The 576,716-nt window shown below is 46.0% G+C and overlaps 1 protein-coding gene across 6 annotated transcripts; it reads right to left on the bottom strand.

The window, feature by feature from the left end:
- Positions 1 to 168,384: 168,384 nt before the first annotated feature.
- MDGA1 (MAM domain containing glycosylphosphatidylinositol anchor 1) lies at positions 168,385 to 440,265 on the bottom strand. Of its 6 annotated transcripts, none has more exons than XM_066595292.1 (18): positions 439,566 to 440,265; positions 311,763 to 311,902; positions 304,191 to 304,365; positions 291,289 to 291,485; positions 275,155 to 275,287; positions 270,914 to 271,006; positions 248,455 to 248,724; positions 247,060 to 247,389; positions 245,553 to 245,846; positions 234,500 to 234,769; positions 232,843 to 232,994; positions 213,918 to 214,095; positions 209,447 to 209,470; positions 201,599 to 201,751; positions 198,110 to 198,262; positions 176,265 to 176,395; positions 170,196 to 170,304; positions 168,385 to 169,566 (listed from the first exon to the last, which is right to left on the bottom strand). In XM_066595292.1, the coding sequence occupies exons 1-18, from the start codon at positions 439,633 to 439,635 to the stop codon at positions 169,475 to 169,477; spliced, it is 2,964 nt and encodes a 987-aa protein (XP_066451389.1). In that variant the 5' UTR covers positions 439,636 to 440,265; the 3' UTR covers positions 168,385 to 169,474. The 6 variants fall into 6 exon arrangements, with proteins under 6 accessions (XP_066451389.1, XP_066451388.1, XP_066451393.1 ...); XM_066595291.1 differs by having other exon boundaries at positions 311,752 to 311,902; XM_066595296.1 differs by lacking the exon at positions 439,566 to 440,265 and adding an exon at positions 321,382 to 321,449.
- Positions 440,266 to 576,716: the final 136,451 nt, after the last annotated feature.

The following is a 576,716-nucleotide window of genomic DNA, read 5'->3' on the forward strand; positions in this document are numbered from 1 at the left end:
CCCTGACTACTTAGTTTTGTTTGTCGCCGGCTCTAGGAAGAGTCCTGGTTGTTCTTCTATGTAAGAATCATGGAGGCCGCTGGGCTCTTGGGATCTTCCAGTGAAGCAGAATGTATTTGTAGCCTCCACACAATCCTGTCTCCGAGCTCTGCAGCCAGTTCTTCCCTCGTCATGGCTTGGTTGTGGCTCTGATATGCATTGTGAGCTGTGAGACCTTATATAGACAGGAGTGGGGTCTTTTATAATGATGTCCAATTAACCGAATCTATTGCAGGTGACTCCAATCAACGTGTGGAAACATCTCAAAGATATATTGAAAACAGCTCTGGATGTGACTACAGAATATCATTTTTGAATGCTGCTTTTGATGTGACTGAAGTATAAGAATCATGAATGCAGCTCTGGATGTGGATTTTGAATGCTGCTTTTGATGTGACTAGAGCATAAAAACAGTGAAGATGGCTGTGAATGTGACTACAGCATAGGAATTATAAGTGCAGCTCTGGATATGACTGAAGCATTAGAATTAGGAATGTCATCCTGGAGGTGGCTGGAGTATAAGCATACTGATTGGAACTCTTAATGTGAGCTGAGTGTAAAAAATAACTAATGCAGCTGAAGGATATGAATTGGGGAGGCAGTCCTGGATGTGACTGGAGCATATCAATTCTGAATGCTGCTTTTGATGTGACTAGTAAATATCAGCAACGAATCCAGGTTTAGTACGGATGCTGACAGCGGCCGTGTTTGTGTCTGGAGACCTCGGGGTCAGCACCTCAATGCTTCTTTTGCTGTGGGGTGGCACACTGCCCCCTGCTGGTGTGATGGTCTGGGGGTCATCGCATACAACAGTCGGTCCCCCCTAGTAGTGGAACGGGGGACAATGACCGCTCAGCGATATGTTCAGGACATCCTGCAGCCACATGTGTTCCTCTCATGGCGGCTTCCAGCAGGATAATGCTCGGCCGCACACACAAGGGGGTCCCAGGAGCCCCCACAACATTGTCACACTACACACAAGGGGGTCTCAGGAGCCTCCATAACACTGTCACACTTCTGTGGCTGTATAAGGTATGTACATATGTATGTACTTGAGAAAGTCCCAATGGACGAAACGCGTCGTACAGAATAAAACGGAGTTTGCATCTATATCGGCACCAGAGGAGATTTTCCTTAAGGAGCGCAGATCCCTTTTTTTTTTCTTTTGTTTACCTTATACAACCCTGTGCACGGATCCTTGCGAGGATTCGGCTTACAGTATCTGCTGGCTCTCCTGGTCTCTAGCCTGACGGGATACAAAGGATCTCTGGAGGAGGATTTATTGAAAGCTAACATGGATATGGGGTGTTAGTAGGTCCCTGCATAGGGCCTACTTAACACCGGGTAAGTGTATATCTTACTCTCTTTTTTGGCCTGAGAGCCTAGATTGATTGAACCCTTCTGTGAGCGCTGTCCTTACATAGTTTTTTGTTTATATTTTGACACTTCTGTGGCTGCCGGTCAGCAGATTTATCGCAAATAGAACAGGTATGGGACGGTCAAGGACACCAACTACAACAGCATACGAGTTTTCAAAATCTAGAGGCTCAGTTACAGCAACTGTGGAGAGATATGCCGCAGGATATCATAAAGAACCTGTATGCCTCCATGCCCGTATCACATCTTGTATCCAACTAGAGGCGATACAACAGGATACTATAGCCTCCATGCCTGTATCACATTTTGTATCCAAGCTAGAAGAGGTACAAAAGGGTAGTAGAGCCTCCATGCCCACCTGTATCACATCTTGTATCCAAGCTAGAGGCGGTACAACAGGGTACTAGAGCCTCCATGCCCGCCTGTATCACATCTTGTATCCAAGCTAGAGGCGGTACAACAGGGCACTAGCGCCTCCATGCCCGCCTGTATCACATCTTGTATCCAAGCTAGAGGCGGTACAACAGGGTACTAGAGCCTCCATGCCCGCCTGTATCACATCTTGTATCCAAGCTAGAGGCGGTACAACAGGGTACTAGAGCCTCCATGCCTGCCAGTATCACATCTTGTATCCAAGCTAGAGGCGGTACAACAGGGTACTAGAGCCTCCATGCCCGCCTGTATCACATCTTGTATCCAAGCTAGAGGCGGTACAACAGGGTACTAGAGCCTCCATGCCCGCCTGTATCACATCTTGTATCCAAGCTAGAGGCGGTACAACAGGGTACTAGAGCCTCCATGCCTGCCTGTATCACATCTTGTATCCAAGCTAGAGGCGGTACAACAGGGTACTAGAGCCTCCATGCCCACCCGTATCACATCTTGTATCCAAGCTAGAGGCGGTACAACAGGGTACTAGAGCCTCCATGCCTGCCCGTATCACATCTTGTATCCATGCTAGAGGCGGTACAACAGGGTACTAGAGCCTCCATGCCTGCCCATATAACATCTTGTATCCAAGCTAGAGGCGGTACATCTGGGTACTAGAGCCTCCCTACAAGCGGTCGGTTCTCCACAATAAATGGTCCTTTTGCTCTGATACTGGAAGCAGTTACTTATATCGGCGTTCCAATCACACAGAGATTCCTTCGATCTAACAGCTGTCAGGGGGGCTGGTTGTACAATGAGTAGATGTGAAGCATTGTGTAGATCTTGGGCACATACGCTGCTGTGCTGCAGAGACCATATTTGCACAAACGCTCGCATGGCGCCGCACTAAACTATAGGAATTGTGAAGTTTTACGGATGGCTTCACACCGGTATATTTGCATATGCAAAATTTGCAATATTCAGAGAATGACCCCCTTTGATTTCAATCAGTTAGTTCACATGCGTGTATTTTCCTAAACATTTCAGTCACACAAAGAAACCGCACAGCGGGCTCTATTATCAAGTGCACCAAAAGTCCCCATAGAAGTCGATGGGGATGCCCATACACGAGGGGGTGCGTTACACACTGAGTAACTGCACAGGGAAAAACCACATCCAGAACTCATTAGACTAATTAGCCGGTTCAGTCAGTGCGTCTGTGTTTGCGGTGCGCATAAGAACATGCCTTTCACAAGGAAAAAGTACAGTAAAATACACCGGTGCATGCGCTAAAAGCATTGTTAGTTCTGCAGATATACATACGCTCGTATGTAGGGGGCCTCACAGGGAAAAACGTAAGGTTCTGCACATGGGTGGGGGATACATGTCACCATCACACACTACATGGGAAACCACTGGGGAACACTGAGATGGAGCAACCAGTGTCAGGCAGCTGCTGCCAAGGCAGCCAGGATCATGGGGTGCATCAGAAGAGGTCTAGGGGCACATGATGAGAACATTGTTCTTCCTCTTTACAAGTCACTGGTCAGACCACACATGGGATATTGTGGACAGTTTTGGGCACTGGTACACAAGAAGGACATATTTCTTTTAGAAAAAAGATGGCTGAGGGGCGCTCTAATAACTGTGTATAAATATATCCGGGGACAATACAGAGATCTCTCCCATCATCTATTATACCCAGGACTGTAACAAGGGGGCGCTCTAATAACTATGTATAAATATATCAGGGGACAATACAGAGATCTCTCCCATCATCTATTATACCCAGGACTGTAACAAGGGGGCGCTCTAATAACTATGTATAAATATATCAGGGGACAATACAGAGATCTCTCCCATCATCTATTATATCCAGGACTGTAACAAGGGGGGCCTAATAACTGTGTATTAATATATCAAGGGACAATACAGAGATCTCTTCCATCATCTATTATACCCAGGACTGTAACAAGGGGGCGCTCTAATAACTATGTATAAATATATCAGGGGACAATACAGAGATCTCCCATCATCTATTATACCCAGGACTGTAACAAGGGGGCGCTCTAATAACTATGTATAATATATCAGGGGACAATACAGAGATCTCTCCCATCATCTATTATACCCAGGACTGTAACAAGGGGGCGCTCTAATAACTATGTACATTATATCAGGGGACAATACAGAGTATGAGCATTTAGCTTTTAGCTCTGGAGTTTAAGTATTTTGGTTGGGACCGGAAACGTATCTTGAATATAGAAAATGTGAATGCAGCTCTGGATGTGACTAGAGCATATATTAAAGGTGAAGACAGCTGTGAATGAGACTACAATATAGGAATTGTGAATCCAGCTCTGGATACAACTGAAGCTTTAGAATAGTGAAAGTCACACAGGATGTGACCGGAGTCTGAGAATTGCCCGTGTTTTTCTGGGTGTGACTAGAGAATATGAATTGTGAATCCTGCCTTTCGTGTGACTGAAGTATAACATTTGTGAATGCAGCTGTGGATGTGACTGGAGTACAAGCATTGCAATTGAAAATTTGAATGTGAGTGGAATGTAAATAATGCTAATGTAGCTAAGGAGTATGCATTGTGAATACAGTACTAGATGTGACTGGAGCATATGAATTTTGAGTGCTGCTTTTGATGTGACTAGAATATATAAATGATGAATGCAGCTCTGGAAATGACCGGAGCATAAAAATAGTGAATGTAACTTTGGTTGTGACAGGGATGTAAAACGTAAGGCAGCTGCAATATGTGGTGCTGGTTGCTACTGGGGTTTTAAATAATGCTTGTGATGTGGCTGGAGTATATGTACTTTGAATGCAGCTTTTGATGTGACTGGAGTACATCTATTTAGAATTCTGTTGGTCTTCGTCTTCAATGTTGTGGCAGACGGTGTAGAGAAAGGTTTGGCGACAAAATAAGCCACACATCTCACCTAAATAATACCGAACAGGAGGACAAATAAATGGTAACCAGATTCTTTATATATATGCAGCTCCTTTACTGGTCTACTGTTAATGATGGCAGCGCCCCCTAGGTGCAAGCAAGAGGAACAGCACAAGACATTTGTATCAGCTTCAGAAATGAGCATTCCACTTCCAGATTTGCGCGGCTGAAATATTTATTTCCATCTGATGAAGTCGGAAGAAAAATTAATTTATTTTCTAATGTTGAGCGACGGAATTTTCCATTAGAACGAGAAAAAAAATTAAAACTACTTCGCTGAACGCTCGCCGCCTGGGAATGTAATCCCAGGGAATAAGATTCCCTTATTTCACACTGTTAGCGGTCACACTCCGAGGATTCTTCTCTGCCAGGGAAAGCTGAGTGACTTCATATATGATGGATGGTCACTCAGCTTTCACAATGCCTTTATTCCACGTTATAGATGAATTTGGGACATTCTTGATAAGTCATTAGGTAATGTCTATTCCTGGTTGGCCTTCATGTATAACTTAACATATGTAGCAAAGCTGAGTTTGTCATGTCAGTGCATTATATGACTACAGATGTAGCAGAGCCCTGTCAGTGGCATCACACGGGCGATAGCGATATCACAGCGGTGTTCTGTGCGATATCACTGCGTTTTCTCACGGCAATATCACAATCTTGTGGTGCTACAAAGTTGCCAGGATTTTCGGGGGGCTTGAAATAGAAGCCATACACCGAAAATAAGCCCTGGCTACATAAAAATAAATAAAAAAAATAACAATACATTACCTATCAGACGCTGTCCGCTCCACGGCACTTCTGCTCCCGAAGCTCCGCCGCACTTGTTTGCAGTCTTCAGCCGCCACATTCTGGTTAGGGGGTTCAAAAATCCCATCTCCAGGAAGCACTGTCTCTGATTGGTTCTCGAGCGCCATGGCTCAGCCAAACACTGCAATGCTCGATGAACCAATCACAGCCATTCAATGTGATGGCTGTGATTGGTTCATTGAGCGCTGCAGTGATTGGCTGAGCCATGGTGCTTGAGACCCAATCAGAGCCAGTGCTTCCTGGAGACGGGATTTTTGAACCCACTGACCAGGAAGCGCTGGCTGAAGACTGCAAACAAGTGAAGCGGAGCTTCGGGAGGAGAAGTGCGGTGGAGCGGACAGCGCCTGTTAGGTGATTTATTGTTCTTTTTTGTTTTTTTTATGTGGCCAGGGCTTATTTTAGGGACAAACAGTAGGACTTCCTACTGTAAAAGTTGCATCGCGCTGCACGAAAACTGCGTTTTCGTGCGATGTGATGCAGCAGAAAGGGAGGGTCCATAGGGAAACATGGGCGTGATTTTGTCGCTCGTGTGAAAGCAGCCTAAGACTACATGGGTAGTTATACAATGTATTGATATGACTATGTAGCAGAGTTATGTCAGTACATTGTATGACGACAGGTGTAGCAGAGTCGCGTCAATGCATCTGTAGCTTTACAATGTAGCCAAGTTATGTTAGTGCATTTCACGGCTCCAGATGTAGCAGAGATGTATCAGTGCATTGCATGACTACAAATCTACCGTGTTTCCCCGAAAATAAGACAGTGTCTTATATTAATTTTTGTTCAAAAAAGTTTAACTTTTTTACATGTGTAGCTGCCTGGACACTATTTAAATTGACTTTTTAAAATAACTGTTAGCAGGGCTTAATTTCGGAGTAGGGCTTATATTTCAAGTATCCTCAAAAAGCCTGAAAAAATCATTTTACATCCTCAAAAATTCTGGAAAATCATGCTATGTCTTATTTTCAGGGAAACAGGGTAGTCAAGTTGAGTTTGTCATTTAGACTTTGTGTTATCTGTAAGACAAAACCCGAAGCTCCCAGGCCCCGATGCAAGATCTGTAACGGCTACCTAGTGCTAACCACAGTACCGGTGTGCTCGTATGTAGCCCAGGGGCCAGCGGGCCCCCTCATGGGCAACTGCTACCTCTACAGAACCCCCTATAGCTGCTCCCCCGCCACCTGCTGTATTATATTGTAGAATTTGCAGATTCAGCTCTGCTACATCAGTAATTCTGTCTTGTTAGCCAGACACTGACATTATGGCATGTCTGCTGTTCTGTGGTGGGATAAGACGGGGTCACAGAAGGGGTTAATGTGCGCCATATCTGATAGACAGGAGAGCGACTTGTGACAGACGTCTGTTTGAATCGCATGATAACCGCTGCGGTGCAGCCAGCGTGAAATGAAGCGCCGCTCCGTGCCGATATTTATTCTGTATCACACATTAGCGTACCAAATGTAATTAAAAACTACTTTATGCCGGGAAGAGACGCTCTCTCTGTCTCGCTCTCAATCTCTGTCTCTTATAGCAAATAATGGGAGAGTTTTCAGCGATCTCACTGAGAAATGGAACGTGCTTTTGTTTTTTCCGTCTTAATGCGAGAAACAAAGGGTTAATACGTCGCAGGAGCGCCCAGAGCTTACGGGGTGGTATTGGCCGTGTAAAGGAGCCCTCAGTCTGTTTGTTCTCTCTCTCTTGCAGTCACTCTCTCTTTCTCTCTCTCTCGCAGTCACTCTCTCTTTCTCTCTCTCTTACAGTCACTCTCTCTCTCTCTTGCAGTCACTCTTTCTCTCTCACTCTCTCTCGCAGTCACTCTCTCTTTCTCTCTCTCGCAGTTACTCTCTCTTTCTCTCTCACTCTCTCTCGCAGTCACTCTCTCTTTCTCTCTCTCTCGCAGTTACTCTCTCTTTCTCTTGCTCTGCATCTCACTTGTTCTCTTAGTCATTCCCTTTAGCGCTCTCACTATCTTTCACAATCTTGCTCTCTCTGTCTCTTGCCCTTTCCCTTTCTCTTCTTCTTTCCATGTCACTCACTCTAGTGCTGTCTCTTGCAATCACTCTCTTGCTGTCTTTCCCCTTTTCATCTCTGTTGTTCTCTCTCTCTTTTCTTCTCTCTTTCTCCTTTCCTGTCTCTCATTCTCTCTGGTTTTCTAGCTCCCCCTCTTTGACTCTCAGTCTTTCTTTCCCTCCCTGTCTCTCTGTATCCCATTCTCTCTCCATCTCTCTGTTTCTCTCTCCCTCCCTTTCTCTCTAGTTCTCTCTCTTCGTCTCTCTCTCATTCTTTCTTCTCTCATTATCTCTTTCCGCCTGTCTCTCTCCCTATTTCTCTCTCTCTCTCTATATATATTTTCCTCTCTCTTACTTTCTCTCTCTGTCTTGCTGTCTCTCCCACTAGCTATATCTCTCTTTCCCTCTCTCTGTCTGTTTCCCTCTTTCTTGCACTCCAGTTCTCTCTCTTTATAACGCTCTCTATCTTGCTGTCTCTCCCACTCTTTCTTTCACTCTGTGTCTCTCTCCCTCACTCCATCTCTCTCTCCTTTGCTGTTCCATTTCTTTCTCTCTTTTTACCTCTCTCTGTCTCTCTCCTTTGCTGTCTCTCTCGCTCTCTATCTTTCTTTCTCTGTCTGTGTCTCTCTTCCTCAGTCCATCTCTCTCGCTGTCTCTCTCTCTCTTTCCCTCTCTCTCTCTCTTTCCCTCTCTTTCTTCCTCTCTCTGTCTCTCTCCTTTGCTGTCTCTCCCACTCTCTATCTCTCTTTTCCTCCCTGTCTCTCTCTTTCTCCCCACCTCTATCTCTTCTTCCCTCGCACTCTCTCTTTTCATCTAACTTTTCCTGTGAAGTCACATCTTTGAGAAGTCCTGATAGAGAATGTGCAGTAATTGGCGCTCTCCTCCCTCGTCTCTCTGTGGCTTTGGTAATTGCATCGCAATGAGGCACGGAAATGAGTCGCGGGTCCCGAGCCCCTGCTAATTACAGTGTTTGGATTTGTCTTCATATCCGGCAGGAAGGCGTGTTAAGTAGCATTGTAAAATGACCCGTACCGTCCAAAAGATAATGTGTGCTGAGCGCCATAAATGCCCCCACTTGGCCGCGGCGCGCCGCAGCAGCTGGGGCTCAGCAGGTTGTTACATTAGGAATGAGCACGGAATCTATTCATTTACTGTACGGAGGACTGGTGGCGCTGAGCTCAACGTGATGTGTGAAGTCTTCGAGGAGAATTAAGAATGAGCCGTCATCTGCACTCAGTAAAGGTTACTTACAATGTGCACAACAGTGAATTATTAAACATTCGCTCCTCAGCCCATTCGCCAAATTGCCTGTTACAATCACTTACACTCCAATTCATGGACTGGTGAACTGGAACAGTAAAAAAATTACCCCAGCGTCAATCGCAGGCATTGTCACAGTATGGTGTAAAAATGGCACTTGGGAGGTGGTAAAAGTGTGCAAATAGGCAGAGAAACTTGGTCACTCGTATACATATAAACTGATATACCCCGGGTCACTCTCATACATATAAACTGATATACCACGGGTCGCTTTCATACATCTAAACTGGTATACTCCAGGTCACTCTCATACATATAAACTGGTATACTTCAGGTCACTCTCATACATATAAACTGGTATACCCCAGGTCACTCTCATACATATAAACTGGTATACCACAGGTCGCTCTCATACATATAAACTGATATACCCCAGGTCGCTCTCATACATATAAACTAGTATAGCCCAGGTCACTCTCATACATATAAACTGGTATACCCCAGGTCGCTCTCATACATATAAACTGATATACCCCGGGTCGCTCTCATACATATAAACTGGTATACCCCAGGTCGCTCTCATACATATAAACTGATATGCCTCAAGTCACTCTCATACATCTAAACTGGTATACTCCAGGTCACTCTCATACATATAAACTGGTTTACCCCAGGTCACTCTCATACATATAAACTGGTATACCCTAGGTCACTCTCATACATATAAACTGGTATACCCCAGGTCACTCTCATACATATAAATTAGTATACCCCAGGTCACTCTCATACATATGAACTGGTATACCCCAGGTCACTTTTATATATATAAACTGGTATACCCCGGGTCGCTTTCATACATATAAAGTGGTATACCCCAGGTCACTCTCATACATATAAATTGGTATATCCCAGGTCACTCTCATACATAAAAACTAATATACCCCAAGTCACTCTCATACATATGAACTAGTATACCACAGGTCACTCTCATACATATAAACTGGTATACCCCAGGTCACTCTCATACATATAAACTGGTATACCCCAGGTCACTCTCATACATATAAACTGGTATACCCCAGGTCGCTCTCATACATAAAAAATGATATGCCTCAAGTCACTCTCATACATATAAACTGATATACCCCAGGTCACTCTCATACATATAAACTGGTATACCCCAGGTCGCTCTCATACATATAAGCTGGTATACCCCAGATCACTCTCATACATATAAACTGGTTTACCCCAGGTTACTCTCATACATATGAACTGGTATACCCCAGGTCACTTTCATACATATAAAGTGGTATATCCCAGGTCACTCTCATACATAAAAACTAATATACCCCGGGTCACTCTCATACATATGAACTAGTATACCGCAGGTCACTCTCATACATATAAACTGGTTTATCCCAGCTCACTTTCACATATGTAAAGTAGTATAACTTAGGTTATTCACACACTAACACACACACATAGACTAACATACCACAGGTCACTCTCCCACTTATACACTAGTATATGCCCATATCACATCTTGTATCCAAGTCACTCTCACACATAAATAAATAAATCTTGGTATTTGTATAGCGCCAACTTATTCTGCAGCGCTTGCAGGTAATTATTACCTCCCACCAAGCTGGGTTCTCATTTTACCAACCTCAGAAGGATGAGTAAACCTTGAGTTGGCTACCTGACTCACACGGGGATCGAACTTGCAACCCTCAGGTTGTAGGCAAGAGCTTACACTCTGCACCACATGAGGCTCATTTATACATATAAACTGGTATACCCCAGGTCACTCTCACACATATAAATTGGTATACCCCAGGTCACTTTCACATATTGAAACTGGTATAACTTAGGTTTTTCAAACACACACATAGACTAGTATACCACAGTGCAATTGATGCTTCGTCAAGTTGCTGCACTTCATTGTACTAGAGGGAGTCTTACATGAGACTAGTGCCTGTCCCATGACTTTTGGCACATCGGTGTAATTGTCCTTGTCACCTACAGTATAACAGAGTCTTTACTATTGAACTTCTGGGGTATGCCAGCATCTTGGGAATTGGAGATCATTGCCACATTTACTGCCAATGATTCGCTCAACCTCCTGTAGCTTAAGAAATGCATATTCAAAGAACATACTAAGAAGCTTCATGTCTAATGAGTCGGCCCCGATCTCTCCTCTGATGATTAATGGAGGATATAAATGTCGCTAAGATGAGAGGTATTTAATGGTATAAAAAAACACAAAAATCAATAAAAAACTGCAGTGATGTGGACGTTTATGGAGGCGTGTTTTATGGCCCCCATTATGCTCTGCTCTGTTTTGAAGGGATTTTCCACTTTTGCAGTTTTTATCAATTAGACGGGCTGCTAAAAAGTGTGATTGGTGGAGGCGTGAATGCTGGGAGCTACAGCTATCCCAGGAACAAGGAGACTGGGTGCTTAGATTTGGCGGTGAGATGGCGGCACTGTATGCGTGAGACACCCAGAGAATGGGCGCTGCGATTAGGCTGGGCGCTGCGATTAGGCTGGGCGCTGCGATTAGGCTGGGTGCTCGGACGGAAAATCGCTGGCCTGTAACTTGGTCTTTGTTATTTTTTTTTAACGGGCATATTGTCAGCTGGTATAAAATAATTCCCTGCTGGGCGCAGCTCTGGGCGGGCAGCAACCATGCCACTCACTGTAACTCCGCCTCTGCCTGAGTGCTGGCGCTGTATTCGGAGAAGGTCCAGACTTCTCTCCCGGCATCTCTGCTGCATACAGTACAGGCAGGAACTCAGATGCCAGGGGAGGAGTCAGGGCCTCCTTGGAAGATGGTGGTGGCCTCCAGACCAGCGGTGGAGGCGGAGTTTGAATGAATGGAAGCATTTGCCCTGCTGGAGATACACTGTTGCCATTGACGTTATTCTTACTATTGGGGCTACTGAGAGCAGCAAGCACTACTGTTAAGGCCAATGAGCACTTAATGTTGGGCCACTTAAATGGTACATTATTACTATTAGGGCCACTACTGCTTTTAGGGCCACTGAGGGTGCACTATTACTATTGGGGCCACTGAGACAGGACACTATTACTATATGGGCCACTACTGCTGTCAGGGCCACTGAGGGTGCACTATTCCTATTGGGGCCATTGAGACAGGACACTATTACTATTGGGGCCACTACTACTGTTACTGCCATCGAGGGCGCACTATTACTATTGGGGCCACTGAGACAAAACACTAATACTATTGGGGCCACTACTGGTGTTAGAGCTATGGTGGGGGCACAATAACTATTGGGGCCACTGGGACTAGACACTACTACTATTGGGGCCACTACGGGGAGGTACAATTGTAACGGTGGTGGTTCGACAACCGGTTCAGGATGGCACAGCAGCTGACATAGATAAAGGCCTGATCTTTTTTTTTTTAAATAAACTTTACGGAACCGGAACTTGTCAAGGATATCTTCTGTCTCCCTTGGAGGGTTCTGTTACTTTGAACATTTCATAACTGGAATATCCCAATACAAAATGTCTCTCGATATCGGACTGTCGAGGCACTTATTTTAGAAGGTCTACGGCACACTTTTAACATTACAGCCTCAAGGCACTATAGGTGCAACGCCTGTGCATAATGCAAAACATTAACACGTAAATTTGGTTCTCCGCCACTCGTGGACTCTGCATACAGTGGGTGCATAAAGTACATCAAATACAGCTGCATTAAATTCACTACATCACTTCCCTAACGCTTCACCAGCTTTGGCTTCTATCATCACCTCTTTTTACTGCGCTGCTTCTCCAGCATGGGTCAGCTGTCTGGTCACAGTTCTTAAATGGTTGCCACCACGTGGTCTCAGGCCTCTCTTTAGTCTGCTAGGCCTCTGCTGGGTACAGCGGAGCACACGCCACTCTCATGTCCTCTCTTATGTCTGCTAAGCCTCTGCTGGGTGCTGCGGAGCACACACTGCTCTCATGTCCCCTCTTATGTCTGCTAGGCCTCTGTTGGGTGCTGCGGAGCACACATTCCTCTCATATCTGCTAGGCCTCTGCTGGGTGCTGGGGAGCACACACTGCTCTTATGTCCTCTCTTATGTCTGCTAGGCCTCTGCTGGGTGCTGCGGAGCACACACTGTTCTCATGTCCTCTCTTATGTCTGCTAGACCTCTGCAGGGTGCTGGGGAGCACACACAGCTCTCATGTCCTCTCTTATGTCTGCTCAGCCTCTGCTGGGTGCTGTGGAGCACACACCGCTCTCATGTCCTCTCTTATGTTTGCCAGGCCTCTGCTGGGTGCTGCGGAGCACACACTGCTCTCATGTCCTCTCTTATGTCTGCTAGGCCTCTTCTGGGTGCTGCGGAGCACACACTGCTCTCATGCCCCCTCTTATGTCTGATAGTCTTTTGCTGGGTGCTGCGGAGCACACACTGCACTCATGTCCTCTCTTATGTCTGCCAGGCCTCTGCTAGGTGCTGCGAAGCACACACTGCTCTCATGTCCTCTCTTATGTCCGCCAGGCCTCTGCTGGGTGCTACGGAGCACATACTGATCACAGGACTACGACAGGATGTCAGTGACCAGGTGCCAGCAGAAAAATGGTGTTACTACATCGCGCTGCCTGTGCTGGGTGAACAAAGGTAGAAGACTCTCATGGGGCATCAGTGTAGTGGCCCAGTGGGTCCTACAGAACATTCACATACACACTGTCTTGTCTTACCTGCCTATGTGCCGTCCATAGGCATAGAAGGTGCTGTATGTTGGAGAGACCCTGTTTCTCCCCTTCTCCCCTAGCCTGATGTCAGCTGCAACCCTATTGGCTGAAAGTCAGGTTTAATTTCACTGCTACAGAGTTCCAAGGATGGGAACACAACACACTAGTCCCTATGGAAGAATGGGAAGAGACCAGAAAGTGCGAGAACTGAACAGAGGAGATAAAAGGAGGAGTCCGTGGGCAGTTAGGCAGAGTCAGACAGACGTCAGAGAGGAGAGGCTGCAGTCAGCCATGTCGGTAGGGAGGTGTACACGCGCAGAAGCAAATCTACACATTTTCCTGTGAGGTCGAATGAGGTCCAAACCCATTCCCTGTTTATTCCACTAGAGAAGGAGTGGATATTTCGAAGGTCTCCCTGCTACAAACAGTGAGTCATATCAATCCGGTGAAATCAAAGCCAGTATTAGCCACACAGCCACTTACTACGTTACTTCAACTACACTTCCCAAAATCCAAATCAGCTCTTGAATCAGCACCGCTACCATAGAAATTGTCTCTAGAATTCAGTCCAGAGTAAAGTAGGAGGGAGCATCGAAGTCAGCCTGAACAAATCTAACAGTGTTGTACTTTTATCTGTTCAATTGTCTGCCTGGTACGCAGCACTGTGTACTATTTACAAAGTCTTGTATCTGTATACTTGTTAATAGGAAAACTAAGTAAATCTGCACACTACCAGAATTCTAAGAATTGCTGGACTCAGCTCAGTTATTTCACCGCTGTGATAGTTGGAGTGTTGGCGTCACGTGACAAGGAGAGGCCTTCCTGACACCCAGAATACGGTACGTTCCGCGGACTGTTGCATCAGCTGTTAGGGGATAATAAGGATGTTCTTTTTTACTTGTGGCAATGAGGAGACATTATTACTGTTTAAAGAGTCCGAATAAAACTGCAGGGGCACTGAGGGCACCATTATTGCTGAAGGGGCACTAAGAGAATTGCACTATTAGCGCAGATGGGGCACAAGAATCATGCACACAGTGATATAACAGCGCTAAGATAATGCTCACAGTAATGTCAGAGCAAAAAGAGAAGAAACACAGTAAAGTCATATTACACTACAGGGACAATAAATATGGTGACATCACAGTACAGGGACAGTAAATATGGTGACATCATAGTAGAGGAACAGTAAAGACAATGATGTCACTGTTCTGGGATAATAAACAATGACACCACCACATACGGATAATGCATATAGTGATGTCACAGTACAGAGATAATAAGCACAGTGCTGAATATCTATAAGCCTTTGTATACTAGTTCTTTGGTTTACAAAAGTTGCAATTTTGGGGCATAAACAGTGATGTCACAGCACAGAGATAATAAACACAGTGATGTCATAATAGAGTGAAACAAAACACAGTAAAAATAGTAATGTCATAAAACAGGGAAAGTAAACATAAAGATGTCACATACAAAAGGTAATGAATACAGTCATGTAATAGTAAGGGATAGTAAACACAGTGATGTCACAGTACAGGAATAATATACACAATGATGTCACAATACATGGATAACAAACACAATGATATCACAGTATGGAGATAATATCCAGAAACAACACGATACCCTGCAGCACTTCGTTAAATACCCATGGAGGGGGAGGAACCGCCTGCACAAGCCGATCTGGAGAGGAGGACAAGCCTTCCAAACACTGTCATCAAAATTGCAAAAGAGGATCCGCAGCAGACTAGAGATGTCATTAAAAACTTCTTTTTTATTTTCAATCCATAAAATAGGATACATGCAGCGACGTTTTGGCCGATAAACGGCCTTTTTCAAGCTTGAAAAAGACCGTTTATCGGCCGAAACGTCGCTGCGTGTATCCTATTTTATGGATTGAAAATAAAAAAGAAGTTTTTAATGACATCTCTAGTCTGCTGCGGATCCTCTTTTGCAGTATGGAGATAATAAACACAGTGATGTGACAGTATGGAGATAGCCAACACAATTCTGTCACCGTACAGAGATAGTAAATACAATGATGTCACAGTACAGAGATATTACACACAGTGATGTCATAGTACAAAGATAATAAACACAATGATGTCACAATACAGAGATAGCAAATACAACGATGTCACAGAACAGAGATAATATATGCAATGATATCATAGTATAGAAATAATATACACAATGATGCCACAGTACAGAGATAGTAAATACAATGATGTCACAGTACAGAGATATTACACACAGCGATGTCATAGTACAAAGATAATAAACACAATGATGTCACAATACAGAGATAGCAAATACAATGATGTCACAGAATAGAGATAATATATGCAATGATATCATAGTATAGAAATAATATACACAATGATGCCACAGTACAGAGATAGCAAACACAATGATGTCACAATACAGAGATAGCAAACACAATGATGTCACAGAACAGAGATAATAAATATAATGATGTCACATTATTGAGATAGCCAACATAATGATAACGAAGATAATTAACAAAATGATAACAGTATAGAGATAGCCAACACAATTATGTCACAGTACAAAGATAATACACACAGTGATGCCACAGTACTGAAATAGCAAACGCAATGATGTGACAGTATGAAGATAGCCAACACTATGATAATACACAGTGATGTCATAGTACGATAATAAACACAATGAAATTACAGTACAGAGATAATAAACATGAAAAAAATCACATTATAGAGGTAGAAAACAGTCAAAACAGTACAGATATACAGCAAGCAGCAACATCACAGTACAGAGATAATACACACAGTGACGTCACAGTACAGGGATAAAACACAGTGATGTCACAGTACAGGGATAATACACACAGTGACGTCACAGTACAGGGATAAAACACAGTGATGTCACAGTACAGGGATAAAACATAGTGATGTCACAGTACAGAGATAATACACACAGTGATGTCACAGTACAGGGATAAAACATAGTGATGTCACAGTACAGGGATAATACACACAGTGATGTCACAGTACAGGGATAAAACATAGGGATAAAACATAGTGATGTCACAGTACAGGGATAATACACACAGTGATGTCACAGTACTGATATAATATACAGTGATGTCACAGTACAGAGATAACACACACAGTGATGTCATAGTACAGATATAATATACAGTGGAGTCACAGCACAGAGATTATACACAGAGATGTCACAGTACTGATATAATATACACAATATAGTAGATAGAATACAAATGTAATCTCACAATGAAGATGCAAAACACGTAATAATGAACCCAAATACAGGGCTATTGATAAAAGTATTGCTACTCTTCTTGCTGCAGCAGGCACTCCATGCTGGCCATGTTGGCTGGCTGTCCTCTCACTGCTGCGTTGGCAGTGACATCCTGCAGTCTGATCACCCGGGGACCCTCCGTTCTTCATTATGTGCACAATATTCGTCTTTGAGTTCATTTTCCCTGCTAAATCCTGCAGCAAGTCTGAGGGAGACGCTCCATCTGTCATTAGTCTGAGATTCCTTTAGTCTCGGCTCTTTCATGGGATTTCAGACGACTTTTACAAATATATTTCGGGTTGCGGAACATTTAGGGAAAGTTGGCAGCTTCTCGTGAACTAATTAGGACTGACAGATTCAGCAAAAGTTTCAATATTTCGGTTTTCATTGGCGGTGCCATCTGACAAGTGAAGTGGGACGAGTTAGAGCCTCGCACGGGTTATCTCGCGCCTCTGACATGAAAGACTATGCGGAAAGGGAAAGTTTGTGTTCTTAACTAATTTGGTAAAAGCAAATTCCTTCTGCAGTCACAGCTCATAGCGATCCCTCCCTGATAAATCTTCCTGGACCTTCCCAGCAGACATGAGTCTATAACGAAAAAATCTGCAATGTTCTAATAGACTTTGTGTTTCGCATCGCCACCAGTCTCTGCCAGTGACATAAAACATTTATTATTTATGCTCAGAGGCACAGCTGAGGGTACGTTACAAATGTATCTGGCCTAGACAATCCTCTGGACTCCAGACTGAAAAATTGTACCCAACTATGAGGACAGGGGAGAGATTTGTATTGTTGATGTGTTGAGTAACACATAGAGGATTATTTAGACTAAATACAAATGTAACAGACCCTCATCTGTGAGATACATTCGGTCAGGATGGGGCTTCAGCCTTTTTTGGGAATAAGAATGTTCCTATTCATTAAAAGCAAGCAGAGAGTATGAAAATAGTGAGGAATTAATACACAATTATAGCCATTGTTTCACTGTCCTAATACCTAAAGAAGAGATGTGCTTGGAGGAATTCTGTGGTCCCTATAATTCTATGAGCACCAGTCATGTCAAAGCCTGGGACATCATGTCATGTCAGCACCACGGACAGCAGATCATATCAACACCATGAACAGCAGATCATATCAGCACCATGGAGAGCACTTCATATCAACACCATGGGCAGCATATCAGAACAGCACCATGGTCAGAAGATCATAACAGCACCATGGGCAGCAGATCATATCGACACCACAGACAGCAGATCATATCGACACCACAGACAGCAGATCATATCGACCCCATGGACAGCAGATCCTGTCTGCACTATGGTCAGCATTTCATATCAACACCATGGGCAGCATATCACATCAGCACCATGATCAGCATTTCATATCAACACCATGGGCACATATCACATCAGCACCATGGTCAGCATTTCATATCAACACCATGGGCAGCATATCACATCAGCACCATGGTCAGAAGATCATATCAACACCACAGACAGCAGATCATATCAAAACCATGGACAGCAGATCACATCAGCACCATGATCAGCATTTCATATCAACACCATGGACAGCATATCACATCAGCACCATGGTCAGAAGATCATATCAGCACCATGGGCAGCAGATCATATCAGCACCATGGGCAGCAGATCATATTAACACCATGGGCAGCAGATCATATCAACACCATGAACAGCAGATCATATCAGCACCATGATCAGCATTTCATATCAACACCATGGGCAGCATATCACATCAGCACCATGGTCAGCATTTCATATCAACACCATGGGCAGCATATCACATCAGCACCATGGTCAGCATTTCATATCAACACCATGGGCAGCATATCACATCAGCACCATGGTCAGCATTTCATATCAACACCATGGACAGCATATCACATCAGCACCATGGTCAGAAGATCATATCAGCACCATGGGCAGCAGATCATATCAGCACCATGGGCAGCAGATCATATTAACACCATGGGCAGCAGATCATATCAACACCATGAACAGCAGATCATATCAGCACCATGGACAGCAGATAATATCAGCACCATGGGCAGCAGATCATATCAACACCATGGTCAGCACATCACATCAACATCATGAACAGCACATCACATAAGCACCATGGTCAGCATATCCTATCAACACCATGGTCAGCAGATCACATCAGCACCAACACCATGAACAGTAGATCACATCAGCAACATGGTCAACAGATCATATCAACACTATGGACATTAGGTCGTATCAGCACTATTGACAACAGATCATATCAGCAAAATGTCACATTTGAGGAGGGCAGCTCTGCAACTGGAATCTGCTCAATTTTTCCCATCCACGCTCAGGAATAGAAGATTTTAGAACACCCTGTAAGTTGTAGGTCTCGGAGTTTCTCCATTTTATCTTCAGAACTGTGTTGTAGTCACTTGTGTGTCCTTTTATTTTATCTTCTTTTTTTTTTGTACGTTCAGCATTTTTGTATGAAGGCTTAAAACTTTAATAAGTTTGGTCCTTGCTGTTCTGAACCTTTAAGCCTCGGTGGTATTAATCACTTGACTGCTGAAGAGCAGCATTTGATTGCATTATGGGGGATTTTTGGCTGTGTATTCCAGGAAGAATGGAAGCGAATATTTTAGGGGGGTACGGACTGTGTTGGGGTGTGATCGATGCTCAATTTACAATTTGATTAGAGAAAGTGAAATAGATCAACCATTTGCAGTCGCACCCAAATTATGTGCTGGGAAGGTGCGAATGTGACAACTTGGTGAGCAAATCATACCGGGAACATAGACAGCAAATCATATCAAGATCATGGACAGCAGATCTGTGAAGGGGAATAAGACCCCCATATGAAAAATGGCTGCAGACAGCTTTACTCAATTTACGGTCTACCTCATACAACCAAACTCTTCTTTTTCCTGTTCCTCCTCTAGCTTCCAGTTTCTCTCTAAGCCTCAATGAACATTTGTATAAGAGGCTGTGAGCGATGTGTCGCCATCTTCCCCGTGAACGCAGCTCTGAAACAGCAAGTGTGAAGTGCTGAAGTGAGTAGATGATGTTGTAAGTGAGGTGGAACAGTCTAAAATCTGGAATTGTCTACAGGACTGCCCTCCACTTGACATGTACCTGGTATAAACCACATCTCATCCGACTGAACGCAATGCAGCATGGCTCAGGTTGTGAGAGTGAGTCTTAGTTCAAGAGGCAAGCGATAATGGAGGTAGAGAACCGAGGAGGATTGACAAAGTGAAGAGGAATAGCAAGAAACTGACAGGTAAACTACTATTGTAATAAACTAAACAGCAGTGCTCAATGTCAAGCAGCAGCTGCAAAAGCAAATACTATTTTAGGTGTAAAGAGAGATAAGCACCTGTGATCCCAATGTAATATTGCCCCGCAAGAACTCTCTTTTAACATCTCATCTTGAAGACAGAGTTCAGTAATGGGCATCACATTGTAAAAAGAATACAGGGTGTTGTCAAAAAGTCGAATCTTGCACTATAACTCAGTGTTGGTGGTCTATATTGAAATAACAATAGCGTACTTGACTACGAAGGCGTGGATGTGCTACACAATGGTATGATGCACATGGATCTTACTTGTGTTTTGTGGCCCCTGTAAGAGAAAGAGAGTAGAACCCAACTGCAAACGTGTTGAGTAACACGTAAGAAACAGAAATTCACTTTCCACATGTCTCTAAGTTCCGTAGGACCGCGGCTATGGCTGAAGTAAGGAAAGCATCCTCAAAGTGATGCATGCATGGAGCTGATGGACAGTGACCTCCAGGCCTGACGCTATCATTATGGAGCCGACTTACGCCAATTCAGTGCAGATGCTATGCAATTTACTAGTAAGAGCACAACCCAATCAGAAGACAATACAAAGTTCAGTGTGAATGCGAGTGTTGGGATTTGGCGCTATCGCCTCGTTGGACCCGTGTTCATCCCAGGGGCTCACAACGTGGATCAGTACTGGAATCTCCTGCAGATGACTGATGACTTCCTGGATTATCCACCCCTATCATAGCAGAAGGAGGACACTTCCAGTACGCTTTCCTTACTTCAGTCATAGCAGCGATCCCACGGGACTTGGAGGGAAGCGGAAAGGGGATTTCTGCTTCCTACATGTTACTCTTCAACTTTGCAATAGGGTTTTAGTCTTTATCTCTTACAGGGGCCACAATACAAAATTAAAATCCATGTTCCGTGCGCTCTACGATCGTGTAGCGCATCCATGCTTTCCTATTCAATACACTATTGTCATTTCAATCCAGGACACCAGTACTAAGATATAGCGCCAGATCCGGTGTTTTCACTACATCCTGTATAAGAACGTTGGAGAAGGTTCAAAGGTGGACGTCTAGATTATGAAAATAGCATGGGAGGTCAGTCTTACAATCAGAGACCGGAAACACGGAAACATGATTTATTCATTCCAAGAGAACCAGGGACATTCTGTACTTAGGAGGAAGATGTACAGTAAGAAGTCAAACGCTGGCAGATACAGGGATGGCGGTCCAAAAATGGCAATATGTTTATCTTATGAGTAATGACATTGAGAGCCGTTATTCATTTAGTGACATTTGGTTGATCCAGAGAAATTCTCCACTGACCCCGGAGTGCAGCATAAAATCACAGGACACATTTTCCGTGGATCAGTTTCAGTGTGAATCCACATTAAATGGGGAAATCCAGCGATCTGATCTGATCAACAGTTTCCTGTCCGCAGGGGCCGATATTCCTGCAAAATGATTTTACCACTTAGTGGAATTCAGTGTATTCCTTCCCACAGCAAAGCGTTTAATACAATTGTTTCCAGTCAGAATAAACCTGTGTGATACAATGTATCAGTCTGGAGTCCAGGCTGATGAGTTTACAAATAATTGTCTAGACTGGATACAATTGTAACAAATGCTCAGCTGTGGAAGGTATTAGGCTATAGTGGGTTGTTTGTCTTCTGGATGAGAGAATGTGCATATTTATGGAAGCCAAAAATGTTGAAAGTGATAATGAAATGAAACACTAAAGAAACAGGAGTGAGTTTTGTTGGCTCGCAGCGGGGTGGCTGGAGGAGATTTCACTCCTCTCTCCTGTTAAGTGAATGGAGAGGGTCGGGGGAGAGCGAGGAGTGAAATCTCCTCCAGCCATCCCGGCCCCCTGCTGGCCGCTTTGTCAGGGAGCCAGTGATACTCGCTCCTGTGCAGCAGGATGGAAGCGAGGACACACAGGGATGAGTGTCGTACATTGTTTTCCCGACAATCGTCCTGTGTAAATGGGCCTTAAGAATGGGGATATGATGTCATTATCACAGGACCTGTATGTAGAAGGGTGGGGACCCTGCTGCAACATCTACCTGTGCCCCCTCTCCATAATAGACTGTATGCTAACCCCTACTGAGCAGGATATCTTCTGATGTGATGACATCATTGTGCAGCTACCATGACATCACAGCTTATAGTGCTGCTGTCTCTGATGTGGCAGAGGAACTTGTGCAGAATCTATATCCCCTTTGGGTGAATTCACATGGGTGAGTTTCCTGTGCGAGTTTTGTGCAGTGCGAGACACACAAATAGGAGCCATTGTTCTGACTGGCCGTATTTACGTCTGCGTTCTTCCTCTTGTAGCGATGCTGCCAGGCAGGAAAATTGCAGCATGTCCCATTTTTCTCAGAGATTGCAGAAAACTTGCCTATTTTTTTTTTGCTGTGGGCGAGTTATAAATTTGCATCGCCCTCACATGTACATGCGGGTACGATCAATTAATAAACTTTCCTATTGGATAAACATGATTTTCACGTGTGCGCAAATCGCAGGTTCGGTGATGTGATGAGGTTTTCTTGCAAGTTGCATCACACTTGCATGGAAAATCTCATTTTTACAAGCGGATATCAGTCCCATTTTTCTCAGACCCGTATTGTGCTCACCCGTATAAATATGGCCTTAGCCTGTATTTCCATGGCCGATATTCTCGCGGGAGTTTTGCGCATTGCACGATTATTTTCATTGGTTGTATTTTCACATCTGGTTCTTCTTTTCCAGTGAAACTGCGATATCGAGAAATCGCAGTTTGCCCTATTTTTCTGCGAGGTCTTGCAGTAAGCGTTCTCCCGTATGTCGCACGCCACACGGACGGGATGCTGATGTGCTGTGCGATGTAAGTTGCGCCTGAGAATCTTGGATGCAGCTTGCTATCAGCCATGTCAATACGGCCTTAGTCAGTGTTGTTAGGATGGCACATGGGTTTTTGCGCTCACCTGCCGTACGTTAATCCCTGCCATTCATCCCCCGGCTCCCTGCCAGACCCTTGTCATTGCTGCACATTGATAATGACTGCACTTTAATTTCATGGCCGGCTGTCCCCGCTACTTTGTAAAACATCCCTGGTATATTAGAAACGCGGGCTGCGATCATGTATGTGGCTCGGGTCTCCTCACTGTCACGTCCAGATGGCGAGCGGACATATTCAATGCGCAGCCAAATTCATGGACATTATTAACCCTTTATGGAGTTTCAGGGGAATTAATTTGGAGGTACATTTTTGTGTCTCATTTACCTTTCTCTTTGGATTTGGAGGAGGAAGAGAGCCGATCAATCCAACTAAATCAATCTATTATCCTGCAATGGAACAACAACCCCCACGATGCACAGGTCGATATTCCTGATGATAAAGGGGAAGAGTTCCATCAGATCGACCCAATGACAGATTCTAGTACACAGAACCTTTAATATAATCTCCAAGAACAGCATCCAGTCATGTAATAAACTGACAGAAAACCTTGTGATGCGGAGCTCCATAGTGTGACTGCTCTTACAGTAGAGCTCCATGTGAGACCGCTCTTACAGTAGAGCTCCATAGTGTAACCAAACTTACAGTAGAGACTCCATAGTGTAACCACACTTACAATAGTAACTCCAGAGTATGACTGCTCTTACAGTAGAGGCTCCATTGTGTGACCATTCCTGCAGTAGAGCTCCATAGTGAGACCACTCTTACAGTAGTAACTACAGAGTATGACTGCTCTTACAGTAGAGGCTCCATAGTATGACTATTCCTACAATAAAGATCCATAGTGAGACCGCTCTTACAGTAGAGACTCCATAGTGTAACCACACTTACAATAGTAACTCCAGTGCATGACCGTTCCTGCAGTAGAGACTCCATAGTGTAACCACACTTACAGTAGTAACTCCATAGTATGACTGCTCTTACAGTAGAGACTCCATAGTGTAACCAAACTTACAGTAAAGACTCCATAGTATGACTGATCTTACAGTAGAGACTCCATAGTGTAACCCACTTACAACAGTAACTCCAGAGTATGACTGTTCTTACTGTAGAGGCTCTATAATATGACAATTCCTTCAGTAATCTTCCATAGTGAGACCACTCTTACAATAGAGGCTCCATAGCGTAACCGCACTTACAGTAGTAACTCCAGACTATGACTGCTCTTACAGTAGAGGCTCCATTGTGTGACCGTTCCTGCAGTAGAGCTCCATAGTGTGACCGCTGTTACAGTTGAGGCTCCATAGTGTGACCGCTCTTACAGTAGAGGCTCCATAGTGTGACCGCTCTTACAGTAGAGGCTCCATAGTGTGACCGCTCTTACAGTAGAGGCTCCATAGTGTGACCGCTCTTACAGTAGAGCTCCCTAGTCTGACCGCTCTTACAGTCGAGGCTCCATAGTGTGACCGCTGTTACAGTAGAGGCTCCATAATGTGACCGCTCTTACAGTAGAGCTCCCTAGTCTGACCGCTCTTACAGTAGAACTCCATAATGTGACCGCTCTTACAGTAGAGGCTCCATAGTGTGACCGCTGTTACAGTAGAGGCTCCATAATGTGACCGCTCTTACAGTAGAGGCTCCATAGTGTGACCGCTGTTACAGTAGAGGCTCCATAGTGTGACCGCTCTTACAGTAGAACTACATAATGTGACTGCTCTTACAGTAGAGGCTCCATAGTGTGACCGCTCTTACAGTAGTAACTCCAGAGTATGACTGCTCTTACAGTAGAGGCTCCATTGTGATGGTTCCTGCAGTAGAGCTCCATAGTGAGACCGCTTTTACAGTAGAGACTCCTTAGTGTAATTACTCTTACAGTAGTAAATCCACAGTATAACTGTTCTTACAGTAGAGGCTCCATAGTATTACCATTCCTACAATAGAGCTCCATAGTGAGACCGCTCTTACAGTAGAGACTCCATAGTGTAACCACACTTACAGTAGTAACTCCACAGTATGATTGTTCTTATATTAGAGGCTCAATAGTATGACCATTCCTACAATAGAGCTCCTTAGTGAGACCGCTCTTACAGTAGAGACTCCATAGTGTAACCACACTTACAGTAGTAACTCCAGATTATGACTGTTCTTACAGTAGAGGCTCCATAGTATGACCGTTCCTACAATAAAGCTCCATAGTGAGACCGCTCTTACAGTAGAGACTCCATAGTGTAACCACACTTACAGTAGTAACTCCAGAGTATGACTGTTCTTACAGTAGAGGCTCCATAGTATGACCATTCCTACAGTAGAGGCTCCATAGTGTGACCGCTCTTACAGTAGAGACTCCATAGTATGACCACAGAGATGAGACACCATAGTGTAACTGCATTTACAGTACAGATTCCATATTGTGACTGCTCTTACAGTCGAGGCTCCATATTGTGACTACTCTTACAGTAGAGCTCCATAATGTGACCGCTCTTACAGTAGAGGTTCCATAATGTGACCGCTCTTACAGTAGAGACTCCATAGTGTGACCGCTCTAACAGTAGAGCTCCATAATGTGACCGCTGTTACAGTAGAGGCTCCGTAATGTGACCGCTCTTACAGTAGAGGTCCCATAATGTGACCGCTCTTATAGTAGAGGCTCCATAGTGTGACCGCTCTTACAGTAGAGGCTCCATAGTGTGACCGCTCTTACAGTAGAGCTCCATAATGTGACCGCTGTTACAGTAGAGGCTCCGTAATGTGACCGCTCTTACAGTAGAGATTCCATAATGTGACCGTTCTTACAGTAGAGCTCCCTAGTCTGACCGCTCTTACAGTCGAGGCTCCATATTGTGACTACTCTTACAGTAGAGGCTCCATAGTGTGACCGCTCTTACAGTCGAGGCTCCATATTGTGACCGCTCTTACAGTAGAGGCTCAATAATGTGACCGCTCCTACAGTAGAGGCTCCATAATGTGACCGCTGTTACAGTAGAGGCTCCATAGTGTGACCGCTCTTACAGTAGAGCTCCATAGTGTGACCGCTCTTACAGTAGAGTTCCATATTGTGACCGCTCTTACAGTAGAGCTCCATAGTGTGACCGCTCTTACAGTAGAGGCTCCATAGTGTGATCGCTCTTACAGTAGAAGCTCCATAGTGTGACCGCTCTTACAGTGGAGGCTCCATAGTGTGACCGCTCTTACAGTAGAGGCTCCATAATGTGACTGCTCTTACAGTAGAGGCTCCATAGTGTGACCGTTCTTACAGTAGAGCTCCATAGTGTGACCGCTCTTACAGTAGAGCTCCATAGTGTGACGGCTCTTACAGTAGAAGCTCCATAGTGTGACCGCTCTTACAGTAGAGCTCCATAGTGTGACGGCTCTTACAGTAGAAGCTCCATAATGTGACCGCTCTTACAGTAGAGGTTCCATAATGTGACGGCTCTTACAGTAGAGGCTCCATAATGTGACCGCTCTTACAGTAGAGGCTCCATAGTGTGACCGCTCTTACAGTAGAGGCTCCATAATGTGACCGCTCTTACATTAGAGGCTCCATAATGTGACTGCTCTTACAGTAGAGGCTCCATAGTGTGACCGCTCTTACAGTAGAGGCTCCATAATGTGACCGCTCTTACAGTAGAGGCTCCATAGTGTGACCGCTCTTACAGTAGAGGCTCCATAGTGTGACCGCTCTTACAGTAGAGGCTCCATAATGTGACTGCTCTTACAGTAGAGGTCCATAACGTGACCGCTCTTACAGTAGAGGCTCCATAGTGTGACCGCTCTTAGGGCGGCTGCACATGGCCGGATTTGTCTTGCGGAATGAGGAGTGGGTGTCCATGTACGGATTCCACAGCAAATACCCGCCATAGCATGCTATGGAAAAGGAGAAATTAATTGCGATTTTCCACTCGCAGGAGAAAAATCTCAGCTGCTCTATTTTAGTAAGGATTTCACACAGACGGCTTCCATTGAACTCAATGTAAGCTGTCTGACCTGTGGCCCTTCTGCAATGATATTGCGGAAAGATCGCGGGTACCTGCGTCATTACCTCGCCATGGTGCGGGAAAAGCAAGGATCTATAAAAAACAAAACTGTACTGAGCATGTGCGACAGCTCGCCAGGCGGACCGTCCGCAGTACAGAAAAGAAGATGAAATGCCAGGTACGGATGACGTGCGGAATTCGACCCGGTTGTGTACAGCCGGCCTTACAGTAATAGCAGTGTGAGGGTTATGAACATATTAATTTATATATGTATGTATCTTTGATACACGTTTCCGGAGGCTTTAGGCCTAAATTGTACACTCTATTCTGTGTCCTATGAAAAGCTCTGATAAATGCTTGTACATTTAGGTTAGTACTTAATTACATTAAGTAGAGGTGTAATCTTAAATGTCCATCATGTCTCCAAGATCTTGTTAATCTCGTTACAATGATCAAAGGATAATGGAATGCTTCGATCATTAACTGCTGTCTAGGGCATGTGATTAAAATGTAGATTGTGATAAAGAATCAAGGTACCAGACAGTCAGTCTACATTCCAACAAAAGAAGCCATGTTTATTGAGAAAACGCAATTATTCACCACCTTAGTACTTTGACCTCAGTATAACAGATTGAACTTTGTAACACTAGCCTTTGCACTGATACGCCTACTGATACGCCTACTGATACGCCTACTGATACTCCTTCTATTTTTTGTATAAGAAATGACAATGTACAGAATAAACACAGATTGCTTCTAGACACAGGCCTGATCTCTGTGTTTCATTGCTTTCTCACGGCGGCCGCCATAACCACCTCTGATTTGGAGCCTCACAGCATATTGACGGAACATTGAATTCCCTAACAGTAATTGGCGCCCAACGTGGGGCTTGAAGGAACAAGAGGACCACCTGCACCTCAAACCCCCCCGGACCCAGATGGGATAAGGAGCCACTCGGAACCACGGATTTACAAAAACTGCACAGTAAGGTAAGGCTTTATCTTGCCACAATCTATCCGTGCTTCTTGGCTGCTCCTTTCCTGTCCGAGGGGTAAGAAGTGCATGCCTCTTATAAATCTTCAAGCTTTTTTTAAGAATTCATATGGTGGGCTGAATATGCTGTGCAGGTGTTCTTTAACTGTTATTGTCTTTATTTGTTACTTTGCATGGTCAGTGTACAGAATATGAAACCCTCTTGCCGATCTCTGGAAGGCATGGTATAAATTGTACCAGGGAAGCCTAAAATTTTCAGGGGATAAAATCCCTGATGGGAGCCTCTTATAGGTATAAGAGAAGTAGTTGAGACGGGGGAAAAATAAGCAGGGTTGGGAGGTACCGACACTTACAGACAAGTGAGGAAGTACTGACACTTAAAAAAAAAAAGTAGTAACTGACATTCAAATGTTTTTGTCTTTATGTGTGCCTGTTTATGCACGAGTGAGTGATTGATGAGTTGACCTGATCGACGGAACCTGACCTCCGGGGTGCAAATATAAATCTCTGTGTCCCGTGTTAACAGGAACCTGATCAGTGACGCTGAAAGGAGTCCCTAACAAGGCCACGATTCTGGACAGGGCCCCCTGCAGTTCCGTTTGTATATTTCAACGGTCAGGGGATTGTTTTATGTGTATGAAAGGATAAAATAATAAGCCTCTTGGTGTACATAAACCGTCAGCCATGGGCAATACTGCTGGTAATGAGGATAAGGTATGGAAGACAGCTAGAGAAATAGTAAAAGACAAAGAAGGCACGTTAGCTGTGGGAAGAAGAATGTAGTAAGGTGTTTAGAATTTTGGGAGTCTTAGACCAGCAAGTTTGGGGAAAAGATGCAGAGATAGTCAAAAGATTGTATAAAAATATGTTAGACAGATGGATTAAGGCAAGTATACATACGGCAGTAAGGGGTTATCAGAGAAAGGGAATCCTCTTATAGTTTGTGTCCCTCTGGGACATAAAGTAAGTTCATGCAAAATCTGTGGACAATTATGTGACAAATAACCATTATTGTTTGTCTTGTAAGTCTTGTTGTTATGTAAATTAATCTTTGTTGTACGACTTAGTCTTCTTCATGTAAGTGTAAGAAAGTTATACCCCACTCACATCTGTGGGGGCTCAAAAGAACAATGAAGTATATATACTGTGTGGTTTTTATGTTGTCCGTGAAGTAATGTTCTGAGTGTAAGAAGGTGTGAGCTATGGGGGGTTTTGTATTGTCTCTGTAGTAGTGAATGGTGTGAACAGACTGTGCAGGTTAATAGGGAACAAAGAATGTGTAGTATAACGTTACAAGAAAGTAAAAAGAAAAAGTTGATGTAAACTATTTTAGCTGAAGGTTCAATGAGTTAAGGAAAGGTAGAAGGTTTAACAATGCACGGTGATAATAGTTGCTATCTGGAGTGGTGAATATAAGTATGTGGATGGAAATGGGCATAAGTTGTATTATGTTTGTCATTGGATAGCCTATTCTGAACAAAATATGTAAAAACCGCGGTACATAAGAGTTTTTCTTATATATATATACTTTGTTCAATATGGGAAGTTCTATGTACAGTAAATACAATCCCAGTTTCTACTTCACATGAGATACTTGTGTTATATGGTATATACTGTCCGGTGGCTAGAAACTAAATGAGGCAAGAAAGACCAAACGCTGAGCCAGACCACAGGGGGTGGAGCTAGGTGATGTAAGGAGATGGGAGGGAAGAACAATAGGAAGAGGTCTTGCTCCACCCTCAACACAGACCAGCCTAGGAGAGAAGTATACGTCTTGTAATTACTAATAATTAATGCTGTTTAAAGTCTGAATGTTTTAGTTGCTTATTAATATCTTAGCTATTGTTTCATAGAGATAAAATTCAGTGTCATAGAAAGGAAGAAAGACGCTGATGAAATAAGAAACTTGTAATGAATTATGTGAATTATACGGTCTTAAAAATAGAGAACATAGGGATTTTAAGATATATATATATTTTTGCTTTTTGGGTAAATGTCAGTTCTGTAATTGGTTGGACGTCTATATCACTGCTAAATGCTGTTAGTACTGCATTGTCTCTGAGAGAATGTTCTGTAGGAGAGACATGCAAACGACCAGCATCGAAGGGGTGGAGCTAGATAATGTAAAAGTACGTAATGTTTCATCCTTCTTTTGTCTACAAAGGGAGGGGGTGAGGAGCTTGGGCAGTTAGGAAAAGTTTTTTTTTTCTCTTCTCAAATTTGATGAGACATTGCAGGCAGGATCAGATTAATAATGAATTTGCTTAAAGAATATCATATTTCAATGTGGATAGATGTTTGTGGATTATTCTGCCTTGTTGTAATTCATGTCTCTGTTATTTGTATTGATATCTTACAAGCCTTATCTGCATCCATCAAATTTTCACCGGATGGATCGGTACGGGTTGAGACCTCAGGTGACAGTTCAGAGGAGGTTTGTAAACTAACTGCTCTCTTGGTGGATCCGGCTCATGTATTTGTCTTGATAGCTACTGCAGAAACTCAGCTTTCCGCAGGTCCTGACAAATAGTAAGTCACCTCCAAGACAAACTCCAATTCCTGAGTCATTGCTTAGCCCAAGGAACTGGATATCTGACATAATTGATCCAGGTATTGCAGGTCAGCAATTTCTAAATTTTTAAATTTTTTTTTTTTTTTGCAATAAGGTTCTGATCTATTTGTCTAGCAGTAATTGGTGCAAGGGGTTTCAGGAATGCCGATTCAGCTGGCAGAAACTGAACCACTAGAGGTAATGTTTAAAGGGTCACGATGCCTCATGCGCTTCCTTGTGCTGGAAAGTCCTGAAAGCATATTGGGAACCGAAATGATGGGATCCTTGGGATCTTGTATCGAACTTCACCCGTCCGGTGAGGCTCGTATACACCCCAGGTCTGAAAGTCACCCGACCTTCTGTCGGATGGCAGCAGACCTAGCAACACCTCTACCTGTCTTCACTTTTACGCACGCAGAGAAACAAGTTCTTAGTGTCGTTCCTTCGAGCCTTTGGGCTACCAGTCAGACGGACCTCGACAGACTGTCTGTATTTGTTTGTATTTAATTTCAGAGGAAAGCAGTACTGTTGGATAGTGCTGCCACAAGGGGCACAGTATAGCCCAATACCAGTTCACCAGATTCATGAAACTGGTATTAGACGCCTGGCCAATTCCCGAGGGCACCGCCCTCTTGTAATATGTTGATGATTTATTTTTATTTTCTTTTATGTACTGCTGACACAAATAGTTACCTCAATGCATCACTAAGCCTTTTGTGTTTCCTCCATCAGAGTAGAATGGCTGCAAAGCCAGCAAAGAGAAACTTCAGTTTTGCAAGTCTCACGTAGTGTTCCTGGGCCACTGCCTAGGTCCAGGTACTAAGCACCTGACGCCGGAACGCACGAAGGTGGTAAGTGACATGCAACTTCCCACCTCCCATGCCCAGTTGCGTACCTTCTTGGGACTGGTTTCATACTATTGGCAATGGATGCTCTGCCTCCATGACCATGCAGCCTCTGTACGACTGTTTGGGTTCATGGCCATTTGCCCTGACCCCGCAGGCCGAGTCAGCCTTCTATCAGCTGAAAGTACAGGTAACCGGGTGCACTGGGGCTGCCAGACTATGACAACCCTTTCCAAATGTACGGCACTGAGATGGAGGGACACGCCACCGCTGTACTGACACAAAAAGCGACCTGTAGCATACTACAGTGCCCATCTTGACGCGGTGGCTAGAGGGTCTCCATCCTGCGTCCGAGCGGTTCTAGCAGTTCAGGCACTAATGGACAAAAGTTCTGACGTTGTCCTAGATCACACCATGGTGATCTATACCCCACATGACATACATGGTATCCTGACACAGGTAAGCCGTAGACATCTGTCTCTTGCTAGACAGATCAAAATGGAACTTGCATTTACACTCTTCATCCAATGTCTCATTTCAACGTTGCACCACTTTGAATCCGGCCATCTTATTACCATTAGGTGACACTGATTCAAATGGGGGAGTAAGTACAGAGGACCAGCTTTTTGCAAATTCTCTGACTGATGAAGAGGAGGCCTTTGACGCAGAACACCAGCATGATTGTGCAGCGCTCATGGAGCAGGAGACAGCTGGGTTCGCACATGTCACTGACAAACCCCTCCTAAACCCCCACCTTGAAATGTTTGTGGATGGATCTAGATACCTGAATGACGAAGGAGGGTTTGTAACAGGTTTTGAAGTAGTCACACTGAATGAGATACTTGTACAAAAACCACTGCCGCCATACATGTCAGCGCAGGAACTGAGGCCTGTACGATTGCGAAAGGTACCACTGCCAGCAAACGTTTACACTGATTCCAGGTATGCATTTGGCATAGCTCATGATTACGGTTCAATATGGAAGGCCAGACAATTTTTAACTTCTGTAGGACAACCCATTAAGAATGGTGCAGCAGTACAGAACCTTATGAAAGCCCTACTCCTACCGGATAAAGTAGCAATCCTAAAGGTGAAAGCTCATACTAAAGCCGACACTGCAGAAGCAAAAGGCAACGCCCTCGCAGACTTCACAGCAAAGGCAGCGGCCCTCAAACCATGGAAGAAAGAAGAAAAGAAGATACTGACCGCACAAGTCAGAGACTATGATTTGGACTTTGATAAAAATATGGACATTGATGTACTAAAGACATTGCAGTCACAAGCCAGCAAAGAAGAAAAAGATAAATGGACTAATATGGGAGCAGTAGAACAGGGTGGCGTATGGCAAACAGTCAGTAGAACTTGCCTACCACGATCCCTGTACCCCATGATGGCCCAGCTGATCCATGGAAAGACTCACCTATCGAAGGCAGCTATGCTACTGACGCTTGAGAGAGAATGGGTGGCCCCTGGGTTCTCTGTAACTGCTGCATCATTTGTCCAATCTTGTATGATCTGTGCCGTGAGCAACCCAGGACAGAAAGTAAAGGTCCCGCAAAAACACTTGCCTAGGCCACTCTACCCATTTCAGAGATTGCAAATTGACTATATTCAGCTCCCACGTGTGGGGAAATATGAATATGTGCTTGTTGTTGTTGATATCTTCTCAGGTTGGGTTGAGGCCTACACCATCACCAAGGCAACTGCTCAGGCAACAGCAAAGAAGCTCATGAATGAGGTAGTCTGCAGGTATGGGGTACCAGAGGTAATCGAGTCAGACAGGGGTACACATTTCACAGGTGAAATAATGCAACACATCATGTCTGCCCTGGGTATTTCCCAAGCATTTCACACCCCTTATCATCCACAAAGTAGTGGGAAGGTAGAAAGGATGAATGGTACCCTAAAACTAAAAATACAGAAAGCAATGAAAGAAACAAGCAAACCATGGACTGAGTGCCTCCCATTGGCCCTTTTCTCAGTCAGATATGTGCCTAACAGAAAAACAGGATTATCACCATATGAAATCTTGTTTGGGTGCGCACCCAGGTTGGGTCTGTACTTTCCACAGGTACTGCAGGCCCAGTATGGTACTCTAACTGACTATGTTATGTCCTTAAATGCACCCCTAAAGGCAACACACAATCAAGTGTTTTCTTCAATTCCAGATCCAAATTCTCTTGAAGGCAATCATAGGTGCATAATAGCCAATTTTACACTAGAAGAGACCAGTGGCTTATATGTCCCCTCCAATAAATTTAAAGGTCGTTCATATGTCATACAGGAAGGAGAGCATCCTTGGATAAACATTATCAGTAGAGTAAATATCTCATGCTATAAACTAACCCAAGGATGTGTGGCTCATATAGATAAGCAGTTCACATATGAGCATCTTTCAAAAACGTTAATGTGTAAGGGTGACCAAGTTGGAAGAGGAGGCACAAACCAGACAATATCTTTAAAAGATACATATACTCTCCTGTGCATTAATGGTACTCCTATAGCCAACTCTCTAATGTGGTTAAACCTTTTGACCGTCCTGGAAACAACCCCTGTGGTACACACTGACAATTTAGTTAGGCTCCCCCATACATGTAAAAATGTCTCAACCAAACAACAGAGGACCGTAGTGCAGTTTAATATATCTTTCCCTGTAATGAAATCATGCTCTAGAATGAAGAGAGAATGGTACGATACTCTTCTTGGAGGAATAGGAGCAGGCACAGGGGTTTTAAATTCAATAGATTTAGAAGTAATGAAAAATAAGATGGCAGGGGAAGGAAGAGATGTGTCTAATCTGGTCAATATTCAGGCACAATGGATGCCCTCCATATTCCTCCCCCAACATCTTGCATTAGGATATAATAAGGATGTATTAACGCTTTTTAATCTGAGTTTTGGGGTTCAAAATGATTTGTTTGTAAATATGAGTAAATTCATAAACTATACACAATGTAGCCTGCAATATGTATATATGATTCACGAGAAGGATAAAGCACAGTCAGATTTGATGACAAAGAATGAAAAATTGTGGAGAAATATTTTCAAGAATGTAATTCCAGTAGCATCCTGGATACGGCCCCGGGCTGATAGTGTAGAATGCTCTGATGAATATTGCACTGGAGAAATGACTTTTTATGATGTAAAGGACACAAGCCTGATGTGTAAGTCTGTAGTACTACCTGTGGTGTTCGGACCGCCTCTATATGCTTTCCAATATTGGTTGCCCAAGTTCACAGGTACTATGATTGATAGTGAAAATAAAACCCATGGCATAGAGAACTGTGAAGAAACACTGGATGGCCTAGTATGCGGACGGAGTACAGCCGCATATGAGCCATGTTTCCTGCAGCCTTCAGTCAGCATATGTGATTGGACGGTGCTACCTGCGTCTTTCCATATGCTGATAGAAGTTGGCCCCCAATATATATGCTTTGTTACCAACCAAACTAAAACCACCAGTATGTATAATCTCACCACTCCATTTTCTGGATGTTTACAGAACATATCGGTGATACATTGGTTTACAGAAACGTACACCTTTTTGCCAGATGCTGAAGTTGCAATAAAGTATTACTGGCACCCAGATGCTATCCCTATGTCAAATCTGACTATATCCTTGGGTAGAATCGTAAGACTAATGAAAGACACTGAACACCTTCAAAAGCATTTGGATGTTACTAACCTCTCCCTTATGGAATTAGAAAAACAAACTATATGGGTAGGAGATAAGTTGGTCAGCATAGGTAATAAAATCCAGATAGACACCGAATATAACTGGTATGATATTTTTACTGGATGGTCACCTACAGCAGGAAAGATGATGGATTTTATGTTTCACCCATTACTAATACTGTTTCTTTTGTTCATTCTTTTGAGTGTTTGCAACTTATGGACATTCTGTGGGATACGGAGACAAGCATATTATCTGGAATCGCTCACTCTACGATATCGTTAAAACAGTCAAAAGAGTAAAAGAGCACCAACAGTGGGGATCCGGCGAAGAGGATAGAAAGACCGGCAGGGGTGGCTTAGCACCCTTGATAGTACCACAACAAAGGCTCTTTTCAAGATGGACTGTTTCAAATGGGGGATTGTGAGGGTTATGAACATATTAATTTATATATGTATGTATCTTTGATACACGTTTCCGGAGGCTTTAGGCCTAAATTGTACACTCTATTCTGTGTCCTATGAAAAGCTCTGATAAATGCTTGTACATTTAGGTTAGTACTTAATTACATTAAGTAGAGGTGTAATCTTAAATGTCCATCATGTCTCCAAGATCTTGTTAATCTCGTTACAATGATCAAAGGATAATGGAATGCTTCGATCATTAACTGCTGTCTAGGGCATGTGATTAAAATGTAGATTGTGATAAAGAATCAAGGTACTAGACAGTCAGTCTACATTCCAACAAAAGAAGCCATGTTTATTGAGAAAACGCAATTATTCACCACCTTAGTACTTTGACCTCAGTATAACAGATTGAACTTTGTAACACTAGCCTTTGCACTGATACGCCTACTGATACGCCTACTGATACTCCTTCTATTTTTTGTATAAGAAATGACAATGTACAGAATAAACACAGATTGCTTCTAGACACAGGCCTGATCTCTGTGTTTCATTGCTTTCTCACGGCGGCCGCCATAACCACCTCTGATTTGGAGCCTCACAGCATATTGACGGAACATTGAATTCCCTAACAGCAGCAGTAAGTAGTGATGCCAATAGTGAGAACCATGGTGACCCCATAGTGATGTTATAATCTATCGGCCTGTTTGGCTCATTAGATTGTATATAAAGTGTAATAATCACACAAAGAGAAGTCCTACAACTCTCTAAGGGGTCGTTCTTGTCGGCATCGGAGCTTCTGGTCTCATTAGAATCCAGGATGAAATCACACTGAACAGGGGTGTAACTAAAGGCTCAGGGGCCAGAGTGCAAAAGTACAGCTGGGTCCCCTCCTCCATCTGTACCTCTACCCATACACAGACCATGCTAATTTACATACATGATCTAGCCCAGAGGCGTAACTTGAGCCTTCTGAATCCCAAAGCAAAATCTGTAACAGGGACCCCAACTATAATGCTTTACTCATACCACTAGGCTTGCTATATGGAGAAGAGGCCTCATGGGCCCCCTAAGGCTCCTGGGCCCGGGAGCAACCACATCCCCCTCATCCCCTATATTTACGCCCCTGACACTGAATGCAGAGCAGCTTCATTCAGAGAAATCCCAGAACTATAATAGAAGTCAGATGGTCCCCTACAAACTGCATTGGGGTCCTCTCAGTGCCATTGGATTCTGTAATGAGATTTATCCATGTTGATCGTTGATTTGGTCTTCCTGCTTCCATGATGGAAACAGAAACATAAACTGTGTTGTGAAGGACCCTTGCAGGAGAAGGCTTGGATCCTGTGTAGACAGCCTGGGCTGCAGGTTGATACATTGTATTTACACTGATACATTGTAACAAACTTTGCTGCTGATGTTTTTACAGAATATCGCAGAGAATTGTCTACACTGGACACAGTTGTAACTCTTGGCTGTGAGAAGCATTCACTCAGGAGGGGTGTTCAGCCTCTGGATGTAAACATTACAGTTCTCATTCACTGACAAAAGCAGAGATCCTGAAATGGTGAGGAATGAAAAGACAAAAGGAACGCATCAGAGAGGCGCAGAATGTTTCATCCTCCCCCTTGTATTTTTTGATTGGTGTTTCCTGCCCTCCTGTAATTACAGTAAGGGCTCATTCACATGGGTGCAAGCATCCTTACTGTATATATATATATACATATTTGGTGCCTATGTGTGTTTTTCTGTGTTTCTCACATATGCATTGTACTTTTTCACGTGGGCAAATAAAGAGCAAGAAGGCCCAATTGATTTTACTATTCCTTTGACCGCTGTCTCCAACATGCACAAGAATGCTGTGATTACTTTTTCATGCAATCCCATAGACCTTAATGGGTGATTTTGGTCCCTGATTACGGACATAGCTAGGACATACTGTGTTATTATCATGCACCCAAAAGGCTCATGAAATATATGCCCCTCTGAATCCATCAATACGAACCAATGGAGTTTTTAATGACTAGATTTCATGCATAAAAATATGCACAAAATACAGAATGAAAATACTGCCATATGAATGAGCCTTAATACCCATCTGTTCTATTATTGCCCCAAATACCCCCATATCTTTTCTGTCCAACATGCCCCTCATATCTCTTCTACTTCACATACTCTCATATCTCTCCAGCCTCACATACCCTCCATATCTCTTTTGCCACACATATACTCCCATATCACTTCTGCTGCACATACCCCCATATCTCTCCTGCCCTACATATACCCCCATACATCTCCTACCCTACACACCCCCATATCTCTCCAGCCCCACATATACCCCCATATTTCTCCTTACCACATATACCCCCCTTATCTCTCCTGTACCACATACCTCCTACTTCTTTCTTGCCCCCCATGTTCTTCCATATCTCTCCTGCAGCACATACCCCCCCATATCTCTCCTACCCCACATATACCCCCATATTTCTCCTGTACCATATACCTCCCATACAGTATCCACTCACATATACTCCCATATCTCTGCAGCTCTTACTACCCCCCATATCTCTCTTGCTCCACATATACCCCTCATATCTCTTCTGTATGGTGAAGAGAGGCCTTATTGACTCCCTAAGACTCCTAGGCCCGGGTGCAACCGCATCCCCTATAGTTACGCCAGTGCCTCCCATATCTCCACACATATACTCTGATATCTCTGCTGCTCCCATATCTCTCTTGCCCCACATACCCCCCATATGTCTCCTGCTGCACATATACCCCCCAGGCGGCGTTCTTCCCCTGGCCTGTTGCTTTCTTCACACTTCCCTGCACACAGGAGTAAATGTTTTGTGTGAGCCTCTCGGAGATGGTTCTGCCTCCTGTCCCCATAGACGCTGCGCTTTATCCGCACTGACATGGACTCGTCAAGAACCAGTAAATCTGCCCGTTACTATTACCTCCGCTGTCTGTCAAACGTCTCCGGCTTCCCCTAACGCCTTATCTGTGCCAGCCTGGATCTAGATAGCGGCTCTGCATCCGGCTCTCTGTCTACATTCTGATTTAGAAGGAACGACTTCGATAGCAAAAGGCGACGCGGTCAGAACGGGCGCAAGACTGAGATCTAATCATTAATAGGATGGAAACAAGAAATGGCGCTGCTGCGGGGAGCTGCACCGATTACAGCAGATGACTGAGCACTTGTATCAAAAGCTCTAAATGTTTTTGAAGTCACTGCAGCTCACACAGGAGGGAGCACTCAGCTTTCCCGGGACCCTGAATGGCTAAGCTGTGTAATGGCGCAGCAGTACCCCCCCCCCCTCCATCTATATAAAGTTACAGCTGTCTTCTTCCAGATCCCAAGAACATACTGAGATACACAATCTGTCTGAGACAGAGACTAGACTGTGAGCTCCTAGGGTCAGGGATGATGAGAGGGATTCATGGTGTGTATGATAGGGAAACTAGATTGTGAGCTCCTGGGGTCAGGGATGATGGGAGTGATACATGGTGTATGAGATGGAGATTAGATTGTGAGCTCCTTGGGTCAGGGATGATGAGAGGGATTCATGGTGTGTATGATAGGGAAACTAGATTGTGAGCTCCTGGGGTCAGGGATGATGGGAGTGATACATGGTGTATGAGATGGAGATTAGATTGTGAGCTTCTTGGGTCAGTGATGATGGGAGTGATACATGGTGCGTGAGACGGAGATTAGATTGTGAGCTCCTGGGGTCAGGGATGATGGGAGTGATACTTGGTGTGTGAGATGGAGATTAGATTGTGAGCTCCTTGGGTCAGTGATGGTGGAAGTGATACATGGTGTGTGAGATGGAGATTAGATTGTGAGCTCCTGGGGTCAGGGATGATGGGAGTGATACATGGTGTGTGAGATGGAGATTAGATTGTGAGCTCCTGGGGTCAGGGATGATGGGAGTGATATATGGTGTGTGAGATGGAGATTAGATTGTGAGCTCCTTGGGTCAGTGATGATGGGAGTGATACATGGTGTGTGAGACGGAGATTAGATTGTGAGCTCCTTGGGTCAGTGATGATGGAAGTGATACATGGTGTGTGAGATGGAGATTAGATTGTGAGCTCCTTGCGTCAGGGATGATGGGAGTGATACATGGTGTGTGAGATGGAGATTAGATTGTGAGCTCCTTGGGTCAGTGATGGTGGAAGTGATACATGGTGTGTGAGATGGAGATTAGATTGTGAGCTCCTTGGGTCAGTGATGGCGGGAGTGATACATGGTGTGTGAGATGGAGATTAGATTGTGAGCTCCTGGGGTCAGGGATGATGGGAGTGATACTTGGTGTGTGAGATGGAGATTAGATTGTGAGTTCCTTGGGTCAGGGATGATGGGAGTGATATATGGTGTGTGAGATGGAGATTAGATTGTGAGCTCCTTGGGTCAGGGATGATGAGAGGGATTCATGGTGTGTATGATAGGGAAACTAGATTGTGAGCTCCTGGGGTTATGGATGATGGGAGTGATACATGGTATGTGAGATGGAGATTAGATTGTGAGCTTCTTGGGTCAGGGATGATGAGAGGGATTCATGGTGTGTATGATAGGGAAACTAGATTGTGAGCTCCTGGGGTTATGGATGATGGGAGTGATACATGGTGTGTGAGACGGAGATTAGATTGTGAGCTCCTTGCGTCAGGGATGATGGGAGTGATACATGGTGTGTGAGACGGAGATTAGATTGTGAGCTCCTTGGGTCAGGGATGATGAGAGGGATTCATGGTGTGTATGATAGGGAAACTAGATTGTGAGCTCCTGGGGTTATGGATGATGGGAGTGATACATGGTGTGTGAGACGGAGATTAGATTGTGAGCTCCTTGCGTCAGGGATGATGGGAGTGATACATGGTGTGTGAGACGGAGATTAGATTGTGAGCTCCTTGGGTCAGGGATGATGAGAGGGATTCATGGTGTGTATGATAGGGAAACTAGATTGTGAGCTCCTTGGGTCAGTGATGGTGGAAGTGATACATGGTGTGTGAGATGGAGATTAGATTGTGAGCTCCTTGGGTCAGGGATGATGGGAGTGATATATGGTGTATGAGATGGAGTTTAGATTGTGAGCTCCTGGGGTCAGTGATGATGGGAGTGATACATGGTGTGTGAGATGGAGATTAGATTGTGAGCTCCTTGGGTCAGGGATGATGGGAGTGATATATGGTTGTGAGATGGAGATTAGATTGTGAGCTCCTTGGGTCAGTGATGATGGGAGTGATATATGGTGTGTGAGATGGAGATTAGATTGTGAGCTCCTTGGGTCAGGGATGATGGGAGTGATACATGGTGTGTGAGATGGAGATTAGATTGTGAGCTCCTTGGGTCAGTGATGGTGGAAGTGATACATGGTGTGTGAGATGGAGATTAGATTGTGAGCTCCTGGGGTCAGGGATGATGGAAGTGATACATGGTGTGTGAGATGGAGATTAGATTGTGAGCTCCTGGGGTCAGGGATGATGAGAGGGATACATGGTGTGTGAGATGGAGATTAGATTGTGAGCTCCTTGGGTCAGTGATGGTGGAAGTGATACATGGTGTGTAAGATGGAGATTAGATTGTGAGCTCCTTGGGTCAGGGATGATGGGAGTGATACATGGTGTGTGAGATGGAGATTAGATTGTGAGCTCCTGGGGTCAGGGATGATGGGAGTGGAATATTGGAGGACATTTATAATGTCTTTATGCCAGTTTTCTAGCATAGAAAAGTAGCAAAATTTGCACAAGGGTCACTCGCACAAAAGCTTTGCAACTTTTCAGCCTTCTGCGTCAGCCTCGCCACGCTTTTCAAAAAGTGTGTGGGGCTTGTTGGGAGGGGGTGTGGCCACGACAGAAAAACGAATGCATAAATTATACCAGAAATGTAAGCCTTGACTAAGACTAAATTTCTGTCACGGTGCACGGACCTGCCAAAATGTGCTAAATGCAAGAAGCGACCTGCGCCTCTTCATGTATTCAGTGCCCTGTGTGCTGGAGGAAACCTTACTATGGACGGTTCACACAACAGTAAGCGTAAAACCCTGCGGGAGTCACTCAAGGTTTTACCGCTGTGGATTAGGAACCCAGAGGGAACAACGGTCTCTCTAGGGCGTAATATGCACTAATATAGAACACGCTAAGTTCTTTTTTGCGCTCGTGTATTACGAAATGCATATATGAAGATGGGAGCGAAACAGCGGAAGGCAATGTATTTGATTGCCCCCCCCCTCTGCTTGAGTCCAAGATGAGTCTGTAGCCACAGTCCCTGGGCTGAACTATCACACATAGGGCAATCATCTATCTCAATACTGTATTACACAAAGCAGCAATAACACTAAATATCAAAAAAAAAAAGTTTTTGTTCCCGAAAATGTAACATTAATTTTGTGTTGCCTAGGTGACATGCAACTGGCAATGCGATTTTATCGTGTTATAACTTTGGTTTTGCCCCAAATGAACTGGTAGTTTAGATGGCCGTATCTACTCGGCAGCATATCACTGCAAGCATCAAGCATCATGGCAGATTACAAACATGTGTCAAGGTGTGTGGCACATGCATCTGTTTTTGCAAGTCTGGAGCTGCCTGGAAATCTGAAGTATACCTTCTGTTATTTGCAGGAAACAATCGGACAAACAAAGTATCTGCATTGGTTTTCGCAGAGCCTTGAGAGGTTGCAAGTAAACTAACAAGAGGAAAGAAAAATAAAAAGGAAGTCTCTGCGGATAGCATAATGATCCAATAGAGGAAAAGTGCGTAGGACAATAAATCATATGGTATAATTAATTACAACTCTAGGCTGAAGGAAACCACTTGGGATCCAGGGAAAGGAGTGGAAAAAAGCAAAGGCACAATCTAGTTTAGTATGCCAAAAGGCATAGATAGTCTAGTGGTAAGTGCCTAATAAGTAACATGCTCTCAGTTGGAGCAGTAGTGTAAAATATGCGCACAACCAGACGTAGCGTGGCTTTACATGAGCCAACTATCATCCAAAAAATCATTCAAATGAGTACTTTTCACCGAGCGAGTAGTTCCTTAGCCGAGTATCTCCGGAGGGGAGATCTCTCTCTCCTTCTCTCCCCCCCGACGCAACTCACCTGTCACCCGCGTCGGTCCCCGAATCTTTAGAGACGAGCGGGGAGATACTCGGCTAAGGCACTACTCGCTCGAGTAATGTGCCTTAGCGAGTATACTCGCTCATCTCTACCAGTGAGCGATTTCTCGCTCAGTATACACAAGCAGTCAGTCATTGTTGAATGGCTGCCTGTTAACAGTGAATAGAGGTGGGCAGCCCGAAGAGATCTCTGGCACAATCTAGTTTCATTGACTAAATGGGAGCGAAGGTGGTTGGGATGACTGTCAGGTGCCTATAAACCCAACAGTCATCCTGTGTAAAGCCACCTTAGAATTTTATTATAGAACATTGCTGTTCTTGTGAGAGTAAAAAAGAGCCTGGAGCAGCAATGTGGATGTTTTGTGTGATTGTCTCCTGCAAACAACAGAAATTTTACTTCAGATTTCCAGGTAGCTCCAGACTTGCAAAAATAAACAGATGCATGTAACGCACTATGACAGTTTTGTTAATAGTCTGCTATGATTGGGTGTGATATTTGCAATGATATGCTACATAGAATATATGGCCAGCTGAAATACTGTCTCACTTGCTACAAAGTTACTCAATAAAAGCACATTACCAGTTACATGTGCAGCACAAACATAGCATTAAATTCCCAGAAAAGAAATAATCCCTAGTATTCTTTGTGTATCAATAAATATTAATGCTGCTTAATTTGGATTAAGTTTACTGATTGCATGTAAACAAGCGTAAGAAAAAGATACAGGAATTTTTCAAATAAACCTGCCAGCCCAGATCGCCATGATGACTTCTCCTAGCCACAACCTGTCTCTGCAGAATTTAATACAGACCTTTTGGCTCATTGTGTTCTGAGATATTAGTAATGCCACCCAGGGTGCTCCAAACAGTTTCTCATTTTGTGACACATAGGCCCCACACAGTACATGCTGCTGTAAGTGCTTCACCCCCTGCCCCCCCACAAACTAATAATTCCTCCTTTTGCCCTAATGATTTATAGTGCTTTCTTATGTCTCCAATCCGTTAGGCTGCAAATTAAAAAACAATGATACTCACCTTTGTCACTAACCCAATGCTCCACCTGAGCATGTGACTACTGCAGCCAATCCCTGGCATTGGCTGTTCCAGGACAGGAATTGACTACAGCAGTCATGGGAATGGCAGTTGGAAGGCAAGGGGAGAGCCGAGTGGGGAAGAGCAGATTGTCAACAAAGCTGAGTATACCATTATTTTTTATTTTACAGTATTCCCACAATATCTGTTGAAATCACACTCTGAGGCTTCTCTCACACGTGCATCGGCAAAACGCCGCCATTTTGCCACTCTTACACATCCGCTTTTTTTTACCATGATTACCACGTTGTTTTGAACAGCGCAGTAATTGCAGTATAACGTTGCCATTGATTTCAGACATCCACTCGAACGCGCCGCTTTCAAGTAGCGCAATTTCCGAGCACTGTCCGCTCTATTTTGCCGCATTTAGCGCACCTCATTGTATATTGTCGACAGCATGTGTGGGAGTGGCCTCAGGAGGGCCCATACATTTTTTTCTCTATATCTGTGTATTCTACATCCAGCTCCTACGTGTTATTCAGATACTGTTCTTTATATCCGACTCCTCTGCATTCTTCGCACATTATCTCTCTTTCTAGCCCCATTATGTACATTGTTTTCTGTATCCGGTTCCTCTTCCCACATTGCTTTTCTATATTCGGCTCCGCTGGGATTGTTTTACAGTGTCTCTGTATGCGGCTCTTCTTCGTACGTTGTGTCTCTGTATGCGGCTCTTCTTCGTACGTTGTTTCTCTGTATGCGGTTTTTCTTCGTACGTTGTGTCTCTGTATGCGGCTCTTCTTCGTACGTTGTGTCTCTGTATGCGCCTCTTCTTCGTACGTTGTGTCCCTGTATGCGGCTCTTCTTCGTACGTTGTTTCTCTGTACGCGGCTCTTCTTCGTACGTTGTGTCTCTGTATGCGGCTCTTCTTCGTACGTTGTGTCTCTGTATGCGGCTCTTCTTCGTACGTTGTTTCTCTGTATGCGGCTCTTCTTCGTACGTTGTTTCTCTGTATGCGGCTCTTCTTCGTACGTTGTGTCTCTGTATGCGGCTCTTCTTCGTACGTTGTGTCTCTGTATGCGGCTCTTCTTCGTACGTTGTGTCTCTGTATGCGGCTCTTCTTCGTACGTTGTGTCTCTGTATGCGGCTCTTCTTCGTACGTTGTCTCTCTGTATGCGGCTCTTCTTCGTACGTTGTCTCTCTGTATGCGGCTCTTCTTCGTACGTTGTGTCTCTGTATGCGGCTCTTCTTCGTACGTTGTCTCTCTGTATGCGGCTCTTCTTCGTACGTTGTTTCTCTGCATGCGGCTCTTCTTCGTACGTTGTTTCTCTGTATGCGGCTCTTCTTCGTACGTTGTGTCTCTGTATGCGGCTCGTCTTCATACGTTATTTCTCTGTATGCGGCTCTTCTTCGTACGTTGTGTCTCTGTATGCGGCTCTTCTTCGTACGTTGTGTCTCTGTATGCGGCTCTTCTTCGTACGTTGTGTCTCTGTATGCGGCTCTTCTTCGTACGTTGTGTCTCTGTATGCGGCTCTTCTTCGTACGTTGTCTCTCTGTATGCGGCTCTTCTTCGTACGTTGTGTCTCTGTATGCGGCTCTTCTTCGTACGTTGTGTCTCTGTATGCGGCTCTTCTTCGTACGTTGTTTCTCTGTATGCGGCTCTTCTTCGTACGTTGTCTCTCTGTATGCGGCTCTTCTTCGTACATTGTTCCACTGCATGCGGCTCGTCTTCATACGTTATTTCTCTGTATGCGGCTCTTCTTCGTACGTTGTGTCTCTGTATGCGGCTCTTCTTCGTACGTTGTTTCTCTGTATGCGGCTCTTCTTCATACATTGTGCTTCTGTATGCGGCTCTTCTTTGTAGATTGTGTTTCTGTATGCGGCTCTTCTTCGTACGTTGTCTCTCTGTATGCGGCTCTTCTTCGTACGTTGTGTTTCTGTATGCGGCTCTTCTTCGTACGTTGTTTCTCTGTATGTGGCTCTTCTTCGTACGTTGTGTCTCTGTATGCGGCTCTTCTTTGTAGATTGTGTTTCTGTATGTGGCTCTTCTTCGTACGTTGTGTCTCTGTATGCGGCTCTTCTTCGTACGTTGTGTCTCTGTATGCGGCTCTTCTTCGTACGTTGTGTCTCTATATGTAGCTCTTCTTCGTACGTTGTGTTTCTCTGCATGCGGCTCTTCTTCGTACGTTGTTTCTCTGTATGCGGCTCTTCTTCGTACGTTGTTTCTCTGCATGCGGCTCTTCTTCGTACGTTGTTTCTCTGTATGCGGCTCTTCTTCGTACGTTGTGTCTCTGTATGCGGCTCTTCTTCGTACGTTGTTTCTCTGTATGCGGCTCTTCTTCGTACATTGTTTCTCTGCATGCGGCTCTTCTTCGTACGTTGTTTCTCTGTATGCGGCTCTTCTTCGTACGTTGTTTCTCTGCATGCGGCGCTTCTTCGTACGTTGTTTCTCTGTATGCGGCTCTTCTTCGTACGTTGTTTCTCTGTATGCGGCTCTTCTTCATACATTGTGCTTCTGTATGCGGCTCTTCTTCGTACATTGTATCTCTGTATGCGGCTCTTCTTCGTACGTTGTCTCTCTGTATGCGGCTCTTCTTCGTACATTGTATCTCTGTATGCGGCTCTTCTTCGTACGTTGTTTCTCTGTATGCGGCTCTTCTTCGTACGTTGTTTCCCTGTATGCGGCTCTTCTTCATACGTTGTGTCTCTGTATGCGGCTCGTCTTCGTACGTTATTTCTCTGTATGCGGCTCTTCTTCGTACGTTGTGTCTCTGTATGCGGCTCTTCTTCATACGTTGTGTCTGTGCATGCGGCTCTTCTTCGTACGTTGTGTCTCTGTATGCGGCTCTTCTTCATACATTGTGCTTCTGTATGCGGCTCTTCTTCGTACGTTGTGTCTCTGTATGCGGCTCTTCTTTGTAGATTGTGTTTCTGTATGCGGCTCTTCTTCGTACGTTATGTCTCTGTATGTGGCTCTTCTTCGTACGTTGTGTCTCTGTATGCGGCTCTTCTTCGTACGTTATGTCTCTGTATGCGGCTCTTCTTCGTACGTTGTGTCTCTGTATGCGGCTCTTCTTCGTACGTTGTGTCTCTGTATGCGGCTCTTCTTCGTACGTTGTGTCTCTGTATGCGGCTCTTCTTTGTACGTTGTGTCTCTGTATGTGGCTCTTCTTCGTACGTTGTGTCTCTGTATGCGGCTCTTCTTCGTACGTTGTTTCTCTGTATGCGGTTCTTCTTCGACGTTGTGTCTCTGTATGCGGCTCTTCTTCGTACGTTATGTCTCTGTATGTGGCTCTTCTTCGTACGTTGTTTCTCTGTATGCGGCTCTTCTTCGTACGTTGTGTCTCTGTATGCGGCTCTTCTTCGTACGTTGTTTCTCTGTATGCGGCTCTTCTTCGTACGTTGTGTCTCTGTATGCGGCTCTTCTTCGTACGTTGTTTCTCTGTATGCGGCTCTTCTTCGTACATTGTGTCTCTGTATGCGGCTCTTCTTCGTACGTTGTGTTTCTGTATGCAGCTCTTCTTCGTACGTTGTTTCTCTGTATGCGGCTCTTCTTCGTACGTTGTGTCTCTGTATGCGGCTCTTCTTCGTACGTTGTGTCTCTGTATGTGGCTCTTCTTCGTACGTTGTGTCTCTCTATGCGGCTCTTCTTTGTAGATTGTGTTTCTGTATGCGGCTCTTCTTCGTACGTTGTGTCTCTGTATGCGGCTCTTCTTCGTACGTTGTTTCTCTGTATGCGGCTCTTCTTCGTACGTTGTGTCTCTGTATGCGGCTCTTCTTCGTACGTTGTGTCTCTGTATGCGGCTCTTCTTAGTACGTTGTGTCTCTGTATGCGGCTCTTCTTCGTACGTTGTGTCTCTGTATGCGGCTCTTCTTCATACATTGTGTCTCTGTATGCGGCTCTTCTTCGTACGTTGTGTCTCTGTATGCGGCTCTTCTTTGTAGATTGTGTTTCTGTATGCGGCTCTTGTTCGTACGTTGTTTCTCTGTATGCGGCTCTTCTTCGTACGTTGTGTCTCTGTATGCGGCTCTTCTTCGTACGTTGTGTCTCTGTATGCGGCTCTTCTTTGTAGATTGTGTTTCTGTATGCGGCTCTTCTTCGTACGTTGTTTCTCTGTATGCGGCTCTTCTTCGTACGTTGTGTCTCTGTATGCGGCTCTTCTTCGTACGTTGTGTCTCTGTATGCGGCTCTTCTTAGTACGTTGTGTCTCTGTATGCGGCTCTTCTTCGTACGTTGTGTCTCTGTATGCGGCTCTTCTTCGTACGTTGTTTCTCTGTATGCGGCTCTTCTTTGTACGTTATGTCTCTGTATGTGGCTCTTCTTCGTACGTTGTGTCTCTGTATGCGGCTCTTCTTCGTACGTTGTCTCTCTGTATGCGGCTCTTCTTCGTACGTTGTCTCTCTGTTTGCGGCTCTTCTTCGTACGTTGTCTCTCTGTATGCGGCTCTTCTTCGTACGTTGTGTCTCTGTATGCGGCTCTTCTTCGTACGTTGTTTCTCTGTCGGCGGCTCTTCTTCGTACGTTGTCTCTCTGTCGGCGGCTCTTCTTCGTACGTTGTTTCTCTGTATGTGGCCCTTCTCTGTACGTTGTTTCTCTGTAAGCGGCTCTTCTTCATACGTTGTGTCTCTGTATGCGGCTGTTCTTCGTACGTTGTTTCTCTCTATGCGGCTCTTCTTCGTACGTTGTGTCTCTGTATGCGGCTCTTCTTCGTACGTTGTGTCTCTGTATGCGGCTCTTCTTCGTACGTTGTGTCTCTGTATGCGGCTCTTCTTCGTACGTTGTGACTCTGTATGCGGCTCTTCTTCGTACGTTGTGTCTCTGTATGCGGCTCTTCTTCGTACGTTGTGTCTCTGTATGCGGCTCTTCTTAGTACGTTGTGTCTCTGTATGCGGCTCTTCTTCGTACGTTGTGTCTCTGTATGTGGCTCTTCTTCGTACGTTGTCTCTCTGTATGCGGCTCTTCTTCGTACGTTGTCTCTCTGTATGCGGCTCTTCTTTGTACGTTGTGTCTCTGTATGCGGCTCTTCTTCGTACGTTGTGTCTCTGTATGTGGCTCTTCTTCGTACGTTGTCTCTCTGTATGCGGCTCTTCTTCGTACGTTGTCTCTCTGTATGCGGCTCTTCTTCGTACGTTGTTTCTCTGTATGCGGCTCTTCTTCGTACGTTGTGTCTCTGTATGCGGCTCTTCTTCGTACGTTGTGTCTCTGTATGCGGCTCTTCTTCGTACGTTGTGTCTCTGTATGCGGCTCTTCTTCGTACGTTGTGTCTCTGTATGCGGCTCTTCTACGTACGTTGTGTCTTCTGTATGCGGCTCTTCTTCGTACGTTGTGTCTCTGTATGCGGCTCTTCTTCGTACGTTGTGTCTCTGTATGCGGCTCTTCTTCGTACGTTGTTTCTCTGTATGCGGCTCTTCTTCGTACATTGTTTCTCTGTATGCGGCTCTTCTTCGTACGTTGTCTCTCTGTCGGCGGCTCTTCTTCATACATTGTGTCTCTGTATGCGGCTCTTCTTCGTACGTTGTGTTTCTGTATGCGGCTCTTCTTCGTACGTTGTGTCTCTGTATGCGGCTCTTCTTCGTACGTTGTGTCTCTGTATGCGGCTCTTCTTCGTACGTTGTTTCTCTGTATGCGGCTCTTCTTCGTACGTTGTTTCTCTGTATGCGGCTCTTCTTCGTACATTGTTTCTCTGTATGCGGCTCTTCTTCGTACGTTGTGTCTCTGTATGCGGCTCTTCTTCGTACGTTGTGTCTCTGTATGCGGCTCTTCTTCGTACGTTGTGTCTCTGTATGCGGCTATTCCTCGTACGTTGTTTCTCTGTATGCGGCTTCATCCATTGCTTCTCTCTCCGCAGCTCTTGTGTATTCTTGTCACTTTTCTACATGATAGACATAATACAGATAACAGATTTCCTCATTTCTCATCTTTTTTCTGGAACCGTCTTCTTTATCTTTGTGTCATTAATATTTTATATGTCTGTAACTACTTTGCGCCTTGTGATCTCGCCATTTCCTGCAGACGTGTGTGGACCTCTCTTCGGGTGACGTGTGCCGCACCTCTGTGTATATGGAATTCAGCGCTTCGGCCCAAGCCCCGTGTTTTTGACAATCCGCTTTAAAATTTCATGGATCAGCGGCGAGCAGCTGTGTGAATTGCGCGGCTCTGGCCGCTGCCTTCCTATTGATCCTCAGGCTGCCTCTGAAACTTCTCTGCGCTGTTTTCTCACTTGCTTAACACGTTTGAGGAGGCAGAAGGACATTGATGAGAGTGGTAGACTGGGCATGAAGACAGTGTCCTGAAATGTACCCTATTAACTCCTCCACTGCTGCCGCCGCCACCGATGGTCTGTATGACCTGCGTCTGTCTTATCTCCACTTCCCCTCTACACTGCTCCCATTGTTATATGATTTGGTGAAGCAGCCGCCGCTTTGCTGCAGTCTTGAGAATTTACAGGGAGAATTACCTGCAGCCTCCGCCGCTGCCCAGGACCATAAACAACAGTGTTTACAGCGTGCCGAGTGCCAGCGATGATGGAGAACACAGCCTCTCAGCTTAAGCCTGCAACCACACGTAGCGGGTGGCGCTCCGCAAATATGGATGGAAAATGTACAGCAATTCGGGTCATGCGGATGCACCACAAGGGTCCGTAAAAGGAAGTTCTCACCTCCAACATTGTACCTAAATGATAACTCAATTACAAAGCAAAATCTTATAATAATACAGTAACTGTTATTCATCTATTACTGTTAACAACCAGCCCTATATCATGTCTGAGAGGTAGTCACAGCCCCGCCCCCTGGTGGTGACATCACTGATATAATGACATGTGATCAGACATGACATCCGCACACCTTATACTACAGTAACATCATCTCTTACTGCTGACAACCAGCCTCTATATCATGTCTGAGAGGTAGTCACAGCTCCACCCCCCCTGATGACATCACTGATATAATTATATGGATCAGACATGAGATCCACACATCTTTAACTACAGTAACATCATCTCTTACTGCTGACAACCAGCCTGTAAATCATGTCTGAGAGGTAGTCACAGCCCTGCCCCCTGATGATGACATCACTGATATAATTACACGTGAACAGACATGACATCCACACACCTTATACTATAGTAACATCATCTATTACTACTGACAACCAGCCTCTATATCATGTCTGAGAGGTAGTCACAGCCCCGCCCCCTGGTGATGACATCACTGATATAATTACACGTGATCAGACATGAGATCCGCACACCTTATACTACAGTAACATCATCTATTACTGCTGACAACCAGCAACTATATCATGTTTGAGAGGTAGTCACAGCCCCGCCCCCTGGTGATGACATCACTGATATAATTACACGTGATCAGACATGAGATCCGCACACCTTATACTACAGTAACATCATCTATTACTGCTGACAACCAGCCTGTAAATCATGTCTGAGAGGTAGTCACAGCCCGCCCCCTGGTGATGACATCACTAATATAATTACATGTGATCAGACATGAGATCCTCACATCCTAAACGACAGTAACATCATCTATTACTGCTGACAACCAGCCTGTAAATCATGTCTGAGAGGTAGTCACAGCCCCGCCCCCGCTAATAACATCACTGATATAATTACATGTGATCAGGCATGAGATCCGCACACCTTATACTACTGTAACATCATATATTACTGCTGACAACCAGCCTCTATATCATGTCTGAGAGGTAGTCACAGCCCCGCCCACTGGTGGTGACATCACTGTTATAATTACAAGTGACCAGACATGAGATCCGCACACCTTATAGTACAGTAACGTCATCTATTACTCCTGACAACCAGCCTCTATATCATGTCTGAGAGGTAGTCACAGCCCGCCCCCTGGTGATGACATCACTAATATAATTACATGTGATCAGACATGAGATCCGCACACCTTATACTACTGTAACATTATCTATTACTGCTGACAACCAGCCTCTATATCATGTCTGAGAGGTAGTCACAGCCCCGCCCCCTGGTGATGACATCACTGATATAATTACAATCTGATCAGTCATGAGATCAGCACACCTTATACTAAAGTAACAACATCTATTACTACTGACAACCAGCCTCTATATCATGTCTGAAATGTAGTCACAGCTCCACCCCCTGCTGATGACATCACTGTTATAATTACATTCTGATCAGTTATGAGATCCGCACACTTTTCATTACAGCTATTTATCTAATATGGACAACATTCTGCAGGGTCGGTGATGTAATAACTATTATAACTTCCTGTTGTCCGCAGTGTAATATTTCTGTAGTTCTCCGCGCTTTTTGGGCTTTGTCTACGGGGATTGGTTAATTTGTTGTCTCTTGGGAATAAAAGAAAAAAAGAAAAAACTTCTTCGGAAATATCTGGAGGTCCCCCGGGGGCGGAGGACGGGGTTGTGTGAAGTGGGGAGATGAGAACACTTTGTTCGTGAGTGGTTTCCCAGCAGAGGTAAAATTACTGAAAGTGATTCTGTTCCAAATATCTCAGCTCCTCAGTCCCTTCCATGTCTAAACTAGTGATGATCTCATTATCCCCGGCAGCTTCCCATCTCCCGCTCGCACCGAGCCGTCCGCGGTGGCATGAGAACCGTAGGCCTGACTCTCATTACTGCAGGTGGAGATACAGAGCCGGGAAGGGTCTGCTCATCCCACAAACCTCGGGGAGTCCGGTTCTCTCGACAGAACATGATTAATAATTCAGCAGGAGGATCAGGACTGGAACATTTAACTTCCCCGCTTCTGCCGCCTCGTCTTCTGCCAGCACCGAACTAATGAAGGGCTAACATAAAAAGCATATTACAATCAAAGTCTGCTGTACAGTGAGGCTGCGGGCATTGTAAAGCTCATCGTCTGGCATCATTTCACAGTGAGTAATGCTAGGATGCCTCTACAGCGCCACCTATTGGAAAATAGTTTCTCTATAAGTCACCTACTTTCCATTAGATGGCGCTGCAAAGGCATTATACCATTTCTCATTTGCATATCAAATTTCCCAGGGTACACTGCATGATGTATAAATCTCCTTACACCTACTTAGTTCTCTCCACAAGGGAAAATGGTACCCCGCTAAATTTCCATGCTATGTAATGGGGAGTTTGTATATTAATCCCTTATCGCCCCAAGGCGTAAATGTATGTCTTGGCTGGGAAGCAGAAGCTGAGCCTGCACCATTTGAAGTGACTGACAGCCGGCCTTTCACTGTTAACCTCTTACATGCTGCCATTAATGCTGATCGTGGAATATAAAAGGTTCACAGAGGGAGGGCTATGTCATTGTGGAGTGCCGATGGGTTGCTGTAACAAACGGATGCCAGATAATGTAATTAGGTAATTATGTCGTTTTAAAAGCGGAGATAAAAATCACCCCAAAAATCGTTGTGTCTTTAGTTTCAAGATAGACCAGGTCACTAAGGGGTTAAGGGTCAGAGAAACATGGCTGAGGTTTAAGAACTGTTCTTGTCTGTGGCTTTGGTTGCAACTTAATACTCTTTACTAGAGGGACCAGCATAAAATAATGGGGAAGTAAGATAGTCTGTGGTGAAAGGGAAGGGGCTGTAACAGTGACCCCTGCAGGTAAAGAGTGGGTATTACACTCAATGACATGACACCGACCCAATTTACCTTATAGAATAATATTAATCTTTATTTGTATGGCGCTAACTTATTCCGCAGCGCTTTCAGGCATGGATAAATGCAAACAATACAACAATTACTATGGGAGGTGCAATCAGTTTGAAACAAATGGGGTGGGGGTGGTACAGGAGGTACGGGGGGGGGGGGGGGCGAGGCATTGGGAACACAGGCAGTAGGGGATTTCATTTGGAAATCAGTTATTAGACAGCAAACGGAGTGGGGCAGTAAGGAGGTGCAGGGGTAGAGGTCGTATGTGATAGGCAGGGTGGAGGGTGTGGGAAGCCATACGGAAAGGCGGGAGACTAGGTCAGGGGATTTGGTATGCTTCCCTGAAGAGGTGCGTTTTTAAGGCACGTCTGAAATTTCGTGCATCGTGAATTGTCCGGATGCCTTGGGGTAGAGCGTTCCAGAGGATGGGTGCTGCTCTGGTGAAGTCCTGGAGGCGAGCATGTGAGGTTCGTATTACAGGGGTGTGCGCCGATCAGAGTGAGCCGGCTGGGTGGTGTATGGGTAGGAGGGAGGTGATGTATGGTGGCGCAGCGCCATGCAGAGCTTTGTGGGTGAGGTTGAGGAGTTTAAATTTAGTTTTGCAGTGGATGGGCAGCCAATGCAGCGACTGGCATAGTGCAGAGGGATCTGAGTAACGACTGGATAGAAAAATAAGTCTAGCTGCTGCATTTAGTATGGATTGGAGTGGAGCGAGTCTAGTGCGGGGGAGGCCAATGAGTAGCGAGTTGCAGTAGTCAAGCCGGGAGTGGATGAGGGCGACCACGAGCGTCTTTAGCGTGTCCATGGTTAGGAACGGCTGTATGTTAGCAATATTTCTGAGGTGCATGTGGCATGTTTGGGCCAGAGATTGGATATGGAGGTAAAGGAGAGGTCAGAGTCCAGTGTGACCCCAAGGCAGCGGGCATGCCGTCGGGGGGTTATGATGGTGGCAGACACTGGAATGGAGATGTTGAGGGGAGGTCGGTTGGAAGGTGGAAAGACAAGGAGGTCAGTTTTAGAGAGGTTAAGTCTGAGAAAAAGGGAGGACATAGTGTTAGAGACAGCGGACAGACAGTCGGTGATATTTTGGAGGAATGGTCCAGAGATCTCACGAGAGGAGGTGTATAGTTGGGTGTCGTCAGCGTAGAGATGGTATTGGAGGCCGAATTTGTGGATGGTTTGTCCAACTGGGGCAGTATAGATAAAGACGAGAAGGGGACCAAGGACCAAGCCCTGGGGTACCCCGACAGCGAGAGGAAGTGGAGCAGAGATAGAACCAGCAAAGGAAACACTGAAAGAGCGGTCAGAGAGGTAGGAAGAGAACCAGGAGAGAGCATTGTCCTTTAGACCAATAGAGCGGAGCATAGTGAGAAGGAGGTTATGGTCGACAGTGTCAACAGCAGCAGATAGGTCAAGGAGGATTAGTAGGGAGTAGTCACCTCTCGACTTTGCCGTCATCAGGTCATTTGATACTTTTGTGAGGGCAGCTTCAGTCGAGTGTAGAGAGCAGAAACCAGACTGCCTCACTGATAGAATTACTGATTACAGGGAGGTACATCGGTGACGTTTTATTTAATCACAGCAGAGATTATTAGACCCCCGGCCTTCTCATGATTGGCTTTTCCCTGTATACAAATTAGAGCTGAGACCCCTCAGTGCAACATAAAATTATCAAGTTTTCCATGAAACAGTTTTAATGTTAATCCACACTAGATGGAAAATCCAGCCATCTGAGTGACTTCCATCGAGCCTGGTCATCGATGGTAGACTAGCCGGGGCCAGGATCTCACAGCCAACCCCCTGGGGTAATAGTGTGGAGAGTATACAGAGACTGGAGTGATGGAGGAAAACAGCCAGCGAAATGAGATCCTGTGGATACAAACAACTCATCGCTGAAAGGGGTCAGAGGAGGATGTCAGGAATCACTGAAAGGGGTCAGAGGAGGGTGTGAGGAATCGTTCTGACCAACAGGTGCTGCACAGTCAGGAGCGGCTGAATACAATGCTGGTGTTCCAACTAACGTGTCCGAACACACAACTCGCCGTTCCTTACACGACGGGTTATAACAGCAGACGACCGGTTGCAGCGCCATTGTGTCTTAGTTAAAGGCAAGACTCCAGGGGACAAAAGAGTGCAAAACTTGAATGACTGAGCAGTGGAAAACCCTCTCCTGGTCCGACGGATCCAGAGTTCTGTTGCACCCTGCTTATGAGCGGTCAGAATTTGGTGCGAGCAGCCAATCACATCAATGACGCCTTCCTGTCAGCTGACCAGAACATGTCTGCACCGCCATCAACTACAAGAAGCTTCCTGTCCGCAATGGCTGACATTGCTGCAGAACGATTTCAACACCTAGTGGAATCTATGCTTCATTGAGTTCTGAAGGCCAAAGGAAGGAGGTCCAATGCTCTACTGGATGAGGGTCTATGAGAGGCCAATCAGTGTATACTACAATCATACGTAGGATACAACAGCCGCCATCGTGACCCGGCCAGCGGACGGCGAATATTACACAGCACAGTTCTATTTCCCATCGTTTATCTTCCGTTTCTCCACTAATTATAAGAAGTTGTAACTCTATAGGGGCTAGAACAGACTTTCTGGGCGTCGCGGTTCCTTGGGCGTCCGGCGCGATCATTCTGTATTCTCTGAGTCCCGGGCTCATTATTATGTGTGTCATTATCATACAGAAGCTGTTAATTAATGTGTTTGTTTACTCCTCTCCTAGCCGCAGAGAGCCCGGTAATAGCCGTTATTTGTCACCGCAGACACCCTGACCTGTGATCTCTCATCTTGAGGGAAAGTCATTACAGATGACGAATCGCGCGTCTCCCGTGTACAGTGTGGGATGTGCACGTCCGGGGCCGGGCCCACGCCTCCTGGATCTGTATGATAACTCATGACATGGCTCATACATGATTCTCCTGACCATTTTAGGGCTTCTACCCACTAGCGGTTTTTTTAATGCTGCGACATCGCTACGTTTTTTTCAATGGGGCTTTCTAATGTTAAAATAGCATCACACAAAAAACGCAAGTTCGTGCTTCTGCGATGCGATTTTAACATTAGAAAGTCCCATTGAAAAAAAATGCTATTGGGTAAAAGCCCTTATATAGTATAATGGAATAATACATAAGTTATCGCACTGCCGTAGCTGCACCCTGGGTATAGCATACAGTTACACCGACTGTTACTGTTTGAGGGGAAAGGACGCCATAACTTGTCCCACATTCCATGCATCTTCACATTGTAGCCAGTTGTTATTAATCTGTTATATAAACCTTACCGGTGGCTCCACTACTTCCTACATTGTAATAGCAGGTATCTAGGTGGAGCCCTGCCTGGACCTTACACCTCAGGGACATCACTGCAGAACTACTTGAAGAGTTTTTTGATGGGGCCATTTCTGCCCTGATGGATGTTGTGGTGCATATGGTGTAACATGATAATCGTTTACAGACAGACATTTATATATATATGAGAGCCTACAGAATTATGTTGATGCTGCTGGTAGTAGAATCCATATTGCTCCTCCAGCTTTCCTCCAGTGTTTTACTTGTATACTGTATATATATCATTTCTAGTGAACTCCTCTCCTCATCCTTAGTCCATAGTCAGAGAATTCTGAAACTAGTTTAGCATGGAGAGGCAGTCTATAGTATAGCAGATAAAACAAGTCTGGGCAGCATGGAGAGGCAGTCTGCAGTACAGCAGATAAAGCAAGTCTGTGCAGCATGGAGAGGCAGTCTGTAGTATAGCTGATAAAGCAGGTCTGTGCAGCATGGAAAGGCAGTCTGTAGTACAGCAGATAAAACACATCTATGCAGCATGGAGAGGCAGTCTGTAGTATAGCTGATAAAGCAAGTCTGTGCAGCATGGAGAGGCAGTCTGTAGTACAGCAGATAAAGCAGGTCTGTGCAGCATGGAGAGGCAGTCTGTAGTACAGCAGATAAAACAGGTCTGTGCAGCATAGAGAGGCAGTCTGTAGTGCAGCAGATAAAAGAAGTCTGTACAGCACAGAGAAGCAGCCTTAGTACAGCAGATATTTCAGGTACTGATATGTGCTCCATGGTGGACAGGACGCCAATTGGTTAGTATGTATCTTGAGCTAACAGCCCCGTAGAAAACACCTGGGGGAGGGGCTAAAGAAGAGGACTAAACCTGGATGCTGCAGAGTGCTGACAGTGCATGCAGCTCCTGCGGTTCGGGTGGGATGTATTGCTTTGGTCTTCGCAAGCACTGAGTGTACCTGTCATTGGAGCTTATCAAGAACCTGATTCCAATGTAATGCATGCATTATTAGCTGAGGGTGTGAAGACTTATGCAATCGGGCTATAATAGACCGTCTCTTAACTATTATGTTGCCCTTAATAGCTCAACTTGTTTTTTGCTTGAATTTTATTTTATTTTGGATTTTTTGTTGAATTTTTCTCCATTTCGGGTTTTTACACGGAATGTAGGGAAATAAACTGCAGTGTCAATGTTGGGTGCAGCCGCCTGCAGATAGTATGTTCTGCCGCAGGTGCCGAGGCCCTGACAGTGCTAATAGCGATGAGCAAATGTTTGTGAGCGGAGCGCTCTCTGGATGAGTTTCCGGTGTCAAACGCCATTAGTGCTGAGCGGCCGGGAGACAGTCGGCTAATCGTGGGCTGCCAGAGCCGCTCTCTGCAGCAATGGGGGAGATTACAGGAAGAATAACAAGAAGGCACAAGAAATTGGCCGCTCCGGTGTGGAAAACGATTCCGACAGAGAGGGGGCGAGGGACGCGTTCAGGAGCTGTCCGGTTCTGGCCGCACATTCGGGGTGAGATTAGGAAGCGAACTGGAGGAAATCTCAGAGTAATTTGTTTTTATTGATGCAAGTGATACAGGACACGGCGGGAAATGAAGGTGAAATTACTGCGGGACGGAGGGATTGACGCTCCATAACAGCTTATTAATACTCCAGCGAACATGACGGGAAGTTACATTGTGCAGATACCAAGAGGACCAGAAGGAAAACCGAAGATTCAGTCATAGGCTGCAAAATGGTATTTAGTATGTACCCCAAGATGAGTCCACTTCCCACCCCCCAATATACCGAGGGTTCTAGAAACATCACTACATGCTTCGGACTTTAGTCAGAGCCGGACCAGTTGGGGTGCAAGGTTCTATTCTCTCTAGGTACAATGTTGGCCCAACAGTATGCTCAGGCCATGGAACCACCCAATGCCACTCAAGCAACAAGCAGGCCATTTCTGCCACTAGGCACTGGAGGGCCAGTGCTTGGGGCGTCCAGCTGTGGGTGGCGGGGCAGCCTCAGGAATAGCCAGAAAATATTTTAATTTATTTCTCATCTCACCTCAACGGACGCCCGCCTACTGCTGGATGGGTGAGGGGCTAAGATGCACTAAAACTTTCCAGGGCTGTATGAACTCTAGCGACGAGGGAAGTGGCAGCATGAGGCTATTCAGCGCCTCCTGTATACAACTCTGCACATCGCGCCTGTGCCTCCTCCTGCAGTACTCGCTCTCGCTGCCGCCGTCCCTCCAGTTCCCTCCAGGATTGTTTTGACTGGATGCAAGTGTAACAAACTTTCAGCTGTGAACCATGTTAGGCATGAACGTAAGCATGAATATTCCCATAGGTCAGGAGCGCTATCTTTTCTTCTTAGGGAGAGCACCAAGAAGGTGAGTGAGGAAACTTATAAGGCCATTCATGTACTTCTGGGTAATATGCAAATAAGGGAGATGCAACAATACCTCTGCAGCGCCACCTATTAGTAGGCAGCATTCCTGCAAGTCAATGTTAGACTCTTTATACAAGCCTTATAACAATGACTGGGAATTTAGCACCATCCAGAATCCATACACAGACAGCTGTTTCAGGGTGTTTGCCCCTCACCAGTGTGATGTGGGTCAGGGACGCTATCTTTTCTCCTTAGGGAGAGACTTATAAGGCCATTGATGCTCCTCTGGGTAATATCCAAATAAGGGCGCCCACCCACTGGCGATTTTTTTTCCTTTGCGTTTTGCGTTTTTTCTCAAGAGCAATTAGTTTTGAATGTACTCCTGTCCACTGGCGTTTTTTTTTTCAGTCCGTTGTAATTTTTAACATAGGAACTGTCAGTTGTTGCATATGTGTCCTTATTTTTCTCTTAATGCACCCATGAATGTCAATGTAAATTAACGGAAAAAGCCGCGAAAATGCCGCGAAAAACGCGCGGAAAACGCGCCAAAAACGCAAACGCCAGTGGGTGGGCGCCCTAAGGGTGCTGGAACAATACCTGTGCAGCACCACCTATTGGAAGGCAGCATTCCTGCAAGTCAATGGTGCTTTCCAATAGGTGGCGCTGCAGAGGTATTGTTCAATCTCCCTTATTTGCATATTCCCATAGGTTGACAGCAAGCAGAGATTGAAACACAAAGAAAGGAAAGTTACTAAGACGGATGTACCGCACAAAGGAACCTATTCAGTATAGTAGACAGTGCGCCAAATCCGACCTCCAATAGCGCCATACTGATCAAAGACGTGGCTCACCGTTTAAGAAACAATAGTAGTAGAGTGATGGAGGCAGAGATCAGACTGACAGGCAGAACTACAGGGGGTCTGTCGTACTTTGTGTAGTATCTGTGGATCCTTTGGGTTTCCGATAACTAAAGAGAGTGAGTTGTTCGTGTGTGAGCGTCATGCCCCCCTCCCCGGCGATCGCCGTTCTCCACAGGCTTTACACGGACGTGCCTTTCACATGACATAAAAGCATATGAACTAGAGAGTAGCGGCCGCTCGAGCGCCGCCGTCCGGCCTCCCCTCCACCCGCCTTTATTTATGTTATTCCTTCACACGGAGCCCCGATGCGTCACGCAGCGCTTTATTCCCTCTCGCCGGCAGGTTAGAAATTAACAGAATCTGTGTTTTGATCTGACTCGGAGGACGATCGGAGGTCGAGCCGAGCTGAATGTTATCAAACATCATATTAGGAAAGTCTCGGCTCAGTGGAGATCTCTCCACATAAGAAGAGCCGGAATGCGAAACCGCGGACCCCAGAGAAGAATGGCGCTGTGTACAGAATATCTGCATAGAACAGGCTACAGTTCTGCTATATTCAGGCGGAGTATAACCAGCGCCTCTCTGCGTAGAAATGGGGATCGCACTTACTGGAACTTTCCATAATAAAATAAGTAAAAACTTGACCGGAAACGTAGCGAGGATGGCGCAGTGAAGAGGCAGACGTGCAGCGGCAACCGTCAATTTAATTTTACTGCAATAGGGGATGCAGGGGTTCAAGGGGCTTCCCAACTACTCAGCAAGTAATTAGGTAGTTGCCCAATATATCAAGATAGATAACCTATCCCTGCCCCCTGCCAACTGGCTCTTCTCCAGGCGGCTGCATCACTATTCAGGGCCGCTACAATGTATATAGTGCTGTCTACCTTCTGACATCCACCTGGAGAACAGGTACCACCTAACAGATATTGATGACTTATCCCAGTTAAGAGGCAGGCATCAGTTATAGTACAAGGTTACTATTGAACAGTCTCTCAATGAAGGCACACTGTGTATTAGTTACACTCGCAGTAAGGAGACACAGGATTTCAGGTTGCAGTCTCTGAACGAGGGCACATGGTGTAATAAGTGTAATTGCACACAGCATATCAATTAGAGGTACTAATATATATTGGTTGTAGTCTCAACACGGGCATATAGAGTAATGGAATTGCAGGTACATGTCCCATTCTTGTCTGATGTAGGACCCTTGGACTCTTCTTCTTGGAAGCCATGCTGTTGTGATGGAGGCACTATATAGTGTAAGGAGGGAAGGGACTTGTTATTTGTATAGCGCCAACTTATGAGCACTTTCAGGTAATTTATTTATTATCCCTGGGTACTCATTTTACCGACCATGGAGGGCTGAGTCAAGCTTGAGTCAGTGGCAATTGAACTCACAACCTTCAGGTTGTGAGCGAGAGCATACTGCTGCCTTAACACTGCACCACACATGGCCTGTCAGTAGTGTAGCATTGTCTTGCTGAAATATGCAAGGAGATATGAAATATCCTTCCCTGAAAGAGACGTTGTCTGGATGGAGCAGATGTTGTTCTGCAACCTCTATATACTATTGATGGTGCCTTTCAGGATGTGTAAGCTGCCCGTGCCATAGGCACTAATGCAACCTCATACCATCAGAGAACTGTGGGCTGATAACAAGCTGGATGGTTCAGCTCCTCTTGAGTCCGCTGTGATTTTCAAAAGGAATTTCCCATTTTGATTCATCTGACCACAGAACAGCTTTCTATTTTGTTTCAATCCATTTTAAATGACCTTTGGCCCAGAGAAGACGCCGGCGTTTCTAGATTATGATGAAATATGGCTTCTTCTTTGCATAATACAGCTTTAACTTACATACATGGATTGTACGGTGAACTGTGTCCACAGACAATGAAGTCTAGAAGTATTCCTGAGCGCATGCAGTGACTTGCATTACAGAATCATGCCTGTTTTTAATGCAGTGCTGTCTGAGGGGCCGTAGATCTCGGGCATCCAATATTGACAGTCAGTCAGGTTTGTCCCTTGTGCACATGAATTTCTCCAGATTCTCTGAATCATTTGATGATATTATGTACATTGAGGAACATTTTCCTGAAATTGTCCCACAATTTTTAGATGCCGTTTTGTCACAGATTGGTGAACCTCTGACCATCTTGGCTCCTGAGAGACTCTGCCTCTCTAACATGCTCCATTTATACACAGTCATGTGACTTAGTAGAAAATTGATCCTCCAACTTATTTTCATTAGTACCACTTACTTTTCCAGCCTTTTGTTACCAATTTCTAAATGAGTTACCGTATATACTCGAGTATAAGCCGACTTTTCAGCACATTTTTTATGCTGAAAAAGCCCCCCTTTGTCATCTCTCTCTGCTAAACGGGGCTTTTAATTCCCCGGCAGTCAGCGCTGTGTAAGTAAGAGCTGTGATTGGATCGAGGGCCAGCCAATCACAGTGAATGACATCACTGAATGGCTGTGATTGGTTCATCGAGTGCTGGCTGTGATTGGCTGGCACTCAATCCAATCACAGTGCTTACTTACTGACAGCGGGGGAATTCAGAGCCCGTTTAGCAGAGAGAGATGACAGCGGGGAGGATTACAGAGCAGCAGAAAATATATGAAGTAAATTACAGCTGAAGCCTTCGTCAGCTCTGATTTGGCCAAAATTCCTGCTTTGGTGTCTGGAGGTGCCACCAGAGGAGACAAATGTGTTAAGTGGCTTGTGCCTCTTCCTGCATTGGGCATACTTCATGGCACCACCAACTTTACTTAGACCGGCGTCTTAGACACCAGTAAAACTACCCTGAAGTCTATTAGAAAATCCCAGAACCCTCCTGTATCCCGCCTCATTCCATAACGGCGTCCTGCAGTGTGAGCGTGATTTCCCTGATCGGTATATTAGCAGAAGATGGAAACCATTGCGCGGCTGTGGTCGGTGATTAAAGCTGCAGACGCAGCACATGTATGATTAACATTATCTTATTTACGGTGTTTGCTGCCATATGATTTATGTCTCTAATCTCAACTAAAAACATGCTCATTAAAATCCAATCAATTATTTATGGTTTGTATTTGAGGAAATGCAGCAATGCAGGATCGGCTGATGAATTACCCCGCATAGTAACTCTGCACGGGATTACGCCTCGCGAAGCCGCAGAGCAATCACAGGCTGGATGCAAAATGTAACGAAAGATGCCAGGAAGGGAGACGGACGCTGCTAGATGGATGAATAGAGGGGGAAATCCACCTTAAAGGGGATGTCTGGACTTTTCCTACTGATGACCTATCCTTAGGATACATCAACAATAGTTGTTCAGCAGGGGTCCAACATTCAGGATCCCAGCCGATCCCCTGGACTGTTGTCAGTGTAGACAGCATTCGAAGCAGATAGCGTTGTCCTAGTGTACCGGCCCAGTTGGGTACTGCAGGCATTGCTCCCACTGAATTCAATGCAATATCAACCCCGGCTGATGAAGTATGGACAGCGCTAACAGCTTCCAGCACAGTCCAAATTGACAGCGGGCCTGGAGATCAGTTGATTGGTGGGGACCCTGAGCTGTGGACCCCCACTGATCAATAATGGTTGACTTACCCTGAGGACAGCTCATCAATTGTTTAGTCCTGGAGAAGCCCTTTAAAAACATCTGGCCAGGAGACCATGACTGGGCCACATAATTTTCTAAAGCATCAAACATGGCACCAACCCAAAGGACTTGGGGTATAGTAGGAATGTATTTGTCATGCCCCCGATGAAGCGACCAATGCATCAACAGTAAAGAGAGGAGGAAGCCCAGTAAAAATGCCAAGGTGACACCAGTTTGAGAGAGTTGAGCGATGTTAGCTGCCCCCTGCTGGGGGTGTGGACTGGACCCCTCTACAGAGCTTAGTAGGGTAGTCCTTTGGAAGTGGACTCCAGAAAGTCCATGGGACCAACATTAAGAAAAAATGGCCCAGGAGAGAAAGGGACAGTACTGGCCTTGCAGCAGCCACATTGTGGGAGGCACGAGTTGACCATCAGGCTAAATGGGGCCACAGAGAGGTCTAGAAGTGGCACAAAAGAGACCAATTTTTTAATCCTGTGCAACAGTTACTGCACAGGTGAAGTGTGGTGATGACCGGAGGGACCAACAGACCAAAGTTCAGAGGACCATGATGACTGCAGGGATCAGAAGACCAAAGGCCAGATGGAAGTATGGCTTCAGAAGACTGATGTGGCCCAGAGCAATAAAGTGCACCAGCATGTGAGAAGACAAGACGCATCTGCAGACCCTGAGATACGGGCGACCTTGGGAACGTCTTCTATCACCGCCTGGCATCACTTCTTACTCGACAAACAAGCCCAGGAGATAATTAAACAAATGGTTGTAGCGGTGCTGATAGGGCGCAGAGTAAATAATCCTGCTTCCGCGCACAGACTTTATTAAATATTTAAGAAGTTGCTGTGAAGGAAAAATAAATAAAGGAGAAGACGCTGTCGCCCTTGTAACGCGGATACCTCGCCCCGACGCCCTCCAACCCCATTCTCTGATCCTCGCTCTTTGCCGTATTGCTCATTTCTGACATTTAAGAGAGATGTTTGTACAGAGGCTGAAGCTGAACATGGCGGCCGCTCATTGTTCTTCAAATGTTATAGGAACGTGAAGATACACAAAAAGATCAAAGCTTCCCAGCAGCATCTCCCGCTGTCCCCTCCGCTGCTCTCTTCTGTCTGGTACAATGAGAAATACAGGGATATTCAAAAACAACGGGCAGATTTGGGGATTTAATTACAAACAAACTACAAAAGACAGAAACACAATCCGCGCATCACAACCGCAGCGCTGTTTCTTGTTGTTCCCAATTTATAGGAAAATGGCGACAACGCGGCAGAAATTGCGAAAGACAGCCAAGTCGTCATGAGCAAATTTAAGAGTGCCACAGAAAAGTTGTTGGACTTGGTCGCATGTGTATACGCACCTCAGGGACCGTAAGCAAGACAGCCAGGGCAGAAGAAGATGACGCCATCAGACCAGTGAGCCCTGATGACCTGGGGGTGGAAGAGGCTGACGGCACCATGGACTCAGAGCAGCACCTTTGTATAGGCACTTGTTCCCTGGGTGTGCGCTCTAGCCAAGATGGGGGTTCAAGGACTTTATAGGATGCATATAAAGAAGTATTACTAGCGTAACTTTTGTTTAGCGCCATAATATGATGCTAGTCGTTATGTCTTTGTATTGTGGTAGTGTTGTATGTTTAATATTATGTGACCTCTTTGCTATGCCATATCAGAGGATGTAAGGGAGCAGCAAGGTGCCTGGTTAGGAGGAGGTAGTTGAGGACTGATACGTGACATGTGGATTGAGCCAGCACTGAGTCATGACTGACTCCTAGGGGGATGTCACATGTTTTCTTGGCAGACTGGTGGTTTGCCCTTGCCTTTCCCAGTCATCTTTTATCCCCCCACCAAGCTGGGTACTCATTTTACGACCTCAGAAGGATGTAAGGCTGAGACAACATTGAGACGGCTACCTCAGGTTGTGAGCGAGAGCTTAGAACTGCATTTCTGCTGCCCTAACACTCTGTGACAGTATGGCTGTTTATTACTATAGGGGACATTATAGCTATTTATTACTACAGGGGGCAGTACGGCGATATATTACTTAAGGTAAGAATGTACGAGTTATTGGTTTTACATTTTGGCCAGAATAGATAAGCTCACAAGCCCACGTCAAGGGTCCTTGTTGTCTTGGGAGTTCTTAGTCTAACAAGACAACTAAAACCACAAAAAGGGAACCTTGCCTACAAATGTAGCGATCGTCCCAATAAGGATGGCCCCACGTTGGAACCTAGAGACATGACTCGCCATAGATGGTAACAGTCAGGAACACCAGACAAGGGAAATACAACATATAGCAGACAGTTCACACCAAGCGCAGTCAACACCTACTGACATACACAGAACACAACCCTATTCACACCAAGCAACTGCAACATAAAGGGAACACCATACAGGACAAGACATTGTTCACATCTTTAGACATACATTCAACTCACCGACAGAGGGAAGTCCCATTCGAAACCTCATGTATGCATAGATGAACAGGAGCTAGTACAAGTGTCCACACACCAAGAAAGGGGCCACAGAACATGCAGACGGGGAGATCAGGTATCCAGACTATCTTCAGGGAAGGTGGGGAAAGCAACTCAAATTAGCACCAAGCTCAGAGGGGCAGAGGGATAATGGATACATGACCCGCACCCTCTAGTAAGAGGGACAGGTATTTATGTGCAGCAGGCCAGTGCTGAATGGCTGGCTGGAGAACGCCACACCATCAGCCACCGAATCCACCACACCTTCAGCAGTGTACTCTGGATACCCCCAGAGAACTACAGGTCCCAGGAGCACAACGTGACATGGGCTGACTTCACTTTACAATTTATCTTTTTTATTGATCTTGGCTTTGGTCCTATATTTATGTTATAAGCTTGGTTCTGGCACTGTATTTACGTATTTACGTATTTACACCCAGGTAGAGAACGTGTTGTTAACATTTTCAGTCCCACCCTTAAAAGCACATTGTCCTGATAAATTTGGCATAGTCAAGGGGGGGGGGGGGACTGGTTGGGGGCAGGGCTGAAAAAAGTTACCTGTCCCTCTTTCTTTCCCTGAAAAGTTGGAAGGTTTGTTTAGATATCCAAACCCTCCTACAAAACGTAACAATGTAAACACTGTTCCTGCTCCCTGAAGTTGCTTTTGATCCGCGCCATCCCACAACTTGCAATATGGGCACGTACCACCCAGCCATTACAATAATGCCCTCACGTGCTACAGCTCAATAAAAATGACCCAGCTAGGTAGTAATGGGGGAAGGGATTTGTTATTTGTAGCGCCAACTGATTCAGGTAATTTATTTATTACCCCCCACCAAGCTGGGTGCTCATTTTATTGACCTCGGAAGGATGGAAGGCTGAGTCAACCTTGAGCCAGCTAACTGAACCAGGCGGGGATTGAACTCACAACCTTCAGGTCGTGAGCGAGAGTTTAGGACTGCATACTGCTGCCTTAACATTTTGCCCTCATTAGTAACAAATCTCCTGCGTGACCCCCCAGTGATAAATCTTCTACATACCCTCCTCAATAATGTCACCCTTTAGGCAGTCAAATAAAACAAAACAAGCTATGCTCATTAATTTGGGTCTCCCACCCACCTCCTACTGTTTCAACTTCCCGTTTCCAGTCCCTGGCTCTTTTATGGGTAGCGCGATCATGTGATGACTATTACCAATCCCCCACCTCAGCTGGAATGATCATATGATGACTTTTACCAATCCCCTGCCTCAGCTGTAATGATCATGTGATGACTATTACCAATCCCCCATCTCAGCTGTAATGATCATGTGATGACTATTACCAATCCCCTGCCTCAGCTGTAATGATAATATGATGACTATTACCAATCCTCCGTCTCAGCTGTAATGATCATGTGATGACTATTACCAATCCCCCGCCTCAGCTGGAATGATCATGTGATGACTATTACCAATCCCCTGCCTCAGCTGGAATGATCATGTGATGACTATTACCAATCCTCCGCCTCATCTGTAATAATAATGTGTGACTATTACCAATTCCCCAACTGTAATGATCATGTGATGACTATTACCAATCCCCCGCCTCAGCTGTAATGATCATGTGATGACTATTACCAATCCCCCGCCTCATCTGTAATAATAATGTGATGACTATTACCAATTCCCCAAATGTAATTATCATGTGATGACTTTTACCAATCCCCTGCCTTAGCTGTAATGATCATGTGATGACTAATACCCATCCCCCGCCTCAGCAATAATGATCATGTGTTGACTATTGCCAATCCCTGTTTCAGCTGTAACGATCATGTGATGACTATTACCAATTCCCCGCCTCAGCTGTAATGATCGTGTGATGACTATTATCAATCCTCTGTCTCAGCTGTAATGATCATGTGATGCCCTATTACCAATCCCCCGCCTCAGCTGTAATGATCATGTAATGCCCTATTACCAATCCCCCGCCTCAGCTGTAATGATCATGTGATGCCCTATTACCAATCCTCTGCCTTAGCTGTAATGATCATGTGATCACTATTACTAATCTCCCGCCTTAGCTGCAATAATCATGTGATGACTATTAGCAATCCCCCGCCTCAGCTGTAATGATCATTTGATCACTATTACCAATCCCCTGCCTCAGCTGTAATGATCATGTGATGACTATTACCAATCCCCCACCTCAGCTGCAATGATCATGTGATGACTATTACTAATCCCCTGCCTCAGCTGTAATGATCATGTGATGACTATTACTAATCCCCTGCCTCAGCTGTAATGATCATGTGATGACTAGCCGAGGCTACGGGAGGATATAGGGGTAGGAAACGAACAGGTGGAATCTCTGTGGGTTGAAATACAGGGAGGAAAAAATAACAAAATCCTGATAGGGGTCTTCTATAGACCACCAAAAGCAACAGAAGAAACTGAAAACTCACTACTAAGGCAGATAGAAGAGGTGTCAAAGCGCAACGAAGTAATTATCATGGGGGACTTTAATTATCCAGATATAACATGGGAGAAGGAAACCTGCAAATCTCACAGGGGTGATAAGTGCTTGAGAGTAATTAAAGACAATTACCTGAACCAACTTGTGCAGGAACCAACAAGAGGGAGGGCCATTCTGGACCTAGTGCTAACTAACAAACCGGAACGTATAAAGGGGGTGCAGGTTGAGGGGCACTTGGGGAATAGTGACCACAATATAATCAACTTCCAGCTATCAATCAATAGGAAGCCTTATCAGGGAGCGACAAAGAAACTAAACTTTAGTAAAGCAAAATTTGATGAGCTTAGAACTACTATCGGTAACATTAATTGGGACAACATCCTCAAAAATATCAGTACGAAGGAAAAATGGGAAAAGTTCAAAAGGATCCTAATCACCTCATGTGAGCAGTTCATTCCCTTTAAAAATAAAAGAAACTCAGCTAAAAGGAAACCAATGTGGCTCGACAAGACGGTACGAGGGGCAATAAACGAAAAGAAGAAAGCATTCAAACTACTAAAGCAACAAGGCAGCGAAGAAGCGCTAAAATCATACAGGGAAAAAAACAAAATATGCAAAGATAGGATCAAAACTGCCAAGGAGGAAGCAGAAAGACGGATCGCCAAACAGAGTAAAAACAACCCGAAGCTATTTTTCGACTACATCAACAGCAAAAGGATTTGCAGGGAGAGCGCTGGCCCTTTAAAAAACAATGCAGGAGAAATCATTGATTATGACGAAGGGAAAGCAAATCTACGAAACAGTTTTTTCTCGTGTATTCACAAAAGAAAAGGAAATGCCACACGAGATGCAGGGGAATAAAACAAACCCCTCACAAAATATCTCATACCTAACGCAGGAGGAGGTGCGGAAGCGTCTAAAGAAAACTAAAATTGATAAATCGCCGGGCCCAGATGGATTACACCCAAGGATACTAAGGGAACTAAGTGACGAGATAGCTAGGCCGCTATACCTAATATTTCTAGACACTATCAAGACCGGTGTAGTACCATTGGATTGGCGCATTGCCAACGTGGTTCCAATTTACAAAAAAGGGAGCAAAAGTGAGCCTGGTAACTACAGGCCGGTAAGTCTCACTTCAGTAACGGGAAAAATCATCGAGGGGATTCTGAGAGACGCCATCGATGAGTACCTCAAGGAGAACAAGGGAATAACTCCTCACCAGCATGGATTCATGAAGGGTCGCTCATGTCAGACAAATCTGATCAGTTTCTACGATGAAGTAAGCTCTAAGCTGGACCAGGGAGAATCTATTGATCTTGCATATCTGGACTTCTCTAAAGCCTTTGACACCGTGCCACATAATAGGCTAATATACAAAATGAGGCAGCTCGAACTGGGCGAAAACGTGTGTAATTGGGTAAACAATTGGCTCAATGATAGAAAGCAGAGGGTGGTAATAAATGGTGCGTACTCTGATTGGACCACAGTCACTAGTGGGGTGCCACAGGGTTCAGTATTAGGCCCCACTCTGTTCAACATATTTATCAATGACCTGATAGAGGGGCTGCACAGCAAAATATCAATATTTGCCGATGACACAAAATGATACAATATAATTAATACAACAAAGGACAATGTGCGGCTACAAACGGACCTGGATAAGCTGGGGGCTTGGGCAGAAAAATGGCAAATGAAGTTCAATGTTGAAAAGTGTAAGACTATGCACATGGGCAGGAGAAACGGATGTCACCAATATTCACTTAATGGGGTACTGCTAGGGAAAAGTGATATGGAAAAGGATCTGGGGGTATTAGTGGATAATAGACTAAACTGGAGTAACCAATGCCAGTCAGCTGCTGCAAAGGCAAATAAAGTCTTGGGGTGCATTAAAAGAGGTATAGGGGCGAAGGACGAGAACATTATCCTTCCATTATATAAGGCACTTGTCAGGCCTCACATGGAATACTGCGCACAGTTCTGGTCACCGGTGCTCAGGAAGGATGTCACAGTGCTTGAAGGGGTTCAAAGAAGGGCAACTAAACTAATACATGGAATGACGGGACTGGAATACCCAGACAGGCTATCAAAATTGGGATTATTTACTCTAGAAAAAAGAAGGTTAGGAGGCGACCAAATAACCATGTATAAGTACATGAGGGGACAACACAAGGATCTCTCCCGCGATCTGTTTACACCAAGGACCACGACGGTAACAAGAGGACATCCGCTACGATTGGAGAAAAGTAGGTTTCATCACCAACATAGAAGGGGATTCTTTACTGTAAGAGCAGTTAGACTGTGGAACTCTCTACCGGAGGAAGTGGTGATGGCAAAATCCATAGAGGAGTTTAAAAGGGGACTTGATGTCTTTCTGGAGAAGAAGGATATTACAGGATATAAATATTAGGTTAAGTGTCAATCCGGGTATACAGGCAGGTAGGAACTATTAGGGGTTGATCCAGGGAACAGTCTGATTGCCATTAGGGAGTCGGGAAGGAATTTTTTCCCCAAAAGGGCTAATTGGTTTCTGGCCTTGGGGTTTTTTGCCTTCCTTTGGATCAACACAGGAGGATAGACAGGCTGGACTAGATGGACAATGTCTTCATTCAGCCTTACATACTATGTTACTATGTTACTATGTTAATCCCCTGCCTCAGCTGTAATTATCATGTGATGACCATTACCAATCCCTGCCTCAGCTGGTATACATTTTCTGTGTCCTGAGATGCCTGGGCAGTCCCCGAAATACAGGACCGTTTTGTTGAATCTGGGCTGGGAGAGATGCTTGGAGATAAGGAATGCTAACCCTCTCTGCTGTCTCAGAGCTTGAGGCCTCTTTCACACGGACAACAGTGATATCGCTGAAATATCGCAGCTGTGTTCTGTGCAATACACTTGCTTGTAGTTTTCATGCAACGCTTCCTGGGCAGAGGTGCAGAAACCCCGCCTCCAGGAAACGCTTGTTCTGATTGGTTCTTGAGCGCCACAGCTCAACCAATCACTGCAGAGCTTGATGAACCAATCACAGCGATCCCATTGAATCATGTGGTGTGATGCAACACAAAGGAAAGCTTCTTTGGGAAACACGGACTACAAAACCTCGCAAATCGCGGCAATATTCAGCATGCTGTGATTTTTTTTTCTTGCAATGTCGCAGCCTCCAAGGCATCGCTAATGTGAAGGAACTCATTGGATAGCACGGGCTTCAGATACATGCGATTTGTAGCGCTGTCGCATCGCGAGAAAATTGTTGCCAGTGCGGATGCAGCAACAGAGGAGAGGAAATTAAATTGCTTATATTATTTTTCAATTCTCAAGATCTCTGCTTGCTGTTAGTGAATGCAAACATTCTTTATTACATCCTGAGGTGTCTGTAAAACGGCTGATCCAGAGCCACTCAGACTGACGTGACAGCAAATATTAAAGGGTTTTGTACGACTTCACATGGAGGTGAATTAAGTGGTTTGATTTTTTTTTTAATGCGCCCCCCTCTGTTCCACTTATATCAAAGCACGGGCAGCGCTATTCAAATGCTACCAGGAAAGTCAGGTACGTGATATGCCCGGGGTCAAGATATTACGGGTAATGCTTCTTCATTAGTCCGCCCCTGGCTGCCATGCTCCGGAGGTACAGGCTCCAGGTCGGCGGGTTAATGTGTTAAGTAGAGAAGTAACTTCATGTAATATTCATCTTGTTTCATCGGCGGTTCTTTACAACGTCCGCAGCCCGGGCCAGGAGGTCGCCGTCAAGAGGTTATAAATGGCTACAATAAGTGCGGTGTGCAGGCGTAATGGACACAAGTGCCCTCCGAAGTGCAGCGGGACCTTAACAGGAGGGTCCATGGCTCCTGGGTCACGAGGAGCCAAGTGCATTGTGGTCCAGCAGCAACCTGAGAATTATCCCCACTCAGGAGGATGGACAGAACTGAGCAAAAATCCTAAAATACTACGCAGTGGCGAGAGAACGACGGTCTGCAGAACATTGTGCCCTGTACCTTCTGACAGATGCATAGTGATATATCCTGCAGATTATTACATCATTGACCTCTCTAGAGATTTTGGTGTAGTCTTGTTATCTTGGTGTAACCTAGTTCTCTCGGTGCAGGCTGGTTATATTATTGCAGTCTAGTTATCTTGGTGCACTCTGGTTATCTTGGTCCAGTCTGGTTATCTTGGTGCAGTCTGGTTATCTTGGTGTAGTCTGGTTATCTTGGTGCAGTCTGGTTATCTTGGTGCAGTCTCGTTATGTTGGTGCAGTCTGGTTATCTTGGTGCAGTCTCGTTATGTTGGGGCAGTCGGGTTATCTTGGTCCTGTCTAGTTATTTCGGTGCAGTCTAATTATCTTGGTGTAGCCTGGTTCTCTTGGTGTAGTCTGGTTATCTGGGTGCAGTCTGGTTATATTGCTGCAGTCTGGTTATCTTGGTCCAGTCTTGTTATCTTGGTGCAGTCTGGTTATCTTAGTCCAGTCTGGTTATGTTAGTGCAGTCTGGTTGTCTTGGTGTAGTCTGGTTATCTTGGTGTAGTCTGGTTATCTTGGTGTAGCCTGGTTATCTTGGTGTAGCCTGGTTATCTTAGTCCAGTCTGGTTATCTTGGTGTAGCCTGGTTATCTTGGTGCAGTCTTGTTATATTGTCTGGTTATCTTGGTGTAGCCTAGTTCTCTTGGTGCAGTCTGATTATTTTGGTGTAGTCTGGTTATCTTGGTGCAGTCTGGTTATCTTGGTGTAGCCTGGTTATCTTGGTGTAGCCTGGTTATCTTGGTGCAGTCTGGTTATCTTGGTGTAGTCTGGTTATCTTGGTGCAGTCTGGTTATCTTGGTGTAGCCTGGTTATCTTGGTGCAGTCTGGTTATCTTGGTGTAGTCTGGTTATCTTGGTGTAGTCTGGTTATCTTGGTGCAGTCTGGTTATCTTGGTGTAGCCTGGTTATCTTGGTGTAGCCTGGTTATCTTGGTGCACTCTAGTTGTCTTGGTGTAGTCTGGTTATGTTGGTGCAGTCTGTTTATGTTGGTGTAGTCTGCTTATCTTGGTGTAGCCTAGTTCTCTTGGTGCACTCTGGTTATCTTGATGAAGTCTGGTTATCATGGTGTAGCCTGGTTATCTTGGTGCAGTCTTGTTATATTGTGCAGTCTGGTTTTCTTGGTGTAGTCTGGTTATCTTGGTCCAGTCTGGTTATCTTGGTGTAGCCTAGTTCTCTTGGTGCACTCTGGTTATCTTGATGATGTCTGGTTATCTTGGTGAAGTCTGGTTATCTTGGTGTAGCCTGGTTATTTCGGTGCAGTCTGGTTATCTTGATCCAGTCTGGTTATCTTGGTGCAGTCTGGTTATCTTGGTGTAGCCTAGTTCTCTTGGTGCACTCTGGTTATCTTGATGAAGTCTGGTTATCTTGGTGTAGCCTGGTTATCTTGGTGTAGCCTGGTTATCTTGGTGCAGTCTGGGAGTCTTGGTGTAGTCTGGTTATCTTGGTGTAGCCTGGTTATCTCGGTGCAGTCTGGTTATCTCGGTCCAGTCTGGTTATCTCGGTGTAGCCTAGTTCTCTTGGTGTAGTCAGGTTATCTTGGTGCAGTCTGGTTATCTTGGTGTAGCCTGGTTATCTTGGTGTAGTCTAGTTATCTTGGTCCAGTCTGGTTATCTTGGTGTAGTCTGGTTATCTTGGTGCAGTCTGGTTATCTTGGTGCAGTCTGGTTATCTTGGTCCAGTCTGGTCATCTCGGTGCAGTCTGGTTATGTTGGTGCAGTCTGGTTATCTTGGTGTAGCCTGGTTATCTTGGTGTAGTCTGGTTATCTTGGTGAAGTCTGGTTATTTTAGTCCAATCTGGTTATCTCGGTGTAGTCTGGTTATCTCGGTGCAGTCTGGTTATCTTGGTGTAGCCTGGTTATCTTGGTGTAGTCTGGTTATCTTGGTGTAGTCTGGTTATTTTGGTCCAATCTGGTTATCTCGGTGTAGTCTGGTTATCTTGGTGCAATCTGGTTATCTTGCTGTAGTCTCATTATCTTGGCACAATTTTGGTTATTTTGGTGCAGTATTTACATTGACACAGTCCGGCTGTCTTGGTACAGTGTAGGTGAATTGGTGCTACCGGTATTATCTTGACGCAGTGTGATTAACGTGACCATGTAAGTTATATTGGTACAGTTTAATGATCTTGATGCAGTGTTATTATTTTGGCACAATGTGGTTATTTGGTTGCAGTCTTTCATTATCTTGATGCAGTGTGACCGTCATGGTGCAGTTTGGGTATTTTGCCCCTCTGTGGTTATCCTGCCAGTCTGTTATATTCTCTTAGCTCGGCTATCGTTACATAGTTCAGTGTTGATTATTCTGCCACGGTCTGTTACCTTGGCACAGTTTGGTTATCTTGGTGCAGTGTATTTGTCTTGACACAGTCTGTTATCTTGGCGCAGTTCGGTTATCTCGGCGCAGTCCGGTTATATGAGGCCTCCTGTTACTTTTAATATCTTACGTTTTAATTAAAGCGAAAAGCAATTACTTTTTAATTAAACATATAAAGAAACTTGGAATCGCTGAGCTAATTACGTGCGCTCCCCGCGAGGAGACACCGGCCCCTTCTATATATAATATCATCTAATGATAGCATTTAATTGGGAAATAATTATTTCTGCGGATTTCGTCTCACAAGAAAAACATTTTACTTACAATTCTCTTAATACAAAATCTCATATGCTCAACTCAGAAAGTAGGATGGGGAAATATGAGCTCTTAAAGGGAAACTACACACTTATATGGAGGAGGAGTCTGTGTGCGCTATATACCGGTTGCAGTCCCGTCTGTGCCAGTAGCGTCTGCCCATCATATTCTTTACTTCATGGATTAACCCTTTCCAATCCAATTTGTATCCTGGTTTTCCTAGGGGGCTTACTCTTTTTCTGCCCTTATACAATAGCTCTATCTGCTGGCTAAAGCCAGTACTGCATGAGGTGGCACATTGGATAGGCTCCGACAGCAGAGAGGCTGGTAATATACAGTAAGAGAACTCCGATGGACGTCTTCCAACATAGGAGTTGTACAGCCTAATGTCTTCAGATGTCAGACAGTGGATTGGAAAGGGTTAATAGGAATAACGTACAACTTCAGGGAGAACCTGTATATACTTAAAGATCGTATCCTGAATTAGAGCTTTACAGCTCCTCTCCCCCGAATGGGTCAAGAATTTTCTGGGTCCATTAGCTTCCATGATATTTCACTTTATGCCCCAAACGGATCTACTTCTGTAATTATGGTCAAGAATTTGATATCATAATCAGCCATATTGGGGCTTTGAACAATTTTGGTCCCTTGATCATTGAGCATGCACAGAAGCTACCTTCCAATAGGAGGTGCTATAGAGGCATTGTGCCATTTCTTATTTGCATATGTTATTTCCCAGAGGCGCATCGTTTGACATATAAGCCTCCTTAGCCTTCTTGGTGCTCTCCTTAAGGAGAAACAGTAGCCCACCTGAGCCACAAGCATATGGTCGTGTGTACCTACAAGCTGTAGTCACACTTCTGAGCTTTCAGTACCCAATATCTGCCTACTGAGGTTACATGATATTTAGAGCAGACATCCATGGCTGTATTTTTGGTTCTCTGCCCATTTACCATAGATTGTTTTTTAAATTTTACAAACATTGGAGTGGAAGCCTTTCCAAAAAGATTGCTTCAAGCATGCCCCCTGCAGGTCATTTCCATTACACAGTCATGGCTGTTTTGTGGGGGGGCATTCCCTTGTTTAGGTCTGTTTGTGTTGTGGTTGCTGCAGGTGGAAGGATTGTTAGGGCTGACACCCACTGGCGTTTTTTTTTCTCTTGCGCTGAGAGAGCAAGTGAAAACACTCGCCTCGCGAGTATGATTTTTAGGTAAGGGCTTGAAATATAAGCCCTTCCCTGAAAATCATCAATAACTGGTTAAAAAAAGAAAAAACAAATTACTTACCTCTCTGCTGCTCAGACGCATTCTCCGGCTGGCTCCCCGACACTGCTGTCCAGCACTTTCAGCAGGGGGGGATTTAAAAATCCCCGCCTCCTGAAAGGGCTGTGCTGATTGGCTGAGCGCTCAGCCAATTACAGCTTGTGCTTAGCTATTGGCTGAGGGCTCAGCCAATTACAGCTAGTGCTTAGCTATTCATTTCATTTCAGCACCAGAGCAAGGACACACAGGAGTCGAGTGTCTGGCATCGTTTGCCCGAAATTCGCCCCGTGTAAATGGGCCTTAACACACATGTTAAGAAAGAAAAAATATATATCTTTAGCTAATGTAAAGATGGGGTATAACTAAGAAGTTAAAGCAGTCTGCAGAAACTTTTAGGCAAGTGTCAGAAAAGCTAATAATGAATACGGCTTGCAAGAGAGGCCAAAAACAGTAAAAAAGGATTTGGCGGGTATAACAAAAGCAAAAGAAAAGTCAAAGATGCTATTGGATGCTTACAGGATGAAAATGGTGAATTGGTTAAAAATGATGATGAGAAGATCGAACTTTTAAATTATTTTGTATCTGTTTTAAAAAATACAATCAACAAACTGGAGCAAGTTCAGAGAAGAGTTACCAAGATGGTGAGCGGTCTGCAAATCATGTCCTATGAGGAACGGTTAAAGGATCTGGGAATGTTTAGCTTGCAGAAGAGAAGGCTGAGAAGAAACTTAAAGGGGTTGTTCCGAGAAAGCAAGTGGGGTTATACACTTCTGTATGGCCATATTAATGCACTTTGTAATGTACATTGTGCATTAATTATGAGCCAAACAGAAGTTATTCACTTACCTGCTCCGTTGCTAGCGTCCCCGTCGCCATGGTGCCGTCTAATTTCAGCGTCTAATCTCCCGATTAGACGCGCTTGCGCAGTCCGGTCTTCTGGCTGGTGAATGGGGCCGCTCGTGCCGGAGAGCTGGTCACCGCGTCGTCATCGTAGCTCTGCCCCGTCACGTGTGCCGATTCCAGCCAATCAGGAGGCTGGAATCGGCAATGGAACGCAAGGAAGGAGAAGAAAATCCACGGTGCACCATGGGAGAAGACCAGCGGCGCCATCTTCACAAGAAGAAAAGAAGAAGCTGCAGACACTGATGCAGGTAAGCGCAATGTGCTTTTTAAAAACTAACCTATACTTTCTTTTTAACAGGGCAGAATGCGGGGGTAAGTGGAAAAAAAAAATTTTCACTTTCGCCGCGGGACAACCCCTTTAATAGCAGTCTACAAATATCTGAGGGGCTGTCACAGTGCAGAGGGATCAGCCCTATTCTCATCTGCACAAGGAAAGACTAGAAGGAATGGGATGAAACTGAAAGGGAGGAGACAGATTAGATATTAGACAGTGAGCGGGATCAATGAGTGGAACAGGTTACCACGGGAGGTGGGGAGTTCTCCTTCAATGGAAGTGTTCAAACAAAGGCTGGACAATTATCTGTCTGGGATGATTTAGTGATCCTGCACTGAGCAGGGGATTGGACCCGATGACCCTGGAGGTCCCTTCCAACTCTAGCAGTCTATGATTCTATGAGGGGATGCTCTTACTGTTTGGGCCACTGAGACAGGACACTATTACTATTGGGGCCACTACGGGGAGGCACTAATGTAACGGTGGTGGTTCGAAAACCAGTTCAGGCTAGCACGGTAGCTGAGAGAGAAAAGGCCAGCCCTGTTTTTTAAAAAATAAACTTTACTGAACCGGAACTTGTAAAAGTTGTCTTTCTTTCCATTGGAGGGTTCTGTTACTTTGAACATTTCATAAATCAACAGGGGGTTTCACAATACAAAATTTCTCACAATCTCAGACTGGCAAGGCACTTCACCCACTAAATAGCTAACTGTCTCATACTTTATTACAGGAGGTCCATGGCACACTTTTAACATTGCTGCCTCAAGGCACTGTGCGTGCCACCGTCTGTGCATAATGCAAAACATTTCTCGTTTAATGAGTTGAACAGGTTGCCACAGGAGGTGGTGAGTTCTCCTTCAATGGAAGTCTTCAAACAGAGGCTGGACAAGGAGGTGAGTGAGGAGACCTATAAGGCCATGCATGCTCCTCTGGGTAATACATGCAAATAAGGAAGATGGAAAAATACCTCTGCAGCGCCACCTATTGGATGGCAGCATTTCTTCAAATCAATGTACGACTGCAGCCATCCAATAGGTGGCGCTGCAAAGATATTATTCCATCTTCCTTATTTGCATATATTACCCAAAGGAGCATGCATGGCCTTATAAGTGTCCTCACGCACCTTGTAGGTGTGTCCACGCACTTTCTGGTTGCTCTCCTTAAGGAGAGACGACACCCCTCTTGACCCATGTTGCAGGCCTCTCACCAGCCAAGCCAGAAACCTACTCTACACTGATAAGGGGCAAACACCCCAAAACAGCTGCCTGTGTATGATTTTCTGGCTTGGTTTCATATTCCTGGTCCAATCATTGTTTTAAAGACTTGATAAAGATTCCTATATTGATTTGAAGGAATGCTGCCATCCAATAGGGAGGTGGGGAGTTCTCCTTCAATGGAAGTGTTCAAACAGAGGCTGGACAGACATCTGTCTGGGATGATTTAGTGAATCCTGCACTGAGCAGGGGGTTGGACCCGATGACCCTGGAGGTCCCTTCCAACTCTACCATTCTTTGAATCTGTGTGCAAGCAGAGGAGAGCTGGTGGAAGATGAATAGAAAACAGTGGAAAATGAGAGATGACTGTAAAGGCGGAGACGATGCATGAATTATCAGTGTTGAACAGTCAAGAGGTGCACTAAATGAGAGAGAAGGAATGGCTGAGAACTATGAGACTTTTGAGTCAAGAATACTTTGGTCATTAACCGATGAAAGATAAATTAATTGAGACCGTCGGGCTGGAAATGCTTCGGCCATAGAAATGGATGAAAGGCGAATCCTAGTTATAGAGACTAATTCAGAGTGCCAACCTACGATACCCTGAGTACTGGTAGCTCCTCAAACTGCCATTTGCTTTGTGTTCAGAGTGCGTGTACTCTCATGTGAAAATCCAACATCCACATCTCCAGTGAACTCACACTTTTGTTCCCATGATCCTCTCTGTTCCAGGACTTTGAGAACAATTATCCTTCGGTTCAGTAGTTACACTTGCAATTTTCCTGGGTAGTTACTCAAGCCAGATGGGGAACTTGAATCCCCACGTCACATACAATGTTTATTACAGCCCTCCACCATCATGTGCCCTATACACTGAATGGCCCCTTTATTGCAGATCTAATAGTACCATGGACCTCCTTTTGGCCTGAGTTGTGCATTCAGACATGTTAGTCGGAGCCCCAGTGTTGTATTCAGCTGCTCCTGACTGTTCAGAGCCTGTTGATCAGAATGATTCCTGACATCCTCCTCTGACCCCTTTTGCTGGATGTTTTTCCTCGATCTGTCCATTCTCAGTATACTCTCTACACCATTACGTGAGAAAACCCCACAAGGCTAGCAATTAGATCCCAGCCTCGGCTAGTCTAGCACCAATGCTGCCCTGAACTTTTTGATGCTACCGTGTTTCCCCGAAAAATAAGACAGTGTCTTATATTCATTTTTGTTCAAAAAGGTTTAACTTTTTTACATGTATAGCTGCCTGGACACTATTTAATTTGACTTTTTTAAATTAACTGTTTGCAGGGCTTAATTTTGGAGTAGGGCTTATATTTCAAGCATCCTCAAAAATTCTGGAAAATCATGCTATGTCTTATTTTCAGGGTATGTCTTATTTTCAGAGAAACAGGGTAAACTTTTTGGAGCACTCCAAGTTTGTGGATAAGACCAAACTTTGGCCTTGGAAGAGTTTTCTTTGCCCCTGACTCGATCAGGCCTGAGTCCATGATGGACATTTGATGAGCGGTTGAGTGGCGCTGTCTCGGCGCGCAGGTGACATTAATCACCTCACTTTGATGGCCTCTGTAATCCCCCCAGGTAATAATCTTTATTCATGTCCTATTAGGGCGATGTCTGCTCTCACTTCTCACCACCCGGCAGATGAATTTCATCATGCAGATTCCAAATCCTTCCTCTAATCACAAATCTTGTGAAAGCCTCTACCTCAGTGCATTAGCCGAGCGCAGGATTCAATCATTCCTGGCGGCGCACGCCATAAAGTATCAGCGAGCTGCGTGGAAACATTATCATTGCCAGCGCCGCCGATGTGCCTCTATTTTAATCTTGTTTTAATCCCAACTTTTTTTTGGGGGGGGGGGGGGGGAGGGGCGGGTGATGAAATTTTAAATTAAAAATTTTCGTACAGATATTAAATTGCAAAAAAAATAAATAACGGGAGGAAAACGACGACCGGCAGCTGCTGCGGAAAGCGGAATGGTATTCCTTGCGGGCACCTAGGTTCTGAGACAGGAAGGCAGATGGCGAGAGGGAAGTTGGCAGCCGTACTTGTACTTATCGCCCGGGAGAGCGCGGTGAGAGGACGGTTTTATTACGTTTTTATGTGGCGGAGAACAATGGCTGCTCACTGTTATACCTGAAATCGAGGCATTTACAAGAAAGCGACGTTGTCTTAAAGATGTCTTAACGACGTAATTAACTTCTGCAGACAATTAAAATGACCCCGGAGGGTAAATGGAGAGTTTCCCCACACTCCTTCCTGCCCGCAGACCTCTCCAGCATCACGCCGCGTCTGGATGAGAGATCTCAGTCATCATTTCTACAGAAAGAGGAATTTAATATACTGGCGGCATCACAGCGACAGAGACGAGGAGGAAATGAGACGAAGACATTAATGACTGCCGGCTGCAAGGATTGTTCCAGCGGGAAAGTGACTTACAGCACGGCTCACCTCCTAATATCACATCGTGTTTTACAAGCATTTTGCTTCACTTATACTCCAGTCACATCCAGAACTGCAGTCACAATACTGAGACTATATCATATCTTATACTCCAGTCACATCCAGAGCTGCAGTCACAATACTTATACTATATCATATATTATACTCCAGTCACATCCAGAGCTGCAGTCACAATACTGAGACTATATCATATCTTATACTCCAGTCACATCCAGAGCTGCAGTCACAATACTGAGACTATATCATATCTTATACTCCAGTCACATCCAGAGCTGCAGTCACAATACTGAGACTATATCATATCTTATACTCTAGTCACATCCAGAGCTGCAGTCACAATACTGAGACTATATCATATCTTATACTCCAGTCACATCCAGAACTGCAGTCACAATACGGAGACTATATCATATCTTATACTCTAGTCACATCCAGAGCTGCAGTCACAATACTGAGACTATACCATATCTTACACTCCAGTCACATCCAGAGGTCTAATCACTATGTTGCTGTTACATAATGTTTTAATCTCCGGAGCTGCATTCTACTTCAACAGTAGAATAGTTAGTATAATACAGGATGTAATTCAAAATTTTATATTTCTAGCCCTTCCCCGAAAATCATCACCGCAGTGGTGGCCTTCATCCCATTGCTTTCAATAGGGGTTCAGCAGCGCTGGCCCCATTGAAAGCATAGGGAGTACATTGCGCTCCCCTGACACAGCTGTGACAGCTATGGCAGGAGATTCCTTTATCCCAACGGGGACTATGGGACATTGAATGACAGCTGAGTGCTGCCTGTGATTAGTCACAGCGCTCAGCCAACGATGAAGGAATGCCCTGTCACAGCTGTGACAGAGGTCTGCGATGCTATCCCATTGCATTCAATGGGTCAGGTGCTGCTGCAGCCCCATTGAAAGCAATGGAATGAAGGCAACCACCGAGGTGATGATTTTCAGGGAAGGGCTTGAGATATAAGCCCTTTACTGAAAATCATGCCTAGCTGTAAAAAAAAAGTAAAACATAACTCACCTAGAAGAGCTGTCTGGCCCCGGCAGTCTTCTTCTGTCTTCTGGTGGCCGGGGATTGAAAAATTCCCACCTCCAGAAAGTGCTGCCTCTGACTGGTTGAGTGCTGTGGCCAATCAGAGGCAGCGCCCAGCCATCATTGAATGACAGCTGACTGCTGCCTGTGATTGATCACAGCGCTCAGCCAAACACAGGCAGCACTCAGCTGTCCTTCAATGTCCCCCAGTCCCCCCCGGGGATGAAGGAGTCCCCTGCCATAGCTGTCACAGTTGTCACAGTTGAGTCATGGGAGCGCAATGTACTCCATATGTTTTCAATGGGGCCAGCGCTGCTGCTGCCGCCGGCCCCATTGAGAACAATAGGCGATATTGCAGATTCTTCTTTGCGATGCGAGGTTACAGTGAAAACATCGCTAATGAGTATGAAACCATTGAAAATCATTGGTTTCATTATCATGCATTTTCACTCACTCTCGCATCCCAGGGAAGTCGTATCGCCAGGGGGTGTGAGCCCTTAGGAGGAGAGATATGTGTATGTGATGGGGGGGCGCTGGTCCAGGTGCAAAGCCAGAAAAGGGCACCCCCACCCTGAGAACCTTCGGTTCAGACTATGGGAAAAGTGGATTGGAAGAAGGTCATGGCGATGTTGGTGCCAGTAAAACCAGTGATGCAGAGAGAGCTGTGGGATCAGGATCTGAGGTCTCCTCTGTGACAGGTCGGTCTACAGGGGTCTCTCAGTCCCAGGCATCCAGTGATGTGGAGGCTTCTGGCAAAGGTAAAAAGAAAGGCAAAAGCAAAAGGAAAAATAAAAACATTTCTGCTATAACACAGAGTGCTGACCGTGGGGAAAACATTGTGGTGGTTGCAGCTGCACAAGCTGGGGCATTAGTGTTGCCCCCTATGCAGCAAGCAGAAGGGGCTGGGGTAGCCTGATTGGATGAACTAACAGCAGCTTGATCACGGTGGTGGCTACTCTGACCAAAATAGCTACTCATGCAGTATGGGGATTGCAATAGACTTCTATGCAGTTTCAGGTAATTGTCAGATCGTGACGCCAGTACCTTTGAGGATGGACTTGTGTTTGCAGGGGGTAAAATAATTGAGACCAATCCACGTAGCTGAGGGTAAACTGAAGGTACATAGTTTACTCAGTTCTTGAGAAAGTTAATTAACAGTTCACACTTTGCAGATGTTACAGTCAATGACAAACTTCAATAGACTGGTTGGTAACATGCATAACAGGCATTGATTTTTTAACTCTCTCTCTCTGTTAGGGGAGATACGACCACCAGTCTAAGGTATCTGGGGGTTGCTCCGGATAGTTGTTGATATAGGTTTTGGAGAGGCTAGGTGCAGGGTTGTCTGTACTCTCTGTCTGTTTGCCAGCTATGCAGGTATGAGTTTCACTCACGCTTGAGAAGTACACTTTCCGTCCAGCTTCCTCAGGGTCTGCCCTGACTTTTTTCCTTCCAATAGGGTAGAAAAAGACTACACTCCCACTCCAGGCACTGCTGGCTCATTACTCCTTCCTGCTCCTTGTTCCCAACACTCTCCTCCAACTCCTAATATGATAACTGTGTAAGGCGAGGCAGCTCCTTAAGCTGTTGCCTTTTCTCTCTACCTCCTCTGATGCCTAAAGGCCCATTTACATCCAAAGACAATCTTTCAAACAATTGAAAGATTTACGGTTTTAGTGACCGTTTTGCATAAAGTGTTAATGGACACTAATGTCCATTAACACTTTATCAGCTTAATTTGCATGTAAAAGGGCCTCTGGGAGCTGTTTGCGGAACACAGCATGTGGTCTGAGCTCTGCACACAGCTCCATTGTTCTCTCATGGGCTGTTGACAGAATGCAATATAATCTCAGACTTCCGTACAGAACACAGCAAGTGATCCCTGTTGTCTCTCTCCGGCTGAACAATGGAATTTAAGCTCACTTTAAAATCATCGATCAGCTGAAGAGTGAATGATGGCAGCATTTACACACAACGATTATCGCTCATATGCCATCATTTGAAAGAATTTTGAGCGATAATCGTTGCGTGTAAATGGGCCTTAACTCCTTCACTTCCTGTTGTTTCCCGCACTTTCTCTCCCTCTGCTGACTCACCTCCTCCTCCACCCAGCTCACTTTCCTAGGCTTAACTCTATCCCACCAATCAGGAAATTAATGTCAAGCAGTCAATCAGGAGAGCGCGGTTGTTGGGCAGACTAGCTTTAGCTCGATATTTAGGAAAAGACAGTGCCTGTCTCCTACAGAATGCCTCCTATGTCCCCCTAAGGGTTTATAGTTAAGATCCCAGGACTTGTTAACACTATTGACTACCCTGTAGTACCCTCCAGGTCACTACACCTATGTCTACTAGGGCTCACTTGGAACCCGGTCCTGACTCAAGATCTGGCCGGATGGTGAGGTTGTGTGCATTAGAATTACTAGTGTGAATGAGACTATTCCTGGTACAGCCCAGGTTTCTGATACTATTAACCCTTTGCAATCCAATTTTGGAATCAGGGTTTCCTAGGCGGCTTTCTCTTTCTGCCATTATACAATGGTGCCATCTGCTGGCTAGAGACCGTACTGCAGTATGTAACATGCTGGAGAGGCCCCAGACAACAGAATGGCCAGTAATCTACATTAAGAATACCGTGGCGGAAGTCTTCCAACATCGGCGCTGTATATCCTTCAATCAGAATGTCTTTACCCGTCAGACAGTGGATTGGAAAGGGTTAAGAGTTCAGAGACCCGGGGAGCTCTTGGTGCTCCTAATGTAGGGGCACCTGCGGAACAAGCAGATACGATTTGTATAGGTGGTCAAGAGGGCTCACAAATTCCAGTTGCCCCTCCAGCAGTGACAACACCTGGTAGGAGTTATGCCAGTGTCGCCACTGTAGGGAGGGGGTCCTCCTTGTCTTCAGGCTTTAGGGAAGGTGCTTTGCAACAGCACCTCCTGGGAGCTTTGCAGAAGGGGGAGAGTTCAATTACAGTTGGAGGAAGAGAGGTGGACCTATCTCTTTGGATAGAGAGACATGGCTTACGTGCCTTCCGAGGACAAAGGGCCCCCCCCCAGACCATATGGTCCCTACCGACACCCGCGCAGGATGTTGCTCATAGAAATGTAGCCCGTCTTCATTGGAGGGGCATCTTCTACTGAAGATGGGCTTTAAGGCAGCTGACATCTTTGCCCTGATCCATCCCTGTGGCACATCTGAGTTTCACATGAGTTTCGTTTGCCCGGAGGGTCTAGAACCCTTTTGAAGGAATTATGAGCTGATGAAAAACAAACCTGGCTGCCGATACTTTGCCATCCAGGTGGTGTCTCGACAGAACGAGATCAAGAAGGTGACTGTTTTGACCCATAACGAGTCGCTTTCTTGCTTTGATATGATGACATATCAGTATGGAGAGGTGACAGACAGGCCCAAGAAGAACAGGGATGAGCATGGCATCTGGTCTGGGGCCTGGACGTTTATGGTCAAGCTGAAGCGTTCAGGTACCTTAGTGACTCACATACCATCTGCAGCCTTCCTTGGCAGGGATCATATCCTGGCCTTTTACCAGGGGAAGCCGAAACTCTGTCACAGGTGCGGTGACCCCTCGGACTTGAACGCCGATTGTAAGACGTTGAAGTGCGCTCTGTGTGGGGGTCTGGGTCATCTAGCCGCCTCCTGTGCAGAGATTAGGTGTAACTTGTGTGGTGATCTTGGTCACCCATTTAGGCACTGTCCATGCTCTTTTGCCAATGCAGTCTCAGCCCCTACGGATGGGGGTCATGATGTGGCCTCCAGGGAGTAAGGGGTCCAGCAGAGGTGGAGGAGCTCAGGGACCAGGGAAGAACCGGCAAAAGAAAAAAATGGCTAATCAAAAAAAAAGAAGCAAAGGGCTTTCCTCTGCTGAGCCATATAGCAGTGTGATGGTCCTTTTTACCGCTTTGGTTGAATGCCGACGATTTATTGAATTAGTAACGGGAAGGTTCCTGAACTTAGATGTTCTCATAAAATGCACAAGAACTTAGACTTAACATCTATAGTACCCAAAGTAGGACAGGAAGAGTCTCTTCATGAGGATGAAGGCCTACCTTTTTACCAGCCATCAAGCTGTCTTTGGAGGTGACTTTAATACAGTCACAAGAGCCCGTGATAGGGGAAGCTTCAGAGGCAGAATAGTGAGTGCAGCTCTGGAGTATAATACATGATGTAACTCAGGAGCAGTACAGGATAAGTAATGTATGTACACAGTGACTCCACCAGCAGAATAGTGAGTGCAGCTCTGGGGTATAATACAGGATGTAACTCAGAATCAGTGCAGGATAAGTAATGTATGTACACAGTGACTCCGCCAGCAGAATAGTGAGTGCAGCTCTGGAGTATAATACAGGATGTAACTCAGGATCAGTACAGGATAAGTAATGTATGTACACAGTGACTCCACCAGCAGAATAGTGAGTGCAGCTCTGGAGTATAATACAGGATGTAACTCAGGATCAGTACAGGATAAGTAATGTATGTACACAGTGACTCCACCAGCAGAATAGTGAGTGCAGCTCTGCAGTATAATACTGGATGTAACTCAGGATCAGTACTGGATAAGTAATGTATGTACACAGTGACTCCGCCAGCAGAATAGTGAGTGCAGCTCTGGAGTATAATACAGGATGTAACTCAGGATCAGTACAGGATAAGTAATGTATGTACACAGTGACTCCACCAGCAGAATAGTGAGTGCAGCTCTGCAGTATAATACTGGATGTAACTCAGGATCAGTACTGGATAAGTAATGTATGTACACAGTGACTCCGCCAGCAGAATAGTGAGTGCAGCTCTGGAGTATAATACAGGATGTAACTCAGGATCAGTACAGGATAAGTAATGTATGTACACAGTGACTCCACCAGCAGAATAGTGAGTGCATCTCTGGAGTATAATACAGGATGTAACTCAGGATCATACAGGATAAGTAATATATGTACACAGTGACTCCACCAGCAGAATAGTGAGTGCAGCTCTGCAGTATAATACTGGATGTAACTCAGGATCAGTACAGGATAAGTAATGTATGTACACAGTGACTCCACCAGCAGAATAGTGAGTACAGCTCTGGAGTATAATACATGATGTAACTCAGGATCAGGACAGGATAAGTAATGTATGTACACAGTGACTTCACCAGCAGAATAGTGAGTGCAGCTCTGGAGTATAATACAGGATGTAACTCAGGATCAGGACAGGATAAGTAATGTATGTACACAGTGACTCCACCAGCAGAATAGTGAGTGCAGCTCTGGAGTATAATACAGGATGCAACTTAGGAGCAGTACAGGATAAGTAATGTATGTACACAGTGACTCCACCAGCAGAATAGTGAGTGCAGCTTCTGGAGTTGGGTGTGTGCTGGTTAAGCTCTGCAACTTCCAGGGTGTGGTCAGAGAAGGAGGTTTTGCTGAGCTTGGATCCCAGAGAAGGTGCACTTTTCTGGGCTTTGTTGGATATGGAGTCCCGCACCTCCTCTCCCCGGGGCCACTCGGGGGGAGGGAGGGAAGTGAAGGCATTGCTGGCATCAGCAATGCCGAAAGAAAGTTTGCCACTGGTACCGGAGAAGCCAGCAGCACGCAGGAAAACAGGAGCTTCTGCTGGAGGTAAGAAGAGACTTGGACCTGGTCGTGGCTGCAGCAGCGTGGCACCATTTGTCAGCACGGCGGCTTCTGATAGCGCAGGGAGTGAGATTGTGACCCGCAGCCAGACCCGCAGGAGAGCCGGTGAGCCGCAGACCCTGGCAAGTATGGGTAAGTGGAGCGAAAGAAAGAAGGAGGAATCAGTGATTGAGCTGGCCTCCAGGCTGGCGAAGAGTATTAATGACTATAACTTTGCTGGAAAAATGTTGGTCATGCAAAAAGGGAAGCTGCGCGATGCCAAGCTGATCATGGAGCAAAATGCTTCTAAGGACAGAAAGGCAGAAGCCAGAAGGGCAATAAAGAAATGCAAGGACTGCATTAGAATGTGGGAAGCGGTGAGGGAGAAAATACTGGAGGAGAGCGGGCCCTTTAAGGAAAAAATAATAAATGATGACCGGTTTGCAAAGATGGCGGCAAGGTGCAGTGGCCAGGAGCAAAGTGAGTCAAGCAATGATGAAGCCTCAGATGAGGAATTGTTTGAGGATGTGCAGGAGACCCTGGAGGAGCAGCCCGTATGCTCACAAGAGCTAGTACCAACACCCAGTGGCACTACAAGTTCCAGAGAGCTGTTGCCTGAGGAAATTGGACTGCCATCTACCTCAGGGGAATCAGAGGTGGAGGGAAACGCAGGAAGGCTACAAGTGCAGAAGACCCCACAGCCAGAAGCCTCTCTGCATATTGGGGGCTTCATGTTTGGCAATGAGATGCCGGAGGAGGATGTAGAGATAAAGAAAAAGAAAAAGAAACCTGTTAAGCTGCAGGAAAAGCTTGTGTTTGTCAAAGTTCCCGTGAGGACTGACCTGGCTGCAAAGTCGGATCAGAGTTCTGACCCCAAAAACCCCCCTGGCTCGGACTCTGTGGTGGGCCTGGAGCAGGGAGTTGGGGAGAAAAGGGCCCAGCTGGTCAGACCCCCTGTCCCTGTGTTAGTTGGTAACAGGAGCAAGGAGGTCAGTAAGAAAGGCGCAGTAAAGGCCAGTACAGATGCAGGTCGCGGTAACAGCAAGGAGGGTGGCAGCGGTGCCACTAATGCAGCAAGTGCTGCCTGTGATGCGGAGGGGGCTGCGGACCTAAAATCAGGGGTCTCCCATAATCTGGGAGTAAGTCAGGCCGGATCCCGCGCCTCCAGTGATGCGGAGGCAAAAAAGAAAAAAGGAAAAAGTAAAAACACAAGCAAAAGTCCGGAGGCTTTACCATCTACCTCCGGAGAGGCCAGGACCCATGGACCACATGATCCAAGGATAAAAGTGGTAGATCCGGGTATGGATGTGCGAGAGCGTGTGGTGGATGTGAGGGACAACGCCGAGAGTAAACAATTCTCTGCAGGTTCTGGGCCTTCGGGCACCTCGGGCCCCCCTGGCAGCCGGGGATCTGGAGGCCCAGGGGATAAGGTGGATAGGCCGGGGGGGTCACAGGTTCCAGTCGCCCCTCCAGCGGCGACAACAACTGGCAGGAGTTATGCCAGTGTCGCCGCTGGAGGGGAGGGGTCCTCCTTGTCTCCAGGCTCTAGGGAGGGCGCTTTGCAACAGCGTCTCCTGGAGGCTTTACGGAAGGGGGAGAGTACAATCACAGTTGGAGGAAGAGAGGTGGATCTATCTCTCTGGAAAGAGAGACATGGCTTGGGTGCCTTCCGAGAGCAAAGGGGGGAGACCGTATGGTCCCTACCGACACCCGGGCAGGACGCAGGTCGTAGGAATGTGGTCCGTCTTCGTTGGAGAGGCAATGATACATGCCCCCCGAGGGCAAGGGTAGTGGAGCTTCTGCTGAAGATGGGCTTCAGGGCAGTTGACATCTTTGCCCTGATCCATCCTTACGGCACGTCTGAGTTTGACATCAGCTTCGTTCGCCCAGAGGGCTTAGAAATCTTCTGGGGGAATTACGAGCTGGTGAAAAACGAGCCCGGCTGGCGAGACTTTGCCATCCAGGTGGTGTCTCGCCAGAACGGTATCAAGAAGGTGACCGTTTTGACTCGTAACGAGTCACTTTCTTGCTTTGACATCATGACGTGGCTCAGTAGGTACGGAGAGGTGACGGAGATGCCAAAAAAGAACAGGGATGAGCACGGCATATGGTCTGGGGCCTGGACGTTCATGGTCCAGCTGAAACGTTCAGGTAACTCAGTGGCACACATACCTTCTGCAGCCTTCCTCGGCAGGGATCGTATCTTGGCCTTTTACCAGGGGCAGCCGAAGCTCTGCCACAGGTGCGGCGACCCCTCACACTTGAGCGCCGCTTGTAAGACCTTGAAGTGCGCCCTGTGTGGGGGTCTGGGTCATCTAGCCGCCTCCTGTGCGGAGATTAGGTGTAACCTGTGTGGTGACCTCGGTCACCCATTTAGTCGCTGTCCGCGCTCCTTTGCCAATGCGGTCTCAGCACCTACGGATGGGGGTCATGATGTGGCCTCCGGGGGTGAGGGGACCAGCAGAGGTGGAGGAGCTCAGGAGCCAGGGAAGAACCGGCAAAAGATGCCTGCGGAGCAGAGGCGTCAGGAGAAACGCAGACGGAGCAGGGAGCTGACAGGAGCACCCACAGCAGGTGGGTCGATGGTGGCCCCTGTTCCAGAAGCAAATCTCGCGGCTGAGGCTTTGAGGGACAGCGATTTAGATGAGGAGGACAGGAGGATCCAGAGGGAGGAGACCAACTCTGCAGATTCCTCTCACTGCGAAAGTGTGGATGAGGAAGGCAAGAGGTGGCTAGAGAAACGGCGTAAGTTAGGTGCCACGAGGAGGAAACGAAGGGGGGATTCAAGATCTTCTCCCACCCCGGGCCAAGTACTGGAAGGAAAAGCCTGCTCACCTCCAGTTGGACTCTCCAATAGGTTCCGAGCCCTCCGAGACATCTCTTCCTCCTCTTCTGAGGGGGAGGCGGAGGGCAAGGTTCCTAGGGCAAAGGAAGGGTCAACAGGGGGCGCTGAGTCTCCACCTCGTGAAGGCATAGTTCCTTCCGGGGTGGAGGCTACTCTGGAACCTGGAAACAAGGACGACGGGGTCAGGGGATCCCCTGCTATGGACACATCTGTGTCCAAAAAAAGAAGCAAGGGGCTTTCCTCTGACCCCGAGGAAGCGGGTGTGAGGAAGAAAGCCGTCTAATTTAATCACTCATGATGGCGGCACCCACTCCGCTGACTCTGGCATCAATTAACGTTGCCAGCATTAAGTCTGATACGGCTAGATTTGCGGCCTTTGATTTTCTCGGCCGCGTTGAAGCCGACATTTTATTTTTGCAGGAGACCAGGCTGTCTGATTTGGCAGCCATACATAAGGCAAAAAGGGAGTGGAGGTCAGGCCCTTCCTACTGGTCTCTTGCGGCCGAGCCGTATAGCGGAGTGGCGGTACTTTTTACCGCAGCGGTTGAATGCCGACGAGTTATTGAATTAGAAATGGGAAGGTGCCTGATCTTAGATGTCCTCATGAAGGGACAAGAATTAAGACTTGTCAACATCTATGGTCCCCAGTCAAAAAAGGACAGGAAGAGTCTCTTTATGAGGATCAAGCCCTACCTTTTTACCAGCCGCCAAGTTGTCTTTGGAGGTGACTTTAATGCAGTCACAAGAGCCCGCGATAGGGGAGGCTCTGGAGACAGGCGGTTGACTTTTGACAGCGTCGCACTTAATAGTATAGCTAGCGAGGCTCGCCTGGTGGATGTCCACATCCGGCACACCCCAGGCCACGAGGGGTTCACCTATTATAGAGGTCAGAGCAGGTCTAGAATAGACAGGTTTTATTTGAAGGAGGAAGCCATCTCTTCACCAGTGTCCGTTGTTGAGGTGGAATTCTCCGATCACTGTCTAATATTGTTTTCTCTGAATGTTGCAGAGACCCCCCGGATGGGCAGAGGTTTTTGGAGACTGAATTCATCACTCCTGGAGGAAGCAGAGATAAGACAGTCCTTTGAGGATTTTCTGCAGAGCCAGGTACCATTACTGGATCTCTGTAGCAGTAAGTCAGAGTGGTGGGAGATGTTCAAGAGGAGGGCGGCAAGGTTCTTCCGAGAGCTCTCCAACCTCAGATGCCTGGACAGGTACCGCCTGTACAACGGCCTGAGGAGGAAACTCGAACATCTCGTTTCGACTGGAGGTAGCCGCGAGGAGATCTCCAGAGTGAAATCTTTGCTCAAGAAGTGCCAGTACGATAGACACGCATCCTTGGTTTTTGAGAGGGATTTCGGGAAGTACCGCTCGCCCGACCCTTACAGAAACTGTAGGATGTCAGTGAATAGTAAAGTGGTCACTGGACTGATCGATAGTACAGGATCCCTGAATCGATCCAGATCAGGGATTCTGGAAGTCGTCAGATCCTACTACTCGCAACTCTTGGGAAAGAGGGATCTAGATTCGGAAGTGATGTCGGCTTTCCTGGCTGAAACTGTCCCTGAGCCGGGGGTAGACACCTCTCTTGATGTTTTGACAGGAGAGATCAGAATAGAGGAAGTTAAACTGGCGATTGATGGGCTCCGGCTCAAAAAATCGCCAGGACCGGATGGACTAACATCCGAGTATTATAAGACCTTCAAGGACCTCTTGAGTCCCCTCTTGACGGAGGTATTAAATGAGTGTCTTTCCTCGGGCACTCTGCCAAAGTCAATGAGGAGGTCAGCTTTGATCCTTCTGTCAAAGGGTAAAGACTCGAGCCGTATTGAGAACTGGCGTCCCATAGCACTTCTCAATACGGACAGGAAGGTTCTGGCAAAAGTGCTGTTTAATCGGTTGGTCAAGTTTTCACCCCGGCTCCTCTCGGGGGCCCAGCATTGCTCTGTTCCAGGCCGTAGCACCTTTAGCGCTGTTCTTGGTGTCCGGGAGGCAGTGGAGCAGGGTAGGGCTGGTCACTGGGAGGGGTACTTGCTGTCCTTGGATCAGGCCAAAGCGTTTGATCGGGTTAATCACGAGTACCTCTGGTCAGTCCTTCTGAGATATGGCCTGCCAGTGGGGTTTGTTGATTGGCTGCGAACATTGTATGCAGGGGCTGAGACTTTCCCGCTGGTGAACGGTTGGCTTGGCCGCCCTTTTGAGGTGGGTTCCGGTGTCCGTCAGGGCTGTCCTCTAAGTCCCCTGTTGTATGTGTTTGCGATAGATCCCTTTCTTAGGAGGGTTGATCGTGGACCTATAGCAGGGGTCGGGATGGACCGGGCGGTGCCGGAGGCTACCCTGAGGGCAGTGGCATACGCCGATGATGTCACGCTCTTCGTATCCTCAAGGGAGGAGGCGGAGTTTGTGGTGTCGGAGGTGGATGCCTACTCAGAGGCATCCGGGTCCAGAGTCAACTGGGATAAGTGCGAAAGTCTCTGGTTAGGAAGGGGGGATCCTGTGTTTGATCTCCCGGACACTCTTCCGGTGCCCCAGACTTCAGCAAAAGTTCTTGGCATCAAATTTGGCCAGGGGGATTACCCCATGCAAAATTGGGTAGACAGGCTGGATGGTGCCACTCAGAAGGTAAACCAGTGGAAGGGTTGGTCTTTGACCCTTCGGGAAAGAGTTAGCCTGATCAAAACATACCTGCTCCCTTTATTTATCTACCTGGGCAGCGTATGCATTTTGCCAGAGCCTCTCTGGACCCGGGTCTACAACCTGTTCTTCCTAATGTTGTGGGGGAATAGGTTGAACCTGATCAGGAGAGATGTTACATACCGCACGAGGAGACTAGGGGGGTTATCTATGGTCAACCCCGTGGTGTTTCTTGTAGACACCTTTTTTAAGATCAACATAGGCAACCTCTGGCAAGAGAGGGCTCCTCTGTGGGTCTACTCCTGCCGGGGATGGTTTCGGCCCTTCTTCCAGGAATGGGAGACAGGAGGGCGAGTGAAGGACCTTCGCACGCAGCATGGATATCTCCCGGCTTACGCTACCTTGGTTCTGAAGGTGATACGCCGGTGGGGTCTGGGGATGTGGGAGATCAGGACTCTGACGAGGAGGCTCCTCGACGAAAGAGTCCTGTTGACCCGTTTCCAGAAGCCCCTGGCGCTCAAGGACGGCCCAAGTCGGGACCTGGAGGGAGGGTTACGTTTACTGAATTCAACCCGGGTCCCCGTGAAGTTTTGGGACTTGGCTTGGCGCTGCTTTCACGGGAGACTGTATGTAAGGGGTAACTTGAAGAGCAGGCCTCTGATTGACAGGGGTTGCCCCCGTCAGGAGTGCAGCGATGTGCTGGAAAGCATGGAGCATTTCCTGCTTCAGTGCCCCTTTAATACAGAGGTATACCAACGGGTAGGGGTCTCCATAGGCTGGCGTCAGCTGGCACACCTCTCCTATGCGGAGTGGGCTTATGGAGCCTTCAGAGGTCTTGGTGGCAGGGACCGCTGCACTTTATTCCTAGTTAGCCTAGTGGTCAGGTTCCACATCTGGAGTGCACGGTGTTTAATCTCGACGGAACTGAAAGTCCTCCCCGTGGATACGGTATGTAGGAACATCCTGGGTGACCTGGTGAAGGTGCGTTCTTTGGAGTATGAGAGGCTGGGCACATCTAAAGCTTCTCTCCTATGGAGAGGGCTTGTATTTCGTTAGGGACAGTCTTTTCTTAATTTTCTAGGGGAAGAGTAGGGAGAGAGGAGGGACAGGATAGGGAGAGAGGAGGGATAGGGCAGGGACAGGTTTCCATGAAGGGTCAGACTGAGGGGCAGACTAAGGACAGTCTAGGGCAAATTAGGGAGAGAATAGGGAGAACTTTTTTAAATTCAAGGGATAGTACATTAAGATATCTGTGCCCGGCTTATCACCTCCAATCCTGGTGGGGGGCTGTGAGTGCACCATGAAGCTTTTTGTTTTGATTTGGGCAAAATGAAATGAAGTAGGGCTGCAGGAGAGCCGACCTTAGGCTTTCGGGTTATGTATATAGTATATATTATGTATGTTGGTTGGAGTGTATTATGGTTTTGTATATATTGTATATATTCACGTTTTGGGTGGTAGGTAGGTTGGGTGGGGGAGTTGGGGGGAGTGGGATTCACGCTTTGAGCCGTAGCCTGGCACATCTCGAACATTGAACTCTGGGCACGGACTGGTGGAGCGGGCATGGCCCCCAGGCTGCGGCGGGCACTGTGTGGTATTTATTAAAAAAAAACAAAAAACCCTGGTGTGGCTTGGCACGTCCTGAACTAAGAACTCTGGGCACGGACTGATGGAGCAGGCTTGGCCCCCAAGCTGCACTGGGGACCCAAAAAAAAAAAAATAAAAAATTTTTTTTTTTTAGTTAGTTTTATGCCAGTTGGCTCAGTCTTTCTGTTTGAATTTGCTTATTTATGTTGCTATTTCAGTTATTTATGCTGTTTGTTATTGCTTCCATTTGTTCTGTGTGGGTGCAGTGCGGCACGGCTGGACCTGGAGTTATAGTTTACAGGGTTTATGTAGTTATAGTTTCCTTAGTTTTATATTTTAGGTATATAGTTGTATATAGTGTTATATGCTGAGTGTGTATGTGTGTGGGTGTGTACGGCGGGGGGAAACAAGGGATATGGACATTTACTTTGTTTATGGATCACGGACTGTGGGGGAAGGGCCTTATATTGCTTTATATGGTTATTCTTATTGTTACAGTTTGTCTTTGTTGTGTTTTTTACTTTTATAATAAAAGATCTACAGGATGTAACTCAGAATCAGTGCAGGATAAGTAATGTATGTACACAGTGACTCCGCCAGCAGAATAGTGAGTGCAGCTCTGGAGTATAATACAGGATGTAACTCAGGATCAGTACAGGATAAGTAATGTATGTACACAGTGACTCCACCAGCAGAATAGTGAGTGCAGCTCTGGAGTATAATACAGGATGTAACTCAGGATCAGTACAGGATAAGTAATGTATGTACACAGTGACTCCACCAGCAGAATAGTGAGTGCAGCTCTGCAGTATAATACTGGATGTAACTCAGGATCAGTACTGGATAAGTAATGTATGTACACAGTGACTCCGCCAGCAGAATAGTGAGTGCAGCTCTGGAGTATAATACAGGATGTAACTCAGGATCAGTACAGGATAAGTAATGTATGTACACAGTGACTCCACCAGCAGAATAGTGAGTGCATCTCTGGAGTATAATACAGGATGTAACTCAGGATCATACAGGATAAGTAATATATGTACACAGTGACTCCACCAGCAGAATAGTGAGTGCAGCTCTGCAGTATAATACTGGATGTAACTCAGGATCAGTACAGGATAAGTAATGTATGTACACAGTGACTCCACCAGCAGAATAGTGAGTACAGCTCTGGAGTATAATACATGATGTAACTCAGGATCAGGACAGGATAAGTAATGTATGTACACAGTGACTTCACCAGCAGAATAGTGAGTGCAGCTCTGGAGTATAATACAGGATGTAACTCCGGATCAGTACAGGATAAGTAATGTATGTACACAGTGACTCCACCAGCAGAATAGTGAGTGCAGCTCTGGAGTATAATACAGGATGTAACTCAGGATCAGTACAGGATAAGTAATGTATGTACACAGTGACTCCACCAGCAGAATAGTGAGTGCAGCTCTGGAGGATAATACGGTATAATGCATATTTGTAGATTTTGTTGGCTCCACAGATATATATATGTACTGCTATCCATCTAATGTCCACTCCCATCTCCGCCTGCACAGGGATCTCAGAGCATCTCTGACAAGGATTGTATAACCAGGATTCACCGCCATTTTAAGCTTCTCTCTGGAGATTTCCTTTAAGTTTTCGTCTGTTCTGAAAGTTGCATTTTTTGAGATAAAGCGGATTCTGCCTCAATAATAAGAGCCGGAGAGAAACAGCGATGGGAGATAATGTGATTTTTACAGTCTGTGAACTTTGTTCGGACCCCACGGGCGCTTTAAAAATGTCAGACGTCTTTATGTGGCGTGATAAAACATCCTCTTACTGACATTGGGAACGTGTCTGCTCACCTCCTCGTAGTTCATTATCTCCAGACATTCAGGGTCCATTCCAGACAGAAGAGCCTGGAGGATGAGGAGGAATTAAAGGAATGTTAAAGTCGGGAATAAAAACAGCAATATTTCCCAGAATCCTATAAAATCTGCTTCTGATTTTTCTGGAGGCGCTCATTATACCTCCCACTCTATTGGCTCAGCCAATAAAAAGAATAGGTTGGGGGAAAGGGGTGAGGCTTAATCTGCTTGATCTGTAATCAGAAGCTGGAAGGTTCCTCCCCCCTCCTGCTCAGGCTTCACCATGCAATGATTAGCCACACCCCTTTACCTGAGCTCCACCCTTGTAGTCACCTATATAAAGAGAGAGTCAGTCCATGTGTCAGGCTGCCAGTTGCTGCTAAATAGCTAGATTCAGGAGGTATTAGATGCTCCAATCGATTATGAGATAGGGGGCCAGCAATCTTTAGGTTAACCATTCCCTTAAATCTCTCCATGTGAGTCCAGAAAACCCTCAATATTGATTATCTCTCCACTTCTATTCTCCCCCTCTATCTGTCCTTGTCTTCTGGCTCGCTCTATCCCATTCTTTACAGTCCTCCCCAACTATCTATCCTTGTTTCCTTTTCTCTCTTCCTCTATCTTCTTCCTACCCTTTTCCTGTTTCTCTTCCTCTCTCTATCTCCCCTCTTCCGCTGTCTTTATCCTCTATTCTCCCCAATCTCTCCGTCCCATCTCTGTCATTCTCTGCCACCCCTTCTTTCTCTATCCTGTCTTCCTTTCTTCTCCCGTCTCTCTGTAGTCTCCCCTCTCTTTATCCTTCCTCCCATAATTCTCTGAAATCTCTCTAATTTCTCTCAGTCCATCCCCCCTCTCTCTCTCTCTTCTGTCCTGCCTGCCTACCTTCTCTCCTCTCTCTTTATCTCCTTTCTCTATATTCTCTTCTTTTTCTCTCCCGCTCTCTTTATCCTCCCTCCCTCTATCCCCCCAATTCTTTCTTCTCATCTCTCTTGATCTGCCTCTTCTCTCTCCCTCAACTCTACTCACTTTTTCTCTCTCTCCTCTCTATTCTCCCCAATCTCTCCCAATTTCTCTTGCTCTATTTATCCCCACTCTCTTCTTCTCTCCCTCTTCTTTGTATCTTCTCTCCCCACGTCTCTCCCTTTCTCGTCTTTTTATCTTCTCTCTATTCTTCACTCTGTTTTTATACTGCCTTCCTATATTCTTCCCATTCTCTCCTCCGTTCTGTCTATGCTCCTCTTTTTTCTCTATTCCTTCTCTCCCTTTTTTTCTCTATCCTGTCCCCCGCTCTTATTTTCTCTCTATAGTCTTCTCTCTATCTCTTCCCTCTATCTTTCTTGTATTATCCACACTCTCTCTTTTTCTGTCTGTGCCCATCTCTTTTCTCTACCCTAAGCCCCTCCTTACTGTTTTCACCTCTATCTGTATCCTCCCTCTATTCTATCAAATGTTTCTCTCCCCATCTCTCTTCTTTCTTGATCCAGCCTCTCTATCTTTCTCACCTCTCTATCTTCTAGTCTTCTTTTTTCTCTATCCTCCCTCTCTACTCCTATCTCTCTCTATTTCTTTGTCTCTACTCTCATTCTCTACTTTCTATCTATCCCCCTCTGTTCTCTCTATCCTACTCTCTTTACCCTTTTCTCTCTCTATTCCCCCTCTCTTCTCTCTAAAACCCATCTTTACCCTTTTCTCTCTCTATATTCCCCTTTCTTTTCTCTATTCCTGCCTCTCTCTTTATCCCCACATCCTCTCCCCCCTGTCCTTGCTCTTTCTCTATCCCCCACCCTGTATTTACCCTTCTTCTCTCTCTGTCCCCCCTTGTCTCTCTCATTCTATCTCTCCCCTCTCTTTTCCCTCATCTTTGCTCATCTCTCGCTCCCTTCCTCAGAGCGGCTGCTGACTGTTTCCTCCCTCCACACGCTCTCGCTGCGCACAGTCATTGCCGGTCCCTGCAGCGTCCACATGTGACTGTATTTATTGATGTCACATTTACTGCTGATTTCCCTCGGTTTGATGACTCTACAGACGGCGTGTTCATAATTTGGCGCCATCATTCATGGACAGATTCCTCACCTCCCCCCTGCACCGCTGACAGCCCGGAGGATACTAGCGAACAGCTGGGAAATGGGGATTTCATGTAACCCGGAGGAGACCACCTCTGAAGTAGACTTCACAGCCACATTACATTTACTGGGCTATCATCCCTGATCGGAGTAAATGAGGCCGCCACATCTGTCAGAGCCACGTAACGTGACATGACACATGAATTAAGATTCTCAATCTCGTCTTAAAAACTGCGCCAGAGATTGGAGCAGACGGCGGATGAGAAAGAATTCTCAGTACTCATCTCCGAAGCTGCTGTATATTTCCCGGGACCTGTGGGGGACATTTAGAAAAACTGGAGCGGCTGAAAAGCATCTGTAGAAAAACTCATAAATGTCAACATATTTATCATTCACGCTGCAAATTGTGCTTAAATCTGTCACATCGCACTCCTCCGAAGATTCAGCAGATCAGCGGCGCAGCAACTGGTGAGAGGCAGCAAGAAAACTTCTGAGAAGACGCTGCAAGAGAAAGAACACAAAACTAACAAAAAACGGATAAAATAAACTGCAAATTGTCCTAATTTATATAAATATAATCTCTATTTCCGGCACAGCCGGTTGTGTGAAGCAGGTGGCGGTGGGTACATTATGGCAAAGCGGCGACAGGCGGAGGCAGCACATGTTTTGCAAAACAAACTTTACTTAACAGGCTATAAGTAGGTGACTGCACCCCGTAGGACGGCATTCGTACTTAACAGTGCGCAATAACTCGACATAGCCGCATTACTAATATGCTTATCAACAAAGAAGCAAAACTTCGGCGCTTCCGTGGATTCCGGGATAAAAACAGCTTTTTATTTAGATTTAATGGATAAAAGCATCTTACAAAATTGCGCTCATATGTTTCAAACAGAGTTCTTATTCGTAGCAGCTTACGGCGCCCCATGATGAGATTGCGAGGTGCCGTTCGATTGCCATGGCAGCCTGCAGCCCTTCTGGAACTCCCCAGTGCCTATCAAGCTATGTCTGTGATGTGGATTTGAAGAATGCCTGTCAGATTGCGGTATAATGTAATACTATACTGCAGGAGCGATCAAACTATCGCAAGTTCAAGTCCCCTGTGGGAACTTTAAAAAAATATAAAAATTAGTAAAAAAAAAAACTTTCATTATTAGAGGAAAGTAAAAGAAAACCTTTTTCCGGTATTTATAATCAAAAAATTAAATTAATTAACAATGAAAAGCAAAGACATATTTGGTATCGCTGTGTCCGTAAAAATCCAGTCTATCAAAGTAACACAGTGTTGTTGTTGTTAGCTGTTATTCGTTCACGACCCCCGGTGACCCTAAAAGCGAGCTCCCTCCGTGTTTTTTGGTTTTGCGCTGCTTCTTTCAGTTGTGTGCTATCCATGCCAGTATCAGCTTGGACAGTATCAGCCATCATATCCTTTGGCGGACAGGTCTTCTTTTGCCAAAGCATTATAAATTTTTCTAGCGACTCTGCTCACATTACATAGGCAAAATCGGTGAGTCTGAGCCCGGTCACCTTGTCCTCCGTGAGTCTGAGCCCGGTCACCTTGCCCTCCAGTGAGTTTGAGCCCGGTCACCTTGTCCTCAGTGAGTCTGAGCCCGGTCACCGCGTCCTCCGTGAGTCTGAGCCCGGTCACCGTGTCCTCCGTGAGTCTGAGCCCGGTCACCGCGTCCTCCGTGAGTCTGAGCCTGGTCACCGTGTCCTCCGTGAGTCTGAGCCTGGTCACCGTGTCCTCCGTGAGTCTGAGCCTGGTCACCTTGCCCTCTGTGAGTCTGAGCCTGGTCACCTTGCCCTCTGTGAGTCTGAGCCTGGTCACCTTGCCCTCTGTGAGTCTGAGCCCGGTCACCTTGCCCTCCAGTGAGTTTGAGCCCGGTCACCTTGTCCTCAGTGAATCTGAGCCCGGTCACCTTGCCCTCCAGTGAGTTTGAGCCCGGTCACCTTGTCCTCAGTGAGTCTGAGCCCGGTCACCGCGTCCTCCGTGAGTCTGAGCCTGGTCACCGTGTCCTCCGTGAGTCTGAGCCCGGTCACCGTGTCCTCCGTGAGTCTGAGCCTGGTCACCTTGCCCTCTGTGAGTCTGAGCCTGGTCACCTTGCCCTCTGTGAGTCTGAGCCTGGTCACCTTGCCCTCTGTGAGTCTGAGCCCGGTCACCTTGCCCTCCAGTGAGTTTGAGCCCGGTCACCTTGTCCTCAGTGAATCTGAGCCCGGTCACCGTGTCCTCCGTGAGTCTGAGCCCGGTCACCGTGTCCTCCGTGAGTCTGAGCCCGGTCACCTTGCCCTCTGTGAGTCTGAGCCCGGTCACCTTGCCCTCTGTGAGTCTGAGCCCGGTCACCTTGCCCTCTGTGAGTCTGAGCCCGGTCACCTTGCCCTCTGTGAATCTGAGCCCGGTCACCTTGCCCTCTGTGAGTCTGAGCCCGGTCACCTTGTCCTCCGTGAGTCTGAGCCCGGTGACCTTGTCCTCCGTGAGTCTGAGCCCGGTCACCTTGTCCTCCGTGAGTCTGAGCCCGGTCACCTTGTCCTCCGTGAGTCTGAGCCCGGTCACCTTGTCCTCCGTGAGTCTGAGCCCGGTCACCTTGTCCTCCGTGAGTCTGAGCCCGGTCACCTTGTCCTCCGTGAGTCTGAGCCTGGTCACCTTGTCCTCCGTGAGTCTGAGCCCGGTCACCTTGTCCTCCGTGAGTCTGAGCCCGGTCACCTTGTCCTCCGTGAGTCTGAGCCCGGTCACCTTGTCATCCGTGAATCTGAGCCCGGTCACCTTGTCCTCTGTGAGTCTGAACCCGGTCACCTTGCCCTCCAGTGAGTCTGAGCCTGCTCATCTTGTCTTCTGTGAGTCTGAGTCTGGTCATCTTACCCTCCAGTGATATATCGGGTCTTATATGATTCAGGACTTCTCTGTTTGTTACTCTTGCTGTCCAGGGTATACGCAGCAGCTTTCGCCAGCACCATAGCTCAAACACATCAATCCTCCTTCTATCAGCTTTTTTTGCTGTCTAGCTTTCACATCCATACATGGCTATGGGGGAAACAGTGGTTTGCACTATCCTGCATTTAGTTGCTATACCGATATCCTTAGTTTTCCAGATTTTGTCCATCTTCAGCATTACGCTTCGCCCCAGTGTTATCCTACGTTTTAGCTCTGGCATAGATTCTCCAGCCTAGTCAATTTTTGAGCCAAAGAAGATGAAGTCTCGCACACATTCTATGGCCTCATTGTCGATTTTGATGTGAATTTGACCATTTTCTTTAAATTCGGATAGAGGCCCATTTTTTCACTTTCAGTCTTAATCTTACATATCAGCAGCTTCAGAACGGCTTCTGTTTCAGCAAGCAGAGTTGTTTCATCCACATAATGGAGATTGTTGATGTTTCTTCCACCTATTTTCCCCCTTAATTTCCAATTCGTCTAAGTCCATTTTCTTCATGATCACTTCTGCATATAGGTTGAACAAGAAGGGTGAGAGGGTGCAACCCTGTTGAATGCCATTGTCGATGCCAAACCAATCTGTGTCCCCATACTGTGTTCTCACAGTGGCTTCTTGATTGGTATAATGTGATGTTATCAGCTTGACTAGATATGCCAATACGTCCAGCTCTTGTAGGGCGTACCATAGCTTGTCATGGTCGATGCACTCAAAGGCCTTGATTTATTCAATGAAGCACCTTCTTTTGGTATTCTCGAGTTTTTTCAATGGTCCATCGCAGGTTTGCAGTATAGTCACAGGTGCCACGTCCTCGCTGGTATCCTGCTGCGCATCAGGGAGCGCCGCTTCAACTGCTGATCTCAGTCTTTCTTGTATAATTTTGAGAAGGATCTTACTTCCATGCGGAATGAGGGCTGTTGTTCAGTAGTTGGAGCAATTCTGGGAATTGCCCTTCTTTGGTAGAGGGATGAAGACAGATATTTTCCAGTCAAGTGGCCATTGTGTGTATGCCCATATAAAACTAAATAAATCTTATTATTTGTATAGCGCCAACTTATTCTGCAGTGCTTTCAGGTAATTTTTTTTATTTATTATCCCCCACCAAGCTGGGTACTCATTTTACCAACCTCGGAAGGATGGAAGGCTGAGTTGACCTTGAGCCAGCTACCTGAACCACGCGGAGATTGAACTTGCAACCTTCAGGTCGTGAGCAGGAACTTACACTCTGCACCACATGAGGCTCTTATTGCCTGACACAGTGCTGTGATGGTTTTCACTGGTACTGGCATCAATAGCTCTACTGGTATGTTATCTATGCCTGGTGCTTTATTTTTGGCTAGTTGTTTCATTGTCAATAACCCCTTCTGACTCCATAATGGAGGCTCCAAGTCCACAGGATCCAACTCACGCAATGGTCCAGGGATGTGGTTCCCATTTTTGACTTTGATTGTGTCATTGTGTGCCAAGAATGGTTTTCAGGTTATCTTGACCTGTGAGTATAGGGCTCCTGCAACGATCCAAGGAAGGCCTCTCCTTGTCACGTGACGCCAACACTCCAACTATCACAGCGGTGAAATAACTGAGCCGAGTCCAGCAATACTTAGAATTCTGGAAGTGTGCAGATTTACTTAGTTTTCCGATGAACAAGTATACAAGATACAAGACTTTGTAAATGGTACACAGTGCTGCGTACAAGGCAGACAATTGAACAGATAAAAGTACAACAGTGTTAGATTTGTTCAGGCTGACTTCGATGCTCTCTCCTACTTTACTCTGGACTGAATTCTAGAGACAATTTCTATGGTAGCAGTGCTGATTCAAGAGCTGATTTGGATTCTGAGAAGTGTAGTTGTAGTAACGTAGTAAGTGGCTGTGTGGCTAATGCTGGCTTTGATTTGACTCACTATTTGTAGCAGGGAGACCTCGGAAAGATCCGCTCCTTCTCCAGTGGAATAAACAGGGAATGGGTTTGCACCTCGTTCGACCTGAAAGAAAAACATGTAGCTTTGCTTCTGCGCGTGTACACCTCCCTTCTGACACGGCTGACTGCAGCCTCTCCTCTCTGATGTCTGTCTGCCTAACTGCTCACGGACTCCTCCTTTTATCTCCTCTGTTCAGTTCCCGCACTTTCTGGTCTCCTCCCACTCTTCCATAGGGATTAGTGTGTTGTGTTCCCGCCCTTGGAACTCTGTACCAGTGAAATTAAACCTGACTTTCAGCCAATAGGGCTGCAGCTGACATCAGGCTAAGGAGAGAAGGGGAGAAACAGGGTCTCTCCTACAGAAGGCACCTTCTATGCCCATGGACAGGTGAGACAGGACAGGTGTGTATGTGAATGCTCTGTAGGACCCGCTGGGCCACTCCACTCGGATATGGCCTTTCATGGCTTCTGCTTCGAGTTGTTTGCAACACTCAGTCCAGTCCATTTCCTTTTTTTCCTTGCCGCTCGCTGAAAATCTGCATTTAGTTGCCGATTAGTAATGTACATTATCAGAACTTCCAGAAAAGGGGGGCAAAAATTCACTATCTGATAAACTGCAGGGCGGCTCAATCCCCATAGACCCTGGCAGTATGCAGAGAGCCAGACTGCAATATGAGTGAGCTCAATGTTCAGTGCATACTGTACTTTTTGCGCTCTTTGTACGCAGCAAACAAAGCCGCACCAATGGCTAATCAGTTCCAAATCTGTTCTTTGTGCTGCGCAATTACAGCGTTCTTCCGTTCATGTCCTAGCATATTGGCTGAGCATCTCCACACCGCTCCATTGACTTTGGTGGGGACCTTTGGTGCGCAAATACGCAGAAAAATAGAGCATGCTCTATTTATTCATTTTTGCGCATCCCGAATGCACGCGAAATACGGAAATTTGATTAAACCAATTAAAATCAATGGGTTCTATTCTCTGTGTATTGTGTCCGTGTAAAGCTGGACTTAAGACTGGTGAGATGAGAGAGACGAAGGGAAGGGGCTCATTCACAAGAACGTATTTACGCAGACTATTACATGTGTGACACGCAGTAAATAGAACCCATTTATTTCAATGTGTGTATTTTGGTCGTGTGAAAAAAACACAGCATGTGCTATCTTGCCTGATATTATGCACCAATAGAAATGAATGGGCGTGCGCAAATACACAGTAAATATTCTGGAAACCTGCATATTCGCTACATATTTACGCATGAAATAAATGGGATTTTGTGCAGTTTTTCTACGTATGTAAATATACTGCGGATTTAAGGAGGTTAAGAAAAAGCACGGTTAGGCAGAAATACGTACGGAATCAGCGTATCTCGGTCTGTGAATACGCTGCATATTCACACACCAAAATACGTAATACAGCTGTGCGAATGAGCCCTAAGGGCTGCTTCTAGTAGAGGGGGGGGGGGGGCCTCATTGCTGCATCGCCCCCAGCGGCTGGCGTCCTGTGCGAACACACCGGCTGCACACAGCTAAGTCCGGCCATACTCACAATATAATATTTTTCAACCTCGATCCGGCGCGGCAATCCGTCTTGTGGCCGTCCGTCTTCATCACAGTACTGCATACTTTATCTCTGAAGATCCACGACATTACACAATTATTTTGGCCTCAGTGAACCGTAGGTGCCAGAGTACATCAAAAACGACCGCACAAAACGCCGAACATCAATTCCATCTACCGTAACCTCTCCTTGGCACATAGGTCCTCTGCAAAGTGCCTTGTCACCCCGGTACACACATTCTTCCCATTTTACATCATCCACTAGTCCAGCGCTTACTAACTCAGCTACACATCATCTTGAGCTACATCACTGGGAACAGAGCAACAGAGGGGTGAATGCAGCAGCGGAGAGGGGTGAATGCAGCAGCAGAGAGGGGTGAATGCAGCAGCGGAGAGGGGTGAATGCAGCAGCGGAGAGGGGTGAATGCAGCAGCGGAGAGGGGTGAATGCAGCAGCGGAGAGGGGTGAATGCAGCAGCGGAGAGGGGTGAATGCAGCAGCGGAGAGGGGTGAATGCAGCAGCGGAGAGGGGTGAATGCAGCAGCGGAGAGGGGTGAAAGCAGCAGCGGAGAGGGGTGAAAGCAGCAGCGGAGAGGGGTGAATGCAGCAGCGGAGAGGGGTGAATGCAGCAGCGGAGAGGGGTGAATGCATCAGCGGAGAGGGGTAAATGCATCAGCGGAGAGGGGTGAAAGCAGCAGCGGAGAGGGGTGAATGCAGCAGCGGAGAAGGGTGAATGCATCAGCGGAGAGGGGTGAAAGCAGCAGCGGAGAGGGGTGAATGCAGCAGCGGAGAAGGGTGAATGCATCAGCGGAGAGGGGTGAAAGCAGCAGCGGAGAGGGGTGAATGCAGCAGCGGAGAGGGCTGAATGCAGCAGCGGAGAGGGGTGAAAGCAGCAGCGGAGAGGGCTGAATGCAGCAGCGGAGAGGGGTGAATGCATCAGCGGAGAGGGGTGAATGCATCAGCGGAGAGGGGTGAATGCAGCAGCGGAGAGGGGTGAATGCAGCAGCGGAGAGGGGTGAATGCAGCAGCGGAGAGGGGTGAATGCAGCAGCGGAGAGGGGTGAATGCAGCAGCGGAGAGGGGTGAATGCAGCAGCGGAGAGGGGTGAATGCAGCAGCAGAGAGGGGTGAATGCAGCAGCAGAGAGGGGTGAATGCAGCAGCAGAGAGGACTGAATGCAGCAGCAGGGAAGGGTGAATATAGCAGCACCTTGTGCTGCTTTGCAGTGCACAGGAAGTCCCAGCAGATGCAGCACAGCAGCAGCCATTGTTGGTAGTGACCAAAGTGTCGTTCCTATGATGGGGAAGAAGCACCAAAGAAACAAAGAAGAGAAGGCTATTAAAAGGGCCCTGATGACTGGGTGGTGGTGGTGAAGGGGGGGGGAGGCAATGCCAGATGTGGACCGGCAAGAAAGATTGCCAGGGTGAAGGACCTGCCAGCATGCCTCTCTCCCCACATGGACTCAGTCCTAAATGATGGGGCCATGGATCCAAGCTGGGATGAAGACACCACTGTCAGATATGTGAAGCCAGTTTCCTGCAACTAAGTGTGATCAGACTTGACGAGCAATGACAGCGTGACTGGCATGGACGGTAAGTACATAAGGGACAGTTTTACACAGCGCTGGACTAGCAGATGATATAAAATGGGAAGATTGTGTGTACGAGGGTGGCAAGGCACTTTGCAGAGGAGCTATGTGCCATCAGTGACTGTGCGCACACAAAATAAACTTACTCATTTCCTGAAATAGATCCTGTCAAATGTTGTATATGACTCCTACTATGCTCTATGGGATCCACCACTCCAGTGGTCTATCTAGTCCTCCATAGAGCTGTTTCTTCAGCCCTCAGATCATCAGGCCCTTTCGCCATCTCACCTGTGCTGCTTGCCAGCCTGGGAACAGGGTTGCTCCTGCCCTTTCTGTACAGCAGCCTCATCCAGTCTGTCAGTCTCTGCTACTAGACCGCTCTACACTCTCCACGTCCCCCAGCTGGCTAGGTTCTGGTTCCTCTACTGTTAGAGGGAAAGCCGCTTTTTGTCATGACAATGCTACTGCTCTCCTCCCTGGAACATATGCATTTCCAGTGCGGTTTGCACAGGGAAAAAAGGGCAATTGTCTGGTTTATGATGCAGTCCGTATGGAGGCCTAGACCTGTGTCTGACAAAATAATAATATAAAAATGAGAAAAAAAAACCCAAAACATTTCTTTCCCCTGAAGTGTAGTGCGGTACCTCAGCGCAGATGGTGAATTGTGGGAAGGGACTCAAGGAGACAGAATTAAGCATGAAATCCTTGAACAGTTTATTGCTTTGAAATAAGAATCTTCAGCTTTCTTTAGTGTAATAGGGGAATTACTTTGCATTTTCAGTATAATTCAAAGTTACATATCTGTAAAATGCAGTTCACAATTTACTTAGAGGTAGTAACATTAAAAGTAGAGCGCTTACAGGCATGAAGCTCATTCTTCCAATATGGGCAACAAATGTGCATGTACAACTATAATACCACCTAGGAGTCCACAGCCTTTTATGGAGTGCACAATCCTGTACACTACATATGTGTGAATATATATAACTTATCTTATTTTTATAATCTGGAGTTGGACTCGCTATTCTGCTGGTGGAGTCACTGTGTACATACATTACTTATCCTGTACCAATCCTGAGTTACATCCTGTATTATACTCCAGAGCTGCACTCACTATTCTGCTGGTGGAGTCACTGTGTACATACATTACTTATCCTGTACTGATCCTGAATTACAACCTGTGTTATACTCCAGAGCTGCACTCACTATTCTGCTGGTGGAGTCACTGTGTACATATGTTACTTATCCTGTACTGATCCTGAGTTACATCCTGTATTATACTCCAGAGCTGCACTCACTATTCTGCTGGTGGAGTCACTGTGTACATATATTACTTATCCTGTGCTGATCCTGAGTTACATGCTGTATTATACTCCAGAGCTGCACTCACTATTCTGCTGGTGAAGTCATTGTGTACATACATTACTTATCCTGTACTGATCCTGAGTTACATCCTGTATTATACTCCAGAGCTGCACTCACTATTCTGCTGGTGGAGTCACTGTGTACATACATTACTTATCCTGTACTGCTCCTGAGTTACATCCTGTATTATACCCCAGAGCTGCACTCACTATTCTACTGGTGGAGTCACTGTGTACATACATTACTTATCCTGTACTGATCCTGAGTTACATCCTGTATTATACTCCAGAGCTGCACTCACTATTCTGCTGGTGGAGTCACTGTGTACATACATTACTTATCCTGTACTGATCCCAACTTACATCCTGTAGATCTTTTATTATAAAAGTAAAAAACACAACAAAGACAAACTGTAACAATAATAACCATATAAAGCAATATAAGGCCCTTCCCCCACAGTCCGTGATCCATAAACAAAGTAAAAGTCCATATCCGGGCTTCCCCCGCCGTACACACCCACACACATACATACTCTACATATAGCACAATATACAACTATAACACTATATACAAGTATATACCTAAAATATAAAACAAAGGAAACTAACTACATAAAACCCTGTAAACTATAACTACATAAAACCCTGTAAACTATAACTCCAGGTCCAGCCGTGCCGCACTGCACCCACACAAAACAAATGTAAACAATAACATAAACAGCATAAATAACTGAAATAGCAACATAAATAACCAAATTCAAACAGAAAGACCGAGCCAACTGGCATAAAAAACTAACTAAAAATATATATTTTTTTTTTTTGTTTTTTTTTTTTTGTTTTTTCTTTTGGTCCCCAGTGCAGCTTGGGGGCCAAGCCTGCTCCACCAGTCCGTACCCAGAGTTCTTAGTTCAGGACGTGCCAAGCCACACCAGGGTTTTCTTTTTTTTATTAATACCACACTGTGCCCGCCGCAGCCTGGGGGCCATGCCCGCTCCACCAGTCCGTGCCCAGAGTTCAATGTTCGGGACGTGCCAGGCTACGGCTCAAGGCGTGAATCCCACTCCCCCCAACTCCCCACCCAACCTAACTACCACCCAAAACGTGAATATATACAATATATACAAAACCATAATACACTCCAATACCAACATACATAATATATACTATATACATAACCCGAAAGCCTAAGGTCGGCTCTCCTGCAGCCCTACTTCATTCCATTTTGCCCAAATCAAAACAAAAAGCTTCATGGTGCACTCACAGCCCGCCACCGGGATTGGAGGTGATAAGCCGGGCACAGACATCACAATGTACTATCCCTTGAATTTAAAAAAGGTCTCCCTATTCTCTCCCTAATTTGCCCTAGACTGTTCTTAATCTGCCCCTCAGTCTGACCCTTCATGGAAAACTGTCCCTGCCCTATCCCTCCTCTCTCCCTATCCTGTCCCTCCTCTCTCCCTACTCTGCCCCTAGAAGATTAAGAAAAGACTGTCCCTAACGAAAAACAAGCCCTCTCCATAGGAGAGAAGCCTTAGATGTGCCCAGCCTCTCATACTCCAAAGAACGTACCTTCACCAGGTCACCCAGGATGTTCCTACATACCGTATCCACGGGGAGGACTTTCAGTTCCGTCGAAATCAGGCACCGTGCACTCCAGATGTGGAACCTGACCACTAGGCTAACTAGAAATAAAGTGCAGCGGTCCCTGCCACCAAGGCCTCTGAAGGCTCCATAAGCCCACTCCGCATAGGAGAAGTGTGCCAGCTGACGCCAGCCTATGGAGACCCCTACCCGTTGGTATACCTCTGTATTAAAGGGGCACTGAAGCAGGAAATGCTCCATGCTTTCCAGCACATTGCTGCACTCCTGACGGGGGCAACCCCTGTCAATCAGAGGCCTGCTCTTCAAGTTACCCCTTACATACAGTCTCCCGTGAAAGCAGCGCCAAGCCAAGTCCCAAAACTTCAAGGGGACCCGGGTTGAATTCAGTAAACGTAACCCTCCCTCCAGGTCCCGACTTGGGCAGTCCTTGAGCGCCAGGGGCTTCTGGAAACGGGTCAACAGGACTCTTTCGTCGAGGAGCCTCCTCGTCAGAGTCCTGATCTCCCACATCCCCAGACCCCACCGGCGTATCACCTTCAGAACCAAGGTAGCGTAAGCCGGGAGATATCCATGCTGCGTGCGAAGGTCCTTCACTCGCCCTCCTGTCTCCCATTCCTGGAAGAAGGGCCGAAACCATCCCCGGCAGGAGTAGACCCACAGAGGAGCCCTTTCTTGCCAGAGGTTGCCTATGTTGATCTTAAAAAAGGTGTCTACAAGAAACACCACGGGGTTGACCATAGATAACCCCCCTAGTCTCCTCGTGCGGTATGTAACATCTCTCCTGATCAGGTTCAACCTATTCCCCCACAACATTAGGAAGAACAGGTTGTAGACCCGGGTCCAGAGAGGTTCTGGCAAAATGCATACGCTGCCCAGGTAGATGAATAAAGGGAGCAGGTATGTTTTGATCAAGCTAACTCTTTCCCGAAGGGTCAAAGACCAACCCTTCCACTGGTTTACCTTCTGAGTGGCACCATCCAGCCTGTCTACCCAATTTTGCATGGGGTAATCCCCCTGGCCAAATTTGATGCCAAGAACTTTTGCTGAAGTCTGGGGCACCGGAAGAGTGTCCGGGAGATCAAACACAGGATCCCCCCTTCCTAACCAGAGACTTTCACACTTATCCCAGTTGACTCTGGACCCGGATGCCTCTGAGTAGGCATCCACCTCCGACACCACAAACTCCGCCTCCTCCCTTGAGGATACGAAGAGCGTGACATCATCGGCGTATGCCACTGCCCTCAGGGTAGCCTCCGGCACCGCCCGGTCCATCCCGACCCCTGCTATAGGTCCACGATCAACCCTCCTAAGAAAGGGATCTATCGCAAACACATACAACAGGGGACTTAGAGGACAGCCCTGACGGACACCGGAACCCACCTCAAAAGGGCGGCCAAGCCAACCGTTCACCAGCGGGAAAGTCTCAGCCCCTGCATACAATGTTCGCAGCCAATCAACAAACCCCACTGGCAGGCCATATCTCAGAAGGACTGACCAGAGGTACTCGTGATTAACCCGATCAAATGCTTTGGCCTGATCCAAGGACAGCAAGTACCCCTCCCAGTGACCAGCCCTACCCTGCTCCACTGCCTCCCGGACACCAAGAACAGCGCTAAAGGTGCTACGGCCTGGAACAGAGCAATGCTGGGCCCCCGAGAGGAGCTGGGGTGCAAACTTGACCAACCGATTAAACAGCACTTTTGCCAGAACCTTCCTGTCCGTATTGAGAAGTGCTATGGGACGCCAGTTCTCAATACGGCTCGAGTCTTTACCCTTTGACAGAAGGATCAAAGCTGACCTCCTCATTGACTTTGGCAGAGTGCCCGAGGAAAGACACTCATTTAATACCTCCGTCAAGAGGGGACTCAAGAGGTCTTTGAAGGTCTTATAATACTCGGATGTTAGTCCATCCGGTCCTGGCGATTTTTTGAGCCGAAGCCCATCAATCGCCAGTTTAACTTCCTCTATTCTGATCTCTCCTGTCAAAACATCAAGAGAGGTGTCTACCCCCGGCTCAGGGACAGTTTCAGCCAGGAAAGCCGACATCACTTCCGAATCTAGATCCCTCTTTCCCAAGAGTTGCGAGTAGTAGGATCTGACAACCTCCAGAATCCCTGATCTGGATCGATTCAGGGATCCTGTACTATCGATCAGTCCAGTGACCACTTTACTATTCACTGACATCCTACAGTTTCTGTAAGGGTCGGGCGAGCGGTACTTCCCGAAATCCCTCTCAAAAACCAAGGATGCGTGTCTATCGTACTGGCACTTCTTGAGCAAAGATTTCACTCTGGAGATCTCCTCGCGGCTACCTCCAGTCGAAACGAGATGTTCGAGTTTCCTCCTCAGGCCGTTGTACAGGCGGTACCTGTCCAGGCATCTGAGGTTGGAGAGCTCTCGGAAGAACCTTGCCGCCCTCCTCTTGAACATCTCCCACCACTCTGACTTACTGCTACAGAGATCCAGTAATGGTACCTGGCTCTGCAGAAAATCCTCAAAGGACTGTCTTATCTCTGCTTCCTCCAGGAGTGATGAATTCAGTCTCCAAAAACCTCTGCCCATCCGGGGGGTTTCTGCAACATTCAGAGAAAACAATATTAGACAGTGATCGGAGAATTCCACCTCAACAACGGACACTGGCGAAGAGATGGCTTCCTCCTTCAAATAAAACCTGTCTATTCTAGACCTGCTCTGACCTCTATAATAGGTGAACCCCTCGTGGCCTGGGGTGTGCCGGATGTGGACATCCACCAGGCGAGCCTCGCTAGCTATACTATTAAGTGCGACGCTGTCAAAAGTCAACCGCCTGTCTCCAGAGCCTCCCCTATCGCGGGCTCTTGTGACTGCATTAAAGTCACCTCCAAAGACAACTTGGCGGCTGGTAAAAAGGTAGGGCTTGATCCTCATAAAGAGACTCTTCCTGTCCTTTTTTGACTGGGGACCATAGATGTTGACAAGTCTTAATTCTTGTCCCTTCATGAGGACATCTAAGATCAGGCACCTTCCCATTTCTAATTCAATAACTCGTCGGCATTCAACCGCTGCGGTAAAAAGTACCGCCACTCCACTATACGGCTCGGCCGCAAGAGACCAGTAGGAAGGGCCTGACCTCCACTCCCTTTTTGCCTTATGTATGGCTGCCAAATCAGACAGCCTGGTCTCCTGCAAAAATAAAATGTCGGCTTCAACGCGGCCGAGAAAATCAAAGGCCGCAAATCTAGCTGTATCAGACTTAATGCTGGCAACGTTAATTGATGCCAGAGTCAGCGGAGTGGGTGCCGCCATCATGAGTGATTAAATTAGACGGCTTTCTTCCTCACACCCGCTTCCTCGGGGTCAGAGGAAAGCCCCTTGCTTCTTTTTTTGGACACAGATGTGTCCATAGCAGGGGATCCCCTGACCCCGTCGTCCTTGTTTCCAGGTTCCAGAGTAGCCTCCACCCCGGAAGGAACTATGCCTTCACGAGGTGGAGACTCAGCGCCCCCTGTTGACTTTTCCTTTGCCCTAGGAACCTTGCCCTCCGCCTCCCCCTCAGAAGAGGAGGAAGAGATGTCTCGGAGGGCTCGGAACCTATTGGAGAGTCCAACTGGAGGTGAGCAGGCTTTTCCTTCCAGTACTTGGCCCGGGGTGGGAGAAGATCTTGAATCCCCCCTTCGTTTCCTCCTCGTGGCACCTAGCTTACGCCGTTTCTCTAGCCACCTCTTGCCTTCCTCATCCACACTTTCGCAGTGAGAGGAATCTGCAGAGTTGGTCTCCTCCCTCTGGATCCTCCTGTCCTCCTCATCTAAATCGCTGTCCCTCAAAGCCTCAGCCGCGAGATTTGCTTCTGGAACAGGGGCCACCATTGATCCACCTGCTGTGGGTGCTCCTGTCAGCTCCCTGCTCCGTCTGCGTTTCTCCTGACGCCTCTGCTCCGCAGGCGTCTTTTGCCGGTTCTTCCCTGGCTCCTGAGCTCCTCCACCTCTGCTGGTCCCCTCACCCCCGGAGGCCACATCATGACCCCCATCCGTAGGTGCTGAGACCGCATTGGCAAAGGAGCGCGGACAGCGACTAAATGGGTGACCGAGGTCACCACACAGGTTACACCTAATCTCCGCACAGGAGGCGGCTAGATGACCCAGACCCCCACACAGAGCGCACTTCAAGGTCTTACAAGCGGCGCTCAAGTGTGAGGGGTCGCCGCACCTGTGGCAGAGCTTCAGCTGCCCCTGGTAAAAGGCCAAGATACGATCCCTGCCGAGGAAGGCTGCAGAAGGTATGTGTGCCACTGAGTTACCTGAACGTTTCAGCTGGACCATGAACGTCCAGGCCCCAGACCATATGCCGTGCTCATCCCTGTTCTTTTTTGGCATCTCCGTCACCTCTCCGTACCTACTGAGCCACGTCATGATGTCAAAGCAAGAAAGTGACTCGTTACGAGTCAAAACGGTCACCTTCTTGATACCGTTCTGGCGAGACACCACCTGGATGGCAAAGTCTCGCCAGCCGGGCTCGTTTTTCACCAGCTCGTAATTCCCCCAGAAGATTTCTAAGCCCTCTGGGCGAACGAAGCTGATGTCAAACTCAGACGTGCCGTAAGGATGGATCAGGGCAAAGATGTCAACTGCCCTGAAGCCCATCTTCAGCAGAAGCTCCACTACCCTTGCCCTCGGAGGGCATGTATCATTGCCTCTCCAACGAAGACGGACCACATTCCTACGACCTGCGTCCTGCCCGGGTGTTGGTAGGGACCATACGGTCTCCCCCCTTTGCTCTCGGAAGGCACCCAAGCCATGTCTCTCTTTCCAGAGAGATAGATCCACCTCTCTTCCTCCAACTGTGATTGTACTCTCCCCCTTCCGTAAAGCCTCCAGGAGACGCTGTTGCAAAGCGCCCTCCCTAGAGCCTGGAGACAAGGAGGACCCCTCCCCTCCAGCGGCGACACTGGCATAACTCCTGCCAGTTGTTGTCGCCGCTGGAGGGGCGACTGGAACCTGTGACCCCCCCGGCCTATCCACCTTATCCCCTGGGCCTCTAGATCTCCGGCTGCCAGGGGGGCCCGAGGTGCCCGAAGGCCCAGAACCTGCAGAGAATTGTTTACTCTCAGCGTTGTCCCTCACATCCACCACACGCTCTCGCACATCCATACCCGGATCTACCACTTTTATCCTCGGATCATGTGGTCCATGGGTCCTGGCCTCTCCGGAGGTAGATGGTAAAGCCTCCGGACTTTTGCTTGTGTTTTTACTTTTTCCTTTTTTCTTTTTTGCCTCCGCATCACTGGAGGCGCGGGATCCGGCCTGACTTACTCCCAGATTATGGGAGACCCCTGATTTTAGGTCCGCAGCCCCCTCCGCATCACAGGCAGCACTTGCTGCATTAGTGGCACCGCTGCCACCCTCCTTGCTGTTACCGCGACCTGCATTTGTACTGGCCTTTACTGCACCTTTCTTACTGACCTCCTTGCTCCTGTTACCAACTAACACAGGGACAGGGGGTCTGACCAGCTGGGCCCTTTTCTCCCCAACTCCCTGCTCCAGGCCCACCACAGAGTCCGAGCCAGGGGGGTTTTTGGGGTCAGAACTCTGATCCGACTTTGCAGCCAGATCAGTCCTCACGGGAACTTTGACAAACACAAGCTTTTCCTGCAGCTTAACAGGTTTCTTTTTCTTTTTCTTTATCTCTACATCCTCCTCCGGCATCTCATTGCCAAACATGAAGCCCCCAATATGCAGAGAGGCTTCTGGCTGTGGGGTCTTCTGCACTTGTAGCCTTCCTGCGTTTCCCTCCACCTCTGATTCCCCTGAGGTAGATGGCAGTCCAATTTCCTCAGGCAACAGCTCTCTGGAACTTGTAGTGCCACTGGGTGTTGGTACTAGCTCTTGTGAGCATACGGGCTGCTCCTCCAGGGTCTCCTGCACATCCTCAAACAATTCCTCATCTGAGGCTTCATCATTGCTTGACTCGCTTTGCTCCTGGCCACTGCACCTTGCCGCCATCTTTGCAAACCGGTCATCATTTATTATTTTTTCCTTAAAGGGACCGCTCTCCTCCAGTATTTTCTCCCTCACCGCTTCCCACATTCTAATGCAGTCCTTGCATTTCTTTATTGCCCTTCTGGCTTCTGCCTTTCTGTCCTTAGAAGCATTTTGCTCCATGATCAGCTTGGTATCGCGCACCTTTCCTTTTTGCATGACCAACATTTTTCCAGCAAAGTTATAGTCATTAATACTCTTCGCCAGCCTGGAGGCCAGCTCAATCACTGATTCCTCCTTCTTTCTTTCGCTCTACTTACCCATACTTGCCAGGGTCTGCGGCTCACCTGCTCTCCTGCGGGTCTGGCTGCGGGTCACAATCTCACTCCCTGCGCTATCAGAAGCTGCCGTGCTGACAAATGGTGTCACGCTGCTGCAGCCACGACCAGGTCCAAGTCTCTTCTTACCTCCAGCAGAAGCTCCTGTTTTCCTGCGTGCTGCTGGCTTCTCCGGCACCAGTGGCAAACTTTCTTTCGGCATTGCTGATGCCAGCAATGCCTTCACTTCCCTCCCTCCCCCCGAGTGGCCCGGGGAGAGGAGGTGCGGGACTCCATATCCAACAAAGCCCAGAAAAGTGCACCTTCTCTGGGATCCAAATTCAGCAAAACCTCCTTCTCTGACCACACCCTGGAAGTTGCAGAGCTTCACCAGCACACACCTACTCCAGAAGCTGCACTCACTATTCTGCTGGTGGAGTCACTGTGTACATATGTTACTTATCCTGTACTGATCCTGAGTTACATCCTGTATTATACTCCAGAGCTGCACTCACTATTCTGCTGATGGAGTCACTGTGTACATACATTACTTATCCTGTACTGATCCTGAGTTACATCCTGTATTATACTCTAGAGCTGCACTCACTATTCTGCTGGTGGAGTCACTGTGTACATACATTACTTATCCTGTACTGATCCTGAGTTACATCCTGTATTATACTCCAGAGCTGCACTCACTATTCTGCTGGTGGAGTCACTGTGTACATACATTACTTATCCTGTACTGATCCTGAGTTACATCCTGTATTATACTCCAGAGCTGCACTCACTATTCTGCTGATGGAGTCACTGTGTACATATATTACTTATCCTGTGCTGATCCTGAGTTACATGCTGTATTATACTCCAGAGCTGCACTCACTATTCTGCTGGTGAAGTCATTGTGTACATACATTACTTATCCTGTACTGATCCTGAGTTACATCCTGTATTATACTCCGGAGCTGCACTCACTGTTCTGCTGGTGGAGTCACTGTGTACATACATTACTTATCCTGTACTGACCCTGAGTTACATCCTGTATTATACTCCCGAGCTGCACTCACTATTCTGCTGGTGCAGTCACTATGTACATACATTACTTATCCTGTACTGCTCCTGAGTTACATCCTGTATTATACTCCAGAGCTGCACTCACTATTCTGCTGCTGGAGTCACTATGTACATACATTACTTATCCTGTACTGCTCCTGAGTTACATCCAGTATTATATTCCAGAGCTGCACTCACTGTTCTGCTGGTGGAGTCACTGTATACATACATTACTTATCCTGTACTGATCCGGAGTTATATCCTGTATTATACTCCAGATCTGCGCTCACTATTCTGCTGGTGCAGTCACTGTGTACATACATTACTTATCCTGTACTGATCCTGAGTTACATCCTGTATTATACTCCAGAGCTGCACTCACTATTCTGCTGCTGGAGTCACTGTATACATACATTACAATAGTTATGTTTTAACTGGGGGTAGTATTGTGAATGCAGCTCTGGATGTGATTAGAGTATAATACAGGATAGAACTCAGCTGGTTGCAGGATTTACATTTCTCTAGTTGATAAGCGGTGCCGCTGTGTAATCCATCGCTGCTTTATGAAGAGGCATTGATCCTGGTCTGCAGTGTTTGTTTTGCGGTATCTCTTGCTGGTGATCTGGTTTTGAGACGGCGTCCGTCCGTCTATAATGGAGGCGCTTTCTCTATTTAGTGGTGATTGAGCACTGGGCTCAGTGGCCTGTGATAACATGAGGATCAGCGTGGCTGTAATGAGGGAGATGGTGAATTACTGCTACAACCACTTATAGCAGGCATTAATGCGGCATTAGTAATGTACACACCCGCGCCGCCTTCTCCGTGCCACTTACTAAAGACATGAACAGGCGGCTACCAGTCAATTACCCCCGCAATAGAAAAGCTACACACTCCAATTACTGGCTTCAGCTTAATGATCCTCTATATAGGGACACTGCACAGTACTGATATATATATATTAGTGCTGCACATATTTATAGTATTGTGCAAATGTTTTAGCGAGGTGTGAAAAACAGACAGCAAGTAAGAATGCTTTCAGCACTGCAAGTGTTAATTGATTATTTTGGCCAGTTAACAAAATGCAAAGTTAATGAACAAAAGAGAAATCTAAATCCCATCAGTATTTAGTGTGACCGCCCTTTGTCTTCAAAATAGCATCAGCTCTTCTAGGTGCACTTGTATACAGGGATGTTGTAGGATTAATCAATTATACCATACAGGTGATAATGATCATCATTTTCATATGTAGGATGAATCACAGTCATTAACTGAAACAGAACCAGCTGTGTAGGAGGTGTAAGGAGGGAGCCCAGGTTCTGGTTTGTAATAAGTTCTGTTATAGTTCCTACAGTTATGTAATTTGGATGGTATAAGGGCGACCTCTACTGGTCATCATACATTGTTGCAGTTTTTGTATTTCTCTATGGAGCAGTGTATACGGCTTCCTATTGGCTGCACAGGTCAGGTGGGAGATCTGGAGAACTTGATATCCTAGAGAGCTGCAAGTTGGCTAGCGATTCCAGTGGTGCTGTGCCTTAAGAGAGGCTGCATTGCTGGGAGAGAGAGTTAGGAGTCGGCTTGGGGAGCCGTGTGAGACGTGTCCTGGAGAATCTGCGCCTGTTAGAGGGGGACAGCGGCACAAGAAAGGAGACAGCTGGTATTTGAGAACCGCAGCACCATAATACACCAGAAACTACATCAACGTCGCAGGGGCTACAGCTAGAGAGACTGCTACAAAGGATTCACATCATTCTGCACCTCTGTAAATTGGGGTACCCCCGACAGATATCCAAAGACATATCACTTACATTACAGTACTGAACATGCTGCAGATATGTAAGTGAGGTGGGTCCTCAGAAAAAGGCCCCGCCGTGTGCACACAAATAGTGACTTAAATGAACACTTGCCATATGAACTACATGAACTACATGAGCTCGAGCTGACACCAGAGGAACACATATTCAGCCGCCCATTACAGATAAGTTATAGGATAACTCTTGCATTACTTTAGGACTGTGTGCAGGCGACCGCCATTGCTGGGTTGTAACGTTGGGTAGTACTACCATGTCTTCTACAGTTGCAGTGTGTTGCTGATCTTTGTGATTTTTAACAGATTGTTACAATTCCCCACTCATGTTAGAAAAAAGAATACTCTTAGTTACGGTCAGTTAGGTTGTCTAATGTTTCTGAATAACTGCATATTGCTTATCTATTAACAGAAGCTTCTAGGGCAACTTCATCCCCAAGTTTGTTTGTTAAATTAAAAAATATATATTTGTGTCAGCCCGGTGTCCACATTGTATGCTGATTCCTGTGTTGCCTGGCTCTACCGTGACAGAGGCTTAAAACTGGGTGAGGAACAGTCAAACTCTACTACAGAGGGGAGGTTGTGGAAGACAGTTTCATGTCATAGATCATGTATCTTAGCAAGACCGAGCACAGCAATAAGACACAAGGTAGTTATACTGCATCAGCAAGGTCTCTCCAGGCAAAGATTTCACAACAGACTGGGGTTTAAAGATGTGCTGTTCAAGCTCTTTTGCAAAAAAGCACTAAGAAACGGGCAACGTTGAGGACCAAAGATGTAGTGGTTGGCCAAGGAAACGTAGTACAGCACATGAAAGACACATCATGCTTACTGCCATTCAAAATCGGAAGATGTCCTGCAGTGTTATCAGCTGAGAACTGGCAAAAATCAGTGGGACCAAAATACACCCATCTACAGACTGAGAAGTCTGGCCAGTGATCTTCATGGAAGAATGGCAGCTAAAAAGCCGAACCTTCCACGCAAAGACAAGGCTAAGTGACTCAACTATGTATGAAAACATAGGAACTGGGGGACAGAGAAATGGTGGCAGGTGCTCTGGACTGATGAGTCAAAATGTGAAATATTTGCCTGTATCAGAAGGCAACTTGTTCACAAAAGGGCTTAAGAGTGGTACAATAATGAGTGTCTGCAGGCAGCAGTGAAGCATGGTGGAGAGCGGTACAATAATGAGTGTCTGCAGGCAACAGTGAAGCATGGTGGAGAGCGGTACAATAATGAGTGTCTGCAGGCAGCAGTGAAGCATGGGGGAGAGTGGTACAATGATGTGTGTCTGCAGGCAGCTGTGAAGCATGGTGGAGAGTGGTACAATGATGAGTGTCTGCAATCAGCAGTTCAGCATGGTGGAGAGCGGTACAATAATGAGTGTCTGCAGGCAGCAGGGAAGCATGGTGGAGAGCTGTACAATAATGAGTGTCTGCAGGCAGCAGTGAACTATGGTGAAGAGCGGTACAGTAATGAGTGTCTGCATGTAACAGTGAAGCATGGTGAAGAGTGGTACAATAATGAGTGTCTGCATGCAGCAGTTAAGTGTAGTAGAGGTTCCTTACAAGTTTAGTGCTGCATTGCAGCATATGGAGTTGAGAATGTGGTAATAATTAATGGTGTCTTCAATGCTGAGAAATACAGGCAAATACTTATGCATCATGTCATACCATCAGGGAAGTGTCTGATTGGCTCCAAATCTATTCTACATCTAGCATCCAGCCAATGCCTTGCAGAGCTATCTTCAGAGTAGAAAAGAACAAGAAGTCCTGGAAGTGATGATCTGGCCCCACAGAGCCCTGATCTCATCATCATTGGGCTAAGCAGCTGTCAGGACTCGGGGTCCGGGAAACTGGAGATCCCTGAAAATACCCGCAACCCCTGTCCCTTCCTACTTGCCCCCCTGGGCTAAGCCCCAGGGCGACAACTGGGCGACGGTCCCTACACTCACTAAGGAAGGGGGACACGGGGACTAACGAACAGACAGGCACTGGAACAAACCACAGCGAGGAGAGTCAGACAATCCGGGTCAGCAACAAGAGGGTACGCGGTACAAGAGGGTCAGGCAAGGCAACGTCAGGTCCAAAGGCAGAAGGTCAGTAACAGGAGACAGGAGTCAGAAGTATGCAGTACGCTGGTGTAGCAGGAAATCCAAATCTAACACTGGCAATGCTAGAGAGAAACAGGCAGGTTTAAATGCTGTCAGAACTCCCGCCCCAGCAGCTGATTGGGGCGGGGAGTCTGCCAGCAGCCAGACCTAGGCAAAAGGCAGCGAGTGCAGATCCCAGACATGCAGCAGCAAGTGCAGATGCTGCTAATCCTAACAGTACCCCCCCTTCTACGGGGGGACACTGGACCCCCAAGACCCAGAGCTGGCTTAAGAGGGAGGGCCCTGTGGAATAATCGGACCGGACGTGGGGCATGAACATCTCTGGCAGGAACCCAAGTCCGTCCATCAGGGCCAAACCCTCTCCAGTGGACCAGATACTGTATAGAGCGCCGAACCCGCCTGGGGTCAACAGTACTTTCCACCTCAAATTCAAATTCTCCTTGCACCAGCGTAGGAGAGGGCGGGTCACAGGTGGGCAAAACTGGAGTCACATATCTTTTTAGCAAGCTTTTATGAAAAACATTATGAATCTTCCAAGAGCCCGGAAGAGACAATCTATAAACCAGTGGGTTAATAACCTGCAAAATAGAAAAAGGACCAATAAACCGCGGTGCAAGCTTTAAAGACGGAACCTTCCGTCTCAAATTCTTAGAAGACAATAAAACTTGCTCCCCAACCAAAAAAGGTGCAGTGATAGTGCGTTTCTTATTAGACTGCCTAAGTACCTTCTCCTGGGAACCCTGAAGGTTCTTATGAACCTGGGCCCAAACTGTGCACAGTTCATCAATAGCAGTATTAGCGGGTGGAGTGTTCGAAACAGGAGGCGTAGAGAGTGCAAATCGAGGATGGAAACCATAATTACAGAGAAACGGCGAAACTTGGGAAGACGAATTGTCATGAATATTGAATGCAAATTCGGCGGATTCTGCAGGTTCCGGGGTACAAAAACTCCTAGACAAGGCATCTGCTTTAACATTCTTTGAGCCAGTTCTGTAAGTCACTGCAAAATTGAACCGTGAAAAGAACCCGGCCCAGCGGGCTTGTCGAGCATTCAACCTCTTGGCGGAGTCTAGATACATGAGGCTTTTGTGGTCTGTAAGTACAGTGATTTGATGGAGGGCACCTTGCAGGACGTGCCTCCATTCCTCAAAAGCCCATTTAATAGCTAGTAACTCCCGGTTACCTACGTCGTAATTACGCTCTGTAGAGGAGAATTTTCTGGAAAAGTAGGCACAAGGCCTAAGGTTTGTGAGTGTGGAGGTACCTTGGGACAGTACCGCTCCTACTCCAAACTCGGAGGCGTCTACCTCCACCACGAACGGACAGGATAGATCAGGTTGGATGAGGACGGGCGCTGAAGAGAGAGCAGCCTTCAGGGTGGTGAAGGCCGCAAGTGCATCTGGCGACCAATTACTCACATCCGCCCCCTTTCCGGTGAGATCCGTTAAAGGCTTAGCCACCACGGAGAAGTTCTTGATGAACTTACGATAATACTCAGCAAACCCCAGGAAGCGCTGCAGGGCTTTTAGGGTAACTGGCTGAGCCCATTCCGTGATAGCCTTCACCCTAACGGGATCCATCTGAATATCAAATGGTGTAGTGATATATCCCTTTGTCAAACTGTCCTGAATATTGTCCTTTCTGGACTCTCTCTCAGGAACAGTTACATTGTAGATCCGACCCTTTGGGAGTTTAACACCTGGGATCAGATCAATTTCACAATCAAATTCTCTAAGAGGAGGCAATCCTTCAGAGAGTTGTTTGGAGAAAGCATCAGAAAACTCATTAATATAGTCTGGTAACTCGACCCCCTCCAAAACAGAAGTATCCAGGTGCACTGGATTCATGTGGTTAGTACAGTGGGACCCCCACTTGACCAGCTCCAGCGTGTTCCAATTAATAATGGGATTGTGTTCTCTTAACCAAGGGAGCCCTAAGACTATGTCCACCGACAAGTCTTTCATAACGAGGAAAGTGCAAGTCTCAGTATGCTGGGCTCCTATGGTGAATGTCAACTCTGGGGTAACCAGATTGACGAGGCCGGCATGCAAGGGAGTGGAGTCTACCCCTGCAATCTGAATAGGAGGATCTAAACGTAGCAAGGAACCAAAAATCTGAGCCACAAAATCAAAGTTCACAAAGTTTGCTGCTGCCCCAGAATCAACAAAGGCTTGTCCTGCACGGGAGAAAGAATGGAGCTTCAAAACACAGGGCAAGAACATTTTAGACACAACAGGGGGTACCTGAGCCCCTAGACAGTCCTCTTGACAACTGCCTAGGAGCGGAAGTTTCTCCTGCCGGGGTCTTTTCCCGCAGGTAGCGATGCGATGACCAGACTCTCCGCAATAGAAACAAAGGTTCTTCTTTAACCGATATTCCCTTCGCTGTTTAGGTGACATCGTCCCCAGTTCCATGGGTTCAGCGGGGGGAGGTGAGGTTGTCGGTCTTGCCGCAGAAGTGGCCGGGAAGGCCGGATGGATCAGACTGGGCCGAGCAGATAGTCTGGCCCTCAGGCGCCGGTCGGCTCGGATGGCTAACGACATTGCTTGTTCCAGGGTACCAGGCTCCGGCTGGGCCACCAGCAGCTCCTTTAGGTCTTCAGATAGACCAGTCAAGAACAAGTCCTTGAGGGCTGAGTTGTTCCACCCCGACTTAGTGCAGTGCTGTCTGAATTGGGAGCAATAATCTTCTGCCACCTTCTGACCCTGTCGCAAGGACAACAGTTTGGCGCCAGCGTAGGCAGCACGGTCGGGTTCGTCATACAGCTGGCCCAAAGCAGCAAAAAAGGCGTCTAGTGACTGTCGGGTGGGGGAGTCAGCTGGTAAGGAGAAGGCCCAATTTTGGGGTTCTCCCCTCAGGCGAGTTATCACGAAACCCACTTTCTGGTACTCTGTGCCAGAGGTGTGGGGTCGGAGGTCAAAATAAAGCTTGCAGCCTTCTCTGAACACAAAAAACTGACTTCTCTCACCGGAAAAGAAGTCAGGAGGTGTTGCTCGGGGTTCAGAAACCGTACCAGGAGTGGCAGGGAGCTGCATCATATTAGAAGCCCCTCGCTGCTCCTGATGCTGCAGGCGAGCAGTCAGGTCCTGGACCAGGTCCGTCAGAATCTGTACCTGGTTGGCTAAGGCCGCCACAGCCTCCATAGCGGGTTTCAAGGTTGCTGGTCGGATGTAGGGATCCGACTTCCGTTCGGCCAGTGTTACTGTCAGGACTCGGGGTCCGGGAAACTGGAGATCCCTGAAAATACCCGCAACCCCTGTCCCTTCCTACTTGCCCCCCTGGGCTAAGCCCCAGGGCGACAACTGGGCGACGGTCCCTACACTCACTAAGGAAGGGGGACACGGGGACTAACGAACAGACAGGCACTGGAACAAACCACAGCGAGGAGAGTCAGACAATCCGGGTCAGCAACAAGAGGGTACGCGGTACAAGAGGGTCAGGCAAGGCAACGTCAGGTCCAAAGGCAGAAGGTCAGTAACAGGAGACAGGAGTCAGAAGTATGCAGTACGCTGGTGTAGCAGGAAATCCAAATCTAACACTGGCAATGCTAGAGAGAAACAGGCACGTTTAAATGCTGTCAGAACTCCCGCCCCAGCAGGTGATTGGGGCGGGGAGTCTGCCAGCAGCCAGACCTAGGCAAAAGGCAGCGAGTGCAGATCCCAGACATGCAGCAGCAAGTGCAGATGCTGCTAATCCTAACAGCAGCAGCACATGTGAAAAAGACTTGGGTATACTAATAGATCATAGACTGAACATGAGTCAACAATGTGATGCAGCAGCCAAAAAGGCAAACACAATTCTGGGATGTATTAAGACAAGCACAGAGTCTAGATTATGTGAGGTCATTATCCCCCTCTACTCTTCCTTAGGCCTCGGTCAGACAGGCGTTTTTTGGCGCGACTTGCGCATGTGATCCGCGCATATATACACTACCGTTCAAAAGTTTGGGGTCACCCAAACAATTTTGTGTTTTCCATGAAAAGTCACACTTATTCACCACCATGCGTTGTGAAATGAATAGAAAATAGAGTCAAGACATTGACAAGGTTAGAAATAATGATTTGTATCTGAAATAACATTGTTTTTACATCAAACTTTGCTTTCGTCAAAGAATCCTCCTTTTGCAGCAATTCCAGCATTGCACACCTTTGACATTCTAGCTGTTAATTTGTTGAGGTAAGCTTGAGAAATTGCACCCCACGCTTCTAGAAGCATCTCCCACAAGTTGGATTGGTTGGATGGGCACTTCTGGCGTACCATACGGTCAAGCTGCTCCCACAACAGCTCAATGGGGTTCAGATCTGGTGACTGCGCTGGCCACTCCATTACCGATAGAATACCAGCTGCCTGCTTCTGCTGTAAATAGTTCTTGCACAATTTGGAGGTGTGTTTAGGGTCATTGTCCTGTTGTAGGATGAAATTGGTTCCAATCAAGCGCTGTCCACTGGGTATGGCATGGCGTTGCAAAATGGAGTGATAGCCTTCCTTATTCAGAATCCCTTTTACCCTGTACAAATCTCCCACCTTACCAGCACCAAAGCAACCCCAGACCATCACATTACCTCCACCATGCTTAACAGATGGCGTCAGGCATTCTTCCAGCATCTTTTCATTTGTTCTGCGTCTCACAAACGTTCTTCTTTGTGATCCAAACACCTCAAACTTGGATTCATCCGTCCACAACACTTTTTTCCAGTCTTCCTCTGTCCAATGTCTGTGTTCTTTTGCCCATCTTAATCTTTTTCTTTTATTGGCCAGTCTCAGATATGGCTTTTTCTTTGCCACTCTGCCCTGAAGCCCAAAATCCCGCAGCCGCCTCTTCACTGTAGATGTTGACACTGGTGTTTTGCGGGTACTATTTAATGAAGATGCCAGTTGGGTACCTGTGAGGCGTCTGTTTCTCAAACTAGAGACTCTAATGTGCTTATCTTCTTGCTTAGTTGTGCAACGCGGCCTCCCACTTCTTTTTCTACTCTGGTTAGAGCCTGTTTGTGCTGTCCTCTGAAGGGAGTAGTACACACCGTTGTAGGAAATCTTCAATTTCTTAGCAATTTCTCGCATGGAATAGCCTTCATTTCTAAGAACAAGAATAGACTGTCGAGTTTCAGATGAAAGTTCTCTTTTTCTGGCCATTTTGAGCGTTTAATTGACCCCACAAATGTGATGGTCCAGAAACTCAATCTGCTCACAGGAAGGTCAGTTTTGTAACTTCTGTAACGAGCTAGACTGTTTTCAGATGTGTGAACATGATTGCACAAGGGTTTTCTAATCATCAATTAGCCTTCTGAGCCAATGAGCAAACACATTGTACCATTAGAACACTGGAGTGATAGTTGCTGGAAATGGGCCTCTATTCACCTTTGTAGATATTGCACAAAAAAACAGGCATTTGCAGCTAGAATAGTCATTTACCACATTAGCAATGTATAGAGTGCATTTGTTTAAAGTTAGGACTAGTTTAAAGTTATCTTCATTGAAAAGTACAGTGCTTTTCCTTCAAAAATAAGGACATTTCAATGTGACCCCAAACTTTTGAACGGTAGTGTAGACCCAATGCTTTACAATGGGATCGGTGACATGTCTGCTTTTTATGCGGATGTGCGATAAATTATAGGACACTACGAATCGCAGAACGCGCCTATCTGTGTTCTGCGATTTCTTGTGTTCTATATATTTGCTCAATGGGGCCGGCGGCAGCGGCGCCGACCCCATTGAGAACATATACTTAAAGATCATTTTCCTCTGCCACAGCTGTGGCAGAGGAGAACGATGTTCGCCAATTGAATTCAATGTAGCCGGCAATACAGCCAGGTCCATTGAAAGCAATGGGCTGCCGGCGAGCGCGGGATGAATTTTCGGGAAGGACTTAAAAATATAAGCCCTTCCCTGAAAATCATCCAAAAATGTGTAAAAATAAAAAAAATAAGGACCAATCAGAGGCAGCTCTCAGCTATTGAATGACAGCTGAGAGCTGCCCCTGATTGATCCCTGCGCTCAGCCAATCAGAGGCAGCACTCACTCACCCATTCATGAATTCATGAATGGGTGTGAGTGAGAGCTGCCTCTGATTGGTGAGGGCTGTGACCAATCAGAGGCAGCCCATTCAGCAGGCGGGGATTTAAAATCCCCGGCTGCTGAATACTACACAGAGCAGTTCAGGAGAACTGCCGGCCGGCCGCGGCTGAACTCAGGCTGCAGGGACAAGGTGAGCATCTATATTTTTTTATTTTTACATATTTTTGGATGGTTTTCAGGGAAGGGCTTATATTTGTAAGCCCTTCCCGAAAATTTATCCAGCGCTCGCCGGCAGCCCATTGCTTTCAATGGACGAACAGCGGACAGCGCTCCTTTGATTGGGCCCCTTTCGCCGAAAACGCTGCTAGCTGCAGTTTTTCGCGAATCGTCGGCCCCGGTCACGCGATTTGCGGATGCGCATCTGTCATGCGATCCGCAAATCGCGCGAAAAAACGCCCGTCTGACCGAGGCCTTAGTCAGACCTCCTCTGGAATACTGTGTTCAGTTCTAGGCACCGCACTTTAAAAAAGACAGACAAACTGGAGCAAGTTCAGAGAAGAATAACCAAGATGGTGAGCAAATCATGTCCTATGAGGAACAGTTAACCCCTTAATGACACGGCCCCTTTTTTTCCCCCCATTTTCGATTTTTCCTCCCCCCTTTAAAAAAATCATAACTCCTTTATTAATCCATCAACGTCGCTGCATGAGGGCTTGTTTTTTGCAGGACGAGTTGTATTTTTCAGTGGTGCCATTTACTGTACCATATAATGTACTAAAAAACTTGAAAAAAATTCTAAGTAGAGTAAAATAAAAAAAAAAACACATTTCGCCATCTTTCAGTGCGTCTTGTTTCTACAGCGCACAAACTGCAACAAAAATGACATGATAACTTTATTCTATGGGTCAGTACGATTGCTATGATACCAAACTTGTATAGGTTTTTTTGCTGTATTACTTGTATTTTTTTCAAAGACATTTAATTTTCTTCAATTATTTTCTGGCGCCATCTTCTGCGCACAATAACTTTTTAAGTTTTCCGTCAACGTAGTTGAGCGAGGGCTCATTTTTTTGCGGAATGTCCTGTAGTTTCCGTTAGTACTGATTCTGAATACATACAACTTTTTGATCCCTTTTTATTGGATTTTTTCTGGGAGACAAGGTAACTGAAAAAGTGCATTTCTGGCATTCTTTATTTTTTTTTTTCGGACGACGTTCACTGTGCGGGGGAAATAATGTGCTACTTTGACAGATCGGACTTTTATGGACAAATATGTATTTTTTTATGATTTTGATTTTTTTTTATTATAGATATTGCAAGGGGGGGGGGATTTAAACTTTTATTACTTTTTTTTTTACAATTTTACAATAAAACTTTATTAATCTTATTTTGACTTTTTTTTTAGCTCCCCTGGGGGACCACAACCAGCGATGCTTTGATCGCTCCTGCAGTATGCTATAGCATTACGCCATACTGCTATTTGACAGGAAGTCTATCAAGCCACCCCACAGGGACAGCTTGATAGACAGTCTGCTAAGGCAGCCCTGGGGCCTTTCAGAAGGACCCCAGCTGCCATGACACCTGTATGTTTTCGTGCGATCTCACGTGGGGGGGCCGTAGGGTGTTTGGGAGATTTAAATGCCGCTGTCAGAATTGACAGCGACGTTTAAAGGGTTAATAGCTGCGATCATCCGTGCGGCCAATTGCAGCTATTTCCCGTGGGTGTCAGCTGTAATAAACTGTATGAAGAGAGGTCGTGCAGTGATCTCTCTTCCTACATACCCCGACGCTGCAGGACATAAATGTACGTCCTGGAGCGGGAAGGGGTTAAAGGATCTGGGAATGTTTAGCTTGCAGAAGAGAAGACTGAGAGGAGACTTAATAGCAGTCTACAAATATCTGAGGGGCTGTCACAGTGCAGAGGGATCAGCCCTATTCTCATCTGCACAAGGAAAGACTAGAAGCAATGGGATGAAACTGAAAGGGAGGAGACACAGATTAGATATTAGACAGTGAGGGTGATCAATGAGTGGAACAGGTTACCACAGGAGGTGAGTGAGTTCTTCTTCAATGGAAGCCTTCAAACAAAGGCTGGACAAATACCTGTCTGGGATGATTTAGTGAATCCTGCACTGAGCAGGGGGTTGGACCCGATGACCCTGGAGGTCCCATCCAAATCTATCATTCTATGATTCTATGATCATCCAGTCTGTCTGAGATTTGGAGAGAGCCGAGATCCACAGAAGATCTGTGCTTGGTGCCGGGTTCCTTTAAAAACTGTGTGCAAGTGTACCTAGAAGAACTGATGATGTTGGGAAGACTTATTAATGTGATTCCATTACTCTTCTGTTCACCTTGTACTTTGTTAATTGACAAAAATAAACTATTAACCCTTTAATTTTTGAAAGAATTCTTACTTTACAGCATTTTTTTCTTCACTTGCCTAAAACCTGTACTCAGTACTATATATATATATATATATATCACGTCTCTATTTATACTGAGCACCAGCCGTTACATATAAGATGCCCCCTTGCAGAAGGTCCCAAGGTGCATCAGTCCCCGGCCCATGATACTGGGGGGGGGGGGGGGGGGGGTTGTTGTAGAGTCTGTAGCCGTCCGCTCCAGATAGAAAGATCTAGATAAATAGAAGGAAATTACCGTCTTCGCCGTGCCAGGTCTTCCCCGATGAGCGTGTGATCGAATGAGGCTAATTTTCTCGTGAATGATTCACTCCTCTCACGGAAAGCTAAACACAATTTGTGTGAGAGCCGCCGAATACAACTGATTCAATTACCATCTCCACTTGTCAGGATAATCCTATAATGCCGGCAAAACAATGGCTGAGACAAGAGGCGCAATCAGCCAAGACAATAACAACGCAAACACCAAGACCAATGAGGCAAAGTGTAGCAGCCCGACCGCGGTACATGACAGCCGCCGCGTATAGACACCGCCGGATGTCAGCTCTGTGTGGCTTTACATGCAAAGGGACCGACGAGAACCTCCATGGAATCACTGGGGCGTACAAAATCCTATTATGGAGCCATCGCAACCAAACGTGCCTCCTAATGTATGTGAACCCCCTCCTGACTATTCTGTTCAGGCGCTTTAGTTATACCCGTTAGTAATAAGTGCATAACCTCCGGCACAGCCATGTAATCCCTATGGACAACCATCAGTAGTAGCATGGGTCATACCGAAGCGCACGGTGACTAAACGTGCCACTGCCATGGATGCCATGTCTGCCGCCAGTCAGTTTATGAAAGGTCTGACCTACTGGCTTTGCCCTGGGCACTCGGAAGAGCTGGAAGCACCTAGGCATAGCAACACCTCAATTTTGAAATAGTAAAGTGGGGCCACCGAAGCGCGTGGTGCATAAAAATCATCTCTTCTCTGTTGTATCACCCTCTACACCACCCCAGACTGACAGTGGCACAAGAGCTGCACCTCGGGAGCTTCTGGAACGGCTACACACAAGCCTGAGAGCTCAATGCCAAGTAGCTGCTGGGGTGGTGATAAGCACGTCATCAACTTAAAAGGTTATTCCAGTCAATAGGTGGAATTAGAAGTTTTTATCCATCCACTGGATGGGTGAAAACGGATAGATCTGTGGCAGGCCCCCCACCGATTCTTAGTGCAGGATCACTTATTTCAATTTTCCTAACACTGAAGGGAAGGGGGCCGCTGGTCGCCTATACGCAGCGCTTCGTCTTATCTGCCCTATTGGAATGAATGGAGTGGCAGGGTGCATTCATTTCAATGGGGCAGACAGAGATGGATGAGCAGAGCATTCCGCTATCTGTCTGCGCCATTGTGATGATTGGAGCCGCTACCACTACATCCCCACCAATCCCGAGAACGAGGGACCCGTGTCAACTCTATATCTTAGTGCAGAATCACTTATTCCAATTTACCATTCCTGATCAGGTTCAACCTGGCAGCAGCCCCGCTCATTACAACGGCGTGGACAGATAGCTGAGTGCTATGCTTGGCTGCTTTCGTCAGCCCCATTGTAATGAATGGAGCCGTGCTGCGCATGCGTCCTGCCAATCCATTCATTTCAATAGGGCAGATAGAGATAGTGGACTATGGTGCTTGCCTATCTATCTGCGCCATTGGATGAAGTGCCGCTCCCTCGCTTGTGCAACCAGCGGCCCATTCCCTCCAGTGTTAGGAAAACTGGAAAAAGCGATACTGCACTATGGGGAAATATGGGTCCCCTGTTTTCGGGATCAATAGGGGGCCCGACGGTCAGATCCCCACTGATCTCTCAGTTTTCATCCACTGACCAGAATATCCCTTAACCCTTTCCAATCCACTGTCTGACGTCTAAAGACATTCTGATTGAAGGCTGTACAGCTTCTGATGTCGGAAGACATCCGGCAGGGTATTCTTACTGTAGATTACTGGCCGCTCTGTTGTCGGGGGCCTCTCCAGCATGTCCAATACCGCAGTACTGACTCTAGCCAGCAGAAGGCGCCATTGTATAATGTCAGAAATAGAAAACCCCCTAGGCAACCCTGAATCCAAAATTGGATTGCAAAGGGTTAAGGGTGCGTTCACATGTGGCGTTCCACAGCGGAAAACTCAATGTCAAAATTCTGTATCAAAGGGAGCACCTAGTGAGATCCAAAAAGTCTTAAAGTCAAGGCTTGGACTGTAGGTGTCCAACTTAAAAGCTGCGCTGGACTCCTTGAGACCTTCAGGCCATTTGATAAGTGGCGTCTTGCCCGTATTGATGAGACTGGCAGAGTCTTCGCCGCGATGATTTATGGCAACTTCACAGATTTCATAAAACAGTAAAAATGACACAAGGTTGATGAAAGGAGACGTTTGAAGGGTCTACAATGTGACCGGCGGCCCCCGGGGACGACTCCCCGCGACGAGGGATCCATAAACTGGTTAATAACTGGAATTTCTTTGCGTTGATGAGAAGCGAATCGCATTTAACTCTTCAAAGGCCTACAAGGACGCCAGAAGAGAAGACAAGACAGTCCAGGTTTCTATCTGCAATGAAAGCCGCCTCTGTTCTGGGACCGTCTCCCGCTGCAAGACAGATGGTCATTAGTGGAGACGGCCATTTATTGTCTCCTGTGCTTTGAAGATCAATAAACAGAAGGAAATTGATAGGAACACAATCAATCCGTCGTGGGCGCCGCCGCGGCCGATCCTGTGTGATAATTAAGTGTTCACATATGGACAGAGCGGCTTCTTCTGCCCATCAGAGACAGGTTTACCCCGCACTCATTTCATGAAGTTCATAAACAAATGAGTTGTTCCGGAGGGAACGCGTCGCTGCCAAGAGCCGCAGACAATGCGCCAGATCCGAAAACGGCAACAGGCGGCCGCTGCTCCTCAGCATATGATGGGGAGAACTAATCAGAGGAGCAGCAGGTGCGGCTCCACAGACCGGCCCGTCACACACCGCCACTCAGCGCCACACGTCTCCGCTATACTGTGCTCATCTGAACAGATACAAATAGATTCAGGCGACAGAGAAATGAACCCCTTAAAGACCAGCCCGCTTTGGTCCTAAAGGAACAGATACTTTTTAGTGATTTTACCCATATCTTGGTTTTATGACCCCGTTTTTATTTTTCTGTTCTGCAAAAATTACTTTAGCAGTTTTTTTTTTTTTTTTGCTTAAAGGCTATTTTTGAATCCTTTTTTTTTCACAGAAGTTTTTTCACTTTTTTTTACTTTGAGAAAAGTTTACAAAAAAGTAAATAAATATATATATATTTTTAATTTATACTTCTTTATTTTAACATATATATCATTTTAAAAATAAAGTACAGGAATGTTTCGGACGTTTTGATTTATAAAAATGGTCTAATTTCAGATTGCAGGGCGGATGTGGTGATGGTTTGGGTTGGCGTCGGCGGGGGCGGCTTTCTTTTTTTAAGATATATTTTTATTTTATGCTGTTATTTTTTTTCTTTGTTTTGTAACTTTTTTGTTAACATCTATGACTTCCCCTTCCCTATAGGCCTCTGGGGGGCATTCATACTTTTTTTTCACGCTTTTCCACTGTAACTGGATCCATCCATAGGAGCCGCATCTATAGGAGCCCCAGTTATAAAACACATCCCCCATAGTGACAGCAGAGCTTGTATATTTACGGCGTTTGGTCCTTTACGAGTTATCTGCATTTAAAAAAAAGACACAAAGATGGAGCAGAGTATTAATAAAGGGTCGTGTCTAGAGATGAGCGAACGTACTCGGCCACGCCCCTTTTTCACTCGAGCACCGCAATTTTCGAGTACTTCTCTACTCGGGTGAAAAGATTCTGGGGGCGCCGTGGGTGAGCGGGGGGTTGCAGAGGGGAGTGGGGGGGAGTGTTAGAGAGAGAGAGCCCCCCCCCCTGTTCCCCACTGCTACCCCCCGCTCCACCACGCCATACCCCGCTCCCCAGCGCCCCCCGAATCTTTGCACCCGAGCAGCCAGGTACTCAAAAATAGCGATGCTCGATCGAGTAATTACTCGAAATGAGTACGTTCGCTCATCTCTAGTCGTGTCCAGTCCCGTATAAATGAGGCTTAAGCATCCTGTTTGTATAAAAGCCAAGGTGTATTGGCGAGGACTAACTTCAAGAAGTACGGACCTCTGAAAAGTATTTGTTCCTTAAAAGTATTTTCCTCATAAATGTATGTGTTGCCCCAAAAAAACAAGTTTTCACTGAAAAGTATGGGCCCTTAAAACCCATGTTCTTCCAAAGGTATATGCCCCACTGAAAGTATATGCCCCCCCCCCCAAAATGTAAGGACTCCAGAAAAAGTATGTACCTCTCTGAAAACAATGTGCTCCATCAAAAAGTACACGGCCCACCTGCCCCAAAAAGTATGTCCTTCAAAATAAAGTATGTGTCTTCCTGAAAGGTGTTCAGGACTTGTCATGAGGGGCGTGGCCACCACGGACGGACAGAGTTATGTATAATTTATGCCATGAATGTACGCCTGGCCGGGACCAAGAGTACATTCCTTTGAAGGCGCATGAAGGTGTCGGGGGGGGGGGGGGGGCAAACTTCCAGTGCCAGTTGGAGGAAGTGCTGGGATTATTCTCTCTATGTGCTTTCTAGAAAGTATGTGCCCCTCTGCAAAGTATGTGCATGCCACAAAAACGTATGTGTCCCAAAAAATATGTGCTGTCCGAAAAATGTGCCTCCCCAAGAACTACATGCTCCTCCAAAAAATACATAGCCCACCTGGCCCAAAACGTTTGCCCGCAGAAAAAGTATGTACTCTCCCTGAAAAGTATGTGACCCCAGTATTTATTTACATTCAGTGGTTGAAAACTGAGCCGACTCACGTAATACGTCTCCCAGCACAGGGGATTTACAATATATCCAGTCTGGACAATCTAGATGCTCGACTGATACATGTTACCTGCACTGATACATTGTAACAACTAGAGATGAGGGAGCATACTCGGTAAGGCGATATACTCGAGAGCATCGCCTTTTTCGAGTACCTGCTGGCTCGTCCTTGAAGATTCGGGGGGCCACGGGGGTCGGGGATGGCGCGGGGGAGCTGGGAGGAGAGTGAGAGAGATCCCTCTCTCTCTCTCTCCCTCTCTCTCTCCCTCTCGATCCCCTCTGCGCCGCTTTTATTTCCTCACATGTATCACTGGAATAACTGTAATCATCCAGCTCTCCAGGACCGTTGCTGACATTCTTATATCAGAATTCCATTAGGTGCAACAAAAGTAATAAATGCCTCGCTGATTGATCCTGGAAGTTTATTTTAATCTTGACATGAACTGTTAAATCCTCTCAGAAGGTGCAGAAGAATCTCACCTGATTGCCTGACACACTCTGGAGGTCTCCTCTGGGTATTGCAGCCACTTCCCTGCAGTGCAGCTCCCTGTCTGATGCTTATCAGGCACCATCTTGAGAGTGCCATTTTTTTACTCTCACTTTCACTTTTTTTTATTTTTGCCTGCTGGAGGGACATTTTAATTATCATCAGCTTTTATATTCACCTAAAAAAAGCCACAGCCCATAAGTATACAGTCAGGAGGATGAGCTGGGATCTCCTCTATTATACCTGTGAGTCAGGAGCTGCGCGATCATCATCAGTAACTGTGACAGGAGTGCCTGTGTCCCCTTGTAGGCAGTTTCTGTGGTAGGTCCATGTAACAGCATCACACAGACTGAGAAGCTGACTAGGTAATGAACCCATAACTCCAAGCAGATCTGAGCTGGTTAGAACAGAGATCACATGACTCATCTGAGGAAAAATGAGCTACAAGTTTCAGACAGAAAGAAATAACCAAAGCATCATCTGCTCACCTATATATACTGAGGGGATAGCTGCATAATGAATGAATTGAAAAGATCACCGGAGTGGTCCTTTAATACATATTTCTTCTTGTCTACTACAAATTTACAGAACTGTTTATTATACGATGTGTCACATGCCATACTTTCCAAAGCATGTGACATAGGAGCAAATGCAAGGGGTTAATCTGCTTCCAGTCCCTCAGTCTTGCATTTGTTTCAAAATGGAGCATAAATCAGCCCCCCAGCATAATCCATCCCATCTCAAAATATACGCTGCTTCTTTGGGCTAATTATATAGGAGGCCCAATGCCTTCTAGATTCTGGGGCCCTAGAGATGCAAACAGGCACTCACTGTGCTCTGGCAGCCAAAGGGTTGTACATTATCAAAGGCTATAGGTTGTATAGAACATACAAAGGTCAAACTGATTAAAGTTTTAAGCTTTAATGCAAAAAGTGCAATGCTTCTAAATAGTTACAAAAAAACAAACTAAAATTAAGGCAATTAGACCTTTCACTAATTAGAGTGGCTGAGATTCATAGGGATGAGATTCCTGCAGGGTTGGATTGCAGTCTCCTGGGCCTGACACTTGTTGGTTGGTAGCTCCATTTTAAAGGATCATATCCCCACTTCTACAAACCTTCATCTTGGTCTTGTGTGAGGATTAAGGCTCATTCACATGGGCATGAAAATCACGCAGGAGTTAGCCATGCAAATAAATCACTGCTAACTTGTGAGAAAATCACAGGAATGGACTACTTCCCCCATATTGTCCTAAGATTAATTAGCAGTGAAGTTGCCCATTCACACAAGGTGCATGTTGCTGAAAAAAAACACTGCTGCTCTGAGAGGAGAGAGAGAGATGAAGGAAAGCCCCACAGCGCTTTGCTTCAACAATGAGGACTCCTTTAATCTCAGAGGGGATGGAGGGATTCCCCTGCAGGGGAGCGGGAGGGATATCCTGTTAGTGGGGAGAGAAGGATTACTCTGCAAGGAAGCTGGAAGGATATCCCTGCTGCGGGGAAATACCTCCACTCCCTCTGCAGAGAAATCCCTTTTTCTCCATTAAGGGGAAATCCCTCCAGCCCAGGGGGGATAAAGGGAGTCCCCAGCAATGAAGGAGGTTCCTCGGGGACTCATTCATCTCGCTCTCTCTCCCCACAGCAGGGAAATCCCTTCAGCCCTGTGGAGATTAGGGGAATCCCTGGGGATTCCTCTCATCCTTGCGGGGACTAAGAGGAGCGTACATTTAAAATGTGCTTCTGGGTTTAGTGTCATGGCAGCACTCCCTCCACCCTCCCTTTTTTGTACAACTCCCATAGCAGTCTACGGAAACTCCTTCACCTTGCGCACTAAAAGTGGGTCAGGTTGTATCTTTTCCTGCTGCAGGGAATTTGAGTTGCGTGAATTTCGGTCGCTCGTCTCCTTTCTTTTTAAGTGCGAGTTTTTTGCGTGTATCAAATTCCTTCCTCTGAACTTTTCAGTAGAAAACCATTGGCTCTAATATTCACGATTTTTTTTGTGCATGTAAGTCAGCTGCGCGAATTCCCCCGTGTGTAAGAGCCCTTAGGCTGCTCACGTGCAACATAACAGACACTGGAGCACATTTGTCAATGTTTTTGCAATTTTTTTACTTGCGTATTTTACGCGACGATGGGCTCTAATCTGCGGTAGATTTATTAACCATTTGCACAATGAATTAGAGCCATTTGCACTCGCCACATCGGTTTTTAGGTGCGGAGTGAAAAGAGGTAGTGGCCTTTTGCTTGGATAGGATTTAGAGGCATTTCTGATACGTGACTTTAAGGCCTCCCTCACACAGGCTGTACAACACTCCCATTCATTTCAATGGGGCTGCTCACACAGGGCTGAAAACGCAGCGCCTCCCAACGCTGCGCTTTGACAGCGATGCAAGTTCTATTTTGGGGCGTTTTCAGGCCTGCGTCGCCCATTAAAATGAATGGGCAGCGGTTTCAGCACTGCTAAAAATGCGGCAACACTTGGTGCCACGTTTTTGGCAGCGTTAACCACTCACCGATTTTCAGGGGGAGGGCTTGCAATAGAAGCCCTACCCCGAAAATCAGTCCCAGCTAGGCTACAGGGGGAAAAAAAAGCAATTCTCACCTAGCTGCTGCAGTCCGGGTCTCGGTCGCTGGTCTTTGCCGCTGATCCGGGCTTCCTCTGCAGTCACAAGTCTATTGCCGTAGGCCAGGTTTAAAAAAACCCGCCTCCAGCAATAGAGTGCTGTGATTGGTTAATGTCCAATCACAGCCCTTCATTGACTGTCTCAGCCAATTAGTGCCGGCAAGCTCTGATTGGTTGAGACAGTCAATGAAGGGCTGTGATTGGGTATCGAGCAAGCGCCGACAACCAATCACAGCACTCTATTGCTGGAGGCGGGGTTCTCAAACCTGGCCTACAGCAATAGACTTGTGAGTGCAGAGGAAGCCCGGATCAGCGGCAGAGACCAGCGGCTGCGACCCGGACCGCAGCGGCTAGGTGAGTATTACTTTTTTTTTTCTTTTCAGCATCCTTGGCTGCGTTTTCAGCTCGGCTGAAAACGCAGCCAAAACGCTGGCATAAAGTATGCCAGCACTGCTGAAACGGGGCGGAATCGGCAGTAAACGCAGCGTTAAAAAAAGTCGCAACATTAGTTGCAGTATCCCTGCTGTAGCCGGGTGGCAGACGAGGGGACTCGACATCTGCAGACAGATTTAGGGATGCAAGAAATGTATCAACATCATGCAACCTTTTGATAAATCCAATGCAAATACCCGCAGCGCTGCCTCCAGCAAAAACCACTCCTCATAATAAACACCATCCCTTATTCCTAGGTGAGATCTCCGCACAGGGAATGCCCCGCAGGAGGTGATGACCGGCATTTTTCAGAGCTGTTTTCTTTAGTCCATAGATATCAAACATGAGGGAGAAATATTAATAACCGGAGGGGATGTTGCATTCTGGGATTGCTGAAGGTCCCCGTTGTTCATGGCGCTTGAGACGTATAAAGTTGCTGATTCTTCTGATCATTAAAAAAAAATCAAAAAAAAAAACACGTGGGTTATCTAAAAAAAATAGATTTTCAGATATTCCAGAGGTGTATTTGAATTATTATATTTCCTATGTCCCAGACTGGTTATAAGCTCTAAACTCCTTATATTTCCAGGGGCAGAGTGTTCTCCCCCATAGACCTCCCGTACATGATCTACTGAGTTTCCCCAAAAATAAGACCTACACCTAAAATAAGCCCTACCCTGATTTTCAAGAAGGGGGCGGCTAGAAATATAAGCCCTACCCTGAAAATACGTCCTAGCTACACTACATACAAAAAAACCTAATATATCACCTAGCAGGTGCTCTCCGGGTCCCTCCCGCTGGTCTCCGGAGCTCCAGCACTCTTGCTTAAGTCTTCAGCCGCCGACAGAAGATCGCTTGCTGGTATTGGGGTTCATAAACCTTGCCTCCAGCAAGTAATGGCTCTGATTGGTTCTTGAGCGCTGCGACTGAGTCAATTAACGCTTGACGAACCAATCACAGCCATCGCGTTGGTTCAAGTGGACTGAAGCAAGAGCACTGGAGCTCCGGGGACCAGCAGGAGGGACCCGAACAGTGTCTGCTAGGTAAGTATGATAAGACATCCCCCGAAAATAAGACCCTGTGCCTCTTTTGGAGCAAAAATTAATGTAAGATGGTCTTATTTTCGGGGATAGCAATTGGACCCCCAAGCTGGAAGGTCTGCCACGAGTGGAGCGTTTGCTGGGTTATACTTTGTATTCAGCGCCGCCTCTCTCTGTTACGGTCCCGTCTTTTCAGACCACGCATTGAATTAAATTCCATTGTCGTCATCGATGTCTTCACAGGGAAGATTAAGATTAATTACATCAAGGCGAAGTCATTTACTCCTGATTTGTCACAGTCACACATGTTAATATATCACAGGCCACATCTAATATGGGTAAGGGCGCTATAATGCAGGCATTAGTGCCTATGGGTAATGCCCATGTTATACCACTAATTGCCATGCTGCACCTAGCTGAAAAAAGGCAAATTGAAGTACAGTGTAGCAATTAGTGGCAAAATCAAGAATGCTTTAGCTGTGACAGTTGCTGCAGTGCAACGATATCAGCTCAGGACATTCAAATGGAGACTGCGATTTTCAGCCACCCACATCGCGGCCGAAAATTGCATGTATGAGAGTAAGCCGTGACCAGGGGCGTAACTATAGAGGGTGCAGGGGATGCGGTTGCACCCGGGCCCAGGAGCCTTGGGGGGCTCATAAGGTCTCTCTTCTCAATATAAGGAACCCAGTACTATGAGTAAAGCATTATAGTTGGGAGCCCCGTTCCAGGTTTTGCATTGGGGCCCAGGAGCTTCAAGTTACGCCTCTGGCCGTGACCAAATCGCCGCTAAATCTCGCGTTTTTTTGCCCATTCAGACAGCTTAGTGCGGCGTATATACACCACAGCCTGGAATACCGTCAGCCGGGTAGAGAAAGTTTAGAATCAGATATTAGTGATGCTAAGTTCCCTCCCCCTCCCTTTGCCGGCAGCTCCCATAGGCTTCTATGGGAGCTTCTATTGCCGTAAACATCCGGCAAAGGGAGCGGAAAGGAGGTGGGAGGGAGCTGCCTGCTGATCGCTGCCAAAAGATAGGGCAAGACCTATCCTCTCCGGCCAGCCTAAATCTGCAGTGTGTGTGCTATCTTTCCCGGCCGCGCAATTTAACGTGTCGGAATATCGCCCATCTGAATCAATGCAAAATAGCCGCGATAAAACGTCCGTGTGAATAAGGCCTTAGAAGTAGAATATAACGGCACTAATCGCCCTCATAATATTGTTGGAAGTTGCTCTGATCGCTGATTTTCTCATCTAATGTGGATTCACATTGAAGTTAATCCATGGAAAACTTCCCGGTCCCGGCTTTCATTTCCATACTGGAAAGCGCCAATCATGAAAGGGGCGGGGTCTCTAATAAAGTGGCCGTCTATTGTATACGGAGTAGATGGATTTGGTTGTGTCCGGTGTTTTCTATCCATTATTCAGACTTCACAGTATCTGCTGCTGGAATGAATGAATTTGCATTGACTTTCATTAGAGCATCGTGGCACATTGCCACCTGTTGTTGGGCGAAGCTGGCATTTAGCTGGACAGCACAAGACAATAGGCCTCAGCTGTGCGTCCTGAGTGCCCGTTCTCTGGGGAGAAGAGATAAATGTTACAAGGGGAATGTACTTTATGCTGTGAGGCGCTGAATGAGGGAATTGTATAATGCAGATGTCACCTGTGTGCAGATTGCCGGCGGGCAGGGAACAGTCGGCACTCTATGATAAGATCCGTTGCGTTATGCATTGCAAGGTACATAACAACATTAAGTGTGTTATACAAAAGCCGCACTGAGTGGCGCGTAATACATTAAAAGGATGGAAATACAGCGGAGTCTTTGTTCAGCCTACTGGTGGGTTTTGTCTTTTAATCTTGAGTGTTCTACAAAATCATAAGGGCCAAACAGAGCAAAGCACCTCAAGAGCATAATGCAGCCTCCACCATCTCCGCCTCATACGCTCTACCTTCATTTACCATCAAGTCCAACATTCGGTGCTGATTAATCCCATAATACACTGAATGATTACTGCATTAGAACCCACTACTCAATAACGAGATGCTCCACATTCTTTGTCCATCACAGCTTTTAGGCATCGGGAAGCAGATTCTACAAGGCGGTGAACATCCTCCATACTCGCCTCATACCCGCAGCTCCATCAGTTGGTGCACATTGTGGGGAGTAGATCTCACGGCCCTTTCCAATATATCCCAATGGGTTATGTTCAATGGGGTTACAGTCTAGTGAGTTTGGGCTCAAGGCAGCGTGGAGAATTCACAGTCATATCCCTCCAACCACTCCCCAGTGATCCAAGGTCTATGATACAGAGCATTGTCTTGTTGAAAGATGGCACTGTGGTCGGGGAAGTCTTCCTGAAGATATGGGTGCAGATGGCCAATAACAGGTCCCTGTAGTGTTCACCATTCCAGGACTGTGTATGATGACAAACAGTCCTAGGCTATGCCAGGAAGATGCTCCCCAGATCACCCCTGGCCTGTCGAACCCCAATGGCGCACCCATTGGATACAACTTTGTGCTGGTTATGCCAGGCGAGGACTGGTTTATCATATGGTTCAGCAGGAAACTGGACTTGTCACTCCAGGTGACCTTCTGCCATGTGTCCAAGGGATATTGATGTCTTTCCTGGACCCATGTAAGGCGTTGTTGGCAACGATGCAGAGTCATTATAAGTAACCTTGTGTACATTTGTCTAACTTCCCCGCTCTTGTACTGCTGGTTCAGTTTGTCCATTGTGGCACATGCCTAGGATCAACCACATGGCCTGACACTGTGTAATCTTCCATTAGATGTATGTTTGTGAGTTAACTAGGCTTGGTAAATACCATGGTTCAAGAACAGGCAACAAGTGCAACTTTTTCAGAAATACTGGTACCAACAATCTGCCCGCAGTCAAAGTCACTCATCACCACATTTACTTATGACTGCCAAATGTCATCTTCTGCAGCACAGAGGAGAGGTCAGGACATTATCTAAGAGCAGATCGTGATGCGGCCATCATGTAGTACCGCCTTCCTGATCGCAAGATGTCACGTTCTAGCCGTTCCTAATGCAGTAATCATTCAATGTATATCTGTATATTGAAGCTCTTTTCTGACTTTGCACTATAATTTAAGTAAAATTGGTGTAAACTGGTGTAAAATTTCTGTATATATATATATATATATATATATATATATATATATATATATATATATATTGTAGAAAGTGTCCTCCAGGGGAGGGGTGGCAGCGACACACTGGACTCCAAACCAAGCGGTGAATTCACAGCAAGCATTATTCTTTCCAGCACAGCAAACCAACAGTGTTCTTCACCATAGCATAGGCACCACGCAGGGTGCTCCAGTCCACACAAGCATAAAGTCAGTTTGCACCACACCAAATGTACAGAGGTTTCTCTCCTCAGGCTGTCAGGCCCTGACTTCCTGGAGCTGCAGTCTTTTATACTCCAGTAATGAAGTCAGGGCCTACAGCTGCGCTTCCAGAGAACTAGGGTGAAGTTGTAGACTGGAGTGCCACCCTGTCCAGATATAAGCCTGGGAGGGAGGTAAACTCCATCCACAACTTCACCCTTTGCATGTCTACATATCCCCCCCCCCTCTTTTCCAGACCGGAGGGCTGGGTCTTCTTGGTGATCAGACAATGCACCCGAGACAGGGCATCAGCATTACCTTGTGACTTGCCTGGTCTATACTCAAGGGTGAACTTGCAGTTCTGAAGTGAAAGAAACCACCTCGTCCCCCTCGCATTCTTTTCCTTATTTTGCTTCATTCAGGTCAAGGGGGCATGGTCTGACTCCAACTTGAACTCTCTTCCCAAGAGATAGTACCTCAATGTTTCCAGTGCCCATTTTACCGCTAAACATTCCCGTTCCACAATAGCGCAATTCTTCTCCACAGGAGATAGTTTTCGGCTTAAATACAATACTGGATGTTCTTCCCCATTTATGGACTGGGACAACACTGCACCCAACCCTACACTAGAAGCATCTGTCTGCACAATAAACTCTTTTGAGAAGTCAGCCGTTATCAACACTGGCTGTTGGCAAAGGGCCAACTTTAAATTTTGAAAGGCCTGCTCGGCCTTGGCTGTCCACACTACCATTACCGACTTGCCCCCTTTCGTCAAGTCCGTAAGTGGTGCTGCCATGGAGGCAAAGTTAGGCACAAACCTACGGTAGTACCCGGTCATTCCTAAAAAGGCTCTGACCTGTTTTTTTGTCTAGGTCATGCCTCTATAGCCTCTACCTTGTTGACCTGGGGTTTAATGACGCCATGGCCAATAACATAGCCAAGGTACTTGGCTTTCTTCAGGGCTACTGCACATTTCCCAGGGTTTAAGGTTAAACCTGCCCCTATTATGGCATCCATGACCGCCTGTACCTTCCCAAGGTGACTCTCCCAATCGGTACTATAGACTACCACATTGTCTAGGTATGCGGCAGAATAGTTACGGTGAGACCTCAAAATCCGATCCATTAACCTTTGGAAGGTAGCAGGCGCGCCATGTAAACCAAACGGTAAGTCTTTGTACTGAAACAAACCCTCTGGAATTGAGAAGGCCGTTTTCTCTTTGGCCTTGTCAGTCAGAGGTATTTGCCAGTACCCTTTGGTAAGGTCAAGAGTGGTGATATATCTGGCATTACCCAGTCTCTCAATTAATTCATCAACCCTGGGCATGGGATATGCATCAAATTTGGAGATTTCATTTAACTTCCTGAAATCGTTACAAAATCTCCAAGTACCGTCTGGTCTGGGGACTAACACAATGGGGCTTGACCATTCGCTTTTTGATTCCTCTATCACTCCTAATTCCAGAATGTGCTTCACCTCGGCAGCAACTGCTTCCCTACGTGCTTCTGGAATTCTGTACGGTTTTAAGTTTACTTTCTTCCCGGGTTCAGTTATGATATCATGTGTTAAAGGGGTTGTCCCGCGGCAGCAAGTGGGTCTATACACTTCTGTATGGCCATATTAATGCACTTTGTAATGTACATTGTGCATTAATTATGAGCCATACAGAAGTTATCAAAAGTTTTTTACTTACCTGCTCCGTTGCTAGCGTCCTCGTTCCCCTGGAGCCGACTAATTTTCGCCCTCCGATGGCCAAATTAGCCGCGCTTGCGCAGTCCGGGTCTTCTGCTCTCTTCAATGGAGCCGCTCGTGCAGAATGCCGGCTCCGTGTAGCTCCGCTCCGTCACGTGCCGATTCCAGCCAATCAGGAGGCTGGAATCGGCAATGGACCGCACAGAAGAGCTGCGGTCCACGGAGGAAGAGGATCCCGGCGGCCATCTTCACCGGTAAGTATAGAAGTCACCGGAGCGCGGGGATTAAGGTAAGCGCTCCGGTAAGCTTTCTTTAGGTCCCTGCATCGGGGCTGTGTGCAATAAAAACTGGCAAGTCTCCTGAGCCTGCTTACACGTGAGGTGCACCATTTTCCAGATGGGGAGGCAGGCGACCTGCAGACAAGAAACCCCCTTGCCACATATGGTGGAGGATGCGGGCACACGGAGTGGCGCACAAAGCTGCGGAGACAAGCGTGAGTCTGAATGCAAGAGAAATGCGGTAGAAATGCAGCTTCAAGAGCTGCAGGTAAAAATCACTGAAAGTGACAGAGAGAACTATCTGAGAAGATTAACAGACTGCAGGGGGAACTGGAAGCTCAGATTGAAGAGTCTCAGAAGCTGGTGCAATTAGAAACACAGCAAAAGGCTTGGCCTTAGTGCAGACCTGAAGAGAATGCAAGATGAGAGAGATATGTTCCTCAAGCAGTTAGAGGAAGATGCAGAAACTAAGAGAAACCTATCAGAGCACATTGCAACACTTCAGGCTCAGGTATCAGATATGGAAAAAAAAATGGATGAGAACTTTGTATGCTGGGTCTCTGTTGAAGAGCAAGACATAGAAATCCTAGAAGAATTGGAAGCTATAAATCAGCTGCTTTTTTGTCATATTGATGTCTATGATGAATTAGAGAAGTTTACAGTGAGTCTTCAGCAGGAAGTGGAAAATATTAGTGTGGAGCTTGATTACCAATGTCAGATAGTGTCCAATAGGGAGGAGAAAGAGAAGATGTGTGAACAGTAGCTTACTGATAGGAAAACAATGTCCACTAAAGTAATAAGCAGGTGCGCACAGAAATACACGATTGGATTAGCACCAAGACAGATGCTAAAAAAAAGAGACCTCTGGTATGAGAAAAGCTCAAAAGCATGTTCCAACAACAGGTAGAAGGAATGGAGACCCTGTTGGGGAATCCTAAGAAAGAGACTGAAGCGCTAACCTTGACGCGCACCAAGAAAGTGGTGTCAGAGGAAAAGGCTATGTTTCAAAAGTCCACTAAGAAGTTAAGGGCAAAAGTGAAACTCTGGGAATCAAATAGTTGTGTTGCTAGACGTAGGGTTCAGAGGCTAGAGGGCCCTAGGACGCAGTTCAGACAGCAAGTAAAAGAAAAGTTCCTGTTGAAGAATTGTGAAAATGAGACACAAGCAGTGAAGTGTGCCAAATTATGTGAAGGTGGCTGGGTGCTAAAGGGTTGTACAGTTGGTAAAGACTGGGAAAGTTTTGAGGGAAGAAATCACCTCTGTAAACAAGAGAAAGGTCATTGAGAAAGTGAGAACTGAGCAACAGATGGAGGGTGAGAAATCCTTTAAAGTGCAAGAGAGTACAGAGAAGGCAGGAGGAGAGGCTGAGGAAGCCACTGAAGAAGCAAAGACTGTGGAAAAGGTTTCAGAAGTTGTTGGTGAAGAAAGTCATGTGAAAGAAGTTGCAGAGGTGATAGCAAGGGCTAGTTAACTAACAGACTGAAGAAAAGGAAGTGGAGAACACTCAGAAAAGTGAAAAGCTTATTAGTGGTATAGAACATGAAGAGGGGTGCAGTGTTAGCCCCACACAGAGAGATCCCTGAGCCTCGAGTTTTGACCCCTAAAGAACAGAAGCTGTGATGAAGTCTACGGCCTTTATCGGGGAATAGGTATGTGGGATTGCAGTACCCAGGATGGCCTACAGAGGGCTACAGACAGGCATTCTGGTATTGTAGAAATGGTTAAAAGCTGTGGGTGTGGCAGAAGCAAAAGTTAAAAGTGTCATTTCCTGCAACACTTGGGGGGGGGGGGGAGTAACAGCTCAGAGGAGCTGGAAGGGCTGAAAGCCTGATATCCTGTTTGGACCAGTAAGTTAGATATATATATGGTCCGTTCCCCCTAGTGGTGGCTGTATAAATGTGCATATAGTTAGCGCCCCCTATCGGGGGATGCATAATTGTGTATGTGCAATAGTTAGCTCTTCCTAGTAGTGGCTGTATATATCTGCAGTACAGCCTCTAGTGGTAGCTGTGTGTGTATATATATATATGTATAGTCACATGCATACATACATGTGTGTAAATAGGAGAAAAAAATGTGAGATTTAGCCACGACTTGGTCGCACATTTTTTTTTTCGCCCATGTAATTTTTGGCCCAAAATCACAATGCTCATGTGAGAGAGACCTAAGGAAAATGACCCTGAAATTATTCTCATTATTGCAGTCAAGCTCCTCGTGTCAACTCAGCCAATCGGTGTAGCAGAATCTTGAGACTACTGAACGGCTAAGTGTGGACTCCGTGTTAATCCCATTATTACAACCAAGCTCCATTATGCAGCATAAGGAATATATCAACTAATAATTCCTCATAGTGTGAGAATGACCTGGGGAATCTAGAGACTACTGAACAACTGAGCGTGAAGAATGCTTTGGATAATCCTTTGTATTACCTTGGTCTAAGAATGACCTGGCAAATCCTTAGAACCTTCTCATGCTGTTACTACATTTTAAGAATCCACAGGTCATTCTTACACCAAGGTAATCCAAACATGAGAAATGAATAAGGATTAGCCAGGGTATTCTCTCTACTAAGCCAATCAGTATAGTAGTCTCCCAATTCGACTAAAGTCAATGACTGCATTATGAACAGGGGCTTTGTGGAGATTGACTGCGATAATGACAATAACCTCAGAGTCATTATCTCTACTGTGTTAGAATCAGGGGTGCCCCAGCCATGAGGCAAGCTGAGTGTGTCACCTGAGGCGGTATTCTGCAAGACCTCAGAGGATCAGAGCTAAGGTTGCCACCCAACGGATGCTGCTATGTATTTTTTACCAGTCATATTAATAACCGGTAAAAAATAACTGTTAGCTGCCAGCTGGCCAGGCAGCAACCCAGAGCAAGCATTTAACTCACTCCATCTGTAGCACTGACCCAGCAGCCATTATTGCTGTAATTAGTCTGTGACCCCTGACCTCTCTGCCCAGTGTCTGCATTCCTGTATGCAGATGCTGTCTTGTGCACAGTACAGATGCCAGTAGAGTAGGTATTGTCCTCAGGAATCCTCATTTGATTCTCCCAATATCATCAAGTAAGGATTTGCCAAGCTGTTCTCCACACTCAGCTATTTACTGGTCTCTAAATTCCCAAAGTCATTCTCACACCAATGTAATTCAACCATGAAGAATTAATAAGGAATAGCAAAAGTGTTTTCTATACACAGACAATCATTGTGGCAGGTTGATGTGGATTCACCTTGCCACAAACTGGTTTGATTTTGGGCTATCTCTGGAGGCAGCACCTGAGCTAGCACAGCTTTCACCTTTAAACCCTCCAAGCAGGATATAGTTTTTGCTTCAGGGTCCCCAAATTGTTACTCACTCCTGGTAGTGTGGCTGCTAATGCTGCATTGATACCTGGTAATGTAAGCAGGTGAGCATTTTGAAGACTAGTTATGGTCAGGGCTTTATCATTCAAGGGTCAGAACTGGAATACACAACTTACTGGGGCTTTATCACAATGACTAATGAGACCACTTGATTAGGGATCCTCCATGGGCAATATATCCTCCATGCCTAACGTAATGAAAGGTTGCTAGTGGTTGTTGGGAGAACTGATAGGGATACATGCACTGAAGCCGATGCACTCTAAGGGCTGAAAGTAGGGAGGCAGTGAAGGCATAAGATGTAGAGGATGACAGCATTTAGCCATGGACCTAGGTACAGCTGAGCAGTGGCAGTGCGCCGTGGCAATAGTTTCATAATTCCCCTGCATTCATTGACTATGTTAATAACAGGGGCTTCATGGAGCTCAACTGTAATAATGAGAATTATTTCAGTCTCTTTCATTATGATGTTAGAATATAGAAATGCCGGAGCTGAGCACAGACAGCAATAAGCGTAGACAGCATGACAGGGTTAACGGGGAGTGAAGAGGTTAACTAATCCATGGGAATGCTGGGAAGCTAAGGGGTGGAGTTTTTACAGGAAAGTGTGATAGGAAGAGAGGAGGAGCCAGACCAGTAGCTAAAGAGCCAGGAGAAGGAAGACCAGAGCCATGGAAGAAGAGTCCCACCCACCCACTCTAGGATTACGGAGGGAGGGAGGATGGCCAAAAGGGGTTAGGAAGCATTCTCATTGCAGCGATGAGGGGAGGGGTCCTTGGAGTCAGCAGAAAAATGTGGTGTGGGGAAGGCAGGGGCTGGATAGCTACCTTCCCCTTTTATTGTTTAATTGGTGGGTCTGTTGCCTCTTTGCTTTGCCAGGTCGGTGCCCTGCAAAGTTGGTGGGTGTGGCTAGCCAGGGTATGCTAGTCAGCCTCGGCATCGGGAGGTTGGTGACTAGAGGCGAGTTGGTGAGCCTCCCAAGTCGGTTGGTTTGCGGTGGGAGGTGTGTGTTGGGAAAACAGGTCGCCCGAGTTGGTTATTATGCGACAGGCGGCAGTTACAACTATTTCCCAAGCGGTGAGGTGACAGAGTGGTGCAGGGCTCCAAGGATCTCTCCCCAGTTTTTCCAGAGGGTTATAAAATGTTGTTTTATGTTATTGTTGTTTGTCAATAAATATGACTGCTGTGCCCAAAATTATCCAAAAATGAAATGGTGTCAGTGGTTACTTTAGGTAAGTGGGGTGAGGGAGGTTTTGAAGGGGGAATGGCTACAGCGGAGATGACTCCATTATACCCAGGTCATGAAACAGCATGAGAATGTCCTCAGGAATCCCCATTTGATTCTCAAAATATAATAAAAGTATAAAACATAAGTGAAGATACATCAAGGAAATCTTCACACTCAGCTATTCAGTGGTATCTAGATTCTCCTGGTCATTCTCACACCAAAATAATGCAAGCACAAGAAGTGGATAATACATACATGAACAATCTGTTGTGGTAATTTTCAATGTCTGCACAATGATTGGCTGAGTTGAGCACAGGAGTTTGTGAAACCTGACTGCATTAAAGAGAATGACCTCAGAGTCATTCTTATTACTGTGTGATAGTGTATAATAGTGGCAATGGACTGGGGATTCCTGGGGACATTCTCACTCCAATGTAATGCAAGCGTTAGAAATGAATAAGCATTATCCAATGAGTTATCCATACTCAGCCAATCTGTTGTGGTGGTTCCCTAATTCCGTTACACGTGGTGCTTGTGTTAAGAACAGGAGCTCCATGGGGCTTGAATATAATAATGAGAATAACTTCAGCGTCACTTTCATTATAATGCTAGAATATTGCAAGAGCATGAGAATGTTCTAAGAAATCCTCATTTGATCTTCCCAATATAATAAAACTATAAAACAAAAGTAATAATTAGCCAAGGTGTCCTTCACACTCAGCTGTTCAGTGATTTCTTAATTCCTCAGGTCATTCTCACATCAATATAATACAAGCATGAGAAATGAATAATAAATACACAGACGATATGTTGTGATATTTTCTACATTTCTCTACACTGATTGACTTCAGAGTCATTCTCATTACAGTGTTATAGTGCATATGTTGCATGAGAAAGGTTTGGAGATTCCTGGGGACATTCTCACACCAATGCAATACAAGTAGGAGAAGTGAGTAAGGAATATCCAAAGTGTTATCAATACTCAGACAATCAGTGTGGTATTTTCCTATACTCATTGCCTGCCTTAAGAATAGGAGCTCTCTGGAGCTCGATTCTAATGAGAATAACTCCAGGGTCACTCTCATTACAACACTAGACTATTTCAACAGCATGAGAACGTCCTCAGGAATCCCTATTTGACCTCAGATCTTCCCAATATAATGAAAGTGCGGAGTGATTTAAAAGTCAGGACCACCCAGAATATCTTCTGAACAAAAAGATAGAAGTAGGAAACTTTGTAGAACATTTGGATGGATGGGGAAACTTTTTTTCGCACTATGGTGGTGCCTATTGGACATCTTGATGGCAGCCATCTTGGATTTAGCCCATGAAACTTCAAGGGAAAGGTAGTCATGAGATATAGAATTTAAGGGTAGAATTTCATCAAAAATTGATGGGTGCAGTCTTTAATGGCCCAAGTAGTGAAAGTGACCCTGTTAGTGACTCCAGTAGTGATAGTGTTCCCAATGGTAGCTCCAGTAGTAATAGCCCTGTTAGTGGCTCTAATACTAATAGCATCCCCATAGTGGCCTCAGTAGTATTATTGTCTCCCATAGTGACCTCAGTAGTAATATTGTCCACCACAATGGCCCCAGTCATAGTTGTGACTGCCATTAATGGCCTCACTAACAATATTTACCTATATGTACTGTATGCTGATCAGATGGTGGGGAAGGAGTGCTCACACCAGGAAATCATTTTTTTCTGCCCATTAATATGGCTGGTAAAAATTAAATACTGGCACTGCCCTTTGGAGTAAACTACTGGCCAAGTGATAACCCTACTAGGGTAATGGTCCGGTCTGGGAGTCAATGCAGGAAAGACCAGATTCCGACTGGTGGGGATAATGGGTGAATACTTAGGAACCCCATGTGCTGTGCTTGGATATACTGCAGCCTTAAGTAAAATATGTGTAGAGGCATAGGGAATGCGTATCCACTGTATGATAATGAGAATACCCCTAGGTCATTCTCATAATTGATCGACAGGCACAATTCATTCATGTTGGAAGAGATTTTCTGTCTTTTTTTTTTCAGAAGACCCCAGAAACACAGCTTTGGCCGATCATTGCTTACGGTCATCCGGTTTACTATGCTCCATCCAACAAGCATATGGGCTGTGAGTGCGGTTGATTTGACCCTCTGGAGAGGCGTTGACTCTTGGCTCCCGTTCCATGTAGACTATGATATCTGTTGAGTGTAATCCAGGAAGCTTCGCCCGCTATCGGCTCACGGCTGCTTTTCCAGTTTAATCTGTTTGAAGCCAGAATGTGATTAGAATTTTCTGTGTGAGCGGGTGGAACAGATGTTGGACTGCGCACAGCTTGGGCTGTGAATCTGTATACCTGAAGTCACTCGGTTAGAATCCTTTTCACTCTGTTCAATGTCTTTAAGATCTCCCTGAGGCGAGGCCCTGCTGTCAAGCAGATGTCAGCCACAAACAGGGGAGACCTGTATAATTTATCTGTAATAAGGCAATTAATCACCCCGCTCTCACCTCCTGACAGCACGTGGCTACGAATGATTTTTCATGTCCAATCCAAGTAATCAACAGCCTGGAAAAAATAGACTGCAGTAAAAAATTTACTAGGAACTACTCTCAGCTGATTAACTTGTTGCAATGTATCAGTCTGGACAATCCTCTGTGAGGTGAACACATCCGCAGTGCAAATCCTGTTTTGATGCTTTTGTAGGAAAAGTGCCCCCCTACAGGTGAGAGGCCCTGCCGCAATGTGAGTAGCTGCTCCTGCAGCCAAGAAGCTCTGCTGCCATGCAGATACTCCTACTGGGGGAAGAGTCCAGACTGCCGTGCATTAGAAGAGGCCCATGGCAAGCCTGGAGAGGCCATGCACCGCAGCCCTGTGTGTACAGCTCCTCTGCTGGCCAAGTGCCAGAGACAGGGAGGGGAGAGAAGAGGTGTGTTGGAGTGCTGGTTCAAGTCCTGCTCTCCTGCCTGTGCTTTTCATACAGCACAGAGAGTATCGAGCGCACAGAAGCGCTCAGTTCAGAGATGCTCTGCCCCTTTGGTGATGTGGGGTTGGCGTGACTTGCATGTTACCACCCAGAAGACTTAGCCCCCTCCATAGGGTACATTGAAGGCTAAGCCCGACCCCTGGTCCCAAATGTTTGGGAAGGCTTCTGCACTTTATAAATACAAAAAAAGAGCTGCGTCACAGCAGAAGAGTCTGTGAACAGCCAGGGTGTGCAGCAGCAGGGAGAGAGCCTGCATAGTGCAGGTGTAGCAGCAGTGCAGCTAGAGGCCGGCTGCTGAAGTGGCAGAAGTCATAACTTCAAAGAGCAGTAGGTAGTTTCTGCATGCTGGGGAGCGACCCATAGAGACCAAAAGGCCCTGAAGACCTGAGGGCCGAATAAGGGACTGTAAACATGATGCAGTATGGAGGAGCAGCCAGACTCCTAGGTTGAATTGCCCTGCAGCGTGTGGGAGGAGAAGGAAGCCCCCTATCCACAGTGCCTGACATTGCAGCGGTGGGGCCGAAGATATGTAATGGGTGCATCGAGAGGTCTGAAAGGCAGGGATACTGCAGATGAAGAGGGAAGCGAAGGTTAATGGCATGGCGTGACATAAAATCCCTGGCCTGGGGTGATGGACTCATGGGACTATGATAATGTTACCGGAGTTATGGTGCCATAGTTTGGTTTATAATGCAACGCCTTGCTGGGTCATGTGATGTATATGATGCCATGTAAAAGGTTTGTGCTGAAACACAAAGGAGGAAATGCATAACAGCAAAAACAACCACAAGAAGCCCAAGTGAAAACGGGGTGCGCAGAAAAACCCTACAGTGAACAGGAAGCTTATGTGTATTTGTTACCTTTTTTTTGCACTTATAGACTTTAACCCCTTAAGGGCTCAGATGGACGTTTTTATGTGCGAATTTATATGCACAAAAATGCATGCGTAAAAAAATATGCGTGACCGAAGCGGGCGTCACGCGGAATAAACCACACCTGGCAGCGTTTATGCGCACATAAAGAGCACTGCCCACTATCCCCTGCTGTGGCTGTGACAGCTGCAGCAGGGGATTCCTTAGATGTGAAATCCCTGCATGTGACAGCATCCAGGGGTTTCACCTTTGGTCAAAGGGGCCGGCGGCAGCAGCGGCAGCCCCATTGACATACAGAGAACATCGCGATCATCTGCTACAGCTAAGACAGCTGTGGCAGAAGATTTCTTCTCCGTGGGGAGTCCCCTTGTCACTGAATACTGTGACAGCATTGTCACAGTGTCCAGTGACAATGGGACTCCCCACGGAGATGAAGAAATCCTCTGTCACAGCTGTCACAGCTGTAGCAGAGCATCGCAATGCTCTCCCATTAAATTCAATGGAGCTGGCACTATAGCCGGCTCCATTGAAAGCAATGGGCTGCCGGCAAGCTCTGCAGTGATTTTCGAGGAAGGGTTTTAAATATAAGCCCTTCCCTGAAAAGCATCCCAAAAATGTGTAAATAAATAAAAATAATTAAAATATAAATAAATAAAATTATATATACTCACCTCTTGCAGCTGATGGGGCTCAGGCGCATCCAGACGATACTTCTCCCTGCACTGCTCTTAAGTGCTTTCAGCAGGCGGGAATTTAAAATCCCCGCCTGCTGAAAGGGCTGCCTCTGATTGGCTGAGCACTGTGACCAATCAGAGGCAGCTCTCAGCTGTCATTCAATAGCTGAGTGCTGCCTCTGATTGGTCACAGTGCTTAGTCAATCAGAGGCAGCTCTTTCAGCAGGTGGGGCAGCCCCATTGAGCACAAGGTGAAACCCCTGAATGTGACAGCATCCAGGGGTTTCACATCCAAAAATGACAGATGCCGCAGTTACTTGCATTTTAAAATCCGCTGCCCTACATTTACCGCTGCGCATTTTTGTGCGCAGGGAAATATCGGTCATGTGACCGCTGCCATTGAAAAGCATTGGTTCTCATAGATGCAGATCGCAAACGCAGGTAACATGCGCACATAAAAACACCCGTCTGACTAAATAATAATAAGTTACTTTGATAGATCGGACTTTTATAGACGCAGCAATGACTAATATGTATTTTTTTTAAAAATTTATTCTAAGTTTGGCAAAAGGGGGTTAAACTTTTATTACGCTTTATTTTTTAGGGATAACATATGTGTCGCAGAAATATCCGTGTGGACTAATTCCGTGCCGTGTGAATGATCGCTCACTCTATCCGCGAGCTCCCACAAGATCAGCGCTCTCCCCTCCTCACCTACTCTGCGCTGCGGAGGACCCGGCTCTTCCCAATATCCAACTCCTGACTGTATTTCTATAGAGAACACCCTTAAAGACTCATCTGAGGATCTGCGCTCGTCTTCCGTGCTGTCTGGACACCCGGCAGGATGGCATCTTATTCTGTGCCCAGCGGAGCCTGGCAGGACGGTCACCAGCCCCAATTACCCAGGAGCCTCAGAGTAATGTCATCATTAACCTGTGGAAACAATCAACAACCTGCAGACATGGAGGAGCCTTCCTGATAATTATAGCAGGGTAATTGGGTAATTAGGTGATAATTAGCGGCTCCTGCATCTCTGTTGTTAGAAATCATCCAGCTGGAATTCCCCCTCCCCCACCCCGTTGGTGGGAATAGCGCTCCGCCGGCCGATTATAATGTGATTACAGACAACAGGCCCAACATAATCACAGAATCTCAGTCTGCATCCGCTAAAGAAATGCTAAAGAAACCTCCTCAACGTCAAAACGCAGTTACTCCCTTGTACATTCTTATAAAAAATATTGACTTCCTGTTGCCACCACTAGGGGGTGATCTGATTCATTGATTTAAATAGGGAACATGCACACAGTTCACCCCCTAGTGGTGGCAACAGGAAGCTGAGAGATTTACAAGTAAGCGGGAAGTGCCGAAGGGTGGAACTTTTGGATACCAATTCAAATTCTCTACTAAGACCCCAACTACTATGTGCCATTCTGACACTGGGGTCTTCTTATATAGCTGCGTGGCTGTGGGGTCTCCATAAGGATCAGGGCCCGGGTGACTATATGTTATGTTACTATGCTACTACTGTACATCACTACTGTATGTTATTATGTTATGTTTATAGGGGCCTCGTATGGTGCAGAGTGTTACGGCAGCAGTATGCAGTCCTAAGTTCTCGCTCGTGACCTGAAGGTTGCAGCTTCAATCCCCACGTGGTTCAGATAGCCGGCTCAAGGTTGACTCAGCCTTCCAAGTACTCAGATTTCTGGAGGATAATAAATAGGTTGCCTGAAAGTGCTACAGAATAAGTTTGTGCTATACAAATAACAAATCCCTTTCCTAACAAGTCCCTTTTCCTGTACATCACTTTATACTACTACCGTGTTTCCCCGAAAATAAGACAGTGTCTTATATTAATTTTTGTTCAAAAAGGTTTAACTTTTTTACATGTATAGCTGCCTGGACACTATTTAAATAGACTTTTTTTTTAATTAACTGTTAGCAGGGCTTAATTTTGGAGTAGGGCTTATATTTCAAGCATCCTCAAAAAGCCTGAAAAATCATTTTGCATCCTCAAAAATTCTGGAAAATCATGCTATGTCTTATTTTCAGAGAAACAGGGTATATCACTACATCACTACTGTACTAAGATACTACTGTACATCACTACTATATGTTACTGTACTTCATCACTACTGTATGTTATGATACTACTGAACATCACTACTATATGCTGCTATGATACTTCATCACTACTGTATATTATACTACTATTGTATGTTAGTAGGTTAGTACATCACTACTATATGTTACTGTGATACTACTTCATATCATGACTGTATGTTATGCTAGTATGGCACTACATCACGACTATATGATGCTATATCACTACTGTAGGTTATGTTACTATGACACTACATCACTAGAGAGACTTATTACTAAGGAGAGTAACCCTAAACTGTTCTACAACTATATAAATAGTTAAAAGATGAATGCTGAAAGTGTTGCCCTTAAATACATAATGTAGGAGAAATTGTAGAGGGCGATAAGGAGAAAATAAATCTAATAAATAGTTTTTGTCAGATGAGATGCAGAGTGATGAAGTAAACTCTCCACTACATGCCACCAGTCTAACCCAGGAAGAAGTGCAGAGCCAGCTTAAGTAGATGAAAAACTTGACAAATCACGGGGTCCCGATGGCATACACCCCGGGGTTTTAAGGGAATTAAGTAATGTGATAGACAGACCCTTGTTTCTTATATTTAGGGACTCTGTAGTGATGGGGTCTGTCCCACTGGAGTGACACGTAACCAATGTGGTACCAATATTCAGAAAGGGGTCAGAAAGCGAACTTGGAAACTACAGGCTGGTAAGTCTGACTTCTATCGTGGGTAAAATGTTTGAAGGGTTTCTAAGAGATGCAATCCTGGAGGACCTCAAGGAAGATAGCTGTATAACTCTGTATCAGCATGGGTCTATGAGAGATCGCTTCTGTCAAACCAACCTGATCAGCTTCTACGAGGAGGTAACTTCTAGACTGGACTGGGGAGTCATTGGTTCTTGTATATCTGGACTTTTCCAAGGTGTTCGCTACTGTTCTAAAAGGTTGGTATATAAAATGAGAATGCTTGGTCTGGGCAAGAATATGTGTAAGCGGGTAAGTAACTGGTCAGTGATAGAAAGCAGAGGGGGTTATAAATGGTACATACTCTGATTGGGTCACTGTTACTAGTATGGTACCACAGTGGGCAGTACTGAAAGGGTCACCATTACTAGAGCAGTACCACAGGGGCAGCACTGGAGGAGTCACTGTTACTAATGGTGTACCACAGGGGACAGTATTGGAGGGGTCACTGTTGCTAGTGGGGTACCACAGGGGGCTGTATTGGAAAAGTCACTGTTACTAGTGGGGTACCACAGGGGTTGGTTTTGGGCCCTATTCTTTTTAATATATTTATTAATGACTTGGTATAAGGATTGTGCAGAAAAATATCAATATTTTCAGATGACACAAAACTATGTAAAGAAAGTAACACTAGAGAGGATCTGGATAAGTTGGGGCAGAAAGGTGGCAAATGAGGTTTAACACTAATAAGTGTAAAGTTCTGCACACTAAATGGGAAACTACTGGGGACACTGACATGGAGAAGGACTTGGGGATTTTAGTTAACTGTAAGCTTAACTAGAGCAACCAGTGTCAGGCAGCTGCTGCCAAGGCAAGTAGATTATGGGGTGCATTAATAGAGGTCTAGGGGCACGTGATGAGAACATTGTTCTTCCTCTCTACAAGTTACTGGTCAGACCACACATGGAATATTGTGGATGGTTTTGGCCACCGGTACTCAAGGACATACCAGAGCTTGAGCAGGTACAAAGGTGGCAACTAAAGTAATAAATGGAATGGGCGGACTACAATACCCAGAAAGGGTTTTGAGACCATGGAGTGAATTATCTATATGATGGACTGCTTGCTAGACACAGTTTGCAAATTGCAAAGACAGGTAAGCATATATTTGGTGGGCACCTTGCTTAACTCATTAGTAGAGTTTTAAACTAGAACAACATGGGAAGGAAAGTGAAAGGCCAGGTAAAAATGTATACAGCTAATGAATACATTTGAGAACCTCGCTATTAGAAGTGGAAAGAAAGAAAAATATGTTTATCAAATAGAAAGAGGGAGAATATCTAAAGAAGAATATAATGCGGTCTGTAGAAACTGTAGGGCAAGTGTCAGAATAGCTAAAGCTAATAATGAATTGAGGCTTGAAACAGAGGCCAAAAGCAATAAAAAAAGGATTTTGGGAGTATGTCAAAAGCAAAAGAAAAGAAAAGTCAGAGATGCTATTGGATGCTTACAAGATAAAAATGGTGAATTGGATAAGAATGATGTTGTGAAAGCCGAAGTTGTATATACCTATTTTGTATCTGTTTTCTCTCAGAAAGTAGATGCAACATAAACTGATCTTCCCTGTGCTAATGGAGGAATAAAAAATGCAGGCCATCTATAAGCAGAGAGAGGGTGAGGGAACACTTAGCTAACTTAAATGAATTCAAGTCTCAAGGTCCAGATGAATTACATCCTAGGATACTAAAGGAAGCAGTGGACGTAATTGCTGAACCACTTGCCATAATCTTTGAAGATTCCTGGAGAACAGGAGAAGTCCCAGAAGATTGGAAAAGGGCAAATATTGTCCCTATCTTCAAAAAAGGGAAGAATGTGAATCCAGGAAACTACAGGCCTGTGAGCCTGACTTCTATACCGGGAGAGATCTTTGAACAAATTATTAAACAGCATGCTTGCAAGTACTTGGATAAAAATGGAGTAATTAACCAGAGCCATCATGGGTTTGTAACAAACAAGTCATGCCAGAAGAATCTAATTTCCTTCTATGACAGAATCACCGATTGGGTTGATCAGGGAAATGTGGTGGATATAGTGTATCTTGACTTTAGTAAAGCATTTGACAAAGTATCTCATACCATACTTATTGAAAAAATGACCAAATATGGGATTGACAAGGCAACTGTTAGGTAGATTCACAACTGGCTGAGTGATCGTACTCAGAGAGTGGTCATAAATGGCTGCACATCCAAGTGGAAGAATATATATAGTGGGGGACCACAAGGCTCTGTCCTGGGCCCAATGTTCAACATTTTTATAAATGATCTGGAGGAGGGAATTGAGGGAAAACTGATCAAATTTGTAGATGAAAGTTGCTGATACTGTAGCATCCCAGCATCCACATGGCCACAAGGTCCACACTGAGGAGCTGGCAGGGTACAGTTGGCGCTTGTCATGGTGACTCTACCAGACTCCTCCCCGGAGGGACGAACGCAACCTCGGATCGCTAGGCCTCTTTCAGGCAATGCTGGGACAGCGGTTACCTGTATACGTGTGGTGGACTATAGAGTTGTCATGGGTGACGCCATCATTCCTACTCACCATACCTTGTACCCGGCGGTTAAATGAAGAGTCCACACATACAGCTGAAACTTGAATACCTCAGTTACTGGGAATGGACAATGACCGGAAAACTTTTCTGGAAGCTTGTCAGAGTACAACGTTATGCACGCCAGTGCAGGAAAGACAAAGAATGTGAGGTCAGGGAGGAGACACAAGATGACACTGGTCCTACAGTCCACATTATCTGTAAGGTACCGCTCCTGGAAGGGGAACACTCCGGAGGAGGATTGGGGTAGGAACACTCCAGAGACACTCCACAGTATTTGCAAGCAGCTCTGCAGGGCAGAGTCTTCACTTCAGTTGCTCCTTAGATGTGGTACCTGGAATAGCAGGCCTCAGGATACCTCTCCTCTTCCTATATCACTTCACCACGAGGGTTGAAGGGACTCCGATGTGGCTGGCACTCCACTCCACACTCAACCATAGAAGATGATGAAAGACCCTTTCCGACTCTCAGAAACTCACATTTTTTGGGTCCAACATACCACGTGACAGGACATAAACTGATACATTTCCAGACATATCCCAGCCACTTTTAGATATTAACTAGAGATGAGCGAACGTACTCGTCCGAGCTTGATACTCGTTCGAGTATTAGCGTGTTCGAGATGCTCGTTACTTGTAACGAGTACCACGCGATGTTCGGGTTACTTTCACTTTCATCTCTGAGACATTAGCGCGCTTTTCTGGCCAATTGAAAGACAGGGAAGGCATTACAACTTCCCCCTGTGACGTTCAAGCCCTATACCACCCCCCTGCAGTGAGTGACTGGCGAGATCAGATGTCACCCGAGTATAAAAATCGGCCCCTCCCGCGGCTCGCCACAGATGCATTCTGACATAGCTAAAGGGAAAGTGCTATCGTGTTGGAGCTGCTATAGGGAGAGTGTTAGGAGTTATTGTAGGCTTCAAGAACCCCAACGGTCCTTCTTAGGGCCACATCTAACCGTGTGCAGTACTGTGGAGGCTGCTTTTTTCAGTGTTGCACTTTTTTTTTTTTGGTATATCGGCCGTGCAGAGCATTGCGCCCTGCAGTAATATTCCAGGGACAGAAGTGTGGAGGCAGGGACAGAAGACACATTATTGATTGAATATAGGCCGTGGGCCTTTTCTAAAAAAAATTGGGCAAAAAATCTATTTGGCCTGCCTGTCACTGTGCTCAGTGTTCTGGGTCTGTGTGTGCTGGGTGTAGTAGTTCTACAAAATCATACGCAGCCAGCTAAGTGTTACAGCAGGCTTGCGCCAAATTATTTCCTGGCGTTCCGTAAGCGAAGTCAGCCTCCAACCACAGGCCAATAAGCGGCACATTTAATTACAGCGTTCTGTTTCTGCACTACTGCTAATACACCATGCTGAGGGGTAGGGGTAGGCATAGAGGACGTGGGCGCGGCCGAGGACGCGGAGGCCCTAGTCTGGGTGTGGGCACAGGCCGAGCTACTGATCCAGGTGTATCGCAGCCGACTGCTGCGGGATTAGGAGAGAGGCACGTTTCTGGTGTCCCCACATTCATCGCATTTATTGGGTCCACGCGGTAGACCTTTATTAGAAAATGAGCAGTGTGAGCAGGTCCTGTCGTGGATGGCAGAAAGTGCTTCCAGCAACCTATCGTCCACCCAGAGTTCTGCGCCGTCCACTGCTGCAACTCAGAATCCTCTGGCTGCTGCTCCTCCTTCCTCCCAGCCTCCTCACTCCATGAAAATGAGACATTCTGAGGAGCGGGCAGACTCCCAGGAACTGTTCTTGGGCCCCTGCTCAGATTGGGCAGCAGTGGTTCCTCTCCCACCAGAGGAGTTTATCGTGACTGATGCCCAACCATTGGAAAGTTCCCGGGGTCCGGGGGATGAGGCTGGGGACTTCCGGCAACTGTCTCAAGACCTTTCAGTGGGTGAGGAGGCCGATGACGATGAGACACAGTTGTCTATCAGTGAGGTAGTAGTAAGGGCAGTAAGTCCGAGGGAGGAGCGAACAGAGGATTCAGAGGAAGAGCAGCAGGACAATGAGGTGACTGACCCCACCTGGTTTGCTACGCCTACTGAGGACAGGTCTTCAGAGGGGGAGGCAAGGGCAGCAGCAGGGCAGGTTGCAAGAGGCAGTGCGGTGTCCAGGGGTAGAGGCAGGGCCAGACCGAATAATCCACCAACTGTTTCCCAAAGCGCCCCCTCGTGCCATGCCACCCTGCAGAGGCCGAGGTGCTCAAAGGTCTGGCAGTTTTTCACTGAGAGTGCAGACGACCGACGAACAGTGGTGTGCAACCTTTGTCGCGCCAAGATCAGCCAGGGAGCCACCACCACCAGCCTCACCACCACCAGCATGCGCAGACATATGATGGCCAAGCACCCCACAAGGTGGGACGAAGGCCGTTCACCGCCTCTGGTTTGCACCGCTGCCTCTCCCACTGTGCCCCAACCTGCCACTGAGATCCAACCCCGCTCTGAGGACACAGGCACTACCGTCTCCTGGCCTGCACCCACACCCTCACCTCCGCTGTCCTCGGCCCCATCCACCAATGTCTGTCAGCGCAGCGTCCAGCCGTCGCTAGCGCAAGTGTTTGAGCGCAAGCGCAAGTACGCCGCCACGCACCCGCACGCTCAAGCGTTAAACGTGCACGTAGCCAAATTTATCAGCCTGGAGATGCTGCCGTATAGGGTTGTGGAAACGGAGTCCTTCAAAAGTATGATGGCGGCGTTGGCGGCCCCGCGCTACTCAGTTCCCAGTCGCCACTATTTTTCCCGATGTGCCGTCCCAGCCCTGCACGACCACGTCTCCCGCAACATTGTATGCGCCCTCACCAACGCGGTTACTGCCAAGGTCCACTTAACAACGGACATGTGGACAAGCACAGGCGGGCAGGGCCACTATATCTCCCTGACGGCACATTGGGTGAATTTAGTGGAGGCCGGGACAGAGTCAGAGCCTGGGACCGCTCACGTCCTACCCACCCCCAGAATTGCGGGCCACAGCTCGGTGGTGGTATCTGCGGCGGTGTATGCTTCCTCCACTAAACCACCCTCCTCCTCCTCCTCCTCCAACGCAACTTCTGTCTCGCAATCAAGATGTGTCAGCAGCAGCACGTCGTCAGCAGTCAGTGTCGCGCGGCGTGGCAGCACAGCGGTGGGCAAGCGTCAGCAGGCCGTGCTGAAACTACTCAGCTTAGGAGATAAGAGGCACACGGCCCACGAACTGCTGCAGGGTCTGACAGAGCAGACCGACCGCTGGCTTGCGCCACTGAGCCTCCAACCGGGCATGGTCGTGTGTGACAACGGCCGTAACCTGGTGGTGGCTCTGCAGCTCGGCAGCCTCACGCACGTGCCATGCCTGGCCCACGTCTTTAATTTGGTGGTTCAGCGCTTTCTGAAAAGCTACCCACGCTTGTCAGACCTGCTCGGAAAGGTGCGCCGGCTCTGCGCACATTTCCGCAAGTCCCACACGGACGCTGCCACCCTGCAACATCAGTTTAATCTGCCAGTGCACCGACTGCTGTGCGACGTGCCCACACGGTGGAACTCTACGCTCCACATGTTGGCCAGGCTCTATGAGCAGCGTAGAGCTATAGTGGAATACCAACTCCAACATGGGCGGCGCAGTGGGAGTCAGCCTCCTCAATTCTTTTCAGAAGAGTGGGCCTGGTTGGCAGACATCTGCCAGGTCCTTGGAAAGTTTGAGGAGTCTACCCAGGTGGTGAGCGGCGATGCTGCAATCATTAGCGTCACCATTCCTCTGCTATGCCTCTTGAGAAGTTCCCTGCAAAGCATAAAGGCAGACGCTTTGCGCTCGGAAACAGAGCCGGGGGAAGACAGTATGTCGCTGGATAGTCAGAGCACCCTCCTGTCTATATCTCAGCGCGGTGAGGAGGAGGAGGAGGAGGAAGATGAGGAGGAGGGGGAAGAGGCAGCTTGGCCCACTGGTGAGGGTACACATGCTGCTGGCCTGTCATCCTTTCAGCGTGTATGGCCTGAGGAGGAGGAGGAGGAGGATCCGGAAAGTGATCTTCCTAGTGAGGACAGCCATGTGTTGCGTACAGGTACCCTGGCACACATGGCTGACTTCATGTTAGGATGCCTTTCTCGTGACCCTCGCGTTACACGCATTCTGGCCACTACGGATTACTGGGTGTACACACTGCTTGACCCACGGTATAAGGAGAACCTTTCCACTCTCATACCCGAAGAGGAAAGGGGTTCGAGAGTGTTGCTATACCACAGGACCCTGGCGGACAAACTGATGGTAAAATTCCCATACGACAGCGCTAGTGGCCGAAGGCGCAGTTCCGAAGGCCAGGTAGCAGGGGAGGCGCGGAGATCAGGCAGCATGTACAGCACAGGCAGGGCAACACTCTTTAAGGCCCTTGACAGCTTTATGGCTCCCCAGCAAGACTGTGTCACCGCTCCCCAGTCACGGCTGAGTCGGCGGGAGCACTGTAAAAGGATGGTGAGGGAGTACGTAGCCGATCGCACGACCGTCCTTCGTGACGTCTCTGCCCCCTACAACTACTGGGTGTCGAAGCTGGACACGTGGCCTGAACTAGCGCTGGAGGTGCTTGCTTGTCCCTGGAGGTGCTTGCTTGTCCTGCGGCTAGTGTCTTGTCAGAGAGGGTGTTTAGTGTGGCTGGGGGAATCATCACAGATAAGCGTACCCGCCTGTCAACCGACTGTGCCGACAGGCTTACACTCATCAAGATGAACAAAGCCTGGATTTCCCCAGACTTCTCTTCTCCACCATCGGACAGCAGCGATACCTAAACAATACGTAGGCTGCACCCGCGATGGAAGCATCGTTCTCTATCCCCATCAAAAACAGGGACCTTTTCGCTTCATCAATCTGTGTATAATATTCCTCCTCCTCCTCCTCCTCCTGCTCCTCCTCCTGAAACCTCACATAATCACGCCGAACGGGCAATTTTTCTTAGGCCCACAAGGCTCAGTCATATAATTTTTCTAAACAATTTTTATACATTTCAATGCTCATTAAAGCGTTGAAACTTTCACCTCAACCAATTTTTATTTTAACTGGGCTGCCTCCAGGCCTAGTTACCAATTACACCACATTAACCAAAGCGATTAATGGATTCACCTGCCCTCTTGGTTGGGCATGGGCAATTTTTCTGAGGTACATTAGTACTGTTGATACACCAATTTTTGGGGGCCCTCGCCTACAGTGTAATCAAATGAATTTTTAGCCCACCTGCATTACAGCTGACGTTACATCAGCTGTGATGGGCAATGCAATGGGATATATTTATGTACCGCCGGTGGCTTCCTGGCACCCACCCATGCTGTCGGTCCACAGGGACTTCACAATAGCGAGTTGTACCTGCCTGTGTCTATGAATTAAAAACCCTGCTCCGGTTGGGGCATGCAGTGTGGGCCGAAGCCCACCTGCATTTAATCTGACGTTAGCTCTGCTGTCCAGGGCACTGCAATGGGATACATTTATGTACAGCCGGTGGGTTCCAGGGAGCCACCCATGCCATGGGTGCACACGGAATTCCCATTGCGGAGTTGTACCTGCCTGTGACTATTTATAAAAAACCCCGGTCTGACTGGGGCATGCAGACACCTTGACAGAATGAATAGTGTGTGGCACATAGGTTCCCCATTGCTATGCCCACGTGTGCAGCTCCAGATGGAGGTGGCACAGGATTGGATTTCTCATTGCTTATGTACAGCATTGTGGACTATCGCCCCGCCCCTTTTAAAGAGGGTCGCTGCCTAGCCGTGCCAACCCTCTGCAGTGTGTGCCTGCAGTTCCTCCTCATGGCAGACGCACTTATAAATAGACATGAGTGTGGCGTGGCATGAGGGCAGCTGAAGGCTGGGCAGGAACAGTTTGGTGTGCGCTGTGGACACTGGGTCGTGGAGGGAGGGGGGGGGGGTTGGGCAGCATGTAACCCAGGAGAAGTGGCAGCGGAGTGTCATGCGGGCAGTGATTGTGCTTTGTTGGAGGTAGTGTGGTGCTTAGCTAAGTTATGCATTGCTAATGAGGGCTTTTCTGAAGTAAAAGTTGTTGGGAGGGGGGGCCACTCTTGCCGCTATTGTGGCTTAATAGTGGGACCTGGGAACTTGAGATGCAGCCCAACATGTAGCCCCTCGCCTGCCCTATCCGTTGCTGTGTCGTTCCCATCACTTTCTTGAATTGCCCAGATTTTCACAAACGAAAACTTTAGCGAGCATCGGCGAAATACAAAAATGCTCGGGTCGCCCATTGACTTCAATGGGGTTCGTTACTCGAAACGAACCCTCGAGCATCGCGAAAAGTTCGTCTCAAGTAACGAGCACCCGAGCATTTTGGTGCTCGCTCATCTCTAATATTAACCTCTCACATGCTGCAGCTGTGCAATATACATAGCAGACAACTCACTTTGCACAGTGCATCCACATTGAAGACATGACATGTATGACAATTATGGAGGACCCAGAAATATAGACTTCGGGCCACTACAGTTCCCCCCTACTTAAAATAAGCCAACCCCGGCGCCTCTAAAGCAGAGTGTAATATCCGGGGAAGGAATATCTGAGTGTTCTAATCCAATTCACCTTTAGGAACACTACAGAGTCAAGGGGTATGCAAGGTGAAACCTATAGACACAGCTCCTACCCTCCGGTTATTTGTACAAAAGGTTAACCCATTCTAGTATTCTAAAACTACCTTGTGAATGTCACTTTCCGAGTAACGCATTGTTATGACAGCATGTATGAACATGGTTGGCCTAACCATGAGGACATTCTACTAGGCTGAACAGAATTCAGAATGCACTAGTATAGCTATGGGACTCATATATTGCTCTTCTCCCCAAAGAGAAAGATATGAGGCAGGTGGAATAAACATCACTTCCTTTGACAAAAAGGAATACAACAGAACTTCAAAATAGAGAAGGGTGACTGGTAGGAAAAACAGGAGACAAGTGGAATGACCATCACTTTCTCTGAGAAAAGGAAAAGACTCTGTGACGAGTGGTAGCTAAAGTCAATACTCTACACCTGGGACTAATGGGATAAGGTAAAAAGGATGCCCAGCCTACTGAGACAGACTAGGACGGTGCACAGACACTGGCACTAAAGACTAGACATGGGGAACAAAGAACCTCCAGTCATACACATAAAATCATGCATACCATTCATACACATCCCAGCCACTTTCATACATTAACCTCTCACATAATTCTGTGTTTTCACTCACTCTCGCGTGTGAAGGCGCCCTCAGTGTTATACCTCAGGCGAGGAGTATTGGTGCAGTTCCGGTTTGGTCCGTACTGATTCGGAGGGAACCAAACTTTTTGCTCAAATTCGACCAAGAGGATGAAGAACCAAGCGCACCCCTATTTACCAGAGCACAGGTAAACACAGTCATTGGGGCATATTTACTTTGACCGGCGTTTCATACGTAAGTAAACTATGTGCTGAGCTCACAGCGACAAGTGAATCAGGAAGCACAAGTCATGCGCACCAAAACTGCGACTTTTCCATGCCAGAAAACTGGGCTTCATACTTATGTCTCATTGACTTCAATGGACTATATGGTGTCATATGACTGCCTAGCAGCTGTCTGGTGTTTGGGGTCCTCATATACAGTTTGGGGGCCTCAGCTGCTGAACAGGGATTGTTCAAAGTAAAGTAATATGCAGAAACTTAGTACCGCTCTTGGGTAACATTATTGTTTTATACTGTAGTCACATCCAAAGCTGCACTCAATTCTTAAAGGGGTATTCTGGAAACCAAAAGTTTTTTAAAGTTTTCACCCATCTGCTAGCTGGAGGAGAACTGATAGATTGATGGCGGTCTGACCGCTGGGACCCCCACCAATCTTGAGAACAAGGGTCTGGGTGATCTTTAAGGGAATGGAGACGAGGTCATACAGGTGTACTGCCACGCCTTTCATTTCAATGAGAGTGGTTTCACACAGGCAAGAAAATCGCATGATTTTCACGCGAAGCGAGAGTCAGTAACAAAGCAGATTATGAAACCAATGATTTACAATAGTTTTCCTCCCATTAGCGATGTTTTCACTCATGCGATGTTGCGGGAGCAAAGAATTGTGGCATGCTCTATCTTTCTGCGATGTGCGATTTTTTTCTTATTTTTTCTCCCATGCTTCCCTATGGAGTCTCCTTTTGGTGTCATTGGGGAGCATTAGAAGAGACGTAGTGTTCATGCAGCTTTGGATGTGCTTGGAGTATAATACAACATGTAAGTCAGAATAAGCCCCATCCACCCTGCAGTGTAATGACACTTGCAGTAGACAACACACAGGCCATCATGCTGATGACGGTGTCTTCTAGGACCCGGTGGTGACAGCTCCACAGCTCTCATCCCCCGGAGCTGAATTCACAGTATAGCAATAACAATAACCCATTCATGTGATTAATGGACAATACTATTATTTTTATCGTGATCTTCTGCGCCGCTCCGGCCTCTTATACCTGTAATGATTTCCCATATAGTTTGCTGCAAACAGTAAAATCCGAGGAGCGCGTGGTGTTTATTTACAGAAGTATGTTCCCGCTCATTAATTTCACAGCTAATGCCGCACGAGCTGCTCATCGTCGTTTCACGGAACGGTCACCCTTGTTTAAAGGGGCGCTCCACTAAATATCACTGAAGTAACTGAGCAGAAGACAATCACTACCTCAGGCAGGAGGAAGTCTGTGATACCCAGAAAGAGCTATAATATGCCTCAAAATCTACCACCGTTTATTTACGTAGGCAGTACCTTAATCTACAGGAAGTCCGGGGGGCCAGACAAGCAACTATCCTTCTACTGGATGCTGCCAAGGTATGTGGTAGAGCTGAAGGGGCGGAACTGTGGGCTGTGCTAGAGGAAATGGGATTTGGACCTAAATTTACACTCTCCTACCAAAAGTAGTTGGACCCCCTATCAGAATGGATCGTGTTTTATTAGCATATCACGTGTCATAAATCATGCTACATACGATGCCGACCCGTGGAGGTGTCAGCCGTAGTTTGTGACGGGTATTGAATGCTATGGGATATACGGGTTATACCGCTGCACACAAGCCGTCCATCATGAAGCGCAACGCATCAGCCGGTCTACAATGGGGCAAGGAGCGGCGTCATCGGATGGTTGTGCAATGGAAGAACGTTCTTCCATTGGGAAGCATATGGGGGGGGGGGGGGCATTATTACTGAGCAGAGCCATGGGGGGAATTATTACTTAGTGGGGGCACTACTAGTGAGGGGGACATGAGGGGACATTATTACTGAATTGGAGTATGCAGGGCACTATTACTGTGAGAGGGTCACTAGCAGGCAGTATTATTGTGAATGGGCACAAGGAACATGGCCTAATATATATATTAAATTTGCACACCCTAAGAATTGTCCTTTTTTTCACTGTTAAAAATTTGGGACATAAGACAAACTGGTGGTTTAGGCAGAAGTGTTGCCATATTCCCTGTGTAGCTGCTGAGGAACCTGCAAGATAGATGCAAAACTAGACTGCTTGCCCCAAAGTGTGTTGAGAAGCCCTTTAAATCCACCACTGGACCAACCCAATGACATGGCTCCACTCCATTCCTCCTCTGTCCCACTCCCCATGGGCTCATGCCCCACAAAGCCATTCACTCCTCACATGTCATTCTGCTGCACTGGGCATTTACCATAGGACCGGACAAAGAACAGACGCCGATAGAAAAGGATACCAGTTTTATTTAAAATTCTCAGATTTGGTAACAATATCCTAAATGTCATCATATCAGATGACCTCTGTCCCCTGCGGAAATCTATGAGCCATGGTGAATGACGGTGGTGACGTATGTGGATGGAGGGCGGTGCGGTAATCAACACATATACCTGGGTTCCTATTGGGCACTTTCGTGGGTGGAAATGCTAATGTGACAGGATAGATAAACCACTAAATATTAGCTGGACTTTCGGCAGCCGCCATTGTACATCCCCTTCTAGAATTGATATCTAACGCGGCAAGCTGTCTCCAGTCGCTGGTCCTTCTGACCACTTGGGCATGATTGCCTGGTTGATACGGCAGCTGGGAAGACCTAGGATGAGAGCTCCGAGGATGAGCGCTCTATAATGGTCCCGTAACTAAAGTCTACAATCATTATTGTCCCTTGGCGGGGCCAAGGAGGATGTCAGGGATGGAGTCTGTGATGGGAAGGACACATGATTAACATGGAGATACATGAACATATGAACTCGGAAGAACATGCATCTGGCATGAGCATACATGAGCTTATATGACATTGAGCAGCACGCAAGGGATCTACTTAGAAAATCATGGTAGAGAAGCTGATACGTCTCCTACAAGGTTCCTGCCCCGGGGCAGATAACATTCTCCAGCCACGGTCTCCATAGGTTCATTAGAAATTTGTGCTTATGTTTTCCGTTCAGTTCATAACTGTTCTAGTTTTTAGGATTTTTTTTTTCCACATCCCCCGTGTGGACATCAAGTCTTAATATCTCCTAGTAAGTAGTCTGATCCCATCCTCGTCTGTCTCTTTCTCGTCTTGCCTTTTTGTTTTATCTCTTGCTAGTTTTGTAATTCCTTCTTCGGTTTTTCTCTCCCCTTGGTTGTATTGTAGACTCAATGATCTTCTTAAAGGAATCCCTCAAGTCTGTTGTCGGGTCCTTCAAGCGGTCATGCTTGCCGGTCTTTGGTAACATCTGGACACTTTGGTGTGTCGGTGGAGGAGGAAAAGAGGAGGAAAGGGCTCAAGGTTTTGGGGAGGCCTCATTCAGAATCCAGTAGATGCTACTTCGTATCATCTCAGGAGCACGAAGAGAAGGAAAGATACGAGCCACAGTAGAAATCCTGAGACAGGGTGACAGGGGGCACTGCTGGGGGCAGACACAGCTATAAAACAAGAAGACAATGCAGGGTCTATTATACATAGGACAGAAATATACAATGTCAATATTCAATGAATGGCCCCTTTATTAGAATGACCATTCCCTTTATTATAAAGGCTACCTCTACATATCAGTGTAAATCCTTAACTATGAAAACATAAGGTCCCAACATGAAGCAGAAGAAGGCACATATCAATTCTATAGGTAAATGGACAACTCCTTGAAGATAAATTCAAGAGGTCAAATAATGATATATTAATAGTTTTTGAGATGTTTATTGATCTAGATGGTTACTCTTTGATTTCCTTCTTGTGTTGGCCTCTTGGTTTCAGATTGACCTCCATGATGGTGCACTTCTAAGGCAAATGGTCACAGAGGAGATCTTACTTGAAGATGAAGGCCAAGCCAAGCTAAAGGCCATTTGCTGACCAAAAATGATGTCTTACTTCGAAGATGAAGATTCTATAAACAACAGATCGAGCCAAGCCAAAGGCCATTTGTTGACCAAGGATGGTGTCTTCCCTACCAGCTGCTAACCAGATCCTTATGAACACATCTTCGAAGAGTTTAGATGGAAGAGCCCCCCCCCCCTCTGTCTTTGAAGGAAGAAGAAGGTTATAAGAATCGACTCACCTTTTGTCGGGGGGATTTGTCTTTTCGGACACTCTCCCTTCTTTATGGTGACGTCATCGATGGCCATGTCTCCTTCCACCCCTTTTCCAATAACACATTCGAATACAATCTGGGGGAAGAGAGGAAAAAGACAAGACACAAGGTCAACTCAAGACCCATCATTAGAAGTGAAACCTGGACAAAAATACATTTCCCATTCATCATTTTAAAGAAAGATACATTCAGGCTCGGCGAGTGTATCCGGATTTAACCGCCGCACCAAGATTAATTCCCTGAAAGATTTATTCCCCGCAGAAGCAAATGTCACCCACAAATAATACGACGAGCCGGCGAGATTTTATATAATTCTAGGAGAGGAAACAATAACACTGAGACATTGGATAGCCAAGGAGGCGACTGCAGCCACCGATACCTGCATGCTGCGGATAAACCAGGAGGGAGAGCGAGATACGTCTCCAATGTTGTGTAATAAGCTCCCGAAAGTTGTGTTGGAGCATGAAATCTTACTCTAAACCATAATCCGCTGCTTTACTCTGAAGAGAACGGAGGCTCTGCCGGCGGCTGAGATGACTCTTCAGTATACAGATTTATTTTAGGAGTTCCACAATGAGGTGAAACAAGGGCAGAGAGGTGAACTCTTCCCGATCGGTCGCCAGTACAAGGACGTCATATCCTTAAAGGAAAACTTATCGGAAATGTGATTTTTCTTCACAACCTACTGCATGGAGATAATGTGGAATTTGTACATTGTGTGGGCCGGTGATTTTTAGGGGTTGTCTCTTTTTGCTGCTGAGGGCGGACATGATGGAAATCCAGTTTAGAATTTACTGTGAAGTTTTCATCTCTTAGCTCATTATTTTTATATTAATTTCTTCTCAATGCAACATTTAATGGAGCAGAACTTCTATGAATTTCATACAAAGTGCCGAAGACTGATTAGTCCATAAGGAGTTTCTCAGCTCTAGATTTCTTCACTCTACATTTCTAAGCTTTGGTTTTTGGAATCTTAGTTTGGGTTGTCTTGGCTATAGACCTCATACCTCGGGATCTCTTAGTTCTAGTTCCCTGATTTTGGCTCTCTTGGCTCTGGATCATTTCTCGGCTCTTTGTGTCTTGGTGCTGTGGCTCTCTATGTCTCTTGAGTTTCTTGGTAAAGAGTCTCTCAGTTCTTGGTCCTGAGATTCTCAGCTGTGGATCTCTTTGCTCTAGATTTCTAAGATATGGCTCGGGATCTCTTGGCTCTAGGTCTCCCAGCTCAGTTTTTTAGCTCTGGTCTCCATCCTGAGAATATCAGCTCTGGATATCTTCGCTCTAGATTTTAATCTTTGATTTTGTATTTCTTGGCTGTTGTTCCCCTAGCTCTGGGTCTCTAGGCCCTGAGACTCTCAGGTCTGGATTTCCTCTCTTTGTTTTGGCTCTCTTGGCTCGGAATCTCTCAGCTCTGGTTCTCTTAAAGCTGCATTCCTGGTTTCTGCGTCGCACAGTACTGCATGCATTTGTTCCAGCCCCCAGCCCCCCACCCCCAGTTTGGATGTCTGCTATAGATTTTTATGTTCTAGGTATCTCAACTCGATCTCTTGGTTCCGGGTCTCTTAGCTCTGGGTCTCTTGGTTCCATGTCTCTTGGCTCTGCATCTTTCAGCTCTGGGTCTTTCAGTATTAAATTTATTGGTGTCAGGTCTCTTGGTTTTTCAGTTTCTCAGCTCTAGGTCTCTCAGCTTTGGGTCTGTCAATTCTGGATTTTTGGAATTTGGATCTCATGCTTCCAGGTCTCTTGGCTCTGAATCAGCTTTGCATTTTTCAGCTCCTAGTCTCTCAACTATGGATCTTGTCTCTAGATTTCTCAGCACTACATCTATTGGTTCTAGGTCTCTCAGGTCTGGATCTTTTGGCTCTTTTCTCTAGATCTCTCAGCAATGGCCCTGCATTCTTTAGCTCTGGGCCTCTCGGCTTTGGGTTTCTAAACTCTAAATCTCTCAGAGTTGGTTTTCTTAGCTCTGGGCCTCTCGGCTTTGGGTTTCTAAACTCTAAATCTCTCAGAGTTGGTTTTCTTAGCTCTGGGTCTCTTGGCTTTGAGTCTCTTGGCTCCGGGGCTCTTGGTTCCAGGTCTCTTGGCTCTGGGTCTTTCAGCCATGGACCTCCATCTATTTCATTAAGAAGGAGAGGACAACAAATGTATTTTCCTAATGAATCATTCTGGGAGTGACCTTCCTCTCCACGCAGTGCGGTAAAGTAGATGCATTAATCTGTTCTCTTGCCTCCCCTCCTCCTTTAATGTTCTAGGACAATTATCCATAATTGCGGTGGGAAAATATACTGCGAACGTAAACAAGATTAGAATGGATTTACTAAAGGTTGGTGAACTTCACAGGCTTATTAATATTATCGATCGCTCGGCGCGTTGGGAAGATATGTTCCTCTAATTCCCTTCCTATTATGGGCAGATGTCTGCAGGAGGGATGTGTGGGCCGCAAATGATATTTATGTCTTCTGGAGATCCGGGATCCCAGAGCAAAGCAATACCAGGAGGGTGCATGTAAAGGGTCCTAGAGCAAACATCAAATGGGGCCCATTCTTACCATGAGAGGTGACTAGGTGCTTCCTGACCCTTCACCCAATTACTATGACCCTTGGTTGTTTCCTTCCCTTTGTCTGCAGTTATAAGTGTAGGACTCTTGGTATATTTGTGCTATAATTTGAGACTAGTTCTCACCACTCACTACTTCTGAGAAGTGGAGGGAAATGGGCGGGATTATCTATTAGGGGTGTGGCTATATTTCCCATGGATTAGCCATCCTTAAAGACAGAATGTAGACCAAATTGCTGTGCAAATCTACTTTAGCTGCTATAGAGCATCAAGATACAGACCTCAGCTGCTGCAGAACCTCAAAATACGGACCTTAGCTGCTGCAGAACCTCAAAATACAGACCTCAGCTGCTGCAGAACCTAAAAATACATGTCAGTTGTTGAAGAAATCAAAATGCATGTCAGCTGCTGCAGAACCTCGTAGTGCGCACCTCAGCAACTGAAGAACCTTATAATACACACCTCAGCTGCTGGAGAACCTCATACTATACACCTCAGCTGCTGGAGAACCTCATACTATACACCTCAGCTGCTGCAGAAATCATACTATACACCTCAGCTGCTGCAGAACCTCATAGTGCGCACCTCAGCAGCTAAAGAACTTTATAATACACACCTCAGCTGCTGGAGAACCTCATACTATACACCTCAGCTGCTGCAGAAATCATAATATACACCTCAGCTGCTGCAGAACCTCGTAGTGCGCACCTCAGCAGCTGAAGAACTTTATAATACACACCTCAGCTGCTGGAGAACCTCATACTATTCACCTCAGCTGCTGTAGAAACTCATACTATACACCTCAGCTGCTGTAGAACCTCATAGTGAGCACCTCAGCTGCTGCAGAACCTCGTAGTGCGCACCTCAGCAGCTGAAGAACCTTATAATACACACCTCAGCTGCTGGAGAACCTCATACTATTCACCTCAGCTGCTGCAGAAATCATAATATACACCTCAGCTGCTGCAGAACCTCGTAGTGCGCACCTCAGCAGCTGAAGAACTTTATAATACACACCTCAGCTGCTGGAGAACCTCATACTATACACCTCAGCTGCTGCACAAACTCATACTATACACCTCAGCTGCTGTAGAACCTCATAGTGAGCACCTCAGCTGCTGCAGAGCCTCGTAGTGCGCACCTCAGCAGCTGAAGAACCTTATAATACACACCTCAGCTGCTGGAGAACCTCATACTATTCACCTCAGCTGCTGCAGAAATCATAATATACACCTCAGCTGCTGCAGAACCTCGTAGTGCGCACCTCAGCAGCTGAAGAACTTTATAATACACACCTCAGCTGCTGGAGAACCTCATACTATACACCTCAGCTGCTGCAGAAATCATACTATACACCTCAGCTGCTGCAGAACCTTGTAGTGCGCAACTCAGCAGCTGAAGAACCTTATAATACACACCTCAGCTGCTGGAGAACCTCATACTATGAACATTAGCTGCTGTGAAACTACATATTGTATGCCCTAGCTGCTGCAAACCCTCATGGTACACATCTGAGCTGTTGCAGAACTTCATAATATGCACCCTAAGGTGCTGAAGAACCTCATCACACCCATCTGCTACTGCAAAGCCTTATAGTATACACCTCAGCTGCTCCAGAGCCTCACAATAAATACCTCAGCTGCTGCAGCACCTTATACTATACACCTCAGCTGCTGCAGAACCTCATAATACACACCTCAGGTCCTGGACAATCTCATAATACACATTTAAGCTGCTGCAGAGTCTTATACTACATAACTCAGCTGCTGCAGCAACTCATACTATACACCTCAGCTGCTGCAGAACCTCGTGATACACACCTCACCTGCAGGGTGTGCAATATATCCTTAGTACAGTATTGACATGCTCACCTTGTCCAAGGGCAACTATTACAGAATAGATTGGGCCCGCGGCCCTTGCTCCGCCCCTGTATAAGACCCTGGGACATTTACTGAGTCTCCCCTGTTTCTGTGCAGTGTAGCAGAGCTGACAACCAATAAACGAGGCGCCGCTCCTGCCGCGATTGATACCGTATTAAATATTTTAACATTCGGAGCGTTTCAGCTTTTATGATTTGACTATTTAAAGCGGCGGCTGATGACAGGACGATATTACTTATATAGATGCGTTGTTTTCTCGGATGGCGGACGCACATTTACGAGTTGCAGCTATAACATGATGGCGGAGGCTGCGCCATATATCACAGTTATGTCTTCAGCTGTTTGTTTTACATTAGGACACGGCTTTTATTGGGAAGATATTTTATTATTTTCTTTATTGTTGCAAGAAAAGAATCAGAATCCTCCTGATTCGCAGACTGGTGTAGCAGAGCTGAGCGAGTCATCGGATGGTATTTATACTGGAGTGTGTTATCTGGGGTGTTACATAGGACTGCTGAGCTGAGCGGGTCATTGGATAGTATTTATACTGGAATGTGTTATCAGGGGTGTTACATAGGACTGCAGAGCTGAGCGAGTCATTGGATGGTATTTGTACTGGAGTGTGTTATCTGGGCGGTTACATAGGACTGCAGAGCTGAGCGAGTCATCGGACGGTATTTATATTGGTGTGTGTTATCCAGGGGGTTACATAGGACTGCAGAGCTGAGCGAGTCATTGGACGGTATTTATACTGGAGTGTGTTATCCAGGGGGTTACATAGGACTGCAGAGCTGAGCGAGTCATCGGATGGTATTTATATTGGTGTGTGTTATCTGGGGGGGTAACATAGGACTGCTGAGCTGAGCGAGTCATCGGACGGTATTTATACTGGAGTGTGTTATCTGGGCGGTTACATAGGACTGCAGAGCTGAGCGAGTGATCGGACGGTATTTATACTGGAGTGTGTTATCCAGGGGGTTACAAAGGACTGCAGAGCTGAGCGAGTCATCGGACGGTATTTATATTGGTGTGTGTTATCTGGGGGGTTACATAGGACTGCAGAGCTGAGCGAGTCATCGGACGGTATTTATATTGGTGTGTGTTATCTGGGGGGGTAACATAGGACTGCTGAGCTGAGCGAGTCATCGGACGGTATTTATACAGGAGTGTGTTATCTGGGGGGTTACGTAGGACTGCAGAGCTGAGCGAGTCATCGGACGGTATTTATATTGGTGTGTGTTATCTGGGGGGTTACATAGGACTGCTGAGCTGAGCGAGTCATCGGATGGTATTTATACTGGAGTGTGTTATCTGGGGGGTTACATAGGACTGCAGAGCTGAGCAAGTCATCGGACGGTATTTATACTGGAGTGTGTTATCTGGGGGGTTACATAGGACTGCTGAGCTGAGCGGGTCATTGGATAGTATTTATACTGGAATGTGTTATCAGGGGTGTTACATAGGACTGCAGAGCTGAGCGAGTCATTGGATGGTATTTATACTGGAGTGTGTTATCTGGGCGGTTACATAGGACTGCAGGTAACCCTCTGACATAGTCATTTATTTGACAGATTTATCTCAGATTATCATGCCCTGTTCTCACCTGGAAGGGCGCCGTTGGGTTCACCTGTAGGTTCTCTAACTGCCACTTATTCCCTTGGTCACCTTTCTTGGACCACACAGGAATGTCTTGGGTGCCAATATTTTTGAGCCGCAGCAAAATAGTTAAGTTACCTGCAAGGAAAATACAAAAAGAATGTGAATAAACTGAAAGACTGGAAATATCTAAATCGAATCTAATATCTATCTATCTCCTATCTATCTATCTATCTATCTATCTATCTATCTATCTATCTATCTATCTCATATCTATCTATCTATCTATCTATCTCATATCTATCTATCTATCTATCTATCTCATATCTATCTATCTATCTCATATCTATCTATCTATCTCATATCTATCTATCTATCTCCTATCTATCTATCTCCTATCTATCTATCTATCTATCTATCTATCTATCTATCTATCTATCTCCTATCTATCTCATATCTATCTATCTATCTATCTCATATCTATCTATCTATCTATCTATCTATCTATCTATCTATCTATCTATCTATCTATCTATCTCCTATCTATCTATCTATCTATATATCTATCTCATATCTATCTATCTATCTCATATCTATCTATCTATCTCATATCTATCTATCTATCTATCTATCTATCTATCTATCTATCTATCTATCTATCTATCTATCTATCTCCTATCTATCTATCTATCTATCTATCTATCTATCTATCTATCTATCTCTCTCATATCTATCTATCTATCTATCTCCTATCTATCTATCTATCTATCTATCTCATATCTATCTATCTATCTATCTATCTATCTATCTATCTCCTATCTGTCTATCTATCTCCTATCTATCTATCTATTTATCTATCTATCTCATATCTATCTATCTATCTCCTATCTATCTATCTATCTCATATCTATCTATCTATCTCCTATCTGTCTATCTATCTATCTATCTATCTCCTATCTGTCTATCTATCTATCTCCTATCTATCTATCTATCTATCTCCTATCTATCTATCTATCTATCTATCTATCTATCTATCTATCTATCTATCTCATATCTATCTATCTATCTCATATCTATCTATCTATCTATCTCTCATATCTATCTATCTCCTATCTATCTATCTATCTATCTCATATCTATCTATCTATCTATCTATCTATCTCCTATCTGTCTATCTGTCTATCTATCTATCTCATATCTATCTATCTATCTATCTATCTATCCGTCTCATATCTATCTATCTATCTATCTATCTATCCGTCTCATATCTATCTATCTATCTATCTATCTATCTATCTATCTATCTCATATCTGTCTATCTATCTATCTATTAGAGATGAGCGAACATACTCGTTACGAGTACTTACGCACCCGAGCACCGCCATTTTCGAGTACAGCGGTACTCGCGCGTAAAGATTTGGGGGGCGCCGTGGCGGCACGGGGGGTAGCAGTGGGGAGTGGGGGGGAGAGGGAGAGAGAGAGGGCTCCCCCCTGTTCCCCGCTGCTCCCCCCCGCATCGCCGCGCCTCTCCCCGCCCTCCGGCGCCCCCCGAATCTTTACGCCCGAGTACTGAAGTACTCGAAAATGGCGGTGCTCGGGTGCGTAAGTACTCATTACGAGTACGTTCGCTCATCTCTACTATCTATCTATCTATCTCATATCTATCTATCTATCCGTCTCATATCTATCTATCTATCTATCTATCTATCTATCTATCTCATATCTATCTCCTATCTATCTATCTATCTATCTATCTATCTCATATCTATCTATCTATCTATCTCATATCTATCTATCTCATATCTATCTATCACATATGTATCTATCTATCTATCTCATATCTGTCTATCTCTCTCTATATCCATCTTTCTATCTAATCTTGCTATCTCTCTCTCTGTCCTTTTACAAGAAGCCCCTCTTTGCAGTGGCGGCTCTTGGTTTAGAGGTATATTGCCTTCCTGCTGGTTCATGGAATATTAATTTATGGAACATTTCCTCACTGAGCCCATAAAGCTGGAGGAACAGGAGTAAATGTTTCTCCAGCACCTTGGAGAGCGGCCAGTGAGTGCTACTCAGGCCCCAGGCATCCCATTACTGGTCGGCCTGCATTTCCAAGCACTGGGCCTTACATATGTGCCCTCCTTTTACTACCACTCACTGACACTGAGCCTATAAAAGCCAGCAGCTGCAGATTTACACAGGCCGCTGATCTCTCAAGGTTTCCACAGCTTAAGTACTTCTGCTGGGAGATAAAAAAACCATTTCTGTTTGCACAGGGTGCGTCGTTTAAATGCAAAGACCTCTTAGAGTGTAAGCTTCTGTGACCAGCCCCCAATGTCCATATGGGAAGACCTATAGAGTGTAAGCTCCTGCAATCATCCCCCAATGTCCATATGGGAAGAGCTTTAGAGTGTAAGCTCCTGTGATCAGCCCCCAATGTCCATATGGGAAGACCTATAGAGTGTAAGCTCCTGCAATCATCCCCCAATGTCCATATGTGAGTACCTTTAGAGTGTAAGCTCCTGTGATCAGCCCCCAATGTCCATATGGGAAGACCTTTAGAGTGTAAGCTCCTGTGATCAGTCCCCAGTGTTCATATTGTATGGGAAGACCTCTAGAGTTTAAGCTGCTGTGATCAGTTCCCAGTTAAAATATGTAAAGAACTTTAGAGTGTAAGCTCTTGTGATCACCCCTCAGTGTCCATATGTGATGGGCTCTAGAGTGTAAGCTCCTGCGATCATCCCCCAGTGTCCATATGTGATGGGCTCTAGAGTGTAAGCTCTTGCGATCAGCCCCCAGTGTCCATATGTGATGGGCTCTAGAGTGTAAGCTCCTGCGATCATCCCCCAGTGTCCATATGTGATGGGCTCTAGAGTGTAAGCTCTTGCGATCAGCCCCCAGTGTCCATATGTGATGGGCTCTAGAGTGTAAGCTCTTGCGATCAGCCCTCAGTGTCCATATGTGTGTACCTTTAGAGTGTAAGCTCCTGCGATCAGCCCCCAGTGTCCATATGTGATGGGCTATAGGGTGTAAGCTCCTGCGATCATCCCTCAGTGTCCATATGTGATGGCCTTTAGAGTGTAAGCTCCTGCGATCAGCCCCCAGTGTCCATATGTGATGGGCTCTAGAGTGTAAGCTCCTGCGATCAGCCCTCAGTGTCCATATGTGATGGGCTCTAGAGTGTAAGCTCTTTCGATCAGCCCTCAGTGTCCATATGTGATGGGCTTTAGGGTGTAAGCTCCTGCGATCATCCCTCAGTGTCCATATGTGATGGGCTCTAGAGTGTAAGCTCCTTCGATCAGCCCTCAGTGTCCATATGTGATGGCCTTTAGAGTGTAAGCTCTTGCGATCAACCCCCAGTGTCCATATGTGATGGGCTCTAGAGTGTAAGCTCTTGCGATCAGCCCCCAGTGTCCATATGTGATGGGCTCTAGAGTGTAAGCTCCTGCGATCAGCCCCCAGTGTCCATATGTGATGGGCTATAGGGTGTAAGCTCCTGCGATCATCCCTCAGTGTCCATATGTGATGGCCTTTAGAGTGTAAGCTCCTGCGATCAGCCCCCAGTGTCCATATGTGATGGGCTCTAGAGTGTAAGCTCCTGCGATCAGCCCTCAGTGTCCATATGTGATGGGCTCTAGAGTGTAAGCTCTTTCGATCAGCCCTCAGTGTCCATATGTGATGGGCTTTAGGGTGTAAGCTCCTGCGATCATCCCTCAGTGTCCATATGTGATGGCCTTTAGAGTGTAAGCTCTTGCGATCAACCCCCAGTGTCCATATGTGATGGGCTCTAGAGTGTAAGCTCCTGCGATCAGCCCCCAGTTTCCATATGTGATGGGCTCTAGAGTGTAAGCTCCTGCGATCAGCCTCCAGTGTCCATATGTGATGGGCTCTAGAGTGTAAGCTCCTGCGATCAGCCCTCAGTGTCCATATGTGATGGGCTCTAGAGTGTAAGCTCCTGCGATCAGCCCTCAGTGTCCATATGTGATGGGCTCTAGAGTGTAAGCTCCTGCGATCAGCCCTCAGTGTCCATATGTGATGGGCTCTAGAGTGTAAGCTCCTGCGATCAGCCCTCAGTGTCCATATGTGATGGGCTCTAGAGTGTAAGCTCCTGCGATCAGCCCCCAATGTCCATATGTGATGGGCTCTAGAGTGTAAGCTCCTGCGATCAGCCCCCAGTGTCCATATGTGATGGGCTCTAGAGTGTAAGCTCCTGCGATCAGCCCCCAGTGTCCATATGTGATGGGCTCTAGAGTGTAAGCTCCTGCGATCAGCCCCCAGTGTCCATATAAAGGGATGATAATAATGAAACAACATAGAAACAAAACAAAGCCCATGTATCAATGTTGTAACATTCACTTCCCCGCTGGCACATTTGTTACAATGATACCTCTGCCTAGCTTTGCCCCATTCTTGGGCAGAACTATGGAAAACCATAAAGGCCGCCCGCACAGAATAATGGGGACGTCAGGGATTTCAGACACTTTGAATCATCTACTGAATATGCGCCAAACACACATCAAAATAATGAGCTCAGAAAATTCTACCAAGTAGGTAAATCAGATACGACATTTGACCCAGATCGATTTCATCAGAAGGAAGACTCATTATAAGTGCGACTTCACTGAAATAAATGGAAAAAGACAATTTCAGGAGTTTGCATTGCTAGTATAGGCTGTCAGGAGGCTCTTCCTATTTCAGTACACAGATGGAATAAGCTTGGTTCTGTTACTAGATTTATGTAGTAAGCTTGGTTCTGTTACTGTATCTATGTAATAAGTTTGATTCTGGTACCGTATCCATATTGTAAGCATGGTTCTATTATTTTATCTATATAGTAAGCTTGATTCTGGGGTTGTATTTTTGTAGTAAGCTTGATTCTGGTACTGTATTTATGTAGTAAGCTCAGTTCTGTTACCATGTCTATGTAAAAAATTCTGATTCTGGTACCATAATCATGTAGTAATGTGGCTCTGTTATGGTATCTATACAGTAAATTTGATTTTAGTGTCATATCGATGTAGTAAGTTTGGTTCTGGTACTGTATGTAGTAAGCTCAGTTTGGCTATTGTGTCTATATAATAAGCATGATTCTGGTACCGTTTCTGTGTAGTAACCTTGGTTCTGTTATAGTATATGTACAGTAAGCTTGATTCTGATGCTGAATCTTTTTAGTATGCTTGGTTCTGGTGACATATCTTTGTTGTAAGCTTGCTTCTGGTACAATATATATGTAGTAAGCTTGTTTCTGATACTGTATCTATGTAGTTAGTTAGCTTGATTCTGGCACCATATCTATGTAGTAAGCTTGGTTTTGCTACTGTATCTACATGGGAAGTTTGGTTCTATTACTATATTTGTGTAGTAAGCTTGGTTCTGTTACTGTATTTATATAGTCATTTTGCTTCTGTTCCCATACATATGTTCTCCATAGAGTTAAGTCTCTGCAAAAGTCATCTAGCAGTAGCTTAATTTCTTCTCTCCAATGAAAGCAATGCACTCTTAGTTGATCATATGTGGCAGCTAGTAGTGATAGCTGTCATCCTGAGTGTTTGCCTGACAAGTGTATGGGCTGCAGCTTTAAACTGACTCACCAAGAAGAGTGTGATTATGTATACACAATAGTTACAGATATGGAGAAAGAAGGGCAGCCAGTGAGATCAGGGAGTGTCTGTGTATTGCGCAAGGTTAAAAATAAAGGAACAGCAGCACATGGAAGCTTTGTAGCTCCCTGGATGGATGTGGGCTGTTATGTGGACATTTCTACCTAACCCAAATGGACAAGGATGACATAAGGTTGTGATCATAGAAGCATCATGCATGACATTGTTTCCCAAACTCCAGTCCTCACGACTCCCAAACAGATCACATTTTCCGGATTTTCTTGGTATTGCACAGGTGATGTGTAAGAGTGTAGTGCTGCCATGCTCCCCTATACAGAATCAGTGATCCGTGAGCCATGTGAGATAATCTGGTTTACAAAATGAACCTGACGATCAAGGGGCTGAATGAGTTAGTGAAAGAGCCTGATGACTTGGGGCTGAAACTGAAACGATGCAGCATGGAAGGAGAGGATGTCTTCCTTCCGGCAGGGGACACGATTCCTGAAGACAACATGTAATGCACTTGGGATAACGACAACGCTGCAGGTTATGTAGACTGGTTCAATGACTGTTTAGTGTATGAACACTGAAGGACTATGAGAAATGAGTTATAACTGGGGGAGTATCTTCCCAAGATCTGTTGTAATGGGGGTCTGGTAACACTGTGTTCTGTGGTTAAAGCAATGTATGATGACATATGCAATGGAATTAGTAGGCGATGTTATGTATAGATATGTAGAAGTCTTACTTGCACTAGAAGTGATGATGTGATGGGGAACAAGGCATTTTGGAGTAGTGGCATTTGCTCATTTGAGACAAAAGTGGACTGAAGATGTCAATTTTTTACCTATGCTACATTGAGTCCACAGTGATGCGGAACTCCGAAATTGATAGTGCACTGTGACACCTACAGTGTATTGATGCAGCAATGTTGCCAAGCCACAGACCTTCAAGTAGTAAGTGTCTGTGTATACCTTTGTAAGGTGGATGACCAGGAGACCTAGTACCAAGATAGACATGGAGAAAGGATAGGACTACTAGAGAAGTGGTTAACCTTGGAGTCCAGAAGACTCAGCTCTTTAAACTCCGGAACTGCCAGGCATGAAGAAAGGAGTGGTGGCACCAAGAATGACAGACATGGAGTAAGGAAAGAACTACTAGAGAGTGGGTGACAGGGAGTCTGGAAGATCCAACCTCCAAAATAGTTGACTATGTTCACAGGAAAAGCAGCTCTGGAGAACAAACTTCAGTTCCAACAAGACAAACACTGAGATGACTAAGAGAAAAGGGCCATTAATGAGCAGATAGAAGCCGTATCATGTAGCCAGGGTGGCCCTTTAAGTAGATGCATATAATCATGTGATCAGTGTTACTTTACTTCCTCGGCTTCCGGCTGTGGTACATTCCTGGGTTAATTAAACCTGTCAGTTCAGGATTTGATCGCGGAGCTGGAAATATTACCGTACTGCAGCGGCGCCGCCTGAACTTCACGTCTTTATTTTCTCTATCATTTCAGAAAGGAAAAAAATGAATCTCTTTAACTGCGAAACCCAAAATGTCGGTGATGCTCTTGCATTATTTATTGTCGGAGATTAATGTTCAGCTCAGACCTCGGCAGCCAAACACTGAATCACCCCGGGGCAGGCGAGAAAAGAACAACATGGAGTAATTAGCAGGCTCCGGAGCGTGCGGCACCGAGGTCACCTGGACCTGCGCACATTCACCGTCTAGTAAGGGTCTCCCTATAATTGACTCTTTTTATAAGGGGAGATTTTTGGGGTTCTCGTAGTTCCCTGAGCCGCATGAAAACTGCAGTCACAGGGTATCTGGCATCATGGTGCAGAATAAAGGTGACGCAGTGCATGTAGACTTGTCCTGTGCAAGACACTGATGTTACACTCCATTTGGATACACGTGGCTCCACCTATAAGGCGGTTCTCAGCTGGGGTTGGGAATGTCAACCTCTTCTGGAGGCCAAGTTGCACCATAGTAGGTGTAGACTATACAGCCTGCTCTACTGTGTCGCTATGGGTCTCAGGGCCTTCCCTCCGCCTACCCAACCTTTATGGCACATCTCTGTGCTGTGCTCTGCAGTTCAATGGGTCAATCGAAGCCACCATGTCACTAGCCTTCATGGACCTCCAACCTCCCATGTGCAACATGCTGAGCGCATGATCTCTATTCCACAACTGTTCCAGTCCTAATAGGGCAGTGACAGCTCCAATCTAATTCCCCACAGTTGAGGGTCTTGTCTTTGTAAGGAGCATGCAGTCATTCACAAAACACCATGGGAGCCATAATACACTGACATGTCAAAAGTCATGGGACAGGAACTAGTACGTAGGACACCCTCTAGCCCGATAAAGTGCAGCAACTTGACGTGGCATCAAGTGGATGGAAGACGTCTGGAGGGATGTCGAGCTATTTGGATTGCTACCCACAGCTTTAAGGTATTTGTAGATGTAGGATCTCGGGTGTCAGTGGACCTTTCCATTATGTCCCATGAATGCTTGATTGGGTTCATGTTGAGTGAATACGTAGGCTACCCAATTCATAGGAACTCTCCAGAATGCTCCTCAAACCCATTCAGGACAATTTGAGACTGGTGGCACAGTGCATTATCCTGCTGGAATATCCCATCATTGTGGGGGTACATGAAGTCCATGAAGGGCTGCAAATGGTCACTGAGTAGTGAAATGTGGCAGACATCGGTCAATGATGTGTTTAGGCAAACCAGTGGACCCAACCCATGCCTTGAGAGCATAGCCCATACCAGTATGGAACTACCATCTGCCTACACAGTGCTTTCTTGACAACTGGGGTCCAAAGCTTCATGGGGCCTGCGTCACACATGAACCCTACCATCAGCCCAAAACAATTGGCACCGTGACTCATTGGATCATGCCACATGCTGCCCGTCCTGTAGGGTCCAGTCGTTAACCTAGCAAGAATGTTAAATGCCCACACAACGTCGGAAATGGAACGTCCCATCCGTCTGGCACCAGCTATCACGCCATGTTCCAACTCCGACAATTAACGCCGCTTTCCCATGAGCCTGCTTGGCAAGTGTTCAACCTCACTCACAAGGTAACACCTCATAACTTATACAGGTGTTTGGGAGTTCCCAAATAACATGTGAAGTAATGCCACTTCATTGTCAATTTACATACTGCTATCCCAGGACTTTTGGCATGTCAGTGCAGAAACTTAAAGAGCACTTGCCAGTTCAGATGAGAACTTCTTAAACCTTGTAAGGAGGAGGGAAAGTCCCCATGCTCCACCAGCCCTGTCATGCAAGGTGTCCCCACAGGGGGTTAAAGTTACAGTCAATCCCAAGACAGACGTTCTCGCTGTCTGCTGACCCCATATCAAAAATCTATCTTGTCCTCCGCTCCGTTTCACGTTTTTTATCACGTTTCATGCGTGTTCACTGCGTTTGTTTGCGCTCCCATTGACTTTAGTAACCAAAATAGGACACGCAGTGATTTTTTTCATTTGCGTAAATGTGCACATAAAAACCGCGTGTCTGACTAGCGCAAAGCAAATGAATGGGGTTTCAGCTCTCTATATTAGGCGCATAAAATATATGTGTGTAATATGGAGTGTAAACACGCCCGTGTGAAAAAACGGATCGCACTCGTATACCAGGCAAATGCCTGGGAATGTGATCCATCCTTAGGCAGCGGATTTTAACTCTTCTTCTGCACGTGGATCCGCACCCCATAGGGATGCATTGACCACCCGCGGGATAGATAAATACCCGCGGATGGTCAATAAAAGTGATTTTTTTAAAAATGGAGCATGAAAAAATCTGGACCATGCTCCATTTTCGTGCGGTTCTCCCGCGGGGACGGCTCCCGCGGGCTTCTATTGAAGCCTATGGAAGCCGTCCGGATCCGCGGGAGACAAAAATCGGAATTTACTCACCGGCTCCGGTTCTTCCCTTCACCGTGGCTCCATCTTCTCTCCGTCGCGGCCGGATCTTTTTTTCTTCAGGCTGGCGCATGCGCGGGGCACGTCACCGACGTGCCCTGCCATCCGCCGGGCCGAAGAAAGAAGATCCGGCCGCGGCGCAGAGAAGATGACGCCGCGGCGAAGGGAAGATCCGGAGCGGGTGAGAGGTGAGTTAATTCTTATTTTCAGCGCTCATGTCCGCGGGGCAGGAGGGACCCGCTCTGGATTCTCCATGAAGAATCCGTAGCGGGCCTGATTTTCCCCGTGGACATGAGGCCTTAATGCGTGGGACTGTGAGGACCACATGAGCAAAAGAATGAGGAAAGGCGGAAGGGATGCAAATCGTGCATGAAAATTGTAAAAAAAACACGTAGCAGACGCAGGAAAAGTGCATTAAAAAGAAATCACACGAAAAGCAGTCGGTTTTTCGCAGCGAGTACAGCCCCAGGTCTTATTCAGACGAGCGTTTCCAATTTAGTTCAGTTAAGAAAGGTATGGTTTTAATCCGTGTGTTATCGTACGTGTTGCTTGTGTCCGTGCATGGACTAATAGGCTCGCCGTTATAGAGCATGGAATCTGGGGGGGGTTCACTATTCAAACTCTGCGCTGTTGTGTGCAAGTTCGAAAAAAAAGATGGGCCCGATCTTTCTCGCAGTATTAACGCACAAAAACCCCGATAGTGAAAACAAAACGATTGAAGTTAATGGTTTCGTTTCGTCCCGCTTTGCGGCTGTGATTTTCACGTCTGCAGATAGGCGCGTCCGTCTGTTTACGCCCCTACGGTGCAGTACCGTTACACGGCGCAGCTATTGTTCAGATAGTCGCTGGTTTGTTTCCTTCTACACAGAACGATGATCGCTCATTCATCGGTCGCTGACCTATTACTCGTGGAGGTGATCTCCTTGCAAATTCTTTTGCAAGTCACTCAAGTACGAAGGACTGTGATTTTACAGCAGACGACGTTTCATCAACCAGCGACTATTTTTGGTAAGCTGAAACAAAACAACAGTGACTCATGGCAATACACCGCCGGTAGTCGCGTTCACACTGAACAACTATCATTTGAATCCGCTTTCGGACAATTATTCGGGCTGCAGTCGTCCCACTTGGTCCTTTTAGCCCTTGCGGATGAGCTTGTAGAGGGGCAGGGGGGGGGGGGGTATTCCTCCTCTGCGCCCGTCCCGCTGATCTCTCTATTGAGGCGGCGGGATCGCAGATATTTCTCGTAGCGGGATCATCAACGCGCTCCGCCGGGAATCCTTTTATTATCTCGCTTGTTGTTTCTAACCAGAGGAGAACGAAATGTCCGTTCTGAGGGGCCGGCAGCAACAAGCTTTTCATCTTAGAGAGGTAACATTTGCAAGGAGTCCCGGGGGCCCCTCGACAGCAGATTAACCCCCTCACTGCCAGACAATGCAGCTCTGCAGACATAGGAGGGCGAAGCGGATCAGACAGAGATCTGTAGAAAGTGTCTGATGTACGATGGGCTGCGATGAACCCCCCCGAACCACAGTCATCCTCATGGGTGATGGCTGGTAGATCCTCTGGTAAAGCACTCAGCTTTTCAAGACCTCTGAATTGCAAGATACACAATGATGCACCCCAGCATCTCTGTGGAACAAGTCGAATTTATCACTCAGGAGTCTGGGAAAGCTGAGGAGATATTAAAGGGGTTGCGTCAAGCTATAAAAGGTATCCAACCACTATGAACCCCACCAGTCATGAGAATAGGGTCCAGTTGGTCCCAGAGTTGTGCAAGTGCACCGTTACTCCATTCACTCTGGGACCAACCGGACCCCCATTCTCAGGATCGGTGGGAGTGCCAGTAGTTTGATCCCCACTGATCGTAAAGTTGTCCCCTATCCTGTGGACTGGGGGTAACTTTATAAATTGCCACAACCCCTTTAATTACAGTGTTTGCCTTTAAGAAAATGAGCGATATCATTCTGTCTAAATGCGCTGCCATCGTGTACTATTTGTTCATCGCTCACTTCTAGCCAGCTAAAAATTAGCGATGAGCCTTAGCAGTGCCACATGCTGATTTTCTCAGCGGGCGGCACTGATATCATTCTTTCAGCTGGCATCCGACTGGGACTTCCCAGTGAGATTCCAGCTGAAAGCTCAGAGACCAAAGGAGCTGTACACAGAAGACAGCGCTCCAGCCTACCCCACTTGGAGCTGAGCACTCCGAGAACACAGCAGCTGTATACAGAAGACAGCGCTCCAGCTGTCTTCTGCATACCCCGCTCGGAGCGCTTAGCTGGATAGCAGTTGAGCCCTCTGAGAAGACAGCGCTTCTGTATACAGTGAGAGCATCCATTTACACAATAATAGTCTCTTAAGTAATTAATTAGCTACTTCGGAGCTTGTGCAAAGTGAATGCTCAAAACTGTCACACAAACTGCTGTTTGAGTGAATTTTTGAGCTAATTGAAGAGAAAAGGAAGAGGAAGAAAAAGAAGAGGAAGGAAATAAAGAGGAAGAAGAAGGATCAAGTAAAAGAGGAGAGGATGAAGAGTCAGAACAAAGAGGAAGAAAGAGAGACAGAAGGGGAAGAAGAGGCAAAACATTGATGAAGGAGGAGAGTCAGAAGGAGAAGAAGAAGAGATAGAAGAAGAAAGAGAGGCAGAAAGGGAAAAAGAGAAAAATGAAGGAAGAAGGGGAAGAAGAAAAAGGAAGATAAAGGAAAGGCAAAAGAAGAAGGAAGAGGAAGGAGAGGTAGAAGGGGAAGAAGATGAAGAAAAGGCATAGGAAGAAGGGGGAAGAAGGAGAGGAAAAGGGGAAGAAAATGGGAAAGAAGGTGAAGAAGAAGGAAGAGGAAGAGGCAGAAGTGAGAGGAAAAAAGAAGAGGAGGAATAGGAGGAAAAAGGAGGGAAAAAATGAGGAGGAAGAGAAAAAAAGAACTGTTTGCAAGGCATTATGGTTACTCTGAGGTCATGTGATATTTCCTCCTTCCCCTTTCTGCCATGTGGTAGACACCATTGTAGTGTGTTCTGCTGAGACAAACCATCCGAAGTTCAAGTTCATGCTGAATTGAACTATTACCAAAATTTAACCCAAAACAGGCATCTGCTGTTTCAGTTTACTTAACACTATGATTTGTTTCATTTACTGACAGCAAGCAGATATTTTGATAAGGACTCTTTCACACGAGTGTATATCGGCTGTCCGTTTTCATGGCCGGCTGATATACGCTGTGATCTGATGCATTGGATTCCACTGCATTAGATCACATGGCCGTATTCCCATGACATAAAAGTGCCCGGCCGGCCAATATAGCGCCGCGTGTTTTTACGTCGGGCCCAAAAGATAGTCCTGGAACTATCTTTTGGGCCAGAATACGTCAGCCGCTGCATGGGCTTCTATGGGAGCCAATGACAGCAGCTGGAGAAGGGAGGTGGGAAAGAGTTTAGCAATGTGACTGCTAAACTCCCTCCCTCTTCTCTCCTCCCCTCAGGCCCTTGGCCGCAGCCAGCACTGGGTGGAGGTGGGAAGGGTTGACGCTTAGCTCCGTCCCCACCCCTCCCATTGCAATCAGCCAGAGGGGAGGAGAGAGGAAGTGTGCTGGCGTGGTGCAGGGAAGGGGCAACGGCATGGCGGCCTCGGTGTATATGTGCAGGGGCGCATGCTGTCTGAATGGGCACACAAATGCTAGATTTGTGTGCCCATTCACTAGTTTTTACACCTCACATCGTAGCTAATGTATGTTTGTCTGAAAGAGCCCTTAGGGCTCTTTCCCTTGGCAGTACGCATTTTTACGTGCACCCGCCCGTGCCAAAAAACACATAAACGGGCACACAAATCTAACGTTTGTGCGCCCGTTCAGACGGCACAGGCCCCGGAGCATACATGCCAAGCCCGCAATGCCCTTTGGCCTCCCTTCACTCCCCCTACGCCGACTCACCTCCTCTCTCTTCCTGTCCGGCTGTGTGTAATGGGAGGGAGCAGGGCGGGGCCGGAGCTAAGCTCCCGCCCCTTGTCCGCAGCCAGCAATGGGAGGGGGTGGGACAGGGTGAAACCTAGCTCTGCCCCGTCCCATTGCAAACAGTCAGAGGGGAGGAAAGAGGAGGAGAGAAGAGGGAGGAAGTTTAGCAGCTGTTGTCATTGCCTCCTATAGGAGCCCATGCAGCGGCCGACGTATTCCAGACGGAAAGATAGTTTCAGGCCTATCTTTGAGGGCCGACGTGAAAGCGCTCGACGCTATAGCGGCCCGGCCGGTAACTTTCACGCTGCGGGAATATGGCCATGTGATCTGATGCATTAAAATCTAATGTAGCAGATTATAGCGTATATCGGCCGGCCGTGAAAACGGCGGCCGATATACTCTCATGTGAAAGAGGCCTAATGGTGAAAAATTGTACGTGTTTGGTAGGTACTGATAGTGGCAGAACTTCTCATTATATGCATTTTGGTAACAGGTTCCACCTACCACGCACCATTTTTAATGACAGTGACTTTTACATGACAGTGGGGCCTTTGACACTAAGGGGGTCTCTGCTACCTCTGCACCCCCAGAGTTGCTCCTCTGTTGCGTTTCAGATGTTTCATAAATTTGTCTCCGATTTCTGTAGAAACTGAAACCAGGAAGATTTCTCCTCAACTCCGACCCTCATATACGAACTTCCAGCAGAAGTTTTACAGCAGCCGCCCCTCCCTCCGCTCCAGCCCCCTCACGTTATCCCCGGGAGTGCGCAGTCTGGCAAGTTTGCACAAAGTTAATCATCTTGCTACATCTCTCAACCAAAATCAGAACCGGATTAATAAAGTCAAACACGGAGAACGCGGCGCAAAAATAAATAAATAAACACAAACACAAAATAAACCCCAGAGCGATGCGCAGCCAGCGAGGGTAATCAATCACTCGTCAGCGGCGCCCCGGAATCTGGCACATTTCATTCCTTATTTAAGAGACTCTTAATGAAATGTGACCAGCCGTGCAGACTAACTATAAATGACTGCGGGCGGCGGCGTGGAAGCCAGTAACGGGGCGGAGCTATTAATAATAGGTGCCGAATATTAATTAACCCTAAAGGCTCCCCTCTGCGGACGACATATCGGGTTAGGCCCTTGGATTTGACGCAGCGCCCCTTTCCCAGCAGTGAGGAGGTTAAGCCGCCCCCTTCGCTGCTCATTTGTCAGCCGGTAATTTCCCGACCGGTTATGATAGGTTGTAGTTAACGTTCTCATTCTGCTTAATGGGCCTGTCCCCAGAAACACATGTAATGAAGCCAATTAGACGCAGTCGGGGAGTTTTTTCCGCGTCTCCGTTCACATAAGTGTTTCATTTGGCTGTTTGTTTAATTGCTGTAATCTTATATTTGCTCTCAAACCATCTGTGAAGCCGGCGCCGGCAACGTGCGGCTCCAACCTGGGGGGGCGGCGGAATATAGGATAGCGGTGGGGGCCCCAAACCGTACCCCAGGACTTTATAGGGCATTCCACCATAGGGATCCTCACCCAGCTGTCCGCAGACCCTCCTCAGTGTTCGCCTCGCGTTCAGTTGTAGGTTTGGCGTATATGCTGGAATACCCTCCTGGCGTACATAGTGATCAGGTCCGTAGACCCCGGAGCGTCGCTTTGGGTTGGTTTACATCAGTAGAATCTTTACTTCACTGTATAAATCTGGCCATTGCAGGTATCCATTCTTTCGGGTATGTTCACACGAAGCGAAAATGGTGCGCACCAAAGTAGGCGACATTTCAGCATCGGAATCTGCACTATCGATCCGCAGCAGCCCTCAGCCCTTCTGGTGAAAGGGTAAAATCAGCTATGGATCTGCACTAAAATCCACACCAATGGTACAGACTTTGGCGCGGTCTTTGACTTTGAAAATCGGCACGGTTTCTGCTATGTGTGAACATATCCGGCCAGTGCCGGCATACATGGAGATTTACACTGCATCGAACCTGAGGCTGAGGCCGCTTCAACATGGGCAACAGCGATATCGCCACAAGAAAATTGTAGCCATATCGCATCTGTGTTCTGTGCAATATCGCTGCGTTTTTTCATGGCGATATCACGATTTTGTGTTACTACAAAGTTGCGTGACTTTGTAGCGCTCTTTTGCCAGGATTTTCGTGGGGGGGGAAGAGGGCTTGAAATATAAGCCTTACCCTGAAAATAAGCCCTAGCTGCATTAAAAAGAAAAAACAAAAAAAGCTGCTGTCATCTCCGGCGCATGTCTATTCTTCAGCTCTGGCTCACTTGTCTTTAGTCTTCTGACAGCTTTTCCTGGATTGGAGGTTCAAAATCCCCACCTCCAGAAAGGGCCGGCTGTGATTGGCTCTCGAGCGCCGCGGTTCAGACAATCAGTCAGTACTCAATGAACCAATCACAGCCAGTCATTCATTCTCAGCATGCTTTATTTTCATGCGGGACTCACACAGGTGGCTTCCATTACAGCCAATGGAAGCTGTCCAAAACGGGGCGATTCCAAAATGTCAATTTCAAAATCGCTGCGGATCTGCATCATCGCCGGCACGGCATTCGCTGCACTGTGCATGTGCACCGGCCGGCGCATCCGCAGAGCACATGAGAAAATATCCAAACAGGTACATGGGGGTCACCGGCCGGCACCGCTGCGGGATCCTGCATGCGGAATCCGACCCGGCCGTGTGCATTTGGCCTAAATTTTCCCCTTTATGTTAGAATCCTGCATTAAAAAGTTGCATATTTTTGCACACATCCCACCTGGGCACAAATCCACGATTTTTCTTCATTTTACGCCGCTCTCACCACTTTTGTGGGTGATGGACCGGCCGCTGCCCCTTCACTGTAACTTGTGAATGATCGCACTCGCACCTCCTTATTCCATTGTCACCGGCCTCCGATAACTTTACCCCTTGGTTTCCTTACTTTACACTTTTAATACGTGCCTAAAATCTGGAGCGAGCGAATAATAAACTTGGCACAAACTACGACTCCTTTAGCCACGCCCACTTTCGAACAAAATAAAAAATAAAAAAGCAAGCATGCATTCTTAATTCTTAAACACTAATTAGCTGCTTATTATGTTGACTCATTTACCACGTGTCAGTCTTTACTGAAATAATGGTATTCTATTCACAAAAACAGGCGGCTCAGAATGAACAGATCTGTAGGGAAAATGCTGGAATGTGTGGAATTTTGGGATGACTGGGAATCAAATTGGCTTCAATTACTTTGAGGAATTGTCATAGGAGCGATAGCCTGCTGTGGTTTTTAGGTTCGGTGGGCCCCCCTCCTGTCTTGTCCCAGTCTGGGGGTGTCATGCGAGGACAGTTGTAGCCCGTGCAGATGTGAACCTCCTCCTGCGCCGCTCGTCTTCTGACACATACCATCATGGTATGCAGCTGCTGGCGCTCTCCGCTGCCCCTCGGGCGCGCTCCTCTGCAGCTGATGTAAATGATTTCCCTCTAAAAGGCTTGAAATCGTGGAGTCGCGGCCCAAACCGCGCTGCAGAATATCCCCCCCGGACGGACGCGCAGATGCTTCTCCATATTTTCTAAATGGGCAGTCATCCTTACTGACTGGAGCGCTGGCTGCAACCTCCGCAAGACTCCGAACTGCGAGCGGCGGGACGCACCATGTGACACACCACTGTTAACCCCTTAGGGACCTTTCACACGGCACGGAATTAGGTCATTTCTGCGTCACAACGCTATCCCTATGGGGCTTGAATTCCGCACCGGTTATAATCTGCCCGTCTTCACTTCAAAACCGCAAGATTAAAAGCGTTGTGTTCCGGAATTAAAGACGTCTTGCGAATTGTTGTTGCGGATTTCCAACATACAAGAGATGTGATTCCGCAACTAAAGAGATGGTAAGCTCTTCTTAGCATCCAGGAAATGCCCTGACCACACTGCTCACAGCTGAGGGGTTGTTACAATTGTATCCAGTCTAGCCAATCCTCTGTGGACTCCAGACTGATACATATTACTGCCTGCACTGATACACTGTAACAAACTACCAGGACAGGAGAGAGATTTGTGCTTAGCTTAGGCCGGCTGCACACAAACAGGTGTGAATTGCGGAATCCGCAATCAATTCAAATAAATGGAGCATCTGCATGTGCGCTCGCGGAGGAAAAATCGCAGCATGCTCCATTTTTGTACGGGCTCTGCTAGGACGGTTCCCATTGAACTCAATGGAAGCCGTCTGACCCACGACCCTTCCGACATTAAAGAATGGTGGCGGGACCCGTATCATCGCTAAAGATAAACATTTGAAAAAAAAAAAAATTGTACTGCGCATGTCCGCCAGCCGGACCATCTGCATTACAGAAGACAAGAAAGGACAGGTACACAGGGTCGCAGGCCGGGCACAGGGTCCGATTCTGATGTGGAAAGAATGGCAGTGTCTAAAGACCCATAAGCTGTAATGGGTGCATGGATTAACATGGACAGCACACAGACCCAAACACATTAGTGTGCTGGAGGCCTTAAAGGGCTTTTCCTGGTAGTGCCCGCTGTCACTGGTGGGTTAGACCAGGGTCGGAGTGGAAGCCGCTGCTCTGACTTTTGTGTAGTGGCCGATGCTTGTAATTGCAGGCTGGGGTCTCATTGAAATCAATGGGAGCTGCACCTGCAATTACAAGCAGCGGCCACTACACAGGGGTGGGAGCAGCAGCTTCCGTTCTGACCCTGGTCTACCCCGGCTGTGACAGTGGGCACTACCAGGAAAACCCCTTAAATATTATTTTTCGGTTACTTCCACTTTGATGTGAAGGAGTCTGAAAAATCATCATGTGTCTGAATGAGTCTACAGGCCGGAGCTGCCGGAGGGGGGCTGACCAATAATCAGAATCACCATAGTGTGTCAAGTGACATAACTGACCAATAGATTGCTTATCCCCTTAAATGTGCCCTCCGGCAGCGGAGTAAGTAATGAGCGGGCCCCGGGGCCGAGCATACTCCATACATGGTAGGTCTTAGCTGTCTTTCACGGCCGACACCCGGAGCTTACTGTTAACCACTGAGATGCAGCTGTCAAATCTGACAATAGCAATTAAATGGCCTCACAAAGGGGACGGGGAAGGGGCTCACCTTGTATGCCGAATGAGATAAGTTGGCATCCTTGTGCCGGTCCGCTGCCTGTGAGGGGGTTAAGGACCGAACCTCCATGAATATTCACCTGCAGCCATGAGGATACATAGATGACATTCACAGCAACTGCGGTGGAAGTTACTAGAACAAAACCCCATAGCTGAATATATTCATCACAGGATCCTATAATGATGGTTCCACAGAAAGCATTTTAGTGACGGACCCCCTGATGGCCTGTGTCATGGTCCGCCCCCATAGGCCGCTGTGATGAGCATCATAGAGTGTCAGCTTTAACCAGAGCGTTCCTTTAATTCACTGCTTGAATTAACCATTCTAAAGGACCTGCAATGGATCCCATGATAATGGAACGTAGAGCAATGTATCCAGGTTGAAGCATGGCGGTGCGCCCCCCATTGATCAGTTCTGGTGGGTCCGGTTGGGTTACTGGGGAATCCGACTTCCTATAAGGATTCGGTCGGTCCAGGTTTTGAGGCTCGCACCTCCTCTCACAGTGAGACAATTAGTTTAGAGAAGTGTTAAGTATTCCAAGCACCTAACAGCTGCCCAGATGATGAAATGCTAATGTGTCTAATCAGCCATGAAATCGTTTGTTGTGAATATTTATTCCCCACAAGCCGGTGTTATATGACAGCTAATTGTTAATAAGGAATAACACCACCGAAAAGGCTAAACACAAAACCCCAAATTACTGTGTGCTTCCAAATCACCAGCACCCCAACAAGAATCAAAGTTCTATACTGGAGGACCTGTTTATTTAAGTCCAGAACGTCCCAAGGGGAACCATCTGTACGAAGTCTCACAGTTGAGGACAAGTCCAATGTCAAACATCCTAAACCAGAAAATCACAAGAGCAACCATTACAAAGTCACATAGTGGAGGACCTGTCCATCCGAGACTAGAACGTCCAAAGAGGAACCTTTATTTACAAAGTCACATAATGGAGAACAAGTCCAATATCACGCCTGCTAAACCTGAACATCACATTAGTAACCATTACAAAGTCACACAATGGAGGTCCAGCCCATCTGAGCCCAGGCGTCCCAAGAGGAACCATCCCTACAAAGTCACATATTGGAGGACAAGTCCAGTGTCACACATCCTAAACCAGATTACAAGAGTAAGTATTACAAAGTCACATCATAAAGGACCTGTCCATCTGAGCCTAGAACATCCCAAGAGGAACCATTCCTACAAAGCCACATAATGGAGGACCAATCCAACGTTATACAACTTAAATCAGTTCACAAGAGTAACTATTACAAAATCACATAATGGAGGACCAGACCAATGTCAAGCCTGGATCAAGAGCAACCGTCCTTACAAAGTGAGGTACTAGAGGGTCAGTACAATATCATACATCCTAAACAAGAACATCACAAGAGTAGCCATTACAAAGTCAGATATTAGGGGACCTGTCCATCCAAGCCCAGAACTTCTCAAGAGGAACCTTAACTTACAAAGTCACATAATGAAGGACAAGTCCAATATCATACCTCTTCAACCTAAACGTCACAAGAGTATCCATTGCCAGGTCACATAGTGGAGGACCAATCTATTTAAGACAAGAACATCCCAAGAGGAACCATCTGTATCAAGTTAGATACTGAAGGGCCAGTCCATCCGAGCCTAGAAAGTCACAGGAGGACCCTTTAGTTACAAAGTCACAAAGTGGAGGAGCAGTCCAATGTCATACACCCTAAACCAGAACATCACAAGGGCAACGACTACAAAGTCACATAGTGGAGCACCTATCCATCAAGTCTAGAATGTCTGAAGCGAGACAATCTCTACAAAATGACATAATGGAGAACAAGTTCAGTGACATACATCCTAAACCAGATTACAAGAATAACCATTGCAAAGTCACAAAGTGGAAGACCAGTCCATCTGAGCTCAGATGTCCCAAAAGTAACCAGCCCTAGAAAATCACACAATGCAGTACCAGTCCATCGAAGTCCAGACAGTTTCTAGAGGAACCCTCTGTACAAAGCTATATAATGAAGAACGAGTTCAATGGGATACATCCAAACCCACAGCTACCCCAGAGGAAACATTACTGCTAAGTCACTTGGAGGACAAGTCCAATGTAATGCACCCAAACCAAGAACATCTCCAGAGGAACAACCTCTATAAAGTCACATAATTGGGGACACAGCCAATGTCATACAGACTAAATAAAAAAAAAAATCACAAGACTAATCACTATAAAGTCAAATAATGAAGGACCAGTCCATCCAAGGCCAAAACACCACAAGAGAAACCATCCCTACAAAGTCATGTAGTGCAAGAAAAGTCTATCTGAGACCAGAACATCCTTAGGAGGAGCCATCTCTAGAAAATTATATAATCGAGGACCTGTCCATCCATGCCCAGAATGTTGAAAGAGAAATCTCTACCTACAAAGTCACCTAGGGGAGATACATCCAAACCCAGAACATTCCCAGAAGAACCATTCATGCAAAGTTACATTGTGCAGGACAAGTCCAATGTGATACATCCAAACCCAGGACATCTCTAAAGGAACCATCCCTACAAAGTTGCATTTTGGAGGGCGAGGCGAGTCCAACATGATATGTCCTAAACCAGAACTACTCTAGAATGGGCATTGGTGCTGAAGACCTTACCCTTAGATACAACTGAATAGGATACATTATACATGGAAAGACCAACCTTAGCAACGTGACCCACTCCAGCTTCAATATTAAGTGACCTGTACCTGGGCTAAAACTCTTCATGACACATTTTGCAATATTATTGCTGCCACCCTAGACAATAGTTAGTGCTCAGGTGAAGAAGAGTAATGCCCCATACTCAGGATACATATGTAGGTAGTTGGGCATCATTACAACATTTTCTACACCATAAAACCAATCTTACCAACTTGAATTACTTTTCAAAGATAGTTTTGGAGAGAATACACAGCAGGATGACCATTTTCTTATGAGATAGAGTCTTGAAGACCAATCCCAGCTTTGATCAACTTCATCCTGAAAGTCCTATCACCATGATACAAATTCTGATGGCTGCAGTGATTGACAATAGAGCAGAAAATGCTCCACTAAAGACCTAGTTAGGGCTGATGGGTAATATCATGGCTGGTTGGAAGAGTGAAAGCCACAGGTTAATTACCCCATGATAATTTGGTGATGCATGAACATAAGTGGTATCACACCATGAAGTGAAGAAATCAGAGATGAAATGTCCCCACATGGAGGGGAAGGGGTTGAGCGGCTTCATTGTATGTAACAAACTCACCTATGTGCCTCCCGTACATGTGATAGTAGAAGGACACGCAATATATCGTTTTTAGAGATGGAAACTTGGAGGTGATGTTGTACAAGGGACTGATGAGTCTCGCCTTGTCACCGAAACGACGGGGTCTCGATGCCTCGATAAACATGTAGAAACCTAAGGAGTAGAAGAGAAAGTAAATGAGAAAGGCTCCACCGGATGGACCCTGCGTGTATAAGTTGCCTCCATCTACAAGAGTCTAAGAATGAGAACTAAGGTATAAAAATCAGCATTTTCCATAGTAGATATTCTCCAGCAACCCTGTCAGATGCCAGAATGAATAATTACTTAGGTGCCTTCTCTAGTAAGCACTGCTCGGCCTTGTTACAGAGAGGAGTGTCTGATTGGTTCACCTCTGTATAAATACTTTTGGTTTCTGCAATGTGGTGCAGTTGATAGCTGTGACATGTTCTATCCAGTGTTCCTTGTTCTAGCTCCAAGTACCTAGTTGTAATCAAGTTTTCTCTAGTTTGTCCAGTCAGTGTCTTACTCCTTGGTTTCTAGTCCAGTCATGTCCAGTGCATCCAATCAGCATGTCTTACACCTTGGTTTTCTTCCAGTCTTGTCTAGTCTATCCAGTCACTGTATCTTGCTCATTGGTCTTCTAGCCCTGTCTATGTTTCATAGTTTTTGGTTTGTCTACTCTTTCTCGGGTTGTTTCTGTCTTGGATCATTCCAGAATTTGCTTCTGTAGCCTCTTGTCTGGGTCCTAGTGTCTTCCTGGTCTCAGGAATAGTATTTTAGACAGGATCCTTCACAGAGACAACCTAGAGCTGTATAGGGACAGTGGAGTCTGGTGTCAAAGGACAGCCTCAGGAAGAGATATGGGAGAGTCAGAGTTAGGGTCAGCATTTCTCTGGTTCTTATTTTGCTGCCATACCATTGCGGGTCATATTATCATTATCTTCATCCTGATTATCCTGTTACCATCACTAACAGTTCCATCATCTACTGGTGAATCCTGGTTGCATTTGTGTTTATGTGTGCTTCATATCTATATTTTTTGCCACGTCTGACTGTGAGGTTATTCAGTTCCATTGTAAGTCTCGGGGGAATCTTAATAATGCGGCACACGGTTAGTAATTGGGAATAGCAACTGCTAAAAGTGAAGCGAGTTTTGTCATTTAGCGTCCAGTCGGCGTTTTTACATTAACCCATTACAGGCTGCGATTCCTGAAGTTATATGTTACTATTTGATTTTAGAAAAGAATTCCTAGCAAAGTTGGAATTTAGGGATCTAAACCCTAGAATATTCTGAAGCCCCAAGTTGTAATCAAGCTATAATTGCTCCTCACCTCCCATCCATTTGATACTTTGCCACTTTTTATTTCCACCTTCATTTCTCAGTGTGAAGAGGTCATCGTACATTTCCCCCATTACTTCAGTAACTTAGAGGCACGGTCACTATCCTGCATCATCGCTTTATGTCACCTTGGCTCGGTCCTCGGTCTCCTGTCCCTGTGACGGGCGGCTGCTGGGTTACAGATGGTGCCCAGCCCCGACACCTGTGCTGCCGTATTATTTAAGGATTATTGTATACTCCTCGGCAGAGAACTGATGTGACTAGGAGATGCCAGCCTGTGCTCTAATGGTGACTGGACCGTCCATTCTGCTCCAACGCCATATGTGAAGGGCACGGTGCCCAGCTCACACAAAGGTGTAAATGAAACTATACGCCAAGCGTACGGTGTGCGCTGTCCAGCTGGAAATTCAGAACATTCCCTGGGCACTGGCTTGAGGATGACGGACATAACTACTCCCATGACAGTATTTAAAGGTACGCAGAACTTGTCCAAGATTAGAAAAACATGGCTGCTCTCTTCCAGAAATAACATCACACCAGTCTATGGCTGTGTCTGCATTGCAGTGAATGAGAAATCCACACACAACCTGTAGATGGTTCTGGAAGAAAGTCATCATGTTTTTCTAATCCTAAAGGGGTTGTACCAAAAAGAACTTTATCACCGATCCGCAGGATTGGTGGGTGTGCACCCATTGAAATGAATGGAGTGGTGCTGCGCATGTGTGAGCACCACTGCATTCAAACCCCTCCTCACTGCAGGCAGTGCAGCACCCCTGCAGTGAGGACAAAAGGGGGACACAGGGTTCCCTTCCCAGGATCGGTGGGGCTCCGAGTGGTTGGACACCCACTGATCAGACTTTTATCACCTATCCTGGGGACTGCACCACACAGGAATTATATATAAAATGTAAGGATTGTATAATGAAACTTTTCAAAGTTTTCTAATAGAATTTATGTAGTTTTTCCCACAATGTTCAACCTCTGCCTGCTGTCAGTGAATACAAACACACCAGTTTACATTCAAAGACTGAAAAACCATCTTCTTATAATATTTCAAACAGCTGAGAGTCTGTTACAATGTATCACTGTGCCATGTAAGCTAAACAATTCAGCAGCACCAATTTCTCTTCTGCGCTCGCATCTGTCAGATCTGATGAACAGTGAAAGTAATGGAAGTACTTTGAAAAGGTACTGGTGTATTATGTCTCCACCGGTGCTAGGGGTTGACCGGCCTTAGTTGGAGGTAACGCCCCAGTTACGCACCTAGCTCCCGATTGACTCCTGCAGATCTATCCAGGCGGGGGAGCAGAGTGGCAGTGGAGTCGGGAGAAGCGGCTCCATGCTCCTACACACTGCAACAGGGAGGCCAGAGATTACAGTGACAGCGGTGCTGCTTTGCCTCCAGCACCATGGACGGTGATGACAGCGGGGCCAGCTGATCGGGAGGACTGTAGCGCACAGTGACAGTGTTGGATGGCAGCAGAGCACAGCAAGGAGACTGACAGCAGGGCCGGCTGATCGGGGAATATTGATGGGATTTACATTTCTCTTTTGTTCAGTCACTTTGCATTTTGTTAATTACTAACACTTCTAGTTTTGAAAACATTCTTACTTTGTAGCATTTTTTCCCCACCTGCCTAAAACTATTGCACAGTACTGTAGCTCTGGCACAGACCCTGCTGACTATTATGGGGTCCATCAGGCTTCTATCATGCTGTGCTTTCTTGTCTGGGATTATGTACCAGATCTGTGCCGGAGACTCCAACTGAGATATGAACACAGCCTTACCGGCACTGATACACTGTAACAACCCTTCTGCTCTGTTAGTAGGATTAAGTTAGGATGTTGACCAGATGCTGGAAAAATGTACTGTTGTCATTCACTGACATCCAGCAGAGATCTTGTAAAATATCGAAAAATTAAAAGAAAAGTCTATTAAATAGTTGCAGAATTGATTAAACTTCATTGCCATCAGACTGGCTACTGACCGTCAGGAGGAAGTCATCAAGGTAAAGGACTACCAATGGGCCCTCAGGGACTGCAGAAGACAGGACAGGAGAGGTCACCATACCAGCGCACTACTGACCTCCTGGGTTTAACTGACCATAACCCTTTATTCATACATGTTAGGTCTATGAGTGAGCGGTTACCCTCTGGCGCGCCGCTGCGGTCCATTTCTGGCCCCGTGTTCGCCGTTCTCCTTAAGCTCTGGGTTAATTTGCTCTGACGGATCCAATCAAAGGAGTCGTATTTGTCCTGGACGAATCCACAAAGTTTCTCGTCCTCGAACCTGCAGGTGCTGTCTGTGAATAGAAGTGCAGGGGGGTCAGTGCAAGGTGCCACCCTGACCGGGTCACGTCAGCTTTATCATTCACACTCAAGCACAACCAACCAGGCGCACAGACACATTACTATATTTTTTATCATTACACTAATTAATTTAAAAAATGAAGCAAATAGACTTGAAAACTATCTGCCGTTTTGTGTTTACAGCTCCTGTGCAGAATTCAGTGTTTCCATAGTTACAGACTACCCAAGTTGTAGCACTGGAGAATTAAAGCAGCCCTTCGGTCCCTGACGAACCAATACGGCAGCACCGCTTCTCTGACTACCTGATGAACACTGTGCATTAGTACTGCATCAGTAGTCTAAGGCGGTACATGCTGCTCTGATTGGCCAGGGAGCAGCGCTGGCCAATCAGAAGAGCATCTGCTGTCTTAGACTACTGAGGCGCTACCGATGCAAAGTGTGTAGTCAGAGAAGTGGTGCGGCCATATTGATATGTCAGGGTCACTTTAAAGGGTTTTTTTTGGGACTCCAATATGGATGGCAGGTCCTTTGGATAGGTAGGTCATCACATGTGATCAGGAGTCTGCTACTTGAGACCCCCACTGATCAGGAGTTTGAAGAGGCAACGGCGCTTGGGTGAGTACTGCAGCCTCTTAACTGCATACCAGGCACAGCGCTGTGCATATCATAGTGGCGATGTCTGATATAGCAGTGCAATCTTGTTCACTTTAATGGGACTGGGCTGCTCTCAGGTCACATGACCAATAAACATGATGTCACTGTCCTGAGAAGAGGCCATGGCACTCTCTTGAGTGCCATGGCCTTTTTAAACAGCTGACTGACAACCTGAATGAGCCAGCAATACTTCTGCTCTGGAAAACCCCTTTAACTTCCTCCCAACTGCATTACGTAAATATACATCATGCAGTACATGAGAGATGTACGGAGTGGGCTCGGTAGACGAGTCCGCTCAATACCTGGTGGCTATCAGCTGTTTTTGACAGCTGACAGATTCTGGCACAACTACAGCTAGCGCCAATCACAGCAGTTAGCTGTTTAGATGATGCCACAGTCAGACTGTGCATCTAAACAGTCACTAGAAAGGGGGGCCTTTTGGTGTCCCATTGGCCCCCTGGGACGTAATTGTGTGGAGCTGATGGGCTACAATGGCAGCCAGGAATCAGGTGAGGGCTTCCAGGGCTACCATGCATGGATCCTTATTAAACCCTGCCTGAAGCAGGGTTCAATAGGCAACACTGTAAATCACTATATACTGCAATATTGAAGTATTTCAGTATATAGTACAAGCGATCATATTATCATAAGTTCAAATTCCCTGTTAGGACTAAAAAATAGAGAAAAGCGTTCAATAAAATTTCTTAAAACAGAAAATATACATATATTTATATACATTAAAATTCAAAAAGCATCATTTTCCTATAGAAAATGCAAACAATGAAAAAAAGCCCACATTTGGTATCACGGTACTTGTAAAAGTCCTTGCCTATATACGCTACCATGTGTTGCACGGGGTCAACGTATATGGTGTCGGGTGGGGGGGGGACAACTTAGGTCTGCTAAGCTGTCTCCCCCTTCCCTCCCTGTCGTTGGCTCACCTCCTCTCTCCTCCCCTCCGGCTGTTTGCAATGGGAGGGGGCGGAGCTATGCTCCCGCCCCTTGTCCGCAATGGGAGGGGGTGGGATAAGGCGGAGCTTAAGAAATGTGAACAGCTGGTGGGGAGGAGAGAGGAGTAGAGAAGAGGGAGGGAGTTTAGCAGTCACACTGCTAATCTCCCTCTCTTCTCCGGCCGCTGTCATTGGCTCCCATAGTCCGGCCAAGAAGATAGTTCTAGGACTATCTGTCCTGCCTGGCGCTTTTACATGGGAATACGCCTGTGCGATCTGATGCATTGGAAAACGTGAAAAAGGGTGGCCGATATACGCTCTTGTGAATAAGCCCTGACTCGCAGAATAAATAAACTTCATATGAGATCATTCCTGCAATCGTGAATGCCGTAAAAAGTAAACCACCGGAAAACGGCGCAACTCTGCTTCCCTTTTATTTTATTGCAGTTTAATCTATTGAAAAACCTTTCAAAATTTTGTACAGTAGATTAAATGGTAACAATTCGCCCCGCAAAAAAACAAAGCCCTCATACAACTATGTGGATGAAAAAACAAAAATAAAAATATCAAAAATGTCTGATCCTGAATGAGTTTTTAGGACTTTTTAACCCTTTCCAATCCACTGGCTGATGTCTTAAAACATTATGATTTAAGGCTGTACAGCTCCGATGTTGGTAGACATTAGAGATGAGCGAGCATACTCGCTAAGGATAATTACTCGAGCGAGCATTGTCTTTAGCGAGTACCTGCCCGCTCGAGAGAAAAGGTTCGGGTGCCGGCAGGGGGCGGGGAGCGGCGGGGGAGAGCAGGGGGGAAAGGAGGGGAGATCTCTCTCTCCCTCTTTTCCCCCCGCTCCACCCTGCTCACTCCCGCAACTCAACGCTCACGCGCGCCGGGACCCGAATCTTTTCTTCCGAGCGGGCAGGTACTCGCTAAGGGCACTACTCACTCGAGCAATTGTCCTTAGCGAGTATGCTCGCTCATCTCTAGTAGACATCAGTCGGGGTTCTCTTACTGTATATTGCCAGCCTCTCTGCTGTCGGAGCCTATCCAACGTGTCACCTCATGCAGTACTGGCTTAAGCCAGCAGATAGCGCCGTTGTATAACGGCAGAAAAAGAGTAAGCCCCCTAGAAAAACCAGGATACAAACTAGATTGGAAAGGGTTAATGTTTGGCAGCTATTGTTTATTTATTTTTATTGTTTCCTTCTTTTCAATAATTTTTATCGGGTTTTATAATAAACAGAGGATAAAAGAAAGTTGACACATTTGTTGCGTTCGAATACAATTTCTGCACTGTGACACAAATCACGCGTTGCTGAACAGTAATGAGACTAATGTTCCTTCTTACAAAAGAAAAGAACACAGTTGCCAGGTTAACGCAGTTCGCACCAGATATCAACTGTGAACCAGAAGCTAGAACCTTCACCCTTCCCCATATCTCCATGTCTTAACCCCCTCCCTTCCCTAACAGATCCTTTTGTCATGAGATAAAAGCCTTCAAGTGGCGGCAATTATGGTTGAGACGCACAGAAGTAGACAATTCCTTGAAGTGAATGCCTCAGTACTGATGGCTGCATTGTTGTGGCTGCCGCACAGATCTAAGGACCTCCACCTGTTGGGTAATGCGTGTAATATCTGGTATCAGAAGTGAGGAGGAAGAATGTGACGTCCTTCGCCCTTGGCGATTACAAGCCGTCCGCCTGCCATGATTATTCTAACACTTAAGCCGTTAACAAATAAGGCAGGACCTTTCCTTTCCACTTCATTTCTTCCTAACAAGAATGCTAAAAATGACCTTTTTACAATCAAAATGCAAAGTCCCCCATTGGAATTAATGAGCCGCGCTGCGCCGCCGTGTAGTGGAGGCAAGGTAGCAGAGGTCATTATATCAGATGTGATTTCCTGCCCTCGCATTAACCCTCTCCGCTCTCCCCGGCCACAATATACGGCCTCATCCGGATTAATATCGTCTCCGCCTCAGAAGCAATAAACAAGATTACGTCACTTTCGCGGAAATGTAAAGATAAATGAAGAAGTAACGGAAGGCGAAATGTTCATGACGTGAAAGTCAAATAAAAAATGTTCAACGTAAGACGAACCTCTCCTCCCACGTATCACAGCAAATGCATGATGTGTGCCACTAGTAAATGGCAGATTCGGTGCCCCATGGCGCTGGACGGCGCTGCGGACATTGACCGCCGGTCGGCTTTATGTCTATTAAAAGATATACAAGGTGGGCCACAGAAGAGTAGCCATAGAATGGAAGCTGCGCTCTGATTGGCGTGGATGATGAAGAATAGGCTTGAAGCGCCGATTTTCCTCTCTGGCCTCTCCGGTCTGCCTGCTCAGTGTTATCTTAGGAACATTGGCGCATATTTATTATCCGGCTTGTGCTAGAACTGTGGCAGTAAAAGGTTGCAATTTTGGTGCAAGTGCCAAAGTTGAGACTTTTTCAAGGTATACACTGATTCCCAACATTTTTTGCAAAGTGGGTGGAGCTAAGCAATTAGAGGGCATGGCCACTTGTCAGCCCAACCGATTGACTAAAATTTAGGCCAGAAGCTGGGGAAAATAGTAATAACTGAAATCTATGTCAGCTCCTACCAAACATAGAGGCCGTCAGATGTGATTAATGTAGTAAGAGGCTGGGACCTCGTAATAAATTTGTTGCACTTACAGTGGTGCAAACTTTACCTAAAGCAGTGTATTTCCCCGGTCTAAGGGCTCACACCCACTGGCAATACAATATCCTTGCGATGCGAGAGTGAATGAAAGCGCATGATAATGAAACACATGATTTTCAATGGTTTCATTCTCATTGGCGATGTCTTCACTGTAACCTCGCATCACAAAGAAGAATCTGCGATATCGCCCATTGTTCTTAATGGGGCCGGCGGCAGCAGTGCTAGCCCCATTGAAAACATAGGGAGTACATTGCGCTCCCATGACACAGATGTGACAGCTACGGCAGGGGATTCCTTCATCTACGTGGGGACTACAGGGATGAAGGAATGCCCTGTCACAGCTGTGGTAGAGGTCCGCGATGCTAGCCCATTGCTTGCAATGGGGCCGGCGCTGTTACAGCCCTATTGAAAGAAATGGAATGAAGGGTACCACCGCGGCAATGATTTTTGGGAAGGGCTTGAAATATAAGTCCTTTCCTAAAAATCATGGCTAGCTGTAAAAAAAAGTAAAAAAAAAAAAAAAAAAAAAAAAGATTAACCCAACCAGAAGAGCCGTCCGTCTCTTCTCCCCGGCTCCGGCAGTCGTCAGTTGTCTTCTGGAGGCCGGGGATTGAAAAATCCCCGCCTCCAGAAAGCTCTGCCTCTGATTGGCTGATCACTGTTGCCAATCAGAAGCAGCGCCCAGCCGTCATCAGAAGCAGCGCTTTCTGGAGGCGGGGATTGCATCAGAGTCCTTTTAAAATGATCAGTTTTTAACTGAATGTGGAATGATTGCAAACAGAAGCAGAGTGAATGGGAACGCCGCGTTTTTTTTTTCTTGCAACATCACATGAGTGAAAACATCGCAAATGTGAAGAAAGCATTGAAAATCATTGGTTCCATAATTCTAAATTTTAAGGGTGGATTCAGACGACCGTATATCGGCTCGGTTTTCACGCAGAGCCGATATACGGTGTCCTTGTCTGCAGGGGAAGGGGGGGGAGGATGGAAGAGCCAGGAGCAGGAACTGAGCTCCCGCCCCTTCCCCACCCCTTGCTGCTATTTGCAAAAGGAAGGGGCGAGATGGGGGCGGAGCTAAGTCCCGTCGCTTAGCTCCGCCCTGCCCCTCCTATTGCAAATAGTGGCGAGGGGCGGGAGCTCAGTTCCTGCTCCTCACTCTTCCATCCTTCCCCCTCTGCAGACAAGGACACCATATATCAGCTAGGCGTGAAAGCCGAGCCGATATACGGTCGTCTGAATCCACCCTTACTCTGCGTCACATCGTGCGAAAATCCCGCAATTTTCTCGCTGTGTGAAGGCACCCTAAGGGTGCAATCACACGTGCGAATGCAACTTCTGTCCGAAAACTGGAACAAAATAGCACCCATTGATTTGAATGCATGTACGCACAGCAGCCAACTGGGGTGAAGAAGTCCCTAATAACAATGGATATACAGAGGGGTGTGAATACTTTTTCAAATCCTTGTATTTTTTTAAATATGCACATTGTTTTCATTTCTTCCATTTGCGGTGGGGAATCTGACATTTATATGGTGCTTGTTTTGAAAAAAGAAAAAGGAAAACTTGCGCCATTTTTTAACCCCGAGTGCACCATTTCATTATGGCCGTTGTGTTTCAGGCCATCTCTTCACAAGGTCCGGGGCTCATTTTCTATAGACCTCTTCAGGTCTGAGCCTCAGGACACATCATAATAATACAGATCACGGATTTAACGAGCGGCGCCTTCTCATAACTGAGACGCTTCATGTCTCGGGGATAGAGCGGTCACACCATCCCCTGATCGACTTTGCCGGCGTGGAACGCATGAACGCACACATCTCGCCTGTTGCTATGGAATTCATATTTCTGGGAGAAGTGCAGTCATTTGCTGTGTAATTGGGGAACAGGTGCTCAGAGTTTTGTTTCTTAGTTGCAAAGATCCCTGAAGATTTGTATCTAAAAAAAAACGTGTTAAAGTGAAGCTTCGAGCTACAACCACAATAATGATCACATGAGGAGATTAGCATAAGTAATAGTCCCCTAGGAAAAACATATTACAGGAAGTGCCGCACTTACCTGCAGGTGAGATCTGGCTGAAGGGAATTCATGAATTCATTATCCTGTACTAATCCTGAGTACATCCTGTATTATACTCCAGAGCTGCACTCACTATTCTGCTGGTGGAGTCACTGTGTACATACATTACTTATCCTGTACTAATCCTGAGTACATCCTGTATTACACTCCAGAGCTGCACTCACTATTCTGCTGGTGGAGTCACTGTGTACATACGTTACTTATCCTGTACTGACCCTGAGTTACATCCTTTATTATACTCCAGAGCTGCACTCACTATTCTGCTGGTGGAGTCACTGCATACATACGTTACTTATCCTGTACTGACCCTGAGTTACATCCTTTATTATACTCCAGAGCTGCACTCACTATTCTGCTGGTGGAGTCACTGCATACATACATTACTTATCCTGTACTGATCCTGAGTTATATCGTGGATTATACTCCAGAGCTGCACTCACTATTCTGCTAGTGGAGTCACTGTGTACATACATTACTTATCCTGTACGGATCCTTAGTTCCATCCTCTATTATACTCCAGAGCTGCACTCACTATTCTGCTGGTGGAGTCACTGTGTACATATATTACTTATCCTGTACTGATCCTGAGTTCCATCCTCTATTATACTCCAGAGCTGCACTCACTATTCTGCTGGTGGAGTCACGGTGTACATACATTACTTATCCTGTACTGATCCCGAGTTACATCCTTTATTATACTCCAGAACTGCACTCACTATTCTGCTGGTGGAGTCACTGTGTACATACGTTACTTATCCTGTACTGACCCTGAGTTACATCCTGTATTACACTCCAGAGCTGCACTCACTATTCTGCTGGTGGAGTCACTGTGTACATACGTTACTTATCCTGTACTGACCCTGAGTTACATCCTTTATTATACTCCAGAGCTGCACTCACTATTCTGCTGGTGGAGTCACTGCATACATACGTTACTTATCCTGTACTGACCCTGAGTTACATCCTTTATTATACTCCAGAGCTGCACTCACTATTCTGCTGGTGGAGTCACTGCATACATACATTACTTATCCTGTACTGATCCTGAGTTACATCCTGGATTATACTCCAGAGCTGCACTCACTATTCTGCTAGTGGAGTCACTGTGTACATACATTACTTATCCTGTACGGATCCTGAGTTCCATCCTCTATTATACTCCAGAGCTGCACTCACAATTCTGCTGGTGTAACAATGACACGGGTGTTCTACGGCACTATGTCACATAACAAACAGCTCTGCTACATCAGTGTATATCATATCCAAAAGCGCCACACACATACATACACATGAACACACCACATACTACGCACGCACTCACCTGATTGGCTCGGGTAGTTGATGGCTGGAAAAGAAGAAAGACGATTATTTACTTTTATGATTAAAATGAAATATGAAATATAAAGAAGTAAAGTGGACGCCCTCCGACTGGAGCAGCAAGAATGGCGCAGTGCGGGCTATCCAGCCCCTGAAAACTCAACTGTTCTGTCTAAAACCACCTCCTGTAGGGGGTGAGAAAACATCACCACAAACCATTAGGCCAGATATACACAGACAAGATTTCCTATCGTCGTGCGTGAATCGCACAAAAATAGGACTTGCTTTGGTTTTTTTGGTCTCACCCCACTGGCACGTGAGGAAACGGGCCGGTATGAATTAACTTAATGGGCTAATACATGGCGAGAGTTCTCTGCACGGCGCAAACGCACAGAACTCGTACGATTTTGACACCTATGTAAATAAGCACTTACTGAAAATGGTTATTTTATGTTTTTCAGAATAATTATTTTTACGTTCTTTTACCTTGTTACACTACATGTTTATGTCTTATACTCTAGTTACAGCTAGAGCTGCAGTCACAGACCTGCTGTTACATCATGTCTTTTACTCTAGTTACATCTAGAGCTGCAGTCACATTTCTGCTGTTACAGCATGTCTTATATTGTAGTTACATCTAGAGCTGCGGTCACAGTCCTGCTATTACATCATGTGTTTTACTCTAGTTACATCTGGAGCTGCACTCACAGTCCTGCTGTTTTTTCATTATACTGCTGCTTTTAATTACAGTTCTACTGACATGTGATGCCTTGTGCTGCAATCACATCTAAAGCTGCAGTCATACTTCTGCTGTTATGGTACATTGTGTCTCAAGCTTCAGTTATCCAGAGCTAAAATCACAATTCTGCTGTTTACACTATGACTTATACTCCAGTCACGTCTGGACTGGCATTTACAGTTCTGCTTGCATGTGATATATTTTATACTGCAGTCATATCCAGAGCTGCACTCACAATTCTGCTAGTTATGTTGGAGCTGCATGTAGAATTCTGCTTGCATGTGATGCCTCATCCTGCATTCACATCCAGAGCTGCAGTCATCATTCTGCTGTTATATTATGTTATATACTGCAGTCATGTCTGGACCTGTATTTCCAGTTCTGCTTGCATGTGATATCTTCTACTACAGCCATCTCCAGAGCTGCACTCAGAGTTCTGTTATATTGTTTCTTATACTCTAGTTACATCTGGACCTGCATTTAATGTTCTGCTGACATGTGATGTCTCATACTACAATCACATCCAGAGCTGCACTCACAGTTCTGGCAATCACACCCCGTTTTATGCTTCAGTTACATCCAATTACCACTGCCCTTACAATTCTGATGTAACATCACATCTTATAGTCTTGTCACATCCAGAGCTGCACTCACTGTTCTGCCATCATCACTGATTTATACATACTGCAGCCACCTTGCTGTTACATCATATCTTGTACTCCATACGTTAGCAGAGCTGACTGACTCTCTGATGACTATTAGGGCTCTGGGCAGGACAGGGTTAACCGCGATGTTTGCATTAAATATTAACACCCCCCCATGATTCAGATGCATTATGGTGAGCGTGCTGGGGCCGGTGGCGTTGAGCAGCTGTACACACAGACCATGCCGGCTCTCGGAGGCTTCACGCCTCGCTGATCCAGGCTGGGCAGACAGTCAGGTCCCCTCACAGGAGACACAGATGAGAAACAACGGGCATGATGGTGGAGCGAACAGCAGACCGCGACAAAGACGAGAACCTACATGCCGTATTTGTCTACTAAGTAGACCTGAAACGCCCACAACAAGGGGGCACAAACTTATCGCATATACAGCCTGAGTCACCCAGAAGAAGCAGTGCTAGGCCGGACTGAACGAAGAGGAGACATCCCGATAATGATGAAGATGAGAAAAACTAAAGACGCAATCACTGCTCCGACAACCTCTCCGACATGATATAGGGGCTGGTTGTCAGTAGTATAGGGGGCGGGGCTCTGACAACCTCTCCGACATGATATAGGGGCTGGTTGTCAGTAGTATAGGGGGCGGGGCTTTGACAACCCCCCCAGATGTGGTATAGGGGCCCATTGTCAGCAGTATGGGGGGGGGGGGGGGGGGCTCAGTGAGGGGAAAATTGCCAACAGAAAGTAATTTCAGTCCCTAGGAAGCTTTGATCTCCTTCACTTCAGCATCTCCTCTGCTCCCCTCTCCCTCTCGCACCTCCTATGGCCCTCTTCCTCTTAGATCTCTTTCTCTCCCACACCTACGTTTCCCTACTTCCTTTTTGTTCCCCCTCCTGCACCCTCTCTGGTTCCCTTAGACTTTTCCCCCTTCCCTGCCACACCTCCTCTCATCCCCCTGCGCTTTGATCGCCTTCCCTCCTGAGCCTCCTTTGCTCTCCTTCCTCTTTGATCCCTTCCCTTGAGAATGTCCTCTAGTCCTCTCGTCTTCGATCCACTTACTCTGACACCACCTTTAGTCCCTTTACCTTTGTGCACCGTCTTTGGACTCCTTTCCCTTTGATTGCCTTCCTTCTTGTGCCTCCTCTGCTCTCCTCCCCCTTTGATCCCCTTCCCTCCTGCACCTCCTCTGCTACTTTTCCCCTTTGATCCCCTTCCTTCTTGTGCTTCCTCTGCTCCCTTCTCTTTGGATCTCTTTCCCTCCTGCACCTCCTATGCTCCCTTCCCCTTTTATCCCCTTCCAACCTGCACATTCTGTGCTCTCCTCCCCCTTTGATCGATCGTTTCCTTTCTGTACTTCCTCTGCTCCCTTCCCTTTTGATCCCTTTCCTCCCTGCACCCCCTCTGCTCTCCACCCCTTTGATCCCCTTCCTCTGCTCCTCTTACTCTTTGATCCCCTTCCTCCCTGCACCCCCTCTGCTCTCCTCCCCCTTCGATCCCCTTCCTCCCTGCACCCCCCTCTGCTCTCCTCCCCCTTTGATCCCTTTCCTCCCTGCACCCCCTCTGCTCTCCTCCCCCTTTGATCCCTTTCCTCCCTGCACCTTCTCTGCTCTCCTCCCCTTTGATCTCTTTCCTCTCTGCACCCCCTCTGCTCTCCTGCCCCTTTGATCCCCTTCTCTCTTGCACCTCCCTCTGATTCACACTCAACATTTGACCTAACAATTGAAGAAGTCTCCAAGCGTCTCTCTTGTTCACAGCCCTCTACCTGTGACCCTGATCCCTCTTACCTCCTCCAGTCTGTCTCCTGGAGTGTCATTGGTCAGCTCACTACAATATTTAACCTGACTCTTTCCCTCTTCCTTTAAAGGGATTGTGTGTTCACAAAAAACAACAATGGCTGGCCTTGGGATAAAACAAAAAAAGTGATCATACCCACCTGCTTTCGGCCCCCTGGCCACAGCTGAGCGTCTCCTGTCTGCGGCATGGCTCTCCTCCAGAAGATAGGTAACCACTGTGGCCAATCAGAAGTTGGATGTGAGCGCCAATTCCAGGAGTTTCGAGATTGACGCTGCGGCCTATGATTGGCAACCGTGGTCGCATGATTTTCAGAGGACGTCCATGCTGGGTGCTATGGATGGGGCTGCGGGAGCCAATCAGCTGTGCCCTGGGGTGCCAAAGTGTTATCTCTTTTTTTGTGCCAATATGTGCCAGTCACTGCACTGATACCTCCTCCCTGCGCCAGTCACTGCTCGGGTGCCTGCACTTTGTGCCATTCAGTGCACCATTGCCTCTACCCCGTGCTAGTCACTGCACCAATGCCTCCACTCTGTGCCGGTCACTGCTTGGGTGCCTGCACCCTGTGCCATCCTGTGCACCAATGCCTCTACCCTGTGTCAGTTACTGCACCAATGCCTCCATACTGTGTCAGTCGCTGCTCTGATGCCTGCACCCTGTGCCATACAGTAAGCCAATGCCCCTACCCTGTGCCAGACACTGCACTGATGCCTCCACCCTGTGCCAGTCACTGCACTGATGCTACCACCCTGTGCCAGTCACTGCACTGATACCTCCACCCTGTGCTAGTCACTGCACTAATGCCTCCACCCTGTGTCAGTCAGTGCTTAGGTGCCTGCACCCTGTGCCATTGAGTATGCCAGTGCCTCCAATCTGTGCTAATCACTGCACTGATACCTCCATCCTGTGCCAGTCACTGCACTAATGGCTCCACTACACTGTTCGCCCATACATTACAGAATACAATTGAAACTCATCACTCTCATCCACAAGGCTCTCCACAGTGCTGCAGGGGCCCATATCTCCTCCCTCATCTCTTCCATCGCCCTTCCTGCTCTCTCCGCCATCTTAATGACCTTATACTTAGTTCCTCCTTAATCTGAGCCTCTAACCCCCACTTCCAGTAATCGATGAATAGCGGTTATTGTAGTATAAGGTGTGCTGATCTCATATAATTATATCAGTGATGTCATCACTAGGGGGCGGAGCTCTGACTACCTCTCAGACATGATATAGGGGCTGGTTGTCAGCAGTAATATATGAATAGCTAATTTGTCACTTACGCTCTTTGTATCGGATGGTCCTTGAGGCGGAGTCCCCGGGTCCGCACACAGTGTGTGGGGTGATCTTCACCTCGTAACTTTGGGGAATCTTGAGATCGGTCAGTCTGTGCTCGTACAGGAAGCCTTTCCTCATATCTCGGCTGGTCGCCACGAAAGTGTTCGCCCCCTTCATGTTTGGCTGCAAATCAGACAAGACGATTTGATAAATATGAACATAAGATCAGTGATCCATACATTGTATCCTCCAGAAATGAAAGACGGGGTCATGTGATCTTACCATACTTGCCTACAAGGCAACAGATGTGCAAAATTATGTCTGCCCTAGAATAAAACGTACATCTTCATTGCAAATTGTATGAGATGAACTAACAGGCACAGATGCCCAAGAGCCCGAGAAAGCGGGGAGTTCAAGTGTCCAACAACTTCCATGTAGTACATTCATACATATGGTCAGTATAATACTAGTATCCCAACCTGGAGGTGTAAGGATGTGGCTGCGGTCTGCAGCATGAGTTACCTAGAGAATATGTACTACAACTCTCAGCAGTCCGTGCAGCCCCCTCAAGGACAAAGGGCTGTAAGCTCATGGGATCATGTGATCACCATATGCTGCTATGGTGCTACTATGATGGACCGCCCGGTGACACATGCTCAGGAACTAGTTACAATGTTTCTCTTTCTATCAACATGTATCCGTTTTGTGTTTATTTGGCATTTTTGTTCACAACTTTTTTTGCAACCGTCTGTACAAAACACAATTCGCTCCCCCCCCCCCCCCCCCGCCCGTAATATTAATCTTCTCCGGATCTCGTCTCGCTTCTCACTAATCACATTTCCTCCCACTGTTCTGGCCTTCTGGAGTGACCACCAGGGTCTCCTTATTTCCGCTATTAAGTTCCATCTCATTCTACGGAGCTACAAGGAATTTTGCGCCAATGAGTTTGAGCCCCTTGTCGCCAGGTTCTTCATCTTTTTTACGGTTGAGCCGAGCCATGGAGGGAGCGCCGCAACGCCAGAGAGATTTATTAGACTCGCATGAAGGGATCGATGTGAAATTCTTCATTTATGGATGGGGGAGGCTGTAATCACAGGTGACAGTCGCAGTAACATTCGTGAGAAGTGTTCTAGCGCTGCAACTTGGAGGAGATTTTCTATCCAGCTTTATGATTATTTGTATAATTAGAGTTACCCCAAATTTGAAGGAATCCTTCGCAGCCACTTTATTAGAGCCCCCCCCTTGTAGGAATATCGGCCCCTGCAGACAGGAAGCCACTTGTAGTTGCAGCAGATTAGATGGAGTTGCTGACATGTTCTGACCAGCTGACAGGAAGGGTCATCGGTTCATGATGATTGCGCCAAATTCTGACCTCTCATTAGCACTGAGCAACAGAAATCTGGATCCATCTGACCAGGGGATGTTTTTCCACTACTCAGTGATAGCATTTTTTGCACTGTTTTACCCCTACATTTTGGCCATTGGAGTCTTGTCTTTCTGTTTCTTTTAGATATAATGGCCGCCTGCTATTATAGCTGTGAGGATCGGTGAGTTGTGTGTTCAGACACGTTAGTCGGAGCCCCAGCGTTGGATTCAGCTGCTCCTGACTGTACGACACCTGTTGGTCAGAACGATTCCTGACATCCTCTTCTGACCCCTTTCAGTGATGAGTTGTTTCCGTCCACAGGATTCCATTTGCTGGATGTTTTTCTTTGATCACGTCGTTCTCTCTATACTCTCCACAATATTCCATTGTGCCATCAGTTACATATGGACGTCACACTATGAGTCACTTGGATGTCACATTATGAGTCACCTGGATGTCAATGAAAAAGTAAATATTTCTTCAGGTTTTTATCCGAATTCTGTTCCAATTACTCTAGTAATACAAAGTCGAGTCACATTATTATGACCACCAGCTAATATCCAGATTAACCGCCGTGTGCCGCACGGACTCTATAAGGTGCTGGTAGGTGGTCTCAGGTATCTGGAGCCATACTGGCTGCAGTATATCCCACAGTTGCTGGGGGGTGCATGCAGGAGGATCCATAGAGCGAACACCAAGATCAAGGTGGCGCCAAAGATGCTCAATTAGGTTCTAGTCTGGGGAAATAGGGGGCAGGGAAGTACTTGGAAATCTTGGTCATGCTCTTCCAACCACTGGTGGACATTTCCAGCCATATGACATGTCGCATCGTCTTGCTGGAAGACCCCATCTGCTCTAGGGAAGACAGACAGCATGTATGGGGGGACGAGATCTGCAAGGATGGATTCATAACCACATTGGTTCAGAGAGCCTTCCACATGGATGAGAGTCCAAAGAATGCCACGAAAACATTCCCCAGACCATAGCTTGTGTTCTTCCAGCAATAGTGGCAAGGTATTTGTTATTATATATCTCTCACCTGGCACAATAACGTCCATCCATTCGATGAAGCAGGAAAAAAGGCTCCTCGGAGAAGACAATCCTTTGCCAATCAGCGGTGGTCCAATTCCAATACTGCAGTACAAATAGAAGCCTTTTCTTCTGATGCCCCTTTGTTAGCAGTGACCATCCGTCTGCTTTGGAGCCCCGTGGGTTGTGTTAGACACATGTTTGGTAGCCCCCTGATTCATACCCATGGTGGGATGTCCCACTGTAGGGTATCAGTTGGCCCTCACACTCCTTGGTAGCCGACGTTCACTCTCACATCAGTGGCACGTGCTGCTCTGTAGTTTCCTCGTTGGTTATTTCCAGTGGTACCATTTGTCCGCTCACGATACACTGTCACCGCAGCAGCATGGAACAATTAACTAACTGCGCTGTTTGAGACATACTGTCACCCATGACCCAAAAGCCCATTATCCTCCGTTCCTACAACTCTGATCACGCCTTTTACCCATGACAATGAGTGATATGTGTCCAATCTGTATAGCTAGCAGCACACTAACTTCAAGCAAAACACTTGCTGAGGCCCTTGTGTCCTTCTGCCAAACGCCACTCCGAAGTCAGAACCCATACTTCTGTGTAGATGATCATAGTCCCAATAATCACGAAAGAAGAGTGGCAGCAGATATGGTACAGACAATTTATCAAGCTTGATAAAGACTGGCAAAGTGGAAACATCGCTGCTGATTTTACCATGGAGGAATAAAATGGACTTTTGAATTGTCTGCACCGTATCTGTTGTCACTCTTCTTTCTTAATTAATGAGTGATTTCTGAGCAGACAGCCCGTCACACACCCTGTCACTTTCTTCATGGGCTAAGCGCTGCCGCCGAACGCAGGAGGTGGTCATAAGAATGTGACGTGATTGTGTATATTTTATAGAAATCAATAGTGATGAGTGAGCATACTCGCTAAGGGCAATTACTCGAGCGAGCATTGCCCTTAGCGAGTACCTGCCCGCTCGGGAGCAAAGATTCGGCTGCCGGCGGCAGGCGGGGAGCGGCGGGGGAGAGAGGGGAGGAACGGAGGGGAGATCTCTCTCTCCCTCTCTCTCCTGCTCCCCCTGCTCATAGCAACTCACCTGTCACCTGCACCGGCAGCCGAACCTTTCCTTCCGAGGGGGGAGATACTCGCTAAGGACAATGCTCGATCGAGTAATTGTCCTTAGCTAGTATGCTCGCTCATCTCTAGAAATCAACACTCAGTTTTTCGGACACAGAGCTCCAGATCTGCTGCATAGACAGTTGTATTATAACATTCTTGCTGCTTTTAGTCACCCCTAGGGGGCACTTGGGTGCTTCCTGGAGATAGAATTAGTCCTGACTACAATGCAGTCAGTAATATGCAAAGAGCCTCTCCCAGTGGTGGCTGCAGGCACTAGTTTTATCATGATATTCATGCAAAGTCAATTCAAAGTAGATAGAATAGTTAGAAGTATAACATCTGGATCCTTCTCAAGCTGTAACAACGCCAGCTGAAGGCTAAATTGCAGAATGCAAGTTCCCCTTTAGTAGTCACCCCCGGACTTACAGTACCACCGAACAGCATAACAACAGGACGTCGCAAGCACCTACCAATGTAGTGGTCCAGAGTTTATGGGACCCCTCCATAATGTTATATGTCTGTCTCGTACAATTGTCCTGTCAGTGTCTTAATTGTGGAGTGCATTGGAGTTATGTGTGTTGCACCTCTGCAGCACTGAATGGGTTAATGTCTGGTTATGTCTGGAAAATGTATCATGTTGTGTGTCATGTGACTGTCTTATATATGTGTTTGCAAGGATGCTATGCTAGGCAGTCCATGCTAGGGAGTCTATGCTAGGTTAGTTGTGCAAGAGTTGTAGTCTGAGTTTGCAAGTGAAAGAAGTCTGCCAGCCACACCTCAGTGATCGGCCTGTGTGTGGACAGAATGGAAGAAGCTGAGCGATTCCTTATGCTTTGCCTAGGACCAGTCTACCCCAAGAGATGCCAGTGCTACCACTAAGCACTGAGTGAGAGAGAAGAGTCGTTGCTTGGCGAGATAAGGGCACCAGAAGCATGAGTGTTGACTGGTAGAGGGTTAGAGAGAGAGAGAGAGAGTCACAGGGAGCCAGATCACACAGATAACTAGGACTGTGGATTGTCCTGAATTCCCCAAGAATCCTCCCTGTCACACCATCTTCTTCTGTTGTAATTATGCCAAACTGTGGTTGTGAAGTGGACTTTGTTGAAGTTACAGTAAACGGACATTACCGACTGTTCACGTTTTGTCCATAACGTTTCCCTGTGTGTGGACTACTTTATTCTACTGTCAAGCTTCACCACAGAGGACGAAACAGTGGTGTCACAAGTGACAAAGAAAATTACAGGTAGCCTCTGGTTACTTTTCTCTATGACCTTGCCCAGCAGTAACTTGGTTGGGTCTCAAGCTACCCCCAGGGGAAGAGATGGTAGAGCTAACATGACAAGGCCGTTATCTACCCTGCTGTCTTCTCGGCTGTGGGCCCACTCTTCGAATGCTGCACCAACACAGTTAAAACACAAAGGCAACTAGGGATTTACCATTAGATAACAGGGTAACCGGATGGCAGCCGGATGAGAATGAGATTGATGATGAATATAAGAGGTTGGGACAAAAAGATGGTATGGAAATAACCAGTAATGCTGACCCTAACACTGTCTCTCTCTACATGTTTCCCTAATCTTATCCTGACACTGTCGTTCAACAACTGACCACAGTGTCCCTAAACCGCCTTAAGCTGTCCTTATGGATGACCCTGTCTAAAACACTATGCCTGGGAACAGGAGAGCACTAGGACCCAGACAAAAAGTTAAAGTAGTAAATGCTGGAATGATCCAAGAGGATAAAAACAAACAAAGACATGAGAAAAATCACAAACTGAGAAACACAGACTGGACAACAAAACCAAGAAGCAAGACACACTGAATGGACAGGCTAGACAAGCTAGGACTAGAACAAGGAATCCTGGATAGAACACATGTTGTCACAGCTATCAACTGCACCACACTGCAGAAACCAAAAGTATTTATAGAAAGGCTAACTAATCAGACACTGCTCTGCCTGACGAGGCTGAGCAGTGTGGTTGACTGAGCTCCTCCAATGGGTCCTAGCAACTGCCCTAACAACAACTTAAGGCCTCGTTCACACGAGTGTGGTTTTAGCACTCAAATAGCCATGTGGAAAAAAAAATGCATCTAGCTCGTGCAAAGACCACGTGAACGGGTGATTTCCAGCTATTAAGCCTCGAGCTTAATTAGCTGTGAAATTGCACGTTCGGAGCCGCGTGGTGCATGTTATCCTGCTTCCATAGGAGTCTATGGAAACCCATGCATCAGGCACCAAAGATAGGTCAGGTCTTATCTTTTCTCGCAGCACGGACCTTAGAACATGTAACTGCAAAGCTCGCATCTATCTTTGTTAGATGCGCGTATGTTGCGCGTCTAAAATTCCTTCTTGTAAACGCTTCTATAGGAAAGCATTGTTTCTAATAGACGCAATCTTGTCATGAGCCTATAATGCGTGAAAACAGCGCTTGTCTGAACGAGGCCTAAGAGAGCAGAAGCTAAGGATGCAGAAGGAGACTTCCTGCTGATCATGACACAGGATGTAGCAAATGTCACACACATTCACCTGGTATGACATCAACATGTAATTAGGAAGTGGCAAAGGTAATGAGCAAGTGACACCATGCAGCCCTCAACATATTAGATCATCCATCTTCAGAGCAATACAAGGTAACAAGCAAGAACCAAAAGTTCTTAAGCAATCATCCAGTTACTCCAGCGCTGACCTTAGGTTAGATGGCACCCTATGCAGAATGTTTTTTGGCACCTCTTTTCCCAGTCACACGCAAAAAAACTATATGCATTGCACTGGCAGACAGTCTGGCTGTATTTGCCTTGTTGAGAAAGAAGCATGATAGTAGTATAACCACAGAACAGCTCAGTGAATAAATGCTGTACCAGAACCAAGCTCATAACACAAATACAGCACTAGGATCAAATTGATAAATACAGAACCCAGCCCAAGTTCATAACTTAAAGGGATTGCCCCACTTTTAGCTGTTTTCAGACAGCGCCGTACATTGCAAAGTGGCCAGCGTTGGTACTGCAGGCTGAGTCCGATTCACTTCATTTCACATCAGCCTGCAGTACCAACCATGGCCACCATGCAATTTATAGACCAGTTTGAAAATAGTTAGAAGCTGGACAACCCCTTTAATGCAGCAAAATAACAGCTCGGTGAATGAATATGGTACCATAACCAAGCTCACAACATAAATACAGCACTTGAACTAAGTTCATGAAATAACTACACCACTTGAACCATGGGAAATAGCAGCAAGATGGAGATAGTGTCCTGAGACAAGTTTTGGATCTGAGAAGTCCTCATGGTGGTCTGCACCCAGATAAAGAAGAAAAGGGAAAGTGGACAACTCAAATCAGAGGAAATGTGACCAGTGATTACTGGAGGTAACTGCACTGTAATCACTATCCCTGTCTAGAGCTGGTATCTGACCATTATGTAGTGACTGCTATATGTAGAACTGAGCCTGGAGGAGCAAGCTGAACTTTTGCACCAGAGCCCATGGCCCTTTAGCTTCGCCCCTGGAGCCTCCTCATTAGCTGTCCTTTAGGAAGGGGTGTTTTTAGGGTTGCTGACAACTGGACTCTGCTGAACACAAATAACGGCAGCTCCACAGAGAATCACTAAGATACAGGAACATCTCAGCACGGGGTCATCGAGGAGAGGTTGCGCGGCGCCTGTTGTGTCCGGAGTATTGCATGAACATCTTCTTGAAGAAGGGATCAGGAAGGTCAGAGCCTTGAATGAGCTCCACCATCGCTCCCCCCACCTATCTGTATGTCGGAGCAGAAGACCGGACGCTCAGTGGAGACACATCGGAAGGACGACTAGGAGTCGCATATTACACATTGTATAGAGAATAAACTTGGATTCTATGCAAGACTAATCTGCTGACCTCGTGTGAGACCCCCAAATACAATAAGGAGGGGTGCACAGTGTGGCTGCAGGTCACAGGTAATGTGCATAAATGTGTGACGCTTCATGGAAAAGCTTTATTGTAGCAACTGCAGGTATGTTGCCTATAGTGCCCCCTATGACTATGCTGTAAGGTGTGTCAGTGCATTTAACCTAGCAACCAATGTGCTTCCATATCTCGGTGTCTGCCATTCCAGTGTATGAACTGCAGACTGCCACTCCATGCTGCACAGACTTGTTTGCATCCTTCCCACTGCTACCAGCAAATGTGAAAAGAGACGATTCAGCTAAAAGGCCTCTTCTGGTAGCACGTTGGACCTCCATTGGCCTTCAGAAGCGCAACACTTCATCATGGCACAAGGTGATAAAATGGTTCTGCAGGAATATCGGCCCCTACGGACAGGAAGCTTCTTGTAGTGCTGCAGATTAGATGGAGATGCTGACATGTTCTGATCAGGAAGGGGTCATCGATTCATGCTGCTTGTGCCAAAATCTGACCTCCCATCAGGCCCGTGCAACAGAAATCTGGATCCATCTGACCAGGGGTTGTTTTTCAGCTGCTCAGTGATACCATTTTTGCGCTGTTGTACCCCCTGGAGTCTTGCCTTTCTGTTTCCCTTGAGCGATGGAAACTTGCCAACAGTCCAATTCCCCCAGTGCAACTCTGTTCCCTGCAGCAGGTCTGCTACATAACTATTTTTAATGTTATTGATGTGCACACCTAAGGTCTCTGCTGAGGTTGGCCTCACTTACAGTTTGATGGGCAGGAGTTGCAACTTCTAATGACTCAAGCAGTCCCTGCAGTGTTGTCCAGGGTGGGGAGTGCTACTTTCTGCTCCTTTCTCTGGCAACCTGTTGGTGCTGATCGGTACTCTGTCTGTCCAGGGCTGGTAAGATCCTTTTCTTTCTCCCCTCTGGCAGCTCCTACTCCGGCTCTTCAGCTGGCCGCTTCTCACTCCCCAATCCGGCGCTCTCTCAGCTGACTACGCAGTAAAAATGGTCTCATTTTATATCAGAGCATTATCCAATTAGATAGAAGCCAGTGAGCATGCTCAGATCTGTTGTGCCAGGGGGGCTCTAATACAGGGATCACTCAATGTAAATGATAATGATGGGTGAAGGTAAAGGAACAGGCAGGAATGTATCATAATTTAGCCCATCCAGCACTTCCAGGGTTGGGGGGTTGGATACACACATTGTACACTGATTCCTGATAAAAGCCGACGGAGCTGTGACCTGTATAACGGTGTGCAGCTGTCAGAAGCCATCCATGTCACCGCGCCGGCTGCCTCCTACCACACAAAGAAAGGTCACTACTTCTGATTTACATCGAGGTCTGCGAACGGAAATGGCAGGTCGCTGACCCGTCATCAAATCAACAGCCGGGTGCTCCGCTAGGTATCAATAACTGGTGTGCGACCTCAATATAGACACCACTGCAAGATCAGCAAAAGACAGCAACCAGCGAGGAATGATGGGAAATGAAGGATTGTCAACCCAGAAACCCAAGTCACTGATATGAGAATAGTGAGTGCAGCTCTGGAGTATAATACTCGATGTACCTCAGGATCAGTACAGGATAAGTAATGTAATGTACACAGTGACTACACCAGCAGAATAGTGAGTGCAGCTCTGGAGTATAATACAGGATGTAACTCAGGATTAGTACAGGATAAGTAATGTACACAGTGACTCCACCAGCAGAATAGTGAGTGCAGCTCTGGAGTATAATACATGATGTAACTCAGGAGCAGTACAGGATAAGTAATGTATGTACACAGTGACTCCCCCAGCAGAATAGTGAGTGCAGCTCTGCAGTATAATACAGGATGTAACTCAGGATCGGTACAGGATAAGTAATGTATGTACACAGTGACTCCACCAGCAGAATAGTGAGTGCAGCTCTGCAGTATAATACAGGATGTAACTCAGGATCGGTACAGGATAAGTAATGTATATACACAGTGACTCAACCAACAGAATAGTGAGTGCAGCTCTGGAGTATAATACAGAATGTAACTCAGGATCAGTACAGGATAAGTAATGTATGTACACAGTGACTCCACCAGCAGAATAGTGAGTGCAGCTTCTGGAGTTGGGTGTGTGCTGGTTAAGCTCTGCAACTTCCAGGGTGTGGTCAGAGAAGGAGGTTCTGCTGAGTTTGGATCCCAGAGAAGGTGCACTTTTCTGGGCTTTGTTGGACATGGAGTACCGCACCTCCTCCCCCCGGGGCCACTTGGGGGGAGGGAGGGAAGTGATGGCAATGGCGGCATCAGAGTCTTCCGAAAAAACTTTGCCACGGGTGCCAGAAAAGCCAGCAGTCCGCAAGAAGACAGGAGCTGCTGGAGGTAAGAAGAGACTGGGTCCGGGCCGTGGCTGCAGCAGCGTGGCTCCGTTTGTCAGCACGGCAGCTTCTGACAGCACCGGGAGTGAGATGGTTACGCGCAGCCAGACCCGCAGGAGAGCAGGTGAGCCGCAGATACCGGTAAGCACGGGAATGTGGAGTGACAAAAAGAAGGAGGAATCCGTGATTGAGCTGGCCTCCCGGCTGGCTAAAAACATCACCGACTACAACTTTGCAGGGAAAATGTTGGTGGTACAAAAAGGGAAGCTCCGTGACGCCAAAATGTTACTGGAGCAAAAAGCTTCTAAAGACAAACAGGCAGAAGCCAGGTCAGCGATAAATAAGTGCAAAGACTGCATAAAGATGTGGGAAGCGGTGAGGGCAAAGATCCTGGAGGAGAGCGGGCCCTTTAAAGAAAAAATTCTGAACGACGACCGCTTTGCTAAGATGGCGGCAAGGTGCAGTGACCATGAGTCAAGTGATGGTGAAGCCTCAGATGAAGAGTTTGAGGATGTGCAGGAGACCCTGGAGCAGCCTGTGTGCTCTCAAGACTTGGCACCAACGCCCAGAGGCACTACAAGTCCCAGAGGCAAGCTACCTGAAGAGATTGCGCTGCCTTCCACCTCAGGGGAATCTGAGGTGGAGGAAAGAACAGGGAGATTGCAGCTACAGAAGACCCCGCAGCCGGAAGCCTCTGTACATATGGAGGGCTTCATGTTTGGCGACGAGTTGCCAGAGCAGGGCACAAAGATAAAGAGAAAGAAAAAGAAACCGGAGAAGCTGCAGGAAAAGCTTGTGTTCGTTCCTGGGAGCTCTGGTCTGGCTGCAAAGTCGGATCAGAGTTCTGACCCCAAAAACCCCCCTGGCTCGGGCTCTGTGGTGGGCCTGGAGCGGGAAGTTGGGGAGAAAAGGGCCCAGCTGGTCAGACCCCCTGTCCCTGTGCTAGTTGGTAACAAGGGCAAGGAGATCAGTAAGAAAGGTGCAGTAAAGGCCAGTACAGATGCAGGTCGCGGTACCGGCAAGGAGGGTGGCAGCGGTGCCACTAATGCAGCAAGTGCTGCCTGTGATGCGGAGGGGGCTGTGGACCTAAAATCTGGGGTCTCCCATAATTTGGGAGCAAGTCAGGCCGGATCCCGCGCCTCCAGTGATGCGGAGGCAAAAAAGAAAAAAAGAAAAAGTAAAAACACAAGCAAAAATCCGGAGGTTTTACCATCTACCTCTGGAGAGGCCAGGACCCATGGACCACATGATCCAACGAAAAAAGTGGTAGATCCGGGGATGAATGTGCGAGAGCGTGCGGCAGATGTAAGGGACAAGGCCAAGGGTACACGTTCCTCTGCAGTTGCTGGGCCTCCGGGCACCTCGGGTACCCCTGGCGGCCAGGAATCTGGAGGCCCAGGGGATAAGGTAGTTAGGCCAGAGGGGTCATGGGGTCCAGTCGCCCCTCCGGCGGCGACAACACCTGGTAGGAGTTATGCCAGTGTCGCCGCTGGAGGGGAGGGGTCCTCCTTGTCTCCAGGCTCTAGGGAGGGCGTTTTGCAACAGCGTCTCCTGGAGGCTTTACGGAAGGGGGAGAGTACAATCACAGTTGGAGGAAGAGAGGTGGATCTATCTCTCTGGAAAGAGAGACATGGCTTGGGTGCCTTCCGAGAGCAAAGGGGGGAGACCGTATGGTCCCTACCGACACCCGGGCAGGACGCAGGTCGTAGGAATGTGGTCCGTCTTCGTTGGAGAGGCAATGATGCATGCCCCCCGAGGGCAAGGGTAGTGGAGCTTCTGCTGAAGATGGGCTTCAGGGCGGTTGACATCTTTGCCCTGATCCATCCCTACGGCACGTCTGAGTTTGACATCAGTTTCGTTCGCCCAGAGGGCCTAGAAATCTTCTGGGGGAATTACGAGCTGGTGAAAAACGAGCCCGGTTGGCGAGACTTTGCCATCCAGGTGGTGTCTCGCCAGAACGGTATCAAGAAGGTGACCGTTTTGACTCGTAATGAGTCACTTTCTTGCTTTGACATCATGACGTGGCTCAGTAGGTACGGAGAGGTGACGGAGATGCCCCAAAAGAACAGGGATGAGCACGGCATATGGTCTGGGGCCTGGACGTTCATGGTCAAGCTGAAGCGTTCAGGTAACTCAGTGGCACACATACCATCTGCAGCCTTCCTCGGCAGGGATCGTATCTTGGCCTTTTACCAGGGGCAGCCGAAGCTCTGCCACAGGTGCGGCGACCCCTCACACTTGAGCGCCGCTTGTAAGACCTTGAAGTGCGCTCTGTGTGGGGGTCTTGGTCATCTAGCCGCCTCCTGTGCAGAGATTAGGTGTAACCTGTGTGGTGACCTCGGTCACCCATTTAGTCGCTGTCCGCGCTCCTTTGCCAATGCGGTCTCAGCACCTACGGATGGGGGTCATGATGTGGCCTCCGGGGGTGAGGGGACCAGCAGAGGTGGAGGAGCTCAGGAGCCAGGGAAGAACCGGCAAAAGACGCCTGCAGAGCAGAGGCGTCAGGAGAAACGCAGACGGAGCAGGGAGCTGACAGGAGCACCCACAGCAGGTGGGTCGATGGTGGCCCCTGTTCCAGAAGCAAATCTCGCGGCTGAGGCTTTGAGGGACAGCGATTTAGATGAGGAGGACAGGAGGATCCAGAGGGAGGAGACCAACTCTGCAGATTCCTCCCACTGTGAAAGTGTGGATGGGGAAGGCAAGAGATGGCTAGAGAAACGGCGTAAGCTAGGTGCCACGAGGAGGAAACGAAGGGGGGATTCAAGATCTTCTCCCACCCCGGGCCAAGTGCTGGAAGGAAAAGCCTGCTCACCTCCAGTTGGACTCTCCAATAGGTTCCGAGCCCTCCGAGACATCTCTTCCTCCTCTTCTGAGGGGGAGGCAGAGGGCAAGGTTCCTAGGGCAAAGAAAGGGTCAACAGGGGGCGCTGAGTCTCCACCTCGTGAAGGCATAGTTCCTTCCGGGGTGGAGGCTACTCTGGAGCCTGGAAACAAGGACGACGGGGTCGGGGGATCCCTTGCTATGGACACATCTGTGTCCAAAAAAAGAGGCAAGGGGATTTCCTCTGACCCCGAGGAAGCGGGTGTGAGGAAGAAAGCCGTCTAATTTAATCACTCATGATGGCGGCACCCACTCCGCTGACTCTGGCATCAATTAACGTTGCCAGCATTAAGTCTGATACGGCTAGATTTGCGGCCTTTGATTTTCTCGGCCGCGTTGAAGCCGACATTTTATTTTTGCAGGAGACCAGGCTGTCCGATTTGGCAGCCATACATAAGGCAAAAAGGGAGTGGAGGTCAGGCCCTTCCTACTGGTCTCTTGCGGCCGAGCCGTATAGTGGAGTGGCGGTCCTTTTTACCGCAGCGGTTGAATGCCGACGAGTTATTGAATTAGAAATGGGAAGGTGCCTGATCTTAGATGTCCTCATGAAGGGACAAGAATTAAGACTTGTCAACATCTACGGTCCCCAGTCAAAAAAGGACAGGAAGAGTCTCTTTATGAGGATCAAGCCCTACCTTTTTACCAGCCGCCAAGTTGTCTTTGGAGGTGACTTTAATGCAGTCACGAGAGCCCGCGATAGGGGAGGCTCTGGAGACAGGCGGTTGACTTTTGACAGCGTCGCACTTAATAGCATAGCTAGCGAAGCTCGTCTGGTGGATGTCCACATCCGGCACACCCCAGGCCACGAGGGGTTCACCTATTATAGAGGTCAGAGCAGGTCTAGAATAGACAGGTTTTATTTGAAGGAGGAAGCCATCTCTTCACCAGTGTCCGTTGTTGAGGTGGAATTCTCCGATCACTGTCTAATATTGTTTTCTCTGAATGTTGCAGAGACCCCCCGGATGGGCAGAGGTTTTTGGAGACTGAATTCATCACTCCTGGAGGAAGCAGAGATAAGACAGTCCTTTGAGGATTTTCTGCAGAGCCAGGTACCATTACTGGATCTCTGTAGCAGTAAGTCAGAGTGGTGGGAGATGTTCAAGAGGAGGGCGGCAAGGTTCTTCCGAGAGCTCTCCAACCTCAGATGCCTGGACAGGTACCGCCTGTACAACGGCCTGAGGAGGAAACTCGAACATCTCGTTTCGACTGGAGGTAGCCGCGAGGAGATCTCCAGAGTGAAATCTTTGCTCAAGAAGTGCCAGTACGATAGACACGCATCCTTGGTTTTTGAGAGGGATTTCGGGAAGTACCGCTCGCCCGACCCTTACAGAAACTGTAGGATGTCAGTGAATAGTAAAGTGGTCACTGGACTGATCGATAGTACAGGATCCCTGAATCGATCCAGATCAGGGATTCTGGAGGTCGTCAGATCCTACTACTCGCAACTCTTGGGAAAGAGGGATCTAGATTCGGAAGTGATGTCGGCTTTCCTGGCTGAAACTGTCCCTGAGCCGGGGGTAGACACCTCTCTTGATGTTTTGACAGGAGAGATCAGAATAGAGGAAGTTAAACTGGCGATTGATGGGCTCCGGCTCAAAAAATCGCCAGGACCGGATGGACTAACATCCGAGTATTATAAGACCTTCAAGGACCTCTTGAGTCCCCTCTTGACGGAGGTATTAAATGAGTGTCTTTCCTCGGGCACTCTGCCAAAGTCAATGAGGAGGTCAGCTTTGATCCTTCTGGCAAAGGGTAAAGACTCGAGCCGTATTGAGAACTGGCGTCCCATAGCACTTCTCAATACGGACAGGAAGGTTCTGGCAAAAGTGCTGTTTAATCGGTTGGTCAAGTTTGCACCCCAGCTCCTCTCGGGGGCCCAGCATTGCTCTGTTCCAGGCCGTAGCACCTTTAGCGCTGTTCTTGGTGTCCGGGAGGCAGTGGAGCAGGGTAGGGCTGGTCACTGGGAGGGGTACTTGCTGTCCTTGGATCAGGCCAAAGCGTTTGATCGGGTTAATCACGAGTACCTCTGGTCAGTCCTTCTGAGATATGGCCTGCCAGTGGGGTTTGTTGATTGGCTGCGAACATTGTATGCAGGGGCTGAGACTTTCCCGCTGGTGAACGGTTGGCTTGGCCGCCCTTTTGAGGTGGGTTCCGGTGTCCGTCAGGGCTGTCCTCTAAGTCCCCTGTTGTATGTGTTTGCGATAGATCCCTTTCTTAGGAGGGTTGATCGTGGACCTATAGCAGGGGTCGGGATGGACCGGGCGGTGCCGGAGGCTACCCTGAGGGCAGTGGCATACGCCGATGATGTCACGCTCTTCGTATCCTCAAGGGAGGAGGCGGAGTTTGTGGTGTCGGAGGTGGATGCCTACTCAGAGGCATCCGGGTCCAGAGTCAACTGGGATAAGTGCGAAAGTCTCTGGTTAGGAAGGGGGGATCCTGTGTTTGATCTCCCGGACACTCTTCCGGTGCCCCAGACTTCAGCAAAAGTTCTTGGCATCAAATTTGGCCAGGGGGATTACCCCATGCAAAATTGGGTAGACAGGCTGGATGGTGCCACTCAGAAGGTAAACCAGTGGAAGGGTTGGTCTTTGACCCTTCGGGAAAGAGTTAGCCTGATCAAAACATACCTGCTCCCTTTATTCATCTACCTGGGCAGCGTATGCATTTTGCCAGAACCTCTCTGGACCCGGGTCTACAACTTGTTCTTCCTAATGTTGTGGGGGAATAGGTTGAACCTGATCAGGAGAGATGTTACATACCGCACGAGGAGACTAGGGGGGTTATCTATGGTCAACCCCGTGGTGTTTCTTGTAGACACCTTTTTTAAGATTAACATAGGCAACCTCTGGCAAGAAAGGGCTCCTCTGTGGGTTTACTCCTGCCGGGGATGGTTTCGGCCCTTCTTCCAGGAATGGGAGACAGGAGGGCGAGTGAAGGACCTTCGCACGCAGCATGGATATCTCCCGGCTTACGCTACCTTGGTTCTGAAGGTGATACGCCGGTGGGGTCTGGGGATGTGGGAGATCAGGACTCTGACGAGGAGGCTCCTCGACGAAAGAGTCCTGTTGACTCATTTCCAGAAGCCCCTGGCGCTCAAGGACTGCCCAAGTCGGGACCTGGAGGGAGGGTTACGTTTACTGAATTCAACCCGGGTCCCCTTGAAGTTTTGGGACTTGGCTTGGCGCTGCTTTCACGGGAGACTGTATGTAAGGGGTAACTTGAAGAGCAGGCCTCTGATTGACAGGGGTTGCCCCCGTCAGGAGTGTAGCGACGTGCTGGAAAGCATGGAGCATTTCCTGCTTCAGTGCCCCTTTAATACAGAGGTATACCAACGGGTAGGGGTCTCCATAGGCTGGCATCAGCTGGCACACCTCTCCTATGCGGAGTGGGCTTATGGAGCCTTCAGAGGCCTTGGTGGCAGGGACCGCTGCACTTTATTTCTAGTTAGCCTAGTGGTCAGGTTCCACATCTGGAGTGCACGGTGCCTGATTTCGACGGAACTGAAAGTCCTCCCCGTGGATACGGTATGTAGGAACATCCTGGGTGACCTGGTGAAGGTGCGTTCTTTGGAGTATGAGAGGCTGGGCACATCTAAAGCTTCTCTCCTATGGAGAGGGCTTGTATTTCGTTAGGGACAGTCTTTTCTTAATCTTCTAGGGGCAGAGTAGGGAGAGAATAGGGACAGGATAGGGAAAGAGGAGGGATAGGGCAGGGACAGTTTTCCATGAAGGGTCAGACTGAGGGGCAGACTAAGGACAGTCTAGGGCAAATTAGGGAGAGAATAGGGACACCTTTTTAAATTCAAGGGATAGAACATTGTGATGTCTGTGCCCGGCTTATCACCTCCAATCCCGGTGGGGGGCTGTGAGTGCACCATGAAGCTTTTTGTTTTGGTATGGGCAAAATGGAATGAAGTAGGGCTGCAGGAGAGCCGACCTTAGGCTTTCGGGTTATGTATATAGTATATATTATGTATGTTGGTTGGAGTGTATTATGCTTTTGTATATATTGTATATTGTATATATTCACGTTCTGGGTGGTAGGTAGGTTGGGTGGGGAGTTGGGGGGAGAGGGATTCACGCCTCGAGCCGTAGCCTGGCACGTCCCGAACATTGAACTCTGGGCACGGACTGGTGGAGCGGGCATGGCCCCCAGGCTGCGGCAGGCACAGTGTGCTATTTCTTAAAAAAAAAAAAAAAAAAAACCCTGGTGTGGCTTGGCACATCCTGAACTAAGAACTCTGGGCATGGACTGGTGGAGCAGGCTTGGCCCCCAAGCTGCACTGGGGACCCAAAAAAAAAACAAACAAAAAAAAAAACCAGGCATATTTTTAGTTAGTTATTTATGCCAGTTGGCTCGGTCTTTCTGTTTGAATTTGCTTATTTATGTTGCTATTTCAGTTATTTCTGCTGTTTATGTTATTGCTTACATTTGTTCTGTGTGGGTGCAGTGCGGCACGGCTGGACCTGGAGTTATAGTTTACAGGGTTTTATGTAGTTATAGTTTCCTTAGTTTTATATTTTAGGTATATACTTGTATATTGTGTTATAGTTGTATATAGTGTTGTATGTTGAGTGTGTATGTGTGTGGGTGTGTACGTCGGGGAGGAAACCCGGATATGGACATTTTACTTTGTTTATGGATCACGGACTGTGGGGGAAGGGCCTTATATTGCTTTATATGGTTATTATTGTTACAGTTTGTCTTTGTTGTGTTTTTTACTTTTATAATAAAAGATATACAGGATGTAACTTGAGATCAGTACAGGATAAGTAATGTATGTACACAGTGACTCCACCAGCAGAATAGTGAGTGCAGCTCTGGAGTATAATACAAGATGTAACTCAGGATCAGTACAGGATAAGTAATGTAATGTATGTACACAGTGACTCCACCAGCAGAATAGTGAGTGCAGCTCTGGAGTATAATACAGGATGTAACTCAGGATTAGTACAGGATAAGTAATGTATGTACACAGTGACTCCAACAGCAGAATAGTGAGTGCAGCTCTGGGGTATAATACTGGATGTAACTCAGGATCAGTACAGGATAAGTAATGTATGTACACAGTGACTCCACCAGCAGAATAGTGAGTGCAGCTCTGGAGTATAATACAGGATGTAACTCAGGATCAGTACAGGATAAGTAATGTATGTACACAGTGACTCCACCAGCAGAATAGTGAGTGCAGCTCTGGAGTATAATACAGGATAAGTAATGTATGTACACAGTGACTCCACCAGCAGAATAGTGAGTGCAGCTCTGGAGTATAACTCGGGATCAGTGCAGAGACTCCATGGGCTCGTGTACAGATTGATCCTCTCCATATTGTATAAGTGTTATGAAGTTAAAGTATCTTTTTGTTTCATATAACAACCCCCTGTGTCAGGTTGAGTGCTGGTAAATAGGACATCATCCGCCCCACCTACAGCGTATGAAGGTTCTTCATTCATACACAATGACGGTGTTTGCTCAGCAGGTGACGGGTCCATCACACATTAACTGTATACATTCATCTTACCAGAGCAGCGATGCTTTTAATGTGTTTTATACACAGCGAGCTCTTAGTAAAGTGCAGCCTCGGCTACGAGGAAATTACATTATTGTCCCCCCCGCCACGCTGAAAGCATAATGGATGGAAGAAACACGAGCGACCGGGATGTATAGAAAGAGCCCATTATACACTGATATAAGACACTGTAATCAGCCTACAACATAGAACTCATCTCCACCACCCTGAACGCGGCACTCAGAGGGTTAACATTGGCCCGGTGTCCTGAGTCATGCAACATTATGCAGGACTGTAATGGGATGAATTTGCACTTGATTAGTTACAATAATTTTAAAGGGCCAGTACCCCCCACAGGGTACATTATTAGGATGCTACGCAGGGGGGTTACATTAGATCACGGTTTAGGTCTTGTTTGTTACCATCTATTGTTCTCCCTTTACTCCCTACATGGATACAGCCTACTTATTCACTCATCCTGAGCTTCAAGGTTCATGAATAGAATGACAGAACTACAGTGAAGACTGTCACTGACACAGATCGGTGACTATTAGTACTGCAGTGGTGGCCATTAGTGCGTCATCCTTGGGATCAATCAGGACCCCTCTCGCTCTGTCAGACCCAACATGTCCCCTAAAAATTTCATTTCCCCATCACTTTAATTAAAGGGACACTGACCATAAAATGTAATTGTGTATGTGCACTCGTGTGGATACGGGCAATCATGAACTTTAGGTCACAGTACATATCACAACCTCCTGTTCTCACCGGCTTCATCTCCAGCTTGTAGTGTAGGACCGGATCCACGGCGCCAGGCTCCTTCTGGGTCCACTGAATCAGATAGGAGTAATTCTTAAACTGTTTGTAGCTCTCGATGGGGTTTGGGGTGTCAAAGTAGAACTCGGGGTTATAAGCTTTGCCTGGAAGAGTGAGGTAATAATTTGTTATCACACGAGCCCAGAAAATCCAAAATGTGATGGTGAAGAGTAGTGATGGCGTGATGGTGAGGACTAGTAAAGATTTGATGGTGAAGGCTAGTGATGGTGTGATGGTGAAGACTAGTGATGGTGAGGACTAGTGATGGTGAGGACTAGTGAGGATGAGTGATGCTGAGGACTAGTGATGAAGTGATGGTGAGGACTGGTGATGGTGTGGAATAATGAAGGTGTGATGGTAATGGCTGGTGAAATTGTGGTGGTAAGGATTAGTGATGGTGAGGACCAGTAATGGTAAGAACTTGTGAAGAGGTGATGATGAGGACTAGTGATGTATGATGGTGAGGACTAATGAAGGTGTGATGGTGAAGAATAGTGATGGTGAGAACCTGTGAAGAGGTGATAGTGAGGACTAGTGATGGTGTGCAATAATGAAGGTGTGATGGTAATGGCTGGTGAAATTGTGGTGGTAAGGATTAGTGATGGTGAAGACCAGTAATGGTAAGAACTTGTGAAGAGGTGATGATGAGGACTAGTGATGTGTGATGGTGTGGAATAATGAAGGTGTGATGGTAAGGGCTAGTGAAGTTGAGGTGGTGAGGAATAGTGATGGTGAGAACCAGTAATGATGAGAACATGTGACGAGGTGATGGTGGTGACTAGTGATGTGTGATGGTGAGGACTAATGAAGGTGTGATGGTGAAGAATAGTGATGGTGAGAACCTGTGAAGAGGTGATAGTGAGGACTAGTGATGGTGTGCAATAATGAAGGTGTGATGGTAATGGCTGGTGAAATTGTGGTGGTGAGGATTAGTGATGGTGAAGACCAGTAATGGTAAGAACTTGTGAAGAGGTGATGATGAGGACTAGTGATGTGTGGTGTTGTGGAATAATGAAGGTGTGATAGTGAGAAGTGATAATGTGATGGTGAAGACTAGTGATGAGCTATTATGGTTGAGCACATTAGCTCCTTGCACGGTGATCTTGAGGTGTATAACATGGGCATGTGCAGTAGCCTAAGGTGTCAATAGCTCTTCGCCGTGCGCATGGAGTAGGCACGTTTAGGCCAGCAGCGCACAGAGAGAGAGAGCGCCTTAAGGCTGCCTGTCCACGATATCCCGCGGCGGATTTCTCCACCGCCGGGGAGCAGGAGCCATCTGACAGATCTCCGCGGTTAGCCTATCTGACAGATAGGCTGACCGCGGAGAATCGCGGCAATTCACAGCATGCTGCGATTTGCCAGCTGCGAGCGGAGAATCGCTATGATTCTTCGCTCATGGACAGGGGGGCTGCGCTTTCCAGTGGCCGAATTTTCGCAGCGGGGAACACAATGCAAAAACGCACATGGACAGGCAGCCTTAAGAAACATTGAGCCAATGAGTGTAATTCGGTTACAAATAAACTGATTCACTCCTACAGAGGAGACCGGACACAGAAGGACGCCATCACCTGCCAGGATACGGCCGTCACAAACAATGTGGTCCACTCACCAGTCACCTGAAAGACACAGGAGTCCGACCCCACGTCGTTGGAGATGGTGCACTCGTAGGTGCCGCTTGTCTCCCTGCTGGTGCTGTTGATCTTGTATTCAGAAAACTCCTGTTGCTCTATGGGAGGTACGGTCAACAGGTTCCGATTAAACCGCCACACCGCCGTGGCCACTTTCACTGGACTCCCCTTCAACATGTTACACCGCAGCGTCATGCTGCGCTTCAATGGTAACCTGATGTCCTGAAATTTCGGTTCCACAACTGGTGCAACTGCAGAAAGAGACAAGGAGGATCCATTACTGCTAACATCCAGCCCATATATCAAGTCTGAGAGGTAGTCACAGCCCCGCCCCCCCTGATGATGACATCACTGTTATAATCACATGTGATCAGTCATGAGATCCACACATCTTATGCTGCAGTAACATCATCTATTACTACTGGCAACCAGCCCCTATATCATACCTGAGAGGTAGTCACAGCCCCGCCCCCTGGTGATGACATCACTGATATAATTACATGTGAGCAGGCATGAGATCCACACAACTTATAATACAGTAACATCATCTATTACTATTCACAACCAGACCCTATATCATGTCTGAGAGGTAGTCATAGCTCCGCCCCCTGGTGATGACATCACTGATATAATTACATGTGACCAGGCATGAGATCCTCACAACTTATAATACAGTAACATTATCTATTACTACTGACAACCAGCCCCTAATTTGTCATGTCTGAGAGGTAGTCATAGCTCCGCCCCCTGGTGATGACATCACTGATATAATTACATGTGACCAGGCATGAGATCCACACACCTTATACTGCAGTAACATCATCTATTACTACTGACAACCAGCCCCTATATCATGTCTGAGAGGTAGTCACAGCTCCGCCCCCTGGTGATGACATCACTGATATAATTACATGTGACCAGGCATGAGATCCACACACCTTATACTGCAGTAACATCATCTATTACTGCTGACAACCAGCCCCTATATCATGTCTGAGAGGTAGTCATAGCTCCGCCCCCTGGTGGTGATATATTGTACATTAACCATGTATAGCATTCGTCCTCTTGGGTCTGATATTTTGTATCTTGGATGAGATCTGAGCTTCAGCGGCTCATTTGCCTTTCCTGTGAGATGACTGATGTTTTGGACGCTGGGGTCTGACTCCTGGTAATAAGACGATGCGGCGGTGTCTGGCCCCAGTACTAATTACCTCCACAGGAGGCATGTAGGTCTTGTGGGACGACAACCTTGTGCCTTCAGGTGGGAACGTTCCTTTAAACCCGAACAGCACAAGTGAGAAGTAGCTCTGCGGCGTTCAGTGACCTCGTTAGGGCCAGATTCACACGACCGTCTGTGCAAGTGCAATACGCAGAAAATAGAACCCAGTCATCTCAACGGGTTTGGTTACATAAGCGTATTTTGCACGCATGGACTGCGCAGGAGGAAGAGACAGCATACTGTGACTGCGCAGGAGGAAGAGACAACATATAGTGACTGCCCAGGAGGAAGAGACTACATGGATGGACTGCACAAGAGGAAGAGACTGCATGCATAGACTGAGCAGGAGGAAGAGAGTGCATGCATGGACTGAGCAGGAGGAAGAGACTGCATGCTTGGACTGCACAGGAGGAAGAGGCAGCATACAGTGACTGCACAGGAGGAAGAGACTGCTTGTTTAGTGGCCCAGAGTTACCAGCACCACTCCATAAGTATGAATGTGTTTGTCTCGTGCATTTGTACTGTCAGTGTCTTCTATGTGTGTGCATTTGATATGTTTTGCACCTCTGCAGCACTGAATGGGTTAACGTCTGGGTTATGTCTGAGAAATGTATCTTGTTGTATGACATGTGATCGTGTTATATATATGCGTATGCAAGTTGGTCTGAGAATAGTCTTGGGAGGAGAAGAACTTTCACTGAGTAGGAGAAAGTGTACCTCATCTTACAAGGATCCCCAAGATGGAAGAGGATGAGCAATGGCCTAATGTCTGCCCTGGGACCTGAGAGAGTAAGAGGAGCCACCAGGCAGAACTGAGTGTGACTTCTAACTGTGAGTGTCGACCGGTAGAGAGCTGGAGAGAGAGTAAAGAGAGTCGTCGGGAACAGAACCCCACAGATAACTGGGACTGTGGACTCATCTGCAATCCTGTGACTCCTCCCTGTCACACCACTATCTGTCTACACCGGTGTCCTGCTGGCTAATGCAAAGTTTGTTAACTGTTAATGGTTTATTCAAGTAAATGAGCTCTACTGACCGTTCCCGGTTTTGCTCAAAAAGTTATCTCTGTGTGTGGACTATTTATTCCAACTTCTGGATTCACTGCAGAGGATGGAACGGTGGCGTCACGAGTGACAAAGGACTGTAAGGTAAACCTCGGATTAGGTCTTCCCCGTTAAATTCCCCCAGCAGTAACTTGATCGGGTCTCGTGCCACCCCCAGGGGAGGAGATGGTAGAACCCCTGGGGGTAGATGGTAGAGCCAAACCTCATCTACCCCGCCCTCTCCTCGGCTGTGGGCCCTGCACTTGCATGAACTGTGCAGGAGGAAGCAACAGCATGTATGGACTATACAGGAAGAAAAGACTGCACAGAAGAAAGAGACTGCACTCAGCTAGTACATCAGAGGAAGAGACAGCACACGGTGACTGTGCAGGTGGAAGAGACTGCAGCGGAGAGGTCCGTCTTCTTTGCTCTGTGCCTGCAGTCAGTAGATATAAACCTGCTTTGAAGTCATCTGTAAAGATTCGGAATTGGGATTTCCAGGATCAGAAAAACCTGGAGACTTTTCCAGAACAGCGCCATAGTCATCCATGGGCCATGCCCGGTACTACAGCTCAGTTCCATTAGTGTGGTTGGAAGAAAGCAGCCATGTTTTTCTACTCCTGGACGCCCCCTTTAAGTTTGTTGATAACACTGCGGCTCCTGCAGGTGACTGACAAGCTCTGGCGGTTCACCAGCGCTGCGGCGGCGGCAGCGGCCTCCGCACGTTATAATGGCAGTGCTGTGATATACAGTATTAATAGCAGAGCGGTCTCGGTGGGGACGTTGGGATGGTCAGACCCTCGGGCCGGATTGCTGCCCTCCCTTCTCTCCCAGCAGTGTGTGTAGTGCGCGGCACAGGGGTCTCCATTACTCATGTCTGTAGTGCGCGCTGAACTCTCATATAAACCCCCGCCGGAGGCCGCGCTATTAAAGGCATCCGTTATGTGATATCGGGCCGACCGACCGCTCGCCGCACTTTCCCAGCTTGTTATTACACCAATAAAAAGTGCTTTCCGTTATTATGATGGTTGGAGGAGAAATCCCAATATCAGCAGTCCTGACACTTGTTATTTAGCAGCCGGCCACGGGGGCATACAAAATGCGCGAGCGGCGAAAAACAAGTACAAGACAATCTTCATTCCCGGCTTTTCCTCTAAATATCAACCTCAGCCAGATAAGAATAGGGGGACTCGGGTAGTACTTCCATTGACTTCATTCTCCACCTATTATGCGCACGTACATCGCATGTGTAATACGCAATGAAGTTATGCTTCTGTGTACCTGGCCTATGGCTACATTCACATGGAGGGGCGCGATATCACGCCTACCAACGTGCGTTTTTCACGCGGATGCAAGGCGTTTTTTATTCACCGCCTCAAACCACTTCTGTGCAGTTGCGATCCTCAGGCGCGGGTTTCACGTGCATCAGAGGATCACAAGTGCTTTCCATTGATGTTAAAGGTCCCGTTGAACACAACGGGCGAGGCGTTCCGAGGGAACACCCAAAGAAAGGACAAACCGATTTTTATCCACGCAGTATCGCTGTAAGCTAAAATAATCGCTCATGTGACCAAGTCCGTTCAGAAGAACTGAGTTCATATTCACATGGGTTTTGTGAGTCTCGCCCGTGCGAATGTAGCCAAAACGTGTCTGCATGCGGTGTGTTGTAGCCAAAATACACTTACATAATATGTTTTTTTTCTGGTACCTATTTAAAATACGCGTTGCGGTAAACAAAAGTAACGTCATTTCTTTTTTTTATTTGGCATGCCGGTTTTTATCATAGAATTCAAGCGGATTTCAAAATATGTGTCAAAATAATCATCAAATGCAAAAAATGGGCCTATAAAACTGGAGTCTTCTGGTTTTAGTAGGGTGACCAGACATCCCGATTTAGGCTGGACAGTCCCACTCTTGGAATGCAGGGTCACCATGAAGGTGACTAGCAGCAGGGGTGTCGCGGCTCCTTGGCTGGTAATCACTTTACGGCGCTGCTGCGGGACGCACACACTGACGGCAGCATGTGCACCTGGGATCATCCTCCCCTGATCTTTCTTCCTTGGTTCTCCAGGAGGAGAGGAGAGGGGAGAAGGCGCTGTTGCGGTCGCACACAGTTCTGCTCGCAGCACTGCTGAGAATTAGTACTACTGAGGTACTATGGGGGTCACTATTACTACTGGGGCCAATATAAAGGTCACTATTACTACTGAGGCTACTATGGGGATCACTATTACTACTGGGGCCACTCTGCTCATGGCAGCATACGTCAAGTTGATTTAGGGTATGTTTACACGTGGCAGAAATGCTGAGGAATGTCCGCAGAGGAAATTTCCTTGGCGGATTCTGCAACATTTCCGCTTTCAAAATCATTTTGACTGGAAATCAACTGTAAGCAGGTCACTGAGGGGCACTATTCGTGTGAGGCGGTCACTGAGGGGCACTGTTAGTGTGAGGCGGTCACTGAGGGGCACTTAGTGTGAGGCAGTCACTGAGAAGTACTATTAGTGTGAGGCGGTCACTGAGGGGCACTATTAGTATAAGGTGGTCACTGAGGGGCACTGTGAGTGTGAGGCAGTCACTGAGGGACACTAGTAGTGTAAGGTGGTCATTGAGGGGCACTGTTAGTGTGAGGCGGTCACTGAGGGGCACTATTAGTGTGAGGCAGTCACTGAGGGACACTAGTAGTGTAAGGTGGTCACTGAGGGGCACTGTTAGTGTGAGGCGGTCACTGAGGGGTACTATTAGTGTGAGGCGGTCACAGAGGGGCACTATTAGTGTAAGGTGGTCACTGAGGGGCACTGTTAGTGTGAGGCGGTCACTGAGGGGCATTATTAGTGTGAGGCAGTCACTGAGGGGCACTATTAGTATAAGGTGGTCACTGAGGGGCACTGTTAGTGTGAGGCAGTCACTGAGGGGGACTGTTAGTGTGAGGCGGTCACTGAGGGGTACTATTAGTGTGAGGCAGTCACTGAGGGGCACTATTAGTGTGAGGCAGTCACTGAGGGGCACTATTAGTGTAAGGTGGTCACTGAGGGGCAATATTAGTGTGAGGCAGTCACTTAGGGGTACTATTAGTGTAAGGTGGTCACTGAGGGGCACTATTAGTGTGAGGCAGTCACTGAGGGGCACTACTAGTGTAAAGTGGTCACTGAGGGGTACTATTAGTGTGAGGCGGTCACTGAGAGGCACTATTACTGTGAGGGGGCAACTGAAGGGCACTCTTAGTGTGAGGCGTTTACTGAGGGGCACTGTTAGTGTGAGGCGTTCACTGAGGGAAGCGGTTCCTGTGAAAATATCATTAGCAGCGCAATTAATGTGGCTTATTGCAAAAGTGGTGTGTCCCGGCGATAAAAAGTTTGACATGGTGTGTGTAAGATGGGTGGTACGGACCCCTCTGCCCTGACCACCAATAAGATCCCATATTTCTCCATGAGAACAGCCATCCTTTAACTTCTTCATGTGTAAATACTCATCCGATAGTTTCTGCTATAATCGTGTAAGCATCCATAAAATGGCGCTGCCTCGTGTTCATGCTGTTCCTTCCGTCTAATCCTAATTTTTGCCGCTGGATATGTGGCACTAAACATCTGATTGTGACTGGTGAGGAATGAAGAATAAAAGAAGCGTCCACCTCTCCCCGTCCTCCAAGTCGCTATATTGATCTTGTTCCACTTAGATTCGAGTGAAGCCACGGAGCTCTTTTCTTCTGATGAGAGAGGCGGTGAGACAAGATGTGACTTTTGCGCACATAAGAGGAGAGTGTACGACGCAGTCGATGAATGGACGGGACGTGGAGATGAGACTGTTATTATCAGGACTTCTCAGAACGCACGTTCTGCAATCGGGTGAGATGAGGACTGCAGCGCCGGAGCAGCACTAATGAAGCGTCTGAGACGCCGAGAAGTGTCTCTATTAGAGGAGAGCGAGCGCGGCGCACACAAGAGCGACAGACGACTTCGTTAACTCCAAGATTCCTTGATGGATTCGGGGAAGCGTGACCTCAAATCAAAGGGCAGAACGCCGGGAGCAGATGATGAGAGCGAGCGATGGAGGATTACACCCTTGCAAGCGATGATACGTGGCAGCTGCCCAAGGCGCCCACCTGGGCATAAGCACAACGGGGGCACCTTTATTACTGGTGTTGTGGCAGAACTCAGGCGTTTGTTATGCATTGTTTGGTGCAAATCTATTTAGACAAATTTACTTTTGATTTGCGCCAGATATTACGCTTCTCACCCTACTAGAAAAGGGGCTGTTGTTAAAGGGGCTGTAGCTAAAAACACTATATTGACAAAAATATTCCCCTTTGCGGTTAGGTGAAGGGGATACGCAAACTGGATGTGTGAGCATTAGGTATAAGGAGAGGATCACTCAGCATATCCCAGTACAGAAACCATCGGGTACGCCCAGGTGTAGAGCTGACAACGGGCTCTGGTGGGGGGGATGTCACCAACCAATCAGTACAGACATCGGAGCTTCTGGACCTTCGAGAGTCCACTGTTGGCCATGTTATTGGGGGATAGAAGCCATCCAGTGTGTGCGGTGTCACCATGCTGAGGGAGACCTCGTAAACTGATAGATCGTGGCCAACGAAGCCTTGTAGGAGCTGTGAAGGCATCACACACATCGTCTGCCCTCGCTCAGGATGTCTCACAGGCTATTGGAACGTCCATAAGTACCAGAACCATCCGTAGGGACCGGCTTGCAAAGGCTTACCATGGACGAGCGGCTGCACACAACACCCCAGCAGTGAATGCACTGCGATGCCTGTGATGGGGCTTGGAGCGATGGACTGTAAGTGAGTGGAAACAAGTGTTGTGGACAGCTGAGTCACAATACACCATCTTCACATCAGATGGCTGCACATGGGTTTGGCGGTTGTCTGGAGGGTAGTTTCTATGTGACTGCATTGCCCCAACCGTAAAATGTGGAGGGGGTTCTGTTATAGTGTGGGGGTGTTTTTGCTGGGAAGGACGAGGGCCACTGGTTATAGTGAAGTCCACCCTTGGGTACAGAGACATTCCAGACAATGTGGCATCACCTACCCCATGGTAATACTTGAGTACAGCTCCGTGTCTCTACCAACATGGCCGAGCACCATCTCATACGGCATGCAGTGTGGAGGAGCAGAACGTCTACAGACTTCATTGGCCAACCCAAAGTCCTAATCTCAATCCCATTAAGCATCTTTAGGATAAACTACAACGCCGTATCTGCGCACGCCCAACACACCCATCATCCCCGCATCGCTGTCTGAAGCGCTCCTCAAGGAATGGAGGCAAATCCCTCCACACATCTATGGGAATTTGGTGGAAAGCGTCCGCGGAGGGTTACTGCAGTCACGGAGGCCAAAGGCGGCCAACACTGGGCTGAACACCGGACTGAAAAATGGGAATAAAATCTAAATTTCATCATTTTCCATGTGTGTCCCAATACTTTTGTCAACATTTGTCAAATTGCTCAAGATTTGCCAAATCTACCAACAATGTGCAACATCTGATAGATTCATCACATTTTAAACTGGAGAAGGAAAAAAAAGCTGAAAAGTAGCATCACAATGTCCCCTGCAGATAAATTGTCCCCGCTGTGTATGCACTCACGAGTACTCACTGTAGGTGACATACCCGAATTAAAGGGCGTTACCAAGACTGAATTTTATCGCCTATGTCATATAAATGATAAAAGTCTGATCGGTGGGGGTCTTACCATTAAGACCCCCACCCATGCCAAGAACAGGGATCCAATGTCCCCCTCTTTGAATGAAGAGGGGATTGAATGGCGTGGCGGTCATACATGGACAGTGCCGCTTCAGTCATCTTTAGTGAGACTGGCAGAGATAGCGGAGCACTTGTACTCGGCTATTTCCATCAGCCCCATCAAAATGAATGGAGAGGCGCTGCACATACTCCATTCAGTCTCCATGCCAGTGTGGGGTGCAGCGAGCACGCAGCGAAGAGAAGTGGGGGACATGGTACCCCCATTCTCAGGATTGGTGGAAGTCCTGTGAATAGGCGATAATACTCAGTCTTGGTACAACCCTTTAAAGGGGTTGTCTGAGACCCGTAACCATATTGTCATGATTCTTTAACATTTTCTTTATCATCTACAGTTCTGTTGGTGTGTCAGCCTCCACTGTATTTCTAGCATTACATTCCTAAATCAGAAAGGTCAGGATAAAGCCAGCGCTAAATCCCCCACTGGTTAGGGAGATCTACAGAGCAGGGGATTATGGGAGGACTGGATAGAAGTGAATATGAATAGTACAATGGTATGAAGTCTCCCGTGTGATTATCCCTCCACCTCTATAATGGCAGTACAATGTGACATCATTACTGCGGCGCTCGCCCCGCTCCTGGCTGTCGGGGTAGAGCCGAATAATAAAATGATTGGAGGAGAAGAAGTAACAGATGCTCTTCGTTACTTCTGCCCTAAAATTCAATTCCCGGCTGGTCTATGCATCACTTTAACCCTCTTTAACCTCCATATGTTGTACATATTCCATAATTCTGGCTTTTATGTCTCCGCTCTGCTGCACAGAATGTGCTTTGTATTCATCTACAAGCTACAAGGGCACGGCGGATCTCCTGTGAGATAATGCCACTTAGTGCCGCGCGGCCACTGAATCACAGAGTCACAGCTGACTCCACGCTGGGCGGCGAGGAGGACAACGCCGGACTGAATACCTGGAGTATTCGCAGTCCGATAGGAGAAATCCATCCCCTAATATTATCAATGTGCGTGAGCAGCGGCGGCGCGCAACCTCTCAGGGACCGGCGATTATGTGCCTCGACCCTTTAGTGACACGGTTAGATTTACCTATAAGGACACGACAATTTTTGAGGGACTTTCATCTCCCCTTTTAAAAAGCCATAACTTTTTTGCTTGTTATTTTGGTATATATAATGTTTTGTAAAACTATTTTTTTGGAGGACAGGGAGAAAAAACACAAATTCTGCCATTGTTATTTTTTCCCAGCGATAATCATACAACCTAAATGACGTGATACATTGTTTTCTGTGGGCTGGTACCATTGTGGCTATACTAAAATTATGTTGTTTGGGTTTTTTTTTCAGGTTTTTCCACTTTTGCACAATAAAACCCCCCTTTTTTTTGTATATAAAGCCACCACTAGGGGGAGCTCAAGACATTTCTGTATACTATATATACAGCCACCACTAGGGGGAACTCAGGAAGCTTCAATATACTGTATATACAGCCACCACTAGAGGGAGCTCAAGAAATGTCTGTATACTATATATACAGCCACCACTAGGGGGAACTCAGGACAATATTGCATACTGTGTATACAGCGACCATTAAGGGGAACTTAGGAAACTTCAATATACTGTATATACAGCCATCACTAGGGGGAACTCAGGAAACTTCAATATACTGTATACAGCCATCACTAGGGGGAGTTCAGTAAATTACTGTGTACTATATATACAGACACCACTAGGGGGGACTCTGGAAACTTCTATATACTGTATATACAGCCACCACTACAGGGAACTCAGGAAACTTCTATATATAGTATATACAGCCACCACTAGAGGGAGCTCAATAAATTACTGTGTACTATATATACATCCACTACTAGAGGGAACTCAGGAAACTTCTATATACTATACATACCACCACTAGGGAGAGCTCAGGATATTTCTATATATGAAGCCACCACTATGGGGATCTCAGGAAACCTCTATATACTGTATAAACAGCCACCCAATGAAAAGGGCATCAATCAATCAGATCAAGTATTTTAACATCTCCACCTACAATTCTGGACAGCTCCGTCGTAGGACTTTCCTTATAGTAGTTTATTGTGTGAAACATCTAGATAGTATACCCAGCCCTTCATGGATACCAGATCCTGGGTGACAACCTCTCATGAGCATCATTACAGTGCCCAGAAGGGTTGTCACCCAACCTTCTCTATATAGAGATGGGTATACACATTAGATGCAGATCAGACGACCATCTAATGTGTGTGGGGGCGTCCCAGGCTGTTGGATTTCAACTACCTGATCCTTAGGTTCTTGGGAGATAAGATGCTGCTAAAGGATCTGGAGGAGACCGAGGGGTCTAGAGGGGGTCAAAGGAGTCTGAAGGAGACAGGGGAGTATATAGAGGACAAGAAGTGCTTGGAAGAGACAAAGGGGTCTGGAGGAGATAGAGTTATGTATATATAGAGGACAGAGGATTTTGGAGAGGAACACAGGGATCTAGAAAAGGAAAAATAAGGCTAGAAGGAAATCAGAGCAGCCTTGAGGAAACAGAGGAGTTTGGAGCAAGATACAAGAGGGTGAGGGGTCTGGAGAGGGACAGGGGGGGGGGGTCTAGAGAGGACAGAGGTGTGAATAAGATAGAGGGGTCTGGAGAGAGAAAGATGAGTCTGAAAGAGGCAGGATGGTATATAGATGAGAAGGAATCTGGAGGAGACAAGAGCCTGGATGGTTCAAAAAAGTCTGGAAGGGAACAGAGTGGTCTGGAAGGGATTGAGTCGAACGTGCATGTATAGCATGCACAACATGCATCCTATGTATAGGATGTTGGATGGACAACAGCTTTCTATTGTACATGGGCAGCCGAAGTGTCAGTCTTCAATATTCTATTCATGAATCAGGTGGCTCAGGATGAACAGACTAGGTCCCATAGAGTGTAGTGCTACATTGTATGGAATTCTATCTCTTATTTCGTATCTAATTGGCATTTAAATACAGTCTCTTCTGAAGAGTATCGCACATGCAGCATGCATCACGCTGTACTCACACTGTACGTTCAGCTGCACTGCGGCCTCCCTGGATCGTATGTTGAAGCCGTTATATCTCGCTGTTTGACACTTATAGGTTCCGCTCATTTCTCTGGTGACATTTTCCAACCTCAGTTTTCCCTCCAGAGTTTCCACCAACATTTCACTATTGGGGAATGCAGCCTCCTTGTCCATTCGAGTCCACAAAACTGGAGGCAGTGGCTTTCCTCGCACCTCACACTGCAGTTCTGCTGTAGACCCTTCCCTGACGGTGATGACTAACTGCCCCTTGGGGACGCTGATGGATGGAGGCACTGCAAAAAACAATGAAGAGTCATTGTAGCAATTACTGTAGAAGTATACAGAGGCGGCACTATAACTTTTTCGGGCCATGAAATGTAGACTATAACTGTGAGGGATATAGAGGGGGTATTATTCCTTTGTGGGGCCACAGAGGGGGCAGAATAACTTTAGGAGTACCAAAAAAGGGTCACTAGCCTTTTGTGAGTCTATAGAGTGGGCATGAGCCCCTTGCGAGTCTATAGAGGGAGCACGAGCACCTTGTGAGGCCATTGAGGGAGCACAAGCCCCTTGCAAGTCTATAGAGGGAGCACGAGCACCTTGTGAGGCCATTTAGGGAGCACGAGCCCCTTGTGAGGCCATTGAGGGAGCACGAGCCCCTTGTGAGGCCATTGAGGGAGCACGAGCCCCTTGTGAGGCCATTTAGGGAGCACGAGCCCCTTGTGAGGCCATTGAGGGAGCACGAGCCCCTTGTGAGGCCATTGAGGGAGCACGAGCCCCTTGTGAGGCCATTGAGGGAGCATGAGCCCCTTGTGAGGCCATTGAGGGAGCATGAGTCCCTTGTAGGGCCATTGAGGGAGCACGAGCCCCTTGTGAGGCCATTGAGGGAGCACGAGCCCCTTGTGAGGCCATTGAGGGAGCACGAGCCACTTGTGAGGCCATTGAGGGAGCACGAGCCACTTGTGAGGCCATTGAGGAAGCATGAGTCCCTTGTAGGGCCAGTGAGGGAGCACAAGCCCCTTGTGAGGCCAGTGAGGGAGCACGAGCCCCTTGTGAGGCCATTGAGGGAGCATGAGCCCCTTGTGAGGCCATTGAGGGAGCACAAGCTTCTTGTGGGGCCATAGGGGGTGTCACTTGTCGTTTGTGAGGCTCATATAGAGGGCACTATAACTACTAGGACACAGAGGAGCATTAATCCTTTATGGGGCCACAGAGGTGGGGGGTAATATTCCTTTGTGGGGCCACAGATGAGGTATTATAACTTTGAGGGATTACATTATATGCCAGAATTCAATGAAATGTCAGACTATTGGAATGTGTGGTCTGTCCTTTGACTCAGTTGAAAAAATGTATTTCCCAGAGTGCAAAAATCCAAATTTGCATTATAGGATCTTATCTTATCCAGCAGAATACTGACTGGAAGCTGAATGCAGCTCTGGATGTTACTAGAGTATAACTCACTGTTATATGCAGATTAGATGTAGTTGATAGCTGCACATTTCTCACCTGTCTCTGCTGAGATGTTGATGTCGCTGCTGTTCAGAGTGATGGGCAGGTTGGGTAATGAAGCTTCACACATGTAGGTGCCGTAGTCACTAAACCGAAGTTCAATGATCTCCAGGCTGCTGGTGACCGGAGGAAGTTCTGGGTCATTCCTGGTGATCAGGATGCGGTCTGAAGTCTTGATGACCTTCTGGTTCTTGTACCAGGTGTACTGGACCTTGTCTTGAGGCACGGCATCCACATGGCAGGAAAGTTTCAAGTCCTGGCCCAGTTGGATGCTCTCACTCTCCTTGATGACATCTGGAGTAATCTGATAAGTGATGTTTCTCATTGCTGTATGGGGCAGAAGACAAATGCAGAGCATTAGCTGGCAGAAACCTCCACGCCCCTGTCACCACGGACTTCCACTCATACACAGTCTGATACTGCCCTGGGCATCACTAAAGATTGTCATGTGACTGCACTAAAACTCACCAAATGAAATACTAAACAATCATGGAATGGAAACTTTTATTTGAAGCATACTTATTAGAACTGACCTCGTCATGATCCCATGAGTGATTGAGGTCTAGGAAAGGAAAAAGTAGGAGCACAGCTATTTGGGGTGCAGAGGTGGCAAAGGCACCTAGATCCTGTTGCCTGAGGGGTCCCAAAGGCCCCTCTGTCACTAACCATTCACCTATCCATCCACTAGAGAGCAGCAGTGATATCACTGAGAATGCAGCCTATCCATCACTAGACAGCAGCAGTGACATCACTGAGAATGCAGCCTATCCATCACTAGAGAGCAGCGGTGACATCACTGAGAATGCAGCCTATACAATCACTAGAGAGTAGTGATGACCCCTCTGTCACTAACCATTCACCTCTCCATCCACTAGAGAGCAGCAGTGATATCAATGAGAATGCAGCCTATCCATCACTAGACAGCAGCAGTGACATCACTGAGAATGCAGCCTATACAATCACTAGAGAGTAGTGATGACCCCTCTGTCACTAACCATTCACCTCTCCATCCACTAGAGAGCAGCAGTGATATCAATGAGAATGCAGCCTATCCATCACTAGACAGCAGCAGTGACATCACTGAGAATGCAGCCTATACAATCACTAGAGAGTAGTGATGACATCTTTGAGAATGCAATCTATCCATTCAGTAGACAGCAGCAGTGACATCACTGAGAATGTAGCCTATGCAATCACTACAGAGTAGCGGTGACATCACTGAGAATGCAACCTATCCGTTCACTAGACAGCAGCGGTGACATCATTGAGAATGCCATCTATCCATTCACTAGAGAGCAGCGGTGACATCACTGATCACACTATTTTGTGTCTTGCATGTTTCCCAGCGTGTATGTTGTACTCTAAGTGTTACTGGCCTGATACAGGACATACATCTCACTAGGAGGTTGACCGTCTTCTTGCCAGGGTTCCCCACGTTGTTGATGGCTGTACAGTTATAATATCCAGAGTCTTCTGTTCGGATGTTCCATATAGTCAGGTTTCCCCCTTTACTGATGCTGTTGGGCGGCATGGGATTAGGGGAGTGAGACCAGACAGCTTTGGGTGTGGGGTCCCCTCCGGTAAGTGTGCACTGCATGGTGATGTTTTCTCCTGGGTTGACCACTAACGTTTCATTTACCGACATCTTGAGGGCAGGAGGAGCTACAGGGAAGAAGAGGGAAAACGATATGAGACAGATGATAATATGACTTCTGATACATTGTTACATTATAGGAGATGGGATATATTCAGAGGCAGCCCACATGATGTCATGTCTCAACTCAATGATGTCACCCAGTGCCAGTACACAGAACCCTATATGATGGAAGGGTAAGCACAACCAAGCATGGGTGACAGTAGAAATATGTTGAGAGATAAATGGCCCCGACCCATGAGTTGGGCGCCATAGTAGCTGCTCTTACCCCAACGCCTCAGTTCTGCTCTGCCCCTGATTGATTTTCACTCATTTGGATAACTCTCCTTATGCTTGCTGATCCCATTTGCTTGCCTTGCTGTTCTATAGCAATGACTGACAGTTCTGTGCTGGTTGAGTCGGTGTAGTGTTGTGTTATGTTCTCCTTTGATGATTGTTATACTCAGTATCGCTACTCCCACCTCGGCTTGTTATACTGAACACAGAGTACTGACGTGCTGCTGGGAGCATGGCCGGAGCCGGAGACAGACTCACACATAATAGGTACTGCACATATAAACAACGTGCATTAACAACACACTGGACATAAAAAGACTAGCAATGCCAAACCATGAATACGACTAAAAGCCAGACATGGACATCTGCCTTCATAAACTGTGTGGTGAAAACTTCTATACATTCTCTACTAAGACACAATCTGTTCTTCCAGTATTTCAGGCTCCCAGATAGGTGTGGTGCACCATACAGGTTTATAGCCTATTAGTTACGCCATTGTTTAGTCAGCGGGCTGCCCTGTTACGCAGAGGTGAACTACACTGGCATAGACACCCAAGGCTCCCCCAGCATATATTGCAAAATGCCCCCCCAAAAATAAATTGATAAATGCCAATATATACGAGATATTAGTTAAAATTTTGGCCAAAATACAGACGCTCACAAGCCTGCGTCAAGGGTCCTCATTTTCTTGTGAGACTCTACACTGCTATGAAAAACAGAGGAAAAAAAGAGAAAATTGCAAAATCACAGAAAAACATGGCCAAATTCACTTATCAAAAACAGTGGGACGCAGATAGAGAGACATAATACACAACCTCCCAGTAAAAGCAGAAAGCCCAAATGCTAGATAAAGGAGCTAGAAGCAAGTGCAGAATACTAATGAAAAACTGATCACATGACCATATGAAAGAGGAGTTGATAAGTGAATTCTGCCATATTTTTCTGTGACTCTGTAATTTTCTCCATTTTTCTGTGACTTTTATTTTTTAAAGTACAAGAATATAAGTACTCAATACTGCTCCTGTGTGCTTGTTGTTTTTAGCCGTTTAGTCGTTCACGACCCTTGGCAACCATAAATGCAAGCTCCCTCCATGCTTTTCAGTTTTGCACTGCTTATTTTAGTTGTCTGATATCCATGCCAGTATCAAAAAAATAACTACTATAAAACTGCCTCCTATGTATAAGAATATTACTACTATAATACTGCCCCCTATGTACAAGAATATAACTACTATAATACTGCCCCCTATGTACAAGAATATAACTACTGTAATAATGCTCCTATGTACAAGAATATAACTACTATAATATTGCCCCCTATGTACAAGAATATAACTACTATAATACTGCTCCTATGTACAGGAATATAACTACTATAATACTGCCCCCTATGTACAAGAATATAACTACTATAATACTACCCCCTATGTACAAGAATATAACTACTATAATACTGCCCTCTATGTACAAGAATATAACTACTGTAATACTGCCCTCTATGTACAAGAATATAACTACTGTAATACTGCCCCCTATGTACAAGAATATAACTACTATAATACTACCCCTATGTACAAGAATATAACTACTATAATACTGCCCTCTATGTACAAGAATATAACTACTGTAATACTGCCCCCCTATGTAGAAGAATATAACTATTATAATACTGCCCCCTATGTACAAGAATATAACTACTATAATACTGCCCCATACGTACAAGAATATAACTACTATAATACTGCTCCTATGTACAAGAATATAACTACTATAATACTGCCTCCTATGTGCAAGAATATAACTACTATAATACTGCCCCTTATGTACAATAATATAACTACTATAATACTGCCCCCTATGTACAAGAATATAACTACTATAATACTGCCCCTTATGTACAAGAATATAACTACTATAATACTGCTCCTATGTACAAGAATATAACTATTATAATACTGCCCCCTATGTACAAGAATATAACTACTATAATACTGCTCCTATGTACAAGAATATAACTATTATAAGACTGCCCCCTATGTACAAGAATATAACTACTATAACACTGCCTCCTATGTACAAAAAAATAACTACTATAATACTGCCTCCTATGTACAAGAATATTACTACTATAATACTGCCCCCTATGTACATGAATATAACTACTATAATACTGCCCCCATGTACAAGAATATAACTACTATTATACTGCTTCCAATGTACAAGAATATATCTACTATTATACTGCCTCCAATGTACAAGAATATAACTACTATAATACTGCCCCTATGTACAACAATATAACTACTATAATACTGCCCCCTATGTACAAGAATATAACTACTATTATACTGCCCCCTATGTACAAGGATTTAACTACTATAATACTGCTCCTATGTACAAGAATATTACTACTATAATACTGCCCCCTATGTACAGGAATATAACTACTATAATACAGCCCCCTATGTACAAGAATATAATTACTATAATACTGCCATCAATGTACAACAATATACCTACTATAATACTGCCCCCTATGTACAAGAATATTACTACTATAATACTGCCACCAATGTACAACAATATAACTGCTATAATACTGCCCCCTATGTACAAGAATATAACTACTATTATACTGCCCCCTATGTACAAGATTATAACTACTATAATACTGCCCCCTATGTACAAGGTTATAACTACTATAATACTGCCCCCTATGTACAAGGTTAAACCTACTATAATACTGCCCCCTATGTACAAGAATATAACTACTATAATACTGCCACTATATACAAGAATATAACTACTATAATACTACCCCCTATGTACAAAAATATAACTACTATAATACTGCCCCCTATGTACAAGAATATAACTACTATAATACTGCCCCCTATGTACAAGAATATAACTACTATAATACTGCCCCCTATGTACAAGAATATTACTACTATAATACTGCTCCCTATGTACAAGAATATAACTACTATAATACTGCCCCCTATGTACTGGAATATAACTACTATAATACTGCCCTCTATGTACAAGAATATAACTACTATAAAACCGCCCCCTATGTACAAGAATGTAACTATTATAATTCTGCCCCTATGTACAAGAATATAACTACTATAATACTGCCCCCTGTGTACAAGAATATAACTACTATAATACTGCCCTCTATGTACAAGAATATAACTACTATAAAACCGCCCCCTATGTACAAGAATGTAACTATTATAATTCTGCCCCTATGTACAAGAATATAACTACTATAATACTGCCCCTATGTACAAGACTATAACCACTATAATACTGCTCATATGTACAAGAATATAACTACTATAATACTGCACTCTCTGTACCAAACTATAACTACTATAATACTGCCCCCTGTGTACAAGAATATAACTACTATAATACTGCCCTCTATGTACAAGAATATAACTACTATAATACTGCCCCCTATGTACAAGAATATAACTACTATAATACTGCCTCCTATGTACTAGAATATAACTACTATAATACTGCCCCCTATGTACAAGAATATAACTACTATAATACTGCCTCCTATGTACAAGAATATAACTACTGTAATACTGCCTCTTATGTACAAGAATATAACTACTACAATACTGCCCCCTATGTACAAGAATATAACTACTATAATACTGCCCCCTATGTACAAGTATATAACTACTATAATACTGCCTCCTATGTACAAGAATATAACTACTATAATACTGCTCCCTATGTACAAGAATATTACTACTATAATAATGCTCGCTATGTAGAAGAATATAACTACTATAATACTGCCCCCTATGTACAAGAATATAACTACTATAATACTACTCCCTATGTACAAGAATATAACTACTATATTACCGCCCCCTATGTACAAGAATATAACTACTATAATACTGCCCCATATGTACAAGAATATAACTACTATATTACCGCCCCCTATGTACAAGAATATAACTACTATAATAATGCTCGCTATGTACAAGAATATAACTACTATAAGACCGTCCCCTATGTACAAGAATATAACTACTATAAGACCGTCCCCTATGTACAAGAATATAACTACTATAATACTGCTCCCTATGTACAAGAATATAACTACTATGTTACTGCTCCCTATGTACAAGAATATAACTACTATAATACTGCCCCCTATGTACAAGAATATAACTACTATAATACTGCTCCCTATGTAGAAGAATATAACTACTATAGTACCGCCCCCTATGTACAAGAATATAACTATTGTAATACTGCCCCCTATGTACAAGAATATAACTACTATATTACTGCTCCTATGTACAAGAATATAACTACTATAATACTGCCTCCTATGTACAAGAATATAACTACTATAATACCGCCCCCTATGTACAAGAATATAACTACTATAATACTGCCCCCTATGTACAAGAATATAACTACAATAATACTGCTCCTATGTACAAGAATATAACTACTATATTACTGCTCCCTATGTACAAGAATATAACTACTATAATACTGCTCCTATGTACAAGAATATAACTACTATAATACCGCCCCCTATGTACAAGAATATAACTACTATAATACTGCCCCCTATGTACAAGAATATAACTACTATAGTACCGCCCCCTATGTACAAGAATATAACTACTATAATACTGCCCCCCATGTACAAGAATATAACTACTATAATACCGCCCCCTATGTACAAGAATATAACTACTATAATACTGCCTCCTATGTACAAGAATATAACTACTATAATACCGCCCCCTATGTACAAGAATATAACTACTATATGACTGCTTCCTATAGATAGGAACATACAGTAGTAGAAGGAGTCTGACGTGACTTGAGCTGTTCTGTACTAACATATGTATAATTGGGCAGTAGTCGCTCAGTTCTGCTGCACTGGAGGTATTAGCATGTTTTGGAGCAGACAGCATATTTCGGCTTGTTCTCCCTCTCAGCGCTGGCTGCTTGCTATGATAATACTGTGAGTATTTGGGCCGGAGACATGTGCGGATTGCTTACATTTGCGTTTATTCCCATCATCCAGAACGCTGTTGCCCCCGGGTGCCTCATAGAGACTTCAATTAAAAGAAGAATCCGCTGTTTTAATTTGGTGTTTGCGGAACATATGACACAGACGGAGCGAGAGTCATCCATCATTGTAGAGAACATCACCCTCAGCTGGGAGCTGCACAGTAATTGTGTTTTGTATGCAGAACATCTCGGAGCGCGGCCTGCTAGCACTCATGTGTTGGCGGTATAAGTGCCCATATCCGGCATTGGCCGCGTTGGATGGAGCCTAGAGCCGCGAGCCGCAGCTCTGGAGGATCATTATAAGGGATTTGGATAATAAAATTTGGAGCAGTACATATGGCGTCTCCATTGACCCGGTCCTGCTGTTCTCATGAGCTGCGCTGGAGGGTAAACAGGTGTTGTGTAGTAAGTCACATAACAGGTATTGCCCAAATATAGGATTAACCCATCTGATGCCAGGGGCAACACAAAGTGCTAAAAAGACTCAAAACAATGGATGCTTGCACATGGGGGGTCTAAAAAAACAACACTCGCTGTTTGTGTTTTCCCATATACAATATCTCTACAATAGGATATATGGGGGAATATATTTGAAATGCATCAAGCAGAAGGGACCACTCTATCCAAGGGCCCCATAGCAGCTACATAGTCTGCATCTATCGCTCTCATATCTCTCTATGTAATTAAAAATAATAATATTAATTGTTATGTATGTCAATGTCCATATGTGAGGTACATATATCCATCATGTCACTAGCACAGAGCACGGCGCTCACAGAACCTACAGACATAGGGATGCAAGATAAAGAATACAGGGAAAAGAAGAAGAATGTGTGGTAGCAACATGATTCTTCAACAGATTACTGTAAAAGGGGAAGGTTCATCAAAATAGTAATGAGAGGAAAGAAAGATGAAAGAGGGAACGAAGAAGGAGGAAAGAAAGAAGAGGGTGGAAAGACAAAAGAGGGAAGAAGGAAAACAGTGAAGATAGAAAAAGTGGAAAGGGGGAAAAAAGAGAAAGGGAAGAAAAAGATGGAAGGGAGAAGAAAGTGTGAAGAAAGAAGTATGAAAGAATAGAGAAGAATTGGGGGGGGGGGGAGAAGGAAGAGGGAAAAGAGAAAGAAAAATCATGGAAGGAAGAAGAAAAAATAAAGAGGTCTGAAAAAGAAAGCAAAAAGAAGGAAGAAAGAGGAGAAAGGAGAAGAAAAGGGGAATACAGAATAAGAGGGAGGAAAGAGAACAAAGGAAGAGGGAAGGGAAACAGTAAAAAGAGGGGGGGGGGAATGAAGAAGAAGGAGGGAAGAAAAAGGAAAGAAAGGAAATAATTAGAACAAAAGGAAAAAAAAAAGAGGGTGAAAGAAAAAAGGGGAAAAGGATAGAAATGAATAGGGAAGAAAGGGAAACAAGACGAAACGGAAAAAGAAACGATGTCGGAAGAAGAAAGAAGGAAGTAAGAAGAAAGAGGGATAAAGAAAAGGAGGGAAGAAGAAAGAGAGAAGAATTAAGAAACAAAGAGGGAAGGAAGAGAAAGAAGAGCAGCAGTTTACCAGGTACATAAAGGAGGAGGTGATGATGGAGCCCCTCCTGGTCTTGTAGAATTGAGAATTGAATTCGAGAAAAACATTGAAATATACTCCACAACTAACTCTCCATCGGAGCCCTTTTCCCCCGGCCGGTGGTCTCTCCTGCTCGCCGCCGATCCCCCTCAGTCCTGAAGGCTCACACCACGCTTCACACTATTATGTCACACAAAGACTTTGCCTGTAATTGTTCTGACCGCCGTCACCTGTGCCCCGCTCCCCGCAGTCCTCTACAAGCTGATCCTGTATATTGTGTCATCTGCCAACAACCGGACCCGCTGAGTAATTGCTTCTGTCAGGCGGCAGCGCATTGACTTCCCCCTCCCTGAGTTGCACAGGTTTGGCCGCTAAGTACAAGTGACAGTTTAATGGGGTCCCAGTAATAAGGCACTTCATTAGATTCTGACTTTTTAAAGATCTTTGAGAGTTTCATTCTCTGACCTGGGAGGGCGGGGGAGGGAGAGATGAGATTGATTGAGACACACCGATCGACTTCTGCAATGTACTCAATTCACTTTCTCTTCCGCACCTCTGTCTCCCAGGAGGACAAAATAAACTGGCGATCAATAGCAGCGGTAATATCACTGGTGTCCAAAAAGAAAGTCGAGAGGCAGCAAAAGAAGGAAGAATTCAAGTTTCTTGTTTCAAATTAAAAAAAAATCACTGTGTGGAATAAGTGTTTCTGTGTTGCTCAGTGGTCATTGGCAGCACTGGGGTCCTGGGTTCGAATCCAACTAAACTCTGATGTACATGGCTCAGTTCATATGGTGATGTAATAGTGAGTCCATAGGCCTACTACACCCCCATATGCTTCTGATTTATGAAGTCCAACAGCAAGCCAATTGTGGCTTCTACACCAAATGCCATATTAGGGATGAGTTACACTGTGTATGGGGGCACCATATGGCGTCACACAGAGTTGCTACAGCTCTGTACAAACTCCCTTTAAGGTATGCCCCAGGCATTTTAATGCAAGTAATGACAATGGCACTCATTAACACCAGGGAAAGATGTAAGGCCCTGTACAGCCCTGGTCATGTGACCACAAGTGCATTTCACACACATATCACAACAGCTTGGCCACTAGGTGGTAGCATGGTACTAAAACTGTACGCATAGAAGTTCACATTAAAGGGGCGTAAAAAATATCATGAAGGGCAGGAAATGTTGAATAATTAAAAAATAAGTTATATTCACTGGTCTGATCCTCCGCCGATACAGCGCCAGCACTCCAGTCCACACTGCCAAGCACTGTTTACATGCTGTGGCAGTGATATGTCTCGAATCTTATATCACTGAGGCCCGTGGATGGCTGCAGTGGTCATGTATGTATATGGACATGTCACCACTGCACCATGTAAACAATGCCTGGGGACGGGGACTGGATTGGGGATTGCTCTGACCCGCCCACCTTCATTCACAGTAAACAGGCTGTTTTTCATAGGTGAATGACTGCCTGTTCACTCGGACTGATCTGTCGTTCCATTTTTCCGCATGTAAAAACTGAACAAATTCTCGTTTGTCTTTCAGTCTGGGCATGCATTTATACTTATCGTTTAGAAACCCACTGGACACAGGAATCTGAATGATTTATCGACCCGTGTAAAAGGGCCCTATGTTGTGATGAGCAAGCTTTTGATTTGGTGGTTCGCTGAATTATGGCAAAAAGTTTGATTCAGTCCCAATTAGTTCAAACTGAACTGGAATTTCACTAATATCTCTAAAGGTGATGTATAAAGAAGGAAGAAGAAAGTTTCAGGTTCTACATGTGTTTCTAGCACCACAGCTCCATAGGTGTGGGATAATTGAGCTGGCTGGGTAAGGTGTTCTCCAGCCAGCCAATCCCCACCGGTCTGCTGCACATATAAACCAGCCCCTCTGTCTAGAAGATGCTGGTTTCCCAATACCCTGGTGTTTGCATTAAAGGATGTTGTTGTGTAAGTGTGTACAGCAACATGTTCTGAGTGTCTGTGCAGGTGGCCGGGCATGTAAAGGGAACAGTCCTGTTCGGTGTGAATGGTGTTCTGTGTGATATGCAATCTCTGGAGTGTATGTGTGGTGTGAACTGTGTCCTGTGTTGCTTGGAATTTTTACCATTTAGGATAAGGTAGGTCCATAGGTTCCAGTGTGGGGCCGTCCCTATCAGGACGATCACCCTGCTTGCAAGCTTTGTCTTGTTAGAGTAGGGACCCATGAGACAACAAGGACCCTTGTTGCAAGCTTAAGTGTTTTGGCCAAACCAATACCTCGTACCTAATCTATTCCATCTGTGTATGTGTGCAGGTAAGCTAGGTGAGTGTTTTTGGCATTTGTCGGTCGTTATTTGTGCCCATGAGTCCAGTTCGCAGTTCACTTGCTTTTAGTGTTCTGTGTGTGCAGTTCTCTAGTTTACGGAGGAACTAGATGCACCAGATGTAACAGAAAGAAGAGATAAAAGGAAGAAGGAGGAAGAAGAACAATATAAAGAGGAATGAAAAATAATAAGGAGGAGTAAGAAGAAGGAAGAAAGAAACAGAGGGAATTGTAGTGGGTTTGGCTGAGATGAACTTTGTGAGGTTTGGGTTTGCGCTAAACTGAACTTTTAGCAAAGTTTGACCTGAAACAGGGTTCATCTGCTTCGGTTCACTTAACACTAGCTTTATGATCGCATGCAAGCGAGCAACTATATGGCTGTGTGTACCTGTAAACAAGAGAGGGAGGAGGAGGCAAGGAAATACATCTTGTATAACACTATATAATATACATTATATCCAAAAGTGGTAAATCTTCTAGAAAATATATAAAACGTAACTTTTCTTCCACCCTGATCGAAGCTCAGCTAGTAGAGGAGCAGAAGATGAAACAGGGAGGAGCTTACGGGTTTCGAACCAGAAAAACGTGGTTCTTACTTATAATAAAGTCCCAAAGTGCGGCTCCTGTGTGTAACAGCACATAAATGCCCGCTGGTGCATGTAAAACATAATTAGTCACATGATCAGTTATCGTAACCCACTAGTGGCCAATAGATCAGAAAAACAGTATAAAAAGAAGAAAAAGAACTGTATGTAGGCATGAGCCCACCGAGACACGGTTTATTATACAGGCGAGTCTCAATATTAAAACAGAAAAAAAAAAACTGCATCAAAAACCTAATCAGAAAAAAACATGACCGTCAATTGGAAGGATGAGAGAGAAAAAAAAAAGAGAAGCTTGTGTGATTGGGAAAGAAGGAAGTGCATGAGGCGTAACCTCACAGGGACGTGATTGTACAGTATCTACAGCTCCATGCCCGCCAGGTGATAACACTATTAGGTGCTACAGTAAGGGGCTTGCATACAAATTATGATTAAATCTATTTGCATATAGAGAGTTTTCTAGCCCGGATACTTCCAGCCATTGATGACCTATCCTCAAGCTAGTTACTTAATATCAGATTGTGCGGGGGTCCACTGCCCAGGATTCCCCAGCAATCAGCTGTTTCCGCGAGTCACTGTCATTGTCTATAAAGCCATTCGCTACAGGAAGCAGCTCTGTAAATTGAGCAGTGGACACAGGTTGGTATTGCAGGCTGAGTAATAGTCTCTTCCACAGGACTGAGCCTGCAGTACCATGTGGGGCCACTGTGCAATGTACAGCGCTAACTGCTTCCTGCACCAAAATAATTCTGTACACAATGACAATGGATCTAGGAGCAGCTAATCGCTGGGGGGTCCTGTGTGGCAGAACCCTGCTGATATGCTGTTGATGAACTATCTTGAGGAAAGGTCATTAATAGCTAGAAGTGGTAGATCCCCCTGAAAAAAAAGTGAAGCTTTGAAGTCAAAAGAATTGTTAAAGCAACCCTCCGGTCCTGGACAAACAAAGCCACACCACATCTCGGACCACCTGATGCACATGATATATTAGTATGAATGGATAGTCTAAAACACTGCTCGTGTGGGCAGCACTGCTCGTGTGGAGAGCACTGCTCATGTGGGCAGCACTGCTCGTGTGGGCAGCACTGCTTGTGTGGAGAGCACTGCTCGTGTGGGCAGCACTGCTCGTGTGGGCAGCACTGGCCAATGAAAGCAGCATGTAGTGTCTTAGACTAATTAAACATACTAATATAAGGGTACATCAGGTAGTACGAGAAGCAGTGCCGCCATCTTTGTTTCTCCAGGACTTGAGAGTCACTTTAATTTCCATCATTCTTTTAGATCAAATTTATAATAAAAAGATCTAAAAACATAAAAGTATAAAAAGTAAAAAAAATAATAAATGTAATAATACACTAATAAATGATTGATTCTTCCCTAAGGGTTCGTTCACACCGTCGGTTTTGTCTTCAGTCTGGTTGTTCTGTCGCGGGAAGAAAAGTTTTTAGTCCTCCTTCCCATAGAAATGCATTGAAAGTGAAGACCTTTAGTTTCAGTCTGCTTCTCAATGTTCCATCTCCCTTCGGTTTTTCGCCCCACAACAAATGGGCGGCCGCGGCGCTACTGTGTTCAGTTAGAAAAAAAGAGGACAAAAACGAATCAGTTTTTTTTTACGTTGTGGTCAATAGGAGACTGAAAAAACCCAGAAGGTAATCCATATTTATCCGTTTTTCTTTTCTGCTTTAGTATCAGGTTTTATCTCTGAGCGTGCACAGAGGGCGGAGACTCTGCGAAGGAAAGAGAAACTCGCCAAGCAGTAAAAAACGGATCTGTTTATAATGCTAAAAAACGTAAATGAAACATAAATGTATGAAGAGCGCAGTGTTAAAGTTTTTGAAGGATCCGTTTGATGGATCTGCCAAAAATCGAAAAGAATGCTTCTCGTTCATTCGCATTTCACTTCCGGTTTGTACAGTTCCGTTTTTTGTAGAACAGGATCCCTTAAAAAAAAAACGCCGGTGTGAACTTAGCCTAAATAATTAAAAACAGCACAAAATATGAAAGTTTATCATTAGAGATGAGCGAGCATTGTCCTTAGCAAGTATCTCCCCGCTTGAATCTTTTCTTCCGAGCGGGCAGGTACTCGCTAAGGGCAATGCTCGATCCAGTAATTTGCCTTAACGAGTATGCTCGCTCATCTCTATTTATCATTCAAAATTAAATTCTGTAGATATTAAGGGAGTTTTGCCATTAAAGACTCTTATCCCCCTGTCCAAATGTTGGATTGTTGGGGATCAGACCGCTGAGACCCCCAGTGATCCCAAGACCGGTACAACCAAACGCCCCCTGTTGGTGGAGCGGTGGGTGCATGGCATTCGCTTCTATGAGACCGGTGGAGACCAGCGCACTTGTAAATGTCAATTTGACCCACAGAAGTGAATGGAGCGGTGGTCACATGTGCGCACTCACACGGGACATTCGTGGCTGCCGGTCTTGGGATCACTGGCGGTCTCAGTGGTCAGATCCCCAGCAGCTAAATCTTTTTCCCCATCCTGTGAAAAGGGGATAAAAGTCATTAGTAGGAAAACCCCTTTAATTGTTCCTGAGTGTTGACCCCAATTTATCGACCGCAACTGGATATTACCAAGAAGCAACAGTGATATATAGCAAGTCACATGATATGATTATAATATACAGAACACCAATACTTATAATGCCATATTATACTATAACATAATGCTAGTGTGACCAAATGGTAACAGATCATCACACGGCTTACCAGTTAGTACTATTTATTATTCAAGGGGTTGTCCAGTTGCAAAGCGCTGATGGTCTATCCTCGGGATAGGTCATCAATAGCAGATAGACAGGGTCCTGTTGCCCAGGATTTCCTCCGTTCAGCTGTTCACAAAGCCAGTGCACTCATGCACTGAGCTGCCTTCTTCAGGAAGCAGGTGGTTCCATTCCCACCATAGTGGCCAAGTATGGTATTGCACCCATTCATTTTAATGGGAACTTGGTCTGCAGTACCAAACCTGGCCATTGCAGTAGGAACTGAGCTGTCTGCTTCCTGCACACAACAGCTCAGTGCACAAGCGCACTAGCCCAGCAAACATCGATCTGCTATTGATGGCCTATCCTGGGGAAAGACCTTCACTAGTTTACAACTGGACAACCCCTTTAATTCAATAACAAATGTAATATTTAGACATTTGAGACTAAGGGGTGAAGATGACTATTACCGTAAATAATGTAATAATTCCTTTAGTAATGTCATCTCAAGATGTCCGGCACATCGTTATCTCATTAATAAGACTGGTTACATGTAGAGAGCTTATAATACATCCAAGATAAATACACCGCAGCTCTCTCTATACACCGCAGCTCTCCCTATACACCGCAGCTCTCCCTATACACCGCAGCTCTCCCTATACACCGCAGCCCTCCCTATACACCGCAGCTCTCCCTATACACCGCAGCCCTCCCTATACACCGCAGCTCTCCCTATACACCGCAGCTCTCCCTATACACCGCAGCTCTCCCTATACACCGCAGCTCTCCCTATACACCGCAGCTCTCCCTATACACCGCAGCTCTCCTCATACACCGCAGCCCTCCCTATACACCGCAGCTCTCCCTATACACCGCAGCTCTCCCTATACACCGCAGCTCTCCTCATACACCGCAGCTCTCCTTATACACCGCAGCTCTCCTTATACACCGCAGCTCTCCCTATACACCGCAGCTCTCCCTATACACCGCAGCTCTCCTTATACACCGCAGCTCTCCCTATACACCGCAGCTCTCCCTATACACCGCAGCTCTCCCTATACACCGCAGCTCTCCCTATACACCGCAGCTCTCCTTATACACCGCAGCTCTCCCTATACACCGCAGCTCTCCCTATACACCGCAGCTCTCCTTATACACCGCAGCTCTCCTTATACACCGCAGCTCTCCCTATACACCGCAGCTCTCCCTATATACCGCAGCTCTCCTTATACACCGCAGCTCTCCCTATACACCGCAGCTCTCCCTATACACCGCAGCTCTCCCTATACACCGCAGCTCTCCCTATACACCGCAGCTCTCCTTATACACCGCAGCTCTCCCTATACACCGCAGCTCTCCCTATACACCGCAGCTCTCCTTATACACCGCAGCTCTCCTTATACACCGCAGCTCTCCCTATACACCGCAGCTCTCCTTATACACCGCAGCTCTCCCTATACACCGCAGCTCTCCCTATACACCGCAGCTCTCCTTATACACCGCAGCTCTCCCTATACACCGCAGCTCTCCCTATACACCGCAGCTCTCCTTATACACGGCAGCTCTCCTTATACACCGCAGCTCTCCCTATACACCGCAGCTCTCCTTATACACCGCAGCTCTCCCTATACACCGCAGCTCTCCCTATACACCGCAGCTCTCCCTATACACCGCAGCTCTCCCTATACACCGCAGCTCTCCCTATACACCGCAGCTCTCCCTATACACCGCAGCTCTCCTTATACACCGCAGCTCTCCATATACACCGCAGCTCTCCTTATACACCGCAGCTCTCCCTATACACCGCAGCTCTCCTTATACACCGCAGCCCTCCCTATACACCGCAGCTCTCCCTATACACCGCAGCTCTCCCTATACACCACAGCTCTCCTTATACACCGCAGCTCTCCCTATACACCGCAGCTCTCCTTATACACCGCAGCTCTCCTTAAACACCGCAGCTCTCGTTATACACTGCAGCTCTCCCTATACACCGCAGCTCTCCCTATACACCGCAGCTCTCCCTATACACCGCAGCTCTCCTTAAACACCGCAGCTCTCCCTATACACCGCAGCTCTCCCTATACACCGCAGCTCTCCCTATACACCGCAGCTCTCCCTATACACCGCAGCTCTTCCTATACACCGCAGCTCTCCTTATACACCGCAGCTCTCCCTATACACCGCAGCTCTCCCTATACACAGCAGCTCTCCCTATACACAGCAGCTCTCCCTATACACCGCAGCTCTCCTTATACACCGCAGCTCTCCTTATACACCGCAGCTCTCCCTATACACTGCAGCTCTCCCTATACACCGCAGCTCTTTCTATACACCGCAGCTCCCCTTATACACTGCAGCTCTCCTTATACACCGCAGCTCTCCCTATACACCGCAGCTCTCCCTATACACCGCAGCTCTCCTTATACACCGCAGCTCTCCCTATACACTGCAGCTCTCCTTATACACCGCAGCTCTCCCTATACACTGCAGCTCTCCCTATACACCGCAGCTCTTTCTATACACCGCAGCTCCCCTTATACACTGCAGCTCTCGTTATACACCGCAACTCTCGTTATACACTGCAGCTCTCCCTATACACCACAGCTCTCCCTATACACCACAGCTCTCCTTATACACCGCAGCTCTCCCTATACACCGCAGCTCTCCCTATACACTGCAGCTCTCCTTATACACCGCAGCTCTCCCTATACACCGCAGCTCTCCCTATACACTGCAGCTCTCCCTATACACCGCAGCTCTCCCTATACACCGCAGCTCTCCTTATACACCGCAGCTCTCCCTATACACCGCAGCTCTCCTTATACACCGCAGCTCTCCCTATACATCGCAGCTCTCCCTATACACCGCAGCTCTTTCTATACACGGCAGCTCCCCTTATACACCGCAGCTCTCCCTATACACCGCAGCTCTCCCTATACACCGCAGCTCTTTCTATACACTGCAGCTCCCCTTATACACCGCAGCTCTCCCTATACACCGCAGCTCTCCCTATACACCGCAGCTCTCCCTATACACCGCAGCTCTCCCTATACACCGCAGCTCTTCCTATACACCGCAGCTCTCCTTATACACCACAGCTCTCCCTATACACCGCAGCTCTCCCTATACACCGCAGCTCTTTCTATACACCGCAGCTCCCCTTATACACTGCAGCTCTCCTTATACACCGCAGCTATCCCTATACACCGCTGCTCTCCTTATACACCGCAGCTCTCCTTATACACCGCAGCTCTCCTTATACACCGCAGCTCTCCCTATACACCGCAGCTCTCCTTATACACCGCAGCTCTCCCTATACACCGCAGCTCTCCCTATACACCGCAGCTCTCCTTATACACCGCAGCTCTCCATATACACCGCAGCTCTCCCTATACACCGCAGCTCTCCTTATACACCGCAGCTCTCCTTATACACCGCAGCTCTCCCTATACACCGCAGCTCTCCTTATACACCGCAGCTCTCCCTATACACCGCAGCTATCCCTATACACCGCTGCTCTCCTTATACACCGCAGCTCTCCTTATACACCGCAGCTCTCCTTATACACCGCAGCTCTCCTTGGTGATGCAGCTTCTGAACTCTTTTATTGATTCTTCCGTATATACATCCAGATTCTCTATCAATTAGTAGAAACCTGGAATATCGAACGTTTTGGCCACGTAGGACCTTCCTCAACGATATGTCTGTTCAATTGCTGCACAGTTTGGGAATCAGATTCAGCCTTTCTCTATGCAGCAGTTGAGCAGACATATAATTGAGGAAGGTCCTGCGTGACCGAAATGTTTGCTATATACTATCCTACCAAAGTCAATGGACTCCTGGGCAAGAATTACAAGTAGTATTTATTTCCATATGTTAATACTTAGTGGGGCTCCTTTGGACTTAAAGACATCGGATATTCCCTGCGGCATATATGCTACTAACGTCTGATACACTTCAGCTGGTATTTCCCTCCATTCATCCTGCAAGTGTTTGGCATGTTCTTTCACAGAAGATGGACACTGTTCATATTTCCTCACCCAATGTTCCAGTTCATCCCACAGATGTTCATTAGGTTCAGGTTGGGATTCTGTGCAGCCCGTCCAATCGTGGAACACCCATATCCTCAAACCAATATAAAACTGTGTAGGATTTGTGACAAGTGCGTCGTCCTGTTGGAAGTATGGCCGACCATTCCCAGAGTATTGCCACATAGTCAGTAGCACATTATTGTCTAGAAGGTCAAGGTTCACCTCCATGTTCATGTTCTTGTTTCTACAACCAACGAATGGAGACCATTCCCGTAAAACATCCTTGACCAAAACAGAACCTCTGCTATACTTAAAGGATTCCAGTCATTGAAGTAAATTACAAGTTTCAACGTAACCGCCATGTCCTCCCCTATTTTACAATGCAGGATACCTGCTCCCTATTTCTGTAGTGTAGGAGCAAATGGGCTGCTGATCGCACATGCGCAGTTGGGGCTCTATGAATTTCAATGGCACAGACAGATAGACGAGCCTTTTCAACAGCCCCATTGAAGTGAATGGAGAGGTGCTGCTCATGAATGGAGAGGTATCGCTCCGTTCATTTCAATGGGACTGATGAAAATAGAGTAATATGCTTGGCTCTCTCTGTCTGCTTCACTGAAATGAACAGAACCGCAGCCACGCATGTGCACTGTCATTCCATTTGTTTTAATGGGCAGACAGAGATAGCTGGGTGCCATGATTGGTTATCTGTCTACACCATTGATATGAATGGAGTGCAGCTGCACGCGTTCAACCAGCGGCCCATTTGCTCCCACACTCCAGAAATATGAAGAAGGGATCCTGCATTGCAAATTAGGGGGGGACACAGGTCTCCCATTTTGGGGGGCTCAGTGGTTGAACACACACTGATCTACCAATCTTCACCCATCTAGTGGATGGGCCTAAACTTAAAAAAACTTCCTCCAGTAACTGAAATACCCCTTTACCTGTTGGCACAACACACTCAGGTAAAAGGCATTCCCCAGACGTCATCCACACCTGGTTGTGTGTATCCGATATAAAGATGGAGTAGCGCGATTCATCATCTATAGAACGTTCTTCCATCACTCAACTCTCCAGTGACGACGCTCCTTGCACCATTGTAAAGGGGACGATGCGTTGCGCTTCATGATGGACGGCTTGTGTGTAGCGGTATAACCCATATGTCCACTAGCGTGCAGTACCCGTCACAAACTACAGCTGACACCTCCAAGGGTCGGCATCTCATGTAGCATGGTTTAGGACAGGTGACATCCTAATAAGACACAATCCGTTCTACTGATAGGGGGTCCAAATACTATTGGGAGGATAGTGTAAATGTCAATTCCATGTTTCCACTAATTAATATTGAGTCTGGATTACAAGATTTGCATCAACAAGGAGAGCTGCGGATGTCTAGTGGATTTAGACATGTACTTAATTCCATACTTTCCATCTTGGAAGAAATGGAGAAGAAAAGAAAAAAAAAACTTTACATTCTGAGTTATCGGCTCTGAGGACAAATACATAATGTAACAAGAATATAAAATGTGCTGAAGAATTCCAGAAATCAGTAATATTGTGGCAGAAATTTTAGGTATTCCAACACCTAAACTATAAATATAATGAGTGGGGGGTAGTGATGAGCGAGCATTGCCCTTAGCGAGTACCTGCCCGCTCGAAAGACAAGGTTCGGGTGCCAGCGGTGGGCAGGGAGCTGCGGGGGAGAGCGGGGAGGAACAGAGGGGAGATCTCCCTCTCCCTCTCTCCCCCCCGCTCCCCCCTGCTGACTGCCGCTACTCACTGCTCCCCCGCGCCGGCACCTGAATCTTGTCTCTTGAGCGGGCAGGTACTCGCTAAGGGCAATGCTCGCTCGAGCAATTGCCCTCAGCGAGTATGCTCGCTCATCTTTAGTGTGTGGGGGGGGGAGGATTAAGATCAGGGGAATTTTTGATTTTCTGCTTTTTTCCTTTCTCCGTGTGATTATTTAAAAAAAAAAAAAATGTTGCATGTTCTTGATATGTTTGTCACAGATTTGTCACTAGAGATGTGGAGTCACTTTGAACGCCCACAAACTAATAGAGTGACAAATTTTCAGACTTTATAAAAAGTTGTAATTCTCAAATCTGTCTAAAAACCTCCTTCCACTCAAGCCCCGCCCCTTTCCTCAACACTTGGAAAAGTAAAGTCAGAGGCGAAACATCTCTTCTTTTAGACACAAATCAATAGTTGAGTTATATAAATTGATATGTGCCACCCCCCACCTCCCCCCCCCCCCCAAAAAAAAAATAAAATCACAAGTTATTGCAGAATTTTGTCACCACACCAGTAAAAAATGTACCCCCATGTATGGAAATACGGAATCCCGCGCCAAAGAAATCCAGGCAGCGCTCGTACAATGATATTTATATTCTTACATTATTTTAAGCAAAATATAACAATTATTTTTGAGTAATCAGAATAACGGACTCAACCCTGTAAATAAAAGTATGTGAACCCCCAGACAATGGTGGAAATATCATATCAATAGACTTTACTCCGCACTGCCGACAGCAATAGTTATAGCAAATGTGGAATTTCTTGTTAGTTTGTTTGTTGAACAAGAAATTCTAGAAGCAGCAGTAGAACTAAGCAGCAAAACGTTATATCGCCCTCGTGCCGCACTCATACTTACAGTCATACCCACACTCACACTCAAAATCAGTTATATTAAATCATTCACACAGTGACATTAATACCCCTAAATCATACACACATACTCTCAAACACACACTCATTCATACTTACACTCATGCTCTTGCACACACTCATTCATACTTACACTCATGCTCTTGCACACACTCATTCATACTTACACTCATACTCTTGCACACACTCATTCATACTTACACTCATACTCTTGCACACACTCATTCATACTTACACTCATGCTCTTGCACACACTCATTCATACTTACACTCATACTCTAGCACACACTCATTCATACCTACACTCATACTCTTGCACACACTCATTCATACTTACACTCATACTCTTGCACACACTCATTCATACTTACACTCATACTCTTGCACACACTCATTCATACCTACACTCACACTCTTGCACACACTCATTCATACTTACACTCATACTCTAGCACACACTCATTCATACTTACACTCATACTCCAGCACACACTCATTCATACTTACACTCATACTCTAGCACACACTCATTCATACTTACACTCATACTCTAGCACACACTCATTCATACTTACACTCATACTCTAGCACACACTCATTCATACTTACACTCATACTCTAGCACACACTCATTCATACTTACACTCATACTCTAGCACACACTCATTCATACTTACACTCATACTCTAGCACACACTCATTCATACTTACACTCATACTCTAGCACACACTCATTCATACTTACACTCATACTCTAGCACACACTCATTCATACTTACACTCATACTCTTGCACACACTCATTCATACTTACACTCATACTCTTGCACACGCATTCATGCTTACACTCATACTCTTGCACACGCATTCATGCTTACACTCATACTCTAGCACACACTCATTCATACTTACACTCATACTCTTGCACACACTCATTCATACTTACACTCATACTCTTGCACACACTCATTCATACTTACACTCATACTCTTGCACACACTCATTCATACTTACACTCATACTCTTGCACATACTCATTCATGCTTACACTCATACTCTTGCACTCACTCATTCATGCTTACACTCATCCTTTTGCACACACTCTTTCATACTTACACTTGTACTACCAATCCATCATTTATCATTATACTCACACTTATATTAACCTATGGAATCATTCATACCGACCTTAAACTGTCATACTAATCCACTAGTACTCATAATCTCATTCTCAAATACTCATTCATACACTCATACTTACACTCATACTTAGTTATCAATCATACAGTACTTAGTATAGCTTGAGAATCCTAATCGTATGCTTAAATTCATGCTTATACTCAAATGCCTAAATTTAAAACTCATATTAACAATGAAAATCAGACTCATACGTACGCTCATACCCACACACGTGCACTAACTCTCTTGCTTAGATTCGTGCTCAGTCATATGTTCTGGTATCCTCCATTTAATGTAGTAACATAGTCTGTAAGGCTGAAAAAAGACCTATGTCCATCCAGTTCAGCTTATTACCCCCAATGTTGATCCAGAGGAAGTAAAAAAAAATCAATTTAGTAAAAAAAAAAAATAGCTTGGTGCTAAATGGAGGATACCAGAATGTACTGCACACCGATGGAACTAGTGGCTAATGTGATACCAAACGTTTTTCTTTTTACTCACTCATACTCACACATTTATCTCAAACTAACTCAAACACTCATGACTATACTTACATTTATACACTTATATCACAAACTAATATGCAGACTCTCCCAGCCATTAATTTATCCATTCATACACGCGCTCACCCATTCATTCATACACTCTCATTAATCACTTACACAACCACTCATGCTCACACTTATACTCACATTCATACACATACTCATACTTACACATTAATATGCCCAGTCTACCCACCCTTTCATTTATCTATTCACTTATACACCCATTCACCCAGCTATTCATTTTACCTGTTTAATTATACACCCACCCATTCATATATTCCCCCAAAAATCACACAACGACTCATACTCATAAACATACCCATAAGCACCCACTGATTCATCCACTCCACCCACTCTTTCATTTATTTGTTCACTCATACACTCATTCATAATTATACAACCACTCACACTTATATACAGTCATACACACCCCTAATCACACATTAAGACACAAACCCACCCGTTCATTTATCTATTCACTCATACATTTACCCATAATCACAGTAATACACCCACTCCCTTACTCATTCATTTACCTCTTCACTTACCCACCCATTCATACATTCTCTCATAATCACTTACACAAACACACATACACTAACTTACACTCACAGTCATAAACATACCCATGATCACACTGTAATGCACTCACTTACCCACACACTCATTCATTTATCTATTCATTCATAAAGAACTCATAATCACATAGTAGTACGCTCACTTACCTACCTATTCATCCATGCACACAACTACTCATATTCACACTTCAGTCATGAACACACCCATAATCTCACACTAATACATAAACACATTTTTTTTTATCCATTCATACACTCATACACTCACTCATAATCACACCATAATGCACCATTCCCTTACTCATTCATTTACCTTCTCACTCACCCACCCATTCATACATGCCAACAACTACTCATACTCACACGTTCATTCACAGTCATGCATGCACCTATAATCTCACACTACTACACCCATCCATTTTCTTATCCATTAGCTGATACACTCACTCTCAATCACCCACCTAACCACTCATACTCACACTTATACTCACAGACATGCATGCATGTATAATCACGCACTACTACACCCATCTATTTACTTATCCATTAGCTCATACACTCACTCTCAATCACCCACATAATCACTCGTACTCACACTTATACTCACAGTCATTCCAACCATCAAAGCCCCTTCTTATGCAGAAAAAAACAGAGGACACTGACCGGCCTCTGCTTTGAGCCATAGGGGAGACTGGAGCGATTTCTTGCTTCTATACAGCTTTTTGTCACCTCCTGTTCGTCCCCACCAAGCTGCTCCTGAACGGAGAGAGGACTGATAAGTGGTCAATGTCTTACTAAGTGTTCATTTATATATATACTGTATATCTGCGGCTGCAGAGCGCTGACACAATAGACGAACTGCTTCGTTATCACGTGACATCCCCAACTTATCACACACTATATATCACCATCACGTAATACTCTTGTAAGTGCAGGAGACAATGATGCCCAACGATGACTACCTGGAATCGGTCATGTGACTCATATCCTAACCATGGTATTGTATCTCTTCATCAGAGTAACAATATCTATACCATTCCCCCCATTACCCTCCATGGTGGCCCAATGCAGAACAAAGGGCCCTGAGTCCCAGGCCACCATATGAATAGATCTTGTATGTTCTCCCATGTACATTGGCTTTCCATGAAGACTGCCCGTAGATTGTAAGCTCCACGGACTCTCTGGACCATAAAGGTGCTATAAATATCAATGTTGTATCTATTGCGCAATTGTCATATTTCCTTAGTGGGGTTTCCTACATTCATCCTCAGCAGGACCGAGCCCATAAAGTCAGGAAGGCGTGGCCTATTTGAAAATAAGCATGGCCTCTAAGGGACGTTTCACATGGGATGGAATTACGTTACAGGACGCAACCAAATCTGTAGTTGTGGAATTCCGCGCCAAAAGCCGTAGGTCTAACTACGGATTACGATGCAGAATCGCAAGCGGGTTTTAAGCCATTTTCAATTCTGCATCAAAATCTGCAGGCAGCCTGTGGATTTTGGCGCAGAATTTGCCGCGGCTTGCAGTACGTCCTGTGGCGTATTTCCGGATCATGTGAAAGCTCCCTATAAATGTCTGCAGGCATCAATGTTCTTTCTGGTTATTATTGTCCGGGTTGTATATTTATACATATATGTATACAGAATAATTTACAAGACGTTTCCGGAAGCATCCGTCTACTAGGAGGCCGCCACGTTTTTAGGTGACGATTGCAGAAGCAAAGAGCAGAAGACAGGAATTACAATGATGGTTTCATTACCTGCCATAAGAAAATTCATTCCATGCAATGACAGATACATAAAACACCCGGGTTATAAAATTCCATTTGTTTTCCTATTGATCGCTACGCGTTTCCCAGGAGACGGATTCGCTCATTGTGTTTGTAGACTTTACCAGCCAAAAATGTAAACAAAATGATAAAGCCTTAAAAATGCCGTAAAAATGACAAAACAACCACATATCATGCCCTTTTATTGGATCAATGTGGGGGGGGGGGAGGCGGGGGGGCGATGTAAATCCTTGACTTGTCCTCTTCTTCTGACTAGGTGACAACCAAGATACTACGGCCGCCACATCTGCCCCATGAAAGTTGTCAGCCAGCTTTACTAGACGTCTAAGTGTTAGGGATTCACTCCGAGGGGTTAATGTTACCATAGAGACAGACTAGGGCGATACACCAAAAATTGCGCCAAAGTTGCACTGTGTGCCAAAATTTGGCAGAACACAACTGAGCATGCTCACTGGGGACCAACTAATTGAAGAATCTTCTGACATAAAAGACGTTTTGTGCTGCATAGTATGTGAAGAAGGAACACAGGGGATGGGAGAGAAGGACCAAAGAGAGAGCTGAGAGGGCAGAGGGGTGAGCCAGAGGATGGTGCTGCCCAGGATAGAGAGTCAGCAAAAAAGTGGAGAGTGGAATGGAGAGTAAAGCTCCCAACCTGCAGGATTGCTTGGGTCAGTAGAAGCGGTGACTCTCGTGCATCAAATCGTAAGTTAGTCCGACCTCATCAAAGATGCTACACCGTTATGGTCAGAAGTAGCTAGCCAGCAGGTCTGCTGCAAGGAAGAAATGTCTATACCTAAGAAATCGGACGGCTGACAAGTGTCACTTGAACTCCACATTCATGGACTGAGATAGTTTTGCAAGGAGGAAAGTGTAACAGGCTTTACTCACAGCTCACTTGGGTAGTGTGTGTGTTCCTAAATAAATTTTGCACACTTTGGTTACTCCATCTGCTGCATCACATCTTGCATCACTATACCTCCACCTTAGCTAGCTATGTAACTATGTGTGAGGGAAGGGAGGCATACTACTTATTTCCTGCAATTCAGGGTTCATGGCGGCCATATTAGTGGTCATCCGGTGTGCCCAGATTCGGACACATTCGTAAACCAGCCAGGACAAGGGGACAGAAGTCGACGACTCTAGTATTCTGCTCTCAGCAATTGAAGGTTATTCTTTGTATAATGGAAAGAGCTACAATTTTGCTCCCTTAGGAAATAATTGGCAAATTTTACATGCGAGAGAATCCCAAGTGCTGCGATGCGAGGGCTACTTGTTTTTCTCACAAAACACATTCCTCTATTTTTGGGCGATCTCACCCATTATTTCCTTTGGGAGTTAAAAAATAATGCATCGTGCTCCCATGTACATGTGAGTTTTACGTGAGTGTGATGCTGGTTTTTTCGGGCCCATACGGAATAATGGAAGAATTTCACGAAAATCGCAAGTGTGGTGATGGGAGGGCAATGCGTTTTTCTCATAAAATGCATGGCACTCACATAAAATTTGTATCTTTGCAAGTGTAATATCAGTATGAGTCTCTTGGACCGATATGGCGCTCGCATGAACCTCGCCCGTCTAAATGCACCTCCACCCTATTGCTCAAGATATCTGCCTGCTGTCATTCAGTAAACCAATAACTAACAATCCTGGTCATGTGATGTAACCGCCCAGCAACGAGCCCTGACCTCATGTGCCCATTATATGACCAGGACTCATTTTTATCTGCTGGAAGTAGTGAAGGTTCCTACTGAATGGCAGCAAGCAGAGATATTGACAACCATAGGGTAGCGCTATATAAAAACATAAAAAAATTCATACTCAAGTGATCCTTCACAACTCCCATTCTGATGCCCGATGCCCAGCTGTGCTCCTCTTCTGGCTCCAGTGATGACCTCCTATCACAGGAACATGTGACCACCACAGCAGTAATAGCCGGTAATTAGTTGCAGCGGTCACATATCTCTATGGAGTCGGAATAAGAGACCAATGGGGGACTTGGCAGTAATGGAATGGGATCTGTAGGGGATCGGGTGAAGTCACAAAGGCCATAAAGGGTTGCATATCTCTGTTTAGGTGCCACAGTGCCAATTTACGTTTTTGGGGGACACAAAGTGGACTATAATGCATTGCGGAAAAATTAATTTGTGGGGCAAAAAAGGTGGCATTAGCACTATGTGGAGGGCACTGTGAGGGCATCAGTAGAATGGAGAGAGTGGCTGGAAGAGCGCTTCATGGCGGTCTAGACCGGGTTAAAGAAGAAAGACAAAGGCCAGCAAAGTCACTTGAGGAGACGTCACCTGTGATCACTGGAGGTAACTGCACTGTAATCACTATCACTGTGCAGCGCTGTTATCTGACTATTAGATGGTGACTGTATTATATAGAGATTACTAGAGCTGAGCTGCTGTGTTATAAATATTCTTTTAGATATGATGTCTGACATATATGTGTGTACTTTTTTTGGATGGGGGCCATACAAGGTAGTTGTGTGTTTGGGGGGAGGGTGAGCTGATCTTTTGCACCCAGGCCCATGTGCCTTTAGCTACACCCCTGTTCGTTCAGTGTAATGGAGGTCTGTAGGGTCTCGCACTGTAAGGGATGGACAGCATGATTGGGAGGGCAGTGGGGACTTTGTCAGGGTCTACCCGCTTGGAGGTAAATTGGTATTACTCTTCCGGTGCAGAGATCACCGTCTAGTATCTTCTTGGAGTAAGACCCACCATATGAGATTGGCTTTCTAAAACAATGGCCCATTCTAGTCAATGTGCCTGAGGTTTTTAAGTTTTGGACCCTCTATGGGGCTGAGCGCTGGTTGGCTGCAGCTGTGATCTATGGCCACTATGGCTCCACGTATGAAGACAAGGTGACATTTTTGTCGGAAGAAGGGTCAGTTGGGTAGTGGTCACCCACGGAGGTCATACCATATATACAGTTAAAGTGCTCCTATGGGAAGTGAATGATTTGGCTCATGGAAGGAGGATGAATGTGGATGAGAATGGCCGATGACGTACAACTCCCCGTATCCATAACCCTCACAGATTCTGCCCATCACGATGGAGAGTTTCAGTCCTTGACACTCAGTCCCATCCCTTTCCCTTCTGGTACCACTTACCTGTCTTATTAGTGAGGCGGAAAGTGATGGATTTATCAGGTATCCCACAGACATTGCGTACGGACACCTGGCACGTGTAGTTGGCGTAGTCCTGAGGCCGCAAGTTCTTCAATTTCAGTACTTTGGTTTCACCCTGGACAAAGAATACAGGATGTGTGAGAACGCTAAATATATGGATGTTACTATGTATGGTTATTATATAGTGTATCTAAACTTATCATGAGTGATACTCTCTTCTGAGCTGTTGTATCTAAACCTATCACATCACAGTGTCTGCTGAGTTGTGTATCTAATCATATCATGTGTGTTTGTCTACTAAGCCAAAGTATATCATACTGTGTCATCATGTCTTCTGAGCTATGTATCTAATCCTAATGTATGAGGCTCTGTCGCACAGCAGCTGTATCTAATCCTATTCTATGTTACATTGTCCGCTGAGCTGTGTATTTAACCCTGTGATCTATGATACTGTCACCTTAGCTGCTATAGGTAACCCTATCATGTGTGATACTGTCTGCATAGCTGATGTATCTAATTCTGTCATGTGTGATACTGTCTGTTCAGCCATGTCATTAAACCTATCATGTGATACTTTCTGCTGAGCCACGTTATTTAATTCTATCATGTGTGAAACTGTCTGCTGAGCTACTGCATTCAATCCTATTATTTTTGATACTGGCTGTTGAGCCGCTGTATCTAATCCTATCATATGTGATGTTGGTAGCTGAGCCACTGTATCTAATCCTGTGTAATCCTGTCTGTTGAGTTTTGTATCCAATCCTGTCATGTATGATACTGTCTGCTGAACTAGAAGATTGGAGAAGGGGAAATGTTGCCCCTATCTTCAAAAAAGGGAAGAAGGTGGATCCAGGAAACTACAGGCCTGTGAGCCTGACTTTTATACCAGGAGAGATCTTTGAATAACTTATTAAACAGCATGTATGCAAGTACTTGGGTGAGAATGGAGTAATTAACCAGAGCCAGCATGGATTTGTAACAAACAAGCCATGCCAGATGAATATAATTTCCTTCTATGATCGTATCACTGACTGGGTCGACAGGAAAATGCAGTGGATATAGTATATTTTGACTTCAGTAAAGCATTTGACAAACTATCTCAAAGCATCCATATTAAAAAAAAATGACCAAATATGGGATTGACAAGGCAACTGTTAGGTGGATTCACAACTCGCTGAGTGATCGTACTAAAAGAGTGGTCATAAATGGCTGCACATCCAAGCGGAAGAATGTAGCAAGTGGGGGACCACAAGGCTCTGTACTAGGCCCAGTGTTGGTCAACATTTTTATAAATGATCTGGAGGAGGGAATTGAAGAGATACTGATCAAATTTGCTGACAACACAAAGTTAGGAGGGATAGCCAACATTAGGGAAGAGAGAGAGAGAGTATTCAAAAGGATCTAGAAAAGCTTGAACAGTGGGCAGAGACTAACAGAATAGTATTTAACAAGGAGAAATGCAAAGTCCTACATCTGGGCAAGAAAAATGAAAAAAGCACATACAGAATGGGAGGAATTGGGCTAAGCAGCAGCACATGTGAAAAAGACTTGGGTATACTAATAGATCATAGACTGAACATGAGTCAACAATATGATGCAGCAGCCAAAAAGGCAAACACAATTCTGGGATGTATTAAGAGAAGCATAGAGTCTAGATCACGTGAGGTCATTATTCCCATTCTAGTCTTCCTTTGTCAGAACTAGAAATGAAAAGGCTTTGAAAAAAAAACCTGAAAAATTGGGGAAAAAATGTTTTTTGTCCAGTTTTGGGCACCCTAATTTAAAAATGACAAAGGCAAACTGGAGCAAGTTCAGAGAAGAGTTACCAAGATGGTGAGCAGTCTGCAAATCATGTCCTATGAGGAACGGTTAAAGGATCTGGGAATGTTTAGCTTCTAAAAAAAGAAGGCTGAGAGAAGACTTAATAGCGGTCTACAAATATCTGAAGGGCTGTCACAGTGCAGAGGGATCAGCCCTATTCTAATCTGCACAAGCAAAGACTAGAAGCAATGGGATGAATCTGAAAGGGAGGAGACACAGATTAGATATTAGACAGTGAGGGTGATCAATCAGTGGAACAGGTTACCACAGGAGGTGGTGAGTTCTCCTTCAATGGAAGTGTTCAAACAAAGGCTGGACAAATATCTGTCTGGGATGTTTAGTGATCCTGCACTGAGCAGGGGGTTGGACCCGATGACCTTGGAGGTCCCTTCCAACTCTACCATTCTATGATTCTATGTCAAATTCTATCATATGCGATACTGTCTGCTGTATCTAATCTTATCATTTGTGATACTGTTTGCTGAGCAGTGTATCTGATCTTATCATTTGTGATACTGCCTGCTAAGTCGTGTATCTAATCCCATTCTGTATGATTCTATCTGCTGATCCTCTGTACCTACTTCTATTACACGTGATGCCGTCTAAATGGCACTACAACTCCCATCATGATACAATCTCAGTATCCTCTCTCATTGTGTCGGCCCTGTTACCGTCTACATCTAATTCTGGGGACCTAATTAAAGAGAAACATTAACTTCCAATTAAAACATAACAAATCAATTACCTATTCATTCTCTGCCAACTGCTCTCAGCATCTTTTCCACAATCAAGACATGGCCAATCAATTAAACATCCACGTAATGGCTGCAGTTTTGCCCGCACTGACCTTGGCAGAATGAACCTTGTTACGATTGTGGTGAATCGGTGCCCCTCACCCGCCCCACATTGAGTGGTGAACCGTTATATGATATCATATCTGTATTCCCGCTGGCTAGGCGAGTGGTAATAATGTCAGGTCATATAATTAAGGAGCCAAATCTCCACCGAACACACTAGTCCCATAATGCTGGCTGCTCGCTGAGTGATTAGATCGGAGGCTGCTGCTGGAGGAGACTGTGATGGATGATGAGAGGTGTTATCATTGCTTTCATCCTTCCAGCTGACACTGATCTGCAGCATTTCCAATGTCCTGGCCTGGGTTAGTAGGAATGCTCATCGTAAGCAGGTAAAAAAATAAATAATTCTTGTTATTTGTATAGCGCCAATGTATTCTGCAGCGCATTCAAGTAATTTTTACTTATTACCGCCCACCAAGCTGCGTAGTCATTTTACCGACCTCGGAAGGATGGAAGGCTGAGTCAACCTTGAATCGGCTACCTGAACCATGCAGGGATTGAACCTGCAACCTTCAGGTCACGGGTGAGAGCTTAGGACTGCATTTCTGCTGCCTTAACAGTCTGCGTCACACGGTACAGTATGAGTGCTGTGCTCTACTGCAGACCATGACCAAGTCTGGTCCAATACTGGGTCTTATGAACAACTGCAGTATCAGCATTGTATGTGCCATAAAATACGTCTCAGTTCTGTTATATAAATGGCCAATATGAAGCATTCAAAAAAGTTCTAAGATAAACTAGGACACAGTCTGAGGCATAATTTATTTTCTCACTAATGCCAATATAATGGTTGCACTTGGTAAGGGGGGTGCACTTCCTGTGTCCTGAATGCCAGAGTTGGGGGGGCATCGCAAACGCCCAAGGCTTGACTTGGGTTTTTCAACTTTTGTAACATTGGTGGTAGTGGGGGGATGAAATAGTGATTAAAAAAATAAATACATACTCACCTTCCCGCTGCTCCACCGCCATGCGCTCCTGGTCCTCCAGTCTACTATTTACTCTGACTGCAGTGGTCATGCGGGTTGTTTACTAGAGATGATCGAACACACTCGAATAAAGCAGTTACTCGAATGAGCATCGCTCTTCTGGAGTAACTGCTTACTGGTCCAAACGTGCTCGGGGGGGAAGGGGGGGGCGAGCGGCAGGTAGCGGGGGGGGGGGGGGGGGGGAGAGAGAGATCTCTCTCTCTCCCCCCGCTATCCCACACCGCCCACTGCTTACCCCCATCCCCCCGAGCACGTGTGAACCAGTAAGCAGTTACTTTAGAAGAGCGATACTCGCCGAAGTAACTGCTTTATCTGAGCGTGCTCGCTCATCTCTATTGTTTATCAATAGAAGGGCCAATGGGGACGTAATCTGTGTCATCCTGCAAACCTGCCAAGGCTTCTACCTTAGGAGCCCACATGACAAGTTTACAGGGCGCCACTGGGCGTTCTGGCCAGGTGACATCACCTGTCAGATGCCATGGAGATGGAAATGGCACTCCAGCATCACAATGGGTGTATTGTTTTTATATAGTTTGGGGTACAAGGGTCCCCAAACCTTCATAAAAAGAATAAGTTAGAATACCACTTTCATGAGATACAACTCTGATACTTAGTATCAATAGATTGCAAAAAAGATATACTGAAACCTGAGAGTAATAATCTCTATTGGGATGCTTTCTATGGGGAAATATGACAAAACTAAGAATTAGGTCTGCAAAACTGTGTTATCCAGCATGTCATCAGACCACCCCTATTACACGATCAGGAGGTGGGTTATGGGGGTATGGCTGGAATAGGTTAAAAATGTGGTGCCAGAGAAAGGACACTGGCAGACTCATGAGATTATAATACACTTTACAGGACTGCCTGAGATGTCTTCAGCATAACTCCTTGTGCCCAGATCTTAGCCTATCTAATCAAAGAAGGTCTGGCATTCTTCTTTTATTCCTTTATATTTTTGTAGCTTTTTTGCTTGTATGTAGGTTTTTGTATGTATGCCCTTTTTATATTATATTCTGTAACATTTTAGAAACATTGCACTTTTTTGCATTAAAGCTTAAAACTTTAGTAAGTCCAGCCTTTGTTTCTCTTCAAGACCTGATAGTCCCTGATAGAGTGTAACCTTTGACTGGAGCACAGTAAGTGTGTGTGTACCCCATTGTGTTACTAACACTTAGGCATCTGACCTGCCTTGTAATAAAATGACAAGTAGTGGCAACAGTATTGTTGAGGTGTGTGGAACTGTGTTGGGGTGTATTCTATCCTCCAACATCTTGCAACAAGTTCTAAATTGAGAGAGTGGAAGTAGGTCAACCCTGTATGGGCATCAGTAGAATGAAGAGAGTGGCTGGAAGAACGCTTCATGGCACTCAAGAATAACTCACTATAAGGGAGGCTATTACTTATGAATGCTAAATTGAATGCACCAACAAAGGACACAAAGGAATATATTCAGAAGAAGATAAACAAGCAGCGAACTTGCATATTAACTGGAACTAGATGGAAATTCTTTCTCATTCAAGGACAATCGATTTGTGTCAGTGTGTTCTGGTCACACAGTTATTCCAGATGCAGACCCGGCCATACATATGTTTAAGGAGGAAATGGGACTCATTACTACAGATGACTTTCTGCCATGTGTCCAAGGTCCATTGATGTCCTTCCCAGGGCCATGTGAGGCATTGTTGGCAATGGCACAGGGTCATCAGGGGCACCATTGTTGGTCTTCAACTATTGAACCTCAGTCGACACAAAGTACACCGCATGATCATTGTGGAAATTTGTCCAACTTTCCCACAGTTGTACACTTAGGTTAGTTGGTTCACTGCAGAACATTGTTGCTGAGATACCAGATGTGCCACCTGATATTAGTCTTTAGGATCAACCACACAGCCTGTCACTGTATGATCTTCTGTTGAATGTCTGTCCATGGTCAAACCAGACTTGGTTCACTCTTCATACTGTGGTTTGGGAACAGCCAACAAATACGACTATTGCAGAAATACTGGCACCACAACTCCAGACACCAACAATCTGCCTGTGGTCAAAGTCCTTGAAGTCACCATGTTGACCCATGACTGCCAAATGTTGTGTTTTCCTGTGCAGAGAAAAGTAGATCATGATGCGGCCATCATGTAGTATGAGGTTACTGATCACATGATGTCACGTTCCCGCTATTCCTAATGCAGGGATCATTTAGTGTACATCTAATGACACCAGGAAGGGGTTATGTGCTTATAGGCAATGGAAGAATCCCATCCTCCAGTCCACAGAATGCTCCCAGTGACGTAGAGAAATTCAGATGGAACAGTCATAAGAAGATAAATTCGCCTCTGTATTTTCCCTGAGAGGAGTAATTTATTTCACCCATAGGTTTGACAGGAGAAGCTTGCCCTGACGGGTTATGAATGACAAGTGAATCAGTGACATTTTGCATGGAGGATAATGGATTCGACACAAGCTCCGGAACTTCTGAGGTTCTTCCAAGGAAGCTGTAGAGATGATGAGTTGTTAGACTGCAGAGAAACTTTCCTCTCCCACAAATCCAATCCCATTATCGTCCGCAGGAAGACGATCTTAATTTACTGCAGGAAGTAGAGCTTCATTAGATGTGGTAATAGGGTTGGCAGCGGCCGGATATTGATTCACTGTCTTATCTATACAGGACGCATGTAGAGTTATGATATTAAGAGGTGATTAATAAGACAGCATGAAGAATAGGCAGGGGCCAAGATCTGGAAGAACCGGAGAGGGCACTGAGGAAAGACTAAAGGTTCAGCCTAAAATGAATTCTATTTAAATGTTTTTCCATTGCTCATCAGACTTCAGGAGATGAGAAGATTCTTGAAACATAAAAAGAACTTGCACAGAATCTCATCACTTCTCGAGAAAGTCAGAGACAAGTGGATTTTTTTGCTATTCTAACTCAGTAATTTGGGGACTCATTTTTCAATCAGCTGAAGTACTCCACAGTTACTGTATCCGGAAGAGGGGGTGGATAGAAGAGACGCTTCAGAGGACACAGCGGAGATGGGACCCCAAAGCCAAATTACATTGGCCCCTTCCTCCTGGTTTTGATTGACACCACTTTATGTTGGAGGCAGTGGTGTGCCACCGATGGGGGGCTCCAATTGGCCCCACTCCCATCCTTTCGCCAATTCTCCAGACCACCACAACTCTGATTAGCAGCAGTAGGACAAACTTCTTTACTAGCAGTGTACTGAATAATGGTGCGTTGTTCTGTACAGAGCATAACCCAACTCCTCGCCCATCTCCTGGTTTCAGTACAGTATGCTTTGCCCAGTACATGTATGCCCCTGCCCAGAGGCATAACTAGAAGCTCTTGAGCCCCAATTAAAAATGTTATAGAACCCCTATTGTAATGGGGCCTTTGGGTCCTTCTCTCCTGGGCCCAGATGTAACTTCTGATTATGCATCCTATATAGCTGCATCCATGATTAACCCCTTAAAAGGAGGATCTGGCTTTTCTCTGATTTGTATCTATCCCCCCCCATCCCACATAGGAAAAAAAATGGCCACAACCTCAGACAGTACTTATGGTCATTGTTACTGTGGTGTCAGTGGACAGGGCGAGACTTCATCAGACTGACAATGCCTATCATTAATAGAGATGGGGTGACACCCCTCCATGAGCCATATAGCAGCTGTAGAGGCTACTGTATATCTATGCTATGTACTGATCTTACTTCTATTAATGATATCTGGATAGGGTAATTTATTGTATGGCATGCAGCTAATCAAGTGTCTATGTCTAACGATGGAAATTACATTGGCTGCAGAATCCAATAATCGGAAGCACCAAGTATTTCACATCTATGGCAGGAACAATCTGTTGCTACTGACTCTGATACCTTCTCCAAAAAGCTCCTAAAGATCGTATACTCTCTACTAACATGTCATACACTTCAGCTGGTATTTTCCTCCATTCATCCTGCTTATGTCTGGAAAGTTCTCTCAGAGAAGATGCATTGGTCTGTCTACAATGGTGCAAGGACAGTTATCATTAATTAGTTGAGCAATAGAAGTACAGAGTGATGAATCACATTACTCCATCGTCACATCACATGGCAGTACCTGGGTGTGGAGGATCCTGGGGAACACCTTTTACCTGAGTGTGTTGTGCTAGCAGTTAAGTACAGCAGGGGTTCTGTTATGGTCTGGGGATGTGTTACGTGGCATGGTCTCAGTCCGTTGGTTGTAGTGACAAGAACCATGAACACGGAGGTGAACCCTGACTTTCTAGACAATAATGTGCTGCAGACAATGTGGTAATACTCTGGGAATGGTTGGCCATACTTCCACCAAGACAGTGCACTGTCACCAATCCAACCCTGTTTTACACTGGTTTGAGAATATGGATGTTCTATGATTGGACCAACCTATACAGTGACCCAACCTGAACCCTACTGCACATCTTTGGGACGAACTGGAACATCAGGTCAGGAAAAATGAACAGGGTCCATCTTTTCTAAGAGAACTCACCAGATGTTTGCAGGGTGAATGGAGGGAAATACCAGCTGAAGCGTACCAGACATTAGTAGAATGCATGCCACATAGAGTATCTAATGTTAGGGCTAAAGGAGACCCACTAGGTATTAACAGATGGAAATAACTACTACTTATGATTCTTGCTCAGGTGTCCCATTACTTTTTGGTAGGATAGTATATTGCAGCATTTGATGCTTTTGCTCCATTTCTCTCTCCTTCCTGACTGATGGTTCTTGAGTCAATGGCTTATCTTCCAAGATTAGAAAGAAGAATAAATCAGAAATGATAATCATGATATTTCTAGAGAACATTTCTGCAGCCAGCTGTAAGCCTGAAGCCCCCATACCTTGGGGCACACGCCGCTGTTGTTAAGTGTGAACCCTGGACTGCTGTTGTTGTCCCTCTATGGGGGTGCACAACCAACCCCAGCATTGAGGGAGCATTGAAGTACTGGACAACTAGGAAGGCCAGAGAAAAAACATACTGGCCACCTAAAAGAGGGGCCACCAGCTGGTTGTAGTATCCATATAAGTCTGAAAGCATGGCGGACATGGGAGAGGGCTGAGAGATGCAGAAGAGTATGAACAGGGCACATGGGCAGCTGTAACAAATTTCTCCATAGCTAGCATCAAGCCAATAACAGGCTACAGTATGCTATTCATGTGGTGCATAGATGCCAACAGAAGTTTCTTTTGTTTCCATCTGGATTGCTGAAGTGTCCGGGCACCTCTGGCAGGTGCTCATGGTACCCTGGTTGGGAATCACTGTGCCATAACTTCCTGATGATTAGCGCTGGTCCAGGGTGACACCATTTCTGCCCTTGACCACATGATACACTGGGCGGCATATGTACAGTGCCATTTAGTGTTGGGCAAGGAGGGATTACTATCTCCCTTCGGTTCAAGTACTGATGGGATGGCTGGGCTGTCTATTAGCCAGTCTATCAGTGTCTTCATGAGGGTATTTGGATTAGCTCCTTTTTGCAAAGGATGACAATTATACTTTTGCTGTTCTGGTCAATGCTCTGCTTAGTTTATCTGTATTCCATACTTAGTTTAAAGGACTTTTTGGCTTGGCGTTCTGCTGTTTGAGTCACTTGTTCACATCAGACTTGGGACTTTGTTTCTCTCCTGCAGGTTGCACTTTTTGGGGCAGGTACTTTGCTCTAAAGGCCTGTCCGGTTTGAGCAGTTCAGTTGGTATCTTTTCTCCATTTCCACAGTCTGTTGTTAAAGTCTGTTCTAATCGCCTATGTTTGACCCTTGATATCCTGTCATTCAGTCTGACCTTGTGCTTAGCTCTGGAATTAATTACCTCCTATTGCACAATCAAATCAAATCATACCTGACGATGATAGTCCCACAAAAGTTCATCAGTCTTGGTAACAGAATCAGAGGGTCAAGAATAATTAAAGTGTGATGTTTCGCCATTGAGAGTAATTCTTGTGTCAAGTTAGACTGGACTGTATTCCCATAGGGTCAGAATAATGTGGGGGCACAATAGTTTTATGTAATGGGACATATTGAATGGTTTTGGTAGGATGTCAGGAGAAGGTGCTGGGAGCCTTCCTGCACAATCATTGCTATATGTGGAGAGGAAGTGATAGATACAGACATTTGCAGGACATATCTGTCATTTGAAGAACAATATTTGGAGTTAGCTGTTAGCTCCGGACCATTACCCTTCAGACAACACCTATTTATACATCGTCTGTTGCAGAATGATATCCCCAGAGAGGAAGGGCTTAGATTCTCCGGTAGATCGGAGAAACATGACAAAACCTCCGTCAAACGCACTGGATAATGATGGACTCACAAGCACACCATTCACCGGGGAATTCCCCAGGCCGAGATGCTGTCCAGCCACTGAATGTAGGAATTATCCCATCATTATAACTCAAATAATGTCCATTCTGTAGACCGATGAGCCATCCAGCAGCAGAATACAGGGATTACTGCACATCTGTCCATCCTACTGGCCGAGGAGCTGTCCAGCCGCTGAACACGCAGGTTGCTGGATTACTACAGTACAATGTCACAGGATAAGGAGCTGTCCAGGTGCTGAACACACATTATAGACCAATACAACTCAAACAATGCATTCTACTGGCCGAGGAGCTGTCCAGGTGCTGAACACACATTATAGACCAATACAACTCAAATAATGCATTCTACTGGCCGAGGAGCTGTCCAGGTGCTGAATAGTGATTATAAAGTACCACACCTAACATTATATCTATAGCTCAAGGGGCTGTCTGCATGCAGAGACTGTCCACTGAACTGCCCCTTTATTAAAACCCCCAACCATCTCATTATTAGAGCTTCCTTGGATAAAAATAAGACCCCAGAATGTAAATAAATAAATCTTATTATTTGTACAGCGCCAACTTATTCCGCAGCACTTTCAGGTAATTTTTTTTATTACCCCCCACCAAGCTGGGTGTTCATTTTACTGACCTCGGAAGGATGGAAGGCTGAGTCATCCTTGAGCCAACTACCTGAACCATGCAGGGATTGAACCTGCAACCTTCAGGTCGTGAGTGAGAATTTAGGAGCATAGAATCACATGAAAAGTTTTCAATGGATCAGTTTCAGTGTGAATCCACATTACATGGGAAACCCACTGATCGGAGCAACTTCCAACAAGGCCTGGTCATCGGTGCTAGACTAGCCAGGGCTGGGATTTCACTGCTGACCTTGTGCAATTTTCTCATGTAATGGTGTGGGGAGTATACTGAGAATGGTGTGATCATGAAAAAAACATCCAGCGAAAGAGGATCCTGTGGAGGGAAACAACTCATCACCGAAAGGGGTTGGAAGAGGATGTTAGGAATTTGTTTGACAAAAAAAGGCACTCCACAGTGGAGAGCAGCTGAATACAATGCTGGTGCTCCAAGCAGATGTCCGAACACCTAAGTCGTCGCTCCCACAGAAGTATTGCACTGTACTATTTAAGCGGTCTTGGGATTGCAGGTTTAAGACCCCTACAGTAACATCTTAAAAAAGTTAAATAAACACACACACATTATATATATATATATATATATATATATATATATATATATATATATATATATATATATAATACATATATGTATATTTGGTATAGCCACACCAATAATGATATTTTTGAATGTAGCGATGCCATAACAAAAAATAAGTAAATATAATTTTGTCATCGTCACAATTGTACAAACTCAGAGAAAAAAGTTCTTCTGTCATGTAATCTTTATTCTGTGGGGCAGTACGGTTAAGGAAATGCCAAAATTGTACAGTTTATTAATGTAGTACAGCTTTAAAAAAAACATATAATACCTTTAAGCAAAACATTATTTCTATCACCATCTTTTGAACCCCAAAATGTTTTTTCTTTGTCAACTGAGTCATGTGACGGCACGTGCTTTCTGGGTAACCATCAGTTTTCACTGATACCATTTTGAGGTGCTTTTTGATCGATTCTTATTCAATTTTTTCTTGGATATGAGGTGACCAAAAAAAAGTACAGTTTTGGCATTGCGCATATTTTTTTTTCTGATGAATGTGGATGCAGTAATAGCAATTTTTAATAAAAAAACAAAACAAAAAACAACTGTCCACCGGCCACCATTCATAATATTAATAATAACCTTTATTTGTATAGCGCCAACCTATTCCACAGCATTTTCAAAGCACAGGGGAACACAAAACAAGATGACAATTACATGTAGTATACTATTATTTGTAAAGAGATGGGGTGGGGTGGCACAGCAGGTACAGGGGCACAAGATGTATACGATAGGCAAAGTGGAAAGTGTGGGGAACCATAGGGAGGGGCAGGGGGCATGTTGTGGGTGTGGATGATTGGATCAGGGGATTTGGTATGCCTCCCTAAAGAGGTGCGCTTTTAAGGCGCATCTGAAGTTCTGTGTGTCGGGGATTGTCCAGTTGTCTTGGGGTAGAGCGTTCCAGAGGACGGTGCTGCGAGGCGAATGTGCGAGGTTTGTATTAGAGGGGTGTTTAGTCTGAGTGTGCTAGCAGAGTGCAGTACGCGGGATGGGTGATATATGGACAGGAGGGAAGAGATGTAGTGCGGCGCGGCGCCATGGAGAGCATTGTGGGTGAGGGTGATGAGTTTGAATTTAGCTCTGTAGTGTCTGGGCAGCCAGTGCAGTGACTGGCATAGTGCAGAGGCATCTGAGAAGCGGCTGGATAGGAAGATGAGTCTAGCTGACACATTTAGTATGGATTGGAGAGGGAAGAGTTTGGTGCGGGCAAGGCCAATGAGCAGTGACTTGCAGTAGTCGAGTCGGGAATGGGTGAGGATGACAACAAGTGTTTTTGGCATGTGTGTGGTGAGGAACGGACGGATTTTAGCAATATTTCTGAGGTGTAGGTGACATGTTTGGGCCAGAGATTGGATATTGGGGGCAAAGGAGAGGTCAGAGTCCAGTGTGACCCCAAGGCATCGGGCATGCCGTCTGGGGGTTATGATGGTGCCAGACACTGGAATGGAGATGTTGGGGGAAGAGCTGTTGGAAGGCAGAAAAATGAGAAGGTCAATTTTTGAGTAGTTAAGCTTGAGAAATAGGGAGGATATAGTAATACAGACAGTCGGTGATATTTTGGAGGAATGGTTCAGAGATCTCACTGGAAGAGGTATACAGCTGGATGTCGTCAGCATAGAGATGATATTGGAGGCTGAATTTGTGGATGGTTTGTCCAATTGAGACCCCAACTGCAAGATGAAGTGGAGAGGAGATAGAGCCAGTGAAAGAGACGCTAAAAGAGCGGTCAGAGAGGTCGGAGGAGAACCAGGAGAGAGCAGTGTCCTTTAGACCAATAGAGCAGAGCACACTGAGAAGGAGGTCATGGTCGACAGTGTCAAATGCAGCAGACAGGTCAAGGAGGGTTAGTAGGGGGGTAGTCGTCCCTCAAGTTCACCGCCAAAAGGTTCTTTAATACTTTTGTGAGGGCGATTTCGATTGGGTGTATGAGGCGAAAGCCGGCCTGTAGGGGGTCGAGGAGAGAGTTATCAGAGAGAAAGTGTGTGAGGCGGGAGTAGACCAGGCATTCTAGTAATTCGGAGATGAAGGGGAGGTTTGAGACGGGTCGGTTTTTATAGCAGAGGGGAAATGATTGAGTGTTTGAACGAGAAGGGGAAAATACTAGAGGTCAGGGAGAGGTTGAAGATGGTGGTGAGGTGGGTAATGATAGCCGGAAAAAGGGGCTGGAGGAGGTGTGAGGGTCGCTAGTGCAGGTGGTGGGGCGGGCAGCAGAGAGTAGTCTGGAGATTTCTTCTTCTGTCATTGGTTCTAGACTAGAAAGTGAGTGATGGATGCAGTGCTGAGGAGACTGGGGTCTGGGCTAGCTATGCAGTTTTCAGAGATTTCTTTTTGGATATTTTTGATTCCCTGTAAACAGGCTGCCAAACTGTCCACTGACCGGCATTCACTGTAAACAGGCAGTCGCTCCTATTTACACTGAGCGAGAAGCCACTCAGCAGTTGTTCTGTTTCAGTAAGCTGAAAAGGACCGACCAGCGATGACGGTTGTGTACATGGGCCGACAGTCACCTGAAATCACTCAGTTGAGCAATTATTCAGGTGACTATTGTCTCATGTAAAGGTACCTTTAGTAGTGCAGGACATCCTCCACTGTTTTATTTAACTATGCTGCTGGCACCCCCCACAGCCTGCAGGAAAGGCAGCAACTGGGGCCCACTGAATAATGGAGTTGCTCCAATTATAATCCAGCCCTGAGCCCTCTAACCCCTCTGGGTCTCTGTGCAGCCAAAGTGGCTGCACGGTGGCATGTCCACCCCAACGCTCAATGCATATTACTGCAGCTAAAATAACATCCGATCTACAGGCTGAGGAACCGTCTAGTAGAGATTCTTAGATTAGTACAGTTAAGTAATGGCTTTTTTACGGAACTCTGCAGTAGTTTCCAAACTTTTTGCAATGGAGCAGATCTTGTATCTAGAGCACTGCTACAACTCACTCCCATCCCTAATGTAACAGTGATTTTTTTCGGATGCTGTCCTTCTATGACTAACGAGTTTTCCAGGACTTTAATATTGAGGACTTATCAAAATAAGTCATCAACAGTTGATTGCCAGGGGTCTACCACTTGGGATCCCCAACGATCAGATGTTCGACCAGCCTACTGTCAGTGCAGACATTGCTGGAAGCAGACAGCGCTGTCCATAGTGCAAGTGACTGAGTTGGAATTGCATTGAATTCAATGGAAGGTTCTCTGGTGGGTCTTCTGCTACCATATACCATGGAAGGTAAAGAACGCTGCATTGACCTGTCGGATATACTTATGGGGTCTCCTGCATTAAATGTGCATGTGACTTCTACCAAAGTCGTTTGTCTGTTTACAGGAACAATGCTAACCAGACGCCGGTCATGATGGTTGTCCGCTGTGGGTGGTAATGCCTTCTATGATATTTGCCTGGGACATAAGTGACACTGTGGATCAAGGAATGTGAAACATCCACACAACTTTGAAAGTCCCACCCATCTGGCACCCACTATCAGTCCTTGTTCCATCTCCAATAATCCACTTTGCCTTGATATGAGTACTCTGGCCAGTATTCAACCTCGCTCATGAGATAACATCTCACAATGATCGGCTATTTGCAGAAGCCACTGCACACTTGGATTAGTGCAGCTCCTTGCAGTGTACTGGAGGGGTGCTACAAGCTCAGTGACATTCAAGTCAAAATTACAACTCTGGAACACCCCTTAAGGAAGTAAAGACAATGGTGCCGCCCCAAAATCGGCCTCTCCTCAGTTCATCTCCCATTTATATTCTGCTTAGAGTTTACGATTCATTATTTAACTCTATGATATCTTCTACATGGACAGTTGTGATTAATAAGTCAGTAGAGATGTCTCCAGTGAGTGATGACTTCATGTAATTTAGAGCCCAAGAACGTTTATAGAACTTATTGATTGATGAATTGACTTTGAGGTGAGACAGTAACATTTCATCCTGTTCATCCCTTATCATTAATACTAGTAGTGGGTTATACTTCAGAATATAAGAGGTTGTCTAAACATCATGTAGAGGAAATCTAATTCATTATATGATGCTCTTCAATGATTGTCGATAGCTACAGAGCAGAATTTGTTAAAAGCAACAATGGAAAGTAATATAGCAATGTGTTATGGGCAGTTTTCCAAAGGTTTGCAGGTAAATCTACTGTTAAACTGTACTCAGTTGTCATATTGTTGACAAGAAACAGTTGCAGGATTAGCAAAGAGCCGATGAGGCATATTTATCAATAGTGTCACAACCATTTTTAAGTGAACGGAAATGGTCACACCCTGATTTGGATCAAATTTTGTTAAAAGTTTGGTTCAGTGCAAACCCAAACCTCTGGGGGTTTGTCTCTTCCAAACTTGCTAAAAGAAGTAGAAGGAGAAGGAAGGAAAGTAGTAGAAGAAAGAAAAAGAAGGACAAGAGGGGAAAAGGAGAAAGTAGAAGATAAAGAAGAAGGAAAAAGAATGTTTTTCCTTCTTCCTTTTCTTCTTTCTTCATTAACATTGACTTAAAACACAGCACAGACGTACTTCCTCCCAGGTGACCTAAGAGTGTTATACAGGGCTTTTATGGCTCTTAGACAGTGTTATGCACCAGCTTTAGAGGTATTTGTGAAGTTCTGGTTCCGTTTCAACTAATTCAGTCTGAACCAAACTTTTCAAGAGGTTACTCATCACTAGACACAACAGTAAAAAGACATTCGATTGGATAAAAGTTGCACAAATTTTTCTCGTGCATCTTGCCACTCAGGAGTGTTACCAGGCACCCAATGTAAGGAGCCGAAATAGACAAATAATGTAAATGAATGAACCAAGACTTTGGCCATTTTTAGGGCATTTTAAGTAGATAGCTATATAATTTCTTGTAAGGGTGGAATGACAATGGATCCATATCTTATTCTGAGGGTACAGCTTTACCTGTGTGTAGAGAGGCTCATAGATGTCTACACCGTTGTCCTGATTGTGTGATAGAGTCTCAGTTTCCCGTTTCCAGATGAAGCGAGCGGGTGGGTTGGAGCTGACAGTACATCGCAGGAACACGGTCTTCTCCTGATAAAAGCTTCCTCGTACATCGCTGATGGTCTGGTGAATTGTTAAAATGGGTTCATCTAGATCTGGAGGGAAGGGTTGCAGTACACATTTATAAGCCTTGTAATGTATAATAGTTTTACTGAAATCTATAGCTTAATTATGTTTTGAAAAAATATTACTTTTTCCGGGTCATCAAACAAGAAAACAACCCACCAGCATAGAATTACCATCACCTAAACAATCAACTCATTATCTAAGAAACCTTTCACCAATCAATTAATAAATCCACTGATCACAAAAAAAAAATAGAAACTAGCCCAAAAGTCAAAGAGCAAAGCCACCACCACAGAAATCAATACACCATCCAAGAAACTAACCCACAACCCCAGGAACCAACCCACGATCTAGCAAAACAACCCGCCAACCAAGAAACGAATCCACTATCCAGGAAACCAACTCACAAACCACAAAACCAGTCCAACATCCAGAAAACTAACCTATTATCCAAAAAAACTTAACTCGTTATCCAATAAACTAATCCACCATTCAGGAAACTAACTTGCCATCTAAGAAACTAACCTACCATCCAGGAAGCCTGCCTACCATGCAGGAAACTAATCTATCCTAGAAACCAACCCACCATCCAAAAAAACAACCCGTCATCCAGGAATCCAATCCACTATCTAAGGAACCAACGTACCATCCAGTAAATCAACTTGCAAACAAAGAAACTAATTCACCATCTAGTAAAACAACACATCATCAAAGAAATTAACCCATTATTGAAGAAACGAGCCCAACATCTAAAAAACCAAGCCATCATTTAAAAAAAACCAACCCATTATCTAAAAAACAAACCCATCATACAAGAAAACTGCCATTCAAGAAACTAACCTACCACAACCCAAGAAATTCACTTAACCACCAAGGAATAAACTCAACAACCAATTAAAGAGGAAAACCCACCAATCAAGAAGCAAAGTCCCAATCCAATAAATAAACCCACCATGCATGGAATCCATCCACCAAGTAATGAATGAACCCAGTCATGAAGAAACCATCCCCAAAGAACCAGCCTACCACTCAAAAATTCAATCCAGCATCTAATGAACTAATCAAGAAATGAAGCCACCATACAAGAAACCAATCCACCATCCAATGAACATATTAAAAAATTAAACTCATCATTCAAGAACCCAACCCACCATACAGGAAACCCCAACCTATCATTCCAAAAAGTGTACCGACCATCCAAAGACCAACCAACCTTCCCTGAAACTAAGCAATCAACCAACCAACAAAACCATTGTCTAAGAACTAACTCTCCAAGGAACTTACTTCACAACCAAGGAATCAACCCATCATTCAATAAATGAGCCTATTAACCGCCAATAACCAAATTGCCAAGGAAGAAAGCCTGAAAGCTACCCTGAAGACCATAATACAGAAGTTCTTCCAAAAGTCAAAAGCATTAGTCAACTAGACAAAGTGGTTGCTTCACTTATATACAAGGAAGGAATACATTGTGTTGACATACGTAAGATAAATAGAAACCATCTATAATTTTAGACCACAATGCCTTGCAGCAAAGGATTCCTATAAATATAATGGGTAACTATTGAAAACTGGTCTCCTGGGAGAGAGCATCAGTGTAGGTCTCTATCCTGGCCTGGCAGCCATTAACAATGCAGACACAATGCTAGAGAGATGGGCGCTGACTAGATTAGGCGCACCAATATACCTCGAAAACATACATTTTTGCCACTGGTCTAGTAATTGTTAGGTCTGCTGCATCCTGGACAGCTACATTAAGTAGATCGGTTGCCTTAAGTAGGTATGAAAAGTGACATGGCAGGAAACTGATGAAAATGATGAACAAACAAAGGCAAAAGTGGAAAAGGATGGAGGAAACGTTAGTAAAAAGCAAATTAAGCTTCAATATCTAAACATGCTGTATTGTCAGTTAATGGACCGGGAAAACTGCGGGTAAAAGGAGGTGGTCAGAGTCTGGTATATAACCGAGAATAATCAGATAAAAGAGACATTAATTAATGGGATGGAAGATGCTGATCGATGAGAATGTCATCTGGGAGAGAAAAAGGCAAAGGCTCTCATCACTTAATGAATACTCCTCTCTAGTGAGTCAATCCCTCCTCCGCCTTTTATCCGTGGCCTGACCCCGCTCATATTGATGAGCTGCTGCCCAAAAGAGACAAATAACACTTCACTTGTAAGAGGCTGATCCCCACAGAGCCGAGCTGGGAGGAAGGAACATGAGACACAAACTGGACCTACTAATAAATACGATAAAAGTGCACTTACAACAGCTTTATAGAGAAGGGGAAGAATGGAGCCCATCAAACGGAAAAGTATAAAAAGGGGTTCCCGTTATACTCTTCTCTATTGGTGGCAGTATTATAGTAGTTATATTCTTATACATAGGAGGCAGTATTATAGTAGTTATATTCTTGTACATAGGGGGCAGTATTATAGTAGTTATATTCTTGTACATAGGGGGCAGTATTATAGTAGTTATATTCTTGTACATAGGGGGCAGTATTATAGTAGTTATATTCTTGTACATAGGGGGCAGTATTATAGTAGTTATATTCTTGTACATAGGAGGCAGTATTATAGTAGTTATATTCTTGTACATAGGGGGCAGTATTATAGTAGTTATGTTCTTGTACATAGGAGGCAGTATTATAGTAGTTATATTCGTGTACATAGGGAGCAGTATTATAGTAGTTATATTCTTGTACATAGGGGGGCAGTATTATAGTAGTTATGTTCTTGTACATAGGGGGCAGTATTATAGTAGTTATATTCTTGTACATAGGGGGCAGTATTATTGTAGTTATATTCTTGTACATAGGGGCAGTATTATAGTAGTTATGTTCTTGTACATAGGAGGCAGTATTATAGTAGTTATATTCTTGTACATAGGAGGCAGTATTATAGTAGTTATATTCTTGTACATAGGGGGCAGTATTATTGTAGTTATATTCTTGTACATAGGGGCAGTATTATAGTAGTTATGTTCTTGTACATAGGAGGCAGTATTATAGTAGTTATATTCGTGTACATAGGGAGCAGTATTATAGTAGTTATATTCTTGTACATAGGAGGCAGTATTATAGTAGTTATATTCTTGTACATAGGGGGCAGTATTATTGTAGTTATATTCTTGTACATAGGGGCAGTATTATAGTAGTTATGTTCTTGTACATAGCAGGCAGTATTATAGTAGTTATATTCTTGTACATAGGAGCAGTATTATAGTAGTTATATTCTTGTACATAGGGGGCAGTATTATAGTAGTTATATTCTTGTACATAGGGGGCAGTATTATAGTAGTTATATTCTTGTACATAGGGAGCAGTATTATAGTAGTTATATTCTTGTACATAGGAGCAGTATTATAGTAGTTATATTCTTGTACATAGGGGGCAGTATTATAGTAGTTATATTCTTGTACATTGGGGGCAGTATTATAGTAGTTATATTCTTGTACATAGGGAGCAGTATTATAGTAGTTATATTCTTGTACATAGGAGGCAGTATTATAGTAGTTATATTCTTGTACATAGCGGGAAGTATTATAGTAGTTATATTCTTGTACATAGAGGGCAGTATTATAGTAGTTATATTCTTGTACATAGGAGGCAGTATTATAGTAGTTATATTCTTGTACATAGGGGCAGTATTATAGTAGTTATATTCTTGTACATAGGGGGCAGTATTATAGTAGTTATATTCTTGTACATATGAGGCAGTATTATAGTAGTTATATTCTTGTACATAGCGGGAAGTATTATAGTAGTTATATTCTTGTACATAGAGGGCAGTATTATAGTAGTTATATTCTTGTACATAGGAGGCAGTATTATAGTAGTTATATTCTTGTACATAGGGGCAGTATTATAGTAGTTATATTCTTGTACATAGGGGGCAGTATTATAGTAGTTATATTCTTGTACATAGGGGCAGTATTATAGTAGTTATATTCTTGTACATAGGAGGCAGTATTATAGTAGTTATATTCTTGTACATAGAGGGCAGTATTATAGTAGTTATATTCTTGTACATAGAAGGAAGTATTATAGTAGTTATATACTTGTACATAGGGGCAGTATTATAGTAGTTATATTCTTGTACATAGGGGGCAGTATTATAGTAGTTATATTCTTGTACATAGGGGGCAGTATTATAGTAGTTATATTCTTGTACATAGGAGGCAGTATTATAGTAGTTATATAATAATTTTAGACTTGTCTTTCCTCCTATAGTTTTTGATAAGTCTCGTCCGATGTTGCATTATTCAGTGTTACAGTGTTCCTATTTGTGAATCCTCCTCTTGTTCTGTTTTTTTTGCTACTTTGTAACACTTGATGCTAAACCAAATACATCTGAAACATAATTACTTGTGTGGCCGCCCTGCTGAGCCCATGAGATGAATACGAGAGACTAGCTGTTACTTAGATCTTCCCCGGCTCAGCCATGATCTGCAGGTGCTCTCCTCTGATGGGAACAACACTCATCTTAAGGCAAAAGTAAAAAAAGAACAAGAAAATCTGATTGTTTTAAAGAAATTAAATTGAATATGATCCTGGCGTCCCGGAGAGATCTAATCAGATGAATTTGTGTATGATAACAAGATTCTCGAATTTCCATGCGAGCCTCCTCTAGGAGATTGTCGCTTTAGTCAGCTGGAAGTCCAGGTTATGTCGTACTGGAGAAGAAAATTGGAACGGAGAGGAGAAGAGTGAGCCAGGAGAGAAGCGGAGCGTACGGTGCAGAGCTGGAGCAGTGACAAGAGGCTTCTTCACTATTCCAGAACCTGCACATTATCCGGGAGGACAGATGGTGTCAGCTCCAGATACATTGCAGCTCTTTAGTCGTCTTCTGTTCCACATCTCATCTAAACACGGTGTCACTGAGCCATGAGATCACACAGCTCCAGAAAAAAGTCAGACAGCTGGCAAGATGGCGGGGGGACCGCCGGGTACCCATCACCCTGTGGCTCGAGTGACTGATGTTCTTACTGCCGCCAACTCATCTTCTGTAAGATATAGACATGGCACCACTGCGACTAATATTGTGGATCTTCATGTCTTCATAAAAAGTTATAAATGCCTTAACCTGATTCAATATGTTCGTGCGACCCCAGAAGAATTCCAGGACCCAATGTTCCTGCTAAATTAAACTGAACTGCTTCATAGAAATATTGTCTTAGCTGAGAAGCTTAAAGCGAATCTTCCCCTTTTATCATCATGTAATTCTCATGTTGTGAATCTGTGCTCATTAGTTCTATAGTATGTCTTTACCGCGGTCAGAACCGTCTTATACAGTATATACACTGAATGGCCATTAGAGCATCCAGCTAGTAAGTAATACACCCGATCTCCTTTGGCCTTGGGAATCCCAATAAGAGCTCCTGAACACTGGCGCACTGTAATTCACGGCCCAATATCGCCATCGCAATCCTTCTGAAAACCCCTGGATGCAAGGCAAATTCACATGGAAACAGCCTCGCATTCCTGCGGGGCTGAAGGAATCTCTCATAGCGAGAAAAGAGGGAGTTGGAGCTACAGGGGATCTCCTACAGATTTCCCCATATTTGGAGAGATACAGGCGGGGCTAGAGGGCTCCCCCAGGGTTTCCCCAAGAGTGGGCGACAGAGGGTGGGGCTAGAAAGGGGGCAGGGCTATAGGGATTCTCATAGTATATTCCTCTCTAGCCAAGAAAGGGGGCAAGGCTAGAGGATAAATCCATCGAGTCCCAACCCCTTTTGGCTAGAGAGGAATCACTATGAGAACCACTCCAGCCCCGCCCCGCTCTAGGGGAAGCCCTCTAGCTCTGCCCCCTATCGCTCCAAATATAGGAAGATCTCTAGGAAATTTTTTGTAGCTCCATCCCACTCTTCCCTCGCTATGGGGGAGTCCTTCAGCCCCGCAGGCTGTTTCGCGATCTTCTCCCATTGATTTCAATGGGGCCAGCGCTGCTGCCGCCGGCCCCATTGAAAGCAATGGGAGATATCGCTAAAAGAACGAATTTGTTTTCTGCATCGCATCTTAACGCGCTGCTATGAAGGAAAACATTGCAAATGTGAATGAACCCATTCAAATGATTGGCTTTCATATCTGTGCGAGATTTGCGTGTCGTTCAACGCACAAATTTCGCACACTTTTCTCGCCAGTGTGAAGGACCCCTAATTTATCATGGTGTCCACCCACAGGTATCAGAGGACCTAGGTGTGCTAAGATACCTTCACCACACCATTACTGCACCTCCACCAGCCTGACAGGAAGGGGTCATCAATTCATGCTGCTTGCACCAAATTCTGACTTCCCATCTGCACGGTGCAACAGAAATCTGGATCCATCTGACCAGGGGATGTTTTTCCACTGCTCAGTGATACAAATGTTGTGCTCTTTCATCCACTGGAGTCTCGCCTTTCAGCTTCTCTTATACACAATGGCGTTGGAACGGGTCGTCTGCTGTTATATTCCATCCGTGCTAGGAAATGGCAAGCTGTGCATTCGGACATGTTAGTTGGAGCCCCAGCGTTATTTTCTGCTTTGGACTGTGCAGCAGCTGTTGGTCAGAACAATTACTGACATCCTCCACTGACCCCTTTCGGTGATGAGTTGATTCTGTCCACAGTAAACCCTTTCACTGGATGCTTTTCTTTAATAATGCCATTTTTAGTATACTCTCCACATTGCTGCAGGAGAAAACCCCATAAAGTTGGCATTGAAATCTTGGACCTGGCTAGTCTAGCATCGATGGCCAGGCCTTGTTGGAAGTCACTTAGATTGTTGGATTTTCCCATCCACTGAAAGTGATCCACAGAAACCTTGGCAGATGATTTTATGCTGGACTCCAGGGTTTAGAGGTCTAATTTTCAGACAGGGAAGCACTAACCATGAGATGGTCAGGGGCTCTAATAATGGCTATTCAGTGTAGATGGAAGATAAAACTCTGCATGCACTCACCCCTAGGAGAAGCTCACTACATACAGATATATACAGCCACCACTAGGTGGAGCTCACTATGTACAGCTATTTACCGCCACTACTAGGGGAGGCTCCGTGTATACAGATTATACACTAGGGAGTGTTCACGCTATACAGGTCTGCACAACTTACCTCTAATTCTATAATAACCTTGTATACATTGACCCCCCCCCCCCCCTCCCTACTGACACCTTTAGGAAGGCAAAAATGTAAATCAGCAAAAAAAATTTGACCTAAAAGCAAAATAATATTCAGCCTTGGAGCTACACTATAAATTAGATTTCCTACTCATTGGTTATAGACAACAAGCTGATTTACAACCAATAGAGTTAGCATTTGGGACCTTTCACAAGGGACAGAATATTCTGGAAGCGCGTTGAAGAATATGCCGTCCCTGAATTCCGCAATACAATCTGCACTGCTAACTGAGAAGATTGATGCAGAATTGCTGGTAGGATTCCACTATTTTCAGTTCCGCACTAAAACCCACCCGTTCACAGTTATATATTCTGCAAAGCTGTTGTGAAATATTGGGTCCTGTGTGAAGGGTCTCTTACTGCTTCCACTTGGGATGTAGCCTAACTTCTCCAGACTGGCCCTTCCTGCAGCTCAAGGCTTGGCAATGCTATATGCTCTTTCTGTCCAGGATTTGGAGGCCGATGTACTTTATACTGTAGATTTAGTACTTCCTTCATTTCTTCACAGACGGATCTTATTTTCCTTGGACATTGACTCTTGCACCAGTGAATAATGTTCATCCTCATGAAGCCAAGGCTGATTGCTGTTTGTTGGATGTTGTAGCCAATAAAGGAAAATGTATCTATGGAGGACTTAATACCAAAACTAAGAATAGGGCGCTGATCTACCTTGACTACCACTAGTGATAAATTAACCAGGACTTGTAAGGGTTTTGAGGTTACCGTAGTCTTCTCAATCCTGATTAGAAAAGTTACAGAACTTTTACAGGAGTTCTGGCATTTTTCTGGAGCTTTTCTGATCTTGAAGAGAGAAGTGTCTTCTCTTAGCATTTCCCTCCGTTCTCCTTTTCCCCCACAATCGTTTTCTCTTCTCCACTCAGCTTCCTCTTCCTTTTCCAGCAGTAGTAACAGTGATTATAGTAGCATAGTATGAAAGGCTGAAAATAGACACAAGTCCATCCAGTTCCGCTTATTACCCGCAATGTTGATCTACAGGAAGGCAGAAAAAAAAACCCCACAATTGATGTAGAAGCCAATTCTCCCCATTCAAGGAAAAAAATTTCCTTCCTGACTCCAGTCTGGCAATCGGAATAATCCCCGGATCACCGACCCTTCTGAGTAATCAGTGATATAACAATTAATATTGTATCACTCAAAAAAGGCGTCCAGCCCCTCTTGTACTCTTTTATCAAGTTCGTCATCACCACGTCCTCAGGCAGAGAGTGACAGACACTGCTCTTACAGCAAAGAACACCCTTCTATGTCGGTGTAGAAATCTTCTTTCCTCTAGATGTAGAAGGCTCCCTCTTGTTACAGTCACAGTCCTGGGAATAATCAGATCATGGGAAAGATCTCTGCATTGTCCCCTGATATATCTATACATAGTTATTAGAGCGCCCCCTTGTTACAGTCCTGGGTATAAACAGATCATGGGAAAGATCTCTGCATTGTCCCCTGATATATTGTACATAGTTATTAGAGCACCCCCTTGTTACAGTCCTGGGAATAAATACATGATGGGAGAGATCTCTGTACTGATTCCTAATATATTTATACATAGTTATTAGAGCGCCCCCCTTGTTACAGCCCTGGGTATAATAGATGATGAGGGAGATCTCTGTATTGTCCCCTGATATATTTATACAAATTTATTAGAGCGCCACCTTGTGACAGTCCTGGATATAATAGATGATGGGAGAGATCTCTGTACTGATTCCTAATATATTTATACATAGTTATTAGAGCGCCCCCTTGTTACAGTCCTGGGTATAATAGATGATGGAAGAGATCTCTGTATTGGCCCCTGACATATCTATACATAGTTATTAGTGCGCCCCCTTGTTACAGTCCTGGGTATAAATAGGTGATCGGAGAGATTTCTGTATTGTCGCCTGATATATTTATACACAGTTATTAGAGCGCCCCCTTGTTACAGTCCTGGGTACAATAGATGATGGGAGAGATCTCTGTATTGCCTCCTGATATATTTATACACAGTTATTAGAGCGCCCGCTTGTTACAGTTCTGGGTATATTAGATGATGGAAGAGATCTCTGTATTGCCCCCTGATATATTTATACATAGTTATTAGGGCGCCCCCTTGTTACAGTCCTGGGTACAATAGATGATGGGAGAGATCTCTGTATTGCCCCCTGATATATTTATACATAGTTATTAGAGTGCCCCCTTGTTACAGTCCTGGGTATAAACAGATCATGGGAAAGATCTCTGCATTGTCCCCTGATATATTATACATAGTTATTAGAGCGCCCCCTTGTTACAGTCCTGGGAATAAATACATGATGGGAGAGATCTCTGTACTGATTCCTAATATATTTATACATCGTTATTAGAGCGCCCCCTTGTTACAACCCTGGCTATAATAGATGATGGGGGAGATCTCTGTATTGTCCCCTGATATATTTATACAAATTTATTAGAGCGCCACCTTGTGACAGTCCTGGATATAATAGATGATGGGAGAGATCTCTGTACTGATTCCTAATATATTTATACATAGTTATTAGAGCACCCCCTTGTTACAGTCCTGGGTATAATAGATGATGGAAGAGATCTCTGTATTGTCCAATGATATATTTATACACAGTTATTAGAGAGCCGCCTTGCTACAGTTCTGGGTATATTAGATGATGGAAGAGATCTCTGTATTGTCCCCAGGTATATCTATACATAGTTATTAGAGCGCCCCCTTGTTACAGTGCTAAGTATAATAGATGATGGGAGAGATCTTTGTATTGACCCCAGGTATATCTATACATAGTTATTAGAGCGCCCCCTTGTTAAAGTGCTAAGTATAATAGATGATGGGAGAGATCTCTGTATTGTCCCCGGGTCTATCTATACATTGTTATTAGGTTGCCTCTCAGCCACCAACCACCTGTGATACTAGACAACCTAATACAGGTGGATTCAAAAAGAACAGTGCAAAAATAAAGCGGATTTCTTCCTACATGAATTGACATCCAACAGCCTGAAAGACATGAAAAGATAGAAGAACTCTTCACATTTTTATCCCCTTGCCACCACAGACCATAAGTTTACTTTCTGGCTGGGAAGGGGGCTCCCGCAAAGGACATAAACTTACATCCTATTGATGGCACTGGCTCAGAAGCTGACCCCATGCTATCTGGAGCGGGATGCCGTGAGTGACAGCTGGCTTAGCGCTGCAAAAGCGGAATACGTTGAGAACACCGATCCCCCGCTTTTAACCATTTACATGCTGCAATCAATGTTGATTGCAGCATGCAAAGGGTTCACAGAGGGCACTCTCTCTGTGATGTCATCGACCACCATGATGGGTTGCCATGGCAACCAGATGTCAGAAAATGGCATCAGAGTCTGCTATGGCCCATGATCACTAATAATAGCGATAACATTGTGGTTTCACAGGTTCAAGTCCTGTACAGGGACATAAAAAATGTAAAGAAAAAGTAAAAATAGCTTTTAAAAAAATTGTAAATAATAGTAATAAAAAACATTTTGCACACTTTCCACTTTTTGTTTAGGAAAAAATAAAAACCCACATGTTTAGATTCATTCCATCTGTAACCACCTGTACAATAAATTGAACACATTATTTATCCCACATGGCAAAAAACATAAAAAATATATATATATAAAACCAAAATACTTATTTTGTTCATTTCGCCTCCCAAAAAACGTAATAAATGTGATCAAAAAAGCCATTCGTACCCACCAGGAAGGGGTTAAAAACTTGAAAAGTTCTATCTTTTCATGTCATTCAGGCTGCTGTATGTAACTTCATGTAGGAATACATTAGCTTTACTTTTGCACCCTTCTTCTTGAATCACCCCGTATATTTCTCACTGAGGTCAGTTTACTTCTGGAAGTGAATGTGGACGCCATCAGCTTCCCAGTTGCCATCATCTCCAGCTCTTTCCCTTGACTGTAACTGATCTCAAGAAAGGAACCTCAAAGTTTCAACAATGGTCATTGCAAAATTAAGCAGTGGAGATCTGCAATCAAATGTGGGTCTTCGTTATATTTGGATCCATGTTCCCGACCCTCCCAGTCCCATAGAATAATGGTAGGGGATCAGCCTCTACAAGAACATGTTACCTGTACTAAGGTGATTGAAAGGAGCTTCTGCTTACCAAGTCCATGTGAAGAGTAGATGTTAGTATGACCAGGCTGCAGGCCACTCCATTCACCCCATAGTTCTAAATGTGATTTATTAAAGCAGAAACCGGTGGTCGGTGCTTTAAATGGTTGTCCGGAACGTTAACTATTTGTGACCTATTCTCAGGATAGGTTTTCAATAGTTGATCGGCAGGGGTCTGCTGACAACTGTATCTGCTTTCAGCGCCATCCTCACTGACTGCTGCCTAGCAAACAGCTCATTGTCAAGAATCCCGAGGGACGGACCCCACCAATCAACTATGGATGGCCTATTCTGAGGATAGGTCATCAATAGTAAAAGTCCCGGACAATCCCTTTAATATTAACTTTTTCAGGACTCAACATCATGAGGAGTTAGTTTGAGACTGAGGGCAAAGTGACCAGAAATCAGAGGCTCTCTATGGAGGCAGGGTTGAGCAGTTAAAGGGGTTGTCTGCCCTCTTTTTTTACTGATGACCTATGTTTTGGATAGTTCATCAGTAGTTGATACAGTTCATCTGCTACATGTAAATGGACCCTTATGAATGTAATTTATTTCTAGATAGATATTTAAAAAATGCCTTCTACACTATACAATCAACTATAGTATGACTGATAGTAATGGAAGATGGAAAGTGGAAGTGGTTAATAATATGTGTGTTTTACATACTGGACTCTCATTCTCTCTCCTCGAATCTCACACTGACAATAGAGCGGAAGAGAGGGGTTGACACTGATATAGTGTTGAAATCCTGGGAAAGTTTGTAGTATACAAACTTTCTTGGCCAGCAATGTGATTGGCTGTCACTGAAGATGTCATAGGGACATAAACCAATCAGGTCCCAATGAAACCACCCAAACAGGCTGTAAGTAGCAGCTTGTTTCAGGCGTTTTACCCATTGTGTGGGGCTGCAATGACCTGTGGAATAACCTAACATAAATTTACGTTGCTGCTGCGCTGAGCCCAGGGAGCAGCGACATACATTTACCATCAGTGGTCACGAAGGGGTTGTGTCAGGATTTGAAATTTTCTCCTTATCTACAGGATGACTTTCATATTTTTAGGGGTCTGATCGCTGGGACCCCACGATGCTAAGAACTGGGCCCAAGCATGTTCTGAATTAAGGGCAGTGGTTATCACATGAACTTCTGCTCCATTCACTTCAATGGGACCATCAGAGATAGCCGAGTTTAATTGTGGACTGCAGTTCTAGGCTGAAGGAGCCTCCCAAGACTAATGATAAATTCTTGTATGTTATATAGAGGTTATGTCTTCTGATATTGGGATGCATCAGGGTACTTACAGAACCGATTGCTGGTCCTTTGCTCCACAGACAAAACTCACATTATGTTGAGTCTTGGTAGGGTTCAGAGAAGGCCAGGCACACACTAGAACTGTGGGAATAATCTGGGCTGCCTTTAAATGACTTACACTGCACATCTACTCGAATGGACTTGATGGCTGGGACCCCAACCCCATTCTCGGCTTTACAATAGTATCGACCTCCCTGCATCCGCTGGACCTTCTCGATGCGTAAAGTCTCGTTGTAGATGGAGGTCTCTTGGAACTTTTCTGATGCGCTGCCTGCAGTTTTTGTCCACCGCACCTGGAAGATAGATGGAGACATCCATTAATTACTGATCTAAAATGAGTTCTTCAATGTAGTAAGAGAACATGAAACATCGAAGAAGGAACAAAGTGTTCACTGTAATCTGCAGGTAAGATTTCCTGTCTTCTTACATCAATCTCCACCTATATGCCTGCAGTTTTATATTTGGTTGTTTACCACATTAAAATCTCTTGTTCCTTTAAATATCTCCATCTATGAGAAGGTTCTCCAGAACTCTCCATGTAAATGACTCCAACCATCATTCAGTTCTCTCTTTTTAGGCTTCAGCCTCTTATCTTTTTCCACTAGTCTGGAAACTCTGCCAATCTTAAATCACCTTCTTGTCATCTCCACTTATCAATCTTGTGTCTCCTTCTATTAGTTTTCATAAGTCTCCTGTCTCCCTTCATCACTCTCCACCCATCAGTCTCAAGGATTCTCCTATCTTCACCTTTCAGTAGCCTGATCTCTTTTATCAATTACTACTCTACAGAATATACAACTCTCATCTTCTTCCATCACTCTATACCTACAAGTCCCTTGTCTTCTTCCACCTCCCTATACCTACAAGTCCCTTGTCTTCTTCCATCACTCTATACATACAAGTCCCTTGTCTTCTTCCATCACTCTATACCTACAAGTCCCTTGTCTTCTTCCATCACTCTCCAGACATCAGTCTCCAGGCTTCTTCTATGACTCTTCACTTATCCGTCTCCACCTTTCTTTCATCACTTACTACTCTCCAGATTATTTGACTCCCCCACTTGCCTCCATCACTCTCTACCTTTCTTCTTCCACTACTCTCTACCTTTCAATCCCCCGTTTCCACATTTCTATTATTGTTCAATTATTAGTCTCTTTTTTTTTAAACAATCACTAATCACCTATTAGTCTCCAGGCCTCTTCTATCAGAAACCACTCATCAGTTTTCAGGCTTCTGTCATCACTAATCACCTGTCAGTCTAAAGATTTCTTCCATCACGAACGACTCATTTGTTTCTGGGTTTCTTCCATCATGAACCACCCAGTAGTCACCAGACTTCTTCCATGACTAGACACTCATCAATCTACAGGTTTCTTCCATCACTAATCACCCATCAGTCTCCAAACTTCTATCACTAGTCACCCATAAGCCCCCAGGCTCATTCCATCTTTCACCACCCATTAATCTCTACGCTTCTTCTCTCACTAACCACCCAGCATGAACCATCCATCAACCTCAAAACTCTTATCACAAACCAACCTTCAGTGTCCATAGAAGAGAATTGTACAATTGGAAGGGACCTCCAGGGTCATCTGGTCCAACCCCCTGCCTAGTGCAGGATTCACTAATGACCTGCTTTGTCCAGGATTCATCCATCATAAACCACCAATCATTCCACAGATTTCTTCTATCACTAACCACCAATCTGTTTCTTGGCTTATTCTGTTCTACAACGCTCATGAACCTCATCACAAACCAATTATCTGTTTGCAGACTTCTTCATTCATTAACCACCCATCAATTGCTGAGCTTCTCTTCTCACCAATAACCTATCAGTTTCCTGCTTTCTTACCATCATAAACCATCCGTCAATCTCCAGACTTCTTCCATCACTAAACATCTATCAGTCTGAAGGATTCTTCCATAACTAACAACCCATCAGATTGCAGGCTTTTTCCATCACTAACCATCCATCTGATTCTAGGCTTCTTCCATCACTAACCACCCACCATTCTACAGACGTCTTCCATCACTAACCACCCACTAGTCTACAGACTTTGTCCATCACAAACAAACAGTCTACAGACTTCTTCCATCACTAACCACCCATCAGATTCCAGGCTTCTTCCATCACTAAACACCAACCATTCTACAGACTTCTTCCATCATTAACCACTAAATAGTCTACAGACTTCGTCCATCACAAACAACCAGTCTACAGACTTCTTCCATCACAAAACACCCACCAGTCTACAGACTTCTTCAATTACAAACCACCAACCAGTCTACAGACTTCTTCCATCACAAACTACCAACCAATCGAAAGACTTCTTCCATCACAAACCACCCCCAACTCTACAGACTTCTTCCATCACAAACCACCCACCAGTCTACAGATTTCTTCCATCACAAACCACCCCCCACTCTAAAGACTTCTTCCATCACAAACCACCCACCAGTCTACAGACTTCTTCCATTACAAACCACCGATCAGTCTACAGACGTCTTCCATCACTAACCACCGACCAGTCTACACACTTCTTGCATCACAAACCACCCACCAGTCTACAGACTTCTTCTATCACAAACTACCCACCAGTCTACAGATATCTTCCATCACAAACCACCCACCAGTCTACAGACGTCTTCTCTCACAAACCACCCACAAGTCTACAGACTTCTTCTCTCACAAACCACCCACCCGTCTACAGACTTCTTCCATCACTAACCACCCACTAGTCTACAGAGTTTTTCCATCACAAACCACCGACCAGTCTACAGATTTATTCCATCACAAACCACCCACTAGTCTCCAGACTTCTTCCATCACTAACCACCGACCAGTCTACAGATTTATTCCATCACAAACCACCCACCAGTCTACAGACTTCTTCTCTCACAAACTACCCACAAGTCTACAGACTTCTTCCATCACAAACCACCCACCAGTCTACAGACTTCTTCTCTCACAAACCAGCCACCCGTCTACAGACTTCTTCCATCACAAACCACCCACAAGTCTACAGACTTCTTCCATCACTAACCACCCACCAGTCTACAGACTTCTTCCATCACAATCCACCCACCAGTCTACAGACTTCTTCTATCACAAACCACCCACCAGTCTACAGACTTTTCCCATCACTAACCACCCACCAGTCTAGAGACTTTTTTCATCACTAACCACCCATCAGTTTTAATGTTTATTCCACCACTAACCATTCATCAGTTTCCAGGCTTCTTCCATCATTAATCACCCATCAGTCTTCCTCATCATCCCATCTCTTTTGACCCAATGATCAGGCTTACTGAGCTTTGGTACAGTATGTGATGGGATGACTTGCAGAACCCCTATTACATTACGTAGAACAAACAATCTCTAATCTGTGTCCTCCCCCCCCCCCCCCAGGCCTCCCGTATGGGGACAACAGTGATGAACACTCTTTGCCCTTGTCCTATGCTTTGCCTCCTCAAATTCTGCTAACTCCTGAGCTTTGTGTCTAGAAACCCAGAAAAGTAACATTGAAGCCTCTATAGACTTAGTCACAAAGCGGCAGACTCCTGGGATCATAAAATAATGCATCAAAAAGCTTCCCCTCGTATTATACTGAATGTATAAACCTTCCTGCTCCATACGTAATAGAGCCAAATGAGGGACAAAAGGACGAATGCTGAAGTCTGGCACAATCAATAGACAAGAAAGAATGAAACGCTTCAACCAACACTCTTCCCTGCAATCAATGTCCCAAGGCTTTCATTATACAAGTATATAAGATGCTTCTGCGGAAGTCGATGCACCCCGGTATTGTGCCTGCCAGAGAAGGCGGTAGGAGTAACCGAGCAGAGGTCGCATTGTCATCAAGGCCACTTAATAAAGCGTCCTGAAACAGCAGAGTCTGCTTGAAGAATTGAATAAGGATTTACAATGTGTAGCTACAGAAAAAAAGTGTAATAGGAATTTTTGAAGTGGTAGAATATTTATGATCATGTGACAACTCCGCCAAATCAGAAAGTCAGTTTCTTTTCAGAAAATCCGTATATATAGAATGCAAGGAGAATCGGTAATGATTCTGTTAAAAAGTATGTGCCCCCTGAAAAGTATCTGCACCCCCTGAAAAGCATGTGTGCTCCCTCAAAGTATGTGAAAAAGGAAATATGCAGAAAAAAAGTGGACACATAATTTCCAATGTACTAATACAAGGGGGCAGATAAAAGCACCCCCTCCCTCAGGGCTTATTCACACGAGCGTATATATTGGCCGATATTTTCATGGCCAGACGATATACGCTACCTAGTGATCCATGGGCTCGGCGTTTATGCCGTCGGGCAAGGAAAGCGTCCCATTTCCCTCCCCCTTGCCGGCTCAGGTGGATGGATGGGCATCCCCCTTCCTTCCCCCTCACCAGCTCACCTCCTCTCTTCTTCCCACCAGCTGTTTGCAATGGAAAGGGGTGGGATGAGGGTGGAGCTAAGCTCCTGCAGCCAGCAATGGGGAGGGGCAGGGTGGAGAGGAGCTAAGCTCCACCCTACTCCCTCTCATTGTAAGGGGCGGAGAGGGGAAGAAAAGGGGGAGGAAGTTTAGCTGTCACTCTGCTAAACTCCCTCCCACCTCCCTTCTCCGGCAGTTGTCATTGGCTCCCATAGGAGTCTATGACCGCGGCCGTAGCCAGGCCAGGGAGATAGTTCCAGGACTATCCTTCCTGCCCGGCGTAAAAGCGCCTGGCCGGCGGGAATATGCCTGTGTGATCGGATGCATTAGAATCCAATGCATCGGATGGTAGCGTATATCGGCCGGCTGTGATACATACTGATAAATACAGAACACGTACTCCCAAAAATTGCCCCCCCCCCCGAAAAGTTTGTGCACTATCCCGAATTAAATGTGCCCGCCAAATAAGTATGACGTCCCCAAAATAGTATGTGTGTACTCAAAAGGTATATGGCTCTGCCAAAAAGTTTGTGCGCCCCACCCAAAAAAGTATGTGCACCCCTAAAAACTATTTATGCTTCCCTGGAAAGTATGTGTGCCCTCCAAAAAGTAAGTGAAAATAAACCATAAAAATACAAAAAAATATAAAGCCCTGAAAAACAAAACCATAAAGAAACGGTAACAGGTGGAAGGTGGCCCTCGCCTCCTGCCCTGGGGGGATTTTCATGACAAATGAATGAAATGGCCGTGAACGGTTTTCTACAGTCCAGGGGATTTTCTCGCACACTGAGCTGGACTGCTAGCTCCGATATAACCGACTCGTTGACCTCACCCAGACGGATGCAGGATTATCTGATATCACGTCACAATGTCTAATCAAGGCAGAATGAAAAGCTACACAGCTGGATTATAACATCTGCCAGGTCCACCGCAGCGCCGGAGCCGGGACAAGGTGACCAAAAGGTAAGTGCACCATGTATGGGGTGGGGGTGGGGGGGCAATCTCATGATAAAGTCCCAGTCCCTTAGATATCTTATAGGAAGCGACTGTTGGGCACATGGGCAGCAGGCAGCCATCCCACAGATACCACTCCACAAGTCCTTCAGAGATGGGGGCAGAGAAGGTCAGAGATCTCTACGAGCCTCCATTCACTGCAACAGGCGGCCATTCATAGACCGTTTACGCGGGCCGATGGGCTCTTGGTTTTTAGGTGAACTCCAACCAGCGAGTGATTTCTTGCTCAGTGCCCTCAGCTGACTCTGCCTCCACAGCATGACTGTCCCCCGAATATAAACTTTTTGTGTGCTTTAACCCTTTCCAATCCACTGTCTGACGTCTAAAGACATTCTGATTGAAGGCTGCACAGCTCCGATGTCGGAAGACGTCCGGCAGGGTATTCTTACTGTATATTACTGGCCACTCTGTTGTCGGGGGCGTCTCCAGCATGTCCCATACCGCAGTATTGGCTCTAGCCAGCAGATGGCGCCATTGTATAATGGCAGAAAGAGAAAGCCCCCTAGGAAACCCTGAATCCAAAATTGGATTGCAAAGGGTTAATTCAATTTTTGCCATCTTCTTTTCCCCTCTGCAAGCCTATTAGCTCCACCATGAGGAAACTTATATCAAAATCTGACGCCCATCAGTGCGGAGCAACAGAAATCTGCATTCATATGTCCAGGTGATGTTTTCCCACTGTTCAGTGATATGATTTTTGCGCCATTTTACCCCCTGGAGTTTCGCCTTTCTGTTTCTTGCCAGCGCTGGAAATCTGGAAATCGTCATTTGCTATAACAGCCCGTCCGTGCTAAGGAACAAAGAGATGCGCACTCCAATGCATTATTTGGAGCCATAGTTTTGTATTCAGCTGCCCCTGACTGTGCAGCGCCTGTTGGTCGGAACGATTCCCGACATCCTCCTCTGACCCCTTTCAGTGACGAGTTGTTTTCGTCTACAGGATCACGTTTCGTTGTATGTTTTATCTTGATCATGCCATTCTCTGTATACTCTCCACACTGCTGCACGAGAAGACGCCACGTGGTTGGCAGTGAAGCCCCGGTTAGTTTAGGACCGATGACCAGACTTCCTTGGAAGTCACTCCGATTGCTGGAATTTCCTATCTAATGTGGATTCACACTGAAACTGATCCGCGGAAAACTTGTCATGTGAGTTTATGCTGCACTCCGGGGTCACGGGGAGAATTTCCATACAGGGAAGCGCCAATCGTGAAAGGGCCGGGGCTCTAATAAAGGGCATTCAGTGTAGGTTCTGCATTAGTATTGATAGGGCTATGAGTATATTAAAGGAGCTGTCTAATCTAGAAAACCCGTTGTCATACACCCTAATAGGAACATTTTGAGTTAAAGGGGTTATCAAGTTGTAATCTATTGATGGCCTATCTGCAGGCATGGATCTGCTACCAGAGACTCCTGCCGATCAGTTGTTTGCTGAGTCATACAATGAGCTGATTTCTGCAGGAAGCACACAGCTCTGTTTCTACTGCAGTGGCCAAACTTGGCATTTTAGTCACTTCGGCAGGACCTTTGCCTGTAATACCATGCCTGACCACTGTATTGAGGTCGGAGCTGTTAGCTTTTTGCAGAAATCAACTCAGTGCACAAGCACACAGGCACAGCAAACAGCTGATTGGCGGGCGTCCCTGGCAATGGGCCCACATCGATCTACTATTAATAACTTATCCTGATGATAGGCCATCAATGGACAACCTCTTGAATACAGGATTAGGATCTGTTTAGGATCCTTAAAGTAGAGAGCAGTTACATAGAGTCTCTCTCTCAGGAGGACGTGCCATGTCCTGCAACACACAGAGGATCCACTGATGTGTAATTCTTCATCTTCCTGCGGGGGCGCTGCAGGGCAATTTGACACTTACTGCCAGGTTTCTGCACAGATTACAGCCAATTACTGTGAGCCCCAGCAGGGTAACACTTTAGGATTATCTTAGTTGCAAGGGACGCTTCTTACAAGTAGACCCCTTTAAGCTCTCACATCCAGACGTTAGTTTATGGCCGTAAGGAGCGCTGCTATGAAGACTAACAAATACTATATAACAGCTACGACACAGTATATTTACTCATGTTCCACCAACATACCGCACTCTGCACAAACTCCATACAGACATGGCCTTTGGGTGGATTCGAACCCAAGACCCCAGCGTTGCAGGACAACAAAGCTATATTACAGTTGTGTGATCCAATCTCCTTCTAAGGGCTTCATTATATTAACCCCTTACCAGTATCCTACCTGCGGCCGCGGATGTCCGCTGATCAGACACTGCAATACCAGGGTATCGCCCTCTCGGATGGTGTAGACCCGCTCGCTCATGTTGTCCTCTTTTACCACACACGCCTGTCCAGCGTGAATTATTTGAGCCTGAGCTGGTGCTGCAAACAAAACACAAGGGGGGGGGTTATTGAGCACTCCAGAGGAGCTCCATGGAGAATATGACAATTAAATGAAAGATGTATTACCCTCTTGGGCATTTAGAACATGTCTACTGGTGGGAGTCGTACATCTGCCCCCAGCCATTGGGATACTAAGGCCAAGGCTGAATGGAGGGGGGACCGCACATGAGCACAAGTCACTTCATTCAAGTCTATGGGAGTAATAGAAAGGGCTGCGAGCTTGGCTCACTTAGTGATCTCCCGATAAGTGGGGGTCCACAAGGTTCCACAGCTCTGTATATTATATAGGCTGACTCCTCCCCCCGTCTCCTGCTCTACTGACCCATCAGAGTGCCACGGGAGGTGTTGGACTATGAAATATAGGGAGCCACCAGCTGCGTATGTAATAAAACTGCTTCTGTGCTGGCCAGAGTTGCAGGGGATGAGGACTGCAGGGGTCACAGAAGTGGGCACTGTCAGAAGGTGGGGTCACAGAAGTGGGCACAGTCAGAAGGTGGGGTCACAGAAGTGGGCACTGTCAGAAGGTGGGGTCACAGAAGTTGGCACAGTCAGAAGGTGGGGTCACAGAAGTGGGCACTGTCAGAAGGTGGGATCACAGAAGTGGGCACTGTCAGAAGGTGGGGTCACAGAAGGGGGCACAGTCAGAAGGTGGGGTCACAGAAGTGGGCACTGTCAGAAGGTGGGATCACAGAAGTTGGCACTGTCAGAAGGTGGGGTCACAGAAGTGGGCACTGTCAGAAGGTGGGGTAACAGAAGTGGGCACAGTCAGAAGGTGGGGTCACAGAAGTGGGCACTGTCAGAAGGTGGGGTCACAGAAGTTGGCACTGTCAGAAGGTGGGGTCACAGAAGTGGTAATATCAGAATTTAGGGTCACAGAAAGAGCGCTATCAAAATATGGGACACAGAAGGGGCTCTAGTGGTTTGTGGAGGCACAGAGGACATTATTGGTGTGTGGGGGCACAGAGCTGATATTCTCAGGAGGCATGTAGAGGCAATTCGAGAGGCACTTTTTGTGGATGCACATAAGGGGCATTACTGGTTTGAAGAGGCAGAGATGGTACACTATTAGTTTGTGGAGGCACAGATGAGATACTATTATTTTGTGGAGGAACAAAAGCAGTGTGGATATTTTAATCTTCAGGGGCACAAAGAGGGAATTATTGCTGTACCAGGGGCACAATTATCATTGATGGGGTTACAATGGAAGACACTATTACTACATGACAAAAAGACTGCATGACTTCCTGTTTTGGGCACTATGGGAGAATTAATACTGTGTGGGGGCACCATTACCTAGTATGGCATAAAAGGAGGATACTATTAGTATGAGGAGGCACTTAGAGGCATTGGGGTCGTGGCTGAAAGAAGTCATCGTGGCAGTCTGGGTCGGGATAGAGAAGAAAAGGGAAAGCAGACGACTCCAATAGAGAAGATGTCACCTGTGATCACTGTAATCATTATCACTGTGTAGAGCTGGTATGCTAGAGCTGAGGTGCTGTATTGGAGCCTGCCGTGTTGTAAAGGTTGTCTTATAGATATGTTCTTTCTAAGAAATGTCTTGGTCTTGGAGCTTTAACCCCTAATCTTTATTTAAGCACAGTAACATCTTCAATTATTCCTGGAAAACCCCTTTAATTTGTTTACATTATTTAGGGTCATGGGGGAATCCGCTTTACATTTGATATGTGACTAGAGATGAGCTAAGCCTGCTCGGATAAGGCAGCTACTCGAGCGAGCATCGCTCTTCTCGAGTAACTGCATTCTCATCCAAGCAGGCTCGGGGTGGGGGGGGGGGGGGGGGGGGGGGGGGAGAGTGAGAGAGATCTCTTTCTCTCTCTCACCCCTCCACCCCCATCCCCGCTACCCACGGCTCATCCCCGCCACCCCCCGAGCCTGCTCGGATGAGAATGCAGTTACTCGAGAAGAGCGATGCTCGCTCGAGTAGCTGCCTTATCCGAGCAGGCTCGCTCATCTCTATATGTGACCCTTTCAATTGTTCTTAAAACTCCTAAACATGGGTTAAACATGGCTGCTTATCTTACTTCTTCTCAAACAGTACCACCTCTTTAAGTTTTTAGTCAAACTTTGGACTGAGAAAGCAAGAAGCCCGATCCTCTGCCGCAGAACGGATCCCGATGCCCATGTCTGAGGCGGTTAGTGGCAGGGAAGGCTAGTAATTAAGATTAAACATCCTCCTCATCTGTCCGCATTGATCTCCCAAGAAGAAAGGACATTACGAAATGTAACCTCCCCTCGACTAACGATCAGACGCTCCTCTCCGGTTGCAGGAAGCCTTCCCGCGATGGGATGGTAAGCGGCCGTAGACGAGGCTCCGCGCTGTTATTGATCTGACAATCTTTTTGATATCGTAATGTTTAAATCGATGTCAGGACTCGGATTTATCTGTCACTCGTTTCTACCTCGTTAAATGGAGTCCGTCGCATCGTCAGGGCAGACAATTAGATACAAATATGAGAGCAGTAAAAGGCAGGAAGGTTCCCGTGACGGAGAGGGGCGATCGCTTCCTGAATCACAAGATGGCGAAACTAAGAAGTTTTATATCTACTGTGAACACAAACGCAAAGGAGATTCCACCAACAGAACTTGTGTTAAGATTCAAACTCATACACCCATTAATGCGCTACTATATCTTCATAGTGGGCAGGATCCAATTCTTATGACACAGAGGTTCAAATTTCTGTTTGACTCACGCCACCACTAGAGGGAGCTCACTATATACAGATTTATACAGCCACCACTAGGGGCAGCTCACTCTATACAGATTTATAGAGCCACCAGTAGAGGGAGCTCACTACATACACATATATAAAGCTAAATAAAAAATAAAAATAAATCTTGGTATTTGTATAGCGCCAACTTATTACGCAGCGCTTTCAGGTAATTACTACTTAATTACCCCCCACCAAGCTGGGTTCTCATTTTACCGACCTCGGAAGGATGGAAGGCTGAGTCAACCTTGAGTTGGCTACCTGACGCATGTGGGGATCGAACTTGCAACCTTCAGGTCGTAGGCGAGAGCTTACACTCTGCGAGCTACCACTAGGGGCAGCTCACTATATACTGATTTATATACCCATCGCTATACGGAGCTCACTATATACAGATACACTGTACAGCCACCACTAGGGGAATCTCGCTATATACAGCAATTACTAGGGGGACCTCTCTACATACAGATATATACAGTCATCACTAGAGGGAGCTCACTGTATACAGATATATATAGCCATCACTAGGGAGCACTCACTACATACGGATTAATACACCCACTAGTAGGGCAGCTCACTACATACAGATTTAAAACAGCCATCACTAATGGGAGCTCACTGTATACAGACTTATACAGCCAGCACTAGGGGGAGCTCACTACATACAGATATATACAGCCACCACTAGGGGGAGCTCACTACATACAGATATATACAGCCAGCACTAGGGGGAGCTCACTACATACAGATATATACAGCCAGCACTAGGGGGAGCTCACTACATACAGATATATACAGCCAGCACTAGGGGGAGCTCACTACATACAGATATATACAGCCACCACTAGGGGGAGCTCATTGTATACTGATTTATACAATCAACAGTAGGAGAACTCACTCTATATAGGTCTATATAACCATCACTAGGGGAAGCTCACTACATACATATAGTGGAAGATAGTAGAAAAGCTCCACCTAGTGCTGGCTGTATATATCTGTATATAGGGAGCTCCCCATACTGGTGGCAGCATAAAGGTGTATGCACTGACCTCTCCCTAGTGGCGACTGTATAAATCTCTATACAATGAGCTACCCCTAGTGATGGCTGAATAAATCTGTATACAGAGAGCTCCCCATAGTTATAGTTGTATAATCTGTATGTAGAAAAGCTCCACCTAGTGGTGGCTGTATACATCTGTACATAGTGAGCTCCACCTAGTGGTGGCTGTATACATCTGTACATAGTGAGCTCTCCTTACTGGTGGCAGTATAAGGGTGACTACCCACTCCAGTTTTATTTTCACTGCAAAATTCGCAGTGTTTTGTTTTCTGCAGGGGTCTATGGGACTTGTAATGTTAAAATCGCGATCGCGCAAAATCGCAATTTACCGCGAAATCGTGATTTTGGGCGATCGCGATTTTAACATTACAAGTCCCATAGACCCCTGCAGAAAAAAAACGCTGTGAATTTCGCAGTGAAAAAAAAACTGTAGTAGGTAGTCACCCTTAGGCTTCTTTCACATGAGCAGACGTTTTCACAGCCAGCCGATATACGCTACGTTGGGGGCAAAAAAATAGGTGAACAGGCGCACGAATCAAACGTTTGTACGCCCGTTCATATGGCCTGCTGAGGCCGGCGCAAATGCGCCAACCTCACCAGGCCATCTCCCATTTCCCCTCCCCTTCCCCGTGCAGGCTCACCTCTCTTCCTCCCCGCTCGTTCTGTGCAATGGGAGGGGGTGGGGCAGGGGCGGGGCTAAGCACTGGTCCACCTCACCTCCTCCTATTGATGGCTATGGACAAGGGGCGGGTGCTTAGCTCCGCCCATGTCCCGCTCCTTGTCCATAGGAATCAATGGGAGGGGTGGGGCGTATTGGTGCTTAGCTCCTCCCCCACCCACTCCCATTGCACAGAACGAGCGGGGAGGAAGAGAGATGAGCCTGCAAGGGGGGGGGGAGGAGAACAGAGGTGCCACGCTGCTAAACTCCCTCCCACCTACGGCCGCTGCCATGGGCTCCCATAGGAGCCCATGCAGCGGCCGACGTATTTCGGCCCAAAACATAGTTCCAGGACTATGTTTTGGATCCAACATAAAAACGTGCTATATTGGCTCGGCCGGGTGTTCTTACGTCTCACAAATACGCCCATGTGATCTGATGGATTGGAATCCAATGAATCAGAACAAAGTGAATATCGGCCGGCCGTGAAAATGTCCGTCCAATATGCGCTCATATGAAAGAAGCCTAAAGCTGTATGCACTGACCTCTCTCTAGTGGTGGCTGTATAAATCTGTGTGTAATCAGCTCCCCCTAGTGGTGGCAGCAGGCATCCAGAATTCTATAATTTATTTAGGATTATAAATGTGAATTCTACTCATGAGATGAATGAACATCGATGAAAGACAAGCGCCCTTAGTGGTACGGAGCCCCAGATCAATCAGGAACATGTAGGAAGCTCAGATAATATGGAAGAATCTTCATAGCCGCACAAAATACACACAGTAATCAATGAGTTTTTTGAGTAATTGTCTCAACTATGGACGGATGCAAAACAATAGAGAGACAAGACCTCGGGTCAAGTAACTGTTACAGTGTCTTCCATTTGACACTTAGAGTCAATTAATCAAAGTGGTGACAGTAATGAGCAATTAATTAGATACATGGATATGGTGTATATGGAAAAGAGTTCAGTTGTGCTTGCTGCTTGTTTTCTGTAATTTCGTACACAACTGACAGCTGATAGGAAGCTGCAGCAGCAGTGGACTGGGGAAATTAGCATCTTAAACAAATGATCATTTCCTGAGGTTTTGCCTCAAATAAAAATACAGGAAGAATTAATTAAGGCCCATTTAGACACAATGATTATCGCTCAAAATTCGCTTAGAAGCCATCATTTGCACATTAATCGTTGTGTAAACGTGCCCATCTTTCACAGTTCGGCATAAAATCCATCATTTGACAGAACAGCTGGTAAGATGGACCGCATGCTGTGTTCTGCCTGGGGAGTGCTGATTACATTGCCTCAGCCATCGGCCCTCTGGCAGGGCAAAGGGAATTTATTCAGAGAACAGCGGGTGGTCTGTACTCTGAATACAGCTCCCGGTGGCTCACATGATAGTAATTGGTACTAATAGCCATTAGTACCAAGTGGTAGTTTATGAAAAATGATCGCTCAAAAGTAGAGATGAGCGAACCTACTCGGCCACGCCCCTTTTTCACCCGAGCGCCGCGATTTTCGAGTACTTCCGTACTCGGGTGAAAAGATTCGGGGGGCGCCGTGGGTGAGTGGGGGGTTGCAGCGGGGAGTGGGGGGGGGGGGAGGGAGAGAGAGGGCTGCCCCCTGTTTCTCGTCCATGTGGAAGCAAGCTCACAGTCTCTCTCTCCTTCCCTAGCCGTACCTGATCTCCTAGCAGGTTGCGAGCGATTCTGCAGCACATACACAATATTAGGGTGCGGGCAGACGAGCGCATAAACGGCGCGTTTTTGCGACCAAACGTATATACGTGACCATCTGAGGCAATGGTTTCGAATGTATTCGTTCACATGGGCGATTTTACGGCGCGTAAAAACGGCAATTCGAAAAAAAACGGAACATATGCGACCGAAATACGCGCCAACGCATATTCGATCGCCGAAAAGACCGTTTGCAAAGTAGGAACAAACGAAAATACGCTTTCTAGCTCTGGTCGTGATCGGTGAAAAACGATCGCTCGGGCGATTATACGTTGCGCTCGTGCGAATGTAAATACGCCTACGCGCGTCTGCCCGCACCCTTAATTGTGTATGGGCTGCGGGTTGCATGCATCCATAGACACCAATGAGGGCGGAAAATAAAGCATGGTACGATTTTTCCTCTGCTCACAGAATATGCAATTTGTTCTCTCGGATGTGAAGGAAACTTCAAAACTACAATCATTACCGTAGATCGTCCGGGCGAATGGCGAACACAGAATCCGCAATTCAAATACAGTTGTGTGAAACCGGCCTTATTTACTCAGGTGCCATTCTTCTCCTTTCATGACATCACAGTGTCAAATGATGTCATATGGGAACTAACCAGAACTGGGAGGGTGCTTAGGATCATATTTTATTGCCTATAGGATCCCATATAGGACGTGCTGCAGAATTCCTAAAATCTAAGCAGATTTTTTCGCCCTAGGACCCACTGCTGGAGAGTCAATGAATTTGATAATAACACATCGATATTATGAGGATTAATGAGAAAATTGATCCTGACGATTGGCCACATTTGCCAGTCTGCAGAATACAATGGACATGCAGTTGGACTGGTGAATAGTGAATCAGGCAGATATATACAATCGTTGCTTCATGAGGGACGAGACAGACAAAAAAGATACAATTCTGACAAAATGTATTCCATTATGGTGATATCAGACATTGGGGGCTCCAGGCAGGCTGACACATGTGGTATGAATAGTTACCCCTCTCCTGGTGACAGCAGACAATCCTGGGAGCCCCAGTGCAATGCGGCTTCCAAAATTGGTAGTTCTCTAATAATCAACTTTGAGTACACGAACCCTTCAGTGAATACTACAGCTCTGGAGCCACCGGGATGCATGGATCATTAGCGGATAGTAACCTTAAGGTCTAAAGCACCATCTGCCTATGTGATAGAGTACTAAACATTAATACCATTGCAGTTAATGCCAAAGAAAACTGATCCTGCCGATCCGCCAGTTTACAGAATGTAATAGGAAAACTGACCACCAGCGATGGTTGATCATGACTCAACCCTCAGGTCCAAAAAAACACAAGATCCCTCGATGAGCATTACAAAAAACAGCCTTCAAGTATGACTACTTTGCAAAGTGGCATGTTGTAGTTTTTCTACTAACCACTAGATGTCAGCAGAAGAGGTTTCCTTCCAGAGAATGAAATCTTGCTTTACAGTCTGCTGTGAAACTGACTGTTATAATCTCTTTATCACTAATAACTGGTGGATTCATGATAAATGGCCATTTCTATTGTGCTGCCTGAGCCTACATGCACAAGTTTCATTTATGGTGAGAGCAAATCTATGAGTGCAATGGTGAAATAAAACACATTATGGGTATGACCAAAACAATATATGCAAATAATAGTTACACATCTGTGATCTGAACAGGTCATTTCAGGCTCCCTGTTACTGATGGAAGGACAGGACTCCCACCACCACCCAGACAATGTATGGAGGACTGCATCTGGAAATGCATGTTATTAATTCATTAACCTGAAGCCAAGTCTGAGCCTGGCATCAATCTCTCAGCTGCGAGTCTGACAGGCGAGTGCTAATGCTCCGGGATAGAGTGTGTGACGCAGCAGAGCCTGTTCTATGGAGTAATTATATACAAGGCTTGTTATAACCTGTCTGCAGAGCACAGTCCGCCACGTACAGCCGGGTACGTCTCTGGTGGCTTATGTGTGCCTGTGCAATAAGGGATGGAGGTCAGCTTCATCATAGACTATCGTCATCTGCACTGCGCCTTGGAATAATCTAGTTGTCGAGCTGGGCAGGTTCCCTCGTAGTTCAGTGGGACCCTCATAAAGGTGCAGTCTATGGTGGTCTCTGTGCTGCCTATGGTGCAGCATATACAGAACCCTATAATAGAGCCGGTGTCTACTGATGGGCAATAAGGAAAAGCCTAAAGCTCAAAAACGCTCATACAAAATCCAATCCCTTTCCAACCAGTATGGGCCATTGATAGGTTGTATATGTCAGAGAAGTCCTGGCCAGGTGACCCAGGTAGGTACAGGCATATCTTATCAGACTGTAATGCAAAATATATAGCAAGGTAACCCGACTATTGCAGTTCTTTCATAGCGCTGGTTTTCTCATCTGGTGCAGAAGGGCCTTCATGTTACAATGGAAAACCAACAGCTTGATAAACCAACACCTGGTGATGCTGCTGGGTAAGACTGTAACACATAGTATCAATACATATATTAACTGAAGCCCTCCTGCTGCCCAAAGGACCTGCTAATAGCAGAGGAGCAGACCACCCCCAGAACAGTACCTCTACTTACAGACAGCAGAGGAGAAGATCACCCCAAAATAGTCTCTCTACTGTCAGCTAGGAGCAGACCATCCCTATCATCATCGCTCTACTGGCTGACAGCAGAGGGGCAGACCACCTCAAAATAGGCACTCTACCTACAGACAGCAGAGGAGCAGACCACCCCCAGAACAGTACCTCTACTTACAGACAGCAGAGGAGAAGATCACCCCAAAATAGTCTCTCTACTGTCAGCTAGGAGCAGACCATCCCTATCATCATCGCTCTACTGGCTGACAGCAGAGGGGCAGACCACCTCAAAATAGGCACTCTACCTACAGACAGCAGAGGAGCAGACCACCCCCAGAACAGTACCTCTACTTACAGACAGCAGAGGAGAAGATCACCCCAAAATAGTCTCTCTACTGTCAGCTAGGAGCAGACCATCCCTATCATCATCGCTCTACTGGTTGACAGCAGAGGGGCAGACCACCCCAAAATAGTTCCTCTACCACAGACAGCAGAGGAGCAGACCACCCCCAGAACAGTACCACTACTTACAGACAGCAGAGGAGAAGATCACCCCAAAATAGTCTCTCTACTGTCAGCTAGGAGCAGACCATCCCTATCATCATCGCTCTACTGGTTAACAGCAGAGGGGCAGACCACCCCAAAATAGTTCCTCTACCACAGACAGCAGAGGAGCAGACCACCCCCAGTACAGTACCTCTACTTACAGACAGCAGAGAAGATCACCCGAAAATAGTCTCTGACTGTCAGCTAGGAGCAGACAATCCCTATCACCATCTCTTTACTGGCTGACAGCAGAGGGGCAGACCACCTCAAAATAGTCCCTCTACCACAGACAGCAGAGGAGCAGACCACCCCCAGAACAGTACCTCTACTTACAGACTGCAGAGGAGAAGATCACCCCAAAATAGTCCCTGTACTGACTGTCAGCTAGGTGCAGACCATCTTTATCATCATCTCTCTACTGGCCGACAGCATAGGGGCAGACCACCTCAAAATAGTCCCTCTACCTATAGACAGCAGATGAGCAGACCACGCCTAGAACGGTCCCTCTACTTACAGACAGCAGAGGAGAAGATCACCCCAAAATAGTCCCTCTACTGACTGTCAGCGAGGAGCAAACTATCCCAGGCAGTCTTTCTACTGACTGACAGCAAAGAGCAGACCATCCACAAAATAGACCCTCAACAGACTAACAGCCGGGGAAGAGGCCAAACTCAAAATAGCCCCCCTAGTTACTGACCTAAGAGGAGCAGACCATTTCCATAATCCTCCCTCTACTGACTGACATCAGAGGAGCAGACTACCCAAAAATAGGCCCCCTACTTAGTAACAACGGAGGAACAGACCACCCAATAATAGTCCTTCTGCTACCCTACACCACAAAAGACCACCCCCAAAAAACGCCCTCCATTTGCTGACAGCAAGGAGCAGACCGCCCCTAGAACTGTCCCTCTACTGACTCACAGCAGAGGAGACCACCCTAGTCACCATCGCTGTATTGACTGACAGCAGATGAGCCGACCGCCCAAGGCACAAACCCTGTACTGCCTGACAGACAGTGGAGTAGATCGCTCCCAAAATAGTCCCTGTACTGACTAAAAACAGGGGAGCAGACCACCTAATACATTCCCTCACAGCAGGGAAGACCACCACAGGCACAGTCCCTCCATTGACTGGCAGCAGAGGACCCTTATTGTAGTCTTCCAATGATCAACATCAGAGAAGCTGACTACCTTCACCATGATCCCTCTATTGACTGAAAGTTAGAGAAGTAGACCACCCTTCACAGTCTCTCCACTGACTGGTGAGCGGACCACCCCCATGCTGACACCCCTGACAGACAGGACACAATCCCTGACTGCTCTATATACCAATTACAACCAGAAGAGGTGTCATGTTATTGCTCTCTGATTGATTTTCTTGACCTGCACAGATTAGGGGGGCAGCTGCTGAGGGGGCCACATAAGCAGGGAGCCCTTTATATTTGTCTCTCCCTCATTAGTGTTAACCCCTGGATAGATTAAAGAATTTTACTTTATTTAATGTCAAACAACTCACTAAAAATGCATCTTGATAATAGTTGTCTTTTAAGATCTGTCAAGCATCTTGTTATATAGCAGATCCCCCGAAGACGCCATACAATAACTGTGTATCTTATGGCGGCGCTTGTGGGGAAACTTCACAAGATTATTATGCAAATTGCCTATAATGCAGCTGGCATGGACTGTTCCCTAAAGGAGCAGACATAACCCAGGCAGAATACATAATGCTACTCAGGCAAGACACTGCTCCGCATTAACCCTGTATGGGGAGGACACCTGACAGCTGCTACATATAGAGGCGAGACAGGAGTTCTAGAAGATATAATGGATACTGATCCTCTATGCCTGCAAACACTTCCACTTGTACATAGGGGGCAGTATTATAGTAGTTATATTCTTGTACATAGGGGGCAGTATTATAGTAGTTATATTCTTGTACATAGGGGGCAGTATTATAGTAGTTATATTCTTGTACATAGGGGGCAGTATTATAGTAGTTATATTCTTGTACATAGGGGGCAGTATTATAGTAGTTATATTCTTGTACATAGGGGGCAGTATTATAGTAGTTATATTCTTGTACATGGAAGGCAGTATTATAGTAGTTATATTCTTGTACATAGGAGCAGTATTATAGTAGTTATATTCTTGTACATAGGGGGCAGTATTATAGTAGTTATATTCTTGTACATAGGGGGCAGTATTATAGTAGTTATATTCTTGTACATAGGGGGCAGTATTATAGTAGTTATATTCTTCTACATAGGGGGCAGTATTATAGTAGTGATATTCTTTTACATAGGGAGCAGTATTATAGTAGTTATATTCTTGTACATAGGGGGCAGTATTATAGTAGTTATATTCTTGTACATGGAAGGCAGTATTATAGTAGTTATATTCTTGTACATAGGAGCAGTATTATAGTAGTTATATTCTTGTACATAGTGGGCAGTATTATAGTAGTTATATTCTTTTACATAGGGAGCAGTATTATAGTAGTTATATTCTTGTACATAGGCGGCAGTATTATAGTAGTTATATTCTTGTACATGGAAGGCAGTATTATAGTAGTAATATTCTTGTACATAGGGAGCAGTATTACAGTAGTTATATTCTTGTACATAGGGGGCAGTATTATAGTAGTTATATTCTTGTACATAGGAGGCAGTATTATAGTAGTTATATTCTTGTACATAGGGAGCAGTATTATAGTAGTTATATTCTTGTACATAGGGGGCAGTATTATAGTAGTTATATTCTTGTACATAGGGGACAGTATTATAGTAGTTATATTCTTGTACATAGGGGGCAGTATTATAGTAGTTATATTCTTGTACATAGGAGCAGTATTATAGTAGTTATATTCTTGTACATAGGGGGCAGTATTATAGTAGTTATATTCTTGTACATAGAGGGCAGTATTATAGTAGTTATAGTCTGGTACATAGGAGGCAGTATTATAGTAGTTATATTCCTGTACATGGGGGGCAGTATTATAGTAGTTATATTCCTGTACATAGGGGGCAGTATTATAGTAGTTATATTCTTGTACATAGGGGGCAGTATTATAGTAGTTATATTCTTGTACACAGGAGGCAGTATTATAGTAGTTATAGTCTGGTACATAGAGGGCAGTATTATAGTAGTTATATTCTTGTACATAGAGGGCAGTATTATAGTAGTTATATTCTTGTACATAGGGGCAGTATTATAGTAGTTATATTCTTGTACATAGGAGCAGTATTATAGTAGTTATATTCTTGTACATAGGGGGCAGTATTATAGTAGTTTTATTCTTGTACATAGGGGGCAGTATTATAGTAGTTATATTCTTGTACATAGGGGGCAGTATTATAGTAGTTATATTCTTGTACATAGGGGGCAGTATTATAGTAGTTATATTCTTGTACATAGGAGGCAGTATTATAGTAGTTATATTCTTGTACATAGAAAGCAGTATTGTAGTAGTTATTAACAGTTAGGACAGTAGTTCACCGACTGGGTAGCAATCCTATACAATTGCCCCTCAATCCTGGGATCAGTATGAAGGAATGCAAATGGGGTAGCATTGCTATAGCGGCTCTAATTGCGCTTGCGGAGCGGCTTTGTGCCCCATAATGAACTGCTTGGTGTGTACATCATTACTCGGACGTTGTAAATCAATAAAGTGTTTAACAGACGGCTCCCGGAGGAAATTACCTCCACAAATTGCAGGTGAATATCTGATTGTTTTCTCGTTAGAGTTAAATAAATGTGTGTAGTCGTTATCTTATCTCAGTTCTACTGAATCCTCCTCAAAAATTGTAATTTCATTTTTACTATTTTTAACATTTTCTGTGCCGGTAACTCAGACCATACTAGAAAGCTATTCATTATATCAGAGCGCTCACGTCTTTGCATGTATTACAGCAGCTGCTGGGGAAGTGTGAAATGCAGATAACACAAACCCAGTAACCAGGCGGATTTACTGATGATTGAAATGGATCACAAGTGCAGATGTAGCAGAGCTGGTTTTGTAATTTGTTTGACCAGCGTTATTCATATCTCTACATATAATGTAGTAGATGTGACCTGCAGTCCTATGTAACACCACATATAATGTAGTAGATGTGACCTGCAGCCCTATGTAACACCACATATAATGTAGTAGATGTGACCTGCAGCCCTATGTAACACCACATATAATGTAGTAGATGTGACCTGCAGTCCTATGTAACATCACATATAATGTAGTAGATGTGATCTGCAGCCCTATGTAACATCACATATAATGTAGTAGATGTGACCTGCAGCCCTATGTAACATCACATATAATGTAGTAGATGTGATCTGCAGCCCTATGTAACACCACATATAATGTAGTAGATGTGACCTGCAGCCCTATGTAACACCACATATAATGTAGTAGATGTGACCTGCAGCCCTATGTAACATCACATATAATGTAGTAGATGTGATCTGCAGCCCTATGTAACACCACATATAAGGTAGTAGATGTGACCTGCAGTCCTATGCAACACCACATATAATGTAGTAGATGTGGCCTGCAGTCCTATGTAACATCACAGATAATGTAGTAGATATCACCCGCAGTCCTATGTAACACCACAGATAACATAGTGATATCCTGAAAAATGGTCTAAATACGGAAAGTATAGTGCTATCTCTATCCTCCTCACATTGTTCTGGGGGGGGTGTTCACTAATTTGGGGGTACGCGGGAGACAGCTAATATCTGCAGTATATAATAACTTGGGATGTATACTTATGATACATTACATCTCACTTTCGCGACGTTGGCTTCTTTTCGGCTTATTTGAACGGCGCCGTTAATGTGTGAAGTAAATACGATAATTACAAGTATGCGGTTTAGACTCCGGCACTAATGATGAGGAGGGAGGGAAGGATGGAGAATATCAAGTCTTGTGCGACAGCGAGGATTAACTCTTCATGGGCTGCTCACAATATTTTCATTAATATTGCGTATGTAATATGTATGTAACATCCGTGTTTGCTGCATTTTCTGAGGCTCACATAGGCTTTTAGGGGTCATTTTGGTTAGTGAATATGGACCAAACTCGGGCATGCTGAGATTTTATTCACGCCACTAGTTGGTACGTGAAAATAAATGTTCATCTGAACACCCATTACGAATCAATAGTGTTTAGGGTACATAGAATGTACATGTGCTAAACACAGAGAATAGAACCCATTGATTTCAATGGGTTCGCTCTGATAAGCATGTTTTGCGCACGCATTTTGTGCATGTGGAAAAAAAATAGGACCTACTCTATTTTCCTGCATTTTGCACAGCAAAGGTCGTATGGAAGTCCATAGGAGGTGCGCAAATATGCAAGGGAAAGCGTGAAACTAGAACCTATCTGGACCTCATGAGGCTAAATAGCCTTTTAACCCCTTCAGTGGCGGGTTTATTGTTACCATGTCTTGCCCCACAGGGCAGATTTTTTAAAAATCAGTCAACAATGCAATTAAAACCCTGCAAAATTTAGATGACAGCTCAGTGCTCTGCACATTTCAGCACTAGAGCTGTCCTCGAAAATCTTCCGGGGTTTAACTGTATGGTCAGTGCAGCAAGCCCCGGAGATTTTCCGGGCGCGCCACTAAAGGGGTTTATCCATGCAAGAGGTGTGTGGCACGCGTGTATGAACGGGTTCTGGATGTGGAAAAAGTACAAAAATACGTGCCGTCATGTGCGCAAATGATCATCATCCAACTTCGTTCCACGCTGTGGCGAGTGTTTTTGCGCATACGGTCGTGTAAAGAAGCCCTTAGACTTTCATGGGCGATTTTGGTGTGCGCATACAGATTAAAGTAGTAAAGTATTAATTTACTGTAATGGGTTCGTGTGCTGCTTGTATTCAGGCAGTAAACCGCTGCGGCATGAAGGGAACAGACACAGCCGTTGAGCGATGGCAGAACTACATTTCCCAGCACTTCTTGGGGCAGTTAAAGGCCACTCTTAAAATAATTGCTAGATTTGGGGTATGTTCACAAATTGCGCTGCAGATTTATGCCGTGTTCCGGATTTTCAAATCCACAGCGTGTTTTGTTTGTGGTGGAAAATTCACTGCAGATTTCATTCATCTCGATGTGACACTAATTAGGCTGTATAGTCTTTTAAATCATGGCGCAGGAGCATCCAGTACCAATGTGAACAGTCCTCGGCAGCGCAGAAAGTACGGTAAAATGTGCAGATATGCGTGCGACAGCGGTACCTTCACAGCACAAAAACTTACACCATTGTAAGCGTTTATGTGCTTACGCTCATCTGAAGGAGCCCCTAAAAGTGCGACAAAACCCACACTCATGGCTGTCACAGATGGAGGTCTTTTAGTCCTGTTATGCAGGCAAGGTGGTGGAGACCCTATTTTGTGGCAGCCGGGTGGTGGACTCTTCTATACAGTCGGAAGCCTTTATGTAGTGTAGTTTTTGAGTGATGCAGGCTCCTATTTGCTGGAGGCAGAGTAGTTAAGTCTTCTATATAGTGGAGGACCTTATGTGGTGAAAGTTCTTAAGGTGGCCGAGTAGTGCAGAACCCAATTGGTGGAAGCAGCATGGTGGAGCACCTACTTGGTGGAGGCAGGGGGTGTATACCCTATTTGATGGAGGCAGGGTGGTGGAAACTATATTTGGTGGAGGCATTGTGGTTGAGTCTTCTATACAGTGGAGGCCCCTATTTGGTGAAGGTTCTTAGAGAGGCCAAGTAGTACAGATGCCAATTGGTGGAAGCAGCATGGTGGAGAACCTACCTGGTGGAGGCAGGGGGTGTATACCCTATTTGGTGGATGCAGGGTGGTTGGGTCTTCTATACAGTGGAGGCCCCTATGTGGTGGAGTGGTGACAGCCCCTATTTGGTGGAGGCAGGGTGGTCAAGTCTTCTATACAGTGGATGCCCTTATGTGGTAAAGGTTTTTAAGGAGGCCGAGTAGTGCAGACCCCAATTCGTGGAAGCAGCATGATGGAGAACCTACTTGGTGGAGGCAGGGTGGTGGAGAACCTATTTGGTAGAAGCATAGTGGTGGAGAACCAAGGTGGAATCCATACTGGAGGCAGTGTGGTGAAGGCCCCTGTACTATTGAAGCCTTTATATGGTGAAGGTCCCTATTTGGTGGACGTAGGGTGGTGGAGTCTGGGTAGTTCAGACCCCTATTTGGTGAAGGCAGGATGGTGGAGGTCCGTAAATGGGAGATTGTGCTTTATGTAGTGGAGGCTGTGTAGTGCAGGCCCCTATTAGGTGAAGGCAGAGTAGGTGGTGGAGGTCTATATATTGTGGAGGTCCTGAAACATTTGCCTCTTTCATGTTTTCACCAACATCATCAGTGGGTTAATTTGTCTTTCCAAGAAGCAGCAATGTGTGTAATCCCGGCTGTGTGTCACTGTGCAGTCTCTTAATGAGACCCCTCGGATGATCTCCATCACTCTGCTCCATGTCATTCACAGTTCAGCCGCCCACACATTCCAGTTTCTCATCGGATGGAGAGAGGAACAGACGAGCGGCTGGTGACATATCTAGAAGCCACCAGCCTCCAACCTCATAGCTGAATGATTGTCATCCTGAGGGACGGCCAGCTCTGCACAGATGACAAGCTTCAGGCTTCTGGGCCCCAATGTCAACCTGTTCCTGGGGGCCCCACATGTGCCATTAATACTCCTCCTGTCCAGTTATGTTACATACTGTAGGAGCCTCAGTCTGCGACCCATGTGTGACCGCAATCTCTGCACCACTGGGAGCATCTCTACTTGCAGAGCTGCACTTCCGTACAACTGGTCTATTCTTTGTGCTGCTGGGGACATGCACACACATACTTTTAAGGGCACCGTACTAGTGAGCTAAGAGCGCAATCCCCATTACAATGCTATACTGTAATACAGTAATACTACACTGCATTATCCAATAGTAATTATGTCTTAATACACTGTAAAACTGCAATACTTTTTAGTGCTGTAATATTATATTATACAATATCATTATAATAAATACACCCGCTCTCCACTGCGCCTGGCCCCGGTGTTGACGCCATGTGAGCGCAGTTAGCTGCTAATTGCTGTTTTGAGCGAGCTCTGCAGCATAATAGGTGCAGGCTCCAGTAATTAGATGGGTTTTAATGATCTCCTCTGCAGTCAGACCAAGATTTATACACTTTATACAGTGTGAGGCCGACTGCGCAGTCAAGTGCGGAGAATTTATCTCCTATCAATGTGTTCTGCTTATAGTGTATAATATAAGGAGAATTAATGTGAGCCCCCAGTGCAAGTACAAAGCCGGAGAGATGCATTAAAACCACATGCATCACACTGTATCGTAACAATTAGCATTTATAGTACCACAACTGGTGCAAGAAACATTACTGAGTCACCGGGTGAAGAAACAGCATTAATGGTATCACTGATCATTGTAAATGTCTGCCCATCAGCACTGGAGCACGGGTTACAAACTCTTCTCATCAAAGACGGAGTTTTATCACTGCCAAAGCACTAAAATGTCCCCGAACGAGATAACTATTATAATACTACCCCCCTATGTACAAGAATATAATTACTATAATACTGCCCCCCTATGTACAAGATTATAACTACTATAATACTGCCCCGCCTGTGTACAAGAATATAACTACTGTAATACTGCCTCCATGTACAAGAATATAACTACTATAATACTGCCCCCTATGTACAAGAATATAACTACTATAATACTGCTCCTACGTACAATAATATAACTACTATAATACTGCCCCCCTGTGTACAAGAATATAACTACTGTAATATTGCCCCCTATGTACAAGAATATAACTACTATAATACTGCTCCCAATGTACAAGAATATAACTACTATAATACTGCCTCCTATGTACAAGAATATAACTACTATAATACTGCCCCCTATGTACAAGAATATAACTACTATAATACTGCCCCCTATGTACAAGAATATAACTACTATAATACTGCCCCCTATGTACGAGAATATAAGTACTATAATACTGCCCTCTATGTAAAAGAATATAACTACTATAATACTGCCCCCTATGTACAAGAATATAACTACTATAATACTGCCCCCTATGTACAAGAATATAACTACTATAATACTGCCCCCTATGTACAAGAATATAACTACTACAATACTGCCCCCTATGTACAAGAATATAACTACTATAATACTGCTCCCTATGTTCAAGAATAGAACTACTATAATAGTGTTCCCTATGTACAAGAATATAACTACTATAAGACTGCTCGTATGTACAAGAATAGAACTACTATAAGACTGCTCCTATGTACAAGAATGCAACTACTATAATACTGCTTCCTATGTACAAGAATACAACTACTATAATACTGCCTCCTATGTACAAGAATATAACTACTATAATACTGCCTCCTATGTACAAGAATATAAATACTATAATACTGCTCGTATGTACAAGAATATAACTACTATAATACTGCTCCTATGTACAAGAATATAACTACTATAATACTGCCCCCTATGTACAAGAATATAACTACTATAATACTACCCCCTATGTAAAAGAATATAACTACTATAATACTGCTCCTATTTACAAGAATATAACTACTATAATACTGCTCCTATGTACAAGAATATAACTACTATAATACTGCCTCCTATGTACAAGAATATAACTACTATAATACTGCCCCCTATGTACAAGAATATAACTACTATAATACTGCCCCCTATGTACGAGAATATAACTACTATAATACTGCCCCCTATGTACGAGAATATAAGTACTATAATACTGCTCGTATGTACAAGAATATAAATAATATAATACTGCTCCTATGTACAAGAATATAACTACTATAATACTGCCCCCTATGTACAAGAATATAACTACTATAATACTGCCCTCTATGTAAAAGAATATAACTACTATAATACTGCTCCTATGTACAAGAATATAACTACTATAATACTGCCCCCTATGTACAAGAATATAACTAATATAATACGGCCTCCTCTATGTACAAGAATATAACTACTACAATACTGCCCCCTATGTACAAGAATATAACTACTATAATACTGCTCCTATTTACAAGAATATAACTACTATAATACTGCTCCCTATGTACAAGAATAGAACTACTATAATAGTGTTCCCTATGTACAAGAATATAACTACTATAAGACTGCTCGTATGTACAAGAATATAACTACTATAATACTGCTCCTATGTACAAGAATAGAACTACTATAATACTGCTCCTATGTACAAGAATACAACTACTATAGTACTTCTCCTATGTACAAGAATATAACTGCTATAATACCGCCCCCCTATGTACAAGAATATAACTACTATGATACTGCTCCCTATGTACAAGAATATAACTACTATAATACTGCTCCTATGTACAAGAATACAACTACTATAATACTGCTCCTATGTACAAGAATACATCTACTATAATACTGCTTCCTATGTACAAGAATATAACTACTATAATACTGTCCCTTGTACAAGAATATAACTACTATAATACTGCCCCCCTATGTACAAGAATATAACTACTTTAATACTGCCCTTATGTACAAGAGTATAACTCTCTGATACTGCCCCTATGAACAAACATATAACTACTATAATACTGCCCCTATGTACAAGAATATAACTACTATAATACTGCTCCTATGAACAAAAATATAACTACTACAATACTGCCCCTATGTACAAGAATATAACTACTATAATACTGCCCCCTATGTAGAAGACTATAACTACTATAATACTGCCCCCTATGTACAAGAATATAACTACTATAATACTGCTCCCCATGTACAGGAATATAACCACTATAATACTGCTCACTATATACAAGAATATAACTGTTATAATGCTGCCCCCTATGTACAAGAATATAACTACTATAATACTGCCCTCTATGTACAAGAATATAACTACCATAATACTGCTCCTATGTTCAAGAATATAACTACTATAATACTGCCCCCTATGTACAAGATTATAACTACTATAATACTGCCCTCCATGTATAAGAATATAACTACTATAATACTGCTTCTATGTACAAGAATATAACTACTATAATACTGCCCCCTCTGTACAAGAATATAACTACTATAATACTGCCTCCTTTGTACAAGAATATAACTACTATAATACTGCTCCCCATGTACAGGAATATAACCACTATAATACTGCTCACTATATACAAGAATATAACTACTATAATGCTGCCCCCTATGTACAAGAATATAACTACTATAATACTACCCTCTATGTACAAGAATATAACTACTATAATACTGCCCCCTATGTACAAGAATATAACTACTATAATACTGCCCCCTATGTACAAGAATATAACTACTATAATACTGCCCCTATATACAATAATACAACTACTATAATACTGCCCCCTATGTACTAGAATACAACTACTATAATACTGCCCCTATATACAATAATACAACTGCTATAATATTGCCCCCTATGTACAAGAATATAACTACTATAATACTGCCCCCTATGTACAAGAATATAACTACTATAATACTGCCCTCTATGTACAAGAATATAACTACTACAATACTGCTCCCTATGTACAAGAATATAACTACTATAATACTGCCCCCAATATACAAGAATATAACTACTATAATACTGCCCCCTATGTACAAGAATATAACTGCTATAATACTGCTCCTATATACAAGAATATAACTACTATAATACTGCCCCTGTGTGCAAGAATATAACTACTATAATACTGCTCCCGGTGTCCAAGAATATAACTACTACAATACTGCCTCCTTTTGTACAAGAATATACCTACTATAATACTGCCCTCCATGTATAAGAATATAACTACTATAATACTGCTTCTATGTACAAGAATATAACTACTATAATACTGCCCCCTCTGTACAAGAATATAACTACTATAATACTGCCTCCTATGTACAAGAATATAACTACTATAATACTGTTCCCCATGTACAGTAATATAACTACTATAATACTGCTCCCTATGTACAAGAATATAACTACTATAATACTGCATCTTTATGTACAAGAATATAACTACTATAATACTGCCTCCAATATACAAGAATTTAACTACTATAATACTGCCCCCTATGTACAAGATTATATCTACTATAATACTGCCCCCTATCTATAAGAATATAACTACTATAATACTGCTCCTATGTTCAAGAATATACGGTAACTACTATAATACTGCCCCCTATGTACAAGATTATAACTACTATAATACTGCCCTCCATGTATAAGAATATAACTACTATAATACTGCTTCTATGTACAAGAATATAACTACTATAATACTGCCCCCTCTGTACAAGAATATAACTACTATAATACAGCCTCCTATGTACAAGAATATAACTACTATAATACTGCTCCCCATGTACAGGAATATAACCACTATAATACTGCTCACTATATACAAGAATATAACTATTATAATGCTGCCCCCTATGTACAAGAATATAACTACTATAATACTGCCCTCTATGCACAAGAATATAACTACCATAATACTGCTCCTATGTTCAAGAATATAACTACTATAATACTGCCCTCCATGTATAAGAATATAACTACTACAATACTGCTTCTATGTACAAGAATATAACTACTATAATACTGCCCCCTCTGTACAAGAATATAACTACTATAATACTGCCTCCTATGTACAAGAATATAACTACTATAATACTGCTCCCCAAGTACAGGAATATAACCACTATAATACTGCTCACTATATACAAGAATATAACTACTATAATGCTGCCCCCTATGTACAAGAATATAACTACTATAATACTACCCTCTATGTACAAGAATATAACTACTATAATACTGCCCCCTATGTACAAGAATATAACTACTATAATACTGCCCCCTATGTACAAGAATATAACTACTATAATACTGCCCCCTATGTACAAGAATATAACTACTATAATACTGCCCCTATATACAATAATACAACTACTATAATACTGCCCCCTATGTACAAGAATACAACTACTATAATACTGCCCCTATATACAATAATACAACTGCTATAATATTGCCCCCTATGTACAAGAATATAACTACTATAATACTGCCCCCTATGTACAAGAATATAACTACTATTATACTGCCCTCTATGTACAAGAATATAACTACTATAATACTGCTCCTATGTACAAGAATATAGCTACTATGATACTGCCCCCTATGTACAAGAATATAACTACTATAATACTGCCCCCTATGTACAAGAATATAACTACTATAATACTGCCCCCTATGTACAAGAATATAACTACCTTAACACTACCCCCTATGTACAAGAATATAACTACTATAATACTGTCCCTTTGTACAAGAATATAACTGCTATAATACTGCCCCCTATGTACAAGAATATAACTACTATAATACTGCCCCTGTGTACAAGAATATAACTACTATAATACTGCCCCCTATGTACAGGAATATAACTACTATAATACTGCCTCCTATGTACAAGAATATAGCTACTATAATACTGCCCCTATGTACAAGAATATAACTACTATAATACTGCTCCTATGTACAAGTATATAACTACTATAATACTGCCCCCTATGTACAAGAATATAACTACTATAATACTGCCCCCTATGTACAAGAATATAACTACTATAATACTGCCCCCTATGTACAAGAATATAACTACTATAATACTGCCCCTATGTACAAGAATATAACTACTATAATACTGTCCCCTATGTACAAGAATATAACTACTATAATACTGCCCCATATGTACAAGAATATAACTACTATAACACTGCCCCATATGTACAAGAATATAACTACTATAATACTACCCCCTATGTACAAGAATATAACTACTATAATACTGCCCCCTATGTACAAGAATATAACTACTATAACACTGCCCCCTATGTACAGGAATATAACTACTATAATACTGCCTCCTATGTACAAGAATATAGCTACTATAATACTGCCCCTATGTACAAGAATATAACTACTATAATACTGCCTCCTATGTAAAAGAATATACCTACTATAATACCGCCTCCTTTGTACAAGAATATAACTGCTATAATACCGCCCCCTATGTACAAGAATATAACTAGTATAATACCACCCCCTATGTACAAGAATATAACTGCTATAATACTGCCCCCTATGTACAAGAATATAACTACTATAATACTGCCTCCTATCTACAAGAATATAACTACTATAATACTGCTCCCTATGTACAAGAATATAACTACTATAATACTGCCCCTCTATGTACAAGAATATAACTACTATAATACTGCCCCCTATGTACAAGAATATAACTACTATAATACTGCCTCCTATGTACAAGAATATAACTACTATAATACTGCCCCCTATGTACAAGTATATAACTACTATAATACTGCCCCCTATGTACAAGAATATAACTACTATAATACTGCCCCCTATGTACAAGAATATAACTACTATAATACTGCCCCTCTATGTACAAGAATATAACTACTATAATACTGCCCCTCTATGTACAAGAATATAACTACTATAATACTGCCCCCTATGTACAAGTATATAACTACTATAATACTGCCCCCTATGTACAAGAATATAACTACAATAATACTGCCCCTATGTACAAGAATATAACTACTATAATACTGCCCCTATGTATTATATATGACTTGCTCCTATATACATATTAGGTTTATGTCTCTGTCTTACTGCTGACAATACAAGTCTCATTATAGTGTAAACCTCTAGCTATTTTGGATTTATCGGTCCTGATTAGAGCGCCAGTCTCTGTGACATGATAATTCATTAGACTTAATGATGCTTCAGTATTAAAAGGTCTTTTGCATTAATTGGCCTCGGCAGGGAGATATGTAACATTTGCCGGGCTCCTGGTCAGCCGCCATCGATCTGTAGTAGCTCGGACATAGGATCGCTGAATACACGGCGAGTTAAAATCTGTATTGATCGACCAGACAAATGAAATAAATGTGTTGTTTCCCGGGCCGCGCCGATCCGCCTTGGATCAACATTGTCATTGTTTGCAAATACATTTTTCCAGGAACAGATTCGCGCGTCATCATTGTGCTCAGCACTGGATGTTCCAGCGGCAAATCACTGAAATTAGTAGAAAAAAAAAAATGTGATTTTCGAGCTCCTGGCGGCACTCGTGGTTCTCACTCATGGATGTGGGGAGTCATAGTGTAGTGGTCCAGAGTTAACGGGGCCCCTCCATAATTATGCAGGTGTTTGTCCTGTGCAGTGGTATTGTCAGTGTCTTCAATGTGTGTGCATTTGTGATGTGCAGCACTGAATGGGTTAATGTCTGGGTGATGTCTGGAAAATGAATCTTGTTGTGTGTCATGTGATCATGTTTTATATATGTGTATGCAAGGTGGAGTGGTCTTCTTGCAAAAGTTAGTCTTCTTGCAGAAGTTTGTGAGGAGCCTGCAAGTCAGTTGGGGAGAGCAGAGTCTGCAAGTGAGTGAACCTCACAGACATGGATTGAATGAAGAAGCTGAGCGATTCCCTTCTGCTTGGCCTGGGACCAGCCTACCCAGGATATGCCAGTGAGAGGAGCCGCAAGGCAGCGCTGAGTGCCTTTTTCCAGATTTAAGTGTTGATCGGTACAGAGCTGGAGAGAGAAGGAGAGTGGCCGGGAACAGAACCCTGCAGATAACTGGGACTGTGGACTCGTCTGTCATCCTGTGAATCCTCCCTGTCACATCACCTTTGTGTCTGCACCGTTATCCTGCTGCCATATGTAAAGTTGGACTGTACATGGTTTTTCTGCAAGTAAACGAGTCTGACCGACTGTTCCCGGTTTTGCTAATAACGTTATCCCTGTGTGTGAACTTATTTTCAACTACCGGATTCATCGCAGAGTAAGGAATGGTGGCGTCACGAGTAACAAAGGACTTAAGGTAAACTGCGTATTGGGTTACCCTGTGAAACTCTCCCAGCAGAAACTTGGTCGGGTACCGTGCTCCCCCCAGGGGAGGAGATGGTAGAGCCCCGTGACAAGGTCTTATCTACCCCATTATCTCCTCGTCCCGGGGGCCCGCTCCTCGGACGCTGCAATAGGACTCTTTCCTAAGATCATACGTTATATATATGAATTGTAACTAATCTGGTCATGTGATCTGGTAATCATCATATACCCTATGAGGGTCAGTGGAGCTAGTGGTGGAGTTGCAGTTTTTGTTCTAAAGGCCCACAGTGTCTTCCTATCAGTAATTACTGTAATATATATATATATATCTATAGCCTAACGATAGACGTGCATTCATTACATGGCTGGTACATTTTATCCTCGGCAGCAGACGCTACTCCTTCTTATAACAGAGTCATCGGTGCTAGCTGGGCTAGCATCAGCATCCAGCAGACTTGGGCAGGATGTTGGGTCCCATTCAGGGATGCGATCCATCTGATCGCCATCCTTAGGGCTCGTTCACACAACGGTTTCCTATTGAAGCGTCCAAATGAAAGAATGTGAAATGGGCTAAATTCGCGCACCTAGTGCGGAAAGATAGGAGCTGACCTAACTTTGGTGCGTGCTTTCCATAGACCCCTATGGGAGCTAGAAAGCATGCAGCACACACCTCGGATCGTGTGAACAGGCTAATTCAAGTAGCTGGAATTAATCCGTTCACGCAATCTATTGATTTATCTAAATGTCAATCAGAGACAAAAACACGCGTCCGCAGCTCTCGCTCGTGTGAACAAGCCCTCAGAGATCAACTGTATCCGCATCTTAAAGACACACACACACACACACAATGGACTATGACAGAGGCACTTGCAAGAAGTCCAGGGCTTTCTGCTCTGCTCACCCACACCTTTTGTCATGCAGGTGTCATGATATCATCACACCACTTGCATAGTTCCGCATCATCTTGGCCAGAGAAGGCCAAAACAGATGACAAGGGAGCTTGATGGAGGTAACTTTCCTATTTTAGTATATTGGCAGGTCACAGTGGGCCCTGTGAATGACTCAGTTGACATAGTGAGGCCTATAAATGACTCAGTGAACACAGTGGCCTTATTAATAACTGAGGGGTATAGTAAGGTAAAGTCCCCTGGTGCAAGCACTGAGTCATGAGTAACTCCTAGGGTGACGTCACATTGTGACATTTTTCTTGGCAGACTGTCATCTTTAATCCCCCAGCAAGCTTATTTTACCGACCGAGTCAACCTTGAGCCGGCTACCTGAACCAAGCGGGGATTGAACCCACAACCTTCAGGTCGTAGGTGAGAGCTTAGGACTGCACATCTGCTGCCTTAACACTCTGCAAGGCCCGTGCCGGGGTATAGTAGGACCTATCAATTACTCAGAGCACAACAAGACTTTACTAAATGCTAAGCAATTAAGTGGGGCTTATATATAAGTCAGTGGAGCCTATAAATAAAGGGGTCCCACTGTGCCTCTGTCACCCAAGAGCCCACGTAAACCTTAAGCCGGCCGTGGGTGCTAGACTAGCCAGGGTCAAGATTTCCCTGCCAGCCTTGTAGAGTTTTCTTATGTAATGGTGTGGAGAATATACTGAGAATGGTGTTCTCAATGTAAGACATCCAAAGAAAAGGGATCCCGTGGACAGAAACATCTCACCACCAAAAGGGGTCAGAGGAGGATGTCAGGAATCGTTCTGACCAATAGGAGGTGCACAGTAAGAACAGGTGAATACAATGCTGGTGCTCCAACTAATGTCTCCGGCCACACAACTCGCCGTTCCTTAGCACGGATGGGCTATAACAGCAGATGACCAGTTCCAGCGCCATTGTGTCTAAGAGAAATAGAAAGGCGAAACTCCAGTGGGCAAAAGAGCGCAAAAACTGTAGCACTAAGCAGCAAAAAAAGATCGTCTGGTCAGATGGATCCGGATTTCTGTTGCACAGTGCTGATGGGGGGCCAGAATTAGGCATATCAGTATGAATCGATGACCCTTTCCTGGTGGGGGAGCACTAATGGTGTGGGATGGACGCCATGATGAATTGCTGCGGCTCTGAAGGACAAAGGACGTTCAACGCGTTATTAGATGGGGTGATATTGCTATATACTGTATACACATAGACAGCTCTTGATACCACCCTGTTAGCTCATCCCACACAATATACGGATTAGTGAATAATACATGAGCGTCTCCTCTTAGCCGCTGCTCGCCAGGTGAAGAGCGCTCACGTCTTCCACTTGTCAGTCATATTGTATTTAGACTGACACAGTTTCATTAATAAGGACATGACTATAAACTGCCCCTAATACAATTCTCAGCAGATCAGCCAGTTCATCTCCTGCGCTCCTTGGATGTTTTACCGTCTCTTATAAATGTCAACTCAATAACTTGTCACATCTCATCTTTTCTTCCATCACTAAGAAAGGACTGTGGTTGTGGCAGCCGACCGTCCCTGCGATTCTGTCAATACCCAGAGGTAACTGCTTCTAAGAGCTGATTGATACATCTCAGAGCTGCCACTAAGAACACAGCGAGATCCTTCCGGTTACTTCTACCTCAAGACTATTTCTTCATTCATTGTTGCAGGAGCTCAAGAGTATCAATGAGAAGAAAAATGTATCAAAGACCAAGATCATCTAGAGAAAGAGGAAGCTGCCAAGGCGGAGGTGCAAGAAGAAGGAGAGGAAGGTGAAGAAGGAAATAAGGGAGAAGACAGGAAGAAAGGAAAAGAGGAAAGAAGAAGCGAAAGGAGAAGATGAAGAAAAGAAGAAGAGTATTAACAAGAAGAGTAAGGGCCGTTTACATGGAACCATTATCAGTCAACTACCTGATGGATTGTGTGAAACTGAATAATCATTCAGTGTGAATACAGCCAATGATATAGCGAAGAACAATAATGTGTTCACTTATCATTCATTCTAAGAAGGAGGGACGTTAGTTTGACCTGGGCTGCTAACAAAACCCTGAGATGACTGGGTACTGGAGTAGTCAGAGCTGTCGTGTTTGCTTACTACACAGTTGGCTAGATGCAAGAGCAGCCAGAAAGAAGGGGTAGCGATCAGAGCGGGGTACTCTGAACCCCTCCAACAAAATCCACCTTGCAGCGGAGCACCCATCCTGAAAGGGACGACCCCACTACTTCCACGAGGACAGGTACAAGGTCAGAGTACAGTAAACCAAGGACAAACAGAAACTGACAATTAATAAATTGATCAGGAACACTAAAATATAACCAGCTCTCCCAACCAGGAAGAGCTGGGTTATATAGAGAAAGGGGAGAAGCTGATTGGCTGACAGAATAGTCAATCACCAGCCACTGCCTCAGTTAACAGCTACAGGACTAATTAACCTGAACTAGTAAGCGCAGGAGATATTAATCCTAGCTAGTCTGGATAGAACCCACAGGAGCAGAGGTGTGCTGGCAGAGACAGGAAGGAAGGAAGCAAGAAAGGAAGGCAGTGAAATAGAAGGAGAAGAAGTGAAAGAAGGAAAAATAAGGAGATAACATTAAGAAACTTAGGATCCATAAGAAAAAAAATGAAAGGGCAAGAAAAGATGTAAAAGAATGAAAAGTTAATGGATAAAGAGGAAAAGGAGATGGAAAGAATAAAAAACAACAAAATGAGAACGAGGGCAAAGAATACAGATGAATTACATGTGTGGTCATACATACACATATTCATACCCTGCTAACAGTAAAATCATACATACATTCACACCCTGCCACCAGCATAGCCATGCATACACATGTACTCACGTCCTGGCTTTATTGGATTCATACATATACATACTCATATGCTGCCACCCGTGTAATCATGAATATGACAACAATGGTGAAGGGTATGAGTATTAGAAAGAGTGTATGTATTACTAAACTTCTGGCAAGGTATAAGTAGTGCATCATGTACACACCCACACCTTTCCACCAGTGTAGTCATACATAGAGGTGCACTTATTCCCACCACCAATGTTTTCATACATAAATCGATATGCTGCCACCAGTGTAAACAAACATAAAACTATACTCATACCCTGCCACCAGTATAGTCATATACATACTCATACCCTGACACCAGAGTAGCCATGCATACTTATACTCATACCCTGCCACCAGTACGGTCATACATATACTCATACCCTGCCACCAGTATAGCCATACATACACTCATACCCTGTCACCAGTACAGTCATACATATACTCATACCCTGCCACCAGTATAGCCATACATACACTCATACCCTGTCACCAGTACAGTCATACATATACTCATACCCTGCCACCAGTATAGCCATACATACACTCATACCCTGTCACCAGTACAGTCATACATATACTCATACCCTGTCACCAGTACAGTCATACATAAACTCATACAATGCCACCAGAGTAGCCATGCATACATATACTCATACCCTGCCACCAGTATAGTCATACATATACTCATACCCTGCCACCAGTATAGCCATACATACACTCATACCCTGTCACCAGTACAGTCATACATAAACTCATACAATGCCACCAGAGTAGCCATGCATACATATACTCATACCCTGCCACCAGTACAGCCATACATATACTCATACCTGCCACCAGTACGGTCAAACATATACTCATACCCTGTCATCAGTACAGTCATACATATACTCATACCCTGTCACCAGTACAGTCATACATATACTCATACCCTGCCAACAGTACAGACATACACTCATACCCTGCTACCAGTACAGTCATACATATACTCATACCCTGCTACCAGTACAGTCATACATATACTCATACCCTGCCACCAGTATAGTCATACATATACTCATACCCTGTCACCAGTACAGTCATACATATACTTATACCTGCCACCAGTACAGACATACACTCATACCCTGCTACCAGTACAGTCATACATATACTCATACCCTGCCAACAGTACAGACATACACTCATACCCTGCTACCAGTACAGTCATACATATACTCATACCCTGCTACCAGTACAGTCATACATATACTCATACCCTGCTACCAGTACAGTCATACATATACTCATACCCTGCCAACAGTACAGACATACACTCATACCCTGCTACCAGTACAGTCATACATATACTCATACCCTGCTACCAGTACAGTCATACATATACTCATACCCTGCTACCAGTACAGTCATACATATACTCATACCTGCCCACTATTGCAGACATGTCCGCTATTTTTCTTCTGTGATCCAGAACTTATATCAGAATCTGCTTAAAGCCCATTTACACAGGACGAGTGTTGGGCAAACGATGCCTAGCATCGCGTCTCAGTGATCCCAGTTCCTGTGCTGTTACACAGGGATGAGTCTCGCTGGCATCGCTCAGAGCGCTCCCGGCATGGAGGCGAAGCGGCCCAGGGAGCGTTCTCCCCCTGCCTGCCTCCATTCACAGTAAGCAGATAGTCATTCAGAAGTGAACGACTGCTGTTTACACTGACCGGCACGTCATTCAGCTTTCTGCAGGCATTTACACGGGACGATTGTTGTTTATATTACCGCTGTGAACAATTCTGAACGCTAATCGTCCTGTGTAAGAGGATCATTAAGCAATCAGTTGTGTGAATATTGCCTACAAGTAGTGGTTATCCAACTGTTCCCGACCCCTGAATGGTAATGCAGTGATACATCCCTAATCCGCTATTGCTACAGACTGTAACTGGACTGAATGGTCAATCAGGGATGCGGGAAGTGGGAGCAGTCCTGTCGGCCGTCATGTTGATTGTCACTCAACTTTTCCGGAAAGGGAGATAACTGGGAAACGTCTTGATTTCTCACCACAGAAGAGGACGAGTGAAGGATTTCTGAATTTAAAGGGGAAATGCTCTTTGAACCCAAGCGCTGCTTATTTATTCCGCATGTCCTATCGCCACTGTTGCCTAAGTGAAGTTTGCAAAACCGACTTAAGGCAAGAGAAACAGAGGACAGAGAATTATTCATAGTGGAGCCTGAGAAAGCTCTGAATATTTCATAAGACCAGAACAGCTGCCTCTCTCCGCTTCAATGATAAGAGGCTGATTAGCAAAAATATACCCAATACATTACACAAGCAGCAGAACTGTCATGTCTCCCTGTCCCCCCGTCACTCCGCTCCACCGGGTGACCTTCCTTCCCTCCAAATCTTAATGCTCTGATCCGTCTTTATCCCCATCCTCATCTTCTTCATTACCCTGGCAACATGCAATAGACAGACGGGGCCAAAGTAACACTATCATGTCTGTTGCGAGGTGCGAATTTTCCTATTACTTTGTGCTTCCTCCAATAATCCACCTGTTACATTTGTATCACTGCCACTAATGAAGCGACTGGATGAGTCCTCAGAGCTGTGCAGCCGTCAATCACCGGTGGACAGACAATTCTCGGCTCTTGATCAAGTGAAGCCCTGAAGCTATGCCGGGGTGGAGGGAGTCCGAGAGGGAACCAAGACCAGTTGTGATTAGTGAAGATTAAACGTTCTGTGACACCGAGTGGTGCTCACCAGAATACTGACGAGAAGCTATGAAGTCATGAGCTTCCTGCTCATCGGGCTCCAGCTGTGGAGAGTTTGGGGGCGCTTTATAGAAATAAAATGAAGGCGAGGGTGATATATCAAAGCCTCAAGGTGATATCTGAAGTGGGTGGTGGATGACATGTTAGGTTGGCGGTGGATGATATCTAAAGGTGGCTTTACATGGGACAACTATTGTCCGAATAGTTGCTTGATAGAGCGAATGTAAACAAGAGTGTTAAGGTAGCAGTATGCAATCCTAAGCTCTCACTCACGGCCTGAAGGTTGTGAGTTCAATCCCCGCATGGTTCAGGTAGCCGGCTCAAGGTTGACTCAGCCTTCCATCCTTCCGAGGTCGATAAAATGCATACCAAGCTTGGTGGGGGGTAATAAATAAATTGCCCTGAAAGCGCTGCAGATCAAGTTGGCGCTATATAAATAACAAGTCCCTTCCACTATCTATACACAGCCTTCAACCAGGTGATGAGCAAGAATTCGTTCACTAGTCGCTTTGTTTCAGCTCATAAAATAGTCGCTGATTGATTTATTATCATCTGCAGACAATTCGTTGTCTTTCAATGACTAGCCAACAACTTTGCAGGGAGGTGTGCGCTCCATCGGCGTGCATGTCCCACTAAATGCTGATTGGTTTCCACGTTTTTTTTGAACATTTTGTCCTCCTGCTTAAGACTCATTGCTCCCTGAAAACACATAAATATGTATGAATGATCCTCAACTGAACAGTCCCTGCTGGTCTTCGATAACAGATGAACCAAGACTCGAACAAAAACAAAAAAAGAAAGCCCTCGCAGGTGAGAACAATGAGGGGCCACAGCATCGACTGTTCCGTCGAACCAGCAAGATGCCGCGGCAGCGAGTGTTCACTTCGAAGACCAGTCATAAATATTTATGTGCATTCAATGGACTTGGCAACCAATGAGTGTGTAATGGGATGAGGTCAAGATTTCAAATACGCACCCGGCAACGAACCTCAAGCCTCCTAACTAGTCGGCAAACAAGATTCTGACCAGTTGAAATGCTCCCAACAATTCTTTCAGTAATCGCGAAATAGAACGACAAGTGGGCAACAATCTCTCTATGTACAAGCGCTCAGACAACAGTCATTAGTCAGCTTTAGCAACTATTTTGAACGACTACTTAGATGATAGTTGTCCCTGTATAAAGCCACCTGTAGATAACTAGTGGATGATATTTTAGGATGGTGGTGGATGATCTCCCATGTGGGTGGTGGATATATCTTAGCAGGTGGCGGAAGATGCCTTAAATCGGTTGTGGATGATATTTAAGTTGGTGGTGGATGATATCTTAGTGGATAGTGGATGATATGTTGTAGGTTGGTGGTGGATGATACATTAGATGACTGAAAGGGGATCTCTTAGGTTGGTGAATGATATTTTAGGATGGTGATGGGTGATCTCTTAAAATTAGTGGATGATGGATGATATCTAAGTTCAGTAATGGATGATATCTTATTTAGGTTGGAAATTATATCTTAGGCTGGTGGTGGAAGATACCTTAGTAGGTGATGGATGATTTATTGGTTGGTGGATGATTTATTGGTTGGTGGATGGTAGATGATATGTTAAATGACTGGTGGATGATATTTTAGGATACTGGTGGATGGTATTTTGGGTGGTGGATGATATTTTAAGTGGGTCTTGGATGATATCTAAAGTGGCTGGTAGAGGACATCTTAGGTTGGTAGTGGATGGCATCTTAAGGAACAGGTGGACAATAACTCAGTTGTGGTGGAATGATGTCTTAGGTCAGTGATGGACGATATCTAAGGTGGCTGGGGGATGATATCTTAGATCAGTGGTGAGTGATATCTTAAGGGACTGGTGGATGGTATCTTTAGTGGGTGGTGATCATCTGTGTCACAATAGGTTTTGGGGAGTTTATGAAACCCTTGGACTTCATACGGGAAGAACAATGGAATTTATCATGCGGGATATTCGAAACAATGGCCCTTGAAATCATTGGTGGACACTGCCAAGGCACATGGATAACAGGACTGAAGATATCGTTGAAGAAATTAATGCAATCAAGAGAGAAATCGCTTCATAAATATGGAATCAAGAAATGAAAGCCAAAGTCAAAACCAGATGACAGGTATGACTTATAACCAAGGGACAGTTGGGAACCAAACCAAGCAATGTACCTAGGGGTGTAAGCATAGGGGGTACAGTGGTAGCAGTCACACCCAGGATGCAATGTCTAAAGGGCACAAAGGCTTCTCTGCAGCATAAGACACCAGTATTACAAATATCACATTAAATTAGCTCTGTTCTATATTTTGCATTAGAGCTCAGGAACCTCAAGTTAGGCCTCTGGATATAAACATTAGCAGGAAGACAATGCCAGGTCACAGAGCTCAAGAGCATGACTGGAGGTGACATTTAGGACCAGCAGTGGGATGTAGCGCGGTACATAATATTGCCTGATGACAAGATTTGGTGTTGCTGTTCAATAGGGATGCAGGAAGCGCCAGGTGGCCTGGATGATGGCATGTAGGTGGTTAAACGGGACAAGATATTTGGGACCCATCCAAAAAATAAATGGCCAAATCCATTGTCATTATTAAACTGGCTGTATACTAACAGAATAATCCACCAACATGACGACAAGGGAGCAGCAAGAACACAATTTATAAAGTATCTTAATATGAAGACATGTTGGGAAGTTCTACTCTCCATGATGGATATCTTACATTGAGAGCACATCTCCTGTAGTGAATAATTGGAAATCCGTTCCGCTGCGCCATCCACTCCACGCTGATACTATAAAAGATGAAATATCATCTCTCACAATGTAGCTCCCTATTGCTATAAGAAGCTTATCCAGAGCTAATGTAAGGCAACGGAGCCTGGAAGAATATGCTGCCTCTCATGTCGTAGACTTTATGAGATCCTATTGACATCCCACCAATTGTTACGCTGAAGTCTCCATGCTTCAATGTTGTTAGTCCCTTCTGTCCTGCTCTGATACAGTCCCTGTTACTGTGAAAGTAGTCACTGACTCTGGATTTTATATGTAGAGAGGGAGTTGTATGAAGCAGACATACCAAGTGGCTGAAAAACTATTGGGAAACATTAAAATGTACCCTGAACTTGGAAAACCAGGTCATTCATCTGTAATCACCTACTTTTAAATTTCTTCATGAACTTGCATAACTCCCTCATGACTCAAGTTTCCTCTCCATCCCAGGTCAGCTCTCCTCTCCATTCCCACCCCAGCTTTCCTTCCTATCTCACCTCAGGTCCCCTCACAATCACATATCAGCTCTCCTTTCAATCCCACCTCTGCTCTCCTCATCATTCAACCTCTGCTCTCCTCTCCATCCGATCCCATCTCATCTCTCCTTCCCATCCCATCTTACCTTTCCTCTCCATCCCACCTCAGCTCTCCTCTCCATCTCACTCGAGTTCCCCTTTCCATCCTACTTCAGCCGTCCCCTTCATGTCAATCTAGCTCTCTCCAGTCCATTCCACTCCAGCACTGTCCTCTTCATCCCACCTCAGCTCTCCTCTCCATCTCACTCCAGTTCCTCCTCCCATCCTACTTCAGCCGTCCTCTTCATGCCACTCTAGCTCTCTCCGCTCCATTCCACTCCAGCTCTCTCCTCTTCATCCCACCTTAGCTCTCATCCCCATCCCACCATATGTTTCCCCTTCACCCCACTACAGCTCTCCTTTTCATTCCTCCAGCCCATCTCAGCTCTCTTCTCCATCCCACCTCAACTCTCCTCTCCATCCCACCTCAGTTTTCTCCATTCAACCCTAGCTCCCCTCTCCATCCCATTGCAGATCTACTTCTCGTCCGAACCAAACTTTTTTTTATTCCATCTCAGCTCTCCTCTCCATCCCACTCCAGCTTCTCCTTATCTTACCCACTTCCTATCCACTTCTCTTCAGCTCTTCCCTCTTTATCTCACACAATCTCTCCACCCTTTCCTCTACAATACCCCTCCTTATACTTCCTGCTATGTCTACCACTGCTTTGTGCTTTTAGTAAGCTGAGCAATTATCCAGTTACGAGAGGGAAAGTCTAATAGATTTAACCTGTTCAGTGCACCCCCTCTGCAAAATACAAAACTTGTGAATTAAGCAAATATCTTTGATGTCTTCTAAGTATTATTTGGAGCAGGTGCTAACACTGAGGAAGGACAGCCCCTGAGGAGAAACTCACCCTAAGGAAGGACAGCCCCTGAGGAGAAACTCACCCTGAGGAAGGACAGCCTCTAAGAAGAAACATGCCCTGAGGTGGGAGCACCCCTCAGGAAATTTAAGCCCTGAGGAGAGAGCAATCCTGTGAAGAAACATACCCTGAGGAGGGAGCGCTCCTGAGGAGGAACATGCCTTGAGGAGGGTATAGCCCTCTGACAGGCAATCACTAAGACACTCCTTCATCCTCTGAAAAATGACTTCATAAAAGCCAACGTTTCAGTGATTGTTGCATACCTCAACGCACAAGAAAGGGGCGCTTCAGAGTAGAACAATGCGGCAGCATAGCTGGGGTTAAACCTCTGACATTCAACTACCTCCTCGTTATCACCATCTCACCATCCAAGGGGTAAAGGCCTCATCACCTCCTCTGCTAGGCAGGTCCAATTAACAGATTCTGCATCTGATTGTCACATCCTTATCTGAATGTAGAAATCACAGGTCCCTAGTGTGACACGTCTCAATGCCAGGCGCCGAGCCTAACCTCACCAGGCGAGATATGTAAACCTCTGTGCGTAAGAGTCCTGCTCAGCAACACAACCATCTGCTCCAATCCAAGATATATATGAAGATGGATGGTGACAGGCTGTGCATGAAAGACCCCATCTAAGTCCATAGAAAAGTAGTAACTATATCATGAAAAGTTCTGCAACCTTCCAATAGACTTTGCAGTTCATTTCATCACCCTTTTCAAGAGCTCCGCTTGCCGTCACTGAATAGATAGGTTGTTTACATCCAGTGGCTCAATACATTATATTACAATTGTATAAACTGCTATACCTTTGGCTTTTGATTTAAAAATGTGACGGGGAAGGGGGGGAGGGGGGTCTTAGAAATGTTTATGAGGTGGGTTGCCCTTTAAATCCTACTTTCCCTTGTGCAGCTATGAGAACTTCCGCACAAAGTCTTCTGTCAGCAAACAAGCCGTTGGGAAAATATTGGTATGAATTGATTCTGCAATCATCCAAAGAGTGAAAATCATTGATGAGTGCAGGATCCCCGGACGATCTCTGACAATTCTATAAACTGAAAATCAGCAGCTAATCAGATGTAGCCGCTGTATGGAAAGCATCCGCGCATTGTATTTCCCACGGTCGATAATATTTAGCAGCTTCTGTTATACAAAGTCCAGATAATACGATAATCCCCAAAGAGCAAAGGGCTGATGGTGCTTAAAGGTTCCTCTTGAGCCCCTTGCAGACAGTGGAGGAGCCGAGGCTCAGGACTCGCCTTAAGATGCCCAAACACCTTCACATCTCCCACCTCTTGAGCAATAAAAAAGGGGACAGTTCTTGAAAAGTGTGGATTTTTTTTTACGTTAGTCCATGCCCCTTTTATGTGCCCTATCACAGTGGTAGTACCTGTTAGTGTCCCTCTCACAGTAATAGTGCCCCCTAGTGTCCCTCTCACAGTAATAGTGCCCCCCAGTGTCCCTCCCACAGTAATAGTGCCCCCCAGTGTCCCTCCCACAGTAATAGTGCCCCCCAGTGTCTCTCCCACAGTAATAGTGCCCCCCAGTGTCTCTCCCACAGTAATAGTGCCCCCCAGTGTCCCTCGCACAGTAATAGTGCCCCCCAGTGTCCCTCGCACAGTAATAGTGCCCCCCAGTGTCCCTCGCACAGTAATAGTGCCCCCCAGTGTCCCTCCCACAGTAATAGTGCCCCCCAGTTTCCCTCCCACAGTAATAGTGCCCCCCAGTTTCCCTCTCACAGTAATAGTGCCCCCCAGTGTCCCTCCCACAGTAATAGTGCCCCCCAGTGTCCCTCCCACAGTAATAGTGCCCCCCAGTGTCCCTCCCACAGTAATAGTGCCCCCCAGTGTCCCTCCCACAGTAATAGTGCCCCCCAGTGTCCCTCCCACAGTAATAGTGCCCCCCAGTGTCCCTCCCACAGTAATAGTGCCCCCCAGTGTCCCTCTCACAGTAATAGTGCCCCCCAGTGTCCCTCCCACAGTAATAGTGCCCTCCAATGTCCCTCTCACAGTAATAGTGCCCCCCAGTGTCCCTCCCACAGTAATAGTGCCCCCCAGTGTCCCTCCCACAGTAATAGTGCCCCCCAGTGTCCCTCCCACAGTAATAGTGCCCCCCAGTGTCCCTTTCACAGAAATAGTGCCCCCTAGTGTCCCTCTCACAGCAAATTCCACACCATTTCCACACAGAAGCTGCATCAGGAATTCAGCACGCAGGTTTGGCCATTGAGAAGGGCTAAATCCATATACAGATCCATGACCAATTATTTGCATACGGTATTCTACTGGTAAAACGTTTTAGAACAACTCAATTTTTCCAATTACTTTTTACATTAACACAGTTCAAGTCCAGCAAATAACATGAAATGGTTCAAAGGTTCAAAAGTAAGTAAAAATATAAAAATCTGAAATTTTACCTGAAATGCAACTATTGTCTGAATTTATGATTTTAACCAAAAGGGCTTTTTTTCCAGGGAACACATTGAGGAGTGCTGCTCTGCAGCACAGAAAGCAAATTATGGTTTGAAATTGGCTGCCCACTATTCCTACAGATGTCTCAACTTTGGTAGATTACTTTCAAACCCTCTGATTCTATATAACCAATGCGGGAACAGACTGCATTACACCCTCTAGGGCAGGATGTGGACAGTTTTGTTCTTCAGGACAGAGGACATGGCTACCATAATGGCAAGAAAAAGGCAATTAACCGAAGAAGATGGTCAATTCTAACTCTTAGAAGTGTAGATCTGTCCTACAGAGAAGCTGTCAAGAAAGCCAAGGTGGCAGTCAGTGCAGTTTCCTAAACCATCAAAAGGCACTTGAAAACTGGAGGAAACTCTTGACAGGAAGATGTCTGGCAAACCAAAGGATACTACTTAATCAGAAGACGAGTTTTTCAGAGTCAACAGTTTGCATGATCGGCGCCTCACAGCACAAAATCTTCAAGCACAGCTTAATGCAGCAAAAAATAAACACATTTCCATTTCAGCTGTGAAGAGAAGACGTCTATCTGCAGATCTTATAGGTAAAGTATCAGTAAGAAAGCCGCTGCTAAGACTTCAAAATAAAAAAAAGACTTGCCTGGGCCAAGCAGCACCTCCAGTGGACTATTGAAGAATGGACGAAGGTCTTATGGACTGATGAATCAAAATTGGACATCTTTAGTAGATCACACAGGGTTTTTGTACACCGTTGAGTAGGTGAAAGGATGGTTCTTGAGTGTGGGACACCAACTGTCAAACATGGAGGAGGTAGTGTGATGATCTGGGGCCCTTTTGCTGGTTCCAGAGTTAGCAGCTTGCATATAGTATCTATATATGCCATACAATACCCTTTGGTGTACGCCTAGTTGGTCATGAGTTCATTTTACAGCCATGTCACAAGTTCATATTACAGCGACGTAAAACATTCTTCTAGGTTATGTCAGAACTACTTAAGGCCCCCTGCACACGGGCGGAAATTCTGCGGCGGGATTTCCTGCAGAATTTCCGCCCCTGCCCACCTGCATAGGATTGCATTGCAATCCAATGCAGACAGCCACGATTTGTTGGCGTGAAAATGCACCTGAAAAAACAAATCACGGTATGCTCTACTTCTGTGTGAGTCTCGTAGAGGCCCGCACAAAAATGTCACTCCGGGCGCCCCGGCTCTGTTTTGCGCATGTTGCGGCTGGCCGGCAGCCAGCACATCACAGAGCCGGAGCCGTGGGAGAAGGTGAGACCTGCACTAGTCCCTGCAGGGGCGCGGGTCGGGATTTCTCGTAGGGGATCCGACCTGGCCGTCTGCAGGCGGCCTAGGAAGACAAGAAGAAGCCAGTAGGGTTCAAAGAATGGAACAACCTGCAGAGTCTCCAGACTTAATCCCCATTGAGCTTGTTTGGGGTGAACTGGACAGAAGGGTGAAAGCAAAGCAACCTACAAGTGCAGCACATTTGTGGGAACTTCTGCAACAACGTTGGGAAGAGTTTTCTGAACAATATCTGAATGCAATTGTAGAAAGAATTCCTGGATTGTTAGAAGCTGTTATATCAGCTGGAGGGGCGACTGGAAGAGTCAAAAATGTAGATTTAATTTGGTGAAAAAAGGTTAATCCTTTATTTTTATTCATCATAACCTTTATTTGTTCCGTGCTTTCATTTTGGACATTAAACTGTGTAAATATAAATAAAAGCTGAGGTGTTCTAAAACTTTTGACCGGTAGTGTAGCTGTATTTTTTGCCACGGTTTTAGAAGTGGAATCCATGCACAACAGGTCACATTAGATTCCGCTGTGTGTACATACTCTAATGCCCCTGCAACCCCCCCCTTAATAATAATGCCCTATGCATGCCCCTGCTCAATAATACCCCATTTTATACAGTAAAATGGAAAAAAATCCTCCCTTGCTCCAGTCAATGCCTATCCACACCACTCATTTCAGAGTAGCACGATCACGATTGCTACAGCTAATTCCCGGTCTCTGCATCGCTACGCAAGGCCAGTCATTGGCTGCAGTGTTCATGTGTAGACAGTATATGATCTCCTACCTAGAAGTGAGCAAAGGCTGGAGAGGTGCAGGGAGCGAAAGGGACAAGTATAGGCTGTTTTTCATTTACGCCATTTCTGACTGCCCCTGCGGGACAAATCTTGTGCTTCTTCCCTCCCAACTCTAGGACTCTTCTGCCCAATCTGGGATGGTATGGTAGATATCCTTTAACAGCGGTGAGCCAAACCACCATTATCCTTGGCCCCCCTGTACACATTAACATTTGGCATGGCCAGGCGTCTGTGTGTTTAGGGAGGTAGGTGACCAAGGCAGCATCGGCGGTAGCTTATCTCCAGGGGAAGATCAGGAATTGAAATTCAAAGTCTCTAGTCCTTCTTTCCACTAACATCATCTCTTACTGGCAAATGCATCAGAGAGCTGTCTGGCTTCAACAGAAGCAGCGGGCACACACAACTAAACCCTAATGTGTATGGGGGCCTTTAGGTTAGATAGTCTCTAGTACGGTATATATAGTCCGCAGGGGCCGATATTCTTGTAGAACGATCTCAGCCCCCAATGGAATCTATGCCACGATGAATTGCTGCAAGTCTGAAGGCCAAAGGTGGTCTAACGTGCTACCAGGTGGGGGTCTCTGGTAAATGGTGATTCAGTTTATATAGGACCCACCTCAGAATAAGAAAGAAGTACTATGTGTAGCACATGGGGTTGGGGGATTTAAGGCCCATTTACACATAACGATTATCACTCAAAATTCATTAAAATGATCGCAAATGAGCGATCATCGTTGTGTGTAAACGCTGCCATTGTTTACTTTTCAGCTGAATGATGACTTTAAGGTGAGTTTAAAATTAATCGTTCAGCCGGTCAGAAGATAACAGCGACGGGAGTCGGAGATTACATTGTATTCTGCTGACAGGCCTTGTGAGAACAAAGGAGCTGTGTGCAGAGCTCAGACCACATGCTGTGCTCTGCAAACAGCTCCCAAAGGCCCTTTTACATACAAATGAAGCTAATAAAGTTTTAATGGACATTAGTGTCCATTAACACTTTATACAAAATGATCGCTAAAACTGTCAATCTTTCAATCGTTTGAAAGATTGTCTTTGCATGTAAATGGGCCTTTAGGGTCTTTCTTAGATATTGACCTTAGGTATTGTAGAACTCCACCCATACATGTGGTTTCTACCATCTCTGACACTTATGATCACCTTTAGTTTTGCATATCGTTAGTTACCTAATGAGTCTATAGTGGAAGATTGTCCTGAAACGCCAGAAACGGTCCAAAATGTTGTGTGTTCATGCCACATTAATATTGTTGTGGCTAAGAAACATCAGACGTCGCCTTTATCTCCTCTTTACATCTCCAGACTGAAGCCGCAGGACACAGAAGAAGCCTGTTTTCATGAATCAGTAACCGCGATGCATTTGAAACCACGAACGATACTTAATATCAGGTCACAGAGCGCCAGAAAACATTCAACCAAACTCGGCGGCATAAAGTACGACGGGAGCGCAAATGTTTTATGGAGAGTAGACAGGACTGCGGCTCCAGAAATCAAAAGATCAAGAAAATATATAACATCAAAGCGCATTGTCTCGGCATTAATGTGACAGTCGCCTCCATTCTCTCAGCCCGCTCGGATATTTCCTTGGAATTCTCCACTATTATGTTGATAGATGCGGAGGCTCTACATATTTATACAATGTTTGCGGCTTTAAGGTTTTCTTCCTCGTGTGAGGTCTCCAGATATTCCGCTCCTTCCTCCATATGTATGAAAATTTTAGCCGATTTTAAAGTCAACAAATCAAATAGAAATAGAATTCATACAGAAAACTGACAACATCGGAGAAGGCGAAAATTACTGCGCCGACAGCAACTGCATCAGAGAGGGGGACAATTGCAGCTGATAGTGTTACTTATCAATACTGGTCTATAAAGGAGAGATGTGGTAGAAGATGAAGGCAGCCTATCAATCCACTAGAGAGCAGCGGTGACATCACTGAGAATGCAGCCTATCCATCACTAGAGAGCAGCGATGACTGAGAATGTAGCCTATCCATTCACTAGAGAGCAGCGGTGACATCACTGAGAATGCAGCCTATCCATCACTAGAGAGCAGCGATGACTGAGAATGCAGCCTATCCATCCAGTAGAGAGCAGCGATGACATCACTGAAAATGCAGCCTATCCATTCACTAGATAGCAGCAGTTACATCACTGAGAATGCAGCCTATCCATTCACTAGAGAGCAGCAGTGACATCACTGAGAATGCAGCCTATCCATTCACTAGAGAGCAGCGGTGACATCACTGAGAATGCAGCCTATCCATCACTAGAGAGCAGCGGTGACATCACTGAGAATGCAGCCTATCCATCCAGTAGAGAGCAGCGATGACATCACTGAGAATGCAGCCTTTCCATCACTAGAGAGCAGCGATGACATCACTTAGAATGTAGCCTATCCATCACTAGAGAGCAGCGGTGACATCACTGAGAATGCAGCCTATCCATCACTAGAGAGCAGTGGTGACATCATTGAGAATGCAGCCTATCCATCCAGTAGAGAGCAGCAGTGACATCACTGAGAATGCAGCCTATCCATTCACTAGAGAGCAGCAGTGACATCACTGAGAATGCAGCCTATCTATTAACTAAAGAGCAACCCTGATATCACTGAGAATGCAGCCTATCCATTGCTAAAGAGCAGCCCTGACATCACTGAGAATGCAGCCTATCCATTGCTTAGGAGCAGTGGTGACATCACTGAGAATGCAGCCTATCCATTTGTAGTGACCCAGTACTTCATCCTGGTTCCCTCCATAAATGTCATACATGTATGTCCTGTGTTTATGCACTGTGCAGGTTAATGTCTGCAAAAATCCAAATCCTGCATGTAAATGTATCAAGTTTGTCATGTCATGTGGTATGAGAGAAAGTATAAATGGGAGTGATTGAGAGCGGGAAGAGAGTCCATGTGTTCAGGAGTGTTGCTGTTCAGGAGGTCCGGGTACATGGGGGCACCTTCAGCCCTCATGTACTGAAGCATGCAAGAGGAGGAGAGATTTCCCATTCTGCATGTGATTGGATGTTAATGGAGTGAGCCCCAAGAGTGAGAGGGACCATCTATGAGTAACAATTTTCTTTCAAGGCCAGTGCAGAGATACTATCTAATCTGATTTCCCTACATGGCTGTCTGAAGTCTTGTCACCGCAAATTCACTAGAGAGCAGCAGTGACATCACAAAGAATGCAGCCTATCCATTTACTAGAGAGCAGCGGTGACATCACTGAGAATGCAGCCTATCCATTCACTAGAGAGCAGCGGTGACATCACTGAGAATGCAGCCTATCCATCTACTAGAGAGCAGCGGTGACATCACTGAGAATGCAGCCGATCCGTTTACTAGAAAGTAGCGGTGACATCACTCAGAATGCAGCCTATCCATTTACTAGAGAGTAGCGGTGACATCACTGATAATGCAGCCTATCCGTTCACTAGAGAGCAGCGGTGACATCACAAAGAATGCAGCCTATCCATCTACTAGAGAGCAGCGGTGACATCACTGAGAATGCAGCCTATCCATTTACTAGAGAGTAGCGGTGACATCACTCAAAATGCAGCCTATCCATCTACTAGAGAGCAGCGGTGACATCACTGAGAATGCAGCCTATCCGTTCACTAGACAGCAGCAGTAACATCACAAAGAATGCAGCCTATCCATCTACTAGAGAGCAGCGGTGACATCACTGAGAATGCAGCCTATCCATTTACTAGAGAGTAGCGGTGACATCACTCAAAATGCAGCCTATCCATCTACTAGAGAGCAGCGGTGACATCACTGAGAATGCAGCCTATCTATTTACTAGAGAATGCAGTCTATCCGTTCACTAGACAGCAGCGGTGACATCACTGAGAATGTAGCCTATCCAATCACTAGAGAGCAGCGGTGACATCCCTGAGAATGTAGCCTATCCATTCTGTGGAGGAAGCTGTAGTTTATGATAGAGCTGTATTGTGCCCTGTCCAGGTAATGCTGGGGGTTGTAGTGCTCTCTGTATACTGGTTAACAGAATTGTCCCTGTCCTGTAGATGCTGAAGGATTAACCCTTTCTCCGCCAGAGCCGAGCCGTTTAACCGTGCAGCTCGGTGCTGATTAAGGAATCACGAGGTGTCTGTGACAGCACTAATAGGATTCCAGATGCTCGGTAATGCCTCCCTGCTTACTCCGACACGAGTTCATTTTTCAGCTGAGAATCAGACAGGTTGTGAGCACAAAGCAGATATGGCGTTAAATTAAAATTCCAGAGCGATGTGACGAGACTGCGGAGGAGACGGACGCCGAGGTTAGCAGAACACGAAGGTCCTCAGACGAAATGTGCGGTTATCAGCGCTCGGGCAGACGGCAGTCTTCGCAGGCGAGTGTTTGACAGAACGCGGCAAGGAGTCTCTGAGCGGATTTACTAGACTGTCAGCTTCCCGGAGCAGTAATTGCCCATAATATCACCAACACAATGTTATCCGCCCGCCAGAGCAGCGTCGCAACATGACCTAAATCACTAGAATCCACTGTCCTCCTATGTAGAACCACAGATAATGGTGTAGATGTGACCTGCAGTCCTATGTAACACCACAGATAATGTAGTAGATGTGACCTGCAGTCCTATGTAACACCACCAGAGATGAGCGAGCATGCTCGAATAAAGCAGTTACTCGAGCTAGCATCGCTCTTCTCGAGTAACTGCTTACTGGTCCGAGCATGCTCGGGGGGGGGAGAGGCACTGCAGTGGTTAGCGGCGGGGGGGGGGGGGGGGGGGGGTTTGAAGAGAGAGATCTCTCTCACTCTCCCACCGCCCCCCAGAGCATGCTCGGACCAGTAAGAAGTTACTCATCTATAAACACCACAGATAATATAGTAGATGTGACCTGCAGTCCTATGTAACACCACAGATAATGTAGTAGATGTGATGTGCAGTCCTATGTAACACCACAGATAATGTAGTAGATGTGACGTGCAGTCCTATGTAACACCACAGATAATGTAGTAGATGTAAAGTGCAGTCCTATGTAAAACCATGAATAACACAGTGATAACTCCGAGTACAGATAATGTAGTAGATGATTCCTGCAGTCCTATCCCTAAGTGAGTAGCTCAGCTCTGCTGCATCTGTACTTACTGCTCCAGGGTCTGACACTTCAGCTTTTGTACACAATTCTCACAGTTGTTCCCTCGATTGGCACAATGTTTCATAGACATTATAGATCTCCGAAACAAGATCTGCTATGTGTAAGAAATGAATTGTCAGTTCTCTTTTGCAGGGAATGTCTGTGTCCCATTAACCAGCTGGTAGGTGAGACGGACGGGCGAGGAGAGGATAAATTGGACTGTGGTGTTACAGGGTTTGATAACAGACTCCTGGGATTCAATAAGACACATCTGACAGGCGGCAAAGTGCTGGGGGATTTGTATATTCTTTAAAGAGACAGTACATATATATGTAGCAGATCAGCAAGATCATATATGTATCCTTTCCAGGGTAATAACAGAGAGTACAAGACGACTTAATCTGCCCTACATTCAGCCTGTTCCTAACTCTTCCCATATGTATCCTCCATAAAAATAGCCATATGGGCTATTTTCTCTGTAATGATCTCTAAAGGTGCCCATATACATAAGCAGAGAGTCGAAGCTGCCAATTACTACTATAACTACTATAATACTACACAAGAATGTATATACTATAATACTGCTCCCTATATACAAGAATATAACTACTATAATACTGCTCCTATGTACAAAAATATAACTACTATAATACTGCCCCTATGTACAAGAATATAACTACTATAATACTGCCCCCTATGTACAAGTATATAACTAGTATAATACTGCCCCCCTATGTACAAGAATATAACTACTATAATACTGCCCCCTATGTACAAGTATATAACTAGTATAATACTGCCCCCTATGTAGAAGAATATAACTACTATAATACTTCCCTCTATGTACAAGATTATAACTACTATAATACTGCCCCCTATGTACAAGAATATAACTACTATAATACTGCCCCTATGTACAAGAATATAACTACTATAATACTCCCCCCTATGTACAAGAATATAACTACTATAATACTGCCCTCTATGTACAAGAATATAACTACTATAATACTGCTCCTATGTACAAGAATATAACTACTATAATACTGCCCCCTATGTACAAGAATATAACTACTATAATACTCCCCCCTATGTACAAGAATATAACTAATATAATACTGCCCTCTATGTACAAGAATATAACTACTATAATACTGCTCCCTATGTACAAGAATATGACTACTATAATACTGCCCCCTATGTACAAGTATATAAGTAGTATAATACTGCCCCCCTATGTACAAGAATATAACTACTATAATACTGCCCCTATGTACAAGAATATAACTACTATAATACTGCTCCTATGTACAAGAATATAACTACTATAATACTGCCCCCCTATGTACAAGAATATAACTACTATAATACTGCCTCCTATGTACAAGAATATAACTACTATAATACTGCCCCCCTATGTACAAGAATATAACTACTATAATACTGCCTCCTATGTATAAGAATATAATTACTATAATACTGCCACCTGTGTACAAGAATATAACTACTATAATACTGCCCCCTCTGTACAAGAATATAACTACTATAATACTGCCCCCTATGTACAAGTATATAACTAGTATAATACTGCCCCCCTATGTACAAGAATATAACTACTATAATACTGCTCCTATGTACAAGAATATAACTACTATAATACGGCCCCTATGTACAAGAATATAACTACTATAATACTGCCTCCTATGTACAAGAATATAACTACTATAATACTATCCCCCTATGTACAAGAATACAACTACAATACTGCCCCCAATGTACAAGAATATAACTACTATAATACTGCCTCCTATGTACAAGAATATAACTACTATAATACTGCCTCCTATGTACAAGAATATAACTACTATAATACTGCCCCCTATGTACAAGAATATAACTACTATAATACTGCTCCTATGTACAAGAATATAACTACTATAATACTGCCTCCTATGTACAAGAATATAACTACTATAATACTGCCCCCTATGTACAAGAATATAACTACTATAATACTGCTCCTATGTACAAGAATATAACTACTATAATACTGCTCCCTATGTACAAGAATATAACTACTATAATACTGTCCCCCATATACAAGAATATAACTACTATAATACTGCCCCCTATGTACAAGAATACAACTAGTATAATACTGCTTCTATGTACAAGAATATAACTACTATAATACTGCTCCCTATGTACAAGAATATAACTACTATAATACTGCCCCCTATGTAAAAGAATATAACTACTATAATACTGCCCCCTATGTACAAGAATATAACTACTATAATACTGCTCCTATGTACAAGAATATAACTACTATAATACTGTCCCCCATATACAAGAATATAACTACTATAATACTGCCCCCTATGTACAAGAATATAACTACTATAATACTGCCCTCTATGTACAATAATATAACTACTATAATACTGCCCCCTATGTACAAGAATATAACTACTATAATACTGCCCTCTATGTACAAGAATATAACTACTATAATACTGCTCCTATGTACAAGAACATAACTACTATAATACTGCTCCTATGTACAAGAATATAACTACTATAATACTGCCCACTATGTACAAGAATATAACTACTATAATTCTACCCCCTATGTACAAGAATATAACTACTATAATACTGCTCCTATGTACAAGAATATAACTACTATAATACTGCCCCCTATGTACAAGAATATAACTACTATAATACTGCCCTCTATGTACAAGAATATAACTACTATAATACTGCCGCCTATGTACAAGAATATAACTACTATAATACTGCTCCCTATGTACAAGAATATAACTACTATAATACTGCCCCCTATGTACAAGAATATAACTACTCTAATACTGCCCCCTATGTACAAGAATATAACTACTATAATATTGCTCCTATGTACAAGAATATAACTACTATAATACTGCCCCCTATGTACAAGAATATAACTACTATATTACTGCCACCTGTGTACAGGCATATAACTAGTATAGCACTGTCTTGATATCTGTGTATCTCCGTGTAGTAGATGTTATATATGGTCCACTCTCTGTTAGTATAGTGTAGTATCGCGCTGTATATTATAATGCTATAAGTGCCTGCATGTAGATGCATTAATATCGTCTCCTGATGGCGCCCGCTGCGTTCCGTCCATCTTGGATAGCATCTGGGTCCTTCTGCCGTTCTGCGACTGCTGCCAAGATCTAATTAGTGATTCTGTAAATAAATGCTAATATTTAGCGAGCGGTGAGTGACGCGTCTTCCAGACATCAGACAAATCGTAGGAGAGCGAACATTTATTCTAAACAAACAGACGTTGGGTGGCGGGGCCGGGGCCGCACTGTTTGTAGAATCCGTGGGACTGAGCGATGTCGCCCGAGCGCGGCGCACGCTGTTTGCATACACAATTCTAGCATTTTGAACATAATTCCTGGCAAACATTCCGACAGGCACGTCAGTGGCGGCAGCTCCCCAGCGACGGGGGAATTGAGGAGGACGGCCGCGAAACGCGAAACGCGTTGTAGAGAGATGACTTGTAATTTATAATACTTCAGACCACAGCAAACAGAAAACCCATCCCTCCTGTCCGGAGTCGTGGAGGGGCCGCTGAAATCATAAGACCCCCCAGTCTCCATTCTCCCAGGACAGGTGGCATTGTCTGTCATCCTTGACTTGCCTGTGAAGAGCCCTTTGTGGAGAATTGACCAATCCCAGATAGGGCCCCCTTTATCTGGGGGCCTATATTAGCCATAAAGACCATCTCTATTATAATTAACCTTGATGATGCTTTACTAATAATATGGTGCCTACATAAAACTGCCATACAGCACCAAAGGACAGTACCTACATAAAACTGCCATACAGCCCCAAAGGACAGTACCTACATAATAATGCCATACAGCCCCAAAGGACAGTACCTACATAATAATGCCATACAGCACCAAAGGACAGTACATACATAATACTGCCATACAGCCCCAAATGACAGTACCTACATAATAATGCCATACAGCACCAAAGGACAGTACCTACATAATACTGCCATACACCCCAAAGGACAGTACATACATAATACTGCCATACAGCCCAAAGGACAGTACATACATAATACTGCCATACAGCCCAAAGGACAGTACATACATAATACTGCCATACAGCCCAAAGGACAGTACATACATAATACTGCCATACAGCCCAAAGGACAGTACATACATAATACTGCCATACAGTCTCAAAGGACAGTACCTACATAATTCTGCCATACACCCCCAAAGGACAGTACGTACATAATACTGCCATACAGCCCCAAAGGACAGTACATACATAATACTGCCATACAGCCCCAATGGACAGTATCTAAATAATACTGCCATACAGCCCCAAAGGACAGTACCTACATAATACTGCAATACAGCCCCAAAGGACGGTAACTACATAATACTCCCATACAGCCCCAAAGGACAGTACCTACATAATACTGTCATACAGCGCCAAATGACAGTATCATGCAATATGTACATAATAGTGTTATACAGTACAGTGTCTACATAATACTGCCACAAAGTGCCACATAACAGTACCGTACAATGCCTATATAATGTTACGATATAGTGACAAGTAATAGTACCAAACACTGACAACATAATATTGATATACCTTTCAAACAATGGCACCATACAATTGTTATACAGTGCCACCACTAGTGGGAGCTCACAGTAAACAGATTTATAGAGCAGCTGCTAATAGGATCTCACTGCATGCAGATTTATAAAACCACAACTAGGGGGAGCTCAACGTATAGAGATATCTAGAGCCAGCCACTACTATGGGCAGCTCACCACATACAGATATATACAACAGTCACTAAGGGGGGCTCACTCTATACAAATGTAGCCACCACTAGGGGGAGGTCATTACATACAGCTCTATACAGTCACCACTAGAGGGGGCACACTGCATGCAGATATATACAGCCACCACTAGGAGGAGGTCATTCCATGCAGATATATAAATAGCCACCACTAGGGGGAGCTCACTGTATATACAATGCAAACTAAACTAAGAGGTGGCATATGGATAAGATGACTGTAGTATGATGCGCCAAATATATCACACGGTGAGTCCCTGTGATAAATGTGTCACATTTTCTGCCTGGTTTAGTCTTAAGCTAAATGTACATCATTATTAGTATGAGCTATGTAAACGTATTAATAACGTGGGGACTGTACCGCCGGACGCCATGACAGCGCCGAGCCGATGCATTCGGAATCCATCTATCAGCGGGACCTTCCCGGCGCGGACGGTACTGTGTAATCGCTTGTATCACCGCCTAGACGCGGCGCAGATCAATAATACTGATACTTAAAGTGACAGTAACGCCGTTTGATATCCGTGGACTAACAGTTCTCACCGCAGCAAGAAGCAAGATGACTGATTAATCAGAAGGTCCCCGAATGTCAGAGATAGCGTGCGAGAGAGCGAAGGTCGCCGCGCAACCGACTCCGGCTGAACATCAAAGGCGGCGGCTGCGCTGCGGTATGGAGATGAGGCGAATCTACAATGCAAAAAGCGTAAAATATAAATGACTCATTGGAAGTTGGCGTCATTAATTCAGGCGCCTGCTTAGTATTCCTGACGACCGCGGCGTCGGGGGCAAGGGGTCAGCGCTCCGAGGTGAAGGAACCAGGAATCACAGATCACAAGAGTTCAGGAGGGCAGCGCCAAAGTTACCTCGGAGCGGCGAGTCGACACGAGGAGTCATTCATTTTGGATGAAGCAGATCAAACCTGCAAAGTAAAAACAAAAGTCCTCGCGGCCGTACGTAAATACGCAGCGCTATGTAGCCTCCCCATTTTACTTCTCTGCTTGTGTCAGTGCTTGCATTGTATTCCTGAACCCGCGTACAAGCTGACTTTGAATACAGCAGAAAACCGAGCAGCCGCAGTAGAAGCGCCCCCATGTGAGAATATAAGGTAATGACAGATAGAGTATGCGGTATAGGGATATTACGGAATTTCTTTCCCATCTGGTTGGTTTCCTGTGTGTGGGTGTGGCCTAAAATCGCAGCATGTTTTGTCTATGGGCGTTCCCGTGGAACGCCTCGCCCATTGTCTTCAATGGGACCTTCAAAGACATCGCGTGGCGCTCGCATATCCTGCGATGGCCATGCGAGTGCGATGTGATGTTTCCCATTGATTGCTATATTCATTGCGGAATGTCTACAGCAGATCCGCAGCACATAATCTGCGTCCAAAACATTTGGCGCGGACCGCGACGCGATTTTTATGTGCAGCATAAACCTCTCATCTGAAGAGGAGCCCCTGAAGCGTGTAAATTTGCGCAAACGCTCATGTAATGAAGCCCTTAAATCCATAACGTCAGTTTCGGTGCAGATTCCAACACAGATTCTATGCAGAAATGGCGCCAGAATCCGTATCCTTCCAGCATCGCACTCATTTTAGCGTTGCAGCACGTATTCTTCTGCACACGAATCTTGCAATTTGCATTGTGGGAATGAAGGAAATAAAGAAGCGCCATGTCCGTTATTGACGCGGTTTACGCAGACATCGCAGGGAGTGGCTACCTCTGGATTTTCGCCACTGAAAGCGGCTCAAAACATTTGGCGATCCGCAGATTTAAGTCTTAAACAGACGCGCGTATATTTATCCCATCACGCGGCCGTGATAATCACGGGACAAAATGAAACCATTATCAGCCGTTAATAGTTCAGGCAAGAAAAGATCGGGCGGCGTTTATCTTCCCGCGTTTTCGGCGCAGAGTTCGAACATCCGGAGAAAAACCTCAGTCAGGCAGATCTGTGCTCCGTACCGGCAAGCGTAGTTGTGCCTATGGCCGTTTAAGACCGCCCTAAAATGTTAACACCACAAAATTGCGCGGTTCAGTGTACGATTTTACACGTGAACCATTGGCGCAAGAACACTGGTCTGCGGGAGCCGTAGAAGGGTTAAATCCACGCACGAATCTATGACCAAGCTATTCGCATAGTCGTAGCAGAATCTTCAGCTTTCACCGCAGCCGTTAGGCTGCAGTCACACGGGCGAGACTCGCTTCTCGATGCACGAAACTCACAGCGACGCTACGAGGATAAAAACCGCAGCGTGTTCTATCTCTGGGCCTCAGCCTTTGGTTTCAATGGGACCTTCAATGACATCACATGCCGCGTGATGTGCTGGCGAACCCCCCGACGCAACTGAGGATCACCTCGCATCAGCAAGTTCGATATCAAGCCAAGTTTGTCGGCCCGATATCGCGCTCACCCGTGGGAATCCGTCCGTAGAGGTGAGATCCACATGGAAAGTTTCGCCATGTGAACTTTCCCTCCGACCGCGTTCACACGGCGAACATCGGCATCGGACGTCTTGGGTTTTTCAAGCCTTGGATTACTGCTAGTGATTTTTATATTAACCCTTTGCAATCCAATTTTGGATTCATGGTTTCCTGGGGGGCTTTCTCTGTCTGCCATTATACAATGGCGCCATCTACTGGCTGGATCCAGTACTGCGGTATGGGACATTATGGAGAGGCCCCCAACAACAGAGCGACCAGTAATATACAGTAAGAATACCCTGTCGGACGTCTTCTGACATCGGAGCTGTACAGCCTTCAATCAGAATGTCTTCAGACGTCAGACAGTGGATTGGAAAGGGTTAAATCCTGCGGATTCGCACATGGGTTTGGCGCCATCAATGGGGCAAATTTGCATGCAGCACCCGACGCAATTTGAAAGCAGAATTTTTTTTTCCACAATGTGCATTTCAGAATCTACTTTAAAAAAAAACAACCCAAAAAATGCAACTTCGATTGAACGGGACATTATGAATTTTCCGTATGGACTTTTTTGTCAAAATTTGCGACAGATTTCCCGCTTTCTGTGGACGCAGCCTTGTTCATATCCACACTGGGAAAATCAGACGTGGATCCACCTCTGCATCCGAGAATCGCTGCGAGATTCATGGCTAATTGGCGCTTCTCTGCCACAGATTTGCACACGCAATCGCCGCAGATCCGCACGCACGGATTTACTTCTTTTCCATGGGGCGATCTGTGTATGGATTTCCCAACACGCACTTGTCGCATCCGATTTTAGCAAACGGAACGATTGTCGAATCGTGGCGACCTATAAACATGACGTTTCGTATGAACTGCTGACCGGTTGGAGGCGCTCGCTTGTCTTCTATATTGCAAACTGAGAACATACAAAAGGGCTCCGCGCCGCGTCCGTGGAGAGGCGGCCTGGAAATCCTCATTCCCTTAGCGTGACGCGGCGCTCGCCGTCCTTCGTGAGGGAAATCTGAAGTGAAGAGATCTTAAATCATTCGCCTGGCGCTTCCCTGGAAAGTTATTTCTTTTGTCCCCAAGGTCACGGAGAACAGCGAGTCTGACTGGAAAACCAAATGTGGAATAAAGGCGTTTCTCCGTCTCAATCAGGAGCGGCAGCGGCTCAGTGACTGATCCGTGGAGCGCGCTCCGTCCCGCCGACCGCCATATAACTCGTTGTCCTGCTGCCTACAGACACAGCTCTGCTATACAGCACTCAAAGATGATGCATCTCCAGCACAAATCCCCAGCGCAAAACCAATGAACATCAATTTACTGCATTATACTCCGGTTACATCCAGAGCTGCATTTACACTTCTGCTAACTGCCACTTGCAATGTGCTTGCAGACACTGCCCTAAAAACTCAGCTAGCATCCTTTAACTCAATGCACTCTGCTACGTTGCTTCCTGGGAGACGCGATTGTTTCAGTATCAGGTATTATTCTAGGTTTCATCTCTTTTACTCCAGTCACATCTAGAGCTGCGTTCATAGTTTGCTTGACTGCTACTTGGACTGTGATAATAGAAGCAGTCCTAAATGCTACCATGTTTGTCATGCCATGGGCAGGAGACCCGTACCAGGCGCTTGGCTGTTTGATGACAGCCTGGCACTTGCTCTAACAGCAGGGACAGGAGAAACCTCTGATCCCCGCTGTTTAATCCTTTACATGTTGTGGTCAATCGAATGGGGTTGTCTCTGTCACCCATTCCCCGCACCAAAATGTGAATTTCTATGGCACCCGAAGGCTTGAATATGGGCTCCGGGTCTGCCAGCTATCGTGGCCTATGAGACTCAGCCTCTAGCTGAGCCTCATAGACTAATATAATACACTGCTATACTGAAGTATTGCAGTGTGTTATACAAACTATCAAACATGGCGATATTCAAGTCCCCTAGTGGGACAGATTGAAAAAGTAACAAAAAATTAACAAACACAGAAGAATAAAAATTTAGTCAAAACCCCAGCTTTCCCCCTTAGGCTAGTTTCACACTGCCGAGAATTTCGCGCGACTTTTGTGCGTTGTGAGACACAAAACTTGCATGAATGTGAACATCATTCTTTTGAATGGCGCCATACACATGAGCGATGTTTACCCTCACTGCCATGTGGCGAGGGGAAAGCATTGTGGCATTCTCTATTTTTTCGTGTTCCTCTGAACACCCCGCCCGTGCGCTGTGCGTGCGAGCGCGATGCAAGGTTGCCCAGATTTTAAAAAATGGAATAAAAAGGGATCAAAATGTTAAATGTTCCCAAAAATGGGATAAATAACGCTTAGAATTCATCCTGCAAAACTCACAGAGCTCCGGCAATGCAAAAATACCTCCCCCCCACCCTGATTTAAAAGGCTATTTAGCCAAACGCGGTTGTCCGAAATAGCCCTTACACCCAGAGTCATGGAGAGTTACATACTTCACGCTCTCTTCCTGTGTCAGTCTTTACTGCACTTTTGGAATTCTATTCAAGAAGCGCACTGTTGGCTCCCTGGAAGTCAGTCTAACCTTCTATATAGTGTAGGCCTGCAGTCACTTGTTCCCATATTTAGCGCGTGCCGCCATTATTAATTCTTGTTTGTGTTGTCAGCAGCCCACCGGGGAGATGGGATTAGTTGTATATCTAAAGCTTTAATGAGTCCCAGCTCTCCCACAATGCACTGCTCCAGCCCATGCTAATCATCAGATCTGGGCTGGTGGTTACAGCGTTACCTTTCATCTCATTCTTGGCTTTGATAACTAATGTTTACTGCCGCTTGTCAAGCGGGACGGCGGGGAGCCGGAGACTGGATGAAAATATGACCATCACCCAGGACCGGCCATGTGGAACGCGGACGGATTGATCGGCCGGCCGGATTTATTTATGCAGATTATAAATGTATTTTTATAGTATAAGATGCAGAAATAAAATGTTACATATAGAAATCTGGCCTACGAGTAGTCTACAAACTATGAGGTAGGACGTTCTCCACTCTGACATCTGCTGGTTACCTGTGGTACTGCAATAACTATTATCTTAACGGTATAGTTAAGGCTGATTTAGACACAATGATTTTCTCTCAAAAATCGCTCAAAGCCGTCTTCTGAGCGATAATCGTTGTGCGTAACTGCACTGACATCCTGCAGTTTTCATCAGGCAATCGCTGATCTTCTCTTTCAGCATGCTGAAAGACAAGAATGAGCCTTATCAGGAAGTCACAGCGGGATACAGCTGATACTATTGTTTCAGCTGATCATAGGCGGGGGATGAAAAACACAGTGGTCCAGCTGTGTTCTGCATACCCCGCTCAGAAAACAGCTGGATGCAGAAGACAAGCGGGCTGCTTGTCTTCTGCATCCACCGCTCGGAGCGCAGCTGTATAACAGCCCGGCGCTCTGAGCAGAGAACAGCTGGATGCAGAAGACAAGCGGGGCTGCTTGTCTTCTGCATACCCCGCTCGGAGCACTCAGCTGCATACTAGCTGGGCACTCTGAGCAGAGAACAGCTCGATGCAGAAGACAAACAGCCCTGCTTGTCTTCTGTATACCCCGCTCGGAGCGCAAAGTGATCACTCAATGTTTGAGCGATCACCTAGCGCTTAAAGGCACACAATGATCATTGCTCAAACGTTTTTTTGAGTGATAATAGTTGTGTCTAAACCAGGTTTTAATGGAGAAGATCTCAGTGTCAGGGACTGAGGTTCAATTTTATGTCACATGTGTAAATATTTACCTAGTGAAGGGCACTACTCTCAAGTGTAGCTGCTTGCTTCTGCCTGTGCAAGAGTCAGCTGCTTGTCCCTGCTTGTGGGATGTTCAGCTTCTTTTCTCTGCCTGTGGAGGGTCAAGTACTTATCTCAGCCTGCAGAAGGGTCAGCTGCTTGTCTCTGCCTGTGAAGGGTCAGCTACTTGCCTCAGCCTGTGGAATGGTCAGTTGTTTATGTCTGTCTGGGGGAGGTTAGCTGGTTTTCTCAGCCTATGGGAGGTCAGCTGCTTTCCATTGCTTCAGCTTCTTGTCTCTGTCTAAAGAAGGGCTAGCTGCTTGTCTCTGTCTGTGGGTCAGCAGCTTGTCTATGCCTGAAGGAGGGTCAGCTGCTTGTTTCTGCCAATGGGAGGGTCAGCTGTTTGTCTCTACTTGTGGGGGAGTCAGCTACTTGCCTCTGCAAGTTGGAGGGTCAGCTGATTTTCTCAGCCTGGGGGTCAGCTATTTGTCTTTGTCTACAGAGCAGGGTCAGTGGCTTTTTTTTTGCTTTTAGGGGGTCAGCTGCTTGTCTCAGACAATAGAAGGGTCAGCTGCTTGTCTTTGCTTGTGGATAGGTGAGGGGGTGTCAGCCGCTCATCTGTCTGTGTCTAAAGCTGCTCTTACAGCTTCAACAACTGTCAGATGAGCACTTAGCCAAATATTCATCTGTTTAGGGAGGTAAGCCACAACCAGACATTTCTAGCGCCAGCTTATCTTTCAGGGTACAAAAAGGATCAGTCAGTGAAATTCAATAACCCTGATCCTTCTTTCCTCCAACATTGGCGCCAATTTAGATTTTAATGCACTGTACACCTAACGGATGCAGATGTGATGCAGAATCGCTGCAGGTGAAGTACTATACCATGTGCAATCTGTCCTAAGGGGTATGATGCGCTTACCTCTGCCCCCGCGCAGCGGTATCCTCCGCGGTGGGTGTGGTCAGTACGCGAGGGGTTCTGTAGGGCTCGGCGCTCCTTATAAGGTCTCCACAGACCTGTTCCCCCTCCAGACTCCTCATTCATCTGAAATCTTTCCAGCCGCAGTTTCACTTTGATGTCCAAAGTCAGGGGAACATTGAAAATCTATGGAGTAATTGGCAGATGTGAGGGGAGAGCGGCCGGACATTAACCTCCCGGAGGGGAGACGCTGAGTGATATGCCCGAGCCTTCTATCAATTACTGCAATCACCGGCGAGCGCCGCGCCAATCACTCAGCAAGATAAAAATGGACGTCAACCGAGAGCCAGGCTCACAGAATAGAGACAGACATGGAGGGGGAGCGCCGGGGACTGTCTGTGTACGTTAGATATCTGTATACCCCACCTATCTGTATATACTGTGTACCTATATATCCCATTTATCTGTATATACTGTGTGTCTGTATACCCCACCTATCTGTATATACTGTGTACCTATATATCCCATTCATCTGTATATACTGTGTATCTGTATATACCACCTATCTGTATATACTGTGTATCTGTATACCCCACCTATCTGTATATACTGTGTATCTGTGTACCCCACCTATCTGTATATACTGTGTACCTATGTATCCCATTTATCTGTATATACTGTGTGTCTGTATATGCCACCTATCTGTGTATACTGTGCATCTGTATATGCCACCTATCTGTATATACTGTGTATCTGTATACCCCTCCTATCTGTATATACTGTGTACCTATATACCCCACCTATCTGTATATACTGTGTACCTATATATCCCATTTATCTGTATATACTGTGTGTCTGTATACACCACCTATCTGTATATACTGTGTATCTACATACCCTTCCTATCTGTATATGTTGTGTATCTGTATACCCCACATATCTGTACATACTGTGTATCTGTATACCCCACCTCTCTGTATATACTGTGTATCTGTATATGCCACCTATCTGTATATACTGTGTATCTGTATACCCCACCTATCTGTATACACTATGTATCTGTATATACCGTGTATGCCATTTATCTGTGTATACTGTGCATTTACATACAGTATATTCTCTGAATATACATATATACCCGACCTATCTGTATATACTGTGTACCTATATACCCCACCTATGTGTATATACTGTGCATCTGTATACCCCACCTATCTGTATATACTGTGTATCTGTATATACTGTGTATCCCATTTATCTGTATATACTGTGTGTCTATATACATCATCTATCTATCTATCTGTATATACTGTGTATTTACATACACCATCTCCCAGTATATTCTCTGCATATACATATATACCCCACCTATCTGTATATTCTGTGTATTTATATACCCCACCTATCTTTATATACTGTGTATCTCTTTACCCCTCCTATCTATATACCCCCCTCTATCTGTATATGTGTACCTATATACACCATCTACCTGTATACACTGTGTATCTATATACCCCATCTATAGTGGATATTATATGTCTACACGCCCCTGTATCTGTATATGTGTAGCTATATACACCATCTACCTGTATACACTGTGTATCTATATACCCCATCTATAGTGGATATTATATGTCTACATGCCCCTGTATCTGTATATGTGTACCTATATACACACCATCTACCTGTATACACTGTGTATCTATATACCCCATCTATAGTGGATATTATATGTCTACACGCCCCTGTATCTGTATATGTGTAGCTATATACACCATCTACCTGTATACACTGTGTATCTATATACCCCATCTATAGTGGATATTATATGTCTACATGCCCCTGTATCTGTATATGTGTACCTATATACACACCATCTACCTGTATACACTGTGTATCTATATACCCCATCTATAGTGGATATTATATGTCTACACGCCCCTGATAAAATGCCATGTTTTTATTATGTTAAAAATCCCCAAAAAGATGAGTGATTTCCGATTTATCCCCTCCGTGCGCCCCGCTATCTGGACAATTCCACTGAAAAACAAACTGGCATTATTAAGGGGTTAAATAGACAAGCGTCTGTGCAAATACTCTCCACACGGAGAAGTCAAAATTCTTTTTTTTACTGTTTAAATCTTGCGCTATTGCATGCGGTAAATAAAACCGCAGTAAGATCGGTCCTGTTGTATCGCGCACGCAGTAATATCGCGCAAGAATCCCGCTAGTCAAAACAAAACCATTGAAATCAGCGGTCGTGTGTGAGAGCCCCGAGGCCGGTGGCACACCAGCGATAAGATCATGTGATTCTCGTGCGATACGAGAGCGCCTGGGAAAGCAGAATGATGAAACCCAGGCTCTTCAATGGTTTCCTTCACATTTGCGATGTTTTCACTCATGCGATGTTTCGCGACAAAAAAATAAATCGTGGCGTTCCCTGTTTTTCAGCGTTTTGCTCTTTTTTTATGGCCCATGTTCCCCTATGGAGCCTTCGTTTTATCGCATTGCTAAGCACGAACTTGCGATTTTTGTGCGATTCCTTTTTTAACATTAGAAAGTCCTATTGTCTTTCTTGTGAGAAAGCGATGTTTTTGCGAGAAAAAGCGGCGCTGACGCTCAGGCATCTCGTGAGAAAAAGTGCGATATTGCCACAATTTTCCCGCGATCGCCCCTGTGGAACGGGGGGATGGGCTTGTGTTCAGAATTCACCAATCACATGTAAACTCCACTTACCTAGCAGGCGCCGTCCGCGTCCCTCACGGCGCTCTGCGGAGATCCGGCAGTTTGCTTGCAGTCCTCAGCAGCTGACAGAAGATCACTTCCTGGTAACGGAGTGCATAAACACCGCCTCCAGGAAGCGATGGCTCTGATTGGCTCGGCCACTGTGCTTGAGAACCAATCAATGCAGCGCAAGATGAACCTATCACAGCCATTCAATACGATGCCTAAGATTCGTTCATCGACTGCTGCATTGATTGGCTGAGCTGCGGCACTCAAGACCAATCCGAGCCATCGTTTCCTGGAGGCGTGGCTTACGAACCCCATTACCAGAAAGCGATCTTTGTTGGCGACTGCAAGCAAGTTGCTGCGACTCGGCAGACCAGCGGACCGCGCTAGCTAAGTGGCACACAGACTTTTTTTTACCGCCGCGGTAATTGTGGTATAACGCTCCCACTGATTTCAAATGGAGCCCCGCAGACCTGCGCTAGAACACGATTTTCGAGCCCTGTTCTATATTTTGTGTTTAGCGCACCTCATCAATGATAGGGTGTGTTAAAGCCGCTCCTAGAGGCAGGAACGCTGCCTCCAAAGGCGAAAGTAAAATGGCGGCAGATTTCAATCGTGGCGCTCTGCCGACATCCCCTGAAAATAAGACCTAGCGCCGCTTCTGGGGCGAAAACTAATATAAGACAGGGTCTTATGTTCGGGGAAACACGGTGGTAGTGAAGATCCGACCTGAATCCCATTGAAGATCTGTGACCTGAGGAGGGCGCTGCACACCAGATGTGATCAATTTGGACTTCATTCCCCTGCAGCGTCTTACCGCCGTGTGAGTCGGCACTGAGCCGTCTATCGCTGAGTGCGGCCTCTTTAACACGGGGGCTAGGTGCGCAAAAATCACGCGCTTAAAAAACACGCAGCTATTAGAACCAATAAGGAATCTGAACGTTGCCATAGGAAACCATTGGTTCTACTAGCCGCGTGATTTTTGCGCTCCTAGCTCCCCGTGTGAGCCCTAAGGGCGTGAGTGTGCACTGTACAGAACAGCATATCGCACGCACGTAGTCATGCGCAGTGTACCTATTTCTTTTTTGTCAATTCCCCGCTCCTCATAGCGGTGTTGCGTATTCAATGGCGCACATATGCAATGTATTATCGCATGTACCGCATTGAATACGCAACCCATAGAGAACAATAGGGCTGTACGGACGCGGTGAAATACAACGTGCTGCGCTCTTTCTCATGCGTCTTTTATACGCAGTCTATACACGCTAATGTGAACGGATCGCTGACAATCAATGTACCTGACTCCGGCCCCCGCGTCTTACGTCCGCCACTGCGCGGTGAAAATATGATGATGGGAATGAGGCCTTATAGGGAAGAGCTGGCAAAGATGGCCGAGCCTAGACGAGCCGTGCCGATAGTCACCGACCCCAAAACACTGACTACAGCCATAAAGCCGAAGGGCGCCTCAACTAAGGATCGGTCTCCGGGGGCGCAGGTTTATACAGCCGCGTTATTAATATCCCTTTCCACCTCATAGATGCCATCTTGGTTTGCGCTGCAGTCGTACCGATATAACGGCTCACCGAGGGGGAAAGGACTATAAACCATTCATCTTTGGCGGATTGTTTTAACATGACAAAAACCTGCCATTTTATCAGGGGTGTAGACTGTATATACTGTGTACAATCAATGTATATGTCCCTCGTATCTGTATATAGCTGTGTTATAGAAAATCTGACTGTGTTGCCCGTAGCAACCAATCACAACGCAGCTTTCACTTTACCTCAGCAGTATACTATATAACAACCAATCACAGCGCTGCTTTCACTTTACCTCAGTAGTATACTATATAACAACCAATCACAGCAATCACAGCACAGCTTTTATGTTACCTCAGCAGTATACTATATAACAGCCAATCACAGTGCAGCTTGCATGTTACCTCAGTAGTTATATTATAACAACCAATCACAGCACAGATTTCACTTTACCTCAGCAGTATAATATATAACAACCAATCACAGCGCAGCTTTCACATTACTTCAGCGGTATAATATATAACAACCAATCACAGCGCAGCTTTCATGTTACCTCAGCAATATAATATATAACAACCAATCACAACGCAGCTTTCACTTTACCTCAGCAGTATACTATATAACAACCAATCACAGCGCAGCTTTCACATTACTTCAGCGGTATAATATATAACAACCAATCACAGCGCAGCTTTCATGTTACCTCAGCAATATAATATATAACAACCAATCACAACGCAGCTTTCACTTTACCTCAGCAGTATACTATATAACAACCAATCACAGCGCAGCTTTCATGTTACCTCAGCAGTATAATATATAACAACCAATCACAGCGCAGCTTTCACTTTACCTCTGCAGTATACTATATAACAACCAATCACAGTGCAGCGGTCATGTTACCTCAGCAGTATAATATATAACAACCAATCATAGTGCAGCTTGCATGTTAACTCAGCAGTATAATATATAACAACCAATTACAGCGCAGCTTTCATGTTACTTCAGCAGTATAATATATAACAACCAATCACAGCGCAGCTTTCATGTTACCTCAGCAGTATAATATATAACAACCAATCACAGTGCAGCTTGCATGTTACCTCAGCAGTATACTATATAACAACCAATCACAGTGCAGCTTGCATGTTACCTCAGCAGTATAAGAAATGAAAGCTGTGCTGTGATTGGTTTATCATCTCATCCAGAAAATGCTGAGATGGAAAAGCTCCTCTAAGAAGTCCCCCCCCTCCCTGTATTAGAGCACATCTGCCCCCTCCCCACATTACACGACCTCCACTAGCGTCATTCCACAAACTTGCTGACTGTTTCCAGTAACCACCAGCAGATCTGTGACTGCAGCTCTGGAGTATAATAAAGGCGATGCGCGAGGAGTACCGAGCGCCGCGCTAATCTCGATAGAACGCTCCCATCGATTTCAATAGGGCCTCGCAGAACCTGTGCTTCTAACACTGCAGTTTTTGAGCGCTCTACTGTTTGAGCGTTTTCGCATTTTTTAACGCACCTCGTCACCCATCACAATGATGGGGTGCGTAAAAAAGCGCGGCAGACACTGTACCATGCGTTCAGAAACGCTGCTCGAAATAGAATATAATGACAGCACACATACTGACCCCCACCCCCGCCCCCGACGCAGGCCCACGCAACTTCAGCCTCACGACCATCGGGGCGCTTTGCGGTATATTCATGTAAACCATTTTTCTGTTGGATTTTCAGACCGCACATCTGCGTCCGGTCCGACTTCTGTTGGGATTTTCGGACAATTTGCGCATCCACTTCTGTGAGTGATTATAAAAAGCCATATTGCCCTCGTTCGATGTGATTGCGATCCGTTTTCATCACAGTTAACCATGGCGACCTTGAGAAAAAAAACTGCAGAATCAAGAAGTGCGCAGAACCCCTCGTGCGTTTTTATCCAAAACAGATGAAAATTGCCAAAATGCATAAAAATCGCAAAAATGATACCAAAACAATCCGTCCGATTTTTCGCAACTGGAAAAAACAAACGCTTGCGTGAATATACCCCGAGTCCGGCGTCCTGCGAACGGCGTATCTGCGCAAGAAACTGCTGCGCCGCGCAATATGCAAAAAATAAAACCTGTTGATTTCAATGGGCTTCTTCACAAGTGCGGATTTTATGTGCGCAATTGCCACGCGGAAAAAAAGCACCGCGTGCCGCACCTTCCTGCGCGTTTATGCACTAAAAGAGCATGTCTTAAACTCAAACTAATCGTCTGTTTCAATGGCTGACAGCGGCGGTACGATTTTCTTAATGCGCACGATTTGCGTGCAAAAAGTACAATAAAAAGGCTGCTGTGCATAAAAATATGCCACGCCTAATGCGCAAAAACATGGTGCGACTACCCATACGCCCGTGTGACACAGACCTTACACTGCTGTTTGTAAAAATGCCGTGTTTTTAAACGCACCATTTTACAGCGTTTCGGAATGGCGTTTCCAAACGCGTTCGACGGCGTTTTTAAATGCATCCCATCATTTCAAATGTCCTATTACGGCTGCGTACAAAAAAATCGGATGGCACTTGTGTGGTCCGATTTAATGTAGGTAACCATGGAAACCAAAAATTAAAACTAAAAGCGAGATGTGTTCATTTTTTTTTTATACACTTAGGTGAAAAACGTGTGAAACGAAGAAAAAATTATTTGCAAAACTGCGTGCCAACGTGTGAATCCAAAACGCCTCGCATCCCTTCTGCGATATCGCGGTCCTCATGCGCGTGTTTTAGGGGATCGCGAGTGTTTCCCATTGATTTCATACGAGCGCCATGCTTTGCCCTTTACAGTATCTTTAAAAACAACGGACGAGACGTTCCGAGAGAGCGCCAAAAGATAGAACATGCTGCGATTTGCATCCTCATTGCATCGCTACGGTCATATTCGTGCGAGTTTTGTGAGTCTCGCAACGCATAAAACTCGTGCGCGATTCCCGCCCGCATGAATAAATCCTAAGGACTCCTTCACACTGGCGAGGGCGATATCGGGCCGTGAATCACATCCTGATATCGCCCTCGCCATCCATCTGAAACCCCTGGGTGCAAGGTGTTCTTACGTGAAAAAAGCCCAGCATTGCTATGGGGAATCCCTTCACCCCCGTGGGGAATCCCTTCACCACTGCCGTGGATGGAAGGATTTCCCCGCAAGGCTGAAGGGATTCCCTGCGGGGCTGAAGGAATCCCCCGCCATGGCTGAAGGAATCCCCCGACATGGCTGAAGGAATGCCCCGACATCGCTGAAGGAATGCCCCGACACGGCTGAAGGAATCCCCTGGCACGGCTGTCACAGCCGACACAGGGGACCGCAGCATTCTCCCATTGCTTTCAATGGAGCCGGCATTGCTGCCACCGGCCCCATTGAAAACAATGGGCGACATCGCAAAAAGATAGGACATGCTTCGATTTTTTTTATCGCCACCTAGCACGAGCGAAAATATCGCAGATGGCAATGAAACCATTGAAAAGGTTTGGCTTCGTAATTCGGCGTTTTTACTCGCTCTCTGCGCAAAAGTCGCGCAGTTTTCTTGCCAGTGTGAGGGCGCCCTAAGGCTAGTTTCACACGGGCGATAAAATCACGCGATTTTCGTGATTTACGAGAGTGAGACATTTTTATCTGCACAAGTCTGCGATGTCATTGGACGACTCATGGCCAAGCGAATGGCGGACTGCGCCTTTAATCGTGACCAGCGGCGGTCGGTGACACCGACCTACTTAACACCAGCAAACCACAAACTTCCCAGCGAGTCGCCGCTCACATGTTCGCTGTTAGTGGAAATCCTTTTTGAAAACGCTATCGATCGGCGCATCTCGCCTGCATTGTTATATCTCACTCAGCGAGTTAATTAGATAAACACTGACAGAGACCGCGCTCCCGCCCCCTCCCCCGCTATCGACTTCCTACAGCTCTGCATTAATTACACCGTCTCCTGCACCGCACACAAGACCTTACGAGCTACACTTGTTCCTGGGAGACCTCCATCGCCTCGCCGCTCCTCCAGTCTGCAGCATCTCCCGAGTCACATCAAGAGGCTGATAGCGGAATACAGTAAGAATCGGACTTAAAGGGGAGCCCCCAATAAATGCAACCAAAGGATCCCTGTATGCACCAACAGACTCAGCATCCAGGAGGTTATATTATTCTCCAGAGCTAAACTCCCTCAGCAGCTCCTGCTTGTTCAATGTCTGCACAGAGATTGTCCTGGTGATTTGCATCATGGGAAGGGATATCACTACACCAATCACTACACAGTACCTGATAAAGGGAAACTAGGGATCAGTATCGGATTAGTAAGCTAATGTATGTACACAGTGACTCCACCAGCAGAATAGTGAGTGAAGCTCTGGAGTATAATACAGGATGTAACTTAGGATCAGTACAGGATAAGTAATGTATGTACACAGTGACTCCACCAGCAGAATAGTGAGTGCAGCTCTGGAGTATAATACAGGATGTAACACAGCATCAGTGCAGGATAAGTAATGTATGTACACAGTGACTCCACCAGCAGAATAGCGAGTGCAGCTCTAGAGTATGATACAGCATGTAACTCAGGATCAGTACAGGATAAGTAATGTATGTACACAGTGACTCCCCCAGCAGAATAGTGAGTGCAGCTCTGGAGTATAATACAGGATGTAACTCAGGATCAGTACAGGATAAGTAATGTATGTACACAGTGACTCCCCCAGCAGAATAGTGAGTGCAGCTCTGGAGTATAATACAGGATGTAACTCAGGATCAGTACAGGATAAGTAATGTATGTACACAGTGACTCCACCAGCAGAATAGTGAGTGCAGCTCTGGAGGATAATACAGGATGTAACTCAGGATCAGTACAAGATAAGTAATGTATGTAGACAGTGACTCCACCAGCAGAATAGTGAGTGCAGCTCTGGAGTATAATATAGGATGTAACTCAGGATCAGTACAGGATAAGTAATGTATGTACACAGTGACTCCACCAGCAGAATAGTGAGTGCAGCTCTGGAGTATAATACATGATGTAACTCAGGATCAGTACAGGATAAGTAATGTATGTATACAGTGACTCCACCAGCAGAATAGTGAGTGCATCTCTGGAGTATAATCCAGGATGTAACTCAGAATCAGTACAGGATAAGTAATGTATGTACACAGTGACTCCACCAGCAGAACAGTGAGTGCAGCTCTGGAGTATAATACTGGATGTAACTCAGGATCAGTACAGGATAAGTAATGTATGTACACAGTGACTCCACCAGCAGAACAGTGAGTGCAGCTCTGGAGTATAATACTGGATGTAACTCAGGATCAGTACAGGATAAGTAATGTATGTACACAGTGACTCCACCAGCAGAATAGTGAGTGCAGCTCTGGAGTATAATACAGGATGTAACTCAGGATCAGTACAGGATAAGTAATGTATGTACACAGTGACTCCACCAGCAGAATAGTGAGCGCAGCTCTGGAGTATAATACAGGATGTAACTCAGTAATGTATGCGAGCAGTGATGACTAAATGTGACATGTAATAAACAGATATATCAAACCCCCCCCCCCCCCCCCCTCTGCTGTTCTTCATTCTCAGTATAAAAGTCTTGGAGGATTTATGGGAGAAGACTTGATTCTGGGAATCGGCCTTGGCGGGGGCGGGGCTGTGATCTGGCAGTCGCAGTAAACATCTGCACCATTCAGCAGCATTTCCCAAGGTAAATTGATTACTTTGAGCAGCGTTGCCTTTGCCGCCAACCGTCCGCTGCCGCTATTTGCATTCATACAGTAAACAGTCAAAGTCAAACAGCAACAGATTTTCTATGAATTTTTTTCTTCGTTCGCTTCCTGGCGGCGACAAAGTTTCCCTTTACTAATAATACGTGAGCTGCAGCGGCGGTCAGACCATCGCCCGCTCTCGTCTCCCTCATTACAGAGCGCAGCAGCCAGACATCCAGCAGAGGACCGACGGGGAACACTCTACAGCACTGGGGATTTAAAGAGGACCTCTATTTCTGCATGACATTACCAGGACCCCCAAAAACATGCTGGCGGTCTCTGCTGCGATGGCCCCCAATTAGTAACAACACCATTTCATACATCAGTCTAAGAAACAGAAAGTTTGAGTAATTTCTGCAAATTTCTAAAAAAAATGTATGTCCTTTAATAAATTCTGCGCACTTGAGACTGTGAGACCACGCCCACTGCATGAAAACCACGCCCACTTTTCTTGCCATTCTGGAAAATTGGTAAGTGCAGAAAAAAAGTTACAATTTTTTAGCATAAAATTGTCATAATTTGTGATTTTGCAACTTTATTTTACACAGTTTATGCCAAAGACTGACACAAGCTGGATAGTACATAAGAGACGAGAAAACCCATCTGGATCCACAGGCTAAACCTGTGCAGGGAGGGGAGGAGGTGAGCTGTAACCTTCACCTATAGACTTCTGATCGAGCAATTGAGTCTCTTTAAGAAGGGCTGATGTCTTTAAGATGTCAGAAAGGGGTCACACTGATTAATAATGTACATGACTTCCGAATTCTGAGAAACCTTGGAAACCTCCCTTCTGTCTATATAATGTCCATGCGGGGGGAGGGGGGGTGTCGCTGGTTGAGCGTTCTTTAATTGACATCAGAACGTTGTGTTATCCGGTTTTCTTTAAATAACGTGCGGCCGGCCGTATATTATATCTTATTATAAATTCTACCTGACCTGGCGAATTTCTTTAACCCCTTAGTGACTGAGCCAAATTTTGGAAATCTGACATGTGTCACTTTAACATAGAATAACTCGATAAAGGTTTTGCATAATCAGGTGATTCTGACGTTGGTTTTTCGCCACATGTTGTACTTGTTTTAGGTGGTGAAAATAGACCAATAGGATTTGTGTATATTTATTAAAAGTGTCAGAATTGGGAAAACATGGCGAAAAATGTTATTTTTTTCACATTTTCAACTGCAATATCTCAAATATGTGCAAACATACGTTACACATTTTTGCTAAGATATATATTTCCATCTGTTTACTTTATTCTGGAAGCACATTGGAAAAACGGTTTTTTTTACCATTTAGGAGACGTACAAATTTAACATTTGGAGGAACACTTTGTTTTCCTGCACCAAGCCAAGATTGCAAAGCCTTATAAGTGTCAGAATGATATATACCCCCACAAATGACCCTATTATAAAAACTACATACTTAATGTATTCACTGAGGGGGGTCAGGAGTATTTTGACCCCACAGTTGTTTTTCAGGAATTAATGCAATTTAGAGGAGAAAAAATTACATTTCATATTTTTGCAAATATGTCATTTTAAAAACATTTTTTTGTACAGTGCACCGGAAAATGAGGATTTGCACCCCAAAATGGATACCCGTTTGTCCTGTGTTTAGAGACATACCCATTGTGTCCCTAATGTTATGTCTGTATGCACAACGGGGCCCAAACCGAAAGGAGCAGAACAGACATTTTGCTTGAAGGTGTTTCCGGCCCCATTGCCCACTTGTAGAGCCCATGAGCGGCCAAAACAACAGAGAACCCCAACAAATGACCCAATTTTGAAAACTAGACCCCTTAACGAATTCATCCAGGGGTGTACTGTGTATTTTGACCCCACAGTTTTTGAATGAATCTCAGCAAAGCAGAAGGAAAAAATTAGGATTTTCATTTTTTTTTACATTGTCATTTAAAAAAACTTTTTTTTTGTACAGCACATGTATGAATGAAGACTTTCACCCCAAAATGGATCCCCCTGTTTGTCCTCTGTTCAGAAATATACCCATTGTGGCCCTAATATTATGTCTGTATGCACAACGGGGCCCAAACCGAAAGGAGGATTGAAGTTCAACTGTTTTTAACTTTTACGTGATTTCCATTATCTGTTGGGATAATGGTGATCACATGACCGGAGACCGCTCATTGCGGCCCCTGGTCACTGCTCCAGGTGCTTGGCTACCTTTAGTAGCCAAAAGCAAGGATATGTTAAATTTCCCAGGCCTTCCCCAGCTTCTGCGCTTGCGTACGCCATTTTGCCATCCATCACGGATATGATGCATGAGGGAAAATGAAACTTTAACTTTTCAAACTTTTTCTTTCTTGTTTTACACTTTTTGTAACTTTTTTTTTTACTTTACATGATCACTGTTATCCATTGCAAATAAGGGAGATGGAATAAAACCTCTACAGTGCCACCTATTGGAAGGCAGCATTCCTTCAAGCCAAAGTTAGACTTTTTATACAAGTTTGGTAGCAAAGCCAGACTCCATGTACAGACAGCTGTTTCAGGGGATTTGCCCTTCATCAGTGTACAGTAGAAGTCTAGCTTTGCTAGTGAGAGGCCTGGGATAGGGAGAGCACCTAGACAGTGAGTGAGGAGACTCAAATGGCCATGCACGCTCCTTCCAATAGGTGGCACGCTTCCTTGTTACAAGGCTTGTATAAAAGTCTGACTTTGACTTGAAGGAATACTGCCTTCCAATAGGTGGCACTGTGGAGGTTTTATTCCATTTCCCTTATTTGCATAGTACTCAGAGAAGCATGCACGGCCATTTGAGTCTCCTCACTCACCGTCTAGGTGCTCTCCCTAAGATAGCGTTTCTGACCCCTGTTATCCATTGGACACGTGTCGGTAACATCTCTTACTCTCCCTGATCCTCAACGTATGCCCCGTGTCCGGGGTCACCCTATGGGATGCTGCAGCACCACCATGGCTCCCAACATGCCTGCTGCCTTGGGGTTATATTTGACTCTGATCTCTGGCCCGAACATGTCAGCTGCACCTCAAGAACATTGCAAGAATCTGCCCTTTCCTCGTCGTGGCACCAGTCCTCTGGAACGCGCTACTCCAAACTAACACAACTTCAGGCGTGCTCTAAAAACGCACCTCCTCAGGGAGGCATACCACATCCCCTAAACCAAACCCCTCTGCACTCTCCCTGATAACATTCTCCCTATCCTACTGATTGTGATCCCTGCTAGCTGTAAGCAACCGCCCCTGCAGTCACACCGATTCAGCCACTATACAGCTTGAGGCCTCCTCTACACGGGCGACACGGCATCGCCACGAGAAAATCACAGCTATATCGCAGTGCTGGTCTGTGCTATATCGCTGCGTCGTCTCGCAGCAATACCGCGATTTTGTAGTGCTTCAAAATCGCATGTGATGCTACAAAGTTGCATGTGATACGAGGATTTTCGAGTGGGGGGGGGGGGTTGAAATATAAGCCCTACCCCGAAAATAAGCTGTAGCTTAAAAAAAAAAAAAAATTGAAAAATACACAAACATCACCTTAGAAGCGCTCTCCGACGCCGCCGCAGCTTCTCCCCGGGTCTCTTCTTCATCCTCTGGCCCACATCCTGGAAGCACCTGCTGTAATTGGCTAAGCATCAGCCAATCACAGCCAGTGCTTCCAGGAGGCGGGGATTTTTCAATCCCCGGCCAGAAGATGATGAAAAGAAACAGCGCCGGGACCTGGGGAGAAGCTGCGGTGGAGAGCGCTTCTAAGATGATGAATGTGTTGCTTTTTCTGCAGCAGTAGGATTTCCTGTACAGATGATATCAGAATTCAACAGGCAGTTTTGGATGCGACTAGAGTATAAGGTATGATGTACAGGTGATATCAGCATTCTACAGGCAGTTTTGGATGCGACTAGAGTATAAGGTATGATGTACAAGGGATATCAGAATTCTACAGGCAGCTTTGGATGTGATTAGAGTGTAAGGTATGATGTACAGGGGATATCAGAATTCTACAGGCAGCTTTGGATGTGATTAGAGTGTAAGGTATGATGTACAGGTGATATCAGCATTCTACAGGCAGCTTTGGATGTGATTAGAGTGTAAGGTATGATGTACAGGTGATATCAGCATTCTACAGGCACCTTTGGATGCAACTAGAGTGTAAGGTATGATGTATAGGTGATATCAGAATTTTGCATACGTCTTGGGCTGTGACTGGAGTATAAGACATGAACTAACATAAAACCAGCACAGGAAATTAATCCTGTAGAGCGCAGCTCTGAAGTGGATCTTCTCAGATTAGGTTCAGCAGTTTTATGATTTATTTGCAGAGCATCTCTTACCAGGAAAGGCTCCAAAATAAATGAAATCTCTCCACTCCAGCTCGCCGTTCCTCCCCGTCGCCCTTCTTGCCCCTAATCCTCTCTATAATTAGATATTTTGTGACACATGGACGCCGTCGCTCTCGCTGTCTGCACAGATCTGCTCTGCTTCCCTAATGTTGGGCGCGTTTTGCAGCCAAAGAAAACTTTGACTAATCTTTGTTCGAGCAAACATCATCCGAACGATGCGAGAGCTAATGGAAAACCAACAGAGAAGGAGCTGATGAGGCTCCGGAATCACCGGCCCCGGGCAATATACACTCATACTTAAAGATATCTAGACCCCAGGAGGAGTCTGAGGGGAAGAAACTGTGATTGTAACGAGGATAGAAGGAAGTGATTCCAATATCAGAGCAGAAGCATCATTTATTGTGGAGAACCGACCCTTGTAGGGAGGCTCTAGTGCCCTGTTGTACCGCCTCTAGCTTGGATACAAGATGTGATACAGGTGGGCATGGAGACTCTAGTACCCTGTTGTACTGCCTCTCGCTTGGATACAAGATGTGATACGGGAAGGCATGGAGGCTCTAGTATCCTGTTATACCGCCTCCAGCTTGGATACAAGATGTGATACGGGGGGCATGGAGGCTCTAGTACCCTGTTGTACCGCCTCTAGCTTGGATACAAGATGTGATACAGGTGGGCATGGAGACTCTAGTACCCTGTTGTACTGCCTCTCGCTTGGATACAAGATGTGATACGGGAAGGCATGGAGGCTCTAGTATCCTGTTATACCGCCTCCAGCTTGGATACAAGATGTGATACGGGGGGCATGGAGGCTCTAGTACCCTGTTGTACCACCTCTAGCTTGGATACAAGATGTGATACGGGAAGGCATGGAGGCTCTAGTATCCTGTTATACCGCCTCCAGCTTGGATACAAGATGTGATACGGGGGGCATGGAGGCTCTAGTACCCTGTTGTACCACCTCTAGCTTGGATACAAGATGTGATACAGGCGGGCATGGAGGCTCTAGTATCCTGTTGTACCACCTCTAGCTTGGATACAAGATGTGATACAGGCGGGCATGGAGGCTCTAGTATCCTGTTATACCGCCTCCAGCTTGGATACAAGATGTGATACAGGCGGGCATGGAGGCTCTATTACCCTGTTATACCACCTCTAGCTTGGATACAAGATGTGATGCGAGCGGGCATGGGGGCTCTAGTACCCTGTTATACCGCCTCTAGCTTGGATACAAGATGTGATACAGGTGGGCATGGAGGCTCTAGTGCCCTGTTGTACCGCCTCTAGCTTGGATACAAGATGTGATACGGGTGGGCATGGAGGCTCTAGTACCCTGTTGTACTGCCTCTAGCTTGGATACAAGATGTGATACAGGGGAGCATGTAGACTCTAGTATTCTGTTGTAGCACCCCTAGCTGGGATACAAGATGTGATACAGAGGCATGGAGGCATACAGGTTCTGTATGGTATCCTGCAGCATATCTCTCCACATTTGCTGCATCTGAGCCTGATCATGCAAACTCGTAGGGTGTTGTAGTTGGCGTCCTAGACGGTCCCATACATGTTCTATTAGCAATAAATATGGTGACCGGACGGCCATGGCCAAGTGTGACAATGCTGAGAGGAACACATGTGGCTGCAGGATGTCCTGAACATATCGCTGAGCTGTCATTGTCCCCCGTACCACTACTAGGTGGACCAACTATGCAACGAGCTCTAGACCATTACACCAGCAGCGAGAATTGAGGCACTCGCCTCTAGGTCTACAGACACGCACACGGCCATCATCAGCGCCCAAACTAAACCTGGTTTCATCGCTGACGGCAACCTGGTCCCCCTCTGTAGGGTCCAGTTTCATTGTTCACAACATCACTGCAAACAGAGGCGACGGTGGGGGTCACAGGCCGTACATGTAATGGGGGGCGCAAAACCAAATGTCCTTCAGCCAAGCACCTGTAAATGGTTTTGACAGACACAGCGGTGTAATAATGGCGCCCCCTGTCTCTGGATGGTGGATAATGGAACAGTTGGAGCTGCTTGTGCTTGTCGGATGATCAGATACTCCTCTCTACTGGTGGTCTGCCCGGGGGTCCTGAGCCTGGTCACCTTGTGTGCCCCCATCCACTGGTCCCAACACTTCCTAACAGTCTGGTCAGATGCTCCTCTCTACTGGTGGTCTGTAGGGGGCGTCCTGAGCCCGGTCACCTTGTGTGCCCTCACACATCCACTGGTCCCAACACCCCCTAACAGTCTGGTCAGACGGTCCTCTCCACTGGTGGTCTGTAGGGGGCATCCTGAGCCCGGTCACCTTGTGTGCCCTCACATATCCACTGGTCCCAACACCTCCTAACAGTCTGGTCAGTCTGGGGGACAATTCATCGATACGACCATCCAGCTTCTCACATCCCAATAATGCGCCCCTCTCAGACTCTAGTAACGGGGTGAAATCTCTTCTCTGCGTCGTAGAGACGTCTAGTGGCCAACAAGCTCCACACAAGTGGAAGAAGAGGTCACTACACACAAGGAGCCTCCGAGAGCCTCTTATAGTCCAAGGGGGGAACCACTTCTAGGGCCTTCGGTGACAAGACCTTCATCTAATCACCACAACTCTCATCATTTGTATATCTGCCTGAGATGGAACCACAGGACGAGTTTGCAGCAAAACGAAAACTTTTTCTTTTGTTAAAAAAAAGGGTTTAAACTAGAGCATTTATTAATGTTAGACCACACCCAGTAATTATCATATCTAAGTTCATCATTTATCATAATCGGTCATTTGGATCAATAGATTCTGATGGTCTTGGCTACAATTAGCCTGGGACTGTGCAGAACAGAGAGGAGCACCTGCCAAGTGCCTTAGATAGCTATGTGACCATAGAAGTGAATAGTAATTGCCCCACCTCAGAGGATCATATATATATATTAGTGTATGCGTGGTTACAGCACAGACACCTTTTACTTCTCCTTGAAATTCAACTTTATTGGAATATGCTAAAAGGACCAGAAACTATTTGCTAGGATTAGACAGGGGGTGTTTGGAGGTGGGGCCTGAGTACTCAGGGGCAGGGCTAAGACAGAACACAGCATTTTGTACCTCAATGTATCCAGATACAATATCGACACCTCCACTTCTCCTAACACATTCAATGTTTCTGGAGGAAAATATATTGACCTGATAACTTTTGCTGAGCTTAAGCAGGGGTTTGATTTTGGGTGTGACCATAGTCCTCAGGGGTGGGGCTAAGGAAACCTTCAATCTGAGAAATTTTCTGCACCACATTATGTACACAACCTCCAACACTTGGAAGGTCCTGTGTGATGTGGAGCTGCCAGCATGCTGCAACACAGGAGGCTCTCAAGTATTACCATGTCAGACCAGTCATGTGACACCACCCCCTATACATATAGGAAGTACATTGTGGACATCATAGCCCCCAGTGCTAGGCTATTGTTTCTCCATTACTTTTATATATAGCATTTTTGTTTAGAGGCGTGGCAATGGCCCTGCCCCTCCTGGTCACATGATCATCTATTATATTTTATGCCCACTATAATAACCTGGCTAATTCTAATTGGCTGGAAGCCCTGGTAAGATCTTCCTTGATTAATGACCACGGCACGAATGTTACCTGCAAACGCCAAAAGATGCCAAATATCCGTCTTCTCTTGTAAATGAGAATAAAGCAATTTAATAAGATTTGACTCCTTCAGTCATCAAGGATCAATCAGGACGATTACAGTCGCCCAATCACGTCATTTCTGTGTTCGCACTACGTGTAAGGCTGCGATCGCACGTAGCGGAGACTCTGATTTGGGCTCTTTCTGCAGCCGGTGCCCAAATATATACAAACCTCTACAGACACCTATAAATACCCTCTCTTACTCCAAATTAAAACTAAGCCCATGGCATGTGTGGCAACGGCAGCACCTCAGGGGTTAATGAGCGCAGCAGGTTTAGCAGCCAGCACGCTTTTTCCTCAGCGCCGGGTCGCCCCTCTGGAATTACATTGAAAGCAAACCAAAATTTCGAGTGAGACAAATGGGATTGTTTATAAGGAAGAAATACAATCAAGCTCCTCGCTATTCCTCCTCCGGAATAAATAAGCGGAGAGCGGCAGGCGAGGGTGGGCTGCAGCAGCGCAGGAGGAGTAGACTGCGGGGTACTGACCCAGGGCATGAGGGGGCACCCAGGACACAATGTTGTACCCCTGCCCACCAGGGAGAGATAAGTCTCAGGCTTGGCACCGGGACCCCCAGAGGGCATGATGGGAACCGCAGCAATTAATCTCAGATGAAGTGAATTTTATGGCGGCTACAAAACTGTCTCATCCCATGTCATAAAATCACAATGAGCGGACTATAAATCCCAGCACGACACAAGGATCCTATCAGCCAGGAGAGCGCTGAGAAATATGATCCAAGCTGTTTATAGCAGAGCTGGGGCTCAGAAGGTGTCCTCATCTACCGCGACGCGGGCTTCAATTAAAGGGGACGCGACCGTCACATGGATGACTATGAGGCCGGGTTCACCCTTACGATAAAATCACATGAAAACATATAATTATGACTTCCTTCACATTTACAATGTTTTCACTTATTGAAGGAATCAAAAAAAATTGCGGCCTGTCTCATCTTTCTGCGTTTTGCTCCTTTTTTTTTAATCATCGCCCATGTTTCCATAGGGACCCTTCGTTTTATCGCATCACACGAACTTGCGGTTTTCATCTGATGCGTTTTTAATGTTTTAACTCCTATTGTCCTTTCTGGCGAGAAAATCATGGAAAAATCGCAACGAGAAAGAGCAGCACTGGCGCTCAAAAATCACGCAAAGACTTGATATTGCCGCCACTTTCTCACGCCATCCGTGTGATACTACCCCTCCAGCGTCCTGTATGTTGCAGCTGGTGCACATTGCAGGTAAGTGGCCGGATCCTTCAGCTTTCTCTCTCATCCCGGTACTGACAAGCAGCAGCTCCATCCCCATCGCTGTTCTTACAGCCCCCCCCCCCTGTATCACTACCCTCATAAATCCCCACCACGGGGGCCGTCAGCGCCGTGTATTCCCAGACTGGAAGCAGACGCAGAATTTATTGGCACTGCGTACCTACAGCCGCAGAGCATACCGAGAGAAATTAGCAGAGCTGACATCGGCATACTGATTCTCATCTGCCATAATAACGACCTGCAGTCCCATGTAACACCACCGATATCACAGTGATAGCTTATCAGAGTACAGGTAATGTAGTAGATGTGACCTGCAGTCCTATGTAACACCACAGATCCCACCTAATAACAGAGTACAGATAATGTAGTAGATGTGACCTGCAATCCTATGTAACACCACAGATCCCACCTAATAACAGAGTACAGATATTGTAGTAGATGTGACCTGCAGTCCTATGTAACACCACAGATCACACTGTGATACTTTCTCCGAGTACAGATAATGTAGTAGATGTGACCTGCCATCCTATGTAACACCACAGATAATATCGTGATAACTTTCTGAGTACAGATAATGCAGTAATGTCACCTGCAGTCCTATGTAACACCACATATAACGCAGTTATGTATCCCTGTGTATAAATAATGTAGTAGATATGACCTGCAGTCCTATGTAACCCCACAGATAACATTGTGATAACTCCCTGAGGACAGATAATGTTCTCGAGGTCACCTGCAGTCCTATGTAACACCACATATAACGCAGTTATGTATCCCTGAGTATAAATAATGTAGTAGATATGACCTGCAGTCCTATGTAACCCCACAGATAACATTGTGATAACTCCCTGAGGACAGATAATGTTCTCGAGGTCACCTGCAGTCCTATGTAACACCACATATAACGCAGTTATGTATCCCTGAGTATAAATAATGTAGTAGATATGACCTGCAGTCCTATGTAACACCACAGACGTTACCCTGAACGGCTCTGCAGGCTGTGTTTGCTGAAATGGAGACCAAAGCTGTAATCTTTGATTTCCGCTTCAGCAAGCTCTGATTTGTTTCCGCCACTTTGGCCAGACAGGACAGAGTTGTGGAGTCCTACGCGGTTCAGACGGAGATCAGCACCACGGACAGATCATACATGACCACAGTGGGTGCCGTCTACAATGACTCGTCCCTGCAGCGAGGATCGGGGTGCAGGAGGCTGCTGGCTGATTGTGGGGTCCTCCTGAGATCAGCGGTTATTGCTCAGGGGGGCACATACTTATCTCACGGCACATGAAGCACTCACCAGCAGCCACTAACCTCTCTAACCTAATTTTCCCAAATGTTTTAGTTGTCTTGTGGGAGGCGGGTGAGCGGCTCAGTGAATGCTGCCCGTCTTCAGCCGTGTGACCATTGTGTGACAGACGCAGCTCTAGGGGTTCAGCCAGACGATTTACACGTAACCTACAGCAGAGTAGAGGCCGGCGCGGTGATATCTTCCATCCACTTCTCAGCCTTCATGGCTTCCACTTATAGTCCCAGCGGCCATTACATCTGTATCCCAACAAGTCCTGATGGATCCCAGAGAACCGCCGGTGGCTCCAGCGGTGAAGGTTCTCCCTCCCTGCTGAGGAGCACCTGCTGTTATTAGCATCGTTAGACAAGTCAGTCCATGTGATCGTGTTTTGTCCCTGCGCTGGCGATTTATGGCTGCGCAGTCCTCCGAGGCCGTCCGCTAAATATTATTGCAGGCGGCTCAATGTCCATTTCTCCTTTGACTAACAGGAAGTCAATATCTGGCGGCCCCGGGGAGCCGCGTGATGCATCGTTCTCCGGGATCATATATTACATTACTCAGTGGACACGCAGCCCCAAACACGAGCGTTCTCAGCGCCAGCATCACTGATGGCGACAGCGTGTCAGCGCCGAGCGCCGGGGGAATATCCGCACACCAACATGGTCAGCCACGCACATACACGGCGCTCTAATTTGCACGCATTAGCTGCGAAATAGGATTTCGGATTCTATTAACCTCTCAGGTTCCAGTCTAAAGGGCAAAAAAATGGGATGCAGATTGTATTATACCTATATACACTACATCTCCCACAATACAGCGCAGCAGAGTATGCGCTAAACTGTAGTTAGTCAGTGGTGTAATAGTCCGCAAAATCACTACGTATCTGTCAGGAGGTAGAGAAGACTGAGCGATGCTCTGCAGATCTATAGATATGTCAGTGGTGTAATAATCTGCAGGATATATCACCGTGCATCAGCTGGTCTAAAGAACAGAGAGATGCTCTGCAGATCTTTACAGAGGTAAGTGGTGTAATAATCTGCAGAATATATCACTATGTATCTGTCAGGAGGTGGAGAGGACTGAACGATGCTCTGCAGATCTATAGATATGTAAGTGGTGTAATAATCTGCAGGATATATCACCGTGCATCAGCTGGTATAAAGAACAGAGAGATGCTCTGCAGATCTATAGATATGTCAGTGGTGTAATAATCTGCAGAATATATCACTATGTATCTGTCAGGAGGTAGAGAAGACTGAGCGATGCTCTTCAGATCTATAGATATGTAAGTGGTGTAATAATCTGCAGGATATATCACCGTGCATCACCTGGTATAAAGCACAGAGATGCTCTGCAGATCTTTACAGAGGTAAGTGGTATAATAATCTGCAGAATATATCACTATGTATCTGTCAGGAGGTAGAGAAGACGAGCAATGTTCTGCAGATCTATAGATATGTCAGTGGTGTAATAATCTGCAGGATATATCACCGTCCATCAGCTGGTATAAAGAACAGAGAGATGCTCTGCAGATCTTTACAGAGGTAAGTGGTATAATAATCTGCAGAATATATCACTATGTATCTGTCAGGAGGTAGAGAAGACTGAGCAATGTTCTGCAGATCTATAGATATGTCAGTGGTGTAATAATCTGCAGGATATATCACCGTGCATCAGCTGGTATAAAGAACAGAGAGATGCTCTGCAGATCTTTACAGAGGTAAGTGGTATAATAATCTGCAGAATATATCACTATGTATCTGTCAGGAGGTAGAGAGGACTGAACGATGCTCTGCAGATCTATAGATATGTCAGTGGTGTAATAATCTGCAGGATATATCACCGTGCATCAGCTGGTATAAAGAACAGAGAGATGCTCTGCAGATCTTTACAGAGGTAAGTGGTATAATAATCTACAGAATATATCACTATGTATCTGTCAGGAGGTAGAGAGGACTGAACGATGCTCTGCAGATCTATAGATATGTCAGTGGTGTAATAATCTGCAGAATATATCACTATGTATCTGTCAGGAGGTAGAGAGGACTGAGCATTTTCTGCAGATCTCTAGAAAGGTCAATGTTATAATAATCTGAAGGATAGATCCCTATGTATCAGGCGGTAGAGAGGACAGGACAATGTTCTGCAGAGTTCTAGAAAGGCCAGTGGTGTGATAATCTGCAGAATATATCACTATGTATCAGTCAGGAAGTAGATGGGGCAGCGTGATGTTCTTTGGATCTCTGGAGAGTTTACAGGTGTGATAATCTGCAGGATATATCACAATGTATCAGAAGGTAGAGGGACAAAGTGCTGCCCTGCAGAGCTCTATAGAAGTCAATGATCTAATAGTCTGCAGAAGATATCCCTATGTATCTGCCAGGGGCTAGAGGGGTCAGTGGTGTAATAATCTGGAGGATAGATCACTATGTATCTGTCAGGAGGTAGAGAGGACAGAGCGATGTTCTGCAGATCTCTCTAGGGGTCAGTGGTGTAATAATCTGCAGACCATGAGCAATCAGGACGGGCTGGTCCTTCCATCTCCCCAATCATCCCCACTTTCACATCTCCGATCAGCAGATAGGTTACTTCAGCATGAAGATGCACAGTATATAAAGTAAATGCCCCCCCATCATTCGCCATCTCTGTAAATGTTCTCATTTCCTTGGAGTGGGCTCCATGACTTTTTTTTTGTTTTGGGGGTGTTTGGTGTTATTTTCAGGGTTTGGACCTTTGTCTGAAGTGAGAAAATCTATTTTCCAAACTTTTTGTCATAGGAAGAGATGGACGGCAATCAGGGGGAACTTCAGAGCGGTGACTGAAACAAACTGCATGTGGTCTCCTCTGCGAGCGCCCTGTGACCACGTGGTCACAGCACAGCGGTTCCGATGGCTGTGACATGATGAGGATTGAGAAATGTCAAAAACTCTCAAAAATCCAAGAGATTGTGACATATGCCAACCACATACCAGGTCACCAATCATAGTTGTCATCAACAATCACAACCTGCCAGTTACATTGCAATTGGTGCCACCAATGACATGTCTCACTGACCATCACAAATCTTGTAGCTAATTACACTTGATTTAGCAATCACATGACCTGTCTCCACTCACATGTTTCATCTCCGTTTACTTCTGATCAACAATCGTGTAAATTGCATGTCTTGTTATAAATCACTTCTCATTGTCAATCATACGTCTGGCCACCAAAAGTCTCATCACCAATCACATGACTTGTTCTACTAATCTGCTCAAAGATCAGATATAGACAACCAACCAACTAAAGAAACAAATAACCAGACAAGCAACAAACCAAACTAGACAAATGAATGACCAGCCAACCAAATATTTGACAAAGCCCACAGCCAACCAGCCAAAAAAATCAACTAACCAACCAGTTTAACAATCAACCAACTAGCCAAACAACAAACCTTACAACTAATCAGTTGAACAAATAATCAACCAGTCAAATAAATGAGCAACGAGCCAAGCGAATTACCGACCCAAAAACCAACCAGTCAAACAAAAGATCAACCAACCACACATCTAGCCAACCAACCAAACAGCTAAATAAATGATCGACCAACCGGCCAGCCAAACAAGTGATCAACCAGCCAAACAATCAACAAGCTAAATAAATGATCAATTAGCCAAACAACCATCCAGTCAACCCAATAACAAGCCAAAGAACCAACCAACTAACTAGCCAATGATCAACCAACCAACCAGCCAGCCAGCCAAACAGCTAAATAAATGATCGGTCAACCGGCCAGCCAAACAAATGATCAACCAGCCAAGCAATCAACAAGCTAAATAAATGATCAATTAGCCAAACAACCATCCCGTCAACCCAACAACAAACCAAAGAACCAACCAACTAACTAGCCAACTAACCAACTGAATAAATGCTCAGAGAGATAAATAACCACCCAGCTAAACCATAAAAAAATCAACCAACCAAATAAATGATCAACCAAGGAAACAACTAACCAATCAAACAACCAACTAGTCAACCAAACAACATATACATATAGTCGGCCCCTAGTGATATCGGCTGTGGGGATTCAGGGGCAGAACCTCCACTAGTGTTGATGGATCTGAATGTTATGGATAGGTCAACGAAGAGCTGGTGGGTGAAGACTGAGAAGTCCTCACCAATGAATCAGAACTGTTACTTGTTCCAAACAGATGTGGTATCCCATGGGCAGCACAGTGGCTCAGTGGTTACAATTGAGGTCTGGGACTTGAATGTGACCCAAGGCAACATCTGCCTGAAGCTTCTTAACGCACTCCAAAAACCTAGAAATAGGTGAATGTGGATTGTGTGCCCTGATGTGGACAGGGACTCCTAAATTAGCTGAAGGCACATGGCCACAATTCGACTTCTTCTGTCGCATCAGACAGCACACAGAGACCCGTCCAATCTGTACATTCATGGGCAGTGTGTGTCCTATTCTTGTATGGGAATACAACATGCCATGATCTTTTTCACACAAGCCCTTCGGACCTTGTGAATAATGGTCCTTGTCTATAGTCTCATAGGCTATAATGGGGCAGTGTGTTGCTAATAGGTGGCTCCGAAGAGGCATTGATCCATCTTCTAATTTGCTGATTTCCCAGAGGAGCGTGCATGGCTTTATAAGTCTCCTCATACCTTTTAGGTGCTCTCCTGAAGGGAAAACTATACCCCTTCTGTCTCTGGAACAAACAGTATATACAGGCCACTTCTGGCTCCAAGTCTTCAGAAATACTCTTACCCCATAACACATCATCACTAAGGCTGCACTCACATTGAGTGGAAGTCCTTGACTGCGAGCCCCATACCTGATCCGCCTCATCAACGGATCCGGAATGTTCTATAAGATGTGACTGAGTAACGGGTTCAATACATTATTGATATATAGAAACATTGTATCTTCCTCCACCGAAGGCAAACAAACCGGAGGTGAAGTATGAGCAATCACAATATTCCTGTCCTCGGAGGTCGAGGAGTTCGTCTTTACTGCACTAGAACTGAGCACTTCATGTAACGGAGAAGTGCTTTACAAGGACAAAAATATCTGAAATGATGAGAAGATCAGCAGAGACCAGGCTGATCTACAAGCAGCAATCGGGAACATAGTGCTCCGAACCCCACTGTGCAAAACATCATGGAGAGCCTTCAGCACCTTCCCTACAGCAGTTGTACATCGACATATAGTGCTAAATATATACCCAAGGGTCACAGCCAATCTGAGTGACTTCCAAGAGGCCTGGTCATCGGTGCTAAACAGGCTGTGGCCAGGACTTAACTGACATCTAAGTGGGATTTTTTTATGTAACAGTGTGGAGAATTAGAAAATAGTGTGATTGAGGAAAACCTCCAGCGAAGGAGGATCCTGTTGATGGAAACAGGTCAGAGGAGGATGTCAAGAATCATTCTGACCAACAGGCTGCACAGTCAGGAGCAGCGAATACAACGCTGGGGTTCCAACTAATGTGTCCGAGCATACAACTCATCCTTCCTTAGTACAAATGGGCTATAACAGCAGATGACCAGTTCCAGCGCCATAGTGTATAAGAGAAGCAGAAAGGTGACTCCAGGGGGCAAAAGAGCACAAAAATTGTATCACTGAGCAGCGGAAAAACACCTCCTGGTCAGATGAATCTGGATTTCTGTTGCACCTTGCTGATGGGAGGTCAGAATTTGGTGCAAGCAGCATGAATCGATGACCCCTTCCTGTCAGGATGGTGGAGGTGCAGTAATGGCGTGGGAAGATATTCTTGATGCACTCTGGGTCCTCCTGATACCGGCGGATGGACGTCACAGCAAATTGCTGCAGTTCCAAAGGAAAAGGAGGTCCAACCCGCTACTAGATGTGGGGGCTCTAAAACGTGGCCTTTCAGTGTACACTGTACCCTCCTGGCCAGGAGCTTCTCTTATCCTAATATGGTTGCAAAACTCCATTTTTTTTAAAAAGAGCTTATAATGGCATAAAATAACCCAAGAAGTTCTACTCCCCTTACCAAACCCCTGCCGCTCCATGCAGATACTTCACTGGTACCCCGCCAGTCTCTGTTCTTCCTGCTTCACCAATATCATATCTGTCAACACAACATGTGACCACGCAGTCAACCACTGGCTACATGTTACTGTCACGGCTAGTGATTGGCTTCTCCATGAATGTGAGGTTGACACATAACCACTACAGCAGGAGAAGACTGGTGGGGTAACGGGGAAATGTTGGCAATGGAGTGCCAGGTCATAAGTAAACTGAGCATTACGTAAAGTCCTATTTTACACTATTGCAAGCTGTTCTTAACAGAAGTCTTGAGCTTGAACAACCCCTGTTCTGGATTATGAGGGGTGGGAGGCAGGTCCTTAAAGCCTTTAATACTGTAGGGTAGTGATGAGCAGACTTCTCAAAAGTTCTGTTTGGCCAGTTCGACAAATTTGGGCACCAAGAGAAGCAGAAGGAGAAGAAGAGAAAGAAGACAAAGAAGAAGAGGTCCTCTATCTTTTCTTTATTTTCTACTGGTTTCAGCTGAGACGAATTGCCCAAAGTTGGATTCATGCCAAACCGAAAATTTAGCAAAATTTGTTCTGAAACAGAGTTTCTTTTCGTTTACTCAACACTATTGTAGAGCACACAGAAAGGAGTTATTTTTATGAGATAACGCCCTTTAGTAGTCAGGAAGGTCAGTGTGATGGATGATGACTTTTTATACTGACCGTTGGACATCTATAGGAGTCATCCACAACCATGCCTCTCTGTCCCCCCACCATCAGCTTCACATCGACCATTGTATATGGCAGGATCTGGTTGGGTTTGGCCAGCCTTGCTCCTCGGCATCATCTTACATTCCCTCTAATCTTCTTCTATTCTCCTTATTATCAGTGCTCTTTGAGTTCCTCCTGTAAGAGGTACAATAGAGGCTCCAAATCTGTCCAATCGATACATGGGGAGTAGATTAAAGCCTAAGGTGGAGTTAAATATCCGGGGAGTCATCTCTCCTAGAGATGAAGCATTAGACTCTACTCCAGGATCATAGAGCCCGCACCCACTACTGTATATATGTATATGAACATGGAAGAGAAGACAAAGCCTCGGTGATTTCATTAGTGATGGATCGATATGAGAAGATCTTCAGAGCTCTTGTATTCGGCCGACTCAGCTCCTAGGTATTGTTCTCCATCCTTGTGGAGTGCGCCGCATGTGGCACATTAGCTTTGAAGGATATGTTGATGTAAATCCTAAAGGGGTCCTTAATTCCGGCACTGAAGCACTCCAAGCACACTCTACAGCCTCCACCATTATGGGTTTAACTTCAAGAGAAAACAAGTCCTTTTCTGAGAACAGAAGATGGAGGAGGAATATAGGAGACGAGTCCTAAATTATCATCTACACTTCTAGATATCTTCTACTGAATGTATAAACTTAGAGCAAATCCAAACACTGGAGGTCTTGTCTCCAGTGCGGCTGGATGGGGCTTATTAGTCTTGAAGTATCCGAAACATATGTGGACTGTGTAATATTATTCTTTCAGTCTGTACCGGTGGTAAGTCAGCATATCTATCGGTCCTGGAGATGGACCGACTTGGTTTGTGGCTCATGAGTCGTAAATGATGCTGCTTGTTTGGTATGTAGGACGCCGGGCCTGTATAACAGACCAACGCTGACAAGATTCTCCAAGGGCAGCGGTTTTCCTATTGGTTGTGGAGATGATAGCCTTCCTGTTTTCTCAGTGAAAGCCTAATCCTTAACCCTTTAAGAATGCGGATATTTATTTTTTCTAATTTTTGTTTCCTTCTCCCCACTTTCAAAGAATCATTACTTTTACTTATCCATCAACATAGCTGTATAAGGGGCTTGTTTTTGCGGGCCAAGTTGTATTTTTCACCGATACTATTTAATGTACTGAAAGCTGTTAAAAAATTTCTAAGTGGAGTGAAATTGGAAAAAAGACACACTTGCGCCATTTTTGGGAAATTTTGTTTTAATGGCGTTCACACTGCAGCAAAAATGGCATGCTAACTTTATTCTTTGGGTCGGTACGATGACTGCGATACACATTTATTTTGTCTATTTTTGCTGTACTATTAAAAAAATAAAATTATCTTTTAAAATATATATCAGAATTTTCCTGACGCGGCGATGCCACAAGTGTTCTTGGGCTTCATGTTTTTGATTTTTTAATTAGAAATACAGGAAAAAGATTTTTGACTTTAAATATTGTTTAATTTTTTTACACTAATAATTTTCCTTTTCACTTTTATCTTTTCCTTCTTTTTTAGGCCCCATAGAAGACTTGAACTTGTGATCGTTTGATTGCTTATACCATGTACTGCAATACTTCAGTATTTTAGTATATGCTATTTCTATCAGCATTGCATTGTGATGTGCAGCTGGCCTTCCTTAGTAGAAAGAAATACATTGTAGCACTGGGGACCTAAAAAGACCCCCAGCCGCCATGACTCTTGGACGGCACCCTGCGATCTCTTTTAGGGCTGGGAGCATTCGGAACCTCCCATATATATTTTTTGGATTTGGCCATTAAAACTTCACTGTGAGGCTTTAAATACATGAGTGTTTTTACGGGACTTGATTGTGGCTATTCTTCAGTGATGCGATATTCGGGCCACGATTCGGCTGACATAGAACGAGTCCTATGAATTGGCAGCAGCATTTAAATGGTTAACAGCCAAGCTCAATGCGAACGCAACTGTTGCTGCCCAATGTCAGCTGTTTAAAGACATAAGCCATGTGTACTCTTTTGAGTGATTACCCTGGCGACTATCAGGCTGTGTAAAGGTACCTTAATAATGAGATGACTCTGCTGATTCACCTTCTAGTGAAAATGAAATGACTCTGTTCTCTTCTCCCAGTCTATGCAACAAAGCTGACAAGTGTGCTACATAGAACAGGAAAACAGGACCCTCGTCTTTAATGACGATCTACCTCCCTTCCTTACCCCACCCTCTAGTGATAATGGGATCATCCTGCCCTCTAGTGACAGTAAAATGAATCTACTGACCCCACCATCTAATGATATTGAGATGGCTCTGCTGACTCCACCGTCTAACGATGAGTTGAGTCTGCTGACTCCATCCTCTAATGATGAGAGGACTGCAGACGCTGCCCTCCAGCGATAATGAGATAACTCAGCTGATCCCATGTTCTAATGATAATGAGATGACTCAGTTTGTTGTGTCCCGGTCTATGCAGCAAAGCCAACACGTGAACGCCAGAAAACAGGAAATGTTAGCCTATTGTCTCTGTTCTAGTGGCCACTGCTTTTTCTGTAGTCTGAATGATGCACATTATATAGAGCTGGCCGTACAGATAAGAGAATGATCAGCCACAATGAAGTGATCGGTCGTCTGTGGGATCGTTTGGAGGAGTGATCCCACCGCAAACACTAACATTTAAAGTGGACGACTAGGATCTCTATGGGATTAGCACAACATGGCAAATGATTGACCAAATTAGTTTTGACCAAAATTTTCTAGCCTGACCGATCACAATTTTGGTAGACAGAAGTGCGCCATTGGCTATCGTGAGTTGCCATTGGTCATCATTTTTGTTCATTTCTTTCAAATGATCGCCACTCAAAATGGCGAAATCGTCAATTTCAGGTAACCTTCCCCTCATGTACGGGCGCCCCTACACACTAGTCAGTCAGGCTGCACCCCTCCTACTGGCACCAGCCTACTGCCTAATGGTCCTGCAGCCTGTACCATAGAGGGTCTTATGGGGGGGGGGGGGGGACTCTCCACTTTTGGAACTTGTTTCATGTTGGGCAGTACAGGTGTTTTCTATGGAAGCGCGTTGCCCCTTTAATGGATTGGAGCCGATCCCGGCAGACGGAGCCGCCAGCGTTTATTAAGCCGTCAAATTTTGCACAAAAAGAGCTGCAGAAAATGAACAATAAAAAAAGGCACAAAACATTTTACAACCAGAAGACGCCATAATGGAATATTCTCCGGCCGGACGTCTTTATGAACATTCTCAGATTAATAGAATATTCGCCATCGCAGTTCAGGGTCAGACATCCATTACACGGCGGCTCCGCCACTGCGCACATTATCCATCATTCTTGGGTTAGCCAGATTTTTCATCTTTTTTGTAGGGCAGCAGTCTACAAACTGATAACTCCCAGCAAGCAGAGTACAAGTACATCGTATGGCAACCAGAAGAGGTTTAAATGCAGCTCTGGATGTGAGTGGAGTATTAAAGTTGCGAGTGCCGCTTTGGATGTGACTGGAGTATTGAATGATGAATGTAGCTCTGGATGGGAGGAGAACATTTAGGATTGAGAATGCAGTTCTGGGTGTAAATGAAGTATTAGAGGTGTGAATGCAGCTCTGACTAGGATTGGAGCACAAGAATTATAAATGCAGCTCTGGGTAGGATTAGAGAAGTACAATTACAAATCAGTCAGGATATGTTTGAAGTATTGTGGATTGTGAATGCAGCTTTGCATATGGTTGGAGTGTTGGAACTGTAAGTAGAACTTTGGATGGAAATGGCATATTAGAATTGTAAATGCAGCTCTGGATGTCATTGGTGTTTCAGCAGTGTGAATGCAGCTCTGGATGTGCTTGGAGCACTAAACTTGTGAATAGAGATTTGGAGGTGACTGGAGTATTAGAACTATGGATGCGAGTAGAACTTTAGAATTGTGAATGCAGCTCTAGATAGGATTGGAGTGTTAAAATTATGAATTGTGCAGAGAATAGAACGCATTGTTTTCAATGGGTTCATTTTCACTTTTGCAATGAAAAGCGCAATTTCGCGAGGAGATAAAGAACACTGGGGAATAATTGGATGGGTGTGTCCTGCGCCAAAGTGAATGGTCCCCGGCAGTGCGAAACGTACTGTAAAATGCGTGTGATAGCACGACCTTCACTGCACTGTGAGGGACCATTCACATTAACGTGGGACACCCCCCCACCGTGATTGAAAGGGTTGTGCAGCCTGATTAGTCCCTGGTTTTATTGATTTCCCCGCGAAATTAAGCAGTTTATGGAAATTTTACGGGGAATGACTCCCATGGTGCATTAGGTGCGCAAATGCGAACAAAAATAGAGCATGTCACCATTTTTTGTTTGTTGGTTTGTGCGCTAAATGCACATGCAAAAGTGATAGTGTGAATGAACCCATTGAGTTGTGAATGAACCCATTGAGTTGTGAATGAAGCCCTGGATAGGAATAACATATTGAAATTGTGAATGCAGCTTTGAGTAGGATTGGAGTATTAGGTCGCGTTCTCACAGGGTGGAATAACTGCAGGTAGTGGCATACGGAATTACGGGAAACTTCCATACCCTGTGTGAAAGTCCCTCCCCTTGGCAGCAGCTCCCAGAGGCTTATATGACTGGGGTTCTTTACTGTAAGAGCAGTGAGACTGTGGAACTCTCTGCCTGAGGACGTGGTGATGGCAAAATCCATAGAGGAGTTTAAGAGGGGACTAGATGTCTTTCTAGAACGCTATGATATTACACGATATAGACATTAGTTGACCAGCGGGGTTGTTGATCTCAAACATTGATCCAGGAATTACTCTGGCTGCCATTATGGAGTCCGGAAGGAATTTTTTTCCTCCATAGTAGCTTATTGGCTCACTGGGTTTTTTTTTGGCCTTCCTCTGGACCAACAAGCAGGAGGTTGAACAAACAGGCTGAACTAGATGGACACTGTCTTCATTCAGCCTTCAGCCCATCATACTATGTTACTATGTTCTATGGGAGCTTCTATTGCCGCTATCAGCCAGCAAGGGGAGGGGAAGAGACCCCAGCAACCTGGCCGTGTAAACGGGCAAGGAAACGGGAGATTTAGCCGTGTCTTGGTCACAGCTTTCTCCTGTTCATGTGATTTTCGGCCGCGATGTGGACGGCCAAAAATGGCAACGCCCGTGTGATAGAGGCCTTAGAGTATTCATTTATACGGTCCGAATTTACAAAAAACCTTGTAAATAAACCCTCAGGGACCTTTTACTCGAATCGGATGGCTTTTGTAAAAGGCCATTACATCCCCTATACATCAAATATCCGCAACAACAATTCCGCACGAAGTTCTTCATTCCGCCGCAGACAGTTTCCGTGCGCGGATTTTAACAAGTCCGGAATACAGTGATAACATCGCGGCGCAGAAATGTGCACCCAGACTAATTCCGCCCCACGTGAAAGGTCTCCCATAGTAGATTAAACCTGTACAAGGATGGAAACCCCCTCTAGATCCAAAACTCGGAGCCTCATCCTCCTCGGCAGCACTCAAGGGGTTAATAGGGAGCGCCGCGATTGGATTCCTTGGGTGTGTAGAACAATCCCCGACGGATCTGCTCAGGATCCAATAACACAGACAATTCTCCACAGGTTCAAAGCCTATAGAATAATCCCCGCCAGAAAATCCCTTTAAAGCGAGCGGCAATCATCATTCTTCAGGGAGCTCAGCCCGAATTATACAGTAATCCCCTAAACTTGTATTTCCACCATAAAAACATGATGAGATGTTATGGCGTTATCTGTCCGCTCCTCGCCGTTATATTAAAACATCAACAGAAGCCGACAAGTTAAATACTCGTCAACGGCGCCCTCCCGCATATTCGTGTGCGGGGGACCAAGTTCTGCCCCATCTGGTCTCTGCATCCTAATAAGGGAGTCCACTGTTTGGATAAACGTGGGGGTCCCATAACTGAGGAATCACTACATCCATAGTCTGCGGTGACGGTCAGCGAGGGACGAGCGAAACATGGCGGCCATCCGGAACTTTCTACCCATCCAGCAGACCGTGTGACCTTTATTAGTCTGCTATCTAGAGCGCTGTAGAGGCGTAGGGGTATCACATAAGTAAAACGCAATCCCTACATCTTTCTATTAGACTTTATGTTTGAATTCTTCACCATTTTTAATACCTCTGCTTGCTGTCCTTGAATGAGAACATTGCTAATTATATTCAGAGGCAGTAACTCTTTGCATACACTATCCCATCAAAGCAATGCGACACCTGAGCAAGAACCAAACGTCGCATTGACTTCCATCTGTTATTATGTATTGCGCTCCTTTGGCCCTAATGACATTGGATACTCTCTGTGATATACTTTCCGCTAACCTCAGATACACTACAGCTGGTATTTCCCTCCATTCATCCTGGTATTAGCAGCATACGAGCAGCTGCAGATCATTTCGCTACATTTCATTTTACTCATATATTTTGACGCCGAGCACCAACAGAGCAAAAAGGATTCTCTAAATTCATTTGTATCGATTGTTCTGCACTGCATGTGCGTCCACTGAGGGCAGCAAATGTTCACACTCTGGAAGAAGAAGCTGAGCGCTGCAAATAGCAAACGCATCCAAGCACTAAGAAAACCCCCAAGTGTCACAATACATTACTTATTCTGTACTGATTCTGAGGTACATCCTGTATTATACTTCAGAGCTGCACTCACTATTCTGCTGGTGGAGTCACTGTGTACATACATTACTTATCCTGTACTGCTCCTGAGTTACATCCAGTATTATACCCCAGAGCTGCACTCACTATTCTGCTGGTGAAGTCACTGTGTACATACATTACTTATCCTGTACTGATCCAGGGTTACATCCTGTATTATACTCCAGAGTTGCACTCACTATTCTGCTGGTGGAGTCACTGTGTACATACATTACTTATCCTGTACTGATCCCAACTTACATCCTGTATTATCCTCCAGAGCTGCAATCACTATACTGCTGGTGGAGACACTGTGTACATACATTACTTATCCTGTGGTGATACTGAGTTACATCCTGTATTATACTCCAGAGCTGCACTCGCTATTCTGCTGGTGGAGTCACTGTGTACATACATTACTTATCCTGTACTGATCCTGAGTTACATCCTCTATTATACTCCAGAGCTGCACTCACTGTTCTGCTGGTGGAGTCACTGTGTACATACATTACTTATCCTGTACTGATCCTGAGTTACATCCTGTATTATACTCCAGAGCTGCACTCACTGTTCTGCTGGTGGAGTCACTGTGTACATACATTACTTATCCTGTACTGATCCTGAGTTACATCCTGTATTATACTCCAGAGCTGCACTCACTATTCTGCTGGTGGAGTCACTGTGTACATACATTACTTATCCTGTTCTGCTCCGGAGTTACATCCTGTATTATACTCCAGAGCTGCACTCACTATTCTGCTGGTGGAGTCACCGTGTACATACATTACTTATCCTGTGCTGCTCCTGAATTATATCCTGTATTATACTCCAGAGCTGCACTCACTATTCTGCTGGTGGAGTCACCATGTACATCCATTACTTATCCTGTGCTGCTCCTGAATTATATCCTGTATTATCTGCTAGAGCTGCACTCTGCATTCTTTATGTCTTTTAATAAATAATGGTGCATTGTGGGAAAGTAGTAATGGAGATGGGTGGAACGTTCCAGTGATGAATAGAAGATTGGGAGAAACAGAATCTGCTATGAAGCTTAAACATCTGCAATGAATAAAGTCCATCGTTGACAGATAGATGGATATGAGGAAGGTGGATAGACTGCTGGACAGTAGATATATGATGGGATTCTGCAGTGAAACTTATCAGCTCGATAGATTGACACTTTGGGCGTAATGTTCTGCACAGGAGCCTAAGCACAGTCTCTGTGGTGACAGCACATCGCACAGAACACACTCGTGATTTCTGTCAGATAACTGCATTTAGATGAATCCAGCCCAGCAGGAAGCCTAGAAATTAAGGTCAGCACCCTTAACAAAGAATGGTGTCTATACACCCCAATGTTGTCTGCACAGAGAGAAAGTTATTATCCAACCAGTCCTGATGTTGCTGAATACAGTCCAGTTATTAGCACCTTCAAATCGTTAGTAGAAGCAACATATATTGTCTTTCAATTAGATTAAAAAAATCAGTTGTTTATAAAAACTACTGTATATATTCATAAAAATTTTACTACCCCAAGCACAAGAATATAACTACTATAATACTGCCCCCTATGTACAAGAATATAACTACTATAATACTGCCCCCTTTGTACAAGAATATAACTACTATAATACTGCCTCCTATGTACAAGAATATAACTACTATAATACTGCCCCCTATGTACAAGAATATAACTACTATAATACTGCCCCCTATGTACAAGAATATAACTACTATAATACTGCCCCCTTTGTACAAGAATATAACTACTATAATACTGCCCCCTTTGTACAAGAATATAACTACTATAATACTGCCCCCTATGTACAAGAATATAACTACTATAATACTGCCCTCTATGTACAAGAATATATCTACTATAATACTGCCCCTATGTACAAGAATATAACTACTATAATACTGCCCCCTATGTACAAGAATATAACTACTATAATACTGCTCCCTATGTACAAGAATATAACTAATATAATACTGCCGCTATGTACAAGAATATAACTACTATAATACTGCCCCCTATGTACAAGAATATAACTACTATAATACTGCCCCCTATGTACAAGAATATAACTACTATAATACTGCTCCCTATGTACAAGAATATAACTACTATAATACTGCCCCCTATGTACAAGAATATAACTACTATAGTACTGCCCACTATGTACAAGAATATAACTACTATAATACTGCCCTCTATGTACAAGAATATAACTACTATAGTACTGCCCCCTATGTACAAGAATATAACTACTATAATACTGCCCCCTATGTACAAGAATATAACTACTATAATACTGCTCCCCATGTACAAGAATATAACTACTATAATACTGCCCCCTATGTACAAGAATATAACTACTATAATACTGCCCCCTATGTACAATAATATAACTACTATAATACTGTCCCTATGTCCAAGAATATAACTACTATAATACTGCCCCCCTATGTACAAGAATATAACTACTATAATACTGGCCCCTATGTACAAGAATATAACTACTATAATACTGCCTCCTATGTCCAAGAATATAACTACTATAATACTGCCCCCCTATGTACAAGAATATAACTACTATAATACTGCCCCCTATGTACAAGTATATAACTACTATAATATTGCTCCTATGTAGAAGAATATAACTACTATAATACTGCTCCTATGTACAAGAATATAACTACTATAATACTGCCCCCTATGTACAAGAATATAACTACTATAATACTGCCCCCTATGTACAAGAATATAACTACTATAATACTGCTCCTATGTACAAGAATATAACTACTATAATACTGCCCCCTATGTACAAGAATATAATTACTACAATACTGCCCCCTATGTACAAGAATATAACTACTATAATACTGTCCCCTATGTACAAGAATATAACTACTATAATACTGCCCTCTATGTACAAGAATTTAACTACTATAATACTGCCTCCTATGTACAATAATATAACTACTATAATACTGCCCCCTATGTACAAGAATATAACTACTATAATACTGCCCCATATGTACAAGAATATAACTACTATAATACTGCCCCCTATGTACAAGAATATAATTACTATAATACTGCCCCCTATGTACAAGAATATAACTACTATAATACTGCCCCCTATGTACTAGAATATAACTACTATAATACTGCCCCTATGTACAAGAATATAACTACTATAATACTGCCCCCTATGTACTAGAATATAACTACTATAATACTGCCCCCTATGTACAAGAATATAACTACTATAATACTGCCCCCTATGTACAAGAATATAACTACTATAATACTGCCCCCTATGTACAAGAATATAACTACTATAATACTGCTCCTATGTACTAGAATATAACTACTATAATACTGCTCCTATGTACAAGAATATAACTACTATAATACTGCCCCTATGTACAAGAATATAACTGCTATAATACTGCCCCCTATGTACAAGAATATAACTACTATAATACTGCCCCTATGTACAAGAATATAACTACTATAATACTGCTCCTATGTACAAGAATATAACTACTATAATACTGCTCCTATGTACTAGAATATAACTACTATAATACTGCTCCTATGTACAAGAATATAACTACTATAATACTGCCCCTATGTACAAGAATATAACTACTATAATACTGCCCCTATGTACAAGAATATAACTACTATAATACTGCCCCCTATGTACAAGAATATAACTACTATAATACTGCCCCCTATGTACTAGAATATAACTACTATAATACTGCCCCCTGTGTACAAGAATATAACTACTATAATACTGCCCCCTATGTACAAGAATATAACTACTATAATACTGCCCCCTATGTACAAGAATATAACTACTATAATACTGCCCCCTATGTACAAGAATATAACTACTATAATAATGCCCCCTCTGTGCAAGAATATAACTACTATAATACTGCCCCCTATGTACAAGAATATAACTACTATAATACTGCCCCCTATGTGCAAGAATATAACTACTATAATACTGCCCCCTATGTGCAAGAATATAACTACTATTATACTATGTGCAAAAAAGTGATGTTATTGCGTTGAGTCATGTTACACTCTGCTACCTCTGTATTTACGAACACATCCATCTTTTCTGATCTTTCCTGTTATATCTAGAATCAGACGTCTTCCTGTATTATTACCCATCGCTGTGATAATACTGTTTTAGCTCTGGCGTTTGGTGGTTTTATTTGCCGTATATCTTGGTACAGGGGTGGGGGTGCCTTGCTCAGCATATATTACAGTTCTTGTCGGCGGGGCTCTGGGCAGGATGTCAGTAAATGATGCTGCCAGTCTGATGTATTAATATGGGGGAGAGTTTTGTTCCTGATTAAAACCATAACCCCGCAGGCCGGGCGTGTAGATGAGAGGCGATCGGACAGGGTATTAATGTCTTCTGGAGAGGTTCCCAAGGAATTAGCAGGGAGTGGGAGGTTCTATGACACCCATCTGATGGATGGTGACTCCTAGCAGAAAGTAACATGTCACCACCAGAATGTGAGGTGCGTGTGTAATGGAGTGTGGGGAGGGGGTGTCCTCATCCTACAGCCACGAGATGAAACTTCCAGCATCACAATATCCATGTCCCTTCATCCTTCATATTCGCTTTTCAGGATGATCGGGTGTTTGTGGCCCCCAACAGGTACTGGGGGCCCTCAATTCTATTACATCTCCAATGCTAATGGTCCAGGGACAATGAAGATGAAAGAAACTTAGAGGATGAGGTGAAAAACTATTTTTCTCCCATAACTCGGAATAGTGATGTCACCCTAGTGTGATGATGTCACTTTCTGTGAGATGCCCAGCTGATGGAATGCTACCCCTGTCAATGGAGCAGAAAGTAGTCTCCCTCAACTTCGACTATTGTTGAGCTCCCTGGTTTTTATGTACAAGATATGTACAGAGTGGTCCGCCCCCATCTCCTAGGCCTTTAGATTACTACTCCACTGCTCAGCACACCCCAGATTAGTAATCAACTTGTTTCATCCCATGAAGCCATACAGTAACCTTGACGGAATATTATGGAACAATTTCAGGAACCTTAAATATTTCCAGTTCTGGAAGAGAAAGGCCCTGCTGAGGAAGAGGTGTGGCCTATGTTACTTGTAGGTGTGGCTTCCGCTATGTTTTATCATGAGCCAAGAGAATAAGAGACAATAACATACAAGGTGATTGGAGTTCGGGCATCCTGGGCACTGAGGGTCTCTGGCTGATATGATTTTGGCTCCTTGTTAGTATTCACTATTACTTTGGTATTCCATTTATGAAGTGGGAAGCTCAGGATGAACAGCGCGATAAGCATCTCCCAACCATCCCAGGTTTTAGGGGATCTCCTGGCAGACAGGACATTTTTCACCCCTTTCACTCCCCCCACACTCTTATCGGTGGCATTCTGGATCAGTCGTTCAGTTCTGGGTAACGCAATCATATGCTGTCTGGCACGGGATTAGTGCGGCCATCAATGGCTCCAGCCGTACTAGCCCTGAAGTGGGGGATTTGTTGCAGCAATCATGTGATCATGCTAATCAGAAGTAGGCAGAGGACCAGAAGAGTGGAGGAGCAACACGGGCGAGCATAGGCTGTTTTTTCTTATTTTGCTGCATTAAAGGGGAATTATTACTGGGGGGGGGGGGGGGGGGGTTATGCTGGTAATATTACAGAGAGGAGTATTATACCTGCGAGGAGCATATGTGGGCATAATTACTGGGGGAGACATTATTACTGAGTAGGGGTATGCGGGGGCATTATTACTGAGGAGGGGCATTATTAGTGAGACAGACATATAAGGACATTATTACAAAAGGGTCATTATTACTGGGGGGAAGTATTATTACTGAGGTGGGCATATAGGGGCAATATTACAAACGGGTCATTATTACTGAGGGGGTATTATTACCAAGGTGATCTGTATGGGGCGTTATTATTTAAAGAGGGTCATAATTACTGAAGGATGCATTATAACTAAGGGTTTATATGCGGGCATGAGTACAGAGCATACAATGAGGCCAATGAGGCACTATTACTGTATGGGGGTCAATAAGGAGCACTATTACTGTGTGGGGGTCACTGAGAGGCACTATTACTGCGAGTGGGTCATTAAGGGGCAATATTACTGTGAGGGGGTCACTGAGGGGCACTATTACTGTGAGATGGTCACTAAGGGGCCCTATTACGGTGAGGTGGGTAACTCAAGGGCACTATATTTTATATGGGGGGGGGGGTATCACTGAGGGGCACTATTACTGTGGGGGCAGGGGCACTAAGGGGCACTAGTACTGTGAGGGGGTCACTAAGGAGCAGTATTACTGGGAGATGGTCACTCAGGGGCACTATTACTATAAGGAGGGTAACTCAAGGACACTATTACTGTGAGATGGTCACTCAGGGAACTATTACTGTGACGGTGGGGTCACTGAGGGGCACTATTACTGTGGGGGCAGGGGCACTAAGGGGCACTATTACTGTGAGGGGGTCACTAAGGAGCAGTATTACTGGGAGATGGTCACTCAGGGGCACTATTACTATAAGGAGGGTAACTCAAGGACACTATTACTGTGAGATTGTCACTCAGGGAACTATTACTGTGACGGTGGGGTCACTGAGGGGCACTATTACAGTGAGGGTGGGGTCACAGAGGGGCACTATTACTGTGAGGGCGGGGTCACTGAGGGGCACTTTTACTGTGAGAGGGTCACTAAGGGGCACTATTACTCTGAGGGGATCACTAAGGGGCACTATTACTGTGAGGGGGTCACTAAGGGGCACTATTACTGTGAAATGGTCACTGAGGGCACTATTACTGTGAAGGGGTCACTGAGGGGCACTATTACTGTGAGGGCGGGGTCACTGAGGGGCACTATTACTGTGAGGGGGTCACTAAGGGGCACTATTACTGTGAGGGTGGGGTCACTTAGGGGCAGTATTACTGTGAAGGGGTCACTGAGGGGCACTATTACTGTGAGGGCGGGGTCACTGAGGGGCACTATTACTGTGAGGGGGTCACTAAGGGGCACTATTACTGTGAGGGCGGGGTCACTGAGGGGCACTATTACTGTGAAAGGGTCACTAAGGGGCACTATTACTGTGAGGGGGTCACTAAGGGGCACTATTACTGTGAAATGGTCACTGAGGGGCACTATTACCGTGAGGGCGGGGTCCCTGAGGGGCACTATTACTGTGAGGGGGTCACTAAGGGGCACTATTACTGTGAGGGTGGGGTCACTTAGGGGCAGTATTACTGTGAAGGGGTCACTGAGGGGCATTATTACTGTGAGGGCGGGGTCACTGAGGGGCACTATTACTGTGAAGGGGTCACTGAGGGGCACTATTACTGTGAGGGCGGGGTCACTGAGGGGCACTATTACTGTGAGGGGGTCACTAAGGGGCACTATTACTGTGAGGGCGGGGTCACTGAGGGGCACTATTACTGTGAAAGGGTCACTAAGGGGCACTATTACTGTGAGGGGGTCACTAAGGGGCACTATTACTGTGAAATGGTCACTGAGGGCACTATGACTGTGAGGGTGGGGTCACTGAGGGGCACTATTACTGTGAGGGTGGGGTCACTGAGGGCACTATTACTGTGAAGGGGTCACTGAGGGGCACTATTACTGTGAAGTGGTCACTGAGGGGCACTATTACTGTGAAGTGGTCACTGAGGGGCACTATTACTTTGAGTAGTGGTCACTGAGGGGCACTATTACTGTGAGAGGGTCACTAAGGGGCACTATTACTGTGAGGGGGTCTCTAAGGGACACTATTACTGTGAAATGGTCACTGAGGGCACTATTACTGTGAAGGGGTCACTGAGGGGCACTATTACTGTGAGGGCGGGGTCACTGAGGGGCACTATTACTGTGAGGGGGTCACTAAGGGGCACTATTACTGTGAGGGTGGGGTCACTTAGGGGCAGTATTACTGTGAAGGGGTCACTGAGGGGCACTATTACTGTGAGGGCGGGGTCACTGAGGGGCACTATTACTGTGAAGGGGTCACTGAGGGGCACTATTACTGTGAGGGCGGGGTCACTGAGGGGCACTATTACTGTGAGGGGGTCACTAAGGGGCACTATTACTGTGAGGGCGGGGTCACTGAGGGGCACTATTACTGTGAAAGGGTCACTAAGGGGCACTATTACTGTGAGGGGGTCACTAAGGGGCACTATTACTGTGAAATGGTCACTGAGGGCACTATGACTGTGAGGGTGGGGTCACTGAGGGGCACTATTACTGTGAGGGTGGGGTCACTGAGGGCACTATTACTGTGAAGGGGTCACTGAGGGGCACTATTACTGTGAAGTGGTCACTGAGGGGCACTATTACTGTGAAGTGGTCACTGAGGGGCACTATTACTTTGAGTAGTGGTCACTGAGGGGCACTATTACTGTGAGAGGGTCACTAAGGGGCACTATTACTGTGAGGGGGTCTCTAAGGGGCACTATTACTGTGAAATGGTCACTGAGGGCACTATTACTGTGAGGGTGGGGTCACTGAGGGCACTATTACTGTCAGGGTGGGTCACTGAGAGCACTATTACTGTGAGGGCGTGGTCACTGAGGGCACTATTACTGCGAGGGTGGGTCACTGAGGGCACTATTACTGTGAGGGTGGGGTCACTGAGAGCACTATTACTGTGAGGGTGGGGTCACTGAGGGCACTATTACTGTGAAGGAGATACAAAGGCTGTGGCCTAATGTCTAAAAAATTGTTGTGGTTCAAGCATTGTTCCTCATTTCCCTGTACAAACGTTGTTGGGTATGCATACTATAGGCGCCTTATACGAGGGCAGTGCCACAGTCCTGACTACATGACTAGAACTGTTGAGATACACCTGTGATCAGCAGTGAGCCTGTGACTGGGGGTCCAGCGGATGAGCCCCCTCCCCTGTGTCTGATTGCTCCATGTGTCACCAGCCTATGTGACACGGAGCACGTCCCTGGCACATTATACCCCGAGTCACAGGACTGTGCATGCCGCAACCTAAAATTTACTGTGTCTCTCTGTCCTAGACAAAGGGGAATAAAATGCTCTGCGTCCCCTGAGAGCCGCTTCCAGCGAGAAGCAGATTTCATTGTCTTCTTGTTTATGTAGAGAAATGAAGCTGACAATCTGCAGATCTGATAACAACAATCGTTCGCCATTGTGCGCTAATTAACACTCGTCCTTGTGGGACCTCATCAACCTTTATATCCCGTATAACCAGCTGGAATAATGTGCAGCCTGGTGGCCTGCCGAGAAGACGGAAACCATCCAGCCCTGAAATGCACCGTCCTACGTCTCCGGGATGATCAGACGGTGATGCGGCGCTAATTAACATATTAATCGTTTACTAACAAAACCAATAAACAAATGGATCTGAAGGTCGGGCGTATTAAGACGCCTCAGAAGGTATCGGCGGTGGTGGGTCCTCCGAGGCCGCGGTGCTGGGTGGCTTCAGGATATTCATGGTGGATCCTAAGTGTTTGGGGGGTATTCACACACAGCAGAAACGTCTGCAGCTGAATATCCATTATATCTGTACACACATGTGGATATAGGCCTCCCCAATCGTCATGGATTTGGGACTCTGCTGCCCAGTCCTTAGTGGCAGGAGGCATGCCCTGCTCTCCCCGACAAGCATCTAACTTGAAAGTAGTCCCGATTCAGCGGCACCAGCAAGTGAGTTAAATGCTCATTGGGTTTCTACCCGGCTGGGGGTCAGTATTACTACTAGAGCTACTAAGGAGGGTCACTATTTCTACTGGGGCCACTATGGGGGAGTCACTATTACTAATGGGGCCACTATGTGGTCACTATTACTCCTGAGGCGGCTATCGAGGTCAGTTTTACTACTGGGGCCTCTATGTGGTCAGTATTACTACTGGGGCCACTATGGGAGGCACTATTACTACTGGGACCACTATATGGTCACTGTTAATACTGGGGCCACTAGGGGGGGTTACTATTACTACTGGGCCTCTATGTGGTCAGTATTACTATGGGAGGCACTATTACTACTGGGACCACTATGTGGTAACTGTTAATACTGGGGCCACTGTGTGGTCACTATTACTATTGGGGCCACTATGGGGCGGGAAGAGGGGGGGGGGGTGTTACCATTACTATACTGGGGCCACTATGTGGTCACTATTACTCCTGAGACAGCTATGGAGGTCAATTTTACTACTAGGGCCTCTATGTGGTCAGTATTACTATTGGGGGCACTATTACTACTGGAGCCACTATGTGGTCACTATAGGGGGGATCACTATACTACTTAAACCAATATGGGAGAGGGTCACTATTACTATTGGGGCCATGTCACAACGCACAGAAATTGCATGTAAATATCGGGCATATAACTGGAGCCTCGGGCTTTATTCACACAGGCGTTTTTACGTGGATATTTAGCAGCGTTTTTACGTCGGCTGAAAATCGCGACCAATGTAGTCGTTCAGATAAAAATGGTGTGACAGAAAAAATAGCGCACACGCGGCCGAATTTATATGCTGCCGGAAAAGATAGATCTTATTATATCTTTCGTCCAATATATGCTGGCGGCTCCCATAGACTCCTATGGGAGCTGCAAAAATGGGAGGGAAAGGGAGTTTAGCAGCGTCTGACACAGGGAAAAGCTTACAGGTGCCGCTATTTGGGCATTTGAAGTCATTCCGATGATTTATGCCAAGGAGGGATTTCTGGGCTGCGGCGTATTCTTTCGCTAAAACGTCACACCCGGCTGTGTAAATGGACAAGAAAACGCTAATTAAGCTTGGGGCTGCATCATGTCTTTTCTTCATTTACATGATTTAACGCTATGTTCGGCCGACCGTAAAAACACATACGCTGGTGTGAAGGAGCCCTCAGGCTGTATTTATACAGGCCAGTGCAATATCGGTCTGAGTCTCAGACTTTACTTATTGCGCTGTCGGTACCACTCACATTGGCGTAGGACACACCCGCGCCATAATTAAAAAGGCCGTGCAGCCTAATTAGTACCAGACGTGTTTGATTTCCTGTGAAATTCCACAGCGTGATGCGCTGATGATTACTCGGGTTATTGGGTGAGAATTTGCGCACCCCCCATGGATTCCTGTGGGGTCTTTGGTTTGCAAATGCGCACTAAGATAGAGCATGTTGCGGGTTTTTTTTCACATGTGCAGGATGCGTGCGCAAAAACGCATAATGTGAGAGAGCCCATTGAGATCAATGGCTTCTATTCTCTGCGTGTTGCGTGCGCAAATACGCCCGTGTGAGTCCGCCCTAAAAAACACGGCAGATATCTGCAGCTGAGCCACAGCTATACAAATAGTTGGCCGTAAGTGAATTTAGCGCTTCCAATGAGCAAATTTGCGAGCAGAATTCCCAACGTGGATTCTGCGTGGAAACTGCGCAGGATCCCTGTCAAGGGCGGCCACGCTGCCTCCTGTTTTTCCACATGCAGATTTCAAAAGCATTTGCAGAACAAATCTGTGCCATACAGTCTACAGTGCGCGGTGCCAGCGAATGTGACGGGATGAGGTTTACTCGTGAATTCGACGCAGAAGCAGTGCGAATTTCGCATCAAATTTCATCCGCCCTGTGAAATTACCCCAAATGTTTTTGAGGCGGAACTCGAATGGAATTGAGGTATAATTCATGAGAAAATGGTGCTGTGGATTCCGCTGTGTGAATATACCCTAAGGGCGCTCCCACACGTATCGGAATAGTCTTTTTTAGAGGCAGTTTTTCAGTCACACATACATTTTTTTCTACGTTGTAGAGAAGCCTATGGGAAAATGGCAGAAAAAAAAAAGAACATAAAAATAAGGAAAAGTAAGAAAAATGCCACAAAAAATTCAGCAGCAGAAAAAAAAGTGTGATTTTTGCAAAATTGCCTCTTGGGGAAATTTAATAAGTCTGGCATTTGAAATGCCGGTCTTAATATTATCCTTGTCAGCGCAAAATGCGCCTAATATATGAGGAGATGCACACCTCTTCACGTATTAAGAGCATCTCCGCTCCTCGGGGCGCCCACACACAGATCTACGCCAGCAGGCAGCTGGCGGTAATTATACATAAATGTGTCAGTCCAGGGGGGCCGCACTCACTCCAACAAGCCACGTCCCTCTTTAAGACAGTGCCGTGGTGCGCCATAGCTAAAGTGACATTTTGTGCAGGCAGCGCTGGAGCCAGATCCTGCAATTGTCTTATGCCAAAAAGCTCTGATACATCTCCGATGTGAGACACTAAGCTGAGGACTCCTTCACATCTCTGTTCAGGGATTCTGTTTCCCTGCTCCGTTATGGGGGCAGGAAGATATGGTTCCAGGCTAGAAGAGATTTGTTATATGACGGAACCAAGCTCTAATAGTCCATTGGGCTCCTGGTACGCCCTTCTTCATTTTCGTAGACGTAATTATACTTGGTAATCTATAGCTGGAGTCAAGAGAGTACGGGGCAATAATGGGTGCAACAACCCAATTATGATGAGTTAATGGTGGCGCTCGGTAGTGGACTGTGGGGCTCGGTAGTGGACTGTGGGGCTCGGTTGTAGACTGTGGGGCTCGGTTGTAGACTGTGGGGCTCGGTAGTGGACTGTGGGGCTCGGTAGTGGACTGTGGGGCTCGGTAGTGGACTGTGGGCCTCGGTAGTGGACTGTGGGCCTCGGTAGTGGACTGTGGGCCTCGGTAGTGGACTGTGGGGCTCGGTAGTGGACTGTGGGGCTCGGTGGTAGACTGTGGGGCTCGGTGGTAGACTGTGGGGCTCGGTAGTGGACTGGGGGGCTTGGTAATGGACTGTGGGGCTTGGTAGTGGACTGTGGGGCTTGGTAGTGGACTGTGGGGCTTGGTAGTGGACTGTGGGGCTCGGTAGTGGACTGTGGGGCTCGGTAGTGGACTGTGGGGCTCGGTAGTGGACTGTGGGGCTCGGTAGTGGACTGTGGTCCTCAGTAGTGAAATGTGGTGCCCTGTAATGGATTACAGCACTCAGTAGTGAACTGTAGTTCTCAGCAGTAGACTGTGGCACTCGATAGTGGACTGTGGCACTCAGAATTAAGTATTGGACTGTGGTGCTGAGTGGTAGATTGTGGTGCTCAGTAGTGGACTGGACTATGGCATGCTGTAGTAGATGTTTTGCTTAATAATGGACTGTGGCGCTCAGTAGTGGAATAGATTATGGCATGCAATAGTAGACTTTGTGCTTAATAATGGACTGTGGCACTCAGGAGTGAAATGTGGCACTCCGTAATGGACTGTGGCGTGTGGAAAAGGACTGTGGTATTCGGTAAAGGACAACTTCACACAGGGATTCTAACAAGGATCATGACATTTTCTGCCCAACGCAAAGAGTCCGGATGTGCTGTGGAGAGATGCCCACTAGTGCCCACGCTCAGTGACTCCACCCCTGGTATCTCCTGATTAGAACATCTGGATTCCATCTACTGCATGAAGATCACGACGGACAATATTATTCCGCCATATTACATTTGGGATGACGCGCACGCCCCTTTTTTTTCTTACCTTGGATGTGTTTATTGGTGTAATTTATGTGCTAGCGGGCACCAGGGAGCGACGCCTGTAATTCTCCATAAATCTAATGTTACAGGAGAGCGGAGGCGCAGAGCCACGCGCTGAGCAGTTAAGAGAGTCGTTGGCGCTGGCATTCTGTAGTCCCCATCTGCCGCCAGGGCCATGTGGCGAAACCGCAGCGATCGGCTTGTCTGCCAGGTGAATTTATGTCAGCAGATAAGTAAGGTGACAGCGGTGGAATATTTATGGTCATTATATTCGTAAGATGAGCGGCATATGGATGGAGACATGGGAACGGCGGTGGACTTGTTAACCATTGATAGGCCATCGAAGAAATGGAGCATGAGTAAAATACCGTAGGATTCTGTCTATGAGATTAGGCTTTTGGATGGAAGCCCCTCACTTCAACAGCAAACATAAATATTTTTGAGGAAGGTGTCTGGAGTCTCCATCATGTCTTAACTTCCCCATGGCTTCATCTTGCGGTATGGTTACATCTAGGCGGAAATATTCCAAGATGTCAATCCATGTGAACTGATATTAACTGACAGAGAGTCCATGCACCCAATCAAGACCTAAAAGGCTGTGAGGATCTCAGGGGGTACTGCTTAACCTTGTGGAGATCCATCTGGTGTAGGGAGGCTTACAGGCAATGCTTCCTGGGTAATAGTATGCAAATTAATTCTCCACCAGAAGGTAAAAAACTGTCTCTCTTGTGCTACTGGAGGAAACAATGACAATAGAGAGCGGTCAGTGGACACCTGGGGGCATATGAGTAATCACATATACTTGGTCTAGTAATAATTTATGTATTTAAGTAGCATATGGACTGATTGGCCATTTTATGAGACCACCATATAGTAGCATTTTGGACCTCCTCCCTTCAGAATCGCAGTAATTTTCCATGGCGTCCATCCGCAGGTATCAGAGGACATGGTGCGTCAAGAATACCTTCCCCGCACCATTACTGCCCCTCCACCAGCCTGACAGGAAGATTCATTGATTTATGCCCCTTGCACCAAATGCTGACCTCCCTTCAGCATGGTGCAACAGCCTTCTTTTTTTTTACAAGCTAAACATTCGCAGATCCTTTAACCGTTCCCCATAGGACATGATTTGCAGACCGCTCACCATCTTGGTAACTCTTCTCTGAACTTGCTCCAGTTTGTCTATGTCTTTTTTAAAGTGGGATGCCCAGAACTGGACACAGTATTCTAGATGAGGTCTGACTAAGGAAGTGTAGAGGGGAATAATGACCTCACCTGATCTAGACTCTATGCTTCTCTTAATACATCCCAGAATTGTGTTTGCCTTTTTGGCTGCTGCATCACATTGTTGACTCATGTTCAGTCTATGATCTATTAGAGTATAGACAAGTCTTTTTCACATGTGCTGCTGCTTAGCCCAATTCCTCCCATTCTGTATGTGCGTTCTTCATTTTTCTTGTTCAGATGTAGGACTTTGCATTTCTCCTTGGTAAATACCATTCTGTTAGTCGCCGCCCCCTGTTCAAGCTTTTCTGGATCTTTTTGAATACTCTCTCTCTCCCCCAGTGTTAGCTATCCCTCCTAGCTTAGTGTTGGCAAATTTGATCAGTTTCCCCTCAATTCCTTCCTCCAGATCATTTATTACAATGTTGACCATCACTGGGCCTAGGACAGAGCCTTGTGGTCCCCCACTTGATACATTCTTCCACTTGGATGTGCAGCCATTTATGACCACTCTTTGAGTACGATCACTCAGCCAGTTGTGAATCCACCTAACAGTTGCCTTGTCAATCCCAGATTTGGTCATTAGTTCAATCAGTATGGTATGAGATACTTTATCAAATGCTTTCAATGGGTAAATCTGCCCAGGGATTTATCCATTGAGAAGGCTGCGTTTGTATGCGGCTCTGCAGCCCTCCACCCGTATAGCTGCAGCTCAGTGGTGACTTCTGCGGGGGGTTATTAGAGATGGAATCCACAGCGTCAGTTTCCACCATCTGAACACGAGCGGCGGGTATATTCATACGGCCGAGAGCGATATCAGCCTGCCAAACTAGCAATTTTCCATACGAGTGGGGTGTGTTTTGTGAGAAAATCGTATCACATCGCGGCAAATGCATATTTTAATAAAAATAAAAATTGCGCATTGTTTCAATAGGAAAAAAAAAAATCGCACTGCGCTCACGGGAAACTTGTATTTACGTGTGAGTGCGATCTTTTTTTTCTTCGTTGCGAGGCTCGCTAAACTTTCATAGAAATAAATTCCATCGCTTTCAATGGGTCCATTTAAAGTACCTTCACACGGGCAAGCATAATATTGGGCCGAGAAGGCAATGTTCGCTGGGAGTGCGTTTACGAGAAAACCGCGCCCCATGGCGATGCTGAACATGAAATTTTCATGTACATTTTTCACACGGCTGAAAAACACATTTTCAATGGCAAAAATTAAAAATCGCATCGCACTCGCATGAAACTCACCCATTGGAAACAACGGACATGATTTCTGCGCAGAAAAATAGAACATACTGCGAGTTTTCTATCTCACAGCGCCGCTGCGAGAGATAAATCACACGTGTAAATAGAACCACCAACAACGGGGTCTCTCTCAGTGCGAGTTCTGTGCGTCTCGCAACGCCCAAGACGTCCGCCTGTGTAAATTCAGCTTAAGGCTAGGTCCACACGGGCGATCACAATTGTGTTGCGAGAATATCACGGACAAATCGCGCCTTTGTTCCCGCCATTTTTGGGTGCCAGCAATGCTTTTATTTTTAGAATAATCTCGTATCACATCGCTGCCGCCTCGGATAAAAACGCGCAATTTTTTTAAATCAGAAAAGTCAATGGGACTTTCTAATGTTAAACGTTTGTTGCGTTGCGATAAATGGCGGATGGGAAGGAAACCATTGAGGATAATTGGTTATGTAATTCTATGCTTTTACTCGTTCTCGCATTGCGCAATTTTATTGCCCGTGTGAAGGCACCTTAAGGCTTCCTACACGGAACCGAGCGTGATATCGGGCCGTGAATGTGCGATGTACCGGCGGATGCCTGGCGTTCTTCTGGCAAAATCGTCTCCCACAACTTCTGTGAAGTAGCGATACGATATAAAAACGCCTCACATCCCAGACAAAATCGCATGTTGGCGAGCGCAATATCGGTCCGCGATATCACGCTTGCCCGTGTGAACTTAGCCTTAGATGCGTAATTTTCCTCTTGCTGTGATTAGGATACACCACAGCGTGCCGCGTCTTTATTCTAGTTCACTCCATATTTGATATGGGCGAGTTAAAAATCGTATTGCGCTTACATCACGAATTTCATACAGGTGCGACGCACTTTTTCCGTTTTTTTTCCCCGAAAAAATATGCGCCTTTCATGCGTGTGAAAATCGCCTGTCCAGGAACGGTTACAATGTCATTTTCTCACGAATCACATCGCACTTGCAGTGAAAAATCGCATTTTTACAAGCGCAATAGCGGTCCGCGTTTCTTAGACCGATATCGCGCCTGCCCGTGTAAACCCGGCCTTACTGCGCAGTCGGATCAGCCGCGCTTCTTCTTTCCAAATATTACTGCACGGTTGTACCAAAAACGCCACAAGTGTCAGCAGCTGTAAAAAATGGCGCCAAAAATGTAGCGGTGGGACGAAACCTCAACAATAAGAGCGATTATATAGGGGATTACACAGCGAGGGGAGAGAAGAGCGAGGAGGGATCAGCGGTGACACCGGCATCACACCCAGCGGCGGCGTACGTTTACGACTCGCAGCGCCAATCTCTGCGGTAATGGAATACAATGAATCTGCATCTGTAAAGCTTCTGTTTATGATGCCGGAATTTAGAAGTAAAATGAAGGCTGAATAGAATCCATTTAGGGCGCATTAATCCCTCGCGGGGAGCGGCGGGCGGACGGTAAATAATGGGAGAGGAGATTACGCCTTATAAATAAATGTTCTTATTAGAGATCAGCGCGCTCGTATAAACGCACCCCGCAGAAAGTCACAGGATGTACGAGAGAGTGCGGCCAGGCGCTCACAGCAGCACAGAGGACGCCATCTACTATCCATGCACCGCCCCTGGGATCACAGCTGATCCGCGCCATTTGGGTTATTTCCAGGGTCTCCGCATGTAACGTGTGGTGAACAAAAGCCCCGGACCCTGCGGTGCACCATTGGAAGAGGTGTACCCCCCTTGTGGTGGGTCCTGTGCGTTGCAGTGGTGCTCATTTAGGGCTGCAGTAGATAATATGACGGGTATCGCTAAAATCGGATCGATTTGGGCCAAAATCTGTTACATGCGCAATTTGTTGCGGATGTCGATGTGGATCGGGATTAAAATCTGCAGCTGGTCGTCAGCCGCGGTGAATGCGCGATGTGAGCGCAACCGTGATAGCAAGCTATATACTGTGACCCATATATATGTAGAAAAGTCAGGGAGGGTTGGGGGTGGCCGAAAGGTATGTCACCTATAGTGCCCCCCAAAACATATGGACACACCAGAGAAGCATGCAGCAGACCTGAAACATATGTGCGCCCCAGTGACATGGACGCACCCTAAAAGTATGTACACCCCCTTTAATGTATGTACGCTCCTCTGTAAGGTATGTGCACACCTGAAAAGTATTTACACCCTCTGTAAGGTATGTACCCCCATAACGTGTGCACTCTCCTGTCATGTATGTGTGCACGTAAAAAGTGTGTGTCCCATGTAACGTGTGCGGGGCAGTTTCTAACTTATATGAACACTGTTACTTACGTGCCCCCCTTAACGTATGTGCAGGCCCCTGTAACATATGTGTGCCCACTGTGACATGGGCACACCTGTTATGTATGTGTACTCCCACTGTATTATATGTGTGCCCACGGGACCTGCAGGACCTCCTTCCTGGGGTCAGTGGGGGTCCTGAAGGTCGTAACCGTCTCCTTGAGGCTCGTTTCACACAGCGATCGCGATCAGGCTAAAATTGCAGCAAAATCGCGCCTTTGATCTCACAATTTTTGACCGACAGCTATGCTTTTTCTTGAGGTTATTCGCGCGTTGCCGCCGCCGCCAGTAAAATTGCGCAATTTTTATCACAAAATTCAATAGGATTTTCTAATGCTAAAAACGCATCACACAAAAATAGCAAATCCGTGCGATGCGAAGGAGGAGGAGGCTCCATGGGAGATGACATCACAAATCGCAGAAGGACAGAGCGCAACATCGCGTGAGGGAAAACCGCGCTAACGGGAAGGAAACCATTACCAATCATTGGTTTCAGAATTCTGCGCTTTTACTCGTTCTCGCGTGGCGCGATTTTATTGCCCGTGTGAAGGCACCTTAAGGCTTCCTACACACAGTGGAGCGCCATATCCGGCCGCGAATCTGCGATGTACCGGCGGATGCCAGGCGTTTTTCTCCCCCCACTTCCGTGAAGTAGCGATCCTCCGCCGCGGCTTTCAGGCACGTTAGGAGATCGACAAGTGCTTCCCATTATTCTCAAGGGAAGCCTCGCATCTCACTCGCGTGAACCACGGACGCAGTGCAATGTGCTTTGGGGGGAACGCCAAATATAGAACATTGCGCAATTTTCATCCTCATAGCGTCGCTGTGAATAAATCCATTGAAAAGAATGGAGTTCAGATTGGCGCCAGTTTTGCGCATCTCGCCCGTGCGAATGTAGCCTTATCCAGGGAGATGGGGTAGAGGGAGGTTGCTGTGTACATGTGGTTAACCAGCAGGGGGCAGCAGGAAGATGCGAGGTCTTGCAGCCTGAGAGCTAGCAGGAAACCAGCAGAATTTTGAATGCAGCTCTGGATGTGACTGGAGTATAAGACAGTATGTGATTCATGTTTTCAGGAGAGAATGGTGTCAATTCTGCCTTTTAGGGTTAAACAAAGATTAACCAACAGGGAGTGTTGAGGAGATGCGAGGTACTGCAGCCTGAGAGCTAGCAGGAAGCCAGCAGAATTTTGAATGCAGCTCTGGATGTGAATGCAGTATATTATGTTTTCAGGATGAAAAGATGTTTATTTGGACTTCTCAGGTCAAAGAAAATGGAACCAGCAGGGGGCAGTGGTTAGGCATGAGGTTCTGCAGCCTAGGAGCTAGCAGGAGGCCAGCAGGATTATTGAATGCGGCTCTGGATGTGACTGGAATACAAGATATTCTGTGACTCATGTTTTCAACATAGACGTGTGTGAATTATACCTTCTTAGGGTTAAGCAGGGATAAACCAGTAGGGGGCAGTGGGGGATGTGAAATTCTGTAGCCTGAGAACTAGCAAAAAGCCAGCAGGAGTTTGAATGCAGCTCTGGATGTGACTGGAGTATATTAGAAGATATTATTATATGACTCATGTTTTCAGGAGAGAAGAATATGGATTTTGAATTCTTAGGGTTAAAGGAGGATTTGGGGTTCAGCTATTCCGTTTGGTCTTAGTAGGAGAGCGGTGTGTGGGGGGCGCTGCGGCGAGCTCTCGCTTCGCTAACAACCAAGGCTGCTCCGCATTCTCTTGGCGAATATATTATCATCTCCAGTGACACCGAGCACAACGGAGGATTCCTCACAACCCCATTAATAGGCTCATCCAGGCGCCTCCATGGGCGAGGGACGTATGAAATATATATGGCGACTGAGGCTTTGAAGTCGCCACCTACGAGCCGCGGAGTCAGGCGCTGCCCGCTATCCGGCTCCTCAATAATTGACCGGAGACAAAGGTTCAAGTAGATAATTGCAAATATGAGAGGCTCCATGTATAATGTATGACAGATGAAAAACTCCGCCCCCTGCGACAATCAGATGAATGTGCCAATAATTAGCCATCATCAGACTGTCTTAAAGTGATACACGCACAGAATAGAGATGACTATTCTTCTCATCCCACTGACCGCGTGCGCCACGAACGAAAACGACGTAGAAGGATATGTTGCGAATTCATTGATTTCATTATGGGTCACACGTTGTATAGCCAAGCATATCTGGTGTAGTTGAGCTGAGTTTGTTAGAATGAACAAAGTGAGTTTGACACAAGTAGAACAGTTGACTTTGTAAGATGTAGTGCATATGAGTTTGTCAGATGTAATATAGCTGTGTTTAGCTGGAGTAGCAGATTTGAGCTTCTGAGCTGTAATAGGACTCCGTTTATGTGGTGTAGTGGAGCTGAGATTGTCAGAGGTAACAGGATTGGATCGCTTTGTCAGCCATAGCAGAACTGTGTTTATTCTGTGCATTTGAGTTGGTCAGATGCAGCAGAGTTGGGTTTAAGAGTGGCTGCGGAGTTGAGTTTATCTGATATAGTTGTGTTAAATTTGTCAGGTGTAGCAGAGTTGAGTTTGTGAGATGTACTATTGTATTTAATTGATGTAACTAAGTTGAGTAGTACTGGTAGGACTCAGTTTATCTGGTGTAGTATTCTTGTCAGATGCAGCAGAGCTGTGATTGTGAGTGGTGACAGAGCTAAGTGTAGGTGTGTTAAATTCATCAGATGTAGCAGAGTTAAGCATGTGAAAGATTTAACAGATCACTTTAACAATGGCGATGTTATGTCCACACGGGACGCGCCGGCTGCGTAATCTGATATACTACACAAACGCACACACGCAACACCAAGGGACAGTGAACTGGGAACAGGACTCACAGAAAGACATCACATAAAGACTAAACGAATAACCAAAACATTCACCAAGCATACCTGCACACATCACCAGATGGAATAGCTATCATATATACGAGGTATTGGTTCATGAAGTCACTGGCCAAGTCACTTAAGTCCGCGTGCCCACGTCACGGGTTCTTGTTGTCTCGCAGGTCTTTAATCTAGCGAGAAAACTTCCTTGTGAAACCTGCCTGCAAGCAGAATGATCGTCCTGATAAGGACGTCCCTGCCTGGATCCTAAGGACCTCACTAGCCCAGAGATGGTAAATAATCCAAAGCAGGACAGGACACAGTTCACACCAACAAACTAGGGATAGCATGCAACACAGAACAAGACTCATCATACCTAATGTCTGGCCACCTGCACAGACCAACAGAACACATCACTGTTCACACGCATATACACTGAACATGCCTGTTCACACCTGATATCCAACCATCTGCACAGACACTGAACATGACACTGTTCACACCTATACACCTTCACACACACACACACACACACACACACACACACACACACACAAACACATAACAGGCATGCAAGAAAACCAAACCCTAGAGTGAATGGATATCAGCTTCCTCTTGCAGAGGGGTTGGTATATATATGCAGCAGACCAGTGGAGATTGGCTGGCTGGAGAAATCCACACACAGCCAGCACAATTATTCCACACCTGTGAAGGTGTGCTCCTGGAAACCCATGTAGAACAACAGATCCCAGCAGCACAAACCTGACAGGCCAGTCTAACAGAACAGCAGTTGTGTCAAACATGGGGCTACTGTATTTAGCAGCGGATCAGTGTTTCGGGGCAAATCAGTGTATTCAGGGATTGATTAGAATGTTTAGGGGCAGGTCAGTGTCCTCAGGGGTGGATTCATGAGTTCAGGAGGGGATCAGTGTTTAAGGGCAAATCAGTGTATTTAGGGATTGATTTGACTGTTTAAATGAAAGTTTCCATTCATGTTTCCAGGAATTCAACAGTGGCTCAGTGAATTCAGGAACAGGTTAGACTGTTTAGGGGCGGGTCAGTGTGCTCAGGGGCAGGTCCATTAATTCAGGGGAGGGTCAGTGAATTCAGGGGCAGGTTAGACTGTTTAGGGGCGGGTCAGTGTGCTCAGGGGCAGGTCCATTAATTCAGGGGAGGGTCAGTGAATTCAGGGGCAGGTTAGACTGTTTAGGGGCGGGTCAGTGTGTTCAGGGGCAGGTCCATTAATTCAGGGGAGGGTCAGTGAATTCAGGGGCAGGTTAGACTGTTTAGGGGCGGGTCAGTGTGCTCAGGGGCAGGTCCATTAATTCAGGAGTGGGTCAGTGAATTCAGGGACAGGTTAGACTGTTTAGGGGTGGGTCAGTGTGCTCAGGGGCAGATTCATTAATTCAGGAGTGGGTCAGTGAATTCAGGGACAGGTTAGACTGTTTAGGGGCGGGTAAGTGTGCTCAGGGGCAGATTCATTAATTCAGGAGTGGGTCAGTGAATTGAGGGGCAGGTTAGACTGTTTAGCAGGGAGGGGGGGTCAGTGTGCTCAGGGGCACGTCCATTAATTCAGGAGTTGGTCAGTGAATTCAGGGGTAGGTTAGACTGTTTAGGGGTGGGTCAGTGTGCTTAGGGGCAGGTCCATTAATTCAGACGTGGGTCAGTGTGCTCAGGGGCAGATCCATTAATTCAGGAGTGGGTCAGTGAGTTCAGGGATGGGTTCGACTATTTATTGGTGGGATAGTGAAGTCTGCAGTAGGTAACTGAAATTCAGGAACGGATCAGTGGAATTGGGGATGGATTGGTGAATTCAGGGTGGCTCAGTGTATTCAGGGGTGGGTCAGTGATTAGATTATTTAGTGGCGGGTTAGTGAATTCGGGGAAGGGTGTTGTATTCAGTGGTAGGTCACAAAATTCAGGAGCTTGTCAGTGTATTTAGCGGTAGATCAGTATATTCAGCGGTGGGTCAGTGAATTCAGGGGCAGGTCGGTGTATTCAGGGGTGGATCAGTAAATTCAGGGTCTGGTCAGTGTATTTAGGGGTGGGTCCATTAAGTTAGTGGCAGGTCAGTGGTTTTTTTGGTGGGTCAACGCATTTGGGAAGGTGTCAGTGAATACAGGTGTTGATTAGACTATTAAGGGGCAGCACTGTGTATTCAGGGGTGGATCAGTAAATTTATCCGCAAGACAGTGTATTCAGGGGTGGATCATTGTACTTGGACATGGCAGTGTACTGAGGGGAGGGTCAGTGTACTGAGGGGAGGGTCAGCGTTCTCAGGGGTGGAGCTTACATCTCATTAAACAAGCCATGACTTTCTTGGGATGCACAGAGGAAATAATATAAAGGGGCTCTGGTAACAGTGAAGTAACACTAACGCACTTACTGGAAATCCTCTTAGACCGCCGCCTGCCTTGAAGCATTAGAGTGTCAGCTCCTAAGAACAGGAGAGAATGCGAATGAATGAAACAATTCACCCCCACTTAACTGCGGCTTACAGGCAGAAATTTATGACGTGACCCCACTGGGTCGGGGGAAATATCACACAATGGCCGTTTAATGTCCTTCTGATCCTGGGTGGTCACTGTGTCCGGTGGAGTAACAGACCCCCATTGTTTTCCACCCCCACAATTCCCTGCTCCGTCCTGTTTCCAGCCTCATCGCAGCTCCGCTTCTTTCTGGGAATTTCTCAGTGGGCCACCTCCGGAGTCCTCATATAAAACCGGAGGGTGGATTGCTGCAGTCCTATGTAAGGAGAAGCTGTCGCCTCAGTTACTGCAGGGGAAACTTAACCCTGTGAGAGAAGAAAATGTGTCTGACCTGACCCTGACTGTACAGCTCTTACACTTGTCTGCCCAGTGTCCCCAGGGTACAAATGTAGCAGAGCTGAGTTACTCGTTTTGTACAACCTATGGTGATATTATGATATGGCATGCGATCTCATGCACACGGGCGGATTTTTGCTGCGGAATCCGGAGCGGGCGTTCTTCATGCACATGAGTGGAAACCAATTGTGGTTTCCGCTCGCAGATGAAAAATCGTAGCATGCTCCATTTTTCTGCGGTTCCCGCAAGGACGGCTTCCATTGAAGTCAATGGAAGCCATCCGACCCGCGGGCTGCGAGCCATGTGGGCCATCTGCGGTACAGAAAAAGACACAAGATGTGAGGTGTGCAGGGGCACTGCTGCTGGTGGAGTCGGATTCCGCTGTGGGCTCCCGCATGCAGAATCCGACCCGCCCGTGGAAATGAGACCTTACATAGGACTGCAGGTCACATCTACTGCATTATCTGTCCTTAGAGACTTATCACTGTTACATAGGACTGCGTGTCCTGTAGTCAGAGAGTTGTCACTGTGTGGGGTCACTTTGTACTTCACCAAGTTACTGCAGTGAGATTGTTAAAAAATGTGGAATTTTTTAAAGTCAAAATTCTTTAATTTGTCCAATTCACTTAAATCCCGCCTCCTTTTCTAGATACTTGTGAACAGTTTTGTGAGAGGCGAAACATTTTTTGGTGCAAAGCAGTAAGAAACTTTTTAAAGTTGATTTGCATCAAACAAGGGGCCGCTTACAGCAGGATTATGGTGCCACCACAGCAGCACATCTTGGTACCTCCGTGCGCCTCCACAGATGTCCTCCAGGTCCGACCTGGGGTTGATTTCTGGTATAACTCTACGCTAGTTTCCGTCATAAATTACACATAAATGTGTCGGTGGGGGGGGGGGGGGGTGTCATGCCCCCTTCTACAAGCCATCTACCCTTTTCGAGAATCTAGCAAACAACAGCACAAGAATGCCAAAAGATGCACATTTTTTTGCATAAGAATGCCTTGTGTAAAATTTTGCAATTTTTTATGCCAGCGACTGATTTACAAATATGCCCGGGTGTTTTTGTTTTTCACCTTTTTTAAGGTCTCTTTTTGCGTCCGTGAATGAGTAAATGCTTGTTTCCACTCAGAAGCCGTAACCCCGTGCATCACCAGCCCTGCAGTCAGCGGAGGGGGATACAATGTATCCGGACACACAATGCTCTGGGATACACTCTTTGTCTAAAACACTCCGACCCCCAGAAGAAGTTGTCATTTTGCTGTAAAACTGCGGTTCCATCTCAGGCAGAAATACAAATGATGAGAGTTATAGTGATTAGATGGACGGTCTTGTCACTGGAGGCCCTAAAACTGGTTCCCCGTTGGCCTATAAAAGGCTCTCGGAGACTCCTTGTGTGTAGTGACCTCCTCTTCTGCTTGCAGAGCTTGTTGACCACTAGATGCCTCTACGACGCAGAGAAGAGATTTCACCCCGTTACCAGAGGGGGGCGCATTATTGGGATGTGAGAAGCTGGATGGTCGTATCTATGAATTGTCCCCCACCGGGCCGTTCTGGCCAGACTGGTAGGAGATGTTGGGACCAGTGGATGTGTGAGGGCACACAAGGTGATCGGGCGCAGGACCCCCCGACAGACCACCAGTAGAGAGGAGCGTCTGACCAGACTGTTAGGGGGTGTTGGGACCAGTGGATGTGTGAGGGCACACAAGGTGGCCGGGCTCAGGACGCCCCTGACAGACCACCAGTAGAGAGGAGCGTCTGACCAGACTGTTAGGAGGTGTTGGGACCAGTAGATGTGTGAGGGCACACAAGGTGAGCGGGCTCAGGATGCCCCCTACAGACCACCAGTAGGTGGTATGAGAGACATACTGCAGACACAAGTCATCCAAGAGGCAGCACGATAATGCTTGGCCGCACACACAAGGGGGACACTGGAGCCCCCACAACATTGTCACACTTCCATGGCTACCAGGTCACCAGATTTATCACCAGTAGAACATGTATCCAAGCTAGAGGCAGTACAACACGGTACTAGAGCCTCCATGCCCGCTCGCATCACATCTTGTATCCAAGCTAGAGGCGGTACAACAGGGTACCAGAGCCTCCATGCCCACCTGTATCACATCTTGTATCCAAGCTAGAGGTGGTACAACAGGGTACCAGAGCCTCTATGCCCCTGTATCACATCTTGTATCCAAGCTAGAGGCAGTACAACAGGGTACTAGAGCCTCCATGCCCACCTGTATCACATCTTGTATCCAAGCTATAGGTGGTACAACAGGGTACTAGAGCCTCTATGCCCGCCTGTATCACATCTTGTATCCAAGCTAGAGGCAGTATAACAGGGTACTAGAGCCTCCATGCCTGCCTGAATCACATGTTGTATCTAAGCTAGAGGCGGTACAACAGGGTACTAGAGCCTCCATGCCCGCCTGTATCACATCTTGTATCCAAGCTAGAGGCGGTACAACAGGGTACTAGAGCCTTACTATGAGAGATCAGTTCTCCACAATAAATTCTCTTGCTCTGATCTTAGAGTCACTTCTATCAATGTTACAATCACACAGAGAAAGTTTCATTCTAACTTCTGGGGGGGGGGGGGGGGATTGTGTTTGGCAATGAGCGTGTAAACATCCTGCACACCACACTGATACATTGTAACAAGCTAGCGCAGAGATTTGTGCAGCATCTGCTGAGCTCACAGAGCATTGTCTACACTGATACAATTGTATCTGCTCCTCACTTCAGCACACAGGGTTATCTACAGGGCGGAAGTTCATTCACATCAATGTGCTGTTTTGTCGCTGATTTCCACCAGAGAACAGGACAAAGCCCCACAGCAGGCTGCGCTACGTCGCCCTGTAACCCCAGCAAACTACCGGACTGCTGGCCAGTAATTCAATGAGCCCCCTGATAGTCACTTGGAGCCCTTCAGCGCCATTTAGCCAGGGGGCGCCCCGAATGGAGCAGGAAAACTGAATCCCCCTAACGCTAATGTGAGCGAGCCGTTACTGCCTCTGTTGGTAGACAAGAGTGTTCTCATTCACTGACAGGGAGCAAATAGCCTGAAAATGGGGATGTTGGACTATAAAGTCTGTTGGAAAATTGCAGAATTTTTCATTTCAACGCAGATTAAACTTTTACATAAAAACAAAAACACCCCTGAAGCCTCTCTCAGTTTCATTTAAAAGGCGCTGTACGATTTTCTATTTATGAGTGTAATTCCCTTTTCAGCCTGAAGATGTCACTGTTGTAAAGAGGATTTTTCCTTTGATCAGTGGTTTCTATATGCAGCCATAAAGACGCTGTCACTTTAAGTGTTCTCTATTATCCTGTCAGCTCCTGAGTCTGTGCTAAACATATGTGGGGGTAACATAGGTGATTTCCTATAAAGGAGTGACCCCTCTGTATTAGCCTAATTGGAGGTCCTGGGGTTAAGGCCCTTTTCTATGGGCTCCCAATGACTGGGCATGAAGTTGTTTCACAGATCATTGGCTGGTCGGAATATGACAGCGGTCAGCTGATGAACACGGGGATAAAACGCTCGCTCCTCAGCTGCAGATCTGAATGGGGCGATGGGCGCATGATGAAAGCCGACCATTTTTAACCCTATAATTGTGATCATCCAGCTGTGTAAAAACTACCTACTAAGCAGCAATCAACAAGTTATATCCTTGATCGCAGGCAAGAATCAGGGCGGGTAAAGGAGCCCTCGGGCTGCGTTCACACTTGGTGTGTAAAAAAAAAAAACTACGTCAAAAAATTGCATGCTTTAAAAAAAAAACAAAAAAAAAAACTATTTTTTTTCCTTTTTAGTTTTTTTTTAAAAAAGTCAATTCAGAAATGTCAGAGAAATGCCAAGTGCGACCGCCGCCTCAGCGCCGCCTCAGATTAGCTCCATATGTGGTCCGTGCCTTGTGGACTGTAATGAGGAGATAATGTATATAAAGGTATCCACATAGCCGTATTTTTCACGGATGTTTTTTAAAAATGCAGCATGACCTATTTTTTTGCGTTTTTGCGCCATATTGCCGCTATTTTCTGTTGGGCAAATACGGATTATTGTTTTTCCAGTAAGAAATATACTATACGGAGGCAAATACTGATGATGCACTGTTGTATTACAGATCCGCAGTATGGACGTGTACAATGCGCTCACCTAAGGGCCCTTTTGCGCGGGACGATCTGTCAGGCGTAGATCTCCAACAGTCTTCCCAGGTGGATCGTCGCTCGGTGAATGGAGGCGGAGCGGGCCGGAGACCATTCTGGCCCCCCATCATTCATAATAAGCAGGCAGGCGTTCATCAGCGGGCGACTGCCTGTTTACACGGCCGATCCGTCGCTCAGTTTTTACGCATGCAGAAACTGAATGAGACACAAACTAATTCTCATTCGTCGTTCATTCGGCGCAGTATTTACACTAAACGACAATCATTCAGCTTCTCACCGGATGTGAATGATTATCGGCCCGTGTAGAGGGGCCCCCAGCCTGGCTGCATGCTTGTATAACGCCCAGGTTATGTCCGCAACAATATAACGTTTTTTCCCATGTGCGCAGCTCCGTGTGACTCCGGGTTCGGTCCGTATGTCAGCTTTTATCTATGTGCGTCGTGTTTATCACATCCACAAAAAACTGAAACAAACCCAATTCTTCTCTTCTGCAGCGTAAAGGGAAAAGAAAAGGACTGCAGACGGATGGCAAGAAGAATGATGGGAGTTGTAGTAATTATGGACACTAGAGAGGTGATGCGAGGAATGATGGGAGTTGTAGTAATTATAGACACTAGAGAGGGGACAGGAGGAATGATGGGAGTTGTAGTAATTATAGACACTAGAGAGGGGACAGGAGGAATGATGGGAGTTGTAGTAATTATAGACACTAGAGAGGGGACAGGAGGAATGATGGGAGTTGTAGTAATTATAGACACTAGAGAGGGGACAGGAGGAATGATGGGAGTTGTAGTAACTCTGGATAGTAGCAGTAACATGAGGAATGATGGGAGTTATAGTAACTCAGCATCAGAGGTGCCATGAAGAATGATGGGAGTTGTAGTAACTCTGGATAGTAGCGGTGACATGAAGAATGATGGGAGTTGTAGTAACTCTGGATACCAGGGGTGACATGAAGAATGATGGGAGTTGTAGTAACTCTGGATATCAGAGGTGACATGAAGAATGATGGGAGTTGTAGTAACTCTGGATACCAGGGGTGACATGAAGAATGATGGGAGTTGTAGTAACTCTGGATACCAGGGGTGACATGAAGAATGATGGGAGTTGTAGTAACTCTGGATAGTAGAGGTGACATGAAGAATGATGGGAGTTGTAGTAACTCTGGATACCAGGGGTGACCTTATGGGCAGTATAGAGTGCAGCACAGTATTATGGTGACTGTAGAATATAGAAGGCTAATAATATATTGATGACTCTAGATTAGTGTGGTAGTAACATACCGCACATTAAAGTGTAATTCTAGATCAGTGTAGTAATAACTGTACATTATAGTGTATTACAGTCCAGCTCCCTGCTTCTGCTCTCTAATCACCTGCTGGCATATACATATGTATATAGTCCTGGGATAACACAGTGCAGTATATGGCACAGTATAGACTAGTATACTGATGACTATAGATCGGTGTAGTAATAACTAGATATTAAGGTAAGTTCATATGTAGTGGAAAAATCCATGTCTAATCTGCAGCATTTCTGCATCCAAAATCCGCAGCGTTGGTGGAGACGGTGACTGGGGTTCGGCTGTGAATCCGCAGCGTTGGTGGAGACGGTGACTGGGGTTCGGCTGTGAATCCGCAGCGTTGGTGGAGACGGTGACTGGGGTTCGGCTATGAATCCGCAGAGTTGGTGGAAACGGTGACTGGGGTTCGGCTGGGAATCCGCAGCGCTGGTGGAGACGGTGACTGGGGTTCGGCTGGGAATCCGCAGCGTTGGTGGAGACGGTGACTGGGGTTCGGCTGGGAATCCGCAGCATTGGTGGAGACGGTGACTGGGGTTCGGCTGTGAATCTGCAGCGTTGGTGGAGACGGTGACTGGGGTTCGGCTGTGAATCCGCAGCATTGGTGGAGACGGTGACTGGGGTTCGGCTATGAATCCGCAGCGTTGGTGGAGACGGTGACTGGGGTTCGGCTGTGAATCCGCAGCATTGGTGGAGACGGTGACTGGGGTTCGGCTGTGAATCCGCAGCATTGGTGGAGACGGTGACTGGGGTTCGGCTGTGAATCCGCAGCATTGGTGGAGACGGTGACTGGGGTTCAGCTGTGAATCCGCAGCGTTGGTGGAGACGGTGACTGGGGTTCGGCTGGGAATCCGCAGTGTTGGTGGAGACGGTGACTGGGGTTTGGCTGGGAATCCGCAGCATTGGTGGAGACGGTGACTGGGGTTCGGCTATGAATCCGCAGCGTTGGTGGAGACGGTGACTGGGGTTCGGCTGTGAATCCGCAGCATTGGTGGAGACGGTGACTGGGGTTCGGCTGTGAATCCGCAGCATTGGTGGAGACGGTGACTGGGGTTCAGCTGTGAATCCGCAGCATTGGTGGAGACGGTGACTGGGGTTCAGCTGTGAATCCGCAGCGTTGGTGGAGACGGTGACTGGGGTTCGGCTGTGAATCCGCAGCATTGGTGGAGACGGTGACTGGGGTTCGGCTATGAATCCGCAGCGTTGGTGGAGACAGTGACTGGGGTTCGGCTGTGAATCCGCAGCATTGGTGGAGACGGTGACTGGGGTTCGGCTGTGAATCCGCAGCATTGGTGGAGACGGTGACTGGGGTTCGGCTGTGAATCCGCAGCATTGGTGGAGACGGTGACTGGGGTTCAGCTGTGAATCCGCAGCGTTGGTGGAGACGGTGACTGGGGTTCGGCTGGGAATCCGCAGTGTTGGTGGAGACGGTGACTGGGGTTCGGCTGTGAATCCGCAGCATTGGTGGAGACGGTGACTGGGGTTCAGCTGTGAATCCGCAGCGTTGGTGGAGACGGTGACTGGGGTTCGGCTGGGAATCCGCAATGTTGGTGGAGACGGGGACTGGGGTTCATCTGGGAATCCGCAGCTGATTTCATCCTGTACTTTCAGCATCTCCGTTCACCTCTGAATACTGAGCACTGCCAGCAGCGGGAGCGCAGCGCACACCTGACCAGCGACGGCGGTGCTTGGTAGCAGCTGCTATGTGGTGGGGCGCCCCGCGCTCTCGGTCCTGGCAGCGCTCGGTATTCAGAGGGGAATGGAGATGCTGAATGTGTGGCTGAAATCATCTGCGGGTTCACGTCTGAATTTCAGTCATAGATGCGGATTTTGATGCAGATTTTGCCAGACTTTTCTGCTGCGGAAAATCTGCAGCATTTTTGCTACATGTGAATGTACATTATAGTGTATTACAGTCCAGCTCCCTGCTTCTGCTCTATAATCACCTGCTGGCCTGTACGTATGTATATAGTCCTGGGATAATACAGTGCAGTATATAGACTATAGCACGGTAGTATTAATAATGTACATTATAGTGTTTTACACTGCAGTACTCTTAAACTGCACTGCAATACCTAATTACAGGGGTGCCCCAAGCCTTTATGCTGGCTAAGGAAAAGTGTGAAATGGTGACTTGCCCACAAAGAAACACCACGACTTTTACAGACACTGTAATCGCCAATACAAAGGATAGCCAACACATATTTAAACCAATGAGACTCGTCTGAAGTGGAAAAGTAATAGTGACCCAAATAATAATAGTAGCCCCTATAGTGACCTCCACAGTGGCCCCAGTAGTAATAGTGACCTCCAAAGTGGCCCCAGTAGTAATAGTGACCCCTTAGTGATCCAATAGTAATAGATACCCTCATAGTGGCCTCAATAGAAATAGTGATCCCCATTAGCATCCCTAGTAGTAATAGTGACCCCCATAGTGACCCCAGTAGTAACAGTGACCCCTATAGTGGCCCCAATAGTAATAGTGACCCCCATTAGCATCCCTAGTAGTAATAGTGACCACCATAGTGACCCCAGTAGTAATAGTGCCCCCCATAGTGACCCCAGTAGTAATAGTGACCACCATAGTGGCCCCAATAGTAATAGTGACCCCTATTAGCATCCCTAGTAGTAATAGTGCCCCCCATAGTGACCCCAGTAGTAATAGTGACCACCATAGTGACCCCAGTAGTAATATTGACCCCCAGCCGGGAGCAACCCCACAAGCATTTAACTCACTTGCTCTGTAGTTCTGATCCGGCGGCGGCTGCTCCTGAGATCATTCTGTGACTCCTGATCTTTCCGCCCAGCGTTTGCGCTGTGTTCAGACCGGCGTCTGCATGCTGGAACACAAACGCCAGGGGAGAGGTCAGGGGCCACACTCTGATTACAGCAGCTGTGCCAGACCCAAACTATGGAGCAAGTACGTGAAATCATCGTGGGGCTGCTGGCCGCCCGACTCACAGTTGGCAATTATTTTTTATCGCCCATTAACATGGCCAGTAGAAAACAAATCCCAGCCAAGTAGCAACCCGCCGCCCCTCTGAGGTCCTGCAGACTGCTGCCTGAGGTGGCCGTGCCCCTGCCAAGTACATAGTCCAGAGGTAACACAGTGCAGTATATGGTACAGTATAGACCATGTTATAGCACAGCATTATTCTACTGGCTCCAGGATTATAGTTTATTACAGTCCAGCTCACCTGCTTCTGCTCCGTAATCACCTACTGTACCTATGGATATAGTCCTGGGCTAATATAGTGCAGTATATAATATAGCACCGTAGGATATAACATATGGCAGTATATTATATATTAGGAGATGTTTACTATATAATAGATTACAGTGCTGCATCACTCCTCCCGCTCTGTCACATACTGTCCATTACCCTATCAAATCTATGTATAGTTGGACCATTATATACAGCAACATATAGAATAGCACAGTACAAAGCAGCATGGTACCCGACTATTATAGTGTATTACAGTACAGCATGAATATACCTTCTCTAGTGTCACATGCTGCCATATAGCTACAAAGCAGTATATAATGTATAGTAAAGGATATATTATCATTACATTCATATAATGGATACTGTATTATAATGCAGGACTATTATACTGTAGATTATAGCATATTACAGTACAGCATCACTACACCACCTCTGCTCTCACCTTCTGCCCTATGAAGATAGTCATGGGATAATACAGTGTAGTATATAGTAGTGCATTGTATTACATACTGCAGACAACAATGTAATGCACTATTCTTATATTGGAGATTATAGTTTATTACAGAGCCTCTCCATTGCTCCTGCTCTACAGTCACACATAAAATCTGTATATAGTCCTGAGATCGCACGGCACAGTCTATAACCGTACACTAAAGGATGAATTATAGCTCAGCATTATTACGGTGCAGCTACAACATGGTGCAGGATATAGTGTAGATTATAATTTATTACGTTGCAGTAAGGTATGGCACGGTAAAGGGCATTATACACTACAGAACTGCAATCTCAAGTAGAGTGTACTAATTCTAGCTTAGTGCAGGGTTATTATACTGTAGGTAATACATTATTATAGTACAGCTCTATTATAGCTCCTATACTGTCACCTGTTGCCTGTAATAAGGTATATAACGCCCAGTGCACTATATAATATATTAAAGGGCAGAGTATAGTACATGGTGGCACCTGTGTAATGGACTATTATAGATTTGTAATATATTACAGTTCAGCTCCTTTACTGCTACCAGATGCCCTGGAATAGTATATATACAATAGCATATTGTCCAGTGCAGTATATAGTATATATACCACAGAGTACAGCTTGTTAAAACCCTATAGTATAATGTAGTCCTGTAGATTATAGTTTATTACAGTTCAGCTCCTCTGCTGTTACTTGGTGCCTGTAATTACGTCTCTGGCATACAGAACAGCACAGAGTATATCGGGCAGCACGGCATAAGTGGAGAATGTAGTATAATGCAGTGTTGTAGATTATAGCTTATTACAGTTCACCTCTACTACATGCACCTGTAGATGGGTATTCGGTATACAGTCCTGTAAAGTATATAGTAAAGCACACAATGAATGGAGAATAGTTATATACTGTTCATTATAGTTTATTACAATTGGGCTCCACTACAGTCCCCCGTAACATGGCATATACTGTATATCCCTGTATAGTCCCCTGTAACATGGCATATACTGTATATCCCTGTATAGTCCCCTGTAACATGGCATATACTGTATATCCCTGTACAGTCCCCCGTAACATGGCATATACTGTATATCCCTGTATAGTCCCCCGTAACATGGCATATACTGTATATCCCTGTATAGTCCCCTGTGCAGTATACACAGTAGTATAGCAGGGTAGAGAGCAGCACAGTATGAATGGAGAAGATGGGACACAAAGGAACGTAGACTAGAGTTGAGCTCTTCTACATCACTTCTATTGTCACTTGATGCCCTCTTATAGCATATACAAGTTAGTGCAGTATATAGCATAGGGTAGAGTATAGCATAGTATGAATTGAGTTTACAGGGTAATACAGTATTGTAGATTATAGTTTATTACAGTTCAGTTCCACTACACCTCCTATATTGCCACTAGATACTTTGTAATTGCCCATATAGCCCCATACAGTGTATGGTATGGTACTGTATAGTATGAATGGAGATGATAGTATAATACAGCATTGTAGATTATAGTTTATTACAGTTCAGTTCCACTACACCTCTTCTATACTGCATAGCATAGTATAGCACAATATAATATAGCTTAGCCTAGTACTGTATAGCATAGAACACTATACTATACCGCTAGTATAGAGTATGAGCACAGCATGAATGAAGATGATAGCATGATAATACAGCATTGTAGATTATAGTTTATTACAGTTCAGCTCCACTACACCTCCTGTATGGTCACTTCATACCCTCTAATTAGGTATATAGCCCCATGCAGTATATAGCATAGAGTACAGCACTGTATGAATAGAGATGGTAGCATAATACAGCATGCTAGACGATAGTTTATACAGTTCAGCTCCTGTACAGTCACCTGCTGCCCCGGGTATATGGTATACAGACCGGTGCAGTATATAGCATAGTATAACGCAGCAGAGCATTAGATGGCACAGACATCACCCTGCAGGACGCCGTCAGTAAGCAGTCTGGCGGCACTCAGTAAATGCCCCCGGTCTGATCTTATCCTGGGGGCAGCAGTGGCATAAGCGGTGACTTTGCACAGTCTGATGCCAGTAGCCCCCGCAGAGCCCCCAGTGTCAGTAAATGACCGCTTAAAGTCCCGATGTCAGTAATTTAGGATCAATAATGATCAGATCTGATGCTGGATATTATCGTCTGAGAGTTGGGGTACAGGGGGGCAGAGGGGGTATAACAGGGGGTTCACACAGCCTGGTATACACTATAGTATCCAACACTGTATACAATAGGTGGGCACTAGGGGGGCACAGCGCTGCTAGAACTTATGGGCTGTGAATTGTCGGGTGTCCCTGGAATGGGGTGCAGTCACTTCCAGAATGGAGAGGGGTATTAGATGAGATGCCAGAGGGCAGGTGTGAGGGGGCATTGAGCTGTTGGTGGCGGACAGAAGGGGCACCAAAGGTGTGCTATTGTTGTAAGACCTGTAGGCAAAGGGGTTCACGTTAGATTGCGGGGACCCCTAGGCTGGGGTGTGGAGATCTGCAGACATGGGATTTCAGGGGTTCATATTAATGTGCTTTGTAGGGTTCCATAAGTAAGAGCCCCTAGAAGGGTTGGAAAGGGGTGAGGTGTTAGGGGGCACCATGTATTGGTAGAGCGGTGAATGCCCTGGGCTGGGGTATGTGGGCACCTAGTATAGGGGTTCACATTCCTGATTCATTATGGGGTCTCCTAGAGGACATCTCCAACAAAGAATGGGGGCATCGGTTGTAGGTGCCCCAATGCCAGTGGGTGAGGGGGAAGTGGGGGCATGAGGTGCCAGGAGCTGGTGCAGGATCCCCTCCCGGCCCCGCCGCTTACCATAAGCGCCTTGTCCCCTGCTGGATGCGGGGAGGAGAGACAGGAACAGGAGCCACAATGTGCCCATCATCAGACCCCAGCAGCATCCAAGTGCCAGCTGCCAGGCTCAGTGCAGGAATCCGACGATCCTCCGGGGTCTCAGCATCCACAGCGCCACATCCATCAACTCCAGCCAAAGTGCTGCCCAGTGCCCCCCACCCTGGCACGATAGAGGGGGGTGAGTGTGCCCCCTCCTTGTGTCCTCACACCAGATCCCCGGAGATCTCCTCTCCCCGGAGCCGCGATCCTGCAGCGCAAAGCCAGCAACAAGTGTCTGCTGCTCCCCGCAGCCGCTCCGGCATCCAGGACCCCCGGGCGCAGCCTGCGCTGTGTGCCCGGGCATCAACCTGCTGCTCCACTCTGCTGACTGCCCCGGCCAGTCATAGGGCAATCCAGGGGGTTAATCCGGCACAGTCCTGAAGGGGTTAATCCTGCCCAAGTCCTGAAGGCGTCGATCCTGCACAAGTCCTGGTGCTGGAGGAGTTAATGGTGCCTGGAGTCTGAGGGGTTAAGCATGCACCCTGCTGAAAGGGTTAATCCTGTGCAAACAGGGGGGTCGGGATTCTGATTTACTCCGCAGGTCACAGGTGGCTGAAGGGGTTAATCCCCGGGATGTAGCAGAGCCGGAGAAGTTGCGCTGCCCGCTCGGCGCTGCTCTCAGCCTCCTCTGTCTTCTCAGCTCTCCTCCAGTTTATATGAAGAAACTGAGGACCAATGACATGATGTGAGCAGGAGAGGAGCAGCCTCCACCCCAAATCCCAGGGCCTCCCCCAGGACCAATTAGAGAGGATCCAGCCCTGGAAGAAGAGGGGCTGCAGCTGCCTGTCTCCTCCTCTCCTCCTCCTCCTGCTGCTGCTGCTGCTGGAGAGGTGTCAGGCAGAGGGAGCCTCCATCCTCAGGACACCGGGAGCAAGGTCGGATCTGCAGACATATAGTGGCCAGGAGGGGGCAGAGCTGAGCACTGACTGCCACACAGATGCATGCCCCTGTGCCATGCACTCACCCAACAGAAGCTGCATGCAGGGAAAGGGTTAAAGTCCTAGCATTCTCTAGGAACCTGTTGCATGAAGGTGAATGGCAGCAGTGCCCACACAGCCTGACTCAGTGCCAGCATGTCTCAGGGTCCTCTGTACTATTACATATCTGCCCCCTGTATGTATAGGGTTTATCACAGACCTGCGGGATCCATCAGGGGCTAAGAGTGCTACCAACGTCAGCCACCAGGGGTGCTGTGAAGTCACTGTCTGATCTGGGGCTCCCGGTGAACTCAAAGCATCACCTGCGGGAGCCTGAAGTTACCTGAACCTACTGTATCCTATCTGTACATCCATCCATCCATCATACATCTCTTCATCCATCTTTCATATCCATCCACAACCCATTATCTATACATCTATTCATCCATTCATCATCCATCCATCCTTCAATATCTTTCTTTTCATCATTCATCCTCTATACCCATCCACCCACCCATCCTCCAAATGCATCCATCCATCCCCCACAACCATTTATCCATCCGTCCATTCACTCATCATCCACCCATCATTCTTTATTCATTTATTCATCCATCCATCCGTCCGTCATATCCATTCACAACCCATTATCTATACATTTATTCATCCATTCACCCTCCATCCAGCCTCCACATTCAGTATCCATCCACCCATTCATCATCAATTATACATCTATTCATCCATCCTTCACTACACATCTATTAACTCATCTATCCATTCTCCACATCCATCCTTCAATCCATTCATCCATATGGATCCATCATTTCTTATACATCTTTTAATTTATCCTCCATATCCATCCATCAGCCATCCCCCACAACCACCCAACCATACATGCTTCATTATCCTTCCATGCATCATCCATCCTCTATATCCATCAACCCACACATCTTCCACATGCATCCATCCTCCATATCTATCCACTACCCATTATCTATACATCTATTCAGCTCTCCATCCATTCTTCATTTTACATATTTTCATCCATCCACATTCCCTTCCTTCCATTATACATCCTCTGTATCCATCCAATCACATTTCCTCCATACGCATTCATCCATCCTTCACAACCATTTAGTCATCCATCCAACCATCATCCATGCACCACCCATTAACTATACATCTATTCATCCCTCCAGCCATCCTTCATGGTACATCTTTTATCCATTTATCTATCATTCATATCCCTTCTCCATCCATCACCCATTATCCATACATCTATTCATTCATCCACTTATCCATATACATCCATCCTCCACAATCATTCATTCATCCACTCATCATTCTTTATCCATCACCCATATCCATCCAACACTCATTATCTAAACATCTATTCATCCTTCCATCCATCCTTCATGATACATCTTTTATCCCTTTATCTATATCATCCATATCCATCCATCAATTCTCTATCCATCACCCATTATCCATGCATCTATGCATCCATCCATTTATCCATATACATCTATCCATCCATCCTCCACAATCATTCATCCAATCATCATCCATCCACTCATCATTCTTTATCCATCTATTTATCCATCATCCATATCCATCCATCACTCATTATCTATACATCTATTTATTCGTCCATGCATTCTCCATATCCATCCATCCATCCATCCATCCATCCATCCATCCATCCTCCACAACCATTCATCCATCCATCCATCCATCCATCCATTCACCCACTATCTATCCATCCATCCATTCCCGTTGCTGTTTTGTGTCATATCGTCTATATTCTTAGTTTCTTTGCTGATCTTTTCTTATTTTCTCTCATTTCTTCATTATCTTTTTATTAACCCTTTGATGTCACCTCCTCCGCACATTCGCCTCACATCGTCTCGCTCTCCATTCTCTTCTGTTGGTGTCATTGTCACACAACAGTTGTAAGTTGCACTAAAGTCTCATGAACATACAAAACCCGCATGTCACATCCTGCCCAGGAGCACTGAAGGACCATGTAAGCTCATACTCTACCTGCAGGGGGCGCAATTACAGGGATTTCTAGGTCTCAGAAATCTCCCTTTACAACATCCCCCAGAGTTCCTAGGTGACATTATGTCTTACTATCCTCCAGGTTCTGGGTTTCTCGATTTTTTTCAATAAGAGCTTCATCCAGTCATGTTCACTGTTGCTTTGCTGAGGATGCAATGTATCAGAAGGAAACTATCAGCATGTAGGGGAAGCTGTCAGTATGTAGATGGAACTGTAAATACATAGACAATTATGTATACTACCTAGAGGAAACTGTCAGCATGTAGAGGGAGCTGTGAATACATAGACAATTCTGTATACTACCTAGAGGAAACTGTCAGCATGTAGAGGGAGCTGTGAATACATAGACAGTTCTGTTCAATATCTAGAGGAAACTGTCGGCATGTTGAGGAAGCTGTCAGCATGTAGAGAAAGCTGTGAATACATAGGTGAACCTGTCAGCACTTAGAGGAAGCTGTGCACACCTATGGAAATATCTTGGCATGTAGTGGAAGCTTACCTCATCTAGGCAGGCGGTTGAAAGGATGTAGATGAAGTTGTTAGCAAGCAGAGGAAGCTGTCAGTATGCAGATGAAGTTGTCAATATGTAGAAAAAGCTGTCAGCGAGCAGAAGAAAGTGTCAACATGTAAAGGCAGCTGCCAGTCTGCAGATGAAGCTGTCAGCAAGTAGAGGAAGCTGTCAGCAGGCAGATTAAGCATGTAGAGACAGCTGTCGTATCCAGATGAAACAGGTAGCAGGTAGTGGAAGCTGTCAATGCACAAATGAATCAATCAGTCTGTAGAGGAAGCTGTCAGTATGCAGATGAAGCTAACAGCATGTAGAGGAAGCTGTCAGTATGCAGATGAAGCTGTCAGTATGCAGATGAAGCTAACAGCATGTAGAGGAAGCTGTCAGCACATGGAGTCAGCTGTGCACACCTATGGAAATTGCTTGGCATGTAGTGGAAGCTTACCTCATCCAGACAGGTGTGTAGCTCCAGGGGGCGCACAGGTAGCAGTCATATTTGGTACTTGAGGGCCCTAAAAGGTTCCATTGCCACTGAATACAACACTAGTATGATAAATGGTACATGGTAGGGGGGCGCGGGTACAGATCTCCACTGGGTTCCAGGAGCCTCATGGTGCCCTTCTGGCTGTAGAGGAAGCTGTCAGTATGCAGATGAAGCTGCCAGCATGTAGAGAAAGCTGTTAAAATGCAGATGAAGCTGTCAGCAGGTGGGGGAAGCTGTCAGTATCTGAGGGGGAAGCTGTCAGTATGTAGATGAAGCTGTCAGCAGGTGGGGGAAGCTGTCAGTATGTAGATGAAGTTGTCAGTAAATAGACAAAGCACTCAAAATGTAGAAGAAGCTGTCAGCATGTGGAGGAAGCTGTCAGCATGTGGAGGAAGCTGTCAGTTTGCAGTTGAAGTTCTCAGCAAGCAATGGATGCTGTCAGTGTGCAGAGGAAGTTGTTAGCAGCTAGTGGAAACTGTCAGTATGCAGATGAGGGCGGTTTCACACAGACATATTTATGCAGAGAACAGAACCCATCGTTTTCAATGGGTTAATTCACATTTTTGCACTTGCGTGCATTTTGCGCACACAGACAAAAAAAGCAGCATGCTCCAACTTTGTGCACCAAAGGCGCCATAAGAGTGCACCCGATCCCGGCATAATTGCACTTTACACTGCGCAATTTAGTGGAAAAACGAACACATCGGGACTAATTAGACTGCACTATAAGCTTATGTGAGCGGATTTGCACATACTCTCATGGGAAGCCGCCTTTAAACTGTCAGCAGGTAGCGGAAACTGTCAGTATGCCGATGATCCGATGATGCTGTTAGCATGTATAAACAACTGTTAATATGTTGATGAAGCTATCGGTATGCAGTGGAAGCTGTCAGCAGGGTGAGGGAGTTGTCAGCATGCACTGTAGAATATGGTGATAAAACGTCATGCAATGCTACATACGGTAGGCACACTGCTGCGTCACCTACCACACTCATCATCACCGCTTAGCAACTAGTGGCGGCTCAGTGGTACTTACTCTCCTTGTTGGGTCACATCTTAGGAGTTATCACCCAACTTTCTGAAGACCCTGATTGTATAGATCTCTGCCTTATTTAGGGTGACATTACCTCGCTGTTATCTTTCAGTGTCCTGCGTATGTGTCAGTCTTAACTGTTGTTCTGGCATTCTATTCATGAATCAGGATGCACATCACTACAGGTCCCTCCTGCATAGAAATGAGGGGGGGGGGCATTGTGAAACTGATACAAGGGCTGGCTCCAGATCTATGGGGGCCCTTGGGTAAAAGAGTTGTAAGGGGGTGGAGCAAAATAACAGTGGCCCAGTAGTGACTGCAACAGTAATACCGGCCCTTATTATTGTCCCCTCTAGAGGTGCCATTTGTCAAAGTGACTCTACTAGTGTCCCCAGTAATAACAGTGACCCCACTAGTGGCCCCTGTAATAATAGTGACCCTTCTAGTTGTGCTATTAGTAATTAGTGGCCCCAGTAATAACAGTGACCACATTAGTGGCCCCAGTAATAATAGTAAGCCCTCTAGTGGTTCCATTAGTAACACTGACTCTACTGGTGGCCCAAGTAATAGTAGTGACCCCATTAGTGACCCCAGTAATAATAGTGACCCTTCTAGTTGTGCTATTAGTAACTAGTGGCCCCAGTAATATTAGTGACCCTGTTAGTGGTCCAAGTAGTAATAGTGGACTCGGTATCAACAGTTTCTCCCTTAGGGGCCCCAGCAGTAATACTGACCCCAATTGTGGCCCCAGTAGTAATACTGACCACATTAATGACCCCAGTATTATGGATCTGGATACCAAGTTGCCAGACAAGTGAGACCCGTCTTAAACAATTAAGTGTGTGCACATAGGACTGACACTGTGGGTTATGTTGGACATACGTGATGAGTTGCCATGGGGTGAGTTATACATGAGTACTGCGGGGGTTAAGTATATGCGTGCTGGTTTTGTAGGGTTAATCATGGCTATGTTACGGGATGGCAGGGCACCTCCCACTGGCGCTATGCACATAGTGAGGTTATATGATGGAAGGGATGTCAAATGCCACTTTTTGACGCAGTTATATGCCCTCTTGTCATGCCACTTTTTGCACCTTTTATATACCAGCTTCTGCCCCATTACATGCCCCCTTTACATGCCACGTTTGCCCCTTTACATGCATAAAAAAACGAAATACACTGACTGGCAGCTGCAGTCAGCACCGCTGTCCTCGCTGACATCTGGGGGGTGAGTGATCATGTGACACAAACATGATTGCTGCAGGCAATCCCTGGTCTCAGCATTAGTGAGTCCGGGGATAGTCCGCAGCGATTGGGGTGAGCAAGTAGCTTTTTTTCTTACTAAAAAGACTAAATAAAATCAAAAATCAGAGGGTCCGGAATGCTGTGCTGACCCAGCGGCCCGGGCCCCCTTCCCCCCAGACGCAGTGAGCCCCGGTACCCGCCTAGGTCTGCCTGTGCCGGCGCCAGCCCTGACTGACCCATTACCAACCTTCCTTCTACCTCCTCGGGATTTACCTGTAATTTGCGCCTCCCTGTACAGGACAATAACGCTGTAAGCGATGTAGCATCATGTGAGCCCTCGCACACGGCAGCCATAAACTCCAGCGGTGAACGCGCCGGGACTAATGATGGGAGTTTATTGTGTTCGCTGCATTTAGATGATACTTTAAATAAATAAGTGAGGAGTGACGCGAGCGCCAAGTGTGAAGCGGGTCTAATGGGCGGGCGCTTACCAGTGTCTGTTAGAGCAGGGTACACAGCAACCAGGGGCAGCGCGGCCCGAGTCACCCGGGTGACACCTTACATAATATATACAGGTAAGTCATGGACTCAACACCAGGGACAGAGCAGAAAGGCGTGGCACCAAGGATGGGCGCAGAGCTCACGCTTATCAGTGGATGGGAGAGGATTCCTGGAAACGAAAGAAAAAGGAATCATGATCCCCATGAAACAGGCACTAGGGGGACAGGATAATGACACGCTGATACTTGGGGGACGGGATAATGACATGCTGATACTTGGGGGACGGGATAATGACATGCTGATACTTGGGGGACGGGATAATGACACGCTGATACTTGGGGGACGGGATAATGACACGCTGGTACTGGGGGGACAGGATAATGACACACTGATACTTGGGGGACGGGATAATGACACGTTGATACTTGGGGGGACGGGATAATGACACGCTGACACTTGGGGGACGGGATAATGACACGCTGACACTTGGGGGACGGGATAATGACACGCTGACACTGGGGGACAGGAAAATGACACGCTGATACTTGGGGGACAGGAAAATGACACGCTGACACCTGGGGGGACGGGATAATGACATGCTGATACTGGGGGGACGGGATAATGACACGCTAACACTTGGGGGACGGGATAATGACACGCTGACACTTGGGGGACGGGATAATGACACGCTAACACTTGGGGGACGGGATAATGACATGCTGATACTTGGGGGACGGGATAATGACACGCTGATACTTGGGGGACGGGATAATGACACGCTAACACTTGGGGGCAGGATAATGACACGCTGACACTGGGGGGACGGGATAATGACACGCTAACACTTGGGGGACGGGATAATGACACGCTGACACTTGGGGGACGGGATAATGACACGCTAACACTTGGGGGACGGGATAATGACATGCTGATACTTGGGGGACGGGATAATGACACGCTGATACTTGGGGGACGGGATAATGACACGCTGACACTTGGGGGACAGGATAATGACACGCTGACACTTGGGGGACAGGATAATGACACGCTGACACTTGGGGGACAGGATAATGACATGCTGACACTTGGGGGGACGGGATAATGACATGCTGATACATGGTGGACGGGATAATGAAATTGCTGATACATGGTGGACGGGATAATGACACGCTGACACTTGGGGGACGGGATAATGACAGGCTGACACTTGGGGGACAGGATAATGACACGCTGATACATGGTGGACGGGATAATGAAATTGCTGATACATGGTGGACGGGATAATGACAGGCTGACACTTGGGGGACGGGATAATGACAGGCTGACACTTGGGGGACAGGATAATGACACGCTGACACTTGGGGGACAGGATAATGACACGCTGACACTTGGGGGACAGGATAATGACACGCTGACACTTGGGGGACAGGATAATGACAGGCTGACATAGGGGGCACAGGATAATGACACACCGATACTTGGGGGACAGGATAATGACACGCTGATACTTGGGGGACAGGATAATGACACGCTGATACTTGGGGGACAGGATAATGACACGCTGATACTTGGGGGACAGGATAATGACACGCTGACACTTGGGGGACAGGATAATGACAGGCTGACACTTGGGGGACAGGATAATGACACGCTGACACTTGGGGGATGGGATAATGACACGCTGATACTTGGGGGACAGGATAATGACACGCTGAGACTTGGGGGGACGGGATAATGACATGCTGATACATGGTGGACGGGATAATGAAATTGCTGATACATGGTGGACGGGATAATGACACGCTGACACTTGGGGGACGGGATAATGACAGGCTGACACTTGGGGGACAGGATAATGACACGCTGATACATGGTGGACGGGATAATGAAATTGCTGATACATGGTGGACGGGATAATGACAGGCTGACACTTGGGGGACGGGATAATGACAGGCTGACACTTGGGGGACAGGATAATGACACGCTGACACTTGGGGGACAGGATAATGACACGCTAACACTTGGGGGACAGGATAATGACACGCTGACACTTGGGGGACAGGATAATGACAGGCTGATACTTGGGGGACAGGATAATGACACGCTGACACTTGGGGGACAGGATAATGACATGCTGATACTTGGGGGGACGGGATAATGACATGCTGATACTTGGGGGACAGGATAATGACACGCTGATACTTGGGGGACAGGATAATGACATGCTGATACTTGGGGGACGGGATAATGACACGCTGACACTTGGGGGGCGGGATAATGACACGCTGATACTTGGGGGTCGGGATAATGACACGCTGACACTGGGGGGACAGGATAATGACACGCTGATACTTGGGGGACAGGATAATGACACACCGATACTTGGGGGACAGGATAATGACACGCTGATACTTGGGGGACAGGATAATGACACGCTGACACTTGGGGGACAGGATAATGACAGGCTGACACTTGGGGGACAGGATAATGACAGGCTGACACTTGGGGGACAGGATAATGACAGGCTGACACTTGGGGGACAGGATAATGACACGCTGACACTTGGGGGACAGGATAATGACATGCTGATACTTGGGGGGACGGGATAATGACATGCTGATACTTGGGGGACAGGATAATGACACGCTGATACTTGGGGGACAGGATAATGACATGCTGATACTTGGGGGACGGGATAATGACACGCTGACACTTGGGGGGCGGGATAATGACACGCTGATACTTGGGGGTCGGGATAATGACACGCTGACACTGGGGGGACAGAATAATGACACGCTGATACTTGGTGGACGGGATAATGACACGCTGACACTTGGTGGACGGGATAATGACACGCTGACACATGGTGGACGGGATAATGAAATTGCTGATACATGGTGGACGGGATAATGACACGCTGACACTTGGGGGACGGGATAATGACACGCTGACACTTGGGGGACAGGATAATGACAGGCTGACACTTGGGGGACAGGATAATGACACGCTGACACTTGGGGGACAGGATAATGACACGCTGACACTTGGGGGATGGGATAATGACATGCTGACACTTGGGGGACAGGATAATGACACGCTGATACTTGGGGGATGGGATAATGACACGCTGACACTTGGGGGACGGGATAATGACACGCTGACACTTGGGGGACAGGATAATGACACGCTAACACTTGGGGGACAGGATAATGACACGCTGACACTTGGGGGACAGGATAATGACAGGCTGACATAGGGGGCACAGGATAATGACACACCGATACTTGGGGGACAGGATAATGACACGCTGATACTTGGGGGACAGGATAATGACACGCTGACACTTGGGGGACAGGATAATGTAATGCTGACACTTGGGGGACAGGATAATGACACGCTGACACTTGGGGGACAGGATAATGACACGCTGATACTTGGGGGACGGGATAATGACACGCCGACACTTGTGGTACAGGATAATGACACGCCGACACTTGTGGTACAGGATAATGACACGCTGATACTTGAGGGACAGGATAATGACAGGCTGACACTTGGGGGACAGGATAATGACAGGCTGACACTTGGGGGACAGGATAATGACAGGCTGACACTTGGGGGACAGGATAATGACAGGCTGACATAGGGGGGACAGGATAATGACACGCTGACACTTGGGGGACAGGATAATGACACACCGATTCTTGGGGGACAGGATAATGACACGCTGATACTTGGGGGACAGGATAATGACACGCTGACACTTGGGGGACAGGATAATGACAGGCTGACACTTGGGGGACAGGATAATGACACGCTGACACTTGTGGTACAGGATAATGACACGCCAACACTTGGGGGACAGGATAATGACACGCTGACACTTGGAGGACAGGATAATGACACGCTGACACTGGGGGGACGGGATAATGACAGGCTGACACTTGGGTGACAGGATAATGACACGCTGATACTTGGGGGACAGGATAATGACACGCTGACACTTGGGGGACAGGATAATGACACGCTGACACTTGGGGGACGGGATAATGACACGCTGACACTTGGGGGACAGGATAATGACACGCTGACACTTGGGGGACAGGATAATGACACGCTGACACTTGGGGGACGGGATAATGACACGCTGACACTTGGGGGACAGGTATAATGACACGCTGACACTTGGGGGACGGGATAATGACACGCTGACACTTGGGGGACAGGATAATGACACGCTGACACTTGGGGGACGGGATAATGACACGCTGACACTTGGGGGACGGGATAATGACACGCTGACACTTGGGGGACAGGATAATGACACGCTGACACTTGGGGGACAGGTATAATGACACGCTGACACTTGGGGGACGGGATAATGACACGCTGACACTTGGGGGACGGGATAATGACACGCTGACACTTGGGGGACAGGATAATGACACGCTGACACTTGGGCGTACCTGATAATGACATGCTGACATTTGGATACTGATAATGACAATGTTAATGACTTTTTTATGTGTTCCGGATTCTCACTCCACAGGTGACTCTGTACGGTGCAGCACGGGGGAAGTGACAGTCCGGTGGTTATTATGGGTCTATACACTCCAAGCCTGGGCTCTATTTTCAGGGGACACGGATAATGTGCGCAGCAAGTCTTCTGCTGTGTTTTTTTTCTTTAACTCTTTTTATTGCACCATTTTTCATAAATCAATGAATTAAACATCATTCACATACATTGTAATACAAAGTTTGTTATTCAAGTATCATTAAATCTGGTATACTTGAACCAGGTGAGACTCCAGTGTTTTTGAAAATAAGTTTCAATGTAAATGTATTGTTCGGTTGGATACAATGTCTCATACTGTATTTCTCTGATTTGAGTCATTCACATTTCCCATGTTTTCCATTTGACCCAGACCACCATGATGACTTGTTCCAGACTCATCACTTTTCCTCTCTGCCTCTTTCCAATTAACACAACCCTCTCCATCCTGCTGCTCTTGGTAATTATATGCCTTTGACTGCTCCAGCTGTCCCTATTACCATACCTGACGTGGGACAGGGTTCCCAAGTATTGTACTTTAGAAATGGTGTCATAACTACAGTTACCCTCCTAAACTAGTGCCACAGAGACAGCACCCCTAAAAACAATAGTGCCAAACAGATAGTGCCCCATATTGTACACCAGACATTAATAGTACGCCACACAGTAATAGAGATTTTATCAGTGCCCCCAAATAGAAATATTGCTCCTCTCAGTGGCCCACACATAAGTAATGCTCTTTGTGTACCCCCAAATAGTAGTAATGCCCTTATGTGTCCCCTAGAAAGTAATAAATACCCTAATCTAATAATGAAACCCGCAGTTCTGGTGTAGCGCTAAAGAATACGAAACATAAAAACTCCACAAATTGTGCGAAAGGACTAAGTCAGCTCTGCTACATCTGTCGGTCTAATCCAGTAGACATGGAAGAACATATTGTCTCTCGGTCGATGAGGACAGTGAGACTTCACCTCTCTAATCTTTATTGGTATTCTCAATAGATCCCTATAGGAAGCTTCAGAACTCTCTGTTGCCCTGTAAACCAGTTTTGGCAGCACGCGTTGTGTTTTCGTCCGCTCGCCAGATTTCATGTAACGTCGACTGTTTATAACAATGTAGGAATGTAATTAAGCAGCTTAAAAAGCCAAACATTGGCAATAACCGTCGGAAATATCTCAGCAATAGATGGAGAAAGCTGCCGGGGAACAAAAGTGCCAAAAGTAAAGTGAAACCTGGAGGAGAGACAAAAACGAGGAGGAATGTGCCGCAGCAGATGTGTCGGTGGGTGCTCATACCACAATTTAATTAGAATTAGTAGCTGTATATATGGGACTTTGTTTTCTCTTATTTAGCATTTTATGTGTTCAAACAAGTAAAAAGTATTGTATTGTAATGGGGGCATGTTAGGGAATGGCGTGAGAATGACCTGAGTGTGAAGAATGTTAGGGAAATAATGGAGTGTGAGAATGGTCCGGTGTCAGAATGACCAGAAGGCAACCTAGGAGAATAACCAACACCTGATCTAATTTGAGATTGACCAAGAGCTTATCTAGTATGAGAATGACCAGGACACCATGTAATATGAGAATGACCAGGGGCAAATCTAGTGTGAGAATGCCTAGGACAAGCTATAGAATGACAATTATAGTAGCTAATGAGAGAATGTGCAGGATCCAATCTAGTCTGAGAATGACCAGGACCTAATCTAGTCTGAGAATGACCAGGACCTAATCTAGTCTGAGAATGACCAGGACCTAATCTAGTATGAGAATGACCAGGGGCAAATCTAGTGTGAGAATGCCTAGGACAAGATATAGAATGACAATTATAGTAGCTAATGAGAGAATGTGCAGGATCCAATCTAGTCTGAGAATGACCAACATCTAGGCTAGTCTTGTGCCAGAACGACCAATCGAATAGCAGAATGACCATGACCTAAACTAGTATGAAATTGACCAATGCCTAATCTAAAATGTGTGTGACAAAGACTCAACGGAGTGTGCAAAAGGCCCTGACAAGATCTAATGTGAAAATGACAAAGATCCAATATAGGACTCAACAGTATGAAAATGACCAAAGGTCCAATCGAGTGTGAGAGTGACCGACATAAAAGCCAGTGTGAGAGTGACTAGAATTCAATCCTGTATCAGAATGATCAATCAACTATGAGAATGACCAGGACCCAATCTAGTGTAAAAGTAAACAGGACCCAATTTAGTATGAGAATGACTGACACATAAGCTAGTTTGAGAATGACCAGGACCCAATCCTGTGCCAGAATGAACAATTGACTATGAGAATGACTAGTGTGAAGACAATAAGAACCTAATCTAATGTGAGAATGACTAAGACCAACCTAGTGTGGAAATAACCAGAACCCAATCTAATGTGAGAGTCACCAGACTAGTGTGAGAATGACTTTGATTAAATCTAGTGTGAGAATGATCAACACATAAACTATTATAAGAGTGACCAGAACCTAATCCCGTGTATGAATGACTAAGTGACTATTAGAATGACCAGAACCAAAGTGAGTGTGAGAATGACCAGGGTCCAATCTAGTGTGAGAATGACAGGACCCAATCTATTGTAAGAATGATCAGGACTAGAGATGAGCGAGCATGCTCGGTTAAGGCAGTTACTTGAGCGAGCATCGCTCTTCTCGAGTAACTGCATACTGGTCCGAGCAGATTCGAGAGGGTGGCGGGGGGAGAGTGAGAGAGATCTTTTCTCTCTCTCTCTCCCCCCCGTAACCCCTGCCGCCCCCTGCTCACCCCTGCTGCCCCCCCCCCCGAATCTGCTCAGACCAGTATGAAGTTACTCGAGAAGAGCGATGTTCTCTTGAGTAACTGCCTTAACCGAGCGTGCTCGCTCATCTCTTATCAGGACCCAATCTAGTGTGAGGCTGACCAAAACATAAGCTATTGTGAAAGTGACCATGGCACAATCCTTTTTCAGAATGACCAATTAACTACGAGTATAAGAATGATCAAGACCCAATCTAGTATGAGAGTGACCAGGACCCAACCCTGTGTCCTAATGACCAATCAACTATAAGAATGACCAAGACCCAACTCAGTGTGAGCATGATCAGGACTCAGTCTTGTGTGAGAATGACTAACACATAGGCAAGTGTGAGAGTGACCAGAATCCAGTCCCTTTTCAGAATGACCAATTAAAAATTGAGAATGACCAGAACCCCATCTAGTGTAAGAATGGCTAATATCCAATCCAGTGTGATAATGACAAGGGCCCAATTTAAAATCATATAGAGAGGGTATAACAGCATCCTAGAAGTGTCAAGAGACATGTCAACAACCATTGTATAAATATTGAACTGCATTACTGCCTTAGTTATAAATTTGAGCTTCTCAGTGCAAATTTTTGATCAGACTGTGAAAGTCCATCTGCCCTGGCCAGGCAACCTCTTCAGATGGGACCCTACTCTAAGTCGCAGAACTCTCCTGGGCTGTAGGCCTACAACGTGAATTCAAGGCAGGTAGAGCAGAATCCAACTATACTTCTAATTAAAAACAGCCTTGGGTAAATGGGAAGAAGTGCATGTCCAAGGAGGTGGTGCTGTTTAACCTCGTTTTTTTTATCTGCAGGACCCAATCTAGTGTGAGAATGATGAATACTCAATGTAGTGTGAGAATGATCAGGACATAATCTGGTATTAAAATGACAAGGAACCAGCCATACTGTTAAAAGGACCCAACTGTGGGATCAACCAGGACAAGCCTAGTGTGAAAACAACAAAGACCAACAAATGTTTATGCATTGGATTTCACTTGATGTTTGGTTGCTCATTCAAAAAGAAGTTAAAATACTTCCTATCAGCCATGTTGACTCCAATGTGTCCAGTATCACTCTCAGTTGGCCAAGCAAGACAAGACTGTGTATGTAATAATTTAACTCCCACTCCTGCTAATGCTCCCTGAAAACCCACAGGTGCCCTTCCCATCCTACGGATGCTCAATTGGATTGAGATCTGGTGCCTAGTCATCACCTTGATCTCTTTGTCCTGTTCCTCAGCAGTTTCTGCAGTATGGTTGGGGGAATTATCTTACTTGAGCACTGCCAATGGGGAATGCCACTACCATGAAAGGAGCACTTGGTAGATGGTATGTTTAGCATCCACATAATGCAAGGACCCAAGTACCCAGCAGAACATTATCCAGAGAATCACAATACCTCCGCTTTATCTACCCCGGTGCCAACTTTTCCTCAGGTAAGTGACATATGTGTACACCGTCTTCCACTTTAGTAATAAGTGAACATTTCCAAACTTCAGCTCAGCCGGTTTGCCGAATTTGGGCAAAAGTTTGGTTCAGTCCAGATCAGTTTGAACCGAACTGGAACTGCACAAATACCCATAAAACCTGTGTATAAAACTGTCTAAGAACTGTAAAAGCCCCGTATAACACTCTTAGGTCACATAGGAGGTATCTAAGTACTTCTGGACTGTTTTCTCGGTAAAGTTGAAGAAGAATAAGACATAGGAAGAGGAAGAATAGGAAGAAAAGGGAGCAAAAAGAAGAAGGAAGAGGAATAGGAAGAAGAAGCCATTTCAGTGGGTTTGGGCAAAATGAACCAAACCCCCCTCCTACCCCCCAGGGATTCATGTTTGCGCTGAACCGAACTTTGAGCATATTTTGACCCCCAGAAATTCTACAGTTTCGGTTTGCTCAGCGCTATTCCAAATGATGTAAAAGAAGAAGTACTATAAGAACAGCCTTGGACAAGACTAAAAGTATCCATGGGATGTAAATGAAAGACGGGAACTCACCAGGCGCAAATGGTCAAGCCAGAAAATGGGATGACCGCTTCACCTAAAAGTCGCCCTCGGAGACCAATGCAGATTTGTATCAGATTCTCACATTCCTTAGGAAAAAGAGAGCTGCAGGATCCAGACACCAGAAACCATCGAGGTCCGCAGGAAAAAATAATGCAGAAAGGCAATAAAAAGGGAGCTTGCCGCCTACATTAATGTATATAATGTAAAGAAATGGGAGACATTCTAAAGTACAAATCCATACAACTAATCATGAAAAAGGATATAAAAGAACTATTATGCCTGATTAAGGTTATTCCACTTATATAAATGAAAGGTTAGACAGAAACATTTCATTACACTAGAAGAGTATCAGAAGACAATGATCTACATTACATAATGAGATATCATGTAAAAGCCTATTATATGTGATTAACAATTATTTCAATCTTGTATGGAAATCGGGCCAAATAATTAAAATGTTATATACAATAAAATAACATGATACCAGAGAACAATAAATGCAACACATAGGAATCTATAGAGAATAACAATTAAGAATCTTACCTAATTAAAACTGATGTAAAATAATAGAAAAGGATTAAAATATAAAAATGTTAGATAAAAATGCCCACTGATTAGCGCATTCAACTCACCCAGCAATAACATGGTTTAAATATAAAAACATAATTACATGATAATTAATAAAAAATCTCATGAAATAACAGTCTGAGGGGATCGTCCTAGCAAATTACTAATAAAGAAATATATATAATGACCGGAATAAATCATCATGTCATCATTTTCATAGAATCATATAATAGTAGAGTTGGGAGGGACCTCCAGGGTCATCGGGTCCAACCCCCTGCTCAGTGCAGGACTCACTAAATCATCCCAGACAGATATTTGTCCAGCCTTTGTTTGAACACTTCCATTGAAGGGGAACTCCCCCCCTCCCATGGTAACCTGTTCCACTCATTGATCACCCTCACTGTCAGAAAGTTTTATCTAATATCTAATTTTTTTAGGACCTCATTGAGTCAGTTTGGCAGCAAACTATTTGTAAGGTCTGCTACTCATGTCTGCCACCCTCTTGCAGTTCTGGGCAGCCACAAGCATCATTCTGCTATTTCTGTGCATATGGACCCTATCTGTCGGTTTTCATCCGGCACTGAGAGAGTTAATCAGTCCTCTGGCTCTCAGCTCAGCTGTGGGATTAATGGCAATCACTTTCCTATTTAAGCTGAGCTGGTCCATTTCCTGGTTGCCTCAGTATTGGTGTTTCCTCTGGGCACTCCACTGCTAGATCTTCTGTCTCTTGGCTGTTCAAGTCTACTTTGACCGTTATCTCTTATCCCATTTGTTCCTACATTGGGACGTCTGGTCACCTTATCCTCAGTGGTCTACAATGCTGGACAATGTAATTCAGTGATTACATCTTGGAGGGATGAGCTGCTTCCTGCAGAAGATTTAGACTCCGCTTTTCAGAAGTCAATGACTCATGCAGTTTATGATTCATAAATGGCAGGTTGGTCCGAACCATTGGATATGTGCTGGATGGTAGCCTTGTTGGAGGCTTGGCAGGTGCAGGATGAGATGTTGGGCAGGAGGCTGCAGCAGTTCACAGCACAATAGGAGCGTCTGTGTTTCTGCTTTCCCCACATGCTATTTGCCTCTTCACCATCACTACGGGGCTGCACTCATTCACTGTGTGAGCCGCTCCGATCCGGGGATTTTCTGCAGCAATTGATGAGTAAAATAAGAAAATTGAATTACATTCTGATGCCTGAGGACAAAACAGAGAGGTTTACGGTGTCATCAAGGCGAAACTCCAGATGGAAAATCGGAGTTGTAGTTGGAAGATTTCAGCTGGTTGAACTCTACTGTATCCGGACTTTTCTGCGGGCTCATTGCCTGTGGTATTATTCCACAGTAGCAGAAATTACGGCCGCAGTCTGGGCTACTTAATAATTGAGAGGGAAATCAACGTGTGAACATGTCCGACCTCACAGCAGCTGCGAAAAGTTATATAGGTGCAATAAAATGCATTGCTCCAGGTGCTCCTGAATAATTCAGCGAATATTTAGTATACAAGTGCCCATAATGTCTCACATCCTCCCACCCACATAGTGGATATTTAGGGTTTGAGAACCTTACACCATATATAATGTGACGAGCATCCACTCAGAGCCTCTACTAACCAATGTGCGGAGTCTCACGTACCTGCAGTCTGAGCTAAGCAGTGAGAAAGCTGCTAGAATTCAGGTTTTCACTCGGTCTCTGATCAGCACTGTGCTCACTGGGGTATGTAGACTTTGAACTTAAGTTATTTTACTTGCGGAGCTCAATTTTCAGCATAGTCCAAAAAGACAAGAGCATATATAGTACTAGCTGATATACCCGGCTTCGCCCGAGTTAATTTGGTACTGGTGTTTATCTGGTGTTCACACGGAAAGTCTTATGAAGTTGTGCTTACTTTAGAGATCCCAAGGAAAAAAATATGTTCACCATTTTGCATAGTTCTCTGCGTTACCCAGGAAACACCACGGGGAGGTAACCATGCGACGTTTCCTTTATATAAAATGACATCAGGAAGTGAGAGAATTAGATTCCATACGTACAATTTGGACGCTAATTCTTTTGTGCTGTGAACTGAATAATGGAGTTGGGACCCATTAGCTTTTCCTATTTATGACATAATCAATGCTCGTGCCAAATTTCAAGTTTCTATGACATCGGGAAGTGAGATAATTAGATTCTGTATGTAAAATTTGGATGCTGGTTCTTTTGCGCTAGAATTGAATAATCAAGTTGGGACTAGAGATGAGCGAACGTGCTCGGCCACGCCCCTTTTTCGCCCGAATACCGCGATTTTCGAGTACTTCCGTACTCGGGCGAAAAAATTCGGGGGGCGCCGTGGCGGCACGGGGGGTAGCAGTGGGGTGTGGGGGGGAGAGGGAGAGAGAGAGGGCTCCCCCCTGTTCCCCGCTGGTACCCCCCGCACCGCCACGCCTCTCCCCGCCCCCCGGCGCCCCCCGAATCTTTTCACCCGAGTACTGAAGTACTCGAAAATGGCGGTACTCGGGTGCGTAAGTACTCGAAAAGAGTACGTTCGCTCATCTCTAGTTGGGACCCAATTACTTTTCCTATTTTGGAGATAATCTATGCTTGTGCCAAATTTCATGTTTCTACGACATCGGGAAGTTGGAGAATTAGTGGCGAGTCAGTCAAAGAGTCTGTCAGTGAATCAGTCAGTGAGTCAGTCAATGAGGGCTTTTGTCTTTATATATATAGATTTACATGATGAGGGCATGTATTCATGGGGGACAAAGATGGAGGACAAACCAAAGTGGAGGATGTAGACTGATAACACAAGGTGGGGATCTCACTATTGGAAAAAAAATCAAAGTATTTTAGTCAATGGAGGATGAAGATTATGAAGAAGAAGACTAGGCACTTGGTTGCCATAGACCAAGAGAACCCAAGATCTTCTACTCACTGGAGGACTTAGACTAAGAGCACACGGTTCTGAAGTAAACTGGTAGATAAAGCCAAGGAAACCAAGTTCTCATACTAACTAGTGGACATAGTCAAGATCCCATGCTCACCGGTAGGTGCAGCCAAATTCCCATACCCACTGATGAACATACTGAAGATCTCATACTCAAAAGGGGGAAGGGGTGTTGGAAAAAGGCTGAACTAGATGGACATTGTCTTCTTTCAGCCTAACATGCTATGTTACTGATAGACATACACTAGTTCCCATTTTTTCTGGTGGACATAGCTAAGGTGCCATTCTCAGTGGTAGACACCATCAAGGTGCCATGCTAATTGGTGGAAATAGTCAATATCCAAAACTTACTGGTGGAGATCCCATACTTGCTTCCAGACATAGCCAAGATCCCATACTCACTTGTAGACATAGCTAAGACCCATACTCACAGGTAGACATAGCCAAAGTCTCATACTCACCAGTAGACACAGGCAAATTACCATACTCAATGGTGAGCATAGCCAAAATCCCATACTTTTACTGATGGAGATAGCCAAGATCCCATACTCTCTGGTTAATATAGCCATGGTTCCATACTCATTGTTAGACATAGTCAAGTTACCATACTCCATACCCACTGGTGGATACAGTTAAGATCCCATGCTCACTGGAGGACATAGTCAAGCTACCATACTCAGTGGAAGATATAGCCAAATTCCCATACACCCTGATGGACACAACCAAGTTTTCATACTCACTGGTGGACATGGCCACATCTCTATGCTCATTGTTACACATACTTTCTGGTAGATATAGTCAAAATCCCATACTCACAAGTGAGATAGTCATGATTCCCTAATTACTAGTAGACATAATCAAGATGCTATGCTTACTGATGTAGATAGTCAAGATCCCATACTCATTGGAAGACATACCCATGGTCCCATACTTACCAGTTGACACAGGCAAGGTACTATACTCACTAGTGGACACAGTCAAGTTCCCATACACAATGGTGGACATAGCCAAGATCCCATACGTATGGATGGCCATGGCCAAGGTCTAATACTCACTGGTGGACATAAATTAAAAATAGTCTGCACGGAGGTGACTGTGGACCCTCTGTAGGTTGTGCTGTCTGCAGTTTCTCTATGTCTACTAAGATCATAACTCTTTGTTAATGTTATTATTTCTCTATCAGATCTCAACCAGAGACACTAAAGGTCTCGGCTCATGCAGATACATCTCTTTTCTCTAATGAACCAAATCCATATTCATACAACCCAGACTTCTCCGACACATAAATCCATTATAATACAGAGTAGACTCAACTCCAAAGTATCAACACTAGGAGCAGCCTGAATGGAAATCCTCAATTACTTCAGTCTGACTTATAGGAATCTATGTGAAGCTCATTTGCCTAACAAATCTCATCATTACAGGAAAGAGCTAGAAGAGAGATAGACAAGACCACCGAATCAGAGCTTGTACTGGGCTCGAAGACATTGATCAGCCAACATGACTAGACCCAAGAGGTCACTCTGAGAATGAAGACAAGAAGACTGTTGAGTGTCGCTCGAATGTTGCCAGCAAGGATATTACACCATGTGAATGGCTGCTGAATCTATAAACCAGAGTACAGACATATAATCTACCGAAACAGAAGACCTGAACCTCCTAATGACCCCCCATGAGCAAAGGGAAATCCTATGCCGATCCTCTATTACCTGGGTCATGGTTTGGCTTGCTTGTGCAACATATTGGCGCCAAAGTCTAACACCATCCACCTTTATCATATAGCCCTGGCTGTTGCTCCTCAAGGGGAGCAACAGCCAGGGCTATAGTGAGCCGAGCGCTGAGCTGATAACTCTCAAATAGAAGAGAGGCGGAACATTCTTTCCAGTAGCGAATCCAGACCAGAGACAAGACAGCGCTATAGTTTGACCAATCCCATATCGATGGCTCCACCAATCATAGTGTGTTGCCAGAGCATGCCCAGTGCAGAACAGGCGCGGCTCTCTCAATAGACACTCAGAAAAATTATTAAGTGTTGCCCGCATCAACTGAGCATGCCCAAGGACCTCGACAAGTTATTGAGTGCTGACCGCATCAACGGATCGCTTGCAGATTTCTGCCATAGTTTTAGAGGCAGATTCCAGGCAGAAAATGCCGCAGTGGAATCCATTGTGTGAACATCCTCCTCTTGGGTCGCAATTACACCGGCGATTTCCATCCAATTGTGATATAGACAGAACTCGCACCAGAATACGACCCATTCTTTTCTACATATTTACACGCATGGACGATTTTTTTTTTCGAGATTGAGGAAATCGCAGCATGTCCTATTTTTTGGGTGATATCACATAATTCATTTCTGTGGTCGGGTGAAAAAAAATTGCGTCATTCTCACATTTGCACGTGAATGCGATGCGTTTTTTGATTTTTACTATTAAAACAAGATGCAGTTTTCACTCGCATGAAAATGCTTGTAAAAATGGCGCGTGCCGAGATACAATGACACAAAACACATCGGATTCACAAGAAAAATCGTAGGCTTAAGGCTGGTTTCAGACGGCCGTATGTGCAACTGCGCTCGCCTCTACGGATAGTAGTTGCACATGAACGGCTTTTTTCCCCTTCTTGGGCTTTTTAAACAGGCAGATTAAGTTTGAAAAAAAATTAGGAATAGTAGGTCCTGCGCTATTTTTCTCGCACACAGTATTAACTACATGCAGGAAGGACAGGACAAGTCCTCTCTTTTCCCGGGCGTCACGTTCACGCCATGATTATCACGGCCGCATAACGGTACTAAAACACATCCACGTGTTTAAGCCTTACAGTGTAAAGGCCAATATCGCACTCATCCGTGTAAATACAACCTGAGACTGGTTTCACACAGGCGGTCGCGATGTGGCCATGAGAAAATCGTGTCGAGATCACATCTTTGTTCACTGCGATTTTTGAGCGTCAGCGATGCTTTAGTTAGAGAATGATTTCGCATCGCTGCCGCCCGGGATAAAATTGCGCAATTTTTTTTATCGCAAAAGTCAATGGGCCTTTCTAATGTTAAAATCATTGTTAAACCCCCCTCAGGGTGCGTCTACATGTAGCATATTTTAGTGCAAACCTATAATCACATCCAAAGCATAAATTGCGCTGTGGATTCTGGGGCTGATACGCAATGATGCAGATTTTGACTCTGTTTTTGATCTGGATCCGCAGCAGATTTCACACTTTCAATTGAAGGGGTGAAGTTTCCCGTGGATCGGCGCCAGGCTTTTAATGCAGATTTTGGTGCGGATTTTCCACTGTAGACAATCCACACCGATTCCGCAACATGTGAACTTACTCTAAAATAGTTTTTAGGCACGGGCAACTTTACTGTGCATTATACACACAGGGTCTCACGGGAGGGCAACATTCGTTCAGCGCTGCATCAGCACATGGGCCTTCCACCTACTATGCCAGTCTCTTACGGCCTCAAGGGGTCAATAATATATAAGCGGTCCCTCAAAAGTCCTGCGATCCAATAGGACCTCTCTGATACAGGGTTGATGGCCTGGGTAGATGATAACCGGTGATGATCTTTCAAGTTCTTCCTGCAGCTAAGCTCTTCACTTGCGGCTCTCCTCCGTAGGTGTACTTCACTGGTTGGAGCTTGACACTGCCCTCTTCTTCATCCAACGGACTGGCACAATCCCAGGGTGCACCATAATGCCTCTGGACTGAAGGGCGTATCACATGGGCTAAATAACAGGCCCAAACATTCCTAGCACATTAGTTGGTCCAAGAATTGCCACTCACAGACGTGCGATATTGGGTCATTTTCCTCAATAAATAAATGGCCAAGTCTAATATTTTTGACTCATTTTTGCTTAAGGTCAAATATAGGCAAAAATATTGAAAATTATGAAGGGTTCACAAACTTTGAAGCACCACTCTATGCAAGAGAGATGTATTGATGAAAGTCTGAGCCCTGTGGCTCCAATTATACCTTATGGATAAGAATAGAGTGTTAACCCTTTCATCCCTTAGCGCTATAGGATGTAAGTTGACGTCCTGACTGTCTGTTACTTAAAGCAATAGTTTGTAATATTACGTCCTGTGCATGACACATACTGAGAAGCTGAGCCCATGCCACTGACAGCGGGCGCAAGCTGTGACTGACAGCCGGCCTCCCGCTGCATCAGCACGTATCTGTGAAAACACCAATCCCCGCTGTTAACGCCCTACATGCCGCGATTAAAATTGATCACGGCACGTAAATAGTTCAAATAGGGAGACCACTCACTTTGTGTGACATCATCAGCCTGCCATTATGTCATCACGGAAGGTTGATTGGTTGCCATGGCAAGTGGACGCCATCGCCTGGCATTCGGGTCTGCTATGGCATATGATAACTAGCAATAGCAATAATACACTGCAGTACAGGCATACTGCAGTGTATTACAATAGCGATCATATGAGGCAGAGCTGGTCGGATGCGTTCACCTCACGCCGCCCCTGTAAGCAGACAGTGTTCAGTTTGATGCATGCAGAAACTGAACAACTCTCGCTCAGTTGCTGCAGCGCCGGAATTCGAATGATTCTGAACAATACTCGTCCCGTGTAAAATGGCCATTAGACAGCATTCAATCTGTTCTGATATAGTGATGGTGGGGGGGGGGGGGGGGAGAACCATAGGAGTAAGGGCTTTGACAGATGAATGCATGCGCAAATATGCTCGCCGCAACAGAACCAACTGTTGTACGCAGAGTCACACCCTTCCCCTTCTTTTTTGTAACCTGCCATAGACTTCTATGGGAGCTTTCTGTGTAACATGCAGAAAGATAGGGCAAGGCCTTTTTATCTAGCGGTCAGGAATCGCGCGCGAGAAACATACTAATCAGTGAAATCAATGCCTTTGCTTCGTCACATTTTGCAGGCGCGAGTTTCATGCGTGCAAAAATGTGTGCTAACATATTTGGCTGTTTGAACCCTATGCTCTGAGAATCCCATTGTGCTCCGTCCAAACATCCGACAGGGTCAAGGGACGAAATGCTGATAAGATAGAACGCTGTTGGGTAGCTGTGAGTCGAAGAGGTGCGGCGCGTCTAATTTACCATGGATACCAAGTATTGTAGATTTTCAATCTTAGCACACAGGTGAGAAAAATCGAATTGGGTCAGTAGTGAGCGCATAGGAATGCATTAAACAGATCTCTTGGTGGGCCTTCCAATGTACTAGATCACCTCAAGATCTACTGTATCCTTGTGGACCACAAAGAGTTACAAAGAGTTCCGAAGAGTTACAAAGAGTTCCGAAGAAGTATCAAAACTCTTCTGCTTTTGGTAATAGAAGAGGTTGTAAAACTCCAAGTAATTGCGGTGAATCACTTTAGGAAATGATGTTTTAGTAAAATGAGACTCTTGAATACAAATTATAACAGGATTTGGCGGTTGTTGTCAAGAAACGCTTTCTTCCGCTTAAAAGGGGAATTAAACCTTCGAACATTATGAGACAAAACCTCATATGACAACAATTAGATAAGTGCATTATATGGCAGAAAGGGGTTAATAATGGCTGAGTGCGCACAACTTTTCAGGATCTCATTAAGGTCTATGAAAGACAGTCTTATTGTATGGTAGCAGAAGAGAGTCTGGGAAAACAACCGTGACGGTGAGCATACTGTAAGGTAGACCTCCACGAAAATAACCCAAAACTTTTTCATACTGTGTCAGACACCCGGAGCGTCAGCAACAGGACGAGCCAGGGAGCCTTATGGTCAACGTAGGGGAGAAAGAAGAGACTTAGCCAATTCTTACCCACAAGGTAGTATATCTGAATATCAGGTCAAGTATAGTATCTTAGGTGATGACAGTTTGGTTGTAGATCTTGCACAGAGCCATGGTGGTCTAGTAGGACGTGTTGGTCTCTAAAGCTGAAATAATATCCCATTGTATCTAATCCTGTTGAAGAGCCTCTTGGGCTTTCTGAAGATTCCCCACCATATAGGAGTGGGAGGTAACTTGCAAGGATAACGCAAAAGGGAAGTCCCATCGATACTTTGTGCCTATTTTGTAAAGTCAATGCAATAGGATACAGGACTCTCCGGTGTTCAAGTGTAGAAGGAGCCAGGTCTGCGTAAAGATGCATTGAAGGTGGCATTGCCAGGAGTGTCGCCAAAGCTCTGGTTACAAATAAAAGTAGGGGAGGGAGGGAAGGGATTTGTATAGCGCCAACTTATTCTGCAGCGCTTTCAGGTAATTTATTATTTCAGGTAAACATTTGACCGACCTCAGAAGGATGAGTCAACCTTGAGACGGCTACCTGAACCATGCAGGATTGAACTTGCAACCTTCAGGTCGTGAGCGAGAGCTTAGGACTGTATATTGCTGCCCTAACACTCTGCACCACACGAGGCAGAAACAAGGAATGCGATTAAAAACATAGACGTTCCGAAGGTGACTGTGGAAGCAATGCTTGGAAGAGAGATCTGACTGTCTCTTTAACCCTTTCCAATCCACTGTCTGACGTCTAAAGACATCATGATTTAAGGTTGTACAGCTCCGATGTTGGAAGGCATCCGTCGGTGTTCTCTTACTGTATATTGCCAGTCTCTCTGCTGTCGGAGCCTATACAACGTGTCACCTCATGCAGTACTGGCTTTAGCCAGCAGATAGCGCTGTTTTATAACGGCAGAAAAAGACTAAGCCCCCCCCTAGGAAAACAGGATACAAATTGGATTGGAAAGGGTTAAAGGGGTTGTCCCGCGCCGAAACGGGTTTTTTTTTTTCAAACCCCCCCCCCCCCCCCCCCCCCCCCCGTTCGGCGCAAGACAGCCCCGATGCAGGGGTTAAACAAGAAAACCGCACAGTGCTTACCTGAATCCCCGCGCTCCAGTGACTTCTTACTTACCGGTTGAAGATGGCCGCCGGGATCTTCTCCCTCGGTGGACCGCAGCTCTTCTGTGCGGTCCATTGCCGATTCCAGCCTCCTGATTGGCTGGAATCGGCACGTGACGGGGCGGAGCTACAAGGAGCCGGTCTCCGGCACGAGCGGCCCCATTCAGAAAAGAAGAAGACAGGACTGTGCAAGCGCGTCTAATCCGGCGATTAGGCGCTGAAAATTAGACGGCACCATGGAGACGAGGACGCTAGCAACAGAACAGGTAAGTGAATAACTTCTGTATGGCTCATAATTAATGCACGATGTATATTACAAAGTGCATTAATATGGCCATACAGAAGTGTATAACCCCACTTGCTTTCGCGGGACAACCCCTTTAAGGTTAGTAACACTGGTTAGTAACATAAGGTTCTGTAACACTGGTGCAGACATTGGATACTGTGGTACATCTCAGCGTGATCAGATGCACTGATCTCTCTATCCGGGGGCTGTGAGCTCTGAAGATCAGCATTGTCATACAGCGCCTGGAGAGACAGAGCTAGGCGACCTTATATTGGACGCAGGAGCAGCCCGGAAGATTTGCGAGATGGTTTGCGAACCGGGCTGTGAGTAGCGTTCTCCCTTGAGGGCTCCTCTGGCATACTCCTGCAAGCGATTGGGATCCGCTCGCCGCTGGAGCCCAGCAGTGCTGGCTTGGAAGTAGTATTGGGTACGGAGCTCACACAATGTGCGTCTTCACTTCATGAGTTGCGCACAACCACTCCCCACACTACCGTTTTTATCCCGACATGGCAAAAAGTGTAAATACAACCCCTAAACAAAGGAGCCAAAATGCTTATTTATTCGTTTCGCCTCCAAAAAACAAACAATATAAAAATGATCAAAAAAGCTGTATGTACCCCAAAATGGTACCAATAAAAACTACAGCTCGTCATAACCCTAAGGGCACAGTCAGACAACTGTATATCAGCTGGGTATTCATGCCGGCGTCTCTCTCTGCAGGGGGAGGAGTTTGGAAAGTCGGGAGCAGTGCTCTGAGCTCCCGCCCCCTCTCCACCCCCTCTCCGCCCCTCTACACTATTTGCAATAAGAGGGGGCGGGGCTAAGTTCCAGGAATTAGCTCCGCACCCGTCCCGCCTCTCCTCATTGAAAATAGTGCAGGGGGTGGAGAGAAGGCAGAGAGCGGGCGGGAGCTCAGAGCACTGTTCCCGACTCTTCCAGCCTCCTCCCCCTGCAGAGAGGGACGCCGTATATAAGCCGGCGTGAATATGCGGCCGATATACGGTCATCTGAAAGCGCCCTCACAGAGATCCGTCCATGGAAAACAACAAAGTTATAGGACTTTGAATGCAGTGCGGCAAAAAAAAAAATAATAGTAATTTCCCCAAAAAAGGTTTTTAATGCGCAAAAGTTAAAAAAACCTAAAAAAATATATAATTTTGATATCGTCATAATCGTATCGGCCACAAAAAATGTATCGTGTTATTCATGCTGCGCGCTTATCGCTGTGAAAAAAAAATAAAAACGCAAAAAACAACGACAGAATTGATTTATGGCCAAAATAAGCGAACTGCGAACTGTATTTCTGGTCAACGGTACGGATTTCCGTCCCACCCTATTTATTAATCCTTTCCAATCCAATTTGTATCCTGGTTTTCCTAGTGGGTTTACTCTTTTTCTGGCTCCAAACAATGGCGCTATCTGCTGGCTAAAGCCAGTACTGCATGAGGTGACACGTTGGATAGGCTCCGACAGCAGAGCGGCTGGCAATATACAGTAAGAGAACCCTGATGGACGTCTTCCAACATCGGAGCTGTACAGCCTTAGATCATAATGTCTTCACAGGTCAGACAGTGGATTGGGAAGGGTTAATCTTGTTTTTCTGGTATGAGTTTTCCTAGAGTCTAGTTAACTTTAAATGCAAAAAGCTTAACTGCTTCATTGCCATCATAACCGCGGTCACCTTCATTCCTTTTTTCTTAACCCCTTAACACTTCGTGACATACAGCTACTTCATGGAGGTTTGCAGTTTGCATTGAGCGGGATCGAGGGTTGATCACACTCCATACAATGCGGCTGTTGGCTGTTTTTGACAGCTGACACCCGCTCATAACAATTCTGGCGATGAGATCTTGGGGCGCCATTTGGTTGCCACGGCAGCCGGGGGTGTTCTGAAGCCTCCCAGGGCCGCCATTGCAGATTGCCTGTGAAGCCATGTCTGTGACGTGGCTTGATAGATTTCCTATTAGATCACGGTATAATGTAATGCTATGGTATTGCATCCTATAGCAGGAGTGATCAAAGCATCGCAAGTTCTTGTCCCCTCTGGGGACTAAAAAAAATGTAATTAATTATTAAAAAAATAAAAGGTAATAAAATTAAAACAGAAGCCTTTTCCCATATTAATAATAAGAAAAACATATTTGGTATCGCTGGCTGCGGACATAAAACTCCGAACTATGAAAGTAACACACTATGTATCCCTCTCAATGATGGCTGTGAAAAAAAAAAAAAATACACGGCAGAATTGCGCTTTTTGGTCACCAAGAAAAAAATGTAATAAAAAAAAGTGATCAAAAAGTCATGTGGACTCCAAAATGGTACCAATATAAACTACAGGACGTCCTGTGAAAAACGAGTCCTCACAACTAAGTCAACGGAAATATTAAAAAGTTATGGCGGCAAAAGAAAGTTCAACTTTTTTTCCAAAAATACTTAATTTTTTTAGAAGTAGTACAGCAAAAAAAAATTTCTATAAATTTGGTATCGTAGTAATCGGACTGACCCATAGAATAAAGATATCAGGTCGCTCCCCAAAGATGGCAGAATTGTCTTTCCATTTCACTCCACTTAAAAGTTTTTCATTACATTATATGGCACATGAAATACCGTGTTTCCCTGAAAATAAGACAGTGTCTTATATTAATTTTTGTTCAAAAAGGTTTAACTTTTTTACATGTATGGCTGCCTGGACATTATTTAAATTGACTTTTTAAATTAACTGTTAGCAGGGCTTAATTTTGGAGTAGGGCTTATATTTCAAGCATCTTCAAAAAGCCTGAAAAATCATTTTGCATCCTCAAACACTCTGGAAAATCATGCTATGTCTTATTTTCAGGGTATATCTTATTTTCAGGGAAACAGGGTAGTACCATTGTAAAATACAACTCGTCCCACCAAAAAAGCCCCTAGACAGCGACGTCGATGGATAAAAGAGTTATACATTTTTGAAAGTGGGGGGAAAAATGAAGATACAAATAAAAAGGACCACGTCCCTAAGGGGTTAGAGCACCAGTGTACATTTTGGTTACTCCGTCTGCTGCATCGTATTCTTGATCCTGGGCTGCTATACCACCACCTGCGACACATGATATCGTCAAGCTCCTGCACCGCTATGACTGATCAGTGCAGGTCTGAGCCGCCTCTTGCATCCCGTCTTCATCAGCTCCTCCACAACCTTCTTTCACACAGTGTGAAGTCTCAGTCGTAATCTTGATGGCATCTTGACCGTTCTTCTCGTGTCGCTCGCCTGATTGATGTAAAGCTCTTTGTTCGCAATCTCCACGGCTTTCCTTCTGTGGCACAATAGCCCCAGTCACTTTATTATGGAGATACAATGCACACTACTAATATCGGAGAAGCGGCGCCTTTTCCCCCTCCTCCCGTGTCAGCGCTCTGTGTATAACCTTCACTAAGATTGTAGCTCAGTAATAATCGCATTACGCTGCCTGGAAGTCAGCGGGGGCAGTCCTGACATTAGTCACATTATTTCTGGAGAATCCTGGAGCGCTCGCACCACAATTTAATGCATTTAACGTGCCAATGAAATTAACTTTGTATCTCCGCTCCAGAGTGGAGCATGGCAGGAACGAGTGACTCGTGGCCCGCAGCCAATGAGAGGCTCCCAGGAGACAACGAGGTGGAGGTGATCGCGCTCCGAATAATGTTTTGGTTGATGAGATCTGAGACGAGGAGAGATCGTATAACTCTTCAGAGCAGATATTAAAGGGGCTGTCTAATACGGCACGGACCCCAACGTGGGACCCCCTAATATTAATCAGAGTGGGGAGCCAACCCCCACTTAGCATCAACATTTGTGCAGTTCAGCACTCACCACCTGCAGTGACCAGGATGTACGAGCAGACCTAATGGAGGCAGCCAGTCTAAGCACTGGGAACTGTACCGCTATCATCCTCGATCCGCGTCTATTTGTGGTAGGTACTCAACAGCCCCTTCATTAGAGCACATTGACCCTCCTTTGTCCTTCACAATATAAGTAATGCCCCATGGCATAGACTCCATAGGGTGGTTAAATCATTCTGCAGGAATATTGGTCCCTGTGGACAGGAAGCTTCTTGTGCTCACCACTAATTAGATGGCTGTCTTGACGTGTTCTGATCAGCTGACAGAAAGGGGTCATCGTTTCATGCTGCTTACACCAAATTTGGACCCTCCAATCCGCAACAGAAATCTGGATCCATCTGACCAGGGGATGTTTTTCCGCCGCTCAGTGATATAACTTTTGTGTTCTTTTGCCCGCTGGAGTCTCATCTTTTTGCTTCTTTTAGACACAATGGCGCTGGAACTGGTCGTCTGCTGTTGTAGCCCATCTTGGTTGAGGAATAGCAAGTTGTGTGTTCGAACATGTTACTTGGAGCACCAGTGTTGTATTCAGCTGCTTCTGACTGTGCGGTGCCTGTTGCTTAGAACGATTCCTGACACCCTCCTCTGACCCCTATCAGTGACAAGTTGTTTCCATTCCCAGGATACCCTTTCGCTGGATGTTTTCCTCGATCACGCCTTTCTTTGTATACTCTCCACTCCATTACCCGATAACCACCCCCCCCCCCCACGGTTGGCAGTGAAATCTCGGCCCCGGCAAGTCTAGCACCAATGACCCGGCCTCGTTGGAAGTCGCTCATATATCTGGATTTTCTCATCTAATGTGGAATTGCACCTAAACTGATCCACGGAAAACCTGTCACATGATTTTATGCTTCACTCCGGGGTCACGGGGAGAATATCCATACAGGGGAACGTCAATCTTGAGAAGCTTGGGTGCTTTAATAAATGAACCTCGTGAATAAAGGCAAAATGCATCATAAGCTTCTTGTGTAATACACTGATAACCAGAATGACCCTCGAGGTGAGGAGCACATCCAGCTGCCTCTTGGGCTTCAGAGAAAAATGGATTATCCCTTAGACATCACACTATGTAGACATAAGACAAATCCGATAATAACCCAGTGAGCCAACAACTTGATATGTGACATCTTGTCATCCATATATTTTACATTATATGGGGAAAGTCCTGTTTGCTCTAAGAAATACCCTCCTGGGATATGAAATACAAGTATCAGAAGCATCAGAAGATGGGTATGTATCGTATGTACCCCTGAGCTGACACGCTCACCAATCCCTGGGGGGGATGGGGCTGAAGTTTTCATTAATACATGACTAACCTTTCTTGGTCATTGGATAATCCATCACAGAATGTTTTTGAGGAAACCATTCATTCAAGTAGCATCTTATCATGCATGGAAGAGAACATATCGAGATAATAGTAATGGTCCCAGTCAATTGTAGTATCGCAAGTCAATGGTAGTACTCAAAGTCAATGGTAGTCATCCAACTTGATGGAAATAGCCCAAGTCAATGGTAGTACTCAAAGTCAATGGTAGTCATCTAAGTTGATGGTAATAGCTAGAGATGAGCGAGTATACTCACTAAGGCACATTACTCGAGCGAGTAGTGCCTTAGCCGAGTATCTTCCCACTCGTCTCTAAAGATTCGGGGGCCGGCACCGGTGACAGGTGAGTTGCGGCGGGGAGCAGGGGGGAGCAAGTGGGAGAGAGGGAGAGAGAGATCTCCCCTCCGTTCCTCCCCGCTCTCCCCCGCCGCTCCCCGTCCCCCGCCAGCCCCCGAATCTTTAGAGACGAGCGGGGAGATACTCGGCTAAGGCACTACTCGCTCATCTCTAGTAATAGTCCAAGTCAATGGTAGTCATCCAAGTTGATGGAAATAGCCCAAGTCAATGGTAGTACTCAAAGTCAATGGTAGTCATCTAAGTTGATGGTAATAGCCCAAGTCAATGGTAGTCATCCAAGTTGATGGTAATAGCCCAAGTCAATTGTAGTGGCCCAAGTTAATGGTAGTGCCTCAAGTCAAGGGTAGTGGCCAAAGTCAATGGTAGTGGTCCAAATTAATGTTAGTGGTCTAAGTCAATTGTAGTAGTCTTAGTCAATGGCAGTCCCAAATTGTTAAGTACAATGCTGAGTTTTGTACCCTACTGTATCAGTGGTTGGATGAACTTGTGAACCACAAACTATAACAATTGACTTAATGATAACGCCCCCTCCTCCCCCCCCCCCCCCCCCAGGATATCAAAAAGAAAAGTGCCAGTCAAGAAGTCTCTCAACGGAAGATTCTGAAACAGCTGAGTGATTCACAATGGTCAGATTCCACCAATGAGCATTTTAGGACTTATCTCCTCAACTATCTTATTAAAAACCTCTTTGAACTTCGTATTTCCGCCTGGCGCCAGTTTTTCTCCCCTTGTAAGAATGCCGTCATCCCACATCCAGTGTGAAAAGGTTACAGCCGCCTTCTTATTTGCACTATGAGACACTGAGCAGATTTACTGATAAAACCTCCTTGTCAGAATTTACTAAAGGTTGCGATGGCAGAAGAAGCCCCCCCCCCCCCCCGCCCAATAGATAACGATGATCGGATTCTCCAAGACTTCTTTTTCAAGCATTTATAAATGACAACATCAAACTGAGAATTTTTCTGAACAGTTCTAAAAACAAAGAGGAAGATGAGTATCTGAAGTAGGAGCGCGTATATTGGAGGAGGGGGGGGGGGGGGGGGGTAGAGATATAGCAAAGATATAAAAGGCCATTGACTTACCAATACATCGTAATACACTACATGTATGAACAAAACATCTGGTGTCAGAGCAATCCAATATGATCAATTAAAAGTGGTGACGCTTCCATCGGGCAAGTTAGAAATTAAGTGTCGTCGTTAGTGTTGAGTGACCTAGAAACCATCAAACCCCGTTTTGGGTTGAACCTCGAGTGATTAATCTTGGCTGTACCCACTAAAATGGAGTCTGCCACATGGCAGAAAGGAGAAGGGGCAAGAATCACATGATCTCTGGGTAGCCCATAATTCCTTACATATAGCCACCAATGTGGCTCAATAAAGATTTGAAGGGGGAATAAACAATCACTGAAAATGGCCATATACTTACTGATACAGGAGGGCAAATATGTGCACCGCCTCAACATGCAGGCAGCCAAACTACCAAATGAGGGAGCCAGTTACGCCTGTGGAGGACACTGATGAGACAGCCACTCACACAACCTCCTAATATAGAGGGGGTGGCTGCTTGGTGTATACTCCTACAGGGGGGCAATAAACAACAAAAAGAAAGTGTTTAAACTACTAAAACAAGAAAGCAGCAAAAAAACCCCACTAAAAACCTATAAGGAAAAAAAGGAATTATGTAAAAATCAGATAAAAGTAGCAACGATGGAGACAGAGAGACTTATTGCTAAAGAGAGTAAAACTCACCATAAACTGTTCTTTAACTATATAAATAGTAAAAAGATTAATAATGAAAGCGTTGCCCTTTAATAAATAATGTAGGAGAAATTGTAGAAGGCGATGAGGAGAAAGCAAATCTATTCAATATTTTTTTCTCCAGTGTATTCACAGAAGAAAATGAAATGTTAGATGAAATGCAGAGTGATAAAGTAAACTCTCCACTAAATGCCACCAGTCTAACCCAGAAAGTAGTGCAGAGCAGTCTTAAAAAGATTAATATATACAAATTGCCAGGTCACGATCGCGTACACCCCTGGGTTCTAAGGCCAGCAGAAGTCATACTGTTGGTGTATAAAATGAGAATGCTTGGTCTGAGTGAGAATGTGTGTAAGTAACTGTTTAGTGATAGAAAGCAGAGGGTGGTAATAAGTGGTGCATACTCTGATTGGGTCACCATTACTAGTGGGGTACCACAGGGGTCAGTATTGGAGAGGTCACTGTTACTATAGGGGTACCACAGAGGGCAGAATTGGCGGGGTCACCATTACTAGCGAGGTACCACAGGGTCGGTTTTGGGCGCTCCCTACATCTAAAGGAAAGAAGGTTTCTACACCGACACAGAAGGGGGTTCTTTAATGTAAGAGCAATGAGACTATAGTACTCTTTGCCTGAAGTCGTGACGATGGTGAACTCGATAAGAGTACAAGAGGGGCTGGACGTCTTTCTTGAATGTTACAATATTACATGTTATATCACTGATTACCTCAGAAGGGTCGGTGATCCGGGGATTATTCCGATTGCCAGATTGGAGTCAAGAAAGATTTTTTTCCCCTCAAATAGGGAAAATTGGCTTCTACATCAATGGTTTTTTTTGCCTTTTTGGGGGGTAATAGACTGATTGGACATGTGTCTTTTTTTGGCCTTCCATATTATGTTACTAAACTATTCTTCTTCCTATTCCTCCTCTTCTCTTTCTCCTCCTCTTCTTTGTCATTCTATTCTTCCTTCTCATCGTCTCCTTCTTCCTCTTTTTATACCTCTTCTTCCTCTTTATAAGATAGATGGACAGATTGCTGTTGTGGCAGCAGCACATCTCTCAAAAGTTGGGACAGGGTTAAGGCTAGAAAAGTTAATGATAGTAACAAAAAAACATTTGAAGGGTCAATTTTCTACTAAGTCCCATAACTGTGTAAGAAAAAGTATGTTAGAGAAGCAGAGTCTTTTTCGAAAAAAGGAGTACGGCAGCTCGTAGGAACCAGTCTTCTTACCAGTAGTTATTCATAAAGGGATCTTTATTGTAGGCCAATCTACCAAAACATCTATGGTCTTTATCAAGCATATACCACGCATAACACCGTCCCCAATAAATAGTGATCACCCCAATTACCAAACCTAAACACGCCCATCATTATTTAAAGTCAACTTACAGGTGTTCCTCCAATGTCCGCTGTGTGTTGTTCCAATACATGCCATAGCAAGGACATCATAGGTCAGCGCCGTCCGTATAAACATCATAGACCAGCGCCATCCATGTACTCATGCAGACGTATCGGCCCATGGCATCTCACGATAGCCGTGGGACGTCCCCGTTGTACGCCACCGCGTTCATTACTACGCAAGTAAAAATTGTGTCAGCCAATCGGCTAGCCCGCACTGTCGCGTCATTACGTAGATCTCTATAGGCCACCTCCCCTTCTACTTCCCATAGAAAAAAATGAGAGTTCGGCCCTTGCACCCACGTGGTATCGGGCCGCTACAGAAGCCTGTAGGTGACAAAAAGAACTGGCTCCCGCTGCTGCTGATCATAACAAGGGAACCAGCGGGGCTTATGGAGCGTTATATATCCAGATATTCAGGAAAAACAATATACATAGAGAAGCCTAAGGGCTCCTTCCCACAGACGGATTTCCGCCGCGTGATACGCGTATTGAACCTAATAGCTCAATGCTCATGGTGCGGAATTCCACCGCGGAATTCTGCACCATGAAATCACCCGACCTCACCTGCGGCATGCTCTATTTGCCGCGGGTGTACGCGTGGATGGCTTCCATTGAAGTCAATGGAAGATAGCGTGAAACCACTTCCCCGCCCACCGCCAGCTGTGTCATATGACGCGGCCGACACGTCATGTGACGCTGTGGGCGTGTCATATGATGCGGCCCGCGCATCACATGACGCTGCGGTGCGTCACGCGCTTTATTGCGCATGCGTGCCGAAACGTCATGCGGGACGGAGGACGCCGAAGGTAAGCATTGGGGTCTCTGGGGGGCGCCGTCACGGCCGTGGGAAGCCGGCCTAATACATACATATAAAACTGAAATCAACACCCTACTAACGAAACCAAATATCAATAACTAGAAAAATAACCAAAAAAATATATAAACCCATACATCTAGAAAAAATATATACAGACAAATAAAAAAAATTTATGCCCCAAAAAAGTTTATTAACACAAAAAAAATAAAGGAAAATATATCCAATGTAAGCCCATCCATAAGAGACAATCCAAACTCAATATGAATGGAAGAACACACGAACCGGACCAGAGAACACCAGAAAGAAAAATAAGAAAAGGGAAACAAAAAATAAGTTAAAAGCACATAGAATGTGAACTGACACAGAATCAACTAAAAAAAAAATCAAAGGTAAGCAGATACATGATAATCAACATTGAGGCCCTTGGAAGAAAGGGTCTCCAACTCGAATATCCATTTCAGCTCGAGATATTTCAATTGACTCTCCCTATCTCCTCCTCTAATGTCTATCGGTACATGGTATATTACACAGTAGCGTAATTGGCTAATTGAATGGCCTGTTACACAAAAGTGTTTTGCTAGCGGAGCGTCAATCCGCTTCGTCCTCACTGTGCTCTTATGTTTACTGATTCTAGATTTAATACCTCGTTGGTAGTCTCTCCTACATATAGCAATCCGCATGGACAACTGATTAGATATACAACATGAGATGAATTACATGTGTAAGTCCCCTTGATGGAGTATTTCCTACCTGTCCTAGGGTGTGAGAACATATGTCCCTTCAACAAGTTATTACAACTTGCACACTTCATACAGCCAAAATTGCCCCTCCTAGTGGGGGGCAGAACCCGTGACCTAGGGGATGGCGTTGTTTTGACAAGTGTATCCTTTAAATTCTTGCCTCTCCGGTAGGACATGAGAAGCCAAGTCTCTCAGAAGCAAAGATGGTTAAAGGGTTCCCCAATCTGTCAAAAACTGTGTCTTCACAAAAATTGTCAAAAAATTGTCTGCTCTGTGGCCAGCAGAAGTCGTACTGTGTTTGGTGGCCAGCATAAGTCGTTCTGTGTATGGTGGCCAGCAGACATCATACTGTTTATGGTGGCCAGCAGAAGTCGTACTGTATATGGTGGGCAGCAGAAGTCGTACTGTATATGGTGGCCAGCAGAAGTCGTACTGTATATGGTGGCCAGCAGAAGTCATACTGTGCACTGTAGCCAGCAGAATTCGTACTGTGTATGGAGGCCTGGAGAAGTGGAACTGTGCATTGTGGCCAGCAGAAGTCGTACTGCATATGGTGGCCTGCAGAAGTCGTACTGCATATAGTGGCCTGCAGAAGTCGTACTGTGCAGTGTGGCCAGCAGAATTCGTACTGTTTATGGTGGCCAGCAGAAATCGTACTGTGCACTGTGCCCAGCAGAAGTCGTACTCCATATGGTGGCCAGCAAAAGTTGTACTGTGCAGTGTGGCCAGCAGAAGTTATACTGTATATGGTGGCCAGCAAAAGTTGTACTGTGTATGCTTACCAGCTGAAGTCTTACTGTACACTGTGGCCAGCAGAAGTCGTACTCCATATGGTGGCCAGCAGAAGTTGTACTGTGCAGTGTGGCCAGCAGAAGTCGTACTGTTTATGGTCGCCAGCAGAAGTTGTACTGCATATGGTGGCCAGCAGAAGTCATACTTTGCACTGTGGCCAGCAGAAGCCGTACTGCATATGGTGGCCAGCAAAAGTTGTACTGTGTATGCTTACCAGCCGAAGTCTTTCTGTACACTGTGGCCAGCAGAAGTCGTACTGTACATTGTGGCCAGCAGAAGTTGTACTCCATATGGTGGCCAGCAGAAGTCATACTGTTTATGGTTGCCAGCAGAAGTCATACTGTATATGGTGGCCAGTAGAAGTCATACTTTGCACTGTGGCCAGCAGAAGTCGTACTGCATATGGTGGCCAGCAAAAGTTGTACTGTGTATGCTTATCAGCCGAAGTCTTACTGTACGCTGTGGCCAGCAGAAGTCGTACTTGGCATTGTGGCCAGCAAAAGTCATATGGTATATGGTGGCCAGTAAAAGTCATACTGTATATGGTGGCCAACAGAAGTCATACTGGTATGGTGGCCAGCAGAAGTCGTACTGTATATAGTGGCCAGCAGAAGTCGTAATGTATATGGTGGCCAGCAGAAGTCGTACTGTGTATAGTGGCCAGCAGAAGTCGTACTGCGTACGGTGGACAGTAAATGTTGTACTGCATGTAGTGGCCAGCAGAAGTCGTGCTGTTTATGGTGGCCAGTGGAAGTCATACTGTATATGGTGGTCAGTAGAAGTCGTACTTTATATGGTGGCCAGCAGAAGTTGTACTGTGTATAGTGGCCAGCAGAAGTCGTACTGTATATGTTGGCTAGCAGAAGTTGTATTGTATATGGTGGCCAGCAGAAGTCGCACTGTATATGGTGGCCAATAGAAGTCGTACTGTATATGGTGGCCAGCAGAAGTCGTACTGTATATGGTGGCCAGCAGAAGTTGTACTGCATATAGTGGCCAGCAGAAGTTCTACTGTGCACTGTGGCCAGCAGAAGTTGTACTCCATATGGTGGCCAGCAGAAGTCATACTGTTTATGGTTGCCAGCAGAAGTCATACTGTATATGGTGGCCAGTAGAAGTCATACTTTGCACTGTGGCCAGCAGAAGTCGTACTGCATATGGTTGCCAGCAAAAGTTGTACTGTGCATGCTTATCAGCCGAAGTCTTACTGTACTCTGTGGCCAGCAGAAGTCGTACTTGGCATTGTTGCCAGCAAAAGTCATATGGTATATGGTGGCCAGTAAAAGTCATACTGTATATGGTGGCCAACAGAAGTCATACTGGTATGGTGGCCAGCAGAAGTCGTACTGTATATAGTGGCCAGCAGAAGTCGTAATGTATATGGTGGCCAGCAGAAGTCGTACTGTATATGGTGGCCGGCAGAAGTCGTACTGTGTATAGTGGCCAGCAGAAGTCGTACTGCGTACGGTGGACAGTAAATGTTGTACTGCATGTAGTGGCCAGCAGAAGTCGTGCTGTTTATGGTGGCCAGTGGAAGTCGTACTGTATATGGTGGTCAGTAGAAGTCGTACTTTATATGGTGGCCAGCAGAAGTTGTACTGTGTATAGTGGCCAGCAGAAGTCGTACTGTATATGTTGGCTAGCAGAAGTTGTATTGTATATGGTGGCCAGTAGAAGTCGCACTGTATATGGTGGCCAGTAGAAGTCGTACTGTATATGGTGGCCAGCAGAAGTCGTACTGTATATGGTGGCCAGTAGAAGTCGTACTGTGTAGGGTGGCCAGCAAAAGTCGTACTGTGTACGGTGGCCAGCAGAAGTCGTACTGTGTACAGTGGCCAATAGAAGTCGTACTGTATATAGTGGCCAGCAGAAGTCGTATTGTATATGGTGGCCAGCAGAAGTCGTTATGTATATGGTGGCCAGCAGAGGTCGTACTGTATATGGTGGCCAGCAGAAGTCGTACTGCATATGGTGGCCAGCAGAAGTTATATTGTATATGGTGGCCATCAGAAGTTGTAATGTATATGGTGGCCAGCAGAAGTCGTACTGCATATGATGGCCAGCAGAAGTCGTACTGTGCAGTGTGGCCAGCAGAAGTTGTAATGTATATGGTGACCATCAGAAGTTGTAATGTATATGGTGGCCAGCAGAAGTCGTACTGCATATGATGGCCAGCAGAAGTCGTACTGTGCACTGTGGCCAGCAGAAGTTGTAATGTATATGGTGGCTTGCAGAAGTCGTACTGTACATAGTGGCCATAAGAAGTCGTACTGTATATGGTGGCCAGCAGAAGTTGTAATGTATATGGTGGCCATCAGAAGTCGTACTATGCACTGTGGCCAGCAGAAGTTGTACTGTATATGGTGGCCAGCAAAAGTTGTAATGTATATGGTGGCTAGCAGAAGTTGTAATGTATATGGTGGCTTGCAGAAGTCGTACTGTACATGGTGGCCATAAGAAGTCGTACTTTATATGGTGGCCAGCAGAAGTTGTAATGTATATGGTGGCCATAAGAAGTCGTATTGTATATGGTTGCCAGCAGAAGTTGTAATGTATATGGTGGCCAGCAGAAGTCGTACTGTGCACTGTGGCCAGCAGAAGTTGTACTGTGCACTGTGGCCAGCAGAAGTCGTACTGTGCACTGTGGCCAGCAGAAGTCGTACTGTGCACTGTGGCCAGCAGAAGTTGTACTGTGCACTGTGGCCAGCAGAAGTTGTACTGTGCACTGTGGCCAGCAGAAGTCGTACTATGCACTGTGGCCAGCAGAAGTTGTACTGTGCACTGTGGCCAGCAGAAGTCGTACTATGCACTGTGGCCAGCAGAAGTTGTAATGTATATGGTGGCCATAAGAAGTCGTATTGTATATGGTGGCCATAAGAAGTCGTATTGTATATGGTGGCCATAAGAAGTCGTATTGTATATGGTGGCCAGCAGAAGTTGTAATGTATATGGTGGCTAGCAGAAGTCGTACTGTGCACTGTGGCCAGCAGAAGTTGTACTGTATATGGTGGCCAGCAGAAGTCATCTTCTGTGCAGTGAAGCAGCTGGAAACACTCGACATTTGTAGGTTTCAGATTTGTAGCGGGATTGAAAGCTCTGAAATCCCTATTTGAGTCCTTTGAGCTCGTTTGCTGTTTCGCCGTGTTTCAGCCTCGCCGCCCGCACCACTCGTACCTTTTAAATGTCAGCTTCATGTTCAGGGAGGTTCGTTTTCATCCAGCCTGGAATCATTTTCTTTCTAGATGCTTTATTTCCTCCATCCTGAACTCGCTGCTTTGCATTTAAAGTGACTAATAGGCTGATATGTAATTTCTCCGTTTCAGAAAATGTGATATCTCATCCTTCGTACCTGATCGCTGCAGGAGGGGGAGGGGAAGCACTGCTTCAATTCACGGCCCCGCAAGAAGAAAATGATCCGGAGTGTGGAAATTCCCATCATCTCTCTGGTATAAAATGTCACGGAGTAGCGTATGTGACTCCCATCATCTCACAGATCACTGCCCTCCGCCACCAGATCCATCCTCTGCCTCCCAATGATCAGCGGCTCCGGACCTGAGACAAAAAGGCGAAAATATAGGATTTTAAAACTTAAAAAATGTTATATAAAATAATACGACTGGGAGCAAAACTATAAAAATATTAGAAAAATGTTAGTGCATATCATGAACTTTAAAGACGTACAGTAATAAGTTCTATCTATTGGAAAAAGGGGGGAGCAATGCCCCGCCATTCCTCTCTTACTGTAGTGGCTCCTAGCCACTCTGATGAGTGGACCCTTCGGCCGTGCCAAGCTTTGCCCCTTCCTCTTAGCTAGGAGAGTGGAGTGAAGGAAAGGTTGACCATGTAACGGATTCAGGTGAATTTAGGTGCATGAAGCACCAGACAGTGCATTGCGCTTGTAGGCATCGCCTCCCACTTTCCAATGCTGTGATTTCCTGCTGTGCCACAGAGGTGAGGAGGGAGCCCAGTGCCATCTGCTCTGGGCTGGAGGCACTGCTGTGGCTACCAGAGGCTACCTGAGACCAAAGTGCGATGTCTGGAGCTGGCAAGCTGCTGCTGGAAAAGGTGGAACAATGGAGTAGCTAGGAGAGATGTGATAGCCTACTGAGAGAGGACTGAAGAAAATGGAAACTGCCTGCTTCTTGGAGCCACCTTAGAAAGAGATGGTGCTACGTTCCAACCTGGAGAGGTATTGCCGCGACCGGGCCACTCCATGGACCGTTGAAGGGCAAGACTGTGGGGTCTGTTCAAGGTGGTCATCATGGGTGTCTCTGCAATGTCTCCCCTGGCAATGTTGGCAAAGCCAGGACCGACCTAAAGGGGAAAGTAGCACAGTTCAATGGTAGTTGTCACGGTGACGCCAATACCTTTGGGGGAGGGGGGGTTGAATTCCTGGTGATGATGATGAAATAATGAAGACAAGTCCACATAGCTTTGTGGTAAACTGAAGGCACACAGTTTACTGAGCAGTATTCAATCAACAGTTTAACAGAGAACGGTGATGCAGTCTTACAGTCTGAGGGTTAACTTCTCAGGGTATTATGTTAGTGGGTGATGGAGTAACTGTGGTTGGGCTGATTGCACTTCCATGGCTTTCAACTAACAGAGGTTCGTACAACTCACAGTCGGGTAGACGGCTTCCAACTCTGGTTTCTCTGCACTGTGCGCTCTCTTCAGTAGTTTTCAGGTAGTCTTGCTTCCCTCTTTGGCAACACTTTCTCTACGACTGTGCTGCACACTTTCCCCACAACTTGTAACAACAGGGGTTGTCGCTCTGTGCTTCGGCATCTGGGGTAGACCATCCCACTGGGGCTCAAGAAGGCCTGGGGCTCGGAATGGGCAGAAGCAAAGTGAGGGTCAGCCTCTCACTGACACGTCCGCCTCCACCTACTATATCTCTCTTTCTTTCTCTCCTCTAGCTCCGCCTACAAACTGGTCCTAAGATCCCACGAGACCCACACACAAACAATGCGCTAAGTCAGACAGGACAATTACAACATGGTTAACGTCACACAGAACACAAGTACAAGACAGATAACATAAAATAAACAAAACAGCACCCTAAAGACACCCCAACTCTGGGACACTACAGTATCAGGACTGCATAAAGGACTTTTGGAAACTATGGCAAAGTAATGCTTTCAACTCCATATTAGACTGATCTGGTCAAAGTTAGTACTCCTGCTCGACATACGTAAGTGAGGCCGGCCTCAAATTGACTGTAGGTGTGCCCTGTTAGGTTGCAAAGGACTTCAACTGTTTTCAGAGCTTTGCTGTGTGCTCTGAGCCAATCAGATGTCTCCCCTGCTTTTCCTCCTCCCAGCTCACAACATGATTCTCAAAGACTCACAAGGAGAGAGACTGCAGCTGAACCCCCCTCCTCTCTACTATTTACCATATTACTGCATACAGATGGCTGCAGATGCTTGTAAAAATATAAATAGATAGACTGGTTGACAAGCAACTGGGAGGTGAGGAAGATACCTGGGGAGACTAAACTATGGATCCAACTGAATGGATATCCCTCCACCTGTTTGGTGACATCACTCAACTTTACTTTTTGCATGTTTTTTCCGACGGGGTTGGGATTAAATTTACATGGAAAATTTCAAGAAATTCTGGATAGCTCTATGGCCGGAGACCGGAGTGAGCATGGTCACACTGACTTACACTCCAGTCTTCCCAGATCCCATTGATATACAAATGTCTACTGCTATAGAAGGATAAGATAGAGTTTTTCTTTCCGACAAGTCCTACAAAAACAAAAAAAAAGTTCTGTGCAAAACAACGGTGATAAATATGGCACAGGACAAAGGGGCACAGTTATTTGCTATGGCAACTCCATGCACTGAAGAAAATAATTTGTCACTGTACAACTAGTGCCATCTGAGTCCGAGCAGTGCCAGGGATCACTGGAGGGGGGAACATGAAGAAGGGAAGGGCGATTACAGCTACTGCTGATATTACTATCCCCGGGATGGCAGTCACTCTTGAGTCACACCATGAAGACATCTTATGACATAGGCATTACTAAATATGTTTATGATCATTCTGTATTTCCCATCATGCCTCAGTCAGGACATAGCCCATACTCAAAGTCTTCTTAGTTTGTTTTCCTGGACTCATCGGTGCCCTGTTCTTGAGTTATTGCATCCAAACCTGGCTATATATGGTGAGTTATTGATGTAACGTTGGTGACATGTGATGACGTCTCAGCAATGCTAAAACCACTCACTGTCAGTGGCACAATAGTCCACTACCAACGCTCAATGCCCGTGACACATTGATACACCACAACCACCACCATTCACCATCGCTGACACATTAGTCTATCACCATTCACGGTCATTGACATATCATTCCATCACCACCAATAGTCACTGACACATTCATAATTCATTACTGGTGACACATTAGTCCACTACCTCTCACTGTTGGTATAGTAAACTATTGATACCCCATCAACAACATTGACTGTCAGTGACACGTTAGTCCATCATCATTACCACCATTCACACTATTGGTGACACATTTATTCCATTACCAGCATTCACTGTCAGTGACATATCAGTCCATCACCATCATCATTCATTGTTCGTGACACATTATTCCACCACCATTCACTGTCAGTGACCATTGATTAACCACCACCACCAATCATTGTTGGTTACACTTTGTTCCACCCGATTCACTATTGGTGATAAATTAGTCCACCACCACCATTCATTACCAGTGACACATTAGTCCATCACCACTTACTGTTGAAGACATTATGATCTACCACTTCCAGTACTCCATTCTGTTGGTGATACATCGATCCACCACCATCAACAAACTGTCAGTGACATGTTAGTCCATCACCACCACCATTCACTATCCATGACATATTATTCCACCACCACCACTCACTATCAGTCATACATTGATCCACCACCACCAATCATTGTTGGTTCCACATTGTTCTAACACTTTTTAGTCCACCCCCACCATTCATTCATTCATTACCAGTGACACATTATTCCTCCACCACCACCAGCATTCGCTATTGGTGGCACATTAATCTATTACCACTTACTGTTGGTGACATTATCATCTACCACTATCAGTACTCACTGTCAATGACACACTAGTCCATCACCGCCACCACCATTCGCTATCACTGACTCGTTAGTACACCACTCACTGTTGGTAGGACATTGCTCCAACAGTGCAGATGTTTTACGGTGGTGAGAAGGGACTCCAGGAAGCAGGATTTAAACTTTGAATCAATGGAACAATTTATTGGACAGAGCAATGATCTTCAATTACTATACATCTATACGTTTACATTGCAGGCATTAAGGGGGTTCTGTCATTAGAAAACAAAAATTCTACACTTACCTATTCTTCCCCCGTCAGTCTTCCTACCGCATCTTCTCCCTGCTGATCTTCTCCTGGCTCCTGCAGTCCCCCTAGGTCACCTCACCTCCAGCTGGCCGATTCTTCTTCTTCACTAATGATGTATTGTTCATAGCCTAGCAGGAGTGCCAAGCTCTTGTGAACTTTCGTGGCGAGACAGAGCGCATGCACGGTCTCGGCAATAGATCAGCATTCCTTCTAGTGACGTAACCTACACTGACCTGCCTTCAGAAGAATGCAGAGAATGGACCTATCATAACAAAAAGAAGAGGATATGGCCAGTTGGAGGTGAGGTGACCTGGGGAACTGGAGAATATCAACAAGGGAAAGATGCGGTATGAAGACTGCCTGGGGACGAATAGATAAGTATAGATTCATTTTATTTTTTTAAATGACAGCACCCCTTTAAGTACAGAAATTTCCTCTGCACATTCAGGCTATTAGCGACAAGCATTGGAATCTTTCCTATCCGCTATGCTTTGCCCTCCTGCTCATCTTACTTTCTCTGGCTCCTATTTCTTTAAGTATGAAGCTAAGTCTTTCTTTTGTTACTGTTAAGGCCCATTTAGACACAACGATTATAGGTCAAAATTTTCTCAAAAGCAACCTTTTGAGCGAATCGTTGCGTGCATTTACACGGCAAGATGATTGCTCACAATTTATTCAAACGGCAGTTTGAGTGACAGTTTTGAGCATTCACTTTGCATAACACCACCAGGTTGCTAACTAGCTACTTAAAGGGGTTGTCCCGAGGCAGCAAGTGGGTCTGTACACTTCTGCATGGCCATAATAATGCACTTTGTAATGTACATTGTGCATTAATTATGAGCCATGCAGAAGTTATAAAAAGTTTTATACTTACCTGTTCCGTTGCTGGCGTCCTCGTCTCCATGGTGCCGACTAATTTTCGCCCTCCGATGGCCAAATTAGCCGCGCTTGCGCAGTCCGGGTCTTCTGCAGTCTTCTATGGGGCTCCGTGTAGCTCCGTGTAGCTCCGCCCCGTCACGTGCCGATTCCAGCCAATCAGGAGGCTGGAATCGGCAGTGGACCGCACAGAAGAGCTGCGGTCCACGGAGGAAGAGGCCATCTTCAGCGGTGAGTAGAGAAGTCACCGGAGCGCGGGGATTCAGGTAAGCGCTCCGGTGAGCTTTCTTTACCTCCCTGCATCGGGGTTGTCTCGCGCCGAACGGGGGGGGGGTTGAAAAAAAAAAAAACCCGTTTCGGCGCGGGACAACCCCTTTAAGAGCTTATTAGTGTGCAAATGAAGGCTTGCACAGTATATAGAAGACAATGGGAGTGCTGTCTTCTGCATACAGCTCCTTTCTTCTCGGAGCTTTCAGCTGGTATCCAGCTGAGAGCTCTGAGCGGGGTATACAGAAAACAGCTGGAGCGCTGTCTTCTGTATATAGCTGCTGTGTTCTCGGAGCGCTCAACTGGCATACAGCTGAGTGCTCTGAGCGGGTATGCAAAAGACAGCTGGAGTGCTGTCTTCTGTATACAGCTCCTTTTTTCTCCGCACTTTCAGCTGGTGTCCCGCTGAGAACTGTCAGCGTGATGCCAGCTGAAAGAATATTATCCGCACTGCCGGCTGAGATATCAGCCTGCGCCGCTGATAAAAGTCATTGCTCATTTCTAGAAAACTAGAATTGAGTGATGAACAAACAGTGCACAAAAAGTGCATGATGGGCAGGAGTTTAGATGCAACGGTTATTGCTCAAAAGACGGCTTTTGAGCAAATTTTGAGTGATAATTGTTGTGTCTAAATGGGCCTTTACTTTAGCTGGTCCCTTCTTCCTCTATCTTTACATAAACCTGGTTCTTTCTTCATCAAACACAATACTCCTTGTTGTACTCACACTTTCCTCCTTCTCACTGCACTGTCTCGCTTGCTTCTGCTCCTCCTAACACTCGACTTCTTCACTCTACTCTTGCTTCTCTCTGAACTCAACTCTTCTGTAACCACAACCTCTCTCTCCTATCATCTGGCTTCTATACACCAACCCAGGCATTGATCTTATCTGCCAATTACGGGCCTGCTAACAGATTACTAACTGGCTAGCCAATAACTGGGCTGTATCTGGGAGAGTTATGGACCAGAGAGTATATTACTAGGGTGAATAACCAGTAGGACTGGATACAGGTTAGGTTGCAAGGACAAAGATGAGTGACAAACAAGTGATCAATAAATCTCTCAAAGTCATACATACATTAAGGAAATAACCGCCTTGTTTCTTATGGAACGTCCGACGCTGCAGCGCTACAATCCCTTATATGAAGAGCTCAAAGTCCACTTTTTTGCATTTTTAAACAAAACCTGCCATTTTATAGATTACTGTTGTAGAATGTGTTAGTGAAGGCAGTTAAATGAAAAACTAATCATATTCAATTCAGTCGCTGCGCGAAGAAAGCCCAGAACAATGCAGACAGTTTAAGTTAAAAATTCCAACGCATTTGTGCTTCCATTGTACGAGCGCCACGGTCCTTTTCATATTCAACATGCAAGCAAATGGAAAATGACGTCTGTCGTGCCCCGTGCTGCGCAGCATGGCAATTTGTACCGCGGACCTTGGACTTATGTCAGAACTTTTAAAAGCCGTAATTCCAGCGATGTAGGAACATTGAATAATCGGCGCGCTGCCCCTCGCCCGTTCTGTGTGGACAAACACAATGGCTTGCAGTCTGTAAAGCAGTTTGTGCCAGCGGAATGCCATGATTGCTGTGATAATTTGCCACAATCTGGCGATGTTCCAGATGATGACCATGGAAAAGACAGAACCATTTTCTCTTCATTATGTTTTCAGCCTCCGTGCGGGTATTACCGCGCTCAGGATCCGATCTCACAATATACTTCAGACTTGAAGAGTCGCAGAACTTTCAAAGTAAAATGATCAATTTTCAGTAAAAGTGGACTGCGGTAATTCTTTCTCTTCATTCACCTATTAGGGGGCAAGGACTTCCGATCTTCAGTAATTTCCTTTACTGGCCCTGTTTATGAGAAGAATGTAGTCTCAATTGTTGTATCTGCTAGAAATATTGCGCTAATTGTCATCAATAGTGTCGGGCAAACTTTTGAAAAGTTTGGTACAAAGCATAAATACACAGCAGCATTCAGTGAGGTGGCATACGTCCTGCAACAGTCCAAGCCACAGTGATGTCACGCCTCAACAGGCCGGATCGAAGCCTACTCCACTCACCAGATAGTCCATATAGTAAGAGGCAGCATCAACGGTGAATTTTGAATAAAAGGGAACTTTAACCCTTTGCAATCCAGTTTTGAATAGTGGAGGGGGCTTTCTCTTTTTGCTATTATACAATGGCGCCATCTGCTGGCTAGAGCCAGTACTGCGGTATGGGACATGCTGGAGAGACCCCCGAAAAAAGAGCGGCCAGTAATCTACAGTAAGGATACCCTGCTGGACGTCTTCCAACATCAGAGCTGTACAGCCTTCAATCAGAATGTCTTTAGACGTCAGGCAGTGGATTGGAAAGGGTTAATCCATTATGGTTCCATTAGCATACACAAATGGAATTCACAGCAATATAGCAGCGGCAACGTTTCAATCCATGTCGGACCTTTCTCAAGCCTATCTGCTACTACTCATACTACAGACTTAAATACCAATAACAATTAAAAAAGTTAATTACCAGCCGGTGGAGAGACGCCATCAGTCTATGCTCCCCGAGTGATGTCATCATTGAGCGCCTGTCATGTGGTCGTGCTGGGTATATGTCATCCGACGTCAGCCTTCGCAACATGCAGCGGGCAGTCCCACCCCGGAATGCTCCAGGTCCCGTCATGCGCCCTACAGACAGAGCACATGTGCCAGCTGCGCCGGCTTTAGCGTCTCCAGTTACCTAAGTAACGGGGGGCCGAGATGAGCAGAAGCACAGCCTTAGGGCGAGCACCCACTGGCGTTTGCGTTCTCCGCGGGGGAAAAACGCAGCGTTTTCGCCGCGTTTCCCGCGTTTTTTCCGCGCGTTTTTCGCGGCGTTTTTCGCGGCGTTTTCGCGGCGTTTTCCGTTAATTTCCATTGACATTCATGGGTGCATTAGGAGAAAAATAGGGACACATATGCAACTGACAGTTCCTATGTTAAAAACGCAACGCAAAAAAAACGCCAGTGGACAGGAACACATGTTATCTCTATGACTGTGCAGGAAAAACGCAAAACGCAAAACGCAGGTAAAAAAACGCCAGTGGGTGCTCGCCCTTATAAGGGTGGACACCCACTTGCGTTTTTTCTCCACTGCACTGCGAGAGTAAAGGAAAAGTCTCTCAGTGCAGTGCAAGAAAAAAACCGGCATCACGCCGGGATATCGCCAGTCTTTTCAATGGGGTCAGCAGCAGCATCCCCCGCGGGGATGAAGGAAACTCCTGCCACAGCTGTCACAGCTGTGGCAGAAGTCCGCGGGATGCTATCCCATTGCTTTCAATGGGATTAGCACTGCTGCCGATCCCATTGAAAGCAGTGCTTTCGGGCAAGCCCCACAGTATGATTATCAGGGAAGGGCTTAAAATATAAGCCCTTCCCTAATAATCATCAATAAGTGGTAAAAAAAAAAATTTACTAACCTCTCCGCCGCTCAGACGCATCCTCCAGGCTGGCTCCTCGGCACTGCTGTCCAGTACTTTCAGCAGGCGGGGTTTTTAAATCCCCGCCTCCTGAAACGTCTGTGCTGATTGGCTTAGGGCTCAGCCAATAGCAGCTAGTGCTTCGCTATTGGCTGAGCGCTCAGCCACTTACAGATAGTCCTTAGCTATTCATTCATGAATAGCTGAGATGGTGCTATTCATGAATGTCTCTGAATGATCCCAGAGACCCTACCGCTCATGGGTCCGAATGTGGAAATAAATGGTATCCTCTAGCGGCCGCTGTTCTCACAAGTTCACTAGGATAGCCCCTCTGAATGAACCGATCGCACATAGCAGATAACCTGTCATCAACAGATTCGTCCGATGTATTTCGATGCACGCGCAGACATTGACTCCAAGGTAATGCCTCTAGAAGGCGTTTAGAGTGACGGCTCGAGAAGTGTAGTAGGCTGTTCCGGTCCGTAGTCTTACGGAACAAATCTGTAGTCAAGACCCTCCCCTTCTTTATCACCAAGACATCCAAAAATTGTATAGACGTGGTGGAAGAAGTTAAAGTAAATTTCAGCTGTGGTACCAGCTGATCCAGATAGGCATGAAGAGTTTGGTTCAGCCGGTCTGACGGACTTCGGCAAAAAGTTTAGTTCAGTCTAAATTATTTGAACTGAGACAGAACTTCACCAACACCCCTAAAACTGCTGTTTACTACTATGTTGGACCCATAAGGCACATGGGACCAAAATGCTGCGGAAATCTTGCGGAATGACCGCAAGATTTCCACAGCAGAAATGCAGCTTCAAAACCTGCGTCCTTTCGCCACGGATTTTGAAGCAGCTTCGCCGCCTGCATTCCACTGCGGCCATCTATCCCCATAGAGAGGAGAGCGGCCGCTGCGAAAACGGGGAAAGAATTGACATGCCGCAGCTTTGAATTCCGCACGACATGTCAATTTCAGCACGGCTTGGCCGCAACGAACCGGCTGCAGCATGTGGATGAGATTTTTGCAATACTCATCCACTTTGCTGCTTTACCCAGGGATAAAAAGCCGCGGGCAGAATTTCAGTGCAGACAGTCTGTACGGAAATTCCGCGGCAATTACACCCAGTGGGAACACAGCCTAAAAGTTCTTCTTCTACTCGTCCTCCAGCTCCTGCGTAAGGATGCATCACAGACCGGAGACGGTAGACGATGGAACTTAGGGTGTCCACTTGTCAGAGCGGCTTAGTTGCTGTCATTGGTAAGGGGGAGTAGGGAACTGCTCACCCCTCATACACCAGTCTCACTGATACACAGGGTGCACCATGCAGGCTTGCAGCCTATTAGCGATGCCACATACGATTCAGCCTGAGGTGTGTGTTATTGGGCCCTGCAGCAGCGGAGGAGTATATTATGAGGGTCTGCATCAGCGGAGGAGTATATTTTGAGGTTCTGCAGCAGCGGAGCTGTGTATTATCAGGTCTATGGCTGAGGAGGACTTCATCCTGCAGCTCGGGTGTTTGTCCTGCACCTGCAGATCATTTCATTACACTTTGGCTGCAGATGACTGGCCTCGTCTGGACGTTGGGCTGGATGAGGCCCGTTGGCAGGGGAGTTACAAACTGCATTACCTTCATTAAATGTGATTGATCCTCGCCTGAAATAGACGCCGTGCGAGATGTGATTTGTGAAACTTCATCCCAAGAAAACAAAGCCAAACTCTGGCGCGGCCCAACGGTTAATGCTCCATCATTTGGCTTGCAGAGCAGCGCGGGTCCCTGCGGGCACATTAGGGCATCGATTGCTGCTGAGAGGTATAGCCCTATGTCACAGCATTATCCTATAGAACGGCCATGCATCGTACGGCCCACACCTCACCATCCGCCGTCCCGGGAGGCAAGAAATCTTTGGGCTTCTCAGCAAAAGAAAAGCCTCAGATTAGAGCTGGACGGGCGGTTAAAGCTGCAGCGTCCGGAGATTGCAGAACGCAGAAGACGGGTAATTGCCGTTGGAAATTACAGCAACCAATTTTACAAGGAGACATCTTATTTTGGCCCTCCCTTACCCGGGCACAGAGGTGTAGTCCTGCACAAAAGTATCAGGCAGGTATGGAAAAAAGACTAGAAGTGTTAGGCTAACTTCATACGGGCATGTGCGATATCAGGTCTGCCAATTTAGCAATTTTGCTCCTGATCCGAGGTGTTTCTGTATCAAAATCGTTTTGCATCACTTCGGGGAAGTGGCGAGGCGCGAGGATCGTTGAGTGTCTCCCATTGTTTTCAATGGGAGACCTCACATCACATTGTCTCATGTATGTCTAGTACACGCCGTGATGCTACCGCCACCCCATTGTGCACAACTGCCAATGCGATACAAGGACACGCCCAAAGATGGTACGTGACTCAATTTTTTCCTGCCCCACAATTCGGAGGGGGAAGGGGGGGGGGGGGGGAAATCGGTTGTATGTATGACCCCATTTATAAGAATCAGGTTCATATTCGTGTGAGATTTGTGCAATTCTTGCGCGTTTGTCTCGTCCTCCTGTGAAAATGGCCTTAATAGTTTATTTTTATCAATTAACAAAATGCAAAGTGACTGAACAAAAAAAAAACTAAATCAAATGGATATTTGGTACGACCGCCATTTCCCTTCAGAACAGCGTCGGTTCTTCTAGGTACACTTTGCTGTCCGAGATTTTGTAAATCCTAATTAGGTGTACGATTAACCAATTATACCAAACAGGGGGCTGAAATACTGTCATTGGGTGCGGGCAGATGAGCGTAGGCGTATTTACGTTCGCACGAGCGCAACGTATAATCGCCCGAGCGATCGTTTTTCACCGATCACGACCAGAGCTAGAAAGTGTATTTTCGTTTGTTCCTACTTTGCAAACGGTCTTTTCGGCGATCGAATATGCGTTGGCGCGTATTTCGGTCGCATATGTTCCGTTTTTTTTCGAATTGCCGTTTTTACGCGCCGTAAAATCGCCCATGTGAACGAATACATTCGAAACCATTGCCTCAGATGGTCACGTATATACGTTTGGTCGCAAAAACGCGCCGTTTATGCGCTCGTCTGCCCGCACCCATTAACTGAAACAGCTGTGTAGGAGGCTTAAAAACTTAGTTATAGTTATACTGCATCAGTAAGGTTCTCCCAGGCACAGATTTCACAGCAGACTGGTGAGCGGTTCAAGCTCTTTTGAAGAAGCACAAAGAAACAGGTAATGTTGAGGACGGCAGGCGCAGCGGTCGGCGAAGGAAACTTAGTGCAGCAGAATGACACATCATGCTTATGTCCATTCAAAATCAGAAAATGTCCAGCAGCTCCATTCGCTCCGAACTTGCAGAAACCAGTGTGACTCTTCCTAGAAGTCTGGCCAGGTGTGGTCTTTATGGAAGAATGGCGGCCAAAAGCCAAACCTTCATGTAGCAACTCAACCATACGCAAAAACATATTCTCACTGGGGCAGAAGTAGCCCAAAACTGAAAAACCCTTCACAGACCTGACTAACTGGAACTCATTTTTACTTTTAGAATATAAAAAAAACATATAACGGGTACCAAGACAAACAGAAAACATAAACCGCACCAACTAAACTCGATACCCTTTCCAATCCACTGTCTAACCTCTAAAGACATTATGATTTAAGGCTGTACAGCTCCGATGTTGGAAGACATCCATCGGGGTTCTCTTACTGTATATTGCCAGCTGTCGGAGCCTATCCAACGTGTCACCTCATGCAGTACTGGCTTTAGCCAGCAGATTGCGCCGTTGTATAATGGCAGATAAAGAGTAAGCCCCCCCAGGAAAATCAGAATACAAATTGGATTGGAAAGGGTTAATATACAGAAGAGACAACCCCTACTGATTGATTAGCGGGAAAATTTTATCTCAGTTTCCAAAGTTGAATTAGTTTTAGATATAATGAAGAAAAATTAGGACTAGAACACTTTCTGGGGACTAACTGTCCTCTCACTGTAGAATGTTCTAGATTTCTGGGGTGGGATAAATTGCTTGGGAGCAATATGATGGAAAAGCTCTCAACCCTAACTTTATACGGATGGAATGATTCAACTGGTTCGGGCGATCAAAGGAACCATACTTATTTAACAAATTGATTAATCAATAGCTGATTAACCTGGTTGATCCTGTCAGTAGCATATGCTTGTCTCAAAGATTAAGCCATGCACGTGTAAGTACACACGGTCGGTACAGTGGAACTGCGAACGGCTCATTAAATCAGCTATGGCTCCTTTGATTGCTCGGGCCAGTTAAATCATTCCATCATTTAGTACCCAAAAAGTGTTCTAATCACTGGCTTAACTATAGGGGATGCAGGGGATGCGGGTGCGCCCGGACCCAGAAGCCTTAGGGGGCCCATAAGGCCTCTCTCCTCCATATAGAGAGCCCAGTACGATGAATAAAGCATTATAGTTGGGGGCCCTGTTACAGGTTTTGCATTGGGGCCCTGGAGCTTCAAGTTACACCTTTGCGTTAAGGGGTTAAGATAAGTTGGGGGGCCCCCAGATAAACCTTTGTACTTGAGCCTGTGAGCCTTTAGCTACGCTCCTGGTTCTAGTCCTAATGTTCCTTTATTATATCTAAAACCAATTCAACTTTGGAAACTGAGATAGAATTTTCCCACAAATCAATCAATAATGGTTGTGTCGCGGCTTGTTGGTCACTACAGCGTTATGGCATGGTGGCCTCGACGCAGGCCAAGACCTGTCGCTTTGTTATGCAAAGGTTAATGTATCATGTGCAGAGACTGCTGAGTGCTGTCTCTGCTGCATGGATGCATGCTGGATTAGTCATGTCTGGGAGAAGGTTGGAGGTAGAGTTCTCCAGAGTAGCTTTATATTCTCACCCCTCCCTTTGCTCACTGGTGCTTATTCAGCTCCATAGAGGAGTATTGGAGTTCCTCTGTGCTGGATGTACTGCTATGTCCAGATAAGTTGCTGCGGTTTACTTTTCAGTCGTATTTCTGTTTTCATTTCTGTTTTGCTTTGCTGTTCAGTTCGTCTCTCCAGGGGCCTCTATAGGGACAATCAGGGCCCAGGGAGGTGATTTCTCCGCTTCTAGGGACCTTTCACCACCCTGCTAAGTTAGGGCCAGGCTTCCTTCTCTCTGGAGTGGTGCTACTGTTCAGCATAGCGTGGTGTGCACTGTTCTACAGTGCATCGTATTGTCAACTGCATTGGTTGTGAACATCACAGGCCCGCTGCAGCAGCTTTGTCAGTTGGTGCACATTGTGTGGATATATAGGAGCAGATCTCACAGCCTTTTCCAGCATATCCCAAACACGTTCAATGGGGTTACAGTCTGGTGAATTTGGGGGCCGAGGTAGTGTGGAGAATTCATTGTCGTGTTCCTCTAACCATTCCCTAGTGATCCGAGCTCATTGACACAGAGCGTTGTGCTGTTGGAAGATGGCAGTATGGTTGGGGAAGACTTCCTGAAGATATGGGGGCAGATGGTCAGTAACAGGTCCCAGCAGCGTTAACCCTTTAAGAATTGTGTATGATGACCAATGGTTCTAGGCTATGCCAGAAAAATGTTCTTCAAAACATGACACCACTGGCCTGTTGAACCCAACGGAGCACACATGGGATTCAGCTTCATGCGGTTTATGCTAGATGTGGACTCCGCCATCCATATGGTTCAGCAGGAAACAGGACTTGTCATTCCAAACGACCTTCTGCCATGTGTCCAAGGTCCATTGACATCTTTCCAGTGACCATGTGAGATGTTCTTGGTGATAATGCAGGTCATAAGGGACACACTTCTTGGTCTTCTACAATTGAACCTCAGTTGATGCAAGGTGCACCACTTGGTCATTATGGAAATTTGTCCAACGTCCCCGCTCTTGTACTGCTGGCTCAGTTGGTGCATTGGGACACCCGACACTCACCTCTATGATCAACCACAAGTAGCCTGCCACTGTCTGATCTACTTTAGACATCTGTCCATGGTTCAACTAGTCTTGGTTCACTCTTCATACTGTGGTTCAGGAACATCCAACAAGTGCCAATCTTTCAGAAATACTGGCACCACACCTCCGGGCACCAACAATCTGCCCGCGGTCAAAGTCACTCAAGTCACCATGTTTATCCAGGACTACCAAATGTTGCCTTCTGCAGCACAGAGGAGAGGTCAGCGCATTAACTGAGAGCAGATCGTGCCACGGCCATCATGTATTACTGCGTTCCAGCTGATCCTAATGCACTTCAGTGTACAGCGCTGTCCACATTATTGGCGAATAATTGATATATATACTGTACCTACTAGTAGTGAATAGTTGATACATCTCCAGTAAATAGCCTCAGTAATGTTGCCTATAACCACTCAGGCTCCTAATAAATCTGCCGCAATATGTAATAAACAGCGGCGTATCGCAGGATCCGGAGTCCGGGGCTTCTCATCCATCTCGCTGCTCTGGAAAGTGAATTACAGGCACAAATACTGTAGAGCTATCCAGTAAATTATCACCCGGACTCCCTGGTAACGAGAGCAGCGGCCGAGAAAAGTGATATTCTCAAATACAGGCCCAAACCGGAGGCGACAATCCGTCACGGTGACAGGGAGACTAAGTGAAAAGAAAAACGTTTTGTACGCTGGTTTATAGCAAGCGGAACAACGAGAAATAACAGATATGGGAGTCTAATAAGTTGTAACAAGAGATTAGTTCTTCTCAGCTCCTGAATGTTAGATTACTGGTTTAGTCTACGTAGAACATTAAGGGACGTTGCAAATTACATCATCTATACCATACTCCAGTCACCTCCAGAGCTGCATTTAAACTTCTGCTGCTTTCCTATTAGCAACCAGCATGGAGGACCCCATGGTTTATATTGTATCCTGCTTGCCTAAAATCTAAAAATCCTCTGTCATGTATATTGTGTCTTCACTCACATCAAAGTATGTCAAAACACAATAAGCTCTAGTACCCTATTTGGCCGCCTCTATCTTGGATACAAGATGTGATATGGGTGGCTCTAGTACCCTGTTGGGTCTCCTCTAGTTTGGAAGCAAGGTGTGATACAGGGGGCATGGAGGCTCTAGTATCCTGCTGGGCTGCCTCGAGCTTGGATGGAAGATGTGATATGGGTGGGCATGGAGGCTCTAGTACCTTGTGGGTCACTTTTGGTTGAATATCCGATGTGACATGGGTGGACATGGAGGCTTTAGAACCCTGCTGGGCTGCCTCTAGCTTGGATGCAAGATGTGATATGGGCAGGCACGGAGGCTCTAGTACCCTGCTGGGTGGCCGCTAGTTTGGTTGCAAGATGTGATACAGGCGGGCTTGGAGGCATATGGTATCCAATCGCATATCGCTCCACATTTGCTGTACCTGAGCCTCTAGATTATCCAAACTCGTAGGCAGTCATAGCTGCCATCTCAGATGGTCCCATACATGTTCTATTAGTGATAAATCGGCGATCAGGCAGGCAGCTCCACACCAACGGCAGGATTGAGGTGCCCCTCACAGACTCTGGTAACAGGGTGAAATCTCTTCTCTGCATCGTAGAGGCGTCTACAGGCCAACAAGCTCTACAAGCGGAAGAAGAGGTCACTACACACAAGGAGCCTCCAAGAGCCTCTTATAGGCCAAGGGGGGAACCACTTCTAGGACCTCCGGTGACAAGACCGTCCATCTAATCACCACAACTCTCATTATTTACATATCTGCCTGAGATGGAACTGGAGGACGGGGTCAGCAGCAACACGACAACTTCTTCTAGGGGATTGAGTTTTTTTTTACAAGGATTAACAGTACTCTATATCTCTACTTTGACTTTAAATCCCCTTTCATTTTACCGGGCGCCCCTTGCCTACGTATACATCTCGACTCAGCTCTTTGTCAGCAGCAGGGCCCATGACGTCATTTCACTACGAGCGTTACTTGCAACTTTGTTCTTCTGAAACATAGCTGCTGCATCCATTATATCTATATGGCTGTAAGTCCCGGCCTGATATGCCCCGTAGCAGCTCCATCCTCTACGCAAAACACTTGCATACATCGTAGATGTCACTTAGATCCAGAGGGCATCACACCATACTCGAATCCGTATTCCAACTTTACTCCTCGTCAGTGCCTCATCGCGCCATTACACATCAATACAACCACAGCGCATGGCATCACACTGTAGTCATTAACCCTTTATGCAAGGCCTTGCTCTAATCTGGATCTACTGTGCCATAACTATTATAGGTTTTCTCTGTCACAGTCCATGAGTCCTCGTTCTCCGACCCTGAGCAGGGATTTTACCTCAAGCAATACCGGGGGTTGTAGTCCACTCTTGTGTACTCAAAACCTGGCCTTCTGTTTGCTTTGCTTCGCATTTGCATCATCCACAGGAATTCTTCCGCACCGCCACTGTGGTTTCCGACATTGTTAGGAGGGAGACGCTCTCTCCTCCCATGCGTTGTGGGGTGCTTTACCCCAAGGGATCAGTTGGTCCTCCATCAGGCATCGCTCTCTGGCCACCAGGATCATCAGGGCCCTTTGTCTCTCTCGCCTTCTTCTGAGCAGCTCCCCAGTATGGTGAAATCACCCACAGTGTGGCCCCTTTTCAATGGCAGGAGCCATGTGCAAAAGCCTTCCTTCTCTTTGTGCAGCCATCAACGTAACTCCTTCTAGAGCTTTGCCTGCTCTGCTCTTCTAACACACCTCTAATTCCTTGTATATGCACCCTAGGGGGTGCGGGCTATCATTGGGGCTGATCTTTTGGGCGGTGATGTGCCATTTGAGTCACTGCTCGCATCATCAAAGGAGGGACAGCCTAGCTACAACAATATGGCGCCATCCAAAGCTTCTTTTCCGTTCTCCCTTTCTCTGCTCTTTGGTAGGGGAGCAGGGACCTTTCCGACAAAATGCCTGAAGTGCTCTCACATTGGCACTGGCGAGCGCCTTCTTCCTACCGATGACATGCACCGGTCACTGCTCTCCGCCATCCTTCCTTTCCTGGCTATGTCTTGGACTGGGAGTGGGCAGGGCTAACTCCTGCGGCTGTCGGATGCCTGTCACAGCTGCTGTCAGAACCACTAGTACAATGAATACAAAGCTGAGCCTGGATAGTAGTCGGGGGCATGTGAAGCCATAAAGGTGGCTTTTACACGAGACAACTATGGTCCAAATAGTCACTAGATAGAGTGAATGTAAGCACCAGTTGTTTGGTGTAAACCCGGCCACCAATCAGGTGACAAGCGAGAATTCGTTCATTAGTCACTCTGTTTCTACTGACCTAAAAATAGTCACTGGATGATTAATTATCATTTGGTGTAAATAGGCAATCATTGTCTTTCAGCAACTGGCCAACGACTTTGCAAGGAGATGAGCGCTTGAGTGGTGTGCCCCTCCCACCCAACGCCAATTGGCTTCCGGCTTTTTTTTTAACATTTTGCCCTCCCACTTAATGCTCATTGGTTCTCGAAAACACATAAATACCTGTGAATGATCCTTGACTCAACAGTACCTGCCTGATCTTTGAAGAACACTCTCTATTATGGTCTCTGGCTGATTTGGCCTTCAATGGAACAGTCGGTGCTGCAGCCTCTCACAGCGAGGGTTCATTTGAAAACCGCCGGCACTACTTATGTGCGCTAAGTCAGGGCTGGCTAAACTTTACTTGTAGCTTTAGTAGTACACAGCCTCGAAACACACCAGTGCAGGAAGGACAGAGGACTTGAGGTCAGGGAGGAAACTCAGGATGATATCGGTCCTGCAGTCCATGTTATCTGTCAGGTACCGCTCCCGAAAGGGGAACTCACCAGAGGAGGATGTGGGTAGGGACGCTCCACAGACACTTACTCGTTAAGAACTTGAATCTCTGCACGGCGTACGCTTCCCTTCACTCTCTCTCTCTAATAGTTCCTGGAATTGGGGACCTCAGGTAACCTCTCTTTCTCCTCCATCACTCTTCACCACATGAGGGTTGAAGGTACCCCCATGTGGCTGGCGCTCCACGCTCAGCCATTGCAGATGATGAAAGACCCAGACATCTCTCACTCACTCATATTTATTGGGTCTAACATACCACATGATAGGACATAAATGGATACATTTGCAGACATATCCCAGCCACATTCAGACATTAACCTCTCATTTGCTGCAGCTGTGCAATGCACATAACAGGAGACTAGACAGCTTGCACAGCGCATCTACACAGAAGACATGACATGTATACATTTATGGAGGGGCCGAAAATATAGACTTTGGGCTACTACATCGATATACGGCTGATTTCCGGTCAAAATCCACAGCAATGGTACAGAATTTTTGGATGCAGAAATGCTGCAGAATTTGCTCCTTGTCTTTTTTGAACCGTCCCTGTACATTTTATAACGATGCAGGTAAAAATCATACGTCGTGATAAGCCCTGCCCCTGACCACACCCCTTTGTCCTGGAAAATTTAGTCACCTTGCCTCAGTATGCAGCTCTCCACACTAGTGCTCTGCTTCTGTTGCCCCATGCTGACGGGAGGTCAGAATTTGGTGCAAGCAGCATGAATCGCTGACCCTTCCTGTAAGGCTGGTGGAGGGGCAGTAATGGGGGGGGGGGGAAGGTTTTCGTGGCGCACCCTGCGCCCTCTGATATCTGCAGATGGACACGATGACAAATTTCTGTGGTTCTGAAGGCCAAAAGGAAAGAGGTCCAATGCACTACTAGATGGCGATCTCTAATAAAATGGCCAATCAATGAACATTATTTGCTACTTTAGTGCGCAAATGCACAGGAAAATACAGCGTGCTGCGTATTTTTGTGCGCAAACGAAATGCACGAGCAAAATACGCTTATATAAAGAAACCCTTTGAAATCAAAGGGTTCTATTGACTGCGGATTGTGTGCGCAAAACTGTGCCCAAATCGATCCATGTGACCTGCGCCTTATATATTAACCCCCACTGCATGATGGTAACCTCTGTGATTCCATCTCCTATAACCTTGGTTGTAACGGACACCTACCTGAAACGCTCTGTGCTGCTCTTATCTGTTCGCAGCAGCCAAGTTATGTAAATGATGATGTCGGCGACTTTATGAACCAGCGGCGCACACTGCGGATCAGATTACCACGGCGTCCTTGCACCGCGTGTGACATTGAAATACATTATGTCTCCCGCTCATTGTACGGAGCGTCTTTAAATAGAAATGCCTGATTAATAATTACAGGACGAGTCTATTAATTGCTTATTACTCAGAATGTGCATTAATACCGAACATCATGGCCGCGCGGAGACTTCTGGAACAAGGAGCCGCATCTGCCGGTTAGAGCCGCCATCATTTCTTCTGATTCTGCCCCATTCATCCTGCAAACAGATTGCAAGCTCTTCAGGCATAGGTCAGCGGATTTAGGGGTCCAACAGACGAACGTGTGTGCAAATACGCTCATGCAAATGAACCCATTGAAATCGATGGGTTGACTTTGTCATGTTTTGCGGGCGTGAGTTTCACGCATGCAAAAACGTGCGCAAATGCGTTTGTCTGTTTAAGCCTTTGCAGCGACGTTCTGTAAGCAACCCTGTTTTACCCAATTAAGGGCCTCTGCAGACGAGCATAGGCACAAAAACACTCACGCCTGTGCATTCAGATGAGCGTTATATCGCAGCTGTTGGCCGCAAGAAAATGACGCCGGAAAATCGCGACCATGTAAAGCGTTGGATCCCAATAGATTCAGTTTTAGCCGTAAGAGAAAATTGCGACTGTAAATCGAACTGCTTGACGCATCAGAGAACTACGGCGCGATATACAGTCCACAGTTATGGAAACCACGGGTAAGCATCTCACCTATAAGAAGCAGGAAAAACAACACTATTGGTTGTCCGAGCAAACGCTCAGAATGGCCGATAGAAGAGCAGTAAAGGCGGCCGGCAAGAAAGATGGAGTTTGGCAACTAAATGCCGATTTTCAGCGAGCGGCAAGGAAAGACAAGGAGATGGACTGGAATGAGCGTTGCAGACAACTCGGAGTAGAAGCCATGAAAGGCCATAAGTGAGGTTTATTCTCATGGGTCAAGATGGTCTGAAACCTTTCTTGGCACACAACGGCACAATCAAAGGCACAAATGGGAAGGACGTGACTGACCAACAGAGTATCAAGGAAAGGGGGAGGGAATATTTAGAGAAACTATACACCTGCAGCCACATGCCTGAACCATTGCATGAGGTGGAGCGTGTGGACTTGGAGCTCCATTATGGAGTCAGAAGTCGTTATGGCAATGAAACAACTAGCCAAAAATAAAGCACCAGGCATAGATAACATACCGGCAGAGCTATTGCTGCCAGTACCAGTGAAAACCATTACAGCGCTGTGCCAGGCAGTATGGGCATCCACACAATGGCCACAGGACTGGAATAGATCCGTCTTCATCCCTCTATCAAAGAAAGGCGACTCCCAGAAGTGCTCCAACTACCAAACAATAGTCCTCATTCTGCATGCAAGTAAGATGTTTCTCAAAATTATACAGGACAGACTGAAATCAGTAGCTGAATTGGCGCCCCCTGATGCGCAGGGAGGATTGCGGTGAGGACGCGGCACCCGCAACCATATTGCAAACCTGCAATGGACCATGGAAAAAGCTTGAGAACACCAAAACAATATCTGCATGTGCTTCATTGGCTACATCAAGGCCATTGACTCTGTCGACCATGACAAGCAATGGCAGGCCCTACAAGAGCTGGGCGTATCAGCATATCTAGTCAAGCCGATAAAATCACTTTTTACCAATCAAGAAGCCACTGTGAGAATTCAGTATGGGGGCACAGATTGGTTTGGGATCGGCAAAGGCGTCCGACAGGGCAGCATCATCTCATCCTACTTGTTTAACCTATATGCAGAAGAGATTGTGAGGAAAATGGACCTAGACGAATTGGAAATCGAAGGGGAAAATAAGTGGAAGAAACATCAACAATCTCCTTTATGTGGATGACCCAACTCTGCTTGCAGAAATAAAGGCCGGTCTGAAGCAGCTGATATGTAAGATTAAAACTGAAAGCGAAAAAATGGGCCTCTACCTGAATTTGAAGAAGACGAAAATTATGACGACTGCAAACAATGCGTGCGAGACTTCATCTTCCTTAGTTTGAAAATTGACCAGGCTGGAGAATCTATGCCATAGATGAAACATAGGATAATACTGGGGTGAAGCGTGATGCTAAACATGGACAAAATGTGGAAAAGTAGGGATATCCGTATAACAACTAAACGCAGGATAGTGCAAACCACCGTATTTCCCATCGCAATGTATGGATCTGAAAGCTGGACTGCGAGGGAAGTTGATAGATGGAGGGTTGATGCATCTGAGCTGTGGTCCTGGAGAAAGCTGCTGCGTATGTTCTGGACAGCAACTTACTGGAGGACAAGATGACCCGGCTCAGATTCACCGGAGGACAAGATAGCATGGCTCAGACTCACTGGAGGACAAGATGGCACAGCTCAGACTCACTGGTGGACAAGATGGCACAGCTCAGACTCACTGGAGGACAAGATGGCACGGCTTAGACATGCTGGAGGACAAGATGGCATGGCTCAGACTCACTGGAGGACAAGATGGCACGGCTCAGACTCACTGGAGGACAAGATGGCACAGCTCAGACTCACTGGAGGACAAGATGGCACGGCTTAGACATGCTGGAGGACAAGATGGCATGGCTCAGACTCACTGGAGGACAAGATGGCACGTCTCAGACATGCTGGAGGACAAGATGACGAAAAGAATGTGGAAAAAAACTGGTGTGAAGGCGCAACGCTCTAAACTGCTAGAAGATTAAGGTCCAATATGCGATAGTGAAAGCACTTTTTTATTACGTCACAAAATAACCAGCAATTAACCCCTTCATGACATGGCCTATTTTGGGCTTAAGGACGCAACAATTTTTGGCGGATTTTCTTCTCCGTTTATCAAAAGTCATAACTTTTTTATTTTTCCGTCGACGCGGCCGTATGAGGGCTTGTTTTTTGCGTGGCGAACTGTAGTTTTTATCGGTGCCACTTTTGGGTACATAGACTATATTGTAAAACTTTTTTTTTTTTTTTAATGATAGCAGGGAGAGAAAACGCATCAATTCTGCCATAGATTTTTTAATTTTTTTTTTTACAGCGGTACTCATGCAGCATAAATGAGACGTTCCATTTTTTCCGCGGGTCGGTACGGTTACAACGATACCAAAATTCTTACATTTTTTTTAGGTTTTCCCACTTTTCTGCAATAAAAACCCTTTTTCTGGGTAATCTTTTTTTTTTTTCTAAATTGCTGCATTCAAAGTCCTGTAACTTTTTTATTTTTTGATGTACGGCACTCTATGAGGGCTTATTTTTTGCGAGATGAGCTGTAGATTTTATTGGTACCATTTTGGGGTACATACAGCTTTTTTGATCACTTTTATTGCGTTTTTAGTGAGGCAAAATGCTAAAAATTAGCATTTTGCCTCAGTTTTTTAGCGTTTTTTTTAGCGGTTTTTTCCGTGCACAGTCAAAAGCATGTGCAACTTATTGTACGCGTCGTTACGGACGCGACAATACCAAATATGTGGGATTTTAATTTTTTTTTACCTTTTTTTATGCTAATCTGAGAAAAAGCATTAAAAAATGTTTTTTTTTACTTTTTTTTACATTTTTTAAATTCTTTTTTTAATCTTTGTTTTTTTTTACACTGTGTCCCTCTGAGGGACTTTAACCACTGCCCTGATGATCGCTGTCATAAGGCCTGGCAGAGCTACTGCTCTGCCATGCCTTATCGCTTGTACAGCGATTATAGGCATAGGCAATACAGGACGCCAGTGTCTGGCGTCCTGTTGCCATGGTGACAGGCCAGGCTCTCGCGATGACATCGCGAGTTCCGGCCGGAGACACAGAGGGAGCCGCGCTCCCTCTGTGAACTCTTCCCCTGCCGCGATCTACTTAGATCGCGGCAGGGAAGGGGTTAACAGTGGGGGGCGCATCTCCGATGTCCCCCCGCTGTTGCAGTGGGACGCCGGCTGTGACTGACAGCCGGCTCCCGCTGCGGGATAGCGTGGGATCATATGTGATCCCGCGCTATCTCCAGGACGTAAGTTTACGTCCTGTTGCGGGAAGTACCAGGCTGCCAGGACGTAAACTTACGCCCTGCAGCGGGAAGGGGTTAAAAACGTGTTTCGGGGACGAGCCCCTTCGTCAGTTCGGCTGGATTAAACACTGAGTGATAAGTACAAATAAATAGTGTAGGAGTGCAACAGGATGCCTGGGGGTGACACAATTCCAAAGGTCTTTTGGATGTGCCAGAGGTGCCGTATGTGACAGGGAGACAGGGGAAAAAGAAGTGCTTCAGCAAGATGACATTGCTCAGGCTCACAGAGGACAAGATGACCGTCTCATACTTACTAGAGGACAAGATGGCCGGGCTCAGACTCACTGGAGGACAAGATGACCGGGCTCAGACTCACTGGAGGACAAGATGACCAGGCTCAGACTCACTGGAGGACAAAATGGCTGGGCTCATACTTACTAGAGGACAAGATGGCCAGGCACAGACTCACTGCAGGACAAGATGACCGGGCTCAGACTCACTGGAGGACAAAATGGCTGGGCTCATACTTACTAGAGGACAAGATGGCCAGGCACAGACTCACTGCAGGACAAGATGACCGGGCTCAGACTCACTGGAGGACAAAATGGCTGGGCTCATACTTACTAGAGGACAAGATGGCCAGGCACAGACTCACTGCAGGACAAGATGACCGGGCTCAGACTCACTGGAGGATAAGATGACCAGGATCAGACTCACTAGAGGACAAGATGACTGGGCTCAGACTCAGAGGAAGACAAGATGACCGGGGCTCAGACTCAGTGGAAGACAAGATGACCGGGGTTCAGACTCAGTGGAAGACAAGATGACTGGGGCTCAGACTCAGTGGAAGACAAGATGACTGGGGCTCAGACTCAGTGGAAGACAAGATGACTGGGGCTCAGACTCAGAGGAAGACAAGATGACTGGGGCTCAGACTCAGAGGAAGACAAGATGACCGGGGCTCAGACTCAGTGGAAGACAAGATGACTGGGGTCAGACTCAGTGGAAGACAAGATGACTGGGGTCAGACTCACGGAGCGGATACTGGCATGGATATCACACAACTGAAAGAAGCAGTGCAAAACTGAAAAACATGGAGGAAGATAGCCTTTAGGGTCACCGAGGGTCATGAACAAGTGAACGGATAACAACAACATAACCGGGGGATACCCTGTATATAATTATATATATACAGCTGGTATACCTTAAAACAGCTATACATATTTGAGTACATACAGTACTTACTATCACATGTACTACTCCGCCTCCCTTCCTCGACACTGTCAGTGCACCGCTGGCCGGACCAATCACAGCTGCAGTCTCTTAGTAGAAGGGATGAGTGCGCCAGGGGACTCTGCAGGCTGTGATTGGTTGCTGTCTCCCCCAGTAAACAGCCATCCCCTCTCTGAGTACAACCTACAGCCCGCTGGCGGCAGTAAGACTGTATATGGCAGGGCCCGCGCGCCCCCCCATTTGGTAAGGGGCCGGGTCACGATTGCGACTCCTAGTGGTAAGCCCGTGGCCAACACCCTCACACCATTACATAGAGGTAGTGGCACTACAGCTGGCTGTCAATGTAGGGACTGAAAGCTGTGCTCTGATTGGTTGTTAGGGACAACACAGAAAGCGTTGTTAAATCTGCCCCACTGTGAGTGCTGGTAAGATGCCTCTACTGCCCGCAGCTCTGGGTGTGACCGGAGTGTCTGCGCAGTCAGGCTGATTACGGCTGACATGATAAGTGCCGCTCTCGCTCCTCTCATCTTGAAGCAAATTGAATTTGTCTTTCTCCTGCTGTCATCATGAAAATGTGCTGTGTGCGCAGCGCGTGTCACCCCGCGCCGTCACTCTGCGGCTCACCCCTCCCCAGGGTCACTGCATGGCAGAATAGTGCTGCGCTAACATATATCCATATAGCCGCACTGCAGGGGTCAGACACCCAGGGGCCCTTACAACATAGGGCCACATTTGAGGTAAGGCTGCATTAGCACGGTCAAGTGCGATATCGTTCGGAGAAACTTGACCCAATTTGTACCCATAGGCCTCTTTCACACGAACATCATTTTGACGCAGAGCGGGCACGGCAAAAATCACGTCTAAAAGCACCTGTGGGTTCTGTCAGGCGAACAATTTTTTGACTAGCCTAAAAAATTGGGCGTCACAAGAAGCACAATAGGCACGATTGTTCGACTTGGAGATTTCTCTCTGTCAAAAGATAGGACTTGGCCGGCAAAGAGGGGCATTTAACATCTCCGCAGGGATGAAGGGAATCCCCGGCCATGGGGATGAAGGGAATCCCCAGCTATGGGGATGAAGGGAGTCTCCCGTCGTGGGGATTCCCTTCATCCCCACTGGGATGCCTTTCATTGTTCTGGCTTCCAAGGGATTTCAGGGCTGCGACTAGGGTTGCCACCTATGAAAATATACCGGCCACGGTAAAAAAAAAGGGGCGTGTTGGGGGCGTGGCTGATCACAGCATTTTGTTTCCTCCTTTGTCTCCCGGATCCCGTCTAGCGTGTTCTCGCGAGTAGATGGCGTTTAGTGTGATTCGCTCTACAGACGCTCGCATCGTATACAATGTACACATATATAATTATATACATGAGATACCCATGTTACCCCAGCATGGTCCATATCACTATATACAGGTAGTGTACTATACAGTCCAGTGTATCTAAGCCTATGATGTGTGATACAGTCCATTGTATCTAAGCCTAGTGTACTATACAGTCCGGTGTATCTAAGCCTACGATGTGCGATACAGTCCAGTGTATCTAAGCTTATGATGTGTGATACAGTCCAGTTTATCTGAGCCTAGTGTACTATGCAGTCCAATGTATCTAAGCCTATGGTGTGTGATACAGCCCAGTGTATCTAAGCCTAATGTGCGATACAGTCCAGTGTATCTAAGCCTATGATGTGTGATACAGTCCATTGTATCTAAGCCTAGTATACTATACAGTCCGGTGTATCTAAGCCTACGATGTGCGATACAGTCCAGTGTATCTAAGCCTATGATGTGTGATGTAGTCCAGTGTATCAAAGCCTAGTATACTCTACAGCTCAGTGTATCTAAGCCTAGTGTATTATACAGTCCGGTGTATCTAAGCCTATGATGTGTGATACAGTCCAGTGTATCTAAGCCTACGATGTGTGATACAGTCCGGTGTATCTAAGCCTAGTGTACTATACAGTCTGGTGTATCTAAGCCTATGATGTGTGATACAGTCCAGTGTATCTAAGCCTACGATGTGTGATACAGTCCAGTGTACCAAAGTCTATAATTGTTGACGCAGTGTATCAAAGCCTATTCTATGCACTACAGTCCAGTGTATCTAAGCCTATGATGTGCGATACAGCCCAGTGTATCTAAGCCTATTCTATGCACTACCGTCCAGTGTATCTAAGTGCCTCTTCCGTGATACAGTCCAGATCTCGCAGCACTACACTCCCCACTGGCCCTCGGCACATAAGGGGTTAACCTCTTTCTCGGTGAACTTTCCACGCTGCAGACTCATAGGAATAAATAAATCCCAATAAAATGACGGATTCCTGTTTGGCGTTTACAAACGAGCGAGAGCGAAGCCAAAGTGAGAGTCTGGGCCGGCGCCAGCGGCGGAGAGGATCCCAGGGCAACTTCTTAATTGGCCAACAAAAGGAAAATTGTGCGTTCTGGCCCCGGGGAGCAGGTGGCGGCGCATAGAGCTTCAGTTGTGCCGGCGTCCTGATATGGAAAGGTCCATGTGACAGGAGAGACTGCAGGCCGTCTGCAATCGCTCCGTTTAATGTCTCTGCCTTTGGAGATGGGGAGCCGGCGGGTGGGATGTGCCCAGATCTGTGGGCGCTGAGATGAAAGCGGAACGGGGAAATAACCACACGGATGATGTCTCCTGCAGTAACCCCTTCTGGACCAACACTGATGCCTGCAATAGCAATGATGGATGGGATGTGCGGCATCGAGGGCAGGTCCACATGACCAGAAACACTGCGGGTTACAGCATCGTCCATCTGTTCACATCTCACCCACTCGCCAAGGGATTTTATTTTCTCACAGTTTTCAAGATCTCTGCTTGCTGTCAGTGAAGGGAAACATTATTGTTTGCATTGAAAAATCAAAATCCCATCCTGACCCAATACTTATTACAGCTGAGAGTTTGGTACAACTGTATCCAGTCTGGACAACTTCAAAATACCAGGATGGAATACATTGATACATTGTAACAAACCATGCTTATGCTGGTGAAGTCACCGTGTATATACATTACTTATCCTGTATTATACGCCAGAGCTGCACTCACTATTCTGCTGGTGGAGTCACTGTGTACATACATTACTTATCCTGTACTGATCCTGAGTTACATCCTGTATTATACCCCAGAGCTGCACTCACTATTCTGCTGGTGGAGTCCCTGTGTACATACATTACTTATCCTGTACTGATCCTGAGTTACATCCTGTATTATACTCCAGAGCTGCACTCACTATTCTGCTGGTGGAGTCACTGTGTACATACATTACTTATCCTGCACTGATCCTGAGTTACATCCTGTATTATACTTCAGAGCTGTACTCACTATTCTGCTGGTGGAGTCACTGTGTACATACATTACTTATCCTGTACTGACCCTGAGTAACATCCTGTATTATACTCCAGAGCTGCACTCACTATTCTGCTGGTGGAGTCACTGTATACATACATCACTTATACTGCACTGATCCTGAGTAACATCCTGTAGATCTTTTTATTATAAAAGTGAAAAACATAACAATAAACAGAACATAAATATCGCTCACTTGGCATAAGACAAACATAAAACCAAAACAAATCATCACTTGTGTTATCCGTACTTTGCCTTACTGCAGGACAAAAGAAAAAGGTCCATCTGGTCCAAACAATACACACAGCACACTACACCAACCTGCACTCCAAAACTACACTCACTCATCCTCACCAATACATATATACTACATACTACATATAACAATATACCCACATGTAAGAAAACATCCCTAACCCACAGGATCCAGCCAGAAATCCCAAAAAAGAAGAAAGAAAACGACTAATAACCGAAGCAATTATATAATAACAATAATGCAAATAACAAAAGTAATAGCAATAAGAAGAACAACCCAATACCTTAATTTTTTTTTTTTTTTTCCTTTTTTTTTTTTTTTTTTTTTTTATTTTAATGCCCACCACCTAAAGAATAAAACCTTACATAATCCTAAACTAACCCTATATCCAGACCAAACCACCACACACCCCAAACAACCCCCTACGGTGCAGCCACGGGAGCCACGCCTGCATCCCAAGTCCGTGCTCAATGTCTATGTCCAGGACGAGCCGAGCTGCACCGCATACACACCCTGCCCGCCGCAGCCTGAGGGCCACGCCCGCACCAACAGTCCGTGCCCAGTGTTCATTGTCCGGGACGTGTCAAGCTACGGCTGAGGCATAAATCCCCCCCCCTCCCCCCAATAAACCCCCCCCCAACCTATCTATAACCCCTAGCCCTATATAAAAAACAAAACATAACACATCTCTTATACTACACAACTACAAACCAACACTACATATTAATACCCGAAAGCCTAAGGTTCAGTTACCTGCAGCCGTACATACTTCATCTTTGACCGAAAAACAAAAAAACTCTACTAGTGTCACACTCAGCCCTCCACAAGGACTGGATATGATAAGCCGGGCACCGACCAAATAGAGAAAAACTATCCCTATAGTTAATCTGTCCCTACAATGTCCCTACTCCTTCCCTAAAACTTACCCTCAGAGAAAACTGTCCCTACCTCTCCCTATTCTGTCCCTACAAAGACCCTAACAATAAGAAGACTGTCCCTAACGAAATACAAACCCTCTCCATAGGAGAGAGGCCTTAGTCGTGCCCAACCTCTCATAATCCAGAGAGCGCACCTTCACCAGGTCACCAAGGATGTTTCTATTCACCTCATCCACGGGGAGGATTTTCTCTTCCGTCGAAACTAGACACCGTGCGTTCCAAATGTGAAACCTGACCACTAGGCTGACTAAGAATAAAGTGCACCGGTCCCTGCCACCAAGGTCCCCGAATGCCCCATAGACCCATTCCGCATACGAGAGGCGTGCCAACCTGGGCCAACCAATGGAGGCTCCCACCCGTTTGTACACCTCTGTATTAAAGGGACACTGAAGCAGGAAATGCTCCATGCTTTCCAGTACGTTGCTGCACTCCTGGCGGGGGCAACCCCTATCCACCAGTGGCCTGCTCTTCAAGTTGCCCCTTACATACAGTCTCCCGTGGAAACAGCGCCAAGTCAAGTCCCAAAACTTCAAGGGGATCCTGTCAGAATTCAATAAACGTAACCCTCCCTCCAGGTCCCGACTTGGGCAGTCCTTGAGCGCCAGGGGCTTCTGGAAATGGGTCAACAGAACCCTCTTATCGAGGAGTTTCCTCGACAGAGTTCTGATCTCCCACATCCCCAGACCCCACCGACGTATCATCTTCAGAACCACGGTAGCGTAAGCCGGAAGATGCCCGTGCGGCGTGCGAAGATCCTTCACTCGCCCTCCTGTCTCCCATTCCTGGAAGAAAGGCCGAAGCCATCCCCAACAGGAGAATACCCACGGAGGAGCCCTCTCTTGCCAGAGGTTGCCTATATTGATCTTAACAAAGGTGTTTACGAGAAACACCACGGGGTTGACCATAGATAACCCCCCTAGTCTCCTCGTGCGATATGTGACATCTCTCCTAATTAGGTTCAACCTGTTCCCCCACAACATTAGGAAGAACAGGTTGTAGACCCGGGTCCAGAGAGGCTCTGGCAAAATGCATACGCTGCCCAGGTAGATGAATAAAGGGAGCAGGTATGTTTTGATCAGGTTAACCCTTTCCCGAAGGGTCAAAGACCACCCCTTCCACTGGGCCACCTTCTGAGTGGCACCATCGAGCCTGACCACCCAATTTTGCATGGGGTAATCTCCCCGGCCAAATTTGATGCCGAGAACTTTAGCCGAGTCCTGGGGCACTGGAAGAGTGTCCGGGAGACTAAATGTAGGATCTCCCCTTCCTAACCAGAGACTTTCGCACTTATCCCAGTTGATGCCGGACCCGGATGCTTCCGAGTAGCGATCCACCTCTGCCATCACGTACTCTGCCTCCCCCCTCGAGGACACAAAGACGGTGACGTCATCAGCGTACGCTGCCACCCTGAGGGAGGCTTCCGGCACCGCCCGATCCATCCCGACCCCCGCCATAGGCCCACCATCAATCATCCTAAGGAAAGGATCAATGGCAAACACGTACAGCAAGGGGCTCAGAGGACAACCCTGACGGACGCCAGACCCAACCTCAAATGGGTGGCCGACCCAACCGTTCACTAGCGGGAAAGTCTCAGCCCCCGCGTACAATGTCTTGAGCCAATTGACAAACCCCACTGGCAGGCCATATCTCAGAAGAACAGACCAGAGGTACTCGTGATTAACCCGATCAAACGCTTTGGCCTGATCCAAGGACAGCAAGTACCCCTCCCAGTGACCAGCCCTACCCTGCTCCACTGCCTCCCGGACACCTAGAACAGCACTAAAGGTGCTACGGCCTGGAACAGAGCAATGCTGGGCGCCCGAGAGGAGCCGGGGTGCAAACTTGACCAGCCGATTAAACAGCACTTTTGCCAGAACCTTCCTGTCCGTATTGAGAAGCGCTATGGGACGCCAGTTCTCAATACGGCTCGAGTCTTTACCCTTTGACAGAAGGATCAAGGCCGACCTCCTCATTGACTTTGGGAGAGTGTCCGAGGAAAGACACTCATTGAAAACCTCAGTCAAGAGGGGACTCAAGAGGTCCTTAAAGGTCTTATAGTACTCAGATGTTAAGCCATCCGGTCCTGGCGATTTTTTGAGCGCAAGCCCATCAATCGCCAGTTTAACTTCCTCTATGTTGATCTCCTCTGTCAAAATATTAAAGGAGATGTCATCCCCTGGCTCAGGAACAGCTTCAGCCAGGAAAGCCGACATCACATCTCGATCTAGATCCCTCTTTCCCAAAAGGTGCGAGTAGAAGGATCTGATGACTTCCAGAATCCCTGATCTGGACCTGTTCAGAGATCCCGTATCGTCGATCAGTCCAGTGACAACTTTACGACTCACTGACATCTTGCAGTTTCTGTAAGGGTCGGGCGAGTGGTACTTCCCGAAGTCCCTCTCAAAAACCAAAGATGCGTGCCTATTATACTGGCACCCTTTGAGCAAAGACTTCACTCTGGAGATCTCCTCGCGGCTACCTCCAGTCGAGACGAGATGCTCGAGTTTCCTCCTCAGGCCCTGATAAAGACGGTACTTACTCAGGCTCCTGAGGCTAGAGAGCTGGCGGAAGAATCTCGCCGCCCTGATCTTGAGCATCTCCCACCACTCTGACTTACTGCTACAAAGATCCAGTAATGGTACCTGGCTCTGCAGAAAATCCTCAAAGGACTGTCTTATCTCTGCTTCCTCCAGGAGTGATGAATTCAGCCTCCATAAGCCTCTACCCATCCGGGGGGTCTCTGCAACATTCAGGGAAAACAAAATCAGACAGTGGTCGGAGAATTCCACCTCAACAACAGAAACTGGTGAAGAGATGGCTTCCTCCTTCAAATAAAACCTGTCTATTCTAGACCTGCACTCGCCTCTATAATAGGTGAAACCCGCGTGGCCTGGGGTGTGCCGGATGTGGACATCCACCAGGCGAGCTTCGCTAGCTATGCTATTAAGCGCGACGCTATCATAAGTCAGCTTGCCTAGGGAGCCTCCCCTGTCACGGGTCCTCGTGACTGCGTTAAAGTCACCCCCAAAGATCACCTGCCGACTGGTAAAAAGGTACGGCTTGATCCTCATAAAGAGATCTTTGCGGTCCCGCTTGGTTTGGGGACCGTAGATGTTGATTAGCCGAAGCTCTTGTCCCTTCATGAGAACATCCAGGATCAGGCACCTCCCTATTTCTAACTCGATAACCCGTCGGCATTCAACCGCTGCGGTAAAAAGTACCGCCACTCCGCTATATGGCTCGGCCGCAAGAGACCAGTAAGATGGACCAGACCTCCATTCCCTCCTTGCCTTATGCACAGCTGCCAAATTTGGCAGCCTGGTCTCTTGCAAAAACAAAATGTCAGCTTCAACGCGGCCGAGAAAATCAAAGGCCGCAAATCTAGCCATATCAGATTTAATGCTGGCAACATTAATGGATGCCAGCGTCAACGGAGCGGGTGCCGCCATCATTGGTGATTGAGTTAGATGGCTTTCTTCTTCCCACCCCCCTTCTCATCCGGGTCTGAGGATGACCCCTTGCCACGTTTCTTGGACACTGAAAGGTCCATGGCAAGGGGCTCCTCGACCTCGTCCTCCTTGCCACTGGGCTCTGGGCCAGCCCTCCCCCTGGAGGTCACCAAACCCCCATAAGAGGAAGGCTCAGCACCCCCTGTAGGCCCCACGCTTGTCCTAGGCATCTCTTCCTCCGAGGACGAGAGAGCTTGGTACCTGTTGGAGAGCCCAACAAGAGGAGAGTTTGGATTGCCTTCCTGCACCTGGCCCGTTGCAGGGGAAGATTTCCCTTCCCTTTTTTTCATTTTCTTGGAGCCCTGCTTGCGCTTTTTCTTTTGCCACTCATCCTTGCCCTCACCCACACTTTCATAGTGGGAAGAATCTGAATAAGTGGCATCCTCTTCCCTTTGGATCCTCCTGACCTCCTCATCCAGCTCCCTGTCCCCTGGAGCCTCAGCCACATGATTTGCGTCCGGAGCAGGGGCCAGCATTGACCCACCTGCCACCTGGGTTTCCACCAGCTCCCTGCCCCTTCCGCGCTTCTCTTGGCGCCTTAGCTTGGCTGCCCCAGCATGTTTGTTCTTCCTTGGCTCCTGGGCTCCATCGCCTCTGCTGGTCCCCTCCCCTGCAGAAGCAACCTCACGGCTCTCCTCCGCTGGGGCCCTGACCGCATTGGCAAAAGAGCGTGGACAGCGACTGAATGGGTGACCGAGGTCACCACACAGGTGACACCTAATCTCTGTACAAGATGCCGCAAGATGACCTACCTCGCCACACAGAGCGCACTTGATGACGTTACAGGCTGCACTCAAATGTGTGGGGTCGCCGCACTTGTGACAGAGCTTCGGCTGCCCCTGGTAGAAGGCCAAGATACGATCCCTGCCAAGGAAAGCCGCGGATGGTATGTGGGCCACCGAATTCCCTGAACGCTTAAGTTTCACCATAAACGTCCAGGCTCCGGACCAGATGCCGTGTTCGTCCCGGTTCTTATTGGGCATATCCACCACCTCTCCATACCGACTTATCCAAGTCATGATATCATAACAAGAGAGGGACTCGTTACGAGTCAAAACGGTCACTCTCTTGACTCCAGTCTGGCGGGTTACCACTTGTGCAGCGAAACCGCGCCAGCCGGGCTCGTCCTTCATCAGCTCATAATTCCCCCAGAAGAGCTCCAGGCCCTCCGGGCGAGCAAAGCTGATGTCGAACTCAGACGTGCCATAAGGATGGATCAGGGCATAGATGTCATTTGCCCTGAAACCCATCTTCAGCAGAAGCTCCACCACCTTACTCCTGGATGGGCACGCGTCATTGCCTCTCCACTGAAGACGAGCCACATTCCTACGGCCAATGTCCTGCCCGGTTGTCGGCAGGGACCAGACGGTCTCCCCCCTTTGTTCTCGGAAGGCACCAAGACCATGTCTCTCCACCCAGAGAGACAAATCCACAACTCTGCCCCCTACAGTCATCGAGCTCTCCCCCCTCCTCAAGGCCTCCAGGAGGCGCTGTTGCAAAACGCCGTCCCCAGAGCCCAAAGACGAGGAGGACGCATCCCCCCTCCCTCCAGCGGCGACACTGGCATAACTTCTACCAGATGTTGTCGCCGCTGGAGGGGCGACTGGATCCTGACCCACCCCCTGACTACCCTCCAAAGCCCCACCCTCCCGTACAAAAGGTGGCATACCAGCCGGGGAATCGGGGACACCTGTTCCTGCAGGAACAGGGGCAGCAGGAACAGGGGCAGCAGGGGTACCAACAGCCGCATCCATTACCGCACTCACTTCTCCATTAGCTGCTGGACCAGGACCCATGTTACCTTTAGTCTTAATTTTCTCTTTATGCCCTGAGGGCAAGTCCATGGCACCTTTGGTGGGTGGCTGAAGATGTACTTCAACATTTCTTTTGACATTGGTGGCTGTAGCTCCGCCCACCTTAGCCACTCTTGGATTTGCAGTTCCCCCAGCTTTCCTTCCAGCAGCAGAAGGATGTTTACCATGTGTGGGAGGATCGGCAGACCCAGCCACCACCCCCTGCGCCCCCTCTGCACCGGAAAGGCGCTTTAGGGACACAGGGGGGACAGCTAAGCCACCACCGGTGGGACCTGGCGCCGGATCACGCCCCCCTCCCACTGGGACGTGACCAACAGCGCCAGCACCTCTGGACTGGCCGCGACTCTTTGCTTTCCGAACGCTCTTCTCCACCTCCTTTACTCCTCCATTCCCACTACTAGCACAAGTGGGCTTGGAGTTTTGGGCCGCATTAACCCTCTCTTCCCCAGTCCCCTGCACCGGACCCACCATAGAGCCCGGGACTAGGAGCTCAGGGTTACCACCCTGGTCTGACTTTTCAGCCAAACCAGAGTGCTTGGTGACATAAACGAACTTTTCTTGAATATACGTTTTTTCCTTTTTCCTCCTCTTTTTGCTTGAGGTTTCTGGGGGCAAATCCTTTCCAAAGTAGCAGGATTGTAGCCTCTCTGGGGACTCCTGCAGCTGTATCTGCCGCATTATCAGCGCCCCCTCTCCACTGCTGCTGCAGCTGTCGTCGGTGTCCTCCTGGTCAGATTCGCCTGACGTGGGGGGCAGGCTGACCTGTTCAGCTGGGATGCTGGGCCCAGTAGTCCCACCTGGCAGCGACGATTGCTGCTCACCAGAGCACCCAGCTCGCCCATCCTCAGCACTGTCTGATTCGCCTGTGCTGCTGCTTGAGCACCTGGCAGAGCGCTCTTTAATAGCAGCGCTGCTCACCGACGCCATTTTGCTAAACCTTTCGTCGTTTAACAGTTTTTCTTTGAAAGGCCCGCTTCTTTGCAGAATCCTTTCCCTCTCCTCTGCATAAAACTCCATGGCCTCCTCACAGGCTTCAATCTGCCGCGATATGGCTAACTTCCTGGTGCGGGATCTGGCCCGCTCCGCATCATAGCGGGCAACGTGCAGCTCCTGCTTATATTTATTCAGCTGCCTCCCGACATGCCCAAAGTCCTTCATATACTTGGCAATGCGTGATGCCACATCCGTTACAGACTCGCCCTCCTTACGATCAGCCCAACTTGCCTGCAAACGTTGTTTTGCCGCATGGTCCTCCACTCTCTTCCTCTGGCTGCGGGTCCTCTTGGGCTCCTCCAGGGGAGTCAGGGTGACATTGCTGCCACTCCGACCAGGTGTTCTCCCCTCCTGGGGTGCAGTCCTCCCTCCCCCCGACCGAGGCCAGAGGGAGGAGGTCTGAGACTCCATGGCTGGAGCAAGCCCAGCACCTGTAGACTTGGCTGGGTAAGCTTTCCTCTTACTGGTGACCACACCCTAGATCCTGCAGAGCTCTCACACACCCAACCTTCTCCAGAGATGCACTCACTATTCTGCTGGTGGAGTCACTGTGTACATACATTACTTATCCTGTACTGATCCTGAGTTCCATCCTGTATTATACTCCAGAGCTGCACTCACTATTCTGCTGGTGGAGTCACTGTGTACATACATTACTTATCCTGTACTGATCCTGAGTTACATCCTGTATTATACCCCTGAGCTGCACTCACTATTCTGCTGGTGGAGTCACTGTGTACATACATTACTTATCCTGTACTGATCCTGAGTTACATCCTGTATTATACTCCAGAGTTGCACTCACTATTCTGCTGGTGGAGTCACTGTGTACATACATTACTTATCCTGTACTGATCCTGAGTTACATCCTGTATTATACTCCAGAGCTGCACTCACTATTCTGCTGGTGGAGTCACTGTGTACATACATTACTTATCCTGTACTGATCCTGAGTTACATCCTGTATTATACCCCTGAGCTGCACTCACTATTCTGCTGGTGGAGTCACTGTGTACATACATTACTTATCTTGCACTGATCCTGAGTTACATCCTGTATTATACCCCAGAGCTGCACTCACTATTCTGCTGATGGGGTCACTGTGTACATACATTACTTATCCTGTACTGATCCTGAGTTACATCCTATATTATACTCCAGAGCTGCACTCACTATTCTGCTGCTGGAGTCACTGTTTACATACATTACTTATCTTGCACTGATCCTGAGTTACATCCTGTATTATACTTCAGAGCTGCACTCACTATTCTGCTGTTGCCATTAGTGTGTACTTACATTACCTATGGAGTCAGGTGGTTGTTATTGTACATTTGTTAGGCTGATTCCCATTAACGTATCCGCACGCTCCTCACGCAGTGAATAGAACCCATTGATGTCATATAAGCATATTTTACGGGGCGCATTTCGTTCGTACAGGTAAATCTGCAGCACACAAGAGTAGCAGATATTTGAGTAATCATCTTATTTGCCCAATTTAATGACTCAGAGAAGGGTTGTATATATATATATATCTTTCTGTGTGCACAAAGTATAGTAAAACCTGCCCGTCTGCACGCCAATACGCGATGCCCATTGCGCTGGTAGATGTGCTTATGCCCGTGTGCCCCCGGTCCTGTGTGTGTAGCCATGTACGGCTCCATGTTCGGTCATTCCTCTGCCCTTTGAGCTTTGGCTTTCCTCCGTGGGCTCAGTACGTCCACAGTTGGCACCATGGGGGGGGGGGGGGGCAGCCGTTCCCCCACGTGCCTGCTTTGGGGCTCAGTAATTCGGCCCCTAATGACTGTATGAAGGTGCCGGGATCTATGATGATAAACGCAGCATGCGGAAAGCTCTGAGCTCGGTGTGCTTTGTGATATCCACGGGGCACTCGGCGCGGCGGCGGCACTTCAATCACCGCCAAGCTATTTATGTTGCAGGACAATCTCCTGTGGAGGGGTGCCGTATAAGGAAGGAGGTGGGGGGAAGCGTGAAGACTGGGGGGACATTGAGAACAAAACCCACAGCCGGTTATCTTTAAGAATGTTACTGAGAGTCAAATAAAGAAACAGAGAATGACCCCCAAAGAGGGCGGAGTCACAGCGGCTGGTAACGGGCCTCTCCGGAGAGCCGGCCACATTGTTACAGTATGGGGGCATCTTCCAGAGTTACATTGTATCAGATTTATATCAGCCATAGTAGCGCTGTCCGTAGGTATTGTGTGGTGGCTCAGTGGGTAGCACTGCATATTGACACTGACCATGGGTACTGTGTGGTGTCTCAGTGGGTGGCACTGTATATCGGCACTGTGTGGTGGCTCAGTGGGTGGCACTGTATATTGGCGCTGTCCATGGTACTGTGTGGTTGCTCAGTGGGTAGCACTGTATATTGGTGCTAAACATGCTTACTGTGCAGTGGCTCAGTGGGTAGCACTATATATTGGCGCTGCCCATGGGTACTGTGTGGTGGCTCAGATGGTAGCACTGTATATTGGCATTGTGCATGCTTACTGTATGTTGGCTGCGTTGGTAGAACCGTATATTGGCACTGTCCGTGGGTACTGTCTGGTGACTCAGTGGGTAGCAATGTATATTGTCACTGTCCATGGTTACTGTGTGGTATCTCAGTGGGTGGCACTGTATATTAGCACTGTGTGGTGGCTCAGTGGGTAGCACTGTATATTGGCGCTGTCCATGGGTACTGTGTGGTGGCTCAGTGGGTAGCACTGTGTAATGACATTGCCCATGCTTACTGTGTGGTGGCTCAGTGGGTGGCACTGTGTATTGGCACTGTTGATGTTTACTTGTGTTGGCTCAGTGGCTAGCACTGTATATAGGCAATGTCTGTGCTTACCTTGTGGTGGCTCAGTGGGTAGCATTGTTAGGCTCTACTCACGGAGGGCAGTTCGGTTACAATAAAAACTGCACTAAAAAGTTTCATCGCCCAGCGGAAATGCGTGCATAAAAACAAGCAATATGAGGGAAGCCATCGGAATCAATGGATTCTATTGTATGTGATTTCTGCGGCTGAATTTCTGCACGCAACAATGGGCGCAAAATCCCCCTTAAGCCATAGAAGTCTATAGAAAGTTCAAAAAAGCAAGAGGAACGGCATCATAGTCAGGGCTGAAATGAGCGTGTTAGTATAACGCATTCTGAGCACGGGTTTTGCACTGTAGCAATCTCCCATAGGCGGCCATGGTGCTGCTTACACGATTGTGCAAAAAAATGCGTGCAAGAAAAATCGACGCACGTTCTGTCTTGGCGCATACATGCATAGATAGTGCATGGCGATTGCCAGTGCACAGCAACTACGCAATGTCATTGCATACTTGCTGCATGCTGCGTGCGTGTCTCTGCCAGTTGGCGCACAGCAGATTACGTCTGTTTGAGCCCAACCTCACATGGTATTTTTGTATCTGCCACAGTTACAGTGCATCATATTAGATTTGTATCCGCCATGGTTACATTGTATAGTATTAGGTTTGTATCCCCCATGGTTACATTGTATAGTATTAGGTTTGTATCCCCCATGGTTACATTGTATATTTGCATCTGCCAATGTTAAGTTGTATATTTGTGTCTGCTATGGTTGCATTGTATAACATTAGATAGGTATCCACCGTGCTTCCCCGAAAATAAGGCACCCCCTGAAAATAAGGCACCCCCTGAAATTTGCAGAAGTCCCAAATATAAGGCTCCCCCCGATAGTAAGGCATAGTAAAGTGTGCAGGCAAGTCAAACGGCCTGTCCCCTGCTGCCATCCCCGTTGTCTCCTACCTCCAGATGTATAGGTAGATCTGCAGACAGTCTGCTGTTATCCTGTCCCTGCTGTGCTGTACGAGTGTGCTGTTGTGTGCTCCCCTTGCTGGCTGGAAATGTACATACTGTACGTTCTGTTCCTGCTGTACATGTCTGCTGGGATGAGCTCCCCCTGGTGGCCGGAAGCTGCAATACCATGCCTGCTTACAAGTGGTACAGGAACTTCTGTCTGCAGACAGGTACGTTACTTTACACCCCTTATTTTTTTATGGCTCTGTGTGTGAGTCAGGCACCCTGTGTGTGATTCTTAAGGCTGGGTTCTCACAGAGCGTATTTCCAGCGGAAATCTCGCAGTTTGGCCACAGCGATAAACAGCGAGATTTCCGCCAGGAAAAAGCTGCTTCAAAACCCACGGCACTCAGCTGCTTTTCTTGAAGCGACCTGGCTGCACGCTTTTCCGTTTCTGTGGCCGGTGTATCCGCACCACAACACCGGCTTCTCCCAGCTTTGCCGTGACAGATTGGCTGTCCCATGTGGACGAGATTTCTGAGAAATTTCGTCCACAAAGCTGGCCAATTGAGGGATTAGCGGCCACAGACGGATTTGCCGCGGCGAAATAAGACACCCCCTGAAAATAAGACGTAGCGCATATTTGGGAGCAAAAATTAATATAAGACGCGTCTTATTTTCGGGGAAACAGGGTACTATGGTTGCATCATATCTGTATCTGCTGTAGATGTGTATCGGCCATGGTTACATCGTATAGTATTAGATAGGTATCTGCTATGGTTACATCATATATCTGTATCTGCTGTAGATGTGTATCGGCCATGGTTACATCGTATAGTATTAGATAGGTATCTGCTATGGTTACATCATATATCTGTATCTGCTGTAGATGTGTATCGGCCATGGTTACATCGTATAGTATTAGATAGGTATCTGCTATGCTTACATCATATATCTGTATCTGCTGTAGATCTGTATCTTCCATAGTTACATTGTATAGTTAGATTTGAATCTATAGTTATGTTGTATAATATTACAGTATATGTGCTTCAGCCTCGGTTATACAATCTAAACTGATACATGCATCAGGATTCCTTCACACGGGCGTGTGGTGTCAGTGTATTACACACGGATTATGTGTGTGTAATATGCTGTAGCAATCTGCCATAGGCTCCTATGTTGCCACTCACACATATTGCGTGAAATACGTGCACAAGAAAGATGGCAGCATGTTATATCTTGGCACATTTTATGTGTGCATATATGTGCATGGCGATTGGCAGTAAGCAGAAAGTACACAATACTATTGCCAGAGTTGATTTGCTACAGTTGTTTATGTGTTGTTGGCACAGACATTTTTTTTTACGTTCATGTGGGCAAATAAGCACAGGGCCCACACAAACATGCCCAAAACAGGCTGGTTATAGCACAAACACAGGGATCTAAAACGGAATTCAGACTGGACATGGTGACAAACACCAACTGGACAGAGAACTGCATACTGTGGACTGGACTGACGGACAGACATAAACATAGGGACTAACAAATGAGCAAAAAAAACTCACCTTGCGTACCTGTACACATAGGCAGATGATATAGTTATAAAAGTACAAGAAGTTGGTTCATACATTCGCCAATGAACTTAAGCTGCAAGGCCACGGCAAGGCCCCTCGTGTCTTGTAGTCCCTACACTAGCAAGACACATCTACTAGAGCAGGGGTCCCCAACTCCAGTCCTCGGGGACCACCAACAGGTCATATTTTCAGGATATCCTATAGTAAGAACACCTGTGGTAATGTCTGAGGCACTGACAATAATTACATCACCTGAGCAACACTGAGGAAATCCTGAAAACATGACCTGTTGGCGGTCCCTGAGGACTGGAGTTGGGGAACACTGTACTAGAGGACCCTAAGAGCCACCTTAGCACAGAAATAGCAAACAAACTCAGTAGGACAAAGCAGAGACAAACTGACAGAAAATAAATGCAACCAGGGACATGAACCAGCAATCGCCTCCCATCACTTCGGGGAAATAGCGATCCTCCTACGCGGCTTTCAGGATCGGCAAGTTTATGATCACTAATCACAGTCCTCCAAACCATCCCCCATTGTCCGACACACACCTCCAAACAACCCCCACTGTGCCCCAAAATAACCCCCATCATCCTCCAAATAACCCCTACTGCCAGGCCATACGGACTCCAGACTGGAGTCTGGGTCCATTTTGCATGCAAGCCTGTAAATAGAAACCTGTCCAGGCTCAAATACGGTTTGCGGCTACAGACCCGTTTCTAACACCATGGTGGGGCACACAGCGTCCACCATCTCTCGTCCGTACCTTGATGCTGGATAGGTGCGGTCAGGACTTGAAAGGAAAGGAAAGAGAATCGCCACCTCCGCAAACCACCAGCTGCCTTCCTGTAAATGATGTAGATACATATAGTACTGCCTCCTTGTCTCTCCATAAATGATGGAGCTACAAATAGTACTGCCTCCTTGTCTCTCTCTATAAATGATGGAGGTACAGATAGTGCTGTCTCCCTGTCTCTCCTTGTAAATGATGGAGGTACATATAGTACTAGCTGCCTGTCTCTCCTTTTTAATGATGGAGGTACAGATAGTACTGCCTCCCTGTCTCTCCTGTAAATGATGTAAGTACACATAGTGCTACCTCTCTATCTCTCCTTGTAAATGATGGAGGTACAGATAGTACTGCCTTCCTGTCTCTCCTTGTAAATGATGGAGGTACAGATAGTACTACCTCTCTGTCCCTCCCCGTAAATTATGTAGGTACAAATAGTACTGCATTCCTGTCTCTCCTGTAAATGATGTAAGTACACATAGTGCTACCTTTCTGTCTCTCCTTGTAAATGCTGTAGGTACAGCTAGTACTACCTCCCTGTCTCTCCTTGTAAATAATGTAGGTACAGATAATACTGCCTCCCTGTCTCTCCTTGTAAATGATGTAGGTACAGATAGTACTGCCTCCCTGTCTCTCCTTGTAAATGCTGGAGGTACAGATAGTACTGCCTCCCTGTCTCTCCTTGTAAGTGATGGAGGTACAGATAGTGCTACCTGCCTATCTCTCCTTGTAAATGATGGAGGTATAGATAGTACTGCAGGTACGTGGGCCGACAGTCATTTAAACGACTGCACGGACCCTGACGTCACCATTAAGGTCATCAGTGCTGGTGCAGAGCATTTAAACTGAAAGTCTTGCGTTGACTCGCTGAGTTCTCGCCTGTTTCTCGCTCAGCCCTTCACCACCTATGGGAAGCCTGAGTGTTTACACGGAACTACAAGCCAGCGAGCCAACAACGTCAGCTTAACAAATAGCAAATGACAAGTGAGTAGAGATGAGCGAACGTACACGTTTAGGGCGATTTCGCAATCGAGCACCACTTTTTTCGAGTAACTGACTACACGGGCGAAAAAATACAGGAAGCGCCGAGGGGCGCCCCCCCGCTCACCCACGGCGCCCCCCGAATCTTTTCGCCCAAGTAGTCAGTAACTCAAAAAAAGCGGTGCTCAGTTGCGAAATCGCCCTAAACGAGTACGTTCGCTCATCTCTAAAAGTGAGCAATTTTTTTTGCATTCACACTAAACAATCATTGCTCACATAAGTTTCTTTAAACTAATTTGGAGTGATAATCGTTACATGCATTTGGGCCTTTACCTCTACTACATTATCTGTGATGTTACATAGGACTCCAGGTCACATCTACTACATTATCTGTGGTGTTACATAGGACTGCAGGTCACATCTACTACATTATCTGTGGTGTTACATAGGACTGCAGGTCACATCTACTACATTATATGTGATGTTACATAGGACTGCAGGTCCCATCTACAACATTATCTGTACTCAGAGAGTTATCACTGTGTGATATGTGGCGTTACATAGGACTGCAGGAAAACCTGTACTCAGTCAGAACACATCTTCCGTGAGGAGCTGACAATTTGCTGCTGTATAATGAATACGATGCGGCGTCCGCCGCGGCTTTGCTCTCGCCGTAGACGTGACGGGCCGTATAGTATAACGCGCTCACTCTTCTCCATAGCAGAGATTAGCGTAAAGTACAGGCACACAAATGGCGGCTTATGTAAAGAAGTCTGAGTGTTGTTGTACGAGGACTTTTGGCTGACACCTCATTAATATAAATAGGACGCGCGTATCGCTGCGCTCTGCGGAATGAGAGCCATATGCGCCAGCGAAGACTAATTAGATATGTAAAACAATCGCAATCCTACGGGGAGTCTTCTCGCGTCGCCGTATGTAAAGCCTCCCCTGCAGCGCTGAAAGCAGCACCTGCAGATAGAAGATAATGAAGTTTTTCTAGTATTAATAATTAATTGTTGTTAATTAATACCGCGCTCCGGCCGCTGCGCCCTCCTTATTTGGTAAAATGCTTATTATGATCAATGTAGCGATGCTGGCGAGATGCAACTTCTGACAGTTAATTAAAGGGAGATCGCCAAACTTTATAGATTGTGGTGATTCTCTTAGACGAGGTCGCAGGAGACTCTTTACTGCAGAGGGGATCAGGAAGGAGAGCGCGCTAGAACGCCGCCAGTCGCCATATTGCCCTGATTAATAACTGAACGGACTTCATCTCTCCTTCCTTTAACCCCTTAGTAACCACCACTATGCCTTTTTGTATGTGCTACAAAGCTGCACGTACATCTATTTAAGGCAGTGGCTTGGCGGACTACTGACAGCCAGGCTCCTGCTCTAACAGCCTCTGGCAGATTAACCCCTTCCATGCCACAATCAATAGCAACTGCAACATGTTCCGCAATACGAACACATGTTATAAATGAGTTCCCATGGCACTCAGAGGTCTGACAAAGGCCTCCGTGTCTACTATGTAACTTAGCCTATTAGACCCAGCCTCCAACACAGTCTACCGGTTTTCCTCCGATAATAAGCCCTACTCCTATTTTTGAAGGGGGGCTTGAAATATAAGCCCTAGCAAATTTGAAAAAAGTAAAAGACATCAATACTCACCTACCCAGCGGCGTCTGAGTCTCTCATGCTGGTCCCCAGGGCTGACGTGTACCTTGCACTGACACAGAACTCTGGTGATGGGGCTTTGAATACCCCACCTCCAGCAAGCAAGTGCTGTGATTGGATCAAGAGCCAGCCAATCAGAGCCGGCGCTCGATCATTCACAGCCATTTAGTGAATGACATCACTGAATGACTGTGATTGTCTCATGAATCACAGGTGTAATGACCCAGTACATCAGCTTGGTCCCCTCCATAAATGTCATACATGTTTGTCTTGTATGACATTTTGTTAGTCTTGTCTTGTGGAGTAGCAGGTTTTCCTTCTTGTCTGCTGTCTGAGCTCCATCTAACACAGAGCCACATGGAGGCACCTTCAGCCTTCTAGTGGTGAAGAGGAGGAGAGGTTTCCCATGCTGTTTGTGTTCTGGATGTAAGTGGAGTGAGCCCCCTAAGTGTGTGAGAGCATTTGTAAGTAACTATGTCTTCTCAAGGCCAGTGCAGAGGTACTATCTAATCGTCTAAGTTTCCTATGCGGCCGCCTGAAGCCTGGATCACTGCGTAGAGGTAAACTCTTTAATTGTCACACCCACGCTTCTCCAAGGCTGGGTGGAGGTACTACAAACAAATAATTGCTGTCAGAGTGTTTAGAGAGTGACCCTACTCCTTTCCTCCTCCGGAGTGTTCCCCTTCCAGGAGCAGTTTCTGGCAGATAACGTAGACTGCAGGACCGGTGTCATACTGAGTTTCCTCACTGACCTAAAATCCTCTGTCTTGCTGGCACTGTAAAGACTTTAATTGAACTGCCTTGTATTACCTGTTTAAAGTTTCCAAGTAAAGTTTATACCTGGCTCTAACCATTCCTAGAGACCCGTGGAACTGAAGGACTGTTTGTGCTGAATTTATTCTCTGCCGAGGGTCATACCAGTGTGTGTAGGTACGGTGGCATCACCGGTGACAACTACAACCCTTGTTATCCCGTGTGATTGACATTCCCTATCATAGGAGTGTACCAGGTGGCCTGCAGTGACACTCTGGCCTTGGCTGCGTGTGTCCCTCTTGGAAGGAGACTAGTAAGTGCCACTGTGACATGTCAGCACTATACCCACCAAGCTCCCCACGAATGTTTGGTGTCCAGGGTCTCCCCATAGGACGCTGCAGGACTCAAAATTCTGGCGCCACATGGAGCAGGATCAATATCTCTGTTGAATGTTGTACATTCTCAGTGGGGCTGCCCAATCCACTATGCTTCTCTGTAACTTGCTCATTCCCGCCAAGAAGTTTCCGCCAAAGGGACAACGCCCTGGCCAGGCGCAAAGTAGGGGGTGGACCCCTTTATACAAGTGACTCCTTAGGCCAGAACTCTGCCAGCTGTCCTGAGAACGAGATGTCTCCACCGGCCAGTTCCAGCAATCAGGTGATCTACAGAGTAGCTGCTGACTACCCACCCCCGGGCCTCAATTTTACTGGAGTGATGAGAGGGAGCTCCAAGAGGAGATGGAGAGAGTCGTCCTGGTACAGCTGCTAAGAAAAAGGCGATTCTTCCCGGGATCTCTCCAGTTGGCCAGACCCTGGAGAGCTGACCAACAGGCGAAGGGATTCGCAGTGATGCCCGCAGTCCCATCGGTGGACATTATGCGGCCCAGGCAAACGCCGCGACTGTGGCCATGTGAGAGAGAGGATCCACCTCTCCCCTGGCTTGTGGACCATAGAGACAACCAGCTAGCCCACACTTTAATACCTGCATCCCTTCCTAAGGTATTTTGAGGACCCGAGGGTACGGGTGTATTTTAATGTGCATGAGCACTTGCTTCTGTGGAGGGAGCTGAGACCTCCATTCACCAGCTCGCCTGTTTTAAAGGAACTGAACGCTCCAGCCATGCCACCTAGGAGGGTGGTAATGCGTGTGCAGGATCTGGACAGTCTGTCCTCTGTGGCTTTCCTGGGTATCAGATCCTGGGGAAGTATGCCGTCCCCCAAAGGTTGGTCCACAGACTCGGAAAGTCGAGAAATTTCTGTGTCCTCCACGATCCAAAGAGCAAAGACTTATGTGTTTTTCCCACAATAAGACTTTATGTCCACAATAGACTCTTTGTGTGAGAGACATTGTTTACCCCAATTAAGCCCATAAAGAAAGGACTTTAAAGTTTATCCCTTTTTGCATAAAGCAAGTTTTTCTTATTGAAAAGTTATGATGTTTGGCAACATTTATAATGTTCAAGTAATGTGCAGGAGGAAGTAAAGGAGTGTTCATGCTTTATATTTCATTTGCTCATGCTCTCAAATGCACTTATTTAAAGTCATGTATTCCTGTAATGCATATATGTCTAGCTTAAATATAATTTATTTAAAGGGGTTGTCCAGCGCCGAAACGGTTTTTTTTTTTTTTCAATAGCCCCCCGTTCGGCGCGAGACAAACCCGATGCAGGGGTTTAAAAAAAAAACGGATAGTGCTTACCCGAATCCCCGCGCTCCGGTGACTTCTTACTTACCTTGCGAAGATGGCCACCGGGATCCTCACCCTCGGTGGACCGCAGGTCTTCTGTGCGGTCCATTGCCGATTCCAGCCTCCTGATTGGCTGGAATCGGCACACGTGACGGGGCGGAGCTACGAGGAGCCGCTCTCCGGCACGAGCGGCCCCATTCAGAAGAAAGAAGACCGGACTGCGCAAGCGCGTCTAATCGGGCGATTAGACGCTGGAAAATAAGACGGCACCATGGAAACGAGGACGCTAGCAACGGAACAGGTAAGTGAATAACTTCTGTATGGCTCATAATTAATGCACACTGTACATTATAAAGTGCATTAATATGGCCATACAGAAGTGTATACCCCAACTTTGTTTCGCGGGACAACCCCTTTAAATATGCCAATTAATGCAAATTTTAAAAAAAATGCAAATTTAGCCAATGTCACCGTATGCATGAAACTGCGTGTATGGTGTGAATGATACATGTGTATGACTGGAGGTTTCTTGTGTTCCCCTAAGTCCCGTCTTGGGTTTTGCAGCCCGTTCCAGCCTGTCTCAGGGGGCGGGCCTTCTGTTCACCTCCTCACAATTACGGACAGCGGTATTGATGTAAGCTACTGACTGCTCTACTGATATTTTTGCTCTTTTTCCTACCAGTCACCCTTTCATATTTTTGTATTGGGAACAGCGTGTTTCCTTCTCTATAAAGACAGTGATGGTCATTCCACTGATCTTATTTTTCTAGCCTTTGGAGTAAAGAGTCATGTATGAAGCTCCATAGCTATACTAGTGGTTTTGAATTCAGTTCAGCCTAGTAGATTCTTACAAATGTACTTGCAAGTTATAGTCCTTACACGCTGTCATGAATAAAAAGCCATATGCAGAAATAACACTTCTTTTAGTCATAGTACACCGGAAATGGGTACATGCTAATAAATAGGTGACATGGGGTAGGAGTTTACAGTTTTTACAGGTTTCGCCTTGCACACTCCATGACTGTGCAGAGTTCTCTTAAAGGGGATGGAAGTAATACACTCAAGATGGGCTGACTCCGGATTTATACACTCTGTTTTGGCGGCATCGGGGTCGATTTGTTCTTAACTATGGGGGAATCTGTAGTGACCCAGTACATCATCCTGTACCCCTCCATAAATGTCATACATGTATGTCTTATGTTAATGCACTGTGCAAAACTGTCTTGTCATATTCAGTGTGTGTGTTGCATAGCTACAGCACTTGAATGGTTAACTTTTAATAAAATCCAAAGCCTGCATGTAAATGTATCAAGTCTGTCATGTCATGTGGTATGAAATAAGGTTATAAATAGCAGTGTTTGAGAGCGGGAAAAGAGTTCCATCTTGTGGAGTTGCAGGTCTTCCATCTTGTCTGCTATCTGAGTTCCACCTAACACAGAGCCACATGGAGGCACCTTCAGTCTTATTGTGGTGAAGATGGAAGAGGAGGAGAAGTTTCCCGTGCTGTTTGTGAGCTGGATGTAAGCGGAGTGAGCCTCCCAAGTGTGAGAGAGCATTTGTAAGTTACTACTTCTTCTAAAGGCGAGTGCAGAGGTACTATCTAAATGTCCAAGTTTCCTACATGGCCGCCTGGAGCCTGGATCACCACGTAGAGGTACACTCTTTAATTGTCACACCCACATGTCTCCAAGGCTGGGTGGAGGTACTGCAAGCTAATAAGGCTCAGTGAAGGTACTACAAGCTAATAATTGCTTGCAGTGTGTCTGTGGAGTGACACTACCCCTTTCCTCCTCCAGAGTGTTCCCCTCACAGGAACGGTTCCTGGCAGATAACGTGGACTGTAGGACCGGTGTCATCCTCCCTGACCTCAAATCGTCTGTCTTATCTGCACTGTAATGACTTTAATTGAATTGCCTTGTATTCTCTGTTTAAAGTTTCCAAGTAAAGTTTATCCCTGGCTCTAACCGTTCCTAGAGACCTGTGTTGCTCAAAAACTGATTGTGGCTGAAGGAATGGTGGCATCACCCGTGACAACTACAACCCCTGTTATCCTGTTTGGGCATCTGCCTATCCTAAGGATGTCCTAGTTGGCCTACAGCGATACTCTGGCTTTGTCTGCGCGTGTCCCACCCAGAAGGAGTCTGGTAAGTGCAACCATGACACATCAGCCCTATAACCTCCCAGCTCCCCATATATATGAGGTGTCCATGGTCTCCCTATGGGACGCTGCACCGGCTCTGATTGACTGAGCTATGGTGATCGCGAGTCAATCATCGCTTGCTGGAGGCGGAGTTTTCAAAGCCCCGTCACCAGAAGGAGACTTCTGTGTGAACGCCGAGGACACTGCAGCCTGCCGCATTGCCGCCGGAGATCAGCAGCGCCAGGAACCGAGATGCCGCAAACCAGGTGAGTATAAGTCCCCTCGAAAAATAAGACACTGTGCCTCTTTTGGGGCAAAAATTAATATAAGACAGTGTCTTATTTTCGGGCAAACACGGTAAAAGGCTGCTGTCATAGACATAGTTGAAGGCACTACATCAGTAATGCAGTGTACTATCCTAGCGATCGAACAATCGCATCTTCACCTTCTCTTGATGGAATAAATGGTAGTTCAATAAAGTGTCATTTTAAAAAATCCAGTTTAAACAAATAAATTTTTCCACACAAAATCTTTATAAATACATAAAATGCCAACATTCTTTACGCAGCACATAATGGGTATGATGGCGTTTGTAACGACCCAGGCAATTAAAATATCTTTCTTTTATCTCGCAAGAATGTCGTAAAAATAATTTAAACACGTAACGCCTGGATTGTTATTTTTCTTTTGTTCGCCTCCCAAAGAAATGCAATAAAAGCTAATCCTAAAGTCACCTGTACCCAATAAGGGCACCCATAAAAGCTTTAACCCTTTCTGCAAAAACATGACCCCCCGCAGAGCTCCGCTGCCGAAAAAATAAAAGAGTCCTTTGTCTTTCTTCAAAAACCTGTTTCTTTGCGCAAAAGTAGTAAGGCTGCATTCCCACGAACGTATATCGGCTCGGTTTTCACACCGAGCCGATATATGTCGTCCTCATGTGCAGGGGGGGGGGGGGAGGATGGAAGAGCCAGGAGCAGGAACTGAGCTCCCGCCCCCTCTCTGCCTCCTCTCCGCCCCTCTGCACTATTTGCAATGGGGAGAGGCTAAGTTCCGCGAATTAGCCCCACCCCCGTCCCGCCTCCTTTCATTGCAAATAGTGCAGAGGGGCGGAGAGGAGGCAGAGAGGGGGCGGGAGCTCAGAGCACTGCTCCTGGCTCTTCCAGCTTCCTCCCCTTGCACAGAGGGACGCCGTATATCGCCTGGGCGTGAAAACCCAGCCGATATAGGGTCATCTGAATCCAGCCTGAGGGTGAGAAGCTAAAATTCTTTTGAATTTATAGCTGTTTATTTTTAAAATTAGTATATTTACGCTAATATAAAGTACGGGAACGGGTTCCTCATTTAGTTTTAGACATCTTGATATAAAATTTGCATAGTTTTGCATTACAGGGCGCATACGGCGACAGTTGTGGTTGGCGCCAGCGTTCGGTCGTTTTCTTTTTTACGTATATATTTTATGTTATTCTGTAATTTTTTTTTCACTTATTTTTGTAACTTTTTTTCATCTATGTCCCCCATGATGTCATATAAGACCCCTGGGGGTCATTCACACTGTATTTTTCTTTATTTCATACTTTTCCACTATAGCTGGGGCATCCATAGGAGCCGCAGTTACAGGGGAAAACATTCCCCTATAATGACAATAGCCTCTAACAGAGCTGATCAGCTCTTCTGTAACACAAGGCATCGGACGGTCACATCATCGCCGGGTCGCATATTGAAAGCAGTACATCCACTTTCACTCTTTAGTACATAGCATTCTCACTTCTCCTCCGGGTCCTCGGCTGTGTCTGACAGCTGAGGACCCAACCTGCCCCTGCTTGATTAATCCCACACTGTACTTCTGCTATTGGCAGCGCTTGGTCCTTCAGGGGTTAAAGAATAGCCAAATCACTGGGGCTCCAACCTCTAGGAACTAGAGTTGCCATCTTTGTCACCAAAAAGTACTGGCCAATGTTAAGTGAGGTGTGACTAGGGGCATGGCTTATCACAATGTACAATTTTACGTAATTAATTCTAGTGGCCCCCATAGTAAGAGCATCCCTCCCATTGGTCCCAGTGATAATAGTGCACCCCATTAGTGGCCCCAATACTGTCTTATATTAATGTTTGCCCCAAAAGAGGTGCAGTGGCTTATTTTCGGGGAGGAGTATTATACTCACCTGGCCTGCGGCGTCTGGGTCCCTTGCGCTGGTTTCCGGCGATGCGACAGGCTGCAGTGTAATCCACAGCATTGACACAGCACTCTATTTCTGGTAACGGGCCTTTGAATACCCGCCTCCAGTGCCTGGATCACGAGCGCCGCTGGCTCTGTCAATCAGAGCCGGCGCTCAATGAACCAATCACAGCCATTCAGTGATGTCATTAACTGAATGGCTGTGAGTGATTGAGCGCCGGCTATGATTTAATAATCATGCGTTTTCACTCCCTCTCGCATCGCTAGAAAACCTCTGTCAAGCCACTTAGGTGCCAAGGTTGCTATTGATTAACCCTTTCCAATCCACTGTCTGACGTCTAAAGACATTCTGATTGAGGGCTGTACAGCTCCGATGTTGGAAGACATCCGGCAGGGTATTCTTACTGTAGATTACTGGCCGCTCTGTTGTCGGGAGGCCTCTCCAGCATTTCTCATACCACAGTACTGGCTCTAGCCAGCAGATGGCACCGTTGCATAATGACAGAAAGAGAAAGCCCCCTAGGAAACCATGAATCTAAACTTGGATTGCAAAGGGTTAAAGGGGATGTCTAGCACTTTCACAATTGATGACCTATCCTCCGGATAGGTCATCAATATTTGATCACTCGAGGCCTACTGCTCGGGATTACCGCCGATCAGCTGATGCCTGTCACCCCTATCAATGCAGATAGCGCTGTCAATATTGCAGTGGCCTGGGTTGGTATTACATTGAATTCAATGGGAGCTGTGTCTGCAGTACCAACCTGGACCATTGCAATATGGACAGCGCTATTTGCTTCCAGCGCTGCACGTATGCATAGTGGTGTTGGAGGTACATTACTGGAGCCTGGAATACCCTGTCAGATTTTGCTAGTTTACGGCAGTTTCTTGCCTTGTGACCTGGTGCTGGTGGTAGTGGTGGTGGGGGGACTGTGACATCATCAGTGTGGAGGGTGTTCGTGTATTTCATGTGATACTGCATTGGCGCTCTATTCCTCTTAAGCACAGGCCGGATGCTTTGATTTACCGGCTGAGACTTTATATCAGTCATTCCCTTTGTAGTCCGCCGGGGTCCATGTTTTAAGTCTCAGAATGAGCGCAGTCTGTATTTTGGGATAAAAGACGACCGTGAGAAGTAAAATGCGAGGAGGAGAAATATCACGGTGACCGGAATCCCCCCCCCTCCCCGCACTCGTGTAGCGTCTGCTATAATCACATTACATCCTACTGATCACCTCCAGGAACTGCGGATGGAGACGTCCACATCCGTCACCATATAAGATATAAAGTAAAGTGGCAGTATTAACCCCTTGAGTGGCGGGCTTCTGACCCTCCCTGTCAGACCCACCAGGAGTCACACGATTCCGGCGATACCAAGTCTATACAGTTTTTTTATGTTTTGCTATTTTTGTACATTTAAAACATTTTTTTTCTTAAAGGTTGGCTTTTGTGCCGCCACATTCCAAGAGCCGTGTTAATGTTATTTTCCCATTGCCAGCGCCCCAGAAGGCCGTGTTTTTTGCGGGATGAACTCCAGTCTTCATTTATCTCATTTTTAGGAACATGTGAAATTTTGATCGCTTTTTATTCCATTTGTTTTAGTGGCAAGATTAACAAAATCTGTAATTCTGGCATGTTTTTTATTTTTCCAAATAATATATTAAAGTCATTCTACCGTCCGGTACGATTATGCCGATACCAAATTGTAATAGTTTTTTTTATTTTTCACTACTTTTTCACATTAAAAAAAAAAAAAAGATTCTTTTTTTTTATCGCTGCATTCAAACACCCCTAGCATTTTACATTTTTGTATCCCTGGAGCTGTGTGAGGGGTTTTAGTTGGCAGGATGAGTTGTACTTTTTATTAGCACCATTTGTTGATCCGTGCAGCATTTTGATCACTTTCTATTCCGTTTTTTTGTAAGGTGAAATAAGCTAAATTAGGTATTTTTGCCACGTTTTACATTTTTCTTTTCCGTGCCGTGCATCCAGTAGATTAAATAATGTACTAACTTCCTTCTCTGGGTCATTACAAACGCAGGGGTACCACATGTGTAATTTTGTTTTTCATTTTTTATTTTGTACAAAGTAAAAGGAGAAAGATGGCGTTTGGGCGTTTTTTATTTTTTTATTATTTTTTTACAATTTTTTTTAACTTTTTTTTAACTTTTTGTCCCTTTAGGGGACTTGCATAATACTTTTTTTTATTCTTCTAATACTCTGCTATGCTGTGGCCTAGCAGGGTATTAGACGGGCTATGACGCTCAGACAGAGTTTTGTCTTAACAAAGTTTAAAGATTGATACCAAAATGATTCCTTTCTCAATCACCGATCTAAGGCTGGATTCAGACGAACGTACATCGGCTCGGTTTTCACGCCGGCCGATATACGGTGTCCTCATCTGCAGGGGGGGGAGCCTGGAAGAGCCAGGAGCAGGAACTGAGCTCCCGCCCCCTTTCTGCCTCCTCTCCGCCCCTCTGCACTATTTACAATGGGGAGAGGCGGGATGGGGGCGGAGCTAATTCTCAGAACTTAGCCCCGCCCTGTCCCACCTCCTTTCATTGCAAATAGTGCAGAGGGGCAGAGAGGAGGCAGAGAGGGGGCGGGAGCTCAGTTCCTGCTCCTGGCTATTCCATCCTTCCCCCCCTGCAGATGAGGACACCGTATATCGGCTTGGCGTGAAAACCCAGCCGATATACGGTCGTCTGAATCCAGCCTAAGGACGTGGACCTCTCGGGTTTTGGATGGAAAAAAAAAGACTGTATGTTCCCGATCCTGTTCAACTTAAAGTTTTTAAACTGATCCATGATTCCAAACTTCCAGACCATCTTGAAGTCAGGAGAAATCTTGAACTACTGCTTCATTCATTTTGGTGGCCTCATTATAATAACGATGTAAAGAAATACTTTGCCTCTTGAATAACGTGTGCATAAAAGAAGACACTACAATCTCCTCCCTTAGGACTTCTTCAACCACTTCCACTCTTATTGGGGATCAATATCAATGGATTTTATTGTGGGTCTTCCCCTTCTAAGGGAATGACTACCATCCTGGTTGTGGTGGACCAACTCACAAAAATAGCCCATTTCATTCCCACCAAAGAGTTTCCCACTGCTGAACAAACTGCAGAATTAATGATCAAGGAGATATTTAGGCTGCAGGGCGTTCCTGATAATGCAGCTTCTGACAGAGGTGTTCAGTTTACTGCAAGGTTTTGGACAAGCTTCATACTGCACTAGGGATTACTATCAATTTGTCTTCCGCCTTCCATCCCCAGCCCAATGGCCAGACTGAAAGGCCCAACCAGACTCTTGAGCAATACCTCCGCTGTTTCATTTCCTACGTTCAGGATGATTGGGTGGACTAATTGTCAATAGCAGAATTTGTCTACAATGATGCTAAATATAATTCTACATCTCAAAGTCCGGTGTTCCCTTACTATGCTACCTGCCTGCTCCTTTTATACTGCAACTGATATTTACCTGTGTACCGACCTCTGGCTTCCCTAACTACGCTACCTGCCTGTTCCTTTGTACCGCAACTGTTATCTTCCCCTGTACTGACCTCTGGCTTCCCTGAATTTGCTACCCACCTGCTTCTCTGTACTGCAACCGATATCTACCTGTGTACCAACCTCTGGCTTTCGTGACCACGCTACCCACCTGCTCCTCTGTACCGCAACTGATATCTACCCGTGTACTGACCTCTGGCTTCCCTGACCATGCTACTGCTCTGCATCAGGTACGACAAAGGGACTCCAACCCTGATCTAGATCATTACACAGATTATGGTAATATTATTTAGCCATGGTGTAGGGGTATTATCTAGTTACAGTATGGTATATAACTCCAACCAGATTCTAGAGAGGTCAGTTGAAGTTGTTATTAAGAAGAAAAAAGAGCAGGAGAAGAAAAGGTGTAGTTAACAACAGAGCAGCTTAGAATAAGGAAAGAGAAAGCTAGAGAAAGAAGATTATAGAAGAAAGAAAGAAGATTTACATGGAAGACAGGGCCGTTAGAGACAGAGCTATTCCCTGAGCCAGAGAGAAGGTGCTAGATACGATGCAAGTATAGAGAGCGGTATTCCAAATTATATATACGATGTATTGTTCCGAGAGCGGTATCTCCAGTCACCAATCCCTGGATTGCTGTGGATGGGAATTGGACCTGTATTGGACGTTGTTGTATTTGCCTAAACTTTCAAATAAAAGTGAGTTTTACCAGTTTCCCCCTTTACCCCGACTCCTGGGGCTCCTACTAACTAAAGAACACCTGCACTACACAACATACTACACCACCCTCAGGGAAAAGGACCACAAGCCCCAACAACCAAAAACGTTTTTCTTAGCTCAACCAGGGTGGGAGTGCAACTACCTCACTGCCCCTCACTCTGGCCCCATTTTCCCCCTTTTTCACTTGTAGCTGAGCAGATGAGAGTCAGAATTTGAAGTCAGTGTGAACTCTAGCTGATCCTCAACATCCAGCTCCAACTGTTTTATTTTTCCCCATGCAGAGACAGGGGGCGCAATCGTTACACCCCTGTGTCTGTTGGAACCATTTCCAGGCACTTGGCTGAAGGACATTTAGTCTCACGTCGCCCATTGCACGTATGGCCTTTGACATCCAGCATCCCCTCCATTTGCAGTTGGATCATGAACCATGAAACTGGACACTATAGAGTGGAATCGGGTTGTCTTCAGCGATGGATCCAGGTTTAGTTTGGGCACTGATGAAGGCTATGTTCGTGTCTGTAGACCTCGCCGTGAGCGCCTCAATCCTGCCTTTGCTGTGGAGTGGCACACTGCCCCCTGCTGGGGTGATGGTGTGGGGGACCATCACATACAACAGTCGGCCCCACCTAGTAGTGGTACGAGGGACAATGACAGCTCAGCGATGTGTTCAGGACATCCTGCAGCCACGTGTGTTCCTCTCATGGCCGCTTCCAGCAGATAATGCTCGGCCGCACACACAAGGGGGTCCCAGGAGCCCCCACAACATTGTCACACTTCTGTTGCTGCCCAGTCAAAATATTTATCACTGATAGAACATGTAGGGGACCATCTGGGGCGCCAACTACAACAGCATACGAGTTTGTATGATCTAGAGGCTGAGTTACAGTAAAACGTGGAGCGATAGGCTGCAGGATACCATATAGAACCTGTATGCCTCCATGCCCACCCGTATCACATCTTGTACCCAAGCTAGAGGTGGTAGAACTGGGTACTAGAGCCTCCATGACCTAACGTATCACATAATGTATCCAAGCTAGAGGCGGTACAACAGGGTACTAGAGCCTCCATGCCCACCTGTATCTCATCTTGTATCCAAGCTTGAGGCTATACAACAGGGTACTAGAGCCTCCATGCCCACCCGTATCACATCTTGTAACCAAGCTAGAGGTGGTACAACAGGGTACTAAAACCTACATGCACACCCGTATCACATCTTGTATCGAAGCTAGAGGCGGTACAGCAAGGTACTAGAGCCTCCATGCCCACCTGTATCACATGTTATATCCAAGCTAAAGGCGGTACAACAGGGTACTAGAGCTTCCGTACCAGCCCGTATCACACCTTGCGTCCAAGCTAGAGGTGGCTCAACAAAGTCAAGAAGCCTCTATGCCCACCTGTATAACACTTTGCATCCACGATAGAGGCGGCTCAACAGAGTACTAGAGCCTCCATGCTCCCCTTTATCACATCTTGTATCCAAGCTAGAGGCGGTACAACTGGGTGCTAGAGCCTCCATGCCTGCCCGTATCACATCTTGTATCCAAGGTGGAGGTGGTACAACAAGGTACTAGAGCCTGCATGCCCCCCTGTATCACATATTGTATCTAAGCTAGAGGCAGTACAACAGGGTGCTAGAGCCTCCAAGCCCCCCTGTATCACACCCTTTATCTAAGGTAGAGGTGTACAATAGGGTACTAGAGCCTACATGCCCCCCTGTATCACAACTTGTATCTAACCTAGAGGCGGTATAACATGGTACTAGAGCCTCCATGCCCACCTGTATCACATAATGTATTTAAGCTAGAGGCAGTACAACAGGGTAATAGAGCCTCCATGCCCGCCTGTATCACACCCTTTATCTAAGGTAGAGGTGTACAACAGAGTACTAGAGCCTCCATGCCCCCCTGTATCACATCTTGTATCTAAGCTGGAGGTGGTACAACAGGGTACTAGAGCCTCCATGCCCCCCTGTATCACATCTTGCATCCAAGCTAGAGGCGGTACAACAGGGTACAAGAGCCTCCAAGCCCCCCATATCACCGTATCCAAGCTACCTCCCCCTTTAATACGAAGGGTGCAGCTGAACTCCCCTGGTGAATGACATGGATGACCGTAAACCACCTGGGCTGACTATCACATTTCCTGCGCTCTTTCCCTGAAGGTTGGCGACGTTCCTGAAGCGCACGAGGAACATGTTCTCCCTCCGCTGCTGTCACATTCATTGCACGGCTCCTTAAGAAGTCGCATAATTAGGGAGACAGCGGGTCTCCTCCATCTTGTCACCCAGCGTCCTGCCAGGTCCGGGATCAGCCGGGTCCTCTGATCTCCTGTTAGAAAATCATTTACGGATCGTTACAGCGGCAGCAGGAGAATTTATGACGGCCGGAGCCTCCATTATCTGCTTTATAAATTACGTCTTATAAGTGATTATGGGCAACAGTTCTGAGAATGATCACCGGCAGGAATCCAGGGAGCCCGCAACATTGGGGTGACAGCCAACAGAGAACAATGACCGAATAATACAGAGCGAAGCCCCATCAAATGCTCATCACGGCGGTCGCACCTGCCGCCAGTGATGCTACTTCATCCAACTCCAGCTGAGGAGCTTCTGACTTCCCGGAGGTCCCGGCCATCCTTCCATCTTATGCACTATAGAAATACCTGTTCTGGGGAGTTTCTGCTTGACCATGTCTATCCTTCCATGAACAGAATGCCAAAACGACAGTGAAAACTGACACACAGGCAGAATAGTAGGAGAGATGATAGAAATGGAAAATTTAAGTGGCATTGCTGGAATTTCTACACCATTCAGGATTTGTAGAAAGATGGGTGACACATTTGGCATCTCTTATTTCTCGACCATGTAAGGATAGATTTCACATATCTGGCACCAAAACCTCATGGCAATGCCAGGTCCATCATTATGTACACCCACAGCGCCTGACAGACCCCATTGACTTATAAAGTAATCCATCAGTATATGCTCAGAGGTGGAACCCAACACAGTAGGCTTAGTAGGTAGTTGCACTTGGATTTTTCAGAACTGGCTTTGGGGACGAACAATCCTTAAAGGGGTATTACAGCCTTTTTTTAATAGGTCATCGGTAGTTGATGGAGAGGGGTTTACCATTTGGGATCCCATCCATCAGCTGATCATCCGGCCTGCTGTCAATGTAGTGGGCTGGACATGGTCATTAATGGTCAGAGGGAGCATCGGCTTCACTCATATTGAATCAATGGGAGCGCCGCGCGACTCCCACACAATTCCTGCTCAGGGCAAGACGTGACAAGTTCTGACCAGGAGAGGAGCAGGAAGCAGCACTCTCCCCTACTCCCTCTGACCAGGAAAGAGACGTCCAGCCTGCTGTACTTACAGATGAATTGGAAAAAGGTGCAGTCTCAGGGCTTATTCACAGTAACGTGTATCGGCCAGCGTTTTCATGGCTGGCCCCTATATACGCTACCATCTGAGCTGTCTTCCCCCTTCCCTTCCCCTCACCGGCTCTCTGCTTCTCTCCTCCTCTCTGGCTGTTTGCAATGGGAGAAGGTGGTGACAGAACTAAGTCACAGCTCAGCCGATCACTGCAGCGCTCCATGAACTAATCACAGCCATTGCATTGAATGGCTGTGATTGGTTCATCGAGCGCTGCAGTGATTGGCTGAGCCGCGGTGCTCGAGAACCAATCACAGCAAGCACTTCCTGGAGGCGGGGACTTTGAACCCCCAAACCAGGAAGCGCTTGCTGAAAACTACAAGCAAGTCTGCCGGAGATGCAGAGGAGACACGTGGCAGAGCGGATAGCGCCTGTTAGGTGATGTATTGTTTTTTTTTGCTTTTTAAAAAAAAAAAAAATAAGGATAGGGCTTATTTTTGGGGTAGGGCTAATTTTCCCGGCAAAAGTCGTGCAACTGTGTAGCGCCACGTGTGACTTTGTAGCAACAGAGATTCAAGATATCGCCACGAGAAAATGCAGCAATGTCGCACAGACCGCAGATGCGATATCGCTGCGATTTTTCCCGCGGTGATATTGCGGTCGCCCGTGTGAAAGAGCCCTAAGGTTTAGGAATCATCATCTTATGTTGCAGCATTGAGAATGTCTGATAATCCTTTGGTTATAAAGAAGCATGACATTTGGAGCCTGTATTCTAAGGTGAGTGTGGATCGTGAAGATCTCTATGAAGATTTGGCTCGGTGCTATCGCCAACTTTGTCGGATGATCAGAGACTGGCAGGGCCTCCTTCGATACTGAATGAGGTAAGGGAAGCAGTAGCATCACTTCCTAATAAGTCGCCTGGGTTGGATAGTCTTCTAAATTAATTTTTTAAGCGCTACCAGGATACGTTCTGCCACATTTATTGACTGTGTTTCATGAATCATTGCATGACGGCGCGCTTCCACCATCGATGACAGATGCTATGATTGTCTTCATTCCCAAAACCGGGAAAGGGTTTGTTTCTTCCTGACTCCCATCATCTAATATCTCTGTTGACCACTGATGTTAAAGTCTTGGCAAAGGTACTTGCGAATGGATTACTTTTAGTAATGACTCATTTAATACATGAGGTTCAGTCCACTTCCATGCCAAACAAATCAACTGCTATTAATGTAATCCCTTAATGACCTCCGATATGACTTCTGACGGTGGCCGTTAAGAGGCTTTATTTTGATGTAACCGCCTTTTCAAGGCACTGCATCAGAAGCCTGGCATGGGTGCTCGGCTGTTAAATAATAGCCTGGCAGTTGTTCAAACAGCAGGGACCAGAGAAACTTCCGATCCCTGCTGTTCAACCCTTTACATGCTGCGGTCAAAGTGACCACAGCATATAAGAGGTAGGGGGCTCTCTCTGTCACTTATCGAACCCCCGCAATGTGACTGCGGGGTCCTGATTGGTTGCTATGGCACCAGGAGACTTGAATATAGCCTCCGGATATGCCAGCTACAATGGCCCATGAGGCTCAGGCTCTCACTTTATTCACACGAGTGTATATCCGCCGCAATTTTCACGTCTGGCCGATATATGGATTCCAATGCATCAGATCAGATGGGCAATTTTCTGTCATGTAAAAGCGCCCAGCCTGCCAAGATAGCACATAGGAGTGCATTTCAGACAGGCACTTTTGTGCCAGCCAGGAGAGATAGTTGAGGAACTATCTTACTGGCTGGAATATGTCGGCCGCTGCCAAAGACTCCTATGGGAGCCTATGGTAGCTGCCGGAGAAGGGAGGCGGGAGGGAGTTTAGCAGCATAACTGCTAAACTCCCTTCTCTCCTTTTCTCCGCCCTTTGGCGGTTGTTTGCAATGCGAGGTGGCAGGACAGGGCGGGCGCTAGTTGATAGTCTCCTGACCCACCCCACCCGCTCCCATTGCTGGCTGCCAACAAGGGGCAGAGTGGGCGGGAGCTTAGCACACTAGCCTCCTCCCCTTGCCGAGAGCCTGTGAGGGGGTCATAAAGGGGAGGCCGTTTAGAAAAGCTAAACTGTCTTTCCCCACCCGACAGCATTGCGGACTCAGCGTATATGCGCCGGACCCAGGCTGTCGGCATGGGCGCACAAACGGCAGATTTGTGCACCTGTTCAAGCAGTCTTACAGCCCCAGCAGGCGCATGTAAAAATGCCTACATTTGTGTGAATAAGCCCTCTGGCTGAGCTTGATAGGCTTTATAATACACTGCCACACTAAAGTATAGCAGTGTATTATAAGAATGATAGAGACGTTGATACTCCAGTACCTTAGTGGGCCAAAAATAAAATGTTAAGACAGTCTAAAAAAAAATAGTAAAAAAAAGTCAAAACCTCAGCTTTCCCCTTTTGCTGGGTAAAAATGTAAAACTTTTTTTTTTCAAATTCACAAATTTAATATTGCCGCATTCATAATAACCCAGGCAAAAAGTGAGTACAATATTTAGCCCTCACGGCTTAAAAAAACATGGCAAAAATAACTAATTCTATCTATCTCTCCTTCCAAAAATGGAATACAAAGCGACAAAAACATTACATGAACCAACAACTGGTTCTATTAAGTGCTCAGCCAGATGGGCGTTTTTATGTGCAAATTTATGTGTGCAAAAACGCATGCGTAAAAAAATTTACATGACCGAAGCGGGCATCACGCTAAAAAAAACGCACCTCTCAGCGTTAAGCTGTCATTCAATAGCTGAGTGCTGCTTCTGATTGGTCACAGTGCTCAGCCAATCAGAGGCAGCCCTTTCAGCAGGCGGGGAATTTAAATCTCCACCTGCTGAAAGTACTTTAGAGCAGTGCAGGAGAAGACCCAGCTGGATGCCCCTGAGCCCCATCAGCTGCGGAGAGGTGAGTATATATATATTTTTTATTTTTTACACATTTTAGGGATGATTTTCAGGGAAGGGCTTATATTTAAAGCACTCCCCCAAAAATCACTGCAAGGCTTGCCGACAGCCCATTGCATTCAATGGAGCCGGCTGTAGTATCAGCTCGATTGAATTCGATAGGAAATCATCGCGCTCCTCTGCCACAGCTGTAGCAGAGGGTCACGGTCTCACTTTATGTTCTCAATGGGGTCAGCGCTGCTGCCGCCGGCCCCATTGAGCGCAAGGTGAAACCCTTGGATGTGACAGCATCTAGGAGCTTCATATCCAAAAAACACGGATGCCGCAGTTACTTGCATTTTAAAATCCGCTTCCCTTTATTTACCGCTGCGCAGGGAAATATCGGGCATGTGACCGCTGCCATTGAAAAGCATTGGCTCTTAATGGAAGCAGATCACAAACGCAAGTTACATGTGCACATAAAAACACCCGTCTGACTGAGCCCTAAAAAGTATAGCTCATCCTGCAAAAAAAACAAAAACGCCTCACACATCACCATCGACAAAAAAAAAAGTTAGGGGGTCTTTGAATGCAGTAATAAAAAAATACATATTTTTTAAAGTGTAAGCTGCAAAAAGAACAACCCGACATAAATTTGGTATCGACATAATCCTACCAGCCTGCAGAATTAATTTAACATAGAATTTAGACCGTGCGGCGAACGCCGTTACAAATAAAAATAAAAAACATGTCAGAATTGCAGATTTTGTTCATCCTGCTCTAGAACAAAATGGAATAAAAAGCAATCAAAATGTTATATGTTCCCAAAAATTTAATAAATGAAGACTTGAAAAATAAAACTGTTACGGCTCTCAGGATGCGGCGACACAAAAGCAAATCTTCAAAAAAAAAGTGTTTAGTGTACAAAAATAGCAAAACATAAAAAAACTGTATAAACTTGGTATCGCCGGAAACGTGCGGACCGGAGAATAATGTGATCACTTTATGGCCGCGACGCCGTAAAAATGGAATCCAAAAATAAAAATAAAAACAGTTATACATTATATTTACCCCAAAATGATGTCATTGATAAAATACAACTTGCCTCACAAAAACCGAGTCTTCGTATGGCTGTGCCGACGGGAAAATGAAAAGCTTATGGCCTCATGCGATAATTAAAAAAAAAAAAAAGTAGGTTACCAATAAGGCGCAAACAGACTTCGTCACTAAGGGGTTAAAGAGGTCATATCTCCAGCTTGATTATAGAACAGGGCTGTTTTCGCACTTGACGTTGCAAAAGCTTTTGACGGTGCTGAGTGGAACTACTTGTGGGCGGCTTTTCATAGGATGGGTTTCAGTGACATTTTTTTGGCATGGGTCAAACTGCTGTGATATAATGCCAGGGGTAATAATGAGGGTACAAGGTCGCATTTCTGAATGGATGGCAATCGAGCCCCTGGCTGGTCTGATAAGGCAATCACCTGATTGAGTTGATTGCAGTACGGAGAAATTGAGGAACGTATATCACTATTTGCAGATGGTCTGTTGTTGTATAGGGAATATGAGTAGAGCAATGAGTCCTGTTATGGCCATTTGTGATACATTTGGTAAGATGTCGGGTCTCAATATTAACTGGTGGGGAATCTGTAATTCCTTATTTCGATCCCTTGCTGGTGGACTATTCATTAGAACATAAGCAACTACAAATAGTGACGGAATTCAAACTTTTGGGAATTGTGGTATCTTCTAAGCCTCAAGTCTTCCATTGCTATGAATGTTTAAGGATAAGATTAAGATCTGGCATTGTCTCCCATTGTCGATGACTGTCAGGGGAAATCTTATCAAAATGCTTTGGCTGTCACAACTCCATGCCATGACTATCATGTGATTGTTTCAACTTGTGCCTTGAAGCTCAAATTTTCCTATCCTTAGGATAAGCCATCAATGTCAGATTGGTGTGGTCGGAATGCCAGAACCCTTCAGGCATAGCTCTGAAAATCTGTAAGCAGCTGTTCTTGGAGATCCATTGTATTTGCTGTAATAATACTAAGCCGCAGTGAACTGCAATACCTGGCACAACCACTACAAGATGTACAGCACTGTTCCTGGTGAACAATACAGGGCCCCTTCAGTCAGCTGACTGCCAAAGATTTGGGCTTTTGGACCTCACCGATCTGATATTGACAGTTTATCCTAGGGATAGTTCATCATTGTTGGAGTCCCGAAAAAACCCTTGAGTGCTCAGTCACATGGGCGCATCGGCACCTGTACACCGGCGCCGATGCGCCCGTGTGACTGACAATTAGAAGAGGGCCGTACCTGAAGACGGTCGTCTCTCTGCAGCGCTGATGAAAGAACAAGTGACCGGCAATGAAGCCCGTGTGACTGAGCCCTTAAGCTTTATTAGCAGAGTACTGGACTGGCCCTTTAAATATAAATAAAGGTTACCACGTAGTCCAGGCCTGAGACTTCTTGATTTACCGCAGGTAGATGAATATGTGTTGCCCCCTCCACTTTAGGGCTCATAAACAGCTCAGCTCAGCAACAATCTGCGGATCTTTGACTGCGACATAAAATATTATGATCAGTTCTTTTTATTAAATTTTGGCACAAAAATATCTTCTCATGTTTTGCGTTACAGGATGTTCTATTTCCCAAATGGGCTGAATTTCATCGGATTTATTTCTCTGCTTTATTGCCCTGACTACATTTAATATTTTCAAAATGATTAGAAGAAATCAATGAGGTAAAGGGCACCGGGGGTCACAACCTTAAAATATCAGCACTGACGATATATCATAAACTGTACACATGAAATAATCAACAGGAAGCAAGAAAACCCTACATAAATACCAGAATCACTCAAGCGTGCATTGTTTCAGGCAGTAAAACTCATGAATGGGATATGTGGTGTACGTTCCTCTAGAGTTAACTGCTACCCATCCAATCCAGTACCAGAAGAAGACAGAGGCGGAGCAGCACATCAACATTGACATTGCTTGATCTTTTTCATTAAATCCACAGATGAATACCAATCAGTGCCAGTCCTAGGTTAGATAGCACCCTTAGTGGAGTTTTATTCACCCCTCCACATCATAGGATATGTATATATCAAGCAAGATAGCACTATACCTGTAGTGGTCTGAAGTATGTATATGTGTATATGTGTATGTGTATATGTATATATATATAGTAGTAGTGCAGTACACAGAAGGGCCTGTAGAGGGCCAGAGACAGGACTTCTGTTGCGAGGGTTAACCAAGGGGTGGAGCAGGAACCAGATAAAAGCCAGTTCCTGCCAAAGAGAGGGAGAGAACCAGCGCAGTAGAGTGAGGTGCTGCAGGCTGGTAGCCTGGAAAGGCAAGAGGTTGACAGGGTGACGCCCCTAACCTCAACACCTGAGAGAGGGCCAGCGCAGCAGAGGAAGGTGCTGCTGGCTGGTGGCCTGAAAAGGCAAAGAGTCCGACAGGGATGACACCCCTGGACTCCCACCCAATTTGGGGTGCTAATGGACATTAACGTGATTTACTGTGCTGTGACGTGTGCTGAAATAAACGCTGGCCGGAGCTAGATAAAGATATACACTGGTCCTGAGCCGTGTTTTCCCGTGGGGTGTGCCATTCCTGGTACTAGAGGTCAGCGATCCCGAGGCAAGAGAACCCCCCTTGCTATAATATATATATATATATATATATATGTCTGTCATATCTTTAATATGGATGCACTCTGCAAGTGTCTTGTCAGCGCGCGAGGGGTTAACATCTAGGTCTGTCTGGAAAATGTAACAGTTTGTGTGTATTCTATGTTGTCACGTGAGCATGAATGATATATGTGTTTGCAAGGTGTGCAAGTGGGTCTGTCGGTCTTTTGTCTTGGCTGTTGGTCTTGCTAAGGAGAAAGTGGTGGAGTCTAGTCTGAGTGGTTGAGGAGTCAAGCCGTCTAGCAGATAACGAGGGAGTCTGCCAGTCCATCCGTGAGCAAGAGATATCCCCCACCTAGGCCTATCCAGTATGGAGGAAGCTGAGCGATATATCCACATGCTGTGAATGGAGAATACCCGTTTACCCTGAGTTGGAATATAGGTTGAAAGCTGCCATGGAAGGATTGAGAAAGTGCCTTGTCAGACAACTAAACAGTGAGTGTTGGCCGGTAGAGGGAGTGAGAGTGAGAGAAGTCATCCGAGAGAGTGATCCTACAGATAACCAGGACTGTGGGTATCAAGATGCTCTGAGTTGCCTCCCTGCCTCCTCGTAATTAGCAGTTATCTCAAAACCAATTCTACATGTTAAGGACTGTTGTGTATTATCCTTGTTGGATGTTCTAGTAAAGAAAGGCTTTACTGATAGTTCCCGGTTTATTGCACCATCGTCGGAGTTCACCGCAGTGGATTGGGATGGTGGCATCACCCGTGACAAATGCCGAAGTTTCACCACAGAGATTTATTCAGGTAACTGCACCACTAGTGTTGCCCGGAGAGGCCTGCCAAGACCTTGATAAAGGGTTGCACTCATCCCTCACTGGAGGAGATGGTACTGCCACCGTAACATCCCTAACAGCTAGCCCGCCATCCCCTCAGCTCTGGACCCTGTGCATCGGTCACTACAATACCCACACCAGTACAACTCAGTGATAAATACTGTACCAGAACCTGGCTCATGATATAAATGCAGCACCAGCATCAAGCTTATAACATAAAAATATAGTCACATATCAAAGTTCAGTACATAAATACAGTACCAGAGTCAAGCTCAGAACATAAATACAGCACAAACCAATTTCAGTACATATATACAAGACCAGAACTCTACTTACACCATAAATACAGCGCCAAACCCAAGGTCAGTACATAAATAAAGCACATAAGCAAACATAACATAAATACAGCACCAGAACCAATCACAGTACTCATGCACATTACCAAAACCAAGCTCATAAAACATACAGCCCCAGATTCTAGTTCATAACCTAAATACAGTAGTAGAACAAAGCGATTGTGTTGCAGGGGCACCGATGGGCTGACAGTAGCGCCTTGGAACATCAGAGGGGAAGGGACAGAGCTAGAAGGAGGATGATTCGGTAGCTCCACAAAATACTGCCATGCAGAGGAAGAAGATCATCGCCCTGGGTGAACCTATTGGGGATGATCACCCCCAGCCTACTTCCGCCTGATGCCAACAGATAATCCAATGGCAAATACAATAAGGGCACTGGGAGTTTACACCAAACCAAAGTTACTAAAAAATTGCTTCAATAGCCCAAAATTAGAATGTCAGAGAGAGACATCAGGGCAGAAGGAAGTGAGTTCCCGAGGGCTGCCAATGGGCAGACGGGTCTGGTGACGTGTGAATGCAATGTCCAGCAACTACAAGGTCTTTTGAAGACTTTCCAAAGCTGGTCTGCAACCAGGCACTACTAGCATGAGAGTGACAAGAGCCAGCACTGTACTGTGTGCCTGTTACCGTTCCAGCGAATATCACTCCAAAGTTGGCCAATAAAAGTTGCCATGCAGGTATCTTCTGATTTCTTACATTGCATCCTTATCCAAAGAACCTGATATAGATAATACTTCTCCCAACAAGGATCTGGCGCCTTCCGAGTCTATGGAAAACTGCTGATGGAGAAAACCTGTTTGTAGAGCTGGATTAAAATCGAGATGCCCCCCAGCGAGTATCACCTAGGCCTGTCCAGGAACCTGTGGTCCCCTATAAGCCTTGCAGCAGGGGTGTTAAATGTGGCCACTACATCTGCTACAAGTCGTGGTCGGAGAGGAGGTGTGCTAGCAATTCAGACGAGTGAGCAGTGTTCTACAAAGCCAGCAAGCGTAGTGAGGTCCCTTTCCACTCTCTTGGCTTTCCTGCAGTAAGGAGATCTGAGTTGGAGGCCAACGTTCCACAAAACAGTAAGTTTAACTACTCGGTGAATTTAAAGCCTGGATTAGTTCAGCGGCCATTTTCAACTATCATCTAACACCTGCATCATACACTTCCAGTAAGCCCATCAGCTCATCAATACTGAGGGGGAATCATTACTGAGTCACTAGGTGAATAGAGAGAGAGCGTTGACGGTAATTGTTGTTCAAAATACAAATCATCTACTGTTTTAAACGTGTTAAACCACTGCATCATTGTGGGCTCTGCTACATGCTTAACGCTGCAAAGTTCCACCGTATTTCATTTGTTATCACCAAAAGCTTCAATAAATCTGCATGCTCCCAGTTTACTAATACAAGCTGCTGGACTCGTCTCAAGTTATTCTGCCATCATTAGACTTGTGAGTTCAGGTTGGAGTAATGGCGTCACCCGTGACAAAACAACTGTTCGTTCCGAACGTATCATCATACGTTATTCTTGTCACTGTGCGACAGCTGAGCAGGGCACTGTTATCGTCACTGTCCGGAGGGATTACTGAGCCACCCTTGACAATCACCTTACAATCCCAATGGTCTCACCCACTTTGGCGCGCTCAGCTTGGCCATTGCACCTGTAAGCCTGGTGGCAGGGGTGTTGCTGAAGCTGGCCATCAGTACACAGGAATATATGGACTGTGACAAACAATGAATGCAGATAAACACCATGCGAGGATGTAAGAGACAGAAAGAACAATGCCTGGCCAAGACTCAAAAATGCCAGGAGGTAAACCTATAAAGGAAATAATATGATAATATAGGAGACAGCTGATAGGTACAGGGCCATAGTACTAAATGAAAGGAAAAAATGGGGGGGGATGCAATAGCTCTACATAATTAACGCTACACCTTATGTACAGGCACGTAAATCACCTGTTACATTAAGCAACCTTCCAAGACCTAATAGGAAAGTTGTTGTTTTTTGGGGGGTGAAGGAGGGAGGGGAGACAAAATATTAGCCAATGGAATCCGTTGCTGTTTGTCATGTGACGCATCCGGCAAAGCGTTATGGCTTCTATTATATACGCAGCCTATCTTGTATAACTCTGGAGGACACTTGCTTGGTGGGTAACTGGACAGGATTGTCCTATATTTGGATGGTGAGACATGCGGTTTGTTACGTACTCCTTGTTTTTCCCAATCCTCTGCAGTTTTCGTTATCGGTGCACTCAGCTCCGGCTATAAATAGGAGGCGATGGAGATGATAACGTGATCAGTTTGATAGTTTTGAATTTCACATGAACATTGCAATTTTGCAGAATCTGAGTAATTTGCAGAACAGATCAGGACTGGTGTTGGTTGCAGGTTGTCCTCAGTCTCGGCTCTGTTCCTGAGCTTGCACTGTACTTCTAATCCTCTGTGGGACCTGATGACACAATGAGCTCCCTTAAGACATTTTTTTTTTGGTCTTCTGCTTAGATGTGGAGATAACAATCTGCACTAATGAGAATGACCAAAGCAAGCCACATGGCAGGAGGAACTAAGTGCAGCAAGGATAAAGCTACTGTATCACATAGGGGATGTATGGGTCATGATGACAGGACATTCTCACTCTGAAGCAACAGTAAGAATTACGTAAGACATTCTCATCCCCAATCCCGTCATACTGATGAGATCAGCTAAATGTCAAGAACCAGATTACGGGGTCAATACTTAAGTAAGAAATGAGACATTGCAACGTTCTGCATAGCAAAGCAAGGAAGAATGGGGGTTACACAGATCACTCTCATGCTGTTTCTCTTCTGCGTAAATATTCTTATTCAGTCAGTATACATATAAGAAACAGGGAAGTTATTGTCTAGGAATTTTAAATTCACCTCAGGATTGCATGCTGAAAATGCAGCCTATCCATTCACTAGAGAGCGGTGACATCACTGAGAATGCAGCCTATGCATACACTATAAAGCAGCGATGACATCACAGAAAATGCAGCCTATCATTTTCTTAGAGAGCCACAGAGACAACACTAAGAATGCAACCTATCCATTCACTAGAGAGCAGCGGTGACATCACTGAGAATGCAGACTATCCATTCCCTAGAGAGCAGCGGTGACATCACTGAGAATGCAGCCTATCCTTTCACTAGAGAGCAGCGGTGACATCACTGAGAATGCAGACTATCCATTCCCTAGAGAGGAGCGGTGACATCACTAACGATGCAGTTTATCTATTCAGTAGAGAGCAGCGGTGACATCACTGAGAATGCAGCCTATGCATACACTATAAAGCAGCGATGACATCACAGAAAATGCAGCCTATCTTTTTCTTAGAGAGCCACGGAGACAACACTGAGAATACAACCTATCCATTCACTAGAGAGCAGCGGTGACATCACAGAGAATGCAGCCTATCCATTCACTAGAGAGCAGCGGTGACATCACTGAGAATGCAGCCTATCCATTCACTAGAGAGCAACGGTGACATCACTGAGAATGCAGCCTGTCCATTCACTAGAGAGCAGTGATGACACATTAACTAGAGAGCAGTGGTGATATCACTGAGAATGCAGCCTGTTCATTCACTAGAGAGCAGGGATGACACATTAACTAGAGAGCAGTGGTGACATCACTAACAATGCAGTTCATCTATTCAGTAAAGAGCAGCAGTGACATCACTAAGAATGCAGCCTATGCATACACTGTAAAGCAGCGATGACATCACAGAAAATGCAGCCTATCCTTTTCTTAGAGAGCCATGGAGACAACACTGAGAATGCAACCTATCCAATCACTAGAGAGCAGCAGTGACATCACAGAGAATGCAGCCTATCCATTCACTAGAGAGTAGCAGTGACATCACTGAGAATGCAGCCTATCCAATCACTAGAAAACAACAGTGATATCACTGAGAATGCAGCCTAACCATTCACTAGAGAGCAGCAGTGACATCACTGAGAATGCAGCCTATCCGTTCGGTAGAGAGCAGTGGTGACATTCCTGAGAATGCAGCCTATCCATTCACTAGAGAGCAGCAGTGACATCACTGAGAATGCAGCCTATCCAATCACTAGAGAGCAGCGGTGACATCCCTGAGAATGCAGCCTATCCATTTACCGGAGAGCAGCGGTGACATCACTGGGAATGCAGCCTATCCAATCACTAGAGAGCAGCAGTGACATCCCTGAGAATGCAGCCTATTCATTTACCGGAGAGCAGCGGTGACATCACTGGGAATGCAGCCTATCCAATCACTAGAGAGCAGCGGTGACATCCCTGAGAATGCAGCCTATCCATTTTCCAGAGAGCAGCGGTGACATCACTGAGAATGCAGCCTATCCATTCACTAGAGAGCAGCAGTGACATCACTGAGAATGCAGCCTATCTTTTCACTAGAGAGCAGCAGTAACATCACTGAGAATGCAGCCTATCCAATCACTAGAAAACAACAGTGATATCACTGAGAATGCAGCCTAACCATTCACTAGAGAGCAGCAGTGACATCACTGAGAATGCAGCCTATCTGTTCAGTAGAGAGCAGTGGTGACATCCCTGAGAATGCAGCCTATCCATTCACTAGAGAGCAGCAGTGACATCACTGAGAATGCAGCCTATCCAATCACTATGTCAGAACCTGCAACTCTCGGGGCCGCCGTGCCCGCACCACCGGTCCTGCCACCCGGGCTACAGGAGTGCGGCGTAGGGGAGCCCCGGTTCTGGTGATCTCCCCGGGCCGCTGTAAGACTGGTCGCCGCCGGGTTGCTAGGGAGGCAGCTGGTGCTTCTAGTCACTTGACTACCAGGCTGGCTTCCCTAGTAACGGTCTGTGCTGCAAGACTGGGGGCGTGCCCCCAGCACCTCCCTGATTAGCCCTGCTGCTGTCAGGCTCCCCGCCCCAATCAGCTTCTGGGGCGGGAGCACTGACAGCATTTAAATATGTGTGTTTTCCTTTCAGGGTTTGCCAGTGTTAGTTTGGTTCTCCAGCTGCACCCGCGTTTATCCTGACTGCTCTTGTGACCTCGGCTTTTCTGACACCTGCTTTTGGACTTGACTACGTTTTGCCTGACCCCTCTGTACTGCGTACCCTCTTGTTGCCTACCCGGATTGTCTGACCATTCTACCGTTGTTTGTCTCAGTGTCTGTTTGTCTCCCGTGTCCCGCTTCCCTAGTGAGGGTAGGGACCGTCGCCCAGTTGTCGCCCTGGGGGTTAGCCCAGGGGGGCAAGTAGGCAGGGACAGGGGTTGCGGGATATCTCAGGGACCCCCATATCCCGGACACTGTCCTGACAGTAACACTGGCCGAACGAAGGTCAGACCCTTGCATCCGCCCGGCGACTTTGAGCCCCTCGATGGAGGCCGTGGCGGCTGTAGCGAACCAGGTCCAGGTCCTTACGACCCTTGCCCAGGACCTAACCGCCCGCTTGCAGCCACGGGAACAAGTGGCAGCTGCAGGCCCCATGCAGCCCTCGTCCGCTCCAGGAACAATGTCAGAACCTCGAGCCACGCTTCCGGATTGCTTCTCCGGAGAGAGAGATCAGTTTTTTGCATTTAGGGAGAGCTGCAAGCTCTACTTTGATCTCCGCCCCCACTCCTCTGGTACTGAATACCAGAAAGTGGGAATCGTAATTACCCGCCTGAGGGGAGAGCCCCAAAATTGGGCTTTCTCGCTACCAGCTGGCTCTCCAGCCCGACTATCCCTTGACGCCTTTTTTTCCGCCCTGGGTCAAATTTATGACGAACCCGACCGGGCGGGCTACGCAGTCTCCAAACTTCTGGCCCTGCGCCAGGGTTGTAAGATGGCGGAGGACTACTGTTCCCAATTTCGTCAACATTGTACGGAATCCCGGTGGAACGATGCCGCCCTAAAAGACTTATTTTTGACCGGCCTGTCTGAGGGTCTCAAGGACCTACTTGTGGCCCACCCAGAGCCTAGAACTCTGGAGCAAGCCATGTCGCTGGCTATTCGAGCCGACCGACGTTTGAGGGCCAGACACGCCGCTCGGACCACCCCACTCCCCACGTCTACTTCTTCGACTGACCCGACCTTTTACCCTCCCACCACCGAGGCCATGGAGCTGGGAGCCATGACCCCCAAGCAACGACGGGAACACCGCCTGAAGAAGAACCTCTGCTTCTACTGTGGGGAGCCGGGTCACCGCATTGCTACCTGCGCTAAGAAGCCACGGCAGGAAGAACTCCCGCTCCTAGGCAGTTGTCGGGGGGACTGTCTAGGAGCCAAGGTACTCCCTGTGTTGTCCAAGATGTTAGTGCCTTGCACCCTAGAATTTCATGCTTTCCACCGTACTGGGCAAGCCTTTGTTGATTCTGGGGCTGCGGCTAATTTCGTTAACTTTAATTTCGTTGCTCAACTGTCCGGAGTTTTGTTACGTTTAGAGACTCCGATTCTGGTTTCAGGAGTGGACTCCACTCCATTGCAAGCAGGGGTGGTTAATCTGGTTACCCCTGAAGTAAGGTTTACGATAGGAGCCTTACACGTGGAAACCTGCACCTTTCTAGTGATGAGAGATTTGTCTGTGGACGTCGTCCTAGGCCTCCCCTGGCTCCGGGAGCACAACCCGGTAGTAAATTGGGACACGTTGGAACTGGTAAAGTGGGGTCCCCGCTGTGTCAACCACCTTTGTGCGGTGAAGGTGGGAATCTCCACCTGCGAGGGGACCCCCCTACCAGAATACCTCTCCGAGTTTTCTGACGTGTTCTCCAAACAACTATCTGAAGCTCTGCCCCCTCATAGGGAATGGGACTGTAAAATAGACTTGATTCCTGGGGCCAAACTTCCTAAGGGCCGCATTTATAACGTTACGGTCCCAGAGAGAGAATCCATGAGGGACTACATCCACGACAGTCTGGCCAAGGGGCACATCCGGCCCTCAGAATCCCCGGTGGGTGCCGGGTTTTTCTTCGTTGAGAAGAAGGATGGGGGTCTCCGGCCCTGTATTGACTATAGAGAGCTAAATAAAATCACAGTCCGAAACCAGTATGCTCTTCCACTCATTCCTGACCTCCTCAACCAGGTCGCTGGTGCCCGATGGTTTTCTAAACTTGATCTCAGGGGAGCATACAACCTCATCCGCATTCGGGAAGGGGATGAGTGGAAAACCGCCTTCAACACGCCCCTCGGGCATTTTGAATACCTAGTTATGCCTTTTGGATTGTGTAACGCCCCCGCCATTTTTCAGGGGTACATGAACTCAGTGTTTCAGGATATCATGGGGGTGTTCGTGGTTGTATATCTAGACGACATTTTGATTTTTTCCTCCGACTTGCCGAGTCACCATACTCACGTTCAGACTGTGCTAGCTCGACTCAGACATAACAAGCTGTTTGCTAAACTCGAGAAATGTGTTTTCGGGGTACAAAAGATATCATTTTTGGGGTATATCATCACGCCATGCGACTTCCAGATGGATCCTGAAAAGGTGAAGGCCATCACGGAGTGGGCCCAGCCAGGGTCGTTGAAAGCCCTTCAACGCTTCCTCGGCTTCGCCAACTACTATCGCAAATTCATTAAAGACTTCTCCGTGGTGGCTAAACCTCTAACTGACCTCACCAGAAAGGGGGCAGATGTGAGGACCTGGTCTTCTGAGGCTCTGAGGGCCTTCGATACCCTAAAGGCGGCGTTCTCTTCTGCACCTGTCCTAGTACAACCGGATCTGTCCAGCCCTTTTGTGGTGGAGGTAGATGCCTCTGAGTTTGGTGTGGGAGCGGTACTGTCCCAAGGTCCCTCCACTCTCACCAACCTTAGACCGTGTGCCTATTTTTCTAGGAAGTTTTCTTCCACCGAACGGAACTATGATATAGGCAACCGGGAATTGCTGGCGATTAAGTGGGCTTTCGAAGAGTGGAGGCATTTTTTGGAAGGAGCCCATCACCAGATCACGGTACTCACAGACCATAAAAACCTCACCTATCTAGATTCCGCTAAGAGGTTAAATGCTCGGCAAGCCCGCTGGGCCTTGTTTTTCTCTCGGTTCAATTTTGTTGTTACCTATAGACCCGGTTCTAAGAATGTCAAGGCTGATGCCCTGTCTAGGAGTTTTGGTTCTCCGGAACCTTCCGAGCCGGAGCCTGAGAGCATTCTCTCCCCTGGGGTGGTCCTCGCTGCTGTCTCCTCCGACCTTTCACCTCTCATTTACGCCGCTCAACAATCGGCTCCTGAAGCCCTTCCGGAAGGCAAATTATTTGTCCCGTTATCACTGAGATTGAAAGTGTTAGAGGAGACACATGCTTCAGTCCTAGCTGGACACCCCGGCATCAGGGGTACTCTGGAGTTAGCGGCCAGACTCTATTGGTGGCCGCACATGGCCAAGGATGTACGGGTATTTGTGTCCGCGTGCCCGGTTTGCGCAAGGGGGAAGAACCTCAGGAGACGTCCTGAGGGGCCTCTTCTGCCCTTGCCCATTCCGTCCAGGCCATGGTCCCATTTGTCCATGGATTTTATTACTGATCTGCCATCCTCGCTGGGGAATACGGTCATTTGGGTAATAGTTGACCGTTTCTCTAAAATGTCTCATTTTGTTCCGCTTGGCAAGTTGCCTAACGCCAAACTTTTGTCTGAGATGTTCATCAAGGAGATTGTTCGGTTACATGGGATCCCCGAGGATATTGTGTCAGATAGAGGGGTTCAGTTCGTCGCTCGCTTCTGGCGAGCCTTCTGTAAAAATCTAAACGTTAATTTGTCCTTTTCCTCCGCTTTCCATCCCGAGAGTAACGGACAAACGGAACGGATGAATCAAGAACTTATCCAGTATCTGCGACTGTTTGTCTCTGATAACCAGTATCAGTGGGCCAACTACTTACCTCTCGCCGAATTTGCTATTAACAACCATGGTAACTCGTCGACCCAACTGTCACCTTTTTTTTGTAACTATGGGTTTCATCCCCGGTTCTCGCTTTCTACTCCTTTTGTCTCGAACAATCCGGCCGCTGACATATCCGCTGAAGAACTGTGCACAGTTTGGGCCCAGGTTCGTAAGAACCTTCAGGGTTCCCAAGAGAAACTGCGTAAATACGCAAATAAAAGACGGACTATCTCTGCACCTTTTGTGGTCGGGGAACAGGTTTTATTATCATCCAAGAATCTGAGACTTAAGGTTCCCTCCCTGAAACTTGCTCCTCGGTTCATTGGCCCATTTACGGTTTCTCAGGTTATCAACCCGGTGGCATATAAGTTGGCACTTCCTGACCCCTGGAAGGTCCACAAGGTTTTTCACAAGAACTTGCTTAAGAAGTATGTGACTCCAGTTCTCCCCACCCAGAACCCGCCTCCTCCCTCTCTGGTACAGGGGGAACTGGAGTATGAAGTAGAAAGGCTTGTGGATGCCCGACGGGTTAGAGGTGGGCTGCAGTACCTGGTCCACTGGAGAGGATTTGGCCCTGAGGATAGGACGTGGGTCCCTGCCAGGGACGTTCATGCGCCACGCCTAGTCCAGTCATTCCACAGGGCTTTCCCGCTTAAGCCCGCACCGGGCCATGGGGGTCCGGTGTCCCCCCGTAGAAGGGGGGGTACTGTCAGAACCTGCAACTCTCGGGGCCGCCGTGCCCGCACCACCGGTCCTGCCACCCGGGCTACAGGAGTGCGGCGTAGGGGAGCCCCGGTTCTGGTGATCTCCCCGGGCCGCTGTAAGACTGGTCGCCGCCGGGTTGCTAGGGAGGCAGCTGGTGCTTCTAGTCACTTGACTACCAGGCTGGCTTCCCTAGTAACGGTCTGTGCTGCAAGACTGGGGGCGTGCCCCCAGCACCTCCCTGATTAGCCCTGCTGCTGTCAGGCTCCCCGCCCCAATCAGCTTCTGGGGCGGGAGCACTGACAGCATTTAAATATGTGTGTTTTCCTTTCAGGGTTTGCCAGTGTTAGTTTGGTTCTCCAGCTGCACCCGCGTTTATCCTGACTGCTCTTGTGACCTCGGCTTTTCTGACACCTGCTTTTGGACTTGACTACGTTTTGCCTGACCCCTCTGTACTGCGTACCCTCTTGTTGCCTACCCGGATTGTCTGACCATTCTACCGTTGTTTGTCTCAGTGTCTGTTTGTCTCCCGTGTCCCGCTTCCCTAGTGAGGGTAGGGACCGTCGCCCAGTTGTCGCCCTGGGGGTTAGCCCAGGGGGGCAAGTAGGCAGGGACAGGGGTTGCGGGATATCTCAGGGACCCCCATATCCCGGACACTGTCCTGACACACTAGAGAGCAGCGATGACATCCCTGCGAATGCAGCCTATCCATTTACCGGAGAGCAGCTGTGACATCACTGGGAATGCAGCCTATCCAATCACTAGAGAGCAGCAGTGACATCCCTGAGAATGCAGCCTATTCATTTACCGGAGAGCAGCGGTGACATCACTGGGAATGCAGCCTATCCAATCACTAGAGAGCAGTGGTGACATCCCTGAGAATGCAGCCTATCCATTTTCCAGAGAGCAGCGGTGACATCACTGAGAATGCAGCCTATCCATTCACTAGAGAGCAGCAGTGACATCACTGAGAATGCAGCCTATCTTTTCACTAGAGAGCAGCAGTAACATCACTGAGAATGCAGCCTAACCATTCACTAGAGAGCAGCAGTGACATCACTGAGAATGCAGCCTATCCGTTCGGTAGAGAGCAGTGGTGACATCCCCGAGAATGCAGCCTATCCATTCACTAGAGAGCAGCAGTGACATCACTGAGAATGCAGCCTATCCAATCACTAGAGAGCAGCGGTGACATCCCTGAGAATGCAGCCTATCCATTTACCAGAGAGCAGCGGTGACATCACTGGGAATGCAGCCTATCCAATCACTAGAGAGCAGCGGTGACATCCCTGAGAATGCAGCCTATCCATTTTCCAGAGAGCAGAGGTGACATCACTGAGAATGCAGCCTATCCATTCACTAGAGAGCAGCGGTGACATCACTGAGAATGCAGCCTATCCATTCACTAGAGAGCAGCAGTGACATCACTGAGAATGCAGCCTATCCATTTACCGGAGAGCAGCGGTGACATCACTGGGAATGCAGCCTATCCAATCACTAGAGAGCAGTGGTGACATCCCTGAGAATGCAGCCTATCCATTCACTAGAGAGCAGCAGTGACATCACTGGGAATGCAGCCTATCCAATCACTAGAGAGCAGCGGTGACATCCCTTAGAATGCAGCCTATCCAATCACTAGAGAGCAGCGGTGACATCCCCTAGAATGCAGCCTATCCATTTTCCAGAGAGCAGTAGATCGGATACGTTATTTCCATCATCTCCTATGATGTAGCCATGTGATTATCTTCCCTATTGGTGACATCATTAATACTTCAGCTGCCACTCTTTTTCCTACTATCTTCCTGCCATCTCTGTTGTTGCTAGGTAACAGCTGAGCGACCTGCGCACGCTTGTGTCACTAAAGTTTTTTGACTCTTTGAAGACTGGAGAATTTGCTTTGAACGTTTGTGTCCTCAGACTCTGAATAGCCGCAGATCCTTTGGTTCGTCTGGATGGTGGCGGATGATGATTACAGGACGGCATTATTAATGTATCGCTGCTCCATGTGTAAAACACTTCAGAATAATGGATAGAAAGTTTGTGAGCGCAGGGACAATGGCGGCGAGTCCTGCGAGCTGCGGCGTAGCCTTTTATGTTCACTTCCCTTTCACGATTCAGTCTCCTAATTAGTTATCTCACTAAAGTATAAAACAATTGTGAGATGCAGAAGCTCAGAGTCTTCAGTCATCTCATCCGGCGCCATTCACTGCCAGATTCTGCTTTTTGCGCCTTACGGTTAGTTTTATCAAAGGCAAAAAGTAAACAATTTGTGAAACAGTTGCTGTATCTAAGCCAATTTTGTATAATATTGTCTGCTGAGCCGGTGGGGAGGAGGAGCAGCTATGGGGTCTCAGTCAAGAACCCAACTAGCTCAAGTAGGAGGGGCATCAAACATCTGGGTGGATGAGTAAGACTCAAGAACCTGGAGTTGCCCCTGGCAGGGAAATGCACCCCATTGCCGAGACCCTCAGAGACAGTGATGTGGATGAGGAAACCAGACAGATGGAGAGAGAGGAGGTCTGTCGCATCGTCCCGTGAAGACAGTGCGGATGAGGAAGGGGAGAAATGGCAAAATAACTGAAGAAAAAGGGTAAGGGAAGAACAAGAAGGACAAACATTGGTTCTTCCTCTCTAGAGTGGGATCACTGGGTACCAGTCACTCTAGTACAGATGCCGAAGGAAGGCTCAAGTGGTTCCCCTCTGGTCGACTTCTCTAACCAATTCCAAGACCTATATAACACCTCCTTTCCCTTGCCAGGGGTGAGGCCCAGGTTGAGTTGTCGGAGAGGATGGCAGGAGGGGTGGCGAAAATCTTTAACCCCTTAACGGCGCAGGATGTAAGGTTACATCCTGCACGTTTGTATGGACTCGAGCGTTCTACATACATCCCACCTGTAACAGCTCTGATCAGCCACGTGGCTGATCAGAGCTGTTATCTTTTAAAAAGCCAAAGTCAATTCTGACAGCGGCATTTAAATCCCCCGACTGATGTTTGGGGTCCCATAGGGTCCCCCTACGATGAGAGTTCGCGGGGGGCTGTGCAGGTGTTATGGCAGCCGAGGTCTTCAGAAAGGCCCCATGGCTGTCTTAGCAGAATGCTATTAAGCCATGCCCGAGGCATGGTTTTATAGAATGCCTGTTAGAATGCTATGGTATTACATCATACTGCAGGAGCGATTAAAGCATCGCAAGTTGTTGCCCTATTTATAATAAAAGAATCTAAATAATAAAACAAAAGCTCCTATATGGTATCGCTGCGTCCGTAAAAGTCTGCTCTATCAAAGTAATGCATTATTGACCCCGCATGATGGACGCCGTCAGAGAAAAAAATGCTTGAATTGCGCTTTCTTGGTCTTCCTGTCTCCAAGAAAAAATGTAATAAAAAGCGATCAAAAAGTCGTATGTAGAGATGAGCGAGCACCAAAATGCTCGGGTGCTCGTTACTCGAGTCAAACTTTTCGTAATGCTCGAGAGCTCGTTTCGAGTAACGAACCCCATTGAAGTCAATGGTAGACTCGAGCAGTTCTCAAGCTGACCAATGCTCTGCATGGGGGAGGTTGTGTGAAACACCTTAAAACATCAGAAAGTCATGGAAACACCACAGAAACGGATAGGGAACAGCAGGGGCAGCATGCATGGCTCCCAGATCCCACTATTAAGCCAAATTGGGGGCAAGAGCCTGGCAGTCACCCCCCTAACAATTTACTTGGGACAGACTATAATCAGCAAGGCACATGCGCTGGCACATCTCAGCTAAGCACCACACTAGCTGCAACCAAGGCCGATCACCACCTGCGGGTGACACCACTGCCTCTTCTCCTGGGTTACAAGCTGGCATTGCTGTCCAGCCCCCTGGACGACCCTGCGTCCACAGCGCACACAAAATTTCCCCTGTGCAGTGTTCAGCTGGCCTCATGCCACACGCTCGCTTCATAGCACACCACCCTCATGTCTATTTATAAGTGCGTATTGGATGAGTCGGAGAAACTGTGACCAAGGTAGGACCCGCAATCCTCTGTGTGGGAAGCACATGAGTGGGCCCAGGGTCAGACTCGGTCCAAGCCTCCACCTTGTGTGACCCAAGGTGCCGTGAGTTACATAGCTATGGGAAACCCATGTGTCCCCACACAATTCATTCTGTGTATGTGTCAGATAGCTGAACAACGCAATACAAAAGCCGTCTGCACTCTGTACCCTACCCAAGCTATACGGTGTATTTGTGCCAGACAGCTGGACACCGCGCTGGGAAACCTTTGTGCACCCACAGCATAGGTGAGCCCATGAAACCCAAGGACAGTATTAAACAGGAAGAAAAGAGAGTGCCCAATCATGACAGAGTGTCACCCCGCCCAGGCCCTCGGCCCACACTTCTGCCCAATTCATTATAGGTATGTGTCAGATAGCTGAACAACGCAAAGCCTTTCTGCACCCACAGTATAGGTGGACCCCAGTAACATTTCTGTACAAATAGTATAGGCGGACCCCTGAAACATTTCTGTAGCAATAGTATAGGCGGACCCCTGAAACATTTCTGTAGCAAGAGTATAGGCGGTTCCCTGAAACATTTCAGTAGCAGAAGTATAGGCGGACCCCTGTAAAGTTTCTGTAGCAAGAGTATAGGCGGACCCCAGTAACATTTCTGTAGCAAGAGTATAGGTGGACCCCTGAAAATTTTTGTAGCAATAGTATAGGCGGACCCCTGAAACATTTCTGTAGCAAGAGTATAGGCGGACCCCTAAAACATTTCTGTAGCAAGAGTATAGGCGGACCCCTGAAAAAATTTGTTTACCAACAGTATTGGCGAAGGCCTGAAAAATTTGTTTGCCACCAGTATAGGCAAGGGCCTGAAAAATTGGTGTAGCAAGAGTACAAGTGTACCCCAGAAAAATTGCTTTACCCTGAGGGTAGTGGAAACCCATAAACATTTTGTAAATATACAGCTCGCTGTTTCTTAGTTTGTAACAGAGCCTGGAGGCAGCCCTCCGAAAAAATGGGTTTAAAGAGAGCCTTTTGGCCCGCAACAAAATTGGCAGTTCAGCGTGATGACATGCTGTTTTAGGAGGAGGAGGAGGAGGAGTAATATCCCTGAGGGATAGACCAAGCTACTTCTCCCCTTTTTGGGGGTTAGAGAGAGGATGCATATTTCTTCTGTTTCAGCAAAAAGAATCTTTAGGATTCACTGCTTTACAGAAGAGAAGTCTGAGGAAATCCAGCATTTGTTCATTTTAATGAGTGTAAGCATATCAGCTCTGTCAGTTGACAGGCGGGTACGCTTATCCGTAATGATCCCCCCAGCTGCACTAAACACCCTCTCTGATAAGACGCTAGCGGCAGGGCAGGCCAACACCTCCAGGGCATACAGCCCAATTTCGTGCCACGTGTCCAGCTTTGACTTCCAATAGTTGTATGGAGCGGAGGGATCACGGAGTACGGTGGTACAATTGGCTATTTACTCCCTCACCATCTTTTTACAGTGCTCCCTCCGACTCTGTCTTGACTGGGGAGTGGTGGCACAGTCTTGCTGGGGAGCCATAAAACTGGCAAGGGGCTTGGAGAGTTCCCCTGCCTGCACTGGACATGCTGACTGTTCCCCGCGCCTCCCCTACTAGTTGGCCCTCTGATCTATGTCTTCTACCACTAGCGCTGTCAGATGGGAAGTTTAGCATCACTATTTCCACCAGGGCCCTGTGGTATTGCATCACTCTCGTACCCCTTTCCTCTTCGGGATTGAGAGTGGAAAAGTTCTCCTTATAATCCGTGTTGGCCAGAATGAGTCTAACGCGTGGGTCACGGGAAAGGCAGCCTAACATGAAGTCAGCCATGTGTGCCAGAGTACCAGTATGCAACACATCGCTGTCCTCACTAGGAGGATGCTCCTCCTCTTCAGCCCATACACGATGAACAGATGAGAAGGAAGCAGCATGGGCACCCTCTGCAGTGTGGACAGCAGTCTTTTTCCCTTCCTCCTCCTCCGCCCCCTCCTCCTCCTCCTCCTCCAAATCTCGCTGAGTTACAGACGTGAGGGTGGTCTGGCTATAAAGCAACATACTGTCATCCCCCATCTCCTATTCTAATCGCAAGGCTTCAAGCCTTTATGCTTAGCAGCGAACTTCTCAGCAGGCAAAGCAGCGGGATGGTAACACTAATTATGGCTGCATCGCCACTCACCATTAGGGTAGACTCCTCAAAGTTTCCGAGGACCTGACAGATGTCTGCCATCCATGCCCACTCCTATGTGAAGAACTGCGGAGGCTGACTATCACTCCACCGGCAATGTTGCAGCTGGTATTCTACAATTGCTCTACGTTGCTTGTAAAGCCTGGCCAACATGTGCAGTGTAGAATTCCAGCGCGTGGGCACGTCGCACAGCAGTCAGTGCTCTGGCAGCTGGAAGCGATGTTGCAGTGTCCTGAGGGTGGCAGCATCTGTGGTGGAGTTGCGGACATGTGCGCAGATGCGGCGCACCTTGCTGAGCAGGTCAGACAAGTGGGGGTAGTTTTTTAGAAACTGCTGAACCACCAGATTGAAGACGTGGTGTGAAGCTATCAAGCTGCAGAGCCGCCAGCAGGTTACGGCCGTTGTCATACACGATCATGCCCAGTTGTAGGCTCATCGGCGAAAGCCAGAGATTGGTCTGCTCCGTCAAACCCTGTGACAGCTCACGGGCCGTGTGCCTCTTGGAACTTAGGCTGATTAGTTTCAGCACGGCTTGCTGACGCTTCCCTACTGCTGTTCGGCCACGCCGCGCGACACCGACTGCTGGTGATGTGCTCAATCTTCTTAATTGAGAGGTGGAGGTGGCGGAGGAGGAGAAGGGGGGTTTTGGAGGAGGTGGCATAATACGCGGCAGAAACCATCACCAAGGTATGACCTGCTATCCTTAGTGTGGGTAGCACGTGAGCGGTCCCAGGCTCTGACTCGCTCCTAGCCTCCACCAAGTTCACCCAGTGTGCCGTCAGGGAGATATAGTGGCCCTGCCCACCAGTACTTGTCCACGTGTCCGTCGTTAAGTGGACCTTCCCAGTAACCACGTTGGTAAGGGTGCGGTTTATGTTGCGGGAGACGTGCTGGTGTAGGGCGGGGACAGTGCACCGGGAAAAATAGTGGCGACTGGGGACCGAGTATCGTAGGACCGCCGCTGCCCTCATGCTGCGGTAAGCCTCCGTTTCCACAAGCCTGTATGGCAGCATCTCCAGGCTGATTAATTTGGCAATGTGCAGATATAAAGCTTGCACATGCGGGTGGGTGGCGGCGTATTTCTGCTTTCGCTCCAACGCTTGTGTTAGCGATAGCTGAACGCTGTGCTGGGAGACATTGCTAGAGGCCGTGGAGGACCGTGGAGGTGAGGGTGTGGGTGCAGGCCGGGGGGTGCTCATGCCTGCGTCCTGGGAGGGGGATTGGATCTGTGTACCAGGTTGTGGCACAGGGGAAGAGGCAGTGGTGTGACCCGGAGGCGGTGAATGTCCTTCGTCCCACCTTGTGGGGTGCTTGGCCATCATATGCCTGCGCATGCTGCTGGTGGTCAGGCTGGTAGTGGTGACTCTGCGGCTGATCTTGGTGCTGCACAGGTTGCACACCACTGTTCGTCGGTCGTCTGCGCTCTAACTAAAAAACATCCACACCTTTGAACACCTTGGCCTCTGCACTGAGGCTTGCTGGGAGGGCGTGCTGTGGGAAACAGTTGGGGGATTATTAGCTCTGGCTCTGCTTCTTCCCCTGGCCACCCCACTGCCTCTTCCAACCTGTCCTGCTGCTGCACTTAACTCCCCCTCTGAGGCCCTGTCTTCAGTGGGCTTAGCAAGCCAGGTGGGGTCAGTCACCTCATCGTCCAGCTGCTCTTCCTCCGAATTCTCTGTACGCTCCCCCCCCCCCCCCCGACTTCCTGCTCTTATATTGACCTCACTGAGAGACAACTGTCTCATCATCCTCATCCACAAAAAGCTCTTGAGACTGTTGCCGTAAGTCCCCAGTTGGGCATCGGTTGCGACAAACTCCTCAGGTGAGAGAGGAACCGCTTTTTCTGACTCAGGGCAGGGACCCGAGAACAGTTCCTGGGAGTCTGTCTGCTCAGAATCTGTCAATTTCCTGGAGTGACCAGGCTGGGAGGAAGGAGGAGCAGCAGCCAGAGGATTCAGAGTTGCAGTCCCTAGCCTGGTAGTGGACTGCGTGGAAAGCTGGGGGTTTGATACATTGCTGGACGCGTTATCCGCGATCCACGACAGGACCTGCTCACACTGCTGTGCTTGTAATAAAGGTCTACCACGCGGACCTGTAAATTGTGATATGAAGTTGGGGAGCGCTCTACTAATACCTCAGCAGCCGACTGTGATTCACCCTGCCCAAGACTGGGGGCAGAAAACTATTAACCCAGTGGATAGTGCTGATAACTGCTGCTACTTCACCGCACACAAGGAAAGGGTATTGTGGGATGCTCTGCAGAGGGGAGAAAACTATTAACCCAGTGGATAGTGCGGATAACTGCGGCTACTTTACCCAACACAGTGACTGGTAGATGTCAGATACTCTGCACTGCCCCAGAAAAAATAAGCGGACTGTTTAGCGATGAGAACTCTGGCTAATTCACCACACACAGCAAATGGGAGATGTGAGATGCTCTGCACAGCCCCAGAAAAAATTAATGGACTGTTTAGCAATGGAAACTCCCGCTACTTCACCGCACACAGCGTTTGGGAGATGTGAGATGCTCTGCACAGGCCTAGATGCTTAAAAAAAAAATTTGGTGCACTACTTCTGCCAGCCAGCCAAAAACGTAATGTACACAATGAGGAGTAGCCTTAAAGGGGGTGTCTCGCGGCAGCAAGTGGGGTTAAGCACTTCTGTATGGCCATATTAATGCACTTTGTAATATACATCGTGCATTAATTATGAGCCATACAGAAGTTATTCACTTACCTTCCCTGCGCTGGCGTCCCCGTCTCCATGGCTCTGTCTAACTTCAGCATCTAATCGCCCGATTAGACGCGCTTGCGCAGGAGGGTCTTCTGCCTTCGGGTCTGTCCAGCAGCAGCGACGTTCTGGCTCCGCCCCCTTGTACGCGTCTTCGCGTAGCTCCGCCCTGTCACGTGTGCCGATTCCAGCCTCCTGATTGGCTGGAATCGGCACATGTGGCGGGGCGGAGCTACGCGATGACACGTACAAGGGGGCGGAGCCAGAACGTCGCTGCTGCCGGACAGACCCGAAGGCAGAAGACCCTCCTGCGCAAGCGCGTCTAATGCCTGCCTAACTGCACCCTACACTAACACTTTCCCTATATCAGCAGCAGCACTTTCCCTAACCTCTGCCAGCAGGCGTCTGAGGCGAGCCACAGGCGGCCCCACTTTAAGTACTCGGCGGTCACCTGATCCCGCCAGCCACTCACTGCTGTAGACATGCACAGGGCTGGCACATCACAGTGGTAATGCCTTCATGCCTTCACTGCATGTTTAGTGGTTAAAAAATGGCGCTAAACATGCGGGGAAGGGAAATGCAATTGACTCGAGTACCGCGTGGTGTTCGTCTCGAGTAACGAGCATCTCAAGTACCCTAATGCTCGAACGAGTATCAAGCTCGGACAAGTGTGCTCGCTCATCTCTAGTCATATGTACTCCAGAATGGTACCAACGCAAACTACAAGAAGTCCCTCACAAAATAAGCCCCCGCACAACTATGTCGTAAAAAAATAAAAATCTTATTTCTGTCAGAAAATGGCAGCAGAAAATTATTTTTAAAAATGTTATATCTTTGAAGAAAAAAAAAGTAGTACAGCAAAAAAAACTATATAAACTTGGTATCATAGTAATCATACTGACCCATAGATTATAGTGATCAGGTCATTTTTGTTGCAGTTTGTGCGCCATAGAAACAAGACACACCCAAAAATGGCGGAATTTCATTTTTTCCCATTTGGCTTCACTAAGAATTTTTAAAATGTTTTTCAGTACATTATATAGTACCTTGAAAAATACAACTCGTCCCGCAAAAAACAAACCAGACAGCGACGTCAATGGACAAAAGAGTTATGATGATTTATAATGGGCCTCTTCCTAACGAGGAGCTGGTTTTCTCTTTTAAAGGGGCTACCCTCAAACCAAGAGGTGCAGATTAGGATGGGAGTGGGATTGAGAAAGAAAGTATTGATGTTTCAGGTTCTTTAACCCCTTAGTGACGCCATCCTTTTTTTTCCATTTTAATTTTTTTCTCCCTCTTTTTTTAAAATTCGTAACTTTATTTATCCATTGACGTCGCTGTACGAGGGCTTGCTGTTTTTTGCAAGACGAAATGTATTTTTCAATGTTACTATTTAAAGTACCGTATAATGTACTGAAAAACTTTAAAAAAAATTCTTAGTGGAGTAAAACGAAAAAAAAAAAATGAACTACTGCCATCTTCCGGTGCGTCTTGTTTCTACGGCGCACAAACTGCAACAGAAATAACCTGATAACTTCATTCCATGGGTCAGTCCGATTACTATGATAACGTTTACATGGCTTTTTTTGCTGTAGTACTTGTATCTTTTTTTAAACGACATTTATTTTGAATAAATTATTTTCTGCCGCCATCTTCTGTGCGCAATAAAAAATTTTTTTACCGTTGATATAGTTGTGTGAGGGCTCATTTTTTGCAGGATGTTCTGTAGTTTGCATTGGTACCAATACATACAACTTTTTATTCGCTTTGTATAGCATTTTTTCTTGGAGACAGGGTAACCAAAAAAGCGCATTTCTGGCGATTTTTTTTTTTGGACGATGTTCATCGTGCGGGGTAAATAATGCATTACTTTGATAGATTGGACCTTTACGGACACAGCGATACCAAATATGTATTTTTGTTTTACAATTTAGGTTCTTTTATTGTAGATATGGCAAAAGTTGTTTTTTTTTTAACTTTTATTACTCTTTTTTTTCAACAATTAGTAAAACTTTATTGTTCTTATTTTTACTTTATTTTTTTCTTCCCCAGAGGAGACAACAACTAGCAATGTTTTGATCCCTCTTGCAGTATGATATAATGCCAAAGCATTACATCATACTGCAATCGGGCAGGCAGTCTATCAAGCCACCTCACGGGAAAGAAACAGCCGGTGCCCACATTGTATGATCTCTTGAGCGGTGGCGGTCCTTTTTTAGACAGCACAGTTAAAATGCAGACGGGTCATTGAGCTAGAAATGGGGAGTTGTCTGATCTTGGATATTCTCATGAGAGATCAAGATTTGCATCTTAAAAATATATGTGGACCCAAGTCAAGGTTGGGGTGCAAAGACCTCTTCATGAGAATTAGGCTTTACCTTTTTACAAGCCGACAATTGGTCTTTGGAGAAGACTTTAATCATGTAACAAGCTCTGTCATAGAGGAGGTTCCAATGACCGTCTGGACTATATTAGCGTTGCATTAAATAGCGTAGTTAGTGAGGCACATCTTGTGAATCTCCACCTTCGGCACACCCCAGGGCACATGGGGTTCACTTACTTTAAAGGTAGCAATCGTAGGTCTAGGATAGATAGGTTTTATTTAAAGGAGGAACCTGTCTCTTTACAGCTAACTGTGGTAGAGGTGCAGTTCTTCAATCACAGTTTTTTCTCTAAATTTTATAAAGACACCTTGGATGGGTAAAGGTTTGTGGAAGTTGAATTTGTCTTTCCTGGATGAAGTGGAAACAAGACAGTCCTTTGAGGATTTTCTTCAGAGCCAGAAACCACTACTGGGTCTATGCTGCAGTGCTGGGAGATGTTCAAAGATTGGCTAAGAAGGTTCTTCTGACATGCATCTTTGGTTTTTGAGAGGGATTTTGGGAAGTACCGCTCGCCCAACACCCTACAGGAACTGTAAGATGTCAATAGGTGTAAATTGGTAATGGATCTATTAGACAGTATAGGGTCCCTAAAAAGGTCCAGATTATGGATCCTGGAAGTTGTCAGATCCTTCTATTCTCATTTGTTGGGTATGAGGGAACTTAATTGAGACATAATCTTGGCTTTCCTAGCGGAAACTATTCCTACACCAGAAGTAGATCCCTCCTTTGATGTTTTAGTAGAAGCAATTATGGAAGAGAAAGTTGGACTGGGGATTGATGGGCTTAGGTCCAAAAAGTCACCAGGTCTGGATGGCTTAACATCTGTGTTTTATAAAGCCTTTAAGGAAGTTCTGGTTTCCCTCTTGACTTAGGTTTTTAATGAATGTATATCCACAGGCATTCTGCCAAAGTCAATGAGGAGGTCGGCTCTAAATTATTATGTAAAAAGGTAAAGATCCTGTGGCAGTGTGTCGGTTGTGACGGTGTTGTGGTATGGTGACCGCGATGCAGGGACAGACCTGTCATCCTGCCACTATGCAGGACACTGGTTAACACAAATTTTGCAGGAGCTGCTGGCTGCTATCTACCTACATGCTGTATACTGGTATGCTACCTGGGAGTCATCCTGGTGAGAGAGGTTTTGGGGTGTGGTTCCTTATCTGTACTACCTATCAGCAGGTGTGGAGGGCTTTACAATCCTACCCCTCACTTTCTTTCTTGCTGTTTATTTCAGTTCAGTTGGAGCTGTAGTTGGAGCAGGTTGAAACCTCTATAATGGATGAAAGCTTTCCACATTCAGTTAAGTGCTGGTTTTCTTTCTTATCAGGAAGCCTATTCTACTTTTAGGCAGGGGTTCCCCAACCCCCTGATTTGTAAGGGACATGTTTCTCCATCTAATTATTGCCTAGAATGGTGTAGTCTGTTTCAGCATAGTATTGTGTGTGCTTTTTGCATTTCAGTGTCAACCTCACTCTGCGTCAATGCTGCGCGTGGTGCTCGTGTCGGGAAGATGTAACAGATCCGTTCCGTACAGAGAATTGACGTCCCATAGCTCTCCTCAATATGGACAGAAAGATTCTGGCAAAAGTATTTTTCAGTAGATTGGTGAAATTTGCACCCTAGCTCTATTCTGAGGCTCATCACTGCTCTGTTCCCAGTCAAAGCACGTTTAGCACCATGCTGAATGTCTGGGAAGCTGTGGAGCAGGCCATGGCACATCTCTGGAAGGGTTGTTTACTTTCCCTCAGGCTAAAGCTTTTGATTGAGTAAATAATGAGTAGCTTTGGTTGCAACCTTTGAAATACGGTCTGCCGGTAGGGTTTATAAATTTTTTAAAACTTTGTATTCAGGGGTTGAGAGTTTCCCACTTGTGAATGGTTAGGTTGACTATCTTTTTGGGGTCGCGTCTGGTTTCCACCAGAGATTCCATCTGAGCCCCTTGCTTTACATGTTTGCTGTTGATCCCTTCATCAAAAGGCTAGACTGGGGACTGTTGGGGGGTGTAAGGATGGACCTGGAGGCACTGAACGTGGCCTTGCAGACAGTAGCATATGCTGATGATGTTACTATGTTTGTCTCCTTTGGAGAGGAGGTAAGGTGGATGATATTGGAAGTTGACTGCTACTTGGAGATCTCCGGGTCAAGAAAAGTGTTAGTCTCTGGTTGGGAGGGAAAGATCCTGATTTTGATCTCCCAGACACTCTCCTAGAACACCAGCATTCTGCTAAGATTTTAGGCATTGAATTAAAAAAAAGGAATTATCCTGAGAAAAACTGGGAGGGCAGATTGAGGAATGCCGCTCAAAAGGTGGATCAATGAAAAGGGTGGTCTTTGATCTTGAGAGAAAGGGTCTGCATAATTAAAACCTACCTGCTCCCTTTGTTAATATACCTGGGAAGCGTATATATTTTGCAGGAACCTCTTTAGTCGTGGGTCTACAGTCTATTATTCCAGTTAATATGGAGGAATAGGTTGAACCCAGTCAAGAGGGAGTGTCAGGGCTTAATCCCATGACATTCTGTACTTTAGTCAGTAGCTCTCCCTAGTAAGCTATCCAGCTTGCTGGACAAGATCCCCTGCATAACCTTATTCTTGTCCCTAGCTCCTGGTTCCCAATTAGACCCTGTTTCTTGATTGTACTTCCTATAAAAGCCTGGCCCTGCCATTCCCCCAGTGCGTGATTATTCTGCTCCCCAGCATTTATTGATTTAGCTCCACTTCTGCCTGCTCCTCTGCTATTGTGACAAGACCTCCTGATACTGACTTCTGAATTTTCATCTGACTACATTACCCACCTCATCCATTTGTACTGCAAACTGAGGCCTCCCATTGCTGACCCCTGGCTTTCCATCTGATTACGTTACCCACCTCTTCCATTTGTACTGCAAACCAAGACCTCCCATTGCTGACTCCTGGCTTGTCTCTGATTACCCTTCAGACCTGTGGCTATTACACCTGAGACTCCACCTTAGTGCCTACATTTATTTCATAATAATCATGGCCAAAAAGGAGCTCGTAGTAACCCCCTTGCGGAAACAAGTGACAGAGCTCCAAGAATACTGTGCCTCCAACCAGGAGAAGTTTTCTGGATTACAGACCCTGCTGATGGATCAACAGAAGGAGATAATTACCTTACAGAAACAACTGTTGGATTTGCATCATTCAGGCTCGGATAGCTGCATGCCACTGCAGGCGAAATTTGCAGAAGATTGTCGCCAATAAGGAGGTTTCCTAAATCAATGCCAAATCTAATTTCAGATGTAGCCCACCTTGCTTACCAGCGACTCCCCACTGATGAGGTGCTTGCCTGAGCCTCACCATACATAAAGATCAACAGTAACCTTCTTGATAGCCTCAATGCCTTCATGACTGCTATGGGTCAAATCTTTGATGATTCGAACCGCTGTGCCACAGCCAAAGGGAGGTTACATAAACTACGACAATGACTGCATTCCATTACAGAGTATACTGCGGAATTTCATCGTTGGGCGAATGATACCATGTGGAATCCAGCTGCACAATGGAGCCAATTTCTTTGGGGATTATCTGACTGGCTTAAGGATGAACTTGTCAGAGTGGAGACCCCTGATAACCTGGAAGACTTCATTTAGCTGTGCATCCGAATTGACCAGATACTTTCCGAGCGGTAAAAAGAGAGACTCTGGGGTTTGGCACCAACACTCACTACTCCTTCAGTCAATCCATGTTGAGTCCCCCGCCGAGGACTGAAGCTGCACCAGAACTAATGCAGGTCAATGTCATCCGCAAACCTCTTTCGACCGCTGAAGAAGGAAGGCATCATGCAGAAAATCTGTGCCTTTATTGGAATCTTGGGACATTAAGCCTTAAACTATCCAAACAAGTTCCAAAGGACTCTCGCCCTAGCCAATGCCAAGTCCACAACCAATCTAGCTATCACGAAACAAGAAGATGCCATCAAACACACCTTTGTACCGATAGTTCAAGACGGTGGGAAAACCCTCCCCAGTTCCACCATTTTGTCTTCCCAATAGAGACCTTAATGGGTAATCAGAAGACACTGTGCTCAACAATGTTAAACTCAGGAGCGGGAGGAAACTTAATGGACTTAAAATTCGCTCTTGACAAAAACATTGCCACTAGACTTAAGCCCATACCGATTGATATGGAAACCATGGATGGGTCACGTTTGTCCTTGAGGCCTGTCATATGGGAGACCTAACTCACACAAAAAAGAAGCCAAATACAAGATATATACTACAGGAAATGCTTGATCGCCATTTGATCTGAAGACATACATTAAGCCAGATTGCTATATAAAGGAGCAAAAATGTTCAGGTTCACGCTGATTGAGCAGACACTCAACTCAACCCAGGGTAGGAGAAGGGTGTCTGCCAACAGACCCAGCCTGCACCATATGAACTGATACCAGGTTCACATACAGGGGTACAACCTGCACTGACAAAGCAGTGGATACCCTGCATTAAAAATGTGACACACTGGCATGTTAGCCTGGGCTCCTCCAGCATCTATAGCAGACCACATGCATAAAAAACACACCCTGATAAGTGCGGGTATTAGTTAGTATTTTAGGGCCAAAATACATAAGCTGGCGTGCCATGGCAAGGCCACCGCGTGTACGCCAGAACCTACGCTCTCTCACAATTAACTACATAAAAATCACAGAGGTGAGAAAACATGCTCAAAGACACAACTCACAGAAAAAGAAGCCAGATACAGGATATGTACTACAGGAAAGTCTCGATCGCCGTTTAACCTGGTAGCAAGCAGCAAGCCAGATTGCAACATAGAGGAGCAAAAATGTTCATGTGCAGGCTGATTGAGCAGCCACTCAACTCAACCCAGGGTGGGGGAGGGATGACTGCCAACAGACCCAGCCCGCACCTTATGAACTGATATCAGGTTCACATACGGGGGTACAACCCACACTGACAAAGCAGTGCATTGCCCTGCATTAAAAATGTCACACACTGGCATGTCAGCCTGGGCTCCTCCAGCATTTATAGCAAACTGCATGCCTAAAGAACACACCCTGATAAATGCAGGTGTTAGGGCTTATACAGACAGGCAAAGAGCCCCATAGTGTTTGGAGGGTGTGCAAATGAGCCCACATTACGCAAGGGGATGTGCAAAGTACAGCCCAAAATTACAGAAAAAAGAACACATCTGCACCTCATTAGGCTAATAAGACTTTTAAATCAGATTATACCTACTACCAGTCTAATAAAGCTTGTCTAAACCCAGGAATGGGGCACCATTGTGCTTTTTGCTGTGTGGCCCCCTCTGCTCTCTGTGCCCCGATCTTTAATTTGCATCTGGAGATATGTAATGGCAGATATGCAGTAAACTAATTACTTACTGTAGAGTTTGAGGCTATTGTATAATAAGAAAACTTCAGGAAAAGTCATTTCTTTTCCTTTTTCCTTAATTCCATATTTTCAACCTAATTATTTCTTGGAGTTCAGCAGAGTTCTCCGCACATTAAATTTCCTGCAGCTACTAATAATTACAATAAGGAGCCGATTCATTATTTATTAGCTTCATGTCATTGTTGTGTTATTGGCTGCCGCACAGAAGACGTAGCTGAGCTAAACTGTAATAGGACTCAAATCACTGTGATTTCCCTATGTGTTACATGTGGTGATACATAGTAAATCTAAATAATGTAGTATTAGAATCCTAGGCTGGTAGAGTTAGATGGGACCTCCAGGGTCATCGAGTCCAACCCCCTGCTCAGTGCAGGATTACTACATCATCCCAGTCAGATGTCTGTCCAGCCTCTGAAGGCTTTCATTGAAGGAGAACTCACCACCTCTTGTGGTAACCTGTTCCACTCATTGATCCCCCTCACTGTCTAATATCTAATCTGTGTCTCCTCCCTTTCAGTTTCATCCCATTGCTTCTAGTCTTTCCTTGTGCAGATGAAAATAGGGCTGATCCCTCTGCACTGTGACAGCCCTTCAGATATTTGTAGAACGCTATTAAGTCTCCTCTCAGCCTTCTTATTTGTGAACTAAACATTCCCAGATCCTTTAACCGTTCCTCATAGGACATGATTTGCAGACCGCTCACCATCTTGGTAACTCTTCTCTGAACTTGCACCAGTTTGTCTATGTCTTCTTTAAAGTGGGATGCCCAGAACTGGACACAGTATTCCAGATGAGGTCTGACTAAGGAAGAGTAGAGGGGGATAATGACCTCACGTGATCTAGACTCTGTGCTTCTCTTAATACATCCCAGAATTGTGTTTGACTTTTTGGCTGCTGCATCACATTGTTGACTCATGTTCAGTCTATGATCTATTAGTATACCTAAGTCTTTTTCACATGTGCTGCTGCTTAGCCCAATTTCTCCCGTTCTGTATGTGGTTTTTTTTTCATTTTTCTTGCCCCGATGTAGGCCTTTGCATTTCTCCTTGTTAAATACTGTTCTGTTAGTCGCTGCCCACTGTTCAAGCTTTTCTAGATCTTTTTGAATACCCTCTCTTCCCTAGTCCTAGTTATCCCTCCTAGCTTTGTGTTGTCGGCAAATGTGATCAGTTTCCCATCTATTCCCTCCTCCAGATCATTTATAAAAATGTTGAACAACACTGGGCCTAGGACAGAGCCTTGTGGTACCCCACTTGATACATTCTTCCACTTGGATGTGCAGCCATTTATGACCACTCTTTGAGTACGATCACTCAGCCAGTTGTGAATCCACCTAACAGTTGCCTTGTCAATCCCATATTTGATATTTTATTTAAATAAGTATGGTATGAGATACTTTAATTTATTTAACCTTTTTTATTAGAATTTGTGGTGTCTGCAGTTGGAGTAATATCTAGGGGGAATAAGGGGAAAGGTAATGAATGTACAAGAGTAACAAGTGATAAAGGTGGGACAGGACTGTCTGGTGGAGTTGCGTCTGGTTCTGGAATGTTTGGTGGAGTTGTGTCTGGTGATTTGGAGAGGAGTGGAGGCCCTGGCCATCTGTCCCAACCAGTGGTGGTAGCTCCCAGGAGCTATGCGAGTGTTACCACCGGGGTAAGGGATAAAAACTACACCTTCCGGCTTCAGGGACCTCAGTTCACATCATCTTTCCTGTCCTCCTTAAAAAGAGGAGTGATGTCGGTCACTATAGAGGGTGAAAAATGCGACCAGTCTTTTTGGATAGATAGGTTTGGCACAGGGGCCTGAGAACAAAGGCAGGGAGAAGAGGCATGGTCGCTTCCTACAGCCGGGCAGGGGTGGTCCAGGAGGAATGTTGTCTGTCTCTGATAAGGAGGCAATGGTGCCTGCCCTAACCGTGCTGCGATGGTGGAGCTTCTGCTCGGGATCGAATTCAGAGTGAGTTACATCTTTGCTCTGATCCACCCCTTTGGAACCTCCTTTTTTGATGTCAGCCTTGTGAGACCGGAAGGATTCAAGCTCTTCTGGTCAAAGTACGAGCTAGCTCAGACCGAGCCCAAGTGGTGGGATTTTGTGGCTCACGCAATTTCCCGCCAGGATGACACTAAGAGAGTGATTATTTTGACTAGTAACCAATCTCTATTTCTTATGTTGACATCATGATCTGGATGAGTCGGTATGGATCCTCCCCAAAAGAAAAGGGATGCATATGGTATCTAGTAATGGGCCTAGAATTTCATGGTGCAGGTAATTCTGTTACCCACATCCCTTCTTCTATAGGATTCTGGTTTTCTACCAGGGGCAGCTGAAGGTTTGCCACAGGTGTGGTGACTCCACACATTTTAGTGCACAGTGACGGTTCCCTCACCTGAGATAATTGGCCTCCCCAAAAATATGTGAGGGAATTGAGAAGGGTTATCAGAAGCCTGTCTGTGGGCTCCACAAAACCTTTGGACTTTATACCGAAGAACCCCAGGGTTCGAGTATTCTATATGCTTCCCAATCTTCCCAAAGCCGGCAACTCAGGGAGGTCAATTATCTCAGGTCATGGACACAACATATGTAGTGGCCCAGAACAATTGGACCCCTCCATATCTGTATGCATGCATTTGTCTATGTGATGTCAGTGTCTTCTGTGTTGCACAAATTATGTGTATTGCATATCTGCAGCACTGAAAGAGTTAACTGTCTGGTATGTGAGCTGACTGTCTGGAAAATGTATCTGTTTGTCTGTCTGTCATGTTACCTTGTGATATATATGTGGATTCAGTGAGTTCAGTTCTGTCCTGGCCTGGACTTGCTAGAGGCGTGCAAGGCAGCTATTGTGGGTACCTTCCACCCACAGACACAGAATGGAAGAGGCCGAGAGAATGGCCTAATGGCTGCTTGGGGACTACTACCCTTAAGAGTCCGCAGCCGGAAGAGAGAGAGTGAGGAGTCGTCTTGTAGCATGTCTACCACCAACAGTGAGTGTGTACCGGTAGAAATGGAAAGAAAGTAAAATGTGTTACCGGGCCCAGAACCTACAGATAACTAAGACTGTGGTTTCTCCTGCCTACTCGTGAG

The sequence above is a fragment of the Eleutherodactylus coqui genome, chromosome 3, assembly GCF_035609145.1.
Source record: "Eleutherodactylus coqui strain aEleCoq1 chromosome 3, aEleCoq1.hap1, whole genome shotgun sequence".
In the NCBI taxonomy this organism is placed as follows: Eukaryota; Metazoa; Chordata; class Amphibia; order Anura; family Eleutherodactylidae; genus Eleutherodactylus; species Eleutherodactylus coqui.

Coding starts and splice junctions, on each gene's coding strand:
- MDGA1 (XM_066595291.1), bottom strand. CDS start 439,651: ATGCTGCTGGGGTCTGATGATGGGCACATTGTGGCTCCTGTTCCTGTC. Junction 209,471..213,917: donor GACCATCCGATACAAAGAGC/GTAAGTGACAAA, acceptor CTTCTTTTCCAG/CCATCAACTACCCGAGCCAA. Junction 176,396..198,109: donor CATGTACGGGAGGCACATAG/GTGAGTTTGTTA, acceptor TTTTCCTTGCAG/GTAACTTAACTATTTTGCTG.